Source organism: Narcine bancroftii, chromosome 11, assembly GCF_036971445.1.
Source record: "Narcine bancroftii isolate sNarBan1 chromosome 11, sNarBan1.hap1, whole genome shotgun sequence".
Classification (NCBI taxonomy): Eukaryota; Metazoa; Chordata; class Chondrichthyes; order Torpediniformes; family Narcinidae; genus Narcine; species Narcine bancroftii.
In genome coordinates, this window is record NC_091479.1 from 65,678,235 (window position 1) to 66,254,950 (window position 576,716).

General features: G+C 43.8%; 2 protein-coding genes and 1 long non-coding RNA gene across 6 annotated transcripts; all 3 read right to left on the reverse strand.

The window, feature by feature from the left end:
- Positions 1 to 2,800: 2,800 nt before the first annotated feature.
- Positions 2,801 to 28,119, reverse strand: LOC138745220 (intestine-specific homeobox-like). Its single transcript, XM_069902281.1, has 6 exons — positions 28,077 to 28,119; positions 27,710 to 27,861; positions 21,131 to 21,247; positions 16,109 to 16,165; positions 14,784 to 14,999; positions 2,801 to 3,001 (listed from the first exon to the last, which is right to left on the reverse strand). Exons 1-5 carry the CDS (start codon positions 28,117 to 28,119, stop codon positions 14,910 to 14,912), a joined length of 459 nt encoding a protein of 152 aa, XP_069758382.1. The 3' UTR covers positions 2,801 to 3,001; positions 14,784 to 14,909.
- Positions 28,120 to 68,635: 40,516 nt separating this feature from the next.
- On the reverse strand, positions 68,636 to 452,156 carry large1 (LARGE xylosyl- and glucuronyltransferase 1). 4 transcript variants are annotated; one of them, XM_069903181.1, is made up of 15 exons: positions 451,745 to 452,156; positions 328,573 to 328,783; positions 247,149 to 247,435; positions 244,183 to 244,265; positions 228,115 to 228,238; positions 226,298 to 226,469; positions 207,441 to 207,545; positions 183,370 to 183,482; positions 171,638 to 171,763; positions 100,980 to 101,135; positions 90,823 to 90,986; positions 88,148 to 88,426; positions 77,237 to 77,383; positions 74,159 to 74,354; positions 68,636 to 71,953 (listed from the first exon to the last, which is right to left on the reverse strand). In XM_069903181.1, exons 2-15 carry the CDS (start codon positions 328,676 to 328,678, stop codon positions 71,756 to 71,758), a joined length of 2,256 nt encoding a protein of 751 aa, XP_069759282.1. In that variant the 5' UTR covers positions 328,679 to 328,783; positions 451,745 to 452,156; the 3' UTR covers positions 68,636 to 71,755. The 4 variants fall into 4 exon arrangements, with proteins under 4 accessions (XP_069759282.1, XP_069759283.1, XP_069759284.1 ...); XM_069903182.1 differs by lacking the exon at positions 451,745 to 452,156 and adding an exon at positions 451,357 to 451,482; XM_069903183.1 differs by lacking the exon at positions 451,745 to 452,156 and adding an exon at positions 451,395 to 451,480.
- LOC138745521 (uncharacterized) lies at positions 139,210 to 152,432 on the reverse strand. The gene is made up of 2 exons (XR_011346319.1): positions 152,123 to 152,432; positions 139,210 to 139,394 (listed from the first exon to the last, which is right to left on the reverse strand). It is a non-coding gene; the product is annotated as an uncharacterized lncRNA (long non-coding RNA).
- Positions 452,157 to 576,716: the final 124,560 nt, after the last annotated feature.

A 576,716-nucleotide genomic window follows, 5' to 3' on the forward strand; every position in this document is an offset into this window, starting at 1 on the left:
TCCATGTACCAAGGTGCAGGGATGGAAGACTCTGATCACCTGAGGAGATGGTGTCTATAAGAGTGGGGCGTCTTGTGATGAGTAACACACTGCCTGCCGCCCCATAGTCTTTCCAGTAGTGATGACACACAAGCCCAGGATGTAATTAAATATTCTCCACATTCCTTGATGTCTACTTATCCAGTGACATTCAATGAATCACAATATCCAGCTCAAAGCAGCCTCCATCAAGTACCCCGAACATTCATTCCACTCACCTCTTGCCACATAGTAGTTGCAGTGAGAGCCATTTACAAAACGCTCTGCAGTTAGTTGCCCAAAGCAGGGACCTCCGCCATCCAAAAAGTGCCTTCCATCCTCGCATGTTGGATCTGCATCAGTTATCCCTTGGCACCCAGGGAGTACCCTGAAATTCCTTCCCCATGGCAGTGTTTCAGGAAGGTGGCTCATCGCTGCCTTCTCAAGGGGAACAGGGGATTCAGGCCATTGCCCTCAAACCCAGATGCCATAAAGGATTTCAAAAGACAAGAACCCACACACAGTTCACCTGTGCTGTTTTGTAAAAGTCTTGCTCCCCATCGCAATAGACACTGGTAGAAGCTGCCAGTCTTGTTAACCAAAACAATAGTGTTGTTTCTTTCATACTCTTGCTCTGCAAGAAAGGTTGAGAGTTCAGAAGCATACTGCACAATTTTTTTTGTTGGATAAATTCTTTGTACATCAATTAACTTTAATTTTGTTGGAATTTTTACATGCGTGGATACACAAGGTCCTGGGATCTGGAGCAAACGAGCTGCACGAGGAAGTCAGCGAGTCACTCACCATCTGTGGAAAGAAATGGGCAATCGATGTTTCTGATCAAGACCTATCATCCAGTCCAGATAACAAGCACCAGAGGATACCTGTTACAAGCCCAGAGGACCCCAAAACCCTGCAGCAATAGATATTCACCAAGACAAATGGTTACTTAAACAAAAGTTGCTTTTAATTATCTTTAAACTTGAAAACAGGATAAAACTCTAATTTATTACTATTAACTTACTTAACCCCTTTCTAATTCTAAGTGCACATGTATGTAATGTGTGTGTAAGTTTTTAAAAGTTCTTTGATTCACAGACCAATCTCGCTTCTCACTCTTCCAAGTTCCCTGGTTGCAGGCAATTCTTATACTGTGCACAGAATTTAACACTTATGAAGTTCACCAGGCTTTGGTGCTTGAAAGGTAAATGGTTACCGCTCAGTAAGATTCTTGTCTGTTTTCAGAGAGAGATTTGTTGTTCCTTGACACAAACTAATTTCTTCTAATCAGTCACATCAGAGTCTTGCCAAAGAAACTTGCCCCGTCAGGGTTCTCCAGATAATAACCACTTTTTTAAAGGTCACTACAGAGTTCCTTTTTGTTTCCCTTATTTCAAGTGAAACATTAGGTAACCAGTCCTCTCCTCTTGTATGGACCACAAGGGCTTTGACCAGGCTGAAGGTTTTTCCACAAGCTTGCCAGCTTGTCCTGTTCCAGTCCCAGCTGCTGCTGCTAACTATAGAAATGTAGAACTGAATTCTCTCTCTCTCTCCCAGAGAAAAGCCTGTTTTTCTCTCTCTGCTTGCAAAACCACATGACCCTCTTAGAACAGCAAACCGCACTCAGACGGAATGCGACTCCGAACTTTACTGAGTTATTTTCAAAACAACAATCCATTAGTGAAGTCTCTTGGGCACTCCCCAAAGCTTTTGGAATGGCACTCAGAGCCGGACTGTCTGGCTTGAGCAGAGCTCCAGTATTTTAAATGAGATCTGTTTTGAAGTGTGTCCTACACTTAAAAAAACCTGCCACAATTGATCTCCTTTAAAACATATCTATATACAATACAAAACATAACAATCTGTCACACACCTGTTCAAGGGGATTGGAGGAGAGTTTGGGAGAGATGGCAGAGGTACATTTTTTACTCAGAGAGAGGTGGGTTCCTGGAATGGATTGTTGAGGGTGGAGACTGGTACAATAGGAACATTCTAAAAAGACTCCTTAATAGGTATATGGGTGCGAGGTAGAGAAAAATGAGATTGTTGTGGAATAGGTCGGCACAGCATCATGGGCTGGAGGGCCTATACTCTGTTTTCTAAAACGTTGACCATCCATCTCCCTCCCACAGATGCTGTTTGACCCGTTAAGCTCCAGTCCTGCAGCATCAGCAGTATCACTGAATGAAGCCAGGAACGAGGTACATGAATGGTCATAAAATCTCAGCTGGTTCACTGACGTTCCTCAGAGAAAGAAATGCCATTTTCTTCCTGAAGTAAAACACGAGAATCTTGTAGACACCGTGGTTGAAGTAAAATACACAATGCTGAAGAAACTCAGCAGGTCCTTTATATGGCCAAGGTAAAAATACATAACCAACGTTTTGTAGTGGCAGCTCCAATGCTACTGAAAGAACACACAATTAGATGGGTTGAGCTCAGTGAGCAGAACTGATTTATTGCAGGCTGCTGGGCTGGACTTGTACTCCCAGCCCGGACCTGGCTGAGAACCGTGCTGGGGGTGGGCGCCAATGTCACCCGGGCGTCACATGGACCCCAGTGTGGCCTTCTGAGCCCTGTGCTGAGAAGAAGGGGAAACCCCCGACGGCGCCATTTTGGCCGGCTGCCCCACCACGTGGATTACAAGAGGGGCCAGTTCGCCTGCCTAGTGGTGTGCCACCACAGTTTCAACAAAAACCTTCATAAAATATTATTAATGGAGGAAGAAACAACATCTGATTGGATTTTAAGACAGGAAACCCAAAGGCATTTTATTTCTGTATCAAGGTGAGGTGAAAGGAGACAACTGACATTACAGGCTTGAGCCCTTCATCACCACATTGACAAGGGGCTCAAGCCTGAAACGTCAGTTGTATAAAGGACGCAGTTTAACTGCTGAGTTTCTCCAGCTTTGTGCGTTTCTGCTGATTCTCTCCTGCGTGAGTCTTTGGAGCCACCATTTTTGTGGACTCTTAAGCGTGCTCTAAAAATAAAAGATAAATAAACAAATCATTCTGAAAGAAATAAAATAAAATTACAACCGATCACAGTAAAATCCCAGTTATCCAGAATTCAAGCAATCGGCAAAATAATAGCAGAAAATAAATAGGGAAAAAATACAAACGTTTAATAATGGCACCCACCCACCCCCACCCCCCAATCATCAACCCTGCCCCCACAGCAGTTTGTTCACCAATTATTCAACTCTCAACGTCAAGCAAGCCATTTATCTGGCTTCTACCAATCCCCATAGGTGCCGGATACCGGAGGGGTGGGGGAGGGGGGGTGGCAATTTACTGTATTTTGCTTTTCATAAAGCTGCCTTTGAGATCTACAGTTCTGAACACAAAGCTGGAGTGTGACCTGTGGCCATGTGACATTTTAAACTGATCGAAGTTATGCAGTAGTTTGGAGATAAGTCTCCCCCCCCCACCCCACCCGAGGTCACCCAGAAAGCCTTGCCCCTCACCATTCTCCACACTGAAAAGGGGAGAGACCCCCACCCCCAATGCCCTGCCGCCCTTGAAATGTTCTCCTTATTGTCAGGAAGGAGCTGAAAAAAATGGGATAAGATCGTTTTCTGGGGTGATGGAATACAGAGAGGAAAACACAAACATCAGAAGGTACCAATCTGTAAACAGCCATTAGATTTTCAGTGGGAATGACTTTGTTTTACAATTACATGAGTCTGCAGATGTTTCAAACTGTGCTGTCTTGCTGGTTTATGTGAGTCTTGTGTACAGGAAAAATTTTCAAGAGCAGTAATTTACTTTTTAAGTGTTTGCTTTCTACCATTGTTCATGAAATATGCTGTAACTTTGCATTTGAAATCAGTGGGATTAAGCACATTGGCGTTATAGTTTTTGGGGAAACATTTAGCTGTAGTTTGCAGAATCTTTTCAAAATCACTTAGCCTCCCGTTCTGAACGACGTCATCAAAATTGTGAATTATATCAAAGCATTGGCAGATCTTCATGTTAATACACAAGAGTGCTGGAGAAACTCAGCAGGTCTCCCAGCGTCCAAAGGGGGCAAAGTTCTATAACCTATGTTTTGGCCTTGACCCCCATCCAGGTGGAGAGGCTCTGTGAATGCAGAGCTGGTGGAAAGTGTGATGTTTCTTTTTATTGTAATAAAGAAACTTGGATTCTTATAAAACAGCTGTACTTTATTAGCTATAGATTCAAGACTGCGTGGAGGCATCCATCTTGAATCCAACCGAAGTTGCAACAAACTAGTTTCCGACTCCCTCTAGTGGTCAGGGGGGGATCACTAACACTCTATCATTACATCCCCTTTCCTTGAGATGTTTAATCTAACAGCATGACACAATTTAAAGTTCAACAGAAATGTAAACACAACATCAGCACCACGAACTTCTTAAATGTGCAGTTCTTTTTTTTTAGAGATTCAGTCTGTCAGGTGCTTTGATAACATGTGTAGATCTTCTCAACACAGGTGCTTGTGTCGGCTCTGCTGGTCCACTACTGTCTAACACTGGTGGTTTTTCCTCTGTTGCTGTGCAGGCTGGATCTTCTTCAATTGTCTGTTCCTGCAGAGTCACTTGTGTTTTCAGCAGGATCTTTCAATTCCTCCTCAGTATTTGACTGCCCTCTGGTCTCTGACAGTGTAGGATCTTGGATTTACTTCCTCCAGAGCAGTGGCCTTTTAGTCCCAGCTATTGGAATCTCCGAGTCTCACTATGTCATGTTGTGCCAGTGGCCCTAAGCTTCTTGCTGACTTGCCATAGTTTGCCTTTTGTCTCCATTGCAGATACTTTTGTTTCCATTCGACATCTTTGACATCTCTGCTTTTGTTTGGGTCTGCAGAGTAGGGAAGTGTGGTGCATAGTCTACGTCCCATCAGAAGCTCAGTGGATGACATGCCATGTTCAAGTAGTGAAGCTCTGTAAATTAATAGAGCTAGATACGGATCTGAGCCACTGTCTAGTGCTTTCTTCAGCAACTGTTTAATTATGTGAACTTTCTTTGAATATGGATGCCGAGGACTTGATGTCACATGTCAGAAATCATGCTCTTCTGCAAAGTTCTGGAATTCTCTGTAGCGTGATCCATTGTCACTGTGGACAATTTGAGGAATTCCATGTCCTGCAAAGATATATTTGATCACACAAGCAGCAGACATATTAGGAAGCAGGGCAATATCCAGATAGTTCGATAGATAGTCAATAACCAGCAAGTAATTCTTTCCATTCATGTGGAACAGATCAGTCCCAACATTGTGCCTGTTTCTGCTGGTAAGTCAGTTATGATCATGGGTTTCTTTGTCTGCTTTGTGTGATGTTTCAAACAGGTCTCACAGCTGGAAACCATCCTGTCAAGGTCAGCATTTATCCCTGGCCAATAAACAGTAGTTCTGGCCCTCCTCTGCTCTGTCTGAGTAGAAGCCCATTGACAACAATCAGCTCAGCTCTGATGCTGTAGTGTGGCTGATATTCACCTCTAGGCCATGCTTCAATCAGATTCTTGATGACCTTCTGCAGAACTGTGTCCTTTTCAGTTTCAGCAGCGATCTGCTTGGATTTCCTGTCAGATACGGGAATAGATCCAGTGTTCAGGTTCATGTGGAGATTTGTCTCAGTGCAACTCTCATTGTGTGTTTCACTCTGCGTCATTGCCCTGGAAAACGTATCTGCTAACACAATAGGTTTCCCTGGTGTGTACACCCTCTTGACTAGGCTTAAGTTTTCCAATGCTTTGTCACCCAGCAGGTATTCAGGTCAATCTGGGGCAATCGTGAACCTGAGGTGCTGCTCTTTATCTTTAACTTTCACCTTGAGTTTACATGTATCTTTTGAGTCGATGCTCTGTCCATTGTAGGCTTTGAGCTGTACAGGATTTGCATGGATGTATGGCTTTATCTTCATTACCCTGATGTTGCATTCACAGATCAAATTGACCTTTGCTCCTGTGTCCAGCTTAAAAGGAATATCTGCTCCATGTGTATGTATGTAATGACACAGTCCACTTGTCCTGTTCAATTCTATTCACATTTGGCTGTACAGTATCTGTTGGTTTGAAACCTTCCTCTGTAACCATGCCCATAAAGGATGTATAACTGAGGGCTGGTTCTTCTAAAGTGCGCACACTTTCACTTCTGCTTTATTTCCATTTGGAAAAACATTGTGTTGCATTGTGATTCTGTCCTTTGCACTATTACAGACTTTTTCATAGACTAAGGGCCACATTGTTTGCAATTGAATGTCTCTCCAACTTTTTGTTGTTTCGTATGTCTTATTTTATGTTTATATGTGTGTCCAGACACTATGGCTACGGTTATGCCTTAATTTTCTCTGGCTTTTGCACTCTCACCAAACTATTTTGCATGCTGCAGAGCTAATTCACTGGCGTGAAGTACCTTCTCAGCTCCAGCTAAGGTAAGCTCTGTCTCTCATAGCAACGTCTCTCTCACTTTCTTATCAATAATCCCGAACCCCATTTGATTACAGTTCATTGAATCTTGGAGTGAAGAAAGCAAATGCTTTGTTGGCATTCATTTCAAGAGGAATAGTGTATAAGAGTAAAGAGGTGTTGATGAGGCTCGTTGGGGCACTGGTGAGACCTCATTTGGAGTACTGTGTGTAGTTTTGGACCCCCCTATCTTAGAAAGGATGTGATGTTGTTGGAGATGGTGCAGAAGAGATTTACTAGGATGATTCCTGGAATGCAAGGACTAACGTATGAGGAGCGTTTGGCAGCTCTTGGGTTGTATTCATTGGCGTATAGGAGAATGAGAGGAGATCTCATAGAGACATTTCATATTTTGAAAGGTTAAGATAGGATGGATACGGGTAAGATGTTTCCCTTAGTGGGTGAATTGAGGTCAAAGGTTCATAGTCTGAAAATGAGAGGTTATCCATATAAAACAGAGATTAGGAAGAACTTCTTTAGCCAGAGGGTTGTGGAACTGTGGAACTCGCTGCCACATACAGCAGTGGAAGCCAGATCACTGGGAGTATTTAAACAAGAAATAGACAAGTATCTAATTAGTGAGCGTATATGGGGATATGGGGGAAAGGCTGGAAATTGGAACTAGTGTAGCTTAGTGTAGATTTACAGAACAGACTTGATGGGCCTAGTGGCCTGCTTCTGTTCCTTTGTCTTGTGAATCTGGTGTAAATTGCATGTTCTTGCTTTTAATTTCAAATTGGTTAAAAATGTATCAAAGCCTCTCCCTACGTCTGCATGCATGGGCAAAATGTGTACCTCTCAAGTGTTTCATTTTTCTTTGGTGAACAGTGTTCATCAAACATCCAGATAACCTCGTCAAACTTGCCCTGGTCTTCTGCCTCGACAAAACCAAATGTGCTGAAAACCTCTAGTGCTTGAGGTCCTGCCACTGTAAGCATCAGTGCAATCTTCTGTGCATCAGGTTTCTATCAATAAGACCCTCTGGCTAAAGAAGTTCTTCCTAATCTCTGTTTTATATGGATAACCTCTCATTTTCAGACTATGAACCCTTGTCCTCAATTCACCCACTAAGGGAAACATCTTGCCTGCATCCATCCTATCTAAACCTTTCAATTCCAATGGGTTGCAGGTACAGCCGGAATCTTTGTTTGAACAACCTCTGCTTGTGATCAACATTTCCAGTCCAATTTTCAGCCTCAGGACGCTTTATCTTCTGCATATCTCTGCTGATAATGACTGATGCACACTTTGCACATTTCTGGTGTTTTTTCCACTCCTGGTACCATGCGATGTTTCTTTTTATTGTAATAAAGAAACTTGGGTTCTTTTAATACAACTGCACTCCATTAGCTATAGAATTCAAGACTGTGTGGAGGCATCCATCTTGAATCCAACCAAAGGTGCAACAAACTAGTCTTTGACGCCCTCTAGTAGTCAGAAGAATCACTAGTACTCTATCAATACAGAAAGGAGACAAAGGGAGAGACGGGTCCATTGGTGGGGGGAGGGACCACATGAAAACTAGAGAAGTCAATGTTAATGCTATCTGCTTGAGGGTGCATGGACAGAATAGGAGGTGTTGATCCTCCAATTTGCACCAAACTGAAACCTTCCGCCAATTGGACGTCTCAAATTGTCTCTGGATGGACTCTCCGGCAGATTGACTGGATCAATCACTCAGACACTATTACTGCATTCAGGGTCTCCTGTCATTGTGGAAAAATACCTTAAAGAGCTTTCACCAGATTGAACAAAACTCCTTCAATTGCATTCTCTGCTGTGACATCTGACGCTGAGGATACATTCGCAACACCAAACATAAAAAATCCCTTCAACGAGAGCCAAGCACAGATTTCACATTCAACACAGCTTTGAATTGTGCAATAAACCAAATGTAAAATGTTGGCTTAATTTCTACATTATGCAGTGGCATTAAGCCTGTGGGGATGGCAAGTTTGCACTAATTTCTCAGACAGTGCAATAACTTGGCAGTAATGGGAGGATTTGTGTTGATCACGTTTTAATCTCTTCCAGCTGATGACGATTTCTACCTCTGAGATAAGTTTGGCTTTAACTTGCAGCAGGTAGAAGTATCTTGGTACTCAAAATATGCATACATTTTCTTCAAAGATGGTCCTTTTCTCTACAAATGGTTTCTGGTCCAAAAAACCTGGAGCACTGCTGGCAAGTCGGCAGTGGAAAGGAGGGTGGGATGTCGCTGATGGTCTAATTGCATTGGGAATTAGCAGACGGAAGTCAGTGCAGAGCCGTGTCATTAGAGAGGGAGGGGTGTGACGAGTACTAGCCAGGTGCTGGTCGATGGGAGTACAGCAAGTGATGACCTTGAAGAAAGCGTACCAATGCCTTTACCTCCTGAGAGGTCCGAGGAGTATACTCTATCCAACCTCCACAGGTGTACCGTGGAAAGTATACTGACTGGCTGCACCCCAGCCTGGTTCAGAAACTCAAGTACCCAGGAACACAGAAGACTGCAGTTAGCAGCAAACCTAATCAAGTCCATCACAGGCACTGACCTCTCAATTCAAGAGCTGACATTTCAACTCCTCTGCTATCGGTCCATGGAAGATAATAGAGTCACCCAAAGAACAGGCCCTTCAGCTGAACTAGACCACGTCAAACCGAAACATCTATGTGAGATGCTGCCTCAAGAAGGCAGCCAAATTAGAAAGGGCCCCATCACCTTGACCACACTTTTTTTGTTGTTGGCTGCTACCTTTGGACAGAAGATACAGAAGCCTGATGACCACCACCTCTAGGTTGAAGAACAATTTTGTTTTTTCCAAGAGTGATCAGGCTCTTGAACCTCCCTGAACTTTCCGAACCATAAGCTGCTCTGTTTGGGACCACCAAAAGATCTGTCAACATGATTGAAACATTACTTTTTTTTGTATTAACTATTATTATTTATCATTCCTTTTATGTCTCTTTATCTCTTTTCTGTGGTAATGTAACATAACCTATGGTGGTTGGTGTATCTTACATTCCTGTATGGTTGCAGCAAGTAAGAATTTAGGTGCATCGTGTGTATGACAATAAAGTGACAAACTTATACAAATATTGGTCAGGGGTGTAGGTGAGCAGGGTGATGGAGCAAAGACAAGGTTTATAGGTTGGTGTTAGCATTAAGGAGGGTGGGCTGACTGGCTAGCTTGACTGAGTCCCCTATCCCACACGAAGTGCCATAAAGACTCATTGGTCTGATGCTGAATGCCACAGTTCACCTGTCCTGTTTAAATTGAAGGCTGTGACAGAGTATATAGATATGTTTTTGGGAGAAAAATTGGAAAAGGTTTGTTAAAGTCGGTTACATACAAACACTTTAAAACAGACCTTATTTGAAATACTGGAGCTTTGCCCCATGCTAGACATTTCGGGGCCTCAGAGGTTTTGCAAGAGCTTTGAAGAGTGGTCAAGAGACTTCAGTGATGGATTGTTGTTTACAAAAGGCAACAGATGAAAGATTGTCTGGAAGATAATTTGTTGTTCTAAGAAGGTCATGTGGTTTTGCAAGCAGAGAGAGTCAAACAGATTTTTCTGTGTGTGTGTGTGTGTGTGTGTGTGTGTGTGTGTGTGTGTGTGTGTGTGTGTGTGTGTGTGTGTGTGTGTGTGTGTGAGAGAGAGAGAGAGAGAGAGAGAGAGAGAGAGAGAGAGGGGGGGGGAGGGGGAGAGAGAGAGAGACATAGAGATCAGTTCAGGAGTGTTACAGCCAGCAGAGGCAGCTAGGACTGGAACAGGACAAGCTGGCAAGTTTGTGGAATTGTCCATTTTGGAAGACAGTCTGGTCAAAGTCCTTGTGGTTCATGCAAGAGGAGAGGGCTGGCTGTCTAATATTTCACTTGCAATAAGTAAAACAAAAAAGGAACACTGTGGTGACCTGAAAGAAAGAGGTTATCATCTGGAGAACCCTGACGGGGCAAGTTTCGTCAGCAAGATACTGAGGTGACTGATGGAAGTACATCAGTTATGGATGTCCTGGAACAACAAATCTCTCTCTGAAAACTGACAAGAACTTTCCTGAGTGGTAAACACTATTCTAAATTAGTAATTTACCTTTCAAGCACCAAAGCCTGGTGAACTTTATTAATGCTCAATTCTGTGCACATTAATAAGAATTGCCTGCAACCAATGAACTTGGAGGAATGAGAAGTGAGATTGGATTGTGAACCAAAGAATTTTTCTGAACATACATACACACATTACATACATGTGTGCTTAGAATTAGAAGGGGGTTAAGTTAGGTTAAGTAAATAAATGGTGATAAGTTAAAGTTTGATTCTATTTTTATCTTTAAAGATGATTAAAAGCAACTTTTGTTTAAGTAACCATTTGTCTTGGTGAATATCTATTGCTGCTGGATTTTGGGGTCCTCTGGGCTCGTCACAAGGCATAGCCTCATTAGAACATTTAACAAGCTCTGGGCTGATTTTACGTGGCATTTTACATTCACATGACGTTGGATGGAAGTGCGAATTAAGGTCTCATTGAAAGCAAATCTCCTCCAAGCCTTCCTGCTCTGCCTGCCCAGCCGAGGAGAGGGAATATTATGGGGTGCTCCATCACACCAGCACTGGAGCTGCTTACAGATTTGAATCTCAGGAAAGAAGGAAAATTGGTCTCTCAATACTGACCAAGAGCTGACATTTTGACTCCTCTGGATTGGATATTGTTTGCTTCTTTCATGCCTTTGAATTTTCACTTTGCTTTCTGTGAGATTACTTTTACTGCTTTATTGGATACACTGTCAATAAACTTATTAGAGTCAAAATTGGAATAGAAAAGTCCCTGTCATTGTGTAACAGAGTTTTATAGCTTGTTAATTTAATCAGTAAACTGACAAATGATAAGAACTAGGCTGAGAGTAATTAGATTATAAAGTCTTATTGCATGGAGGAATAGATGGTTGAAAAGGTAAGGGGGTGAAAGGTTCTTTTTTAGCAAGACACAATGAGTATTCAGTCCAAATTCACTTTGATATCCTCCCAAATTACTTGAACTCAGAATGGGCCCAAAGCTGCATTAATTTCTTAGGTCACATTTTGTTGCCTGTTCTAATCATACTGATTGTGAGTTTCCAGATTATTTCAGACCTCGATCATTGCTCTGATTACAATGCAAGATGGCAACTTGGAGGTTCAGTGCAAGAAGCAACTGCTGAAAACAATGCCGACCATGAAAGGTCAAACGGTATGAAGCGGTTATGTATAGTGCGCAAATTCAGCCTGACATTTATCAACAGCATTTCTGAAGGAAAACTTTTGGGAGGTTTCTGGATTTAGGGAGCTGATGGAAATGTACTTTTCACACTGTTAAACCTTGAGGTCATGCGCAAGGTTCCCACAGGGGCCCTGCACTGGCACTGGAAGGAGTGGATCAGCTCACAAAGTATCTGCCTCCCCATACCCAACCGGTTCCAGGATTTGAACTTCCCATATTGGTCTCATCAGACATCTCAGAAGCACAATACCACCACAAGATTTGGGGAGTAAATTTAAAACTGTGATGAGGAGGAACTGCTTCTTCCAGAGAAGAGTGAACCTCTGGAATTCTCTGCCCAAGGAAGAGTGGAGGCCACCTTGCTGAAAGCACAGAAAGATTTTCAAATTGTCGGGGAGGGGGAAAAGGCGGGTATGTGGAGTTGAGTTAACAGCCAGATCAACCATGATCAGGCTCGATGGGGCAATTGGTCTATTTCTGCTCTTATTTCTTACGTTGTTATGAAGTAAGTCATCTTTTATTCTGAGGGGCTGCCTCAGAAGAGGGAGACTTCTTCCTCAAACACAAACCCTCCTCAGATACTCCCACACCAAGTGTAAATCCTTCTAATAGGCCCACATTCAGAACCTTTAACACCCAACCTCCCTCAGATCTTCAAGTGTCCCACAACACAGTCTCCTGTAAGGTCCAACTGGCATGGACCTTCTGAGTAATCCTCTATGATAGATCCTTTAGTGTGGTTCCTCTGAGTTTGACTTCTGCATTGGCACATCTCTCTGCCAATAGAGTCGAAACACAACATCTGTGGAGAAAGCACTAGAATTGAACCTCTGTTGCAGCAAAGGTAGTCAGTATTTTGACATTGCACTTTGAGAGAAAGAATTTTTTCAATATCTTGAAACTAGGCAGGAAGTATTGCTCCTGGCAACATCAGAAACAGCACGTTGACCAGTTCAGGTCCAAACTGCTTGGAGATTGTAGTCACTGATTGTAAAATCTCAGTTCTGACTTTAACAACAGCTCATAATGAAAGGTGTGGTGGAGGATTCAGTCACAAACGAAGAGTCCGTAGAAGGCCCAGTTCAAGTTAAATTGTATGCTTATAGGGGTGGGATGGTTAGTGTAGCAGTTAGCACAACACTGCTGCAGCGCTAGAGATCAGGACCAGGGTTCAAATCCCGAGCTGTCTGTAAGGAGTTTGTACATTCTTCCCGTGTCTGTGTGGGTTTTCCCCGGGCACTCCAGTTTCCTCCCATCGTTCAAAAACATACCGAGGGTTGTAGGTTGAGTGGATGTAATTGGGCAGCATGGCCTCATGGGCCAAAAGAGCCTGTTATCATGCTGTATGTATATCTAAATACCAGGTGGACCAAGGTACAGTGAGAAGGTTTCTTCAGCGTGCTCTCCAGCAAGTCTATCGAACATGAGTACAGCCGAATTAAACACAGAGAGTAGGGTTACAGTGAGAGATCAGTTCAAACAGAATAAGAGCGACATTATTTTGTGAGCATGAGGTTGATTCAGTGGTCTGATAGTAACTGGAAACAGCCTTCGAATCTGCTGGTGTGTGACTTCACACATTTGAATCTCCACTTGATATGATACTCTGAGTGTCTGTCGGTAGTGCACTGAACCATAGAACCACAGGACACTACAGCACGGAAACAGGCCTTGGGCCCACCCCGTCCTCCCAAAGCTATCATTCTGCCTGGTCCCACTGTCCTGTCTCCAGATCATACCCCTCCTGTCCAAACTTTTCTTAAATGTTAATGTTGAGCATGCATTCACCACTTCAGCTGGCAGCTCATTCCGCACTCCCACCACTCTCTCCATAAAGAAGCTAACCCTTGTGTTTCCCTTAAATAACTTGCCTTACCCCTTAACTTGCTCTTGCCTCACCGTACCTCAGTGGAAAAAGCCTCCTTGCATTTACTCCGTCTATATCCCTCATAATTTTGTACTCCTCTATCAAATCTCTCCTCATTTTTCTGCTCTCGAGGGAATAAATTTTAACCTTTCCCTGAAACTCAGTTCCTCAAATTCCAGCAGCATCCTTGTAAATCTGAAGCTCCGGATTCGAGATTTAATTCTCAGTTCGGAGTTGAAACCAGAAGCACAAAGTCTAAGTGACCATAAGACTGAGTCAAGGAGAATGAAATGAAATAGGTCAATTGACCTGATGTGGATCAGTCATGTATTATGCTGTCAATTTGGTGTGTACACACAGGTGGGTTCATTGATATTGCTAAGAAAAGTTTTTATCTTCTCTGATTTCATAATAGTTTTCTGAATGTTGATTTATCAACAGATAAGGATGCACAAGGAACTTGTGTTGTAAAAGCAGCATTCTATAAAATAATCAGGTTATTGATTCTTTTCAGATGGTTCTTTAGGTAGTGGTTCACTCAAGGCCACAGTGAAATATTTTGTTTCCTGATTTAATGGTGACTGAGTGGGATTCCCAGGACAGGGAAAAACTGCTCCAATAATGCAACTCATATAATCTGCAGTTCAAGCCAAATTCAGGGAGTGAGGAGATAAATTAAAAAGTTGGATCTCAAAGGTTGTAATCTCCGAGTTTGATCTGCAAAATAGTTTGAATGAAAGTGTAGCTTAAGCAGTGGTGCAGGGATGAATGGTTTCAGATTCCTGGGGCATAGGAACCAGTTGTGTGGGAGGTGAGACCAGTACAAAACATGGGTGGGATCAGGATCAATGTCATGTGGGATCATTTCCTAGTGCAGTTAACGTAGGACAGCATAGAACAGGCCCTTTGGCCCACGATATTGTGCTGACCTCTATAAAACCTACTCAACAATCTAAACTTCCCTACCTCACACCCATTTCCCTCTTTCATCCATGTGCCTGTCTGTGTTTTTTGAAATGACCCAATTGTACCACCCCCCACCACAACATTCTTAATGGGTGCATTCCAGGCACCCACTACTCTGTGTGAAAAAAACATCCCTGACATCTCCCCTAAACTTTCCACCCCTCATCTTAAACAGATGTCCTCTAGTATTCTTATTGACACCCTGGGAAAAGGTGTTGGTTGTCCATCTGATCTAAGCCCCTCATAACCTTATTTCTATTAATCACCTCTTATCCTTCGGTGCTCCTGAGAGGGAGGTTTTGAGAGAATGTAGGGAATTTCAGAGTCTTGTGCCTCTTATAATCTTGTAGATCCTCTCATCCTTCGCTCCAAAAAGAACAGCCCTTGTTCTGTTAACCTTGCTTCATAAGACCATGTTCTCCAATCCAGGCAACATCTTGGTAAATCTCCTCTGCAACCTCTCCAAAGCTTCCACATTCTTCCTGTAATGAAGCGATAAGAACTGAAGACAATATTCCAAATGTGGTTGAACCAGAGTTTTGTAGAGCTGCAACATTACCTCTGACTCTTGAACTTAATCCCCAACTAACCATAAAGCCAGCATACCATAAGCCTTCCCAACTACCGAATTAACCCACATGGCATCCTTGATAGATTGATGGATTTGGACCTCCATACTGTTCAGAATAACTCCATTGCTGGGGAGGGTTTAGAGTCTAAACTTTAGACTAATATGGATGAAGGATGGGTATCTAGACAAAGAGGGGGTCAATGCTGAGACCAAAGCAAAAGTTGGAAAAGAGAAAAAAATGGGTTATAAAATAGTAAAATTCAGAAGACACAAAGATTAATATATTCTTAAGGGATAATGAGTGTAAGTGTGTGCAAGGTGAAGATGATTGGGAATTAAATATCCAAGAGTATCCGCTAACTCAGAAGGCTAAGAGAGGTGGGTAGTGCTCTTAATTAAAGATGATATCAGGATGGTAGTGAGAGACATTTTAAGATGCAAGCAGCAGAATGTGGAATCTGTCTAGGTAGAGATTAGGAATAGTAAAGGGAAAAATGTATTGGTTGCCTACAGACCAACAAATAAGATTACAGTGGTTCAGACAGTAAGACAATGGGGCAGTACAGTTGCATAGTAGTTAGCGCAATACTTTTACATCACCAGTGATCGGGACCGGGCCGGGGTTCAAATCCCACGCTATCTGTATGGCGTTTGTACATTCTCCCCGGGTCTGTGTGGGTTTTCTCCAGGGACGCCGGTTTCCTTCCGTCATTCAAAACATAGCGGGGGTGTAGGTTAATGGATTGTAAACTGGGCGGCATGGACTTGAATGGCCTATTACCCTGCTATTTGTCTACATTTAAAAAAAAAATTAAATTAAATTAAATATCTGACACATGTAAGATCAGAATTACAGTGGTCATGGGGATTTTAACTTGCAATTAGATTGGGTGAATCAAATTGACTGAGGCAGGCTTGCATCTGTGGTAGCTTTCTTGAAGAGCAGGTTACCCCAAACCTACGAAAGAGCATGCTGTCTCCAATCTGGTCCTGTCCAATGAAGCAGGTAAATTTAATGACCTGGTAGTTAGGGATCCTCTTGGGAACAGTAGTCACAGTACGATTGAATTTCTGGTCCTGTGCAATGAGACAGGTAAAATTAAGGAGGAGCAAGATTTAAGACATCCAGTCCTTCGAGCCCCCTCCTCCCAACATTGACATCAAGGTTTGTACCAATTTCCCCCACTATCACTACATTCCCTTGAGTCCTTCAATATTCAAGCTTGACGGCTGAGTTTCGGCGTCCCTCTGAGAGGGAAAATTCCCAGAGTTCCTCATCTTCTTTCCATCATCCTGAATAGAGCACCCTGTAATTTGGAGCTTTTGTTCCTGGCAGGGCCTTTTAAAAGAATTTTGCATATTACAATAAGGTCTCATCTCATTATTCCAAACTCTGGAGAACATTTTTAACATCCAGAAGGTACAGGAACAGCACAATGAAAACAATGAAGAGAATGACAATGAAAGACAGATAGACAAAGAGAGAGAGAGAGAGAGAGAGAGAGAGAGAGAGAGAGAGAGAGAGAGAGAGAGAGAGAGAGAGGCGGAGAGAATAAGAGAGGGGGCAGAGAGGGAGAGAGAGAAAGTAGAGAGGGGTGGGAGAATAAATAAGAGGGGGGCAGAGAAAGAGGGAGAGAGAATGAGGGGCAGAGAGAAAGGGGGCACAAAGAGAGGGAACTAGAGAGAGAGAGAGAGAGAGAGAATCAAACTTGTCCGATGAAATCTTGAATCCCAAGTTCCTTATCACTATAATTGATCACAATATATCAGAAATAAATAACAATCAATCCCCTTGAAAAATATGGATCTTGTACAACTTTATTTCAGTTCTAGTCAGATAGAATCAATCATCTTGAGTAGATTAACACCATAAACACAGATAGGATCAATAATAACAGCTCAACCAGTGACTATGAACACTCTCTGTTTAACCCTCCACACCTACTCATTGGTGACAACTGGATCTTTCATTTGGTCCACCGTTACTTCCATAGTCTGTGTATAAACAATCATTTCATTTCCTCTGTCCAAACCATTTCAATGATGAACCACACCAGCCTAAGTTGGACATATCACGAGCCACTTACACTTGATGTTTCTCATGTCCTCTGGTGAATATAAATAACATTCCGGTCACAAGACTGATGTGTTAGCAATGCTCAAACATTTTTTTTTCAATATTAATCATCCTCCAGATGATCAGAGGGCAACTCAGACACAGGCAATGTGATGCAGTTCTCCTTTCGGATCAGAGACTGGAGTTCACAGGCTGAGGGAAAAGGTCTGAAGCCACGACTGCTCTGCTGAGCAAAAGGTGAGAAGAATAATATCCACACAGCATGATGGGGGACAAAGGGCAGGAACATCAGGCATCAATGAAGGGAGTGTCCACGGTAAAGTGGACTTGGGTGGAACTTCAGTCCAAAATCGCAGAGGTCTCATCCTGAACCAGATGCTGCACCTGAGGTTAGAGTCCATCAACCAACAAACCCCCACCCTGCCTGCACATGGTTGTACAATGCAGGACATCGTGACATTTCAAGGTAAAACTCCAGAACAATCCCTATAGGTTGCAGGACTCCAGGAATGTCACCTGCTGGTTGGAGTCTGTGGTGGTTATATTTAGTTTGGGTTGTTCCTGATCTCCATGCAGATGTCCCATGGTGACAATGTGGAGAGAGGCACGTGATGCGGTGCAACCCATAAGATGTGAGGCTGGAGCTTCGACATGGTGTCCACCGCAGTCAGTGGTGCCAGGGCTGTAGAGAAAGGTGGCAACATAGTTGTCAAAGACTGTGGTACAAGGGGGTAGTATCTGGATGGTAATGAGACCATTGAGGCTTTCTTCTTTACCATGCAAGAACTCTGCAAAGAAAGACATCACAAGCAAACAATGAGAACTCCCGGGCCATTTATCACTTGCACTTCATATCAAGGGGAGAAATAGATTAAAAGCAACAAATAGACTTTATACTGAGGAAAAGAATGGGACAGTGTAAATTGAGGGACCTTCCAAAACATTTACACTTGAGAACTGCTTCCATCTAGTTTCACCTAATTTATCAAAAAACTCCTAGAGCCATATTGATTCCTCCAAAGTTTGGGAATAGTGTTGATGGGCAGTAAAGGTTGTCATAGACAGTGGGTCCATCACTGTGCTGTACTATTCCATTACTCCATGGAAAAGCAACTGCAGGAGTAGGTCCTTTGATCAGCTCCACAATTAACAATTCAAAGATGAACAACTCAAAGTAACCTTACTCTTGCCCTGTCCTTGCTCTGCCTTTCAGCCAGAAAACTCTCTCCCTATGAAATATGTTCGGCCTTGGCGACTTTGCCTCCACAACCTCCTGTGATCAGGGGCTGAGCAGAAAGGACATGCTGTCTAAATCCACTTCTAGATTCAGTCAAAAGGCCACCCCTAACTTCTCAATATGCCGCTCCACTCTTGTTGCATCTCACCCAACAATAACCAACCCAATTTAATTCATCTTCCCGCAACCCAAAGAATTACATTGACTTCTGCTCATCGCTTTCAAACTTGCTCCCCCTCCCTCTCTGGCCCTTCCTGCCCTCCGCACTCTCCTTCAGACCAGGAGATACCTGTTTGCCAGCGACACCAGCACGTCGATCAGCCTTGAGCTGAATTGTTCTACTATCTACAGCTCTACTTTTGGCTGCCCAATTCCAGAGTTCAGCGATTAGGGGCGCAGTGGTTAGCGCAACACCGTTACAGCACCAGCAATTGGAACTGGGGTTTGAATCCCACACTGTCTATAAGGAGTTGGCAGGCTCTCCCCATGTTTCCCACCATTCAAAACGTACTGGCGTTGTAGGTTAATCAGGTGTAATTGGGCGGCACGGGTTCATGTGCCAAAACGGCTTGTACTGTTCTGCAATTTTAATTTTAAAAATTCACTCCTTCGGCTTCTTCACTGATCTCTGCAAGTCTCTTCATTCTGCAATCAGCCTTAATATTCTCTCTGATTACCTCCCCCCACCCCAACCACCCAAACACTATATTTCCCCCCTCCCTTTCCCTTATCTCTCTGGCCCCTTTTCTTCTCTTTCTTCCCCCCCCCCCCACCACTTCCTTTCCCCCACAGCTCTCCATCCCCTTCCATTCCTTCCTCCAAAGAGTGCCTCTTTCTCAGCCTTCCATCTATCATTGGTTTCCATCATTCTTTTCTTTCTCCAGCCACCCCTGCATTCACCTATCACCTACCAGCCCTTACCTCCACCCTCTTATTCGGGCCACTGCCTGGTTCTTGCTATTCCCGACGGAGAAAACATTGACTGTCCACTGCTTTTCACGGACACTGTCTGATCTGCTGAGTTCCTCCAGAATTTTGGTGTGTTGACTACAATTACAATGTCTGCAGCCTATCGTGTTTCACCCCTCCAGCATTTTGTGTGCTGCTCCAGTTTTCCAGCATCTCATTTGTCTTGATATCTTCTCCTATCTCTAATCCTGCCTCAAAATGCCCAAGATAAAATATATCGTCAGGCAGCAATACTCAAAGATCGCTCCTGAGTCTGCCCCACAAAGGCAAACAAAGAGTCACCAACTAGAGAAGCAAAAGAGGGTTCTTTCAGAGCCATGGATCTCACTGCCTCCTCCGATCTTGAGTCCAGATTTTTGTTCCCGTAATCCAATATCACCCTCCCAAAGATGAAGCTTCTCAGGACAGAAGTACGATGGGGACACCAAATTAAAAAAAAAATCGCAGGTGTTGAAAATCGAAAGTGAAAAAGCGTAAATGCTGGAAATACTCAGCATGTCTGGCCTCACCTATCATCAGTTCTGAGGGAGAGTCTTCAACCTGAAAGGTTGACTCCATTTTTCTCCCTGACCTGTTGAGAATTTCCAGCATTGCCAGCTTAGATTGGACATCAGTGAAATCAGCCAGCTGAGTGCTCAAGGATCAAACCTCCAACCATGACAGATTGAACAAGAGCGTTTGCAGAGGTTGGGCTCGAGTGTAACACACGAACGTGCTGGAGGAACTCAGCAGGACATTCAGGAAGTAAAGGGATCCCTCGTTAAAATAGGCCAGAAATGTCAGACACCCTTTTACTTCTTACGGACACTGTGTGGCCTGCTGAGTATTTCCAACACGTTTGTGTATTGCACCATGATCGCTTGTAAACTTTAGCTACACATTAACTTTGCAGACGTTCAACTGCAAAGCATCTTTCATTACATAGAAATGACATTCTACTGAGCACCGACAGTAAACCCAAGGGGAATGCAAAGTTCAGACAGGGTAGCGAATCATTCATATTCAAAACTAAAAAAGATTTCTTTCAACATTTGGGTCGGAATTTGGATAGGAAAGGAATTAAGGGTTATGGGTCAAGTGCAGACAAATAGGATTAGTGCAGACATCAGTGCAAAACTGCTTTACCTCCTGCCAATAAAGACAAGAAAATGTACCAACCTGGGTATCCCTTACAATTCAGCATGATATTAAAGTTAATCTTACTTACATTTTGTGTATTTATATTTACAGCTCACGTCTGTTAAATGTCACAATGATACAAGCCAAGGAGGATTGATTTTCCTCTTAAGCTCACACTTAGAGTCACTGTGTTAACAATCACATCTATTTCTTCACAATTCAGTGAACATTGAAATGGTTCAGCATCAGCTTTGCACCATGGAATCTGTTGATAGGGCCAGCAGGGCCAAATTTCCTGTATCTGTGCTGCACAGCTCCATGGCTCTATGACCCCATGCATCAGATCCTTCCACTGAATTCCCACATTTTAAGTGTAACTACAGAGGACAAACTCTTGGAATCCAGGATGTAACTTGAGACACAAAAAAAAAATTGGAGGGTAATCTGTAAATGTTGATGATTCCCTAAACGTCTCCAACTCCCTCTGAGTCTGGAGTGGGTGCACAGGAACTCGATAGCTCAGGTGCTGGTGTTACGTCCTGTGGGTACCCAGATGGTGGAAGGGTAACCAAGGGAAATAGACCCGAAACCCTTGGGTCTCCCTTCCACTTCCGCATCCCCGACTGGTCCACGCACTCACCACAGATTGAGATTTGGGAGCAGGAACCACGTCTACCTCAGTGAGATCTTGCAGTCCGCCAAAATTCCCCAGCTTTTCGAACTTCCTCCATTTTGCTCGGCGGTTTTGGAACCAAATCTGCTGGACAAAAATGGGCAGGGGCTGAGATATATTTCCAGGCCACCCAAGAGGAATGAAAAGGCAGATTGGGGTCTAAATGGGGAATGATTGCCAATGAGTGAATTTCAGAGGGCATCAGCTGCTTTAACGCACGAATCTCACAAAATTAGCTGGCGGGCCAACATGTATTTCAGAAGGTAAGCTACCTTGTTAGTTGTGAAAGGGATTAAAGATAATGAGGTTTAATTTCAGTTTGTAAAACCACACCTGAAATATTCCATACAGCCTTGTTCCCCTTACCTAAAAATGGACATTGTAGCATTGGAGATTCCAATGGTCATTTACCAGGGGAATTCTTGTGAGAACAGAGATGTCCTATTAAGAGAAGCTCAACAGTTTGCATCTGTATTCCTTGCCATTTATTAGAATGAAGGGTGACCTCATTCAAACATACAAGATCCTGTAGGGGATCTGCAAAGTTGCTGGAGAAACTCAGCAGGCCCTGGAGTGTCCATAGGGGGAAAAGTATGAGCAAAAAGCAGGAAGGCACCTAACTAAAAAGGTTGGGACTTGCTGAGTATCTCTACATTTTATGTATTTACTACAATCACAACGTCTGCAGACTTCCTTGTTTCACAGTGGTCCTCAACCATTTCTCTTTCCACTCACATCCCACTTTAACTAATTCTTATGCCATAAGGGCTCAGTGATTAGTAAGGGATTGCTTAAGGTGGTCTGTGAGTGGGAAGGGAAGGTTGAGAATCACTGCTGTAGACCCAATTGTTACTGAAATATCTTGCTTGAGAAAAATGGTGATGGGCCCATTTCCTTTGGAGTTCTGAAACCGTGCATATAACGAGCCAATTAGGGACGATTGAAACAGTGGTTTTCAAACTCTTTCTTTCCACCCACATACCAACTTTAGCAATCACAGGGAATACTTAAAGTGGTATGTGAGTGGAAAGAAAAAGGTTGAGAACCACTACTAGATCCTAGGGGAGCTTGTCAGGATAGATGTTGAGATGCATTTTTTACTGGGAAGGACCTGAACAAGGGGACAGACCTACGAGATAGGGAACCAGTCATTTAAAACAGAGCTGGGTGGAGATATCTTCTCTCAAATGCTAGTGCTTCAGAATTCTCTGAGCCTGAGCGTGGTGGAGGCCAGATCATTTGATATATTTCAGGTGGAGATGGATATATATTTGATAGTTCAAGGAATTGAGAAATGGCACTGAAGAGGGCAGAATAGTTCACCCATAGTCACGGTGAATGGTGGGACAAGCTCAAGGGGCCATGTGGTCTATTTCTGCAAACCATTTTCTCGAGACCCAACTGGTTCAGCCACTCAAGTCTATGCCAGCTCTCGGGATGTTCCCATCCATCCTTAAACCCCATTTATATCCCATTTTCCCCAGATTCTCCTGCCAACTTGGAGTACCCAATTTACCTCTTGGGTCATCATTTCCTTCTAAAGAAACTTGGTTATATTTGGCTCTCAGGTCCTGTGTTGCTCAAAGGAAAAGGAGTCAGATTACCTCGTTAATTTGCTCCTACTCACCCCACTCCCTACTATATCTGAGTCCGGAGGGACCCCTGTGTGATACCTGTACCTGCAGGAAGAATACTGAAGGACCTGAATAGCCGAGGGTCAATCCGCCGACCTGAATAGACCAAACTCCACCTGGCCGGCTGTCAATCAACCGCCTGGGATATAATCCTGAGCCGGCCCCTCTTGAGCAAGTCACTCAGGTGTCACGAGTACAGCTACCACTGTAGCAGAGACCTTTAACTGAATAAAACCTGTTGTACAGTCTTTCTCAAGTTTTGTGTCTGCTTACTGCTGCAGCCGTGCATCACAATCCCATCCCCCCGCCCTGCATCAGTTTCAGTCAGACACCTTAACACAGTACGGCGGAGAACTACTGACTGATGTGAATCAATGAACGGTATATCGATTTCCACGAACATTAGGAGAATCGGAATGACCCAGAGCCCCAAGAAACTGTCTGTGGCTTCATAATTTGAGAGTCAAAAAAAAACTTGACTCTCTGCCGACGTGAACATCAGCACACTGAGGTCTGCTCAGAGTGGTCCAAGAACACCCTCTCTCCCCCATACTATATCAAAAAGCTTATTAAGGACCATGTGTGGTTGGCATCCCCTCCAAGAGGGATCAATGTTAGATTCCTGCACACAGTCCCTTAGCAGCAAGATCCTCTGCTTCCAGAAATTGCAAGCGATCAGTGCTGGTACAGACAAGACAGCAGCGAGAAAGAGTAGCCCTGACGGTGTTATCTTTAAAATAATATTTTTAAATTATATAACACTTCATCTAATTTACGTACTTATCTCAACTTAACTAAATGTATATACAATTATCTAGCTTAAACTTTAACTCTGCACAAATATATTGGTGTGTTTGGAATACCACAAGACTCTACAGCACAAGGTTTAATTCTGGGAAGGCCGTTCCAAATTCAAAGTTCAGGAATTCGGTGATGATACGTGAGCTTGAGATTGATGCAACACACAGGTTTTAGATCAATGGTGAGACATGCAGGCTTTAAATGAAGGAGACACATAGGCCTTAAATGCTGAGACCCACATTTAGATGAAAGGAGCAGTTTATGAAGTAGGTGAAAGTGCGGGGGTGACAGAAGGTTGATTAACTCACAAAAATCCTTGCTTTGGTACTTTAGAGAAATGTCCATTTTAGACGAGGGCCTTCTTCAGCAATTAGAACCCCTTTTACGGGTCAGTCCAAGTAGAGTGCAGTATTTCTTCTGCAACTTTAAAACCCTTTTCGTGGGTCAGTCGAAGTGGTTTATCATCCCTTGGTAAGCAAAAGGAGGAAATCTGTCAATTCTCTCCATAACCACAAAATGAGGCCAAGTGGGTTTCTCAATCCCACAAAGAAGGTCAAAGAGATGTTTCTCTTTAATGGTCTCTTTAAGAAGCTGGTCACATGGTCTCTGCCTCAGGGTTTCTCCCCTTCACTGTGCATAATGTGTAGCGGCCCCCGCACGGAGATGCAGACTGGTTCACAAAATGGTTGATGAATATGGCGACTGTGCGGACCCGGGGGTGGTACTGGGTATCATCCAGGTGACCTCCTGGATGGCAAGAAGGTGGAGAACTGTGGCCAATCACAAGCTGGTGGTTCAATGACGCGGGCCCCCGACATCAGTGCCTGGGGCCTGTAGAAATGCAACAGCCAGAGCAATGAACCAGTCTCGTTTTCAAAGGCTTTGGTGTGCGTTTTGTTCTTCTCCATGGATGCTAAACTTCTACTTTATACAGCTGCTTGAGACAACCTGTTATACTGCACGCAGAAGAACCCTGCCCACTGTCTCAGGTGTACTGGGACAAATGAACGTAAAACGGATCATGATTCAGCATTCATTTAGTTCATGGCTTATCTTTTAGTTCAGCATTATTTTCCAGCGCTCTCCCCATGCCCATTTAGGGCCAGTGCCAGACTATTTTATGCCTTAAGCAAGGCCAACTACTTGCACCCCCCACCCCAAAAAATTGCCAACTTCAATTTTCAAAAACAGATGATTTTTGTAGAAAAAATTGGAAGCACAAAGCTTGAAACTGGTAAATTTACTTCAAATTGCAAGAAAGGATAAGACAAAATTACTGACCTAGAAGATTTACACAAACTTTACAGCTCTATTATATTTAATATAATATAAAATATATTAGTGTAAGAAGTATTTTGCATTAACAATTATCAAAGGATAAAAACAAGAGGGTATAAATTGCAAGGCAGCACAAAACAACAAAGCTAATAATAAAACAATTATTTTAAAACATAGTAATGTGTCTTTTATCAACGAGCCTTGAAACTACTCACAGGCCTGTCTACTCAAAGTGATAGCATTTATCTGCTGTCAAAGCCAAGTTTCCTGAAATGTAATAAAGAGAGATGTTGTGTCATGAGTGTGTGTGGGTGCTGCACAGGCTCAATGCAGATATCTAGTTATAAACCAATTACACAACACAAAAAAATATGAGCACAAAGAAACTGATGGGGAAGACAGACTCTATTGAGCTACTGCTCGATACCAAGGCAGACACAATTATTCATTCCCATGCGATGCGCGTGCACGGCGAGCATTGTGGCGGTCATGAGAAGAGTGGGAAAAGGTGCTGAATATTTTTAATTTGTGTGTGTGGCAACCTCAACAAGATATAAGTTACCTGCATTTATTTATATATATTTTATCTGTATTAATCTTATATAAAACTTCTTTAAAATTTTCTACTAAAGGATCCCCTTGACTCTCTTTACAATATCAATATTGTTTACCAAGACAAAGGGTTCCCCCTTTGCCTCTACCAGGGGGACTAGGCCCCTCAAAATTGTAGACCCATGCCAACTGGCCCACCTGGTCCCCCCTCTCTTCTGGCCTACCTACCTTCAAAGCCTGCCACACAATGCTCCACTTGACACCAACTGAAGCACTGCGGCTACTGCTGATTTTGCCAGAACGACACACTTGCGCATAGCTGTGCTGAATATTCCCCTGTCTGCAGGCCCACCATTGGCCTCAGTACTCAAATCCACCGCGCATACATGAGCCGGCAATCGCATGTGTGCTAAAAGATAAAGATGCCCATGCCCAGCCAGCAGACCGCGGGATGCCGACTAATAAAGTAAGTACACTTTTTCACATTCCACACAGGACATCTGGCCATCCTGACTGCGCTCTTCTGAGGTCTGTGCCCTAGGCAGCTGCCTAGTGCCCATCCCACGCCCTTCTAAGATAAAGAATTCTAAAGATTCATCATCCTATCCTGACAAAAATGAAGAAACAAAAATCCCTTCTCACTGCAATAGGTACAACTTGATGATAAATTTGAACTTGAAATTTCCCGTAGTTGGGAACTAAGTTTTTGACTCTTCAGCCAGGGGAAACCTCTGCCTCGTATCTCGCCTGCAATCCCTCTCAAAATATTAATTTTTATTTATTAATTTTTTTTTTAAAGTTTTTTATTTTTCACACCATAAATCACATTAACCATGGTACACACTTTTTCCTTTTCACATGATGAGATCTCCTCTCCTTCTAAATGCAGGAGAATCTCTTGACCAGTAACCTTGGGCAGATTTATAAATGATCCATGTGGACCCATTCCTCTATTTGGAAACAATATTTGAAAAGTTACCCTTCATTCTCTTGAAGGTACACATTGTAAAATTATATCTTTTCATTGGACTGAACCAAATAGTTGTGAAGTTTTGGATGGGATGAATGAAGTTCATTTCTTCAATTGAGTTCATGTTGAGTGTTATTAATATTTCATCAGTGAAATGAAAAATTTTGATGTCTGCGTTGCAATCTATTCACATACATCATTAATTTGTTGGAAGCTGCCTTAATTTTCTAAGGACTGGTAATAAATAGATGCTGTGCCCAGCACAGGCTGTGCCTGCTTCAGATGTAAAAGAAGCAGTGCTTTCAGCAAAGGTCTGGATTGGGTTGAATGGTTGGGTAAGCTGAGATATGAACCATTCACTGAGGTTCGTGAGGATCATATCTCCATGCTCAAGGTGATAGCAAGCCAACCTGAGCACCGTGACATAGATTAGAGCTTTACACTGGTCTGGCAGTTGCTCGTATTTTACGGAGTTAAACACCACATTGACAAATCTGTTCATGGCCTTATGCACTGCCAAAACAAGGCCGCAAAGATATGTGAAGAACAATACCTGTACTTTATATTCATCTGGGCACTTTCCAACCAAATGGCATTAACATTAACTTCTTCATTTTCCTCTAACCCCCCACCCCCCTTCCCTGAGTTTCTCTTTGTCTCCTTTCCTCCTATTCCCCAACCCTTTTCCTTCTTTCTCCTATCAGAGAGCTACCCCCACCCCATCACTTTTCTACCCTCCCACCTATGTCCCCAGAGAAATCCCACTTAGATATGGGGAGAATTTACACACTCCTGACAGACACCATGGGATTCAAACCCCAGTCCTGATCACTGGCCTCCTCCCGACAGCCTCCTACCTTAAGTCATCCCTCAAGAGGGAGCTTGGAATAAGTTCTTGGCAACTTTTATCTCATTGGATGGCACAATGCTGCATGCCATCTGACCTGGTTTTGATGATGAGACAGTTTAACCTCAAGGCTCCAAATAATCTGTTAATCTGCCCTGAACAGACCTCTCTGGTAGTAGACAACCCAGGCAACCTCCATATTAACATACCCTGGCAGAGATTTGTACTATTCAATCATCTCCCATTCTTTAAACACACAAAGCAAAACTTCAGGATCATTGATGTTTATTTCCCGCTATTGGCTAAACTGGTTCAAACTCTCTCCCTGCATTTCCCTTCCCCAAAGAAGATATGGATTGAGCAAGCAGTCCCAGCACACTTTGCCTGGCGGGTGGTTTAGCCACAGTTGGTCATGCCTGCAGGAATCTCTGTTAGCACATGGGAGAGGGAGGAAGATTGCTCACCTGAACCCTAGCCTCAGGCAAATTGATCTTCGCTGCGAGTTGATCCCTTGTGTAAACATCTGGATAGTGGGTGATCTGAAAGATCTTCTCCAGCTCCTGGAGCTGCTCAAGGGTGAATGTGGTCCTCATTCTCCGCTTCGATTTCCTTTCATCTGGAGGTTAACCACACAAACAATCTGAACTCAGGCGTGGAAAATCCAGAATTAAACCCCTTTTGTCATCTGATACCTCTGGAGGTTCTGGATTTTTTTTCACATCACACACGTTTAGCATTAGACAAAGGGTCGCTGGAGTGCTAGATTTGATACAGGTAAACAGGTCATATGTCTGTTGTCCATGCCCCATTGCAATTAATGTCACCTTGCACCTCCACGTGTTCCTTGGTCCACCTCCAAACACACAGCCATCATGGCCGCTGACCACAGCTTCACAGTTAGCTACTCTGTTGTTCTGTCCTTCCCTGCTCTTGGTTCACCCGTTATGCTCTGTCAGCCCTTCACCCTTTCACGCTCACTTGATCTTCAACCATTCGCAGAAGCTCACTATTGCCACTTTCAGGTCCGCTCAAGCTCCACCCCTCTTTACGTCTCCACCCCACCGTCTCCCTTTCATGTCTGCTCGAGCTCCACCCTCCCTTTCAGGGTTCACCTCTGCTCTCTCCTGCTGGCTACACTCCTATTTTGCTGCATCCACTCGGCACCATCCTGCCGTTCTCTTCATTTTCTTGCCGCCCATTAACACTGGGCCCCATGTGGTTTGCCCTTGCTTTGCTCTGACCTCTTGGTCCATTTCAGCTTCACCGGCCCGGCCGGGGGTCAGAAGGTGAGGGGGGGGGGATGTGGGTGGTGCCTGCTGTCACTTTGCATCTCTACATGTTCCAATTCCAACCTTCCAAACATCCAGCGGTCCCAGCAGCCGACCACTCCGTTGCTCTTTCCATCCCTGCTCTTGGTTCACCCGACACGGTCCATCGGGCCTTCACTTTCTCACGTCTGCTTGAGCTTCACCCTAGAGCCTCGCTTTCACGTCTGCTTGCATCCCATCCACCGTGTTCCACCCAGGTCCGCAGAAGATCACCGTCACCACCTTCACGTCCACACCCCTCCACTCTTTCACATTCACACAAGTTCCATCTTGCCACCTCCACTTGGCTTGGCCTCCTCCTTGCACATTTAATGGGATCGCAAAGTGGACCACTATTTCCAGGACTTCATCGCAAGCACAGCCTCATGGAACAGCTATTAGCAGATATCAAACCTCACAAGGACAGCGAACAACAGAAAACCTGTGTTAATCTTCCTCATGATCTGAGTGTTACTGACAAGTCTGGCATTTATTGTCCACTACATGTTGCCCTTGGCCTGTGTGGCTTTTTCCCATGGGCAGTGAGAATGCTAAGACAACTCTTGGTGACTCTTAACTTGAACTTCAACTGAACGTTATCAGGCTATGAAGAAGAGCACAGTACCTAGCATACAAGTGCTTCCTGTGGGAAATCGCCCTGCCCTGTGGACATTGATTGTGGTTGTGCAGAATGCCCCAGTATTCAGCTTGGCAATTTGGTTGCTATTCCCAATCTCCTCTGTGGATGCAAAGCTGGGGTAACCTACTGATAAGACGTCAAGAATCTGGATGGATCCCACCGACGCTGCCTTCAGAAGTTGGTTTACCTCAAGATGCAGTTGATAGGTCCTAACTCGCCTGCATGCACAACTCTAGTCTTCAGCATGGATAATAATGACAGTTAACCTTGCCTAATTCAGATCTCCCTGTAAAAGGCAGATTCCAATTACCACTGGACTAATGTTAACTACCCAGAGATCTCAAAGCCCTAATGGCCCGGTTTTGATCCTGACCTCTGGCGCTCAGAACTGGCCACTTCTGCTTATTGCCCTCCCTCGAATTGTTGCTTCGATGAGCCCCCTGCTAGCATTCCATGTTTAGATCAGGCCATGAGGCAGAGCTTCTCCTGACTTCTTGTCTCACTCCAGGCTTAGGATGGTGTTTGTCGGGGCCGCCACTTACCAGCGAACAAGACATCTGCTGTGGTGTGACACTTGTCCACCTCCTCCTCACAGAGGCCGGCACTAAGCTCTCTTCGTGCAGCCAGTGGCACAAAGGCCGTCTTCAATGCCTCCTTGAGCAGCTCCCGGGCAGATTTCTGGGCCTCCTTCCAATCTGAAATGAACAAAGGTAACACCGAGGAGAGCTCGTAAATTTCCATGGACACAGTCCTTCTATAAGCATGAACTCCTGGTTTTTCACTACATTGTAGACTTGAATGTCACTAAGTGTAATAACACTCTAAAAGCCCAGGTCTCGAGGACCCTGGTGAAGTCAAACAATTGGATGTTACTCTAGTTACATCCCCAACAAGGTTTCATTTCACAATTTTTTAATGTCATCCTGTGATACAAAAATTTCTCCAGTACACAGTGTTGTTGAAGGGAAACATGCAAGCAGTCAGGACCCCAGGTCCCACGACAAACATGCTCATATTCCTGGTCTCTGGAGTTCCAAACACCCGGCTCTAGCCACACTCTGAAGCCCCCACTCTGTACTCCCAATCTGGACCTCCCCCCATTCTGGAACACTCTACTCCAGACCCCAACCTTCCCCCCCGCTCCAGATCCCCCACTCTGTAACACCCCCCCCCCACACCAAAACCCCAAAACTGGAAGCCCGGCTTGTTTCAACAGCGATGGTAGAAATCTTAAATATTGTATCTCCGAACATGTACATGTATGAGTGAGTAGAGAGATGGAAGGAAGGAGCGTTAACGTTATAAACCGGCCAAGTGGCTTGGCAAATATATGGCAATAACATAGACAGACACAAAGCTCTGTACAAAATGGAAACACAGAGTGCCATTTCACTGATGAGAGATTGGAGGGTCTTGGTGTTCCAAGCAGACGAGGTAGATGTGACACAAAGGTGACACTGATTATAGCGATTAGGAAGGCAAATGGAAGGTTGGCCTTCATTACCAGAGGGCTTGAGTGCAGGATTTGAGACATCTCACTGAAATTCTTCAGCCCTGGTAAGACTGCAACTGGAGAATTGATCTCCTTAGATGCAAATCAAGGTTCTGTCCCTTCTACCCACCCTCCTGTATCCACCATTACTCCTTTCTTCCCTCCCACCCGTATCCACCATTACTCCCTTCAGCCCTCCCACCCTTATCCACCATTACTCCCTTCCAGTCTCCCACCTGTATCCACCATTACTCCCTTCTGCCCTCCCACCCGTATCCATCATTATTCCCTTCCAATCTCCCACCCATATTCACCATTACTCCCTTCCGCCCTCCCACCCGTATCCATCATTACTCCCTTCAGCCCTCCCACCCGTTTCCATCATTACTCCCTTCAGCCCTCCCACCCGTATCCACCATTACTCCCTTCTACCCTCCCACCTGTATCTACCATTACTCACCTGCCCTCCCACCCGTATCCACCATTACTCCCTTCCAGTCTCCCACCCATATCCACCATTACTTCCTTCAGCCCTCCCACCCATATCCACCATTACTCCCTTCCAGTCTCCCACCCATATCCACCATTACTCCCTTCTACCCTTCCACCCATATCCACCATTACTCCCTTCTACCCTCCCACCCATATCCACCATTACTTGCATGAATGCTGCATGACCTGTTGTGTTTCTCCAGCTCCTTACTGCACTCATATTTTCTTGTTTACCTCAAGTTCAATTTTATTGTTGCACATACTTAAAATGCAGGGATTGAGGTTGTTTTGCGGGTAGACAAGGAAGCAAAAAAATTTATATTGGGCCTGTTGGAACTGCTGTAATGGCAACTCTGCTGCTGGAGCAGACCCGAGGGACCAGGGGACTGCTTCAAAGGGTTCAACCACCTGGTCACCCTGATGGCAGCTCCGTACAGGCTTTAAATGGCCTGTTAAAGGAGCCAAAGGTGTTTGTAATTAAAATCTTGCAATCTCAGAGGTCTGTGCCCAAGATGGCGGTACCTGTGCTTGGCAGTGGCCGTTAGAGGTTGCAGACTGCAGACTCCAGGGAACAGTGGATAAAGTAAATGGGAGAATACCCCCTCCCACACCCCATTGGAAAGAGGAAGCAGAGGAGATGACCACTGCAGCGAACCAGTGAGGATGGGCTGCAGGCTGCTGGAAACTGGCTTATGGAAACCAGGATTTGAGAGGGTGCTGAGGGGAAAAAGGGCTACCAAAGGGCCTCGGGCACTGAAGGCTTTCTCATCGTGCCAGAGATTTGGATCTGGAGCTCGGGTTACCGATTAATTGGACAGGTGGCTGTGCAGTTGCTGAGGTTGGAGATGAATCTACAGATACTCGGTGATTCAGAAGGCACTCTTTTCGCTTCCCTTTCTCTCTTACTATAAGGGGCACCAGGCACCACTAATGCCGACTTTGTCTGCCTTAGGCAGGCAGAAGGCAAATTCATGCAATATTACATGTTCTGCACTTACATGACAATGAAGGAATTTGGAATCTCATACACAGTTCATCAAGTGGGTGGTCTGCACAATGCCTTTACAGCGCCAGCAATTAGGTCCGGACCAGGGTTTGAATCCCGAGCTGCCTGTAAGGAGTTTGTACATTCTCCCTGTGTCTGCGTGGGGCTTCCCTGGGGGCTCTGGTTTCTGCCCACCGCCTAGGTTAATGGGGTGTAAATTGGTAAGGCACGAACTCGTGCCAAAATGGCCTGTTACCGTGCTGAATGTCTAAATTTAAATTTAAGTTAGACACAGTACAGAAGTGCTGAGTTACAAAGATAGATCAATTGGTACAGAGCAAAGGGAGTGTAATTTTAGGATTGGGGGTTTATTTTGGAGTCTGATAACTGCAAGAAAAATATTGTCCTTGAATCTAGTGGTGTTTGTTCGCGAACGTACTCGTGAACCTTCTTCCTGATAGAAGGGGATGGGAAATGGTTGAAGAGAGTGTGGCTGGGATGCAATGTCTTTTAATATGTTGGGTGCTTTTCCGAGGCAGTGGGATTTATTGATGAAGTCAATGGAGGGGAGGGGGTGTGTGATAATCGGACCCACATTCATAACCCTCCGCAGGTCTTGGGCAGAGTAGTTCCTGTCCCACACATTGACGCACCCTGACAGGACATTTTCAATGGTGTACCTGTAGAAGTTATTAAAGAAATGCTCACTACCTGACGAATGAGAGAATTCAGCAAAGATTCATGAGATTAATTCCGAGAATGGCGCATTGGTGCATGAGGAGAGATGAATTCTCTCGCATTTGCAAGAATGAGATAAGATGTCATTGAAATGTACAATGTTTTACAGGTTTGACAGACTGGATGCAAAGGAAAGTTTCCCCTGACTGAAGTTTGGAACCAGGAATTAAGCTCGGACTAAGAAGCAGACTGTTTAGGACTGAGATGAAGAGTAATTTCCAAAGACAGATGACTGAACCTTCTGGACTTCTTCAGTGCCCAAGGTCAGGATTGAACCGGGGTCTCAGGAGCTGTGAAGCCGCACACTCACTGTGCCATCTTTGTGCATGACCAATCAGGATGCATCTCAGCCTAGAGTGTCATTGTGTTCAGTGGTCTATCTTTGTCCAGACCTGAGCAGACGGCAGCAAGTGTGCAGTAAGTGGGAGGTGGGATTCACGCTGAACTTTTAACCCCTGCCTAAGTCTAAAGGTCCAGTAAAATTCCAATAACACACAAGCTCTTTACAAATCTCACCATCTGGTTCACTGCATGCTGCTTCCCACACTCATCACAGGCCCATGTCCCACACACCCTTTAACTTCACCAGAGCCCTTTACCCACACTCCCTTTGACCTCAACAGACCCCCTTATCCATACTGCTTTAACCTCACCAGAGCCCCTTACTCACACTGGATTAACCTGACCAGAGCTCCATACCCGCACTGTCTTAACCTCACCAGAGCCCCTTACCCACTCTGCATTAACCTCACCAGAGCCCCTTACCCACACAGCTTAACCTCACCGGAGCTCCATACCCGCACTGTCTTAACCTCACCAGAGCTCCATACCCGCACTGTCTTAACCTCACCAGAGCCCCTTACCCACACAGCTTAACCTCACCAGAGCCCCTTACCCACACTGTTTTAACTTCACGAGAGCCCCTTACCCACACTGCTTTAACCTCACCAGAGCTCCTTACCCACACCCCCTTTAAATGAACAGATGCCCCATTACCACATACCCTTCGACCTTACATTCAGCCCAATTCCTGCATTTCCTGTAAACCCGTTCAGTTTGCTGGAAAATAATTTATGCAGTCATGTAACATCTTAAGATAAAAGTGAATTGAATGTGTGTCGGGTATTATTCCAAGTAACATCCAGCAGATGAGCAAACCTGTCAGTCCACCACTGCCAAGAACCAAGGGTAATAGATTCTCAGAGATTTACTGTGCAGACGAACATTTCTCATGCCTTATGTTAATTCTGGTGCAGGTGTTAGTGTGAGGCAGAGACTGTGGGTTGTGGATGGGAAAGGGAATGTCACAGAGGCAAATAGCCATTGCCATGACTGGGGGCCTGAACTATAGGGAGAGGGTGAACAGGTTGGGATTTTATTCCTTGGAGCACAGGAGGATGAAGGATGATCTCAGGTAGGTGGACAGATTCATGAGAGGAATAGACCTGGTGAACACATCAAGTCTTTTGCCCAGAGTAGGGGAATCGGTAACTGGAGGAGATAAGTTTAAGGTGAGATTTAAAAGAAACTTGAGGGGTAACTTTTTTTTAAAACACAGAGAGTGGTGGGTGTGTGGAACGGGCTGCCAGAGAAGGGAGTTGAGCCTAGTACTATTGCAATGGTTAAGAAAAAATTGAATGGACTGGTGAATAGGATGGGTTTAAAGGGAATGGGCCAAACGCAGCCAGGTTGGACTAATGTGGGTGAGACATTTGGGTCAGCATGCAGAGGTTGGGCTGAAGGGCCTCTTTCCACACTGTGTGATGCCATGACTCTACAACAGCACTGGAGGTCAGGATTGAACCTAGATCTCTGGGTTAGCACCAGATGTATCTGGAATGTGTTCCTGTTCTTTAGTGAGTCTGAATTCCCTGAAAAACACTACATAAGGCATTGTTTTTCCCAGATTTAGAACCAACTCCTCCCCTCGGGCAAAACCACTCCACCTGCTACTCTCTCCCCCCATCAACAGCCACCCTTCCCACCCCCTCTCTTCCCACCCTCGATACTCTCGTTCAGCTTTCTGCCTTACCGTGACTGCAGGGGGCCTCCGGTTGCCTGCAGCTTGCACCCAGCTGCACACCTCCGACACCCAGCAGACGCTGCCCCCAAGGTCTCTGACGAGGTTGGCTTAGGATTTCATCCACCGAGTGAGCCAGAGCTGACTTCCTTTCCTCTCTGCTCCCGCTCATCCTTCCCAGCTCTGAGGAAACGGAGGAAAGGTTCCCTGCTCTGCCCGATCCTTCCCACACCTGATGATTGATTATCCAAGCCCCTTTTCCTTTACCTCCCTCCACTGCTTCCAACTCCTCCCATACAGCTGTCCCACTATTGTTTCACCTGTTTTATTTAAATTATATTTACCGTTCTTACACAATCCCTTTGGCCACTCATCCAATGGATGAACAGTTTAGTGGACTATTAATCCTTATGATTGTCAAAGAGCCCTGGGTTGGATTACACTGTAACCAGCCTTCAATAAAACTACCTGATAACACTGTGGGCCAAAAACATAGCGAGCCTGTTCCACTTGGGATATGATTTACTGGTTGTATCCGTGCTCCACCTGAAGCCCAGTGACATTTACAGTCAAAGCCCACTCCTTCACTGCTCATTTCAACTTCATTCCTCAGTCTTGTTTCAGGTCCGATAACATTCCCAGGCTGCGTTGTGTCACAGTCTCGGGCCTCCATTTCCTGGTGACTGGCTGCCTTGAAGTTCAGCTCAGAGCCATAATCATTGCAGCACAGTTGCCAGAGAGGTACAGAACAACAAGGCGTCCAATAATGCCCACATGCTTATATCTCCGAGGCAGGGATCGGCTGTCTGAAGGGGAACGTGTGAATGCACTAGTGCAGAGGGATCTTTGATTTGCATCTAACCTGGCCTATTCTTGCTCTGAGAGCATGTAATAGAAACATAGAAAAATAGGTGCAGGAGTAGGCCATTTGGCCCTTCAAGCCTACATTTCCATTCAATATGATCATGGCTGATCAGTACCCAGTTCCTGCCTTCTCCCCATACCCCTTGATCCCCTTAGCCACAAGGGCCAAATCTAACCTACTCTTAAATATTGAAAAAGAACCTGCCTCAACTACTTCCTGTGACAAAGAATTCCACAGATCCACCACTCTCTGAGAGAAGAAATTTTTCCTCATCTCAGTCCTAAAAAACTTCCGCCTTATCTTTAAACTGTGACCCCCCTTGTTCTGGTTTTTCCCAACATTGGAAACAACATACCTGCATCTAGTCTGTCTAAACCCTTAAGAATTTTATATGTTTCTATAAGATCCCCTCTCAATCTTCTAAATTCCAGAGAATACAAGCCTACTCTTTCCAAGTCCTTCATATCCAAGTCCTTCCATCCCTGGTATCAGTCTAGTGAACCTTCTCTGCACCTCCTCCATGGCGAGGATGTCTTAAGGAGACCAAAACTGCATGCAGTACTCCAGGTGTGGTCTCACCAAGGCCCTGAACAGCTGTAGCAGGATCTCCCTACTCCTGGACTCAAATCTTCACTAATGCAGGGAGCTTTACTTTATGTCTAACCTGTGATGTCCTTTCCCTCAATGCAAGTGATGGCATTAGTGCCGTGAGCTTTACTTAGTGTCCAACCTGGGCTATTCCTGACCTGGATCCATGTGATGACACTTATGCGGAGGGAGCATTTAACTAGTGCTATCCCTACAGGACAATGTAGAGGGAGCTTTCCTTTGTGTTCAACCCCAGGTGTATGTAAGTGGGGGAAATTATCCAAGAGCTTTACTCTGCTTTTACTGTGTGCTGCCCCTGCCCAGAGAGTGTGTTGGGAAGTGCACAGAAAGCTTTATATCGCATTTTATCGGTGCCCTGGCAGCGTGTGACTGAACAACGTACAAGGACCTAACCTTCACTGCTCCTGCCCTGGGAGCTAGTGAGAGAACAGTGCAACTTCTTGCACAGATGCAACACTGCTCCCTCCTGAAACCTACTGCTAACTTTCTTTCACTCTTCACAGATGCTGCTTCACGTGTTGATTATCTTCACCATTAACATTTCTAATTCCCAATATTCACTGTCCCTTGCCATTTCAATTCTTCCATATTTGATGAACTTTTATGATTCCAGAGGTCACTTCTAAATACTAGTTGGCAGTGATTCAGATTCAGAACGTGGATGTCACCTCCTCTGACCAAAAAGCCCTTGATGTGAGGAAAGAAATGATGGGCTGCTCTATCCCTAATTGACCAAGTGGGACCTATCCTCCTTGCCCAATGCTGAGTCAGCTGATATGCAACCAGGCCATTTGGCTGACTTACTGTCCATCTGATTCCCTATTATCTGTTCCATTTCATTCTCCCCACATTCCAACAACTGCCCCTGATTCGAGATCTGCACCCTGGGAGCAATTTACAGCAGCCAACACAGATGGGGCAGGGAGGAAAGTGTGGTACCTGGGGTGAGGCACAAATTTCACACAGGCGGCAGTGGTGGTCGGGATCGAAGCCAGGTCACTGGGGCCGTGAAGCAGCAGCATTTTGCGCTGAAGCTGTAAGTGGGCTTAGGAAGGCTACATCTATGGCTGTTCTGAACCAAACTATTTGGTGCCTGTATAAAGTGGACAATGTAAACAAGGGCATAAGATTTAGGAGCAGGATTACATCACCAGCCTTTTGAAGTTGGTCTGTCATCATCCAAATCATGGATCTTCAACTTCAGTGCCATTTTTTCCACCTTGATATCCCAGAAAACGTTAACTCACTGACTGAGCCTTCACGACCCAGCAGAGAAATAAACAATTCCACTGTCCACTGGTGAAAGGACATCTCCTCATCTAATGAGTTATTTGAGAATGGGGGGGAGGGGTCTCAGCTAGGGAGAATGTACAAACCTCTTACAGACAGCGCAGGATTTGAACCCCCATCCTAACCACTGGCGCTGTAAAGGCGTTGCACTAACTGTGTAATAATAACCCTTTATTTTTCTTACATCCACATGCCTAAAAGTATTTTAAATGTCCCTATTATACTAGCCTCCACCCCCACCCCCAGCAAAGGATTCTAGGTACCCACTACACTATGTAAGAAAAAAACACCGCCAACATCTCCCCTAAACTTCCTCCACTCACCTTAAACAGATGTCCCCGGAGTCTCCTGCTAGCGCAGTATAGAGTAGGTTGCTGAAGGCTCTGCTCCAATCTTTTTTTAAAAAAAAATTCTTCCCACTTTTAAATAACTGTTATACTTCTAACTCGAGCAAAAGTGAATCTCTCTCTTTTATGGGTTTATGGGGTTGATGAGTAGAAGTGGAACACCTTTTGTGGAAAGTCAAAACAGGAAGAATGGAAAGAAAGATGAAGATCCTGAGAAATCTTCATCAGCATTTGAAGTGATTATCCAGGCTGCGTCAAGGCTGGAAACCGAGATGGAACATGTCACAAAATATCATCAGATTTCAGAAGGAATTACATCAAGTATGAGAGATTCACTTCAAGAAATTGATAGGGTTAGGGTTTAGGGGAACTTTGAATGCTTTGATGGAAGATTAGCAATTGCTTTATCTTTAATAGGCCGTATTAATGCTATTAAGATGAGAATCTCACCTAAATTTTTGGTATTTATTTCAAGCAGTCCCAGTTTTTATTTCAAAGTATCTTCTTATATTTGGAATTCCATCTGCAGAAATTAAAGGAAGATGGTGGTCTGGTTTTACCTAATCTTAGACTCTATTATTGGGCAGCTCACATCTGTTATATTATTTTCTGGATCTACTATTCTGATCAATTTGAACACCCTTATTGGGTAGATTTGGAATTGAATTCTGTACAGAGGTATTCAGTAGCCTCTTTATTGGGAGAATCTCGTCCTTTTTTTCCCCAAACTTTATTTAAAAGATAATAAAAGCATAACATACAGACTAATAACAATCAAAAATTAATTTTACAGAAATATATATAAAAAAAACAACAACCCAACAAAAAAAAAACCATCCCACCCACCCACACCTTCAGCCAGCTCCCTTAAGGGGAGCCAAAAATATGAATTATAAAAAAATATTATGTATTAATAGCAATTCAGAATATTTCTAAATGCATATAGTCCAAATATGGAAACCACTTATCTACAAAGAAAGAAGTTTTCATGTAAATTAGAAGTAATATTTTCCATAACAATACAAGCTTTCAATTCATTTTGCCAACGTAGTATATTAATCTCTGTACTATCTTTCCAGGTATTAGTGACACATTTATGTGCTATTGATAGCACTAAACGTACAAAAGCAATTTGAATTTTATCCAGCCCCATTCCTCTCAGAGAAACCATGTCACCCAGCAAAAAAATCATTGGTAGTTTAAAGTGATATAATTTTTCCAAAACTACTTTAATTCCTTGCCAAAATGGTTGAACTTTAACACAAGCTCAAACAGCATGTAAAAAAAGTTCCAGTACATAAACCACATCTAAAACAAGAATCCAAATTACTAAACCCATATTTTTTTCAATTTCTCCAGGGTCAAATATAATTGATGTAGAAAATTATAATTAACCATTCCATATCTTACATTACTCAATTTAATTACATTATCTTGAAACATATCTTCCCAATCATCTTCAGGGAAAATGAACACTAAGTCACTTTCCCATTTAAGTTTAGATTTTTCCCAATCCAGTTTATCCATATTTCTTTTCTTTTCTTTGGCTTGGCTTCGCGGACGAAGATTTATGGAGGGGGTAAAAAGTCCACGTCAGCTGCAGGCTCGTTTGTGGCTGACAAGTCCGATGCGGGACAGGCAGACACGGTTGCAGCGGTTGCAGGGGAAAATTGGTTGGTTGGGGTTGGGTGTTGGGTTTTTCCTCCTTTGCCTTTTGTCAGTGAGGTGGGCTCTGCGGTCTTCTTCAAAGGAGGTTGCTGCCCGCCAAACTGTGAGGCGCCAAGATGCACGGTTTGAGGCGTTATCAGCCCACTGGCGGTAGTCAATGTGGCAGGCACCAAGAGATTTCTTTAGGCAGTCCTTGTACCTTTTCTTTGGTGCACCTCTGTCACGGTGGCCAGTGGAGAGCTCGCCATATAACACGATCTTGGGAAGGCGATAGTTAGCATCTACAAACACACCCAAATATTTAATTTTAATTGTCCAATTTAATTTTGTAATAATTTTAAATTCAGAATAGTCTCCTATTCTGACTGATAAAATTTCACTCTTATCCCAAATAACTTTATTTCCGGATAATTCTCCAAATTTCAACAAACACTCTTGTAACTGCTTCAATGACCGTTTCGGTTCCGTCAAATATATCAAAACATCATCTGCAAATAAATTGATCTTATATTCTTCATTCATAACCTTCATCCCTCTAATTTCATAATTTTGCCTAATAGTCTGAGCCAATGGTTCAATAGCCAACCCAAATAAGGCTGGTGACACTGGGCAGCCCTGCCGAGTTGAACGAGTCAACTTAAATGGTAAAGAAACCTGATCATTTGTCACCACCCTGGCAATCGGGTTTGTATATAAAGCTTTAACCCAACCAATAAAAAATGGCTGAATTTAAACTTTTCTAACACCTTAAATAAAAAATCCCATTCAACCCTATCAAAAGCCTTTTCTGCATCTAGTGCAACCATAGGATGGTTAGGCTGCTTTCGGTATGCATTGACCAAATAATTAATCGAAGAATATTATCTGATGCATTTCTATTTTTAATAAAACCTGTTTGATCAGTATGTATCAACTTAGGTAAATACTTAGCAAGTCTGTCAGCTAATACTTTCGCTATAATTTTATAATCTACATTTAATAGGGAAATAGGCCTATGTGAAGACACTTTTAATGGATCTCTATCTTTTTTCAGGATAACAGTTATTAAAGCACTTGAACAAGATTCTGGTAATGTCTGATCCTCAATAACTTGTTTTAACATATCTCCAAATACATGAGATAAATCATCATAAAATTTTTTATAAAATTCCACAGAAGATCCATTATCCCCTGAGGACTTTCCATTTAGCATTTCCAGTCTAGCTTCCTTAATTTCAAAATCTGTAAATGGAGATTCCAATTCCTGAACATCTTTCTCTTCTAATACCGGTCATGTTAAATTTAGACAAATAAGATTCAATAGAACTATTGTCCTGCTTCCCTTCAGAACTATATAATTTTTGATAAAATGAATAAAACTGGTCATTAATTTCCTGAGGCTTATTGGTAATTGTTGAATTCTGTTTACAGCATTAGTTGTCTGAGATGTCTGTTCAGTTTTCAGTTGCCAAGCAAGTACCTTATGAGCTCTCTCTCCCAACTCATAATAATGTTATTTAGATTGATTAATTAAATGCCAAACTGATAAGTTTGTAATGTATTATAACATAATTTCAACTTCACTAAGGCAGCTTTTATGTCTTCTGTCACATCTTTCTGAAAATCTTTCTCCAACTCAGCAATCTGTTTTTCCAACCTTAACTTTTCTGCCATATATTGTTTCTTAACTAATAATCTGCCCTCTTAAATAAGCTTTCAAAGTGTCCCATAATACAAAATGACTATCCACAGAATTAACATTCTCAGTCAGAATAAAAGTTTAATAAAAGTAACAAACTCTGTTTTTTTTTCAGTAACATTGCATTAAACCTCCATCTATACGACGAATGTACTACTTCTGAACTTTCACAAGAAAAAAATAATAACAAATGGTCTGATATAACTGTACTTTTATATTCAGCTTGCAATACTCAACCCTGTAGGTGTGCTGATACAAAAAAAATCTATTCTAGAAAACGAATCATGTTGTGAAGAATAAAAAGAAAAATCTTTCTCTGTAGGATTAACCTTTCTCCAAATATCTACCAGATTTAAATCTTTCATCAATGCGCCAATTTGTGTTGTCATATTTGATTTCCTTATACTTTTTGGGTTTCTATCCAATAATGGGTCCAAAACACAATTAAAATCTCCCCAACTAAAATACCTTCATTAGCTTGAGTTAACAATAAAAAAGCTTCTGAAATAAACCACTCATCATCTATATTAAGTGCATAAGGATTAAACAAAGTCCAAGATTCAGCAAAAAATTTACAATTCACTTGTAAAACTCTCTCAACATTTCCCTCTGACGATTCCAGTTCAAATGGTAAATTTTGATGAATCAAAATTACTACCCCTCTTGCTTAGAATTAAAAGAAGAAAAGAACACACGTCCAAACCAATCTCTTTTCAATTTCAAATGTTCTCTTTCGGTCAAATGTGTCTCTGGTAAAAAGGCAATATCAATTTTCATTTTTTTAATATAAGCAATAGCCGTTTTTGCTTAATTATTTAATCCCTGAACTTGAAAAGTTGCAAATTTCAAAGTAGACATTTTTACTAACTACTAATATATTTACAATCTATAAAATAATGCTCCCCCTTATAAATGTTCAAAATCAAAAAAAATACCCTTAATAAACAGAAAGAAAAAAAGGGAGAGAAAGAAAAAAAATTATTTTTCCCCCTTTCTCCCCCTCAAAAAATAAAAGTAACCCAAAACTTTAAAAAAAACCACCCAAAGGTAGTAACAGCCTAAAAATCTGGGTGTGGTAAACCCACTAGTGGCAGGTGACTATCAAAGCTGTCGGTGTCACCCACCCCCTCCACCCCCAGCCAGACACATACTCATTATTTAAATAAGAACAATGAAATAGAATAGATACATTCAGCCCAATGATTCCAAACCCAGTGATTCTTCTGGATCTTCACTGTCAAGAAGACTTTGTGTCAGCTCTTCTTTCTTTTCATTCTTTCCATTCTTCCCATACCCATTCCCATTCCCATTTCCCCTCCTCTTAGGAGATGAAGGTGAAAACCGACCATTCCTTCGCAATTCTGGCAATGAATTAGCAAAAACCAAAGCATCATGATCATTCTCAAAAAATTGGGATTGAAATTTCCTTAAAAAACTTTCAAAATCGCAGGATAACGAAAGGGAAACTTATAACCCTTTCGCTATAGTATGTATTTAGGCAAATTAAATTCCCATCATCTTCTAATAACCTCCTGACTCAAATCGGCATAAAAAACACTCTGTTATTTTGAACCATCAACAGAGATTGACTTTGCCGTGCTTTCTGCACCGCCGTTCGTAAGATCATCTCTCTATCTTGATATTTCAAACAACAAATCAAAACCGCTCTCAGTATTTCTGAAGTGATTTCTTCCTCAGTGCTCTATGAGCTTGATCCAATTCCAAACCTTCGGGAAAAAACTCCTTGCCCAATACTTCAGGAATCCAGTGCTTAAATTTTTTTATTGGATCAGAACCTTCAATATCCTCTGGAAGACCAACTATTTTCACATTATTCTTCCGGCTTTGATTTTCCAACAAATCAATCTTCTTCAATAAATTCCTTTTTTGAATCCCCCAGTCTACAAAAGAATCCTCCACTTTTTCCATTTTTTTCCCCTATTATGCTCCACCTGATTTCGACATTCAGAAAAAGCTGTTTCAATTTAAAAAAAAATGATCTTGTACAGTATCAACAGATTTTATACATCTGTTAATATCACTTTTAACTACAGTAATTTTTAACTTCATAGTTGTCATTTCATCACACAACGTGGCAAGATGGCGTAGAAGAAAGACGTGTAATTCCCCAGCTAGATTCTTAAGTACCCGATTTAAAAAATCACAAAAGTGGTTAAAAATAGTATTTAAAGCCTTCTGAATAAAAGTGATTTAATATGGCTACTAATGTGAAAAAATCTAAAGCTCAACTTCAGAAAAAACTACCTTATCAAAGTGTCGGAGAATTGAGGCCTACCTGCACAGTTGAATCCATGGAGTCGTCGTTGGGAGTCTCCAAACCTCAGAGAACTCCTGCCCTTTTGAGTTTGACGTCAGTGCCGATCCTGCAGTCGCAAGATGGCGCTGGCACATTGGAAAGTTCAGCCGTTGCCAACCCGCATGCACATGAAGCTGGGCGCGCAGGCGGCCCGACCGACAGAGGATCCCGTGAGACCGCAACACTGTCTGGTGGCCTGGGAACGCGCAGTGCAGCGTCGGAAGATACACTTGCACATTCAGCGGTTCTGCCGGGCATGTGCGGTGCCTCCCAGGTGCATGAACTTTTGGAAAAGGTGTGGGCTGTGGGGGAACCTGAACAGTGGCGGCCCGACAAGGTCGGTGTGCCGCCGTCGGGTATCCAAATGCACAGCCACACAGGTAAAAGACCTATTGCGTCTGAGGAGGAAGAGGAACTTACCTTGCTGGAATTTACTCAGGAGGAGGAGTCTGAAGTTAGAGAAGGTAGGCCTCAAAAGATGGTTATGGATCCTGGACTGGACTCAGTGTTCACTGTTTTGGAAGGGATTGCTTGTCAAATGGAGAGAATGTCAAAACAAATGTCAACTCAAATGACTCAAGGATTTATGGAGGTGAAATAAAAAATGGAGAAGCTCTTCCTTTTACACTTTCCAAGGTTAGTAGACATACCTTCAACCCAATACTTAAACATAAATAATGGATTTCAGTTTCAATTTCAGAAGTTCTTTGACTTGGAAAATTTTTATTTTATCCAGCACCATTATTTTTTCAACCGTTATTATTTGATCAGGAATTCTCTTTTTGGAAAGTGAAAGGAATCTTTTCTTTTTCAGATTTGTTTATAGATGATAGTTTAATAACTTTTGAACAATTATCTATTATTGAACAATAATATACCTAAATCGCATTTTGTAGATACTTCCAAATTAGAAATTTTCTGAATACTTCACTGCCTAACTTTCAAACATTGTACCAAACCAGATTTAGTTGATACTCTTGTTCATTTGAACCCTTCTCATAAGGATTTAATAGGAAACATCGATATTAAGTTATTAATGACAAAATTAAAAGGGCCTGGTAAGAGGAACTTCAGTCACATCTTCCAGAAGAATCATGGGAGAAGATTTTGTAATACCTCTTCAATATGTGCTCGTCATTCTTTGATTCCATTTAAAGTGGTACATCATGCTCATATGTCCAAAGATAAATTGGCCCATATTTTTTCTAATGTTAGCCCTATTTGTGATAGATGTAAATCAGAAGTGGCTTCTCTTACTCATATGTTTTGGTCATGACCTATGCTGGAGAGGTTTTGCATAGATATTTTTAAGACTTTGTCAGCTATACTGGATATTAGTTTTCAACCTAAAATATTAACTGCTCTTTTTGGAATTACAGTTCCAGAAGTGGGACGAGATCCCACTTCCACACATCGGGTTGGAGCCTTTTCTATATTGTTGGATAGAAGAGCGATCTTACTTAAATGATAAGATTCTAATCCACCTACTTTGACTCAGTGACTCTCTCAAATTATGTCATGTTTACGTTTAGAGAAAGTTAGGAGTTGTATATTTGATACATCTGTTAAATTTCAAGAGATTTGGTGACCTTTTATAAATTATTTTCACATGACTTAGTAAAATTATTTTCCCTTCCAGACTATATTTTACTTCTTTTCTCTTTGTTGGCCAAAACCAGGCGATTAATTTTTATCAATCTTTCTTTGGCTTGGCTTCGCGGACGAAGATTTATGGAGGGGGTAAAAGTCCACGTCAGCTGCAGGCTCGTTTGTGGCTGACAAGTCCGATGCGGGACAGGCAGACACGGTTGCAGCGGCTGCAGGGGAAAATTGGTTGGTTGGGGTTGGGTGTTGGGTTTTTCCTCCTTTGCCTTTTGTCAGTGAGGTGGGCTCTGCGGTCTTCTTCAAAGGAGGTTGCTGCCCGCCAAACTGTGAGGCGCCAAGATGCACGGTTTGAGGCGATATCAGCCCACTGGCGGTGGTCAATGTGGCAGGCACCATGAGATTTCTTTAGGCAGTCCTTGTACCTTTTCTTTGGTGAACCTCTGTCACGGTGGCCAGTGGAGAGCTCGCCATATAACACGATCTTGGGAAAGCGAAGGTCCTCCATTCTGGAGACGTGACCCACCCAGCGCAGCTGGATCTTCAGTAGCGTGGACTCGATGCTGTCGACCTCTGCCATCTCGAGTACTTCGATGTTAGGGATGCAAGCGCTCCAATGGATGTTGAGGATGGAGCGGAGACAATGCTGGTGGAATCATTCTAGGAGCCGTAGGTGATGCCGGTAGAGGACCCATGATTCGGAGCCGAACAGGAGTGTGGGTATGACAACGGCTCTGTATACACTTATCTTTGTGAGGTTTTTCAGTTGGTTGTTTTTCCAGACTCTTTTGTGTAGTCTTCCAAAGGCGCTATTTGCCTTGGCGAGTCTGTTGTCTATCTCATTGTCGATCCTTGCATCTGATGAAATGGTGCAGCCGAGATAGGTAAACTGGTTGACCGTTTTGAGTTTTGTGTGCCCGATGGAGATGTGGGGGGGCTGGTAGTCATGGTGGGGAGCTGGCTGATGGAGGACCTCAGTTTTCTTCAGGCTGACTTCCAGGCCAAACACTTTGGCAGTTTCCGCAAAGCAGGATAAATAAATTCTCAGGAAAGGCTGCCTAGTCTTTTTCTTTTTTAAAGAGTACGTGGGGTTTTATATAATGAAAAAAAATTTTTATTTGAAGATTTCAGTTTGAGGAGACAAGAACATATTTGTTAATTGTGCTGTAATGAAATGTGTTTATATCATATGATATTTTATAGTGATATTTTTCCACCTTTTTGATTATGTTCTCCTATTCGCCTCACAAATTGTTTACCTATGACCTGATAAATAGAAAGATTGAAAAAGAAAGAAGACAAGATGTCATCTGGTATTTGTCATTGTCACCCCAGATAACAGGTGCTGGCTGTCCACCCTATCCAAGCACTTCACAATCTTATATAGCTCTATTAGTCAGCTTTTATCACTCCAAAGAGAGAACTGTTGAGAGAATGGAGGGCATGTCAGAGTCTTGAGCATTGGTAGCTGAAGCTACCAATGAGCTTCCGGAAGAGGAATTTGAATCCACCTATTTCCAATGGAGCAGAATCCAATTGTCTCTTCTGTCAGGGAGATATTGTGGTATATGCAAACATAAGGTGATGAGATATTGGAGCAGGAGTTGGCCATCTGAACCACTGAGCCTGTTCTCAATAGATTATGGCTAATCTGGCTGTGGATTTAACTCCACTTACCTGCCTTTTCCCTCATAACCTTGAATTCCCCAACGATGCAAAAATCTGTCTGACTGTGCCATTGATATATTTAATGAGCCAGGCGTCACTGCTTCCTTGGGCGGAGAAATCCAGATTCACTACTCCCTGAGAGAAGCAGTTCCTTCTCATCTCCATCTTCAATCAACACCCTTGAATCTTAAGGCTATGCTCTTGTTCTAATCTAATGGAAGGAACTTAACTACATCTGTAATCCATAATTTTTATGTTTCCATAAAATCCTCTTTTATTCTTCTGAATCTGGCTTAGTAATATTAGGTGTGCACCTCTCTAAGCATTATACCATGTAACTCACAGTTGTCCAGATATTGATTGTGTGGCGTGGTCACTTACCACTGCCTGTGGAGAGAAACACACTGAAAGAAAATGCTCCATCCTTCTTTGCAATGTCCTGAATGTAACAATACACTTTCTTTGTTTAATTTTTTTGACTTCACTCCAGCAGTGTAATGAGAAACACTGACACAAATTATTCCAACGACTTCATTGACTTGCCAGTGAACCCAGTCAATGAACTGGTTTGAGGACAGTCATTCAGGAAATGTAACATGGCAGCTAATTTGTAAAGGGTGAGGTGTGTACAATTAATTAATTTTCAGTGAATGATTAATTTTTCTTTCCTCAGTCCAGCAACATTAGCAATTGTTTGTCTCAGGAGGACGATTTCACGATAAACAGTAAATTAACAGCCCCCCGATTAGCTGAGCTCTTAACTCAGTAATAGCAATGATCCTGTCGTGATTATCTAAACAGATTTAATGACTTGAAACTGCCGGTTCAAGCTGTATTAATTATTATAACTGAGGGAATCTGATTTTTCGGACCTGAATTCTCATTTCTTTGTTCCCTTTGAAATTTGATGGCAATTAAAATAACTGATATTTTCTACAACAGGCCTTTGTGTTCCCCTAGATCAGTGGTGCTCAACCTTTTTCTTTCCACTCACATACCACTTGAAGTAATCTCTATGCCATTGGTGCTCTGTAATTAATAAGGGATTGCTTAAGGTGGGACGTGAGTGGGAATGGAAGGTTGAGAATCACTGCTCTAGACCCAATCATTACTGAAATATTTTACTTGAGAAAAATTGCTATTGGCCCATTTCCTTTGGCATTCTGAAACTGCACATAACAAGTCAATTTGGTACAATTAAAATGGAGGTTTTCAAACTTTTTCTTTCTACCCACATCCCACCTTAAGCAATCCCTTACTAATCACAGAGCACCTATGGCATAGGGAATACTTCAAGTGGGATGTGAGTGGAAAGAAGAAGGTTGAGAACCACTGCCTTAGATCTTTTGCAGATGATGTATGTCGAAGAATGCTCTGGCATGAGAGGATCAAACAGGAAATTGCATTGATATAGCACCTTTAACATAGCAGAAGGTTAGGAGTCAAGTGATGGAGTAGTGGCCGGTCAGGGAATTCCAGCCCTCTCCCGAAAAGTTAAAAAAAAACACACACAAAGCACAAAGGTACAAGATTAAAATTTATAATAAAGTAAAAGTAAAGGTGAGAAGAAAATGGCAGCGAAGAGAGAAAAGTCGAAAAAAACGGGAAGAAAATAGGAAGAAAGAATGTCGGAAGAAGAAGGTGAAGGCCTTACCTGTCCGAAGAGGCCCGCCGCGGAGAGAGAAGCCCGCTCCCGCAGGTCAGTGGAAGTCCTGGGCTCAGGACTACAAAAATGGCTCGCAGAGCCGAGTAAAAGTGCGCAACTGCGCATGTGCGATGCGCATGAAAAAAAAACACACTGACGGGAGGGGGGAACAGCTGCGGAGTCGATCTCCACAGCTGAGAGAGACACCTGCAGCACAGCAGCAGGTGCAGAACACAGACAATAACAACAAGAAAGAAGAGGGTAAAAAGAAAACAAGGAAACAACAGATGGTCAACGCAGAGGAAGAAGAAGAAGAAGAACAGAAAGAAGTGGAAGAAGAAGAGAAAAGCAAGACAATGGATGTAGCTTTTTTTAAAGAATATATGGAATCAGTGAAAGAATGGCAATTACAAGAATTTGATGAGATAAAAAGAAGAATTAAGAATGCAGAAGAAAAAATGAATAAAATGGAAATGACCATATCAGAGATAGGAAAAAGAGTGGAAAATATGGAAGAACGAGAAATAATTGTAGAAATGGAAGTAGAGGACTTAAAAGAGAAATTAGAAGAATCTAATAAAAAAGTTAAAGAGGCACAGGAGCTGTTAGCTCAGAAGATAGATATAATAGAAAACGATAATAGAAGAAATAATATAAAGATAGTGGGCCTTAAGGAAGATGAAGAAGGCAAGAATATGAGAGAATTTATAAAAGATTGGATCCCCAGGGTCCTAGGAAGACCAGAACTACAGTAAGAAATGGAAATAGAGAGGGCACATAGAACATTAGCCCCGAAACCACAACCACAGCAAAAACCAAGATCCATTTTAGTAAAATTCTTAAGATATACAACAAGAGAAAATATATTGGAGAAAGCAATGAAGAAAGTAAGAGAAGACAAAAAGCCACTGGAATACAAAGGTCAAAATTTTTTTTTCTATCCAGACATAAGTTTTGAACTCCTGAAGAAGAGGAAGGAGTTCAATACAGCAAAAACGATCTTATGGAAAAAAGGATATAAATTTATGTTAAAGTACCCAGCGGTACTTAAAATAGTTATTCCAGGGCAACAAAACAGACTATTCTCAGATCCAGAGGAAGCAAGGAAATTTGCAGAACAACTACAAAACAAGCAAAGAGATGAAGACATGTAATGAGAGTAAAAATGACCACGAATTGTATGTATGTGTGTAAAGAGGTATATGTGTGTATATATATAGTGTGTATACATGAATGTATCCGTATTTAGAGGAAAATATATAGAGTATAGACAAGAATTAATAAGGGAGGGAAAGGGAATAGAGGGAATAAGGAGGGAATTAAACATAGCAGAAGGTTCCAAAGTGCCACACAGTGGAATTAACAGGAGGCGTGTCAGGAGTTAGGCAAATTACATGGGCATAGGTTTCAAGGAAGGCCTTAATGAAGGAAAGAGGAGTTGAGGGAATAGAGGGAATTTCAGAGTCGAGATCCTGGATTACATTTGGGAAATGGTTAAGAGGCCAGGATTATGTAATGGGGGAGTCACAACATTGGAAGGATGTGAGGACAAGGATAAGGAATTTAAGTGCAATGTTTTGTTTAAAGGAAACCCATCAGTGAAAGGAGGGTAATGGGTAAACAGGTGAGTGCAAAGTGGAGAAGCAGGATGTCCTGAAATTGACATGGGGAGATAGAATCTGAGCGGCTAGCCATCAGAGATGATGACCCTTTTCTGTCTGTGAGAGGAAATGTCAGTTCACGTTTATTGCAGACATATGGGAAAGGTGTGACCACGCTGATAGGGTTGTACTATAGACCACCCAATGGTCAGAGAGAATTTGAGGAGCAAATTTGTAGAGAGATGGCAGACAGCTTCAAGAAACACAAGGTTGTGATAGGAGGAGATTTTAACTTTCCACATATTGACTGGGACTCCCATACTGTAAAAGGACTGAATGGCTGGGAGTTTGGCAAATGTGTTCAGGAAAGTTTTCTAAATCAATATATGGAGGTACCAATGAGAAAGAATGCAGTATTTGATCTCCTATTAGGGAACCAGACAGGTCAGGAGACAGAAGTATGTGTCGGCGAACATTTTGGTTCCACTGACCATAATCTCATTCATTTCAAGTTAATTATAGATCAGGATAGGTCTGGTCCTCGAGCTGAGGTTCTAATTTGGAGAAAGGCCAATTTAGTGGAAATGAGAAAGGATCTAGGAAGAGTGGATTGGGATATGTTGCTTTCAGGCAGGGATGTGTTCAGTAAGTGGAAAGTCTTCAAAGGGGAAATTTTGAAAGTGCAGAGTTTGCATGTTCCTGTCAGGATTAAAGGCAAAGTTAACAGGCACAGGGAACCTTGGTTTTCACGGGATATTAACAATCTGGATAAGAAAAAGAGAGAAATGTATAGCAGGTATCGGCAACAAGGAGCAATTGAGGTACTAGAAGAGTATAAAAAAATGTAAGGATGTACTTAAGAAGGAAATCAGGAAGGTTTCTTTGGCAGATAATGTGAAGGTTATCTACAAATATGTTAAGAGTAAAAGGATAGTAAGGGACAAAATTGATCCCTTAGAAGATCAGAGTGGTCATCTATGAGTGAAGCCTCATGAGATGGGGGAGATCTTAAACAGTTTTTTGCATCAGTATTTAATTTTTACAAATAAGAAAGGAAGAGAAACAGATAGAGATTAAAGAAGAGGAGGTGCTTGCTGCCTTACAGGTAGATAAATCCCCAGGCCTGACATGATATCCCCTTGGACCTTGAAGGAGACAAGTGTAGAATTTGTAGGTGTCCTGGAAGAAATATTTAAAGCATCCTTATCTATGGGAGAGGTGCTGGAGGATTGGAGGCTAGCTCACATTATTCCGTTGTTTAAAAAAAGTCTCCAAAAGTAAACTAGGAAATTACAGGTTGGGTGAGCCTGGCTTTGTGCATGGTAGGTTGAGTTTAACATATCTTGTAGAGGTTTTTGAGCAGGTTACCAAGAAAATGAATGAAGGAAAGGCTATGGATGTTGTCTACATGGACTTTAGTAAGACCTTTGACAAGATCCCACATGGGAGTTAGTTCAGAAGGTTCAGAAGTATCCATAGAGAGGTTGTAAAATTGATTCAAAATTGGATGAATGAGAGAAGACAGAGAATAATAGTGGATGATGCTTTTGCTTCTCTCTGACTGTAAGTCTGTCTGTAAGAGGTGCTTAGGTAATTCCTGCCAGTGGTGAATCTCTGCCTTGCAGCAGGTAAAAAGAAATTTCATGTAATATGACACTGTTTTATTACTATGACAATAAATTGAATCTTGAATCTTGATCGCTTCTCAGACTGGAGGCCTGTGATTAGTGGTGTGCCTCAGGGATCGGTGCTGGGACCATTGTTGTTTGTTGTTTATATCAATGATCTAGATGATAATGTGGGAAATTGGATCAGCAAGTTTGCTGATGACACTAAGATTGGAGGTGCTGTGGACAGCGAGGAAGGCTTTCAAAGCTTGCAGAGGGATTTGGACCAACTGGAAAAATGGGCCAAAAAGTGGCAGATGGAATTTAATGCAGCGAAGTATGAGGTGTTGCATTGCATTTTGGAAGGACAAACCAAGATGAGACATACAGAATAAATGGTAGGGCACTGAGGAGTGTGGACAACAAAGGGATCTGGGAATTCAGATACATAATTCCCTGAAAGTGGCGTCACAGGGAGACAGGGTTGTGAAGAAAGATTTTGGCATCTTGGCCTTCGTAAATCAAAATATTGAGTATTGGAGTTGGGATGTTATGGTGAGGTTGTATAAGACATTGGTGAGGCCAAATTTGGAGTATTGTGTGGAGTTGCTGGGTCATCAGGAGTTGAGTTACAGGGAAAGATTAAACAGGTTAGGACTTTATTCCTTGGAGCGTAGAAGAATGAGAGGAGATTTGATAGAGATTTATAAAATTATGAGAGGAATAGACAGAGTAAATGCGAGTAGGCTCTTTCCACAGATTAGGAGAGATAAATACAAGAGGACATGGTTTAAAGTGAAAGGGGAAAGGTTTAGGGGGGACATTAGGTAGAACGTTTTCACTCAGAGAGTGGTGGGAGTGTGAAATGAGCTGCCATCTGATGTGGTAAATGTGGGCTCACTCTTAAGTCTGAAGAATAAATTGGAAAGATATATGGATGGGAGAGGTTTGGATGGTTATGAAATGGGTGCAGATTAGTAGGACTAGTGGTATGATGTCTTTGGCCAGACTAGAAGGGCTAAATGGCCTACTTTTCTGTGCTGTAGTATTCTATGTTTCTAAACAACTCCACAAAATAGTGTAGTGCACAACACAAAAACACACAATACCCACTACACAACAATCAAAATAAACATATTGCTAGCTGGATGGCCAAATCCACACTGGAGTCCTGGAGCCTCGTTTCTGTAATGACCAGTTATTACCAGAGTGCAGTGAAACACGAAAGTCTTCAGATGCTATGATTGTCGTAAAAATACACAGAAAATCTGGAGGAACTCAGCCGGTCTCTGAGGCATCTGTGGGAAGTTAAGATATATTACCAATATTTCAGGCTTGGGCCCTTCTTCAAGGTATAAAGGTAAAGGTTCCATTACTGACATGTAATCTGACATGAAATTCTTTAACTTTGTCTACCGTAAGGAAGACAGCGAGTCACCAACTTGTCCAGCGCCCCTCACAGAAATGAAGCCCCAGCGAGGAACGAACTCGTGACCCCTGGTTTACAAAACTAGTGCTCTAACCACTGAGCCATTGAAGGAAAGAACAGGAAGGATATAGACTGGTTGGGGGAAGAGTCCAGACCAACAAAAGATGTTCATTGGCTATGAAGAGGAGGTGAGTATTGATTTTGGCTCTGTGAATGGAGACAGGAAAAAGGGGAAGAGAGAGGGAGAGAGAGAGAGAGAGAGAGAGAGAGAGAGAGAGAGAGAGAGAGAGAGAGAGAGTTGGAGGAAAGGCAACAGGGGGAAGAAATTGTTGGGGGAGGGGGATTTAACAGAAGCTAGAGAAGAAGATGTTAATGCTGATGTTAAGTCATTGAAAATGGGATGGGGAATTAAATGGGTAGCTACTGGGAGATCCACGCTAATGTGGTGGACAGGGCCAAGGTGCTCAACAAGGCGATCTCCCAGTCTGTGTCCATTCTCTCCGATGTAGAGGAGACCACAGCAGGAGCACCATAAGCAGTAGGCGATCCCTGCAGATTCACAAGTGAAATGTGGCTTCACTTGGAAGGACTCTTTGGGGCCCAGAATGGTGGTGAGTGGTGAGGGACGACATGTGGGTACAAGTGGAGCATCTTCTGCGGTCATAGGGGTAGATGCCAAGCTGACACCCAGCTGGTGAGAGTAGGAAAGAGCAGATGAGAGTGGGAGGGGGAAGACCTCAACAGGAGCACTTGATGCAATAGATAACACCTGCAGATTCAGGTGAAATGTTCTTTCTGCTTTTTACAGGGTCCCTTCCTCCGCAACACCCTTGCTCACTCCTTCCTCTCACACTCACCAGCCGCCTTCCCACTCCTGCCAGCCCCCTCCCACAGAAACCAGAGGATATTGGTGTTTGGTTTAGGAGGAGACATTTTACAGGACCCTGAGGATGAGCATTTACGCGCAGGGTGGTGGTTGTTTGCAGAAGTTCGCTGTGACATCGGGAACCTTGGAAAACTTCTACAGATATATAGCAGAAAGTGTGCATCACGGCACAAATACCTCTGAGCAGAATGCCCTACAAGGTGTAGTGGACTCAGCCCAGTACAACACAGGCAAAATCACCCCACCATTGCAAATATCTATATGGAACACTGTCATTCGACAACTATTGAATTCATCAAGGGTCCTCAGCTCCCAGGGCATTTTCTGTTCTCCCCGTTGCTGTCAGGAAAGAAGTATGGATGTCACAAGACTCAGGTTCAGGAAGAGTTGCTACCCTTTCACCACCAAACTCCTAAACAAGAATCAATCAGAGACTCACTTAAGGACCCTTACTTTGCACATTATTTATTACTGATTTTTTTTTTCTGTTTTGCACATTCAATTTGTTTACATTTCTCTCTTTTGTATACACATTTTTTTTCTTGTTTAAGTAGAAATTCTGCTTGGCCCACTGGAAAAAGAACCTTTGGGTTGTATATGATGTCATGCATGTACTCTGACAATAAATCTGAATTTTAAACTTTTGAACTTTGGCTGTAGTGGGCTGCTGGAGAAGATTGTTGAGGCAGATACTATTGCAATGTTTATTAAGCATTTGGATGGATGCATAGATTGGATGGGTTTTGAGGGATATGGGCTAAACATTTGCAAATTGGACTAGAGTGGGGGGGGGGGTGTCATTTTGGTTGGCTGAGAAAGTTGTGCTGAAAGGCCTGTTTCAATGCTGTTTGACTCTACATGACCACAATTATTTCCCATGTACAGCAGTCAGAAAACATTCCCCGTGCATCTTATTAAATGAAATGAATCTAATGACTTAAAGCTGCTGGATACCTCTGAGAGGTTTATAAAATCATGAGGGGAGTAGATAGGGTTAGTGGTCCTTGTGCTTTTCCCCTCGATAAGGGGATAAATTCAAGGTGGGGAGGAGGGGTGGGGGGATTTAAAAGGAGCCGGGGGTGGGGGGGAAACATCTTCTCCTCACAGAGGGTGATGAGCTGTGGAGGCGAGGACAATTATCACGTTCAAAAGTCACTAGGGCAGGTAGATGGGTATAGGAAAATTGAATTTATTTGGGAAAGGGATAATTACGAGGGGATTAGGCAGGAACGAGGGAGAGTAAATTGGGAAAAGTTGTTCTGGGGAAAGCATAGAAGTAATGTGGAGGATGTTTAGGGACGACTTGTGCAGGGGTCTCATAGGCTTATTCCACGGAGACAGGGAAAAGATGGTAAGATGTGATTTGAAACGGCTGACAAAGGAGGTGAAAGGAAGAAGGAAAAATACACACGGTTAGGAAGCAAACATCAGGAAGGGCTCCTAAAAATTATATGGTCCCAGGAAAGAACTTAAGGAAGGACTTGGGAGAGCTTGAGAGGGCATGAGAAGTAGGATTAAGGACAACTTAATCCTGCGCGTAAGTGAAGAACAAAAGGACGATTAGAGGGTAGGTAGGATCACTGAAGGAAAAAAGCAGGAAATGTGTCTAGAGGCCGAGGAGGTAGGGAGGTCCTCAATTAATATTTTGCTTCAGTGCTCACCAGAGAGAAGCCTCTTGGTCAATGTGAGGTCAGTATAGAACAAGCTTATGTGCTGGAGCAGGTTGAAGTTAAGAAAGAGGAAGTGTTGGATCTTCTTGAAAACGTTCGGATTAATAAATCCCCCAGACCAGATGAGATATACCCCTGGTTACTACAGGAAGCTAGGAAATAGATTGTTGGGGTCTAAGGATTCTGGCCACAGGGTTGTTAATGGGAGGATTGAAGAATGGGTAATATAGCCAACTTGTTTAAAAAATATAATAGAGAGAATCCTGGGAATTATAGACAGTAAATCTTATGTCAGTGATGTGCAAACTATTGGAGAGGTTTCTTAAGAGCATTTAGAGAGACCAAAGTCTTCTCAAGGATAGTCAGCATAGCTTAGTGAGGGCCGGGTCGTGCCTCATGAGTCTAATTGAGTTTTTTGAGTAAGTGTCAAAAAGAATTGATAACAGGAGGCCAGTAGATGTGGTGTACACGGATTTTAGAAAAGCGTTTGAAAAGGTTACCCCCCCTCCCCACCCCCGGTAGACTCATTCAGAAAGTTGTGAGGCATGGGATCCAAGGAACCTTAATTCAGTGTATTCAGAATTGGCTTGCCTGCAGAAAGCAGAGGGCAGATGGAACATATTCTCCCTGGAGGACAGTGACTGGTGGAGTTCTGCAGGGATCTGTTCTGGCAGCTCTGCTCTTTGCGATTTTTATCAATGGCCTGACAAAGAAGTGGAGTGACAGGTGACTTGACTTGAAGGTTCGAGGTGTTTTGGATAGTGTTGAACAGTTGTCGTGGGTTGCAGCATGATATAGACAGAATCAGAATTTATTGTCCAAATGTGTGGTTTTGCAGCATCATTTAATATAAATATTGCTGTTAATTCCATCACTAAAATAATTAGTGGAAGAAAACAGGGGAAGGAGAGGTAGTGACTGGGATTCACTATCCATTAACAAACCTGATGGCAGAGGGAAAAAATGTGTCCTTCTGTTGCTTGTTGTTCAGCGTCAGGCTCCCGTCCTTCCTTCCTGATGGCATTAGTGGGGTTCCTTGGGGATAGAGGCTGCTTTCTTAAAACACAGCTTCTTGTAGACGTCCTCGATGCAGTGACGATGGGTGCTCGTGATGTGGCTGGCCGAGTGAACAACTCTCTGGAGTTTATTCCCTGTGCCTTGATGCCCCCATACAAGACAGTGATGCAGAATTGGATGGAGGTGTGGTAGATGGATAAGTGTGAGGTGATGCATTTTGGAAGGTCGAACTTTAATGCATGGTTAATTGCAGGATTCTTAACAGTGTGGGACAGTGGGGTCCAAATCCATAGATCTCTCAAGATTGCCACACAGGTTGATAGGGTAGGTTTATGGTATCACAAGATATAGGAGCAGAAGCTGGCCCATGGGCCCATCAAGTCTCTTCCACCATGCTTATGAGCTGATCCATCCCCCCACTCAGCCCCACTCCCTGGCTTTCTCCCTGTAACCCTGACAAATCAAATACCTGTCAATCTCCGCCATAAATACACCCAACAACCTCACTTCCACAGCCACCTGTGGCAACATGTTTCACCAAAAGATTGGGGATTGAGTTCAAGAGCCATGACGTTAGAGCTTTTCCCTTTGGAGTGAAGAAGGATGAGAAGTGACTTAGTAGATGTGTACAAGATCAAAAAATCAGTGAGGAGCCTTACAACCCCATACAGAGCATCTTCTAGCTACTCTCGCTGGGAGAGAGATATAGGACCAGGACCACTGGGCTGAGAAACAGCTTCTTCCAATAGGCAGTGAGTCTGGTGAATAACTGGAGAACTGCTCATACAAACCCTTCATGAATCTGCTTTTAATAATATTTATTTAATATTTGCGTAAATGTACTGTGTGTATGTATCGTTTGTATGTGCATTTTGTCTGCATGTATGTTTACAGTGTTTCACACCGAGGACTGGAGAACGTTGTTTCATCAGGTTGTACTTCTACCGCACGGATGGCAGTCTCTTCAATCTGAGGCGCCTGCAAGCTCACACCAAGACACAAGAGAAACTTGTCCGTGAACTACTCTTTGCAGACGATGCCGCTTTAGTTGCCCATTCAGAGCCAGCTCTTCAGCGCTTGACGTCCTGCTTTGCGGAAACTGCCAAAATGTTTGGCCTGGAAGTCAGCCTGAAGAAAACTGAGGTCCTCATCAGCCAGCTCCCCACCATGACTACCAGCCCCCCCACATCTCCATCGGGCACACAAAACTCAAAACGGTCAACCAGTTTACCTATCTCGGCTGCACCATTTCATCAGATGCAAGGATCGACAATGAGATAGACAACAGACTTGCCAAGGCAAATAGCGCCTTTGGAAGACTACACAAAAGAGTCTGGAAAAACAACCAACTGAAAAACCTCACAAAGATAAGCGTATACAGAGCCGTTGTCATACCCACACTCCTGTTCGGCTCCGAATCATGGGTCCTCTACCGGCACCACCTACGGCTCCTAGAACGCTTCCACCAGCGTTGTCTCCGCTCCATCCTCAACATCCATTGGAGCGCTTACACCCCTAACGTCAAAGTACTCGAGATGGCAGAGGTCGACAGCATCGAGTCCACGCTGCTGAAGATCCAGCTGCGCTGGATGGGTCACGTCTCCAGAATGGAGGACCATCGCCTTCCCAAGATCGTGTTATATGGCGAGCTCTCCACTGGCCACCGTGACAGAGGTGCACCAAAGAAAAGGTACAAGGACTGCCTAAAGAAATCTCTTGGTGCCTGCCACATTGACCACCGCCAGTGGGCTGATAACGCCTCAAACCGTGCATCTTGGCGCCTCACAGTTTGGCGGGCAGCAACCTCCTTTGAAGAAGACCGCAGAGCCCACCTCACTGACAAAAGGCAAAGGAGGAAAAACCCAACACCCAACCCCAACCAACCAATTTTCCCTTGCAACCGCTGCAATCGTGTCTGCCTGTCCCGCATCGGACTTGTCAGCCACAAACGAGCCTGCAGCTGACGTGGACTTTTTACCCCCTCCATAAATCTTCGTCCGCGAAGCCAAGCCAAAGACTTCTACAATCGGATGATAACAAACTTGAACTTGATTATGAGAGGCATTAGTAGGGTGGACAGTCAGCACTTAATTCCCAGCGAGATGGAAGCAAATACCAGAGGATATTTATTTAAGGTGAGGGGAGGAACATTTACAGTAGGCATCAGGAGAATGCTTTTTAAACAAAGTAGTGGGTGGCTGGAATGCATTGCCAGGGATGGTGGTGGAGACTGGTAAAAATGGGACTCTTAGCTAGGCAACAACATAACATCGAGGGTCAAAGGGCCTGTACTGTGCTGTAATGTTCTATGATAGGTTTAAAGGGATGTTGATTGAACGTAGAAAAACAGATGTGGCTTGGCCAGCATGAACAAGTTGGACCGAAGGGCCTGTTTCCAGGCTGTAGAACTCATCACTATGACTTTGACAATGGAATTCCCCCATCCACAATTCTTTGCCCACTTCCATAGATCTTGCATTCAGTGGGTTTGCAAGCAGTGGTGAATGTACTGAATGTTAGATACTGGATGAGCTGCTGACTAGGTTAATTGTGGTACTGGGTCTGAGTCGGAGGGCATTGGATAGCAGCTGTCTCCTTTACTTCATTCTGATTGTGTCAAGATAAAATTTTTCGGCGCTGATTTCTATGTTCAATTCAGCTTTCAAGATGTAAAAGTAATTTAAATGAAGAATGGAGACACGAGCCCATCGGAGAACGCTTGTCCGTCCAGTGGCACAAGGGAATGCACTCACAGCCTTGAGAAAATGACACCTGTCAAAAACAGGGCATCTGACAAGGCAAACACTTGGAATATAATTCAGAATGGACGACTGGTCCAGAAAACTCATTCTTCTCACCTGACGTAAGGTTCCAAGGGGTTTAAAGCAGAACCACAGAGAACTTGTGACCAATGCACAGATAAGTTGCAAATTCAAACCCAAGTTTTCCCCGCCTGTCTGCCTTGATTTGATCCCTCCCCTCTGTTGCACGGTTTCAAGAATCTCTCTAGAAATGCCTTGTGTGGCTATTTTGTCATGTCCACTGCAATTCCAGTGGCCACAGCAGGATGGAACTCAACCATTGCACTTGACCAGCTACCCATCTTCTTTCTTCCTTCACTGTTGCCCATATTTTAACCTCCACCAATTTCATGTGCTTTCTACGACCTCCATTATCCCCCCAGTCGACTGTAAATCCAAGCTAAAGTTCTCACTCTCCTGTTGGAAACACCAGATTTCTCCCATCCAGCCCCCGTCCCTGTGTCTCTACGGTACCCAATTCTTTTACATGCTCTCTCCTAGAAATCTCTTCCTATATGTTTTTTCCTCTTGATCTTTACTCTTTTAGGGCACTATTGAAATTTGTTTTAAAAAAAATCCAAGTGGCACGTTTTCCGTAGCAGTTAACACAATGGCCAGTGACCCGCATTGAAATCTGGCGCTCTCTGCCAGGAGTTTGTACACTCTTCCCAAGACCTGTGTGGGTTTTCACTGCATGCATGCTCCAGTTTCCTCCCATCAAAACAGACAAGTTTGGATGTCATTAGGCTGCACAGGTTTCATGGGCCAGGACAGCTTTTAATAGTACTGATTTGTTGAAAATTACAAATGCTTGGAAATATTTAACTTCTGTGAATCAGAGAAATAGAGGTTTGAGGTCTGAGATCCTTTGCCAGAATATCCAAGAGGATGCTTCTCAACCTTTTCCTTTCCACCCACATTAATCTCCTACTAACCACAGAGCACCTATGGCACTAAGAACCACTGGCATTGTTTCAGCTACACTGAAATGGTGCAGTGTCCGAAATCGCAATCAGTTAGCACCTCCTTCTTGCCACCATGAAGGCACATTTCACCCTGCTGCACATGAGATCCATTGTAGAGGTCACTGAGGTTGGAACAGAGTGAAAAAAGGGTTCATTAAGAGCCTGATCATTTTTAATTAACTGCACAAATAAAGCCTTTCATGGCACTGATAAGCTTTCTAAATTGCAGCAGTTTCCTTTGTTTGCACACTGATTACCTCAATTGTTTTTATTGAATCAAATCCTTTTAATCAGCCCGACTTTCATTGGGAATCGGGAGATGTATCAACCCACCCATAAAACAAGGAGATAGCAGCAGTTATTTCTACAGATAGTCCAGGGCAGTTGTAAGGGTGGGTGTGCCAGCTGGATATTTGATAATGTGCTGCTCAAGGACTTGTACCTAATGAGTAGACAGACTGAACCTCTTTACTCCACTTAAGTGGATTCAATTGTCTGTTCTTGTTTGTATTTGCTTTGCCGAAATGTGAAGCATCCACTGATTGCAATTTCACAGCTTTTTGCTGGAATTTCAAGGAAACAAACTCCTTCATCTTCCACCAAAGTTAAAAAAAAACCCTGCTGTGTTAATGACATGGGCTTGCTTACACCTGTGTCACAATGGTGATATTGAACAGGGAAAGATGGAAAAAGGGACCCAAGAACATGCAGGTTGGCAGGTTAATTGTCGACTATAAAAAGCCCCTAGCATGCAGGTGAGTGGTGGAATCTCGATGGGAGGGGAGGCTAATGGAAATGTAGGGAAAATAAAACGGGTTGGTGCAGCATTAGTGCTTGATAGTCAGTGTTGGGCTGGAGGGGATATTTCCATGCTCTATTTCTCAATGGTTCTAAGATTCTATGACCTGCATCAAAAAGTGTCCTTTGTGATATATGAACATAAGAACCAGGATAACGAGTTGGCCATCAGGCACGTTGAGCCTGATCTGCCATTCAACAGGATCTGGCCATCTACTTGGTTCCGCTCACCTGCCTGTTGTGACAGAATATGTTGTGTTTTATATTGTATATAGATATGACTTTGGGAGATTAAGTGTGGCAGGGTTTTTTTTTAAATTAAGGTCACATACAAACATTTCAAAGCAGATCTCATTTAAAATACTGGAGCTCTGCTCAAGCCAGACAGGCCCAGCTCCGAATGCCTTTGCAAAAACTTTGGGGAGTGCCCAAGGGACTTCACTAATGGACTGTTGTTTTGAAAATCAACAGATGAAAGAACTCGGAGGAGTAGGTTTGGAGTTGCAGTCTGGGTACAGTTAGCTATTCTAAGAGGGTCATGTGGTTTTGCAAGCAAAGAGAGAGAAAAACGGCTTTTCTCTGTGAGAGAGAGAGAGAGAGAAAATTCACCACCAGCAGCAGCTGGGACTGGAACAGGACAAGCTGGCAAGCTTGTGGAAAAACCCCATTTTGAAGAAGGGATTTGAGTGCTTAGTTCTGCCTGGTCAAAGCCCTTGTGGTCCATACAAGAGAAGACGAGCTGCCTAATGTTTCGCTTAAAATAAGGTAAACAAAAAGGAACTCTGTGGTGACCTGAAAGAAAGAGGTTATCATCTGAAAAACCCTGATGGGGCAAGTTTCTTCAGCAAGACACTGAAGTGGCTGATTAAAATTGATAAGTTTGTGTCAAGGAACAACAAATCTCTCTCTAAAAACCAACAAGAACCTTCCTGAGTGGTAACCATTTACCTTTCAAGCATAAATGTTAAATTCTGTGCACAGTATAAGAATTGCCTGCAACCAATGAATTTGGAGGAGTGAAGTGAGACTGCACTGTGAATTAAAGGACGTTTCTAAAAAGTTTGATTCTGTTTTTATATATAAAGATAATTAAAAGCAACTTTTGTTTAAGTAACCATTTGTCTTGGTGAATATCTATTGCTGCTGGGTTTTGGGGTCCTCTGGGCTCGTAACACTGTTCCCTATTACATTACTTTACATAATTCTATCTATGTCCTAAATATATTTAATGAGGAATCCTCTAATACTTCCTTTGGCAGAAAATTCACATTCACTACTCTCTGGGAGAAGCAGTTTCTCCTCATCCCTGTCTTAAATCTACTCCTCTGAATCCTGAGGCTATGTCCCTCGTTCTAGTCCAGAAGTTCTCAACTTTTTTCTTTCCACTCACATCCCACTTTAAGTATTCCCTATACCATAAGGGCTCTGTGATAAGTAAGGGATTGCTTAAGTTGGGATGTGAGTGGGAAGGGAAGGTTGAGAACCGCTGTTCTAGAACCAATTGTTATTGAAATATTTTTCTTGAGAAAAATTGTCCTTTTCCTTTGAAGTTATGAAATGATTAAAAAAGTGGTTTTCAAACTTTTTCTTTCCACCCACATCCCACCTTAAGCAATCCAATGGCATAGGGATTACTTAAAGTGGTATGTGAGTGGAAAGGAAAAAGGTTGAGAACCACTGGTCTAGTCTCACCTACCAGGGAAAACAATCTCCTGCTTCTATCTTACCTCTTCCTTTTATTATTTTATGTTTCTATGATTTTTTTCTTTCATCTTTCTGAACTGCAGTGACTTATTTTATCCTGACCTGCTGAACTCTGCAATCAATGTGGTGAACCTCCTCCAAGGCCAGTGTATCCTTTCTCAAGTAAGGAGACCAGAACAGCACACAGTTCTCCAACACAGAACATCTTGATGAGCTTTAAAACCATCAGAGTATGTTGAATGCATGACAATGTTTTGAAAGCCTGCATATTCACAGGATATGGATATTGGCATTTACTGTCCATTTCTAACTTGCCCTTTTTATTAGTTAGGGGCACGTGGAGTCAAATGTCGGCCAGATCAGGTAAGGCCAGCAGATACTGGCTGAAGGGGTACCAGGTTTTGGAACCGGGATGCGAGAGGGTGCCAAGGGCGCTGAAGAGTCCTTAATCGTATCAGAGGTTCGGATCTGGAGTTTGGGCTGCTGATGGTTTGGACGGGACTCTGTGTGGTTGTGGGGGTGCTGGAGGTGAATCCACGGCCACTCAGTGACTCTGGGGGGAAAGTGGGCAGGTGGGCCTAGCTTGTGTAGACAACTTAGTTGGCACAGACATTGGGCTGAAGGGCCTCTTTCTGAGCTGCAAAAATCAGTGACCTTCCCTCTAATTCTGTCCCCCTCTCTCTCCCTTCCTCATCATGTTCACTTCTGGACATTGATCTGCACTGCTACCCCTTCCATTCTTCCCCTCTAAACTCTAGCCTTTAATTAAAGACGCCTGTCTGCTTTTTGTTTATACTCTGAAGGGTTCAGGCCCGAAACGTTAGTGATATATATTTACCTTCTATGGATGTGGCGAGACCAGCTGAGTTCCTCCAGCAGTTCTGTGTGTTTTTACTACAATTTCAGCATCTGCAGACTTTTGTGTTTCACTCTACTTGAATGTATCATGGGATCTGTATCTCTTTGGGAAATAGAGAGTTAACGATTATACAATTCTGCAGTACACTTTCAAGTTGCATTACCTCCTCACGTCTGACTTCATCCCATTGTTCTCTGTAACAGAGGTGTGGAGGTCACATTAGTGGCTGAGCCCAGAGCAAATACATAGTTTCAGGATGGTTGAGGCAGCAGTCGTGCCAGTGTCTGATAAGTATTATCAGCAGGCAAAATGATGCCCTCTCTCAGCAACAAATAAGAAACTAGGATTCTCTGCTGGGCAATCAGACTTCCTCATCGAAACAGTGAACAACACAATCACGGAGATAAACGACCCAAAGCCTGATTTTTGCAAAAGAGAAATGAGTGCAAACACAGGTACAGTGCCCTTCATAATGTTTGGGTCAAAGACACCCTTTTTCCTTTATTTTCCCTCTGCTCCACAGATTTAAATTTGTGATCAAACAATTCACATCTAATTAAAGTGCACATCCCAGATTTTATTCAATGTTATTTGTTTACATTTGGTTTGGCTGTTTAGAAATTACAGCACTTTGTATACACCATCCCACCATTTCTGGGCACCATAATGTTTGGGACATTTGGCTTCACAGGTGTTTGTGAGTACTCAGGTATGTTTAATTGCAGGTATAAGAGAGTTAGGCTTGCTTCAAAGATTTTGATCACCTTTGGAGTCTTTCGTTGCCATTTTCAACATGAGAACCAGAATTGTGTCACTGAAAGTCAAAGAAGCCATTGTGAGGCTGTAAAACAAGAACAGTAAGGGGTATCACCCACACGTTACAATTACCAAAATTAACAGTTCGGAACATCATTAAGAAGAACGAGCGTACTGATGAGCTCAGTAATTGCAAAGGAACTGGTATTCCAAGGAAGACCCTCCACTGCTGATAACAGAATTCTCATCACAATGAAGAAAAATCCCCCACAGATGTTTGACAGATTAGAAACACTCTTTGGAAGGTAAGTGTGAATATATCACTGACTACTGTCCACAGACTACATGGTCAGAAATACAGAGACTAAACTGCAAGATGTAAATCATGGCAAGGATGGTGTGCTTTGGATCTTGGGCAGTTCCTTTACACCTCCACACTTTGCTCTTTCCATCATTCTGATACAGGTTCGTCTTGGTCTCATCTGTCCACAAGACCTTTTCTAGAATTCCTTTTAAATAATTCTTGGCAAACTGATATCTGGCCATCCTTTCTGTGGCAAACTAATGGTTCGCATCTTGCACTGAAGTCTCTGTATTTCCATTCCTGAAGTTTTCTGTGGACAGTGGTCATTGACACATCCATGCCTGTTCCTCCTGAAGAGTGTTTCTGATCTGTCATGGGAACTTTTCTTCATTATGATGTGAATGGGGCAGCATGGTTGGCGTAGTGCTTAGCCCAACACCTTTTCACTGCCAGCAATCGGGACTGGGGCTCGAATCCCACGCTGTCTGTAAGGAGTTTGTATGTTCTCCCTGTGTCTGCATGGGTTTTCTCCCTCTGAGGTCTCTGGTTTCCTCCCACCATTCAAAACATACTGGGATGGAAGGTAATTGGGTATAAATTTGGTGCCATGGACTCCTGGGCCGAAATGGCCTGTATGTCTAATTTTTAAATTAAAAAAATATTCTTGTTACCAGCAATGGAGGTCTTCCTTGGAATACCAGTACTGTTGTTATTACTGACCTCACTAGTATGTTCTTTCTTCTAAATAGACAATAGGAGCTGGAGTAGGCCCTTCGGCCCGTCGAGCCAGCACCGCCATTTTACAGATCATGGCTGATCACTACCATCAGTACCCCTTTCCAGCCTTATCCCCATAACCCTTAACTCCTTTGCCCAAACTGTTGATTTTGGTAATCCTAAGGTCTAGGTGACGTCTCTTACCGTTTTATTCCTGTTTTTCAGCCTCATATTGGCTTCTTTGACTTTCATTAACACAACTCTGATCCTCATGTTGAAAAATAGTGACTACAGGCTCCAAAGGTGATCAAAAACTTAGAAGTTAACCTGCACCAATGAAACAATTAAACATACCTGAGTACTCACAAACACCTGTGAAGCCAAATGTCCCAAACATTATGGTGCCCAGAAATGGGGGGACTAAGTATAAAAAGTGTTGTAATTTCTACACGGTTAAACAATAAGTTTGAATAAAATCTGGAGTACTTTAATCACATATGAATTGTTTGATTACAAATTTAAAACTGTGGAGCACAGGGGCAAATAAAGGAAAAGTGTCTTTGTCCCAAACATTATGGAGGGTAATCCTATGGTTAAAGTCTTGCAGATGACTGCAACTCATCCTTTTGTGGTGTGTTCTGACAGCTGGGGCAACGCTGCAGTCTGCAGTATTGTGGCTCAGTTAGACGCATCTCCGTCAGAAAGGTGTGAGTCAGAGGCTAACCTGGACTGACAACGGAGTGCTCTACTGATGCTGCACTGGTGCACCCCAACTTTGATGTGGAGTAAAACAAAGGGAGAGAATCAGATCACAAGGGATTTGATGCTTGCCAATATCCATCTCATACAAAGTAGACTGTGCCATCCTATACAAAGTAGACTGTGCCATCCTATCAGTCCCATTTTCCCATTTATTTCCCTGTAATCCATTCTCTCTCTCACTTACGCCATCAACCACCCCCAATTTTTGCCACCCACCTATGCCTATAAACCATGGGCAAGGTATAGTAGACAATTAACCAATTATTGTGTGTGTGTTAGCAAAAACCAGAGGATCCTGAAGAACCCACCTGGTGTCAGGAAGAAAGTGCAACACCAAACAGATAGCACTAATGTTGGGATTGAACCCAATCTCTGGAGTTGGTGAGTCCTACAGGACTGGCCCCGCAGACCACATTGTTGTGCCAACTGAATAAGGTCCTTTCCTGACTGCCTAGAATTCCCCTCCACTTTTTTCTCAGTTCCATTTGGGCCCATATCTTGAAGATCCTATTACCTGTGTCCACCACCGTGACTGGCAGCACATTCCAAGCACCCTCCACTCTCTGTGTGAAATTATTACCTCTTGCATTCTCCCCCCACCCTTCCCATATTTAATCCCAAGCACCTTAAATCTATGCCCCCACAGATATTGCTATCGTGGGGGCAGTAATATCTGTGCTGCATCAGACGTACAATCACCGCATTGAAGTTTTATTGCCAGTTTGGCACCATTCAAATGAACAATGAAAGGAGCAGATCAAATAAAAGTACAGCATTTACATCATGAATCATCGCCTACAGGCTGGTTATTTACTGTGCGATATTTAGGGCAAAAAAATTGGCTGCTCATCAAAGAGCTTTCAGAACATCAAATTAAGTAGCACATCATATAAAGTATAAACTGAACCTCTTTAGGCGAATGTAACGAAAAGGAATGAGGTGACGACATGACAGATACCAACTACGATAGGGTTGCAAATTGATCTCATGGTTCAAGTCCCACTTATTATTGTACAATTAAGTCAGTGAAATTGTCCAATCTGGCAGTGATTTGGAGAGCCACTCTCTACTTGTATTAAAAATACATTTTAGGCGAGGTAGGCTGATGTTATTTTACTGATGTGGATGGGAAACTTCCTTTCAAACGCCAACATCGCCTGTGATTTAAAAGAAAATGGAAAACGACCTCAAGAAGTCACACTGAAGCATTTGACGGTTTCTTCGAGGCACTGTTGTTGTCATATTTATGAGTAGTCTTGATGTCCCTGTTCCCATGAGGTAACTTTTTTTGTGCAAGTATAACTGTGGATATTTATGATCTATTTTCTTGTGCATTTATTTCTTTTTAATTCAATAAAGTATTTAGTTTTTAGTTTTGCTGCTGTTTTTCCGATGCACCTGTTCAATTGCAGCAAGTAAGAATCTTGGTATATTGGTACATTGTGCAATGTACCTGATGATACATGTTGTCATTAATGCCTACATTTGGTCATTAGGACTCAAGGATGAGGAATTCCTCAATGCAAACAGCCTTGAACCTGTAAGGTGGGAGAGGCTACTCCCTTTATGAATAATCGGAGATACCAGGTGGTCTGCTGGTGGCAGAATAGCTCCACACCTCAAGGTACAGCAGGCAATTTGGCGAGCAAGAGGTGAATGTGCTATGGAGACACTCAGGTACGAGAATCCGCTATTTGCTGGAGGAGCTCAGCTGGTTGAGCAGAATCTCTGGGAGAGGAAGAACGGTCAACGTTTTGAGCTGAAGCCCTCCATCAGGGCCGAGAAGAGTTAGAAGAGATGCATTGTAAAGGGTGAGGCAAGGGCCCCGCACTGGATCGCCCAATGCGGCGGAGGTAAAATATGGTGGACAGGGGCAGAGGAGTGGCAGATGCCTTGTACTTATGTCAGGAGGTCCAGGTATAACGCGCACCCAAAGGATTGAAAGATCTCCCACCCATGGGCTTTGCACCCCTTCACCTGTGTTTAGTTTAGTAGCAGTGGGGACTATAGCTTGATGCAGAAGGCTACTGCCAGACCAGCACTGGAAACAGGCTCATCTGGTCCTGAGAAAAATGACTTTTCATTTCTTTATTAGCCTATTAGTGGAAACATCTACCATAAACATTTATATAAAAATGACAGAACTACACGTTTCAAAGACTTTAACATTTTATTTATTATTCTGTCAAAGACAGAAGACAGCTTTGCTTGGTGCTGAATGACCATTTCTCTTGAAAGTCATTCAGCTCATTGTGGTCAAGAGTGAAATCTGTTGTACAACGATGGGAAACAATCCACCAGTCCTTTAGGTCTTCCAACTATCCAATTTTACTCCAAGCTATTTGTTTATCCACCAGTGGTGTTCCTAGCTGACCAACCAATCTCCTGTGATGTTCCTTGCTGTGCAACTAATTTCCCGTGATGTTCCTAGCTGTCCAACTAACCCACCCCAGTGGTGTTCCTCGCTGTCCAACCAACCTCCAGTAGTGTTCCTAGCAATGTAACCATCCTTCAGTAGTGGCTCTAGCTATATAAAACTATTGTCCAATGGTGTTCCAAGCTGTCCAAGCATTCTCCAATGGTGTTCCAAGTTAGGGCACTGTGCTCCAAGATGTCAATGGTTTCCCACCAGTATGGGAGCATGACAACAGTCCTTTAAATATCCCACAGACCTAATCTATCTCCAAAAATAACATCAATTTAACAATATTCCCAGTTTCTCAATGTGCCTCCAAACCTTCATTGTGTAGTCCACCAATCCTTCAATATTTCAACCATTCATGAGACTTATTCCAAACATTAAATAATAATAGAAAATCCAGTCAGAAAATTATTGACCAGTAATACTGCAATTAATGCCACAATTGAAACAGTTCAACAAATTTTTAAAAAAGTCATCTTCCCACACAATCTTTAAGCCAGCCCATGATAATTTTAAACAGTCCAACTGTGTCAGAGATGGATGATTTATGTTAACAGGTTAACCAATGAAGCATTTCAAAAGCAGTTCTTACAGTTCAAAGAAGCCTTTCATTGCATAATTGTCCAACAATCCTCAATGTACAATAGCTTGCTAATAACCATATAACCATATAATGATTCTCAGTAACCAATTGGTGCTTTAAACAGTCTTCCAGTGATTGTCCATTTAAATATAATACTGTGCTCTAATCCTGAAGTTTATATAACCTAATAATTAAACTACAGTTCATCCATCCTGCTTTCCCTGAGGTCAAAGAACGACGAAGAGTATGGTAAAAATGAATCCCAGAAATATGGATAATGCTGTGGGATGCCAAGAATGTGGGTTTATCAATCTTTATCCATTATAGATTAGGGGAAACCTGTATTCTAGCAGAAAGATCTGATTTACATTGATCGTTTCCACCATCCAGGAAATGTGCAATTTCAAAGGGCAGGCAAAAGCTAAAAATTAGCCCAACTTTGAAAGGATCCAGGGTCTTCCTTAATAATTGCTTCACACACCAATGGATGAGCAGATCGAGCAGAGTTGCTGGTCCAGATCGACCAGCCCAAGCACTGGCTAAGAAATAATCACGGGCAAATTATCAAGGTCCACCACACCAGATAATAAATAGCACGCGCTATCATAATTCTCCCTCAATTTATTTGACCCAAGAGAAAAATGAATGAAGAAACCCTTCACAAATATCAATCTTTGCAATACCTATTAATTTATTTCATAAACCCACCTCAATGAACTTTCTTACTAACCTGCCCCTGCCTTTGTTCAACCAAGGCAATATTGTCGTAAATTTGCATTGGGGTAAACAAAATTAATCACCAAGTATTTTTGGCGAAACAACAGAAATGTTATACATGGTGAAATTCAGTCCAGTTAGTATCACCATCTGGAGAGCCTGACCTCAACAAGGTATAATTCTCAGCTCTGATCTCTCGGATTCAGATGCACATAACTCCTTGATTTATGTATTGAGGACAGCTCCACATTCATCACTAGACTTCAACGTGAAAGATTCCACCTTGCCTCATCCTGGAAAGTTGAGAAATATTTTATTATGATTTAAATAATTCAGCTGCTCTCATTAGTTTTGAGCAGAGATCTCTTCAGAAGGACCAATGTTCAGCGATTTCTCTCACTGGTGAAAAATCCCAATCTAACTCTTTAGCGATTGGATATGTGCTTCAACATCCTCAGCTACAACAAACTTCCCATTAATTTCTTTGATTCTAATTCACTCCGAGCGAGGTCAATAATACAAATGAGCCAAATGATTTAAGATTTCAAAAACCAGAGCATGATCCTTATGTCAGATGTATTATTTCCTCTCAAACAATCAAGATCCTTTTTTTAAAAAATATATTTAAACCTACTCTGATCATTGTGGGGAGCAGATGTTCTCCAGGCTCAATCGGCCGTTTCTCTCATTCAAAATTCTCCCATCAACACAGCAGGAACCAAATGTTGGTGTAAACTTTTATTCTGCCATTGGAAGCAACCACCCTTAGTCGCACTGGCAGTTACTCCTGAACCATTCCAGATATGAACTGGCATTTAACAACTGAAGGTCATTGGCATTGCTTTCAACAAGAAGAAGGCAGCAGGGTCTTCAACACATTGGCATGGCTTAGATCCTGAGGCCACTGGGAAAATGGTGCAGGAGTCCTCAGGATTAATAATGGCAACATACAGTCAAGGGGAACCCAATGCTACAGTTGCTTGTCAATGCTCATTACTAAATTACATCAGCCTAGGAACAGCACAGCTGTTACCGGTGCACTGCACTGCACCTACTGATCAAGTTTTGTGTGTGTGTGTGTGTGTGTGTGTGTGTGTGTGTGTACGCACGCGTTTGCGTGCACTAGAGGCCACAGGAATAAAGTGGTAAGCTCTTGAAGGGTGCACTCAAGAATGGAGCTCCTCTGATCAGTGGGCAACGTTGCAGGGATGGCTCTGGTCCAAAAACCCAGGCTATCCCGCCCTCGTGTCTGAAAGGGGCTGCTTGGACATCGGTGACCCACCGAAAAAACAAGGCAATAAATGGGGCGAGACGGTGGAGAGGTGTTAAATAGTGAACAACAGGAATATCTTAACAGCACCTTTGGAGGACTCAAAATAAGCTCTTGAAAGTACAACCCTTCCACCCAACCCAAAGCCTGACAGTTGGTGGGCACACACATACGTTTTGGTTTCGATTTTTGCATGTCTTGCTGTACATAGCAGCCCCATTTCACTCCTCGTAGTGATACAAGTGAAGATTGCTCGAGGGCAGTCCTGGGGGAGGGATCTCAGCTGTTGTTTTCGGCAGTCAAGTATTTGAGAGCTGCAAACCCATAGCGGCGGGACATGTCCTGTTGGAACTCCTCCTTCAAGGTCTTCAGGCAGATCCGATATTGCTTGTTGGAGCGAAACTTGGTGATGTCAAAGCTGGGGGCGTGTGGCATGTGGATCATGTACGCATTGGGGAGGACAACAAACTCGTATTCCTGCAATGACAGGGAGAGGAGGGGGTAAAAAGAGAGAGAGAGAGAAAGGAGAGGGACAGAGAGTGAGAGAGGGAAAGAGAGAGGGAGGAGAGAGCAGGGGAGAGAGAGATTGTGGAACAACCTGTCAGATTATGTACATAGGCATTGCACAATAGGCTGAAATATTATTGCACAGGCGACCTGAGTTCAAACCTGGTGCTGACTGTACAGAGTTTGTGACCTGCGTGGGATTTCTCCGGGTGCTCCAGTTTCTACCCACCCTCCAAAAAAATACAGGGATTGTAGGTTGAGGTAAAACATGGAAGTCTGCAGACACTGTGATTGACGTCAAAACATACAATACTGGAGAACCTCAGCAGGTCAAACAGTGTCCTTTATGTAGCAAAGATAAAGATATATAACCAATGTTCCAGGTTTGAGCCCTAGGTGGCAAGGGTTTCATGAAGTGAAATTGGTTTCTACCATGGTGAATCATTAAATTAAAAAAAAGGTTAAACCAAAGGCATATTGATAGCTCCAAGGTTCAACCCATGCACCAGAAATCATGATGGTATCTGGGGGAATGGGGGATGTGGGTGCAGGAAGGAATGCATGCATTCAGTTAAAGAGGCCACTCATTCAGCAATCCAATCTATGAATCAGACAAACTTTGCGCTCAACGTCAGCAAAACCGAGGAGATGATTGTGGACTTCAGGAGGGAGTCAGTGGAACATGACCCAGTCCTCATCGAGGGCTCAGAAGTGGAGAGGGTCAAGAACTTCAAATGGCTGGGTGACAACATCTCCGAGGATCTGTCTTGGAGACTCCATGTTGATGCAATCACAAAGAAGGCTCGCCAGCGGCTATACTTTGTGAAATGTCTGAGTAGATTTGGTACGTCACCAATAACTCTTGTAAATGACTACAGGTGGACTGTGGAGAGCATTCTGGCTGGTTGCATCACTGCCTGGTGTGGAGGCACCAACTCTTAGGACAAGAATAAACCCCAGAGGGTTGATACCTCGGCCTGCGAAATCAAAGGGACCAGGGTTCACTCCATCGAGGACATCTACATGAGACAGTGTCTTAAAAAAGCAGCCTCTATCCTCAAAGACCCCCACCCCCCCAGGCCATGCCCTCTTCACTCTGCTACCATCGGGGAAAAGGTACAGGAGCCTAAAGATAAGCACTCAGTGGCACAAGGACGGCTTCTTCCCCTCCGCCATCAGATTCCTGAATAATCAAAGAACCAAAGACACTGCCTTTCTTTTCGTGCCCTATCATTTAATAGTAATGTTGTAAGATGGTTATAATATGAACGTTTGCACTGTGACGCTGCCACAAAACATCGAATTTCATGACTTGTTCATGACAATAAATTCTGATGATTCCGAACTAGTGCTGTTGGAAGTTGGGGCAAGAAACAATCTGCTGAAGGAACTCACTGGGATGAACAGCAGCGGGGTAGAAGAAAGGACAGGTTGGAACTCTTCATCAAGACCATGGGAGATACAGCAAACATTTATACTAACACCTGACGCAAGGCCCAGGTCCGAAATGATGGTCGCCATTGGTTTTTAAGGGGGCTGCGTGACCTGCTGAGATTCTCCAGTACGTTGGTGCATTGCACATCTTGGAAATAATCTGTTTCGCTTGCTACAGATGTTGTCTACATGCTGTATGGAAAGTGGCCTATGTTACAATAATTAACTGTGCTCCAGCAGTGTTGAATTGGCTGGAAAATGCTTTGAAATGTCCCAAGACCATGAAAGAAGCTTAACACCCCTTCAAATTTTGGACCATGTTTAGTGAGAGACACAGGATTAAAAAGACAAAGGCAGGAGAGTGTTTAGGACACCCTAACTAATCTACATCTGCAAACATCACATGCTTCCACATTGTTCTGTATAACAAGGAATCTTAATATTGTTTTCAGTTGAAATATCGAGCTACCAGGTGACGCAGCATTATATTGGGACACAAACACTCTGCTCGAGGAGTATCAGTGGGAGAGAAAGAACGGTCAACGTTTTGGGCTGGAACCCTCTGCCAAGCTGATCGACCCTCCAGCAGATGGTTTGTCCCTCCAGGTTTCAGCATCTGCAGCATCCTTGTGTTTCTCTTGTATTGGAGCACATCAGTGAAAAGGCAACATACTTTACGCAGCTTGTGATGCGACAACAAGGACAGTTGATGGCCCGGCTCAGAAGCATGACGTAAAGTACCTGTGCATCCAGCTCCATGACATGTGCCACTTTATTCCAGCCAAAGCCAACGAACCTCCTGTCGTACTCTGGGCAGTCGCGCCTTACTACAACATAAGGCTCAAAGTCTGCCTCCCAATCCACGTGATAGGGAGTGGTGGCCGTCCGCCATTTGGCAAAGTTCGTGGGAGCATGACCCTTCGTCCAAACGTGATACCTGCAGAATGGACGGGAAGTGAGTGGTCGGTACTGCCTGGGGCAACGTAACCAACTTTCCAGCTAGTGCGTTGCAGCCCCAAAACCTGATTACATCATCGTGATGCTTTATTATGCTCAGTGGCTTGTGGCCTTTGAACTAAACTGGACCTTCAGCTTTAACTAAAATGCCGACAATACCAAGGAGGACACTGGATTAATCAGAGAATACACCAGGATAGTTCAACATAACAAAATGCTATTCATCTCTGAAGGCCAGAAATTACTGAGGTGAAACAAATTCTTTTCCCACAGGCCCGTTACTGAATATTTATTTCAATTAATACAACACAAGTCCGATTATCCAAAATTGGATTTTATGAAATTCTCATTTATCTGATATTTTCTTTTACATTTGGATAAATGAGGATATCCAAAAGAAATCCACAAACCTCACAGACTTGAAAAAAAATTCAGCTGACATGAAATTAGAACGATTGTCCTTGTTTCAGGTAACTCCCTCCTCTCTCTCTTTCCATTTCTCTACCTGCCCCTATCAACTTTTCTCTCCAACTCTCCATCCCGAACTGTGCTGCTGTCTCCCAGCAGCAAGCAGACAGAAGAATCCCTTGACCCGGAGACATCAAGGAGAGTGGCCTCTTGGGCAGGCCATCAACCTCAGTGGCGTTCCCTCCCTCCCTCTTCTCCCCATCCTCACCCCTTCCCTCATTCTCCCCTTCCTTTTCTCTCTCCCCTCCCCTCCCTCCCTCCTCGGCACACCAGAGCTCCCGATGCCTACTCCAAACCCTCCCCTTGGCCTACTACCACATACCGGTGCTCTTTGGTGTGCATGGGTGGTAGGCTCGGGAAGGATTTGGAGTTAGGACTTGGGCATCAGAAGCTCCAGTGACTGAGGAGACAGGAGCCTGCTGACTCCCCAGTGAGTGTTCCATGGCCTGGAAAGCCTCCCTGGGGATCAGCGGCAGTGGTGGTAACGTGTCAGGGATCGGCGGCAGCGATTGGGAGGTCTCGATGATCGGCGGTGGCGGTTGGGATGTGTCGGAGATTGGCAGCAACCAGCAATTTTTTTTGGTGACAATTAAACAATTTTAATGCTTAAAAAACCTTCCCTTATTGTTTGTTGTTGTTTAAAAAATAACCAGTTCTCCGACAAAACCGTTTATCCGACAAAGACCTGGTCTCGACCATTTTGGATAATCGGAGTTGTACTGTAAATTATACAGGATGATTTCTCATTTTGTTTGCTTTTGTGACACGTGCCCCTTGAGACTGGTGGAGATATGTTTCTTTAGAATAAATTAGATGCATATAAATTTTAAGAAGCATTGATGATTTGACACTACATCATAGCAACCACAGTGTCTTCCTGGTTGATCTGTTTGGCCTATTCTACTGGGATCATTCATCAAGAGTAAATAATTTCCTATTAGCTCAATTCTGAAGTACTTCACCACAGCACAGGTTCATTGTTGAAAATGCGGTCTTATCAAACCATTATTTATGGTTTTTAGACTGCAGGCACAATCAAGGAATTTTTCCACTACCCGGGCAGTCTAGAAAGGAACGTGCAGGAATTTGGAGTCAATTCCTGCACTGTGATTTTTCCTGCAGGGCCCCTACGACTTTTTGGAGGAAGTCTGCAGTGTAAATCATACCGGAAAAATTCGTTGACGGTCATCCACTCGATTGCACGTCAAACAACTGGAACTGTTCCACTCAGGTACTTGCAGTCTAAAACAGCGCCCAGTGTGAACGACCACACAGGCAGTAATTATGTTAATTTTTTTCAGCAATTTACCCGTCACTGCAGTTGAAAAACCATAAACGTCAGAAGATTATTCTAAACGTCGTCCAGACAGGCACAGAGTGAAGCTTTGTTTACACTCGATCATCAAATATTGCAAGGTCTAGGGACAACATGGTTAGATTCAGCATGACCTTCATTCTGTTGTCCCATGAAACACTCCTGGGATAGGTATGGAATTGGTTAGATAGAGAGTGAACTATCCTATAAACTCTCTTCTTACATATTCCCAGACAAGATACTGTTGGACAAAATATAGAGTTAAACTCACTCTGTGATGTTCAATCCAATTTCATGCAAAGCTCTCTCTACACTCTTCCATCAAGCACTGCCAGCCAGGTAACATCTGGTAAGAGTTGGACAGATCCCTCTATTAAGTGCTATTAAACACACCCAACACAGGTTCAATGCATGCGCTGAGCCCACTCCTACCTCCTTTCGACACACCTTGTTCCCTCCCAAAGGCACTCCATCTGGCTGGGGTAATAGCTCCTCAGTTGAAAGTTACTGCTGATATAACCATACAACCTTATGAATGTCCAAGCAGGTGGCCACTTTAGCTCTGATCTCTATGCTAACTCACAGCGTGATCCCATTTCCATTCTTCACTATTTTTTCTCCTGTGACCCATTCTCCCGACATTCCCATAAAATTCTCCTCCCCCTCAGCTTCTCCCACTCACTGACACACTTGGGGTAATGACCAATTAATCGACCGACCAGCACATCTTGGGGGGGGGGGGGGCAGAAATCAGAGGAAGCCCATGTGGGTATAGGGAGATCGTGCAAATTCCATGCAGGCAGTATGCAGGAGCTCTGCCGGTGGTGCCCCACTGGCCCCTAAATAGATATCTGACCACAGTCAAACATGACGGGGTTGAACTCAGTAACATTACTCCTTCATATCTTCACAGGGCGTGAGAAACCTTGGAGATATTCCTCCGCCAGAGCTCAACAGGTGCTGAGGCCAATTAGCGACAGCCTGGCTGATGCCACGCAGAATGCATTTTAAACATACGCCAAAAAAGATTAGTTCCATCTCTCTGTTGTCACATCAGTGGAAACGTCTCATTTACTTACCTAAAAGTGAAGAGCGTCCCCATGTCTAACATGGACAATAACTCCGCCTTGGATTTTGGGAAGGAAAGACGATAGCGGAGAGTCTCAAATGCTGGGACAATTAGAGCTTTTTTTGTGTGACCCATATCAAGCTGGAGAACGGACTTCCTGCAAAAGAAGGAAACACCGTATTCAGACCCACAGACAGTTATTCTGGCGGGGGCAGGCCTATTTCTCATCCATCGTTGTTCTTGGCCACATCATCCCCAGACATGCCATCAATGCTGGTCTCAACACTGATGCCTTCAGCTCCCAGGTCTCCTTTAAGCAAGGACTTCATTTTGAAACTCCCCCGTTATCAAGTTCTTATGGAACCTTGTCACTCTGCAACTGGTGATATCCTCCTGCTCAACAGCCTGTTCAACTCCTTTACCTTTAATTGGAATGCTACTGAAGAGGAGACTGCAGATGCTGGAAGCCGGATCATAAACCATCTGACGGAGGAACCTCAGCAGATGAAGTAGCAACAGTAGGTCGCTGTTTCATGTGAAGGAATCTGGAACAAAATGGCGACCATTCGCTTTCTCCCGCTGATACTTCTCGACCCGCTGAGTTCCTCCAGTAGAGAGATTTGCTCCATTTTGAGGGTGTCGTGGCTTCTGCCTTTCTCTAAGTCTCTTATTAAACTCAAACTCCTCTCTCCCCTTCCTTAGAACTTACCTACTTGACAAGACTTCATGAGATCTGCCCATCATATGGATCAGTGTGAAGTTTCACCTGATGAAAAGTCTGCCAACTGACTTGGGGTGTTCTTTCCTACCTTGACAGTGCCAAGAACATCCTCAGTGCAAGTGAGGAAGCAGGGAGATCAGCGTAGGAGAAGACACAAAGGAAATGAGCCGAAGGAAGGTTTTAATTTATCATTTACATTCCATGATTCAAGATGTTCGAAAACCCTTGCCTTCAAATTGAGAATGTTTTCTAAGCGTTGCCCCGGTTGTAATCTGCTGAACCTAGAGGCGTAGAACTACAGATCATTACAGCACAGAAATCAAGCCCTTCAGCCCTTCTAGTCTGTACCAAACTATTATTTTGCCTTGTTTCACTGACCGGTACCAAGTTCACATCCCTCCATACCACTCCCATCCATGCACCTGTCCAAACTTTTCTTAAATGTTAAAATTGAGTCCACATTCGCCACTTTAGCTGGTAGCTCGTCCCATGTTCCCACCACTCTAGGCGTGAAGAAATTCCCCTGTACGTTCCCCCTAAGTTTCTCTTCTTTGTAGAGGTTAAAATCTTGTGCTTGTGATTTATGGTTGTTTTATGACTTTTCCTTTAAGGATTAATTCTTTTTGTGGAGTTACCATAGTTACTATGATGTCATATGTTGTAAGATCTAGCGGACTGGGAGTTCTCTTCTCATTCTTGGAATGACCATGGAAGGGACGTGAACTCTTGAGAAACTTTTCTTTGAATTTATCATTATTATTATTATTCATTATTAATCTTTTTAATTTGTTTGAAGTTGAGTATCATTATCAGTTACAATATCCTTTATTTTACTCATCGTTATGAAGTATGAAGCTATGAAAATGTTAATTTGCTTTTATCGACGACAAATTAAAGCTATTTACAGCTGCAATTACTCACTTTGATTAATTTGGGTGAATAAGATACAATTCTGGAAGGTGAAATGTTTTGAGATTGGGAAATATTAGAAGCTGGGAAGTGTCACCTACAATTTATTCAAAGAAAAAAGTTTTTATAAAATTGTGAATTTGGTTGGAAGAAAGAAGTTAAGATTTAAAGAACATTCTGGAAGCTTCTATGAGAACATCTCTGGAATTGTACAGTTAGAGCATGTCTGCCAAACTTCAGGCACATGTAACCTTGAAAGGAACCTAGAGCCAGAAATATTATTATAACATAAGATACCACTCCACCACCAGGCAAATTGGCAGGAAGCCCAGATTCTGTGATCTATCAGCAGGTGATATTGCAGCCACTTTGTGAATACTATAGAACTAAGGAATACTCTTAAAGGGACCACACAAGATAAGAGTTTCTTTACAGTTCCAAGAAGAGGCCAAGAAGACAAGCTGCAGTGTGAAGAATTCAAGATGGAGAAGAAGTCGTCTTGTCGGGCTAAAGACTTCGAGCAAACAGCTCCTCTCACAGAGCTGTCAGATCGTAAGTTGAGCCAGCGAGGCAGACCGACAATGCTTGGCAGAGGGTTGGAGACAGTGACCAGAGAAGAAAGGACTTAAACTACTTCATTTAGGCACTGCAGACCTCAAAGGCTGGTTTAGAGGTTAGTGGAACTGGAATGGTGCTCCATTGGTGCTGTACCGAGGGAAATGCTAAAGAGAGAAACTCAATCAGCGGTATCTGGATGCTCAGATGTGAATCCTGATGATAGTGTTCCCAGGGTTATGGGTGTAGGAAGATCTTCAAAGTCTTCAAAGACACCTAGGACAAGCACAGCTTCACATGCTTCAAACATATCAGCTATGCATGCTAAGGCGCAGGCAGACTTGACTGCTGTCTGTGTGCAATGAGAGTGGTTTGTGAAAAAAAACATGCTTTAGAAGATATGGAAACTGAAATGAAGAATCAGCAACTTATGCAAGAAGCTGAAATGAAGAAACAACAATTAAAGCAAGAAGAATGAAAAAGATTATTGAAGAGAGAAAAAAGACCAGAGCTTGAGGAACAACATGCGATGAAGATGGCCAAACTAAAAGCATGAGCTCAGGCTTCTGCAAGATCTATCACTCAGCCAGAAGTATCAGCAGGTCAATGGGTACCACAGCCACAAGAAACAAGTATACTTGACCAAGGAGCCACGGGTGGCACTGCTAGTCCTCGAATGCCAATGAACATCCCTGAGGAAAGGGCTAGCAACATTCTATCTTTACCCAGCACACAATTTATGAATCTTCCCAAAAGAAGAGCATTTCAACCAGGTTCAACCATGTGTAATGGATAAATATTTTGGGAGAATTTGGCAATATTTGGGGAGATTTTATAAGATTTAGAGTAGGTTACATACATACACATATTTTAAAACAGATCTTATTTGAAAGACTGAAGAAATATTGAAGATCTCTGGAGAATGTTATGCACCTTTCACAAGCAGGTGATAATTGAACTGATGTCATAAAATGAATGAACTGGAGCCAGGATAGGCACAAGTACCTTTCTGCAGGGTGCTTACAGGAAGGTCACTCCTGGGTTTTATTTATCTAAGACAACAGCTTGAGCAGAAGAAAGAACTCCTGTTGTTTGCTGAAGAAGGTGGGGGTTTTGCAAGTGAGTCACATGGGGCCTTCTGGAAGCCAGTTGGTGAGAGGGAGGGAGAAAAGAGAAGCCCTCTCAGCTTTTGTGTGTGTGACACCGTGCAAGCCAGGAAGAGCTGTTTGAAACTGATGAAAAGTTCCAAAAGCAGTGGATGGTTGGAAGTGCTATGTTTCTCTTGGAATAAGAGGAAAAGAAGGAGCTCTTTCATAACCTGAAAGAAAGAGGTTACCATCTGGAAAACCCTGATGGGGCAAGTTTCATCAGCGAGACATTGAGGTGACTAATGGTGGTACCTCAGTTGTGGAAATCCTGGAACAACAAATCTCTCTCTGCAAACCCTATAAGAACCTTCCTGAGCAGTAAACATTTACCTTTCAAGCACCAAAGCCTGGAGAACTTTTATACATTTAAATTCTGTGCACAGTATATGAATTGCCTGCATCCACAGAACTTGGAAGAAAAAGTGAGATTGAACTTTGAGATTGAATTTAAGAACTTTTCTTAAATTTACACACACAATACATACACGTGCGCTTAGAATTAAAAGGGGGTTAATTTGGGTTAAGTATAGAGTTAAGTTAAAGTTTGATTCTATTTTCATGTTTAAAGTTGATTAAAGATAACTTTTGTTTTAAAAACCACTTGTCTTGGTGAATGTCTATTGCTGCTGGGTTTTGGGCTCCTTTGGGCTCGTAACACATGCGAGTTGATCATATTCATCAACTGACATCTCAACCACGTGTTGCTGAAGAACCAGCGACAAGTCAAAAATCTCCACTAATGCCATACCAAGGAACCCCATCAATGTCATCATTTGCATATCAAGATCCAACACCAAGAGCACCAGTTCTAGATCAGACAGCTCCATTGACAACAAGACAACCAGGCGCAAGCCATGGTGGACAAGACAACATATTATAATTCTTAGTGAAACAAAATGAAATTTCTGCTATGTTAGCGCAGCAACAAGGTTGGTATACTTTACCCAAGAAGGAAATTCCAGTTTTTAGAGGATATCCATTACAATATCTGATGTTCATGAAATCCTTTGAACATCACATTGAAAGTAAGACTAAAAACGCCAAAGATCGTCTGTATTACCTGGAGCAGTAAACTGGAGGACAGGTGAAGGAGTAAGTCAAAAGTTGCCAATGTATTGATCCAGACCAAGGTTTCAAAAGGACAAAAGGATTATTACATCATCATTATTACATCATCTTCAGTAAGGCCTTCGATAAGGTACCACATGGAAGGTTAGTTAGAAAGGTGCAGTCTTTAGGTATAAATTTTAAGATAGTCAAATGGATTGAACATTGGCTGAAAGGGAGAGGCCAGAGAGTGGTAGTGGATAATTGTCTGTTAGGTTGGAGGCCGGTGACCAGTGGTGTGCCTCAAGGATCTGTATTGGGCCCATTGTTGTTCGTTATATACATTAATGATCTAGATGATGGGGTGGTGAATTGGATTAGTAAATATGCAGACGATACTAAGATAGGTGGAATAGTGGATAATGAAGAAGGTTTTCAAGGATTGCAGAGGGATTTGGGCTGCTTAGAAAAGTGGGCTGAAAAATGGCAGATGGAATTTAATGCTGATAAGTGTGAGGTGCTTCATTTTGGTAAGAAGAATCAGAATAGGACATACGTGGTAAATGGGAGAGCATTGAGGAATACAGAAGAGCAGAAGGATTTAGGAGTAACGGTACATCGTTCCCTGAAGGTAGAAACTCACGTGAATAGGGTGGTGAAGAAGGCTTTTAGTATGCTGGCCTTTATCAATCATTGCATGGAATATAGGAGTTGGGAGGTGATGTTGAGATTGCATAAGACATTGGTGCGGCCTAATTTGGAGTTCTGTGTGCAGTTCTGGTCGCCTAATTATAGGAAGGATATAAACAGAGTGGAGAGAGTGCAGAGAAGGTTTACCAGAATGTTACCTGGGTTTAAGCATCTAGAGTATAGGGAGAGATTGGACAGATTAGGTCTTTATTCTTTGGAGCGTAGAAGGTTGAGAGGGGATTTGATAGAAGTATTTAAGATTATGAAAGGGATAGACAGAGTGGATGTGGATAGACTATTTCCGTTAAGAGGAGGAAAGATTAAAACAAGAGCACATGAGTTAAGAATTAAGGGGCAGAGGTTTAGAGGTAACATGAGGGGGAACTTCTTTACTCAGAGAGTGGTAGCCGTGTGGAATGATCTTCCGGGAGAAATAGTGGCGGCGGAGTCAATTGTATTATTTAAGAAAAGGTTGGACAGGTATATGGATGAGAAGAAGATGGAGGGTTATGGGCATTGTGCAGGGAGGTGGGACTAGAAAGGGGTGTTTGGTTCGGTGCGGACTAGAAGGGCCTAATGGCCTGTTTCCGTGCTGTAATTGTTATGTTTTTTATGTTTTTTTATTATGGCAATGAGCATAAAATCGCAAGGGCCCACGTGGACAAGACTCTTTCCTGGCCAGCAATAAAATCACAGGACGCAAAGGCTCTGCAAGCATATGCACTCTTTCTGAGAGGATGTAGTAACGCAATGGGAAGTGGTGTATATTTGCAAGAACTGAATTTACTTGCTAATTTGCTTGCTAATTTGATGATTATTGTCAATAAATTATCTTATAAGTTGAAGGACTCAAGGAGAACCAAGCTTAAGATGCATCCGGAAGGAACGCTACCTTTGAGGATGTTGTACAATTTTTGGAATGGCATGTACATGTTTACACCATACCAGCATTTGGAAATATTAAAGATACTTCAATAATTCCTAAGGATTTAAAGAAGTCTAAATCACCGTCTCAACAGAACAAAAAGGGAAGGATCTTTCTTACTGCTGTGTCAGATACAAGCACAGGAAAGGACAAAGAAGATCAGACTGTTCAGGAAAGTTGTTTGTAAAGCAAAGAACAAGATGCTTTAGAAAAATGTTCACGATTGGAGAAAAAAATCGTATGACAAGCTGCATAAAGAAGAATGGAATATATTTTGGTTGCTTGTGCAAAGGAAACATCAGCAAAACTTGTAACAAGTGGCTCAGTTGTGATCTATGCAGTTTAAAGTTACTGCATACTCAACAAAGTAAAGTTAAGAAGGAAGTCAAACAATCTGAATCCAAGACTAAAGACACAGCCAAAGAGAATGCTTCAGCTTTGGTTCAGACAAACAGTCTTACTGGGGCCGGTGACAAAGTCCTCTCAATAGTTTCTGTACAGGTTAAAATTAAAAAAGGAAGCTTCATACTGAAGACCTACGCATTTCTTGATGCAAGAAGTACCGCATCATTTTGAACTGCTGAATTGATGAATAAACTTAATCTTCATGGTAAAAAATTAAGACAATGAATGATGAAATGAACATTGAAACTTATATAGTTTCAGGTTTACAGATAGCTGAATTGGATAGCAATGAATTTTGCGATCTTCCAAGTGTATATACTCAGAAGACAAAGCCTGTGAATAAGGAGAATATTCCATCTCAGGATGATATCAAACAGTGGGATCATCTAAAAGACATTTGCTTACCCAAGATTGATGCTAAAATCGAAATGTTAATCGGATTGTTGTTCCAAAGGCTCTCAAGCCTCTAGAAGTAATAAGGAGTTAAAATGATGGACCTTAAGCCGTGAGAACGTTGCTCAGATGGACAATTAACGGACCATTAGGAGGAAAAATGAATAATGATCAGGAGTCGTCGAATGTTAATGTCAACAGAATTTCAGTTGTCAAACTTAAGGGAACAACATTTAAAATTAATTTCCTTGAATTCTCCTTCGAAGGAGGATAAACAGTTTCTGAATTTAGTTTCAAATTCTGTGAAACATGTTGATGGTCATTACTGTGTAGCATTACCTTTGAAGGAAAGAGAAATTTGCATGCCAGTTAATAAAATAATTGCAGAACAGCATATGCTGAATTTGAAGAGAAAAATTCCAAAGAAATCCTTCCTTCCATTTGGAATTTACCAATGTCACATCAGATATGATAACCAAGGGTCATGTGGAAAAGGTATCAGAAGATATCTTGGAATGTAAAGATGGGAGAAAATGGTATTTACCTCATCATGGAGTTAAACATCCACAAAAGGAGAAACTACGTGTAGCATTTGATTGTGGAGCATCATTTCAAGGAGTTTCATTGAATTCTCAACTTTTACAAGGTCCAGATTTAACCAATACATTTAATAGGCGTTCTGATAATATTTCATCAAGAGCCTATTGTGAATGCAGCAGATATTGAAGCGATGTTTCATCAAGTGAAAGTACCATCAGTAGATTGTGATTTTCACCGATTATTATGGTGATCTAATGGTAATTACAGTAAAGATATGATTGAATACAGAATTACAGTTCATTTATTTGGAGCAACTTCTTCACCGAATTGGGCAAATTTTGCTCTCGGGAAATGTCCTGAAGACAATGAAGAGCAACTTAGTTCTCAAGCTATAAACATCATCAGAAATAATTTCTATGATGATGATTGTCTTACTTCAGGTGTTTCAGAAAAAGAAGTGATAAATCTTTACCACAAGTTAAAGATCTGTAATAAAGGAGGTTTCTTCCTTACGAAATGGATTAGCAAGTTGAGATGTGTTGGGTGTTATTCCTGAGAGGAAGAGTGAAGGAGGTAAAACATTTTGACTTGGATTGTGACATTACCTGTCGAAAGAATTCTAGGGATGTAATGGTGGGTTCAATCTGATGTTTTCAAATTCAAAATTATTTTGAAGGAATGGCCTTTAACAAGAAGAGGTATTCTTTCGATCGTAAGCTCATATATGATCCTTTGGGGAAATTAGCACCAGTAGTATTAATAGCCAAGAAAAAAGAAAATTTGGATATATTGGATTGAGAGTCTTAAAATGCTAGAAAGTTTTGAAATTGACAGATGTTTTAATCGAACAGACGTTGGAATTGTCACATTTGCTTAGTTACACCATTTTGCTGACGTAAGCGAAGGTGGTTTTGGTCCTGTCAGTTATTTAGTTCTGCGAAATAACCAAGAGCAAGTACATTGTGGATTTGTAATGGGAAAGGCCAGAGTGGCTCCATTAAAGCCAGTCACCATCCCTCGAATGGAATTGATTGCCGCTACTATGGCGAGCAAAACGGACACTGTGTTAAGGAGAGAATTACAGATGGAGTCAGCAGATTCTGTGTTTTGGTCTGATCGTACATCAGTGCTTAAATACATTAATAACAAAACTTTGAGGTTTCGTACTTTGATGACTAACAGAATTAATGAGATCGAGAAGGTTTTGCATGCTAATCAATGGAGGTATGTTAAAACAATGGATAATCCAGCTGACATGGCTTCACAAGGATCAAAAGTTCAATCGTTTCTAAAAAGAGCCAATGCCTGAGTGCTCGGTCCTCAATTTATTTCGCAATCTCAGGAAGGTTGGCCTCAAAATCCAGAAGAGTTAAATTTCTATGAAGGATCCAGAAATCTAAAATACTAATGTGAATACAATTCAAATATTTAACGAGGAAGATCCGATTATTCAATTAATTTGCTATTATTCCTCGTGGTTTCGTTTGAAAAAGGCAGTAGCATGGATTCTCAGATTAAAGACTATGTTTTTACATCGAATCAAGAAAGAAAATTCAAAATCCCAAAGGAGCTGTTATCTGACAGTTGATGAATTGGAGAATGCTGAATTAGAGATTATTTGTTTTTGTCAGAGCAAAGCGTTTGATAATGAGATTATCAAAATGTGTTGTCGACGTGCAAATGTAAAACCTGGACAACAACAAATGGCAGATTTACCACAAGAGAGAATTTCGTCTGCTGAAACCCCATTTACATGAGTGGGAGTTGATTGTTTTGGTCCTTTGCAAGTAAAATGAGGAAGAAGTGTTGAAAAACGATACGGAGCTATTTTTACTTGTATGACTATGAGAGCAATTCATATTGAAGTAGCGACATCACTTTATACAGACTCTTTTATCAATGTTCTTTGACGTTTTATCACCATACATTTTATCAAGTGAAGGATTTACATTCTGATAATGGATCTAGTTTTACAGGAGCTCAACTAGAGTTATGTAAAGCAATTCAAAATTGGAATCAACTTCGAATTCACGATTCATTTCTTCAAAAGGAAGTTAATTGGATATTTAACCCGCCTACAGGATCACATCATGGTGGTGTGTGGGAAAGAATGATTAGATCAATCAAGAATATTCTTAATTCTATTTTGAATAATCAAATGCTGAATGATGACAATCTTCAGACAGTTTTGTGTGAGATTGAAGCTGTTTTAAATGGTTGTCCAATAACTAAAGTTTCTCTCGACTCACATGACGTTGAGGCACTTACACCGAATCATCTCCTACTTCTTAAATCTAAACCTTTAATGCCTCCGGGTCAATTTTAGAAAGAAGATATTTACGCAAGATTCAGATGGAGACAAGTGCAGTTTATTGCGGATTTATTCTGGAAAAGATGGGTTAAAAAATATCATTCTGACAAGAAAGACAAGAATGGTCTAAAGCTAAATGCAATTTTGTATGTGGAGAAAATTCAATTATTATGGACGATTCTGCACCAAGAAATTCTTGGTTGTTGGGGAAAATTGTGGATACAGTTCTGGTCAAAAAAGGTTTCGTTCGGCAAGTGCGGATTAAAATCAAGACTGGTTACTTAAATCAACCAATTACTACAATCTGGCTTTTACAAGAAGCAGAAAGTTTTGATTTTTAATTTTATACTTACCATATTTACTTTTGTATCTGTAATAGTAATTATTATGTGTTAGTCATTAATGTCTATTATTTATGGTTGTTTTATGACTTTTCCTTTATTTGTTTTTGTAGGGTTACAATAGATATACGATGTCGTATGTCGTAATATCTGAGCGGACCAGGAGTTCTCTTCTCATTCTTGAAATGACCATGGAAGAGACGTGAACTCTCGAGAAACATTTCTTTGAATTTATCATTTTTATTCATTTATATTAGTTTGAAGTTGAGTATCGTTATCAGTTATAATATGCTTTATTTCACTCATCGTTATGAAGTGTAAAGCTATGAAAATATTTATTTGCTTTTATCAATGACAAATTAAAGCTGTTTACAGCTGCAATTACTAAGTTTGATTTATTTGGATGAATAAGATAGAATTCGGAATATCGAGGCTTACTTCTCTTGGAAGGTGACGTGCTTTGAGATTGGGAAATATTAGAAGCTGGGAAGTGTCACCATATCTTCTGGTTTGTATCTCACTTTACCGCAGTGGAAAAAGCCTACTTGCATTTACTCTACCTGTACCCATCATAATTTTGTACACCTCTATTAAATCTCCCCTCATTCTTCCATGCTCCAGGAATAAAGACCTAACCTGTTTAACCTTTCCCTGTCACAGAGTTCCTCAAGTTCCAGCAATATCCTAGTCAATCTTCTCTGCACTCTTTCAATTTTATTGACATCTTTCCTGCCGTTAGGCGACCAAAACTACACAATACTCCAAATTTGTCCTCACCAATGTCTTATACATTCCAACTCTTAACACTCTGAAAGCCATCCTTGCTGTTCACTCCACCTCCCACCTTTACGGTTATAATTTACCACAGATCATTGACGTAGAGGACAAACTGATTCTCGAGGCACTCTACTCGCTACGGGCCTCCTCACACCATACCTGAGGTACTCATAGAGACCATACATGGGCAGGAAGTCGATGTCGGATAGAAACATGTAGGGCGTGTTGACGTGCTTCATTGCTATGTTGCGCAGCAGGTTAACGGGATAAAACTGCCCCTCCTTGTAGACAATATGGTAGCCCACGTTGCTCCTGCTCATTAAGACCTCTGAGCCCTGAGCGTAGCGAAGGAATTGTTGAGCTTCCGCATCAGACAGGTAGAGTGCCAGGCTGATTGGCCCCTCCCAGTGCTTGCAGATCGCCTCCAACATCTGTAGTCTGGGGAGAGAGGCAGACAGAGGCACAGCTAATCAACTGGGAACAGCCGGCAAAGGGGAAGGATACATGACCAATGTAATATGGGCGACAAGGTTAGTGCTAGCGGCTAAAGGACTAGCAATCCGGGTGTTGTGTGTTCTCCCTGTGACCTGCATGGGTTTCCTCCAGGTTCTCCTCTTTCCTCCCACATTCCAAGGATGTATGGGATGAGTAGATTTATTGGCCACATGGGTGTATTTGGGTGGCATGGGCACATGGACTGGAAGAGCCTGTTACCATTCTGCGTCTCTAAATTAAACTATAAAAACAATGTTTACAGTGACAGAATTAGACATCAAATTTTAGATTAAAAAGCTAATGTGAGATTTACAAAATAAACATAAAAGATACTGCAATTAAGGAAATGAAATGTGTGTTAGCCTTTGAATTTGAAGAAGCAGAAAGGACGTCTGGCGCGCGCAACGTTGTTACAGCACCAGCGATCGGGACCAGGGTCCGAATCACGCGCTGTCTGTAAGGAGTGTGTACGTTTTTCCCGGGGACTCCGGTTTCCTCCCATTGTTGGAAACGTACCGGGGGTGTAGGTTAATTGGGCGGCACGGACTCATAGGCCGAAATGGCCTGTTACCGTGTTGATATGTCTAAATTAAATATTTTCAAATCTAATAATGAATTGTGGACACTGAGTTATCGTAAGAAAAGATCCGTGTTCAAAATATGACAGCACTAAAAGCTAATATATCTGCAGGCCTTGGACCTCTACCTTAATGACACGGAAAATAATAGAGGAACAAAATACCCAGATGTTTTAGCATATTTCTTCCAAAGCGCTATTAATTTAGAAACGGTCCCTTCGGACAGGAAGATGAGAATTATTGTTCTATTTAAGAAAGATGAGAGAGAGAACCAGAGAAATTGAAGTTATTTATTATTGGAATCTATAAAATTTTAAATTTAGGTGTTTTACACGGCCCATAAGCCCATGTGCCCAAATACGCCAATTAACCTACATCCCCGGTATGTTTTGTAGGGCAGGAGGAAACCAGAGCACCCAGAGGAAACCTATGCCCACGCAGTGAGAAGGTACAAACTCCTTATAGACAGCGTTGGATTCGAACCTGGGTCGCTGGCCCTGTAAAGGCATTGTGCTAACCGGGTTGCCCCTCTTCTGAAGTGGGTATGTTCATAATAAGGATACGGCGAATGAGCACTTAAGAGATACCTGAGATAATTAAAACTAATTAACATGAATCTAAAAAGGACAACTTCATAGCAAACAAATCTAATCGAATTTGAAGAAATAACCGAGGCTGTGATGTAGCCAATATTTCTGACTCAGTTTACATGGACTTCGACCAGACCTTTGGTGAGGATTCCAGTGTTAAACTGGAATTGAAGGTAGATTGTTGACCTGTTTGGGAGATTGGTGGCCTGAAGGAGACAGGAGGAGTAAATGAATCCTTAACATCGACCCTTGGGAGTGGCAATAGGGCACATTTTAGAAATGTAAGGATGCCCTGTCATCTCTCTCAAGGGTCGATGTTTGGGATTTAATTTATTAAATCCAGATTAAAAACTTCAAAAGTCCATGAATCCTGGTTTGCAGCTGATGTAAAGTTGGATGGTGGGAGAAAGCACAGGCAGGGCAGCTAAGCTGCATGTTCAGGACACAAGGTTATATAAAAAAAGACACTGATAGAAGTAAATCAATAATTCAAACAACCCATCTGGGAGCAAGCCAGCCAGGGGAAGATTGGTAGAAGGTTGGATCCAAGAATTACCTACATGTGAGAAATTAGGAATAGTGAAAGAACAGAGCCAGAATATAAAAGGAAGTAGTTTGGCAATAATAATTATTTGTGTTGGTGGACAACAGCTGAAGAGTGGGAGCAGTTCTGCACAACACAGAGGCACTTCTATTCCAACACAATGATCACATGCTCACGGCTGATCATTCATCTGTGAACCGTGAATTGTTAGCAGCCTAGCTAACTTCCAATTCCCTTCACTAAAAGGTCCCAGGTAGCATCAGGGCCATTATCCCAAGGCTAGTGGTTGATCTGAACAGCCCGCAAAAGGTCGTAGACGTGAAGACTAGATCCACCTTCAGACTCTTGGTTCAAAGTCAACCAGGACAGACGAGATGCCCATTGAATGTTGTTGACATCTGGGAAACAAGACTGGGAGACATTGACCCTGTTTTTTACTGGCATGGGATCACTGAAAAGAAAAAGAAAATGTTATGTTGAAGTGTTGGGTTTGGAAGATCCATGAAGACCTTTGGTGTTGAGTTAACCTTCTTCACACCATTCCTGAAAACAACTGCTCTGTTTCTCACTGCAAACATCCTTTGGCTCGGCGAACACAAGATAACAGAAGGGAGTGAGCTTTCTGACCTGTCCATGGAGAGTTGGGCCACTAACGTGACCTCGGTGTGTTCAGAGGAGGGTTCAAAGGCGTAGTGCAAGAAGTAGAGATGATTGCGATGAACGGTGAATCGTTCTCTCCGGAATTCATAGCAAGGATCGTCCTCATCCAGCTCTAACAACTGCTTCTGAAGCTGAGGAACAGAAAGGTATGCACCGATGACCAAGCGTGTGAAGGAGGGGAAGCACCTCACTTATTGTATCACATTCAACAGGGGTCTAGCGCACATGGTGAGTATAATGAGCACAAATCTTGCTATGTTATTGGTTATATGTAGTGCACACGCGCCAAATTTTACAATCTTGTTGAAAAGCAAGTGTTGTGAAGTTGAACTTCTGCACTTGGATCTCATTGGTAAACATAGAAGATAGGAGCAGGAGTAGGTCATTCGACCCTTGAAGCCTGCTCCGCCATTCAACGAGATCATGGCTGATCTTAAAGTTCAGTACCCCGTCCCCGCCTTCTCTCTGTAACCTTTAATTCCCTTATACTGAAGAAATATATCTAATTCCATCTTAAATATATTTAATGAACCTGCCTCTACTGCCCTCTGTGGCAATGAATTCCACAGATTCACCACCCTCTGGGTCAAGAAATTCCTCCTCATCTCAGTCCTAAATGGTTTGCCTATTATCCTCAAACCAAGGCCCCGGGTTCTGGATTTTCCCATCCTTGGAAACATCCCATCTGCATCCATTCTGTCCAGTCCTGCCAGAATTTTATATGTCTCTATGAGATCCGCTCTCAATCTTCTAAACTCCAGGAAGTACAATCCCAATTTGCGCAATCTTTCCTCATAAGTCATTCCTGCCATTCCAGGTATCAGCCTGGTGAATCGCCTCTGCACTCCCTCCATTGCAAGAACATCCTTCCTTAGATAAGGTGACCAAAACTGCACACAATACTCCAGGTGGGGTGTCACCAAGGCCCTGTACAGCTGCAGTAAGGTATCCTTGTTCCTATACTCAAACCCAAGGTATCCTTGTTCCTATACTCAGGCCAACATACCATTTGCCTTTTTAACTGCCTGCTGTACCTGCATGCTCGCCTTCAGAGACTGGTGTACAAGTACCCCTAGGTCTCTCTGCACTTCCCCATCTTTTAATCTATTGCCATTCAAATAGTAATCTGCCTTCCGGATTGTATTACCAAAGTGGATAACCTCACATTTATCCACATTGTCGTGCATTTGCCATGTATCTGCCCAGTCCCTCAATTTATCCAAATCATACTGAGCTTCCTGACCCCCTCTTCCGTGCACACAACCCCTCCTAGCTTAATGTCATCTGCAAATTTGGAGATATTACATCCAATCCCCTCATCTAGATCATTAATGTAAATTGTGAACAGCTGGGGTCCCAGTACAGATCCCTGTGGCACCCCACTGGTCACCGCCTGCCACTCAGAAAACGTGCCATTTATCCCAACTCTCTGTCTTCTACCTGCCAGCCAGTTCTCAATCCATATCAATACTTTGCCCCCAATCCCATGAGCCTTGATTTTGTAAGCCAGTCGTTTATGTGGGACCGTATCGAAGGCCTTTTGGAAGTCCAGGTACACCACATCCACTGGCTCTCCCCCATCTATTTTACCTGTCACCATCTCAAAGAATTCCAATAGATTTGTCAAGCACGATTTACCTTTTGTAAATCCATGTTGACTCCGTCCGATCCCTTCTCTGCTAGTCATATGCTCCGCTATTACATCCTTAATAATGGATTCCATCATTTTGCCCACTACTGATGTAAGGCTCACCGGCCTATAATTCCCCGCTTTTTCTCTACCCCCCTTTTTAAATAGTGGGGTAACATTAGCTACCCGCCAATCCATGGGTATTGATCCTGAGTCTATCGAGTTCTGGAAAATAATTCTTAAAGCATCTGCTATCTGAATGGCCACTTCCTTAAGTACCCTAGGATATAGATTATCAGGCCCTTGGGATTTATCTGCCTTCAATCCCATCAATTTCCCCAAGACCATGTCCTTAGAGATACTGATTTCTTTCAGTTCCTCTCTTGCATTTTAGTCTCTTTGTTTCCCAACATCCATGGGAGGTTATTTGTATCCTCTCTTGTAAAAACAGAACTAAAGTAAGAATTTAATTGGTCTGCCATTTCCTTATTCCCCATTATATATTCCCCTGATTCCGACTGCAAAGGACCTACTCTGGATTCCACCAATCTTTTCCTCTTGACATATTTATAAAAGCTTTTGCAGTCGGTTTTTATATTTACCGCAAGCTTACTTTCGTAATTTATTTTTGCTCTTTTGATTAATCCCTTTGTCCTCCTTTGGTGCATCTTGAACTGCTCCCAGTCTTCAGTTGCGGTACTTTTTTTGGCCAATTGATATGCTCTCTCTTTGGACCTAATGCTGTCTCTAATTTCCCTTGTTATCCACGGTTGAGTCACCTTTTTTGGTTTATTTTTATGCCAAACCGGAATAAACGATTTTTGCAATTTCTCCATTAGATCTGTGAATGCTTTCCATTGTCTATCCACAGTCAACTCCCCCATAAACACCACCCAATCAATCTTACTCAACTCCCGTCTCATACCATCATAATTCCCTTTATTTAAATTCAGGACCTTAGTCTCGGTTTTAATTTCATCACTCTCCATGTCGAGTGAGAATTCGATCATATTGTGATCGCTCCTACCCAAGGGGCCTCGTACAACAAGATTGTAGATTAGCCCCTTATCATTGCATAATACCCAATCTAAAATGGCCTGCTCCCGAGTTGGTTCCTCAACATATTGGTCTCGACAACCGTCCCGTAAACATTCAAGGAATTCCTCCTCCTCAGTATTTTTACTAATTTGGCTAGTCCAATCTTTGCAAATTAAAGTCTCCCATGATGACAGCTGTTCCCTTATTGCACGCTTTTCTAATTTCTCTTTTAATGCCTTCCCTCACCTCTACACTTCTATTTGGAGGCCTATATGCCACCCCCACAAACGTTTTCCGCCCCTTGCTATTCCTCAGTTCTACCCATATAGATTCCGCATCTTCCGAGTTGATATCCTTTCTGTCAATCGTGTCGGTCCCTTTTCTCACCATCAATACTACCCCACCCCCTTTTCTTTCTTGCCGATCCCTCCTAAATATCGTATACCCCGGGATGTTAAGTTCCCAGGCTTGCCCACCCTGCAGCCATGTTTCTGTAATCCCAATCAAATCATATTTGTTTATCTCAATTTCCACAGCTAATTCATCTACCTTGTTCCGAATGCTTCTTTCTTTGGCTTGGCTTCGCGGACGAAGATTTATGGAGGGGGTAAATGTCCACGTCAGCTGCAGGCTCGTTTGTGGCTGACAAGTCCGATGCGGGACAGGCAGACATGGTTGCAGGGGAAAATTGGTTGGTTGGGGTTGGGTGTTGGGTTTTTCCTCCTTTGCCTTTTGTCAGTGAGGTGGGCTCAGCCAATTCATCTACCTTGTTCCGAATGCTTCTTGCATTAAGATAGAAAGCCTTCAGATTTGCTTTTTTCACCCTCCTTGCTCTTTCTGATTTTTTATTTTCGCTGCCTAACCTAACTTTTCCTGTTTTATCTTTTCTGTCCTTTGCCCTATCATACAGGTTCCCAACCCCCTGCCAAATTAGTTTAAACCACACCCGATGGCTCTACCAAACCTAGCTGCCAATATATTGACCCCTTTTGGGTTTAGGTGTAACATTCTGAAATACCTGTAGTAGCACCTATGTTTTCTTTCCCCTTCCAAGCCGGGGATTTGGCTGAGGCAACTTTATATTTTTAAATAATAGCTCTGTTCGTCATTAGCAGAAGTAAAATGGGGCAAATAACTAACTTAGGCATGGACACATCTGTTTTTCTCCAATTTTTTTTTAGATTTGCATCACTAAAATTCCAGCCTCCACAACCATTTTCCCTCCCATAAAGTCTTCCAGCCACTTTTCCTGCTCCAGTCATAATTATCTTCTCCTTCCAATAAAATGTATTTTTCTTTCAAGCTATGGTATAGTAGGGAGGAGTCACGCGATGGAGTAGTGGCCGGACGGTGAACTCCAGCCCTCTCCAGAAAAGTCGGGAAAAACAAGAGAAAACACAAAGGCACAGAAATAAAAGTTACAGAAAAGTGAGTATAAAGGTGGAAAGAAGATGGCGACAAAAAAAGAAAAATCGAAAGCAACGGCAAGAAGAGAGGAAGAGAAGACAAAGGAGGAAAAAGGTGAAGGCCTTACCTGTCCGAAGAGGCCCGCTGCGGAGAGAGAAACCCGCTCCCTCAGGTCGGTAAATAATGGACTACAAAAATGGCTCGCAGAGCCGAGCAAAAGTGCGCAACCGCGCATGCGCGAAGTTTCGCGCATGCGCGATGTGAATGAAAAAAAACACACCGACGGGAGGGGGGACCAGCTGGGGAGTCGATCTCCACAGCCGGCAACGACAGCTGCAGAACACCTGCAGCAAGAAGAGACCACAGAAGACAATAGAAACAAGATAGAAGAGGAGGAAAGGACACCAAAGAAACAACAGATGGTCAACCCAGAGGAAGAAGAAGAGGAAGAGTATGGTGAAATAGAAGAAGAAAAGATAGGCAAGGTAAAGGATATACTTGCTCTTATTAAAGGATACATGGAGTCATTTAAAGAATGGCAAACACAGGAATTTAAGGATTTAAGAAAAAGAATAAACAACACAGAGGAGAAAATAATTAAAATGGAGATGACCTTAACAGAAATGGGAAAAAAAATGGACAAGATGGAAGAGCGGGCAGTAGCAGCAGAAATGGAGGTAGAAGACTTAAAAAAGAAATTGGAGAAATCTAATAAAAAAAACTAAAGAGACACAAGAACTACTAGCTCAAAAAATAGATACAATGGAAAACCATAACAGAAGAAATAACATAAAGATAGTGGGCCTTAAGGAAGATGAAGAAGGCAAGAATATGAGGGAGTTTATAAAAGAGTGGATCCCTAAGACCCTAGGATGTCCAGAACTACAGCAAGAAATGGAAATAGAAAGGGCACATAGAGTATTGGCCTCTAAACCACAACCACAACAAAAACCAAGATCTATTGTAGTAAAATTCCTAAGATATACTACAAGAGAAAAGGTACTGGAGAAGACAATGGAAAAAGTAAGAGAGGGCAACAAACCACTGGAGTATAAAGGGCAAAAAATCTTCATTTATCCAGATATAAGTTTTGAACTCCTAAAGAAGAGAAAAGAGTTCAATACAGCAAAGGCGATTTTATGGAAGAAAGGGTATAAATTTATACTAAAGCATCCAGCGGTATTGAAAATATTTATTCCAGGACAACAAAACAGACTATTCTCGGATCCAGAAGAAGCACGAAAATTTGCAGAACAATTACAAAAATAGACTGAGGGAGGAAGACGGGTAATGAGAGTTAAAATGATCACGACTGATATGTATGTGGGTAAAGACAAAAATAGACTGAGGGATGAAGACGGGTAATGAGAGTAAAAATGATCACGATTGATATGTATGCAGGTAAAGAGGTATAAGAGTGAATAGAGACAATGAGCATACATGAATGTATCTGTACTTAGAGGAAAATATAGATAGTATAGACAAGAATTAATAAGGGAAGGTAATGGAATAGAGAGAATAAGGAGGGAATTAAAAGAGGGACCTTTGTGACATATGAAAAGTGAAATCTTTTCTGGGGGAGGCGGGGTGGGGGGAAATAGCGGTCACTGCAAAATCAGTTGACGCTTGCGAGTGGATTCGCAAATCCAAATGGAGAGGGGAGATGTGGTTGTCCGACAAGGGATAAAGGACAACTCAGGAGGTGAAGGGGAGATTGGGGATAAATAAGATAGAAATAGGAGAATAAGGAAAATGTTAGATGTTGTAGGAATGTTGTCTTATAAAGAGTTGAAAATAAGAAAACAGAAATGGAAAAGGAGGAAAGGTAATGATGGAAAAACGGAAAGAGAAGATAAACAAAATATAAAAGGGCTACGCTGAACTATATGTCTTTAAATATTAATGGAATACATAACCAAATTAAAAGGAAGAAACTACCAAATTTAAATGAATAAATGTATTCCATTAGAAAAAATAACATATTGGTTAAGAAATAATATTGAAATATTCGAACAAGTATAGGAGCCTTACATTAAATACAATAGCGAAAACCTACCGGGGACAAACATTACCTAAGTTGATGGAAGGAGAAGGAAAGAAAAGAATGGACTCAGTAGAATTTCTGGTGTAATTTTGTTGAATGACAACATTGTCTGACTGGCTTAATGCAACCTAGATTGTATACCTAAAATGGATGAGAGGGGGGGGGTGGGGGGGGTGGTTTGGGAGGAAAGGGGGGGGGGGAGAAAAAGTCACTGTATATGTGTGAAAAGAAATAGTGTATATCATGGCTAATGTGATTTATGGTGTGAAAAATAAAAAAATTTAAAAAAAAAAGCTATGGTATAGTTGAAAAAATTTTGAATATCCAATTATTCTTTGTTTTCTGTTCCCCTCTCTCTCTAACCTCTCATTCAAAGTTTCTTCTTTGGCTTGGCTTCGCGGACGAAGATTTATGGAGGGGGTAAAAGTCCACGTCTGCTGCAGGCTCGTTTGTGGCTGACAAGTCCGATGCGGGACAGGCAGACACGGTTGCAGCGGCTGCAGGGGAAAATTGGTTGGTTGGGGTTGGGTGTTGGGTTTTTCCTCCTTTGCCCCAAGACTTCCCCACTCCGTCCCTTCCCAATCGTCTGACCATTGCAAACTCACCACGCTCTTCACTAGCCCTCAAAAACAGGTCATAGAGGAGCAGAATTCCCAATATTGGTCATTCAAATTTACAGCATTAGAACAAGCTTTTGGGAACCACATTCAGACTCCCCCTCCACTTCATCCGACTCGCTGTGGAAATTCCAAATCTGAGCTGGAATCTCACAATTTGAGAAATTTGCAGGGGCTCCGTCCGGCCCTGACTCTTGCTATCTGCTTCCCAAAATACTGGCACTCCTGCTTTTTGGGAACACTCTATCATTTCCAGTTTCTGTAATCTCTTCTGCTGCTAATTCTTGCTTCCTCTAATCTATTTTACTGATATTTCCTCTAATCTATTTTACTGATATTTCCTCTAATCTATTTTACTGATAGTCCCTGATGATCATTCCTTGATTTCCATCATCTCTTGTACTCCCTGCTACTTCCATCCTTAAATTTCCTATCCCGTTGCTCACTGATGTTTTTATATGGACACCTCATGCCACCTGTAATCTCCATATGTTTCTACTCGCCCCAGGATTTCCTATTCTCGGCCTTTGCCATAAAGTCGGGCCGGGCTGTATTTCTGATCTCCCAGCAGTACGTCTACAATAAAATCAAATGGTAGTTCGGCTTTGACAGCCGTGTGTCACTGGCTTGAGTGAACACTTATACACATGCAGAGCCCCACATAGAAGCTGCAATGAACGTGATTATCACAGTCAAAACGCAATGTTGGTGAAACTCAGCAGGTCAAACAATGTACAGTGGAACTCTGATTTTACGCAAATTCAGATATAACGTGATGAATCATTGGGTTCGGGCTGCAGCCAGGAGCGACTACTGGAGCTTGGGGCTCGCGGGGACCTGGGGCTACCACGGGCAGCGGAGACCTGGGGCTGCTGCGGGGACCTGGGGCTGCTATGAGCAGCAAGGACGTTGGACTGCTGTGAGCAGCGGGGACCTGGTACTGCTGCTGGGACCTGAGGCTGCTGTGAGCAGCAATGACGTTGGGCTGCTGTGAGCAGCGGGGACCTGGTACTGCTGCTGGGACCTGAGGCTGCCGTGAGCAGCAATGACGTTGGGCTGCTGCGAGGAGTGGGGATGGTCAGTTTGCTAAAAAATTCATTTATGTTTTAATTTCAACTGTAACTATAATGATTTATCGAAACAACGATTTAACACGACCCAGTTTTTTTTTTGCGACGGTATTTTTTTGGGACCCCAACCATCGCGTTATAATGGGATTCCACTGTACTTCTTTTAGTAAAGATAAAGATACATAACCAACATTTCAGGCTTGAGACCTTCATCAAGATCTGAGCACAATGTAGACAGGTGTCTGAACAAAATGGTGGGGGTGGAGGAGGAGCAGGGGGAGCAGCACAGTCCCACAGGCAAGTGGTAGGTGGATAAGGGAGGGAGGGCACACCAGCAATCATCCCCCTGATGGCTCTGTGAATGGAGAGGAAATTGGGAAGGGGGGAGGGGGTGGAGAACTGGAGGAAAGAAGACAGAGGGGTGGGGAAGACAGGGAGAATGAGCTGGAGGCTAGCAGAAACCAGGGAAGTTGATGTCAATGGAGAGTGACCAGAAGGAAAATTAAGTATTGCTTCTTTGATTTACAGGTTGACTTGGTTTGACAGTACATGAGCCCATGGACAGACATGTTAGCACGGGAGTGGGGCTCAGAATTGATATACAGGTACTCCCAAACTTACGACCATAATTGGAACCGAAGGATCAGTTGTATCTCGGAATGGATGCAAGTCGGAATTTTGCCCGCATGCGTGGAGTACCAAAGTCTTAAAGCATACTTTTTAATCAATTGTTGTATCTGACACACTACAACAGGGATGTTGGGCACATAACAGCCCAAATAATTTTATTTACCTTGCTAGTCAGTGACCCGGGGTCCATAGGCTGGGCTTGGCCATCTTGATTCCTGCGCGAGTCTTCAGTTGGCACACGCGGAGTTGTTTTTGCATATTGGAGTTCGGTTGGCGCGTGCGCGAGAGGTAAGTGCCCTGACGATATTGAATTCGCTCCCTTACCTCTCGCGCACGCGCCAACCGAACTCCAATACGCGAAAATAACTGCACACGCACACAGGAATCAAGATGGCCGTGCTCAGCCTACGGACCCCAACTAACAAGGTAAGTACGCACATTTTGGCTCTGACATGCCCTGTATCCCTGTTAAAGTTTGTCAAATACAACATCAACCGCGTAAATTTTGTATTTTAAAAATTCGGTCGTATATGCAGATGGACGGAAGTCGCATAGGTCCCAAGTCGGGGAGCACCTGTAGTTGGCCACTGGGAGGTTCCTGTCATTGATGCAGACAGAGCAAAGGTGCTCAGTGAAGCGATTGCCAAGTCTGCGTCTCTCCGATGTAAAGTAAGCCACAACGGGTGCATTGGATGTAGTAGATGACTTGTGGATTCACAAGAGAAGCAACACTTCACGGAAGGACTTGTTCTAGCCCCGAATAGTGGTGGGGAGGAGATGTGGGCACAAGTGTGGCACCTCCTGCGGCCACAGGGGAAGTCGTTGGGGTGAGTTGGGGGGGTAATTAATGGGAAGGGATGAGTGGACGAAGGAGTCAAGGAAGGTGTGGTCCCTACGGAAGGCGAAGAGAGTAAGATGAATCAGGCAGTGGGATCATGTTGTAGGTGACGGAAATTCTGCGGGATAAGGTGTTGGATGCAGAGGCTGGTGAGGACAAGAGGAATCCTGTTTTTCTTGGATCTGGGGGCAGAGGGGGCCGGGACAGATGAGCAGGAAATGGAGGAGATGTGGGTCAGGGCCGAGTTGATGGTGGCAGAGGGAAGCCACTTTTTGGGAAGAGCGAGGACATTTTGGATGATCTGCAATGAGTTTCTCCAGCATAATTTTAACTTAAATCAAGGCGTCTGTTTTACTGCTCACAACTATCACAGTTATACATTTGCTCATGAGAATGTAAACAGGAGCAGGAGTCATCTGGCCCATTAAAGAAGATCATGACTGATCCCGTTCCCCATAATCCTCTATTCCCCTACAATGTCGAAATTATCTGCGCCTTTTTAAAGGGGTAGCCTCTACTGCTTCATTGGATTGAGAATTTCACAAATTGACCACTCTCTGGGAGCAGATCCTCCTCATCTCTGTCTTAAATCTTCCCCAAATTTTGAAGGTCTAGTCTCACCTGCCCACGTAAACAACCTTTCTGCTTCGATCTTCTCCATCCCTTTTATAAGTTTACATCTTGATATAATATCCCCCACCAAAACTTCAGTGAGTAAAGTCTCAGGCCAACAACAGAGACAAAAGGCCAAGATTAGTAGCAGCGACAGTGCATCAAAATGCCCACAGGACACCATGTCCATTGGTGTGAGGCAGCCTTGCGCAGCCTCTCCCACTTTTCCAACACTTACATTCTGACTGTTCTTGTCGATCTCACTGGGGCAGCCAAAGAGCTCCCGGCGCAAGAGATTCCCGTCATACTCCAGAAACGTCAGGTACAAGTTCCGGAAAAATTCCACGTGCTTGTTCTTCACTCGCAGTTTCTTGGGGGAGTTCCAATGGATCACCTGCAGGACAACAACACCCAGTCAACGTTCCATGCACAAAGCTGGCACAAGAGGGATGGAGATATATAGCGAGCAGTGGGCCCACGGCCATCTGCATGGCAGGTCTGTGCCACGACTGAGCCCTGGTAACTGCAGGCTTCCACGTGCCTCCTCAGCCTAGGGCGGCAGTTGGCGTAGCGGTTAGCACGGTGCCTTTACAGCGCCAGCCATCGGGACCGGGGCTCGAATCCCACACTGTCTGTAAGGAGTTTGTACATTCTCCCCATGTCCGCATGGGTTTACCATGGGGGCTCCGGTTTCATCCCACCATTCAAAACATATGAGGGTGTAGGTTAATTGGGTGTAAATTGGGTGGCATGGACTAATGGGCCGAAATGGTCTGTTACCGTGCTGTATATTTAAATTTAAAATAAAATTAAAATTTACTAATGGTTTATCAGTGGTACTTTAACAAGAAAAATACAATGATTACCAATTCAAATTCAATGCATTCACTGCCGTTGGACTCTGCCAGGACGAGGCTCGACTGGATATTGATGACTTCCTCAAGAAGGCAGCCAACATCACTAAGGGGCTCCCCAACACCCTGGTCACAACCTGAAGACTTTGGGAAGGAGATGCTAAAGCCTGAATGCCAGCACTTTTAGCTTTAAGAACCTTTTATTTCAACAGTTATCAGGCTCTTTGCATAAACGACTCCAGCACAGCACAAAGGACAGCCTGAACCATTGAAACACCACTTTTTTTTCCCATTGTACTAACCGTAACTGTGAATGCAGTAAAGTCCCTAGTACCGGCACCTGCAGAGATTGCCTATGCCGGATATGAGAATTTTCTGGTTGCCAGAGACACACTAATACACTTGCATTAAGAATAAACAGTTTTAAAAGACAAAAGACAAAGCAAAATGTAAAGTAGCTTGAAAGAAAAAAAAAACAGTATTGTAGTCCTTAATTATGTACAGTTCACTTTAATCAGGTAATTCCTGGAATTTACAAAATTTAAATTCGAATCCCGGTCGCTGGCGCTGTAACAGCGTTGAACTAACCATTACACTAACTGTGCCACCTGTCATCCCTCCCTCAAGTTTACAGATAAAGCCTAAGTAATATACCTGCTAATATACTAATAAAGATAAAGACTCTTACTAGGCAGGGACAGGGAGACACTTCGGGAGAGTCTCCCCAGCAGTAAGCAGCATCAACCAGCTCTTCATCCTGGGTGCCGCCAATTTATTCAAACAGCTGCTGTGGGCGGGGCATGATGGAGGCGTTCCACTGGCTGAATGTTTACTCCCATCTTCACCAAGGGGGTGTGAGTTGCTTCGGAGAACATTGACTTCCACAATTCTAAGCTTTCATTTAATTTTTTTATTTATTCTTATTTAATTGTATTTATGTATTTCCTCAATTTTTTTTTGCCGGTTGCTTGAATTCCAGATACTGGGGATTTTACTGTATTTAATGTCTATCTATTTATATATATATATGATCTCTTTTTGTACTGGAGTAACTTAAGATATAATATTGGAGGGTTTTTAACAAAAGTATCTGTCTGCAGCAAACAAGAATGTCCGTCCATATGCAGATTGTGCAATGTTTATGACAATAAAATGGTTTATCATAAAACGATCACTGGCCAGATAGTTAGGGTGAGCGGGATCCAGAGGGGGTAGGCTAGGGATTTGGTCACTTTACTTCATATAGGGGCCAGAGTCAGGGCAGTGTGTCGAGCTGCTGTCTCACTGTTCCAGCAACCCGGTTTGATTCTCCCCTCTGCAGCTGTGAGGAGTTTGCACGTGCTGCTCCCTGTGACTGAGTGGAGTTCCTCCAGGCGAGTCCTCTGTTTCTTCCCTCATCTGGAAGCCATCGGAGGAAGCTTGAGCAACCAACAATTTTCTGGAGAACCCAGCAGGTCAAGAGGCATCAGTGGGGGTGAAAAGGAATTGTCAGTGTTTTGGGTCAGAGCACTTTATCAAGGATGAAGGGTTCCAGCCTGAAATATCCTTTTCTTCCATTAATGCTGCTCGACCCACTGATTTCCTCCAGATTATTTGTTGTTCCGGACTCCAGAATCTGCATATTCCACTGTGTCTTTGGCATGGTTTGGTGTAGCAGTTAGTGCAACACCTTCTCAGCGCTAGTGATCAGGTCTGGGGTTCGAATCCCGCATCGACTGTATGGAGTTTGTACGTTCTCCCTGTGTCCCTGTGTCTGTGTGGGTTTTCCCCGGGGGGGGGGTTCCGGTTTCCTCCCACCATTTGAAATGTACCAGGAGTGTAGGTTTATTGGATGGCACAGACATGGGTCAAAATGGCCTGTTACCGTGCTATATGTCTAAATTTAAGAAACTTGATTTGGTTAGTTCTTTAATGCTGTTGGTAACTTACTTGGCCACTCTAATTTGCCTTTACCTTGTAGATGAGTGGTAGAATATGGGTGGAGTTGATGGGAATGTAGTAGAATAAAACAGTGTGACAGAATATAGGTATGTTTTTGGGAAGTAAATTGGGCAGTTTTTTTTAGTGTAGGTCACGTACAAACACTTTAAAACAGATCTTATTTAAAATACAAGAACTCTGCTCATGCTAGACATGTCGGGGCCAACAGCCATTGCAAAACGTTTGGAGAGTGCCCAAGAGACTTCACTAATGGATTGTTGTTTACAAAAAGGCAACAGATGAAAGAACTTGTCGGAGCTGCAGATTGTCTGGAGGGCAACTTGCTCTTCTAAGAGGGTCATGTGCTTTTGCAAGCAGAGAGAGAGAGAGAGTGAGAGAGGTCAGTCCTACGGTTTTACAATCAGCAGCAGCAGCTGGGACTGGAACAGGACAAGCTGGCAAGCTTGTGGGAAAACCCCATTTGGAAGATGGGTTGTGAGTTCTTAGTTCTGTCTTGTTAAAGTCTTTGCGGTTCACGCAAAAAGAGAGGACTGGTTGTCTAATATTTCACTAAAAATAAGAGACACAAAAATGAACTCTGTGGTGACCTGAAAGAAAAAGGTTATCATCTGGAGAACCCTGAGGGACAAGTTTCTTTGGCAAGACACTGAAATAGCTGATAAAAAAAGGAATCAGTTGTGGGGTCCAGCGTACAACAAATCTCTCTGAAAACCAACAAGAATCGTCCTGAGCAGTAACTATTTACCTTTCAAGCACCAAAGCCCGGTTAAGTTCTGTGCATAGTATAAGAATTGCCTGCAACTAGTGAACTTGGAACAATGAGAAGTGAGATTGGACTGTGAACAAAAGAACTTTTCTAAACTTACACACACATGCGCTTAGAATTAGAAGGGGGTTAAGTTGGGTGTGATAGGATGAAGTCTGATTCTGTTTTCATGTTTAAAGATAATTAAAAGCAACCTTTGTTTAGGTGACCACTTGTCTTGGTGAATATCTATTACTGCTGGGTTTATGGGGCCCTCTGGGCTGTTTCTGTGCTATATGGTTCTAAGCAAAGACAGAAGGAATCTAGATGTTTTCTTTCAGGGCTTGGGGGAACTATCTGCAAAATTCCAACCCTGTCAATTGCTTTGATGTCAATGAAATTAAAGGATATAGAGATAAAGAGATTGTCATAAGGCACAGATGTGTCTGATGGCTTTAAATAATAACTGAATCCATCCCCTGATGAGGGGCCTGTCTGAAGAGCCTCTGGTACCTGCTTTGATTCTCAGTTAAATTAGTGGACGAGCAGCCAGAGGAGGGAAGTATTTCTCCTGAGACATGAGATTGAATCCCATCTCGCTGGTGAAAATGTAAACTTAATTAAACTACCAGCATTTCAAAAAGCCTCCTGTATGACAACAGAAGCTCTGGCAAATATCTACAGTGGTGTGGTGGAAAGTGTGCTGTCCGGCTGCATCACGGTCTGGTATGAAAACACCAATACCCCTGAGCGTAAAGCTCTGCAAAAGGTAGTGGATGCAGCCCAGGGCCTCACAGGCAAAACCCTCCCCACTACTGAGTACATCGACAGCGAATGCTGCCGTCGGAGGGCAGCAGCATTCATCAAAGACCCACACCACCCAGCACGCACTCTGTTCTCGCTGCTGCCATCAGGAAAGAGGTTTAAGTGCCACAAGACTCGCATCACCAGGTTCAGGAACAGCTGCTACCCCTCCACCATCAGACTCCTCAACAACAAACTCAATTTAAGGACCCTTACTTGTGCACTGTATTGATTTTCTTTGATCTCCCTGTATTGCAGTTTACATTCATCATCCGTTTACCGTTCTTTTGATTGTTTACATGTTCACGCTGTGTCCAGTTTATTTCTTGCACTACTAATTAGTAGAAGTTCTGCCGCACCCGCAGGAAAAAAAGGAATCTCGAGGTTGCATGTGATGTCATGTATGTACTCTGGCAATATATCTGAATCTGAAGTCCGCTGTCCTGGCCTGGCCTGGTTTACGTGTGACCCAACGATGCAGTTTTCAAAAGAAAACTGCATGCTAAATTCAGAGGAAAATACCGATGGAAATGAATGCCTGTGCAGTGTAATCCCTGCAAATGGAAAGCGTAACTGAAAAGAAAACTACACAGCTCCAGCATCTCAATACGGAGGCTGCAGAGAAATCCATTGCAGGTAGGAAAACAGCACATGTGTCCACATGTGGCCACTGTTGAAAATAGAGAGCAAAATTTCAGTGAGAGGAGAAAGAAAAGAAATGCAGAATAGCATAAGAGGCTTCATGGACCAATAATTTCAAGGAGCTTTTCTATTTCCACCTTTTGTGACTTCAGAATATACCAAAACAATGTGTACGGTTGGTTCTGAGACACAGCAAGGCTATCTGCAGGTGGCAATATTTCACAAATAGGGAATGAAATAACCAGTTTTAGTGTTGATTGAAGAACAAGTATTGGCTTGCTCACCAGAACTTACTCTCATTTTAATTAGCCAGAAGACTTTTCCACTCCAACTTCTGACAATGCACCTCAATCACGCCCAGGTTTGATGAATGAAAGGTGATCTCCTTGAAACATACAACATTCATAATGGGCTTGACAGCATAAATGTGGAGTTGACATTTCTCCTGGCTAGGGTGAGGTCTAGAATCAGGGGTAATGGTCTCAAAAGGAGGGGTCAAGACAGCGACAAAGCACTTTTATTCTCCCAGGAGTGGGACATTTTAGGATTCTCGAACCACGAAGGCTGCAGGTTCTCAGTCGCAGAGCGTTTTCAAGGCAAAGATGGTTGTGGGAATTGAGGGATAGAGGGTTAATGCAGGTCAGGGTAAAATAATGGCAATGATCTTACTGAATTATAGAACAGGCATGAGGGGCCCCGAAGGCCTGCTTCCACAACTTTACAGTGTGCTCAAGGTCTTCTTGCAAAAGACTTGAACCTCAGAACTTAAGACACAAGAGGTAACCAGCTGAGTAACATTTCATTCCCAATCAAACTAAAAAGCTGAAGACTTTTCCCCACATAAACACAACGCTGCGAGCCGTTCCTGAGACAGACCAAAACACCACATGTCTGAAAATTGTGAAGCAATTAAAAAAAAGGGCAGGGATGAGGGAACTTTGGGTCAAGGACCAACACTGATGCGCTAAAAGAGTTCTGAACTGTGTATCACTTTCCTTGCTCTGCAACGTATCCATGGAAAGTGCTTGCTATCAATGCATATTGGGGGCAGTGCAAATTTTGCCCAGCAAAAATATTAAGATTCACTGCAAGATCCAAATGATGATGCGCGCAAACTAGTAATGCACAAACTAGTAGAGATAACATCATGCTCAGTCCACTCAGACTGGCGAAAATTCATAGCAATTAAATGGACCATTAGATAACATCATCCTCAGTCCACTCAGACTGGCGAAAATTCATAGAAATTAAATGGACCATTAGATAACATCATCCTCAGTCCACTCAGACTGGCGAAAATTCATAGAAATTAAATGGACCATAAGATAACATCATCCTCAGTCCATTCAGACTGGCAAAAATTCATAGAAATTAAATGGCTGCACAAGAGATTGGAATCATGGGAGTGACACACAAGATGCAGATGGAAACACAGCAGGTCAGGCAGCATCCATGGAAGGCAATGTTTTGGGCACAGGGACACAGAGAATATGGGTTAACGTGATGCCTGCAATCAAGGAATATAGAATCATTTACGATGCATTTGCCACCCCTTTGTTGTGACCCTGCGCCCTCCTTCTCCGTGAACAGCTGAAGTCCATGAGATGAGGTAGGGACTTCTTGGATTTTGATAAAGTCACAAGACTTGTAGGGGAACCTGCGGGTCGTGGTGCTCCCTTCTTAGTGGCATTTCAGAGACCTTCTGAGGGGGTACCCATGATGTGTCAGTGATGGGGGCAGAGAGGGGATGAGCCGATCTTCAGGGGTTGCATTGATCTCTCAATGAAGCATTGCAGGGTTAATTCTGGTTCTCCTGGTATCTGAGGGCCACAGATAAGATGTGCTGATGGGAGCAGATAGGTATAACGTAGCAGGGACTGTTAAAATAAATGCATAGAAATTAAGGCAATGATGTGTATTATGGGGAGGGCAAGGTCATTTAAGTTTCTCTCAGTATGGAGAGACAGTCTACAAAGGCATGGCAGAGGGAGACGAGCAGGAATAAGTGACAGAAGAGTAACAAGAGAGGAAGGAGTGATAAAGAGGGGGATAATAGGGGAAGGAGTAAGGAGGGAGAGGTGGGGGGAGTGTTGGAGGAGGGAAGGGTCAGAGGAGGGAGAGGTGTGAGAGGAGGGAGGGGAATAATGGAGTAGGGAGGAGAGTGGGAGAGGTAGGAGAGGAGGGTGTGAAAGAGCAGGGAGAGGTGTGAGAAAGGCGGGAAGGGAGTGATAGATGAGGGAGGAGAGGGAGAGATAAGAGAAGGGAGTGACAGAGAAGTAAGATGTGCGACAGAAGAGGAATGTCAGGGAGAGGGAGATGTGGCAGAACAGGGAGAACCAGAATTTATTGTCATAAACATTTCGTGAGGGAGAGGAATGACAGGTTTAAGTGCCTGGTAATAAAATGGAATTGGCATTCACTCTTTCCAGCACGGTGTGGCCGACTGCCTTGTGAGATGCCAGCACCATATGTGAAGGGACCTAACATAAAGTGTCCAAACTCCAGCCTCTCTTGGGGATAGGCCTCCTTTAATCTGGAAACTAAAATGTTGTCATGTGATCTGTCAGACTCAGTTGAAGTTTGAACACCTGGGTGATGGCGCTGGAGCACCTCATTGAAGCCTGAAGGTCCTAAAGGGAATAGGCACCTGCTCCAGAATGGTGCATCCCAAGAAAGAGGTGTCATAATTCACTGTTTCAAGGAATAGCATAAGTGTAGGTCCCCTTTACCACTGTGTCCGTCCTTGTCGTGTATATTTAAGCATGAGGGCATCCATGTGTTTACGTTGTAACCTTATTGGTCAGAGAGTTACGTCGTGTCCCTCCTTTGTGGTAATGTTCAGTCTGTATCTCCAAGATTCCTTTGTTGCCATGTATATTGTGTAATGTGATGGAATAATTGGAAATGTTTTTGGGAGATAAATTGGTAAAATTAGAGAAGGTTACATATATACACACATTTTAAAACAGATCTTATTTGAAATACTGAAGATTTCATATTCAGTGACTTTACAGAAACTATGGAGAATGCTATGCACATTTTCACAAGTAGGTGCTAATTGAAATGGTGTCATTAAATAAATGGACTGGAGATAAGGTTGTCTGTGTTGAACATTTTTACAAGACTTCTGACCTTTCTGCAAAGTGCTCACTCAAAGGACACTCCTGGGTTCTTGTTTACCTAAAAACAACAGGTGGGAGCAGAAGACTAACTCCTATTATTTGCTGGAGAAGGAGGGGGGTTTTGCAAGTGAGAGAGAGGAGAGAGAGAGAGAGAGAGAGAGAGAGAGAGAGAGAGACTGAACAGTCACAGCTGAAACAAGCCAAGAGAAGCTTGTTGGAACTGATGGCGGATGGCAGAAAGTGCTATCTGTCAGATGTGGAACAGAAAGGAACTCTGTGATGCCTGAAAGAAAGAGGTTATCATCTGGAGAACCCTGATGGGGCAAGTTTCATCAGCAAGACATTGAGGTGACTAATGGTGGTACCTCAGTTGTGGAAATCCTGGAACAACACATCTCTCTCTGTAAACCTACAAAGAACCTTCCTGAGTGGTAAACATTTATCTTTCGAGGACCAAAGCCTGGTGAACTTTATACATGTGAAATTCTGTGCACAGTATAAGAATTATCTGCAACCAGAGAACTTGGAAGGATAAGTGAGATTGAACTGTGAACCAAAGAACTTTTCTTAAATTTACCCACACAATCACATACATGTGTTCTTAGAATTAGAAGGGGGTTAAGTTGGGTAGTTAAGTTAATAGAGATAAGTTAAAGCTTGATTCTGTTTTCATGTTTAAAGATAATTACAAACAACTTTTGTTTAAGTAACCATTTATCATGATGAATATCTATTGCTGCTGGGTTTTAGGTTCCGTTGGGCTCATAACAGTAATATTACACAAAATTGTCTTCTGCTCATTGTGAGGCACACAAAGAGTTGGCATTAGTGTCGTGCATTCAGAGAGCAAAGGAGAACCTTGATTAAGGGCTCAAGCCCCAAACGTCGGTTATGTATTTTTACTTTTGATCTATAAAGTACCCTGCTTGACCTGCTTCTTCAGCTTTGAGTTTTTACGCCATTAGTGTCACCCAGCGCCCCTTACAGTAGGAGAGAGAGAGACCAAACAAGAGCCCCCTTCAGAGTCACTGAGTTTCCGTGGATTCCCCTCCAGCCCCTCTGCAGCTGCACATTCGCCTACTGGATGGTTTGGCAACCCAAGCCCCAGATCCAAACCTCTGATGTGATCAGGAGGCCTTTAGTGCCTGAGGTCCTTCGGGACGCTTTCCTGCCCTCAGCAACCTCACGAGTCCTGCCTTTGATTATGTGGCTCCCGTGAACCAGTCTCCAGCAGCCCGCAGACTGTGTGGGTCCCCTGACTGCAAAGTCGCCCACAGACTGTGTGATTCACTCAGCCCCTGAGTCCCTTGCTGGTCTAGTCACTGTCCTGGAGGGTCGTCCCCTTATTTCTTTCTTAGCGTGGGGGGGGGCTGCTTCCTGGAGTTTGCAACCGCTCGTGGTCACTGCTAAGTATTAGGCACCTTGGGTGCAGGCCCGTGGTTGCAGGATTTTAATTTAAAAACACTGTCGGCGGCAGGGGGCAGTAGTGCTGACTTATCATTAGATTACTACACACTTCAGTTGCCAAGAAAGGTCACATTTCAATAGCGAAGGCGCTGTTGAATTGGAAAAGGACAACACAATTACCTCAATAACACAGAAATAAGGTTCACCTTTCAGGTCAAAGATTCTTCATCAGAATCAGAAAAATGAGATGACAAGTGTGATTTAAGGGAGAGGTTGGAGACAGTAGAGGGAATAACATAGACTTCTGGTCATGCAGCATAGAAACAGGCAATTTTGCCCACCAAATCCATGCTAACCACTCTTCCATATTTATCCCAACTTTCAGCACCACCTCTGCCTTCTCTTCTGAGGCAATTTAGAGTTGTGGACTCATCTTAACTGATGTCTATGATTCTGTTTCCAACATCTCAGGCAGGGTATTCCAGGCAAACAAATAAGTTGGTGTGATTCAGCAGGGTGAGACACCATCCAAGGGTAAGAAATAGTCAATGTTTCACGTCGGGACCCTTATTTCAGGTTATTAAATTCGCCTGAGCAAGCTCAGGCCTGGTCAGTAATTGGAGGGGAGACCACCCAGGAACATCAGGTGCTGTAGGTTTCTGTGAGGGGCACTGGACTAAAGTGGCGACTCTGTCTGCCTTACGGAGGACAAAATTTTAAGAATTTCATGTTTGCATCGTCTGCTTGAGGTTCTCCAGCTCGTCACGCGTATTGCCCCCGACTCCAGCATCTGCAAATTTTCTCGTTTAACTCACCCTGTGTCCCAAGTGAACAGACAAGTTCTTTCGCATGAACAGCATCCTGGTAGATGAAGATGATGGTGTGTTGTGAGCCCAAAGTGACATGGAACATTATAGAAAGAAAGCAGGCTTTCCAATGGAAAGTAGGCCTAGTTGATAAATCACAGGACAGAAACATACTAACAAAAGGCATGACACAGAAATGGAAAATTACTTTAACTGAAAGTTGTTAGGATAGTAGAATGCGGGGAGGGGGGGGGGGGGGCATGGAAAGATGGCGTAGAGTCTAGACGTGTAATCTCGACCTCCCTGGCCAGACTTTTAAGTACCCGTTTTTTAACCCTTTGTTTTCAAATTTAAACTTTAAAAATTTTAGTTTAAAATATTAAGGAACTATTATGGCCATTGATGGTGAAAAGATTAAACCTCAAGTGCAGAAGAAGTTACATTTTCGAAGTGCTAAAGATTTGGGGCCTAAATGACTTGATACAGCCTCAGGCTTAATCTCTTCAGTGTCTAACTCTCAAAGACTGCCTGTGGGAGCTGAAAAAAAAATCTATTACTCACCAAGTGAAGGATGGCGCTGGAATTACCCGTTCCAAGAAGTGGATCCCGATTTGGAAAGCCTTTCGATTTCAATGGAGGGAGAACGCAGGAAGACGACTCCATTGTTGGAAATGCATCAGGAAGCATTTCATCAACCTGAAGGTATCGCTTTCCTTCGTGATTTTGTGAAAAAACAACGAGATGCTGGGTAGACCAGCGGCGACCCCCTGAGGAAGTCAGGGTACCGTCACTGGGAGTCCATACCCGCAGTAAAACTTTTAAAATGCCTTCTGTTGAGTTGCAGCAGGAGCTGCAGTTACCTGGTTCTGCCACTACGTCAGAGAGAGCAGGGCTGAGATATTCTGATCTACAGTATATGCAACTAAATGCAGTTATTCAGCCTCTAATGACTGAGATGGTTCAAATGATAAGTTCAGAATTGAATATAGTTAAAGCACGTGTGGATGCATCTTATGAAGAATTAAAAAAATTTCAGACTGCTTTTTCGGACTGTAAACAAGTGGCTTCTAATGCAGAAAAAGTGTTGAAAGTTGAAAAATCAGTCATAGAATTGGGAGAACGTGAGAAGGAGTTAGAGAGGAAAGTAGACTACTTGGAGAATCAAAGCAGAAGGAATAATGTGAAAATCATTTGTTTGCCAGAAGGTATAGAAGGACAAGATCCTCTTCGTTTCTTTAAAGACTGGAACCCACAAGTATTAGGGCAAAAATTTTTTTCTGGAGGATTGGTATTGGAAAGAGCCCATAGAGCTCTAAGAAGAACACCCTCAGATGGTCAACCACCAAGACCGGTAATAATTCGATGTTTGAATTATTTGGATAGAGAAGCAATACTTTGACTTGCAGTGCAAAATGCGAGACAATGACAAACTCTGTTATTGATTCAGAATAGCAGAGTTTTTTAAAATCCTGATTTGAGACAAGAGGTCATTCAACGTCGACGTTGATTTAATCCAGTTAAAGAAGTTTTGTGGCGTAAAAGTTATAAGTCTACTTTTCGATACCCGGCAGTGTTGAAGGTGCTTTATGGAGACTATCAATGTCGGTTTTTTGAGAATGATCATGAAGCAATGATTTTTCCTGATTCATTGCCAGATATAAGAGGACAAAGACGTAGTCCACCATTGTCTGCTAAAGAAAAATCTGCTTGTTTTGGAAACGGAAGAAATGGCAGAAATGGAAAAAACGGGAATGGAAAGAGTACACCTCCTTCTTAATTGGGATCATCGAGATTGGAATCTCTTGGATGAAAAGAAGAATTTTCTTTTTTGTTATCATGATATTTTGATGTTATTCTTTGTTCGGCTAGGGAGGGAGAGATTTGCTCTAAGTTCTTTACTAGTCATCAGCCACTGGTGGGTGACCCACACCCAATTTTTTGTTTAGGGATTACTACCTTTTGGTAGTTTTTTTTGGGGGGGGGGGAATTTTCTTTTTTTTTTATTTTCATTTTAGTTAGATTTTAATTTGTGATTTTTTTTTCCTATTGGAGGGCCTATATACGTTGATTTGAGTTTTCATATAAAGATATCATTGGTATTTAGTAATAATAGTAGATATGTCAAAGTTGAGGTTTGCTACTTTTAATGTTCGAGGATTAAACAGTTTGATTAAGCATAAGCGAGTCTTGGTGTATATTAAGAAAATGAAAGTTGATGTTGCTTTTTTACAAGAAACACATTTGAATGTGAAGTAAAGTATGAAATTAAAGAGGGACTGGGTTGGGCATGTATATTCTTCATTTAATTCCAGGGCTAAAGGTGCAGCAATTTTGATACATAAAAATGTATCTTTTGAATTACAATCAATGGAGGAAAAGACAGGATGTATTCTTAAATTGAATTGTAAGATTTTTAGTGAATTTTGGACTTTACTTAATATTTATGCCCCAAATGCAGATGATGAAATATTTATTTCAGATGCATTTTTATGTTTGGGTCAGGCTAATGATAATATTTTAGTTGGTGGTGATTTTAATTGTGTTTTGGAACCTTTATTAGATAAATCTCCGAAGAAAGTTAAGAAATCTAAGATGGCAGTTCAGGTTCAAGCGTTGATGAAAGATCTTAATTTAATAGATATTTGGAGACGTCTTAATCTGACAGAGAAAGATTTCTCCTTTTATTCATCTAGTCATGAATTGTTTTCAAGGATTGACTTCTTTTTAGTATTGGGACATTTACAAGGGAAAATACAACAAGCGGAATATAAAAGTAGGGTGATTTCAGATCATTCTTTGTTATATTTTACATATGCAACCTCTGAGAAAATTCAAGTGGCCTATTGTTGGAGGTTTAATACAATGTTGTTAAAAATATGGAATTTATTGATTTTTTGAAAAAAACAAATTAATTTTTTTTTGAAAGAAAATTCTAATTCTGTTCAAAGTAAGTTTGTATTATGGGATGCTATGAAAGCTTATTTGAGAGGACAAATAATTAGTTATACTTCTAAAATAAAAAAGAATCGATTAAATCAGAGTCTTGAATTAGAGAAACAGATTGATGAGTTAGAAAAGGAATTTCAGAAAGATGCTACTGAAGATCAGAAAATAGAATTATCTAGGCTGAAATTGGAATATAATACTTTGCAATCTTATCAATTTGAATGAATAGGACTAAACAACAGTATTATGAAGGGGGAGAGAAAGCACATAAGGTATTGGCATGGCAATTAAAGAAAGAACTGATTTCAAGGACTATTAATGACAGAATTCTCTTATTACTTATAAACCTCGTGTGATTAATGATGAATTTTGTTCATTTTATAAAAAGTTATATACATCTGAAGGAAAACAAGAAACTGGATTGATTGATCTTTTTTTATCACAGTTGAATTTACCGATATTAGAGGATGCAGATATACAGGAGTTAGAAGAACCATTTACTGATTCAGAAATTTAAATGGCTATGATGGAAATGCCGAACGGTAAATAGACTGGTGATGATGGATTTTCGGTTAAATTTTATAAAATTTTTTATGATGATTTATCACAGTGTTTGGGGATGTATTACATCAAGTTGGAGAACATTATGAATTACCTAAGTCTTGTTCTAGTGCTTTAATTACAGTAATCCCAAAAAAAGATAGAGATCCTTTGAAAGTATCTTCATATAGACCAATTTCGTTGTTAAAATGTAGATTATAAAATAATAGCTAAAATATTAGTGAATAGATTGGCTAAATTTTTACCTAAGTTGATTCATATGGATCAAACAGGTTTTATAAAGAATAGATATGCTTCAGATAATATTTTGCGCATGATTAGTTTGATTAATAGATTTCGACAATCTTCAGATCACCCGATGGTGATATCCTTAGATGCAAAAAAAGCATTTGATAGAGTTGAGTGGAATTTTTTGTTTAAAGTTTTGGAGAAATTTAAGTTTGGTCCTTTCTTTATTGGTTGGATTAGGGCTCTATATAGTAAACCGGTAGCTAGAGTATTGACGAATGGTTTGATTTCGGAACCTTTTAAATTGACTCGATCAACTCGTCAAGGTTGTCCTTTATCACCAGCTTTGTTTGCGTTAGTGATTGAACCTTTAGCACAGTTGATAAGACAAAATACACAGATACAAGGTATGAAAGTTTTAGATGAGGAGTATAAAATTAATTTATTTGCTGATGATGTATTGGTGTATTTAACAAATCCAGCTCAGTCACTTTTGCACTTGAAGGAGTGTTTAATACAATATGGATGTCTTTCTGGATATAAAGTCAATTGGGAAAAAAGTGAAATATTACCGGTAAGTGAAGGAGATTATTCAGTTTATAAGAATATTATTAATTTTAAATTGACTGATCGAATTAAATATTTGGGTATAATTTTGAATGTTAATTATCAATCTTTATATAAATTAAATTATGTTCCGTTAATTAAAAAAATTAAAACTGTTTTGATTAAATGGAAAGATTTACCTATTAATTTATTGGGTAGGACAAATACAATTAAGATGAATATTTTTCCGCATATACAATATTTGTTTCAATCTATTCCGTATTTACTTGATAATATTTTTTTTCGAGACTTGAATAAAATGGTTTGGGAGTTTTTTATGAAGAAGTAAATTTTCGAGAGTAGCTTTGAATAAATTAACTTGGAAATATGAGTTAGGGGGATTACGTTTACCACATTTTCAAAATTATTATGAAGCAGCCCAACTTAAATTTATTAGTTCATTGATGGATTTAGTACGGCCTCCTAGTTGGGCCAAAACTGAGATGGCAAATATTTCTGAATTTGAAATACATCAATTTTTGTTTAGATGGAATATAAATTTGTTACAGCAATATAATGTGCCTATACTAAAACATTTAATGAAGTTATGGATAAAGAAAAAATAAAATGATAGGCTCCAGGGGTGAATTATTGGCTTTGACTCCGTTGTATAATAATCAACTTATTTCTTTTTCAATACATAATCGAAGTTTATTGCATTGGAGATTTAAAGGTGTGAAAAATTTGGGAGATTGTTTTAAAGTGGGTAAATTTTTATCTTTTATTCAGATGAGGGACAGTTTTGGTATTGATAAGAACTCTTTGTTTCTCTATTATCAAATTCGATCTTTGGTAAAATGTATGTTTGGTAGAAATATGATTTTACCTGAAATGACTAAATTTGAGACTTTTCTTATGAAGGTACCAGAGAAGGGTTTCATCTATGTATTACAGGATGGTATGGATAAAAAGGGTTGGGATAGATCTAAAAGTAAATGGGAAGCGGATATTGGTTTTATTTTTTCCGAGGATGATTGGTTAGATATCTGTTATGATAGTGTAACTAGATTGAGAAATCCACATTATGTAATGATTATCTATAATTTTTTACATCAATTACATCAACACCTGAAAAATTTAAAAAGTATGGTTTTCATGAATCAGATTTGTGTTTTAGATGTGGTAATACAGTTGGAACTTTTTTTCATGCTGTTTGGTCATGTATACATATACAATCTTTTTGGAAGAAAATTCAATTGTTTTTACAATTCCTGTATAAGATTAAAATACTTTTAGATCTGACAGTATTTTTATTGGGTAGTTTGCAACCGCTGAAAGGCTTGGGATTAGATAAGTTTCAGCTTGCTTTTGTATATTTAGCTTTATCTGTAGTGAAAAAATGTATTGTAAGTACGTGGAAAGATACAAATATGATTGATACTAATAGATGGCATAATGAGATGAAATATTGTTTAATAATGGAAAAAATTACATGTTTCATGTGATAATTATAATTTTTTTCTTAATAAGTGGTTGTTATATTCAGAATATTTACATTTCAATTTACATTGATTAGATCTTAATATGAATATTTAATTTTTCTTCAATATTTTTTTCTTTCTTTATGGCTCTCCTTAGGAGAGTTGGCTGAAGGGGGGGGGTGGTTCTTTTCTTTTCTTTTTTTTTCTATATATAAAATATAACATTCATGTTTATGGTTAATTGTTGTATTTGTCATATACTATTTGTTTTTTGAACAAATAAATAAAGTTAAAAAAAAAGGATAGTAGAATGCTTTGTGTTCAGGATAAAGGGTGAGGCAGAGATCCATGGAGTTACACAGCCCAGAAACAGGCTCTTTTGCTCAGTTTTGTCCATGCATCATGCATGCCCATCATACTCATTCAATTTGCCTCTTTGGAATATGCCCTCACCGTGGTTTTGCACACAAGTTTTTGCTAGGGTGCCAAGGTTCAGAGCCTGGGCTCTCTCCTGTCGGACAACCTGTCCCCTTCAGGGGAGGTCCATGATCCCAAGGAAGCCCCATAGTGTGCTGTGTAGTGAGAACCCACTCTTTGCTCAGTTTGAACTGAATGTGTCATCAGCCTCCTCCTCCTTCCTATCAATGTGCAAACACTGGTCCTTCAGCACCTCCTGTCTTCTTCAATACAGCAGTGATTCTTCATTTACCTCAGAGACAACTTTCTTGCACTAACTTTTAAACAGTCACCATTTTACAGCACATAAAACAGCCACTTTCGGATGAATGTTCATGCACACCAAGTTTTAAGACGGTCCCATTATCTGCATGTGGCCCACATCCCTCCAATTCCTTCCTATCCACACTCCTCGCCAATGATTATTTTAAAAATACTTTTATTGTACCTCTGACAGCTCATTACATGCACTGACTACCTTCTGTGCAGAAAAACATGGCCATCAGATCTTCTGTGCAACTTTCCCCTCTCCCCTTAAACCTACCTAGGTTTAGATTCCCCTATCCTGGGAAAAAGATTGTGATCACTGATTCTATACCCCTGTTACAGAATTGTGCTATTATTAATCTTTAAGTTATTGTATACTATATTTTAGAGATACCTTGTGCATTGAAAATAGGGAAACACACAAGGACACTTATTCACAGTGAATACCATTCTTAAGAGATGCTGTGTCAGCTATGTTCAGCTGTGAACAGAGCAATAAAATTAGAGTTGATTGTTCTATAGAAATACTGAAGACAATGAATGCTTGCTCAGAAAGGGGCCTGTGTACACATATGGCCATTTGTTTGTTGGCCTGTGTAGATAAGCTGGAGACCATTTGCCATGAGTCGTGCTATTAGAAAATGAAGTGGTTTCTGAAGAAATGAAATTTCAGAAAGAGCCAGTAGTGATGTCATGTGATTACGGCACTTCAGAAGACATCTTTAATATGTTGAACCAGTTTCATCTGAAGTCAGAAATGCAGTAACATTCTGTGAGAAAGGACTGCTATCATGTTCTCCTTGTCAAGGTAGGCACAAAGAATCAAAGTGGCTTCAGAAAAGATGGCCACTTCGACAGTCTCTCTTCGTTAATGCTACTGTGGCCATTGTAATGGTCATTTTGCCTAAAACCCTTGCCTGGGTTTATGAAATCATTGGGGAAATCACAAGTCATGTAAATTCCATGCAAGAGAGGGGAATGTGGAAAAATCATTCTTATGAAGAAACATTTCTCTGAAATCAACTCGACAAGAATTTGTGAGTTTTGAGTCTCAACAACATAATCACTTTTGAACCATAGTTAAAAGACCCTGAGTTTTGACACTAAAGATTTGTAAGACAGAATTTTGAAATTAACTTTTCACAACTGTGTCTGAACTGTAATAGTTTGGGATCTGCTGCGCACACTCACACATATATACATTGGTGCAAAGTGGGGTTATGTTTACAGTTAAGTAAGATTTATATTATGAATAGTTATTAATAAAAAAATTATTGTTTTGAAGATATCATTGTCTTGTGAATTTCACTTGCTGCTGGCCTAGGTCATAACAGCCCCTCACAGTTTTATACACCTCTGTAACACCACCCCTCAACCACTTTAGCTTCAGGGAAAAATAAAATGCCATTTTATGCAATCTTTCCAAATATCTCAATTCCTCCTGTGTGAATCTTTTCTGTCCCTTCTCCAGCTTGCTCACATCTTTCTTGTAGTGTGGCAACCGCAACTGCCCACAATGCTCCAGTTCTATCCAACCAATAAGTGACAAACTTGCTTCACTGAAGTTATCTTTACACTGCAATTTTAGTGTCTTCTTAGATTATACCCATTGCAACAGGTTTGTGATTGGATGCACAAGTGGTTTGCAAACTTTTCCAGTCACATACCACCTTAAGCAATCCCTATGCCAGTGATTAGTAAAAGATTACTTATGGTGGTATGTGAGTGGAAAGAAGAGGGTTGAAAACCACTGGGGTAGAAAAAAAACATGTTGACCACTCAGAACCTGATGTTAGAATGTTAGGAAAAGTAGCCGTTGCTATGGCAACAGCATCCAATAAAGCCAGGCGGCTTTATGCTCAAAATTGCAACTGGTCTAACTGCAGGTAGAGAGTGAGAGCAAAATCCAAAACGCAACTGTTCACTGAGTTGCTAGCGTTTGCAATAGCCATCACTTAGCGAAGTCTTGTTAGTTTAGGACAGCCAAATGCTTCAGTTGCTCAAAGAAAGGTCACATTGACATAGCCTGAAGCCTCGAGGCTATCAGCAACAAAAGCATTTTCAGTGGGAATTTGAAAATAACAAGTGAAAGAAATACTCGATAGATTGCAATTCATCCAGCAACGAGGAATGGGGATTGAACAATTTCTATACCACAAGTAGTAACAACAGCGTGTCGACAGGCATACGAGTAAACTGATTAGCAGCCAGTGCACCGATGTGCAGTTACTGCCTCAGACCGTGTGATAATGAGTCCAGACACTTTCTCCAGCAAGTTCAGCCAATTAGTCATACAGAACCCCTACTTTGGTGATATTTAATAAGCACTGGATTAAATGGGGACGAGGTGCAACACAACGGACAATAAGCAGAACTACCCATCATTGTAAACCAATGTGGAAATGACAACTTTAATGGGAGAAGATGGATTTATATATATTTTTTAAACTTAGAGATACAGCACGATAACAGGTCCTCTATGCCCACAAGTTCATGCTGCCCAAACACACCAATGGGACCAATTAGCCTGCTGACTCAGTACATCTGGAATGTGGGAGGAAACTGGAACACCTGGTAGAAACCCACGCAGACATGTGAAGAACATACAAATCCTCCCCCCCCCCCCCCCCCCCCCACCCCACCCCAGACAGGGCCAGATTCGAACCCGGGTCACTGGCGCTGTAATAGCATCGAGCTAACCGCTACGCTGACCATGACTGAGGCAGGCTGTGCAGGATTGTCATATCTTGAATATTGGGAAGGCACGATGGAGTCTTCAGAGAGAGTTGCACTGGTTTGACAGGGCATCCAGAGGAAACGGATGAGGTCACAGGGAGAGTGAGCCAACCTTGCACAGACAGCACTGGAGATCAGGATCGAATTGGGGTCTGGGAGTTGGAAGAAAGGTCTCCCAGGTGCATCACCACCCCGCTGTCTATTTCAGCTCACAGGCCTTTGAGTAAACCACCTCAAGTCCTCAGCATCATTTGTGAATTGGCCTCCTTTCGGAAATATGTCTGTGGGCGAGCATTTCTCTTCATAGATCAGGGAAAAATAATCAATTGCAAAGCTCGGCATCTCTACCAAGAAAATACTAAACTCCTAGTGAGAGGAAACTTTGGGAACTATGAGACAGTGGACTCGTTACTGGAACAGGCTTAATGCACTAGCTGATCTAGACATGCTTGCTTGTTGCTGACATTATGAACTGGAGTACGAATGCCACATGTAATCTTCTTTCCTCTAACCTTTCCAGCCTTTCTTGCCCTTTTCACTTAGATCTGTATACCCTCTACAGCAAATGATTCATTTGCTTTGAGCTGTGAACAAATACGATCAGTGATGGGGGGGGGGAGAGTAGCAATGCTGATCAGGGATAGTATCATGGCTATAGAAAGGGAGGACGCTGTAGAGGGAGTGTCTGCTGAGTCAGTGTGGGTGAAAGTGAGAATAGGAAGGGAGGTCTCACTGTGCTGGGAGTAGTCTATAGATCCCCAAATAGCCCTCAGTACACAGAGCAGCAGATAAGTAGGCAGATTTTGGAATGGTGCAGGAAAGACAAAGTTGTAGTTATGGGTGATTTCAACTTGACTGGTATTTCCTGACTGTAAGAGGGATAGATGGGATTGAATTTGTCAGGTGTGTCCAAGAAGGATTCCTGATGCAGTATGTGGACCGGCTGACGAAAGGAGAGGCCATACTGGATCTAATTCTGAGTAATGAACCTGGTCAGGTGGTGGACCTCTCGGTGGGAGAGCCTTTTGGTGAGATTGACCACAACTCCTAGAGCATAGCTATGGATAAAGATACAAGCAGTCAAAATAGGAAAGTGGTTAATTGGGGCTAATTACGACGGGATGAGGCAGGAACCAACAAGAGTAAATCAGAAACGTTATGTTCAAGGGTGAAAACACCGAACTAATGTGTTGGAAGTTTAGGGATGACTTGTGCTGGGTTCAGGATAGGTTTGTCCCACTGGGACAAGGAAAAGATGGCAGGAAAAGGGAACCGTGCCTGATGAAACAGGCGAAGCAGCTGGTCAAGAGGAAGAAGAAATCATTTGTTAGATAAAGGAAGCAGGAAACAGGAAGGGCTCATGAGAAGTATATGGTAGGCCGGAAAGGAGCTTAAGAAAAGACTTGGGAGAACTTGAAGTAGGCATGAGAAGGCCTTGGCACGTAGGACTAAGCAGAACCCCAAGGCATTCTAAGTGTATGTGAACAGAAGGATGATGAGAATGAAGGTGGGGTCACTAAAGGATAAAGGAGGCAACATGTGCCTGGAGGTAGAGGTGGGTGGGGAAGTCCTCAATGAATATTTTGCTTCAGTATTAACAAGGGAAAAGGACCTTGATCAGGATGAGGTTGGAATAGAACAGGCCTGTGTGCAGAGTTGGGTGGAGAAGTGGCAGGCAGATGTAGTTCAATCCGGATAGGGGTGAGGTGATGCTTTCTGAAAGGACAAACCAGAAGGCTGAGTACAGGGTTAATGGTCACTTACTTAAGAATGTGGATGAACAGAGGGACCTTGGGGTTCAAATCCATACATCCCTCGCGGTCGCTCCACAGGTTGATAGGATAGTTAAGAAGGCCTATAGGATGCTGGGATTCATTAATAGGGGAATTGTGTTCAGGAATAGAGAGGTCATGTTAATACTCTACAAATCTCTGGTGAAACCACATTTACAGAGTATTGTGTTCAGTTCTGGTCACCTCATTACAGGAAGGATGTGGAAGAAATGGAGAGGGTGCAGAGGAGATTTACCAAGATGTTGCTTGGATTGGAAAATAAGACTTATGAGGCAAGGTTAGCAGAGCTGGGACTTTTCACTTTGGAGTGTAGAAGGATGAGAGGAGACATACTAGAGGTCTACAAGATTATGAGAGGCATAGATAGGGTGGGCAGCCAGTATCTATTTCCTAAGGCAGGATCAGTAAACATCAGAGGACATATGTACAAAGTGAAGGGAGGGAAGTTTATGGGAGACATCAGGGGTAAATGTTGTTTTTTTATGCAGAGAGTGTGGATGCCTTGCCAGGAATGGTGGTGGAGGTTGAAACCTTAGGGGCATTTAAGAGACTCTTAGACAGGCACATAATTGAAATAAAAATAGAGGGTTACGGGGTAAGATGGGTTTAATATTTTTTTAAAGGTCAGCACATCGAGGGCCGAAGGGCCTGTACTGTGCTGTGCTGTTCTATGTGGATGTAATTGAGAGAAGGTAACCGTTTGAATGTTGCAGGAACTGCCGATAGTTAAAAGAAATGCGGGCAATCTGGAGCCGATGACACCTCAGGCACTAACTGATGATATGGAGCTGCAACAGTTAATGCTGCTGCCCTAATCACTCCAGAGACCCGGGCTCAAACCTGACCTCGGGTGTTGTCCGTGTGGAGTCCGCAGGTCCTCATGTGGATTTCCTCCAGTTGCTCTGGATTCCTTCAAAGTCCAAAAGACGTGCCAATGGGTTCGTTGGCCACTGTAAATTTGTGTAAGTCAGTGGTAAATGAATTAAAGGAGAACCAATGAGAATAGTTAAGAGAATAATTTGTCGGGGCACAGGGAAATGAGAAGAGGGGCAATATGGAATTCAAAATTATTAACTGGAATAGACCCACCAATTCCAAAACATCTAATTGAATTATGGAATAAGTTGATTATCAGACAGGTAGAAAGGCTAAGATTTCAATGAAAACACCTTTGTATCAGAATAAACCTTTTTCTTTCACTGTAGATAATCAACTCCTGAAAGTTTGGAATCAAAAGGGAATTAAAAAAGTTGAAAACTGTTTTGAATCTGGGAAATTTTTATCCTTTAAGATGTGGTTAAGAGGTAGGTACATTTTTTCATTCGACATGGTCTTGTCCTAAGGCTTAAAGTTTTTTGGTTGTAAATTAACTTATTTTTAGAACAGATATTAAAAATAAATTTACCTTTTCATCCAATCTTGTTTTTATTAGGAGATATTAAATCAACAGCTTTAAGATTGAAATTATATATGTTTAAAATTGAATTTTTACGCTTATCATTAGCGATTTCTAGAAAGGGCTTAGCTATTGCATGGAAATCTGATTTAAATTTAGGGATGAGAAGATGGCATAATGAAATGAAGGTTTGTATCCCTTTAGAAAAGATTACATATAATTTAAGAGATAAATATTCTTTTTTTATTAAAGTTTGGAGCCCTTACTTGAAAACTGATGATGTTAAAATGTGAGGTCTCTGTCCGCTCCAGTGGATGTCTCCGCTCCTGCAGCCAAGAGCTTTTAAGTTATAAAATTTTAATATTAAATAATGATATTTTTTCTTTGTAGTTGACGTAGTGTGAAAAATGGTTGAAATTCTGTGAAAAGTGATGGAATGTAAAGTATGTAGATTAGACCTTGAGAGTAGACAGTACTAGCTAGTGGGCCCCTTCTTATCTCGAGCCCCAAGGATGCAAGGATCTGGTTCAGGCTGGTACAGCGACCTAAGGTAGTCTATAGCTAGTACTGTGCTTGCTTAATAGAGACATGAATATTAACTTAGACACCCCTTAAGGAGGGAATGAACTAATTAACATAACATGCGATGTATGAAGAGGGAGGAACTGAGTGACACCTGGATTGATGGGAGGAGAATGTTGTAATGTATTGGGATTCTGATTGGAAGAAGGTAAATGAAGGTGGGGTGATGTTGAGCATGGGACTGTACAAAGAAGTGATGATTCTGAACCTCTGGTGTGTCTCCAGACCAGGGACACCCAACTCTGCAGACTCGAAATAAAGCTGAACCTGTTCTCCAAGACTTTGTCTCCAGAGTAGTAATTGTGAACACTTTATATTTCACAAGCTTGGGGGCTCATCCAGAATCCGCAACTCCCACCACTTGGCGACTGGCTATCGAAGAAAGAGAAGGTGCACCCCATTGATTTCAGTGGTCTCCGATTTCCTTGCTTGCTATCAGCGGTTTGAGTGAGTGATATCCGGACAGGAGACTCTGGAGAACAGGAACTAGGAAAGCTCCGGTAGAGGGAGTGGAACAGAACGTAGGAGGAGTGGTTTGGTCGGGGCAACTCTCGTGCACGAGACCCGGTAAGAAAAATTGACTATTAAGTACTACTCGGCCGACTGGGATTCAGTCAGGAGTGAGTGATCTGACAGGGATATGGGTAATAATAAGTGTACCCGAGAGAAGAAGGGACTCCAGAGTGGGGGTCCCGGGGTTGACATTCCGCCCGATACTCTGTTCGGGCGGATGTTAGGAAACTTGGGTCAGGGAAGGACCCAGGGAAAGACTACGGAAACTATGGTAAAGTTTTGTTATTACAAATGGGCTCAGACTCCGATTCTGGGGTCTTCGGTTTGGTGGCCCCGACTGGGGTCAGATGAAGATTGGATATGTCAGAAATTAAATTTATTCGTAAATGAAAGAAGCCCTCCAGACCCAGAGGAGTCAGATTATGCAGCGTCTTGGATCCGAGTGACCGAATTGTTTAAGGTCACTGTGAGAAATGAGGAGGAAGACGTACCTCCCTGGGATCCTTTGAAGCACCTGCCCCCACCGTATGATAGTCAGAGGGGAGGGGAGGATCACCAGGATGCTGGTGATATCCCTCCCGAGGAACAGCAGCAGGTGAGAGAGTCCAATGGAGGGGTAGAGGCCTGTGCCCTGGAGCTAGAGGAGGCAGGACAGAAGAGCTCGGTCAGGCAGGAAAAACCTGAGAAAAAGAGAAACAGACCTGTAAAAGGGTCGGGTCAGAGACCAAGGAATGTCTCCGGAGAGATTTCAGGGAACTCAGCAGTTCAGGTCCGTGGTTGAATAAGAGCTCAAGGAACTCAGTTAAGAGTCCAGGGAACAAGTCCGGTCAGGGATCGTTAGAGTGTTTCTGTGTATGTGTGCGCTTGGAGAGCTCAGGTTTTAGGAACCTGAGGTACAATGGGGAATTGTGTAGATACAACTAACTGGAGGTTGAAAATATAATTCGAAAAGTTTCTGAGACTTTAAATAAAAGACTAGGGAGAGAAGGCTGGCCGTTGGGGGGGGGGGGGGGGTACTTGGGATGATGAATTCATTAAAGAGCTCATTGGAAAGTGGCACCTGTTAGCACAAGAAAGAAAAGAGAAAGGCCTGCAGGTTGCCAAACTAATGCTGTAAAACTGGCAGAAGTGGGGACAGTAAACCTATGGATGTCCTCCAGAAAGAATATGCACATAGAAAGGAGCAGGACAGAAAAAATCAGGAAAGGAAAAAAGCAAAGGGTAGTCAGGAGAAGCCTCCTGCACAGGAGGATAAACAAAGACTACGTAGCCAAATGGAAGGCTGATAGAGGAGGGAGAGACGAGTGACCCCGAGTACTCCTCGGGGACCCCCTAAGGACCACCACTAGCGTATCATCTGCCTGTATCTAGACCCCTAGCCAGCCATACCCAAAGTATTTTCGGATACTGTTTAGTGCTCGAACCCAGAGCCATGATAAATCATACAACCACTGTAACAAAGAAGTTAAGATTTAAAGTCTGTGGAAAATTCTAGAAGTTTTTGTTAAAACATGTTTGTCTGCATTTACACAGTTTAAAAATTAAGCTGTTCTCAGTGAGGACAGAGAGAACTCAGCATAAAAACATAAGATACCAGCCAGGCAAATTGGAAGAAGGTAAATGAAGGTGGGGTGATGTTGAGCGCGAGACTGTAGAAAGGAGTGATGATTCTGAATCTCCGGTGTGTCTCCAGACTAGGGACACCCGACTCTTCAGACTCAAAATAAAGCTGAACCTGTTCTCCAAGACTTTGTCTCCAGAGTAGTAATTGTGAACACTTTATATTTCACAGGTAGGGAGGAGGAAGGTAATATAGTCGGGAGGTTGGGGGTGTTTTTTTACATATATATATATATATATATATATATATATCTAAATGATTAATCACACTATATATGTACGAAGTAAATTCATGCAAACATTAATCCACAATGATTATCACTTAATTAATATTGGCATAGAAGCATCCTTACTATTCAGTCTTGTGTTCCAAAAGGGGGGGGGGGAGGGGAGGAGAAAGTGTGTGTGTGTGTGTGTGGTGCTATTTCTGATTTACGATGGCTATTTATGTCTCACGTGAGGGACGACTCTCAAAGGAATTCGCACATAATGAATTACAATACTACTGGTCAGCAGTGCAGAGACAAGCAGCTGGGCGAGGTGATGTGGGATGCTTCTCACTACAAAACCCCTCCCCCCACAAAATCACGCTAACTTGGCCGTTTCTCACCGACATTATTTTTGCAAACTGCAAATCGTTTGCCTTCATCAAGTATTGAACGTCATGTTCCTCCTTTATTCTAGCAACAGGGCTGTTCATTGATAGAATAATATCTCCCCCTGTACACCTGAGGCTCATGGATATAAAGCATTGAGAATGTAACCTGTCAGAGACCGCTTGTTGAGAATTTTGCTGGTGGGAGCAACTGATGATTTTAAATCTATTTGCTCAGCTCCTGTTTGAGGCCAGTTCTGCTACACATCTTCTGTTTGGTTTATTTGCCCTCACCATTTTAATTTGTCACAGAGAGTCAGGATAATTTGTAAGAAAGCAGACAGCACCCCCTGCGCCCAAACAATCAAAAGATCATCATTTAAAATAAAACTCTGGGACTGTTGTAGCTCAGTAAGGATCAACTTCAAACAGTGGGGTGAATTTTATTAGTTCCATTGGGCTAAATTGTTCTGTTTATCGGACATATTGTCAAAACCCAGAGTCTCCCCTCATTTGCCAAGGTGTAACATGTGAGAAGATTTAAGCGTTTTTCAATGGCTGGAAGGAGTCAATAATTGTAGAAAATGTTGACGTGAGATGATTGGGCCTTAATGGTCCAGTTCCCAGATAATTTAGGGTTCACCTGAATCCCTGCTCCCTGGACGGAGAAAAGCTGTGATACATTTTTGACCTTCTTCCTTTTCCTTCGGCTGGTTAACTCTGTGCCTGGCTTGGAGGTGGCCAGACTTCACTGCTGCAGAATACCATGCTGGGTCTCCTCGAGATGGGCTAACAAGCACCAGCTCCGTGAAAATTGAAAATAATTCTGGTGAAGGCTCGCCCAGCCTTGTTGAATGCTTCTGGGAAAAAAAATCTTCACGTCGAAGGATTGCTCTAACATTTTGCTCTCTTTTAAAAATCCTTTTCTATCAGACGGTTCGCAGGTGGCAATTGGGGCTTTTTACCCAAACCAAGAGGGAAAGTCAACGGAACATCGAGGGCCGAAAGGCCTGTGCTGTTCTTTATGTAATTGAGAGAAGGTAACTGTTGAATGTTGCAGGAACTGTGAGAGTCAACAGAAATGAGGGTAATCTGTAGCCCATGACACCACAGATGACTGATGACAGTTAATGCTGCTGCCTCATTTCTCCAGCGACCTAGGGTCAATCCTGACCTGTACTGTAGTGCAACCTGGGGCTTTTCTCTTCCTAGCAAAGGAGGACGAGAGGTGACTTAATACACCTTAATATACCTTTTTTTCCAGGATGGCAATGACCAATATCAGAGGACGTCTGTTTAAGGCGAGTGGAGGACAGTTTAGGGGAGACATTGAGGGTCATTTTTTTTTACACAGAGTGTGGTGGATGCCTGGAATACATTGCTGGGAGTGGTGGGGGAGGCTGGTACAATAAGGGTATTTTAAAAACTCTGAGTTGGAAGCATTAATCTAAGAAAAATAGAGTGAAACACGAAACTCTGCAGACACCGTGACACATTGAAATGGTGGAGGAGCTCAGCCAATCTTTCAGCGTCCATAGGAGACAAAGAAATATCGCCGGCATCTTGGACCTGAGCCCTTCTTCAAGGAGTAAGCAGAATGAGCCAAAAATGGAAAGTCTCAGATTCAGACAGTGCCGGCCGGGGGAGGAATCCAGACCAGCATAGAGGTGTTATTTGGATATGACGAGGGGAGAAGTGAGAATCTGTCGTGGATCTGCGCAAAAGGAGACAGGGAAGGGAGACACAGAGCTGGGGGAAGGTGATGGGAAAGAAGTGGGGGAGTTGGGGGGGTGGTGATGGGGCTTTTTAACAAAAGTCAGAGATGTCGATATGAATGCCGTCCGGTTGGAAGGTGCCCAGTCATAAGACGAGGGCTGTCCCTTCAGTTTGCGGGTGGTCTATCTGCGTGAGACCACGGACAGTCATGTCAGCAAGGGAATGGGATGGGGAATTGAAATGGGTGGCCACTGGGAGATCCACACTGTTGGGGCAGATGGAACAGAGGTGTTCAACAAAGCGACCTCCCAGTCTGCGCTCTGTATCTCAACAGTATTAGTAAGAAAAATAGAGGTTGTTTCAGAAGGATTAGATTGATGATAGAAAAAGTTTATATAGATCGGCAGGCAGATCACTATGGGCCAAAGGGCCCATGCTCTGCTCACTGTTCTATATGGGGGTGGGGAGAAGGGGATATTGGTCAATGTTGATGCTGCTCTTATAGGAGCCTGCCAAGACCGGGTGTTGTTCCTCAATTTACGTTGCCACAACCTGGCAGTACATGAGGCTGTGGACAAACGTGTCAGTGCAGGAATGGGAAGTGGATTTGAAGTGGCTGACCACACGGAAGTCCTTGCTGTGGCAGTGGACAGAGCAGACGTGCTTAATGAAGCAATTCCCTCAATGTATTGCTTTGAAAAAAGAACTGGATAGAGGTACTTGTGGAAATTGCCAAGGACTAAAAGAGATTGGACGTCACATCCAGATTGACCAATGTGCACTCTGAGCTTCATCACAAAGCAATAGGATGAAACAAACAAAATGTAGAGATATGGAGACACAAACGAGATGCTGGAATCTGGAGCAAACCGCAATCTGCTGGAGGAACTCAGTTATGCCTGATATGGTCAGGTACCAGCTGCTTGGAAGGGGATCAGGGCTTTCAAGGGGATCAGGACTTGGAAGCACAATCGGCAATGAGGAAGGGTACAGGAGGGAGATTGATCAGCTCGTAGAGTTGAGTCAACATTAGCAAAACTAAGGAAATGATTGCGGACTTCGGGAGGGAGTCAGGAGAACATGACCCAGTCCTCATCGAGGGCTCAGTAGTGGAGAGGGTCAAGAACTTCAAATTCCTGGGTGTCAATATCTCCGAGGATCTATCCCAGAACCTCCATGTTGAAGCAAACACAAAGGCGGCTCGCCTGTGAGGCGCCTGAGGAGACGCGGTATGTCTCCGAAGACTCTCGAAAACTTCTACGGATGTGCCGTGGAGAGCATTCTGGCTGGGTGCATTGCAGTGGAGGCACCAACTCGCAAGACAAGAATAAACTCCAGAGGGTGGTTAACTCGGCTTGAGACATCACAAGCACCCGACTTCACTCCATTGAGGACATCTACACGAGGCGGTGTCTTAAAAAGGCAGCCTCTATCCTCAAAGACCCCCACCTCCCAGGCCATGCCCTCTTCACTCTGCCGCCATCGGGGAAAAGGTACAGGAGTCTAAAGACGAGCACTCAGCGGTACAAGGACGGCTTCTTCCCCGCTGCCTTCAGATTCCTGAATAATCAATGAAGCAAAGACGCTGCCTTACCTTCAGTGCACTATTTTTTCAATTTATTGTTGTAAGGTGGTTTATATTAATGTTTGCACTGTGATCCTGCCACAAAACAACGAAATTCGTGACTTGATTGTGACCACAAATTCTGATTCTGAAGGGTCCCCCAAATGGGCTCTCAGGTTAAACAGAAAAAGGTTATCTAAGCCTCATCAGGGGCAGGGTTTCAGAAAGGCAGTTGGCAATCGGTCAGGTTGTATCTGTGAATAACCTAGATAGAAATAGCACCATGTTTGAATTGAACTAACTGGAGAGGAGCTGAGAAGGTTTAAGGGTGACACGTGTTGGTCGCCCTGATACAATGCAACCACATCTTACCCACAGAGAATTGGCAAACCAATTTAATAGAACACTATGATCAGAAATTGATTCGAACTAGCCCACCCTCAGTTTTTTAAATTTTGCCAGAGGATCATCCCTGCTGTCACAACTGGTCATGATTAGGTGGCCAACTACTTGTTGGAGACAATACTTCGCTCTTGAGCAAGTCCAAAGAAAACGCCACAGTCCGAGAAGTCACTGGTTAATTTTATTGCTGAAATAAAGGGTTGAAACTTAGGCGCAGATGTGGCCCTGGGATGTAATTGTCAGATCTGGGAGGAAGGTGAATTGCATTGTCTGCGAAGTCTCCTCCAGAAGCCGGCAGCAGAGAGAGGGTCATCTTTCTCTTGGGACGGTAGTAAATCCTAGTGGATGCTTGGCACCAGGCTACAACTTTATGCGCACAGCTGTTCGCCAGAAATGCAACAAAGTTCACACACGGCAGGGATTGTTTGTGTTTGGACGGAGTTTTGTGCGAGGCAAAAATGTAAAATCTTCTGAATTCACCAGGAATTTAAAGTTCAAAGTTCAAATGTGTGTGCATACATAATATCCTATGCAAATCTTTATCAACCTTAACAATGTCTGTACCATAGGTTGCAAACTGTCAATTAACTGTGCAAATGTGGATTTAAATATAAATACACGAGCCTAAGTCCTTGAATTAGACTCTAAGATAATTTCTTATTGCTCAAGAGTCTGCTGGTTGAGGGGTAGTTACTATTCCTGAGCCTGGTGGCACCTGTACCTCCTTCCCGAGGGCAGCAGCGAGAACAGAGCATGGCCTGGCTGTGGCGGATCCTTGATGATTGACGCTAATGTTCCATTCAGGTAAGCTTAATGGTGGGGAAAGTCTTACTTTGCGAAGAAGTAGGCTAAGTCCACGATCTTTTGCAAGATTCTTTTGCTCACAGGTATTGGCGCCACCGTACTGAAGGGTCATGAGGCCGGTGAGCACTCATTCCACCACACATCTGTAGAAGTGTGCCAAGGTTTCCGACGCCATACTGAACCTCCGCAGACTCCTGAGGAAGTGAGGCACTGCTTTGCTTTCTTGATGAGTCTGGGACAGGTCCTCTGAGTTAGTGACACCCAGGACGACGCCAGCATCCTGGATGATTCTCTTCCCCTCTAGTTCCGTGGGAGTCCGAGGTAAGTGAGGAGTGCTTGTGAGAACTGCAGACTTCCGCAGTGACCTGACAGTGTGGCCACTGGGTATTCTGAGAGGTGACAGTTCCCCCTACTGTAGAATGAACGAATGAAGATTATTGTAAACACCAGAGGTACAATGCATCTCGAATGCTCCTTCTCCACATTGAGCAGTCAGCAGACAACGATTTCCCGGAATCAATGGGAAGCTTCCATTTCTTCAAGGAACGTTGAGCACACCTTGGGACCTTCATCACTGACCTCCTTTGTTTGACGCTTACAGCTTGGAACAAGGTGTTTGTTTTGGTGATGGGCATACAACCATCATGACTTGCCCAATGTAACCGAGTGTAATTAACGCCTCAGGTGCCGGGGACATCGGCATGGGAGAGGGCACTATGGTCCACTTCCAGTGAATTTCAGAGGATAATAAGGTGTGCAAGTAAGTATGGGGGAGGGGAGGGGGGTTTGGATGTTTGGGAGGGACCGATGGCTCTTTCCAAACAGCAAGGGTTAAAAACCATCACTGAAAATTTGTCATGTGGCTGCTTTTATCAAGGAAATCCCCAAGTGATTCATTTTATCGCAGTCTCCATAAATCTTCGTCCGCGAAGCCAAGCCAAAGAAGATACAGCTACAGGCAGTGTTGAAATAACTAAAGGACATCTGCGGCTGATGAGTAGTTTCCATTGGGACTGCAGTTTATGATACAGGTTCACCGTCGGCCCTCTCATTACATTTCTGCTGAATGAAGGGGATTTCGCATTTCCGCCTCGCACATAAATCCGTCCAAACACAAACAATTCCCTGCCACGTGTGAAGTTCATTACAATCGCGATGAACAGCCGTGGAATATTTGGCTGGATTTATTGTCATCCCCTGAATCTTTACAGGTAGCATCAGCTGCTGGTTTTCCATCCAGCATTTTATTTCTGTCCTGCACAGAACTAGCTAGACGTTGCTGGGCCAGCGATGCAATTGCGTTCAGAACCAAAAGTCGTTTACAACACGATACACGTCCATGCTGACCAGTAACCTTTGGGGCCAGCTGATAATCAGACATCTTTTGACTTGAAAAGAGCTGCTGAAATGATAGGAGATGGAACAATTTCAACATTTATAAGAAATTTTGACAGGTACATGGATGTGAAAGGTTAAGAGCAGTGGTTCTCAACCTTCTTTTTCCACTCCCAGACCACTGTAAGTAATCCCTATGCCATAGGTGCTCGATGATTATTAAGGGATTACTTACGGTGGTCTGTGAGTGGGAAGGTTGAGAATCATCGCTCTAGACCCAAAGCCGGTTGAATTTGTTTTCCAATAGACCCGTGGATTAGTTCCATTTGAGTGGGAAACTTGTCAGAAGCGATGAGGTGAGAAAGATTGAGAAGAGCCAGGTTGATGAAGCATCCTTCCCTGAAAGCCGTCTGGACTAAGGCAGGGTCCATTGAGGAATGACTGGTTATGGCCACAGTTTCCGTGTCACCCTGATGTAAAAGGAAGATGGAGATGAATAGAATAGAACAAGAGAGTCAGCAGATGTTGAGGCCAAGTGCAACACACAACTGTTCTGGAGAAACACAGCAGGTCATGCAGTGCCGATGGGAAGTAAAAGGGTTACCAACATTTTGGGTCTGGGTCCTTGGTCGGGAATATGAAATAAACAGGCAGATGCCCAAAAAGTGGGGATGGGAGAGGGGAGGATGAGTGGAGGAAGGGGAAGGCAGAGGAGCACAGGATAACAAATAAGATGCAGAACTTGGGAGTAGCAGGGATAACAGAGGGGAAGCAATGAGAGACACTACTTTAGCCTCTGTTCCCCCCACCACCCCCTTTCTCCCTCCTCTCCTTTCTTTCTCCGCCTACTTTTTTTAAAATTCTGATGCCTGCATGAGTTTTTTGCTTCTTACTGACAAACTCGGGACCGAAATGTTGGTTGGCCTTCACTTCCTATAGACGTTGCTGAGTTTCTTCAGCAAGTTTGTCTTACATAGAGATGAATGGGTAGCCAAATGTGCAACCGATTCTCCAGTCATTCTTGGATGAACAGAAATGGCCATGTTTAATGGCAAATGTCCCCCCCCCCCTTAAAAAGAGGATCATCTCAGCAAAGCATCTCTCACAAAACGACTCCATCGAGAATTGGCAGTCCCTCAGGAATTTTTTTCCAACAGCTTGTCTCGTACGCACCCGAGCTTAAGAGTCCGGCCTCAAATTCCCAGTGGGGGGCTGTAACCAATTTCCACCTTGAAGGTTAAGCATGAGTGAGAAAATTGCCGACTCGATCAGGTTTGAGAATAAGTGGAAGACTTTGAACCTCAATTCACGTTTACTTTCTAGTCACATCAAGCAGCCTTTGGCACTTCGGTTTAGTTTTGCCTGAAGGTCGCAGCATCGTATAAGGCTGAAGTAGCAAACGGAAAGTGGTGGTGGGGACTGCAATGACTATATTAACCATAAAACATTGCATACTCCTCCACACCCCTCCATACCCCTCCACACCCCTCCATACCCCTCCATACTCCTCCACACCCCTCCACACCCCTCCACACCCCTCCACACCACTCCACACTCCACATCCCTCCACACACCTCCACACCCCTCCATACTCCTCCACACGCCTCCATACTCCTCCACACCCCTCCATACCCCTCCACATCCCTCCACACCCCTCCACATCCCTCCACACCCCTCCATACTCCTCCACACCCCTCCACACCCCTCCACATCCCTCCACACCCCACATCCCTCCACACGCCTCCACACCCCTCCATACTCCTCCACACCCCTCCATACTCCTCCACACCCCTCCATACCCCTCCACACCCCTCCATACTCCTCCACACCCCTCCATACCCCTCCACACCCCTCCATACCCCTCCACACCCCTCCACACCCCTCCATACCCCTCCACACCCCTCCACACCCCTCCATACCCCTCCACACCCCTCCACACCCCTCCACACCCCTCCATACCCCTCCACACCACTCCACACCCCTCCATACCTCTCCACACTCCATACCCCTCCACACCCCTCCATACCCCTCCACACCCCTCCATACCCCTCCACACCACTCCACACCCCTCCATACCTCTCCACACTCCATACCCCTCCACACCCCTCCATACCCCTCCACACCCCTCCATACTCCTCCACACCCCTCCACACCCCTCCACACCACTCCACACTCCACATCCCTCCACACGCCTCCACACCCCTCCATACTCCTCCACACCCCTCCATACTCCTCCACACCCCTCCATACCCCTCCACACCCCTCCACACCCCTCCATACCCCTCCACACCACTCCATACCCCTCCACACCCCTCCACACCACTCCACACCCCTCCATACCTCTCCACACTCCATACCCCTCCACACCCCTCCATACCCCTCCACACCCCTCCATACCCCTCCATACCCCTCCACACCCCTCCACACCACTCCACACCCCTCCATACCTCTCCACACTCCATACCCCTCCACACCCCTCCATACTCCTCCACACCCCTCCATACCCCTCCACATCCCTCCATACCCCTCAATACCCCTCCACATCCCTCCACATCCTTCCATACCCCTCAATACCCCTCCACATCCCTCCATACCCCTCCATATCCCTCCATACCCCTCCACACCCCTCCATACCCTTCCACACCCCTCCAATCCATGTACCTACCCAAATTTTTATCAAATCTCAAAGCGGAGCCCTCATTGTCCGCTTCAGCTGGCTGCCCGTTCCACACTCTTCATGGAGAAGTTCCCTCTAAACACTTCACCTTCCACTGTTAATCCATGTCGTCTTGTTCTTGGTTCACCCAGCCTCAGTGGAAAGAGCCTGCATAGAGTGACTCTATCTGTACCCACTTTCAGCGTTCATAACTACCTAACTTCGCAGTTTAACAAATGTCTGCCTGCCTTTTGTTCCCACGAGTCTCAAAAAAAAACAAACTGGAGAAGAATTTTGTTTTCATTTTTTTTTCCCACAGCTATGCCGACATTGATGGGATTACGAAGCACTTAAACCGATTATGAAATGATTAATTTTACTTCAAAGACACAGCCTGTCTCAAGATGCCAGATCAAATGTAGAGTGACTAACAGTAAGGATGGATCCATGAATCCAGAACAAAGAATAAAATGCTCTTTGAGTCTTGCAGCACAGAGATAGGCCCTTGGGGAAGGCTTGTCCATGTCGAACAATGTCCCCTCCTGCTTTAGACCCATTTGCCCACATTAGGCCCAGGCTCCTCCCATCCATTCCCATCTATGTCATTATCCAAGCTGTTTTTTTTTATAAAGGAAGCAAATGTACCTGCCTCAACCACTTTGTCTGGCAGCTCACCCCATATACCCACTACCCTCTGTGTGAAAAACTCTCCCCTCTCATCCCTTCTAAATCCCACCCCCAGCACCTTACAATTGCCCTCTCATCATAGGCTCCTCACTCGAGGAAATAGACTGACATGGTTCACCATATCAAAGCCAACATGATTTTATAGACCGATAAGATCATCTCTCAATCTCCTACTCTTGATGGAAATCAGGCCTAATTTTTTTTGAAAGTCTTTCACAGTAACTCAGTTGAGTGACCCTTAGACTGGCAACAAATGGTAATTTTCAAACCTTGTAATATCCTTCCTGTACAGCCAGGCCACAAATAAATGCAAACCGAACCAGGGCAGGACTTAACTTTACTCACAGCAGAAGCCAAATGCGCGGCATGAAGCAGAGGGACTGATGGGGTGCAGCTACATAGCTCTTGAAAGATGGCTACGCAGGTGGATAGAGTAGTGAGGAGAGCATTTGGGACATTTGCCTTCATCAGTCAGGGCACTAAATCGGACATTATGTTTAAGTTCTACAAGACATGGATGAAGCCTTGGAATTCGACGCAGGGTTCCTTTACCATTCCTGATGGGGACCTTCCTTATCGCCCTCTTAAAGCGCCTCCCATTTGCCAGCCATGCTTTTACTCTCTAACACTTGTGTTGCTAACTCCTGCTTCATCTTGCCAAAATTGGCCTTTCCCCAAATTATGTCTTTCACTTGAGGACCAGTGTTATGCTTTTCCATGAGTATCTTCAAGCTAATAGAATTATGTTTACTGGTCCCAAAATGGTACCTTAAAGATTCCTCAATTACCTGACACACTTCATCCCCACTACAATACCCATTCACTCATAGGCTTATCCATTTTGCTGAAGAAAGTTCTCTTGGCCAAACATAACCAAGTCTCTCCCCCCCCACCCCCCCCCATCTAATCCCATAATTCTTTGGCATTCCCTGACAATGATGGGGAAGTTGAAATTGCCTTCCATAACAGCTTTGCTATTATTAGCTGTACTATTTATACAGACCTCAGCAATCTCTACCAATTTAATCCCCCAGCTGTTTGGTGGCCTTCAAAGGGACTACTCCTATTCTACTGCTAGAGGAAATCGACGAGTCAAACAATCCTGGGACTCAACCCAAAACGACGACCATCTCTTTCCCTCCATTGACGCTGCTTGTCCTGTCGAGTTCCTCCAGCGGTTCGCTTTTTGCTCCAAATTCCACCACGGCTGTCTCTCTCTCCTGCCTCCACCAATCCATGGGATATTTTTATTCAAACAAATTATTTAGTGCCTGCAGTATTTCTTTCTATGCAGTCAAAACCTCAAATTTTTTTTTCCGATTGGCTGGTGTCCATGCCAAATGCAATAAGCCCCTGACCCATATTTGTTGGCTTGGAACCTTCTTTCACATCTCAGTCCAGGGAACAAGTCGGTGGCTCTCATTAGGAACCCGAAAATGCGCCAGCTCAAATCTAACCAACACAGCCAACCTAACATGTTTTCAGCTATGGTGCAAGGAACAGGCTAGACACCCTGTTTTCTTCTGTTTCAGTATCCACTCTGAAACTAAATTGAGTACAGATGTAAATGTCTGAATAATTCTTTAAAAAAAACAAGTCAGTAAATTTAAATGATTCTTGGACCGAGCAGCAGAATGCACTTAAAATTTCCAAATAATTAAAATTATATTTGCTTATTTAGCCACTGTACAAGAGTGACTTTGAGAAACAACATGAAGCAATAAAAGTAGCCGTAACAGAACTGCTAGAAAATAACACATGCTCTCACTTAACATGAGGATGTTATAATATCCAGCAAATACCATGATTCACATACAGAGTATACATTACGTCTAATTTACTCATTCATGAAATTATAAGACATTTTTGGACAGCTTGTGGAAACATTAACTGAAAGACAATGTTTCCGGTGACAAATGACAAGGGGAACATGAAAATAATCAAATAACTACAGCACTGGGGTTGCTGTGCACTGAGGGAAATAACAGACGGACCCCTCCCACTACATCACCCTCTTCCCCCACCACCCCAACCCCAACCCCATTCACATAATTGGGTGCAACATCGGTCAATTTGTATAGAACACAAAGAAGAGTGAAACAAAGCTGAACAAACAGTGTAAACTCCAAACAGTGATGTTGTGACTAAAAGGAGAAGGGTCAGAAGGAATGGATAGGAATGGCAGGGCTACAGCTGGTGCAGACCCGGGAGAATGGAGACGTAGCACTGCACCGAAGGGTTCAACTGCCTGCTCTTAATGCTGGCAACTCCATATGTGTAAGTAAATTCCTGCAGCTATGGGGGTTTATGCCCAAGAGAGTGGTGCCTGTGCTTGGCAACGACCACAGACCAGCACAGGGCATCAGTGAAGGGGAGAAACACCCCTCAACGAGAAGGAGCAGCAGAAAAGATGACCCAAGACGGTGAACCAGGAGGGGGCTCAGCGGCTGAGAGACCTGCACAGGCCGCGGGTGACTGGCAGTCGGGCTCATGGGAACCAGGGATTGGAACCAGGATTCGAAAGGGTGCTGAGGGCAGGAAGGGCTCCTGAAGGGCATCGGATGCCGACGGCTTCCTGGTCGTGTCAGAGGTTGCCGATGGATCGAACGCACTGGAGGCAAATCCACGGGCACTCGATGCCTCTGAAGGGACTCTCTTTTTCCTCTCTTCTGAACTATAAGGGGCACCGGCAAGACTACTGGCTACCCTTTGTCTGTGTTATGGCAGGCAGAAGTTAAAGTATAGGGGGTGGTTGACGCAACGCCTTCACAGCGCCAGCGATCGGGACCGGGGTTCAAATCCCACATTATCCGCAATGAGTGAGTACATTCTCCCCGTGTCTGCATGGGTTTTCTCTGTGGGGCTCCGGTTTCCCACCATTTGAAATGCACAGGGAGGTAATTGGGTGTAAACTGGGCGTGGGCCGAAATGGCCTGTCACCCTCCTGTATACCTAAATCATAAATAAAGGAACTTTGAAAAGTGCTAAGTTTTAAATGTCCACTTAAGAGACACAAGGTTACTGGATGTTAATTTTTGTCTTAATGCCCCTGGGCTTTGAAATGAGAGAGGTAGGGGCCAGACAGGGCAAGGAGGTGGCAAAAATTAGGTATAACTCAGAATGATTATCTTCGAGTGTGGATGTGAGGAGATGAAGCAACAGCTGGGTTGACTGCAACATTACTAAGATTGAATATGGCCACATCAATTGTTCCCTTAAACAAAGACTCCTGCTGATACCATGTACTCTGCAAGGTGTCAGTATTGTGCCAATATATTTTATTCTGAGGCTCGATACTGTCAACCAGTCTGCAGCTCTTCTGAACTGAAGTCTACTGCTACCAACTCAATATTTTAGTAAAAAGTGGCATAAGGTTGAGATACCTTTTACTCAGGGGCTTAAAATAATTTCTCAGTCTTCTGTGGATGGAAGAAACACAAGACCTGGACTGGAAAACAGAGAAACTTGCCAGTTAAAAGCAACCCACCCATTCAGTGAAATAAACAGATTCATCTCAATATAAAACCGCTTTTGCTTTCTCACACAAAAGGTACAAGATGTGGGTCAGGGAGAAACATCTTTTTAAATTTAGACACGAGCCCTTACCGCCCAATTGACGTCCATCTTGAAAGTATTTGTTTTTCCACATGACTTTCCATAACCTCACAAATACACCCAGATTGGTGATAAACACTACTAAATCATTACTGGAAGTAACAGAGAAGCTGGCATGCATCATTCATCCCATCTTCCCCTAGAGGGTGAAGGTCTATGACCTGAGGAGCTGTCCAACCTGGTATGTTTTCTCACTGCTGTTCCATCCTTAGATCATTATCTCTGGCCCCCTTAGGCCCAAGGAATAGACCAAGAAAACCATGAGTGCTGTTAATCCCATGTGTCATTCATGTTTTCTCCATTGAGAAGTCTGGAGGTCATGCTGCGGTGGTTAGGGAATGGCTGAAACATATACGGCAGGAATGTCAGGTAGGTCAAATTGAGAGATGGAGAGTTGCAGTGGGAGATGGGACGATGGATAGATCTGTAGACAAGTTGAATTACCCAACAAGAAAGGTGACCATGGCGGCGAGACTGGCGTGGACCTCCAAGGCTGAAGGACTCCCACCAGGGGCCTGGACTGGGATTGGTGAGGGTGCCGACAGCGAGCAAGTCTGTCAAAGGGGTCCATGCATAGGTGGTTTCCAGATGGCATTGGAGGCTCAGAATGCTGAGCTTGGGTTCACTTCTGAAAGGGACAGGAAGATGCGAGGCTGCGACCGTCACGGGAGCACAGAGAGGGGAAGCCAAGGACTCTCGGGGTCTCTAACGGGACTCCCTTTTGCTTCTCTTTCTGTGATTGGTGGGGGCGCCGGGCGAGTGATACGTCTGGATGCCTTTATGACAAACAAAAGTTGGCAAGTTTTGTGCATACTGCAAACAACAGTAAACAAATCTTAATTCATTGAGAGGGGGAATAGGGAAGCAAGACACGGAACCAATGACTGAACTCCGGATCAAGCGGAAGTTATTTATTTGGGACCATGTGACATCTTTGAAGGAGTGGAGCTGGAAATAGCACGTTTCACCTGGAATAACACCAAGGGAAGGCAGAGTCATTGAGTCGTAGAGCATGAAAATAGGCTCTTCGATCCATCAAGTTTGTGCTAACTATCAAGCGCCCATTTTATTCTCCCCACATTCTTCCCCCTCAATTCAACCACTTATCTACAAGCCAGGGGCAATTTATAGTGGCCAGGTAATTCACCAACCCCCATCTCTATGGGGTGTGGGAAGAAGCTGTTTTGTTGAGAAAGAGTCAGGTTTGGTGGGATTCAAAGAGAGACAAATCTTGGCACGTGTTTGCAATCAAACATAACTTCATTAACACAACAATTTATAAGGGAACGTGGGAAAATTTGTGACGGGAAATAAACGGGGGAGAAGATTAAACAGTACACAATTATTAATTCACGCAGGCGATGCAGACAATCGCACCCTATAAGCAGGGGTTATACACACCCTCCCGGACCCCTGAATAAGAGGTGGATCTGGTACCACTGTACCTGCAGGGGTATATGCACGCTCTTGGACCCCTGGCTCTACTGCCAGTATTGATCTATAGCAATTTGAGCTATCACAATATCATGGTTCAGCTTCAGTGCAATGTGCACTTTACCTGCAACCCTTCCAAGCGATGTCTACTGTAGCGACCTAGCATGGAGTGGTGCCCGGGGCTATCACAACAAGGTAAGAGAGAGTGAATGTTCTGTGTTGGTGCTAAATACAGGGCTCTAACCGATAAGGATGCCAGGTGATTTGAACCAGCAGTGGCAAGGTGTGCACTGACTAGTGGTCGGAGCCTAATCCTAACTGACACTCCACCTGAGGAAGGAAAATGGCGGCGGGGGTACAGCCTGCAGCGGCTGCTCTGGGCTACGGTTGCTGCAGGACCTCACAAGCTGGAGCCGTGTTCAACTTTTAATTTGATTAAGTTGGACTTTGTATCACAGTGAGTCGTGCATTGCAAGTGGGAGGTGCTGAACAGGAGCCGTTCCATGCCAATCCCGTGAAGTTGTGGAGAATCCGTCCGCTGAAGAGCAGAGCTTCAGGCGTAGTCTAGAGGAGGAGGTCGAGCCGCTTTGTGCTGATGTGGCCCAGTGGGTTTTTGTACTCTCCAGGTCAACATCGAGGGTGTCCGCTGCTAACGTTCAAGAGGAGTGGATAGAGTGGCGGAGTCAGAATTGGCGTCCGGTTGTGACTGGAGCTGCAGAGCTGTGCCATGTTCATAGGTCTAGAGATGGGTGGCCCTGGGCCTCATCGCAGCGAATTCGGAGATCTAGAAGATGCATTGTCCTGGGCCTTGTGGCGATCGGCACGGGAGCTATTGGGAGCTCCGTAAACTATGTCTGTGAGGTTGTCTGTTTCCCCTAATGCTGGTGGACTTTTAACAACTTGTCCTGGAGGGGTCGGTGACCTGAACTGTATAGGCTGGGCGACTGCCAGCCCGCAGCGGCCCCTCAGGATCAGGGGAACGTCCTTCTCCACTTACATTGAGTTTGCCAACAGGCTTTACTTGTGCCATTGTCTAATCTCTGAAAAATTAATTGTATGTAGAACTGCTTTTGTGAAGCAGTTTTTATAAAATCACTTGTGATCTCAGGAACTTAATTCATGATTTAATTCTGTGGCACTTGGTGTTAAAGTGACTTTGTCCACAACTTTGAATGAAACCAAAAGCACACCACGTACTGAGAGGTGATGGGACTTCTGAATGAGTTTCAGACGGGGTGGGGGGGGCACATGATGGCCAGCAGTAGGCAGGGAGGCTATGCCCCCTTCGCACACAACAGAAGTCCAGATAGTCACAGGAAGAATGTGCAAACTCCACACAGACAGCAGGTTAAGTCCGGATGAACATGGGTCTCTAACCTTTCAAAGGTGGAAGTTGTCTCTCTGGGGCAGCATGGCTAGCGTGCCAATTATGCCACACCGTTACAGTGCCAGCAATTGGGAGTGGGATCAAATCCCATGCTGTACGTCCTCCTGTTCAAAATGTACCGGGGATTGTAGGTTAACTGGATGTAATTGGGCAGCATGGGCTCATGGGCCAGAATGGCCTGTTACCGCACTGTAGGTCTAAAAAAGATGATTGGTAAGCAAGGAATCAGCTTCAGGTTGACCGGGACTGTTCTAGAGAAAAACCGAGGAGATCAAAGTAAAACAAATTATAAACTGATGTTGAAGCTACCCTGGGAGAGTCACAGCAGCTCTCAGCTACCCCGATGCATGATATGACCCACATCCATCCTTGCCCAGGGACTGATGCCTCACATGAATTGACCTAGATTTAATCCAATCCTCAGCAAAAGCAACAGGTTACAGATTAATCTCTTTGCAATGATTACACAATTATCTAGGAGATCACACCAAGACACAAGAGCATCTTGTCCGTGAACTACTCTTCGCAGACGATGCCGCATTAGTTGCCCATTCAGAACCAGCTCTCCAGCGCATGACGTCCTGTTTTGCGGAAACTGCCAAAATGTTTGGCCTGGAAGTCAGCCTGAAGAAAACTGAGGTCCTCCACCAGCAAGCTCCCCACCATGACCACCAGCGCCCCCCACATCTCCATCGGGCACACAGAACTCAAAACGGTCAACCAGTTTACCTATCTCGGCTGCACCATTTCATCTGATGCAAAGATCGATAAAGAGATAGACAACAGACTCGCCACGGCAAATAGCGCCTTTGGAAGACTACACAAAAGAGTCTGAAAAAACAACCACCTGAAGAAACACACAAAGATCAGCGTGTACACAGCCGTTGTCATACCCACGCTCCTGTTTGGCTCCGAATCATGGGTCCTCTACCGGCATCACCTATGGCTCCTAGAACGCTTCCATCAGCGCTGTCTCCGCTCCATCCTCAACATTCATTGGAATGACTTCATCACCAACATCGAAGTACTCGAGCTGGCAGTGTCTGCAGCATGGAATCCATGCTGCTGAAGACCCAACTGCGCTGGGTGGGTCACGTCTCCAGAATGGAGGACCATCGCCTTCCCAAGATTGTGTTCTGTGGCGAGCTCTCCACTGGCCACCGAGACAGAGGTGCACCAAAGAAGAGGTATAAGGACTGTTTAAAGAAATCTCTTGCTGCCTGCCACATTGACCACCGCCAGTGGGCTGATATCGCCTCCAACCGTGCATCTTGGCGCCTCACAGTTCGGCGGGCAGCAACCTCCTTTGAAGAAGATCGCAGAGCCCACCTCACTGACAAAAGATAAAAGAGGAAAAACCCAACACCCAACCCCAACCAATCAATTTTCCCTTGCAGCCACTGGATCCGTGCCTGCCTGTCCCACATCGGACTTGTCAGTCACCAACGAGCCTGCAGCAGACATGGACATACCCCTCCATAAATCTTTGTCCGCGAAACCAAGCCAAAGAAAGGAGCTGATTGTTATCGTAATCCTGTGGTGGTGGAAGGGATAGAGGTAAAGTGGGAAAAAAAAATCCCTTCAAACATAGCAGAACTGATTTGCATGTGTCATGGGGATGTTACGTCATTAAATTGGGAAGGGCAGTGAAACGTTAACACCTCAAAGACATAGGGAAAGGGGTTTGTACTGCAAAGATAGAAAGAAATTCTCTGTAAATCCAGGAGCCATGTGAATTAGGTGGTCCTGGACTGGACTGACAACTAGCTGGAGTGTTCACAGACATTTTCAACCTCTCATTGCTGCAGTCAGAAGTTCCCACCTGCTTCAAAAGGGCATCAATCATCCTGGTGCCCAAGAAGAGTAGGGTGAGCTGCCTCAATGATTATCGCTCAATGGCACTAATATCAACTGTGATGAAATGCTTTCAGAGACTGGTCATGGCCAGAATTAACACATAACAAAGCAAAGATCTGGAACCACTGCAATTCACCCATCGTCACAATCGCTCCACAGCAGATACAATATCGCCTGCTCTCCACTCAACTTGGGATCACCTCAAAAACAGTGATTCATACATATGGCTGCTCCTCATCGACTACCACTACTCGGCCTTCAACACCATTATTCCCTCAGTACTGGTCAAGAAGCTACAAACTCTAGGCTTCTGTATCCCACTCTGAAACTGGATCCTTGACTTTCTCATCAGAAGACCACAGTATGAATTGGAAACAACGTCTCCTCCTCACTGATTATCAACACAGGTGCACCCCAAGGATGCGTGCTTCGCCACTGCTCTACTCATTGTACACCCATGACTGTGTGGCCAGGCACAATTCCAATGGCATCTACAAGTTTGCCGATGATACCACAGTTGTTGGAAGAATCACAAACGACAATGAGGAAGTGTAGAAGAGGGAGATCGATCAGCTCATTAAATGGTGTAATGACAACTTTGCATTCAATGCTCAAACCAAGGAGATGACTGTGGACTTCAGGAGAAAGTCAGGATAAGACGATTCAGTTCTCATTGAGGACTCAGTAGTGGAGAGGGTCAAGAACTTCAAATTCCTGGATGTCAACATCTTGAAGGATCTGTCCTGGAGCCTCCACATTGATGCAATCACAAAGAAGGCTCGCCAGAGGCTATACTTTTTTTAAAATTTTTTTATTTTTCACACCATAAACCACATTGACCATAATACATACATTTTCCTTTTCAAATATATACAGTGTCATTTTCTCCCCCCACCCCTCCTCCCATCCCACCCTCCCTACCTCCCCCCCATCCATTTAAAGTACAAAATCTAAGATACATTAAACCAGTCAAACAATGTTGTCATTCAATAAAAATAAACAAGAAATTCCACTGAGTCAATTCTTTTCATTTCCTTCTCCTTTCGTTAATTTAGGTAGTGAATGTCCCCGGTAGGTTTTCTCTATTGTGTTTCATGTAAGGCTCCTATATTTGTTCAAATATTTCAATATTATTTCTTAAACTATATGTTATTTTTTCTAATGGAATACATTTATTCATTTCTATATACCATTGTTGTATTTTCAAATTATCTTCCAATTTCCAGGTTGACATAATACATTTTTTTGCTACGGCTAGAGCTACCTTAACAAATCTTTTTTGTGCACCATCCAAATCAATTCCAAATTCTTTGTTTTTTATGTTACTTAGGAGGAAGATCTCTGGATTTTTTGGTATATTGTTTTCTGTAATTTTATTTAATATTTGGTTTAGATCTTCCCAAAATTTTTCTACTTTCTCACATGTCCAGATTGCATGAATTATTGTTCCCATTTCTTTTTTACATCGAAAACATCTATCAGATACTGTTGGGACCCATTTATTTAACTTTTGAGGTGTAATGTATAGCCTGTGTATCCAGTTATATTGTATCATACGTAACCTCGTATTTATTGTATTTCTCATCGTTCCAGAACATAATTTCTCCCATGTTTCCTTTTTTATCTTTATATTTAAATCTTGTTCCCATTTTTGTTTAGTTTTACCATTTGTTTCCTCATTCTCCTTTTCTTGCAGTTTAATATACATATTTGTTATAAATCTTTTCATTATCATTGTATCTGTAATCACATATTCAAAGTTACTTCCCCCTGGTAACCTCAGACTGCTTCCTAATTTGTCCAAGTAGGATCTCAGTTGGTAATATGCCAGCACTGTATCTTGAGTTATATTGTATTTATCTTTCATTTGTTCAAAGGATAATAATCTATTTCCTGAAAAACAATTTTCTATTCTTTTGATCCCTTTTTTCTCTCATTCTCTAAAGGAAAGGTATTGTAAAAGGGAGTAACTTATTTTGCGTCAATATTAGTTTTGGTAATTGGTAATTTGTTTTATTCCTTTCTACATGAATCTTTTTCCAAATATTAAGTAGATGATGTAATACTGGAGAACTCCTACATTGTACCAATTTTTCATCCCATTTATATAATATGTGTTCAGGTATCTTTTCCCCTATTTTATCTAATTCTAATATAGTCCAATCTGGCTTTTCTCTTGTTTGATAAAAATCTGATAGGTATCTTAATTGTGCGGCTCTATAATAATTTTTTAAGTTTGGCAGTTGTAAGCCTCCTTGTTTATACCATTCTGTTAATTTATCTAGTGCTATCCTCGGTTTCCCCCCTTTCCATAAAAATTTCCTTATTATTTTCTTTAACTCCTTGAAGAATTTCTCTGTCAAGTGTATTGGCAATGCCTGAAATAGGAATAATATCCTTGGGAAAATGTTCATTTTAATACAGTTTATCCTTCCTATTAGTGTTAATGGTAAATCTTTCCAATGCTCTAAATCGTCCTGCAATTTTTTCATTAGTGGATAATAATTGAGTTTATATAGATGGCCGAGATTTTTATTTATTTGTATACCTAGGTATCTTATTGCTTCCATTTGCCATCTGAATGGTGATTCCTTCTTAAATTTTGAGAAATCCGCATTATTCATTGGCATTGCTTCACTTTTATTTACGTTAATCTTGTAACCCGACACTTCTCCATATTCCTTCAATTTCTTATATAATTCTTTTATTGATAGTTCTGGTTCTGTTAAGTATACTATAACATCATCCGCAAATAAACTGATTTTATATTCCTTGTCTTTTATTTTTATCCCTTTTATATTATTTTCTGTTCTTATCAATTCTGCTAGTGGTTCTATAGCTAATGCGAACAATAAGGGTGATAGTGGGGATCCCTGCTGTGTTGACCTGCTTAAGTTAAATTGCTTTGATATATATCCATTTACTGTCACTTTCGCCAATGGCCCCTTATATAATACTTTAATCCAATTAATATACTTCTCTGGTAAACTGAATTTTTGCAATACTTTGAATAAATAATTCCATTCTACTCTGTCAAAGGCCTTCTCTGCGTCTAAAGCAACTGCTACTGTTGGTGCTTTACTCCCTTCTACTGCATGAATTAAGTTAATAAATTTACAAATATTGTCTGTTGTGCGTCTTTTTTTAATAAATCCAGTTTGGTCTAGATTTACCATTTTCAGTACCTGTTCTGCTAATCTGTTTGCTAATAGTTTAGCTATTATCTTATAATCTGTGTTAAGTAATGATATTGGTCTATATGACACTGGTGCGAGTGGAACTTTCACTTGCTTTAGTATTACTGTAATTATTGCTGTTTTACATGAATCTGGTAAGCTTTGTGTTTTATCAATCTGGTTGATTACTTCCAGGAGGGGAGGAATTAATAAATCTTTAAATGTTTTATAGAATTCTATTGGGAATCCATCCTCTCCTGGTGTTTTATTATTTGGTAATTTTTTTATTATCTCTTGTATTTCTACTATTTCAAATGGTTCTGTTAATTTATTTTGTTCCTCTATTTGTAATTTTGGTAGTTCAATTTTAGTTAAAAAATTCATCTATTTTCCCTTCTTTTTCAGTTTGGTATAATTGTTCATAGAATTCTCTAAAGTTTTCATTAATCTCCGTTGGATTATATGTGATTTGTTTGTCTTTTTTCCTTGATGCCAATACCATTTTCTTAGCTTGTTCTGCCTTAAGCTGCCATGCTAGAATTTTGTGCGTTTTTTCCCCTAATTCATAATATTTCTGTTTTGTCTTCATTATGTTCTTCTCCACCTTATATGTTTGTAGTGTTTCATATTTTATTTTTTTATCTGCCAATTCTCTTCTTTTAGTTGTATCTTCCTTCATTGCTAATTCTTTTTCTATATTTACTATTTCCCTTTCCAACTGCTCTGTTTCCTGATTATAGTCCTTCTTCATCTTGGTTACATAACATTATTTGCCCTCTAATGAACGCTTTCATTGCATCCCATAGTATAAACTTATCTTTCACTGATTCCGTATTTATTTCAAAGAACATTTTAATTTGTCTTTCAACGAATTCTCTAAAATCCTGCCTTTTAAGTAGCATGGAGTTTAATCTCCATCTTGGAGGGATGTCCTCTAACTCTACTGTCAATATCAAGGGTGAATGGTCCGATAATATTTTAGCTTTATATTCTGTTTTTCTTACTCTATCTTGCATACGAGCTGATAACAAAAATAGGTCTATTCTTGAGTATGTTTTATGTCTACCCGAGTAATATGAATATTCCTTTTCATTTGGGTGTTGTTTCCTCCATATATCCAAAGGTTGCATTTCTTCCATCGATTTAATTATAAATGTGGTTACTTTGTTCTTTCTGTTAATTTTTTTCCCAGTTTTGTCTATATTTGAATCCAAATTCAGGTTGAAATCCCCTCCTATTAATATGTTCCCTTGCATATCTGCTATCTTCAAAAAAATATCTTGCATAAACTTTTGATCTTCTTCGTTAGGTGAATATACATTGAGTAGATTCCAAACCTCCGAATATATCTGACATTTTATCATTACATATCTCCCTGCTGGATCTATTATTTCCTCTTCTACTTTAATTGGCACATTTTTACTAATTAATATAGCTACTCCTCTTGCTTTTGAATCATACGACACTGCTGTTACGTGTCCTACCCAATCTCTCTTTAATTACTTGTGCTCCAATTCAGTTAAATGTGTTTCTTGCACAAATGCTATATCAATTTTTTCTTTTTTCAGTAAATTTAGCAGTTTCTTCTTTTTAATTTGGTTATGTATTCTGTTAATATTTAAAGTCATATAGTTCAGCGTAGCCATTTCATACTTTGTTTATCTTCCCTTTCCGTTTCTCCATCATCACCTTTCCTTCTTATCCATTTCTGCTTCCTTGTTTTGAACACTTTATAAGACAACATTTCTAAAACATCAAACATTTTCCTTATTCTCCTATTTAAAACTTCTTTAACCCCATTCTCCCCTCCCCCTCCTGAGTTGCCCTTTATCCCTTGTCGGGCAACCACATCTCCCCTCTCCATTTGGATTTGCGAATTCACTCGCAAACGTCAACTGATTTTGTAGTGACTGTAACTCCTCCCCACCCAGCCCCCCCAGAAAAGATTTCAATTTTCATATGTAACAAAGGTCACTCTTTTAATTCCCTCCTTATTCCCTCTATTCCCTTTCCCTCCCTTATTAATTCTTGTCTATACTCTATATATTTTCCTCTAAATACGGTTACATTCATGTATACACACTATATATACACACACATATACCCATTTATACACATACATATAGTTCGTGGTCATTTTTACTCTCATTACATGTCTTCATCTCTCTGCTTGTTTTGTAGTTGTTCTGCAAATTTCCTTGCTTCCTTTGGATCCGAGAATAGTCTGTTTTGTTGCCCTGGAATAACTATTTTAAGTACCGCTGGGTACTTTAACATAAATTTATATCCTTTTTTCCATAAGATCGTTTTTGCTGTATTGAACTCCTTCCTCTTCTTCAGGAGTTCAAAACTTATGTCTGGATAGAAAAAAAATTTTTGACCTTTATATTCCAGTGGCTTTTTGTCTTCTCTTACTTTCTTCATTGCTTTCTCCAATATATTTTCTCTTGTTGTATATCTTAAGAATTTTACTAAAATGGATCTTGGTTTTTGCTGCGGTTGTGGTTTCGGGGCTAAAGTTCTACGTGCCCTCTCTATTTCCATTTCTTCCTGTGATTCTGGTCTTCTGTCATATTCTTGCCTTCTTCATCTTCCTTAAGGCCCACTATCTTTATATTATTTCTTCCATTATAGTTTTCTATTATATCTATCTTCTGAGCTAACAGCTCATGTGCCTCTTTAACTTTTTTATTAGATTCTTCTAATTTCTCTACTTCCATTTCTACAATTGTTTCTCGTTCTTCCATATTTTCCACTCTTTTTCCTATCTCTGCATGGCCATTACCATTTTATTCATTTTTTCTTCTGCATTCATGATTCTTTTTATCTCATTAAATTCTTGTAATTGCCATTCTTTCACTGATTCCATATATTCTTTAAAAAAAGATACATCCATTGTCTTGCCTTTCTCTTCTTCTTCCACTTCTTTCTGTTCTTCTTCTTCTTCCTCTGGGTTGACCATCTGTTGTTTCCTTGTTTTCTTTTTACCCTCTTCTTTCTTGTTGTCGTTATTGTCTGTGTTTTGCACCTGCTGCTGTGTTGCAGGTGTCTCTCTCAGCTGTGGAGATCGACTCCGCAGCTGTTCCCCCCTCCCGTCAGTGTGTTTTTTTTCATGCGCATCGCGCATGTGCGACTCTTCGTGCATGCGCGGTTGCGCACTTTTACTCGGCTCTGCGAGCCATTTTTGTAGTCCCGAGCCCGGGACTTCCACTGACCTGAGGGAGCGGGCTTCTCTCTCCGCGGCGGGCCTCTTTGGACAGGTAAGGCCTTCACCTTCTTCTTCCGACATTCTTTCTTCCTCTTTTCTTCCCGTTGTTTTCGACTTTTCTCTCTTCACTGCCATTTTCTTCTCACCTTTATTTTTACTTTATTATAAATTTTAATCTTGTACCTTTGTGCTTTGTGTGTTTTTTTTTTAACTTTTCGGGAGAGGGCTGGAATTCCCTGACCGGCCACTACTCCATCACGTGACTCCCCCCAGAGGCTATACTTTATGAGGTGCCTGAGGAGATTCAGTATGTCACTGACGACTCTCGTAAACATCTGTAGCAAGGAGAGCGTTCTGGCTGGTTGCATCACTGCCTGGTATGAAGGCGCCAAATCTCAAGACAAGAATAAACTCCAGAGGGTTGTTAACTCGGCCTGTTATATCACAGACACCAGACCTCACTCCATTGAAGGCATCTACATGAGGTGGTGTCCTAAAAAAGCAGTCTCTATCCTCAAAGACCCCCACCACGCAGGCCAGGCCCTCTTCACTCTGCTACCATTAGGGAAAAGGTACAGGAGCCTAAAGACGAGCACTCAGTGGCACAAGGACAGCTTCTTCCCCGCTGCCATCAGATTCCTGAATAATAAATGAACCAAAGACACTGCCTTACCTTCCGTGCACTATTATTTTCATTTTTATATTATTGTTGTAAGATGGTTCACAATATGTACGTTTGCCCTGTGATGCTACCGCAAAACCCTGGTATTGCCATAGCTCAAATTGCTATAGATTAATACTGGCAGTAGAGCCGCCACTCTCAACCGATTAGGGGACCGAGGGCGTGTGTATACACCTGGGGGTACAGTGGTACCACATCTACCTCCTCTTTTCAGGGGTTTGGGAGGGTGTGTATAACCCCTGCTTGTAGTGTGCGAATGTCTGCATCACCTGCGTGAATTGTGCACTGTTTAATGTTCTCCCCTGTTGGTTCCCCGTCACAAATTTTCCCACGCTCCCTTGGAAATTGTGTGCGTATGTTGCCACGCTCCCTTATAAATTGTTGTTAATAAAATTACGTTTGATTGCAAGCCCTTGTGTCTAGACTCTCAATCTTACTTCAAATTATATCTTAACAAAAGGAAGTGGAAAGTGTGAGAGAGTGTTGTGAACCTCAGGGGGAGTAAAGAAAGAGGAAAAGGGGCTGATGAGCTGGCATTGAGCCTGCCAGAATGGCCTCCTGTGTCATCAGAGAAGCAGTGAGAGAGAGGGGGGGGGGAGGGGTGGAGAAAAGAGAGAGAGAGAAATTTAGGGATTTGTGGTTGCTGAACCAAAGTGCACAGATCACTAAGCCCAGAGCCAATTAGTGAATACAAGTTTGGATACAAGCAGCAGTTTTATGTCGGCTCAGTTAGTCAGGGTGAAAGGTGTAGAAGCCTCCCAGGGAGGATTCGTGCCCAGTTACGCGCAAATTCCCAGGGGAAGAAGACAAAACTCACCATTTCAGCACGGCTAACAGGCCCTTTCGTCCTACGAGTCGGTGCCGCCCAATCACACCCAATTAATCAACAACCACCACGCCCCCCACCCCGGGAAGTTATGAACGGTGGGAGGAAACGCACATAGCCCCAGGGAGAATGCACAAGGTCCTTACAGACAGCGCTTGTCACGAGTAAATAAAATTGCTGAACAGCTGCAATGGAAAGAGTCATTTCTTGTCTTGTGCAATTTAAGCCCAGGATCTTCAATTTCAGAGACTATTCAAGCCAATCTCTCATACCAAAATTTAAAGACAATTCCTAAAGCAAGCTGCTGCCTCTTTAGCAACCAGTTGTTTCTGTTGCCATGGCAAACTTCACAGGCATTGTCACATCCATTTATTACTGCATGGAAATTGTCAAGTCAAACTGCTTTAAAGTTCTCTTCAATTTGTCATGGTTTAGAGGAAAAAAATAAGTTCCAGGAATGGGTTTGAATGATTATCCCAAGCACTAGATTAGACCCGTGCCTCTCTGAGAAGATAGGTGAATCTGATTTTGTTATGTACTTCTAAGCTCCAGGGTCTTCCTTTGAGGGCCAATGATTAACCATCAGGCTGTAAATCAGTGGTTCTCAAACTTTTCTTTCCACTCACATCCCATTTTAAGTATTCCCTATCCCATTGGTGCTCTGTGATTAGTAAGGGATTGCTTAAGGTGGTCGGTGAGTGGGAAGGGAAGGTTGAGAATCACTGCTCTAGACCCAATTGGCACTGAAATATTTTGCATGAGAGAAATTGTCATGGGCCTATTTCCTTTGGAGTTCTGAAACCGTGCACATAACGAGTCAATTAGATACAATTAAAACAATGATTTTCAAACTTTTTTATTTCCATTCACTAATCACAGAGCACCTATGGCATAGGGATTACTTAAGGTGGAAGGTGAGTGGGAAGGGAAGGTTGAGAATCACTGCTCTAGACCCAATTGTTACTGAAATATTTTGCTTGAGAGAAATTGTCATGGGCCCATTTCCTTTGGAGTTCTGAAACCGTGCACATAACGAGTCAATTAGATATAATTAAAACAATGATTTTCAAACTTTTTTAATTTCCATTCACTAATCACAGAGCACCTATGGCATAGGGATTACTTAAGGTGGTATGTGAATGGAAAGAAAAAGTTTGAAAACCACTGCTGTAAATTTTAAATTTAGACATGCAGCATGGCAACAGGCCATCTTGGCCCACGTGTCCATGCCGTCCAATTTACGCCCAATTAACCTACACCTCTAGTATGTATGAAGTGGTGGGAGGAAACTGGATCCCCCGGGGAGAACCTATGCAGACAAGGGGAGAATGCACAAACTCCTTATAGACAACGTGGGATTCGAACCCCAGTCCCGATCGTTGGCACTGTAAAGCTGTTACGCCAACCGTGCTGCTGAATTAACTGAAGGCACAGGCTGCCTCGAATAGCAAACAGAAGAAACCATTTTTTTAGTGCTAAACCTTGCCTCTTTGATGGTACCTTTGAAGACTTCAACGGATAATGGTGCAAAAGACACATTATTTTGGGTTTAGGTAGGAAATCGTTTTTTTTTGTTGCTCCATTTCAACCAAGGCCAACACAACAGAACACCCATGGTGGCGTTGGTAATGAACTGATCTGAAAACCCACCACCTTCTGCCACATGGGGGGACCCACACAAGCTGGTGCTTCCCTGCTCATCCTACATCTTATTTCCCCTCTGCTTTTGGACATAAATCACCTCAGCCGTTGGATTGTAGATGCTTCCACTGTTGGCTGAGAGAAGTCAGCAAGTGGCTGCCATGGCATTTACTCGGAAGGTCGGCTGGTGAGCTCAGTTATTTGACCCTTGCAGACCTTTTTTACCACTTGAATGGTAGGAGGGAAGAGATGGAAAGAGGGAAGGGGGTGCTTCAGGTGGTTCCAGCCACAGCTTCCATAAACAGCAGCGTCAGCTCTGGGGCAGAAAGTTATGAATTCACGTCACACTTGAGCTGCCCAATCAGATAGGACAGCTGCACAAATGAGACTTTAGAGCCTTTTGCAATCTGATGTGGGGTGTAGAAGTTCCATAACCCATCCCAAACAGCAGATGAGTTTCTTTCTGGAGATGCAGGCCCTTCTTTCCCACGAGCCTGCACTTCTATGTGACCGATTAACCCCACGCGTCTTTGGTATTTGGTAGGGAGCCGGAGCACTCAGAAAAAAGCCATGCAGACATGGGAAGAATGTACAAACCCTGTTCAGTGCCGGATTTGCACCTTGGTCGCTGGCACTTCAATAGCGCTCTACTAACTTCTATCCTAACTGCGCCACTCTCAGTGCGTTTCATCTATTCTGATGGACTGCCTTTGACCTAAAATATTATCACTATTTCTGGCATATTCAGTGGCTATTATAACAGATCACTTTTATCCAGCGAGAGCTAAGGTTTTTGTTTCCCTCTCCCAACGATAAAGGCAGATTATCTAATGGTGAGCACCAGTGTTTGCGGGAACGTGAGGTCACCAGATTGGGGCGGCAGCCTTTTTCCATATTGCAGGAACAGCTGGCAACCAAAGAACCTCTCGTCAGTTGGGTAAATATTCACTCAAACATCACATGGACTAGGCTTTGCAAAGGTTAAATCTATTCCCACCTGTGACTGAGAAAATGTGGTGAAGGTGAAATGTTCACTGCAGATTCTACCTTGTTCTGAAATAAATTCAATGGTCTCCAGTAAATCGAAGTTAACCGCAACTGGGGAAAATAATGAATGCCCCAAGTATCGACTCTCTTGGACAGCTTCGCTCGAGTCATCTTGCAGCTCCCAAGAACTGGAAGAAGAGACCTCCATAAAATTCGAACTTCATTCCCTTTAAAAGGACTTGCATTCTTCTGCGGGGAAACATGACAGACTGCAATGCTGGAAAACTGGAGCCACACAAAATCACAAAATTCTGCAGGAATGTGGTGAGCCCATGAACGTCAGCCTGTTGGGCCTAAACTCTTCATTGGGGTAGCCTTTAGCACTGATGAATGGTTTAAACCCGAAGCGTTGACCACCTATTGGGCTTTGTTGCCTCCCACGGATGCTGCCTGACCCAATGAGTACCTCCAGCATTTTGTGCATTGCATCTCCACGTCCTTTCCGAGACATCCCAAGGTGTCTCACAAATCTTGTAATCACTGCTGCAATTTGGGAAAGGAGGCAGCTAAGTTGCCTACATCATGCCACCTCAAAAAGTGACGTCTAATGACCAATCACTTTTTGTGACCTATAGCCCAGGTTATTAGCTCATACAACACAGAAACAGCCCTTTTGGCCCATTGAGTTCGCACTGATTATCAAGCACCCATTTACACCAATACAATTTTTCCTCCTGACATTCCTATCTCTCCCACTCCCCCCACCCCCCCACTGTTCCAATCCAACCATTCACCTACACACAGACACACAGCTACCAATTACACGATCAACACACGTTTGGGATGTGGAAGGAAACTGCAGTATCTAGAGAGGAAATCCAGGCCGCCACAGGGAATGTAGGCAAACTCCACACAGACAGCACTGGAAGTCGGGATTGAACCTGAGTCTCTGGAGCCGTGAGGCAGCAGTTCCATCCACTGCAGCACTGCCCCAGCCGCTGTGTTTGTGTCTGTCAGATCCGATCAGATTTGCTACACAGGGATGAAAGCAAAAAAATGCAGCTTAAAGAGCGTATCGACTAATGCAGGCTGGCAAACTCGATGACGTGATCATACGTAAGAAATGATAAGGAGAATTCTCTTGCTTTCTTTTGAGGAGTGAAATTGAATCTTTTACATCCAACCCAGAGCAAGTGGAGCCTCCTTTTCATGCCTCATCCACAAGCCAGTCTGGTCAGCACAATGCTATTGCCCCGCAGTGAATTGGATTCAAATCTGCTGCCGTCTCTTTGTACGTTCTCCCCATGACTGCATGTGTTTCCTCCAGGTTCTCCAATTTCCACCCATGTTCCAAAGACATGGGGTGGGGGTTTAGTTGACTAATTGGTCACATGGGTGCATTTGGGCAGCGTGTGTTTGTGGGCCTGAAGGGTTTTGTTACTGTGCTGTGTCTCTGAATTAAATTTAAATTAAAGCCCAGATTGTTGTTCTCATGTCATGATGAACAAGACCTTAATCTTGAACCTTCCGGTGCACCACAGGAGAGCCAAAGGTGTTACCAACTGAGCCACGAGTGAAACTAGTTTGCCTTCCTGAGGTTTTCTATTTAAGAATAAAAGCATAGAGAATGAATGGAGAGACCATTTGCATCCACACCCCACAAAAGTCTCTTGCTATGCATCGCAACATATAATTAACTCCTGACTGTATTTTACCATCGTGACCATTGGATTGAATTACTATGTTTAACTGGCCTTTTGGTTGAGGTGAGCATTGCTGTGGCTTGCTTTTTGCTGGTCTGTATCCTGGTCATGTTTATTTGTAAGTGACTCATAGCCTTGGTTTCCTTTCTTCTTGCCCCCGTCCCTTCAACTTCAAGTTCCAGTAATTCTCTCTCTCTCTCTCTCTCTCTCTCCACCCAGGCACAATTCAAATGTCGTCTACAAATTTGCCGACAACACCACGGTCGAATCACAGACACCAATGAGAAAGCGTGCAGCCATGAGAAAGATCAGCCCATTGAGTGGTTTCACCACGGCAACCTTGCACTCAATGTGACCAAAGCTAAGGAACTGATTGTGGACTTCAGAAAGGGGAAGCCAGAAGAACATGAACCAGTCCTCATCGAAAAGGTTAAGAATTTCAAATTCCTGGGTGTCAACATCTCCGAAGATCTATCCGGGAGCCTTCACATCGATGCGATCAAGAAGAAAGCTCATCAGTGGCTGTGCTTCATGAGGAGTTCGAGGAGATATGGTACGTCACCAAAGGCTCTGGCAGGTGTACCATGGAGAGCATTCTGACTGGTTGCATCACTGTCTGGTACGGAGGTGCCAATGCAAAGGACAAGAAACAGCTACGGAGTGTTGTGAATTTGGCCAGCGCCATCATGGGCATTAATCTTCACTCCATTAATATGACATCTATAAGAGGCGGCAACTCAAAAAAGCCTCTACGCTTCAAGACCCTCACCACCTGAAGACGAAGACCCAATGGTACAAAAACATTCTGCCAGTGGATTTCTGAGTGGACAATAAACCACAGACACTAGCTCATTTTTTAAAATATATCTTGTTTTGCACTAATTGTTTTTTAAATAATGTATTTACAGAAATTTTGCAATGGTAATGCACAATAATACTGCCTCAAAACAACAAATTTCGTGACACATGTTCATAACAATAAATTCTGATTCTCTCTCTCTCTCTCTCTCACTTGCTTCAGACAAGTCAGGACCATCTATCAATTTGTCAATTGCGCTGAAACAACAATGACATTTCATTCTCCAGGGACAGAATGGAGGAACAAACGTAATTAGATCACTGGTTCAAAGCATGATTTCCCCATGTGTCCAGATACCTCGACATGAACAGGGTTACTGTTGTAATTGGTAACGTAGTGGCATCCTTGGGTCCCATTAACATATTTATTGCCCCACACAACTGATTGCTTTGTTGGTGAGAATGCCTGTAGAGTAACACCTCTTGGGTTATAACACCCCGTCTTCTTCAGACCAAAGCTGCTAGTAACATTGAAACGGGGTTGGGCTATTTTGCTGCAGGTGTAGCCACACAGGCTTAATTCTTTTCTCGCATGTTCCATGGAAAGAAATGCTTTTTTTGCTCTGATCTCTGCAGTCACGGAGAATCCTCTGCTGCTTTAAAAAAATGCCTATTAATTGGGCTCAAAACATACCAACGGTAACCTTTTAGAACATCTAGACCAGTGGTTCGCAACCTTTTTTTTTCCACTGACATACCACTCTAGGTAATCCCTAAGCCATCGGTGCTCTGAGATTAGTCAGGGATTGCTTAAGGTTGCGTGTGAGTGGGAAGGGAAGGTTGAGAACCACAGCTCTGGACCCGATTGTTCCTGAAATATTTTGCTTGAGGAAAATGGTTATTTGGCCCATTTCCTTTGGAGTTCTGAAACCGTGCACATAATGAGCCAATTAGGGACGATTAAAACAGTGGTTTTCAAACTTTTTCTTTCCACCCACAAACCACCTTAAGCAACCCCTTACTAATCAGACCACCGATGCCATAAGGAATACTTAAAAGTGGTATGTGAGTGGAAAGAAAAAGGTTGAGAACCACTGCCTTAAAAAGATGTCTAACAGTGAGAACATAGGCAGGCTGATTGATTCCAAGACTATAGAACAGAAGAGCCCAGGAACAGCCACACAATGACTGTGCCAAACATGATATTCAACTAAATCTAAGCTCATGATCCATATCCCTCTATTTCACTACATATTCACGTTTCTATCTAGAAGCATTGTAAATGCCACTGTTGTACCTGCTTCCACCATTACCCCAGGCAGCCCATTCCCAGGCATTCACCACTTATTCTGTAAATAAAACTTCCCCTGCACATCTACTGTACACCTTTCTCTCCTCGCGTTAAATCCATGTCCTTGAGCATGTGATACTTTCACCCATGGAAAAAGATTTTGACTGCCTACCCCATCAATTCCTCTCATCACCTTATAGGGTTCCATCTAATGCTCCAGAGTTTGGCTAAGCTCTCTCCGAATCTCATCTCCTCTAAACCAGGCAACATCCTCGCCAGCCTTTTGTTCTGAAGTTCTCACCTCAGGTTTGCATGCAAGTCCCCTTCAGCAAAAGATCTGCAAGGGTCAAAGCACTGGAATGCTGGAGGAACTTAGCCGGTCTCGCTGTGCTCATAAGAGGGAAACATACATTACTGACATTTCAGGCCTTCTTCAAGGTATGAGTGGAAAAAAAGAGGAAGGCCTTACACCCGAAACGTCGGTAATATATCATTACCTCCTGTGGACGTGCAAGACAGCCGAGTTCCTCCAGCATTTCTGTTTTGACTACAATCACAGCGTCTGCAGACTTTCATGACTCCCTAGATCCACAAGGGTGCCGATGGCAAGTAGGGGTCCTGAAGTTGCCTTAGGCATTAACAGCTTCCCGATGGTATTGGAGGCTCGGAACTGGGAGCTCAATTACCCCCCAATTAACCTACATTTTTAGATGGTGGGAGGAAACTGGAGCAGCTGGGGAAAACTCATGCCGGTAACAACGAGAACGTACCAACTGTTTCCAGACAGAGCTGGGTTCAGACCCAGATCACTGGCGCTGGAATTGCATTGTGCTAATCATTACAATAACTGTCCCGATCCATCTTACGGCTGAAGTAAGTTCTTGATGATTATGCTTCGAGGAAAGCACAAATTTGTACTTTAAGATAATTTACTTTTTTTTTAAATTTAGAGATTCAGGCCATTCTGACAGATGAGCCCTGTGCTGTCCAAAGTCACCAATTAATCTGCAAACTACAATTTTGGAGGCTGGGAAGAAACAGGAGCATGCGGAGAAAACCCTGCACACACTCCTTACAAACCGTGCCAGATTTGAACCCACGTCACAGATGTTGTAACAGCGCTCCACTAACCACTACGTTGGCCATGCCTCCCCATGATGGAGTCATCACATGATTTGAACTGCACAGGCTTGAGCAGATCAGAGATTCCTTCCTTATTTACAGGAAAGCAGAGTTAAGTTCCACTCTCTTCTACATTCTCTGGAAGAAGAGATGTCAGATTTTATGGCACGAATGGACTCGATGACTTTTGGGCTTGTTTCTGCATGGCCAGTGCAGCGGGGTAATGAGAGTAGCTGCTGCCCCACAACTCCAGTGATAAATGTTGCACCTCCACTGTGGTTGCATTCTCTCTGTTAGTTCATGGCTTCCCCAGGTATCCTAGGTACCCCAAAGACATGCAAGTAGGTGGGTACATTGTGGTGTAGGCGAGGAGTAGAATCCGGGTGGGCGTTGATGGGAATGTGGGGGGAAATTAAATGGGATAAGTGGAAGTTTGACGGTCGACAAGAACTTAGCGGCCAAAGGACCTGCTTCCGCGCTGCATCACTTGAGATTACCATGCACAAAGGGCAGGGGAACGAGAGAAGGCATCGGGACCAGGATGATTTCAATGGCAAATCATCCATTGGATGGGAGAGGGAGATTATTTTCAGCTCTGCCATAGCTAGGGTAGCACATGCAGCTCTTGAACTTTTCTCCACAAGGGATCACAGTTTTTTTTTCAATATAGTTACGCGCCGCATAACATCCGTTCGGGCAACATCCGACCGCATATACGTCCATGGTCCCATAAAATTATAATAGATTATCCATGGTCCATTTGGTGTGCATATTTTTACGTTGCAAATTGAAACCAGTATGAGTCGATGGTTTAATTGAAGCAAGGCAATTATCCGATTACGTCTGCTACCTAATTATCCGATTACGTCTGCTACATTCCATTCTCCGTCTGCATTAACTTGCGGCCACGGGGATTGCTGCTGAGGCCAGAATTCCCCTCGAGAAGATGCCTTCTTGAACTTCAGCATTCCAGGTGTGAAAGTGCCCCACACTGCCCTTGGGTAGGGAGTTCTGTGATTATGACCGTGAAGGAACAGTGACATATTTCCATTTTGAGGGCATCTGGTGGAGTTTCTGGAGGGGCAGGATTGAAGTAGCCTGATCAGGTTGTGTGGAGAGGTCAAAGGCATGAGGGCAGAGGAAGGAGTAAACATAAAAGTGTTGGTGCAGGCCATTTGCTTTATCCTACAGAACACTGCTGGAACTGCCTGCATCTGGTTAAATGGAGAGCATTCCAATATCCTCATCAAAAGCTCCGTTCACACCCCAAATAAAGTGGGTTGAACCAGCCAATTTAGCAGGTCCGTAGTGGGTAATCTGATAGGGCAGGGCGAGTAAAAATCAACCAGGCTCTGATTCTTGTTGGGGGGAGGGGGGAGGGCAGAATCAGAGCCTGGCCGAGTGAACTCGTTAATCACTCTGTGGTGGTGTGAATGGTCTACTCGAATTACCGGGTACGATTAATGACATTAGAGCCTACGTGCTTGCGTCAGTCTGGTCTCGTTATAAGTAATCTTCAGATGATTTAAAGCACAGGTAAATGCTGACAGCTCCACCAGTGGCGCTCTGTCAGCCCTTCCAGCCGCGCTCTTTCAGCCTCACCAACTACACAGTTATATTTTACAGCATGGCTGTCAGTACATACCTGTGTTTTAAATCTTTAAAGATTACTTATAATACCTAATACAATGTAAATGCTATGTAAATAGTTGTTTAAACGCTATCGTTTAGGGAATAGTGACAAGCTGCTTTGTGGGTTTGTTCCAAGTTTGAACAGTCTGAAGCCCACTGCGGTAGATTTTCCCATGGTCCCATGGTCTTTTATACATTCACAAGATCCATTCGGCCCATCGAGTCTGCTCTGCAAATCCACCCTGAGTTGAACTGTTCTGACATCTAGTTCCAAATTCTGGCCTTTTCCCCATATCCCTTGCTACCCTGATTAATTAGATGCCCATCAATCTCCCCCTTAAACTCCCCCATTGATCGAGCCTCCATAGCGGTGTGTGGCAACGAATTTCACCAATCCACGAGCGTGTATGCCTTATGAAATTGCGCACATTTTTTCCCCACTGTCTTTTATACATTGAGCACATATGTACTTTATTCCCACTGCGATTTCATTGCCCTGCGAGTACGTAATTCGTTGCTCGAGATGCCCCCCCCACCCTTAAATTCAAGAGATCCAGATGAACCAGGTAAATCATGTTCTAGTGCGAATGGCTTACTGGGTACTGCATGGCCGGTAGGTTTACCCACTTCCTAGCGGGGCTGGCGGAGTGAAAGGGAACACGAAGCAGATCACTCACTGCAGAATACCCAGCCATGCATCAGTACTGCAGGTTGGTCCAGAAGAGCCTTGTGTGTGGTCGCCCGCCAGTAAGATCAGCAAATACATCTACATGGAATTTGGATGTTTCATTCACATACGGTGATTCTTTTTTTAAATTGAATGTAATGAATGCAGGAGGTCCTGAGGTTTGCTTCGTTATGTTATGCTGCTACTGACATTTAGCTGCAGAATGCATGAGAGTTCTGGTTCTTTTAAGGCTGCTTGAGGAAAAATTAGCTCGGTCGCTTTGTCATAACGGATGGGAAAGTGGAGGAGCAAAATGCTAACAGTCAGCATTTGTTGTTTTGAAGGAAATACATCCCTTCAAATGGCTTTCTTCACAACTCCTGACGTGATATTATTAACTATCAAGGGGAGCTGATGAAAAATAGACCATAAAATTCTCGTCTTTCTTAACAACCTGTACACAGATTGGAAAGGAGAAGCCACAGAGCTTGAGCCAGAGGACACATGGGCTGGTTTTATTTATTGCCATTGTTAGTTCAGTGCGCATCAGGGCATGGTTATACCGGGAATCACAGCACGAAGGCTATTCACCACCCCACCCCGAGTCAGTGTCAGCTCAATGGCATGTGGTCCCACTCCCATAAGCAAATTCTTTCCTCTTAGATTCTTAGGCAAAGCAGTCCCTGGGGACTCAGGCAATACATAATCAGAACTCCCTACCCAATGGCACTCACTCATTCCCTTTCTGTCTGTGTGGTCTTCAGCAGGACTGTTTGCTTCTATAGAAATTATATAAAATTGCAAAACCAAGGCACTGATGACTACTTGCTCATGAAACACGGAAACGCACAGGTGCAGCACGTGAGCAGGATGGCGAAGGAAATGCTACTTTTTATTCCACGGGGTTTGAAGAACAAAAAGAGGAAATTCTTACTGCAACTGTGTCAACAGGAGCAGGAGTTGGCCATAAGGCTGGTGAACCTTCTTTACCAATCAACACTGATTTGGCCATGGACTCAGCTCCATTTGGCCACCTGTTCACCATGACCATTAATCCTCCAACCATTCACAAGTCTGATGTCCTCAGATGGCAATGGAGGAGTCTGTAATATTGGCTGGAGCTTTTAACAGATGTGGGATGTTGTATGACCTCTGGTAGGGGCCGGACTGAAGGTGAGGATAGCTGGGCAGGGTTAACAGGACTGGGTTGGACTAATATCGTGCTAAGGCAATTGCCACGTTGGCCAGGATCCTGTGCTCTTGTACATTTTTTAAAAAATATTTTATTTAACCATTTTTAAACTACAATAGTAAATACATTTCATTTAATAAAAAAAAACAAAAATTACACATGTGGTGTACAAAATCCACCCCTCTCTCCCTCCCCAAACCCCCAAAAAGGAAAAAGAGAAAAAGAAGAGGAAAAGCCAGACTGGAGAATGTCAAGGGGATAAACTAAACATCGTGAAGTTTTTAACAATAGTTAATGGCGGTTGGTTACCAAGAGGTGGAGTCTGTTAAATGTTCATACCCACAATTTCCAAAATATCTGATCTTTATTTCATAAACTGTAAGTAGGTTATAGCTCTGTAGTTCAGCACATCATCTCTCAATCTCTAAACCTGTATCTGATTTCCAAATAATAGCTGCACACTTCCCAGAAACAGCTAAGGTAATAGGTACAAATTCAATTTGATACATAGTTAATTTCAATTTAGGTCTTATAGTCATAATATTACCCAACAAAAATAACATCGGATCCTGCGGGAACTTAACCCCCCTGTTATTTGTTCTAAAAAAATTTCCAACTTCCAACCAAAAATGTTTAACTTTAGGACACTTCCAAGTAGAACGCAAAAATGATCCAAATCTCCTGACCACATTGAAAACATAAATCTGATAATGTCGGGTTCAATTTAAAAAAATTTTTTTGACAAGTCAAATATAACTGATGTAAAAAATGATACTGAACCAACGTTTGTCATATTATCTCTGTAATTCCATTCAATCTTTCTCATCTATTTGTCTATTTAAATCCACTTTCATCTTAATTGCTCTTGTACATTTTTATAGTGAATTTGAAATAACCCAGCAGCTTGCTGGGCCACTTAAGAGGCAATCAAGATAGGAGCACATTGCTTTGGGTCTGACCAAGTAACAACGGGTGTCCTTCTGCCAAAGGAATCTTTGAACCATAATGATGTTTATAACAACCCTTCAGGTTCAAGTTCACAAGAAAAGTCTGCAGCTCAGGATGGAATGGCCACCAGTTCCCTGTTGCTTAATTTTTGGTGTATGTTCACATGCAAAACTAGCGCATGACCTTGTTAAAAAGGCTTGGTGCCAAATAGAACTGAGCCCCACAATGTACGTGTGAAAGTTAAATGGCCTCAGGTCAAGATAGAAACTTGATTCTGCAAGTGGCATTTGGGGTAAACAGCTCGAGTTCCAGCCACTACCTCCCAACTCTCACGTGAGAATGCACCCACTCTTCATTATGGTTCAGAACTGAACGTTGATTTCCCAAACTTACTCTCCAAGAGCCCAGTGAATGATCAATGCATAACTACAGTGTCCTGGGCAGATTTCTCATAATTTCATGAATACACCTGGACTCCATTCTAAACAACAGGCATTGTCTAGTCTAATTTCACACCAGTTAACTTGAGCAATCAGTTCATCTTTCCCAGCAGCTATCACCCCTGGTGAACAAAAGAGCTGTAAAAGCCATACGAGTTTATAAACCAGATATTATGAATGATGTTGTTCAAAATGACAGTCCATTCTTTTTCTCTGCACCGCAGCTAAACTCACACATGCAAGTCATACATAATCAAATTTATGATTATCTATCAAGAGCGGTGTGACAAACGTTAGTTGAGTCCTTGGATTTGATCAGAGCACTTGCTGAAATGATAGATGAAATACCTGCTGCTCTTGAGAATAAACTTGTGTAGTTAAATCACCAGATCTGAACAGTCTCTCATAAAATTGGCTAAAAAGTATTAAAAATAAAATTAGAATGGCTTAGGATTATGAAAGCTCTTGCTCCCGAGTGCATTCCAGATTAAAGTCACAAACAAGCTCAACACTGGTCAATGCTGAGCTCAAATCCTTTCCATTCAGGCCAACATTGTCTTGAAAGGATGATTAGTTCTGTTCACCAGTTTCTACCCACAGATGTACATTTTTACAAGCGCAATCCCCTGTCCCCTTTGCGAGGCTGCGCACATCTGGACCGTAAAATCATTGGAACAAAAAGACACAATAATTTGGCTTCATCTCGATGATGCTAAGTGTGGCCATTCTTACAGCTGGGCTTGCCAACCTGATATCCCATGATTTGAGACTCCACGGTCTGGGGTTTGAACCCAGGCATTCTGAGTTGTGCGAATGAGCATACTCTGCTTATGCAAAATACGAGTGTCGTCCATGGGGCCATAAATCACTTTTTTCCCCCAAACTCAAAGTAAACTTGGAAAATTCTGCACTCTCGGGGAATAGAGGTGGGGCCGGATCAGTCGATTTGCTGGTCTATCGGATGTTATTTCCACTACTATTTCAACACTCTTTTAATTTGCTTTCTTCAAGATATTGTACAATAAATTACAGTCCAGCAAACCAAGTAAGCTGAAAAGGAATGTGTGAATCAGGACATCAGGGCAGGAAAGATAAGTGTCAGATGTCCAACCACTGGATTTATGAATTATCAGACAGTGGATTATCAGAGTTTTCCTACAAGTCGACAAGGGGAATACATCAGGAGGAAATGATGATGTTTGATACTGCTCCTTCTATTCCTTTCAGAGATGATAAGCAGAAGTGATTACTTTCAACAAGCCAAAAGGAAGAGCTTACATTTAACTATCTTCCCACCACCCTCTCAGGAGATCCCAAAGCACTTTGTATGCAATGGGTTATTGCTGATCCATGATCACAGTTGTTCCATCACTCAACAGAGCAGGGTCCCGGATGAGATACCCATGATCTGTTCTTGGCAATTGTGTCAGAGAAGATAGATATGTTTTTGGGAGAAACATTGGGGCAGGATTTTTAGTGTAGGTCACATACAAACACTTTGAAAACAGATCTTATTTAAAATACTGGAGTTCTGGCCCATGCTAGACATGTCGGGGCCAACCATCTTGGCAGAAGTTTTGAGGAGCACCCAAGAGACTTTATGAATGGATTGTTGTTTACAAAAAGGCAACAGATGAAAGAACTTGTCGGAGCTGCATTCTGTCTGGAGTGGAACTTGCTGTTCTAAGGGAGTCATGTGGTTTTGCAAGCAGAGAGAGGCAAACAGACTTTTCTCTGGGGGAGAAAGAGAGAGAGAGAGAGAGAGAGAGAGAGAGAGAGAGAGAGAGAGAGACAGATCAGTTCTACAGTCAGCAACAGCAGCTGGGACTGGAACAGGACAAGCTGGCAAGCTTGTGGAAAACCCCATTTGGAAGACGGGTTGTGAGTTCTTAGCTCAGCCTGGTCAAAGTCCTTGTGGTTCATGCAAGAGGAGAGGACAGGCTGTCTAATGTTTCACTTGGAACAAGTGAAACAAAAAGGAACTCTGTGGTGACCTGAAAGAAAGAGGTTATCATCTGGAGAACCCTGAGGGTGCAAGTTTCTTCAGCAAGATGATGGAAGTAAATCAGTTGTGGGTGTCCAGCGTACAACAAATCCCTCTCTGAAAACCAACAAGAACTGTCCTGAGCAGTAACCATTTACCTTTCAAGCAGCAAAGCCTGGTGAACTTTATAAATGTTAAATTCTGTGCACAGTATAAGAATTGCCTGCAACCAGTGAACTTGGAGGAATGAGAAGTGAGATTGGACTGTGGACCAAAGAACTTTTCTGAACTTACACACACATTACATACACATGCGCAATTAGAAGGGGGTTAAGTTAGGTTGGGTAAGTCAATAGGGATAAGTTAAAGTGTGATTCTGTTAAAGATAATTAAAATCAACTTTTGTTTAAGTAACCATTTGTCTTGATGAATATCTATTGCTGCTGGGTTTTGGGGTCCTCTGGGCTTGTAACACAATCAAAAAAGGAGTGCACATCAGGGCATCCAGTTTCATGATATTTTATAGCCTATCGAATTCAACAGATGGGACACCAATTTTGCATTTGACTAACATACTGATTACGTAGCACCTACCTGAACATCTCATCTCAAGTGATGATTAAGCCTACAAAACGTTTGAATTCTCACTCCTTTGATGCACAGGTGAATGACTGGTTCCAGTTGTATGCTTTCATTAAGAAAAACAGTATAGTACAATTTGGTTCCATGTTTACCTGTATACAACATTTATTAAACCAACTATTCTGTCACGGCTTTTACACACTTCAATAATTTTAAAGGTCCTTTTTAAATTATTCTTCCCTAAATTTACACCATGACTCTCCCTCAAATGGTTGAGTGGATTGTAATTATGGGAACAACTAGTGTGTTCAATATCGAGTTAATGTTGTTGCTTATCCAAGAGGTTAAATTACAGGTCCTGCAGTAACATGGCTTTCATAACAAATGCTCAGTGGTGCAAGGTAACACATGAATTATGAAACTGCTCTAAATCAAAGGGAACAAGTAAGTGAAAAGCTAGTCAAACCAAATTCCCTTTCCTTGACTCGACTCGCATTCTTCTGCAACCTCTGTTTTGACGGGGGAGGTGGGAGGGCCAGAGGAATGCGAGTGTCTTCTGATAGCTAATTCACCGCCATACTCTGTGCCCTGGTGTGGGGACGAGGAGTAAAATCTGGAGTGAGTGGATGGGAATGGGGGGGGGGGAAAAGAGTTGAAAACAAAGGGATTTGCGGGGATCCAAGTCCATGGATCTCTGAAAGTGGCCATGCAAGTAGATTGGGTGGTTGACGTGTGTTCCTTTGGTGAGGTATTGAGTGGGAAGGGAGGGTGGGGGTCAATGAACTACTGACACTACCTCACTTTCTCTTATTCAATTAAAAAAAACCTAATTTATAGCAATACTTGCATCTGCAATGCTACCGCAAAACAACAGATTTTGTGGCATGCTCTATGAAAATAAATTCTGATTCTGTTCGAGGGTAAGAAAGGACATGTTGCAATTATATAAAACTCAGGTTAGGCTGAACTTGGAATACTTCATTTCTGGTCTCCCCATGTGCGGAGGTTTTGGAAAAGGTATAGAAAAGTGCTGGTGCCTGGATTACGAGCTCTAAGGGAAGGTTGGACAAATTTAGAGCACAAGAGGCTGTGGGGAGACCTGATAGCCGCTTAAGAAATTACAAAAGACATCGATAAAGTAGACAGAATCTTTTTCCCAAACCAAATAGTCAAATTCTAGAGGGGAGATTCAAAATTCCTTTGTTGTGTTGTAGAGTTTATGCTAACAGAGCAAATAACGAGGTCAGCAGTCGACAGGATCGTTCCAAAGCTCGACGATTTATTACTTGGTTCGCCAAAGCTTTTTAAAGACGCAACCTGCTCCCACTACTCGGAACCAGAAGTTATGTTGCTGACTGGCAGCAATTCAGATTTCACGCATGTGGGCTCTTTCCTTTGGGGAAAAGGGAAGATTCCCGGTGCCATCTTTGGTGCAGGCTGCTCTAACTGCACATGCGTTACAATTGGAGCTGGTTCACCCATCCACCAACCGTGTTGGTCACCACAATGTAATAAAAAGTGTTATAATACAGAAATGCCGGGTGCCTCTTGTCGTCAGAAATGTGCGAGGCTAGTTTTTCCACAGGGAGCTTTGGGTGTGTGGAATGGGGTGCCGGGGTAAACATGGAAGCAGATACGATAGTAGTGGTGAAGAGACCTCCAGCCAGGCACATGAATATGCAGAGAACAGAGGAATATGGATCATGTGGAAGCTGCAGAAATTTAGTTTCATTTGGCATCATGTTTGATGCAGATTTTGTGGGGAAAGGGGCCAGTTCCTGTGCTGTGGTGTTGTAATATGGTCTCAGTAATCTGAAGGGTCTCTTTCCCCGCTCTCTGATCCTAATGATGACCACAGATGCACCTGTGGGGCTAGATAGCCAATTTCACGTTCTACCTAACTCTAGCCAGTGACAAATTTGCAGGTCCGAACCCGTGGAGAGGGATGAATAAAAAAACCAGCTAGCCTGCCTTTGGATTACTCCACCAACAACAGCACCAGCTGAGGTTTGCACTGAACAGCCAGCTCTGGCAGCAGTTTCCCATTCCCCTTTGCTCAGCCTGGGTTTGGGGACTAACCACATGGTTAATGCGCCTCAGGCAAGATTCCCCCACCTCGCATGATGCAAAGGAGGGTGGCAATGGGGACTAACACACCCTCCACCCAGCTTGCCTCCCCTGCAATGGATGTGCTCCACCCTACGTTCACCCCCTCGCACCTTATGCCAGTCTACCAGAGGAGATGAAGAGGGAGGGTCTTTACCTTGTGAACCCTGCAGTTCCTGCCTCTCATTCACTGCCTAAGACTCCAGGAAAACCACATGCAGCCTCCACCTTGCAAGATAAAAACCTAAACGACCAGCTTGTGCTTTAAAGCTGATCAGGGCTCCCAGATTTCAAGCTGTCAAGTTTGCATTTATGTGCTGGGGTACAATGAAAAGGTTTGTTTTGTGTGCTATCCAAAAGTACAGCAGAAATTTCGGGTGCAGAATAAAAATTTGTTCTTCCAGAATTCATGCAAGATAAAAAAAAAAGAGACTAAAGAAACATAAAATGCAAAAGGGGGAAAAAAACCCACATTTTTTCAACATTTGTCAAGGGTTCGCGCCACTGAAAATTGCATCGTGGATGGATTTTGAGGAACGAAATTCCCATGTCCACTAAAATCCCCAGTATCTGGCACCTATGGGGATTGGTAGATGCCAGATAAATGTATTTTCTGGTTGCTTGAGACTTATTCTTACAATGCCTAACTAACCTATAAATAAAAGTTTAAAAGACAAAAATAGACACACTGAACAAAATTCGTATATAGACCTTCAAGTATTTTACTTTATTTTCAGTCACATTCTTTGAAAACATGTAACTGTCACTGCATCTGCAGGTTCCTTCCACTCCACAGAGCCGCCTGAAAGGCGAACTATAACATTATAAGTAATTAGCCTCCCCTCCCTTAAGTTTACAGATAAAGCCCCTGACCAGGGCAGTTCTTACTAAAGGGATAAAGTGACGCTTTAAGAAAGTCACCTCAAAGGCAAGCGATATCATTCCTGGGCGACGCCATCACTGTTTCACACAACTTTATTTAAATAGCCGCTACAAGCAAAGCCCAACCGAGGCCCTCCGCTGGCTGAATGCTTGCTCCATTCTTCACCCAAAGTTTATGTGCTCCTTCAGAGCAGCGCAGTTAGAGCAACACTGTTACAGCGCCAGAAATTGAGACTGGGTTTCGAATCCCAAGCTGTCTGTAAGGAGCTTGTGTGTCCTCCCTGTGTCTGCGTGGGTTTTCCCCGGGGGCTCTGGTTTCCTCCCACTATTCAAAACGTACGAGGGTGTAGGGTAATTGGGCGGGACAGACTTATGGGCCGAAATGGCCCATTACCATGCTGTACGTCTAGATTTTTTAAAATTGAAAACGATTTTAAACTTGCTTATTTTTTTATCTATTATTTTATTCTGTTAAAAAAATCTTAATATTAAATTTTCTTCCATTTTTTTTGCCGGTGGCTTGAATTCGAGATACTAGGGGTTTTACTACATAGACATGGAGATAGGAGGAAAACATTTCCTAATAACCTTTGCTAATTTTGCTAATGCCCCCAAACACCAGAAGACTGAAGTAAAGAAAGGCCACGTGTCACTCATGATGTGGATGGGCGCATTTCTCATCATTCCCATGTACCTTAAAATCCCCGGTATCCGGCACCTGTGGGAATTGGTGGATGCCGGATAAAGTAAAATTCCACAACATGATTTTTTAATTGGAAGCCCATTCTTCCCCTCTGTTCTAGCGACGTTCCCATGGTTCATCAATTGTACTGCCTGTTTTGAAGCTCAGTGGTATAGGTGCAATACACGTCCAATGTTCACCTAACGGCCAGAGAACAAGTTAATCAGGCCCAGAATTGACACTTTTGCTATTTCAGGTTTTATGTGAAGCTTTTACAAGATACAAATCTGATAAAGTAAGGGTTGAAACACTAAGTCATGGCAAACCTGATAGAAACTTCAGACGGCTCTGGGCAAAGGCACCAACTCCATAAACTTCTGGTGATAGTCATGGATTAGTGGACCCGGAACTCACTTTGCAGACCATTCAGTGACCTCCGTCTTCTAATGCAGTAAAGGCCATCGTCCTTTAAGCGCAGATGATTACCAAGTAATGACCCTTCAGCAACCCCTTCATCAGCAGGGAAGTGATGATTTTTCACCTGGAGCATCACGGGCCATAAAGTTTCAAGTTATATGATGGGACTCATGGGACTATCTTCTCAAAATCTTAAAACACCCCTGGAGATTTTGTAGTCACGTCAGGCTTCAGTGAGGTGGATGATAAAGAAAGAGATGGTCTCACCGCAGAAAGAGTTGCATTGCACAGTTTAAATTTTGCCCTAACACTGTAATGGATTAAGACCGTAAGCCATCATGGTCTCGATTGTCTGAAGTTCAGATCTGTCTTTGCGAGCCGGTAAGAGGCACTGCCCCACCAGCCACCAGCCACGCAAACAACACACCTTACCTTGAGATCTGACACATCCTTGTAGCACTGCTCAGAGCGCGTGTGATCCGACAGCTGAACGTTCCAGAAGCAGGGAAGCTGGTACACCAGGAAAGGATTTTGCTTGATGACGGCATTAAAAATATCCTGTGCATTGGGGAGGGAAAGAAAGGGAGTGAATAAGAGACAGGGAAAAGAAGCGAGAGAATGCTTTTAAGCAGACACCAACTTACATAAGGTACAAGGACTCAATTGTTTCCCTTCATCTTGTTAGGGAAAAAAAACAAATGACAATAATCAAACATTAGTATGTAGGTATTCCAAGTAATTAGGAAGCTAATAGAAGGCTGGTCTTTATGCAAAGGGCTAAAAATGTAAATCTGGAGTGCTGCATTAAGTTTGGGTTTCGATATTTAAGACAAGATATTCTTGCATTGGATACATTGCCAAAAGAGGTAACTTATAGTTTGTTGTTGTTCCAGATTCTACTGTGTAAATCCATTTGAACTACAAGGTAGTCAAGGAAGTTTGGGTGGGGTGGGACAGTGATGTTGAGGCTAATTCTGGATCAGCCAATGCATTGATTGAAATGGCATAAGAGGCCTGTGGAGCTTTTTGTTCCTTAAACTGAACAAAGTTGTTCACTTCTCACGAACAGTCTTCAACCTAAAACTTCCTTTCCACACGCTCAGCGTTTCTAATGTTGACTGTATTTATTAGAAAGCTATACAATCTCACTTCGCTCGATCAAATTTACTCTTACTGAAAATAGTTATTAATTCACCTGAATGATTTCTGATTTTAGTAAAAGAGGCAAAATTTTAAAAAAAGATCTACGTAGTTTGCTGGTGTGAACTTGGAGCCTGTTTCCATCAAATGACTCCCATTGCCACAGCCAGGCCTGGGAGGGTGGGGAGAAGAAAGAAGGGATGATGGGAGTTGTGCAAGAGGCTGGGTGGGGAGGGTGACAGGTAGCAGAGTGAGAGGCCAAAAGGTGGTTGGGCAGAGGAAATAGTCAGACAAAAAGAGTGTGTGAAAGGGAATGAGTGTGAGAGAGAGTGAGAGTTGTATGGGATAGAAGGTGGGGAGGGAGCATCTGGGGGAACGTGTGTGAGGGGGTGAAGGGGCGTGTGCATGGGGATCGTGCAAGGAGGGGGTGTGCGTGGTGGGGATGGGTGCTTATTGGGGAGGTTGCATCTGGGGGAACGTGTGTGGGGGGGGTTGAAGAGACATGGCATGGGGATCATGTGAAGAGAGGGTGTGCGGGGTGGGAATGGGTGCCTGTTTGGGAGAGAGCATTTGGGGGGGGATGTGCGTGAGGAGGAGCGTGCATGGGGATCATGGGATGGGTGAGCCTGTGTGGGGGGAGGGGTGCTTGTGAGAGGAGAGCGCACGAGGGGGAGCGCACATGAGAGTGAGTACACAAGAGAAGGGAGTGAGCAAGGTTGATTGAGAGCAAGGTTGATTGGGAGCAGGGATGCACGAGATGGGCGTGAAAGGGAGTAAATGTGTGGGACAGTGGAACAGAATATGTGTGAGAGTGAGGGCGAGTGGAACAGCAAGTGTGAGTCTGACAGTGTGTGAGTGTGACAGGAGGTTTACAGAGTGTGGGAGTTAAGGTGGCACATACTGAGTGTGATAGAGTATGCATGTCAGGGAGAATATGTGAAGAAGTGAGTGCGAGCAGAAGAGACAGAAATTGCGTCGGCTTGACAAAACAGACAGAAAGAGTTTACTTTGGTGGTTTTCCAGACATGTAGAATGAGCTCAGAGCCAATAAGTCACCTCAATGCTCAACTACTGCTGAGATGCAGGTAAATATTACAAGCCCAATTTCCTGAACCTTTCCGTAACTGCTGATGCAGGGTACCTTGAAAAATCTTTGATCCTCAATCTTCATGATCAATGATACCCTTCCTGTGGCAATTCAACCAGCACACTTGAGATGGGCACTGAGCCTTGACAGGCAGCATCTGTACAAGCTGTGATTATATTCTGTTTCAGTGAGACTGCTCCTTCAGTGTGTCACTCTCCTCCGCTTCTCATTACTTCAGCCCCCTCCCAGACAGCTAAGTTCACATCATCCCTCCTGTTACACCCCCTTCTCCTGCATGGCACCAAAGGGAAAACATTCCGACACAGGAGTCTGTTCCACCTCTCTCTCTCTTTCTCTCTCTCTGAGACCACCCTCTGTGAGTATTGATACCCCGGCCACCGTGCGACAGCACTCGGCTCTCAAGAAACACACGCTCCCCTGCTGTCTTGCCTTCAAGGAGGCCTCTGCACTCTGAGGGGTGAGTCAGTTTTTTTCTGCCTCAGAGAGACTTCTGGTGTCACAAGAATAAAATATTTGAATTTTAGATGAACTCAACTCAGAACACAGAGAGCTCTTTTTCTTCATCTCCCCCAATCGATGGACCACTGAATGGTGGATGATTCATGCCTCCTGTGTCAGAAGTGCCTGAAGCCTGTTCTCTTCCTCAGTCCAGAACATTAAGAGCATACATATGCAAATTTAATGAACCGCTGCAAGCCTTGCAGCCTAATTTCTCTGCTCCCTGTGGCGATGGAAAAACCACCCTTGGTGGGGAAGAGGGTTGGTAACGAGTAGTGATAACTGCACAATTTGATTTGATAGCCTCCAAAATAACTCAGCGCATGGGAGGGTCATATAATGCATTCAGTGATGCAGGGCTTCACTCCATCGGGTATCAGGCACTTAGTGACAGACCTCTGAAAATTAAAGGGTAAATCAGATTTCTCTTTCCCTCGTCGACACGGGCTACGACAGGCAGGTGGTCAGGATCGGCAGGGGCAGAAGGTGGGGTAGAGGGTTGGAAACACTCCCATAGCTCAGCTGGAGGACACAGATTTAGGGAAAGGCTACGAAGTTTGGAATGGATGTTAGCCAGAGGATGGTGTCTCGAACACACTGCCTGTGTGGGTGGTGAAGGCTGGGTCTCTCAGAGCAGTTACAAAATGGCTAGACAAGCACTTGAATCTCCAAGGCAATAAAAGGTGATAGACCAAGTGCTTGGGTACTCGAGGACCATCATCATCAATGTGGGCTGAAAGGCCCGAGTATTGTGGAAGGTAATGTGACCTTTCCGTCTGGAACCTGGTGGGATTGTGGAGGGTCATGTGGCCTCTGTCTGGAACCTGGTGGATGTGGATTGTGGAGGGTCACGTGGCCTCTCCGTCTGGAACCCGGTGGGGAGTGGGGATTGTGGAGAGTCACGTGGCCTCTCCGTCTGGAACCTGGTGGGGAGTGGGGATTGTGGAGAGTCACGTGGCCTCTCCGTCTGGAACCTGGTGGGAGTGGGGATTGTGGAGGATCACGTGACCTCTCCGTCTGGAACCTGGTGGGAATGTGGATTGTGCAGGGTCACGTGGCCTCTCTGTCTGGAACCTGGTAGGAGTGTGGATTGTGGAAGGTCATGCGGCCTCTCCGTCTGGAACCCAGTTTGAAGTCGTATCACCTGTCAATCATGGTTGGACTCTGCTCACTCATTAGTGCACACATGACCACTGGCCCCTTTAACCACCTCGTGATTACCTGGGCTGGACTCTCCAGCTTACTGTACTATAAAGTCCACTATATGCAGTAGCTCGGCCTCTTTTACTCTTTGGCCCTGGGACAAACCCTGCTGTGGACAACACTGCAGGAGTTGTTGGTAAGGTGTGCACTACATAGGGATCGGGGCTGTTGTATACTGTTGTAGTTGTAGATAGTATCTGAGCCGTGCCCATGTTAGACAAGGAATGGCAGGTAACGTATTGTGGTCATTGGTTGTAATAAGCCTGTATCAGTTGCTGATATTGGTTGTATTAAGTCTGATGTGACTGGGTTTTACTGTGCTTGTAAGCTCACACCAAGACACAAGAGAAACTTGTCCGTGAACTACTCTTTGCAGACGATGCCGCTTTAGTTGCCCATTCAGAGCCAGCTCTTCAGCGCTTGATGTCCTGCTTTGCGGAAACTGCCAAAATGTTTGGCCTGGAAGTCAGCCTGAAGAAAACTGAGGTCCTCCATCAGCCAGCTCCCCACCATGACTACCAGCCCCCCCACATCTCCATCGGGCACACAAAACTCAAAACGGTCAACCAGTTTACCTATTTCGGCTGCACCATTTCATCGGATGCAAGGATCGACAATGAAATAGACAACAGACTCGCCAAGGCAAATAACGCCTTTGGAAGACTACACAAAAGAGTCTGGAAAAACAACCACCTGAAAAACCTCACAAAGATAAGCGTACACAGAACCGTTGTCATACCCACACTCCTGTTCGGCTCCGAATCATGGGTCCTCTACCGGCATCACCTATGGCTCCTAGAACGTTTCCACCAGCGTTGTCTCCGCTCCATCCTCAACATCCATTGGAGCACTTTCATCCCTAACGTCGAAGTACTCGAGATGGCAGAGTCCACGCGGCTGAAGATCCAGCTGCGCTGGGTGGGTCACGTCTCCAGAATGGAGGACCATCGCCTTCCCAAGATCGTGTTATATGGCGAGCTCTCCACTGGCCACCGTGACAGAGATGCACCAAAGAAAAGGTACAAGGACTGCCTAAAGAAATCTCTTGGTGCCTGCCACATTGACCACCGCCAGTGGGCTGATAACGCCTCAAACCGTGCATCTTGGCGCCTCACAGTTTGGCGGGCAGCAACCTCCTTTGAAGAAGACAGCAGAGCCCACCTCACTGACAAAAGGCAAAGGAGGAAAAACCCAACACCCAACCAATTTTCCCCTGCAGCCGCTGCAACCGTGTCTGCCTGTCCCGCATCGGACTTGTCAGCCACAAACGAGCCTGCAGCTGACGTGGACTTTTACCCCCTCCATAAATCTTCGTCCGCGAAGCCAAGCCAAAGAAAGAAAAAGAGTGTAAGCAGTTACTGGTATTGGTAGTGTTGAAACCGATGTGACTGGCTGCACTGAGTCGTATGATTGTGTGTGTGTTATCCCTTACATGTGTTTCAAAGACTAGTGCTGCATTCAGCTGTTCTTTAAACCCCTTGAAGTTTTCCCTTCCGGCACAGCATCCTGCTTGTGTGAGATATAGACTGATGCAGCAAAGCTGAGCTCACATTCCAACTGGTCACCTCATAGCGTGGGCTATTGGTCAAAGTGCTGGGTTTCCAGCAAGATTTCTAAACAAGGCCTCAAGTGGCCTCTTGGATGGGGATCATCCCTGAACCATATGCAAAGAACATTGGTGAATATATTAACAGGAGCAGGAATGAACCACTGAGCCCCATCACCAGTTAATATGATCACAACCGAATTGATGATAACCTCATCTGTACATTCCTTCCATCTCCTGCTAAACTTTTATCTCCAGGCTTAGCAAGAATCGGTCTAATTCTGCCTTAAAAATAATCAAAAACTGCTTACACTTCCCTTTGGGGAAAAATTTTCAATGATTTAAGATACTTCAGAGAAAAGTTTAATCGCATTTCTTTCTTAAATTTCACCTCATTCACATGTTAACTGGACAATTCTATATGATACCTTAGAAGGGAAGGTTGAGAACCACTGCTCTAGACCCAATTGTTTCTGAAATATTTTGCTTGAGAAAAATTGTCATTGGCCCATTTCCTTTGGAGTTCTGAAACCGTGCACATAACGAGTCAATGAGGCATGATTAAAACAGTGGGTTTCAAACTTTTTCTTTCCACCCACATACCACCTTAAGCAATCCCTTACTAATAATCACAGAGCACCTATGGCATAGGGAATACTTAGAGAGATGTGAGTGGAAAGAAAAAGGTTGAGAACCACTGAATTAGAGGGTCCAAGATGGTGATGTGGCAGCAGCCTCTCTGGACCTGCTGCTACAGTAAAGCACCGTGCACAATTTTTAATTGGATCATGGAGAGACTATTGCTGCAATATGGAAATCGCCAAGCAACAACAAACCTTCGAGCAGAAGCTGCGAAGTTGTGTGGCCTTGACTGCTACGAAGACTGAGCCTTTGTTGTGGGGACAAGGCCTTCAGTCTTAGAAAAAAGTTTGAATGCAGTCATCGAGACATAGAAAGTGGAAACAATCGCCACAGCCCAACTTGCCCATGTCGATCAAAATGTCCCACCCACTAGGCCTACCCACTTGCATTTGGCCCACATATCTCTAAACCTAGACAATCACTGTATCCGTCCAAACGATTCTTAAACTTTGTAATAGAACCTGCCTCAACCACCTCCTCCAGCATCCCAACGAATGCCTCTGTTCCCTTTAATAATGCAGCTGCCTTTCACATCCTGCATCAAGTTCTCCACAGCTTCAGCCAGAACGTTTGACTGCAATGCTTGAAGATACTTCTGGAAGTTAATTCTCTGTCATTACCCCTGGTGCAGAGAGTCCAAACTGTACCTCCGAGGTCAGGTCATGCCAGAATGCAGGACATAAGCCCAAAGAGGAGGAAAAAGACTGGCAATAATTTTTCATATGGACAACGGCAGACAGATATCGAAGGTCTTCCAATCTTTGGAGGTTTTGTCATCATGTTTCTACAGTATGGAAACAGGCCCCTTGGTCCAACGACAATGCTGACCCATCTGCCTGTGTTCGGCCCATATCCCCAAATTATCCCAGTCCATGAACCTGTCTAAACGTAACAATTGCTGCCACCTCCACACCCACATTGCCCTCCATGTCAAGAAGGTGCCCCTCAGGCTCCTTTTATATCTTTTCCCTCTCACCTTTATGTCTATTCCCTCTAATTTTTAGATGCCCCCTCTCCTGGGAAAAAGACTTACTGTTTACCTTATCTATGACCCTGCTAATATTATAAACTTCAATAAGGTTCCCTCCACACCCCCACCGAATCTTACAGAGAGAAAAGACCCAACCTACCCTGATAATTCAAGGCTACCAGTCTCAGTAACATTCTTGTGAATCTTTTCTGCACATTTTTCCAGATTAATTCCTGTTTTATTCATGCATCTATGAAATATCTTTCAGTTGGGATTGCTGAACCTTCTGGGAGGCTTATCTCTGATTACAGAAAATCAAAGATGCTTTCTGGCTTGATGGGAGATGGGTAACTTGATATTGCAGGTTTCATAAATCACTGCTACTTTTGGGGCAGTTAACAATCTCGAGGAGTAAAACACAAAAATCTGCAGGGAGCGCGGTTGAAGTAAAACCAACGACACTGGAGAAACTCAGCAGGTCAAACCATGTCTTTTATGTAGCAAAGCTAAAGATACAGAACCGACGTTTCGGGTTTGAGCCCTTCATCAATTATGAACCCAGAGCATGTAATTATACAGGCTATCAACACTACCAAGTTCATGAATTTCTTTTGCTTAAAACCAACATGCATGTGACCTTATTATTTTTTTGCCGTACACTTTGGCCACCAGGGACAAACGTGCAGGAACATTGGAAAAAGATGCACATGGCAATAATGCTCGGAAGTTGGAGCTGAAAGAAAATAGAAGGTGAGTTACCTTTCAAATGACTGATGCAACAAATGTACCGAGTACAACTTTACAAACTAAGAGTGTTTTATTACAACTGATCGCAAAGCCTTTCAGTGACACCTAACCCGGGGCTGGTTATTATTTCAAACACACATGGACTTCAAAGGGCGAATGCTTATGGGAATGCCCTCGTTGGTTATCTCAGGGAATTCAGATCTGTAAAGGCAGGAAAATCCACAGCCATCACAAGCTATTTAAACACTCTTCATAATCCAGCGGCACCCGTTATGGGGAAGAGGAAAAGGGGGTTATCAAGAGGGTGGGTGCGATAACATGAAAATACCCAAAACGGAAGGTCTGAAAAATGTGTTTTGCTCAGGCTCCCTTTCACTGTTATCAAGTGATTCATCCTGCAAATTTGAATTTCATTTTTGAATTCAGTCATTTTTTATGGTTGCGCTGAGACCGTCTCAGAATCAGGCCCAATGTTGTGGCCTGAGCAGCCTCATTTTGGAGCATTCTTGTCCCTTGGCTATGGACGAAGGACGGGAGAGAAGGAGCAAGCAAAAAAATATGCGATGATCAGTTGTTCAGCACCGAAGGTAGTACAAACGGTCAATCAGAAAAAAAAAAGAGTATGATTTGCAATTGCAGCACCAAAAATGTTGGAGAAGCTTCCATAGGAAGTAAGAGGCCGTGAAGAGCTCGGGCTTGAAACAACGACTGCCTTTTCCTTCCTATGGATGCTGAGTGTGCTGCTGTGTTTCTCCCGGATGTTTGTGTGTTGCATTAATCCTTGTTTACCATGACTTTTTGTTTTAACCTCCTTGCCACTTCACCTCGATGAAGAGACCACAGGTGCTCCTGCAATGTCAGTGGGAGAAAAGAAACAGCTAACGTTTCAGGCTGGAACCCTTCAGCAAGACCGGCGGTGTCTCAGTACCTTCACCCCATACCTCTTCTCAAAGGGCCCGCCAAATAGAAGGAAGTATCAATCGACCCACTACCTTGCACCCAATCAGGAAAGGGATTTCTGACCTCCATCGCCTTTTGTGTGAAAATGGGCTGCCTGATGTCAACAGGAGGCAGTGGCATTGGAAAAAGTGGCAGGATCCATTGACACTCCCTGTCTCTGAAGGGACTCCCTTTCGCTTCTCTTCCTTGTCTGGATAGGGGCACCTCTGTGTGTGCCTTGACAGGCTGAACAAAGGGCAACACACTTTGTGTGTGAGCAGGAGGTAAAGGGGATCTTCAATCTTGATCATTCTGTCCGTACAGCTCACGTATCTAATACAACACCATCTCCCAGACTCAAAAGAAATAGCAGATTCCTGCCTAGTTTTACCTTTTTATTACTCTGTATCATAACCTGCAACCGCTGCAACCGTGTCTGCCTGTCCCGCATCGGACTTGTCAGCCACAAACGAGCCTGCAGCTGACGTGGACATTACCCCTCCATAAATCTTCGTCCGCGAAGCCAAGCCAAAGAAGAAAAGATACATAGGTACAATCCCTTGCAACCGCTGCAACCGTGTCTGCCTGTCCCGCATCGGACTTGTCAGCCACAAACAAGCCTGCAGCTGACGTGGACATTTACCCCCTCCATAAATCTTCGTCCGCGAAGCCAAGCCAAAGAAGATCATAACTGAGGAACAAGGCGAATTTTGTGAATGGTGCCTAAAAATTAACAGGGTGATCCAGACATTCCCTGACCAGAAATTCACAACTGAAGCACGGACTCCTCCACTCTGTACCGCAGCCCTCTTGAGTAAGGCCAATGGTCTGCGATCTTTATTGATTACCCTTTGGATCTGTGTGTGCTGACTTGCAGTGATTTGTGCACCTGGACATCATGATTATTTTCAGAATGCATGAACAGCTTTCCAATAACGCCACCACTAAAAATTCTCCTCCTCTGCTCCAACACAGTCGAAGCAGCAGCATGCTCTGAGCTCCTTTGCTTTACTGTGCTAATAAATCTGAGCCTCCACAAAGCCACTCTCCACTTCAGTGTCTTCCTGTCAAACTGCCCATGTGTGAATAAGCTACGATTTCTCATAATCCTTTTACACTGGTACCACGGAGCAGCTCAACTTTGGTGTAGTCGCAGTGATTTCTCTCTGACCTTCAGTAAATCATCTCATTGTGGTGGTTGCCAACCAGCTCCCACTATGGCAGACGAAGAATGTGCACTGCATTTCAGATACTGGTACACCTGCTTTTGGTTCCTCAGACCGAACAGAACGACTGCAGCTGTCTCCTTCCTACTGAATAAGACTGCTCGAGTCCTCGTCAAGGGCTTCAAAAGGGCATCGACCATCCCAGTACCCAAGAAGAGTAGCGTGAGCTGCCTCAAGGACTACTGTCGTAGCTCTGCTTCGAGAGGCTGGTCACGTACCTAAGCAAAGATCTGGACCCGCTGCAATTCACCTATCGTCACAATCGCTTCACGGCAGATGCAATATGGCTGGCTATCCACTCAGCTCTGGGTCACCTCGAAAACAGCAACTCATACATACGCTGCTTCTCCCCACTGATCGTCAACACAGGCCCACCCCAGTCATGCTTAGCCCACTGCTCTACTCGTTATACACCCATGTCTGTGTGGCCAGGCACAATTCCAAATGCCATCTACAAGTTTGCTGATGACATCACGGTTGTCGGCAGAATCACAAACGGCAATGAGGAAGCGTACAGGAGGGAGGTCGATCAGCTCATTGAGTGGTGTCACATCAACAACTTTGCGGTTAATGTTAGGAAAATCAAGGAGATGACTATGGACTTCAGGAAGGAGTCAGGGGAACACGACCCAGTCCTCATTGAGGGCTCAGTAGTGGAGAGGGTCAAGAACTTCAAATTCCTGGGTTTCAACATCTCCAAGGATCTATCCCGGAGCCTCCATGTTGATGCAATCTCAAAGAAGGCTCGCCAGCGGCTATACCTTGTGAGTTGTTTGAGGAGGGTCTGTATGTCACTGAAAACTCTCGTCAACTTCTGTACTGTGGAGAGCATTCTGGCCGGTTTGCGTCACTGCCTGGTTTGGAGATGCCAAATCTCAGGACAAGAATAAACTCCAGAGGGTTGCTAATTTGGCCTGCAACATCACAGGCTCCAGACTTCACTCCATTGAGGACAACTACAAGAGGCGGTGTCTTAAAAAAGCAGCCTCTATCCTCAAAGACCCCCACCACCCAGGCCATGCCCTCTTCACTCTGCTATCACCAGGGAAATGGTACAGGAGTCTAATGACGTGCACTCAGCGGCACAAGGACGGCTTCTTCCCCGCTGCCATCAGATCCTGAATAATCAATGAATCAAAGACACTGATCCACTTTTTGTGCCCTGTTACTCCTTTTTTATATAGTATTGTTGTAAGATGGTTAGAATATGAATATTTGCTCACTGACGCTGCTGCAAACACTGAATTTCAAGACTTGTTCACAACAATAGATTCTGATTCTGCTGCTCAGTCCAATATGTTGGGGTTGGTGCTTCCTCTAAACCTTGTGCTGCTTCTTGTTATACATCCCCCCTCTGTTTTTATTGATAGGAGGAGACAGTCCAGTCAGGTCTGCAATGCTATTTTGTAATCAGTTAAATCTTGAACTGTTCCCATTTTACTCAGTGAAACACGAAAGGGAGCAGAGACTGCAATTGTAGTAAAAGCACAGGATTGCTGGAGGAACTCATTAGGCCTTGCAGCATCCAGAGCAGGTAAAGTAATTTCAGGCCTGAGTCCTTCTCCAACGTTCCCAACAACGACCCTCCTTTCCCCTCAGATTCCACTATTCACCCTGCACACTCGGGGCAACTTACAGCGGGCATGTCACCTTTTAACCTTTGCATCTTTAGTCTGTGGGAAGAAACCAGGGGAAGACCCACACGGTCACAGAATGTGCATGAAAACTCCACCGGAGATCAGGATTAAACCTGGACTGCTGAGCTACGAGGCAGCTTAACTGGCTGTATCACTGTGCCGCCCAATGTTCCCAGAAGGAAGTATCAATCGACCCACTACCTTGCACAATGGTAATGAGGAATATTCCAACCTGTGGCCCTTTGCTACACTAGCGTTACTTGGAACACACAGTCACCAATTGGCACAGCCATGCGACTTTGAGAGATGTGAAAAAAAGAGGGGCAAATGTCCATTTAGAAATGTGGAAGCAATTGACCAGAGCACTTGAATTAAGATGAAGTAGCAAGGAACTAAAAAATCAACACGTTGAAAAGTCGGAGTAATCAAGTTTCCATAGTTACATATAAAAATAATGTACTGGAGGTTTTCTGCCATGGATTGAGCTAATGCCAGCAAGTGCATGTACCTGATCAGCCAATGAAGTGGACAACATGTTCATCAGTTCCCGTTCTGCTGTCAGGCGCCACATCTGCTCCCACTTCATCTTCCTCAGCTTGTCCAACAGTAGCAGGATAACACCTGGCAAAAAGAAAATATATAATTTTTTTTAAGAGCCTGAACACAGTGAACGCAAATTTCCATAGATTTCCGCGTGCGTTAAAAGGTTGAGGCATTAGTTTTTGGGAACTGAAATCACAGGAATGGCACCGGCTGGACCTCACTTGGAGTATTGTGAGCAGTTTTGGGCTTCCCATTTAGAGAGGGTTCAGAGGTGGATTCTGGGAATGAAAGGGTTAATTTATGAGGACTATTTGACACTCCTGGGCTGTTAGGAGGGGGAATCTCATTGAAATACTTGGAATGTTGAAAGGCATCAACAGAGTAGATGTGGAAAGTATATGTTTCCCATGGTGGGAGAGTCTAGGAGAAGAGGGCGCAACTTCAAGACTGAAGGGCGTCCACTGAGAATAGAAATGTGGAGGCATTTATTTAACCAGAGGGTGGTGAATCTGTGGAATTTGTTGCCACCGGCAGTTGTGGAGGCCAGGTCGATGGGTATATTAATAAAGCAGAGATTGATGGATCCTTGGCATCAAGGTTATGGGGAGAAGGCCAGGCAGTGAGGATGAGTGGGAAAATGGATCAGCTCTCGATTAAATGGCAGGGCAGCGTCGACAGGCTGAATGGCCTATTTCTGCTCCTACGTCTTATGGTTTTATTGGATGTGGTGCCAACCTTCCACAGTCTGTGAATCAAAGGTGTTGACAGTGATTCCAGTTTCCAGCATCAACTGACAGAGAGTCCTGTGCCTCGACCATTAACCGCTCCTCACTTCGTACATGCTGATTGATTCCAGTGTTTTCCGTTTTTATTCAGATGTCCAGCAGCTATGGTTCCTTGATAGTGTTATCTCCCTTTGAACCTCAGATGGCACTGATAAGACCCTTCATGCAAATTAATGTTCTCTGGTGTCCTTCACAGAAGTGCCTCATTGAACTGGATAGCCACAACTAAGTTGTCCTAACAGTCAAAACTGTTATTTGTCATTGAGCAAAGACTAATCAAAAAAAAATCAATTAATTTTGACTTTGGTCTTAAATTTTTCCTCCTGATTCAAGGCAACCAAATCATGTTTCAGTATATTGAATTTCAATATAGTGCGTCAGTTTCCATTAGCTCCCTTTCGATAGAATTCCTTCAAATTAAATTAGTTTCCATTGTGCTGTTCAAATTTCCAATGCTACAAACCATTTTCTACTTAGTCCCATTATACAGGCTGCAGTACATCAAATCAGATCCAATCCCATTACAAAATAGGTAGGTTTTCTGCGTCCCATTCGGCAAGTTTTAAGTGGGGGGTGGGGGGGGGGGGGGGCCTTGACGGCGTCTCAGTGAGAGCTTGTACCTGAGCTGAATGGAGAACTGACAATGCCAACACCACTGTGCCAAATTTAATTTCAGCATTTGAAATGACATAAAGTATCTGAATTACCAAAGCCCCTTTCACAAGCTCATGGCATCTCAGCAGATGAATTACTTCTGAAGTTCAGTCATTGCTCACAGAAAGATCCCCTTAACAGTGACCAAAAAATGCCCATCTCTCCCCCCCCCCCCCCGATTTAGACTATCCTTAAATTTGACCCCTCACAATTTCATATTCATCTATAAGGTGACCTCTGACTCTTCAAGGAAATAAAATTCTCAGCTTATCCCGCCTCTTCTTATAATTCAAGCCCTCTGGTCCCAGTAACATTCCTGTGAATCTTTTCTAGTTTAATGATACTGGACATGGGTTAGTGCAATTTGGACAAATTTAATCGTGGCAGTGCAGCATATATGGTGAAATTCTACGGTCGCAATGTAGAATTAGTAGTTCCGAGGGATCTTCAGGGGTTTAGGACGTGCAACAGCAGTGAAGAGATGAAGTGAGATTTGCGATCAAAGCAAATACCCAAAAAGTCAGTCAGTATCTGTGGGGACCAGCAGTTCAGATCAATGACCTGTTGAATAGGATTGTGTCCTGTAGAAGGAGTGGATCAATTTCTGGAAATAGTTGTGAGACAGTACATGTTCCAAAACTAATGAGTACACAACACTATCACTTTTCAGCGTCCTTCTCTTCTACCTTCCCACCAACATGCATTGTTAGTCTGTGCTCCTCCCCCTTCCCACCTTTTGGTTTGGCGCCTACTCAATTTTCCACGTTCCCGACCTATGTGACCTGCGGAGTTTCTCCAGCACCTTTGTGTACTGTGCATCTGCAGATTTGCGTGTTTAAGCACAGTATTTTTCTGCACAATGGAACAACCATTTCTGAAAATCAATGCTGGAGTAAAAGTAAGAGATCAGATGAAACTCTTGAGCAAGAAGACCATAATAGTCTTCTCCAGGGCTGAAAATGGCTACAATTCGGTCTCATCGCAGCACAGGACAACAATTAAGCTGTCCTGACGCATTCATTTTCCCACAGATGACACATGAGTAGAGGAAGTAAACCTCAGATAAAAGCATGAAATTTGATTAATACATTTAAAAAACCCATTGGGCTTTAGAAAACGACATATTCCTCACATTTTCATCTGCTGTAATCCAATTGACAATCTTCATGTGCAAGGTCTCCATTGAAAAGCAATTTTATGTTATATCAAGCAGACAATGGCAATGACTCTTCCATTAAGCACTGCCGGGCTGTAATTTTAAGGATACTGTTGTTTCACATTTTCTGCTATACAAAACTCTTGTTCAATACACCAATGTGTAAGTGTGGAGGGATCGTAGCAGAATTTGGTCATCGCACCCTTCCATAGAATCGGTAAAGGCAGCTGGGGAGTGCTGCTGCCCCACATCTCAGGTTACCCATGTTTGATCCTGACATAAACATAAGCGCAGCGTTAACCGATGCTGTCTGTAAGGAGTTTGTACGCTCTCCCCGAGTCCACGTGGGCTTCCTCCGGGCTCTCTGGTTTCCTCCCACCCTCTGAAAATGTACAGGGTTGGTAGGTTAATTGGTGTATTTGTGTGGCACAGGCTCGTGGGCCGGAAGGGCCTATTGCTGAGTTGTATTTCTAAATTAAATTAAAAACAAGAAATAGGAGCAGGAGTCGGCCATCTGGCCTGCCAAGTCTGCTCCAACATTCAATTAAATCATGTCAGATCTTGCCGTGACTCAGCTTCACTTACCTGCCTGTTTCCCATAACCCTTAATTCCCCTATTCTTCAAAAATCTATCCATTTGTGACTTAACTATATTTAATAAGGCAGCATCTTCTGCTTCCTTGAGCAGATAAATCCACAGATTCGATTCTTGATGGGGAAGCATTTTCTTGTCATCTTTGTCTTAAATGTATTCCTTCGAAACTTGGGTGTGATACCCCTTAGTTCTAGTCTCATCTAACAGTGGCAACAATCTTCCTGCTTCTATCTTATCGATTCGTTTCACAATTTCACAGTTTTATACGTTGCTATAAAGTTACCCCCCACTCCCCCTGGTCATTCTAAGCTCCAATGAGTCTAGCATCAGGCTCTACTTGTAAGATAACCCCTTCATTTCCAGAATCAACCTGGCAAACCTCCTCTGCCATCCACTTGGAGTTTGCATGTTCCACATTGAGGTCATGTGGGATTCCTCCAGATTCTCTGGTTCCCTCCCACATCCTAAGGACGGGCAAGTTGATTCCTTACATCGGTGGTGGTAAATTGCACCTGCTGTCGGTGGAATTCGGGAAAATTGGGGGGTGGGGTGGGGTGGGTGGGGAGGTTGCTGGCCACGTAAGAGAGAATATGTTACAAGGAGATAGGAGAGTCTCTGTAGCTTTGCCAGGAACGTAAATCAAGGTTTTTGTTCCAGGATGCTACCTTGGTATCTCCAATAGAAAAAAGCGGCTACTGCCTTCACAGTGACTGCCAACATCAAAACCAGTAGGGTGCAGGAACCATGTAACCAGCAAGAAGTTAGATCCATTTAGAGTTACCTTTGAGAACTATGGTTGACCTTAGGGTTCCACACAATCGCAAATGCAATCCCTTAGAATGATGAAATGCTTTATTGGTTTGCGGGTGGGGGGTGGGGTGGGGGGGGCTGGAGTTGTTAGTGCCTGTCCAGAGTTAAGAGAGGGAGTAATGTTGATGGGGTTGCACTGAGAGATGCCAAAGACTGAATGAGCCAAATCACCTTCTCCAAGGTCACAACAGCAATCAAAAGACACTTGGAATTCTCTGAAGATGAAGGCACTTGATATACCTTGACTTATGCCCGATCGAGTTACGTCCGATCGCTGATAGACAATAGACAATAGACAATAGGAGCTGGAGTAGGCCCTTCGACCCGTCGAGCCAGCACCGCCATTTTACAGATCATGGCTGATCACTACTATCAGTACCCCTTTCCAGCCTTATCCCCATAACCCTTAACTCCTTTGCCCACTAGAGTCTTATCTAACTCTCTTTTGAACATAATCAGCGAATCTGCCTCTACCACCCTCTGTGGCAGAGCATTCCACAGATTCACACTTCTCTGGGTAAAAAAATGTTTTCTCATCTCCGTCTTAAAGGGCCTACCCTGTATTCTTAAACTATGCCCTCTAGTCCTCGTCTCCCCCATCATTGGGAACAAGTAATCCGACTTCACCCTGTCTATCCCCCTGATAATTTTGTATACCTCAATCATGTCCCCCCTCATCCTTCTAAACTCCATTGGATACAAGTCCAGTTTTTCTAGCCTTTCAGCATATGTCAACCCCGTCATCCCTGGAACTAACCTTGTAAATCTGCGCTGCACACCCTCTATAGCTAGTATGTCCTTCCTCAAAATTGGAGACCAGACCTAGATGCAATACTCCAGGTGGGGTCTCACCAGGGCCCTGTACAACTGCAGAAGGGTGTCTCTCTTCCTATTCTCCAATCCCCTCTTTATGAAAGCCAACATGCCATTTGCCTTCTTCACAGCTTTCTGAACCGGCATGTTAGCCTTCAGTGACCGATGAACAAGTACACCCAGATCCATTTGCATCTCCCCACTCCCTAGCTTGTCTCCATTTAAATAATACTCAGCTTTCCTATTATTGTCCCCAAAATGGATAACCTCACATTTGTTCACATTGAACGTCATCTTCCATTCAGCAGCCCACTCCCCCAACCTGTCCAAGTCCCTCTGCATTTTCCTGACATCCTCCTCACACCCCACACCGCCACCCAGTTTAGTGTCATCTGCAAATTTGCTCATGTTATTAATAATCCCCTCATCCAAATCATTTACATAAATTACAAACAACTGAGGACCCAATACCGATCCCTGCGGCACTCCACACGTTACATCCTGCCATCCTGAAAAAGACCCGCTTACTCCAACCCTTTGTTTCCTATTTCTTAACCAATTTCCTATCCATGTCAGCACCTTACCTCCAATACCATGCTCCCTGATCTTGCCCACTAGTCTCCCGTGCGGTACCTGATCAAAGGCTTTCTGGAAGTCCAAATACACCACATCCACTGGCTCTCCCAAGTCCACCCTCTTTGTCACATCCTCGAAAAATTCCAGAAGGTTAATCAAGCATGACTTACCCTTAAGGAATCCATGCTGACTAGCCCTTATATTATTATTTCTGCCTAAGTGTTCTGCTATTACTCCTTTTATGATAGATTCCAATATCTTCCCCACCACTGACGTCAGGCTGTCCGGTCTATAATTTCCCGTTTTCTCTCTCCCTCCCTTCTTAAAAATCGGCACCACATCAGCCACTCTCCAATCCTCAGGGACCTCCCCCGAATCTATGGAACTTTGGAAAATGTCGACCAGTGCCTCCACAATTTCCATAGCAACTTCTTTAAGCACCCTGCGATGCAGCCCATCAGGCCCTGTGGATTTGAAATGTCCTTGAATCTGGTGGTGTGCAATTTCACACATGAATCTTCTTCCTGAGTTGGGGGGGTGGGTAGGGGGATGAACACTGTGGTTGGGATGGGATGAGTCTTTTAATATGTTGGCTGTTTATCCAAGGCAGTGGGAATTATAGATGATGTCAATGGATGGGAGAGGGTTACGTGTGATGGTACGAGTCATGTTCACAACCTTCTGCAGTTCCTTGTGGTCTTGGGCACAGCAGTAGCCATCCCACACAGTGGTGTACCCTGACAGGATGATTTCAATTTAGAAGTAGTTAAGGGATGCAGGACACGCCAACATTCCTCAGGTTTCTTAAGAAGTAGACGTGCTGGTGTGCTTTCTTGGCCATTGCACCGATATGGGTGGAGCAGGACAAGTCACTGGAGAAGTATAACCTGAGGAACCTGAAGCTGTCAACTATTTCCACCTCAACACCGTAGATGTGGACTGGAGATCAATAACCAACTCCTTGATTTTGCTGGCACAGGAAGATCTGTTACTCCCTGACGTTGGGGTGGCAGGCCGTGCCTTAAGGAGCGAGCAGACAGAAGGCAGGGAGGTTGCTGACAGATAGAAGGAAAGTGGGCGGAAAAGAGATCTCAGTTGGAGGGTCATTGGGACTGCTGCAGCAAAGCACATTTATGGATCAGCTTCCCTCCAGCCTGAAGCTGATACCTGTCACCAATGTAAAGGAGGTCAACGAGGGTCTCTGTTCAAAAGGAACAAGCCATATTGCTGGGTCACTTGCCAAAGATATGCAGGCATCCACACATGCAGGGTACCCTCACGTTGTTTCCTGGTGATGTGTCAAGACTTTCTCTGGACATCAGGATCAATGATCTGGATCCTTCCCAACAAGGCAGTTGGACAGTATAAGTATAATTGAATCCTGAATTAACAAAGTGAGTGAGTTTCGGTCATGGTGACGTTAATGCTGGGGTGTGTTCCACTTTGTTCACTAATATTCCTCAGGTGGAAGAAACCCATCTCCCTTAGCTGCCCTGTGAATCCAGACCTTGCAATGTGGTTGAATAGAGCGCAGAATTGTCCAGGAACAGTATCATTGGACCACGATGTCTGCGCTGAGCATAATGCCAAATTCAACTAAATATCTTCTGCCTGCATGGGATCTGTACCCCTGAGAATTCATGTGGCCATGTAAAAACCGCTGGCTACTCTTGGTTAAAATAATAAGGAATATTGACTAATTCTTCAGCAAAAAGGCAATTAGGAAGGAATAATCAATCTGTTGAATAAATTGAAAAGCACCACAAGTAAGTGGGTCAATTCTGCTGTTTTGTGGGGGCGAAGGGAGGGAGGAGGGGAGAGGAGGGAATGCTCCACTTGCTGCTACAACACTGGCCCACATACATTGAGCAATCCCAGCATGAGACTTCCTGCAGCACCGCTGCTTAAAGCAGCTTTGCTCTCACAATTGGACATCATAGATTTCAGATTTACTGCCAGAAAACATAAATGACATCACATACAACCCTGAGAATCTCTTTCCTGCGAGTTGGTAGGGCAAAAAAAACTGTACACAGCAAAAAACATATGAACAAACTACAAAATATAAACAGATAACAAATGTAAACAAACTGACTGTGCAATCCAGAGAGAATAAAAAAAAGAATCAATAAAGTGCACAAGTAAAACTCCTTAAATGAGTCTCTGAGTTTGTCATTGAGGAGTATGATGGTGGAGGGGGAGCAGCTGTTCTGAACCTGGTGGTGCGAGTCTTTTGGCACTGATACCTCTTTCCTGATGGCAGCAATGAGTACTGGGTGGTACTGGTGTGGATCCTTGATGACTGCTGCTACTCTCTGATGGCAGCGTTCCCTGTAGATGTTCTCCATCGTGGGCAGGGTTTTGCCTGTGATGTCATAGGCTACGTCCACTACTTTTTGGAGGACTTAAGCCCTGGGGCATTGGTGTCCCCATACCAGACCGTGATGCAGCTGGTCAGCACACTTTCCACCACACCTCTCTGGAAATTTGCCAGGGTTTCTAGTATCATACCAAACTCCCGAAGAAGTAGAGGTGCTGACGTGATTCCTTCACGTGTGTTGGATCCAGGAAAGATCCTCTGAGAAAGTGACTCCCAAGAACTTAAAATTTGCTCACCCTCTCCACCTCTGACCCCCCCTAATGACCACTGGATTGTGTGCACCTCTGGCTTTCCTGTCCTGAAGCCAAAAGTCAACTCCTTAATTTTGGTGACATTGAGTCAAGGGTGTTGTTGGTGCACCATTCAGCCAAGTTTGTATTTCTGTTCATGAAGTCTTCTGCAGACGGTAATCATTTACACATCCACACCTGCCTCCTGAAGAGTACTTCTGATCTGTCAGACAGGTATCTTCATTATGATGAGAATCCTTCCGTCATCAGCAGTGGAGATCTTCCTTGGAATACCAGTCCCTTGCAATTACTGAGCTCACCAGAACGCCTTGTTCTTAATGATGTTCCAAACTGTTAATTTTGGTCATCTAAGGTTTGGGCAATGTCTCTTACTGTTTTATTCTCGTTTTGCAACTTCATAATAGCTTCTTTGACCTTCATTAGCACAACTCCGGTCCTCATGTTGAAAAGTAGGTGACTACAAACTCCAAAGGTGATCCAAAGCTTCAAAACAAGCACCAATGACGCAATTAAACATTATTGAGTATTCACAAACACATGGAAGCCAAACATCCCTAACATTATGGTGCCCTGAAATGAGGAGATGATGTATTAAAAAAAAGTACTGTAATTTCTACATGGTTAAACCAAAAATGATAGAAATAACACTGAATAAAATCTGGAATGTGCACTTTAATCATGTGTGAATTGTTTGATTACAAATTTAAAACTGTGGAGCATAGGGGAAAATAAGGGAAAAAATGTCTTTGTCCCAAACATTATGGAGGGAACTGTATTTGGCCGAATGGGTGCCAAGGTGGTGTCCTGTCTGCTAGCAATTCAAAGGGTTTCCCCCTTCTCCTCCAAGATTGGTTGACACCTATATATGAGGATGACGTGTGTTTGTGTGGGGGGGGGGGGAGGGGGGGTTGGGGAGAGGCAGAGCAGGAGTGAGGGAGCAGAGAGAGAGACAGTGGAGAGGGAAAGAACAGGGGAGAGAACACTGGGGGAGAAACCAGGGGAGAAAGTGTGGTGAGAATAGGAGGAGGGAGAGTGTGGAAGAGAGCAAGGAAGAGAGAGTGGAGGGGAGAGAGCAAGGGGGAGAGAGTGGAGGGGAAAGAGCAAGGGGGAGAGTGTGGAGGGGAGAGAGCAAGGGGAGAGTGGAGGGAAGAGAGGAGTGGGAAGAGTGGAGGGGAGAGTGCGAGTGCAGGGGGAGAGCAGGGGGCGAGAGGACAGAGAGAGGAGGGGAGAGTGGAGGGCAGGCATGAGAGTGGAGGAAGAGAGAGTGGTGAGAAGGAGTGAAAGGGAGAGAGTGGAGGCTAAGAAAGTGGAGTGGGAGAGAAGGAGTCAGAGGAGTGTAGAGAGGAGAGAGAGAGGGAAAGAGTGGAGGGAGAGAGCAGGGGAAGGGGAAGAATGGATGGGAGAAAGCAGATGGGAGAGCATGGAGGAGAGAGTGTAGGGGACAAGATTAGGGTGGAGAGACAGTGGAGAGAGCGGGGGAGAGAGAGTGGAAGGACAGCAGGGGAAGAGGGGAGGGGAGAAAGCAGGGCGAAAGAGAGTCAAGGAGAGAGAAAGGGGAGCGAGTGGATGAGAGAGAGAGTGGAGGAGGGAAAGTACAAGGGGAGTGAGAGTGGAAGGGAGAGAATAGGGTGGAAAGGAGCACGGTGTGAGGTGAGAAAGGATGGTGAGGTAAGGAGAATGAGAGAGGGAGGAAGGCGAGGGGATATGACTGCCTATGAAACTCATCCCATTTACCTCCAGCCCACCTCACCTTCCCTCAGTCTCTGAACACGAAAGGCACAAAATAGCAAAACGGAACACTACACCAATGCAATGGTCCCAATCCAGATGTTAAAAGGAAAGCAGGCCACCTTGGGAAAATGACCAGCAACTTGCCCATCCTCTTCATAGCCATCGTTCATGGATACTGTGCTCCTGTGCAGCTTGGAGGGGGGTGGGGGGGGGGGGGTTGGGGGTGGAGAAGGCCAATAACTATCAATGATTGCAGGGGCTCGAACACCAGGTAGCCTCTTTTTGCCACAGTCCGAACCTTTGCAACAAGGCTGGCAAGCAAGCCTGGGAGGGTAGGGCAGCAGTGATGAGGCGGCACTGGTCGCCAACCTGGGCAACACCCAAACGATCCTATTAGGTGGTTGGACAAGAGAGTTCTGCGCTCTCTAAATGCACGTCCCCATGCAGGAAGCAGACTTGAACTGACTCAGCAGTCGCCTGGGCTCCTCTTGCGACATCTATGCACTGTGCCATTGAGGACTTCTTGTCTATCACTACCTGCTCAAGGCTCAGTGTGCTTGATTATCCAGAAACACTTTAAGTCACGCCAGTTGCATATATCCAGATCGCCACTCGCAGAATTGGTTCCCTGTTAATTTATCCAGTCAAGCAAGCACCAAGGTTGGGGTGCATAAAGCAATCACTGGGCGTGGAATGAGATTCTTACGTGGGGCAATAATTTCCCTCCAACTCATAATGGAGAGGAAGAACGCTGCAAGTGTTTGACGTGTGTTCAGCAAATCTCATTACTTGACATCTGAAATTATAATCAGTGTAGACAGAATGTACTTAATGAGGGGTCAGGGTTTTATGCATTTAACAAGGGGCCAGGTAGACCAGTATGAGGGAACTTGCAACGGAGGTCTCATAGATTCATCAGGCAACCATCGCAGGATGCTGGCTGGTTTTCACAACATTCTTGGACTCCCTTCTCTGAGTTACAAAGAATCTGACCTCTAACCATGATCACACTGCTGTTCTTTGTTAGGAAGTATCTCTCACGAAATATTACCTCGCAGACACTGTCCTGTCAGGCACGAGTTACAATTTCACATCAAGGAACCTTGCCAAGCGGTGAGGCACTCGATGGTTTGACATCACATCGGCAGCCCCACCAGGCATCAGCTGCAAAAGGGAACACATTTGGAATAATCAGGGGTTGATTACATGCTTTGGAGAGGACTGGACAGCTCAGCTGCTGGATGCAAGCTGATTCACCCGAGACATAGCATCAGCAATTTTAATCTGAGGGAACTTTTGGGAGAGGCTTTTTATTTCTGTGCTACTCTGAATTAAGACAAAAATGAAGCCCGAAATCTACTTTTGTCAGAACCAACTGCAGGCATCCAATAAATAAACAGAAATCCTGGAGAAACTCAACAGGTCCTGCAGTGCCCATTGGAGGCTTGAGCCCTTTGTCAAGGTGTGGAAGCCCATGCGGCTGTGGAAACAAGTATGGGTGAGTACACGATCGTAGAGTTTCAGAGCAGCAGGGAGTGCAGACTCTCACAGAAACACCCTTCAAAGAGGATATCTTCATCAGCGTAGGCATCCCTTGAAGAGATTTCACAGTGGAGCAGTCGAATGGAGTGAAACAAGAACGTCTGAAGATGCTGTGATTGCAGTAAACACACAAAATTGCAGCATCCATAGGAGGCAAAGATATATGACCAACGTTTTGGGCCTGAGCCTTTCGTCAAGCAATCTAATGTTCACTTGCCACAAGCAATATGACAGCTCCTTTACTGTTGGAGAAAAAAAACAGCTAACGTGACAAATGTCCCTTCCAATTATCTCAAAATAAAAAAGAAATATCAGATTAAGAGGCAAATGATGATCACCAGGTGGCCATACTCTGGTCAAATTAGTTTTGCAAAGCAAACACAGCCTTGGATATAGAAAGGGAGAAAGGTGTCAAGAACACAAGAAAATAGGACCAGGAAGAGGTCATTCAGGCCCTCGTCTGCCCCTGCATTCCACATGATCTGCATTCCACATGATCTGCCTCAGCTGCACATAGTTTCAACTCCGCTTTTTTTTTTGGTTTCAAAACTTACCTATCTCCGTGACCCAGCCAAATTCCAACACAGTTTTAAAATGAATGGCCCCTCCCCTCCATGTTTATAACTATGTGTTCTTGTTTGAGATGAACCCACCAGAAACCTATCCCATTATGTGTGAATAAGATCACTCCCTCCTTCTTCTAAACTCCAAAAAGCAGAGATCCAAATTCTTTAGCCCATCTTTACAGGCAAGATTGGTTTGTTCAGGTGAAAGTTACAACCTTGTGTTTTTAACTTTTAGTTAATTTTGTGCCTGCCTCTTTAAGAGAGCTATTGTTTGCAGTTACCAAATGTCATAATATCCACGCAGACCAACTCATTATTCAACCAGATATGAAGGAAGTGGGATCACGAGAAATTTTTCTTTAAATGTTTTGTCTCTTTAAATATCGTTTTGCATCTCTTTAAAGTTTGTTTATCTCTTTAAAAGCTTCCTTATATACATTTTATATTCCTATTATACAGTAAATGCTTTGTATTTCATCGTTATGAAAGTCTTAATGCGAAGTTTGTTTTATCAACAAATTAAAGCTACATAAAGCAGAAGTCACAGAGTTGGATTTGTTGGATGAAAGAGATCAAAATTTGGAATATCGTAGCTCATGCCTTGGAGGATGATACCTTGAAACTAGGATAGATTAGAATAAGGAAAGTGTTGTCTATAGTTCACGCTTCATGTCCCACTAAAAAATCGCGAGTTTATTGTCGTTCACAATGTGCACATCTACTAAGATTCTTACTTGCTGTAGCCAAACGTACTTGGTTAATTTGGTATAAACAATTTAAGGGGTCAGCTGAATGCACGGGGGTGGGGGGTGAACAGGAGGTGGGGAGGGGTTATGCTGCTGAAGTTGACACATCTGAACAGAAACATTTATCACAAAAGATGGGCTAGGCCCAATCGCTTCCTCCAGTGAAGAACAGCCTGAGGTGTGATCTGACACAGAAAACGCAGAGAAACTGTGTCTATATAGAAATGGAGACGACCACTAATAAAGCCCAATATGGAATTCAGGAGAAACCTCTTCAGACAGAGCAGTGCGGACAGCGTCGCAGTTAGCACCATGCTCTTACAGATACAGCAACCCAGGTTCGAATCCGCCGCAGCCCGTTAGGGGTTTGTGCATTCTCCCTGTGACCTCGGTGGGTTTTCTTGACCTTGTGGTTTTTGGAGGCGGCATGGTTAGCGCAACGCTTTTACAGCGCCAGCAGTCAGGATCGGGGTTCGAATCCCGCGCTGTCTGTAAAGAGTTTGTACATTCTCCCCGTGTCCGCATGGGCTCTCCCCCTGGGGCTCCGGTTTCCTCACACTGTTCAAAACGTACTGGTGGTGTAGGTTAATTGGGTGTTAATCTGAATTTAAGAAAAAAATTTAGGAGATTCCGCCTGCTGCTCCAGTTTCCTTGCACCATCCAAAACATATTGGGTGAAATTGGGCTAGAATGGACTTATACCGCGCTGTTTTTTTTTTAAATTAAGCACTCAGATATTAAACGGCTCACATGGTCAAAATGGTCCACTGAAAGGGACGATTCATCATCAGAACGGACTGAGTCAGAGTGGAAAGGCTTTGGTTCAAGAGGTTTCGGCAAACAGGAGGTGAGGTGATGGATGGTGCAGGAGTTAATTTTAAGTAACAGCCACCTTATTCGAGGAACAAAAAGGATTCAGCAGGTAGGCGCAGGTAAGGGTGGGTTTTGTATAACATACATTTTCCTATATGCAATGGGAATGGAAGCCAGGGCAGGGGAATGCTCCTCTTGCAGAATATGGGTCATCAGGGAAGCCATCAGGATTCCGGACTACTTCATCTTTGAGAAGTGCATCCAGCTGCAGCTCCTGACAAACAGAGTTAAGGAAATAGAGCTGGAGATGGATGAACTCTGGATAATTTGGGAGGCAGAGGGGACGATAGACAGGAGTCACATGGGCACTATCACACATTGGGTAGACGTGTGACAGTCAGGAGAAAGAAAGGAAACACGTAGGCAATGCAGAGTAACCCTGTGGCCATTCCCCTCAAAGACATGCATACCATTTTGGACACTGTTGGGTGGGGGAAGACCTACCAGGGACAAATCAAAGTGATCCAGTTTCTGGCACGCTGCTTGATCCTGTGGCTAAGAAGGCAGGGAGGAGGAGGCGAGCTGTAGTGATAGGGGATTCCATAGTTAGGGGGGTAAGTAAGAGGTTCCATGGAAGGGATTGAGAATCCCGACTGGGATGTTGCCTCCCTGGTGCCAGGACAGGTGAGGTGACAGAAGTATGTGTCGGGGAACATTTTGAGTTCAGTGGCCATAATGCCATTAGTTTCAAGTTAATTATGGAGAAGGATGGGTCTGGGTCTTGGCTTGAAATTCTAAATTGGAGAAAGGCTAATTTTGAGGAAAGGGTGGATTGGACAGGCTGTTTTCGGGCAAGGATGTGCGAGGCAAATGGAGGACCTTCAAAGGTGAAATTTTGAGAATACAGCGTTTGCATGTTTCTGTCAGGATTAAAGGCAAAGTTTACAGGCCAAGTGAACCTTGGTTTTCAAGGGATATTGGGGATCTGGTTCAAAACAAGAGAGGTGTACAGCAGGTATAGGCAACACAAAGAAAAAGGGGTACTTGAGGAGTATTAAAAAAATTTAAGGGATATCTCAAGAAAGAAATCCGAAGGCTAAAAGACTTTGGCAATGTGAAGGAACATCCTAAGAGGTTCGATAGGTATATTAAGAGCAAAAAGTATAGTAAGGGACAAAAATTAGTCCCTTTGAAGATCAGAGTGGTCGGCTTTGTATGGAGCCAAAAGAGATGGAGGAGATCTTATCTTTCTTTTTGCATCGGTATTCACTCAGGAAACAGGCACAGAGTTGAGGAAAGTAAGGAAAACAAGCAGTGAGGTCATGAAACCTACATAAAGAGGAGGAAATGCTTACTGTTTAAAGCAAATAAGGGTGGATAAATCCCTAGGGCCTGTAAGATATTCCCTGAGACCTTGAGGAAGGCTGGTGTAGAAATCTCAGGGGGTCTTGAAAAATATTTAAAATGTCCTTAGCCACAGGTGTTGAAGGTAAGTTATTGGAAAGTGTTCTGAGAAAGTGGATATATAAGTATTTAGATGGCCAGGGACTGATTAGGGGATAGTCAAAATAGCTTCTGCGTTGTAGGTCGTGTTTGACCAATCTTACAGTGTTTTCTGAGTTTAGTCGGCAATTGAAAGAAAGGGTATGCATGTTGTCCCTGTGGACTTTAATAAGGACTTTGACAAGGTCCCACATGGGAGGTTAGTCAGGAAGGTTCAGACGCTAGGTATTTATGGTGAAGTAGTGAACTGGATTCGACAATGGCTGGATGGGAGAAGACAGAGAATAATGGTGGATGATGGCTTCTCAGACTGAAAACCTGTGACTGGTGGTGTGTCTCAGGGATTGGTGCTGGGACCATTGTTGTTTGTCATCTATATCAATGGGCTGGATGATAATGTGGTAAACTGGATTAGCAAATTTGTAGATGACACTTAAAATTGAAGGTGTTGCGGACAGCGAAGGTTTCCAAAGCTTGTGGAGGGGTCTGGACCAGTTGGAAAAATGTCAGATGGAATTTAATGCAGACAGGTGTGAGGTCTTGCAATTTAGAAGGACAAAGGACATGCACACTAAATGGTAGGGCACTGAGGAGTGTGGTAGAACAGATGGACCTGGGAATACAGATACATATTTCCCTGAAAGTGGTTGTAAAGAGAGCTTTTAGTACAGGAGGTAAAGTTGTACAAGACATTGGTGAAGCCAAATTTGGAGTATTGTATGAAGTTTTGGTCACCTAACTACAGGAAAGATATTAATAAGATAGTAAGAGGGCAGAGAAGATTTACTAGGATGTTGCCTGGAATTCAGGAACTGAGTTACAGGAAAAGATTAAACAGGTTAGGACTTATTCCCTGGATAGGCAGAAAAATGGTTCGGCACAGTTTAGAAGGCTCAAAGGGGTCTATTTCTGTGCGGTTATGTTCTATGGTTCTATAGGGAAACTAGACGAATGAATGAAGATATGACTAAACTAAACTGCAGAAGTCTGATTTTCCCAGAAGACACCACGACTGAGTCTGAGTGGTGAAAAGCAAGGTGCACACTCTGGGTGCTGGATGTCACTGTGACAACCTGCGTCTTGTCACCCAAGTCTATTCAAAGTGACAGACAACAGAAATGGGAAGAAGCGAGAATGCTAACCTCTGTATCTCCTGAGAGAAGAGCAGAAACATAAAAGCAACCCTTTCAACTCATCTGCCTTCTGTCATTGCTGACAGTAGATTAAAGAAGCCTCCTGTGTTGTCATGGCCTCCAAATCACTGAGATCTCCCTTTCCTCTGTTGAAGATATTCACCCGGAGCATTGCTCAAATGGGCCTCAAAGAATTATTGAGGACCCTTTCCATCCAGCGCATGGTACCTGTGACCCTTACCATCAAGAAGGAGGTCCAGAAGTATCAAAATCAGGACTGCCAGGTTGGAAAGTCGCTTCTTCCCACAGGCTCTGAGATGGATGAACCGAATAAATCATGCCAAAATACTTATATATATTTATTTTCTATTGTATTTTATGTATATATGTGATTATCATGTGCTGTGTATTGTGTACACAAAAGAGTCTGGAAAAACAACCAACTGAAAAACCTCACAAAGATAAGCGTACACAGAGCCGTTGTCATACCCACGACAGTGGCTGTTCGGCTCCGAATCATGGGTCCTCTACCGGCATCACCTACGGCTCCTAGAACGCTTCCACCAGCGTTGTCTCCGCTCCATCCTCAACATTCATTGGAGCGCTTTCATCCCTAACGTCGAAGTACTCGAGATGGCAGAGGTCGACAGCATAGAGTCCACGCTGCTGAAGATCCAGCTGCGCTGGGTGGGTCACGTCTCCAGAATGGAGGACCATCGCCTTCCCAAGATCGTGTTATATGGCGAGCTCTCCACTGGCCACCGTGACATAGGTGCACCAAAGAAAAGGTACAAGGACTGCCTAAAGAAATCTCTTGGTGCCTGCCACATTGACCACCGCCAGTGGGCTGATATCGCCTCAAACCGTGCATCTTGGTGCCTCACAGTTTGGCGGGCAGCAACCTCCTTTGAAGAAGACCGCAGAGCCCACCTCACTGACAAAAGGCAAAGGAGGAAAAACCCAACACCCAACCCCAACCAACCAATTTTCCCCTGCAACCGCTGCAACCGTGTCTGCCTGTCCCGCATCGGACTTGTCAGCCACAAACGAGCCTGCAGCTAACGTGGACATTTACCCCCTCCATAAATCTTCGTCCGCGAAGCCAAGCCAAAGAAAAAAGTATTGTGTATGGACGTGCAGCATGGTCCAGAGGGATACTGTTTCATCTAATGGTATATGTACCGTCAGATGTTAATAAACTAGAACACGAAAGAGTGAGAAGTCCCAATCTCTCTCTCTCCCCCCCCCCCCCCTCTTTCATTCAGAGTCGTTGCAAATAACATTGAGTTTTCCAGGACTCGTTTTTTTTTAAAAACCAAAGCACCCTTGGCCAGTTCCAGTCAGGTGCACGTGATCCCTTTGGCATGACCATACATTCCATCTGTTGCTAAGATGGTGAAGCTCGAGGAGTTAATTCCTTGCTGCCTAGCTCTCCGAGTGCTGGAGAGGCTGGCACACTTTCCATCCTAGCTAACCCAAGCAAGTATTGTTTGCATTGCAAAATCTCCTGCACTTCAGAGCAAGATTGAGGGTATTCAGATAAAACTGTGCAAACTTCCGGCTGAGAGGTTAGATTTGATTGATTTTTTTTAGACACCTGAAGTTCTCAAAGCAACTCCCTGTGAACACTGATTGCAAAAAAAAATATTGATCCGCAACTCAACAATTTATAATTGTTGGTGTGTTTTATGTTCCCATGGTGCTACAGTAAGTAAAAATTTCTTTGCAGCTGTACAATGTGCCTACATACAATTCAATAAACTCATCATCACCGTCATTTAGCCTTACGAACAGCTGATCCTCTCAGAAAAGCAGAAGCAATAAATAACAAGGAAAATAGCACTTATAATTTTCCATTTTTTTTTCAGTGCAAGCGTGACCTAACTTTAAACAGACAAATACAAAATCGTGACATGAACAGATCAGCTTAAAATGGGGAGCCTTTTGCCTAGAGCCAGGGAAATTGGAAACAAGAGAATTTAGGTTTAAATTGGGGGGAGGGGGGGAAGATTTAACAGGAACCTAAGGGGTAATTTTTTTTTTGCACAGAGGATGGTAGGTGTATGGAGAGGACTGCCAGAGGAGGAGTTTGAGGCAGGGGTTATTGCAATGTTTCAGAAAAAAAAAGATAGATGGGTTAGGACGGCTATGGGCAGTTGGGATTAGTGTTGGACAGATATTTTGGTCAGTGTGGGCAAGTTGGGCTGAAAGGCCTGTTTCCATGCTGTATAGGTCTGTGCGTATTACAATTGATTCTCTGATTTTGAGACCCTGCTACAGGCATCTGCGAAGCACTATTCCAATGAGACTCGCTGGAAATAGCAGCAGGTTGTCCAGGGCTCAAAGTGAGAGCCGGGCAAATGGGCACCTCCTTTGTCCTGCTGGTCTCATAGATTCCTGAATACATCTCCAAACAGTAACATTTTGTTCCATACCAACTCGTCTCCCTCTGTAACTTTGCTCATTTGCACAGTGCCTTCCTTGTACGATGTAGGAGATGTCTAACCGGTATCCTTACCAAACAAACTCACCACTGTAGCCTGGTACACAAGGCAATAAACCTGCACTTGACTTTGTGGCGACGGAATTAGCCTTGGGCAGCAAAATTTGACTCAAAGAAAAATAATCCCGCATTGACATGAGAGGTGAACAGAGGTGAGGCAAAGATTTAGGTTTAAGAATACACTCAAAGGGGTGATGATCACTCAGCATTGGAACTGAGGGATGGTCACTACCAGTGGGGTAAGGAACAAGAAAGAAGCTGCCGAAGAGCAGAAACCAAATTAGATGAATTAATACTTTATTTATCTGTACACAAAGCAAATAAGCAAAAGGTGTGAATATATAGCAAAGATAAAGGTGCCTCGAAGAAGGGCTCAAGCCCGAAAGGTGTATAAAGTACACTGTTCAACCAGCTGAGTTTCTCCGGCATTGTGTTTTAACTTCAACCACGGTGACTGCAGACTCCCAAACGAAAGGAGTGAACAATGTCAATGACGTCCACAATTCATCCTTACAGCTCCTGTACATTCTGGAGTGAAGGCTCTGTCAGACTCTAGAAAATGCAATCGCCAATTTGCACAGAACAAGATTCCACAAGCAGGATCCTGTCAGTGATTAGATAATCCAATCCTTGTCATTGCTGTTGGGCAGGCATTGGAGAGGACACTGGAATGAACTCCTTTGACTCTGTACTGAAGAGTCAGTGTTGAATCGAATTGCTTAAGGTGGGATATGAGTGGGAAGGGAAGGTTGAAAACCACTGTTTTAATCATCCCTAACTGACTCGTTATGTTCACAGTTCAGAACTCCAAAGGAAATGGGCCACTGACAATTTTTCTCAAGCAAAATATTTCATTAACAATTGGGTCTAGAGCAGTTGTTCTCAACCTTCCCTTCTCATTCATACAAGCAATTCCTTACTAATCACAGAGCACCGATGGCATAGGGAATACTTAAAGTGGGATGTGAGTGGAAAGTAAAAGGTTGAGAACCACTGCTCTAAACAGCATCGCTCTCGGGATCTTAGGGCCACACAAGCTTCTCCACCATGACAAGGTGACAATTCATGGAGGAGCTCTCTTGAGTGCATTTACACCATCACTTTCCTTCCCCACCCCCAACCATTCAATTTTCCTATCATTAGTGGTAACTCACAATGGCCAACTTGGCATGTGAAGAGAATAGGGAGCACACAGAGGAAACCAACCCAGTCACATAGAGAAGACAATTTCTTTTTAAAATTTAGACATACAGTGTGGTAGAAAGCCCTTTTGGCCCATCAGTCTGTGCTGCCCAATTACCCCAATTGACCTACAACCCATGGTACGTTTTAAAGGGTGGGAGGAAATCGAAGAAACCGGGGAAAACCCACACAGACATAGGGAGAACCTTACAGACAGCACAGGATTTGAACCCTGGTCCTGGTCGCTAAATTTACGGCTAAATTCTATGCTAAACGTGCCGCCCCAAAGAATTGCTGGGGCGAAACTCAGCAGGTCAGGTAGCATCCGTGGGTAGAAGTGGTCGGTCACTATTTCAGGTCTATCAACTAAGGTACAAAGGTAAAATCACATGGACATTATTAAAGGGGAAGGAAACTGGAGGGGGGAGGGTGGAGAGGTGATAAGACAAAAAGATGTGAGATGTGGATAGACACGGTGTGAGAGGTGGAGAGAGACAGGTAGAAGGAGAAACTATTAGGCTATGGGGAGGTGACAAAAATATAGATAATAGAAAAAATTGAGTACAGGAGTAGATATAAAAATGGGATGGTGCAATCAGAGGTTACTGAAAATTAGAACATTCAAATGTGCAGGCCATTAGGAATGTGATGCATTGCTCCTCAAGTTTAAATTTGGTTCCACCCTTGACAACGGATGAGGCCGATAATAGACATGTCACTGCAGAAATAGTTGGGAGAGATAAAATGGTTGGCTGCAGGAAGCTCAGGCTTGGAGCCACAGAGTGCAGGTGCTGGGCGGAGCGGCCATGGGGAGAAAGGGCGAGCCCCGTCCCAAAAGTCCCTGGAGGTACGCGAATGCTCCATCTCGCTCAGGGCCACTGCGCCATCTCCAGTATCGTCTAGTAAAAATCCCAGAAAAGCCCTCCTCAACAGAATCGGAATAGCAGTTTAAAGCAAGTTCTTTACTGAAAAATAAATCTTCAAACAACAAAATGCTTCTGACTGTTTATTGTTGATACGTCAGCTTTAAATGAGTTTTGAGGTATCGGCTGATAAAATGTCTTTTCTTAAAATATTATTATATACTGACTGCTGTTTCTCAGCTTTATTCTTTATCCTTTTATCTCCTAATTAACAAAGCTACAGAGAGGATTCACAGCCGACTCAGATGCTACCTAATTATACAGTAAACCCTTTCTTTTCTCATGCATTAATCTCAACATTTCTTTCACTCGCTTCTATTGAATTAATTTATTGATCCTTTTATTTTATTTTCCCCTAAATTCCCAGGAATTCTACGGCAGGATAACCTGCCTCCTTTCAATCTAACAAACAGAAACAAAACAGTTGGAAGAGAGAGAGAAAAATCCTCTTCCTTCCAAATCCATCTACACGGCTACTTAGACTTTCATGATTGTTCTGGGTCCATATCCATCCATCAGGAATGATTTATTGGTTCAGTGCTTGATGTGCACCTCATTGTTTACTGCCTGTTCTTCCTTCTGGTGAATAGAAATTGCAGATATTTTCTTCTGTGGCTTCCTTTCCTTTCTCGTGAACGATAAGAAGCAGCTTGATGACAATTACAGCAGCCACCACTTCTGAGAATTGCAGCAGCTCTTAAATACTAATTAACTTCCTTTTCTACTTTCCATCTCACCTATTATGACACCAGAGAAGGCCATTCAGCCCACTGAGAGCATGCCAGCTCCAACCAGAGCAGCCCTATCAGTTTTATTTCCCCCATTTATTTCCCTGTAATTTGTTCTCGCTCACATGTCCTGATTCCCCTGCCACCCAGCAGCACTTGGGGTGATAGACAGCAGCCAAACTTAACTGTCCTCTGGTGCTACAAGCTATTCTCTCTTAATTTGCTGTTGCATTTTGGAAGGACAAGCCAAGAAAGGACATGCATGGTAAATGGTAGGGCACTGGGAAGTGTGGAATAACAGAAGGATCTGGGAATACAGGTACATAATTCACTGAAAGTGGCATCACAGGTGAGTAGCGTTGTAAAGAAAGCTTTTGGCATAGTGACCTTCATAAATTGAAGTACTGAGTACAGGAGTTGGGATGTTATGGTGAAGTTGTACAAGACATTGGTGAGGCCAAATTTGGAGCATTGTGTGCAGTTTTGGTCACCTAACTACAGGAAAGATATTAATAAGATAGGCAGGGTGCAGAGAAGATTTACTAGGATGTAGCCCGGACTTCAGGAACTGAATTACAGGGAAAGGTTAAACAGGTTAGGACTTTATTCCCTGGAGCATAAAAGAATGAGAGGTATTTAAAATTATGAGGGGGATAGACAGAGTAAATATAGATAGGCCTTTTTCCATTGAGTGTAGGTAAGATACAAACCAGAGGACATGAGTTAAGGATGAAAGAGGAAAAGTTTAGGGGGAACTTCTTCACACAGAGAGTAGTGGGAGCACGGAACAAGCTTGCCAGCTGAGGTGGCGGATGTGGGCTCAATTTTAAGATTTAAGAAGAATTTGGACAGGCACTTGGATGGGAGGGATATGGAGGGCTTTGGAGTGGGTGCAGGTCAGTGGGACTAGGCAGAAAAAAAGTTTCTAAAGGGGACTGTTTATGCCCTCTAATGTTCGATGGTTCTATATGTTCATTGAGTCCCCTCTGACTCTTTTTCCATTTACACTGCAGTGATTTGCAGTGGACAGACAACCTACATTTGACATTTGGAGGAAGCCAAAGCACTCTGATGAAGCCCAAACAAAACACAGGGATAACCTGCAGACTCTGCACAAATGTTATCCAAAGTCAGATCTCCTGAGCTATGAGGCAGCTGCATTAATTGTTAGACCACTGTGCTGTCCTAGCATCTTGCTATTTAATAATCAAACCAATGAAAGTATCAGCAGTTGAAGAAATTGCAACTGGACCTCTTGGAGGCATTAACTCACTGGAGAACCACAATATACAGATAGTAGCTTTGTGTCACTGTGGTTTTGCCTGTGAGGGCCAAGGTCACAATTCTTCAATAATCCTGATTTGTACTGAGGACAGAGCAGAATATTCTGAATGCTGTGCCTATGATATTACAACTATTCAAATAAAAACTAGAATCTGATGAGCTAGATTTTAAGAATGCACGGTGTTGTCTATTTGGGAGGCAGGTAAAATAGCATCTGGCTTCCCATTAGTTTTAAATGATGATCATTATAGTGGAACTTGTATCAAATCATGGTGAAAGCAAGTAGCTTGTTCTATCATATTAAGGCTTCTGAATAATAAACAGTCACACTGAGTTCAACATTAAGTAAAATCAACAGCATCGGACTGAAGGTTTGAAGTGGACTCGAGTCTTGCTGGGTGCAATGACGTGTGGGCACGGGTGATGAAGAAAGCAATTGGAACCCTGTTTGGTCAAGGTGAGCGTAGTTTGCTGAAGTCAACTATTGATGCTGTGGGGGTGTGGGTGGGTCTTGTTTGACGCTGGCAGCGTTGGCTTATTCTTCTTGTGCGTGATCCATCAATGCACTTCATTCCATGGACCACCTCTACCACTTTCTCCGAGTCCTGCACCCACAAATGTTCTGCTCCCACTATTCCTTCCTTTTTGTTCACCGTCTCCATTTTGAAATAGATTTCTCAAACGCTCTTCCACAACCTTTCAACCACCTTTTCCAAATTTATGTTCACAAAAGCTTTCCATGTAATATTACGTCCAATCAATTATGACCATATTTAAGTTGGAAAGGCCATACTGAAGTGCCAGGGGAGACAGGAGGGGGGGGGGGGGGGAATACTATTTTTAGTGCTTTATACACACTGTCTGATTAGTCTTAAAATGGGGCTCCTCCTCCCTTGCTGGTAAGATGTAAAAAAATCCCAAAGTAACATTGCAAACGACAGCAGAGGGAGCTCGTCAGAGTGTCCTGGTAAAATATCTCCCTGAGCAACATTACCACAGCAGATTAACCAGCTATTTATCACATTGCATCCTGCGGGGATTCATTGGTTCTGTTGCTTTTTATTTATTATTTTAAATTGCCAAAGAGGACAGTGGAATAATAATTATTAAGTCTAATATTGACTTGCTAAAATTAGTACCGTCTGAAGTATGAACTAGATTTTGAGTTAATGTTAAATAAACAGTTTCCTTGCATTCACAAACTGATTTCAAGTTTCTTTTATTTGATGGGTAGTCAGTCATAGGTATTTCAGCATCATTTTTGAGGGTAATGGCTACAAATTCAAGTGCCAGGCGAGAGAGGTCCTGAGCGCTTCGCAACAAAGAGAGTAAGTGTAATTTACAAGTGGGCGAGATGCATACCTGTGTTGTACCCTCGACTCAAGGCTGGCCACGGTCTGTGATTCTTCCACAAGTTGCCAAGGTACCAATCACTCTGATTCTCCACCAAGCCAAGAACTTGCTGTCCTGTGAACAAATGGTCAAGCAAACTTTTATCCTGCCGCCAGATGTCTGTGACCAACCACCCTTTACCTCATACAAAGCCGCCTTCTTGTTATCCCACAGCACGGTAAACAGTGAAGGTTGCAGCAGATTAACTCGTGTAAGGCAGATCCATTTGTGCAAACTCCGGCTGACGTGAGGCACTGTGGACCTGTGCCTATTAAGAACTCCCTAATTGCGACTATCCTCACTGCTTCCACCACGAACACTGGCAGTCTGCTCCAGACTGCAGCCGCTCAGTCTGATTCGGGCGAGGCGGCAGCATTGTGGCTCATGCAGTGGGTCTTGAAGGCTGGCCTTACCACGCTAGTTCCTGTGATCCGTATCACATCAAGCCCCTCCATATGCACAGCACCCTCTTGATGTCATTGACCTCGCCCAAGCCCAAATTAACGAAGACCTCCACAGCTTTGACCTTCTACTCAATCCCAAAGTGAGTGTACCCAGTTTCACAGACTTTCCCATTCCTGCATCAGATGACACAGTCTTGGCGCTTTAGCAATGACTCAAATAGACTGAAAACAGCTATTTGAGCAAAAACAGATTCAATTATTTAGGAGTTTCTTTTAGGACCAAGATAACAAAAATTATGGAATTATATGCAAGGAGCACCGCGATCCTCACTGGAGGATTTTTACCCACTGTGAATGACATCAATTCTCAGGAGCTTTATTAATATGTGCTCATTATCTGTCAAAGACAGCTCTGTCAAAGACAGCCACATCAGGTTGTAGCAGTGCTGGGCTGAGGTGCAAGGACCCTCCTCCTGTCAGTCAGCACACTAGATCATTCTTGGTCAGGCTCTAAACCGAAACCCTACAAAGTACATCTAACCCAAAACACAGAGAGTGCCCTGTCAATGGTTATATTCTACTTGTTCAGCTGGGATTGCTAGTTTTACTGTTACAACATCACTGTTGAGAAAGTTTAAGCGCCTTCTTGAATCCCAGATTGTAGACCGACCTATGACTGAGCAAATGAGATTTAAAGGCAGAGTAGGATGGGTTTGTTTTTCCTGGAGTAGAAGGGGCCAAGGGGGACTCAGGTTGAGGTGCAAAAAACTTTCGCCCTGACCAAGGTACCCAAAAAAAAGGCCCAAGTTTAAGGTAGGAGGTTCAGAAAAGATCTGAAGGGATCCATCTAGTGAAGTTGGAATCTGGAACACAGTGTTTGAGGGAGGTGGGGGCTGTTGGAGGCGGGTACTCCCATTGATCTCGTATTGTGAGGAGCAGAAATCCCCAAAGCATAGAGACTATTGATCAAGTGTTAATAATAGTGATTTGTGTAGATGGTCGGCATTGGCCTGGCTAGCCAATATATGATGTTATGGTTTAATCAGTTCCGATGGCAGGTTATTTATGGGAAATTGTAACTTTGTCTGTCTGACCCTGAGAGTAATCAGCATGTGTTATTTTATCTCAGAATTTCTCAGCACTGCTCAGTTTTAATGAAATTGTAATTTTAAGGAATATATTACACCTCTTCGGCTTCTCTGGTCTACTTTAAGCCTCTTAACCCCCTACCTCTGAACATCCTTCAATAATTTAACACCCATATTGAAGCACAGGGATCAAAGGCATTGTTCTAGCTAAAGGCTAGCTAATGGTTTAAAATAACTTTCTTGCTTTTGAAGTCTATGCTTTTAGATATAAAACCCACAGATTGCTGGTTGGAAGAAAAACCGTTTCAACTTGTCAGAGATTTCTGAAGTATAGGGATGGGTTCAATTCTGGCCTGCAATGCTGCTTTATTGCGGAGTTTGTATGTTCTCCTGAGTTTCCCTTGGGTGCACCAGTTTCCGATGTGTGGTGCTAGGTTAAATGGCCACTGTAATTTGTTCCTCTGGTGTTAGTGAGTGGAAGAATCCAAGAGAGAAACTGTTGGGAAAAAAATTTGGATTAATGGAAGTGGATGGGATAGATTTATTCTGCCTGCTTCCATGCAACAAGACTCACTATAACGCCTTCGGGGAGGGGGAGGGGGGGATTTTAAAGATTCGTTCAGTTAAAAATGTCCATGTCGGTTCTAAATGGTTGATCCCTTACACTGAGACTGCGATCTTTGACTGTGGATTTCCCAGCCAGGTGAACCGTCATCCACCACACCTACTGCTAAGAGAATGTTGGACATGGCTCAGTAGGTTGTGTCAAAGGGCTGACCCTACCACCTTGCCAGGGGTCCGAACCAGATCAAACACCTAATACAGTAGCACATTGGTGAGCAAGCAGGTCTTTGGAAGTGTTGCAGTCAACCATGCTACCCTGGGCCTTTCATTCAAAATAATTAATTATATCTACTGAAACTCCCCACTCAAGGACGGAGCTTCAAACTAGACTCACTCCTCAGTGCCATTTAATCTCCCTACCTTTTCTGCCCATACTGTCCTACAAGGTGAAATTTAACAGAGATTACCGGGTGTATCCACCAACAAACAGGTGCTGCAATTAGCTCAGGTCATGGAGTGTTAATCAAGAACAAACAAAAAAGCACCATGTTGAGAATTCGATCAATGGGTTTGAGATCAACTCAAACATGCTCAGGGCGGTGAGGCAACTGGAGAATTTTTTTCCACATTGGAAAGTGCACAAATCGACCATCATTAAAGTGGTGAGTTTGAGTAACTCTGTTTTAAATAGGAAGAGGTAAATGGTAGATGATACACCTGCTGGAAACAAGTGGGGAGTAATCTGGAACAGGCAAAAGCCAGCTTCAAGTCAAACAACAGAACAAATGATGCTGCTGTCTATCGTCAACAAAAACAGGTCTGTAAATAATTAAAAAGGGTGAAAGAAATGTCTCTAGGCTACAGGGTACATGCAGCAGAGTCCAATCTTCTTTTCAGACTAATTCCCAGGAAGCCAGTGACACAAACTGTAGAGTGCAGTCAGTCAATAAGGGTTTTGCCCTGTACTACAGCGTTCAGAGCAGGTGGTTAATCTCGCAGCAAACACAGCACTTAAAATTATACCAACCCTACTCCAGCAATCACTGGATTGATGTGGCATAATTAAACAACACATCATTGCTAATGTTTGCTCTATAATAGAAATTCAAGCCACCAAATTAACCTGTCAAGTCATCAAATTTACAGCCAGTTAACCTGTTACAGGGTCATACGCATACACTTATTAAATATAACATAGAGTCCAACCGGAGATTTATAATTCCATCCTTTCACAACTCCATTTTCCTGTTACGCTGAAAACAATTTAGCCAGAGATTCCCAAGCTTTCTTTCACAAGCGTCACAGGACACAGCTGCAAAAGGGCTGCAGTGTTACTGCCTCACACAAACTGCCACACTCCTCCTCCGTAAAACCACGAGAACGGGGCTGGAAGATGCCAATCCTGGGTTGCGATTATAATGTGCGGCATTTATCAATGAGGGTGTTACAAAGATATCCACAATGGAAGCATTAAACAGGCAGAGTGACAAATACCCCTAAACAGTATCAAAGTGACACATAATGGATGCATTAATTGAGACGATACTGTGGGATTGGTAACGGAGGTTTAACAGGAGATTAGAGAGGGGAAGAGCGTTGACACGAAAACCTCAAAATTAAATTGGTAAAGAAACCTTTAAGTGGAGAGAAATAATAACAATGCAAGATTAGGGACAGAAAAAGGGGGGAAAAATTGATGAAAATCCAAATGAAAAATGAAAAATGCTGGATGCACAAGGAGAGGCAAAGTACAAACTTGGTCAAGTACAAAGTCGTGTGGAGAAGGTTAGACAAACATTCCCTTTATTCCTTCCGTCCCTTTCCTATTTGCAACTTAAAATATGTTGACTACGTACAATATAATTCTCTCTGATTACCCAAAATTGGATTCTCCCAAATCCTTATTTATCCAAAAGTTTTTTTTACATTTCGGATAAATGAGGATATCTGAAATAAATCAGAAATCCTCATTTATCCAAATTTTTTCAGAGCCTAACTGATCTCACAGTTTGAAAATAAATTAACTCGATGTGAAATTAGAACAACGATTGTCCTCGTTTCAGGCAACTTTCTCCCCGCTCCCGTTCCATTTCTTCTTTACCTTCCCTGATTGACTTTTCTCTCTCAAACTGCGCGCTGCTGTCTCCCAGCTGTAAGCGATCGGAAGAATCCCATGTCCCGGCATTTTCAAGGAGAGTGGCCTCCCAGGCAGGAGCGGGACCTCGGGCTCATTGGTGTTCCTTCCCCTCTCCAGCACACCAGAGGCCAACTCCGAACCCTCCCCTCGGCCTACTACTCTGGACTCCTCAGTGTGCGCGTGTGGTAGGCCGAGGGGAGGATTCGGAGCCGGGAGCTCCAGTGACCAGGGAGACAGGAGCCTGCCGACTTGCCAGTGAGTTCCATCAGCCTGGGAAGCCTCCCTGGGGATCAGCAGCTGTGGTGAATTCATATCGTGAATCAGCAGTTGGCCAGTCTCGGTGATCGGCGGTGGCCAGCATTTATTTGGTGAGAATTAAACATTATTTTAATGCTTAAACAGCCTTCCTTTGTTGTTTGTTGTTGTTTAAAAATTGATACAAGTGATTTTCTGCTGCTACTGAGCTGTTCTTAAAAAATGACCAGTTCTCTGAAAAAAAGTTTATCCGACGTAGGCCCGGTCCCAACCATTTTGGTTAATCGGTGTTGTACCGTAAATCAAAAACTTGTTTCCAATCAGATTAAAGGTTATTTGATCAACCGGATGCACTAGCTTCAGCACATTTCATTTTTCTGAGGTTCGTTATGTGCTCATCATCCTCTAATTTCTGATCTCAAAGCACATTCTGAAAATACAGCACGAGCTTCGATCATCATCCAACTGTTTTGGCGTTGCACTGCTGTCCTAACTCTGTCTCGATCGCACATCAGGATACTTGTCCAACATCTAGCTCGAGATGAACAGAAATTGCCCTATCTATCATCACTTTCCAATCTCTGCCTCCTTTTCCCTCGGCAATGGTCTGAACAGGAACCAGACCACTCACAGAAAGGAGTTGCGGTTGACCACGGATCTATGCTATCCCTGGAAACTTTTCCACCTCCTCTGATTCTCCGCTTTGCATCAATTCATTTCATGCAGGTACCCTCATCTATCCTTTATCACCTCTAATGCAACCCGACACCTGTGTCCCCATTCGACCCACTGTGAATGCAGCAGTCCAGCACTCACCCGATTCACTTCACATGCAACCCTGCATTAGAGAGCACCATAGATCCCAATTAAGCTCGTCTGCTTACGATGGTCCGATTTTCCCAAGTTACGATGTCAACATCTGAGTTTCTCGAGAGAAACACAGAAAGCATTTTACACCTTCTGAGCTGAACTCCAGGTTCAGCTATTGTGACAGCCAATTCAAAGACTCCGCTGCAATGTGTTTTGTATGGATTGAATTGTAAATATAAGTGACGCTGGTGACAAGTGGGTTAATGTCTCTCAAATTATCATCAACTGTTTCACTTCAAGTTCGAACTTTATCAAAAGGAAGCTAACGATGAGTGAACTGTCTTCCCGTGCGTGAAAAAGCCCATTTGAACTTGTTTTCACTACATTAGACAACTGAGTCAGATCAATGCGCGTGTGTGTGTGCGTCTAGACATGAAGCTGCAGATGAGTGGTTTACCACAACTTGAGGACCCCCAAGCAGATAAATGTAAAACCATAAGGCACTCAGCAATGACACTGGAATTGTATCACTGTTCACAAACGGGGGCCGTTGGTGGTATTAGCTTTATTGCCTGTTCCATTTAAAGCCGATGATTTAAATCCTACGAACTTGCTGTATCTGGAAGAGCTCTGTCTTACAATTCACCTCCTCGATCTGGGTAGTTGCCTGCAAGCAACGAGGTTGCAAGATCCAAGTGGGAATGAAAGCTGTTTTAGCCATGCATGTTAATGGTGAGCACCTGTACAACTTCACACTTGTTATCAATCGAAACCCTAATGTATTCTTCATCAGCTTACTATTTTTTCCCCACTTAAGCTGAGTTTGTTGGAATGTTACCCCATCGTAAGTAGGAGAAGCACCTGTACAGCTAAAGTCTTTTGTGTGGCCCCTCAGTCACTGCATTGCCGCTTGTCGATCTACAGCACCCATTCTCCATTCAAATACTATCTACTAATTTGCCAATGACACCACAATTGTCGGAAGAATCGCAGAAGGCACTGAGGAAGCGAGCAGGAGAAAGAGAGAGAGAGATCAGCTTGTTGAGTGATGTTACAGCAACCACCTTGCACTTAACGTTAGCGAAAATAAGGAGCTGATTGTCAACGTCAGGAGAGGGAAATTGGGAGAACACGATCCAGTCCTCATCAAGTGTTCTCCAGTTTAAATTCCATATTTTAGAATATTTTGGTCTATCAAGAACCAAGAATGGTCAGCAGCAGAATGGATTAAGGACCTTAAATTCCTGCGTTTCAACATCTCTGAAGATCTCTCCTGGAGTCTCCATGATGATGCATTCACAGAAAAGGCTTACCAGTGGCTATACCTTGTGAGGAGTTTGAGGAGATTTGATATGTCACCAAAGACGCTTGCAAATTTCTGCAGGTGCAGCGTGAAGACCATTTTGACTGGTGGCATCACTGTCTGGTGTGGAGGTGGAATAAAACTACAGAGAGTTGTGAACTTGGCCAGCATCATCACGGGCACCTTCTCCACTCCATCGAGGACATCTACAAGAGGAGGCGTCTTTAGAAAGCAGCCTCTATCTTCAAGGACCCCCCCACCACCCTCTTCACTCTGCCACCAATGGGAAGGAGATAAAGGAGTCTGAAGACGAACACCCAGCGGCACAAGGAGAGCTTCTTCCCCTCTGCCATCAGATTTCAGAATGGACAACGAACCACAGACATCACTTTCTCTTCTTTTGCACCAATCTGTTTATTTTTAAAATGATATTTATAGCAATATTTTCATTGCTGTAAAACAATGAATTTGTGACATGTTCCTGACAAAAAATTCTGGTTCATGTGACATCGGATAATCTGCATTCAATTCTGGCCTTCACCACTTTTAATCATGGCAATTTGGCAGTTGCACTTCAAGTATTTATAACCCAAAGATGGAATTTGTATTCAAAACCTGTTTTGTTTCCTTTTCTAAAATGATCCTTAAAATTCACCCGTTTTGCGCCAATATTTCCACACGCGGCAAGGCCTCAAATGTTATTTTAAAAGGTTTCTCTGGGGTTCTCGGGCTGTTTTGTCGCATTGGAGGTGCCATAACAGTTGCTCTTGTCCCAATATGCTCGTCCACACCTGGTTAGCAATGGCAGGTTGGTAACGAAGCCATTGACACAAGATTAATGTCAAAAGCAGACATTTAAAATCAGCAAAGCACGTGTGTGAGAGTAAATGTGAGTGGGAATGAAAGTATGCAGGAGGAGAAAAGCATGAGAGGCAATGAAAGTTTTGGTCATTCAAGTATCAACATTCTCAAAGCTAACTATCATGAATAGAAATTCAGAAAACTGTTTATAATGGGTGTTAAATTGAGATTGGTAATTAGAGCATTAATTCCATCTTAAAAAACTCCCCTGATAATTAAAATGTTTCAAATAAATGGTGACGTGAGCATTCCAAGCAGCAGCAGTCAACTCTCATTCGCACCATGTATTATAATCTGGAACCCTCTCAAGCCTTCTAAGATGTTGCGTTCTGAAAACTTGGACCAGGTTGGAACCACCATCTCGAACAGATGACGTGTAAAACAACCTGTGTGCAATGCAGTGTTTTTTTTACATTTGACTGTATGTCTCCCATCTGAATGTTTTTTTCGATTTCATCCACAGCTGACAAGTTGCAGTCAGAAATTCCTTTCTCCTTGGATTGTGACCTTCTGCAAGATATCTAAGCAGACCTCCTTGCCCCCTCCAGTTATCTCAGCTCTCCCTTCGCCTGTAGGAGGCGGAAGAGGAGGATCCTTGTCGGGAGATAGATAAGGTGAACAGCAGTCTTTTCCCCGGGGTGTGGGAATCTAAAAATGGAGGGCATAGAGATAAGGCGAGATAGGTGTGATTTAAAAGGGACCTGATTGGGTCCTTGTTGACACAGAGGGTGGTGGGATGAGCTGTCAGAGGAAGTGGTTGAGACAGAGACAATTACCACACTTAAAAGACATTTAGACCAGGCACATGGATAGGGACAGTTTAGAATGCAGACATATGGGCCTGGCCTGGGTGGTCAGCATTGGCAAGTTGGGCCAAAGGGCTGTAAAACATTATGACTCTAAAAAAGTGTGCCACAAAATCTCTTCCGTACTACGTTGCATAAGCTATCAAGCAAAGTTGTTTGCCAATCTGAATACTTCGACACTTTCTTCACCATGTTTTTGGAAAGGTTAAGACGATTATCTTTGAAGAGTAGCAGAATTTCATCAGAAAGAATAAACGCTTTAATTATTAGAAATTGAAATAATTTACAATGATTCATCAGAAAGATGAAAAGGCGACAGTCTTGCTCTCGAAGTCAAGGTAAGAATGATAATCACAAAGCTTGCCCAAGGCCCACTGAGGTGAGTGATGGCATTAAACTCTGACCTGCCCAGCCTACACGCCTCAGTAATTCATTGGAGAAGCCCGCTGTGTCAACTGGAGAACTGAGTCAATGTTCTGTGGGTGAGCTAAATGCCACTGACCTTGTCATTCTTCCTCACTTGGCATCGATTTTTTTTTTTGCTCAATGTGCCTGGAATAACAAAGTGTTGGCATTGACCTATAAAATGCCAACCTTGTCCTAATTATATTGCTGTTCATAAGATGTGTCCTGACAGATGAAAATGATAAACGTAACTCTTGCTATTTTTAGCAACTGTGAGGGGATCTAATTACTTGCTTCTGAGAATAGACGCTTTGTTTCCCATGTTCCTCGGTCTATTTTTTTTTCTTCCAGATGGTCTGAGCCAAGTTATGGTGTAATTCCCTAACTCTTCCTGGATTTCCCCTCCTCTGAGCACTAGACACTGAATTTTGGAAGCCCTTTGATTGACAAAACACCACCACTGAATCAATTCCTCAGCTCCCTTGGCAGCTGCATTACATATCTGAAACCTCCTAGATCATACAAGCCACACAAAAGGCCTTAAGGTGTTTAGCCATGAAGTGCTACAAACAAGGGACAAAATTAATTTCCAACCTCTTGCCTTGGTTGGATGGCCATCACACACTGACCTAACCTTGATTAACCATTCTTCACGGTAAAATAACACTGCACTCCCAGTCTGCATTTGCAAGAGCAATGTTCACAAACATAAATTTCCAGATTTCTTGTCAGAGTACATAAAGTACATTCACATACAACCCTGAGATTCCTTTCTCCTGCGGGCACGGCAGAATTACCACCAATCGGTAGTTCAAAAAATAAACTTCACAGCGTGAACTGTAAATCAAAAGAACTGTAAACAGACTAACTGTGCAATACAGGGAAAGCAAAGAAAATTAATAACATGCACAACTAAGAGGCCTTAAATGAGTCCCTGATTGAGTTTGTCATTGAGGAGTCTGATGGTGAAGGGGTAGCAGCTGTTCCTGAACCTGGTGAGTGTGAGTCTTGTGGCACCTACACCTCTTTCCTGATGGCAGCAGTGAGAACGGAGCAGGTGCTGTGTGGTGTGGGTCTTTGATGACTGCCGGTGCTCTCTGACGGTAGCGTTCCCTCTAGATGTACTCAATAGTGGGGAGGGTTTTGCCTGTGATGTCCTGGGCTATGTCCACTACCTTTTGGAGGGCTTTACACTTAGGAATATTGGTGTCCCCATACCGGATGGTGATGCAGCCGGCAGCATACTTTCCACCACACATCTGTAGAAGTTTGCCAGGGTTTCTGATGTCAAACCAAACCTCCGCAAGAAGTAGAGGCACTGACATGATTTCTTCTTGATGCCATTGGTGAGTTGGGTTCATGAAAGATTCTCCGAGATAGTGACTTCCAAGAACTTAAATTTTTTCACCCTCTCCCCATCTGATCCCCCAATGATCACTGGATTGTGCACCTCTGCCTTTCCTTTCCTGAAGTCAACAATCAGCTCCTTAGTTTTGGTGACATTGAGTACAAGGTTGCTATTGTGCCATTCAGCCAAGTTTTCAATCTCCAACCTGTATACTGACTCATCCCCTTCCTTTATACCACTGTTGTTTACACAAACATTGATTGGTCAGCTCACTGATCTCCTGCAGAAACGTAATGAGGGAAGTGCAATGTTGGTATCTGGAAGGATGAGGTTAAATAGCCCTTCTCCACCTACATTTGTTCTGGCCCAGATTAAAAACAAGGTAAAATTGTTCAAACCTCAAAGAGAACATGGCCCTGCAAACCTTGAGTCAATCTGTACAAACAATGGATTAGTGACAAACCGAGCATCGTTAATTTACATTATTAATTCAAGCATTCAGAAGATGAAAGCTCTCCAGCACATTTTGTGTCAAAAACAGAATGAAAGCAACTGGCACTGGGTAGTCAGGGTGGAATTTGTTCTACGAGAAGAGCCTAAACACATTCTCTTGACTTTAGAAGAATTAAAGGTGATAGAGAAATGCACGTTAAGGTGCACAACAGGCAAGATGTAGAGTTGTTATGTCTCTTGACTCAAGTGTTAAGATCCAAGAATCAGGATCTTAAAATGAGGAGGCATTTGGAACAGAGATGAGGCAAAATTTCTTCACATGTGGTGAACTTTGGAATTCCCCATTGTAAGGTAAAACATCATGAGATGGGAATGTGTAAGGAGTTACCCTGTACAGGGCTGTAACAAGATGTGAATGCATCCTTGTACTTACAAGATAAGAGAGACATTGATGGATTGAGAGGCAGGAAGCTAGCAGGGAAAGGATAGCAACAGTTTTAGTCATTGGACAAGTAATGATATGATGATGTTCTAAGCATGTATCCAAGGGTATAAAAAATCACCATTTTGCTGATAACGGCAGAATGCATTCTCCGACTAACATGGTTAGTCGCAAGTGTTACAATCCGGTAATAAAGAACAAAGAACCCTGATTTCGACTCAGTCTGGTGTTTGTCTCACTCATTCATGAACAAAGCAGACCTAACACCACCTAACAGCATGAATAAGATTAAATAGTTGAGTACATTTAAGACAGAAATCAATTGATTTTTAGACCTCTTGAGAATGCACACTAGATTTCTGCTATATTATGTGTAGCTCTACTTAAAAAAATACTTCTAGGACTATGAAAAGGGAAGAGGAGCTTTCACCTTAATGTTACAGTTTGGATTTGAACTCTGGTCCAAAAAGTAACTGCCCTGTGGCGAGCCCATCATATTTCCAGTCTGTGTAGAACTAGGAGACGATGCAGTAAAAAAAACCACGATAAATAGACCAAATCCTATTTTTGTGCTGTGGTCAAATTAATTGTGGCTGCTGTATATTTAACTGGTCTACACAATTGTGTAATTGCAATATCTTGAAGGCCAACATTTCGAATATATTTGCTTATCTGTCTATCCTATCAATCTTTTGTTATCGATGATCTCTTTTTCTGTCTTGGCATGATTTGTACGATTGAACTTGGCGTTTACGGCAAGTAAGAATTTCACTGTGGCTGTGCATTACGTTTATCCACGTGGCAATAAACTCACATCAACTTTGAACATGACAGCTCTTTCAGATTCATGATGAGGTCCAACAATTAGGTAACAAAGGCACGTGGGAAGATCGGGAAATTGTTCAGTATGAGATTTATAAACAAAAATGCAAGGCAGATCACCGCTAAGGCAGACTTGGATCACCTACAAGGGACAAAAGCCAGAATCATCATATGTGAAGGAGCAACTATATAATTTAAGCTGACATTTCAGTTGAATTGAGGGAGTACGGTATTGTGAAAGCTGCCATCTTTTTGTCAGAATGATGAAGATTCTGTCTGCCTGCCTGGCTGGAGCTTTCTTTGAAATAATTTAAGGGAATGAACCCCATGTTCTTGACCAAAGTACGCCTCGCGTCATCATCAAGGACAGACACAACATTCACTTGTCAGAATACTGTCTTGGCGAACTTCCTCCAAACTTACCTGGCTGTTCTATCTGTTTTTATAATGGCTTCATTTGAAAGAGGTTTCCTTAAATGTTAAGCATTTTGAGAAACACCGTTGAAAAAATATAGACTACAAACTTTAAAAGATGTGTGGGGGTGGGTGAAATTAATATAGAAGCACAAACACTACAGCACAGAAACAGGCCCAGCAAAAAAAAAGTTTGCGCTGAACTATTATTCTCCCTACTCCCATTGACCTGTCGCTGGTCCATTGCCCTTCCACACCGCTCTCATCCATGTACCTATCCACGTTTCCCTTCAATGCTGAAACCAAACTCACCTGCACCACTTCTGCTGGCAGCTCTAACCCTTAAACATTTCACCTCTCACACTTAATCTATGTCCCCTAGTTCTTGACTCACCAAACCTCAGTGAAAACAGCCTGCTCGCAATTACCCTCTCTGACCCCCTCCTAATTTTGTATACCACTATGAAATCTCCCCTCATTCTCTGACACTCCAGGGAATAAAGTCCTAGCCTGTATAACCTTTTCCCTGTAACCCAGCTCCTCAAGCGTGGGTAAAACCCTTGTAAATTTTTGCTGCATTCTTTCAATTTTATTGATAGGTCGGTGACCAAAGTCCATATAATACCCTGGCATCGGCAGATTTCCTGGTTGACCTCTTTATCAACAGAATACTCCACATTTGGGCTCATCGATGTTTTATACAACTTCAACATAACACCCCAGTGCCTGTACTCAATACCTTTGATTTACGAAGGCCACTGTGCCAAAACCTCTCTTTATAATCCTACCAAACTGTGACACCACTTTCAGGAAATTAGCTGAATTCCCAGATCCCTCTGTTCTACTGCATTTCTCACAGCCCTACCATATACCATTTAGGTCCTACCCTAGTTTGTTCTCCCAAAGAGCAACACCTCACATTTTAATTTTTTTTTTTAAATTTAGACATACAGCACGTTAACAGGCCATTATGGTCCACAAGTCTGTGCCGCTCAATTTACACCCCATTAACCTACACCCCCAGAATGTTTTCAACAGTGGGAGGAAACTGGAGACCCCAAGGAAAACATAAGCAGACACAGTGAGAACGTACAAACTCCTGCCAGTCAGCACGGGACTCGAACCGCAGTCCAGTCCCAATCACTGGCACTGTAAAGGCGTTACACTAACTGCAATGCCGCCCTAAATCCCATCTGCATTAAATCCCACCTACCAATTTGCAGGCCATTTTTCCAGCTGGCCCAGATCCTGCTGCAAGCTTTCAAAACCTTCCTAGTAACACCCGCAGTTTGCTGATGCAATTTATCACATTATTATCCAGATCCTTGATGGAGATGATAGACAATAATGGACTCAGCGCCAATCCCTGAGGCTCGCTACTATTCATAGGCCTCCAGTCAGAGAAGCCATCGTCTACTACCATTCTCATAAAGCCAATGTTTAATAGAATTTACTATCAAAATATCAGTGAATTAACTTTCTTGACCAACCCCCTGCCTCCACGTAAGATCTTGTCAAAGGCCTCACTAAAGCCCATGCAGACAGCATCTACTGTCTTTCCTTCATCAATTTTCTTGGTATAAACTCCTCGAAAAACTCAGTAAGATTGGTTAGACATGACCTACCACCTATCCCTAATCAGTCTTGTCTAATCAAGTATTTATATATTCAATCACTTAGAATACCTTCCATCAACTTACCCACTACTGATGTCAGTGTCACCAGCCTATAATTTTCCAGATTTTTCTTAGAGCCCTTCTCAAACAATGGAATAACATTACCAAGCCAGTTGACTTTAAAAAAAAGTACCAAAAAAATAGATGTGTGGGAATCAAAGAAAAGTTAATTTAGAGAAAGAATCTACAAATATTTAAGCATCTGGGATAGTCTGCAGAGGTGGTAACAGAGACACAAATATTTAGGGAGTTTTCCAAAGCATGTGATGACTTTATAAGGGTTAAGGTACCAGAGGGCATTGATTTATATTAATGACATTTACATTAGAAATAATTGAATCTTCTCTGAAACTGTGCCAAGTTAATTTACTGTTTGGGCCATGTTATGTCGGACTTGATATAGGAATACAGAAGGCAGTAGACATAGCCAGGTCAATCACTGGTTCTGGCCTCCCTTTCTCTGCACACATCTATGTGAGGGACTGCCTCAAGAAGGCAGCTAACATCATAAAGGACCCCCACTGAACTGGTCACACCCAGATCTCGCTGCTACCTCCGGGCAGAAAGTACAGAAGCCTGAAGGACAGCACCTCCAGGTTCAAGAACAGGTGCTTTCCAACAGTGATCAGATTCCTGAACCTCCCCTTGGTGCACTAATCATGGACTGCTCTGATACCAAAAAAAGATTGTCATCAACTAGAGTCACTGTGAATATTTTATGTGTTTATTGTCTTTTAATTTAATTCAATTAGTTTACCACAGTAAAACCCTTGGTTTCCAGAAGTCAAGCAATCGGCAGCCTCAACCAACCAGCAAAAAAAAATTGAGGAAAATAAATTTTAAAATGAAAATAATTAAGAATAGGTAAAAATATGTAAGTTTGAAATTGTAAGACTAAATGCTCTCTGAAGTAACTCTAACCTTTGGTGAAGATGGGAGCAAATATTCTGCCAGTGGAGGGCCTTGGTCGGGCTTTGATCGTAGCAGCTGTTTGAATAAAGTTGAGTTTGAAAAATATGGTGTCGTGGAGGATGAAGAACTGGTTAATGCTGCTCGTCACTGGGGTGACTCGTTCTTAGAAAGGACAGGTGACAGAAGTATGTGTAGGGGAATATTTTGGGTCCCGTGATCATTTTGCCATTAGTTTCAAGTTAATTATGGAGAAGGATAGGTCTGGCCCTTGGGTTGAGATTCTAAATTGGAGAAAGGCCAATTTTGAGGTAACAAGAAAGGATCTGGAATGCATGGATTGGGATAAGTTGTTTTTGGGCAAAGATGTGCAAGTTAAGTGGAGGAACTTCAAAGGTGAAATTTTGAGAGTGCAGAGTTTGTTTGTTCCTGTCAGGATTAAAGATAATTTAACAAACATGGGGACTTTAGGGATCTGGTTCAGAAGAAGAGAGAGGTGTAGAGCAGGTATAAGCTACAGGGAGGAAATGAGGCAATTGAGGAGTATAAAAAATGAAAGGTAAAAACACAAGAAAGAAATCAGGAAGGCTAAGACAAGAGGTTGCTTTGGCAGACAATGTGAAGGAAAATCCTGAGTGTTTCTACAGGTATATTAAGAGCAAAAAGTACAAGGGACATCATTGGTCTCCTTGAAGATCAGAGTGGTCGGCTTTGTATGGAGCAAACAGAGATGGGAGAGATCTTTTGCATCAGTATTTACTCAGGAAACAGGGACAGAGTTGAGGAAAGTTGGGAAAAGCAGTGAGCTCATGGAATCCGTACAGATTAAGGAGGAGGAAGCACTTGCTGTCTGAAAGCAAATAAGGGTAGATAAACCCCCAGGGCCTGACAAGATATTCCCTCAGACCTTGAGGGAAGCTACTAGTGTAGAAAATGCAGGGGCTCTGGCGGAAATATTTAAAGTGTCCTTAACCATGGGTGTGGTGCCGGAGGATTGGCGGGTAGCTCACATTGTTCAAAAAAAGCTCCAAACACAACCCTGGAAATTATTGGGTGGTGAGCCTGATGTCAGGAGTAGGTGAATTAGTGTAAGGAGTTATAAGAGATCGGGTATTCAAGTATTTGGGTAGCCAAGGACTGATTAGAGACAGTCAACGTGGCTTTGTACGTGGTAGGTCATGTTTGACTGAATTGATAGCTTTTTTGAGGAGTCTACCAGAAATGTTGTTGAAGGAAAGACCATGGATGGTATAGGCACTTGAACAAGGTTTCACATGGCAGGTTAGACAATAAGGTTCAGATGTTTGGCATTCATGATGAGGTAATAAGCTTGATTCGACTTGCGCTATACATTTTTCAAATTTAAATTTAGATATTCAACACAGTAATAGGCCATTTCGGCCCTTGAGTCCTGGCCACCCAATTCAGCTATACCCCCAGTATGTTTCGAATGGTGGGAGGAATCCGAAGCCCCTGGGCAAACCCTGCGCAGACATGGGGAGAACATACAAACTCCTTACAGACAATGCAGGATTCAAACCCTGGTCCCGATCGCTGACGCTGTAAAGGTGTTCCGCTAACCGCTATGTTAACTGTGCCGCCCTATGCAGGAGAAGCCAGAGAGTGGTGGTGGATGATTGCTTCTCAGACTGGAAGCCTGTGACTAGTGGTGTGCCTCAGGGATTTGTGCTGGGACCATTGTTGTTTGTTATCCAATTCAATGATCTTGGGTGATAATATGGTAAATTGGATCAGCAAGTTTGCAGATGACACTAAAATTGGAGGCGTTGTGAATGGTGAAGAAGGTTTTCAAAGCTTGCAGAGGGATCTGGACCAGCTGAAAAAATGGGCTGAAAAATGGCAGATGGAATTTAATGCAAACAAGAGAGATTTACTTGCATGTTGCCTGGAACTCAGGAACTGAGTTACAGGGAAAGGTTAAACAGGTAAGGACTTTTATCCCTGGAGCCTAGAAGAATGAGGGGTGATTTGATAAAGGTATTTAAAATTATGAGGGATATGAACAGAGTAAACGTAGGGTAGGTGAGATACAAACCAGAGGATATAGGTTAAAGGTGAAAGGGGAAAAGTTTAGGGTTTTACGAACTAAATGACCTCTGTTAGTACCTACACAGGAAGAGCAATGGACGATTTGCCAGGTAAATTCAAAATAATAGTTTTTATGAAACAATTAATCACATAACACTTCTCACTTAACTCTAAGCTTAACCCCATTATGTGTGAATGTAATTGTATAAATGTGTGTGTGTGTATGTATTATCATCGAAACTATTTCAGTTTAAACTTGAGTCTGAAAAGTTAGTTTTAAGGCCCAGTATTGTAAAGTCTTGTTGAACTTGAAAGTCTATTAAAATGTAGATCAGAAAGGATTACGAAACATCAAGTTCTTTTAAGTTGTGGCTTAAAACAGTAATGAAGTATTTGTAAACACTAATTGAATCCTTCCACTTAAACTCACAAATCTTGTTGAACTATTTTCCCAGTAAGAGAATTAAACTCTCACACTGGTGAACTTCACGTCCCTCTTAGCTTCTTAAGAGTTCTGGATTTCTTTCCACGATGAGGCTGCACCCTTCTTCTTCAAAAGAGCAGTAGAGATGTGGTCTCCCTTTTGAAATCCACTTCCTCTGTAGTCCCTCCCCTTTTGTTGAGTCACATGACAGCACCTATTCAGGTTACTGTAATTCAATCCTTTGTTTCACAAGGGTCTAACACTGGTGTTCCAGCTACCGTGATTGAGTACAGACCAGTATCACCCTCTCTCTCTCGAAATTACTGTTATACCCCCATGAATGCCGCAGGGTCTTGACATCACCACTCCTGAAGTCTTCTGATTCAAGATGTCTCTCTTCCCACATGACCTGACGTCGCGCAGCTTCAGTCTGTTTTGCAAAACCTCTCCTGTTCCCACATTTAATTCTGTAAAGTCACTCAAATGGATCTAGGGTTTGCCTGCCAGCACAAGGCTGAATGTATCCAATACTGTTCCCTTAAAGCGCACGTTGCCCTGATGTCTATGGTGATCCACTTTACTTCCATTATTGGCTCGGCGTTTCCAAACTAACATCTTCACAAGATAAAGGAACAGAAGCAGGCCATTCAGCCCATCAAATCTGCTCTTGTTCTCTTTTAATCTTATAGGGTTTGTCAAATGTGCTGTTGTGTGTGTACTCACTACATAACCAAAGATATATCATTCTATGTTAACTTTGAATAATATCAACATATCTGTTGTAAGGGGGAACTACTTTGCACAGAGAATGGCGGGAGTGAGGAACGCCTGCTGAGACGGTGAATGTGGGCTCAGTATTAACATTTAAGAAAAGATTGGACAGGTACATGGATGGGAGAGGTATGGAGGGCTACAGACAAGGGGCAGAGCAGTGGGACTGAGCAGAAAAATAGTTCAGGACTGACTGGAAGGGTGGGAGGGGCCTGTTTCTGTGCTTTAGTGTTCTATGGTTTGAAGCGAGTTGAAGGCTTGCAAATTAACAGGAACCCCCAATGTTGCCACACTGGAGTAGCTCCAATTTACTTTCAATCTTCTTTTCTCCAGCAAAAGTAGCTCATGACTTGTAATCTTTGTATCCTCAATACAAGGTCAGAGTTACTTATTGTCATATACAATCAAAATAGCTGTTTTGCACGCAGCTTAGCATTGATTTGAAAGACAGCGAAAAAGCAAAAAAAATCATCATTTTCCCTGCTCTGTTGCACCCTGAATGATAGTAACATAAAACTATTATTGCTGTGTTGGTTAAAAAAAAAACTGTTAGAAAAAAATTCTAGAAACTGCCTCTTAAAATACTGAAAACTTGTACTATCTCTGTTGAAGGTTAAAGAATGGCTCTCTCCAAATCTGAGTGTGGAAATCTGAGCTCTGTCCAGTTGAGGGACACCAAGGATTGTACAGACTTTGATCTGCCAAGTAGGTCACAGAGTTACTCAGTCTGCTAATGAATTAATGAGGGCGTTACTCTCCTCACTGAACTCGCTTGCGGCCAGTCTGTGTGCCGAACCCATCTTTTCTTTCCGTGGTACAAAGCAACGGGGTCCGTTCCTGAGTTATTGCGCAGCGCTGCAGGTCATCACGTCGCCTGCACACGTACCTTTGAACTTGTGTAGGACGGCCCAAAGTTCGGCAATGTCGGTGGCAAAGGTGATGTCAGTGTCCAGCACGATAACCCGTTCCAGAGAGGCAGGCAGAGTCTTGGTGAGGACCAGTTTCATCAGCCCATATATCCCTGAGTAATGCTTGTTTGGAATCCACGAAACCTCTGACTGAAAGACAAGTTCGGGTTTTAATCAGTCTCTGGACTCAGAAGCTTGCATGAACAGTGGAATCAGTACCTCCCATCTCATCAAATGGTGCAGTTTGGGATTTAGGAGTCCCAGTGCCCCAATCTTTGGACATCTCAGCAGGGGGATCTTGTCTTCTACACATAATGATGCAGAAGGCCATTCAGCTGATTTCATCCATACTGACATGTTGGAGATCAGTCCTGTGAATCCCTCACTTCCCAATAGCCCTACCTTCAGCCACACCGCTGTGATTCCTTTTGCCCCTTACTTAAAAGGAGGAGTGACTTGCAAGAGCCAATGAACCTACTGGCACATCCCAGAGATGTGGGAAGAGACTGGGGCACCCGGGGGGGGGGAAGCCACAGGAGAGGGCGCAGGCTCCGCACGGACAGCGCTGGAGGTGAGGGTCGAACCCCATTCCCTGGACCACTGGGAAAACTTTAGTGAGTGTGGCCTTGCTTGTGCACTGGCAGCTGGTTCACATGCTGTGAAACCAAATTAAAAATGCAGAGCAGTGGGAGAACGTCACACATGTTGAGGTTGGATTCACGAACCAGAAGGTTTGGCTACAATTGCACAGGAGGTGGATGAGGCCATGTCTGGAGCACTGTGCTGCCTTTTAACGATATTCAGCAGGCAATTTTCGACGATGAAAGGGTTCTCTTATTAAGAGAGACTAGATAGTTGGCTTCTGTATTCCTTGGGAGTTTAGTGAAATAAAGGATGACTTATTCAAACATGCAAGATCCTAGGGAAAAACATCAGGATATTTCCACTGGTGGGAGAGGCACGTAGAAGAGTATGTGGCCACAAAATAAGGTGCCAGTCATAGTATATGGAAATTTCTTCTCTCAGAGGGGAGTGAATCTCTAGAATTCTCAGCCACTGGGAGGGGTGAAGGCCAGAATATCTGATATACACACAGTGGAGATGGATAAGTATTTTCAAGTTCAAGAAGTTGAGAGCTATGGGGAACGGAGAGGAGTCAAGGCCAGTTCTGATCAGCCACGATCATGGGGCAAGCTCGAGCGGCCTACTCCAGGTCCTATGTGTGTTTCCTACTCCAACATCATTTAGAATGATTGGCCTGAACTGCAACAGAAAGGCGACCATCGTATAGGATACATCTTACAATCGTTTGCCGATGAAATCAACTTGGTGAGGGGAAATTTGGAAAACTTTTATGAGATAACATGGAGACTGCACATCTGTGCACTAATTCCACTAATATTCTCCACCCCACCCTCCACCCAATGTCCATCAACTCTTCCCCAGATCCCACTGCTCACTTCCAGGGCAACTTACGGCAGCCAACTGACCCACCGACCCATAGGTTTTTCGGACATCGGGGGGGGGGGGAACCCGCGCTGTCACGGGAAAACATGCAAATTCTACATGGACTGAAGAGATCAGGATCGAATCCACGTATCTGGAGCTGTGAGGCTTCACCAGCTGCCTCACCATGCCTAATGAAGATGCTGAATTCAGACATCTACATCAATAACAGATAGGACTGGAGCAGTTGGAGGAGTCAGAAAGATAAACCGCAGAAGGCTGGGAAGTCCAGCCATCAATGGGCATTGGGAGTGAAGGAGTGCACAAGGGAAAAACAATAAATTCTCACCTTCAACTCATCAGCATCGTAAAAGTTGACTGTCACAGCTGGCACCATCCACGTCTCAAAGAGATAGCCCAGGATTTGCTTGGCAATGGCATCAGTAATGAAATGGAAATGCAAAGGATTTCGCCTGCGGACACACAACACGGGGCCATAAATATACTGAGCAGGCGGACTTTCGGTCTCCGCACCAATGGTGTTGGCCTGAACTTCTCACGGAAAAGTCCAATCTGAGGGATGATGCCCATCAGTCAGCTGCTCTGACAGAAGGAAGGTGGAAAGTTCCAGAGTTTACAAAACTTTATAGCTAACAAAATACTGTAAATTGTTGCAAGGCCCCCCCACACATTAAATAATAAGCCAAGTCAGGGTGATAACATTTTAGTGATGTTGGTTGAGGGATGAATTTGACCAGCATTCTATAGCCACAACTTCAAAATTTATTCTGGTGTGTTTCATCTGTTTGAAACTTCCTTTTCAATGGTGTCATGCAATCAAAATTCAGCCGCAGACTCTGGACCAGAGCTTTAATCGACAATCTTCTGACTCAGAAGGCCCTTTTCCACAAGCATCTTGTCCCAGGAATGAATGGGGAATTAACCGGTTAAGGGTCCAGTGGAAAAGGAAAGCTGGGAATTGACCACCTCTACCACTGATTAAACCAGTGGGAAAATGGACAACTTCCATCCATTCCATTCAAAGGCAAACTCTCTGACCCCCAAGGATGAGTTGTGTTGAGTGGAAAAGCAGTCAAGTGACCTGGTTCAAGGTGGCCCAAGGAAAAGAGCACAAACGGCTTCCTAACCCGGGACTGTGCATGACTAATTAACTGGGGTGCCAGTGGAGAAGGGGCTCGGCATTGGACTTTGGGATAGTTACCAGGCACCATTGGAAGTGTTTGGTCTCTGCCTTTGACCTGAGCCCTGACTGCCAACAGCTCTTTGAGCAGACATTCAGTGGGGATAAGGGTTACAGTTCCACGTGAAGATCAGTGGAGATTTGATGAAAGTATTTTAAAAATTACAAATAAAGAGAAAATATTTCCAGCAGTCGATAGGTTGATAAGTGGTCACCACAGTTAAACTAAATTGACTGAGAAAGAATGGGTAATATGGGTAAAATAAGGGCACTGAGTTTGAAGATCTGGAATGCACATCATGATGGGGGAGATGGGTTCAACAGGAGCCTTCATAAATTAAACATAAGTGACAGAGGAAATGTTGCAGCAAGTGCACGGGGTATAGAAAGCAAGGCAGGACAAATGATGACTTTGCCATTCCATGCTGTACTTTAATATCACCAGAAGAGACAGGTCCCGGGGTTTTTCAGTCCTGCTATCTCTGGCATTCTGCTGGTGACAAGTGTGCCCACAATGGCCTTGCAATAACATCATTAGCACGAGGTGGCAAACAGGAGTGGTAGCATTCAGCTACCTTGTGGAGGCCGGTGGAAGACAGGGATGCACCATTCTGAACAAAGGCGTGGGGAAATTTCACCAAAGGGAGGACAAACCAACTTATTACAGGTCCTCAGAGAAATTTGGGGAGCGACACTACAAACATTCGTCTTACTGGGAGCTGAGGGAATGCAGCCACAGCTATCTGGAAGCTGAATATTAAGCTGGGCAAACCCAGACGTTTTCCTCATTTGATCTCTTGGAGTGTGATTGGGCCTGAACATCTTTTCATTTCTCAGAACAGTTCGGTCAATGGGAACTAATACGCAGAAGCAAGCAATTTTATGGTTAAAGTCTGGGTTAGTCTACAGAATTGTGTAGCGAGACATGGGAGGCAACTTCCCAGGTATTGTACACTCAATTTGAGCCATTGGTTTTGTGCCAAGTTATGACGAGCATGTCCATGCTGACCGAATTATGTTCCTAAGTTAGCCCCATTTGCCTGCATTAGGCCCATGAACCATTCCTATCCACATATGTGTCTAAATGTATTTTAAATATTCTAATTGTTCCCACCTCAACCACTTCTTCTGGGAGCTTGTTCCCCGACCCTCTACGAAAATGTTTCCCTTCAGGTCCTATTTATATCTTGCCCCTACTCAACTTAGGCCTTCTAGTGTCAGACTTCCCTTCCCTGGGGCAAAAAAGACTAACATTTCACTTTATCGATGCCTCTCATGATAATTTTATAAACTCCACAACGTCACCCCTGGGCTACCCACACTTCAGGGGGAAAAAACATTCCCACCCTATCAGTCTGAGGCTGATTAGTGGAGGATTTATTTTGTTGCTGCTGACCTGGAGGGACTCACGGGTCAGGCAGCGTCCAGGGAAAGAAAGGGTCATTGGAAATGGTCAATGCTTCAGTTTGGTAAAGGGTCCTGACCCAAAGCATTGACTGTCCAGTCCTCTCCCTGGATGTTGCCTGACCCTCTGAGTTCCTCCTGTAACTCAATGTTTGGTTGAGGCTCCAGCATCTGTAGATTTTGTGCTTCTCGGTAGGCCTTTAATGTCGTAAGGAAATATCGCTAAATAAGAAAGAAATGAGCAACCACGTTGATGTAAGAGCTCACGAGGTAGGAGTAGGCCATTCAGTGCCTCGTCTGCTCTGCCATCTGAAAAGGTCAAGGTTGATCATGTGTTGCAATATTGCTTTGCTACACCACCCACGGAGTCAATTTCCTTAAAATTCCCCCTTGTCTGGACTTTCCCACTTGTGAAAACATCTCAACATCCATCCCACCAAGCCCCCTTTAGGATCATTCATGTTTGAAAAAGTCACCCCTAATTCTTGTAAACTGCAAGGACTATAGACCCACACTCTTTGAAAGCCCCTCTTGGTAGGGCAACCCAAGTCATCCCAGGAATGATCCTTTAAGGCAGAGATCATTATTACTTTTTCTTCCAGGAGTTGCAAGTGACAGTGAATCCTTTTAAAGCACAGGTTCTTGACCAGCAAGGGGCCGAAGAGCCACCAAGGGTGGGCTGGATTGCACGGTTGCAATGCGATCAACGCCAATCTTATTGATCGTGGCTGATCCTGTGTTATAGGGAAGGATGTTAAAGACTTTCCTGCGTGAGAGGAAAACGATGATGCCACGTGACATCAACTCTTCTGAAGAGGTAATGCAGCAAGGAGCCAGGATTTTCTGATAAAGGCAATTCCACACTGCCACTTCCAGCAATCCCTGTGGCGTCACTAGGTTGGTTTCACCTAGTGCAGTAACTCATGGTGTCACCACCCCCCCCCGCCCCCCCACCCCCATGGACCTACTCCAGGACCAGACCATACAGAGGCTTTAGTAAATGCTTTTGTACTAAAAGTTACTCGTAAATCGTAATTCCCGTAATATCATTGAATGTCATGGCAGTAGGTAGTGAGATAAACAACGTGCAAAATTAAAATTACTCCTTTCAATTGTTTTGTAAAATCTTTCTACATCTTTGGCTTGGCTTCGCGGACGAAGATTTATGGAGGGGGTAAATGTCCACGTCAGCTGCAGGCTCGTTTGTGGCTGACAAGTCCAATGCGGGACAGGCAGACACGGTTGCAGCGGTTGCAGGGGAAAATTGGTTGGTTGGGGTTGGGTGTTGGGTTTTTCCTCCTTTGCCTTTTGTCAGTGAGGTGGGCTCTGCGGTCTTCTTCAAAGGCGCCAAACTGTGAGGCGCCAAGATGCACGGTTTGAGGCGATATCAGCCCACTGGCGGTGGTCAATGTGGCAGGCACCAAGAGATTTCTTTAGGCAGTCCTTGTACCTCTTCTTTGGTGCACCTCTGTCACGGTGGCCAGTGGAGAGCTCGCCATATAACACGATCTTGGGAAGGCGATGGTCCTCCATTCTGGAGACGTGACCCACCCAGCGCAGTTGGGTCTTCAGCAGCGTGGACTCGATGCTGTCGACCTCTGCCATCTCGAGTACTTCGACGTTAGGGATGAAAGCGCTCCAATGGATGTTGAGGATGGAGTGGAGACAACGCTGGTGGAAGCGTTCTAGGAGCCGTAGGTGATGCCGGTAGAGGACCCATGATTCGGAGCCGAACAGGAGTGTGGGTATGACAACGGCTCTGTACACGCTGATCTTTGTGTGTTTCTTCAGTTGGTTGTTTTTCCAGACTTTTGTGTAGTCTTCCAAAGGCGCTATTTGCCTTGGCGAGTCTGTTGTCTATCTCGTTGTCGATCCTTGCATCTGATGAAATGGTGCAGCCGAGATAGGTAAACTGGTTGACCGTTTTGAGTTTTGTGTGCCCGATGGAGATGTGGGGGGGCTGGTAGTCATGGTGGGGGGGGGGGGTGGGGGGGAGCTGGCTGATGGAGGACCTCCGTTTTCTTCAGGCTGACTTCCAGGCCAAACATTTTGGCAGTTTCCGCAAAACAGGACGTCAAGCGCTGAAGAGCTGGCTCTGAATGGGCAACTAAAGCGGCATCATCTGCAAAGAGTAGTTCACGGACAAGTTGCTCTTGTGTCTTGGTGTGAGCTTGCAGGCGCCTCAGATTGAAGAGACTGCCATCCGTGCGGTACCGGATGTAAACAGCGTCTTCATTGTTGGGGTCTTTCATGGCTTGGTTCAGCATCATGCTGAAGAAGATTGAAAAGAGGGTTGGTGCGAGAACACAGCCTTGCTTCACGCCATTGTTAATGGAGAAGGGTTCAGAGAGCTCATTGCTGTATCTGACCCGACCTTGTTGGTTTTCGAGCAGTTGGATAATCATGTTGAGGAACTTTGGGGGGCATCCGATGCGCTCTAGTATTTGCCAAAGCCCTTTCCTGCTCACGGTGTCGAAGGCTTTGGTGAGGTCAACAAAGGTGATGTAGAGTCCTTTGTTTTGTTCTCTGCACTTTTCTTGGAGCTGTCTGAGGGCAAAGACCATGTCAGTAGTTCCTCTGTTTGCGCGAAAGCCGCACTGTGAATTCTGGGAGAATATTCTCGGCGACACTAGGTATTATTCTATTTAGGAGAATCCTAGCAAAGATTTTGCCTGCAATGGAGAGCAGCGTGATTCCCCTGTAGTTTGAGCAGTCTGATTTCTCGCCTTTGTTTTTGTACAGGGTGATGATGGTAGCATCATGAAGGTCCTGAGGCAGTTTTCCTTGGTCCCAACAAAGCTTGAAAAACTCATGCAGTTTGACATGCAGAGTTTTGCCGCCAGCCTTCCAGACCTCTGGGGGGATTCCATCCATACCTGCTGTTTTGCCACTTTTCAGTTGTTCGATTGCCTTATATGTCTCATCCTGGGTGAGGACCTCATCCAGCTCTAGCCTTAGGGGCTGTTGAGGGAGCTGGAGCAGGGCGGAATCTTGGACTGAGCGGTTGGCACTGAAAAGAGATTAGAAGTGTTCTGACCATCAGTTGAGGATGGAGATCTTGTCGCTGAGGAGGACTTTGTCGTCTGAGCTGCGCAGCGGGCTTTGGACTTGGGGTGAGGGGCCGTACACAGCCTTTAGAGCCTCGTAGAAACCCCTGAAGTCGCCAATGTCCACGCTGAGCTGGGTTCGCTTGGTGAGCTAGTCCACCACTCATTTTGGATCTCCCGGAGTTTGCGCTGAAGATGGCTGCATGCGCGACGGAAGGCTTGTTTCTTCTCTGGACAGGACGGCTTTGTAAGGTGAGCCTGGTGGGCAGCTCCTGGATTTCCTGGCTGTTTTCGTCGAACCAGTCCTTGTTTTTCCTGGAGGAGAAGCCTCCAGGAAAATTACAACATTATTACTAACTGAGTGGAAACCTTTTTTAAAATTTTTCTCCTCCTTTAATTACTACTTCATTCTCAAAAATGTTATTGCTATCGGTTCGCAAATACTAAGGACCACAATATTGTCGCTAAAGCACCAGAATATTTGACAAAAGCAGCGACAACAAAAACACCAGCAGCAACAAAAACAACAGCGCTTGCTTGTAGCGTGATTCGAAGCGTCATTAGAACTGGGTAAGAATGACAGCGCAGTAGAAGATTCAAAACGTAAATTAGCAGAGTTTTAGCCTTGTTGGTATTTTGATACATGTAAGCTGGGCTTACGAAAATCGTGTTTGCTGTTAGAACTAACTAGAGGGATATTTTTATTTAAAAAATAATACATTTCTGATGAAACACTGCTCAAATATTTTATAGACAGTCACTTTGGTGTCAGCCCCTCTGATGGTGTCACCTGGTATGGTCCACACCCCCAGCGAAGCCAGTGAGCAATCCCTCTGCATAATATAGCCTTGGCCATAGTAAGTGGTCTCCCAGTGCAAAAGGCACTGGCACTTACACAATTCCACTGTCTGAAGATTTTTAGAACCCAGTGTGAATGACACCTAAAACATTGCACCATCTCAACAGAATATCACTGAAGCTCTTCATGCTTGGGTCACACACAGCCTGCGATGCACATCTTTCTCAATGAAAGCAATTCAGTGGAATCCATGAATTTTCAACAGAATTATTGCAAAGAGAAAACAAGGTCTGCACTGAATCCCTGATCTCATTGAGGCTGACTGAATGCCTTCAGCATAGGTATGTTGACCTTTTGGCTACCTTAACTTGCTGAATGTTTAAATGTGTTCAACCTACCAAGCCCTGGGGCAGAGAGAAATAAAAACCTGAGACATGTGTTTAAACATGCTTACTGAGTGTTTTTTTTATATAATGAAATGGAATCACAGAATTTGAGCTGCCAGTCATGGCAGAGTGGGTAAAACCCAAGCAGTCAGGTGGTCCCGAGTTCCTTTCCCGTTAAAGGGGTTAAACACCCTACAGTGCCTCAACAGAATATATCGATACATCCCACTGCCCTGGAAAAGTGGCTAACGTATTAAAAGACTCATCCCATTCCACCTACACTCGCTTCACCTGGCTCGTGTCAGGAAGAAGATCCACGTGTGTGTGAGGTCCTGCACCTTCACATTCAAGTACAGTCTCTTTCCTGCTGCTATCAGACTCCTGAGTGAACCTCACCATAATACAATAATGGTGCCTTTGCTCTCCATCATCAGATCTTGATAACACAGCACCTCTATACTGTGTCCTACTGCTGTACTGTGTATGAGGTGCACTGCTGGACTGCTCACAAAACAAACTTTATCTCATTGTATGTCACAAGCTTGAATTTCAAGGGTTGTCCTTTGGAGCCAAGCAAACACAAAGTCTTAAAGAACACAAAGCTATACCTGCTGATTATTTATCCCCTCAACAGCATGGTCATTATCCCATTTTTGTTGAGGGAAGTTTTTGCTATTCATTTTGCCTTTGCACGTGACCTGACTTTGCAAACCCTCAGAGACAGTGAAGTGCTTTGGGATGCCCTCAAATATGCCACAAGGGTTTCCTTTGCTGTACAAAGTCAACCACTTTGAAGCCATCCAGACATGACAATGCATGTTGCCCCAGAGATGACTGCGACAGGGCGGAGACAGTCTCCCACCTCCTTGTAGACTATAGGTTTGATGAGGGTCTGGAGAAGGACACGAGGGTCCTAGTCGCGGTTTATCCCAAGCGGAAGACGTGCGGGCTGTTCCCACATAGAGATGGAATATCAAATGATGCTCAGTTATCAACTTGGTGAAAGATGCTCTTTGGTCAGCCCAAATATTTCAAACATATGAAATTGGAGCAGGAGTTGGCCATCTGGCCCCTCGACCCTGCTCCACCATTCAATAAGATCATGATAGCTCCACTTACCCCGCCCCCCCCCGCCCCGTTCACTATAACCTTTAATTCCACTATTCTTCCAGCACATCGTGATGTCTGTAAGGGAATGCTGCTGACTGGAACATGTCATGAAATCACGAGAAGCGTTGATAAGGTGAAGAGTGAAGATCTGTTTCCCAGAGTGGAAGAATCTAAGACAAGAGGCCATAACTATAAAGGTGAAAGGGTGGAATTTAGAAGGGGCGTGGCTGGACTGTTCTTCACTCGGAGGGTAGTGGGCACATGGAATGAGCTGCCAGTCAAAGTGGTGGAAGCAGGCACATTAGAAAAAACACATGGATGGGAGGGGTCTGGGTGGGACTAAAGCAGGAGGGCACGTCATCCAGCGTTGTCAAGCTACCGTGTTGTGGGACCTGATAACTTTCTGCGGAGAGGGATGCACAGAGGCTCAGTGCAGCCAACACAAGGGGTTGGTGGGGAAGGACCACAGTCTAGGATCCTTACATGACTGGATATTGAGGAGGTGCCAGTGTGCGAGCTCATCAAACGATGGAATGGTGTATCTCACCACGGCCCATACCAGGTGCAATGATGCTGTGCACAAATTTAAAGGGCTAGCCACTTCTTTGTACAGAACTTGAATCCATAGGCAAAATGACACTAAGAAACACAGAACACAAGACTGTATAGATAGAGCAAGGGACACCAAGAACCTAAAGGGCGTTTGCACTATATTTTCCTCTGTACATTTATTTTATGAGTAGTTTACTTTGACATATAAAAAATGACATTGACAAAATTCAATAGAGAATCCGCCTGAATCCGCCTGTGCAGCATCACATGGCCTTTACGGGCACCGTATAAATGCAGGCAGAACTGACATCGCAAGAGAAGTCTTATTTATCTCTGGTGACCTTGCCCTCCTTGGGTAAAGTGCATAACATGCAGCAGGGAAGGATTAATGCCTTCAGACGAAACTGCTATCTCAGAGAGGGTGCTACAATAAACTGCAGCCTTCCTTTTTTTGGTCTGGAGCTGATATCGTTCAGCAGCATTTTAGCCCATCCATCTGTTGAGAACAATAAATGTGCTATTAATAAGCTATTGGATTTTACGGCACAAAAGGAGTGCCCGAAATTATTTGCTAATTAAATGCACTCGATCGCCTTTGCCCCCAAAGCCCTCTGTGTGTCTTTCCTTTCCAAATCTATCTTCAATCCTTTTTTGAATGCTGTTAACAAATATCTGGTTCTGCCAGGCCAGACTTTGAACCTGTCATACATCAACCAGCAATTTACAAGATAAATTATTTCAAATAAAGCAAACATTAGAGTATAGAACAGTGAGGTATACCAATGAGCAATTTGGCCCATGATGCCACATTAATCTAACTGCCTGGATATGGTCTGTGCCCCCCATTCCCTGCCTATTTATGTGCCATCTACATGCTTATTGGCATCGAGTCCACGCTGCTGAAGACCCAACTGCGCTGGGTGGGTCACGTCTCCAGAATGGAGGACCATCGCCTTCCCAAGATCGTGTTATATGGCGAGCTCTCCACTGGCCACCGTGACAGAGGTGCACCAAAGAAGAGGTACAAGGACTGCCTAAAGAAATCTCTTGGTGCCTGCCACATTGACCACCACCAGTGGGCTGATATCGCCTCAAACCGTGCATCTTGGCGCCTCACAGTTCGGCGGGCAGCAACCTCCTTGGAAGAAGACTACAGAGCCCACCGCACTGACAAAAGACAAAGGAGGAAAAACCCAACACCCAACCCCAACCAACCAATTTTCCCCTGCAGCCGCTGCAACCGTGTCTGCCTGTCCCGCATCGGACTTGCCAGCCACAAACAAGCCTGCAGCTGACGTGGACATTTACCCCCTCCATAAATCTTTGTCCGATATGCCAAGCCAAAGAAAACATGCTTATTCAACATTACTCTCGAATCTGCTTCCACCAGCTCCCCTGGAACCTCCATGTGAAAAAAATTGCCTCAGAAATCTCTTTCAAACCTTCCCCTTCTCACCTTAAACCCTATGTTTTCTCATAATTGACATTTCCATCCTGGGACAAAGACTTTGAACATCTACTCAATCAATAATTTGAAATACCTCCATCTGGACCCCCCACACCACTTTCCCCCCCCCCCCCCACCCCCCACCTCAGCCTCCGATGCTCCAGGGAAAAGAATCTAAGTTTGTCCAACCTTTCCTTAAAGTGAATACAGGTTGTACCTTTTTAATATGGCGACGTTAGGACCTGGCCATTGCTGGACCACAGAAAATGCCGAAAAACAGAAATTGACCCATAAGTAAACATATCAAAGGTAGAACGAAGCTTAAAACAGGAAATTATATTGTGAGGCAGCAAGGTTGGTGCAGCAGTTAGCGCAACACCCTTATAGCGCCAGCAATCAGGACCAGGGATCAAACCTGGCCCTGTTTGTAAGGGCTTTGCACTAACGGCAACAGATTCAAACATGCAGAACCATGGGAGTTACTGGACAACAGAGCACCAGATAAGAGAGGTACAACGTGTACACTCTAATCCAGGCAACATCTCAATTAATCTCTTCTGCACCCTCTCCAAATTCTCCATATGCTTCCTGCATTGACCGAAATGCATACGATGCTCTGAAAGTGGCCAAAAAAAGGTTTTACACAGCACCAACATGACATCCTAACTTTTATTCTCAATGTCCTGACTGATGAAGCCAAACATGCCATCATTTTCTTTTTTTAATTTTTTTTTAAATTTTTCACACTATGAACAATATTAACCAAAATACACACAAAGAATTCCCTCTTGAATATACTGTGTAATTTTCTCCCCTTTTTCCCCCTCTAAACCGATTAAACGTTCAACATATACAATACAGTAAACCCATTAAAAAATGTCATCACACAATGAAAATAAACAAGAAAAATGTGTCATCTATTTTTACACACTGGATCAAGTCATTTTGTCTTCTTCTCATTCTATCATTTTAGGTGGTGGAGGTCCGCAGTAGGCCCTCTCTGTTGTGTTCCATGTACGGTTCCCAAATTTGTTCAAATAATGTGACTTTATTTTTTAAATTATATGTTTTTTTTCCCATTGGAATACATTTATTCATTTCCATGTACCATTGCTGTATTCTCAGGCTCTCTTCTGATTTCTAAGTTGACATTATACATTTGCTACAGCTAAGGCTATCATAATAAATCTTTTTTGTGCTTCATCCAGTTTGTCTGCATGAATGCTATATCTATTTTTTCAGTAAATTTAATAGCCTCTTCCTTTTGATTTTCTTATGTATTCCATTAATATTTATATTCATATAGTTCAACATGGCCATTTCATATTTGTTTACATCTCATTTCTGCTTCCTCATCACCACCTTTCCCCCATTTCCATTTCTCAGTTTTCTTTTTTTTTGAATGCACTGTATGACAACACTTCTAAAGCATAAAAGATTTAAACCATTCCCACATCTAAAACTCCCTTAACCCCAAGTGTTCCCCCCCCCACCTCTCTGAGTTGTCTCTTGTCGGGGAACCTCAAATCCCCTCTCCATTCGGACTGCAAACCCATTCGCAAGTGTCAACTGATTTCACAGTGACTGTTATTCTCTCCCACCCAACATCCTCCAAAGACTTTTATCTTCACATTATAACAAAGCTCCCCCCCTTTTCTTCTTTTTCTTTTATTTATTTATTATTATTTTTAACCCCTCCTCTTTTTTTCCCCCATTCTCCCTTACTTCCATTTTCTTCCCTCCTTTAGTTCTTACTTATACATTATTTTTACTTCTTTACTTGTAGTTTGTCGTCATTCTTTGTTCTTGTTACATCTCTTCATCTCTCTTTCTGTCTTGCAGGCGTTCTGCAAATTCTCATGCTTTCTCCGGATCCGAGAACAGTCTGTTTTGCTGCCCCGGGATAACTATTTTAAGCACCGCTGGATATCTTAACATAAATTTATAGCCTTTCTTCCATAGGATCGATTTTGTTGCGTTAAACTCCTTCCTCTTTAGGAGCTCAAAACTTATATATGTGTAGAAAAAAAAATTTTGACCTTTGTATTCCAGTGGTTTTTTGTCTTCTCTAATTTTATTCATTGCCTTCTCCAATATATTTTCTCTTGTCATGTATCTCAGAAATTTTACTAAATTTTTTTGTTGTGACTGTGGTTTTGGGGCTAATGTTCCATGTGCCCTTTCTATTTCCATTCCTTCCTGCATTTCTGGCATTCTCGGGACTTTTGGGATCCACTCTTTTATAAATTCTTTCATATCTTTGCCTTCTTCATCTTCCTTAAGGCCCACTATTCTTTATATTGTTTTGCCTACTATAGTTTGCATTATATCCATCTTCTGAGCTAACAACTCTTGTGTTTCTTTAACTTTCTTGTCACTTCCAATTTTCTTTTTAAGTCGTTCACTTCCATTTCTACCACCATTACAAGTTCTTCTGCCATTACACATTCTTCTGCATTTTCTAATCTTTTCCCTACATCTGTGATGACCAGCTCTATTCTGCTCATTTTTTCTTCTGTACTTTTCATTTCACTAAATTCTAGTGTCAGCCATTCTTTTAATGCTTTCATTTGTTCTTGAAATTTTTTTAAATCTATGTACTGTCCATTCATTTTACCTCCTATACCTCTGTGCAGAGCTTGGTGTTCTTCTTCTTCTCCTCCTGTGTCTCCTCTTGGGTTTGCGTCTTCTATTTCTCTTCCTTGTATCTGTGTCTCTTCTGACTTTCTTGTTGAGCTGGTTGTCTCAGTTTGTTGGGTATTTTTTTTTCCATGGTTTCTTGATGTTGGTCCTCTTCTTCTGGGTTGGTTATCTGTTGTGTCTCTAGTTTCCTTTTTTCTTTCTCACCCCTTTCGGTCCCGTTGTTTTCTTTATCTTCCAACTGGGAGCCCTGCTGTCGGGCCTCTCTCAGCTGTGGAGTGAAACTCCACAGCTGGTCCCCCCTCCCGTCGGTGTTCTCGTCATGCGCATTGTGCATGCGCAGTTGCGCACCCGTTTGGCTCCGTGAACCAATTTTGCAGTCCTGCGGTCAGTGGGTCACGACCCTGCGGGGTCTCCAATAACCTCAGGAGTGGGCTCCTCTTTCCACGGTGGGTCCCTGCTTTTTCGTGCAGGTAAGGCCTTCACCTTTCTCTTCCAGTGTCTTTCTTCTTTTCTTCCCGTTGTTTTTGCCTTTTCTTTCTAAGGTGCCATTTCTTCTACACCTTTATTTTTTTATTTGTTGTGATTTGTGTGTCTGGGGCTTTGCTTTTTCTTCACTTTTTTCCTTTTCTGGAGAGGGCTGGTACTCTCCTACTGGACACTACTCCATCATGTGACTCCTCCCTATGCCATCATTTTCTTTACCACCCTATGAACTTGTGTTGTCATTTCCAGCATATCAATAGTGAGGCCTCTGTCATTTACTGTAAACCAGGCCAAACTACAGCCACCTGGTCAAACTGTAGCTATAATAGTCTACAGGCATCGCGAATGTAGTAAAAACATGCCAAAATGCTGGAGGAACTCAGGTGGTCTTTTCAGTGTCCATAGGAGACAAAGATATATTCCCAATATTTTGGGTCTGAGCCCTTCCTCAAGGAATAAGCAGAATGAGCCAGAAGCAGGAAATCTCAGGACGTCTCAGGATTCATCAGTGCCGGCCGGGGGAGGAAGCCAGACCCACAAACGGTGTTAATTGGATATAAGGGGAGAGTTGAGAAATTATCATGTCAGTGTAAAAGTTGGAGGCAGAGTTGAGGGGGAAGGCGAAGGGGGAAGAAGTGGGGGGGGGGGGGGTTTAACAAAAGCCAGAGGTCAATATTAATGCCATCTGGTTGGAGGGTGCCCAGACGGAAGATGAGGTGTTGCTCCTCCAGTTTGCAGGAGGTCTCTGTCTGGCCGTGCTTGAGGCCATGGTCAGACATGTCAGCAAGGGAATGGAATGGGGGAATTTAAATAGGTGGCCACTGGGAGATCCAAGCTATTGCAGCAGACAGAGCCAAGGTGCTCAACAAAGCAATCCATGAGTCTGCACCCAGTCTCACCGATGCAGTGGAGATCACATCGGGAGCATCGGATGCAGTAGACAACCCCTCCAGATTCACATGTGGAATGCAGCCTCACTTGGAAGGACAGTTTGGGGCCTCAAATGACGGTGAGGGAGGAGGTGTGGGTGCGTGGAGGGTCTCCAGTGGTCTTTATCATCGAAGTCAAGGGGAGTGTGTTTCTTCGATTTGCAAGGAATCTACTATCTTTAATAGCCTATCTACAGATGTGCATTTGCACCATTATCATGAAGGTCGACATTGGAGCCATAAAATGGATTCACCGAGAGTTGAAAAGGTATGTTAGATACGGTCTTGTCCCTTTCTTGATATTTTCTCCTGCTTTTATTTTGTACTGAATTTTGAATGAGTTTTATTGCCTTCATTTAAATTAAAGAGCAGCAGATGCAGAAATCAGTAAACTACTGTAATATCAACAGTTAAAATGTTCAGTAATGTCGTATTGATAGAAAATTGATTTTTCAATGGCACAGGGTCTAACAACACCGTTGATCTTGCAGTGTAACTGGTTGAAAACTGCCGGGCTTAATACTGATTGGTCCGTGACTCCTTATATGTTTCTCCACGTGACCCACAACCAAAAGATGGCTGATAATGACACAGGACAAGGGCTCAGCTTTAATATTTCCAGCGCACTCCACACCACTGCGGGCAAAGTTCCGCCAGCAATGATTACCCAGGGAAAAGATAATCTGCTTTAGTTATGTCCTGAGACAGGGATAAGCTGCTTGAAGTTTTTCAAATTATTGCTGTGGGATATTTTGCATCAAAAAGCAGGCAGGTAGGTTCTTAGATGCCTACAGTGCCCTCAGATTGACAACTCTTTTGAAGTCGCCAATAAAGTGGAATTGCAACTTACATTTTATTTGGTGAACAAGAAGAAAGGGCTTGTGACGGTGGGACAAAGGAGCAGAACGGGCAGCGAATACCTGGGAATATGCAAAGCAAAACTGGAAATCCAGAAAAGAGGCTGGTCATCATTTATTTCAACAGCATACCCAAATTAAATAGAGAATCCGCTTTAAATAATTAGCACTCCAGGATCTTGGGAGAGAGCTTGTTGACAAATTCATACCCCGAGTGGTTGACAAAGGCAAATGGTTTGGCTGGACTAGTCCCAAGCAGTCCATACAAGCAGAAGGAGAAATTATAGCCTGAAACGTGGTGGCGGCAAATTGGAGCCAGTGAAGCTGTGTTCAAGAGTGACAGGTCAGCACTTGCTCAGATGCTGCCTGACCCGCTGAGTGTTTTCAGCATTCTCTGCTTTCACTTCATGTTTCCATCACCTGCAGGTCTCTGCTTTATAATTGTGGTTCTGTGGCTGAGGGAGTACCTCCTAAAGGAGAAAAAGAGGCACATGTCCTGAAGCTTACGAACCAGAGGGATGACTTTAAGCCTGCATTGTTTGCAATGCGAAGGAATGCGGGCCTGATGGTGATGCACCTGGGTTAGAGTTTAGGAAAGAAATCCTCATTTCTTGTGGTCGTATGGCTCTGGTAAACTGAGGAACTGGATTTGAGTGAATGATCTCTGGACTTTTATCACACTTTGCTGAACTGTTACTTCAGTGAATTAACAAATGAGAGTCTATTGTCTACAGTACAGAAGCACAGATGCACCAAGAGACTTATTTGCTGCCGCTTCCCTGTTAAACACACCAACTACAAATGTATGGAATAGAAAGCAACTGTACATTTATCATAAAACATACACATTTATTTCTCATCATTATATATTTGCATCAGTATATTTGACAGCAAAGGTGTAGACCAGGGGTTCTCCACCTTTTTCTTTCCACTCACATCCCACTTTAAGTCATCCCTATGCCATCGGGGCTCTGTGTGAGGTAAAATCATTGTTCTATTCCTTTATTACTAGATTCAATGCATCCATCTCCCCCTGCATCCATCTGCATATCATAAGGCTCTAGTAAAGGATTGTTTAAGGTGGGAGGAGAGTGGGAAGGGACGGTTGAGAGTCACTGCTCCAGACCAAATTGTTACTGAAATATTTTGCTTGAGAAAAATGTTCATTTGCCCATTTCCTTTGGAGCTCTGAAACCGTGCACATAACGAGTCAATTAGGTATGATTAAAACAAAACTTTTTCTTTCCACTCACATACCACCTTTAAGCCATCCCTTACTAATCACAGAGCACCTATGGCATAGGGAATGCTTAAAGTGGGATGTGAGGAAAGAAAAGGGTTGAGAACCACTGGTGAAGAGTGGGTAAATACTTGCCAACCTATTCCGATGAAAGAGTCTTGGGCCTGAGATGTTGACTCCATTTCTCTTTCCACAGACGCTGTCTGACCCATTGTGTGTGTCTAGCAGTTTGTTCAGGTCACTAAAGTATTGATGTTGGTTCTCCTTCTGCTCAATGCAAACTGAAATAAGGCTATTGAATGCAGCCATGAATACATACCGGTGAAATAGAACAGACTTCACGAGTGTCACAACATCACGGCTTGCATTATATCCTGCGCACACAATTGCGATGTGGATTGTCTGGAAAAGACAAATATGTAATTATAGTTTGCCTGCTTAGATCAATCCTCTTTTTTTTTAAACCCCAGTTAAGGAGCAAGCAATTGCTGAGTTTTAACTCCCTGGTATTAGTCACTCTCCGACGTGTGGACTCAGCAGGTAGAGTCAGGTGGTTTAATGTCGGCAGCAAACCCCCATGTTATTCCCAATCACAGTGTGGCACCTCTGATCGTTATTCTATGACTGGGCAGCAATGACGACAGATCCCAGAGGGGAAAGTTCTTTCCTATCCATTCAGCAGGTGCTGAAACTCGCCATCTCTCTTAACTGCCACACTGGCTGAGGTCAATCTGCTTAGCACAGAGTCTGCTGACAGGACAGTTTACTTCATGGTTCAGCACAGCAGCAGATGGTGCCTGGCATTATATCATCTTGGGAATCGACATTCCGATCTGCATGACTATTTGGCTTTCAGGAAGACTTAAGAAATAGAGAGACAATAAGCAATTAATCAAGCCTTTGTAATAATATAAAATTACACTGGGGTCATGGAAAAAGCATTACAGCCGGATGTGTTTTGCACACAAGTGTTGATCACATCAAATTCACCCTTGCCATCCATGAATATAATCTGCATCAAGAATTGGTCGCATCATCAGGGAAGGGAAGGATTTATACCAAAGATTTTAACATTTGACTGTGTACACCTCTCTAACCTTTACAATAATCCGACCTGGCTTTATTTACCAAACCAAATAACAAGATTATTTGGCTCACATAACACATCTGTTCACACCCTGACTTTTGGATTTGGCTTCATTTTGATAAATGGGATATCATTGCAAATTGTTGTCACCATTTAAATGCCTCTATCTCCACCACTTGACCTCCAACCTCACCTCCGGCCTAGCCTGTACCAGAGGCTGCAGATCCTCCAATAACCCCATGGGTAATTCTTGGAACCAGTGCAAGTCAGTCACCCTTGATCCCCGGAGAAAAGCAGGAGGCCCGAGAGTGAAGGATGGTTTAATTAGGAAGATAACCACAAATGATACCCTGAAGTTCCCAAGGCACCATTCCAACTGTTAAGAACTCTTTACCAAACTACAGTGGTACTCAACCTTTTTCTTTCCACTCACATACCTCTTTAAGTAATACCTATGCCATCAGTGCTCTGTGATTAGTAAGGGGATTGCTTAAGTGGGAAGGGAAGGTTGAGAACCACTGCTCTAGACCCAATTGTTATTGAAATATTTTGCTTGAGAAAAATTGTCAATGGCCCATTTCCTTTGGGGTTCTGAACCCGTGCACATAACAAGTCAATTAGGGACAATTAAAACAGTGGTTTTCAAACTTTTTCTTTCCGCCCACAAACCACCTTAAGCAACCCCTTATTAATCTCCTATAGCATAGGGATTACTTAAAGTGGTATGTGAGTGGAAAGAAAAAGGTTGAGAATCACTGCCTTAAAAGGATAACTAACAGTGAGAACATAGGTAGGCTGCTTGATTCCAAAGTGGAGCCTTTTCCAAGGTGTTAATCCATCTGCTGACAGTTTGAAGGGCAGTTGGAAATTTTAATTGTGATCATGTCAATCTAACACAGGATTGATTTCAATTGCAGGCAGATATTAAAAGCTTATGGATCAATGCTCTGCACACTGAATGTCGGAAGATCTGGCAAGCTTTGTTCCAAGTGTGGTTGCAGATTCTTTAAATGCATCAATGCGATTCAGATGTCGGGACTGGGGTTCGCAGCTCCCAAAGGGCCTTGGGCGTTGATGGTTTCTTATTGGGCATCGGAACCAGGGGCCATGGAGCGTGGTGGATGCCCAGAGCTCGAGTTTCCCATTGGGGCAGACAGGAGGCCGTGCGGTGCGGAGGTTACGGATGCACATGAGACAATGGCACTGGAGGAGCTGGCAGGATCCACTGGCACCCAGTCAGCGAAGTCACTCTCTATTGGTTCTCTCTTTCTCTTCTTACATCATGGTGCTGGACCAGTGGCATTTCATTGTGAACACAAACTGAACACATCTCGTGTATTTATGTACATGCCAATCCAGTAACTTCGAACAGTGCAACACAAGGAAATAGTCTACCAGAAGGTTTGATAGAGGCTTACAAGATTATGAGAGGTACAGACAGAGGGGATGTGACCAGGCTTTTCCCACTTAGATTGGGGGACATAAATAAGAGAACTCAGTTTTAAGCAGAAAGGGGAAAGGTTTAGGGGGAACATTAGGGGGGGGGGGGAAAGCTCTTCACTCCAAGGGTGGTGGGAGTGTGGAACGAGCTGCCATCAGATGTGGTGAATGCGGGCTCGAGCATGCGTTTTAAGAATAAATTGGATAAATACGTGGATGGGAGAGGTCTGGAGGGTGATGGAATGGAAGCAGGTCAATGGAACTTGCGGAATGATAGCCGGTACAGAATAGACGGGCTGAATGGCCTGTTTTCTGTGCTGTGGCATCCTGAGGTTTCACGTAAATTTTGTCACATGCTCTCGTTCTGGCCTGAGCTGTCTAGATCAGGTGTCTCGCACCATTTCTGCATGGGAGGGAGAGAAAAAATAATTCATGTAAAGGGTAAAGAAATGGAAAATTGAAAGAAAAAGGGGCAAGGAATGTGGTGTCAATGTTTTCTCCTTATTGGAACTTTCTCTTACCAAAAGTGCTTCATAGAGAGAAATTTTGCATAAAAAGTCCCTAAGTGTTTGAAGGTATGAATGGATGGGATTGTATCAGCTACGATCTGTCATAAGTACCCATATGTCAAATGCTTATGTCCCATGGTAAACAGTAATAATGCGATTTAAGATATAAGACCCTTACGATAAGCAGATGGTAGCAGGGGTGATGGATGCATTGAGTCTAGTAATAAAGGAATAGAACAATGATTTTACCTCACACTTTTCCACAGTGGGATGTCTGCCACACTCTGAGCCATTCCAGGTTACGGCGTGGACCCCCTCATTGTCTCCGGTGCCTTCCTCGGTGGAATAGCTTTTGGAGTGGTTTCTATGTCGAAGGACCCTGCTCTGGGCAAGGCTGAGCTGTTTACGAAGGACCTGGTTCTCCTCCTCGACCTCTCGCACGCGCACTTCCAGTGTCTCCCGCTCTCTCTGGTTGAACACATACCGAGGGCTATTTGCAGGCGCTTCGTAAGGAGTCAGCGAGACTGGCTTTTCATCTGTAACCAAGTCAGAACGTAAAATAATGATCACAGCAAAAAAATTGAAATCAGCACAGGTTTCTCTTGGACTGGAGCCAAAACAGGATTTAAAAAGTCTGAGATAAATGAAAAGATTGTGAAAACATCACCAAGGTCCGAATGCAGGCAAAATAAATTGCGCAGATCTTTACCCAGTGTGGCTGCAACAGAAGACTCTTCACGTCAAACATTAGAAACTTACAAAGCTTTTGAATTCTAATACCCCTCCTATAACATATAACAATTATAGTACGGAAACAGGCCATATCGGCCCCTCTAGTCCGCATTGATTTAAGTGAAACTCCACGACCTGCTCCCTACCCATAACCCTCCAAACCCCCCACATCCATGTACTCATCCAACCTCCTCTGAACTGACAAAATTGACCCTGTGGCAACCACCTCTTCCAGAAGGTCATTCCACTCAGCCACCACTCTCTGAGTGAAGAAGCTTCCTCTCATGTTGCTTCTAAAGTTTTTCCCCTTAAACCTTAACTTATGATCCCTTGTTCCAATCTCATCTACCTATTCACAACTACTCTATCTATCCCTCTCATAATTTTAAATACCTCTATCAGATCCCCCCCTCAACCTTCTACGCTCCTATGAATAAAGACCCTCTACTCAATCTTTCTCCGTATTCTAGATACTGCAATCCAGGCAACATTTTAGTAAATCTTCTCTGCACCTTCCCTACCTTACTGATATCCTTCCTATAATTTGGAGACCAGAACTGCACACAGTATTCTAAACTTGGTCTTACCAATGCCTCCTGACCCTTCTCCCCTTCAATTTCCTCTCTCTCTGCCCCCGCTTGTTTTTGCTACCCCTTCTGATCTTCTCCCTTTGGCTCCCAAATGATCAGACCCCAGCAGAGGACTCAGTCCCCATCTGAAAGAACTCCGATCTCGGCATGATGTCAAGCTCTTCTTTCACTGTGCCCATTTCTTTGGCTCCAGTGCCCACCACAGAACTGTGGAGCCTTGTCTCCAGAGTCCAGATCACTAACATTTGGATACAGCAAATGGCCATCTCTAGTTTAGACTGACTCACTCTGAACTTGCATGGATGAACAAGGCTGGCATCAAAGCTATTAGTCCTGGTGATGCTGCTGTGGTCTGGCAAACTGACCTCCATTTCACAGAAGCCAAATGCCAACACACCCCACACCTCCCTTTTAACCTCCACCTCTGCAACAAACGCATGGTTTGCCACTCAGAAGCTAAACCTTATTTTCTTGGGAGATCTTCCGTCCAGGGCCTACAGTGTTATTCGTGGTCCCCAAACGCCCTGCAGCCCACCTTCACGCAGCCCACCTTCACCTCTGTCCAAGTTTCACAAGCAGCTACTGCCAGCTCACACCCCTCATTTCAGACTCCTCTCACTCCCACCTGCATTTCACAGTTCTACCAATATCTCTGTCTTCCATGTGTCGAGTTAATTTTTTTAATTCAATATTTCTTCTTTCCATGCTTTTCTCATTGTTCTTTCAATGACAGCTCTGACATCGATTACACGGTCCCTTTGTTTTCCATCTCGCTTATTAACCTGTCAGCCCTGTAAAAAACAATCTCATTCGAGATACCACGATCTTTGACATTCCTTTGGATTTAATGGGCAGTGGGGCTTGGTGACGGGGTGACCTCATGCTTAAATGGCAGCGCAGACCCCACGAGCCAACTGGCTTACTTCTCCCCTTATATTGAGTGGTCTCACCCACCTCTCCTCATCTTCGCTGCACCAAATTGCTTTCCCTCTTCCCCAGGGCTTGTGACCCAAAATGTAAATTGGTTCTCTCTCTCCATCGAGGCTGCCTAACCTGATGAGTGTTTCTGGCATCTGCAGTTTTTTTTTTAGCTTTCAATTTTACTTCCAAGGTCATTTGCCTTTCAGTGAATTACAACCAAAATTGCTTTAATTGGATTATTTGGCCTGAGCAACAGCTGCGGGGAGGGGGGAACGATGGAGTCATTTTAGTTTACAGACCTGTATTCCAACCCAGATTAAAGGGAAAATAAAAAACTTCACTGCATCTAAAGGTTCCACGTGAAATGAGCTTGGAGCAGTTCTCAGTTGAATTTATGTAACCTGACAAGACAAAGGGAAGGTTATTAGTTGACAGTACTGATACTGGCTCTTTGATGTGCCGCCCAATTAATCCCACTCTCTTGTATTTTATTCCCTCTCTACGCTGCTCTGCAGGTTTAATTCGATTAATGCATTTATCCTCAAGTACCCTTCCAAGATTTGCTCCCGCCATCCTTTCCATCAGCGCACTCTGGATTGACTCGCTGCATAACATTTCATTCTACAAGCGATGTCCTCCAGCGACTGAAGCTTCTGCCACCAACCAGTCTCCTGTCAATGATCAAAACCCCTCAATCTTTTATTTAACCTTGCCTGCTTCAAAGGTGAATCAACCCAGTCTGGCAAAGCGCATCCTGACAGCCTGCTGAATATGACCTCAAACTCCTCTTTGACCCCAATCAATGCATTCTAACAGTTATGCATGTTCTTGCATTTTCACACCATTTGTAGAACCAATATTGTTTGATCACTTTGCATACCAATTTATCCCTTGTATTTTTTTTAAACACCCTTTTCATGCCTGCTCCTGGTTCCACCCTAAAAATCCTCTCTCCTTCAGAATGAATTTGCCCCCTCTTCTGCGTCAAAGCTCACCTCTGCCTTTCCTCCCAGTCTGTTGATTTGCTTCGTTTGCCGCGCTCCTGAGTTTCCTCCCACCTGCAAACTTGACCTCTGTTTGCCCAAGCGCAACTTATTGACCGTGCCTTGAAGGCTGGAGCCTCCTTCCTGCAAGCACTGTTTCTCTCTGCTTCCGTCCCTTTGTCAGGTTTCAGTCCACACTGTCAACATCCTTTACCCCCCCCACCACCAGGGGTTGTAATTTTGTTGATTGTTTTCACTCAGTGCTTTATGCAGCCTTTTTGAACACTCGCATGCAGATTAACAACACCGTCCTCATCAACTATCTTGTACGTTCTTCAAAGCACTAAATTGCTAGCCAGAAACATATTGTCTTTAACAAATTAATGTTGCCTTATTTTTATTAGCCCATACTTGTACAAGTGCCAATTAATTTTGTCACAGATTACTGCTCTAAGACTCCTCATCACCAACGATAGCGTGCCTGTAATTGTCAGTTTTATATCTCTTCACTTCTCATACAAGGGTGTAACATTTGCAATGGTCCAAGATCTCTGGCACGATTCCAGCACCTAAGGAGCTTTGGAAGTCTGTGCACGGTCTCTTCCCTCAGTATCTGGCTTCCTGTACATCCAGTTCAGCTGAGTGCATTTCACCAGCCCGTGGTCAATGCTCTCTTCATCTTGTTTTATCCAACATCATTTCTGCCTCCCCCTTCACCGATTCGTTGGCAGGATCCAAGCCTTCCATGAGTTGTCGTTCTCCACTAATGATCTTTTATTTGGTCACTAATAATTGTCCTCATCTATCCTTGCACTAGTTGTGATAAGACTGCCAAAGGGTCACGTTGTGTTTAATAAACACTTCTCAGGACATCCTCGAGCATTTTATAATTCACAAGGTTTTTGATGTAGCTGCTCGCTTTATTACACAGTAATCAAAGACCCCTGTACTGAAAGCACCATCAGCAGGAATATTCATTCAAAAGAGGAAGAATGCTTAGAATATCTGTTAAGAACATGGTGCAGTACAGCCTGGTATGGACCCACTGGCCCACGATCTTTTGCCGAACGATGTAAGCTACACATCAATCTAACTTACCCCAACCTCACAACCTACAACCTGCTATTTTTCTTACATCCATGTGCCTATCCAGGAGTATTTTAAATGTCCTAATATACCAGCTTCCACTACCTCTCCTGACAATGGATTCCACGCTCCAGGTACCCACTTCTCTCTATGTAAAAAACCCTAGCTCTAAAATCTCCCCTAAACTTCCCTCCACTTTAATTTTTAAAAAATTTTAGACATCCACCCATTTAAGCCCACGAGTCCGTGCTTCCCATTTTACACACAATTAACCTACATTCTCGATACGTTTTGAACAGTGGACGGAAACCAGAGCCCCGGGGAAAACCCATGCAATCATGGGGAGAATGTACAAGCTCCTTACAGACAGCGCGGGATCCTTACCCCGGCCCCGATCGCTGGCACTGTAAAGGTGTTGCGCTAACTGCTGCGCCCTCTATTGCAACATGGAAAAGATGCTGGGTGTCCATCCTATCTGTGCCTTTCATAAATCTTAAACACCTCTATTGAGTACATCCTTCTGAAGAGAATACATCTAGTTTTGTCATCCTTGCTTCGTTAGACGTGTTTAACAATCTAGGCAAAATCCCAGAAAATGTCCAATGCACCCTCTCTTCCACAGTATTCCTCTAATGAGGTGACCTATTCAGGTCGATACATTGTGGGAGCAGAAGCCATCTCTTCTCTGGGAAAGTCTCTGGGATCTGAGCATTCAACATTTGCTATTTATTTGAGTTCCACTTCGATCTATTCACTGGATGGGTATGGCCAGCACGTATCCCGAATTACCTCTGGAATCTGGTGCCAGGTCGTTCCAGAGGACCTGGAGTCAACGACGAGCCGTTGAAAGTAGGTTTCTTCCCCTGAATGACATCAGCCAATCAGATTTATTTTTAGGGGCAATCTGTGAACTTCACAGATCCCACTGGTGTTGCAAGCTCTTTAATTCCATATTTCTTTAATTGGAGTCATTGAATTGTGCAGTACAGAAACTTCCCTTCCCACAGTGTGCAAAACCACCTTTGTACACTGACACTAATCTCATTTGCCCGCATTAGCACTATTTCATTCAGTGCCTTGCCTATGTAAAGTAGCTCTCTAGGTGTCTTCTAACTCAGAGACTGCATCTAATTCCACCACCTCCCTCCCCTGGCAGGGCGTTCCCGATATCAACTACTCTATATATATATATATATATATATATATATATATATATATAAAAAAAACCTCACCTGTCAGATTCCCATGCCAAAGTCCTTCCTCTCAAACCTATGTGTTCTTGTTTTTGATAGTCCACCATGGGAAAAAGGGTTTGACTATCTGGCATATGTTTATCAGAATTCTATATACCTCCATCAAGTTGCCTCTCAACCTCCATCACTCCAAGAGAAGCAAACCCCACACCCTTAACCATCTAATCTCTCCACAAATCTAAATTCAATGCAGGGCCACATCCTACTCAACCTCCTCTGTGCTCTCTCCAGTGTAATCATCTCCTTCCTTTAATGCTGCACCCAAAATTGGACACAGTACCTCAAGGGCGATATAACCAGCGACTTGTAAAGTTGAACCATTCTGCTGAACCACTGTTGAACAGGGAAATCACTTGCTCCTGATGCTTTGCCAACAGGTTTACATGGGCACTGAAGGGCAACCGATGGCTTTATGTTAGAATAGCCTCTAAGTGCTCGCCTGGTACGCAAAATCAGAAACTCAGCGGGTCTTACAGAATCCATAGTACTCTTTACTTCCGACAGATGCTGCGTGACCTGCTGAGTTTCTCCAGTATAAAGTTAGTGAGGTTACACGTGTAATCTCACTAAAACACCTGATTGCAGATGGGAGAGTCAGGTCTGCCAAGTGAATATGATCAAGCCATATTTCGTGCAGATGCCTCTTAAATGAGATGAAACCCTCGTCAGAGGTGACAGTAATTCAACAGGAAGGAACAGGTAGACCTAGTTTCAAAGAAGATCATGGGACACAGAAAATGACAAGATCAAGATTGGAGAATTCTATAATTTTATGGAACCTGGAAACAAAATGGGCTCATGTCTAAATTTTAGAAAGGGAAGAAATGAAACAATTACTTCTACAATTCAAGAACTTGTTTCCAATGAATTTCCATAGTGTGCATGTGGACAAAGGTGATGCTAGGCCTATTAAGCAGCATCCCTATTGGATTAACCTGGAAAAGAGTTTGTTAATGAATAAGGAACTTGACTATAGGTTAAAGAATGGAATAATCCAAAAACCTCAGATTGGCATTCACTGTGTGAGTTGGTACCTCAGGTAGATTTTGTATAGACTATAGAAAGGTTAACACTGTTGAAAACAGTTGCCTACCCGATTCCTAGAATAGGTGACTGTATTGACAATGTGGGAGGAGCTAATTTCATTACTAAGATAAATTTGTTAAATGGATTGGAAAACCTAGACATCAGGGGTTCAATTTGGGTAGGAAAGAGTAATAACAAAGTGTAACCAGGTATTAAACTTCTCACTATTGGCTTGACCCCAGCATCTACAGACTTTTTTGACTGAACCTCACAGTACGTCCTGGCCCACCAGTTTGCGAATCTGACAGAGTCTACACTCTGGGGATCATGCTTCAGATAGCTCAACAGCATCTTACTCTCGTATGACGACTGCAGACACTTTGCCCATGGCAACAGTTCAATCAGTTTAATACCCTCACAGACCAAGTTCCCCCCTTCCAACAATAATCTCCCCTTATCTGGCATTGAGGAAGGGAACATTTGCTTCTATTGGGTAACTCTTTTTGAAGAGTTATTGGACACCTCAACATATCTTGGCCATCATCGGCATTCACCGCTTGGCCCACATTGGCTTGGACATAGCAGTGCCCACCCAGTTTGCAATGAAATGCACAGTAAACATTGTTGACAACTCTCAAGCTCTGGCCAGCTGATGCTTTTTAACATGTTTCTTCTTTTTAACATGTTTCTTCTTTTTCAATTATCCAAATTTTAATAAGATATTGTTTATGTCTTTGTTTTCTGGTTAGTAGAACGATACCGTGAATCTTCTTCAGAGCAGTTTTTATGGAATCCAAATGTAAAACCGAAATAATTCTGATCACCAAGCTGTGTTAACCGTAAAATCAACTAGAATCTGCAAATAAATTAATTGGATTTATCATAAAGGTTGCAATTACCAGAATGTAATATAATCCATTTAGATTTCTTAAATTTTCATGCCAATCTATATGTAGTCATGCTTAGTTTAATTTTCTATGAAAATGACCTATTGCACCATTCTTTTTGAATTCAAACCAACTGATACAGTTTACTAGATGATACTGGCAACAATTAGGTGGTCTACTGAGAACAGGTTGATATGGCGAGGCTTGTACTTGTTTGGAGAGAATGAGGGGACTTTCTTAAAAAAATAAGAGCCTCAGGGGTCTGAACAGAGTGGATGTGGAAAGAATATTGGGAAAAATATAGAAATAAGGGTCACAGTTAAAAGCAAGTGGTTTCAGTAACAATTGGGTCTAGAGCAGTGATTCTCAACCTTCCCTTCCCACTCACATCCCACCTAAAGCAATCTTTGACTAATCAGAGCACGGATGACAGAGGGATTACTTAAAGTGGTATGTGAATGGAAAGAAAAAGGTTGAGAACCACAGATTTAAAATAAAGAGATATTTCTTTTTGAAGGTTCACGAGTCTTTGGAACTTTGTCAAAAAACAAACAATGTAAGATTTTAAGAGTGTGGTTAAACGATTCTGGGATAGAAAGAAATATAAAGTTGAAGTTACTATCAGACCACCCGCGAATTCATTGAATGACAAACAGGTTTATGAAGCTGAGTGCTTCCTAATTTGTAAATTCATATGCTTTTGATGTGTTGACATTATTGCAGTGAAAAAGGTGCCATGTCTCGACAGGGTGGATTTATTTTCCAACTGATCAGATTCTCATTCACACAACAAAGAATTGCCATACTGAACTCCCCATTTATCAACAATACACAGAATAGAATGGAAATCAGCTACAATTAGACTGGTGAGAAATGATGGATGCAGTTTGACAGCATAGATCGAAAGAAGTTGGGCTTTTGCAACGTGGAATCAAATAGAACTCCTCATGATTTCAAAGTTATCTGAGATTCAAGTCTCCTAAGAAGAAACCAAGAACACCTCTTCAGTACCTTTAAAGATCTCAGAATGCTCAACCTGGGACATCATGACTAGTGTAGCGGTTAGTGCAATGTGACCTGGGTTCGAATCTGCTGCTGCCCGTTAGAACTTTGTACCCTCTCCCCATAGTGGGTGGGTTTCTTCCGGGTGCTCCGATTTCCTCCCACACTTCAAAGACATCCAGGTTTAGTTGGTCAATCATTCATACAGGCATATTTGGGCTGTCCAGGCCGGATACCCTGCTTATCTCTAAATTAAAACTAAATGAAAGACGCCCAGTCATTCTTATAAGGATGCAAATGCACAACAAACTCTCACAAAGACCAGGTTGCACCCCTCAGTCTACAAAGGAAATAAATATCGGCCAAGACCCAGAGGACCCTCTGCACTTTTCTGAACAGTGCAGTAAGATTTTTTAAAGCCAGACAGGAGGCAGATCTGACCATGGTGTATGTCCTGTTGAAAGGTGAGACGAGTACTTTCCTTGGTACAGTACTGCAATGGCCCATCAACACGGAACATGCATGAAAGAAAGAAAGAAACATCATTTAGAAAAAAAAAAATCACATAATTTGCATAACATTTATTCTTTTTTTATTAAAATGTGGGAATCATGATTTAAAAGTTTCCAAGTGCCGAGACCCAACGATGGGTTGAAAATTAAAAAAAAATAAAAAAACAAAAAATTTAAAAATGGAAAAAATGTGGGAATCATATTTGAAATGTATGAATATTTCTATATTTTAAATATTATATATTTTTTTTAATTTTTGAGGGGGGTAATATTAAGGTACTTTTTTTGTAAAAGGCTCCATTATAATAACTTTATAAACATTATAATAATATTACATTATGTAGTGTAGGGTAGTTAGGGTTATTTTGGGGGAGGGAGGGGATAAATATACTACTAATTTACTAATGTATGGTTAAGTATTTTATAAATAGATTTTTGTAATAGGGGACATTTTTTAATTGTTTGTATATTTTTAATAATATAAATAAAGTTGTTACAGAAAGAATGAAACAGACATTTCACAAACAATTCCCTTAACCTCAAAAAGCTGCAATGCACTTGATAATTGTGTGCTTCTGAAGAATGGTGCTTGGAAATCTTTACATTGTTGAATTATAATTATGCAGTTTCCTTCCAATACTGACCTCCAATTTTATTGTCAAACTCCTATCCGGGGCTCTCTCAATTTTCCTGCTGAATTTTTTTTGAAAGAACATTATTATGATTGGGCATCAATACTTCTATCCAGCTGAGAAAAGATTCTTTCTTTAAATTAAAAGCAATCTGTACCTTTTGCTGTGGTCCTAGCCACTCAGTGTAAAAAACATGCTCATCAAATTGTCAACATGATTAGTGGCTCCATTCTTAGTGTGGTGGAATGTGGTACTGTAGGCATGACCTCACTGGGCTGGCCAGGCTGACCCTCCTTCTGTACCTGAAGCTCCTCCCCGTAAAATCCCTAATAAAGGCTGAGAGCCCTAGTCTCCTTCCTCATACCTGCCTCAGATGTGAGCCAGCTGTAGAGGCATGCCAAGGTTTTCTGGTTAATAAAGCCTTTGACCACTTGCTTCATGTCTGCGGGCGGCCATTGATCATGTCACACTTGGTTCTTTAATTATTCCTCTGCCCCAAATTCAGCAGTAAGCCTTCAAAGAGTTCACGGTCCCACTGTGGGTGTATGGCTTCAGTGATCTCAATTGGAAGGTTCCCCAGAACTTTGCTAAACTTCCAATGAAAGTTTCACCAAGTTAACTAAAGTAAATGAGACCGGGTATTACATATTACAGTAAAAGTCCAAAAATCCACCCAAGAATCCGAACTTCTCGAAAACTCTCAAACTTTTCAAATTTAGCATCCACGTGAGCATGTAGACCCTGGCGCAGGCACAGAAGTTACGGAAAAGAACAAATAATTTTTTTTGTGCTTTGTATTTTATTTGAAAATAAAAAGCTCAGTTAATAAACTATCAAAGGCTACCTATTCATCTCTTCTGTATTCTCCTTAAATATGAATTTTAAAAGTACTGCCTGAGAATCCGGAAAATCCAAAAATCTGGACCGACCCTATCCGAGAGTAGTCCGGACATTTTGGACTTTTACTGTTCCTAAATATCTTTTATATAAAAGGAGGCTTTGAGCCAAAGGTAAAGACAAAACTCCAAGGCTTTGAGAAACTCTGGTATGGTGCACTGAGTCCTAGGCAAGAGGCAATTGAAGATAAACAAAAGTCAATTTTACTTTGAGTGGAAATCCCCCTTTAAGTACAGGTTAGAACCAGTTTACCTATCTCGGCTGCACCATTTCATCAGATGCAAGGATCGACAATGAGATAGACAACAGACTCGCCAAGGCAAATAGCGCCTTTGGAAGACTACACAAAAGAGTCTGGAAAAACAACCAACTGAAAAACCTCACAAAGATAAGCGTATACAGAGCCGTTGTCATACCCACACTCCTGTTCGGCTCCGAATCATGGGTCCTCTACCGGCACCACCTACGGCTCCTAGAACGCTTCCACCAGCGTTGTCTCCGCTCCATCCTCAACATCCATTGGAGCGCTCACACCCCTAACGTCGAGGTACTCGAGATGGCAGAGGTCGACAGCATCGAGTCCACGCTGCTGAAGATCCAGCTGCGCTGGATGGGTCACGTCTCCAGAATGGAGGACCATCGCCTTCCCAAGATCGTATTATATGGCGAGCTCTCCACTGGCCACCGTGACAGAGGTGCACCAAAGAAAAGGTACAAGGACTGCCTAAAGAAATCTCTTGGTGCCTGCCACATTGACCACCGCCAGTGGGCTGATAACGCCTCAAACCGTGCATCTTGGCGCCTCACAGTTTGGCGGGCAGCAGCCTCCTTTGAAGAAGACCGCAGAGCCCACCTCACTGACAAAAGGCAAAGGAGGAAAAACCCAACACCCAACCCCAACCAACCAATTTTCCCTTGCAACCGCTGCAATCGTGTCTGCCTGTCCTGCATCGGACTGGTCAGCCACAAACGAGCCTGCAGCTGACGTGGACTTTTTACCCCCTCCATAAATCTTCGTCCGCGAAGCCAAGCCAAAGAAGAAAAGAAGTCCAATTGGAAGCATGATGAGAAAACAATAGAAGACCAATTAGAAGCACGAGGAGAAAACAATAGAAGTCCAAGCTCCACCTCAAAGCTCACCACTAATTAAGTTCAGTTAATAATACAGCAGACCTAATTCATCCTCAGGTCACAGAGAGATACAAGGGTCGCTTGGCAGTACATATTAGCAGGAGGGATACAGAAAGGAAGGCAATTGCTGTTTCCAAAAGATTATTTAAAAAATACTTAAGATTAAAGACTAGAATGTGTTTTTTCAGGGTTAAGATGGACATTAGCAAAAAATCTGACAGAAATTCTGAAAATGTGGCCACAAACACACTTAAAGCCATCCAAGAAAGGGAGAAGGTAGAAAAACTGGGGAAGTCAATTGAAATCAGAGAATATGTGGGTGCCTTGGAGGTCCCTCAATTTCAAGGGCAAAGGCCTTCCTGTTTTGTGACCAGAGATGGGTAAACTGGTGGCCAGATGCAGGATCACAATCCTGAGGGTGCCTTGGCCCACTTTAACTTTGGGATACCTTCTGTGGCCTCCTAGATTGTCCAAAACATTGGATGCATTTAAAACCTACTTTCAAAATGGGGGCAGCCTCTGCAGCGACACTCATTAACTCGGAAGTTCATTGTGCAAACTGACTACTAACGAGACCTGGAGCAGTGATATATCATCCATGTAGCACCTAATGGCAGATATGGATGGGAGCACACTGGCTTATCTCTGCTCAGAGAATCATATCTCCCACCTCACAAAGTCACTGGAGAGTGGTGGACAGAGGGCAAATAACCAAGTGCTACAGGGTGGTGTTGAGGGGAAGTGGGGAAGAGGGAAGCAAATAGGTGAGACCGAGGAAGAATGAGAGAGGAGAGAGGTAGAGATTTAGCACTGTTTGAATCATACCTATGGTAACAGGTCCATCCTTGCCAGTCAAGATGAGCCACTTCGATTTACCTCTCTCAATCTTTCTTCTCTATGTACCTGTCCAAATATCTTTTAAATATTACAGTGGTGTCCATCTCTACCAGTTCCTTTGGAAGCTCGTTCCTAATTCCCACCATCCTCCGTGTTCTCATTCTAACATAAACAGATTCATCTGTACTAAAATCTAAATATGGAGGACTTGTACAAATCAGAGTGGTAGAAATAGTCAAGCCACCAGAGGGAAATTAAAGCACACTTGAAACTAATTTTGGTTCAGAAGAATGAGGTGCATTGGAATTAATTTCACTGTTAAAAATAAGCCCATGTGTTTAAACAAACTTCCAATCAATCTGAAAATTATCAACCTCTTCCAATCAAAGCTTTGCATCAATAGCTTAGTTTAAAACATGTTCAGACAGAAGGACTGCAAAACCACTTTACAAATAAATTTTCATCACTTAAACATAGAGCCTGTTAAAAGTATCAATCACAAAGCTGGTAAACTGATCTCCTGCAGGACTTGCATTCTATACAAGACCTGTTTTTTCATGCAAATTAGCTGCAGGAAGGTGTTGGTAAATCACATTAGAATTGCCACTGAGTTTCTTCTACAGGTAAAGGATCCTTTATCTGGAACCCCTGGGGACAGTTTGTTCCAAGTTTCGGATTTTTCTAGATTTCGGAAAGCCAGATTTAAGATCACCCAAATTGTGCTGCCGGTCTCCCCCTCTCGCCCACCCGACTAGCGCTGCAGGTCCCCCCCCCCCCCCCAGCCGCCTGACTCGCGCTGCTGGTCTTCCCTCCCCCCGTCTGTCCGACTCGTGCCGCCAGTCTCTCCCCGCCCACCTGAGTCGCACTGCTGGTCTCTACCCCTCGCCCCCCACCGACTCGCGCTGCCAGTCTCTCCCCCTCGCCCCCCGACTCGTGCTGCCATCTGTCTCCCCACTTGCCGGATTTTGGAGCTTTCCAGATGTTAGGTGTCCAGATAAAGGATAGTGTACCTGTAGTGTGTTGGGAAAAAGTTCACTGGAGAAATTCCCGGAGTTAGGAATGTTTGTATTAATATAATCTTTTGTAGTACCAACTCCTACTTGTGACTACATGTCTAAGTGAAATCATATGCTGTAAAGTACTTTGGAACATTCCAAGGTCATTAAAAGGCACTTCCCTTTTTATCTCACTTACATTTTAAATTTAGACATACAGCATAGTCATGGGCCATTTCGGCCCACGAGTCTGTGCCGCCCAATTACAATTTATTCTACACTCCCGGTACGTTTTTAAGGAAACCAAAGCCCCCAGAGAAAACCCACACAGACACGGGGGAAATGTACAAACTCCTTACACACAGCGTGGGATTTGAACCCTGGTCCTGATCTCTGGCGCTGTAAAGGCGTTGTGCTAACCATTACACCAACAGTACTGCCGTTCCATAGCACAATGAGACCAGAACTTCACACAATCCTTGCTGCCAAAGTGCCCATCAATGGTTTTGTCTTTAAAATGAACGTCTAAGCCTGGTCAATGCGATGAAACATCAACTTATTTACAAAAATAACAAACGAGATGGTTGTCAACTTCAGATGGACTCGGGGAGACCACGCTCCCCTGACCATTGACAGCTCCACCATTGGGGTCGTCAAGAGTATCAAGTTCCTTGGAGTGCAGAATCTCACCTGGTCCCTTAACACCAGCTCCATGGCCAAGAAAGCCCAGCAGTTCCTCTACTTCCTGCGAAAGCTGAGCAAAGTCTATCTCCCACCCTCCATCCTCACCACATCCTACAGAGGATGTATCGAGAGCATCCTGTGCAACTGCCTCACTGCCGGGTTTAGAAGCTGTACCACCTCGGACCGCAAGACCCTGGAGTGGATGGTGAAGTCAGCAGAAGGACATTTACAATACTCGATGCAGGTGAAAGGTAATAAACATTGTGAAGGACTCCACACACCCCTCAAGTAACCTGTTCTCTCTTCTGCCATCTGTTAACAGGTAGTGCAACACTCGGGCATCCAGATTGGGCAATAGTTTCTCCCCCCCAGGCCATCAGACTCCTGAATTCCCAGAACATACGTGCATAGAGTACCTTGGTACCAGGGACACTTACAGTATACGTCTTAATATTTACTACTTTATGTGTTTTAACTTATATTTATATAAATCTGCTCCATGGTTCTGGAGAAACTCTATCTCACCTCTACCGTGCGAGCAGGGTATGAACAATAAATAAAGGTGACTTGACTTGACAAAGCTAAATCGAGTCTTCTCAAAGCTGGAAGATGTGAATTTCTTCCTTCAAGAGACATTGCAATGTGAAAGGTTCAAACTCATTGTTTAGGAAAGAGTGAAATGCCAAAATTAATTCCAGTCCCAGCTGCCATGGTGCATTTATCATTCCACCAAGAGAAATCAATAAGCAATTTAGAGACTATTATGAAGGATCGTATTTAATACAAACATTCCTAAGTCGAGGAATTTCTCAATCTTAAAACTTGTAATACTTTCCCCATGCACTTCATCAAAACTTAATGGCAATTTTAATCTGGCTTCATCCAAATGATCCCAGTAACTTTGCAATATCTTGCTTTTAACCCATCTCACCCAAGTACATAATACAGACTGGCATTTCACGGCAGCAGTGCATCTTCTACTAACCAACCCAGTCGCCCTTGGGACATGGCAGGAACCCAAGCAAGTGGATGGCAACATTTGCCCATTCATATCTACCCCTCTACTCCCATATCCCGGGACCCGATCGTTCCGGGTGAAGAAACGATTACAGCTCTTCCAATCCGCTGCGTTATATGCGGTGCCCACACTGTAGAAACCAAACACAGATCAGGTGTCCATTTGCAGAGCAGATGTGCTCAATCCTTTATTTTACATCAAATATAAAACTCTATTTGTAATTGTACATGAACTACAAAGCAAAATACGGCTGCCGCTACATTCAGACTGTTGTCTAGTCTATACATTTCATGCCATCAAATAAAATCATTCCAGGTTCTGGCAATACTCATGTGGGTTCAGTCCCAAAATTGCCTAATAGTTCAATTCACCCTTCCAACTTGGCCTCTCTGTCTGTGTCCTCCTACACTGCTGTGAGGTCCAACGAGGTTGGTGTAGTGGTTAGCGCAACAGATTTTCAGTGTCGGTGATTGGGTTTTGAATCCTATGCTGTCTGTAAGGAGTTTGTACGTTCTCCCTGTGTCTGCGTTTATTTTTCCCTGGGAGCTCCAGTTTCCTCCCACCATTTGAAATGTACTGGGGGGGTGTAGGTTAATTGGATGTAAATTGAGCGGCATGGACTTGTGGGCCGAAATGGCCTGTTAACACATTGTATGTCTAAATTAAATTAAATAAGATTGAGGAATAATATCTCCACGTGTGAACATCTGTTCATAGATTGTAGCTTGGCTTTCAATCTCTTAGGTCCCCAGCAACTCTTTCCCAGACCAGTATCCAGGCCGGAGTGCTCCCTCTGCAAGTAGATTCTTGACTTTCTAACACAGTGGTTCTCAACCCTTTTCTTTCCATTCACGTCCCACTTTAAGTATTCCCTCTGCCATCAGTGCTCCATGATTAGTATGGGATTGCTTAAGGTGGGATGTGGGTGGAAATAAAATGGTTGAAACCCACTGTTTTAATCGTACCTCATGGACTCATAATGTGCGCGGTTTCGGAACTCCAAAGGAAATGGGCTAATGACCATTTTTCTCCAGCAAAATATTTCAGTAACAATTGGGTCCAGAGCAGTGGTTCTCAACCTTCCCTTCCCACCCACATCCCACCTTATGCCATCCCTGACTCATCACAGAGCACCGATGGCATTGGGATTACTTAAAGTGAGATGTGGGTGGGAAAAAAAAGGTTGAGATCCACTGTTGTAACACAACACAGTCAGTAAAGATGGGTTGCAACATCTCCTCCCCAATCACACTTAAGAAAACCAATGATTATCTGGAATGTGCACTCAGTTCATTATTATGAGATACATTCTTAGGAATAAATATCTCCAGTGACCTGAGACAAGCACATACATACGAAGGTCAAGAAGCCACACTAATCCCTCAACTTTCTCAGAAGACTAAGGAGGTTTGGTACATTTGTCCTGTCCCTCAACAGCTTCTCCAGGTGCACCATCAAAAGCACACTTGCAGGATACACCGCAGGACAAGAACCTATAGAATGTAGTGAATGGAGCTTAGACAGTAACACCTTCCCTCCTCTCCACAGACTCTATTGACATCTCCAGCTGCCTAGGAAAGGCAGTCAACAGGCAGAAGGACCCAGAAACACTCTCTTCGTTGTCCTCCTGTATGAAGAAGGCTTGAGTGTGAAAGGAGGCACCCACAGGCTTAAGTTACACAAGAAAGGTCTAACCCGCTGGAGAAGCTCAGATCATGCAGCATCCACGGGAAGTGAAGGGCCCGGTCCTTTGTCAGCAAGTACACGGCTGACATAGGAATAAAATGATGGGAGGAGGAGGAGGAGAAGAGGAAATAAAGGGGCAGGAGTGGAGCACAGGCTAACAGGTAAGAGGTCATAGGTGGATGCAAGAAGGAGAGAAGAGAACCAACAGGCCTAAAAACAGTTTCTACCCTGTAGCCACCAGTTCCTGAATTAACCCCATAAACAGTGGTCTAATTTCCCCTTGCTTGGTGCAAGCTGATCTTGCTTTTCATTGTAAACTACACTACAAATTGTGAACTTTGCACAGCTAGAGACAACCTGCTGGCGTGCCCACAGAAGAACCCTTCTCGCGCTACTCAGTATCTTGTGACAAATGAAGAAACTCCATTTGTGTCTGGACACACTGCAGCCTGTAGAACTCAATACTGGATTCTCAATCAGATAACTCGATCTTTCTGTTTGTATCAGGACTGGCCATTTAAGCTTGTCGTTTCTCGGACCTTTCCCTTCTTTACTCTTTTCCTTTACTTATTTCCGCCTGCTCTACATGCGGCTGTAGGCCAGTCCCCCAGACATAAGCATTTCTCTGTCCGTCCAATGACTGTTTCACCCTAATGCAGCCATTTCCTTTGTTGCCCCCAAACCCTCCCTGTCTCATGGACTAACTTACTTTTTTTCTTTTTTCCTGATTCCTGTCGAAGGCCTCTCTGTCTTGCATCTGCTAATCTAATGCCTTACCTCTCCCTGGTTCACCAGTTCCACATGGGGCCCCCTATCCCACCATCAACCCCGTCCTCTTTACACTGGCTTCTTTCCCTTCTACACTTTGCCAGTCTCAATGAAGGGCCTTGGCTCGAATCACCAACCGCTCTTTTTCTACCCCTGATGCTGCTCAACCTACTCAGCTCCTCCAGAAATTTGTGTTTAGCCTCAGATTCCAGCATCTGTGCTCTCCTATGTATCTCCAACTTAAAAAGCTGCATTGTGTCCACCTTGAAGATAATATGGTCAGTTAAGTTGAAAAAGCATGAAACGTCAGATGCAATGATGACTCTAAATCCTTTTCCACGGACAGTGTTTTATCTTCCAATTATAGTTTCAGCATTCTCAACTTTGACTCCAATGCACGAAGTGTTATATGCCACCAGCAGAGGGAGTGTCTGGAAACCCCTTGGAAAAGGCAACCTTTCAGCCCATCAAACCTGATCTATTTTCTACACGATTATGTCCAAGCTGCAACCTTTTTTGCATTAACATGCTTTTATCCCATAAAGCTTAATTCCTTTGGATACTTAAATGCAATCATGCTCAGATTTAAACTAAACAATTCACTTGCCATCAATAGCTGTCAGTAGAAAAATTCCTAATATCCACCACTCTTCGTTGGAAGCGTTCCCTAAATTCCCTTTTAGGTAATGGTCTCTGATCCTGGAATCCCCAACCAATGGAGTTAATTTCCTATCTCCCCATCAGATCACCTTAATATCTCTATAACAAAATCATCTCTTGCTGTCTAAAATCCCTGGGAACACAACTGTACTTAGGGCTGCACGGTTAATGCGGCAGTTAGCGCAAAGTTGATACAGCACCAGCGATCTGGGTTTGAATCCCGCACTGTCTGTCAGGAGTTTGTACGTTCTCCCTGTGTCTGTGTGGGTTTTACCCAGGGGCTCCAGTTTCCTCCCACCATTCAAAAAAAAGTACCAGGGTCAATTGGGCGGCACAGGCTCATGAGTTGGAAGTGCCTGTTACCGTGCTGTATGTCTAAATTTAAAAATTAAATCTCTCTTTGCAATTTTAAAGCTGGCTGTTCAGAAATTTTTCCAAGAAGTACATCAGTCTCTGCCGAAGGCCGCATACATCCCGAAACCTTTGAAGTGGATTTTCAGTTCCTGTAAATTGTCCCGATGAGTGGGAGAATCCTCAGGGTGTTGACGCGAATGTGGGGAGAATAAGCATGCTTGCGGGTTGGTGCGGACTGGACCCACTTCCATGAAGAATGACGATGGCTGAGGCAAATGTGTCCCCAGTGAGGGCTGAGTCGCGCCAGAAAATGAGGCTTGTGACCAACGCGTGTCTCTTAATTTAAAAAAAAAACACATCATGGCAACTTTGAGCTGTCTGTTTTCCTGAACATTTGCAGGGGCCATCCAGAGCCATGCTTTTCAAAGCCCAAACTGTTGAACTCAGCGTGCGGTGGGACGCATCACCAGCTGCAGCAAAAGGTAAACCAAACAGAGTCTGCTTAAAAACCCCCTCCACCTCATGCATTTTTTTTAAAGGGGACCTACATTGTGCATCAATTGCCAAACCCCTCTCCTCCATTGCCAACACTGTCCTCATGAAGGGTTCAATTCCAAAGCATCGACCATTTATGTTGCTGGTCCCGCTGAGATTCTCCAACAGAGAACTCCACGTAGCAGTTATTTTGCGCGTCTCCAACCAGAATAGGAAGCTGAGGAAAGGGACATTTTTGTACATTGCAAAGAGAGAAGTGAATTTCCAAGAAGATCTCAAAACAGACACTGTAAAGTCAGTTACCAAGTACAGCTAAATGTCAAAGGTTTGGTGATGGCGCCACAAAGAGTTCATTAACATCAGAAATTATCACCATCAAGTAAAGGTGAGTGAATCTAATAGGAGATTTGGCATAATGTCAGATAGTCTCTCAAACATCTACAGGTGCAGTGTGAAAAATATACCGACCGGCTGGTTGCATCACAGCCTGGTTTGGGAATTGCACTGCCCAGGAATGCAGAAGACATGGTTTAAGATTGAAAGGGGAAAATTATAAGGGGAACATGAGGGGAAATTTCTTTACGCAGAGGGTGGTGGGGATGTGGAATGAGCTTCCGACAGACGTGGTCGAGGCGGGATCATTGGTTACATTTAAGGGAAGACTGGATCGTTACATGGATAGGAGGGGACTAGAGGGGTATGGACTGGGTGCTGGTCAGTGGGATTAGGAGGGTGGGGATTTGCTACGGCATGGACTAGTAGGGCCAAACTGGCCTGTTCTGTGCTGTAAGTGGTTATATAGTTATATGGTAGAAGCTAAGCAGTCCATCCCTGGCTCTGACCTTCCACCCATTGCAGACATCCGTGTGAGGTGGTGCCTCAAAGAAGGCAGCCAATTATGTAAAGGGCCCCCGTCACCCTGGTCAATGTTTACTATTGTTAGTTTTTTAAATACCTGTTCAGCTGCAGCAAGTAAGATTTTGGTGCAGAGGTACCTTGACGATAAACTCATTGTCAATTCTTCAAATCTCTGGTCCTACCAACTGATGCAGAGGCATCCAGCGCCACCCATCTCACTGCACTTCCCTCACTCAGAGTGTGTTAGGAATCAGACCCGAGATAGTCACAAGCACCACAGTGAGACCCACATTTCACTGCTCACAGAGACGGTCAACCTCCCACAGGGAGCTGTGTGATACCTTCCACCTCAACTCCTCCCTCCCTCATGCAGTAACACGAATCATGGGAAGAGCGCAGTCCTGGGTCGTACTGGGATGGCCCTTGTTGTGGAGGGTCCAAACACCTGACCTCCTTTCCTCACACAGCCTACATCCTGAGTCAAAGAGCAGGGGGGGGGGGGGGGGGGGTCAGGCCCAACAATGGCTGTAGCAGCACAAAGGGGCATGGTGTGAGCATACCAGTCTTACCACCCCCATTACATTACTCTGCTGCCGTGCTGCGCAAAAGGCATGAGAGGGCATTCTTGACAATGTTTCAGGGGAATGGTCTGTAGAGACCAGCATGGAACACACGATGGACTGAATGGACTCACAATTCATTTCTCAGAATCACTAGCAGGCTTGGCCAACAGGAGTAGCCAGAGGTCAGTGATGATGTGGACATTCCAACATTCTTCTTCACTCACAACTGACACCACTTGTGCTTCGAGGATCTGTGCACAGTGAGACTGTAGATTGCCTTGTAAAACGGGGTTAACGGGCAATTTACTGGATTGAAGACCCAGGTACAGGGCTTCTAGAAAGGGCCAAACCAGGCAAGCCTGCTCAAAATTTACCTGGGTCCCAGACCTACCTCAGAGGCTCAGGGAACCTAGTAAAACTTACGCGGGCGTCATCCTCCATCAATTTGAAAAGGGAAATGGTTCACCTGGTTACTCTGGAACTTCAAATAGAAATGGGACAGGAAGAACACAGGGAACAGGGGATTCCTTGTGGCTCCGTGATGCGTCTCTCACCAAGTCATCGCAGGGGCGGGATCCCCCACTTGGCGATTTAACAGGTAGGTTGGGCAGCTATTTGAAAGGTGCAGGTGGCACACACAACCCAGCCATCTCACCCGGGTTCCAGGAAGGATAGCCGGATTCTGCAATTTGAGAGCATCTGATGAAGGTGGAGGTTTATGCATAAATTCCATTAAAACAACTCAAATGATCTCAACTAAGCAACCATAGTTTACAGGCACAGGCACTAAAATATGCTGGGAGATTAACAGCAAGTGGGATCTCAGGCAGAGGTGGCACCTGGCTTCCTCAATGCACTTGCAGATGCGCCCTAGATGTGATCTCGGAAGGTCACTGCCACCATATAACCATATAACAATTACAGTACGGAAACAGGCCATCTCGGCCCTTCTCGTCCGCACCGATTTAAGTGAAACTCCAGTAGTTCCACCTACCTGCTCCCTGCCCACAACCCTCCAATCCCCTCACATCCATGCACTCATCCAATCTCCTCTTAAATGACAAAATTGACCCTGCTGCAACGACCTCTTCCAGAAAGTTATTCCACTCAGCCACCACTCTCTGAGTGAAGAAGTTTCCTCTTATGTTACTTCTAAAGTTTTGCCCCCTAACCTATGACCCCTCATTCCAAACTCTCTTATCCTCAAGGGGAAGAGCCTATTCACATCTACTCTATCTATCCCCCTCATAATTTTATATACTTCTATCAGATTCCCCCCCCCCCCCCAACCTTCTATGCTCCAGTCTATTCAATCTTTCTCTGTATTCTAGATACTGCAATCCAGGCTGTATTTTAGTAAATCTTCTCTGCACCCTCTCTACCTTATTGATATCCCTCTTATAATTTGTGGACCAGGACTGCACACAATATTGCAAACTTGGCCTCACCAATGCTGTAAAGTCTCTACATCACCTCCCAGCTCCTATATTCTATGCTTTGATTTATAAAGGCCAGCATACCCAAAGCCTTCTTCACCACCCTATCTATAGAAGAATCCACCTTCAAAGAACGATGAACCGTTATTCCAAGATCTCTCTGTTCCTCTGCATTCCTCAGCGCCCTCCCCTTCACTGCATATGCCCTGTTTTGATCATTCTTCCTTGTCGGCAAGCAGCAACTTACCAGCATTGAAGAGATGCATCAGAACCACCTGTCTACTCCAGCCAAGATTCACAAGTCCCAACATGGACATCATTTTGGAACCTTCTTCCTGTGAACTAGCACTTGTGAACTGATGGGATCGTGGGAGATTATAACGGGATTTCAGTTGGACAAATGGAGGGTCAGCACTGACTCTATTCTGTGTCTACACGAGACTTCCATGTGAGTACTCCTGGGTGTCTTTATTCTCACTTATCAGAAGGAAATCAGAAATACCCCTTGATCCCCATATCACCCATCTATAATTGTACAAGATGAATAGAGATAGATTTGAGTCGAGACAAAATTAAATGATAGGTCATTCTCAGTTAAGCCTCTCGTGGTGAACCAGCATGCTATTGATACCAATATTAGAGGTCAAAATTCCATTACTGCCAAGAATATATCCAAGCAAGCTAATGCTTTTAAAGTTCATTCCATTTTCAAAGTCAGCCATCAATATATAGAATGCGCCAGAAAGCAGCTAATAATGTAGCGCAATAAATAGGGAACAAATGAGATTCAACGCAATTACAAAATAATTTTTGAAGTTTCAGAGAGGGGGTTGTGGGGGCAATAAGGGTTTTAATGGGAGCAGTGCCACTGGTGCAGACCCAAAGAGAGTGGGGAGTGGAGATGCAGTGCTCCTCCACAGGGTCCAACCGCCCGGTTTTGATGGTGACAGCTCCAAACAGGCTTTAAACAGCCTGTTATGGGAGCTAACGGTGCTTTAATCGCAGGGGGTCTGTGCCCAAATAGCAGTGCCTGAGCTGGCAGTGGCCTTGACGGGTTGTAGATCCCGGGGGGGGGAGTGGGTGGGGGGTGGGAGTGGCAGACCAGCACAGGGCAACTGAAACGTGGAGAAGACTCTACAGGAAGGTGACCATAGCAGCAGGCTAGCAAGGAGCTCCACTGCTGAAGGACCCACACAGGCTGCAAGCTGTTTGTGACCTGCGGTCAAAGGACCCACTCAGGCTGTGGGCTGCTGGAAGCTGGCTCACAGAAACCAGATATCAGAATTGGGATTTGAGAGGGTGCTGAGGGCAAGAAGGGCCTTGGGTGCTGAAGGCTTCCAATCTTAATTGGAGGGTTGGATCTGGAGCTCAGTTTGTCAACAGATAGAACAGGAGTCTGTGCGGCTGCAGAGGCGGCGGGAGTACTGGAGGTGAACCCACAGACACTCAGTGACTGAAAGGATTATTTTTTTGTAAGGGGTGCCAGGCAATAGATCTTTGCTGTTCAAGGACACTCAAAAGAGCGGCTGAGTTCCTCCAGCATTTTTAATACAAATTATACCTCTGCATAATTTCATATATTTTCTGCTTTATTATGTGATGATCTTGAATTTGCTGGACATTTTAAACCATAATCACAGTTGATAAACTAGAGGTATTCACTTTTCAACCGGTAGCTTTCAATTTTCAAGTTGTCACCTTTATTTATCATTCATACCCTGCTTGCATGATAGGACGAGATAGCATTTCTCCAGGACCAGGAAGCATATTTACATAGATATAAGTTAGGAAAGCAGTTAATACATTAAAATATTAAGGTATTAAGACATATACACAAAGTCCATGGCTTACTATTCACATCTATACTGAGTGTGCAGGAGCCTGATGGCTTGGGGGGAAAGTTGTTTCCCTCTCTGGACATTAGGGCCCAAGTGCTACGGTATCTCCTGCCAGAGGGCAGAAGGGAGAACAGTTCACATGCGGGATGTGTGGATTTCACAATATTTATTGCTTTCCGCCTGCATTGAATGTAGTCGATGTCCTTCATGCTAGGAAGAGGTTCCCCAATGGTCTTTTCCGCTGATTTCACAGCTTCCAATCCAGGCAGTGATGCAGTTGCACAGGATGCTCTCGATACATCCTCTGTAGAATGTAGTGAGCATGGAGGGTGGGGGATGGACTTTCCTCAGCTTTTGCAGGAAGTAGAGGCGCTGCTGGGCTTTCTTGGCTAGGGAGCTGGAGTTAAGGAATCAGGTGAGATTCTCCACTCCAAGAAACTTGATACTCTTGGCAACCTCAATGGTTGAGCTGTCAATGGTCAGGGAAGTGTGATCTCCTCAGGCCCTCCTGAAGTCGACAACCATCTCTTTTGTTTTTTTAACATTCAGACACCAGTTCATTATTGTCTGCACTTTGTCTCTGTACACTGCCTCCTCATTTTTACTGATAAAGTCCACCACTGTCATATAGTTAGCAAACTTAACGTCTTTATTTAGTCTGTTTCAAGTGTGAAGGACATTTACCAGTCAAAAGAAACCATTAAGCAATTTAAGGAATTTCATAATGGCTGGAAACTTCAACTGATAATGATAAAATGTCAGCTAGAGACACACACCTATCACCACCTAACAACCTGTACACACTGGCCAGAGACACGGGTACAAACCTGAACACATTGGGCAGAGACACATACTGGGCAGAGACACAGGTACTAACCTGTACACACTGGGTAGTGACACCACAGGTACCAACCTGTTCTTCTTCTTTGGCTTGGCATCGTGGACGAAGATTTATGGAGGGGTATGTCCATGTCTGCTGCAGGCTCGTTGGTGACTGACAAGTCCGATGCGGGACAGGCAGGCGCGGTTGCAAGGGAAAATTGGTTGGTTGGGGTTGGGTGTTGGGTTTTTCCTCCTTTGTCTTTTGTCAGTGAGGTGGGCTCTGCGGTCTTCTTCAAAGGAGGTTGCTGCCCGCCGAACTGTGAGGCGCCAAGATGCACGGTTGGAGGTGATATCAGCCCACTGGCGATGGTCAATGTGGCAGGCAGGAAGAGATTTCTTTAAGCAGTCCTTGTACCTCTTCTTTGGTGCACCCCTGTCTCGGTGGCCAGTGGAGAGCTCGCCATAGAACACGATCTTGGGAAGGCGACGGTCCTCCATTCTGGAGACGTGACCCACTGTACACACTGGGTAGTGACACCACAGGTACCAAACTGTACACATTGAGGAAGAGACACAGGTACCAACCTGTACACACTGGGCAGTGACACAGGTACCAACCTGTATACACTGGGCAGTGACACAGGTACCAACCTGTATACACTAGGCAGTGACACAGATACTAACCTGTACACACTGGGTAGTGACACCACAGGTACCAACCTGTACACATTGAGGAAGAGACACAGGTCCCAACCTGTACACACTGGGCAGTAACACAGGTACTAACCTGTACACACTGGGTAATGACACCACAGGTACCAACCTGTACACATTGAGGAAGAGACACAGGTCCCAACCTGTACACACTGGGCAGAGACACAGGTACCAACCTGTACACACTGGGCAGAGACACGGGTACCAACCTGTACACACTGGGCAGTGACACCACAGGTAATGGAATAGGACACATGAAATGGGAAGGAATGACTGACCCAGATAATCAAAGCAATGTGATCTTAGAGATCTTAGACATGGAAACAGACCCTTCTGCCCTCTGAGTATCTGCTGACTAAGTACCCATTTACATTAATCCCACTTTATTCTCTATGCATCCCAGTCATCAACTTTCACCAGATTCTACCATCCATTCATCTCAGGAATTAGCCTTTGGGGCCGATTGCAATACCACCCCATCCATTTCCAGCCCCCCTCCAACTCCTGCTCTTGCAGGTTGCCACTAGATTTGGTGAAGAACGTGCCGCCCAGAATCAAAACAGCATCTTAGAGCTGGCACGGCTTTCCAAACCACCAACGATATATCCAGAGTAAGGGTTTTTTTGGTGTTTCCTAATCAAGTTTGATTTCTGGAACTCGCTGCCAGAGGAAGTGGTGAAGTCACGACATTTAGCAATCTTAAAGCAGGCAAACGAGATTAGTGCAGATGGCCAAAAAAGATCAGCATAGACGTGGTTGGACCTGATTCTGTGCTGTATGGTTCTACAGTCTGATTGGAATCATTGTTTCATTCTATCCTACTCCAACAGCCAAAAGGCACTGCAGTGTCCTGTGGAAAGCAAGATAATGCAATAGTTCATGAAAAATTCATGGCATTAATCATTGTTGTTTGCCGAGCTCTCATCACCTTTGCCCAGCAGTATCATTACGCTCTATGGCCATTTAATTAGATCTCCCAGGATATACCAAAGGACAAGTGACAATTTCAGCAAAATCCCCTCAAGTCCCTTGCTGCCGTCAGAGAGCAGCAGCAATCATCAAGGATCCGCGCCACCCAGCGCACGCTCTGTTCTCGCTGCCGCCATCGGAAAATAAGTAGAGGTGCCACAAGGCTCGCACCCCCTTGGTTCAGGAACAGCTGCTACCTCTCCTCCCTGTATTGCAGTCAGTTGTTTACATGCATACAGTGAGCACAGTGTTTTTTGCACTGCCACTCCTGGCTCACAGGAGAAAGGATCTCAGAGTTGGACGTGATGTCACGAATGGACTCTGACAATAAATCTGAATCTGAGTCCTGGTATGTGTTCGGCAAAAGACATTTCTACACATCCCAAATTAACTCCGTCTGGAAACAATGCCAAAGCCAACCAAAGAGAGATCAGGATTGATGCTGGTTTGCTCCTCTCCCTCTGCATCAGGGCAGGCAAAATCAACCAGGAATCCTACTCTTGGAGAAGGCAACTCCAGGGTCAAAAATCTGAGCAGCCTTAGGCAACGTAATTGTTAACAATCTGCAAGTAAATACGATCAGCAAGCAACATCAGCCGAAGCATCTCCCTGTGCACAATTTATGCAAACATCTGGGCAGGCTCGCTGGAAATACCAAAGAGCATTGTCCTGTATTACCAGCATACAACAAGAAGACACTTGTTGAAGATCCAACTGCGCTGGGTGGGTCACATCTCCAGAATGGAGGTCCATCGCCTTCCCAAGATCATGTTATATGGCGAGCTCTCCACTGGCCACCGTGACAGAGGTGCACCAAAGAAAAGGTACAAGGACTGCCTAAAGAAATCTCTTGGTGCCTGCCACATTGACCACCGCCAGTGGGCTGAAATCGCCTCAAACCGTGCATCTTGGCGCCTCACAGTTCGGCGGGCAGCAACCTCCTTTGAAGAAGACCGCAGAGCCCACCTCACTGACAAAAGGCAAAGGAGGAAAAACCCAACACCCAACCAATTTTCCCCTGCAACCGCTGCAACCGTGTCTGCCTGTCCCGCATCGGACTTGTCAGCCACAAACGAGCCTGCAGCTGACGTGGACATTTACCCCCTCCATAAATCTTCATCCGCGAAGCCAAGCCAAAGGTTGTCCAGACCGCAGTTGTCAATTCAAAATCATAACTTCTCCTTGTTTAATTAGAGGCCGTATGGAATTTGATGATAGACACACGAACAAACATCTTTGGCTCCCTCCACATCCACATGACTTCAGGGCTGTTAAATCATTGGAGAAGCAACTTTATCATCACACCTTGTTCGTGGCCAATCACAGGGGAGAAAACAGTAACTGAGCAATAAGATCGGTCCAACCTCTCCCACAGCCAGTGCCAGTCAACAAAGTCCAGGAGGGCTCAAAAATCATTCTTTTTACATCTTGCAGCTTTCTCAAAAGCTACTCGCAACAAACGAACGGAAAAAAATTAGCTTGAGAAGGGTCGAACAGCATCAGTGGGGAGGGGGGTTAGGGTTAAGGGAGAAAGAGTGCAGAGGGGAGACAGCTTGTACAATGAGGACCGGGGTGGGAGGGATTGGACATGGACCAGTAGGAGATTGGCCAACCAGAGAGTGGTGAAGGGCGGTGGGCAGATGGGAATGTGGAGGCAGTTGATGGCTCGGTGCCAGGCAAAGGGAGAGCAAGGCAAGGAATAAAGGGTGGGGCAGGTGAAGAACATTAAGCCACGCAGGGTGGTGCAGGAGATGGCTTGAGAGGAGTGACGTGGAGACAATGGTGGCAATGCTGGAACCTGATATGGTAACAAAGGTGAGATAAAGGAAGGGGAGAGGTGGAGGAGGGATAGAACTGAGGGGGTGAGGGGGTTGCTTAGTAGTTAAAGTCGCTTCCTCTTTGGTGGCTGGCTCCAACCCGCTGCCAAATGTCAGTATGTCTTGCCAGCTCAACCCACAACCAAACAGTTCTTTTGAGAGGAGCTGTTTGCTCGAGGTCTTTAGCCCGATGAGACTTCTTGTTATATATTTTGGGTTCTTCACACTGCAACCTGGTTTCCCCTGGTTCCTGGGAACTGTACACAAATGTGTATCTTTCACGGTCCCTTTAAGAGAATTGGTCTGAATTGTCTTTGTGTGGTTCTGCAAATGTTTTTTTTTTAACCTCTGATTGTTTATAACTTTTAAAAACACATTCTTCTGGGCTTTGCAAATTCTGCTCCAAGGTCATGGGTGTCTGGGCAGACCTTGGATCAATTTTAAACTGCGCAAGAATATGGAACAAGAGAGGGAAGGGGATGGGTGGGGGGGGGTGGGGAGGGTTTCTCAAGATTCCAACATCTTCAGTCTCCAATGCCCCATCACAAAGTCTACCAGAGCTGGAATCTGATACATGATGAAGGGGATAATAGGAACCGTTAAGGGAGAGATGATGGACAGAAAGGACCAGATAGAATGAGCAAGGGTGAAACATGTGGTAAGGGTGAGTGGAATCAGAAGGGCTAGGGGTGAAATTGGGTAAATGGGAGGGGGGGGGGAACAGAAGTTGGAACTGCAGGAAAGGGGACAACATAAGGGGAAGGAATCTGAGGTGGATCAGAAGAGAGAGGGGGGGAGAACACTGAAAATGAGGGTTACCTTATATTAGGGAATTTAATGTTCAGATTTCCTAGATTCATGCCCAACATTTCTCCATAAATCAAGACCACAAATTGGCTAATTAGGTGATTATTACCATACAGCTTGAGGAAAGATTATTTGCCATTTATTGAAGAAGTGTCAAAAGTAAGATTGCTTGACAATTCTCTCTGAGAAATAAACTGACCAGAAGGGATGCCCTGTTCTATTCGAGATGTACACGGTTAATGGGATTAATGGATCACTTGGATGGGATGAATTTGTGAAGTCCGATTCCCTCGAACAATAGTGAGATCACCTGTCGCAGTTGGATCAAACATGGACTGTGACAGCTGATCCCTCATCCCCAAGTTACTGTTCTTGACCCCACTAAAGAAGGGACATGCTGGGAAGCCTAAACATTTTCTCATCTGATTTAACAGATGAGAAAATTAACAGGACAATTCGTGCTGCCCAATTCCTACCCCATTATCCTACACCCCCGTACGTTTTTGAAGGGCGGGAGGAAACCAAAGCATACAGTGAAAACCCACACAGACATGGGGAGAACGTACAAACTCCTTATAGACAACGCGGAATTTGAACCCAGGTCTGGTCCCAATCGCTGTCACTGTAACACCAACCGCTACATCAACCGTGCCTTTGCTGGGGTAAGGTTAAAAAAAAACAGCTGCATTCAGAAGAGTTCAGGCTTGTAGATTGGGATCTCAAATAGGACGTGGAGACTTTGCGTGTTCAAATAGGGAGCATAATTCTGACCCTGAACTCTGCATCTTAAATGTACCACGACATGCCTGTAGTGGAGCTGACATGCCTGATTAGTGTGTGGATCCAGGAATATAACAATTAGAAGCAGGAGTGGGCCATTTCAAGTCTTTCATCAAATTTGTGGCTAATCTTCCACCTCAGTGCCAATTTCCTGCACATTCCTCATTTCCCTGGATTGCACTAATGACCAGAAATCTATCGACCCAATGACTGAGCCTCCACAGACCTCATGGGAAATGAATTCCAAAGACTCGTCACCCTCTGTCCTAAATGCCCTTCCCCAATTCTGAGATTGTGTGGTTCTAACTCCTCAGCAGCTCACTGGTTATCCAGTCTGCTAAACCCTCCAAGAATTTCACAAGGTCACCTTTCATTCTTCCAAACTTTAAAGAATCCAGACCTAATCTACTCAATCTGTCCTTAAACATCAAGCAGTTTTATCACACATACCAGAGAAATGGGAGAACTACAGATGCTGGAATCTGTGAACAAACAATGAGAAGCAGACGGGATCAGCAACTCGTGCCTGACCCAGCTTAGTCCCACACACCAGTGCTTAGCACAGGATGCTTTTTAAGGAGACTAAAACAATACACAACACTAAAGATGGGATGTCACCAAAGCCTTGTACAATTACAGCACACAGGTTGCCATAGAAGGGTCGAGGCCCGAAACATTGGTTACCTTTTGGATGCTGCGTGACGTGGTGAATTTCTTCAGCACGGCTACACACTTGACACAGTGTCTCCAGGCTTTCTTGTTTAACTTCTCCACTTCAGCTTCTCCACTGTGGTCTCTTTACACAGAATGCCTATACCGCAGGCGGTCTCCTCCTGTCTTCGAAGGGAGTTCCGAGAGCTTCTCCCACTGTACCCCCCTCTGTTATCCCAGTTGCTGCTCTCAAACTCTATGATCATGTGAACGCCCAACTCATTTCCACAGCTGTACGTCCTTCCTTCCTGGTTGCTTGCCTCGACCACCACATGGGTTCCAGCAACAGCTCCTGGCCTCCGCTCCCAACGAAGGCACAAAACGCTGAATACCAAAGTGTGTGGCCTGCTGAGCTTCTCCAAGCACATTTGTGGTACCACACTCTACCCCGGCATCTGCAAACATTTCTGTTTAACTCGTACCACTGGTTAGTAAGGAATGGCAGAGGGCTGGTGCAGCATTCTGATCTCCAGCCACCCTAGAACGATCCTGGCCTGCAGCTGTTTCTCCGTGGAAGCCAGCACATTATGTAATCAGATGCTCTGAGCTTCCTTCAACATCTTAAAGACCTGCTGGGAAGAAAAGTGGCCAATATAAAGTAGCCTTAATGTCAGTAAATGCCTTTAAGAATCAAAGAGGAGCCAAAGTGAGGGATTACAGGAGAGCAGAGTCCTTCTATGGAAACAGGCTCTTCAATCCTACTCTAATGGTGACCAGTCATCTATCAGAGCTGGTCCCATTGGCCCGTATCCCTCAAAATGCTACCTATCCAAGAACCCCCGTCTCAATTATTTTGGATAGCCCCACGTATACCAGCTTCCCCTGGCAGCTCATCCATCGTGCAAAGAGGGTGAAGAATAGGACTGGTGGAAAAGCATCGGCCAACGGTATGAAGGATGGTGGACAGCCTGCCATTGGTCTGATGAATCTAGCAAGCTGCGCGAGAGGATGTGCATGGGAAGAATGGTAAGGTTGAGGGTGGTGCAAACAGGGCAAGAGTGAATGAGCACCTTCGGGGAAGTGAAGATTTTAAATGTAAATGTTTTAAATTTAATTAAAGTTTAGATGTGCAGCATGGGAACAGGCCCTTTCGGCCCACAAGCTCGTGCCGCCAATTGACCTACACCCACGCAGACATGGGGAGAACGTACAGATTCCTTATGGCCGGCGCGGGATTGGAACCCCGGTCCCGATCGCTGGCGCTGCAAAGGGGTGGTGCTAAACGCTACGCCAACTGTGCTGCCCCCAAATTTTATATTTAAAGCTGGTTCTTCAAATGCACCCATTTTTGCCAGTTCAAGTCCAAGGAGAAAAGAGTGGAGGAAGGCAAAGCAGTGGCCGCATTCGCTCCCTCGGAGAGAACGTTACGCTGTCAGAGGTCATTGGGGAGCACAGTTAGTGGCGACTGCCAGTGACCCAGGTTGGAATCCACATTGCCTGTAAAATGTCTGCATGTTCTTCTCATCAGCGTAAGTTTCTGCCAGGTGCTCTGGGCTCAATTCCTCCCAGCCTCCAAAAACATACAGGGTTTGTAGGTGCACTTGGGCAGGACGGGCTCATGAGCCAGAAGGGCTGTATATATCAATTAAATTAAAATCGAGTACCCAGGGATCAGGCAGAGGGAGAGAAGCTGGTCCCACTTACAGCCTCATCCAAAACTGGAGGTCAATGAAACAAAATCAAAATAGAGAATGGAAATGCTCAACAGGCCCTGGTTGATATAAAAATAAGATTGTTACTCACTACTCCCACCAGAAAATAACACTCCCAGGATGAGAAATTCAAAGCTGCATGGAGTGGCTGGATTAGAAATACAGATGCTGTTCAATGGAAACCGGGGTGGGGGGTAAAGGGAAGAAAGGATAAGTCAATGGGTAGATTAATTGAGGTCAAGGAGGCTTGTGTCCAGATTTCATTAAAAAAGACTGCCAGGGATTGCACTGTGAAGACTTCCCTGATTTTGTTCATAACAATGGCCAAAGCATACTTACAAATACATTTCTGAGCTCCAACGAAGCAACAATTTTTACCAGCTTTGGGTGTAAATTTAACCAGAAATATTTCTGCAATGGCAGGGAAGGTCAATGTTTTAAGTGTCAACCACGTATTCATCAGAATGATTTTCCGGTGACTGAACGAGTCCAGGAGTCCTTTATGGTTTTTAGACTGCAGGCATAATCAAGGGATTTTGCCACTATGCGGGCAGTCGAGAAAGGAACGTGCAGGAATTTTAAGTCAATTCCTGCACTGTGATTTATCCTGCAAGACCCCTATATATTTTTGGAGGAAGCCTGCAGTGTAAATCGTACCGGAAAAATTAATTGATGGCCATCCATTTGACTGCACGTCCAACCACCGGGACTGTTGCACTCAGGTATTTGCAGTCTAAAAAGGCGCCCAGTGTGAATGACCACGCGGGCAGTAATTATGTTAATTTTTTTCCAGCAATTTTCCCGACGTTGGACTCTAAAGAACATTCCTGGCATTCAAATGAAGCAGATTCGGTGACACAAGACCAGGGAGAGGGTAGAAGAGAATGGAAGGAGAAAAGGATTGTGAGATAAAAGTTACCAGCCCTGAGACTTGGTCAATCTGATAACAGCATCTTAAAACTAACTCTGTAATCGGTCAAAACTGAGACTTGAGGAACAATGCCTCGCGTTCCTCCCGGTCATCCTTAAACTTAATGAATATTGAGTTTTCTAACTCACTATCTCTATCTGGTTCCTCTGTTCACATCTCTCTTTTACAAACTCTTTTGTTACTCCCCCCCCCAACTTTTCTTTCTCCCCCCTTCTTCCCTGTGACCCCTCCATTCTCACACCTGTCCTGTCACCACTCCCCAAGCTTCGTTCCCCCTTCTATAAACATCACATCATCCCCCCCACCTTCCCTTTAGCTTTGATGGAGGGTCCCGACCCAAAACATTTACTGACCATTCCTACCCAGGGACACGGCCTGACCCACGGAGTTCTTCTGCCAGCTCAATGTTTGCTCAAGACTCGGCATCCGCAGCTTTGGTGTTTGCTCGAGATAACGGGGTCTGTTTGCATTCTATTTGCATTCTACCTGCCTCTGAGTCAGTGATGGAATGCAAGCATTGGCTATGGGAGGCCAGGGTAACTCAAGGCCTGGGCACCACATGACAAAACCCCTGTGGAGTGCCTACGCAGTCTGTGGCCTTACTGCTCCATCCTTTCAATCATAAAAGAGTGGCTTCAAAAGTGCATTTTGTGTTGCAGGCAAACAGTCACAGTAGCACAGGTTTCAGTGGTAAGCACGAGTTGCACTCTAAATGAAATAAGGAGCAAGTTCTCCAAACGATGGCTGCAAAAGGTGGCACGCTGGGCGTATAGGCTGTCTGCTTGATGAATGAGTGGCCCGCTTGGCGTAGGGTGGCCCGGTTGGTGTATGGGTGGCCCGGTTGGTGTATGGGTGGCCCAGTTGGTGTATGGGTGGACCGGTTGGTGTACGGGCTGCCTGCCTAGCTGTCAACGCAATTCCATCAGCCTGGCATTGTTCCCTGTGACCTATTCACTCCCACAATCTCCTGATTGTCTCGTCACCCATCCCCTCAAAAAGGGGCAATGCAGGGTGGTCAATTAACAACCCAGCCACAACCATATAACCATATACAGCACAGAACAGGCCAGTTTGGCCCTACTAGTCCATGCCGGAACAAATCCCCACCCTACTAGTCCCACTGACCAGCACCTGGTTCATACCCCTCCAATCCTCTCCCCTCCATGTAATTATCCAGTCTTTCCTTAAATGTAAATAACATCCTTGCTTCAACCACCTCTGCCGGAAGCTTATTCCAGATCCCAACCACCCTTTGCGTGAAGAAATTTCCCCTCATGTTCCCCTTATAATTTTCCCCCTGCAATCTCAAACCATGGTCTCTGGTTTGAATATCCCCCACTCTTAATTGAAAAAGCCTATCCACGTTGACTCTCTCTGTCCCTTTTAAAATCTTGAACACCTCCATCAAATCCCCCCTCAATCTTCTACGCTCCAGAGAAAAAAGCCCCAGGCTGCTCAACCTTTCTCTGTAACTCAAACCCGACATCCTGTCAACATTCTTGTGAACCTTCTCTTCACTCTCTCTATTTTGTTTATATCCTTCCTATAATTCGGTGACCAAAACTGCACACAGTATTCCAAACTTGGCCTCACCAATGCTTTGTACAATTTCATAACATCCCAACTCTTGAATTCAATACTCCGATTTATGAAGGCCAACATTCCAAATGCCTTCTTCACCACTCTATCTACCTGAGCATCAACTTTGAGGATACTATTTACCATAACTCCTAAATCCCTTTGTTGCTCTGCACTCCTCAATTGTCTACCATTCAATGTATATGACCTATTTAGATTTGCCTTTCCAAAATGCAACACTTCACACTTATCCGTATTAAATTCCATCAGCCATTTCTCAGCCCACTCCTCTAGCTTTCCTATATCTCTTTTTAAGCTACAGTAATCTTCCTCACTGTCCACAATACCACCAATCTTTGTATCATCTGCAAACTTACTTATCCAATTTACCACCCTTTCTTCCAGATCATTAATATATATAACAAACAATAGTGGACCCAGGACCGATCCCTGAGGAACTCCACTAGTCACCGGCCTCCAATTGGACAAACAATTTTCTACCTGTACTCTCTGAACCTCCCATCCAACCATTGCTGAATCCATTTCACTACCTCCTTATTTATATCTAATGCCTCCACCTTTTTTCCAAACCTCCTGTGGGGAACTTTGTCAAAAGCTTTACTAAAGTCTAAATAGACAACATCCACAACCTTCCCTTCATCAATCTTTTTTGTAACCCCCTCGAAAAACTCTATAAGGTTTGATAACCATGATCTACCCCTGACAAAACCGTGCTGACTACTACCTATCAATCCCTGTTCTTCCAAATATTTGTAAATGCCATTCCTCAGAACACTTTCCATCAACTTACCCACCACAGACATCAGACTCACAGGTCTATAATTTCCAAGCTTACATTTGGACCCTTTCTTAAACAGTGGAACAACATGAGCCACCCTCCAATCCTCTGGCACTACCCCCGTGACCAGTGACATCCTAAATATCTCTGTTAATGGCCCCACTATCTGTACACTAGTCTCCCTGAGTGTCCTTGGGAATACATTGTCCGGACCCGGAGATTTGTCCACCTTTATCTTTTTTAACACTGCCATCACTACCTCCTTGGTTATCCTTATATCATTCATGACCTCCCCACTATTTTTCTTTACTTCAACTGGTACAATATTTTTTTCCCTAGTGAATACCGAGGAAAAGAAATCATTTAAAATTTCCCCCATCTCCTCTGACATTTCACATAACCTACCCTCCCTATCGACAAGGGGTCCAATTCTATCCCTCACTAATCTTTTACTTTTAATGTACCTATAGAAACCCTTTGGATTTATTCTTACTCTGTCTGCCAAAGCTTCTTCGTGCCTCTTTTTGGCCTTTCTAATTTCTTTCTTAAGATTTTTTCTACACTCCTTGTAGTCCTCTTTCAATTTCTCATCACCCTGCTGTCTATACTTCTTGTACACCTCCCTCTTTCTCCTAACCAAATTTCTAATATTCCTCGAAAACCAAGGCTCCCTATGACTTCCAGCCTTTCCTTTGATCCTCACTGGGACATAGCTACACTGTACTCTCAAAATTTCTTCTTTGAATATTCTCCATTTTTCATTTACATCCTTTCCTGAAAAAATCATGTCCCACTCAATACTCCCCAAAGCCATTCTCATTCCTTCGAAATTTGCTTTTGTCCGATCAAGAACCTCAACTTTAGGCCCTTCTTTGCTCTTCCCTAAAACTACCCTAAAACTAATAGAGTTGTGATCACTAGACCCAATTTGTTCTCCAACATTAACCTCAGACACCTGACCTATCTCGTTCCCTAACAGGAGATCCAGTATTACACCATCCCGAGTCAGTTCCTCTATGTATTGATTAAGAAAACTATCTTGCACACATTTGACAAACTCTAACCCATCCAGTCCTCTTACTGTATGGGTATCCCAATCAATGTGAGGGAAGTTAAAATCTCCCATGATCACTACCTTATGTTTATTACACATATATGCTATCTCCTTACAAATTTGTTCTTCCAATTTTCTTGGCCCATTTGGTGGTCTATAATACACTCCTATTAGTACCCTCATGCCTCCTCCACCCCTCAATTCCACTCAAACAGCCTCACTGGATGATCCCTCCAAACCATCCTGCCACCTCACGGTAGTAATATCCTCCTTAACAAGCAGAGCAACTCCTCCCCCTTTTTTACCCCCTGTTCTATTACATCTAAAACATTTGTATTCTGGAATATTTAGTTGCCAGGCCTGACCCTCCTGTAACCAGGTCTCACTAATTGCCACAACATCATGATTCCAAGGGCCAATCCATGCTCTAAACTCATCTACCTTGTTCACTATGCTTCTTGCATTAAAGTACACGCATTTCAGAGAATGACCCTCACATATATTCCCTATTCTACCTTTTACCTTAACCTCCATCCTTCCTTTGTTATCTTTATTATTCTTAACTAGGTGGCCATGCACCCTAGACACTGCTCACAAACTCTGCTCCCCACCCCCGTGCCAAACTAATTTAAACCCTCCCCCACAGCTCTAGCAAATCTGCTTGCCAGGTTATTGGTCCCCCTCCAGTTCAAGTGGAGTCCATTCCTTTTGTACAGGTCCGACTTTCCCCAGAAGAGATCCCAATGATCCAAAAATCTTATCCCCTGCCCCATGCACCAGCTCTTTAGCCATGCATTCATCCTCCATATCCTCCTATTACTACCCTCTCTAGCGCGTGGCACCGGCAGCAATCCAGAGATTACTACCTGTTTTTTAACTTCCTGCCTAATTCTATGATTTCCTGTTACAGGACCTCATCCCCACTTCTAACTAAGTCATTGGTCCCCACATGGACCACGACTTCTGGCTGCTCACCTTCCCCTTGCAGAATTCTGTGAACTCGATCAGAGATATCCCTGACCCTAGCACCAGGGAGGCAACAGACCAACCTGGATCCCCGATCTCGTCCAACAAATCTCCTATCTGTCCCTCTGACAAGTGACCCCCAACCACAATTACTCTGTTCTTCTCCCTCCTTCCCTTCTGAGCCTCAGGGGCAGTCCCTGATAGGCTGTTTCCCCCTGCAGTATCCAATGCCGAACACATCCTTTAGGATGCGGTAGGAAACTGAGGCATTGGGAGGAAACCCACGGGGTCACAGGGAGAACATGCAAACTCCTCACGGACAGCACTGGAAGTCAGGACTGAATCCGGGTTGGTGACCTCGACCAGCTGTGCCTTGGTGCTGCCCAGGGCAAGGAGTGGATACAGTTCCGATGTGGACCCTCAGCTTTGAATCAGTCACACCTGGTACCACCTAACCACTGCTTTGAACACTATAGTTAAATGTTATTTACTACCCCAACTTATTTTAAATAAATAATACTTAAAAAAAAAATTAAATAATAGCCTTAATAGCTTTGATGCAATATTTTTCAGTGATTTTTGTGAGTCTTTGATGAAAGAGTGGGAGAAGGGAGGATGAGTTGCAAGGTCACCAGGGCAGTCAATGGGTGGGACTGCCTGTCACTGAGAACCATCCTGCCTCATCCAGCATGCCATAGCAAGGAAGGCACAACTAGTGGGAACCAAGCAGCCTTAAAAGACAAGTGTAACTACAGTCATCCTGCCAGAGGTGAACACAGGGTGCAGACTGGGTAGAGCTTTCATTCTCTGGTAAAGCCAGCAGATACTGCCCATCCGACACTGCACTTGAGAAGGGGGTGGTGAGCCGTTCACTCGATGCACTGCCGTCCTTTGGGTGAAGGTGCACCCACAGTGGCGAGGGAGACCCTATGTTTAGCCTCAGCAACAATGAGTCTCCGAATCTGGATTGGGAATTGGAGGGGGTCTTGGGTGGTGTTCCCATTCACCTGCTGCCCCAGTGGAACACTGGAAGAGGCTGTGGGTCTGGGAGATGCTGCTGGAGTCGCCTGAGTGAGTGTATTTTGCAGACAACACATGCCACTGCATGTTGGAGGTGGAGGGAATGAATGCACAAGGTGATGGGTGAAATCCAAATCAAACGCCTGCTTTATCCTGGTCGGCACTGAGCTTCTTCAGAGTGGCTGGGACTGTACCCAAGTGGAAAATATTCCGTCACTCTGCTGACCCGTGTCATCTAATCAATGTGACATTTCCTCATTACAGCCAAGGTTATCAGGTCAGATTCCTAGCACCAGGCTCAAAACTTGCCGCACCTCATTCTTACAGCCGAACCAGCTGTGAAGGCACTTTCAGTTGAGGGAGTGCCACATTGAAACCCGCTACACTGGCTTTCTGCTGTTTCTTCTGACGACGCCATCATAAATCATCCAGAAAGAAAAAGTATCTTCTATCTGAGGCAGAAACTTGTACAAATAGTTTCTCGGGCAGTAAATTGTTGAACATGCTCCAATTGCAGTAAATTAAGTAGGGACTGAGAAACGCTGGGGGCCTATTGGACTAAGCCCATGCTTTCTTGGCTGGGCAGGACTTAAGATTAATTCCTTTTTTCTCTCTTTGATGTGCAGCATAAATCAATCACAAATTCAATTACCAGAAGGAGGATTTACCTTTCAAAGGGAAGAAGCAGGTGAGAAGAAGATAGAACAGTGCGGCGCAGGAACAGACCTCGTCAGCCTTGCATGTCAACACTGAACAGGATGTCAAGTTATACTATATCTCTGCCACTTGTCATCCCTATCCCTCTATTCCCTGTGCCTTACAGGAAGTCTCTTCTGCACTAACATCATATCGGCTCCACCACTACCCCAAGCAGCTCATTCCATGAACCTACCACTTTCACCCACCACAATACGTCACCAAAGACTCTTGAAAACTTCTACAGATGTACCGCGGATAGCATTCTGGATGGTCGCATCACTGTCTGGCACAGAGGTGGCAACGCTCAGGATCAGAAAAAAAACTCGAAGGTTGATAACTCGGCCCACGACATCACAGACACCAGACTTCACTTCCTTGAGGACATCGACATGAGGCGGTGTCTTAAAAATGCAGCCTCTATCCTCAAAGGACCCCCCCCACCCCCGCCACCCAGGCCATACCCTCTTCATTCTGCCACCATCAGAGAAAAAGGTACAGGTACCTAAAGACGAGCACTCAACGGCACAAGGACAGCTTCTTCCCCGCTGCCATCAGATTCCTGAATGACCAATGTACCAAAGGCACCGCCCTACTTTTCACGCACTGTTAATTTTTTGTAAGGTGGTTTAAATAAGTGTTTGCACCCTGATGCTGCCGCAAAACAACGACAATAAATTCTGATTGTCTGTCCACTTACCCCACACATCACCTTTAAAACTTTCCCCCTTGGCTTCAACCCTGTCCTTGAGTGTTTAACTATTTTTTTTACCCTGAAAACAAATTCCAGATTCCTAGTTCTTTGCTTGCGGCTGCCTTTGAGGAGAGCTCTTAAAAGCAACAGCAAGCACCGTCCATCTATAGGCAGTAAAATCACTGCATTAATATCTAGTTAATGAAGACATCAACCATGCTTGGCCTTCCTGAGAGTCATCCTTGCCTCACAAGCACCTGCACCGTGGTAGGACATGGTCCACTGCTGTAATACCATGATTTGATCTGGTACTGAAGTACTGCTGGTGAGAACAGAGTTTATTTGCAAGCCAGCTGACACGTCAGCCAAAACATGGGTGACTCTAAGGCATGCAGCACTTAAACAGGCCTTTTGGCCCACCACATCCATGCCAGCCATCAAGTATCCGCCTCGGCCAATCTCATTCATTAGCACTTGCTCATCTGTACACTTTAGCTCTTCACGGACAGAACTGGAGGTCACTCCCATCACTGGAGCTGAGTAGCTTTTTATCATCTGTGCCACCCAAGGAAGAATCACTATTACGTGGTGTTCAGAGGGACATGGGCGTTCGTGTGAACAAATCACAGCACGCAAAGAGAAAGGCAAAATGGGCACAGGTCTTTATTGCCAGTCGACAAGGACAACAGAAAGTTGTCAAACTGCAATGACTCAGGTCTGGATGGGTCTGCACCTGGAATATTGTGTGCAGGCCATCTACTCAAGCAAGGGCCTTCTGGCATGAGAGCCAGGGTGACCAAAGTCCACCAGATTGACTCCAGCAATGGCAGGCTGGTGATGTGAGGTTTAAAAGGTGGCACCTGCAAGTTCTGAAATTCAGAAGAGGGATGATCTCTTGAAAAATGGAGAATTCTTAAAAGATTTGACTACCTAAATACAAACATAATGTTTTGGGCTGTTTAGAATGAGAGTTCACTGCATCAAAATACAGGATTGACTGAGTGAGGCAAAAAGAGATTTCTTCACTGAGTTTGGCAAATCTTTTTAGTACTGGAGAGGGCTGAGGGTAGAGTCCCAAAGGACATTGAGATGTTTTGACCAGCAGAGGAACTTTGACGCAGTTATAAGGCTGAAGTGTGGTCACTTAAAATTGAGGTACAGTACGTTTCCAATTATCCAAAATGCTTGGGACCCGACCCATCTCGTTTATCTGGATTTTTCAGATAATCGAGAAATTTCTTCAAGCAGGCCAGTGGCATCAGCAGGACACTTGTATCCGTGGTTAAGCAACAACAAATAAAAACAGGTTTTCCAATCATGAAATAATTAAATATTTAATTCTTACCCAAACAAACGTGACCCCTGCTTACAAAAAGCAGGAACAGAGCTGTATCTTTAAACGGTACACAAGGAGCTCCGTTGAATCCAGTGGAGTTTAACCACGTGACAGGGCCCCCACCACCAGAGCTGTATCTTTGAACGGTACTGTACATGAGAGCTCCATTGATTCCAATGGCTTCAGAGCCCCATTTGAGCAGTTGGAAGAAATCTTGCCCTTGCAGTTGTATCTTTGACTAGTACACGAGAGTGCCATTGATTCAAAATGGCGCTAACCGTGTGTCAGATCCACCCATCCCCCGCTTGAGCATGGTAGGTTTAAAAAAATCAACTTTTTAAAAATTGCGACATCATGTCTCAGCCAGAAAAAAAAAATTGGATATTGGTGAATTTCTGTAGATCGGTTTCCGCATAATCGAAAACATACTGTACAAGAGTTTATTGTCAGAAAAGCAAGTCCAGTGCACAGAAATTCTTACTTGCTGCTGTCACACGGATACGTAACGTACACGGATATGATGATTGTAATAAGAGGTTTGGGAACTTACTGCATGCCCTATCTCATTATTGTGGAGATTCAATCAAGGGGTGTACTTAAAGAGGAAGTTGGTAAATGTTTGAGGGCTCGAAGAAACTGGCACAGGAGATGGGGCCTGTGGAAGGTCATCATGATCATGTTGAATGGCGGGACAGATCTGAGCAGCTGAGTGTCCTCTAGTTCCTCAGAGACCCTGAGTACAATCAAGATAGATGGGTATGATAGCTGCAAAGCATCGGACCAAAAGTCAATACAACAGCCAAGAAGATCACTAGGATCTCCCTTTCTTCTATTGATGGCATTCACCATGATAAAATGGATCTCTACCATCCACCACACAGTATCTTTGACCTACTGCAATAAGGAGCATCAAAATCAGGGATTGCCAGGCTGAGAGATAGACTGAGAGGTTGGTGAACAGTATTCTGTAACTTTGGGCCTCTTATAAATGAAATTGAGTAAATTATCCGAGAGCATTTATTTATTCTGAGGTGAAAGATCAGCCATGATCTTACTGAATGACAGAGCAGGCACAAGGGGCTGAATGGCCTTCTCCTGCTGTTTCTTACCATTATTACCAAGAAACCAGTGGATGTTGCACATGCAGTTGGCTCCCCTTGCCTGTGATGAATTAGACAGTCTTTGGCACCCAGGTTGACGGGCAGATGTTCACATCGAAGGTTCTGATGAATATGCAGACAATTATGCATTTTAATGTCTGCGAACTCTCAACACCACATTTCTTATGCGGTTCAGTTCCTCCAACGTCTGGGGACCATAATCTGCAGCACATTATCACAACGTACAAATAAAACTCTATGCCAAAGCAAACCTTTTGAGAAATGGCACTTTCAGAATGGACCTATGATTGCTTCCTGAGACCTTTTGCGACTGATGTTGCACAAGGTGCATTAGTAGTTCAAAGTTCACTCCGGACCAAAATCTCCACTCCTTATCATCTGCAGCAGTGCCCTCCCCACAAGCCTTGCAGGGATGAGAAAGCTGTTGCATACGGCCCAAATCCATTAACAATTACAGCATTGGTAAAAAAGACGAGAGATTCTAGCTGTTCAAGCCAATGAACAAATGTAATGAATTGGATGCAAGTCAGAAGGGTAATTTCCCCATGATTATAACATAATGATGAGAGATTAAGCAAGAAAAATAATTTACTTTGGCGGCTGTGCAAATGTGTAACAGGTCAGTGGAAGGATCGGGACGATGTCTTCAGCTGACCGAACAGAGAGGTCAGCAGTAATTGGGTACCAGAAATGGAGCACAAAATCAAGGCAGAAACTGAAGTAAGACACGGTGGACATGGAGGGATATTTCCTCGTGGGAGAATTGAGAACTTGGGGTTGTGGTTAATAAATAAGTGATTGCATATTCAAAGTATAGATGAGGCCAATTTTTTTTTCTCTTCCAAGAAGATCCCAAGTCTTCAGAGCAGAATAAAAGAGATGGAAGTAGAGGTCTTGGATCTTTTTGATGTGGTGGTGGATAGATTCTTCATATTTGAGGGGGTAATTAGAAGAGAAGGCAGGAGGTTGTAATCGAATCGTCAATGATCGGAAGAAATGGCAGGGCAGACTCGAGAGGCTGGGTCCTATAGGAAAACAAGTGAGCAGGCACTAGCCAAAGGCTGGGCAGTTGGCTGAAGCTTCAGTGCCAGATTCTGGAGGAACGTCATCAGGGAGTTTAAAAAAAAGTTTTGCCAGAAAAATATCGGGGTCCTTTTTCGAAGACCAGAAACCATTCTGATTATACTTTCAGCTGGGCCAAAGCTGGTTAGACGTTCCATTATCTTCCAGCCACGGATGTTCAGCCCTCCTGTGTTCAAAACGGAGACAAACGCATTTTGGATGGAAGGGGAAATAGGGGAAAAAAATGGGAATTAAACTGGACGAAGCACAATCTCAGTGAACAGAAGAGCTGCTCAGGCCAGTACTGCTGACTGCTGCTCCTCTGTGTTGAAATCTCATGCGCACAAATTAGCTGCTACATTCTCCTTCCAGGGGACTTCACTGACGATCATGGATTTGTTGCTAATCACACAGGCAAATTGTCACGGGATATTCATGCAAGTTGCGAGATTATTCTTTTACTACAGTTAAGATGCTACCCCGATCCACAATGTCAAACTGCTTATTTCTTGCACTTTTAATTCTTTTTTTTAAAATTTTTTTATTTTTCACACCATAAATCACATTAACCATGGTACACACTTTTTCCTTTTCACACATATACAGTGCCATTTTCTCCCCCCCCCCCTCCTCCCATCCCACCCTCCCTACCTCCCCCCTCCCGTCCATTTAAGGTATACAATCTAGGATACATTAAACCAGTCAGACAATGTTGTCATTCAATAAAAATACACCAGAAATTCGACTGAGTCCATTCTTTTCATTTCCTTTTCCTTCCGTTAACTTAGGTATTGATTGTCCCTGGTAGGTTTTCGCTATTGTATTTAATGTAAGGCTCCCATATTTGTTCGAATATTTCAATATTATTTCTTAAACTATATGTTATTTTTTCTAATGGAATACATTTATTCATTTCTATATACCATTGTTGTATTTTCAAATTATCTTCCAATTTCCAGGTTGACATAATACATTTTTTTGCTACGGCTAGAGCTATCTTAACAAATCTTTTTTGTGCATCCTCCAAATCAATTCCAAATTCTTTGTTTTTTATGTTACTTAGGAGGAAGATCTCTGGATTCTTTGGTATATTGTTTTCTGTTATTTTATTTAATATCTGATTTAGATCTTCCCAAAATTTTTTTTACTTTCTCACATGTCCAGATTGCATGAATTGTTGTTCCCATTTCTTTTTTACATCAAAAACATCTATCAGATACTGTTGGGTCCCATTTATTTAACTTTTGAGGTGTAATGTATAGCCTGTGTATCCAGTTATATTGTATCGCACTTTTAATTCTTTAAGGGAATTTGCTTGTTTAAAATACATAGAGAGTTAAATTTACAAATCGAGGATTTTTATCTGTATGTAATGTGGTGAAGAGCAGGAAACTATAAAAAGCAGTTAGAAATGTTATCAGATCATTTGTGCACGGGCTAATCACAAAGGCTCAATATAGTGCCAGACTCGTGGGATACAAGGTTTCACCAGAGTACAATACAGTACAGGAACAGGCCCCACCTGGCTGTGCCAAACACGATGTCCAATCTAAACTAAAAATCTGCTGTTTGCACCTGATAAATATCCTTCCTCTGCCTTCATATTCATGTGTCTATCCAGAAGCCTCTTAAATGCTACCACTCTATCTACTTCCACTGCTACCGCTCTTTCAGGCACCCGCTCCTCTGTGTAAACTATTTGCCCCGCACACCCACCAATCTATGTAGCATTTGCAAATTTATTAACCCACCCATTTACTTTCTCATTCAAGTATTCATCACTAACGAGATCATCAAGACCTCCCGCAATCTCTTCACTTGCCTCATTCAACACCTGGGGATATATCCCATCATGCCCAGGGGACTTGTCCACTTTAATGTCCCTCGAGAGATCCAACACCACCCCCTTTCTTGATCTCAAAATGCCCTAATACATGAGCATTCTCCACATTATGCTCCCTACCACCTTCCATGTCCTTTTCTTTGGTAAACAACGACACAAATACTCATTTAGCACCTCAGCCATTCCCTTTGACTCTAAACCTGTGTTCTTGAGCAACCTTTGGCAAAGCTTTAGAAAAAAAATCACAATTCCTATTTCGGAATTAAAGCAAAATCTGTCGCCATGGAGATTTTTTAAAAAAAGCCCAGCATGAGCACACAGCAAGATCCCGCAGACAAGGACTGGAATAAGGAGCGGTTAACCGTCCTGGGCAACCTTGGTTTGGGGAAAGGATGTTAGCCAGGACATTGTCTCCATCAACCTCCAATATTTTCTTGGACGGAGCTCCCTTGTCAGTGCAAAACAAGAATGTCATTCAGCTGCTGCCATGGCAACGTTGCAAATAAAAGGCTGTCTCTTCTGGAGAAGAAGAAGTGGCTCTGGGATGGGGAGGGAATGTTAGCAAATGTGCTAACTCTCTGAAACAGGAATTCAGGACAGGCTGACAGCAGGAGAAAGGAAGGATGATTGAAATGTTGCTTCGGACTGAATATTTCCCCTTGTTAAACATCATCTTATTTGCTTCTCACATGGAAGCCTCACTTGCAGACATTTGTTTTGCTGCTGTTAAAATCAATGAAGATTCATTGTGTAGGAGCCAAGTGTTAGTGCAGTATTCCCATTTTCCTTATTTACTTGTCCCATTGAGATGTTTTTCCACACACAGGGGTCAAAGGCATTTGTCATGAAAATGTGTTTCATTTGACAGAGATTGACAGCTCATCAAATGCAATTTATCTGAACGCTGGTAAACACTGCTCTTCCAGATACAGACCATATCTTTTCTTGATTAGGTATATAAAAAAAAACTATTCTTCAACCTCCGCAATCATAAATCAGTTTTGACTTTGGTGATTTTTTTTGGTCTACATTTAAAAATTTTTAAATTTAGATTCAGCACGTTGAGAAGCCCTTCCGGCCCACTCGCCCATGTGACTGAGCCCTGTCCACCTTTGGAACGTGGGAGCAAGCCTGAGCACCCGGAGGAAGACCACACAGACAGGGAGGGAACTGCTCACTGACAGCGGCAGTTTGAGCCCGTGTCGCTGGCGGTGTAATAACTTTGCGCTAAACGTGCTGAGGACAAAGGAAGACTGCTGTCAAACCAGCAAAAAATAAACAACTCTCATCTTGCTGGTGAGGATAATGGCCGTCAAGTTGACCAGTGGAAAATCTCCTCACTTACGGCTGGGGAAGAGCAGTGCCAGTGGTGAATTAACCATTAGGCTGAAGCTTAGGGGCCCAGAAGGTAAGGAGGCATGAGATGCATTAGGGTCTGATAAAAAACAATGAGGTTCATTATTCTCCTTCATCTCCTCCCATCAGATGAAAAGTTCTGGGTGAGTGAGTCAGCCAGGCAATTCCTTTCTGTTGTGCTAATTAAATCATCGAGGCATTGTAACTATAAAGTAGCAGAAATAGACTGCATTGGTGCAGGTTAGAGAAGAGCGTACCTATATACAGGAGCGCTGGAGGAATGGTTTGCCATAGCCACAGTGTTGCAGGAAGCTGGTACGACATTTGTGGCCTTTCCTCCCTGTGCCTGCACGCAGGGCCATGCCAGATTTCTTCGGTTGACAACCCGGCCCGAGCAGCATGGTGACCTCTCCCTGCCCAGAGGGACAGGCTGGGGGACGGCGACCTCTCCCTGCCCAGCGGGATGGAGCCTGGGGGATGCGACCTCCCCTTGCCCAGCAGGACGAGGCTGGGGGATGGCGACCTCTCACCACCCAGCAGGATGGATGACAGGCTAGCAGATGGCGACCTCTCCCTGCCCAGTGGGATGGAGGACAGGACCCACTCCCTGCACAGTGAGACGGGGGGGTGGGGGGGGGGGGGGAGACAGTGACCTCTCCCTGCCCAGTGGGATGGAGCCTGGGGGAATGTGACCTCTCCGTGCCCAGAGGGATGAGGCCAGGGAACAGTGACCTCTCCCTGCGCAGCGGGTCAAGGACGGGCCCACCACTTTAACATTTTGTTGAAATTGGCAGGGTCAGCTAAAAAAATGTTGAGCATTAAATTCATTGTTGGAATTATATAATATTAAACTAAATCAGTGATTTCTGTTCAAATAATACACCCAAAGACGATAGCAATTGTTTGAACTTTCATACGTCTACATTTTTTATCATTGTTGTTCTGTGATTTTGCATGATCAAGTTTTATTAATAAATAAAAACCTAATTAATTTCTTCACTGCAGGGATATTTGGTCTTATTATTCGTGCAACAGATGTGGAAAATGAGTAATGTATAAATTGTTTTGAATGAAATCTCAGCAAAGCAAAAGGGAGAAGCTGAACTCCCGTTTATAAATTGAGTTGTAAAATCACGAAACTGGAAGTGAATATGTATGACGTTACAGGACAGAGCCCTTCTTCAAGATACCTTCACCTCCTGTGGCCACTATGAGGCCAGCTGAGTTCCTCCAGCATTTCTGTGTTTTACCATAGTCACGGCGTCGGATGAAGGGTGGGGGACATGGGGCAAGGTCAGTCGGTGGAGTCCTTACTAAAGCTCGGGTGGTATTTAATCTGGCACCGAACAGTGCATGGCATCTACTGTTACATGGGTTCTGCATTGAATTGAATTCTTGGCCATTACAAGACTTTTCCGTTGGAAAGATACTTTGATTAATGGTCCCGTCCCAAAATGCTGACTGACCATTTTAACCAGGTATGCTGCCTGACCCACTCTGTCCCTCCAGCTTCTCGTTGTTTGCTCACTGAATGATACTCCTGCTGGGCTAAGCGATAGGTGCCTCCTTCTTTGCTGTAGGAATATTAACTATTGCCTTTGAGGATTCTTGTTCTTTCTGTCTGGATTACATACTTTGTTAAACAAGGAAGTCTGCAGATGCTGGGTGGAGTTACACTACACAAGCATGCTGGAGAAACTCAGCGCCCATAGGAAATAAAGGATAACCAACATCTCAGGCCGAGGGTCTCTACCAGGTTTGGTCCCGATATGTTGGTCACCCTTTACTTCCCAAGGACCTGCTGAGTTTCTCCTCCACACGTTCTCCTTCAGACGTTCTGTGAGTTGATTTGTGAAAAGGGTGATACAAAGGTTTCGTTATTTTCCTCTACAGATGCAAAGCAGAATGGAGAGAGTAAAACACTCAATCTGGGCAAAGGGCACAAGATCCAAGGGCACCAGACGACAGTCCTTGGCTGTTAATCTTGTTTTTATCGCTCCACAAATACTACTGAAGTTGCCAATACCGCCAGCATTTCCTATTTTTAATTGAAGTGCAGACTGTGCTCCAGAATCCAATTGCGAGCTATGCGACTGTGCTCTTTTATTCACATTCACTGAGGAAATTATAGACACCTCCCAGAAACTTTGTTTAACTGTGATATTCAAGGTGAGTGCAAAGCCCATTTACTTAGGCAGGGCCTCCAGTTCTTTGGACATATGCAAGATTCTTCAGGAGTCTTATAATCACCAGGATAACACAGGATAAATGGGTTTCAATATTTAGGGTGGCTGTGTTAATGTAACAGTTAGTGCCATGCCAGCAATCCGGGTTCAAATCTGCCACCTTCTTTAAGGACTAGGCAAGTTCTATGGGTGCTCCAGGTTCACCCACATTCCAAAGACGTGCCAGGATAGTAGGGTAATTGGTCACATGGGTATATTTAGGCAGTGCAGTTCGTGGGCTGGAAGGGCCTGTGACCATGCTGCGTCTCCCAATTATATTTTAAAAATTAAAACAATGGACTGATTGGCACAGACGGGGTTCGTCTGAACTCAAAGCCAGGATTAGTTAAATTGACACGCTTGTGGCGATCAGGAAGGGGTGACAGAGTGGCAAATAAAGACCCATGTGTTGAAATTAGTCTCTGGACATTTTCATGAAACATACAAATTGGCAGCAAAAGGATGGAATTTTGAGAGTGGCGTGCATCCAGCAGCCGCCACAAAATTGTGTGTTAAAGGCAGAGCTGACCAATCAGGGCTGAAATCACCCCCACCCCCCCAACACCACCCACGCCAAAACAAAAAGTGGGAAACTTGAGGCCAATTAGTAAGACATTGAGGTCAGAGTACAATTATACGCGTTTTGTTGTCCAGGCATTTTATGGCATCCAGGCTTGAAGAACTGAGCGGTCACTTCATGTGCCCATTTTGCCAAAGGATTCACTGCTCTAACTGGTCTCTCAAAAGAGCGAGCCAAAATCTGTCTCGCTTTGCCGGAATCATCGTGAACCTTGCTCATGCAGACCTGCCCTCTGCTTTTGAATGTTAACATTATCCTCAATTGCGAACAACGAAAGAAAACCCAAACAACTTGTATCTCGGAAAGAAAATAACATGATGTAACAGAGGCCATTTAAATATCACAGTGCAACTTTCTTCCCCTTGTATCAGGTGTGATGGTCAAGCCCCTTACACACACAGAAGCCCATCATGGTACATTCCAACGTGTCAGAATAATTGAGGCCCGTTGTCAGTGGGGGGAGAGTGTAAAATGGGGTCTGCACCAGCAAATAAATCTTCATCTTGCCAAAGGTGACAAACGTCACTAGAGCGTCTTGTCTTTTCCTGCTGCAGAGTTCTCCCCTGAACTATTGCCAACTGGGTTCGGGACTTTCCTGGAGATTTCCTTCTCCTCGTCTCACCCGTTGACCTTGCTGAGGAAGGCAAAGCACTGGCTTCCTTCTCACATCAGCTGTAACCATTGTCCACAAGGATCACAGTGCCCATTTCAGACAAACAGCGTAATATTACTGATAAAATTAATATCTGATATCATTTAAAGAGCAATTCAGTTCTGACAAAGGGTCTCTGAACCAAAATGTTAATTTTCTTGCCATTTCCACAGATGCTCCTTGATCTGCCATTTTCTGTTTTCCTATTAGAAATGTAGGGTAATTAATATCCCTTATGTCCTATCTGTCACTCCCCCATCTACTCTGTAACTTTAAACCAACTTTCTCATTTTCCCAGCTCTTCTGAAGGCTCCTTATGAATTAAAATATTCACTGTTACTCTCTCCATAGATGTTGTCTGACCTGCTGAGTGTTTACGCTGTTTTGTTTCTTTCACACATTTTTATACTGGTGTCACTAATGCACAGCAATGCTTTTATGCTTCAAACGTTATCTCTGAGCTAAACACAGTGCATTAATTTTTTACTGGAGTTAATTATTTTATCAATCGGACAACATTGGCACCATTGTCATGTCCAGCATTTATTTTCCATCCTCAATTGCTTTTACTGTGCTAAATCATAGGGCATTTAATAGTCAACCATCATCGGTGTGTCGTGAGTCACATACAGATCCATTCAAGTATTTAAATTTAGACAGACAGCATGGTAACAGACCGTTTCGGCCCACAAGTCTGTGCCTCCCAATTTAAACCCAATTAACCTATACCCCCAGTACGTTTCGATTGGTGGGAGGAAACTGGAGCCCCCAGGGAAAACCCAAGCAGACACAAGGAGGACGTACACGCTAACCATTGCACCAACTGTGCCATCCCCTATGTGAACTGTGCCACCCGACGAGTATGGATGGAAGACTTCAATATCTTTCATTCAATTAGTGAACCAACTGTGTTTTTACAACCACCCAACATGATCAAGACAAATACAACTGTATACGCCGGAATCTTGAGCGCAAAAGAAAATCTGGACAGACTCAGCAGGTCAGGCAGCATCTGTGGGGAGAAATGGTCAGTCGACGCTTCGAGTCAGCACCATTACTCAAATCTGAAGTAAGTACATGAAGGTGGGTGGGGGGGGGGGGGAGGTAAGGTGGGTCGGTCCTACAAGGTGATCAGGTACTGGGCAGAAGATGGGAGAGGTGGAGATAGAGGGCGAGACCTCTGGGAAGAGAGTGTGGAGGTTGCATAGAAAAGTAAGAACAGGACCAGTTAATTTAATTTGGTATCATGTATAGCACAGACATGGTGGGCTGAAGGGCCTGTTCCTGTGCTGCACTGTCTACAACTCATGACTCAAAGTATTTTAAACTCATCTCATGGGAGACTCTAGATTTTCCCCACAAGAGGAATCGTCCACCTTGTCTAGAAAGTTCAAGATCGTAAAGCCATGGCAACATACTGCGTTCTTGCTTTGGAAGACATCACCACAGCAAGTAGATTCTTTGCATCTAATCCATCAAAATCATTCTGTACTCTAAATCAGACCCCCAAAAAAATCAAATTCAATGCTAGAGGGAAAGGCAAACTGCTGAAGGAGCTCAACAGGTCAGGCAGCATCTGTGGAGGGAAATGTTTCGGGTTGAAATCCTGCTTCAGGACTGAAAGCACCCACAACTTTGAATGTCACTCTCTCTCTCTCTCTCTCTCCATGGATGTTGCCTGACCTGCTGAGTTCCTCCAGGAGTTTCCTTTTTGCTCCAGATTCCGGAATCTGCAATCTCTTGTGTTGCTGCTCAATCTCCATGCCCAAAAGAACACATGCTATGATAATGCCATTTGTTCCGACAATTCAACACATTGTCCTGATATAACTCTTCTGAATCAGCATCATTCTACTCCAAGAGCCAACACTAAATTGTATGGTGACCAAGACTGTATATAGCTGAATTAGAAGCCCCTATAGCTCAGAACTGGACTAAGTGGTTCAGATCCGCCCACAAGGTCAGTGAGTTCTACAAAGATATTACTTTACACTAGGTCATCCAGGAGTGACTGACCTTTGATCAACACTCTGAGTCAGCTTCTACCCGTTGAGGTGTTCAGTCTTTCTGTCTCTTACCAAGCCTAACTTGTGAACGTGCTTTCTTGCTTCACCTTTGCGAAAGAAAGGTGAACCTTCTGTTCGAAAAACCCAAAACCTCCAATTGCTGGAATCTTCAGTGCACAATGAAAAGCTGGAAGAACTCAGTGAGTTCCAACAGCACCAATGGGTAGAAACGGTTAGCCAGTGTTTCGGGCTGGGACCCTTCTTCGATAAGGGGTCCCAGTCCAAATGTTGACTGACCGTTTCTACTCACAGGAGTGGCTTGGCCTGCAGAGTCTTTCCAGCTTTTCATTGGTTGCTAACATCCTGCTATCCTTATAAATTATCGCTTTTGACAACTGCTAGTTTATTGTTTAGCATGTTATTTAAATACATTTACATCTTCACTGCTTCATTTTTAAAATGTCTTTCTTACATCTTGTGAATGGCCCTACACTGGCCTCTCGTCCATTCACCTCATTTACATAGCTTATGACTTCCCACTCTCGTTTATTCAACTTCCTGTGATTCTCAATCTGCAAACGTGGAAAATATCACCTTCTGTTCTTTTACCCACACCATTCAAACGCATGGTGAGCAAGCTGGCACTCCCAGACAAGTTGCCTGGGCAACAGTTATCAGGACATCTTGTCATGAGCATGGCTCAACCCTCAAAGCCCATGCGTTACCTCTAATATTACATATTACATTTCTGCTTTTAATCTTTCGTACAGAAGTCCATATGTCTAATATCTGCTCAGTGAAAAACGACAGCTGGACTAGCCAGGTGTGACCTTTTTCTCATTAATCCATGATGATTCTCGCTTAGGTGATGAATTGTAAGGCATCAGAGTCTGCTGGGTTGTTCTTCTGTAGAACATTTTGAAAGTCTTTGGCTCTGAGAAATAATTGGTTGGATTTGTGCTTTGAGAGGCCCATTACCACAGACAGAGAACAAATTTAGGGGTGTTCTTAGATAAAGAAGAGCTGTGTGTACAGGAGTCTCATTTTCTATGTGCACTGGGTGGAACATAGCACTAAATTTATACAGCGTTGATGCAGGCCCTTTGGCCTGTCCTGCCCATGCTGACCTTCAGTACCCATTTATAATAATGCCATTATTCATCTACTTTTTCGATGTATTATCTCTTTTTAATTGAACGTGTGTTATTGACATTGTTTTAATTAAGTATCTATTTGGCTGCTGTAAGAATTTTATCCCAAATCTATATGACAATAAACTCATTTTCATCTTTCACCTTTTTGTCCATTGCCTTCTGTGCTTTGGCGACTCAAATGATCATCCATCTGGTTGAATGTTGTCAGAGTACCTCCCCCCACCTCCCCAACACCTTCTCAGGCTGAGTGTTCTAAATTGTGACCGATTGTTTTTGCGCCTTCAACATCACAGAGCATGGAAACGAACCCTCCAGCCCAGATGTCTATGTGGTGCATTACTGCAAAAGTTTACACGACCCGTTCATTCATAGAGAATGATCATCCAGAGAGCAGCTCCAAAAGCTGGGCTTCCCTGCTCTGGAATATCCAGCCAATACCTCCCCAAACAGGCCAGGACTGGAAATGCCAAATCAGTCCATCCTCCCCGAAGAGTGTCAGGGTACTTAAGATGGGCTTCAGAAGAATCAGGTAGTGCCATGCTATGAAAATTTAAATTCCATAGGTATAGCGTTCGGATTTCAACATGCATATCTGGGAGGTTGGTCAATGCTTCCAAATAGTGGGTCTGTCCATTTAAGCAGTGTTCTAGTGTTCCCCAGGGAATACCTAGAGCAATTAAAGGCACAAAGAACTTGTAAAAAGTGGTTGCTGCATTAAATGCAGGAAATACAACATCTAATTTGTGTATAGTAATGCCCCACCAAAGGAAGTTCTTCAATGACGTCGGTTTTAGACAAGGTCTTAAGATCAGCAGTTGTAACAGACAATATATTGATGGAAACTCTAGATGTTCATCAACCTCCTCTTCTTGGCATTTTCATATCAATGTTCTGCTGTCTTCAAGGACCTAAGGGCATTGATGTATTCCAGTTTAAGATCTTGGAAGTCATCATCTCTACATAATGTGGCTTTAAAGATATGGAGTTGTGGGGGGGAGGAAAATGGCGGGTATCTCGTCCTTGGAATTTAAAAGGTGGTCACATGCGCTTCCAGGCTCAGGGTCTTGTGTTGCATGACTTGCGTTGCTTGGAGATGTTTAAAGCAAAGTTATAAAGGCCTGAGGAAAATCCAGCACCAAATCTGGAGCTTATCTCACTGGTTTAAGAAGATTCTGTTGAAGCCGATAATAATAACACAAACTGTAGATGTAGAAATCAATAAAGGGATTTGACCGAGGTGGCGACTAACACACGTGTCCCTCGGCCTCCCTTTGTTCTCTCACTCCTTCCTGGATGGCTTGGCTTTATTTTCTGGATGAATTGAATCCTGGGTGCCACACAGGGGCATGAGCCCTCCCTGAAACCTTAGACACTGATTTGTGTCACAACTCCCACCTTCTTCCCTTCTGATGATGAAGCAGCTTTGTGTTTGAAGTTGCGACATGGTGTTCTGCAATTTTAAAAAGGTCAGGCAGCCTCTGTGGAGGGATGTTGGCAGTGGACGCTGTGGGTGCGTTCAGTCCTGAAGCAGGATTTTAACCTGAGACAGCGACAGTCCATTTCCCTCCATGGAGGCTGCCTGACCTGCTGAGTTCCCTCCACATAAGGAGCATTTCAGGTCAAGGATTTGCATCAGGATTGATGCATTAAGTATTAAATATCTGGAGGAGAATGTAGTTAGTAAGTGACGAGGATTATCCAAGATTACAGCAGAATCTGGATCATCAGGGAAGAAGAGCAGATGGAATATAATTGCCAGGAGCCAAGTGTTGGATCTTAAGTTAAAACACAGCGGGACTTGCAATAAATGCCAGTGCCTTGGAAGAGTACTGTCGTAAAGGAAGAAATACAGCACTCCTTGAATGTGGCGACACAGGTCGACAGGATGATGAAGGCGTCTGGCATGCTTGCCTTCAGTCAGGCTGTTGAGTAAAAGAAATTGGGACTTTGTGCTCCAGCAAGGCAAGGATGATGTTTAGGAGAACCAGGGGAATAACTTAATGGAGCAGAGATGTGTAACAGGACAAAACAATGCAGCAGTTTCCATCCCCGCCACACCACCCCCCTCCGCCCCTGTCACCAGACAGATGTTAAGCCTATGTGCTAGATGATGACAAATGTCTGTAATTCTGTTCCCTTCAGAAAGAGGCATATTTGTTCTCTTTTTACAAATTCTCATCCCTCTGTCGGGCCCAGAGATTTATGGTTTCCCATCAGCTAAAAGACTCAGCAAAGCAGATTGGGAAAGTTCATCAATTGAAAGACAAACGACTCGGGCCTGTGATGGAAACATTTCCTTTTATCACTCTACACTGTGATCTTTCCGTTGGGTGTCTCTGGCCTGAGCAAGAGGAAGCACGGCAGGTACAGACAAGGGGCTACATCTGCCCAGTGTGCAGAGGGTCATGCACGCAGCTCAGGCTGTCACACGTTGCCCCAACCCCACCCTCCCCCTCCTTCATCAACTCAACCCACAACCCCTACTGCTTTGGAAAGGCAGCCAACCATATTTAAAGAAAAACTCAATCCCACCCCTGCCTCACACCCCCCCCCCATCAGGAACAAGAGTCACAAGTGTGAGATCTTGCACCCCCAGATTCAAGGAGATTTTTTTGCCCGCTGCTATCAGTCTCCTGAATGAATCTCGGTCCTAGTAAAGCAACAGGCCTTTGCTCTCTACCAATTGATCTCTTTTTCACTCTGCACTGTATCTTACTTGCTGTACTATGGATGCTGATGGCCATCTGGATTGCTCACCAACAAACTCTATCACTTCATCTTGGCCCATGTGACAATAAACGTAAAGCTTGAACTTTTGTACCTTAGATGACCAGGTTTCAAATTGAATCCCTCAACTATTACTGCAGCTTCTAAAGTATATTTTGGGTTGTAATAAATGGAGAGATCTCCTGCGATTTGGCTCGACAACAATCAGGGCCGTGCACTCCGACTGCTGAATGATAGAGGATAGCAGCAATTCTTCCGCCCACCCCCCCAATCCTAAATGCATAATGACACTCATTCCCCCAATGCTGGAAATCAAACTCCTCTGCATTGCGGAGCTGATGCCCGCTGGATGTTCTGCAATGATTGACAACCTACACCCTAAGCTCAGACATGGCATGGATAAAGCCCACTGACTGACACGATCACCATGGAAACAGTCCTCTCGGCCCAGGTAGTCAGCTTAAACCGTTAGGTATCCATGACCATAATCCCATTTTATTCTACTTACATTCCCTCCAGCTTCTAGCCCTGCTCACGTACACACTCAAAGTAATTTACAAAGGCCAATTAATACACCAACTGAAAGTTATTGAAAGAATCCGGAGGTCCTGGGAAACCCAAGCAGTCACAGGATAGAATGTGCAAACTCCACGAAGACAGCAGCAGAGGTCTGGGCTAAAGCTGCATCACTGGAGCTGTAAGACCACAGCTCTGTGAACTGTATGACCGGTAACAAGGGACAACCCACCACAGCATCTCTCACAAGTCACCCACATCTCGTTTGAATTTTAAAGCAAAGCCTTTGCATGCATTGCGGGAGCAACGGTCAGAAACCAAGCACCAGACAACCCACAGGAAGGAACCACCTTGCTCAGCACAGACATCTTGGTCAGGATCAACAGAGCTCACGGAACGTTCCCAGAATGCACACCTTGCCCGTTGCCCTATGTGATACATGACTCCCGTGGTGCACAAGGCCAGAGATGTGAAACAGGGCCATTGGCGGCTATGGGCTTTGCATTGTCAAAAGGTCTCCCACCTCTGCATAGAAGGAGCAGAAGGTCAAAGACTAACACCTGCCAGCTCAAGAACAGCTCCTTTCCAACAGGTATCAGAATCTTGCACCACCCCTTGGGCAGTTTAATTTGTCTGCTCCAACAACACAAGAGCTCTGGCTGCACTGCTTCAACACCACTTTTTCTCCTACAGTGTAGCAACTGAGATTATTTATTATTTGTCTTTTCTATTTATTACCTTTTTCAATTTAATTTCATTTCTACTATTGTAGGTGATTTTACTTATGAAGTACCTGTTTGGCTCCAGCAAGAAATAATTTTGGTACATACGTAGATTGTACAATATTCATAATATCAAATACATATATAAATTCCAAAATATTTATACATAAGTATTTTATATTTTTATGTATTTATGTGATTATTAAGTGCCATGTGAAAAATGCATTATGTGTGCGCACCATGGTCTGGAGAAATGCTGTTTCGTCTGGGTTGTAGATGTGCAGTAAGATGATAATTTAACTTGTTTATAGCAACAACCTTATTCTCTCTTGTCTGCACCCCTGGATTTTGAGATATCCTGTGGATGTTCATGGGGGATTAGTGGGAGGACTGGACAGGGGAGGAATCTCACTTTGATGGTTTGATGCTGTGGCCCGCGATCCAAATTTATCCGGCCTGCAACACACAGCAATTTTTTTTAAAAAACCCCACCAACATTGGCAGCTTGCGCGAAAGCGATTGGTTCGGTTACCATAGTGCAGTGCATTGTGGGACAATCGAGCGCCGCTGTGCCAGGCAGGCAGTGGGATCTGATTTCAAGTAGGCAACCATTAAGTTTGGAACGTGCAGGTTCGGCTTCCAGCTAACAGGCGCTGATGTCATCGGGATGGCAGGGCGAGACTGAGCTGGCAGCGCCAGCAGGCGAACAAGTGCAGCCCGGATCCCACAGGCTGATGGCCACTGTTTACTGGCGGGCGCAGTCAGGGTTTCCCCGGGTCAGTGGGCCACAACTGGTCGGTGCCACAGGAAACCATTCGGGATGAGGAGGTTAATTCGACCACAGGACAGGGAGGAGCTTCTAGGAAAGGAGGGAGGCAGGCGGAGAGAGTGGACATGGGCTGGGGTGGCCTAATATTAACACCGTTTGCATTATCGTAGATTTTTGGAAGGAATACGGTTGATCTTGTTGCTTGACCTTATTCTGTTTTTTTTTGATAAATTATCGTCAGTTACATTCATACATGGTACATTATATACTTCAAGCAGAGACAATCGAAAACATAATGTCCGTGTTTCAGTATTGACTTCATTTATGGTAGCATCAGTGTGGTCCACCGTTCAACCACTGACACTTTATCCGGCCCTCGCATGGTAAATGGTTGCCCGCTGCTGCTATAAAGGAATGGTGAAGAAGGAAAGGGATGCTTTATCAAACAATGAGTTGTTTCACGGGATGAAGATAGTTAAATGTGCAACGTCAATTTCGCTGCAATCCCCTCCTTCAGCTCTTCCAGGAACTGAAACATGCACACCTAAGTCCTTCCACAAGCCGCCCTGATGAGGACCCAGTCACTCAGTCCAACAGCAGGAAACTCTCTCTCTCTCATTTGTTATTAACTTCTACGCCAGCTGGAGAGGCCATGGTGAAGACCCTCGGGGATCAGGAGGACTTCCTGTGTTGCAGTGGGAGGCACATGTGTGGCCAGCAATAAGAGGCAAACCAGACAGAATCTGAGTGGACCCGAGACTTTCAGTCTGCATTACGAGCCAGTGCCTCAACCAGATTGGACGAGCGCTTCAAGCTCAGGTCTTCTTCCCTTCACACATCATTTACTCTCAAAACCAGTGAAGGTTGAAAGGTCATTCATTTATACAGATCCCATTGCAAATCATTTGGGCTTCCTCTGTGCCAACAGTCGCTCTGTATGATTTTGACTTCTGGATCACTTTACCCTTGCTGTAACCCTTTGCAGATAAGCTTTTGATTTATTGCTATAGTAAAGTGCTATCAGAACTCAATCAATACCTGCTAAGAGATTCCAACTGACTTAATAAAACCTGGAATTGATTAAGAGATTATTAGTCAACACCATTAGTGGAGATGAGCCTCCACACACAGACTGCAATCTGCCTTATTTTCTAGAAAGTAATTTCAGAGCAAAGCCATAAATAAATACGGCTTGCCAACACTCCAAACTAAATTTTAATGACTTGTACAAATATCATGGATTTCTAATTCCTTGAGGTGAGCCTGTCACTTTGTTTTATGGGATTCAGAGTGTGTTTTGGACCACAATTGCCTCCTTCCTCGAAGATGGTCATGAACATAATGTTTGAGTGACTGAAAGATCCTCCTCCTCCCAGAAGTGAGACGGGAGGCTGGGAATTTTTGACTGGAGCACTGCTCTGCTGAGCGCTGGAACTTCACCAGGGAATGCTCCCATGCCCTTGACTGGCAAGCAGCCTTTCCAACTTCTTGTTGGTCAGGTTGGCAGCTGAGCCAGAGAGCTGACTATAGAATAGTGCGGGCCACTCACTTTTTTAAGGTTGAGGAGTCCACTGAATAATGGCCGACTCTGTAATGGCCGACTCTGTCCTGGGATCTCAGTCAGGTGGAACTTTCATTCAAGAGGTCAGCATTCAGCCACGGAGTCCCTGCCAACTCTCAGAGCCATTTCTCTGCATAGTTGCCCGTGACCTATTGTGACCTATAGTCTTCCACACACCCCTTTTCCACTGGAACCTTGTCCCAATTTACCAGTTAACGGTTCAGTGGAAAAGGGAAACAGCCAGCATCAAATCACGCCAGGTATCGACGGCCTCAACCCCTACTCGTATCCTCTGCGTCAGCTGACGACGGCGTGCCGATTAAGCCAGAGGTAAAAGGATAAGTTGCATCCCTGGACTATTGTTGAGGGTAGACTCTCCTATCCCCGGGGATGACTTGTGGTCATTGAGAAAGTGGTTTGTGTCCCAGTTAAAAGTGGCCCAGTGGGAACTGCACAAACGACTTCTTTAACCGGGACACTGTGTGGCCAAATAACTGGGATGCCAGTGGAAAAAGGGACTGCCGACTCACCCTGGGGATAACTTGCAATAATTGAGCACCCCCACACAGCGTTGGGATTGGGGAGGAATCCCAGACTCTCAGACAAACTCCACACAGTGCTGGAGGTCAGGATTGTGCTGTCATGTGATGTGACAGCAGGCCATCAGGGCCAACAGCACTGCTGGATTATAATTAAGGTGGGCTAGATAGTGACTGTAACTTAATGTGCAGACTGCACCCGTCACTGCATGTAACATATCAGCACAATTTACATGGAATAAAAATTATATAACATAAAAATATAGAACAAATAGGTGTCGGGGGTATTGTATCGCGACTCAGGGTCAAGACGTGACAGGTTCGAACATTGGTCCATTCAGTTCAAGGAACTGGAGTGGAAATGTGATGTCCTCAATCCCAAGGAACCACTGGGGAGACCAGATCATGTCATCTGACGAGACAAATGACTCTCCCACAGCGCGGTGTGGGGTGGGAAATGCACTTGCTTAGTCTGGAGACTGCAGGGGCAAGATATCTCTTGAGAAAGGTCAAAAGACATTGCATTTTTCAAATGGTCAATAGTTTATCCGCAGATACAGATTTCAACATGCGGTGGTGGGGGTAGAAATTTCCACAGGAGCAAAGATTGAAGGGAAAGGAACGTTCAAAAGGGATGTGTCAGAGCCAAAAAAACAAACTGAAAATCTACATTGCGGTTGTATAGCATCCGTTTCCAGTAATGAGCCTTCACCTTTGGTAAGGGACAAGCACAACCCCTAAATGAAAACCCAAGGACGTTTCTTGTCTCCACGTTGGTGTTAACACAAGTTGTCTGTGATATTTTGCTGAACAAGTACATCACATTTGGTGGGTCAATGCTTACTCCACGCACCACATTCATCCCACCTGATTTACCCCAGTCCATCAACATATCTATGAATTTCTCATGTGCACTTCTCTTAACCAAATTTAAAATCTTTGCTTCAACCAACTACACTGCAAATTTTTTAAATTCTCTGGATTTATTGCAGTCTTCTATGACATATTGGCTGCCAGGTTTCTTTGGCACATACCCCAAGGATGCAGGATTCTAATTAAAAACACACTGTTTAAAGGCTGGCATTAGGACCAGGTGGTAGAACCCTTTGGAGCGGTGCTGTGCCTCCACTCTCCACTCTCCTGGACCTTCACCAGCGGCAGTGTTGCTGCAGGCTCGATGGGCCAGATTGGCTGACTCCTACTCCTGTTTCTTTGGTTCTCAGCGATGGGACGTGCAACCTTCAGCCTCCTGCTGCAGGGTCTTGACCAGAAACTCAAATTGCTTCCTAATTTATCTTTCAAGTAGGATCTCAGTAGCCGCACAATTAAGGTACCTATCAGATTTTTATCAAACATGGGAAAAACCAGACTGGACGAGACTAGAATTAGATAAAATAGGGGAAAAGATACCTGAACACATATTATATAGATGGGACGAAAAATTGGTACAACATAGAATTTCTCCAGTATTACACCATCTCCTCAATATATGGAAGAAGATTCATGTAGAAAGAAATAAAATAAATTATCAAATACCAAAACTAATATTGACGCAAAATAAGCTACTCCCTTTTACAATAGACAACCTTTCCTTTAGAAAATGGGAAAAAAAAGGGATTAAAAGAATAGAAAATTGTTTTTCAGGAAATAGATTCTTATCCTTTGAACAAATGAGAGATAAGTACAATATAACTGGAGATACAGTGCTGGCATATTACATAGGAGTACAGGTTGATTCAATTTATTATCTCAGTATTAAAACAATGTCATACAGGTACATAATCCTTTATCCGGAACTCTTGGGGGACAGTGTGTCCCGAATTTCGGATTTTTCTGGATTTCTGAAAGTCAGATTTAAACTCACCCAAATTGTGCTGCTGTATCCACCCTCACCTCCTTCCACTCGCCACTTGCCTGCCCAACTCGCACTGTCAGTCTTCCCCACACTCGCCCGCCCGACTTGTGCTGCCGTCTCTCTCCCCACTTGCCAGATTTTGGAGCTTTTCGGATTTTAAATGTCCAGATAAAGGATTGTGTATCTCTATTGAAAAAAATTCCTTTGTGCCTGCTGCAAGCCAGACAGATTCATCACTGGCAGGAATTGCGTAACCTCCTCTTACAGTCAGAGAGAGAGAGAAACAAAAGAGAGGACTCTCCCCCCATCCCCCCCCACCGCCACCAAGTCACCAGGTGTCCGTCGATTCGCCTCCAGCCCTTCTGCAGCCACACAGAGTCCAATCCAAACCATCAGTGACCCAAGCTCCAGATCCGAACCTCTGACACGGTCAGGGACCCTTCAGCACCATCGGCACCTCCTCGCATACCGGTTCCAATACCTGGTTATCCCCGCTGGACTGTTTGAGCCGGTCTCCACCAGTCCACAGCTTCCGCGGGCCCCCCACCTCGAGTTGCCAGCAGCCCTGCCGCACGCACTGCTAGATACCATCCCCGCGGGTCGTCTCCTCCACTTTTCCTTCTTGGATGGGGGTGGGGTGGGTGACCTTCCAAAGTACCCCTTAACCAAAATCTGAAACTTTAATCATCCATGCTCCCATGAGGTAATCCATAAATAGAGTTCAGAAATCCCGATCAGAAAGCGGGATGTAGCGGATGCAAGTAGCACATTATTGAATGAAGATTTTTCAATACATGTCTATTTCAGTTCATTTCTGCATATGTAAATAATTGTGTTGTAATGTAAATCATGTAACTTTAAGTCTGAGTGAAAGAGTGCATTTTTTAAATGGCGTTCCAAAATCCGAAATCTGAAATGCTTCTGGATCCATGCATTTCGGATAAAGGGTACTCGACCTATATTTGGACAGAGCGAGTTCATGGCCAAAAGAACCCTTTATCAATGCTGTATCCGAAAGTGCTTTATCTTTTAAAAATTAAGTCATCTACCAGACAGATTAACTTCTGGAAGGCACTCATCAACCTCACAGCCCGGGGGGGAGAAGAAACTCCTCATGGACAGTGCAGAATTTGTCGCTGCCACTGCAACAGTATCACACTAACCACACCACCCAAGTTGGATGGATTTTATCCGGGTGCTCCAAAGATGCATAGGGTTAGAGGCGAACTGGTCACGCGACTTGTGCGCCGGAAGGGGCCCGTTTCTGAGCTGGATCTCCAAGTTAAGTATTCATTCGAAAAATAAACAAACAAATGTACAGTCAAGGTGAAACCGGGTTACCCATTCCCAAAGCCTATGCTTTCAGCTACCTAGATTCTGAGCTCAATTACCTCGCTTTTGGGCACAAAGTGGAAAATCCTGCACATAACAGCTCCTGCAAAGAGCCACGTGATGTTTGATTAACTAAAGCACATCACATAATTGCAAATTGTGTCGGTGAACCTGTACAAAAGAAGGAAAATCTGACTGCTGCAATGCCATTGTTGTTCTGTCTGAAAGCCAATGCTTTGTTTTTAATTTTAGAAAGAAAAGGCTTTTTTTAACCCCCCCCCCCCCCCAAATAAATCTTGGAGGTTGACTATTTTAAGAGTCAAAAGAAGCTGAAAGCAAGAGATAAGTGGAGCATTCTGTATGTGACATGAAGCATTTGTACAGGTTGGATGAAGGATACAATGGCAACATCTCTGACTGAGAACCGGTGATGGCGAGTGACAGGAACACTACAAGTGGATTTTTGTTTTGAGAAGCACTGCCTGGTTGACGTCTTGCCATCAAACATTAAATCAGAAGGCAGTGAAACAGGAGAAGTGCGCAGCATGTGTGGTGATTCCATTTTTTGGAAGTTCAGTTTGACAAGGTGGCAGCCAAATCGCCGCTGTTGAAATGAAGCCAAGGGTTTTAGGTAAAAATTGCAAGTCAAGCTTTGCTCTGGAGACATTTAGTGCTGCTATGTCGGGACGCAGAGACATGGAGGTGTAGAGCGCAGAAACAGGCTCATCATTTCCCCACCCACCCCCACCCCAAATGCTAAATAACCTTTTGGCCCATATTCACTCATCGGGGAAGAGTTACAGGAGTAGCAGAGCCAGCTGAAGAACAGCTTCTTTCCACGGGCAGTGAGAATGCTGAACAACCAAAGGAACTGCTCACACAAACCACCCGAGACTCTCATTTGTACAAAGTAGTATTTATTTATTTATTTGTAGAGCTATTATACTTGTCCTGCACGCGTCTTGTTTGTATGCATGTGTGTTATATCTGGGTTGGGTGCCTGCACGTTCTTGCACCAAGGAGTGTACGTCCAGATGGCAATAAACTTAGCAGTCCCAATGCAGCCAAATTGCTATGCTTTGGAGATGCCTTATACGATTATATCTTGGAGACACAGGAGGCCTGTCAATGCTGTCTCCTTCTATGCCTTGCCTTTTTAAGTGTCTATCTAAAAGCTTTTTTTATCATTGTCCTTCGGTGAAGTGATCCAAACCCCATGGTACGGATATGAGAAGAAGGTGTAGGTTTAAGATGAGAGAAAGGAATCTTAAAGGCGATCTCAGGATGTGCGTTTTCTTTGGTTCAGAGAGTGGTTGATATCTGGAACGTGCTACCAGGTAAGGTGGTGGAACAAGATACAATTTACAACTCCTTTCTCTCATCTTAAACCTACACCTCCTTCTCACATCCGTACCATGGAGTTCGGGTCACTTCCCCCACGAACAAATTCAAATGCCTTGAATAGAGTCCACAGTGGCTTCCAGCGCTGATTTGAAAAGTGAAAGGCTGTACTCTTTGGAGTTTCGAGAAATGAACGGATATTAAAACATAATTAGGGAGCTTGGCAAGGACGGATGGCAAGAGATTGTTCCTCTTGCCTGGACAAGCTCGAATTCAAGGTAATTGGGGAGGAGGGGGTGGTCCAGTTAGTGTAGCGTTTAGCGCAACACTATCACAGTGCTAGCAACCTGGGTTCAAATCTGGCGCTGTCTATAAGGAGTCTGTACGTTCTCCCTGTGATTGGCATGGGTTTCCTCCCGCATAAGATCATTAGACATAGGAGGAGCCCATTGAGGCTGCCCCACCATTCAATCGTGAGCTGATCCATTTTCCCACACAGCCCCACTGCCCGGCCATCTCCCATAACCTTTGATGCCAGGCTAAGCAAGAACCTATCAATTTCTGCCTTAAATACACCCAACGACCCGGCCTCCACAACCGCCTGTGGCAACAAACTCTGCAGATTCACCACCCTCTGGCTGAAGAAATTCCTACGCATGCATCTCGGTTCAAATCGGATGTCCTTTAACCCTAAAGTTGTGGCCCCTTGTCCCAGACTCTCTGACCATGGGAAACAACCTTTCTAGACCTACTCAGTCCATGGCTTTCAACATTCAAAATGTTTCATTGAGTTCCACCACCACCCCCCCCCCCAAAATTCTCCTAAATTCCAATGAATACAGGCAAGGCCAAGAGCTGTCAACCACCCCCCCCAGCCCCCCCACCCTGTACGACAATAATCTTTTCTTGCTTGCCTGGAATCATCCTTGTGAACCTCCTCTGAATCCTCTCCAATGTCAGAACATCCTTTCTTAAATGAGGAGCCCAAAATTGCTCACAGTACTCCATGTGAGGTCTCACCAGTGCCTTATAAAACCTCAACATCATATCCCTGCTCTTATATTCTACTCCTTTTGAAACGAACGCCAGCATTGCATTTGCCTTCTTCACCACCATCTCAACAAGCACGTTTACCTTCAGGCTCTCCTGCACGAGGACTCCCAGGTCCCTTTGCATTTGGGTATTTTCACTTTTCTCCCTTTTACAAAATAGTCTGCTCGCTTATTTTTTCTACCAAAGTGCATGACCGTACACTTTTATTTGCCACTTCTCTGCCCACTCTCCTAATCTGTTTAAGTCCTTCTGTAGCCTCCTGATTCCTCTGCACTACCTGCTCTTCCACCTACCTCCATGTTGTCTGCAAACTTGGGCACAAAACCATTCATTCCATAATCCAAATCATTAATATACAGCATAAAACAGAACAGCCCCAACACCACCCCTTGTGGAACACCACTAGTAACTGGCAACCAACCAGAATATGATGCTTGTGTTCCAACTCTCTGCTTCTTGACAATCACACACTAGTATGTTTCCTGTTAAGTGGCCTCATGAGTGGCACCTTGTCAAATTGGTTCTGAAAATCCAAATACACGACATCCACTGCATCTCCTTTATCCAGCCGGCTTGTCACCTCCTCAATGAATTCCAATAGGTTTGTCAGGCAAGATTTTCCCTTAAGGAAACCATGCTGGCTTTGGTCTATCCTGCAATGTGTCTCCAAGTACTATGTAACCTCATCCTTGACAGACAACTCCAACATCTTCCCAACCACTGACGTCAGGCTAACTGGTCTATAATTTCTTCTCTGCTGCCTCCCTCCCTTCTTGAATAGTGGGGTGATAGTTGTGATTTTCCAGTCCTCCGGGACCATCCCAGAATCTATGGATTCCCTGAAAGATCATGACCAATGCCTCCACAATCTCTCCCACTGCCCCTTTTAGGACCAGAGGGTACAATCCATCTGGTCTGGGAGACTTGTCCGCCTTCAGACCATTCAGTGTTCCAATCACCTTCTCCCTTGAAATAGTAACTAAACTCACTTCCATTACCTGGTATCTTTTGACATATGGTACTCTGTTAGCATCTTCCACAGTGAAGACTGATGCAAACGACTCATTTAGTTCCTCTGCCATCTCCTGTCACCCATTAATCCAGCAGCATTTTCTAGTGGTACTATATCTAGTCTCTTTTTATGTACTTGAATAAGATTCCAAAGATGTAGGGTTAGGTGGTTAATTGGTCACATATTTGGGCAGTGTGGGGTCGTAGGTCGGAAAGGCCTGTTACCACGCTCTATCTCTAATTTTTTTTTTAATAATTAAAATTTTTCAAAAATTGACCCAGTGAGGATATATTTTCTTCAGGAATGGTTCATTCATTTTCCAAAATGTCTGCAACAGAGGTCTATAGATGATGAGTTACTGAGGAGATTCATTTGTCACCAGGATTCCCAGGGCCTGTGGATTAGTACCAGGTGGAGGGTTGCATGAGACAGGGAGTTGCCCATTCAACCTGTCAAACCTTTTCTGCCAGCTAATATAATGGCTGCTGATCATCCAAATTCAGTGCTCTGTTCTCCCCTCCCCACTTCCATTATCCCTTGATCCCTCAAGCCTGAGGTAAAATATTTAGGTCCTCAAATACATTTTGCAACTTGACTTCAACTGTTTTGGATGGTGGAGAATACCACAAGCTCACTGCTCTCTGGGTGAAGAAATTTCTCCTCACCTCAGTCTCAAAAGGCTTACTTCTTATTCTTAGGCCTCAACACCTTGGTCATCAGGAAAGACCTTCCTTCATCTAATCTGCCCGGTCCTGTTAGACAGAGAAATACCCTCTCATTCTTCTGCACATGAACGAATAGGCGCAACTACCCCGATTTTTCATTGTATGCAAGTGTTGCCATCCCAGGAATCAATCTGGTAGGAGTTCACTAAATTTCATCCACAGACAAGATATGCTTCCTCAGGTAAGGAGACCAAAAGCATGTAGTCTCACCCACATCTGTACAATTTTATCTGGTCTTCTCCGCTTGTTTAAGTCAAATTCTCTCACAATGAAGAGGAGTGTACAATTTCCCACCTTAACTACCTGCTACACTAGGACATTCTGATCTCTTCACACCTTTCCTAATCTATCTACCATATCTGTTATCCCAAGAGCACCAAGTTCCGAGTTCACTTAACTCGTGACATTCAGCATCTCCTCGCTTGTCAGGAAAATGCAACAGCGACTGCACTTCCTAAGAACACGGAAGCGGGCAAGTCTGCTGGCCACCATTATGGGAGCTCTTGCAAGAGTGCCCTGGCCAGTTGCATTACCGTGTGGTACGGTTGCTGCAAAGAAGTGGATTGGAGGTCAATCCAAGGGACCATAAGGGTGGCAGAGAAGATCACTGGAGTTTCCCTTCCTCCCCCCCCCCACCCAATCGATGTGATCTACTGGAATCGTTGTCTGAAGAGGGTGCGCAAAATCATTGAGGACCCCTTCTACTGTGCACGCAGCTTCTTTCTGCTGCTCCTGTCGGGGAAGAGGTACGGGAGTATCTGAGCCAGCACCACCAGGCGGAGGAACAGCTTGTTCCCATGAGCAGTGAGAGTGCTGAATGACCAAAGGAATTGCTCACACTAACCATCTGAGACTCTCATTTGCACAAAACAGTATTTATTTATTTATTTATTTGCAGGGATACTTGTCCTGCGCATGTATTATTTGTCTGTATGTGTGTTATATCTAGTCGTGTATCTCCATGTTTTGCCACAAGGACCAGAAAACACTTTCATCGGGTTGTTCTTGTGCAATCAGACAACAATAAACTTGACTTTTGCCATTTGAATACCTCGCATTCATCCAGATTACATTGCACGAATCGTGGATGTTACCACTCCTTCAACCCATCTCAATCAGCCTGGAGCTTCTCGTTTCCTCCTCAAGGCTCATTCTTCCACCCAGCTGTGCCATCAACAAGCTTTGAGATATTACATCTAATTCCTTCACCCAAAATCATCGTAAACATGAGTGAAAAACAGCAGAGTTAAGTACTTCACATTTGGTTATCACTTATCAGAAGGGTGTGGTCGTCTGACTAGAGAGGGTGCAAAAAAGATTCCGGGGACCATTGCCTGAATTCTAGGCCTTGAGGGGACTGGACAGACCGGGAGGGACCCTTTCCCTGAAATGGAGGAGACGTTTATATAGCACGATGAATAACAGAAAAAGTCCTCACACCGTTGCAAAATGTTCATTTCTTCGCCTTCATTCAACCACCTTTTTCTGGTGGGAGTGGAGTGGGAAGAGTGAGGAGGGAATTTCAACTTTCCATAGTACACCATCGATTTGTGGCCCTTTTCCAACCTGATAATTCCTCCATTACGTCCCTGACACCCAAAGCAGCCTCTCTAATCTTCAGTGTCCAGCGTGTGTAAGCCTGATTAAAACAGCGCTGGGCTTTGTATTGAAATTTTCTCGACAAAAACATATTTCTTCCAAATACAGACTGATTGCTCAGCCTTCAGTTTAATTTAACCAACTTGCACCTTTCGCTAAGATCTCACAATGCAAATTGGCTGCCATTGGAAGTTGAACATGGGTAGGACCTAACAGTGAATGGCAGGGATAAGGGGAGTGTTCTCGGGCAGAGGGATCCAGGAGTACAGTACGACTGGCGTCACAGGGAGTTCGAGTGGTCACAAAGGCTTACAGTACATTGGACTTCATCAGTCAGGGTATGGATTACAGAAGCTGGGAGGTCATGTAGTTCTATTAGGCGCTGGTGATGCCCCATTTGGAGTATTGTAGTCCGTTTTGGTCACTGTCCTGTAGGAAACATGTTAAGCTGGAGAGGGTGGATAAAAGATTTACGAGGATGTTGCCAGGATGGGGGCCTGAGCTATTGGGAGAGGTTTTGTGGACTAAGGATTCATTCCTTGGAGCACATGGGGATGAGGGGTGGTCTCGGAGGGGTGTACAAAATCATGAGAACAGAGCAGATAAACACAGAGGTCTTTTTCCCAGGAAAATCTGTTACCAGAGGATATAGGTTTAGGTTTAAGGGGGCAGAGATTTAACAGGAACCTGAGGGGTACAGATTACAGAGTGGGCAGCAGGCGTGTGGAACTGGCTGCTAGAGGGGGTGGTTGAGGCAAGCATTACTGCAATGTTGAAGAAAAAGTCTGAACAGATGGGTTTAGAGGATATGGGCCAAAGACAGGCAGGTGGGGCTGGTGTGGGTGGAACATTTTGGTCGGCGTGGGCAGGTTGAGCTGTTTTCATGCAGTGGGACGTCATGATTCAACCTCTTGACTGCCCAACAATGCATCCTTCAGGCGACTTCAAACCTCGTGCTGCCTCCACTTCCAAAGCTTCTGTTCCGGTCTGGTTTCATTTTGGCAAATGATTGCGCTTCAATCGTTTTTGTGTCTCAAGGACTTGACAGGATGGATATCTTCGGTTCACAGGGTAAGCTGCTTTGCCATCAAGGATGTAGTGATCAGGAGGAAATAAAGAGAACCATGTGGTGAAGAGAGTAGTGCCAACCACCCAGGTCAGAGTGAATGGTGAATTAAAAGGAAGCGGGCATTTCTATTTCAGTGCGAGCACAGACTTCAGCTCAAAGGTTGACCACAAAGCAAAACAGGCCCAGAAGCAACTATTCCGTGGAAGATCCTTTCCTGTGCCACACTGGTCTTATCTCGAGCATCAGCTGATATCAACAAATGGGATATGGCCATAGGAAAGAGACTTACTCTCTCTTCACCTTCTCAGATGCAGGACACGTTTACTGGGCCATCAGGAGGCACCAGCCAGCTTTACATCACATCTTTTTAAACCGCCTGCTTTCATTAGCAAAGCTGTCTGGTCCATCAAGGACCTCTGATGCCTGTTCTTCATTCATCCTGCGATTTAAATTTACCAACGGAGGTTGTTGGTCTGGTGGTTAAGGGAGAGCCAACTTGGGCTCATCAAACATAGCGCAGGCTCAAGCTTTTGGGGGGGTGTGGGGTAGCACACAAAGGAAATCAAAAGGTCAGCTCCACAGCATGCGCCCTTGGGTCGTTCTCACGGGCAGTGAGAATGCTGAACAACCACAGGAACTGCTTACACTAGCCACCCGAGACTCTCGTTTGTACAAAACAAAATTTATTTATTTTTATAAACAAAATATTGTTCTGCATATGTATTGTTTGTCTGTATGTGTGCTAGGTCTGCCTGTATCTTAGGCCTTCACACTTAGGACTGAGGGCCAGAGAACGCAGTTTCATCGAATTGTACTTGTTCCAAACTGGATTATAATGAACTTGACTGGACCTGGGCTGCAGATTCCTGGGTTTCGGATGATTTATCATCCGTCAAGAAGTAGGCCACCATTAACTGGACACCCACACATGCCAAAGAGAAGGCAACCAGTCGCTTTTTAACCATGAAGAGCTTATGACTGACTCATGGATATTAAAGGAATGGCATTTGCATTCTATGCTTTTAACCTTCGGACTTTAAAATGGCTTAAAAGGCAGCTTAGAGCAACCCCTTCTGTGAACAGAGGTTTCCACTTCAAATGCAGTATCAATTTCTTTTGAGATTCTGACTCACTACTTCTCCTTCTCGGATTCCAGCCCAGCTTCTCTAAGCCAGAGATGAGCCGAAAGAGTAAAGGTTAATCTGCTCACCATTATCTACCATTTAACGTGCAGAAGTAGCCCGTAAATTATGGATTGCCTCAATTTCCTTGGCAATTTGCTTCGCTCTGTAGTGTGTGAATGACAGTGCACCATCCACCTTCCTGAGATCGCCAGAAAAGCTGCAGCATCTGTGCATTAAACTGCCTGCCAGGAAAGGTGCAGGAGAAGTTGGGTCCATGCATGGAAGGTCCACCTCTCTGCCCCAGGAACTGAAATCGAGAACTGTACAGTCTCGCACCTTCAAGTGATCCTATGAGAGGGATTTTCAGAGCTCTTCCATATTCTTTTGCAGTAAAACTGACCCAATAGGGTTAAAAACCACAGTGGGAGAACCAGGCAAAAGCTTTGCCAAAGGGAGTTAAGTATTGAATTGGCAAAAGGAAGAGGATTGGGTGGGGTGGGGGTTGGGGGGTGGGGGTGGTGAGAGTTGAGGCTATGTTTGTACAAGGAATGACTTGCAAAATATGAAAGAGAGGCAGTGGGGGGTAGGGGAGATGTGATGAATAAAAGGCTTGCTTTGAAGGGGTTCATTGGATTGCGGGGCTAAAAAATGTCAAGATAAAATGTCAGATCCTTTCAGAAGGAGGCAGTGGTCAGTAATAAAGATAGGAACCAAGTCACCTTGTCCAGACAAAGAGCAGGGAGGCTCAACTGCAACCGTGCAGGGTAGTAAAGAGGCAGCCCCAAGTGCTGTTCTGGCCTCCTCACTAGTGGAAGGGCACAATGGGTGTTGAGGTGGCGCAGAGGTTGGGGTTCTGGAGTTGATGGAGTTAGCCTATGGGAAGAGACCGAGTCACCCAGGATTGTACTCACTGGAATTCTAATGAGATGGGAATCTTTATAGTTCGCCTAAAATCATATGATAGAGGCCAGAAAGTTTACTTCCACTGGTAGGTGAACTAGAGCTGGGGAACATTACCTCACAATTCAGGACAGAGATGAGGAGGAATGGCCCTTTTGCCCCCAGAGAGGTGTGAATCTGCAGAATTCTCCCCCCCAAAAGACGCAGTGGAGGTGACCTCGGTAAATGTATTTAAGACGCAGCTGAACAAGTTTTTGAATGGTAGGGGAGTTATGGGGAAGAGGCAGGTGGATGAAGCAAAGCCCACCCACCGCCATATCAGCCATGATCTTACTGAATGGCAGAACAGGCGAGGTGGGCCGGATGGACTGCTCCCACTCCCACTGTCCTTTTGAGATCATTTCACTGCAGAATGCCAGTAATAAAGCTGCTTAAGGATTGTGTCCGGGGTGGGGGTGGGGGGAATAGACAAACGCATAAGAAATATGCGTTTTAGGCATTCCACAGCAACTGGTGCAGAGTAACTTCCCGGGAATTAGATTTAATAAAGAGAAAACAGGCACAAACAAAGACAGTAAAGTTTGTAAGCAAAAAAAATAATCAGTTGAAGGGAGGGGAAGAAGAAAATAATTTGCACGACAGGCTTTGTAATACAAGATAGCATCATAAACTATAATTTTGCACTCTAGTGTGACACAAGTATTATGGCAACACTTGGCCAACAAAGCCCTCCTCCTGCCTGATTATTGCTATACATCTGTTTATTGCAATGACTTAACAACACTTCAAGCACGCTCTAACAAGGATGAAGCAGCAGGCCTGGTGGTTCTGCACAGCATGCAATGCAGCTTCTGGCCTTGATGTGGACTAGCCTAGCCCAGAGTACTAACCCAGGAGACACCCTTCACTTCCTCAGGCACCAATCACAGTGAACGGGCCAGAAGTGTCTTGGGAACATATTCATCTCCAGACAGGGAGCTGGGTAACCAGGCCTGGAGCAAGGCAACCAGTCCTGGAGCAAAGCAAGTTCCGAGAGTAACAGCACTACTTTGCCGTGTGTTTTGTTTTCCCTGATAAAAGTATCCTGTACTGAAGAAAAAGAGAAGTAGGAGTCGGCCATCTGAACCATCGAGCCTGCTCCACCGTTCCATCAGATCATAGCTGATCTGGTTGTGGACAGCTCGTCTGACGGCCCGTTCCCCATAACCATTAATTCTCCCGTTCTTCAAAAAAAAAAATCGGTGTCCGAAATACATTCAATGAAGCAGCCTCTACTGCTTCGTTGGCAGGTTCATACTCTCAGGAAGAAGGAGTTGCTGCTTCAATCTACTCTCCCGAATCTTGAGGCTATGTCCCGTAGTTCTCATCTCATCAGCACAGCGACACTCCTCATGGTCCCCTGCAGCCCCTATTAATGAAGTTGTGTACCTTTAATTGCCTCCTATTTTTTCTGTAACCCATTTCCAACAAACCTTGCTTGACACTGCCCAGACTGGAGGCAGCCTGTCAGCTGGAGTGGTCGAGATGTTGGATGACTGCTGCCAACTGCAGACCTGTTCCTCTCAGGGTCCAGATGGGAGGAGAAAGCAAGGTGAGGGGTGGCTGCAACCAGAGCAAGCCAGGAGCCTTCTGTCAGGGGAGGGGCGGGAGGGGAGTTTGGGAGAGAGCTGCTTCCCGATACAGCTTCAAGCAGACCTGCTCCTCAGTGCATCTTTTGAGTCACTGGCACCACCTCTGATCAGAAATGAAAACTGATCTATCAACATTTAATAGACATGGATACTGTGACTCCATCCATTCAGAGAGCCATCCTGCTAACACCGACATGAGGTGTGCCTCAAGAAGGGAGCCAACATCACCAAAGCCCCCCCCCATTATCCTGGTCACGCTCCCTTCAGTAAGTCTGGCAACTCTTGGCTCAAGAACTGTGATAAAGGAAAAAAATGTCCCCCCCATCAAGCTCTTGAACCTCCCGTAATGTTAGTACAAGACCAGCAAAGACCCATTGACACCACTGACTCGGCACGCTTTGCTCTATGAACAATGTGAATATTTATCTTTATTTCATAATATATTTTACTCATCTGTTCGACGCTTTTTATGTACCTAGGAAGCTGCTGCAAGAAGACGTCCATTGCATCTGTACATTGCATTTGTGTATATAAATCAGAACCAAGTTGTGTATTCACGGAACGGCATGTGTACATCGAGCAGCACCCACACCCACACTCACAGCCTCGGAATGATGACTGTGGTGACTACCATTGAACACAGCAGGGCGCAGGAGACAGCAGGAGAGATTGAGATTTTACTGCTGTCTCCTCTGCCCTACTGAGTTGAATGGTGGCTAACCGGTGTAGTCACCACACTATCATCATTCTTTTTTTTTCACACCATAAATCACGTTAGCCATGTTATACACTTTTTCTTTTTCACACATATACAGTGACTTTTTCTCCCCCCCCCCCCCTCCCTCCTCCCATGCCACCCCCCCACCCCCCCCTCTCATCCATTTTAGGTATACAATCTAGATTGCATTAAGCCAGTCAGACAATGTTGTCATACAACAAATATACACCAGAAATTCTACGGAGTCCATTCTTTTCTTTTCTTCTCCTTCCATCAACTTAGGTAATGTTTGTTCCCGGTAGGTTTTAGCTATTGTATTTAATGTAAGGCTCCCATACTTGTTCGAATATTTCAATATTATTTCTTAAACTATATGTTATTTTTTCTAATGGAATACTCCTTTTCATTTCTATATACCATTGTTGTATTTTCAAATTATCTTCCAATTTCCAGGTTGACATAATACATTTTTTTGCTACGGCTAGGGCTATCTTAACAAATCTTTTTTGTGCATCTTCCAAGTCAATTCCAAATTCTTTATTTTTTATGTTACTTAGGAGAAAGATCTCTGGATTCTTTGGTATATTGTTTTCTGTTATTTTATTTAATATCTGATTGAGATCATCCCAAAATTTTTCTACTCTCTCACATGTCCAGATTGCATGAATTGTTGTTCCCCTTTCTTTTTTACATCGAAAACATCTATCAGATACTGTTGGGTCCCATTTATTTAACTTTTGCGGTGTAATGTATAGTCTGTGTAACCAATTATATTGTATCATACGTAGCCTCGTATTTATTGTATTTCTCATCGTTCCAGAACATAATTTCTCCCATGTTTCCTTTTTTATCTTTATATTTAAATCTTGTTCCCATTTTTGTTTAGTTTTACCATTTGTTTCCTCATTCTCCTTTTCTTGCAGTTTAATATACATATTTGTTATAAATCTTTTGATTAACATTGTATCTGTAATCACATATTCAAAGTTACTTCCCTCTGGTAAACTCAAATTGCTTCCTAATTTATCTTTCAAGTAGGATTTCAGTTGGTAATATGCCAGCGCTGTATCTCCAGTTATATTGTACTTATCTCTCATTTGTTCAAAGGATAAGAATCTACTTCCTGAAAAACAATTTTCTATTCTTTTAATCCCTTTTTTTTCCCATTTTCTAAAGGGAAGGTTGTCTATTGTAAAAGGGAGTAGCTTATTTTGTGTCATTATTAGTTTTGGTAATTGATAATTTGTTTTATTTCTTTCTACATGAATCTTCTTCCATATATTGAGGAGATGGTGTAATACTGGAGAAGTTCTATGTTGTACCAATTTTTCGTCCCATTTATATAATATGTGTTCAGGTATCTTTTCCCCTATTTTATCTAATTCTAATCTCGTCCAGTCTGGTTTTTCCCTTGTTTGATAAAAATCTGATAGGTACCTTAATTGTGCGGCTCTATAATAATTTTTGAAGTTTGGCAATTGTAAGCCTCCTTGTTTAAACCATTCTGTTAATTTATCTAGTGCTATCCTCGGTTTCCCCCCTCTCCATAAAAATTTCCTTATTATTTTCTTTAACTCTTTGAAGAATTTTTCTGTCAGTTGTATTGGCAATGCCTGAAATAAGTATAGTATCCTTGGAAAAATGTTCATTTTAATACAGTTTATCCTTCCTATCAGTGTTAGTGGTAGCTCTTTCCAATGCTCTAAATCGTCCTGTAATTTTTTCATTAGTGGATTGTAATTGAGTTTATATAATTGGCCTAGATTTTTGTTTATTTGTACACCTAGGTATCTTATTGCTTGCATTTGCCATCTGAATGGGGATTCCTTCTTAAATTTTGAGAAATCCGCGTTATTCATAGGCATTGCTTCACTTTTATTTACGTTTATCTTGTATCCCGACACTTCTCCATATTCCTTCAATTTCTTATATAGTTCTTTTATTGATAGTTCTGGTTCTGTTAAGTACACTATCACATCATCCGCAAATAGACTGATTTTATATTCCCTGTCTTTTATTTTTATTCCTTTTATATTATTATCTATTCTTATCGATTCTGCTAGTGGTTCTATAGCTAGCGCAAACAATAATGGTGATAGTGGGCATCCCTGCCGCGTTGACCTGCTTAACTTAAATTGCTTTGATACATGTCCATTTACTGTCACTTTCGCTAACGGTCCCTTATATAATGCTTTAATCCAATTAATATACTTCTCCGGTAAACTGAATTTTTGCAATACTTTGAACAAATAATTCCATTCTACTCTGTCGAAGGCCTTCTCTGCGTCTAAAGCAACTGCTACTGCAGGTGCTTTATTTCCTTCTACTGCATGAATTAAGTTAATAAATTTACAAATATTGTCTGTTGTGCGTCTTTTTTTGATAAATCCAGTTTGGTCTAAATTTACCATTTTCGGTACCTGTTCTGCTAATCTGTTTGCTAATAGTTTAGCTATTATCTTATAATCTGTGTTTAGCAAAGATATTGGTCTATATGACGCTGGTGAGAGTGGATCTTTCCCTTGTTTTAGTATCACTGTAATTATTGCTGTTTTACATGAATCTGGTAAGTTTTGTGTCTCATCAATCTGGTTGATTACATCATTTCGTAGAATTCTATTGGGAGTCCATCCTCTCCTGGTGTCTTATTATTTGGTAATTTTTTTATTATCTCTTGTATTTCTACTGTTCCAAATGGTTCTGTTAATTTATTTTGTTCCTCTATTTGTAGTTTTGGTAGTTCAATTTTAGTCAAAAATTCATCTATTTTCCCTTCTTTCCCTTCATTTTCAGTTCAGTATAATTGTTCATAGAATTCTCTAAAGTTTTCCTTAATTTCTTTTGGATTATATGTAATTTGTTTGTCTTTTTTCCTTGTTGCCAATACCATTTTCTTAGTTTGCTCTGTCTTAAGCTGCCATGCTAAGATTTTGTGTGTTTTTTCACCTTGTTCATAATATTTCTGTTTTGTCTTCATTATATTCTTCTCCACCTTATATGTTTGTAATGTTTCATATTTTATTTTTTTATCCGCCAATTCTCTTCTTTTGGTTGTATCTTCCTTTATTGCTAATTTTTTTTCTATGTTTACTATTTCCCTTTCCAACTGCTCTGTTTCCTGATTATAGTCCTTCTTCATCTTGGTTGCATAACTTATTATTTGCCCTCTAATGAATGCTTTCATTGCGTCCCATAGTATAAACTTATCTTCCACTGATTCCGTATTTACTTCAAAATACATTTTTAATTGTTTTTCAATAAATTCTCTAAAATCCTGTCTTTTAAGTAGCATGGGGTTTAATCTCCATCTATACATTCTTGGAGGGATGTCCTCTAGCTTTACTGTCAGTATTAAGGGTGAATGGTCCGATAGCATTCTCGCTTTATATTCTGTTTTTCTTACTCTATCCTGCATACTAGCTGATAACAAAAATAGATCTATTCTTGAGTATGTTTTATGTCTAGTCGAGTAGTATGAGTATTCCTTTTCTTTTGGGTTTTGTTTCCTCCATATGTCCACAAGTTTCATTTCTTGCATTGATTTAATTATAAATTTGGTTACTTTGTTCTTCCTGTTAATTTTTTTCCCCGTTTTATCCATATTTGGATCCAAATTCAGATTGAAATCCCCTCCTATTAGTATGTTCCCTTGCGTATTAGCTACCTTCAAAAAGATATCTTGCATAAACTTTTGATCTTCTTCGTTAGGTGAATATATATTAAGTAGATTCCAAAGCTCCGAATATATCTGACATTTTATCATAACATATCTCCCTGCTGGATCTATTATTTCCTCTTCTATTTTAAATGGCACATTTTTGCTAATTAATATAGCCACTCCTCTTGCTTTTAAATTATACGATGCTGCTGTTACATGTCCTACCCAATCTCTCTTTAATTTCTTGTGCTCCAATTCAGTTAAGTGTGTTTCTTGGACAAATGCTATATCTATTTTTTCCTTTTTCAGTAAATTTAGTAGTTTCTTCCTTTTAATTTGGTTATGTATTCCATTAATATTTAAAGTCATATAGTTCAGCGTAGCCATTTTATATTTTGTTTATCTTCTCTTTCCGTTTTTCCATCATTACCTTTCCTCCTTTTCCATTTCTGTTTTCTTACTTTCAACTCTTTACAAGACAACATTCCTACAACATCAAACATTTTCCTTATTCTCCTATTTCTATCTTCTTTATCCCCAATCTCCCCTTCCCCTCCTGAGTTGTCCTTTATCCCTTGTCGGACAACCACATCTCCCCTCTCCATTTGGATTTGCGAATCCACTCGCAAGCGTCAACTGATTTTGCAGTGACCGCTCTTTTCCCCCCACCCAGCCCCCCCCAGAAAAGATTTCACTTTTTATATGTCACAAAGGTCACTCTTTTAATTCCCTCCTTATTCTCTCTATTCCATTACCTTCCCTTATTAATTCTTGTCTATACTATCTATATTTTCCTCTAATTACAGATACTTTCACGTATGCACATTGTCTCTATTCACTCTTATACTCTCTTTACCCGCATACATATCAATCGTGGTCATTTTTACCCTCATTACCCGTCTTCATCCCTCAGTCTATTTTTGTCTTTACCCACATACATATCAATCGTGATAATTTTTACTCTCATTACCCGTCTTCATCCCTCAGTCTATTTTTGTAATTGTTCTGCAAATTTTCGTGCTTCTTCTGGATCCGAGAATAGTCTGTTTTGTTGTCCTGGAATAAATATTTTCAATACCGCAGGATGCTTCAGTATAAATTTATACCCTTTCTTCCATAAAATCACCTTTGCTGTATTGAACTCTTTTCTCTTCTTTAGGAGTTCAAAACTTATATCTGGATAAATGAAGATTTTTTGCCCTTTATACTCCAGTGGTTTGTTGCCCTCTCTTACTTTTTCCATTGTCTTCTCCAGTACCTTTTCCCTTGTAGTATATCTTAGGATTTTTACTACAATAGATCTTGGTTTTTGTTGTGGTTGTGGTTTAGAGGCCAATGCTCTATGTGCCCTTTCTATTTCCATTTCTTGCTGTAGTTCTGGACATCCTAGGGTCTTAGGGATCCACTCTTTTATAAACTCCCTCATATTCTTGCCTTCTTCATCTTCCTTAAGGCCCACTATATTTATGTTATTTCTTCTGTTATAATTTTCCATTATATCTATTTTTTGAGCTAGTAGTTCTTGTGTCTCTTTAGTTTTTTTTATTAGATTCCTCCAATTTCTTTTTTAAGTCTTCTACCTCCATTTCTGCTGCTACTGCCCGTTCTTCCATCTTGTCCATTTTTTTCCCCATTTCTGTTAAGGTCATATCTATTTTATTCACTTTCTCTTCTGTGTTGTTTATTCTTCTTCTTAAATCATTGAATTCCTGTGTTTGCCATTCTTTAAATGACTCCATGTATCCTCTAACAAGAGAAAGTATATCCTTTACCTTGCCTTTCACTTCATCTATTTCACTGTATTCTTCCTCTTCTTCTTCCTCTGGGTTGGACATCTGTTGTTTCTTTGTTGCCCTTTCCTTCTCTTCTTTCTTGTTTCCATTGTCTTCTGTGGTCTCTTCTTGCTGCAGGTGTTCTGCAGCTGTCGTTGCCGGCTGTGGAGATCGACTCCCCAGCTGGTCCCCCCTCCCGTCGGTGTGTTTTTTTTCATGCGCATCGCGCATGCGCGACTCCTCGCGCATGCGCGGTTGCGCACTTTTACTCGGCTCTGCGAGCCATTGTTGTAGTTCTTTTTCTACCGACCTGAGGGAGCGGGTTTCTCTCTCCGCAGCGGGCCTCTTCGGACAGGTAAGGCCTTCACCTTTTTCCTCCTTTGTCTTCTCTTCCTCTCTTCTTACCGTTGATTTTGATTTTTCTTCTTTTGTCTCCATCTTCTTTCCACCTTTATACTCACATTTCTTTAACTTTTATTTCTGTGCCTTTGTATTTTCTCTTGTTTTTCCCGACTTTTCTGGAGAGGGCTGGAGTTCTCCGTCCGGCCACTACTCCATCACGTGACTCCTCCACTATCATCATTCTGATGTGCAAAGCTCACTATCAATGGGAAGAACAGTAGGTATTGCAAAAGTCTAACAACTTCACCATTTCCTTCAGGAAAGAGGATACTTTCGCCGAATGAGACAACATGTTGCTCCAGTCCTCCCACAATCTGTCCAATCTGTCCTCATTGCCAGCAGGCTGCGCATGGGGCCAACCTGCTACCAGTGCTTCGTAAAGGTCCGCGGCCAGAGTTTCAGTGAGTAAATGCACTGCGTCTAAAGGGATGAAATTTAAGGAAGATGTGTGGGGCATTTTTTTCCCCCCACGGACAGCAGTGGGTGTCTGCAACAGGCTGTCAGGGGTAGTGGTGGAAACATACAGAATGGCAGTGTTTAAGAGGTTTCAGGACAGACACGTGAATATAAAGGGGATGGAGGGATTGTTAGCAAGTGCAAGCAGCAAAGGTTTCATTTGATTTGGATGTCGGGTTCAGCAGACTGATGGGCTGAAGGGCCTGTTCCTGTGCTGTAATGTTATATGTTCTAACTGCACTGCCATGCAAATCTGATCACTTCCCCCACTGTCTCACACACAGGACTGTGTAAACACCCGCAAAGCCTCAAAGTCATACAAATGGTGATCCTTCCAATGTACGATCATGGCTACTGCTTCCTTCATCCATTCCATCAATGATGTTGCAGCCAGCCTCATGCAAGCTTGGGACAGACCTCCACGTACTCCCCCTTCCTCTCCACAACCACTGAGTCCATCCCTATTGTGTCACTTTTTCTTGAACTTGGATTACCGTGAGTCTATCTTATGTATTTATCGCCTCTTTTAATTTAAATCAATTACTTCACCATCATAGCCTTACTTTACAAGTATCTGTTCGGCTGCAGCAGGCAAGAATTTCAGTGCACAGGTGCCTTGTGATGTTAAACTCATTATCACCAAGGCCAGCTCCACGCCAGCCACGTTTGTAAAGTACACAGGGCCAATGAGTAATGATGGCCTGTGCCACTTCAGTGCTCTCAGTCACACCCAGTTTTGCTTTCCTTACCAGGAGGGACCAGTGTGGTCAATATCCTGAGGAAGAAACATCACTCGCTGGGCGGAGCAGGACTGTGAATGCCATCAAGTATTAACCAGCTGACCCAGTGGCAGGTTCCTTTTGGACAAGCACCATCTCTGGTCCCCAATCATACCCTCTTCCATCCCAACGCGGACTTTGTCAAACCTTCCCCAGGCCATGGCGGCAAAGAACAAGGACCAAGGAGGTTGAGCTGCGGAATCCCGAATGCATGCACCACTTGCCTTTCAACGATCCGGAGAGCAGGTAGATCCAGGTGAATGCAGGCACAAAGAGGACAGTCAGCGTGGCCGCGAGGAACTTCCTGCGCCCTCGACAGATTCCCAGCATCCTGGGGAAGCGTTGGGTGGGGGGGGGCGGGGCAGGGGGTGTGGGGCTGCAGCGCTGCTCCCTAGGTGGGCAACTTCACATCCTCGGCCACGTGCATGTTAGAACCTGCAAGTGAACAGAAAGGATCATTCAGCGACTTCACTATACCCTTTCTCACCTGCCAGCATGGATGGTGCCATTTTTCCACAATGCCTCCACACACAGCGGATGCTTCCTCCAGAAACATAGGGCTTCCACCCCACCTCGGGCGAGAAAGCATGGCGTCCAATGTCAAAGACACTTGGAAGATGAAATGGACAGAAAAAGAATCTGGCTGTGAACCTCCATTATGGCAAGGAAACAGGGCTTATGCCTCATGAGTTCGCACCAGACATTGAGCTGACATTTATCCCATTTCAATCTCCATCCACAATCCCCTCAGCTCCCTCAGATTCTCCCGCTTGCCTGCACTCCAGTTGGGGGGTGGGGGGGGGTTGCAATTTACTGTGGACCTGCTTTCTTGTGGATGATCCAACCTTCTCTGGGTTGGATGTAAATGATTCAATTGCACTCTTCAAAAGAAACCAAGAGAATTCTCCCCAACATTTCTTTGTTTGCCATTGCTTATGTATGATCATGTCACCGAGTTTGCCAGCCTGTATTAGTCAATATGCTCTTTAAGCTGCATTTTTTGCTTTGAACCCTGAGCCCTCGCTGGAGAAAAGTGATCTGCTATAATAGACCAAGTATAGTGCTAAACTCCAATAGCTCAGTGGTTAGAGCATTAGTTGTGTAAACCAGGGGTTCATTCCTTGCTGGGGCCTCATTTCTGTGAGGGGTGCTGGACAAAGTAGTGACTCTGTCTTCCTTACGGTGGACAAAATTACATTCTAAATGTAGTTTTATGTGACAATAATAGAACCTTCACATCCTTGAGGCAGGGAGAATGCATGACCTCAGATGGCAGCAGCGGAGATCAGGGCGAGCCTGGGTTGCTGGAGCTTTGAGGCGGTGGTTCTTGAGGCGGTGGCTCTACCCATGCTGCTTCCTTTGCACATGCCCATTGGTGCACACATGCTTGTGGATGTGGGGGAAAATTTGCAAAGTTTCAGAGAAATCACCCATTTTCAAAATGTGAATCTTTGGTTGCGCCAAGGCCCTGGTATACGAAGCAGCAGCACGGCATTCTGGGAGAAACTACGAATTGTTCACTTTTTTTTGTCCAAAACAACAATACGTTTATTTTAAAAAAAACCATTGCAATTGAGGGACGTTCCAGGGTACAGGATAGGTCCCCAATGCAGCCGCCAAAAGGCTCCGTGAGGAAGGGCTACGGTCGAGGGTTCATCCCGCCAGACTGAGGGCCGAGGTCCCAGCTATGCCTTGCGCATTTCACAGCTGCATCCTTCAGGAAGAAACATGAGTAGCAGTGACCTACAAGAAGAGAGTTCCACTGTCGGGAACCCACCGGCTAGGCCATGTTTTTAAACCTTTGACCAATAAAAATCTCATCAGTTTCAGTTTAAAAATCATTTGTCAAGGTTATTCTATTTGTCTACCACCATACACAGGAATACAATTTGCAACACATCCAAAGGAGTCTGCCTCGTTTTAATTTAAATTTTTAATTTTTGTTTTAAATTTAGATATACAGCATGGTAACAGGCCATTCTGGCCCATGAGCCAGTGCTGTCCAATTACACCAAATTGACCTACACTCCTGATGCATTTTGAAGCCCCCAGGGGAAACCCACACAGGAGAATGTACAAATTCCTTACAGGTGGCACGGGATTCGAATCCTGGTCCCGATCGCTGACGCTGTAACAGCATTGAGCTGACTGTGCCACTCCTGAAACACTGGATGAGAAAACTAAAATTGTACGTGGTGGCGAATTACTTGCTATTTAGTGCTAGAGTGCAGTGAAAATTCACCAGACAGGTTCTCTGGATCACAAGGAGAGATTGGGTAAACTGCCTCTGTCCTACAGATTTGAGCAGAATATTCTCCAACATCGCAAATACAGAAGGGATTGAGAACCATAGATTGGTACTCAGAATAATGGGGCTGCTCAGGCCAGTTGCACCAAAACCATGATCGACAGAATTCTGGTTAATAAGAAACCAAAGGGACAGGACGAGGAAATGGTGCATAACCTTGATGATGGGCAGGAAAACCTTCAGGGAATGAATGGTCCACTCCACCTTTTTCTTGTGTTATGGCCTTTCATCTTTGCCAACCTCTAGTAGAAGAAGTGCACCTCATTACAAGCTACGGAAAATTAAACCAGCCCACAAAGGGAACATAAAGCTGATTCGCACAAGTACTGGTCAAAAAAACTGGTCTTGCCCTGTTATGCCGAATCTCCACGTCCCTAAATAGGTGGTGCTGGGCCTGCTAAGTCCCTCCAGAAACTAGTTTTTCCCCTCCGGGTGGAAAACAAAATTACTCTGCGATCCTCTGGTCTGAACTGTTCCTGTTCAAAACCCCATAATCTTTTCCAAAGTGTGGGAAGAGTGAACGGTACTCCAGGTGTGCACAGAGCAAACCCTTTCAGTTCTTCAGACAAAAAGGCTCAAGTTATTTTTCTGCCTCTGACCACAGCTTTTCCATAACTTATGTGTTGTGGACTAAGATCAATACCACCTTACACAGGAATCCGCCTGAATCATTTGCTGGCCCAGAATTCAGGATCCCTTGAGCTGAAATCCATCTACCAGAGTTTCATATCCAGCACTTCAACAATTGCTTCTGCAATTTCATACTCCCACCTACACCACTTACAACAACAGCCAGCCTTGTGCCCTTGGAAATCCTGGCTAAATGGCCTTGAATTTGCCAATACAATAAGCAATTTAATCTAGCATTTCTTTACATGAAACATGCCATCTGGATGTAAAAAAAAGTACGTGCACATAAATCCCTCTGCAATTTTAGCTCAATGAAACAAATTCATTTTGTCACGCATACCCAATCTTACAGTCCTCCTCATCTCAGGCTATCCCTCAGGATAGGAGATGACATGCTTCCGCTCGGATTCTGTGGATTTATGAGGTGGACGATGTGGGAGCCTGAAACTCTGCCACAGGTGAGTGACGGAGCTGTTGAATCCAGCCCATTCCCTCCAGGGTAAACACCCGGCTTCTATGATTTTAATGCCATCAACTCAACATTGAATGCTCACACGGTCAGAGGCCTTTTCTGTGGTAACAATTATGCATTGATTTATTCTTATCCCATCATATCATTTCTTCCCTCCCCCACCACAGCCCTCCTACATCCTCCCACTCACCTACTGACTGTGGGCCATCCTCAGTGGCTAATTAACCTACTGACCCGCACGCCCTTTGAGGAGACCCATGCGGTCATGGGGAGATCAAGATTCAACCAGGGTTGCGTGGCAAGATGGCGTAGAGAAAAGACGTGTCATTTCTGATTTTAACTGATTTTAAAACTTGTAGAAGTGGTTACAAATAGTATTTACAAACTTTGGAATAGTGGAGGATTGAAATGGCTACAAACGTGAAGAAATCAAAAGCTCAATTGCAAAAGAAATTACCTTATAAAAGTGTTGAAGAATTGAGGCCTACCTACCAAGTTGAAGCCACAGAGTTGTCGATTGGAGCTCCCAAACCTCAGAGGACTCCTGCTCAACAAAGTATTACACCGGCACCGATCATGCATTCGCAAGATGGCACCGGTTTAGTGACGAGCTCGGCTGACCCTGACTCACGCGCCCTGGTTCACGGGTGCGCGGGCAGATCGGCCGAGCAAGGACAGACTCATGAGCCTGCAGTATTGCCTGGTGGTCCGGGGGCGCCCAGTATAGCGTCAGAAGAGGCACCTGCAAGGTCGGTGACTTTGCCTGGCATGCACGGTGCGTCATGGGTCCGTGAGTTATTGGAAAAGGTGTGGGCTGTGGGGGAGCCCAAAAGGCGGCGGCCTGACGAAGTCGGCGCGCTGTCGACGGGTGTCCAGACCCGCAGCCGCACTGGAAGAGGAGCCTCTGCATTAGGGGAGGAATAGAGCTCAACATTACAGGAACTTACACGTGAAGAAATGGGGAATGAGACCAGAGAAGGTAGGCCTCAAGGCAAGTGATGGAACCTGGACTAGATTCTGTGTTTACAATATTGGAAGGGATTGCTCATCAAATGGAAAACCTGTCAATGCAGATGTCTACTCAGACAAACCAAGGTATAATGGAAGTGAAAACTAAAATGAATAATATGTGTGAAGAGATGAAGAAAGATATGATTGTAGTTAAAAGTGATGTTAGAAGATGTATTTCTTTCTTTGGCTTGGCTTCGCGGATGAAGATTTATGGAGGGGTGTGTCCACATCTGCTACAGGCTCGTTGGTGACTGACAAGTCCGATGCGGGACAGGCAGGCACGGTTGCACCGGTTGCAAGGGAAAATTGGTTGGTTGGGGTTGGGTGTTGGGTTTTTCCTCCTTTGTCTTTTGTCAGTGAGGTGGGCTCTGCGGTCTTCTTCAAAGGAGGTTGCTGCCCGCCGAACTGTGAGGCGCCAAGATGCACGGTTGGAGGCGATATCAGCCCACTGGCGGTGGTCAATGTGGCAGGCACCAAGAGATTTCTTTAAGTAGTCCTTGTACCTCTCCTTTGGTGCACCTCTGTCTCGGTGGCCAGTGGAGAGCTTGCCATATAACACAAACTTGGGAAGGAGATGGTCCTCCATTCTGGAGACGTGACCCACCCAGCGCAGTTGGATTCCATGCTTGTGGACTCTGCCAGCTCGAGTACTTCAATATTGGTGATGAAGTCACTCCAATGAATGTTGAGGATGGAACGGAGACAGCGCTAATGGAAGCGTTCTAGGAGCCGTAGGTGATGCCGGTAGAGGACTCATGATTCGGAGCCGAACAGGAGCGTGGGTATGACAACGGCTCTGTACACGCTGATCTTTGTGTGTTTCTTCAGATGGTTGTTTTTTCAGACTCTTTTGTGTAGTCTTCCAAAGGCGCTATTTGTCTTGGCGAGTCTGTTGTCCATCTCGTTGTTGATCCTTGCATCAGATGAAATGGTGCAGCTGAGGTAGGTAAACTGGTTGACCGTTTTGAGTTGTGTGTGCCCGATGGAGATGTGGGGGGGGCTGGTAGTCATGGTGGGGAGCTGGCTGATGGAGGACCTCAGTTTTCTTCAGGCTGACTTCCAGGCCAAACATTTTGGCAGTTTCCGCAAAACAGGACATCATGCGCTGGAGAGCTGGCTCTGAATGGGCAACTAAAGCGGCATCATCTGCAAAGAGTAGTTCACGGACAAGTTGCTCTTGTGTCTTGGTGTGAGCTTTCAGGCGCCTCAGATTGAAGAGACTGCCATCCGTGCGGTACCGGATGTAAACAGAGTCTTCATTGTTGAGGTCTTTCATGGCTTGTTTTAGCATCATGCTGAAGAAGATTGCCATACTGCAATCCACTGAAGATGTACTGGGCTTCTCCTGCAGGAAAAATAAGGAATGGTTTGACGAAAACAACCAGGAAATCCAGGAGCTGCTGGCAAAGAAGCGAGCTGCCCACCAGGCTCACCTTGTAAAGCCTTCCTGGCCAGAGAAAAAACGAGCCCTCCGTCTCGCACGCAGCCATCTTCAGCGCAAACTCCGGGAGATCCAAAATGAGTGGTGGACTAGCCTCGCCAAACGAACCCAGCTTAGCGCCGACATTGGCGACTTCAGGGGTTTCTACGAGGCTCTAAAGGCTGTGTACGGCCCCTCACCCCAAGTCCAAAGGCCGCTGCGCAGCTCAGACGGCGAAGTCCTCCTCAGCGACAAGATCTCCATCCTCAATCACTTCCAATCCCTTTTCAGTGCCAACCGCTCAGTCCAAGAATCCATCCTGCTCCAGCTCCCTCAACAACCCTTGAGTCTAGAGCTGGATGAGGTCCAGTGGCAAAGCAGCAGGTATGGATGGAATCCCCCCCCAGAGGTCTGGAAGGCTGGCGGCAAAACACTGCATACCAAACTGCATGAGTTTTTCATGCTCTGCTGGGACCAAGGAAAGCTGCCTCAGGACCTTCGTGATGCCATCATCATCACCCTGTACAAAAACAAAGGTGAGAAATCAGACTGCTCAAACTACAGGGGAATCACGCTGCTCTCCATTGCAGGCAAAATCTTCGCTAGGATTCTCCTTAATAGACTAATACCTAGTGTCGCCGAAAATGTCCTCCCAGAATCACAGTGTGGCTTTCGTGCAAACAAAGGAACTACTGACATGGTCTTTGCCCTCAGACAGCTCCAAGAAAAGTGCAGAGAACAAAACAAAGGACTCTATATCACCTTTGTTGACCTCACCAAAGCCTTCGACACTGTGAGCAGGAAAGGGCTTTGGCAAATACTAGAGCGCCTCGGATGCCCCCCCAAGTTCCTCAACATGGTTATCCAAATGCACGAAAACCAACAAGGTCGGGTCAGATACAGCAATGAGCTCTCCGAACCCTTCTCCCTTGACAACGGCGTGAAGCAAGGCTGCGTCCTCGCACTAACCCTCTCAGTAGATGTATAAAAACAGGTGATACTGTAGAGGATAATTTTTTAAAAATTGAAGAAGCTTTTTTTTTAATGTAAGAATCAAGTGGAGCGTAATAGAGAAAAAATGGAAAAAGTGGAGGTTTATTTCGTGGACTGGGGGATACAGAAGAAGGAATTATTGAAGTTTGACTGATTAGAGAATCAAGGTTGAAGAAATAATGTAAAAATAGTCAGTATTCCAAAAGATATGGAAGGTTCAGATCCGGTAAAAAATTTAAAGAAATGGATTCCTGAGGTACTGGGCAAGGAATTTTTTCCAGATGGTCTAGAGTTGGATTGAGCGCATAGAGCATTGAGGAAAAAAAAATGTTTCCAAGTCAACCACCGACGGCAGTTCTGATTTGTTGTTTGAAATATCAAGTTAGAGAAATTATACTTCGAGTTGCAGTAGATTATTAGAAGGCGCCGAGAATTTAATTCAGCTAAAGAAGTATTGTGGCAAAAGGGTTACAAGTTTACCTTTCGTTACCCGGCTGTATTTATAAACTTTTTTATGGAAACTTTCAGATTCAATTTTTTTGAAAATGATCATGATGCATTAATTTTTGCTAATTCGTTGCCAGATTCGCGAGGAAATGGTTGGTCGCCACTATCATCGCCTAAAAGGAGGGTAAATGGAAATGGAAAACATGGAAAGAATGGAAAGAAGATTGAATTGACGCAAAGTCTTCTTGATATTGAAGACCCGGAACAATCATTGGGATTGGAATCACTGTGTTGAATATGTCTGAATAATTACTTTGTGAAAGTCTGATTGGGGGGGCTGGATGACAATGAGACCTAATAGTCATCTGCCACTAGTGGGTTTTACCACACCCAGATTTTTAGGGAGTTACTACTTCTTAGTAGTTTACTGAGGGGAAGTTTTTTTTGCTTTTGTGGTATTTTTATATAGGAGGCTTAGAATATTTAGAGAATTAGAAAGGGGAGTAATATTTTACAGTAGAGTTTTTACTGAAATGTCTAATTTGAATTTTGCAACTTTTAATGTCCAGAGATTGAATAATCCTATTAAGCGTAAACAGATATTGACTTATATTAAAAAAATTAAAGTCAATATTGCTCTTTTGCAAGAGACACATTTGACTGAAAAAGAATATATGAAATTGAAGAGAGATTGGGTTGGTTATGTATTTTCTTCTTCTTTTAATTCCAAGGTGAGAGGTGTAGTGATTTTAATTCATAAGAAATTACCGTTTCAATTAGAATCCTTTGAAGGTAATGCAGGGAGGGTTTTGAGGTTGAATTGTAAAATTTTTGCTGAATCATGGACTTTGTTAAATATTTACACTCCTAATGTTGTTGATGAAAGGTTTATGTCGGAGGCTTTTTTCTTATTAAACCAGACCAAGGAAAATATTTTGGTTGGGGGAGATTTTAACTGTGTTTTAGATCCTTTGTTGGATAGGTCTCCGAAAAGTATAAGGAAATCAAAGACGGCAATACAAATAGGGGCCTTAATGAAAGATTTGAATTTAATTGATATTTAATTTAATTGATGAAATCCTACAGAGAAAAATTTCTCCTTTCATTCATTTAAGCATGATTCATTTTCTAGAATAGATTTTTTTTTGGGTATCGGCACATTTACAAGGTAGAGTACTCCAAGCAGAATATAAAAGCCAGGTCATATCGGATCATTCAATGTTGTTTTTCTCTTGTGCAAGTCCAGAAGTGGTGCAATTGTCTTATAGATGGCAGCTTAATACAATGCTATTAAAGAAACCAGAATTTGTTACTTTTGTTAAGGAACAGATCGCTTTATTTCTGGTTAAGAATATTAATACAGTAAGTAGTACTTTTGTATTATGAGATCCTTTGAAAGCATATTTGTGTGGGAAAATTAATAGTTATACTACGAAAGTTAAAAAACAATATGCAGCGGAAAACTTAACATTGGAGAAACAAATTACTGAGTTGGAAAAGGAATTTCAGAAAGATGTTACAGAAGATAAAAAGGCAGCTTTAGCGAAGCTGAAACTACATTATAATACACTACAAACCTATCAGTATAAGCATTTAATCAATCGATCTAAGCCACATTATTATGAATTAGGTTAGAGGGCTCATAAGGTGTTAGCATGGCAATTAAAAACAGAACAGACATCGCGAATTATTAATGCTGTTAAAAATAATTCAATAGTCACCTATAAACCTCAGGAAATTAATTACCTGTTTTATTCATTTTATCAACAATTATATACTTCTGAGGGAAAGCAGGAAGCTGGTTCTATTGATTCTTACTTACCTAAATTAAATTTACCTGTTTTAGGGGAGGAGGAGATTAGGGAATTAGAAGCTCCATTTACAGATTTCGAGATTAAAGAAGCTATACAAGAGATGCCGAATGGGAAGTCACGGGGAGATGATGGATTTTCAGCTGAATTATAAAGTATTTTATGAAGATTTATCCTCCGTATTTGGAGATGTTTTACAGCAAATAACTGAGGATTAGGTGTTTCCGGAATTTTGTTCGAGTGCTATAATTACTGTGGTTTTAAAGTAAGCTAGAGATCCATTGAAAGTATCTTCGTATAGGCCTATTTCTTTATTAAATGTAGATTATAAAATTAAGGCGAAAGTATTAGCGAATAGACTTGCTAAATATTTACCTCAGTTGATACATGTAGATCAAGCAGGTTTTATTAAGAATAGAAATGCATCTGATAACATTCTTAAATTGATCACATTGGTCAATGCGTCTTGACAGCAACCCAACCACCCATGGTGGTTGCACTGGATGTGGAAAAAGCTTTTGATAAGGTTGAATGGAATTTTTTATTTAAGGTGTTAGAGAAGTTTAATTTTGGCCCTTATTTTATTGGTTGGGTTAATGCTTTCTATAAAAACCCAATTGCTAGAGTGGTGACAAATGGTCAATCTTCTTTTCCATTTAAATTAATGCGGTCGACTCGGCAAGGTTGTCCATTATCACCAGCCTTGTTTGCATTGGCTATTGAACCGTTATGACAGAATGATAAGATTAAAGGGATGAGAATTGTAAATGATGAATATAAGATTAATTTATTTGCGAATGATGTGTTGGCCTATTTGACAGAACTGGAGCAGTCTTTGAAATATTTGCAAGATTGCTTGCTGAAATTTGGGGAGTTATCTGGATACAAGGTAAATTGAGATAAGAGTGAAATATTACCAGTTGGGGAAGGAGACTATTCGGAATATAAAAATATTATAAAATTGAAATGGTCAGATAGAATTAAATATTTGGGAGTAATAGTAAATCTTTATACAAATTAAATTATGCTCCTTTATTAAAAAGGATTAAAATGGATTTGATTAAATGGAAAGAACTTCCGTTAACGTTAATTGGTCGAGTTAATTGTATTAAAATGAATATATTTCCTTGAATCCAATATTTGTTTCAGTCGATACCTTGTTTACTTTCAAAGAGTTTCTTTCAGGATTTGAATAGAGTGGTACGGGAATTTTTATGGAAGGGGAAATTAGCATGAGTAGCTTCGAATAAACTTACATGGAAACATGCATTAGGTGGTCTTCAATTATCTCATTTTCAAAATTATTATGAAGGAGCTCAGTTGAAATTTGTTAGTAGATTGATGGATATGGACCAACCTCTGAGTTGGGCGAAGGTGGAAATGGCTTGTATTTCTGAAGTTGAGGTACATCAGTTTATACTTAAATGGAATATGAATTTATTGTGGGAATGTAATATGCTGGTATTAAAACATTTGTTAAAGATATGGGGTAAAAGAAATATGGTCAAAGGGTAAACTATTGATTCAAACTCCGTTATACCATAATCAACTTATTCCCTTTTCAATGTTTAACAATCATTTAAAGAGATCGAATTTTAAGGGTAAAAAGATAGTTCAGGACTGTTTCTTTCCTTTAATCAATTGAGGGAGAAATATGATATATCTGTAAATTCTTTATTTGTGTACTATCATCTCAGAGCTTTGATAAAAGATCATTATGGTAAAGAGATGAAAGAGAACATACTGAATGGTTCAGCAAAGGGTATAATCGATGCTTCCCAAACCATTCACACAGAGGGAATAGCTGCAAACACTAGTTACCATCATTACTTCCAGTTACCATGGACAAATCAAGCAGAGTCAATTGCAGGCACTCTAATAGACAATCCACCAATAGCTGTGTTCCAATAAAACAAGCAAAAGCTTTACACAGATTGTTCAAGCTTATTGTCATTGGATTGTAAGTATACATACACAACCTCGTGACACAGCACATCTCTGGGGCATAGTGCCCACCCAGATCCACAGTACGCCCTACAAACCAATAACTTGATATTAAATAGATATAAAAATAATTTACGGGTTTCGAGAATTGTTCAAGTCTCACCACCTGCGGGAAGAAGCTGTTTCCCAGCCAGACAGTCCAGGTTTTGATGATCCTGTACCTCTTCATTGAAGGTCATACTCAAAGATGCTGCGGGCTGGATGGTAAGGGCCCTCAATGAATCTCTGAGCCCTCTTTAAGCACTGTTCCGTGTAGAAACTGGCAATAGAGGGGAGACCCCAGTGATCTTCTCAGCAGTTTTAAGCCACTTTCAGGTGGCCAGAATACCCGACTGTAAAGCCATCTATTCTACCCCCAAGCTGCTGTCAGGAGGCCACCAGAAAGTGGAGAACCCGGCCAGGAGGAGCACTTACCTAACCCTCCTCCTGCAGGTATAATCTCTGGCTCGGAGAATCCCCCGTTGCACCTGAAAGCAACAGTGGGACGACAGCCACAGTCGGCAGGAGCGGCATCCGCTCGGATGCGGCTCTCCATCAGCTGGCACGTTCAGGTGACAGAAAGGTGTCTTCTCCGCGGCCACCTGAACGTCCCAGCTGCACTCCCCCAGCCGCATCGGCTGGCGCATTATCTGTGTCCGAGCATCTGAAAGCGGCTTTAATCACAGCCCGCTACTGACCTTCGAACTTATGCTTTGTAGCTGCCATTGCACACACTATGATGCAACCAGCCAGAAGCTTGCTATTGTACTCCTCATTGTAGGGATGGGGGCCGGTAGCCTTGCCCTCCTCAACCTCCTTAGGAAGTGTAGGTGCTGCTGTGCCTTCCTGACTAATGAGGAGTTGCTGTGGGTCCAGGATCGCTAGTCCTTTCAATGGATGCCCAAGGAACTTTGTGCTCCCCATTCTTTCTGCAAGGCAGACATTGGTGTGCTGTGGGAGTGGTCATTCGTCCGACTGAAGTCCACAATCGTCTCCTTTGCCATGACCATGTTGAAACTCACGCTGTTGCTCTTGCACCATAATATATGCCTTTCAACCACCTCTTATCATTGTTACTGATGGAGCCAACAACAGGCGTGTCCTTTGAAAACTTGATCCTGTTGGAGCTGAACCTGGCAGTGCTGTCGTGACTTGGCAGGGTGAACAGTTGAGTCAAATAGAATAGGTGAAATTGCATATATAAATGGGGAAAGAAGCTGGGGAGGGGCCTCTTAGCCTCTTCCCAATTTCTCCCCAGCCCCCTTGAGAGACCCAATATCTCCCCTTTCTACTTTACTCTCTATATTTCTCTCCACGGATGCTGCCTGACCAGCCGACTTCCTCCAGCTTCTTATTTTGTTTACCCATAATTCCAGCATCTGCATCTTGGGCTTCTTCCAAAGACACTGAAAAGAGTCCAACCAGATGGGCCTGGAGTCATTTATCGCCCAGACCAGAGAAATATCTCTTTGCCTGCAGGACATTCGCAGATTAGACGTATCCTGACAATAACCTGACCGTCTGGGTGCTCTTCATCACCAATTCCAGATTATTAATTGCATCTAAATTCCACAGTTGCCCTTGATTTGATCATAAACTTCTGATCTCTCTGGGTACCTGATCCACCAAGGTGCTGAAACTGGTCAAACTGAGAGCAGCAATGCTTCTTCAATTTCCCATTAAGAGGAGAACAGGGGAGTCTGGTTAATTTATAGGACAAGGAGTCACAATCCCTGATGTCTCAGTATTGGTTAGATTGATCCTTTCTCATAGAGGTAGAACCTCAAATACCTCAATGACAATATTGGAGGCTGACCACTAGGGAATATTATTCAGTATCGGACACATCTTCAGTTGTATTCCCTGCTATTATTGTGGGCTGCCACCAAAGTCTCTTAGAAAAATCAATCACCTGCAGTGGCTGGAGCTCTTAGAACAGAGGTTCCCCTCCGACACTCACGTACTTTCTAAGTATATCTCTTACTAACCACAGAGCATCTATGGCATCCTGCATCATAGGTCAGGGTGGCCAAACGCTTAACGCAAGGGCCACATACGATAAATTTCAGATGCTTGAGAGCCGCATCAATCACAAGCCATGGCCACAAACACTATCAACACAGCCAACGTACTTCCACGAGCCGCACATTATACGTCAAATGAGCTGCATGTGGCTCACGAGCCGCGGTTTGGCCACTCCTGCCATTGGTCCTCTGTGGTTCGTAATCCTGAAGGTGGCATGTGAGTGGGGGGAGAAAAACGTTGAGAACCACTGGCTTAGTACAAAGGGGAAAATGCTGGAAACACTCAGTGGCTCAGGCAGCCCCTGAGGTGGGAGGAACAGAGAGTTTTTGGACTTCAATCCCTCTGTCACTTTCTTCAAAGTTGTCAATCCCTCAAATATGGACTTGGACAAAGAGATGTGCAAAGACTGAGCAAGAACGAAGGAGTCCACAGCCAGTGGAAATCTCATCTAATAAGCACAGCAAATGTCACTGGACCAGGGAGGAAAAATACGTCCGTGATCTGATATTGATGCAAATACCTACCCTATTTACCACTGCATTCAAAACTCCCATTGCCCCCAGAATCCAAATATACTCTTACCTAATTGTTTTAACCCAGTGTTTCTCAACTTTTCCTTTCCACTCACATATCATTTTAAGTATTCCCTATGCCATCGGTGCTCTGTGATTAGTAAGAGAAGGGAGGGTTGAGAACCACTGCTCTAGCTAGACCAAATTATTACAGAAATATTTTGCTTGAGAAAAATTGTCATTGGGCCCCTTTCCTTTGGAGTTATGAAACCGTGCACATAACAAGTCAATGAGGTACGCTTAAAACAGTGGTTTTCAAACTTTTTCTTTCCACCCACATCCCACCTTAAGCAATCCCTTACTAATCACAGAGCCCCCATGGCATAGGGAATACTTAAATTGGTATGTGAGTGGAAAGAAAAAGGTTGAGAATTGCTGCTTTAACCTTTATTATTATAATATTTATGACCTTTTGCAAGAAGGTCATAAATAGGACCAGACATACTAAAGAATGGAACACACCTACTCTCCAGCCCTCCCACAGAACTATCACTGACTCAGGCAATAAACTCATGCGGAAGTGATTCTCAGTAACAGGCTGCCTTTGGAAGAGGAAAGAGACTATTGAAAACAAGCTTCTCCATGACATATTTTCTAGTGGCAGAAATGATAGTCTACACAAAGGGAAAATACAGCTCGGGGCGCCATGTCTCTTGGCCCTTCATGTACAACTTTAAAGTATTAAATTAGTTCCCGTCATTTATGCTACCTAGTTTTTGTGGGGACACTTGCAGGATTGCATTACCTGGGCAGGATTTCAACTGCAATCCAAACACTGATCTCCTTTCACATACCCTTTGGCACAAGGGCAAGATTAAAATTTATGGAAGAGAGCAGATAATCTCCAGTAACTATTTTATTTTAAAAAAAAAGATAGTCTATTCAGTTGCAAGTTTAATTGAGAGATTTGAACAGATGTTCCAGCAGAGCGCTTAGCCTTGGGATATTGGAGGCAGGTCCAAGGCCCCAATAGGGGCGGCTCAGGTATCAAAAAGAGCCCGGCACCAGGGTTTCCACACAGTTGAGAGGACCTTGGGCACTGTTGCAATTATTTATTGAGAAGATGGTCTTGCTCATTGTAAGTTTGCACCACTCACTCGGAGATCTCACCTATTTGAAGAGCTGGGGTACAGTGCAGATTAATTAGAACACTGAAGCTCAAAGAGTTAAGAGTCTTACAGCATGGAAAAAGCCCTTTGGCCCAATTTTTCCAGACTGGCTGTTGCCAACTTGAACTAGTCACTATTATGCTTGTTCTTTCAAGAAGAATAACTTTACGAGGGCTTGACGCTTAACTGACTTTATTTTCCCTGAGCTGCTGCAAACGACTTCCAGTGACAACGCCCGTGACCCCCGTCATAAACCGCGTCCGGTTTCTGCCCAACTGCACACATTGCATGCTGGGGAATGTAGCTCTTATTTACACACATAACACATCTTTCCTCTTTAAAAAAAACAAAAGCACAAACACAAGGGTATGTATCTACATTCCGTGGCCAGTCTCTTCCACTCAGAAGCTTTCAATCAGCCTCTGAAGTGGTTTAACAGTCCTTGTTGGCCCTGCTATAGGTTTCCACCAGCTTTCATTGGCAACGTTAGACTTAGTGTCTTTTTGTGGACTCTGAATCATGTTCCTTTTCTTCCTGTTCTGGATTCCTTTTTGCGTACCGACAGGTGACGGGTCACGACTACGGATTGGAGCTTGTGGTCATAGATCCACATGGTTCCATCTCAGAGGTGTCCCTCCCTCTGTCTGGATCGAGTGGGAATGTGGATCTATTTCCTCTTGCCCATTCCCTTGCATGGATCATATGCCAGAATTACAATCTCGGATTCACACGGGAACTCCGGGCTTCAGGACTGGTCAGCATTTCACAGTCTTGTCATGATTCTGTTTCTGTTTTACTTTCTCTTCCATGCTCGCCTATTTGACCTTGTGCGCTCCTTTGAGTGCCAACAGATTTTTACACATTGGAAGGGTGGTCCGTATGTGTGGACCTATCAGCATTTGGGCTGTAGAAAGTCCATCCTGTGGTGGCGCACTGCTGTACAGATCACAAACTTTAAGTAGAGTCTCTTCTGCTAGGACTTTTTTGAGAGCCTGGAAGCTCTCTTCTTGCTTGCGCGATTATATCCACTAATTTTTCTGCTCAAGGAGTGCTGGCACAGTCGACAGACAAAGGATGAACTTAATCAGGCAAGTCACCATCCCCAAGAAACGTCTCACCTCCTCTTTGTTTGGGGCCTTGCAACATTCTCAATGGCCGATCTCTTTCTTGGATCAGGCTTCACCCCCCGTTCAAATATGACATCTCCTACGAAGGTCAGCGTCTTTACGCCAAACTCACGTTTCTCTTTATTTAATTTCAGATTTACCATTCCATGTCACATCAAGCACTTGCCTTAGTCGCGTCTCATGTTCGTCCTTGGTGGACCCCCATACAGTGATGTCATCCATTATGGTCTTAACTTCAGGTATACTTTCAAAGAACATGTGGATGGTTTTACGGCAAAGTCTGTCACCTGCCAAACCCCGATCGCGCATCGATGGTGCTCAACCTCTTTCCACTTGCAAACCAGGTCATGATTTCCTCACGTCAGCAATTTAAAATGTTTCTTTTGATGGCTTTATTGAGATCTCTTTGGTCTAGCCATGTACACAATGATCCATTTTTCTTTAGCACGATGACCAGTGAGCTGACCCAATCTGTACGTTCTTCAAATTTTCTGGATGAGTTTTGTCTGTTCCATGCATGCTAGTTCTCGTTTAAGTTTGTCTCTGAGTGGAAACAAAATTTTCCTGTATGCATGGATAACAGGACCCACTGTCTCATCTTCATGGATCTTGTGTATGCCAGGTAAACATCCAAACCCGTCAAAGATGTCTGCGTGCTCTTCCATGAGTGTTGTGTGCTCGTCTTCGGTCTGTGAAGCCACTCTTCACCAGGTTGAGCTCTTCACATGCACTCAGACCTAATATTGGTTGTCCTCTCCTTTCTACCATCAATAGCTGTGATTAGAGATGCCGCCCTTTGTGTTTGAATATCACCATACTGCCCCATATTACTGGAATGTTCTCCCCAATGTAACCTATCACTTTTAATTTCATTGGATAAAATCTTGTTCTTTATAGTGAGGGTCTTGTAATCATCCATAGATAACAGATTCACCTGGGCTCCGGTGTCGAGCTTAAATGGAGTTACTGTCTCATTCACTGTCACATTCCGTTTTGCCAACAGCAGTCCGTAATGAATCCACAAAGAATTCCTCCATTGGTTCATCGATTGTGTATGCCTTTCTCTTGCTATCCTGCTTTTAGCATTTAGCAAAATGATTCTTCTTCCCACATTTATAGCAGGACCTTTCACAGGCAGGACACCATCTTTGGAATACGTCTACCTTCCACATGTGCTGCATTTGCTGTTTGAGTTTACCACTTTGCTTTGTTGCGTTGGGAAACTCCTGGTGCTCTACTTCTCTGTTTTCATTGCCTGCACTGTTGTGTCTATCCTGTGCAGCTCCTTAACCATTGTGTCTATTTTGTGCAGTCCATTACCTTGTGCTCATGTGGTCTCTGCTGCCCTACACATATTCACAGCGTTTTCCAGAGTCAAATCTTTTTCACGCAACAGTCTTTCTCTAAGACCATTATCCGTGAATCTGCAAACTATTCTGTCTTTAAAAAGTGAATTTTTCAAATCACCAAATTCAAAGGACTTGCTCAGTGTGTGAAGCTCAGCTAAGTATTGGTCAAAGCTTATACCTTGTTTCTGGTCACAGTGGACGTTTTTACTTGGAACAAAATACTCCTCAAATTTTGTCATCAGAGCGTCCAATGTGAAAGCTGTCTCATCAATTTGAAAACTGTCATAGTTGTCCAAGGCATCTTCACTCATCCATGTAGAAACAGACGCTTTCTGTTTTCCACTGGTCTCTTCCATTCCACCAGCTTCTAAATAAATGTTGACTTGCTGTTTGAAGTGTTTCCAATTATTGGCCATATTGTTGGTAAACTGCAAAAGTGTGGGAGGACTTATCCATGCTTACAAACTATTGTCTTCTCTTACTAATTCAGACACTTCTGACACCATGTTATGCTTGTTCTTTCATGAAGAATGACCTTGCGTGAGTTTAAACATTTAACCGACTTTATTTTGCTTGAGCTGTTTCAACCGACTTCCAGCGACAACGCCCGTGACTCCCGTCATAAACCACTTCTAGTTTCTGCCCAGCCGTGCTCACTACATGCTGGGAAAGGTAGCTCCTATTTACACTCATAATAAACACAGTCGCCTGGGCCTGCAATTGCCCCATCTTCTTCTGAACATTTTCTTTCACCTAAATGTCTTCTAGGACATAGAACATTCCAATACAGTACAGGGCCTTCAGCTCACTATGTGGTGCTGACCTATGCAAACCTACTCCACCACTTTCCTAATACCCATAAACCTCTATGTTTCATGGACTCACATGCCTATCTAAGAGTGCTTTAAATGTCTCTATTGTGCCACCCTCCACAGCCAAACCCATAAGGCATTCCAGACACCCACTGTTAAGAAGCAAGGTTAAAAAACAACTTTACCTTGTTAGCTTTTAGAACTGTGGACTGTATCATACTTATTTCCTAAATTATACGCGATTTTCTCCATGGGCACGCAGTTGTGAATCTCCATGGTGAGCAGGGGGAAATCGGACTTCCAGGTGATCGCAATGCATCTTTTTTTTTTGCTACTGACAGGGCAATGTCTAACAAAATTCCAAATTAAATTTGTAATGTTCTGTCCACGACCTCTAGGTTTCCCAATAGATACAGCTCTCCAGATCCAGTGGGATCTCTGTTCCCATAATCCTAACAAAATACATAAAGACAGCAGCAGTGAAGCACCTCAAGGAGTGGAAGTCGATTAGAGAGTGTGGCGGGACGCTGAAACTTTCTCTTTTATCTTTTTTTTTCCTATTTGTCATTTTAATTGCTTTAGTTGTTTAATTTTCAAAGTTCTGGGGTGGGTTGGGGGGGGGGGGGGGGGAAGGAAATTGCAAGTAAGCGGATATCATGTAAATACGTTAAAAAGAATTGGGTTTTTTTCCCAGATGTGATAATATGTTTGTTTTTGGATAAATAAAACTTTTTTAAAAAAAAACAACTTTTCCTATGACATCTCCTTTAAACTTTCCTCCTCTCAACTTAATTTCAGTTTAAATTTATTGCCATGTATGTACGTGACATCACATTTAACCCTGAGATTCTTTTTCCTTTAGGCCAGGCAGAATTTCTACTTATCGGTAGTGCAAAGAGCTTACTGGTGAGCTCAGTAATCGCAAAGGGACTGGTGTTCCAAGGAAGACCTCCACTGCTGATGACAGAAGAATTCTCACCAAATGAAGAAAAAAAATCCCCAAACACCTGTCCGACAGATCGGAAACACTCTTCAGGAGGCAGATGTGGATGCGTCAGTGACTACTGTCCACAGAAGGCTTCTTGAACAGAAACCGAGACTATACTGCAAGATCAGTTGGTGTACTTTGGATCTTGGGCAGTTCCTTTGCACCTCCACACTTTGCCCTTGCCATCACTCTGCGACTGGTTCATCCTGGTCTCTTTTGTCCATAAGACCTTTTTCCAGAATTCTCCAGGGTCCTTTAAATACTTGGCCAACTGTATTCTGGCCACTCTGTTTCTGTAGCTAAGTAGTGGTTCGCATCTTGCAGTAATAGCCTCTGTATTTCTGTTCATGAAGTCTTCTGCAGATGGTAGTCATTTACACATCCACACCTGCCTCCTGAAGAGTACTTCTGATCTGTCGGATAGGTATCTTCATTATGATGAGAATCCTTCCGTCATCAGTAGTGGAGATCTTCCTTGGAATACCAGTCCCTTGCAATTACTGAGCTCACCAGAACGCCTTGTTCTTAATGATGTTCCAGACTGTTGCTTTTGGTCATCCTAACAAGTGGGCAATGTTTCTGTTTTCTGTTCTCATTTTTACAACCTTATAATGACTTGTTTGACTTTCATTGTCATAACTCTGGCCCTCATGTTGAAAAATGACAACTGCAAGTTCCAAAAGTGGATGGAGGGTTACTGGGTAGGGAGGGTTTCGTATTTTATTTAAGGAATATATGGACGTTATCAAATACAGAAGTACAAGGCACAGAAGCAGTAAAATTCTTGCTGCAAAACAGATTCGCGGGTTACGCGGACGATAATAGTATAAACTGAATCGTCACAATTTGTCAAGACAGAAAACGAGATAATAAATATGAAATGATATTCACAGTCACATTTAGTGCGAGGGAGAAAAAATGTGACATTTCAGATGTGCAGCCAGAGGTTTTAGTGGAGAAATACAGAAGCTGCAGTTACTGCAGTCGAACAACTGCCAGAGGAAATCAGTAGTACTGACATCATCCATGGGTAGAAACGATCAGTCAACGTTCCAGGTCAGGGCCCTTTATAAGGAATCTTTGGTGGTTCTGGGTAGTTTGCAATTAGGGTTAGGGTCACTTAGGGAGTTAGAGCTGTTGGAAATAAAATTGGTTTTGGACCTCCGGCTTCCATACCTCCTGCCTGAAGGGAGCAGAGAGAAGATGGGGTGCCTTTACGGTGTTGGCTGCCATCTTGAGATAGCGTCCGACACGGATATCTTCAATGCCTATGATGGACTTGACGAGGGTGGCCACTTTCTGCAGCTTTCTACATTGTCTGGGCACCTGCATTCCTGAATGTGATGAATACTTCTCCATGGAGGCAATTTCCAAGAATCACCATGACAGGACTTGAAATCCAAATCGAGTTTAGTCTAATTTCATTCTTTCAGCATTGAGTTTTACCTTAAAAATTGAGTTACAGGGTTGTTAATTAACATAGCCAGATAGCTTTATTCCTTAATCCTAAATCCAAAACTGAAGAAAAGCGTAAATATTGCTCTTAAAGAATAGCATGGTGGCAGCTCAGCAAGAGATTAAGTTGCAAAATTCAGCTCCAATCTTCCAGGTTGGCTCAGCTGTGTGTACTTCTTGGCCATCAACCAAACTGACAGACAATCATATCTCCCCTTCAAAATAATACCTGCATGAAATTGTATTCCGAACTCTGGTGATGGTGGAAATCTCTCTTACTTTTCGATAGCTGACAACCACCTATTTCACAGCTCAGAAGACGTGGCAGATGAATATACAAGGGAAGGGAGGGCGGGGGGGTGGGAAGAATATGCCTGAGAGAGGATTGAAGAGAGTGCGAGGGGTGTGATTGAGGCAGGAGTGTCACAACTTCCCTTCTGAGAATTTTAAATCAGCCGAGTTTAGAGAAGCAGCGTTATTTGTTCTTTTAAGTATTTGTCTTAAAAAGACAGCAATTGTAATCATTTGGAGGGGATGGATTCACTGCTTACTGTCTGAAAGGTAGGCAAGCTCTCTCTCTCCAATAACCAGAAAGCCTTAGCTTTGAGGCCCATGGCCTTCATCTTGCTGCTCCAACTCCCCATTGTCAAGGATGCTCGAATCCAATCAAAATCTGGACAGGCATTGAGCAGCTTTAGCCTTAATATCTTGGTGGAAAGCGGCGGACTGGAACTCTGTCGAGCCACCGCCAAGGTTCTGTGAAGAAGGACCACAGCCTTAGGTGCCCCAGGGGAGTGAAGGGCTGGGTCCCTGTATCAAGCCCTTCACATTGTTTAAAGTGGAAATACGAGTGGAACTGCCACATTGCAAGAGCAATAGAGTCATTAGCACAGAACAGGGCCTTCCGCCCAACATCCATCCTCCAAAGGGTGGTGTTTAATTTAACTGTTGGTATTCTGAATTGCCTGAATTTAGGCTCGATCCTTCTAAGCTCTTCTCATAGAATGTGGTAGTGACATTGAGTTTAACTAACTGCACCAACAGCTCATCTCTTTACGGGGTGGCATAATGATGAGAGATGCTGCCTTAAAGCTCTAGCCACCGTAGTTTAACACTGTGGCCTGTCTGTGACCACGTGGGTTTCCTCTGGTGCCCCTCCCTACTCCCACCTCACTTCCCAAAGACATGCCAGTGGGTAGGCTGAGCGAACACTGTGGCAGCACCCTTCATCAGAAGAACCCAGGCAGATGAAGATGGCTCACAATGTACATGTGCATTCTTGCTTGCTACAGCAAAGCAGGCGCTTGGTTTAAAAATAAAAGAACTACAGTCGTATGCCGTTATATGGGACAATCCCCAAAACTTAAAAAATTCACGTTTAAAATCAGTAGCTGTCCTTTACCGAGGTCTAAAATTCTTACCTTGGTGACAGTCCCAACACCGCCACCATCTTCCCGCCGGCTCGGACGCAATATCGTGCGCGCCCCGTTATTCGCAAAGCCTCAGCTCTCCTCCACCCAGTTCGATGACTGTCAGCTCTGTACAGGCTTTAAAAGGCCTGTTACAGGGGCTGACGGTGGTTTATTTTAAAATATCCATGTGCAATTTAGACTTTTAAATGACAATTCGTTATTAAAATGTTGTGATTTGTTTTTAACAGCATCCACTTGGTCTGTGGGCAGTGGCAGATTTTGAGATTGGGTGGGGGGGCCATCTTATACAAAGGGTATAACTCAAAACCAACATTTTAGGTGGAAATACAAAGGCAAATACAGTTCATTAAAATAAATAATAATACACAAATGATGGATGATAAATACTGAATAGGAATTGAACTGGAATAGGATGGAACAGTGAACGAGAGACATGCCCAATTTATTACACATATTTCTGGGAAAATTGTCCCATTGCAGAACCACAGCATGTCTTCTGTACGTCACCTAGTAACATAGTCACCTCAAATACATGCCAGGTTCAAATGTCCAGATAGATGTAAAATGATTCAAGAACAGTGGAAGTCCGATTATCCGAAATCCTCATTTATCCAAAATTTTTTTTGGAGTCGAGCTGACCTCTCAGGTTGAAAAAACATTCACCCAATGTGAAATTAGAACCACAATTGTCCTCATTTCAGGCAACTCCCTCCCCACTCCCATTCCATTTCTTCTTTACCTTCCCCTATTGACTTTTCTCTCCAACTCTCCTTCTCAAACTGTGAGCCGTTGTCTTCCAGCCACAAGCGATTGGAAGAATCCCTTGCCTCCCGGCAGGAATGGGACTTTGGGCTCAGTGGTGTCCCCTCCCGCCCTTTCCCTCTCTCCCTTCTCAGCACTCTGGAGCTCCTGACGCTGACTCCAAACCCTCCCCTCAGCCCACTACAGCGGGGTGGTCCAGTGTACATGTGCTGTAGGCCTCCGGGAGGATTCAAAGTCGGGACTCGGGACCTCCGGGAGAACAGGAGCCCACCGACTCTCCAGTGAGTGTTCCACCAGCCCAGGAAGCCTCCCCGGGGATCATTGCCAAATTTGGAGATGTTGCGGATATTGACGGTAGCACTTGGGAGGTCTCTGTGATAGCGATAGCATTGTGGCCAGCATTTTTTGGTGAGAACTAAACATTATTTTAATGCTTAAAAAGCCTTCCCTTGTTGTTTGTTGTTGTTTAAACTTTAATAAAATGGATTTTCTGTTGCTACTGGGCTGTTATTTTTTTAAAATAACCATTTCTCTGAAACAAAACGTTTATCTAACACGGATAATAGTTGTACTGTAATTATGCTTTTTCTTTACAAGTACTTGTCTGGCTGCAGCAAGAATTTCCGTGCTTATGCACATTATACAATGTGTCTGACAATAAACATTGATCATTATCAAAACTTGCTAGTTCCTTGAGCATTTCGCATGCCAAGGGTAGCTGTTTCCAAAAATACCAGCAGGGTTAAAGCCGGAGGAACTCAGTGGAAGTATTAGAACGGTCGAAGTTTCGGGTTGGAACCCGTAATCAAGCCCAATTCCAACATCTGCAATCCTGTGTCTCCAGCTGGAACAAATCTTTGGAGAAATAAGAGGCGAAGCAAGAAAGTCTGCAGATGCGGCAATTGTAGTAAATACACAAAAGTGCTGGAGAAACCAATAGGCTCCTTGGCGTCCATAGGAGGCAAAGATATATAGCCGACATTTATAACGAAATAAGAGGCTCCCAGATGTGACATGGAAACAGGAACAAGGCATTCACCCACGGGTTGGTTCCACTTTGTACACGTGAAATGCCAGCAACTCTAAATGAAATTCTCTGCCTTCACTCAAAAAAATCCCTCAATGTCCCTTGTCAACAAAAAAAATCCTCAATATCCAGAATTATTTTAATAATGCTTCAGAAGATGACGGCGATACCCAAGAAAAGCTTGTGCCAGTCAAGAGAATGGATAGCAGCTGACGACATTCAACAGCGACATGAGAAAGGAAAAGATGTCTTCAGCTGGGAGAGAATCTGCAAACAGGAGCTCAGGGGAATAGTCAGGAATTAAATTAACAGCTCGCGGATATCTTCATTATGTCCAGTATTCCTTCGTCAAATCAGCCCTGGATGTTATCAATATTGAGCATGCATTGGGGAGATATTTTTTGTTGCCTAATGTGAACCATATCTCAGCACAATGTAAAAGTTTCTGACTATCTTGGCTTGTAATTAGTGATAATCTTCTCCATCCTCCCCCCTCCCCCCCACCAGTATAAGTTAGCTAAAAGACAAAACTGGAAAGTTCCCCCAATGTTTATAATGCTGCTGTCAGACAATAATCAGAGAAAACATTTGTTTAAATTTTAATTTTAAATTTAGACATACAGCATGGTAACAGGCCCTTTCGGCCCCCAAGTCCATGCCACCCTATCACACCCAACTGACCTGCAGTGGCCCCCCCACAAAGCATTTTAAAGTGTAGGATGCCGCTGCAGACATAGGGAGAATATGCCAACTCCTTAAAGACAGCGTGGAATTCAAACCCTTGTCCTGATTGCTGGCGCTGTAAAGGCGTTGCGCTAACCTTGCCGTCTATTTTTTCCCCATACTTCCTTACAACGTGGAAGGAGGCCACCCAGTCTTCATTCAACAGGATAGGTGGCAGGGGCATGAGGTCAGCTAAGGTTTTGAATAGAAGGATTCATGTGGCAGAACCCTTCATCAGAAGAGCCAAGGTGCATGAAGACGGCTCACCCTCATATCCTCAAGGGAAATTCGGGATGGGCAAGGAATGTTGGCCTTGTGGGTGGCATCCAGACCTCCAAATATGAGCAAAACTGCTCTGGGGGTCTCCTGGTGGTAGGCCGCAAACTCACAGACGGCTCCAGGCCTGGGTATCCTTGCAATGGATGATGGCTGCTCCTCGTCCTGGAGAACAGCAGGGCACCAGCAAAGGCATCGGGGGATGTGGGAAGGCAAGTAACTACCTCCTGGAGGACGGTCGGCTTGTGCACCTTGGAGGTCTCGTCAGGCTCCTGGACAATCAGATGAAGGCAGATGAAGGGAGTGTAGTCAGCCACGTCACACAGTAATCACACCGCAGTCTCCTGGCAGATCCATCAGGAGGCTACAGGTGTTCAACATGTTGCTGGGGCACCAAGCCTTGCGCCTGCATATGCCTGGATTTGGTCACGACGACAACAGCTCATCTGCACGGGGGGGGGGAGTGGCACAACAATGTGGCTACCAGAGTGCAGCCTTAAAACTCCCGCCAGCTTGGTTCGATACTGTGTATTGGCCGTGACCAAGTGGGTTTCCTCTGGTCTCACCACCCGCTTCCCAAAGGCATATCAGTGAGTCGGTTGAGCGAACAATGACTGCTGGAAGAACAGAGGTGGAAAGGGTCAACAGTTTGTATTGGGACCCCGAAACAAAATCCTGAACATTGCCCTGTAGAGTTGCCCCAACAGCTCATTGTTTGCTGAAGGACCTGTTTCTACGCCGTGTGCAACACAAAAGTCTACAAACGGCACAATTGCAGTAAAGAAGGGCTCAGGCCTGTTTTCTATGGATGCTGCAAGGCCTGCTGAGCTCCTCCAGCATCTCGGTCTCTTTTTACTTTGTTTCTATGCAGTGCCTCCTTCACTTTACCCAGTCAACTGAACAAACCCAAGTTCTTGCCCGTGCCCATTGCAGCTGAACTCTCCAAATGTCACTCGAGCTGCCTCTTTCACATCCCATCCACTCCATGCAGATCCAGCTGCCCCCTCAATTTCCCTTTGGGGCCAATTGGCTTGGGAGCTTTCATCCTGGGCATCAGGTCCGTTGGCATCAGCAGCACGAAGGGGGGGGTGTGCAGGTCGACAGCCCACGATCTGCGCCAACCACCTTTCAACTGAGAGATCCAGCCCAGTAACGGGCCCTTCTGGCCCACGAGCCTAGCCCTGCCCAAATACACCCATGTGACCAATTAACCTTCCAGCCCCAAATATCTTTGGAGAGTGGGGGGGGGGGGAGAGAACCCACACAGGACACAGGGAGAACGTGCAAACACCTTACGGACAGCGCCTGATTCAAACTCAGGATGCTGCTACTGTAATATGTTGTGCTAGCCATGCCACACACATACTCAGGAATAGATTGGTTGGGGGGAGGGGGGGGGTCAAATGCAAGGCTTCATAATTCATTGGCTCTTCTTTATTTCCTGATTGGACCATAATGCCTTTCAAATTAATAACCTGCCGCCTGGCTCTCACTCCACAGCAATAAAGACATGAGCTTTACGAATCTGGACCAAGTAGAGACAAACACAAGAGTAGGCCCCTTGCAGTGATCTGCACAAACCAAAGGCAGCTTTTTCCAAGCCCAGGATGGGGGTGTCCAATTATCTGACTGAATGGTACATGCAATTTTGCCTTTACTGAAGGGGACAATTCCACTCTGTGTACTGAATGCCAGAATAATCAAGTCTCTCGTTACTCCCACTGGTTCAATGGCAATGGAGACAAGGGGAACTGATTGAACAGCACCTGGAGGCCTTCTGAGCATGTTGCTGCGTTGAGAGTTACCGCTTAATAGGAGAGTACATTCCTACTGCCAGCACCAATCTACCAACCATGAAAAGATTTCTATACCAAGGAACAGGTCGAAGCTGATCAACCAAAGGTGATAATCCATGCAGTCGTTTTCATTCAGTTCGCCACTGCAGTGCACCAAAACTGATGGCTCAGTGAGAGTAAAAGTCAAATGCACCTTGCATTCCACATTCCAACTTGGAGCAGGGGGGTGCTTTAAAAAATTGCTTTACCAGGCTGCATGGGTTTTCGATTCATTTACCCCTTTCACAATGACTGAAAACATTACTTACGGTGAGGGGTGGTGGAATTAGCACCAAAAGTAATCGCACAGCTCATGGTGCGGACAGATTCCACGGATATTTAACTAACACGTCACCCTGAAGTTAGAACAGCTGAGATTTTGCAAAGGGTAAACCTAAAGGGTAAACACCACACGTGGCGACAACAATTTCCTTGCAACACCAGTGAAATATGGACAATGCAGCTGACCAAGCAAGAGATGCTTGGAGACGTTAACGCCCACTTGCTGATCAAATTGATTCTTCATGCTTCCTCTAAGGTTTAAAATGAAGAAGCAGACCCCATCATCTGAACCATGACTGCTTTACTGGAAGGGGAGAGAGAGGAAGGAGATGTGGGAGGAGTTTCTCCTCCTTCCCCACCTGCCCAACTCTTACCAGTGCTCACCTCGCTAAAGACAGAGAAGTCAAGGAAAATCCTCATCGACAGTTTGAAGTTACTATCTATAGGCAAACACAAGAGAGTGAATACTGTGGCTGAGAGGTCAGCATGGGACTGATTAGGGAAGGACAGGTGGCAAACCAGGATGGACTCTTCACTATGGCTACTAAAATCAGATTTAGGTTTTAGTTCGACCTACCCCACATCCCCCCCCCCACCAGAATCCTGAACCAGAGGATGGGATGAGCAGCGCTGCCAACAAACGAGGCACAGCCCACAAATCGCACCACCTCACGGATACGAGAACTGTGCCACGACACAGGAACATCTCGCGACTTCCCAGCTCTTGTCCCTAAGTACGAGATCCAGCTGCTCAAAGCAGTTCAAAGGCACAGAGGGCACTGGACAAAATGGCAACCTTCAGTAAATTAATAGGCAATTCGGTCATCAAAAATTCATTACGAATTTGGGTTCAATTTGGGCGGAGTTTTGAACAGAAAATTTTTTATTTATCGCTCTATTAGTAATCATTTATTTTTTTCCTCTGTCTTACCGTGATCATATTTTTCATAAATAGAGAGAAAAGGACACTTAATTTTTTTAAACTTATTTGTAGACGGCTGTTTTATGACTTTCGAGCATTTGTCACATAAACTTAATCTCCCTAATTTCCATTCTTTTAGAGATTTTCTGAGAAACAAAGTTACTACTTTTCCATTCTCCCGTGATAGTAATTGTATTGACTTTTTTTTTCAGTTAAATCCTTGTCAAAAGAGTTTAATAGGATTCATATATGGATCAATTTCTAAAATACTTTGCGCTTCTATGAATAAAATTAAGAGTGCTTGGGAGAGTGACTTAAAACTATTCTTTCCAAGGATCTATGGAGCAAGTGTTTAAAATTGGTCTGTCCCTCTTCCATTTGTGCACGTCATTCACTTATTCAATTCAAGAAAGTGAATAAAAGCACATTTATCCAAAGATAAATTCACTAAGATTTTTCCTATCAGCCCTGTCTTTATGTGACAGATGTTGTAATGGAGTTCCTTCCTTATTTCATATGTCTTGGTTGAGGGTGGTTATCCAACTGCACGAAAACCAACAAGGTCGGGTCAGATACAGCAATGAGCTCTCTGAACCCTTCTCCTTTAACAATGGTGTGAAGCAAGGCTGCATTCTCGCACCAACCCTCTTTTCAATCTTCTTCAGCATGATGCTGAAACAAGCCATGAAAGACCTCAACAATGAAGACGCTGTTAACATCCGGTACCGCACGGATGGCAGTCTCTTCAATCTGAGGTGCCTGCAAGCTCACACCAAGACACAAGAGCAACTTGTCCGTGAACTACTCTTTGCAGACGATGCCGCTTTAGTTGCCCATTCAGAGCCAGCTCTTCAGCGCTTGACGTCCTGTTTTGCAGAAACTGCCAAAATGTTTGGCCTGGAAGTCAGCCTGAAGAAAACTGAGGTCCTCCATCAGCCAGCCCCCCCACATCTCCATCGGGCACACAAAACTCAAAACGGTCAACCAGTTTACCTATCTCGGCTGCACCATTTCATCGGATGCAAGGATCGACAACGAGATAGACAACAGACTCGCCAAGGCAAATAGCACCTTTGGAAAACTACACAAAAGAGTCTGGAAAAACAACCAACTGAAAAACCTCACAAAGATTAGCGTATACAGAGCCGTTGTCACACCCACACTCCTGTTCGGCTCCAAATCATGGGTCCTCTACCGGCATTAACTACGGCTCCTAGAACGCTTCCACCAGCGTTGTCTCCGCTCCATCCTCAACATTCATTGGAGCGACTTCATCCCTAACATCGAAGTACTCGAGATGGCAAAGGCCAACAGCATCGAATCCACGCTGCTGAAGATCAAACTGCGCTGGGTAGGTCACGTCTTCAGAATGGAGGACCATCGCCTCCCCAAGATCGTGTTATATGGCGAGCTCTCCACTGGCCACCGTGACAGAGGTGCACCAAAGAAGAGGTACAAGGACTGCCTAAAGAAATCTCTTGGTGCCTGCCACATTGACCACCGCCAGTGGGCTGATATCGCCTCAAACCGTGCATCCTGGCATCTCACAGTTAGGCGGGCAGCAACCTCACTGACAAAAGACAAAGGAGGAAAAACCCAACACCCAACCCCAACCAACCAATTTTCCCTTGCAACCGCTGCAACCGTGTCTGCCTGTCTCGCATCGGACTTGTCAGCCACAAACGAGCCTGCAGCTGACGTGGACATTACCCCTCCATAAATCTTCGTCCGCGAAGCCAAGCCAAAGAAATATGTCTTGGTCCTGTTCAGCATTAGATCACTATTGGAAGGAAAATTTTAATGCATTTTCCCGTTATTTTCTCAGTTACTATTCAACTTCATCCCATTACAGCTTTATTTGTTGTGGTGACAGGGAACAGTCAATTATCAGTCAGATTGCCACTTTAATGGCTAAAAGATACATTTTGCTAAGATGGAAGGACTCTATCCCTCCCAGTTATGCTCAATGGACAACCCAAAACTTATTCTGCTTAAACCGAGAAGATTAGATGTAATGTTCTGAAAACTGAAGTCTGATACAACGTGGCACACTTTTATGAAATATTTTAATGTTTAATGAACAATACAATGGTTTACTATTTTGTATAAAACATGCAAAACGTTTACAATCTCTTCCTGAACTTAGTTATTTATATATCAGCCAATTCACCAACGCACGGTAAATGTTATCCTTTCGATGGGTAAAAGTGTCCCGGTGGCTTTTTCTTTTTAGTTTAGGCGTTAATAGATTTAGGATAAGTTAGCTACCGTCTTTTTTCTTTCGGATTTTTTTGGCAGGAACAAGAGATTTAATGTTGAATTCTGTCTGTTTATCATTAGTTGCAATGTTCATTTTTATTCGAGGATACATTGTAATTACTTTGGACCTGTACAGTCTATATAGATATAAAATGCAATTTTAAAAATGGCAACTCTGTCTTCTTTACGGTAGACAAAAGTTAAACAAAAATGTATGTTATATTCTAAATATAGTATAACATAACAATAATGTAACCTTTACAATGGTTCCCCTTTGATGCTTTTTGATCAGTATGCGAGGCCTCTTCTCCAGAGTTTGGAGAAATGAGAGGTGCTGGCCTTGAAACTTACGATCTTCATGAAGGCCTCAGAGCGTCGATATCATTTCCTGTGGTTAAAGAGTCATGGACTCTGAATGTGATGAGGATGAGCGTCTTCTCTCAGAGAGTGATGAACATTCTCTGCACCAGAGGCTCGGTTAATTTTTAATTTGGAGACACAGCATGGTAACTAAGCCTTCCAGCCTGGACGGCCCAAATTCACCCACATGATCAATTAAGCTACAAACCCCATATATCTTTAGAACATGGGAGGAAGCCCACACAGTCACAGGAAGAACATACAAACTTCTTACAGAGAGTGGATGATACGTACCTCTGTCGCTGGCACTGTAATAGCGATGAGTTAACTGCCTAAAGTTAAACATCGTACAAATAAACCCAAAGGAATTAATCAAGGCCGTCACCACCAGGATTACTAACTTTATCAATTCATGTTATTAGTCCATGGATAACTTCTCCTTTGACTCATCCCACTTTCTCCAAATCAAAGGGGTAGTCATGGGTACCTACATGGCCCCCAGCTATGTCTGCCTGTTTGTTGGCTAGCCAACATGGGTAAGGCTCCTCAACTCTTCCTCTGCTACATCAATTACTATTTTGGTGCTGCCAAATGCCCCAATGATGAGCTCATCCACTTCTTTCACTTTGCTGCCACCCCAATCTCAAATTCACAGTGCATCTCTAGCAACACTCTCTCTTTTCTCAATCTCTGTCTCCAGCTCGACAGACATCTCCTACAAGAACGCACACCCTGCCCCCTGTAAGGATTCCCTTCCTTTCTCTCAATTCCTCCGATCTGCCACATCCATTCCCAGGACGAGGCCTTCCATCCCAGATCAGAGATGCCCTCCTTCAAACGATGTGGCTTTCTCTCTACAACCATCAACTCACCACTCACCCGCATATCCTCCTTTACCTGCACATCTGCCCTGACCTCTCTGCCCCCACATACAGGATCCCTCCCCTTGTCCTCTCTGACCTCCCTCTGCACCCAACACATCCTCCTCCACCATTTCTGCCACCTTCTACGTGATCTCACCACCAGATTCACCTCCCTGAAGGGACTGCTCCATCTATGACTCCCTTGACCACTTTTCCCTCCCCACCAATCGTCCCCTTGGTGTCTACACAGAGACTGCAGGAGATACCTCACCTGTGCTCACACCTCCTCCCTCAGCACCATTTGGGGCTCCAAATAGTCCTTCCAAGTGAAGCAACACTTCACTTGTAAATTTGCAGGGGTCATCTACTACATCTGGTGCTCCCGTTGCAGTCTCCTCTACATCGGAGAGGCCGGACACAGAAGGGAAATTGCATTTTGTCGAGCACCTTGGCTCTGTCCGCCGCAATAGCGGGGATCTCCCAGTTGCCACTCTTTTCCATTCCCCATCCCATTCCATTCACTTGCTGACGTGTCTGTCCACGGTCTCACGTACAGCCAGACTAAAACCATTCGCAAACTGGAGCAACAACACTTTATCTTCCGTCTGGGCACACTCCAACCGGATGGCAGTAACATCGACTTCTCTGGCTTTGGATTAAACCACCCCCCCCCCCCCCACTCCCGGTCTCCTTTCCTTTGGCTCTCTCTCTCTCTTCCCCTTTTTTCCTTGGTCTCCTTTCACGGGTCCATAATCAATTCTCACCTGCCCTCTTATCATATCCAATTAACACCTCCCATTCTTCTCCCTTCTCTCCAAGTTTTAGGTAAGACGACTGCCTGCTTTTTTGTTTATACGAAGAAGAGTTCAGGGTCGAAAGGTCTGTAACATATCTTTACTTTCGATGGATGCGGTGAGACCGGATTAGTTCCTCCAGCATTTACTGTCTGGGCGCTGGATTTGAATTGGTTTTCTGGACATGCAAGGATGAGGTTTCAACGCAGTGGCTAGGCTTCAACCCCAACTTCAGATGCCATCAGGGTGGAGTTTGCAGGCTTTCCTATGATCCAGGTGGGTTTCCACTGGATGCTTAGGTGCCTTCCGACATGTCGGTCAGTGGGTAATTTGCCCCGAGTGCATGTAGGCAAAGAGCAGAATCAGGGAGATGATGGGCATTTGACAGAAATAAGTGGCTGTGAAATTAGCAGCCAAATGGAACACAGTCATGGCCAAATGACAGTCCCCTATAAGGAAACATGTACAATAAATAAACAGGCTCAGTGACGACGAAAGAAGTTTTACTAGTTGGTTAATTGGCTTACGTTATCCTTTAGGAGAGATAAGTGGCAAAAGACTCAAAAGAAAGTTACAGGATATCAAAGGGAGAATGAGACTGATCAGATTGCTCCATGACACTGGACTGAAAAAGCTCTTCCTACATCACAATTAAGAAAAAAAATCTCTCCCGGACAAACAGGGAGTTTGGTCTCCTTCAAATTTAATTTGCAAAATGGATATCAGTGTCTGTGAAAGCATGTTTCACATAATCCAATAATCAAAGACATTACTCAGCAAATGAGCTCATTTTTTACATGCAGCAGTAGATGCAGTGGTGAGGCTACTGGACTAATAGCTGAAATATCTGGGGTGAATGAGCCAAAGATTAACATCTCCATGGCTGAGAAGCAATTTGAATTTGTCATTAAATATGGGTGGGTAGCAGAGTGGCACGGCAGTGGAGCCACTTTTTCCCAGCACCAGAGTCCAATCAGGTTCTGCTGACAAGGAGTCTGCATGTTGTCCCTGTGAATGGGCTGCCTCCAGCCGTTTCCTTCCACCCCCTCACCCCCCCCACAGATGTTCGGGTTGGTGGGTTAATTGGCCACTGTAAATCCCCGCCCCAGCGTGCAGGAGTTGGAGGGGCTCTCAAAGCGAAGTGATGTGGGATTAGTGCGAGTGGGTTGCAATGATGGGAAGTAAAAAGATCAAGGCAAAAACAGGCAGCACCTAAATAAAAAAGGTTGGGTTAGGTGGAGAGAATTGGGAGGTTTTAGGTGGAAGGCTCAAAGGGGGGGAAAAAGGCTAAGAAGTGATAGAGAGGGTAGCTCGAGTCATACTCAATGGGATGAAAGGCCCTTATCCATGTTGGATGTCTTCATAAATCCTGGTCAACGTGAAAGTACCAGATTGTTGTAAAAATCATCTGTTTTCACAAGGGATGTTTAAAAAAAAGTTGCTGGCTGCTCTGCTTTGTCTAAATGAGACTCTGGACTTTCCAGTGCTCCTGATGTGGCCTCCTCTACAGACACAGATCATTTCATTGAGCACCTTTGTTCTGTCATCTGTGGCAGCAAGGGCTTCCCAATGGCCAACCATTTCAATTCCACACCGACCTGTATGTCCATGGCCTCGTGCACCGCCAACCTGAGGCCACCCGCAAATTGGAGGAGCACCTTGTATTCTGTCTGGGCTCTCTCCAACTAGACCAAATCAATAACTTCTTTGGTTTCCCTCTTTCCCTATCCTTCTGTTTCCTTTCTGTCAGCTTCCTTTCCTCCATCTCCTTCTCCCCTCCCCCCATCACTTCTCAGCCTTCCCCTCCCCCCTTCATCTGTATCCACCCACCTCTCCTCCTCCTCCCCCCACCTTTTTACTAAGGCACCTGCCTGCTTTTGTTTAGACCTTTTACTTTCTATGGATGATGCGTGAATTGTCGAGTTTCTCCAGCACATCTGTTTGCTGCATTAAACTCCAACCTCACCCTTTTAGTTGCGATTGCAGTAGCAGTGAAGAATGGGCCACAAGTACTGCTCAATCAGTGACACCTCCATCCCGTGAATGAATTAAAAATTAACTAGGGCTAATAAAGGAGACATCCATGTGGGAGCCTCCATGTTGATGGAATCTCAAAGAAGGCTCGCCAGCGGCTATACTTTGTGAGGTGACTGAGGAGATTCGGTGTGTCACTGAAAACTTCTACAGGTGTACCGTGGAGAGCATTCTGGCTGGTTGCATCACTGCCTGGTACGGAGGCACAAACTCTCAGGACAAGAATAAACTCCAGAGGGTTGTTAACTCGGCCTGTGACATCACAGACACCAGACCTCACTCCATCGAGGACATCTTAAAAAAGCACCCTCTATCCTCAAAGACCCCCCTCCAAGCATGCAGGGCATTTCCTCTTCACTCTGCTACCATCGGAATAAAGGCACAGGAGCCTAAAGATGAGCGCTCAGCGGCAGAAGGTCAGCTTCTTCCTCATTGCCATCAGATTCCTGAATAATCAATGAACCAAAGACACTGCCTTACTTTTCGTGCACTAGTATTGTTTTATTTTTATAGTAATGTTGAAAGATGGTTATAATATGAACGTTGGCACTGTGATGCCAAATTACATGACAATAAATTTTGATTCTGATCACAGGCGCTATCTGGCCCAAGGTTATGCACAAAGAACTGCAGGCTTTGCACACAAATCATCACTCATCCAATCAACTTAACTACAGGGGAGGGGGAAAAGAGCAATTTGTCTCCCCTTTGAAGACCAGTCATCTCACCTTGAAAAGTTTGGCCAATTTTGATGGAAGAAAGATAACCATCTTGAAAACATTAGCTGGACATTTCCATGGAGACAGCCCCCAATCCCGTGCCACCAACTTGTAGAAAAATTAGTTTTCTTATCTCGGAGTTTGTTATCCCTGGTGTGAAGGAGCCAGACTGTTGATTTGATGGAAGTAATTAAGATTACCAGAGGCGTAAATAGGGTATATAGTCAAAACCTTTTCCATGGTTAGGGTAACTTAAATAAGAGGACATTGGTTTAAGATGAGGAGTTTTTTTTGTACTATTGCTCCCAATGTAGATTTATCCTTATCTGCTTCTGTGACACATTTTCAGCCTCAATCTATAAATTCCCCTCTTCCATCAACACCCACTAGCTACCAGCTCACCTCTCCCTCTCACCTCCTTGCACTGCCTATCTTCCCTTTGTACTTTCAAGTCCTGATTTGGCACCTCGATCTGAAACACTGACTGCCCCTTTGCCTCCACGGACGCCGCCTGGCCTGCTGAGAGCCTCCTGGACTCCTATGGTGGTGGAATCAGATACAATCACGAGGTCTGAGGGGTCGAGGCAGGCCTGGCATATGAGGATATGTGCCAACGTAAACAGGATTACTGTCGAGGGGAAAAAGGTTCAGCATGGACTCAGAGGGCCAAATGGCCTGTTTTGAATGCTTGAGCAAGTTGATCCTGTATTTTCAGTCTGTTTCTTCTTTCCAGGCATCCACCCTGCCACTAAGAGTGAAACAAGAAATTCTGCAGACACTATGATTCCGTTAATGCACAAAACTCAACAGGTCCCTCCCAGCATCCACAGGATGCAAAGATATTTAACCAACATTCCTGGCCTGAGCCCTTTGCAAAACGCAGGTAGGCACCTGAATAAAAAGATTGAGGGGAGGATGAGAGAGGAGGGAAGGGGGAAGCTCAGCCAAGAGGACATAGGTCGACACAGACAGTAGGACAGGAGAGAAAAGCTGAGAATTGATCAGGAGAGGTGTAGCTCTGTGAATTCAGAGCTGGAGAAAAGGAGGCATAAGGGGAAAAAATGAGAGACAGGGTGGGGTATGTTGCTAAAGGAAACCAGAGAGGTCAATGTTAATGGCATCTGGTTGGAGGGTGTTCAGACAGAATATGATGTGTTCTTCCTCCACTTAGTTTTGCAGTCCACGAGACCATGGACAGACCTGCCGGCATGGAAATGGGGTGGAAGTTGGAATGGGTTGCCAATGGGAAATCCCCGCTATGGCAGTGGAGTCTATGTCCAGTCCTTCCGACATAGAGGAGACCACAATGGGAGTACCAGACGCATTAAGTGCCTCATGCAGGTTCACACAAAAATGTTGCTTCATTGCCAGGACTGTTTGAGGCCCTAAAAGGTGGCGAGGGAGGACATGCGGCGCAAGTGAAGCATTTCTTGGGGTCATAGGGGTAGGTACTGAGGGGGTAATTGGTGGGAAGGAAAGGATGTCAATTGATGCCTCAACCAAAAAGCCCACAGACATCCGACGATTGTCAATAGAAGCAGGGTCATCAAAGAAAGACCAGGATCAACAGAGATGTGGGGGATTTAAAGAAAGGGTTGCTAAATCCAATGAAGGTGCTGCCATCAGATCGATCTTTGCCATTGTGGTACAACCACTTTTAATAACTGGCTTGGTTTCCACAAGGAAACCGCCCAGTAGCCCCATGTCACAATCGCGTATTGCATTCCAGTACACTGTCACCTCGACGAGGAATACCACAGTTTCTTTACTACAGACAGAAGGCTAAATCCTCTACCCAGCAGAAATACTCCAAGGGCTCAAGCTGAAATCAGTCCCAACTTGCAATTCTCGCAAGGAAGCGTCGTCAATGTTTAATTTGGAAATAGAATTTAATTCCTGCGCTAGTCTGGGTTTGCTCTTTGCAATCCTGCTTGTTAGAAATTCAAAGCCCACTCCCCCGATCCTGGGCACAGCCTCTTGACTGACACTTCAGAGCATTTCCGTGGGAGCACAGTGCTACTGGAGGGGTGTGTGCAGCAGTCAGGCAGACTCAAGGGCACGAGATTCATTGAAATCCCCCTCTCTACCCCCCCACACCCCCCCACCCTATTTTAATCACAACAAGCCCGCGCTGACCCGATCTTCATGGAAAAGACTCGTCTCATCCTGGAGTAAAGACTCCCTCTCCTGAAGTGCCTCTGGAAGTTTTGACACCAAGCAAAGCTTTATCCCAGCTTCACCAGCTTTCAAACTTGTGTTTCTAAATAACTATTCTGAAATAAATAAAAATTGTTAAAAACATTCAAAAATTAGTTTTCCCTCATTAATACAATCCCTGTCGAATTCAGTTCTCAACCCTGCAGCAGGTAAGACAGCACAGGATCTAGTCGTGGATTCCCCACTATTAAAATCTGGAGAAACTTCCGGTCGATCTCAGCTTCTGGACTCTTAGAGGATCCAGTATCAAGAGTCATTTAACAGGGACAACACTCAGCAAATCCCAGATGTCTGTTTCATTCTGCAAGCGTGGGCGTCCCAGATTTATTGCCTTCATTTGCCTGTTTAAATGGCAAATGATATTCCCAACTGACATTTATCAGCACAATCCAGGCCTCATAGATCTTAAAAACAGCTCTAGGTTTTCAATGAAGTCACTTGCTTGAAGCCAAATGATTGTTCTCAACAGAATTTTGCAGTGTTCACCTTTCACAGGTCACGATATTGCCAAGATTTCACCGTGACATGGCGTGTCAAGAAGTTACACAACAGGAAAGGCAAAGGATATCCTGGTCTCATGCTAGGAGATGAATGAAGAGTTACTGATGCAATCTGTCGTTGAACCGAAGAGCAAGTCCAGCCTCCTTGGCAATAATGGAAGACCAGCAGCAAGCCCTTTGCCTTGATCCTTGCTGGCCTGCATTTCAACATCACAGCCACCGGGTTCGCAGCCACGATGTGTTGCTCCTTTCCCTTTTAAGGGGTAAAAAAGCGAATTGTGCTTCAAGCTCCTGCGGCTCTAAAGAGCTGACTACCGCTGTCGTTACGAGGGCTTTGCAGAAATTCTTTCAACTTCCTAAAGCAACCCAAATGCCAATAGCTTCTGCCATGACTCGCCAACATTGGCTAAATAACTCCGACTGTACTGATTCTCATTGTAGCAGAGCCTGCTCTTTCATCTCCAAAACCACGGCTGCAACCTGATCTCACCGTCATCTCTTCTCAACGGAGCGAGCTTGCTAAGAGCACACTGGCTCCCACTTGCTCCTGGGCAACTTCCTCCAGGGTCCACACAAGGAATAATTTGCACCTTTCACCACGTTATAAAAATCATTACATCACTGAAATCAATACCCATCAGCACGATTTTAAGATAAACACCAGGAAACACGACCATTCTTCTTCGAAGTACAGCCATAGAATCTCTTCCATTCAACTGAGGGCACGTTCAGTTTTGATTGAACGTCTCAAAAACATCTGGAACACTAGAACTGCAGATGTTGACTCAGCAAGTCAGCCAGCATCTGTGGAGAGAAATCTCCACATTTCTTGACAGTCAAGGGGGAAGCGGCAACGAGCCTCAGTATTAGAGACCTGTTGAAAGTGCAGGGGGGAAGGAGCAGTGTGAGAGAGCTTCACAGAACTCCTGGGGGGTGGAGAAGAAAAGCCTCTTCAGAGTCGGCATGCCTTGACAAGAATTCTCAGTGAAGCTGCCATCTGGAGAAAGACTAGGCCAGCAGCAGGCTGAACGCGGAGCAAGCACCAAGAAGCTGGGGAGACGCCGCAGCACGGGCAGCATCCATGAAGAGGGAGGGAAGAGTCAACGCTGAGTGTTGAAACAAGGTGCCTGACCTGCTGTGCCCCTCCAGCTTCTCAGCTGAGAAGGTTTGGCCAAGGGCCCCACCCCTCCGAAGGTCCAGCGCCCCATCACTGCTGTTCAGGCTCTTGCTCCAGACCCCCTGAGTGGGGCTCGAATCCACAATCTGTCAAAAATAGGTGTGCTCGCCACCAAGTCACAGCTGACACTGAGCTATCAAAAGGATCAGAATTAATTTTTACAAAAACTGTTACTATATCAGAGTGTAGACTAGAAAGACCTAACACCCTCCCCTTAACAGTTTATTAGAATGAACACCTCGCATGTGCACACATCAAAGGAAAAGACAGTAGCCCTCTTGGCATCATCATTAAGATGAGGTGTGGCCAGATGTTGAGTGACGCCCAAACCCAGTCGTGTTGCCCTGCGTAATAAGAGTAATATGGTCCTATACCCCACACCGGTCACCCTCTAACCCCTGCGTAGGTGTGGAATGAATCCGACCTACTTTCGATCAAATGACCAACTCCTGATCAATGCAGTGTGACCGAGCTTCTCATGGCACGTGGGCCCTTCAGAACTCTTGTGGTGGTTCTGGAGGCAACTTTATGTGCGACACCAGCAGTGAGAATTTGGGGACCGTTTCCAGCTACAACAGGAAAACGTTACACACTCTGGCCTGCACTTAATTTTTTATTTGTGCACTCCTTGTAATACATTTAGATCAACTTGCCTGGATAGCACACAAAACCAAGCTTTTCACTGCTATCACCATACACTTGACAATAAACAATATAAATGCTTCCTGAATCAATGCGTCCTTTTAGCTGAAGGAGGGATTCCAAATTCATCTCGTTCCTAAAACTTTGCATTACTTTGTATTAATACATCCTTTCTCTGCACCTTTCTCTCATTTCCTTTAATGACACCCCCTCGCCAACGTGTTCCAACTCAACCTCTTGCCATGCATAGAGTTTTCAAGTTCAACGCTCCTCCAACCAACCTTTCATCAGATCGCGCCTCCCTTGACCTGCTTTCTCACCAAAGCATAAACCATGATCCCATTCCATGAGCTATCACGCATTTTCCCCCCGAGAAGAAAGCAAAATGCAATAAAACAAGGCAGAAAGTCCCAAGCATGTCCTTTCCAGCAATGCCCAGCTGTGAAGAGAGGGCATCTTGGTGCGAGTAGCTCACTCCCCTCCTCACCACACGAATCGCTCACCTCCGCGCTGGATAGTTGGGAGACAGAAGGAGCAACAAAATAAGCTGGAAATGACACATTCCAACCAATTACCTAAGATTGCCAGACTGAGCAGCCTAAATGGGGCAAAATGCTCAATATTCTCGCACCAACAGAATAAATTAAGATGCTTTTAATTTAGGATGATTCACATCTGCTGAGGCTAACATCCTCAATTAAACTATTTTTACTGGCCATAAGTGAAGGCCCAAAACAAGCTAATCCCAGGTGACTGCAGATCATGCAATTTCAAATCTGCCTCAGTAATTTCAAGCTTGTGCTTCTCCATTGTACCTAAAAAAAGGCTTTATAAAATCTCATCGGTAAGTGCAATTAAAAACCCATAACAGTGCTCTGTTAACTCCTTTGTTGCCCAGAGCAAAGTTACTTACGATAGAAAAATCAGAGTTGCACAGCACAGAAAGGAGCAGTGCGGCTCGCGCACCGCTGTTACAGTGCCAGCATCTATAAGGAGCTTATACGTTCTCTTCGCGATCTGCGTGGATTTTCTCCAGGTGCCGTGGTAAAAATGTACTGGGTTGGTATGTTAATTGGTTGGCATAGATTTCAAGGGCCAGAAGGATTTTCTACCGTGCTGCATTGTTAAAATTAAAATTCCACGGGCCCTTCGGAGTGCATGCTGGCCAAACACATTCTCCCCACATCGCCATTAGTTGTCCTCCAATTCTGTCACTTACCTATATACTACGGGCACGTTACAACAGCCAATTCATCAACTAATGTGCTCGTGCTTGGGGATGCAAGAGGACACTGGAACACCTGAGGAAACCCCCGTCACTGGGATAAGCTGCAAAATGCACCCGGGCCTCATCAGGGGTTGGGAATTGGACTTGGGCCATTGGAGCCATGGGGCAGTGGCTCTTCGAGCTGTGCTGCAGCAGATATTTAGGCACCAACACAGAGAAGTGTCCAGTCTACCATGTTGCACAGCTGCTCGCTTTGCGACAGGATCTGAGTGGTCAGGGTTTATGGACAAGAGGGAGCACGAGAAGGTGAGCAGCAGGTGTGTGGGAGTGGGGTGGAAAGAGGAGGGCATGGTAAGGGAGGAAAGAATTGGTTAAAAAATAAGTCCAGAGTTCAGATTTGGAGGCATAACTTTTACACGAGTGCTTACGAGTTAACTCAGCAAGCAGAGACCAAATACCAATGCAGACATTTTTAAATTGTAAAGGACAATGTGTTCATCAGAAATGAAAGACAACTGATCAATCTTCACAGACAATCCAGAAAGATGAAATTAGGTAAAGGACACGGAAGGCAGCAGCAAAAAGTGGCAAAGTGTCTCCTATTTTTGGAATCCATGAGGTAACTTGAGGGCGCAGAAGGAGGAAGGCAGGAATGGTCATCCGTCAATGGCATGACAAGAATGCAGAGAGGACAAATTAATGTCAGAGCAAGCAGGGGAACAGGCAGAGACAAAGGGTGGATAGCCAGGTAACCTGGAGTGAGGGGAGGTCAATATGAGGTGACAGGAGTGAAGGGGAGTCAATAAGAGGTGATGGGAGTGAGGGGAGAGACGCCTACCTCCAATCGCCCCATGAACCTGTACTGTTGCCCTCAGCAACAGAAGGACTTACTGCTTCAGTGGACATCCATGAGCAGATCATTTTGCAACAGATTTACAGAGGCTTCGGCAAAGTAGCATTTATATCTTCTGCAAGGCAAGGAGAAAATAAGCAGGGCAGATGCTGGCAGATTAAGAAATGCCTCAGCAATGATTCTCAGGGGGAGGAAGGGAAACTTTAGCACCAATCCAGTTGAAACTTTACAGTGAGCAAGATGGTTCAAGCCTGAGAGCCTGTCCGGGAGCTTGATGAATGCAGAAGGAGCAGAAGATGAAGAATAAACCGCCCACGTTCCCTTTAAACTGCCTAACGGAGGGGGGAAATCAGACCTCTACTTAATGGCTCCGCTGAAGGATAAGAGCACTCCCTCATTATCGGGTGAAGTTCAAAACTGGGCTGACATCTCCAGAGCAGAAATGATGCAGGACACAGCTACGGAGGAACAGCTTCAAACCTCAGAGCTGCGTGGGTTACTGCTGGTTCCCGAGCTTCAGAAGAGGCGGAATCTTCTGGGCTCTGCACAACAAGAAGCAGGGAATTGGCTGAGACAGTGGTGGCACCAACAATAGAAATCCAAGGTAGAACAATACAGTCCAGTACAGGCCCTTTGGCCCTCGACGTTGTGCCGACCACTGTCATAGAAACGGGCAAAATGTCTTCATTAAAAAAGTACTAAACCCTGCTAATCCCACAACCCTCTATTTTTCTTTCATCCATGTGTCTGTCTAAGAGTCTCTTAATGCTCCCAATGTTTCAGCTTCCACTATCATCCCTGCCAAGGATTTGCAGGATCCCACAACTGTGTAAAAAACCCTTAATTCTGTACACACGTCCTCTGGTGTTTATTGATCCTGTCTTGGGAAACAGATGCAGGTTGTCCACCCTGTCTATGCCTCTCATAATCTTGTAGACCTCTATCAAGCCTCCTCTCATCCTTCTATGCTCCAAACAGAAAAGTCCCAGCTCTGCTAACCTTGCCTCATAAGACTTGCTTTCAAATCCAGGCAATATCCTAGTAAATCTTCTTTGCACCCTCTCCAGAACTTCCACATCCTTTCTGGAGAGTGGCCAGATTCAGCCAGGGAGAACATAAAAAGGAAAATCATGGTATATTAAACCACAGCTGCTGTTTAACTAGCTCGCCGTGCTTTACACAACAATTGGCATTCGACCCTGTCAAAACTGTAGCTCCTCCCAAAAACACAGTGAGCTGCCCCATGGACCAGGTCTTCTATAGTCATGCACACAGATGAGCACCTAACTTCTCAGATCCTCCAGTGGCCTGCCCAATTGGTATCATACCACTAACTATTGCCAGCACAAGTTGAGGACTTGCTGCCCAGGTTGTCATAGCAGGCTCTAAGATTCATGATCAAATGCAGGCAAGAGCCCTCCCTGGTTTTCTACATCTCTTGTCTGGTGACTCGCTGCTCCCTGCAATCCAGCAGCACCACCGACTGGGTTGCCAATTTATTTTTATTTAACAGCCAAAGCTAAATTCAGTGCCTTGCACATGAATATAGATGATGCTGCTGGAGAAGGAATCTAAATTTTTTTTTTTAAACAAAAAAAGATTCTTGTCTTAAACATTCTGCATACATTTGAAGAGAGAAAAAATGACTTGTCAGTTTGGTGGGAGTACATCACGTATCTATTAATTCACTCTGGGACAGGCAAAACTATTTCTGAAATATACTGTGCTTAAATTTACTCCCTGGACTTGCGTGGGAAGAATATGTGAATAGGTAATGTGGATCTGTTGATGGCTTGTCCCAGGCAAACTACAGCATTCCTTCTTGGAGGCTTCAGGGCATGAGACAATGAATGGTGCACAGGAGAAAGGTGCAACCGGGCGAGCAAACCATTCGTCAAACTATTATTTCAGAGAGGCACAAAACATCGAAACAGGAGCAGTTCGTTTCAGGCTTCAAGCCCGTTTAACATTAGCATTCATGGTTGATCCCACCACCTCAACACCATTTCCCTGCACTGTCCCCTCTCCCTTGATTCCCTTTAATGCTCAGAAGCCTTCTCGATCCCCACTTTAAAATTACCCTGGAATCTCCACATCCCCAAAAGTGGGGTGAATTCCAAATGGTTTCTCTTCATCTCGGTTGCAAATAGCCTACCCTCAAACTGACATTGCAAGCCCTGTGATCTGAGACTCCTCAACCAGGGGGAATCCTCCTCCATCTGCTCAAGCAAGTTTATTCTTCCAAACTCCGGCGAACTCAATCTACTGTAGCAGAGAGTCATATTTACATGGGATGGAAATTGGCTGTTCAGCCTAATTCATCCATTCTAAACAAGTTGTCTGTCCAAGTTGGCCCCAATGCCTGCATTTCCCTCTAAACCAGTGGATCTCCACCTTTTTCTTTCCACTCACATCCCACTTTAAGTAATCCCTATACCATCGGTGCTCTGTGACTAGTAAGGGATTGCTTAAGGTGGTAGGTGAGTGTGAAGGAAAGGTTGAGAACCACTGCTCCAGACTAAATTGTTACTGAAATATTTTGCTTGAGAAAAAATGGTCATTGGCCCATTTCCTTTGGAGCTATGAAACCGTGCACATAATGAGTCAATTAGGTGCAATTAAAATAGTGATTTTTCCAACTTTTCTTTCCACCCACATCCCACCTTAAGCAATCCCTTACTAATCACAAAGCACCTATAGGATAGGGATTAGTTTAAGTGTTATGTGAGTGGAAAGAAAATGGTTGAGGACCACTGCTCTAAACCCTTCCTAATCATTTATCTGTCCGCCTTTTAAATGGTACAATTGTACCTGCCCCTACAGGTTTCTCTGGCAGCTCCTTCCACATACCCAGCAATCTGTGGGGGAAAAAACTTTCCCTCGAATCCCTTTAAAATGTACCCCCCCCAACCTTAAATCTATGCCCTCTAGTTTTAGGAAATGACCATTATCCTCAACTCTGCCCCATGATTTTACTGCGACAAAAGTCACTCCTCAGCCTGCTACCCTCTCAGGATAAATGTCCAAGTCTATCCAGAATCTCCTTTCAACTCGAGCCTTCCAGTCCTGAAAGCACCTTCATGAATCTCTCTCTTTTTTAAATTCTATCCACACCAATGACAATAGAAAGAGAACCAAAAGTGCACATAGTATTCCAAATGTGGTCGCACCGATACTTTGACCAGCATGACGCCCCAGCTGCTGTACTCAACACCCTGACAGATGAAGGCCAAAATGCCGCCTTCGCCACCTGTATTGCCACTTCCTTGGAAGTATTGTCCCTTCCCCTTTATGTTCCATCGTCTCTGGAAGCAGTCTGATGAATTTGCACAACCTCTGCTGCAGTTGCAAGCTCACCCTTTCTTAGGCAGGGAGATCAAAACTGCACACCGATGCAGGCTCACTGTTTTCCACCTGTCATTGCTCTTGTAAATGGATATACTGGCCTATTCAGCAGCTGGGCAATGTCACTGCAGCTGCCGTGTGGGAAGGTGTACACTAGCCACGAGGCTACTAGATTCAGCTGGGCTTTGTTTGTCCAAAGTTACTGCACCCGTCTTCATGTATAGAGCCAGAGCAGAGCACTCCTTTTGGACTGGCATCCCTACAAGGCACCACAGATTCTACGTTCAATCTTCAGCAGCAAATTCTACCAATGTCTTGGCTGACATTCATGGGAAGAGATGTGAACCAGGTCTTCAGAACAAAAACAAAACCAGAATCAGTTGCCAGCCACGGTAATAGATTAGAGATACAAAATGATTTTATCACAGACTGCAATGATAACAAGCAATTAGATAACGTTTTTGAGAGAGGAAAAACTTGAAGGAACATGGGACCAGGTTGTGTGGAAGGAATACAAAGAATACCTAAGATTGCTTCTGTACAGGAACATTCCGTAATCCTCCAAATGTTGAATGGCGCCGTACCTATTCCCTTACTCTGCTCTGGAATACAGAGTTACAGAACGCTCACCCTCCACTGAAACCAGTTGAAGAACGGCAGTCTTCATCAGAGCCTTACCCATCACCTGTGGACATGCTCAACAAGGCATGGAATCAAATGGAGGCACACCTGGCGAGTCCAACTTCAATCTCAACTCAAATTACATTGGCCACATGTGGATGATATGGGGTCCATCCCCAACGGTAGAATCCATGACAAACTCCAGTTGAAACAAAGAAACATTTTAAACTTTCATTTTTTGATGCTGATCACAGCACATGGGGAAGGGCAGTTGGGAGCCTATCAATTTTGCCTGATATGTACCCAAAATCCAAAAGAATCCCTCATTTCAACAAAAAGAGAACCAAAGGAGGCATTTGACTAATTGCACAAAAGGTAAAGGAAATTGTGAAAAGCTCCTGTTCGTCTTGGTAGCCATACCAAGATTCGGCCCTCAACCGGAGTTGTTATATATAAAAAGAGTCTGATATCATGTGACTGTTTGCGGGAACATATTGCACTCTAATTGGACGCTTCCCTTCCCTGCATTTCAACAGCAGCACTGCTTCTGAATATATTTTTTTTGTGAAGCCAGAGGGGACATCACATGATACAGAAACATTAGTTTTCTTCAACAGTAAACATGCCTTCAATACAGGCCACATGCTTTCAACAAATGTTAAACTATTGTTCTCTCCATTTTGCATTTACTCCCAAGTTCCCTCTGCTTCAAGAAATCATTTTTGTTTAATATCTTGTCAGATTAGTTCTCACCCTGTGAAGGACAGTTGCTGCTATTGGGCCAACAAGTGGATCAGCCAATATGATGATAGCAAACCCAGTTGCCTCATTTGATGCGTATTGATACGGGTCTTGGCATATTTTCTCAGGCAACGTTGGTCAGCTGAGGGACATTGACCATTGGTCGGCTGCAATCATCCAGAGGGTTGTTACAAATGAGATACCGGACTTTGCTCCCGAGAACATCTACAAGAGGTGTCTTAAGAAAGTAGCCTCAATCGTCAAGGATCCCCCCCCACCACCAAGGCCATTCCCTCTTCACTCTGGTACCATCGGGGTAAAGGTCCAGGAGCCTAAAGATGAGCACTCAGCGGCAGAAGGACAGCCCGCTGCCATCAGATTCCTGAATGATCAATGAACCAAAGGCACCGCCTTACTTTTTTTCTTTCATGCACTATTTTTATTTATTGTTGCAAGGTGGTTATAATGTTTGCACTGTGATGCTGCCACAAAACTTGTTCATGACAATAAATTTTGATTTTGCATCAGTCTTCGTCATGGAAGACATTAGCAGTATACCGGACTTTCAAGGCCGCCCGGAGGGAGAGAGGTGAGTGCAGTCACAATCACCATAGCTTGGAAAGCTGAAAGGTCTAATGGGAGATAAGCCTACCAGACCAGATGGAATGCAGCCTCAAGTTCTGAAAGAAGTAGCAATAGAGATTGTGGAGGCACTAGTACGGTCAAAATTTTCCAAGAACTAATAGAATTTGGCATGGTTTCAGAGGACATGAAAATTGAAAAGATCACTTGTTAGTCCAACATCGATGGTTGGGAAGTTGTTGGAGTTGATTGCCAAGGATGAGGTTGCAGCGTACCTGGAGGTGCATGGCAAGAAAGGCCAAAGTCAGCATGGTTTCCTAAAGGAAAAATCTTGCCTGGCAAACCTTTTGGAGGAAACCACAAGCAGGCTAAACAAAGGACATGCAGTGAGTGTTGTATATTTGTATTTTCAAAAGGCCTTTGACAAGGTGCCGCACATGAGGCTGCTTCACAAAATGAGAGACCATGGAATGACAGGAGAGATACTAGCCGGGGTAGAGCACTGTCCTATCGGCAGGAAACAGAGAGTGGGAATAAAGAGATTCTATCCTTGATGGCTTTCTCCCAGAATCACAGTGCGGCTTTCGCGCTAACAGAGGAACCACTGACATGGTCTTTGCCCTCAGACAGCTCCAAGAAAAGTGTAGAGAACAAAACAAAGGACTCTACATCACCTTTGTTGACCTCACCAAAGCCTTCGACACCGTGAGCAGGAAAGGGCTTTGGCAAATACTAGAGCGCATCGGATGTCCCCCAAAGTTCCTCAACATGATTATCCAACTGCACGAAAACCAACAAGGTCGGGTCAGATACAGCAATGAGCTCTCTGAACCCTTCTCCATTAACAATGGCGTGAAGCAAGGCTGTGTTCTCGCACCAACCCTCTTTTCAATCTTCTTCAGCATGATGCTGAACCAAGCCATGAAAGACCCCAACAATGAAGACGCTGTTTACATCCGGTACCGCACAGATGGCAGTCTCTTCAATCTGAGGCGCCTGCAAGCTCACACCAAGACACAAGAGAAACTTGTCCGTGAACTACTCTTTGCAGATGATGCCGCTTTAGTTGCCCATTCAGAGCCAGCTCTTCAGCGCTTGACGTCCTGCTTTGCGGAAACTGCCAAAATGTTTGGCCTGGAAGTCAGCCTGAAGAAAACTGAGGTCCTCCATCAGCCAGCTCCCCACCATGACTACCAGCCCCCCCACATCTCCATCGGGCACACAAAACTCAAAACGGTCAACCAGTTTACCTATCTCGGCTGCACCATTTCATCAGATGCAAGGATCGACAATGAGATAGACAACAGACTCGCCAAGGCAAATAGCGCCTTTGGAAGACTACACAAAAGAGTCTGGAAAAACAACCAACTGAAAAACCTCACAAAGATAAGCGTATACAGAGCCGTTGTCATACCCACACTCCTGTTCGGCTCCGAATCATGGGTCCTCTACCGGCACCACCTACGGCTCCTAGAACGCTTCCACCAGCGTTGTCTCCGCTCCATCCTCAACATCCATTGGAGCGCTCACACCCCTAACGTCGAGGTACTCGAGATGGCAGAGGTCGACAGCATCGAGTCCACGCTGCTGAAGATCCAGCTGCGCTGGATGGGTCACGTCTCCAGAATGGAGGACCATCGCCTTCCCAAGATCGTATTATATGGCGAGCTCTCCACTGGCCACCGTGTCAGAGGTGCACCAAAGAAAAGGTACAAGGACTGCCTAAAGAAATCTCTTGGTGCCTGCCACATTGACCACCGCCAGTGGGCTGATAACGCCTCAAACCGTGCATCTTGGCGCCTCACAGTTTGGCGGGCAGCAGCCTCCTTTGAAGAAGACCGCAGAGCCCACCTCACTGACAAAAGGCAAAGGAGGAAAAACCCAACACCCAACCCCAACCAACCAATTTTCCCTTGCAACCGCTGCAATCGTGTCTGCCTGTCCCGCATCGGACTGGTCAGCCACAAACGAGCCTGCAGCTGACGTGGACTTTTTACCCCCTCCATAAATCTTCGTCCGCGAAGCCAAGCCAAAGAAACTGCAGAGATCAGTGTTGGCTACCAGTTACCAGTGGTGTTCTCGAGGGGTCAATGTCACCACCACCCACCCACCTCAGCCATTTCTTTTTACATTGTATGTTAATGATTTGAATTGCAGAATAAATGCTTTGTGGCGAAGTTTGCAGATGATACAAAGATAGATGGTGAGATAGTGAGGAGGAAATGGAGAGACTGCAGAGACTTGGATGGATGAGGAGAATAGACCGAGAAGTGGCAACTGAGATATAACGTTGGAAAGTGTACGGTCATGCACTTTGGTAAAAAGGAGTTCAAGGGCTGACTATTATTTGGATGGGAGAAAATTCAAAATTCAGAGGGAGTCCTCATGCAGGATACCCTGAAGGTTAACCTCCAGGTTGAGCTGGTGGTGAGTAAGGTGAATGCAATGTTGGCATTTACATCTGGAAGAATAGAAAACAATAGCAGGGATGTGAATATTGAGGCCTCACTTGGAGCAGTTTTGGGCATCTTATTTAAGAAAGGATGCAGTGGCATTGGAGAGGGTTCAGAGAAGATTCACAAGAATGATTCCTGGAATGAAAGGATTAGCCTATGAGGAATGTTTGACAGCTCTTGGACTGTACTCCTTGGAGTTCAGGAGAATGAGGTGGGACCTCAGAGAAGCATTTTAAATGAGGAAAGGCCTGGACTGAGTAGATGTGGCAAAGTTGCTTCCAATGGTATGGGACAAGACAGCACAAGACCAGCATTGAAGGGTGCCCATTTAAAAGAGGGATGAAAGTATTTCTTTAGCCAGAGAGTGGTGAACCTCTGGAATGTGCCGCCATGGACAGCTCTGGAGGACAGGTCATTGAGTATGTTTAAGGCAGAGATTGATAGGTATCTGAATATTCAGGGTATCAAAGGTTATGGGGAGGAGTGGGAGAATGGATAAACTCATGATTGAATAGCGGAGCGGACTCGACAGGCCAAATGGATTACCTCTACTCCAAAAGTTTCTGCTCTTGTGGTTATGGTTTAACCAGGTCAGGCACCTCATTTTCACACATGCCTGGTGTAGTTCCTACCATTAAGCAGGCCTTTCAGCTCACCTCTTTGAAGTAGGGCTGATCCCCAGACTTGCTTAATTGTGACGGTAAGCAAGGACTCTGCCAAGTCACAGAGGCCAGCTTATAGTCACCGACATTTCCTTTCCTGCACCGCTTCATAGTACTAGAGAGAGAAATAAAAATCAGCTGCGCAAACTCAGCGGCTCAAGCAGCCACAGAAGAAAAATGGTCACTCGGAACCTTTCCTCGAGACTCACTTGAATTTGGGGTTTGTCCCAAACCGTCAACATTCTTTATTTCCCGCTGCTGGCAGATCCTCGACCTGCAGGCGTTCCTCCAACGGGTTACTTCCTTTTGCTCCAAATTCCAGCCTCTGGGGTCTCTCGCTCATCTCCTCGCTGCAGAGTCCACTCCTTTCCACTCAGCTCTAACTCTGCACAACTTGATGGAGGGGCTGAAGTAAAGCCAGTCTCTGATTCCACTGTCACCATCACCCACCCCAGCCCCGGTGTCAAGATGGCCAAACTCTCACCACCCTGTGGGAAAAGAAGATCCGTTTCGATTGGCTATGCCCTCATTTTGAAACAGAATTAGTGCTTTAGGACTTGTGACTGTTTCAATGAGATCACCTCATTTTAAGTCATTTCCATTAAGGATGATTAACCTCTCCTCAGCGGATGAGCTTCCCATTCCAGGAATTGATCTATAGGACATTCCCCTTCCTCTTCCTCGACTGGGAAAACCAGACCTGGAGAAAGGCTCTCAGGTGATGAACTCCTCAGAGCTCTATAAAAACCACAGTAGCTGAGAGGGAGGGAATGCCACCACAAATCATATATTGCCCCACACCCCATGCAGGGCCAGCTTCTCTGGCGAAGAGAGGCAGCACAGGGAAATTTTTAAATAAACAGAGTTGGTCTGAAGGCCAAGTCAACGGTGGCAGAGATTTTGCTTCGGCGAGACAAGTGGAGGGAGCAACAGTCAATGCTGTACAGGTGCAACAGTTGCAAAGTCAAGCTATTGTGATTGATCAATTTTATAAAATACAAATAGAAGATCAGTGCAAGCAGTCCACGTTTTACAGATGGATTTCGTTCCAACACCCAACCCCAACCAACCAATTTTCCCCTGCAACCGTGTCTGCCTGTCCCGCATCGGACTTGTCAGCCACAATCGAGCCTGCAGCTGACGTGGATTTTTACCCCCTCCATAAATCTTCGTCCGCGAAGCCAAGCCAAAGAACCACCTGCAAGCAGATTTCTCTGCAAGTCAAACAACGTCTCTATGGTTATCCAGGTCGTATCACTCCACGTATCCTTCGATTTCATTGAATGTTCTCTGTAACACAGCCCATCGTTAAACTAATGCAGGCTCAGGCCTGGTCAGTTCTTGGAAGGGAGACAGTCTTTGTATGCCAGGTGCTGTGGGTTTCTGTGAGGGGAGCTGGACAAAGTAGTGACTCACCGTCTCCCTTATGGTAGACAAAAGTTAAAGAATTTTATGCATGTTACATTCTAAACGTCGGATTGCATGACAATAATGGAATGTTTGCCTTTATATCCTGTATCCACTCAGTAACAACTACCACAAGACATTACCATGTTGAAAAATATATGGGGAAATTTGGGTACAGTGGAATTTCTGTACGTCAGGCCATGAGTAACCCAGGAAGCCCCTGTATATTAACTGGCCCTCATTTGGAGATCTTAATTAATTCTTAAGCATCTCCAATGCTTCATAAATGCCTATGTGAAAGCCCAATAGCTTCTGTGAACTGTGCGCAGCTACGAAAGGTTTTACCGTATCAGAATCACACAGAAATGACATTATCATGGGCCCCTAATGCAAGTGGATCATGTTACAATTACTTGTAGATTCTTGCATTCAAACAAGTTCTGAGAAAATAACTATTTGCAGTAACCCATAAGAGTGACTCAAATTGGAGAGAATACATAACCTTCCATAATGATCCAGAAATGGATACTTCTTCCCCCAGGCCATCAGGTTCCTGAATGAACCCCACATGAATGATACTTTTGCTCAGTGCTAATTGATTCCCCCCCCCCCCCCCACCCCCACTTTTTGTAACTCTGTACGAACTGTGCTTTTTGACTTTGCATGGCTCAATGAATGCTAAATCTGGCCTTTGACTGCTTGAAAAAGAGCCCTTCTGATTATGCTAGGTATACAAGACAAATAAACTTACTGGAACCTAAAGGAAATATGCACAAATGCTTTCAAAGATCCATTACATCAACCTTGCTTTTAAAAAAATATCCTTGCGCTTTCCCATAATGACCTCAGGGGCTTTGATTCATTTCATTCTGCTGCCTTCGATATCTTTTGCTGGCCACTTGGTCTGAAATTCAATTGCACAATAAAGGCATCCAGGAGAAATCAGCCAGATATGAAGGCAAAAGAACTCTTCTGTACAGCCAGAACGTGGAGCTTGTTACAGAGCAAACTGGAGAAGATAGCATGATTTTTATCAAGGGGAGATGATTCAACACCAGAGAAGAGAACAAAATTTGGAATAGAGTCGGAGAAAATGTGCGCAATATAACCATATATGCAGAAACAGATTGCTCTTTTATATTTTGCAATATATTTTGTGGAATTTTTAAAAGCTTCATAATCTGGTCTGCACTTTCAACTAAATAGTTCATCTTAGTTTGCATCTAATCACCTTTCCAGAATCAGCAATTTACCCAAATTGAGCTTAACCTTAAAAACTTCAACTGTCTCTTCTCCAAATAAAAGAAACCCAAAAGCAAGTTACTCAGCATATCTTGCTCATTAGTTTGATGGTCCTGAAGTCACTCTAGTTTTATAGATGATTGCATTCTTAGGATACCCCAAAGCACTTAAAAAAAAGAAATATTGCCATTGCAGAGGCAAACACTGGCCCGTCCAAGCAATCACATTGGCTGGCAAAAGGCAGTGGACAGCCCGGGACGTGACAGGTTATATATATATATATATATATATATATATATATATAAAAAATCACTCCCCACCATCAAGAACATCTACAGGGAACACTGCCGTCGGCGAGCAACAGCAATCATCAAGGACCCACACCACTGAGCACACACTCGGTTCTCACTGCTGCCATCAGGAAAGAGGTCGAGGTGCCACCAGACTCGCACCCCCAGGTTCAGAAACAGCTGCTCCCCCTCCACCACCAGACTCCTCAGCAACAAACTCCATCAGGGACTCTTTGAAGGACTCTTACTTGTGCACTTTATTTTCTTTTTATTCTTTCTGTATTGCACAATTTGTTTTTTTAATTTGTTTACATGTGCACATTGAGTCGGGGTTTTTTTTGCAATACCAGCAAGTGGTAATTCTGCCTGGCCCTGCTGGAAAAAGAATCTCGAGGTTGTATGCGATGCCTTGCATGCACTATCAACAAATCGGACATCAAAATCTAATCATCCGTATCTATGCGAATGCAACGGCCAATTTTCTTTTTCTTTGCATAAAGCTTCAAAACAAAAATGCAACGACTGACCAGTGAATTATTTCTGATGAGGTGATGTTGACAGGATGTTGGGGGAAGTTGGTGCCCTGCAAGAACCACTGCAGGAACCTATACCACACTGATAAATGAAAAGAAGAAGCAGAGAGCCATGCACATCACTTGAAGGCTCACCCCGCACTAGGTAGGGAAAAAAAAAATCACAGAACAGGATTAGATAGTGTCCAAAACCCACAACTGGGTGATAAATGATTGACTACTTGATGAGACTTTGGGTGGTGAGAATACATGGTTAATGTTAACTTTATCAACATCATTCTCAAGCCGGAAATTTAGGTTGGAGGAACATAAATCAAGCTCATTAAGTCTCAGCATTACAAATGGCAGCAGTCTGAAGGGAAACATACCTTTTATAAACATACCATAGTCTTGTATCAGCACTTTCAAAGATAATGGCTCGTTAGCAACATACACCAGGACTAAACGGAAAGTTAAGGGGCATGTTTCAGGGTGAGCAAACGATGCCCTGAGAATTGTGATGCCACGTCCTCAGAGTTCTATAAAGTGGCATTCAAGTTATACCACCAGGGGACGCAGATGGTGGAGCTGCTGCCTCACAGCACCTGAGACCCAGGTTCAATCCTGACCTCAGGTGCTGTCTTGTGTGGAGGTTGCACGCTCCCCTTGTGGCTGCATGGGTTTCGTCCCACGTCTCAAAGTTGCACTCGGTGGGTAGGTCAATTGCCTGCTGTAACTCGCCCCTCGGACGGATCTGGGGAGATAAATGTAATTGGGCGACTGATGGGTCAGTTTCGGAGCTGTATCTCCACGACACCTGACAGTTTGCATCACTTAAGACAAGGCCTCAACCCCAACAGTATTTTTAAGAATTTTCAGTGCATACATGACTTCCCATTAAACTTGCCACAGAGAATCAAAATTTGCTCATGCAAAGTCAGTTTTCCCCTTGGCTCAAAAAGGAACATTTCATTCCTGAAGGAATTAATGTCAAGAAGAGGCCAAAAAGAATCCTACCAGCTTCCTGCATTAAATTTGCTTCAACTGCCCCAACTTCCCAATGGGGAATGCTTTGTAACTCAATTGTCCATTCTGTGCTTTATTCTGCTGTACTTATGGCTAGACTTGTTGAATAGCATGCAGATGAACTTTTCCCTGTCCCTCTGTGTACGTGACAATGTTAACTTGGCACAGCAGCCTACAGGATGAGCTAACAGGAGACAAGCATCAGGGGCACAATCCCATAAAATGGGTTTTGGTTCTGCAGCTCTCAGGAAGTGTACAAATCAGTTTTGTGTGAATACTTCACACTTAACTGCAGCAGCTTCAATGGCCATAGTCACATCCAATGTCAGGTGCAGTAACTCGATCTGCCCTCCTGGCACAAGGAAAGATAACCACATCTGAAAGTTCTGCACTGAAACAAGAACCCCAACTGAGAGAGGAGCCCAGCTTTCTGCATTCACTGACACGTTCAACTTGCCGGAGAATCATTTACAGCAGTGTCAAACCCATAAAACATGTTTATTTCCTCTTTATTCAAACTTTCCCAAGGACTGATCTGCCATCAGGATTGACATCACCACCACTTTAAGTCCTACAATAAAAGTCATTAACACTGATAGATTACCTCGAGATGCTTCTACTGACCTCATCTTGTTCTAGAAGAGAAATTGGACATTAACAAGAATAAGAATCCTTTTTATCGAAGAGGGGTTTAAGGGCTTGTGTGGGATTCCTGTTTGGGTTATTTGGGGGGGGGGGTTAGGGTAAGGTTGGGCCTGTGTTTGGGTCTCCCTGTGGTACCTCATGGCTGTTCTGGCCCAGGAAGTCTGTTGTGGGGATTGGGATTTGTGTGGGGCTTCTATTTGGGTTGTTTGTGGGGGGAGGGGGGGGTTTGGATAGGGTTGAGTCCGGGTTAGGGTACCTCTATGGTCCCTGATTGTGCCCTGGCCTGGGGGGGCCTGCCTTACCCAGTGCCTGGTGGACTTTGCCAAAAGCCCTTAGGCCCTCTGTGAGATTAATTTTGGGTTATTATAAGGTTAAGTCTGGGTAAGGGTGCCTCTGTGATCTCTGATTGTGTTCTGGCCTGGAGAGTCTGCCTTAAGCAGTGCCTGATTGAGTTGGCTGCAAGATCTTAGGGCCCATGTGAGATTAATTTTGGGTTATTTGGGGGGGATTAGGATAGGATGAAATCTGGGTAAGGATGCCTCTGTGATCCCTGATTGTGTCTTGACCTGGGGAGTCTGCCTTAAGCAGTGCCTGGCCTCTCATGGAACCAGAGCGCTTGTGACACATGAAGTACAATCCCCACCATGCAACTTGTGAACCAAAGACACTGTGTGCCACATGATTGACACTTCCAAAAGCGGCACAGGAGGCCATCTGATGGAACCAGAGGAAATGAGCCAAGTCCAGTCCTTGCAGCTCATGAACCAAGTAGCCTCCATCCCACCCTTCCCCCAATTCCTGCCTCGGCCTGGAGTTGGCGCATGGGTTGCACGATCTGCTTTACACAGATCTGTAGTAAATTACATCCAACTTTCTTTTTTACATTACACCTTTAAATAATTTAAAAGGCATAAAATTTTATTAGGCAATTGATTCACAGTAGACAGTTGTAATCTTCCAATCTACTGAAGCAAAATGGCACAACTGCTCACTCCCTCATTCCCCATTGCCTTGATGATGCAGGCAAATGGAATGGGCGGCATGGTTAGCGTGACACTATTACAGCGCCAGCGATTGGGACCGGGGTTCGAATCTCGCGCTGTCAAGGAGATTTCCTCCCTGTGTCTGCATGGGTTTCCCACAGGGGGCTCCAGGTTCCTCCCACCCGTCAAAATATACTGGGTGTGTAGATCAATTGGGGAGCATAGGCCTGTGGGCCAAAATGGCCTGTTCCCGTGATGTATGTCAAAATATTAATTTATAAATGTATTTATTGGATAGCCAAAAATTGCAGAGCAGAGTGGAATAGTTGTGGGAGATAGGAGCAGCTCGAGATCAGGATTCAGAAAGGAAGAAAGTTTGCAATGTAAATTTGTACAAAGGCTGGATGAAGGAACTCCATTAAATGCTTGCCCAGTGTGTGTGAAGTGACTACAATCACCTTGTCTTCCAAAATCGCGTTAGTGGGCTTGTACACTAGATGGACTGAATGTCCTAATTCTCTTTCCAGGTCCTCTAGTGTCTGTATTCAGTTAAAAGGCCAATCAGCTTCACTCATGGTTTTATCATCAACTCAATATGTCAATGTTCAGCGTGGCTCCACTGCACAATTCCAGGACAGATGACCTGCTGTACAGTGATGGACAGATTCTAGGAGCTCTTGATGATTTGGACATTCTCCAGGGATATTATCCATTAGCTCAGGGGTTCCCAACCTGGGGTACATGTACCCCCAGTGGTACATTTGCACTTTTTAAGGGGTACCTTGGGTCTGAGAGAATAACCACTACTATACAATGCAGGGTGGTGTAATCTGCAGTCAGATTGCACAATGTCATGTTTTTTTTTAAATCCTTAATTTTTAGGGTACACGGGAACCTATAAAAATGCCCAAGGGGTACAGAGGAACAAAAAGGTTGGGAGCCCCTGCATTAGCTAATCCACAGGTTTAATTCTATGATCCATTTAAATAAAAGCATGTAAGTGATAGTTTCTCAGTTTTGAACATAAATTGAGTCACGTACTTGAGGAGGAAAATCTTGAAAAAGTCTAAATATCACAATGAATATTACAGAGGGTGATAAAGAGGAGTTAGAAGCAAGCAATCACACTGAGGAGGCAGGTAGCTGGGTGATAGCTATTGAGGGGGATGACCTACCAGGGACAAGCCATGCCAAACAGATCTCAGCCATGGAGTCTGGCCTTGTGGATAAAAGGGAAATGAGCTGTGCTGATAGGGAATTTGATTTTCACAGGAAGAGGCAAGCGGTTCTGTGGAAGAGACAGAGAATCCCGTTTGGTACGTAGACACCCAAGTGATCAGATCTGGGATGTCTAAGATCAAGTTCAAGCATTCCAAAGAGGGAGGGCAAGCAGCCAGATGTTGTGGTCTGTGGAGGGACCAATGGCATGGCTAGGAAGGGTGAGGCAGTCCTGCAGAGTGTGTTCAGGAAGTTAAGTGCTAAGTTGAAGATTTCAGATTCAGAAGGACAGGGCCTTCAGGGTTGTGATCTCAGGAACGCTACCTGTACAATGTGAAATTAGAAATGGGAGGATCAAGCAGCTTAACATGTGCATAAAGAGTTGGTACAGGAGGAGGGGTTTCAGATTTCTCAATTAATGGCCATTGAATGTGGAACTTGTACCAGCAGGATGGTTCGCATCTGAACTGCAGAGTGACCAACATCCATGCAGAAAAGTTTCGCTGATGTTCCTCCGGGGTGAAGGTTTGATAGGAGTTGCAGGGGGATGGGAACCAGAGTGCTAGAGGAGGAAAGGACTATGTTAAGACTGTATACAAAGACAGGAATTCAAAGGAATTCTGAGGTGTGTCTATTTTAATGCAAGGAGTATTGTAGAAAAGAGAGACAAGTTTAAAGTGTGCGTTGGCATGTGAAATTATGACACTGTGGCCATTGGTGTAACTCGGCTGCATGAGGGGCAGGACTGACAGCTCAATGTTCTGGGTTCCGTTGTTTCAGACATGAAAGAGCAGGAGGATTAAAAAAAAAAGGGAGGACTATCAATGCTCTTCAGAAAAATTATCGCAGCTGTCCTCAGAAAGGAGAAACTAGAGGATACTGAGGCTCTAAGGGTGGAGCTGAGGAACGGGAAAGGTATGACTACATTCATGGGGCTGTATTGTAAACTACTCAATAGTCAGCGAGAATTGAAGGAGCAAATCTGCAGGGAGATAGACAGCCGCAGGAAACATTGACTGGGGCTCCCATACTGTAATGGCTGGATGGCTTAGAATTTATCAAATGTTGTCCAGGAGAGTTTTCTGAATCAATATGCAGAGATACCAACTAGAGAGAATGCCATACTCAAAGTCAGGACATGTGACAGAGGTGTGTGAAGGGGAACACTTTAGGTCCAGTGATCTGAATATTATTTAAAGGGTGAAAAACTACAGCATGCTGTTGTGCAGAGGGACTTGGGAGTGCTTGTGCATGAATCGCAAAAAGTTAGGTTGCAGGTGCAGCAGGTTATTAAGAAGGCAAATGGAATGTTGGCCTTCATCGCTAGAGGAATTGAATTCAGGAGTAGGGAGGTAATGTTGCAACTGTATAAGGTACTGGTGAGACCGCACCTGGAGTACTGTGTCCAGTTCTGGTCTCCATATTTGAGGAAGGATATACTGGCTTTGGAGACGGCTGGTCTCCATATTTTACTGGCTTTGGAGACGGTCCAGAGGAGGTTTACTAGGTTGATCCCTGGGATGAAGGGGTTGACTTGTGATGAAAGATTAAATCGTCTAGGATTGTATTCGCTCGAGTTCAGAAGAATGAGAGGAGATCCTATAGAAACATATAGGATTATGAAGGGTATGGATAGGATAGATGTAGGAAGGTTTTTTGAGCTGGCCGGGGAAACTAAAACGAGAGGATGCAGTCTCAAGATTCGGGGGAGTAGATTTAGGACAGAGATGAGGAAAAATAGTTTTTCCCAGAGAGTAGTGAATGTTTGGAATTCTCTAACCAGGGAAGTGGTTGAGGCTGCTTCATTAAACATATTTAAAATTCAGTTAGATAAATTTTTACATGATAGAGGAATTAGGGGATATGGGGAGAAGGCAAGTAGGTGGAGTTAGGTCATAAATTAGATCAGCCATGATCGTATTGAATGGCAGAGCAGGCTCGATGGGCCATTTTTGGCCTACTCCTGTTCCTACTTCCTATGATGCCGCTGTTCAAGATAATTATGGAGAAGGACAGGCCTGGTCCTCAGGTTGAGATTCTAAATTGGAGAAAGGCCAATTCTGAGGAAATGAGAAATAATCTATAAAGCTTGGATTGGGGCAGGTTGTTTCTGGCAAGGATGTGCTTAGTATGTGGGTGGCCTTCAAAGATGAAAGTTTGAGAGTACAGAGTTTGTATGGTCTGGTTAAGAAGAGTTGTACCCAGGGGTGGCTGTATCTCTGGATGCAGAAAAGGCCTGCAGTAGATTAGAGTGGGACGTTCTGTTTAAGGTACAGGGGAAAACATTTATAAATTGGATGAAAACATTGTATCGTATACCCCAGGCCAAGATTCCCTGCATCCCTCACCCACAAAAATTACATAAATCAAAGTCAGAAATTTTGGAAATGTGCTTTAGATGCGGTATAGAGCTAGGAACTTTTGTCTACACCATCTGGCTATGTATGACCCTTCTGGGTTAGACCTAGGGGACATTCTGGGGAAAAAAAATTACAAAAGTGGACTTTCCACAGGATCTGGAACTATTACTTCTGAGAGATATCAGCGAAGTGCAGTTTAGACTGTCCAAGCACCAAATTCAATTTGTGAAGATCACTGTGCCTGTAGCCAGGAAGTGTAGAGCGGTTACATGAAAGTCGGACTCTCAACTGCGTATTACACGATGGGAGTACGGAAATGCGGAGCTGCATTCCCCTGGAGAAGATTATTTACAACTTGAAGTACGACACATTCGTGGAAGTGTGGCAGCCGTATCTGAGGCGCAGAGGTGCTCGGATATGATTTCTATCCACCACCCCCCACCCCTTGTGTAATGAGATAAGAAACAAGTCATTCCGCCAGTTAAATAAAGGAGAGAGTAAATTGGGGTTGTGGCACAGACGTCGGGTTTTAATTTTTAGTTTATCCTTTACCCTTTATGGCTTATTTAGCACGCAGGATTCTTAAACTTTGAGGAAGGTTGTGGATCCCGTTGGTGCTGGGATCTTTTTCTTATAAAATTGTGTGTTTGTAAAAGTTGAGGGAAGAGGGGGTGAAGAGAACAAGGGGGAAGGGGGAAAAGTACTGGACTCTGTAAATTATATCGCATGGCAAATGTTTATTTGCATTTGTAGGAGTCTTTCAAAATAAAATATTCAAAAAAACATGAGGGCTGTACAGCAGGTTACAGGCAACAAGCAGCACTCGAGTATAAAAAATGAAAAAGCAAAACAAAGAAATCAGGAAGGCTAAAAGAAGACGTGATTGCTTTGGCAGACAAGGTGAGAGAAAATCATTATGGGTGTCAACAGGTATTTTAGGAGCAAAAGGATAGCCAGGGACAAAATTGGTCCCCTTGAAGATCAGAGTGGTCTGCCAAATGAGGCAGGGTGGGGGGGGGGGGGAGGAAAGACCTGAAATGGATTGTTTTTGCAACAGCATTGACTCAGAAAATTGGCACAGAATCTACGGATGTGAGGCAAACAAGTAGTGGGGTCATGGAAACTATACAGATTAAAGAGAAGGTACTTGCTGTGTTCAGACAAATAAAGGTGAATAAATCCCCAGGGCCTAGCAAGCTATCCCCTCAGTCCTTGAGGGAGGCATTTAGAAATTGCAGGGGTTCCATTTGAAAAGTAACAGGGCCCATTTCTGTAGTATTCAATGGTTTGTGGACTTGCATTAAAATAGCATGTGCCAAATGACATTCCAAATTATCTTCTGATTTAATACCAGAGGGAGTGGATTAAAACGGTTGAGATGAAGATTCGGAGGGCATAGCAACGCTATTACAGTGCCAGCAGCCTGGGTTCAAATCCAAAGCTGTACTGAGTTGGTACTTTCTCAGTGTCTTTTCACCAGACACTCCAGTTTCCTCTCTCCTTCAAAACCTACGGGGAGGGGGGGGGGGGGGGGGGGGGTGGGGTGTTGGTTAATTGGGCAGTAATGCCTAGTGGGCTGGAAGTGCCTGTTACTGAGCTGCATCTCTAAAGTATCAAAGAGGAGAAAATGAGGGAGAGACCAGAGAAGGAAGGGCAGGCGCATGAGCCCTGAGGTGTTGAAAAGTGCCCACCAGTCTCCAGTGAACAGACCCTTCTCCCAAAACATACATTAAATGGGCTGTTATTTTGGTGGTACTGCAGTATATTGGGAGATTCAGGAACAGTTGCAACTATAATTTCCAGTGCCACAGTGTTTTGCTTTAAGATTACAAAGCACTGGGAGAGGGAGCCAAATCTAATAACGGGTCACGGAGTCAATGATCTCCAGAAATCTGACTGAAATAAGCAGCCATGTGGAGACTGCTTTCACTGGGGTGATTAAAGCCCAGCAGGAAAACAAACCAACAAGAGTTGAAATTAATTGACATAAACATAAATTATAGCGTGATTACATTACCCTTTCATTCTTAAAAAAAATTAGCCTTGGTAAAATTTAGAAATTATGATCACACATTGAAGGGAGAGAAAACCATGAATTGTAAAACAATGGAAATAGATCATTTCATATACAAACTGGATACTTCCCAATGTTAAGACACCCTTTGCAGAAATCAACATTATCAAACTGATTTGTTGATTTCAACCAGCGGGGAGACACTCAAATACCTTTGGAAGCAGCTTATGTTCCAAAGGCCCTGTCGGCCAACGATCTCCCGCCGCTTCCTGACAGAGATGTGGATAGGTGCAAACCCCTCTCGGACCTGATGCTCATGGACTACCAGTGATATCGCCCCTGTGCAATGCGAGCCTTGTAAATAAATGGAATGATATCCTGCATTATAAATAGCAATTCGTGCTGTATAAATTTGCAGATTTTATTCATAAGTACATTCTAAAAATTGCAACATGACTAAGTCATTTAATGCTCGGATACAATTCAATCCTGGAAGGTAGTGGTCCATCTTTTGGATTAACAATACCTCACTGGACAATCATCTGCATCAGAATAAATCAGGCCAACTGCAGAAGTAATATTCGACCTGGTGGAATCAAATCCAGTCCAGACTGGAGTTTGCTTTTCACCTTTCAAATGAAAGTGTAGTAGTGGCTGTTAATCCAACTTTAAAGAGTCGGCTACATAGTAGATTTTAAATTACCAGAGTCCCAGAAAGTCTCGATTTCCTGTTAGAGAATCTGAAATTATCTGTCAAGAATAACTATGGAAGTGCTATAGTTCAATAAAAAAAAACTGGTTTATCCACCCTGGAGAGAAGGAAACATGATGTACCGACCCAGAGATAACGGGCAATCCCACCCCACCACAAATGATGCTGAGGCTCTGATTGCAAGATGGTGACCAACCACAGATGGATAGGAAGAACCTTCCTTCCAAATCAATCAGGTATATTCCTTTCTGGAATAACCAGCTACATGGAGTCAGGGGTCACTGGGGTGGTTAAAGATAGTCAGCCAGGAGGCCTTGGAGGGACATAGATCAGATGTAGGCAAATGAGGTCACCCAGAACACGGAGAGGTTGAACCAGAGGGACTGTTCCCTGTTGTACAGCCCTCTGGGTCAAATCTCCCCAGGTGAGCAATGCCACAAAATGATGGTGTGTTGAAGAGGAAGAAATGGCTGCTGAGTTGCTAACCGTTCACAAACAGCAATATTTTTGAACTATGCCGTGCCTAGACATAGCAGCCATTGGAGACCACATGACAGTGAGGCACTGCTGTCCCTCATCTAGAAGGGGCACAGGCCTGAAGTGGGAACAAAGTAACCTCAGCACCTCGTCAACCGGCAAGGATGGTTTTTGCCAGAACCTGGGTGGGCCCAGGAAGGAAGCTCCCTGGGAGCCATCGCCACAGGGTGATGCAGGGGCACTTCATTCGTTCGAAAGCCAGAAAATACACGGCCCGATGCAGCTGGAGGTGCCAGATACCAAAGCACCCAGCTGGGAGACTTGAGAACCATACTGGGGGAGCTGCCAGAGAGGCCACGTCTTCCCTCACACATACCATGACCAAAATAAATAAAAACATTTATTTTATTGCTGATGTGGCACCCTGCCTAAATTAAAATTGGCTACTATGTTTGATTTATTAAATCAATGATAACACTTGTGTTGCCTTTGGCTGAGAAACACTTTGGGACAATCCATGGATGAATAATGCTACAAATATGTGTTTTTTTTTCCCATCTGGTGAAATTGGCCAGGCATCCACTCTCCATCTTGCCACGTGCAGCCTTCAGCCACCACCAACTATGCATCTCACATTATGCAGTTTAGGGGACTTTACTACAAACCTCATTTGTTTACCAGTGCCTGCATTTTTCAACACTTCAAAACACCGGAAAACCCCAGTCATTGCATTTCATTAAGAAAAAGTCAGACAGCCCCTGTGGAGCAGGGCACATGAATCGATATTCCTGATTAATGGCTCTTCCTCAGAGTCGATGACAAGGCCATCCACCCAAATCATCAACCCTTCCTCCCACCATGTATGCTGCCTGGCCTGCTGGGCATCGGTTTATTTTAAATCTCCAATTCTCTGCCTTTTGCAGCTCTTTCATTTGCTTTTCAAAAATCAAGGAGGTACTGCTGAGGAGTTTGGCAAGAAAGTCTTCGGATGCTGGGGTTGCATGGAGAAACCCAGCAGCTCACGCAGCATCCACATGAAGTCCAGGGTATCCAGGCCTGGCACGTTTGTGCATTGGTATTGCAGAGGCACAAGTTTTTTTTCCCCCTTCTGATTGAGAAAGTGACATCTGTCTGGGGTACAACAACTACAGGACTACACTTCTGGCCAGGAACTGGTGCAGCACACAGGCACACCGTCTCGCTGGAAGATCGGCAGGCTTTCAACGCTGATCAGCCACGGCTCTCCTGCCACTCCAATCCAGTTTGTTCCAAGAATGGCAAAATTCTTCTCCGAGTTAATTGTTCTATGCACATATGGTCTGTTGGTGCACAGGGCCGTCTGCTGACCTGTGCATGCCCATTCCCCTGGAATTGTCAAGGGCCATGAATTGACAGACCCGTGCAGCACAAGAAAGGCTTCAGCCCAAGGAGCCCATCCTGACCGAGATGCCCATATCCCGCCAACCCTTTCTTCCTCATGGTCCTGCCCAAAAGTCTTTTGAATATCATAATTCTATCTGCCTCCACCACATACTTCCCTGGCAGCATGTCCCATGTGCACACCAGCCTCTGTGGGAGTAATGGGGAGGATGCACCTCAGGTCAGTTTTTAAATCTTCCCTCCCTCCTTTACCAAAATTACCTTTAGACACTTTTTTGAGGGGGGAAAACAATCCATTTATCTTCACCCCTCATGGTTTTGCACACCTCTATATGGTTTGTCCCTCAGCCTCCTACACTCCAGAAGGGCAGAGGGGGGGGGGGGGGGGGGGAGGAAGAGAGAGAAAAAAAAAAATCACAGCTTAATCTCTTCCTTGCATCTCAAGCTCTTCAGTCCCTGTAATACATGTGCAAAGATCAAAACTTCATCTCCACCCTAACAAACCTTCAGGCTTTACCACCTCTTGAACCTGCTTACGTGTCCTCCTTTTCTCCCACATTAAATCTGGGGTATAACCGCTCTGTAATGCGGCCATCCTGTCCTTGTTGCATACTCAGCAAGAGTGCCCACTCAGAATATCTATGCACTCGGTGACTGCAGTCCTTCAAGGAGTCAGCATGTTGGTTCAACATGACAGGCCAACGCCTTTCTCTTCACCAACACGCGGGAGGGTTGCACACTGATTAAACCTCACACCTGCTGTTTTACACACATTAGACCTGCACAGCGCATTAACAGAGAGATGGCAAAAATGCTTGGTGCAGCTCTGAGTGTGCCAAAGTTGAGGGAGGTGAAGAAAATGTGAGGAGGAATCACGGCAACAAAGGAGGTGTGCAAAATATAAGGCAGATCCACTGTCTGTCCAGAGCCCACGTGGGCCAGATGAATAGACCACAAAAGATACAGGAGAGAGAAGTAAAAGAGTTGCATATGGTCAGAAATAATAGGTCCATTGCTCTGATCTGTCTAAAGTTGAAGCCCAAATACAGGGATACACGGTTAATACATTCCAAGCAAGTTCAGTGTTATGGAAAACTACCCTGTTCAAAGCATTATTACAATGCATTTTAATGCAATATGTTCCAATTCTATAATTCTTTATTCTTTTTCATGGAACTCTTATGCAAATATGTAGATAAAATATTTAAAAGGGATATCTAAAACTGAAAAATGACAAAGAAATGATTGGCAATAAGTAAACATTGTGTTTTTTTTTTAAAAAAAGGAAATATTTGTCTAATGTAGTCTGCACTTTAGTTCCAGCTCCCCGTGCCTGTCTCTGGCAAATTCAGCCCGCAACACTCATCATGCGCGATCCGTCAGGTAAGCAGGGGGTGGGGGCAGTCTCGGGTTTGCGGAGACGCAGAGACAGGTGACTTGTCGGGAACCTCCCTTCCCTTCGGCTGGGGACGGTGACCGCCCACTCAGAAATAAGTTAATCATTGACCATGTTGTCATTTTTAACCGACAGTAAGTTGTACGCTGAAAAAATGGCTAACCAACCTGAAATCATACGAAACTAGACGCAAGGTCAATTATGTTACCGATTTTACACAAGATGGAAAGATTAAAAATTAGGCTATTCACTAATTGCATCTTCAGCCTGGTGAAGAAGTGCAGAAATTATATTTTTATCTGATCAAAGATAGAATGAAAGTGTATGGACCGATCGTTCGGGATTGGGACCAACCGCGTTATATCAAAACCTGCGCCATTCAAAACCATATTATACAGGGTGTGCCTGTATTTGCAGGCAAGGCTGTTCCATCACATACTCCAAACCATCCAATTGGCTTCAACTCCATCGACATGATCTACCGGGATCGTTATCTGAAGAGGGCTCACAAAATCGTTGAGGACCCCTGCCACCCCGCACACGGCATCTTCCAGCTACTCCCGCTGTGAAAGAGAGACAGGAATATCAAAGCCAGAACTACCAGCTGAGCAACAGCTTTTTCCACAGACAGTGAGACTGGTGAACGACTCTAACAATCCCTCCGAGAATCTCCTACTATTTGACTCTCTCTCTCTCTCTCTCTCTCTCTCTCTCTCTCTCTCTATCTATAATATATCTATAGATATATAGATATATCTATAGATATAGATATATCTATAGATATATCTATATCTATATATATGCACAGCACAGACTATTACCATGCTGTATGTCTGTCTAAAAAAATAAATCGCTTGTAAATATGTGCTGTGTCGAGAAATGTGTTTGCATATGTTTACACAGAGGACCGAAGAACACTTTCATCCAGTCGTACTTTCCAATTCAATGATAATAAACTTGAACTTGGTGAGTCCGCTATTCTCTATCGTAGTAGGCATCCTCCACCTACTCAACAGCTGCTAGTTAACCAATTGGGTTTATGCCAAGGAACCAGAACAATGCACAAATCCAACATTAAGATTCTCTCTGCACATTATAAGCTCTCTCTCTCTTTTTAATATACACTGCATCAGCCTTCTTGTTTTCCAAGATTCTCTGCAGTTCTTAAAACCCTGTTCACCCCCGCCCCCCCCGCCCCCCCCAGCTCCAGGACAAGAATTCAAGGTGGTATTCCCCCCCCCCCCCCCCACCCCAAGATGTTTTCTTTGAAATCAATTTGGTAGAAGCCACAGCAGTGCATCAAGCATTCAATAAAACTTCTGTGTCGTTTTAAAAATAACTCCCAATTGGATCCACATTATTCAAGATTCTTCAGTAACAGGCCTTGTAAAAGGACAAGGGTCTTTCTGCAAGACTACCAGCTATATTACGTAAACCATTGCAGTTCTCTGATCAGTAAATAAAATCCAAATCTAACACAACCTCTCAAATAACACATTGACTGCAGAATGCTGATTGATTGTTACCTGCAAGAGAATTAGTTCTTTTGTTTTGCCATTCAAACATTTGTATAGTCTCTGGTCACAGTGGCCGAGCCCCCAGTAACCCCAACCCTCTCCATTCCAGATAGTTGCAACCACAGTGTATCTCTGCTTGTTTGAGGTCCAGCTTCAAAGACAACCCCCGACTTTTCTTGCTCTCACTCTCCAAGCTGTGCGATGAGGAAAGCTCGCATGAAGAAAGCGCGTCAGGGCCTCTCCTTCCTCAGGAGTTTCTGCAGGACATCGGAAACCTTGGCCATCTTCTACAGATGTGCAGTGTGCTGACCAACTGCATCACGGCCTGGTAATGGGGGCACCAATACCTCCGAATGGAAAGCCCTGCAAAAGGTAGGAGAAGCAGCCCAGTACTCCCTGCCATCAAGAAAATCTACATGGAATGCTGCTGTCAGAGAGCAGCAGTGATCATCAAGGAACCGCACCAACTAGGGCATGCTCTGTTCTCACTATTTCCGTCAGGGAAGTATTGATGCTGAGAGACTCATTCCACCAGGTTTTAATTTTGATGCACCCAAACCTCAAGTATCTACATTGTACAACACGTGAACACTTTGCTTCATGTCAGAGAATCAGTTTTTATGCCACTGTCAGGTAGCACAAGTTGAGCAACAACTGGACTCAAAAGGGACAAGCCCAGTGAATTGGTTTAATTTTGCTTTACTTACCTTTATATTGAACCAATTCTCCTAATTTAACACATCAAGTTTTTAACCCCACTCCAATTTCTATCCACAGTGCAATTCTTAAATGATTCTCAAATGTCCCCAAATCATCATCAAATGTGGATGAGCAGCATTCATAGGTGATGAGTTGCTAAAGTCCCATCAGGGAGGAGTGGAGGCAGGGCATCAGGAACCACAGCCTGAGGCTCAATCATCGCAGAGAATGATCACAGAATCCAGGTCAGAGATCCCTTGGGGTGGTGGATGAAAAAATTTGGGGAAAAATTTGGGGGAAATTGCTGGGGTGAGGCATAATTGCCATTCCAGTGCGGTTCTTCCCTCCGAAGAAGGAGAGGATGCAAGTTTGGGCCAACAGAGCAGAGTCTGATCAGAAATTGGAATGATCAAACTTGGGAGGTGACCATGGTAGCAAATGAACCAAGATTCAGCATAGAGTACAGGAGAGCAGCGACAAGGCCAGAGGGGGAAGTGTGCCAAGGGTCTTCACGCCAAATGTGCAGGCTGTCAACAAACACCCTGGATCAGTCTTGGGCAGTTATCGAGGGACTATAAATTGTGGGCAGGGCTCAATTTTGATGCTCATCTTCCCAATTTTCAGCTAGCCAAAACTTATATTGAATAAATGTGGCAATTTAAAAGAGAACGACAAAGTGGAGCCAGGAGTCATCAATGGAAGGCCAAAACAAGCCGCCCTATCAGCTGCGGACAAATTCTGTAGACTCCCAATCCTGCACACACGCAGCCATTTCCTCTTGCCATTGCCTTCTAAAGTCACGGATTAAGGAATGCTCAAAATATCACTGCTGCTTCAGATGAAGTCATTGTGAAAGGATGCAGTTTTCAGCATCTTGGTAGATGTTTCTCCCAGCTACAAAATATCCCAAAACAATGGCATGTACGAAGAATGGACTGTATTCTCTCTCAGCAGCCGCTACCCACTTCATTGCACATTTGGGAAATGTGCCGTTGTTAGTTTCCCCCACTCACCGGGAGAAGGATTGCTCAAAACCAGAGCGAGCCATCAACTAAATTGTTTCATCGTTCTTGCTACTCTATAATGACTCATGGTCTTCATCTTCCTTGACAAAAAGTAACATCTGGACAACAACTGCAGCCCAATTTTGGAGAATAAACGTGGGTGGGCACAAGCCTTTTACAGGGAGCTATACATCAAGAGTGAATGTTCATTAGAATACAGGAGTGGCCTTGATCTTAAAGCTGTAACACTTGCCTTTTAGGTGGTTGCCTAATACCACCAGATGGCAAGAGCAACTATTTAAAATTTGTACAATTCTTTGCACCCTCTGCCAGCATGAACATTTAATTTCATCAGTAGTTCTATTGCTGTCAGTATTGCCTTTCTTCTCTGACCAGTGATGGACAGTGCAATGCAATTTTCTCATGAAACTCTTGGATTTAGAGTCATGGGAGGGATAGAGGAATAGGATGAGGCTCTTTTGCCCAACAAGTCTATATCTGGTTACAATAATCCAACTTCAATCCCATTTTTGTAAATTCTCCCTGCATTAGTAACTTCTCCCCACCACCCCACCCCCCACACCCACATCCTGTTCCACTCACATGAGGAGCAATTTACAATGGCTATTAACCAACCAACCGTCACAGGTCCTGGGATGCGGAGGAAACCAGAACACTCGAGGAGGACACCAAAATGGTCACCAAGAACCTGCAAACTCCAGATTCAGTACTGAGGGGTCGGGATAAAACCATCTCCAGCGCTGTGGCAGCACCTCTACTCGCAGCTCCACGGTCATGTCCCTACATTACTTGTGCACCAACTTCTGTTGAAGGTTTTGTCCAAGCATAAATCATGTACAATTCAGACCATGTTCTGTGAACACACTTTAAAATTAATCACTCCCCATCCCCCCCATTGGAATGAGGGAGGCTGCTTGGTAGATTTTACAGCTTGGAAAGTTATGATGGGATTGCGTTGGAGAGAGTGCAATGAGATTCCCCGGGATGTTTGCATCTGAGTTCTTTAGTTAAGGGGAGACATTGGATAGGCTGGGATTTTCCTCGGAGTGAGGCCTGAAGGGTGAATGATAGAGATGGACAAGATGAGGCACTGACATTGTAAGTAGATGGTTAAAATCTTCGTCCCATAAAGAGGGCATTGTTTAAAGTCAGAGATAGGATTTTAAAGGAGATCCAAGGGATGAGTTTTATTATTACACTTGGCTGGTATGTGCAGCTGGCTGCCGCAGAAGGTGATGGGAATTGGATCGAAGGTCCACATTTAAGAGATATTTGGACGGGCAAGTAGGCAAGGCAAAGGAGAGAATTTTGTTGCAGGCAAATGGGATTAGAGCAGACTGGCAAAAGGGTCAGCATGAACACGGTGGGCCAAATGGCCTGTTCCTGCCCTGTAGGTCAGAAGGGTTACCGAGAGAAAGCAGGAATAGGAACACTGGAGTGACACGATTGGCCATGATCGTATTAAATGGTGGTACAAGCAGTACAAAGTGCTGCAAGTCATGCAGCAGCCATTGGAAGTAAAGGCAGTCGACGTTTCAGGTCCGAGCCCTTCATCAGGGATCTTCCTGCACATATTTCCTTGGACTAATAAATAGAACCTTAACCTTGATTGGCACCAGAAAGTCTGATGACCGTTCAAACCAAAACTTAGCTTCGCATTTTAGTGGTCAACATCACAAGGATTGGCACATTATTCAGACACCAACTTTACTGCACAGACTGATTTTGTCTCCCAATTAAGATGAAATGACATGCAAATAACTTGACTCCCAGGCTCAGATCTCCTCTCCCATCATACCAGCTACAATCCTCTCTTGCCCACCTGTATTACTCCTGACCATCAAGGCAATTACAAAGCTGAAGGGTCCTTGTCTCATTCTTGCATACATACAACTTTGACTTGTCATGCAATGCATGGGGGACGCAGTTACGTGAAACACTAATCTCATCTACACTGCCACAAATTGTATCCAATGTTTATCCCATTCTGTAGACGGAAATCACCATACCTTGATCAACATAACATTCAGACACACAAAGTGTACAATAAGACTCTGCTCTTTTGCCGAGTGAATGCAACTAATTTTCTGCAGGCAGTTTCCTACAGGCTTTGATTGCAGAGCTATCTTGACGGGCCAGTGCATTCCTCTGAGAGTGGGAGAGAACTAACACTCGGCATTTAGTTCATTACCGAATGCGAAAAATGCTCACAGGTTTGTAAATGAATTTGCAGCTCAGAAGTGGAACTAATCAACGGAACAAAAAAAGGGTGCCTGTCAGCTCAGCCCTTTGTGGTCAGAGTTAAATTTACACACAGCAAGCTGCAAAACAGTATCTCTGTTTAGAAGCACTATGCAATCAATTATTTTGCTGTCTGGGGCACAAGCAATGAGAATCCATAGGGATTCAGGCCAATGTGGAGGGACAGGTGGGGGGGAGGGGTGGGGCAATGGAAGGGCAAATCTCTCACATTATACAGCACAGAAACAGGTAGTTTCAGTTCCCCCGCACCCAACTGCCCACCCCCCACCCCCCAGCCAGCTCTTGTTGACGATGGTGCTTATGCACACAAATCCCTTTACCTCCATCCCTCACCCTTCCTATCCAAGACATCGTCCAAATACCTTTTAAACATTGTAATTGTCTCCGCCTCTTCTGGCAGGTCAACCCAAATAATCCAGTCCTGCATAAAAAGATCACCCCTTAGATCTCACACCAACCTTAAAACTGTTCCTTCCATTTTCAGAACAAGATTCTGACCATCTCTCTCAATTTTATAAACTTTTGTTGTAATAGTGACTCTGGTCAGCATGAGAGAAACTGCAGGTTTGGGACGTCCAGTGTATGCACTTGGGCCGAGAAGCCCATCTGCTGGATGAATTACAAAAAAAACCATCAGAACCTTCAATGTCCTCCTAAAAGTTCTGTCTTCACAGGTTCCCTCTCCACTTCCCAAATTCCTATGACTGAAACCAGCCGATCCAGTCTCTTTGTAACCACAGTTCTCCATTCCAGACAACATTCTGGTGAATCTCTTCTACACTCACTTGCTATATCCTTCCAAAACTGAACACAATGCTCCAAGATTATAAAAATCACATGAAAATGTACAAAGCATCTTTACGTAGTGCCCATGGATCACCCTGCCACATGTATGGAATTTCTATTGGCTGAATGATGATTGGCGTGGATTTATGTCCGAAGTTAACCATTGTGTATCCATCAAGTGCTAAAAGGACTGAGGTGCAGCAGAAATTCAGACAAGAGAAAGCATTTGGCCATCTGGTTAGGTTGTGATTGAACTCAATCAAGCCTTCAACCCCGGCTCCTGCAGCAAAAAAAAGGCCATTCAATGCAATCTTAAGTTGCTACCTACTCTTTCCCTTTGTCCCTGGTTGATTGGACAACTTGCCTTTATGTGACTGCAAACATCTGATGAAGTGCCTTTAAGCCAAGGAAGCAGTTTTGAAGTGTTGGAACTTCCGTCATGTGGGAAAGCACGCAAAACTATGATTTTCACCTGACAAACAGAATTCTAAAGTTCTTTATCACGGGTGCTGTGGTGCAATGAGAAAGCATGGCAAACAAAGAAGTCTTAGGTTATGAACGGCAATGTTGGTTGGGGATATTTTATCCAGGAAGAAAGCCCTTCTCACCAACAAAAAATGGGCCGCCTATTTAATGTTCCGCTGAAGGGAGGAATGGTTAGTGTAGTAATTTCCACAACTGTAAAAGGGTTAGATAGGTTAGAGTTTATCAAAAGTGTTCAGGAAAGATTTCTAAATCTATATCAAGAGATACCAACTGGAAAGTGTAACATTAGGGAATGAGACAGGACAAAGTTCTGGTTAAAGAGAGTGGTGAATAGCAGGTTAAACACACACACACACACACACAACACACACACACACTACACACACACACACACACACTACACACACACACACACACACACTACACACACACACACACACACACACACACACACACACAATATAGGCAACAAGCAAAAAAATTAGGTACTTCAGTATAAAAAAAATCCAAAGAAATTGGGAGGGCTACAAGAAGACATGTTTGCAATGGCAGACAAGACGAGGGAAAAATGCAAAGATAATAAGGAATGTGCTTATCAGAGCAATTAGCTAAGCATGGAGCCGAAAGAGATTGGAGAAACCTTAAATGGTTTTTTTTGCTTCTATGTAATCTCAGCAAACTGGCACAGAGTCTATGGAAGAAATGGAAGAAAAGCCTGACAAGGTATTCCCTTGGATCTCAAGGAAGCCTAGCGTAGAAACTGCAAGGGCTCTAGCAGTTACATTTAACATCTCCTTAGCCACATGAGCCTGATATCAATTATGGGTTAGTTTTTGGAATGTGTTCCAAGAAAACACATTTACAGGTACTTGGATAGTCGGGGACTGATTTGGGATAGTCAACATGGCTTTGTATTTGGTTGGTCATGATTAACCTTGATTTTTTTTTGAAAAGGCTCTTTGGAAAGATGAACATAAAAAATAACAGCACAGAATAGGCCCTTCGGTCCTTGGATGTTGCCTACATATTCCTACCAATACTAAACCTCATCATCCTCTATTTTTCTTTCATCCATGTGGCTGTTTAACTGTCTCTTAAATGCCCCCAATGTTTCACCCTCCACCACCATTCCCTTTTCCTACCATCTTTCCCCTGTCTCCATGGGACCAACCTATCCTAAACCTGGTGCAAGTGAACATCTGTTTCCAATTTACTCTTCCTAGTTCCTGCCTAATCCCATCATAATTATCCCTTCCCCAATTAAACGCTTACCATTTTATCTGCTTTTACCTTTATCCATAGCTATGCTAAAGCGTGGGGAGTTGCAGTCACAATCACCGAAATGCTCCCCCACAGAGAGGTCTGCCACCTGACCAGGTTCATTACCCAGGACTAGATCCAGTAATGGCCCCTCCACCAGTTGTCCCGTCCGCGTACTGTATCAGGAACCCTTTCCAGACACCCAGCAAATTCTGCCCTATGTATCTCTCACAGTCAGGAGGTACCAATCAACATTATGGAAGGTGTCAACAACCCTGTAATTTCTGCACCATTCCAAAAATCTGCGGCTCGGTGTTCTGCGGGCTCTATGGGGGCCTATAGACAGTGATAACTCCCTTGATGAAGGAAATGCAGTTGATGTTGACTACATGGAGTTTAGCAAGTTCATTATCATCCGACTGCACAAGTACAACCCGACGAAACAGCATTGTCCAATCAAACAACCAGACATAACATAGATACAAACAATACATACGCTGGACAAATATACATGTACAGGTACACAATCCTTGGGGCACAGTGCTCCGAATTTCAGACTTTTCCAGATTTTGGAAAGCCAGATTTAAGACCACCTGAATTGTGCTGCTGTATCAACCCCTACCCCCTTTCAGTCGTGCTACCATCTCTCTCCCCCCACCCCACCCCACCTCACACTACCGGTCTCCCCCTCTCGCCCGCCCGACTCGCGCTGCCGGTCTCTCTCCACTTGCCGGATGTTGGAGCTTTCTGGATTTTAGATGTCCGGATAAAGGATTGTGTACCTGTACAAATATCGTTCGCCAAATATTAGTCTCAGATGGTTAGTATGAGCAGTTTCTTTGATCTATTTCTGTGCTGTATTTTTCTATGGTTTTATTACAGCACCAACAACCTTAATTTAAATCCATCACTGTAGGGAACTTGTACGTCCTTCCTATGGGTTTCTTCTGGGTGCTCCGGTTTCCTCCCAAGTTCCAATGATGTGTGGAGTTAGTTGGCTAATTGGTCACATGGGCTTACAAGCTGCAATGACCTGGTACTGTGCTGTATTCCTTTATTTAAAAGGGTAGGGCCAGTGGCAACAAGTCTTGGGTAAGTCTCAAGTTTCACCACAACAGCTGCGTCATTGGAACTAACTGGAGAAAGAGTAACAGTTCCTACCACGTCAGGGTTGCCCAGGCTTTCTAGGTCAGGCATGTTTTAGCCTGTCCAAATCTATTTTGGCCATTTCATGCACAGCCGGCTTTCCTTTGCAGTTCTGAAAGAGTCACGCTCACATTTAAAACATCCTTACTGCACCAACTCTAATGTATTCTATCACCCTCCCTTGTTCCTTCCCCAAATTTGGGAGCAAAGGTGCAACTGGATCACTTCAGTACACTCTCAAATTTCATCTTTGATTTGCTCAACTTTAATCGAGTGTAAATTGTTCGCAGAGTTGAGCGCATCATCACAAGAGACCCAGGTTCGATTCCGCCGCTGACTACAAGGAGTTGGTGTGTCCTCCCCGTCTCTCTGTGGGCTTCCTCCGGGTGCTCCAGCTCCCTCCAATATTCCAACGATGGACATGGTTAGCAAGTTAATTGGTCACAGGGGTGTATTTGGGCAGCACGGCCTGTGGCTGCATTAAATTACACAAAATCAAATTCACCTCTTAACTGGGCCAGTTCTACAGCTTTTCAGTGCTTTCAACCACAGCTCTCTTCTTTGAAGAGCGAGGCAGGATGGATAGCTCCCAAAATAGGATTACTGCTTGATGAGCGGGCGGCTCTCAGTTCCCAAGGCCTGCGTGCTACACGTGATGCAAACTAAGCAGCAGGTAGACCGTGACGAAGATCGGCTTTATGTACACCATCCTGTGAAAGGTTGTGTTACCAATCCTATTACCAAAAGATGATTTTCCAGCTCAGATTCTCATGCATGCTAAGACGACAAAGAAATTGAAATAGATTTACAAAATAACACATGGACAAGTGAAAAGAACAAGCTATTCAACTGAATTTTGTGGCTAGGATTGATAAAAAAGGTTACAGCTTCATTTATCCCAAGCTTGATTGTCTCTATTGGGTTTTTGGTGGCATTATTCAGAACTTACATGTCCATTTTCCTACTGTGCGCGAGAGCTTACTGTGTACAAAATGGTCTCCACAGTTCCCACAATCATTAGTGAATGTACCGCAAATCAAAAGCCACAAAATGCTTTAGAATGTCCCAAGGTAAAATAGTGCAGGAACACTTCATACTCCATCTGGGCTCCTCCAGCCAGATGGCATTAACATCAACTGCTCTCTTGTCACCTCTCTCCTTTCCCTGTCTCTCTGCCTCTCTCCTTTTACTACAATCACTGCAAGTGAAACTAGCATTTCAGTCTTTTCTATTCTTCAATCACACTCGTTTTTGTCCTGAAATACTGTGGGAATTTAAAAACCTCCCACCCAATACAGAACTTAACAATTTCAGATAACTTGCCTTCAATACAGCCACTCAGCTGTACCATTTGTACCACTGGATTCCCTTCTTCGTTCTAATCAGGTGAGAATTCCCAGCAATTCTGATCTGCATTTTACAACTCAACGTTTTACATAATTCTTGAAAGCTGCGTTTTATCTGCCTATCTAGAAGAATCGCAAGGTGGATGGGGGGGTGGGGGGAGGATCTAGACTTAACTGTATTCAATCCACCAAGGTAGGTAGTCTCAATAGTGGAGTATATTTGACTCACAGAGCCAGTTTCCATCGGTTTTGTCATGGGTCACGTATACGGCAATACCGTGGCTTTTCAGTATAAAAGGGGCTTTTGTTTTCTAACAGCCCACATTAAATTCTGAACCTGTCAGGTTTAATTGGCATGGCAACCCTGACTCAACATCAGATATTCCATTTGTCCTACATCTTCTCTGCAACTTGAAAATTTCTCTCTCTCGCTCTCTCTCAAGTAAGCTGCCCAGGAGCCGAATCGCCAACTTGTTCAACAGATGCTGCCTGACCTGCCCAGCTCCCAGTATGACTGTCTTTCTCTGAAAGGGCCCTCATCTATTTCCCTGACAAAGTGCCACAAGGCCTGATGTGGACCAGAGCCGATCCAGGAAAAGAAGCATGAATTCTCTGCCGTTTCCCACACAAGTTGTCACAACTCAACAGTTTAGATTGGGGGGGGAGGGGGGGGGGAAATGCATGCAACAACGCAGCAGCTCACCTTAGCCCAGTTTCTGTAAACTTCTTCAAATGCACCCCTCCTCAATTCAAGCCCATCATTGTTTAACTTGAGAGTCAAACCAACTCAAATCTATTTCTCCTTCAGATCACATCTGTGTCAGAGCTCTTCCACTCCAGGTGATGACTGAAATCACGGTGAAGTGTTTGCACCTCTGGGAAAGCCACACCCAAGCTTCCTGGCTGAATTTACCACCGAGCCCCTCATTATCCTGCATAATCCCATAGTGCCATGATTTTGGCATCAGGAGAATCATCTTTTGCTAAATACTTGCCTGTTCACATCTCATTCCCTTTCTAAGATTCAATGTATTGTCAATGTAATAAAACTGTGTTACACTGCCTTACAGCAGGCAAATGCAATGCCATGCAGACAGATTCACCATTGGCAGAAATTGCCTCAAGTGCCTCTTACTAAGCAAAAGAGAGTCGTTTCCACCCCCCCCCCCATCCCCCCCAGAGTCACCGAGTCTCCTTAGCTTCCAGTCCAAACCATTGGCAACCCAAGCTCCAGATTTGAACCGCCGACACGTTCAGGAACCCTTTGTCACCTCCTCGAATCCCGTTCCAATACCTGGTACCCCTTCAGCCAATTTCGAGCCGGTCTCCAGTAGTCCACAGCCAGGTCCGAGTCTCCTGGAGCCTCCGTGGATTCATCGCCTCAAGTCGCCAAGAGCCCCCTGCACACATCGGTCTTTCAGCCACAGAGCCCCCTCACTGGTCCACCGCCATTGTCACCATCCCCGTGGTTGTCTCCTCTGCTTCTCCTCCTCAAACGGGGGTGGCCTCCACATTTTCTGGTGCCCTGCACCAGTGCTCCGCTCCCCTGGAGTTTGCAAACCCCTCGTGGCTGCCGCCAATCAGAGGCGCTGCCGCCATCTTGGGCGCAGACCACACGGTCGCGGGAGTTTACATCGAATTACTGTCAGCTCCTTTAACGGGCCGTTCAAAGTCTGTGCGGAGCTGACAGCAGTTGACTGGGTGGTTGGACCCCGTGGGAGGGCTGTATCTCTGATCCCCACGGGTCCACACCAGTGGCAGCGCTGTCGTTACAGTGGCTCCGGGAGTGCTGCTGTTTTTCTGGATTTTCCTTAAGGCTTAAAACACAACCATTAGTCATTCCGCAAGGGAACAGAAAAAACAACCTATGTTATAACCTGAAGCTCATTAATTGTGCACTCCAGTTTTACGGCCACAGTTTCCTTTAAATTATTTATCGGCCTTTACATGCACAACTCCTAACGACAATGGTTTCCCATGAACCAGCTACTTTCAAGAATGTGAACAATAATGCCCCATAAAAAGCATGAAATACTCTGGTCAGGCTACATTTGTGAAGAGCAGAACAGCCAGGGTTTCAGTTTCTGAAAGATCAATGGCCCAGAAGCTAGCATTTCTCCCACCTGCTGCCTGTCTGACCCGCTGAGCATTTCCAACACTCTACAGGGTTTTATTTCACCATCTACAGGGTTTTATTTTTTGGCTCATTTCACACACAGCCATTTAAAGTATAAAATGTAAATTCTTTGCCATTTGCCTGGTTTATTGACAGCCCTCAATACAATCCATCATTCCTCCACTAACTGGAAGCCAATTGGTTAGTGCCATGAAAGAATTCTGGCCCAACCTGTACCAGCTTTGCATATTGTCCCAACACTCTTACATGTAAATAGCTATTGAACAAGTCAGCTGAAGGTTATCTTAGCACCATTAAGCTTCATTACTTGCGATTCCTTTGCAGATGCTCTTCCACAGCCCAAAACTGCAAAAGTATGCATTCTTAATCACACAGCCTTATAAGCCCTGTAACCAAGCACAACTTCTTGAGGAAACTCCACGGCTAATTTTCCGAGCCCAGCGCTCAACTTTACATCCAGTGTCACTAAACCCTGCAAAATCTCCCGCTGGAAGACGAGAGCATCGAGCAAGCACATACTGATGACGAGTTTGTCGTGTGAACAAGTGCTGCGTACAGATGCAAAGAAATGCTGATTTTCTGCAGTTTACTGGTCCGCAAAACATACCGAGTATAAAATTAACAATGTACCACAAGAGAAAAGTTAATTATAACAAGGATAAATAAATCTGTAGTTGCAGTAACAAAATGTTCTGCCTCAGTGGTGTGAACAGATCTCTGGTGGTCCTGGAGTACTAATGTAGGTCCAAAGGTCCTTTTTATTGTATGTAATAATACATTTAAAATGTTCTAAATATGACATACTTCAACATTTCTCTGCCATAAGCCAAAGAGAGCATTAGCACCCCTAGCAAATGCAGAAAGAGAAGCAAGAGAGTTTCCCTCAGAGAGACAGTGTCTGTGGATTCATCCCCAGCATTACCACAGCTGCACAGACTTCTGTTGCATCCACAGACAACTCAAACTCCAGATCTAAACCTCCGATACGATCAGGGTGCCTTCAGTGGCTGATGCCCTTCAGGAACCCTTCCAGTCCACAGCATCTTTAAATGTAGGCATACAGCACAGTAACAGGCCCAAATGTCCATGCCGCCCAATTTACACCCAATCAACCTCCGTTTTGAACAGTGGGAGGTAACTGGAGCCCCCAGAGGAAAACTAACACAAACCTGGGGAGAACATAGAGACAGCGTGGGATTCGAACCCAGGTCCCGATCGGTGGTACTGTAAAGACGGCGTGCTAACCGCTACACCAACCACGCCGAATCTTTTTGAATACAGACTCTGATACGTGGTTCCCACGAGTCAGACACCACCAGCTCACATTGCCAACAGCCTGCAGCCCATGAGGGTCCTTCAGCTGATGAGCCTCTTGCTGGTCTGCTTCTGCTGCGTGGCCATCATCCAATAGCTACTAAAATAAAAATTATCCTTGATCTCAATGGCGCCAGAATTCAACCTACTATATCTTCAAGGTAACAGTGAGAAGAGAGCATGACCAGGGTGATGGGATGCTTTACGATGTTGCCCGTCTTCTTGAGGCAACACCTTGCGTAGATTTCTTCAAGGTTCTGTGATGTCATGAACAGGCAAAACATCGTGCAAAATCCTGGGTGCTACCCTTGATGAAACCGAACAGACCCAAATACCTTGGCACCAGAATCCAAGGTTGCAATGGTGAAGGCAACAGGAGCCTTAAATTTCTTGAGACGCAACTTCCATCTTTGTACAACTTCAGTCGAGGAGAAGTTGTACCTTCTCTCATTAGACCACTTTTGGAATGCACAGTAGCTGCAAGGAAAAGAAAAAGCACTACCATCGTCGAACAAGTCCAGAGGCAGGCAGCCCGATTTGTCACAAATACACATGGAAGAGAGAACGTTACAAAGCTCTTGGATTCATTAAAACGGAGCCCATCCACAGCAGACGTGAAGCACACTGCCTGACCTGTATTTACAAAATGCTGAACTGCCAGCTTGCTATAGACAACCAGTCCTACACCGACTGAACCCAGGCCTGCCAGGAGCAGACAAGGGCAGGCAACCCAATGTGTAGGGCCATCTTCCGAGACAGATGTGTAGTGCAATTCATTCTTCCCCCGCACAATTAAAGCATGGAATAATCTTCACCTGACCTTACTCACACAGCCAGACCCAAATTACATTTAAGACAGCTCGTCTTCAAAAACCTCCTAAAGCACAGCCTCCCCCACCTCCAGTTCAAATTCCACACGGAATATTTTTGAGGATCAAGAACACGATACACAAAAGCCGTTGACTTTGGTTGGTTGTACAGGCACACACGGGAGACTAGCCCAGCACCCCCAGCAATAAGAGAACCATAAGGAGCCCCTTTAGGGACATTGAATGTCTGTGGATTCACCTCCTGCACTCCCACAGCCTCTGCAGCCACACAGCCTGCTGTCCACCCCAGCGATGAACCCAAACTCCGAGATCAGAGCCTCCAACTCCATTGGGAAGCTGTCAGCACACCATATCCTGTAGGCGGGGAGGGTGGGAGAGGGAATGGGGCCGACCCGCCATCATCAGTACTCTCACAAATCCCACACCAGATGCCTGGTTCTCAATGGATGAGAGGTTGGAGACGGTGATGAACTTGGCGAGGAGGTTTGCCACTTTCTGCATTCCTGGGCACTTCCAAAACAGACCGTGTACGCGAAACCAGTCAAGCCTGCAAGGGATATAGAACTAACTGCCTGAGAGCAATGCATCTCAATCCACCCACACATGCTAGAATTCCCAAGTTTGAAGTTCAGATTTATTGTCAGAGTAAAAGCATGACAACACAGACAAGCCTGAGATTCTTTTTCATGTGCAGTATTTCTAATCACCGGTAACTGTATAAGAAATAAGTGTCTACAAATTGATTGTGCAAACACAGAAAATAAATATTCAGTAATAAGCAAAGAATCCTTAAACGAGTCTCTGAAGTCTGTACTGAAGGAACCTGGCAGGTCCCACAGCCTCCATAGGAGGCAAAGATATATAACCGACATTTCGGGCCTGAGCCCTTCTTCAAGGTATGGAAAAAAAAAGCAGGCAGGCACCCGAATTAAAAGGAAGGAAAGAGCGTGGTGGTGGGGAGGAAGAAGCACAGTCAAAAGGTGATAATTGGACGTGGATATGACAGGAGAGGGAAAGTGCAAGACCAGCTGAGCTCCTCCAGCATTTGAGTTTTCACTATAATCATGTCTGCAGACTTTGTGTTTCCCTCTGAATGAGTCTGTTGTTCAGGAGTCTGGTGATTGAATAGCAGATATTCCTGAATCCGGTGGTGCGAGTCTCATGGCATCGAGACCTCTTTCCTGACTATAGCAGCAAGAGCAAAGCATCTCCCCTGGGTGGTGTGGGTCCTTGAAGGTTGTTGCTGCTCTCTGACACCAGTGTTTCCTGCGTGTCCACTACCTGGTGCAAGACTTTCCACTCAGAGGTCCTGCATGGACTCGGACAATTTTTCAGGTCAAATTTTGGAAGGGTGGGTCAATTTTTACATGGGTCATACTTTTGACCGCAGTAAGTACCTGCAGTGTACAAGGCATTGGGAGCTCAGGACTAGGTGTAGATGACACTTCCCAATCCCTCATATTTCCCATTTTCAAAACATGTCATCTTCACAGAAACATAAGTGACGATATTCCAAATTACTATCTTATTAATCCAATATTGTAGATGCAGCTATAAATAGCTTTAATTCATTGATATAAATACAAATATTTTGCATAACTTTGCATGGATAAACAAAGTATTTGGCTATACTTAAAGACATAATGATACAAGACAATAAGAGATGATTAATAGATGATTAAAATGAAATGAGATGAATTGAAAGAAATGCATCTCGATGCCTGCTCCATGGTTCTTCAAAGAATGAGAGACAAACTCAGAGTCTGCATGGATATTATGACATATAACATCATAGTAACACTACAAACAATAATTTTTTCTTAAAAGGAGAAAAATTAACTAATAAGTAAAAGCACAGTTTTTAATCTTTATACTAGGTGGCAAGTCCACGTTCGACAAGGATCCTCAGTAGGGGCTGTTGGGAGCTCCGGTGGATGGGCACCCAGGGTGAGGATCCATCGTTGTGGTGGCCAGGAGCTCAGGCAGGTAGGCAGGCGGCCAGGTTAAAGATCCACGATCAGGGGGGCCAGGCTAAGCATCCGTGATCGGGGCGGCCAAAAGCTCAGGCAGGCAAGTCGACTTTTACATGAGTAATACAGAAAACATGCAATTTGTGGACCCAAGGTGGGATGGGAGGGTTTGACAATTACGAGTAAAACTGTTTTTGTGCCCCAATACCAGGCAGTGATGCAGTCAGTCAGCACACTTTCCTGAAACATGTTGGAAGTTTGTTTTCCAATGACATACCAAGCCTCTGCCAACTCCTGTGGAAGTGGAGGCACCAACGTTGTAGATTGGTGTAGAGAAGGTTGTAGAGAATGTTGACAGGATTTCAAGGTTTGAGTTACAGGGAAAGGTTGTGCAGACTAGGGCATTTTTTCTCTGGAGCGTAGAAGATTGAGGGGGGACTTGATAGAGGCGTTTAAGATTTTAAAAGGGACAGTAAATCTGGATAGGCTTTTTCAATTAAGAGTGGGGGAGATTCAAACTAGAGGGCATGGTTTAAGATTGAAGGGGGAAAATTAAAAGGGGAACATGAGAGGAAATTTCTTTACGCAAAGGGTTGTGGGGATGTGGAATGAGTTTCCGGCAGACGTGGTCGAGGCGGGATCATTGGTTACATTAAAGGAAAGACTGGATCGTTACATGGAGAGGAGAGGACTGGAGGGGTATGGACCGGGTGCTGGTCAGTGGGACTAGGAGGGTGGGGATTTGTTACGGCATGGACTAGTAGGGCCGAACTGGCCTGTTCTGTGCTGTAAGTGGTTATATGGTTATATGGTTCACAATGGCATTAGTACAATGTGACTAAGGAAGGGTCCTCCAAGATGACGTCTCCCAGGAATTTTAATTTGCTCACCCTCTCCACCTCTGATTCCCCAATGATCACTGGATCAGACACCTCTGGCTTTCCTCTTTTTAAAGTCTACAGTCAGCTGCTTGATTTTGGTGACATTGAGTGCGAAGTTGTTGTTGGTGCACCATTTAGCCAAGTTTTCAATCTTCCTCCTGTATGTGAGTCATCGCCCCTTTTTACACAGTCTGGCACAGTGATATCATCATCAGATTTGTGCATGGCGTTGTTGTCATACTGAGCCACACAGTCACAGGTATAGTGCAGCATTTCTCAAACTGTCCCACGGAAGAAATGGGTACTAATAATTAAAACTTGGAATAACAGTTTTTATTAAATTTAAATTACTTTTTACCCGTGTTTCTAAACAGTTGCCTCGAGACTTGGATTTCTTTTGGCGTGAGGCTGGCCACATTTTTTTTTAATTTAAACTACCTTACCCTACACCCCACCACAGTCCCACTCACTCAATTCCTCCCTCTTCCTTGTTGAGGTTGGTGATGGAGTCAGCATGGGCACCGAAATGGTGTTGATTGGGACCTGAGTCGATAGAGATATCGGGAGCTAAGCCATGTTTGCATTCGGGGTCACCAGCAGAGGCAACGATGACACCTGCAACTGGCTGGAGGGGACGGGGTTTAGTGATAGACGTGTTGGAAGCTCAAGCCTGTGGGCAGCAGGGACCAAGATGCAAACCCACATCAGGACCATCAGGAGCTCCACCTGCAGGGAGCCGAGAAGAATACTCACATCCAGCCTGAGGGCAGCTGGGGGTAGGTTGGAAACCCTCTTCTAAAGGTCAGTGATGGTGGACATTTGGGGTCTGGGAGGTCGGTAATATTTGTATTTGCAATTTGGTTAATATTCAGTTGAAAGAAAATCAAATTCTGAAGAAATGGGATTTTGCAAGCACTGCCTCAGATTTCTTACTGTTTAAGAAAAATAATTTAATTTAAATTAGACTCAACCACGTTTGAACCAGAAGTTGGCGCCATTCTACATCCAGTTCACAACCACGGGGTTCCCTGATATCCAAGAGTTCCCCAAAAGGGTTCCGCGAGCTAAAAGGTTTGAGAAGCTCTGAAATAGAGTGAGTAGAGGAAGGGACTAAGCACGCAGCCCTGTGGTTCTCCTGTGCTGATGAAGATTGTGGAAAGGAAATTCTTGCCAGTCCACACTGATTGGGATATGGTAGGGACGAATTACACAGGGGTATTGAGGCCCAGGTCTTGGAGTTTGCTGATCAGTTTTGAGGGGATGATGGTGTGGAAAGCTGAACTGTAGTCTTAAAAACACTTCTTACTGTGGATGAGAATACCACTGGTCAATAGTCGTTTAAGCCGGTTGCCTTGCTCTTCTTGGGCACAGGTACAACTGAGGTCTGTTTGAAACAATCAGCACAGGTTTTCGAGTTATCGCCCTGTACTCCATCCAAACCAGATGCTTTCCTCGAATTTACTCTCCCAAAGGCAGGACGAACATCATCTTCAGATACTGACAGCAGAGGATCACCAGGGAACGTGCTTAAACCATCGAGTCAATCTGATCTACCATTGAGTGTGCAGTGGGGGAGTGAAGTCCACCCAAGCTCAGTTATGGCCATTCCAGAGGATTTTTATTCTGTTTAAAATGAACTCCGTTTTGGAAGTGTGCCCATTAGCAAAGCCAACCCTGGTTGAATTTTAGGACTTACCAGGTTATTTCAAAGGATAGGTTAGGGTGGGGTGGGTTGGAATGGAGCCCAGACCAGCTAGAAGAGCCCACCCCCATGAGTTTCCAAAACAATTCATACAGTTTTGCACTTACTTTTACCGATACCAACTTTCAATTTTCTGATTTCTCTTTTAAATTGCATTCAATTTCCCAAAAAGCCACAATGGGATTTAAACTCTTGAGAACTACAAAAGAACTACAATTCAAAATAAAAAATGCATGCACTCAGAACCCTTTGTACAGAGGAAAAAATTGCTCACCATTTCCACAAATGGTGTAATGGCTGGTTTTCCTCCCTCCCTGCTGCCTTAAATCAGGTTGTTTTTTTAGATTTTAAATTTTGAACATACAGCACAGAAACAGGCCATTTTGGCCCACAAGCCCGTACCACCAAATTTACACCCAATTAACCTACATCTCTGGGATATTTTGAACGGTGGGAGGAAACTGGGCAAACGACTCAGACACAGGGAGAACGTACAAACTCCCGACAGGCAGCGCAAGATTCAAACCCCAGTCCCAATCGCTGGCACCATAACATTGCACCAATCGCTACGCCAACCGTGTTGGGTGCCAGTTTTTAATTTTTGTAAAGCCTCACAAAGGAATCAGGGTAAGAGAGGTGGTGAGAAAGGGCCAGATGTCTCGTAATTGAGCCAACACCGCAGATGAGTGTGCAAGACAAACATAGAAATCACCTCCACTCTCCCAGCGAGCACAAACTCAGCCCCACGGAAGGAAGCCAAGCATTCCTCACCGCCCAATCTACTTGCCCAGCCACTTTCAAGGATCTATGGGCCTGGATAGTCAGATCCTTCCCACATTTTTAAGAGCCCTGCCATTAACTATACACTGTACCTCCCCAAGTGTGATAAAATAGTGGAAGCACTCAGGCCTGGCCTTCACAAAAAAAATTAAGTGAAAGTCTCTCAGTGTCAAGGGCAAAACAACAACCAATGCCACAAAGAGGTCATCATCCCACCTGACATGTCACCAATCCATCAACCAGAACACCAATGTGATATCAGCCCACCTCGATGAAGCAAGATGGAGAAACTGGCGCTTCGAGCAAGGGTCCCAATGGAATGCCACACGGGCTCTACAAAAATGCAGCAGGGATCCTCTGGAAGATCATGCAGGTGGTGTGACATAACCAGGAGATAACAACATACTGGCCGTCAGCTGGAGGAATCCTGATCCCAAAGGAAAAGGGTTCATCAGAAATCAGCCAATTCCACAAATCAGCCTTTTGAACATTGAGGCCAAAATCTTTTTTAGTGCGGTGGCTGCAAAGGAACCATCAGATTGATACATCAATCCAGAAAGCTGGGATCTCAGGCTTCTCTGGAACATATCACCAAGAAGGAGGGGACAGATCTTCATAGGGTATTCTTGGACTTCAACATCCTCAGCTCCTCATAACCTCCTATGGACTGTTTTTGACTCCTTCAGTGTCTCAGAGGCTCTCACAAGTCTCGTTACGGCCTACTTCCAAGTCATGCAGCTATGTTGGACAATAGCAGACCACATATCATCTGGAGGTGGGAATCATGGCCAGTCATACCATCTCCCTGCTAGCCTTCACCATGGCCATGGAGGTGATCATTAGAGCATCCTGATGGGTGGTTGGAGGGCAGCACACAAGATCCAGCTTGAGACTGCCGCCTATCAAAGCAGATATGGATGACCTCAACAATGACCACAACCAAAGTTTGCACTGTACGCTTGTGGAGGAACCTTCAAGAGAACATCAAGCCGAGCAAGTCCTGAAGTATCCCCATCATCAAGGGGAAGGTGGTAGGTCAACACTTCTACATGGACGATGAGACAATTCCAACAGTCTTTGAGAAACCAGTGAAAAGCTTTGGTCGGTGGTATAATGCATCCCTCAAAGATACAGAGGAGGCACATCAGCTCAAGAAGAAGGCCATCAGTGGCCTTGAGAATATTGAAAGAACCACACTACCTGGAAAGTTTAAGCTCTGATGTGTGCAGTTTGGGCTCTTTCCACATCTCATGTGGCCAGTAACCCTGTATGAAGTTCGAGTCTCAAGTGTGGAAAAGCTGGAGAGACTGATCAACGTGTATGCAAAGAAGTGGCCTGGACCTCCCAGATGCCTCATCAGCAAAGGGGTCTATGGCAAAGGAGTACTAGAGCTACCCATTTCCAGTCTTTCAGAGTAGCTTAAGTGCACCAAAATATGACTGGAGAGGCAAGTGATCCATTTGTTGCTCAAGGTGCCGTCATCCTGGATACTGGAAGGAAATGGATTCCATCAGAAACAACCAAGCAAGCAAAGGTGGCACTCATGCATAGGGACATCATGGGCCGAGTGCAGCAAGGGAGGAATGGTCTTGGGGCCAGTATACCAGTCTGGAACAAGGCTGCTGTCTCAGAGATGCAGGCTTGTGATGGAGGAGATAGGTTGGCAAGAGGCAGCAGCAAGGCCATCTCTCAAGCAAGGCAAGGGCAATGGACAGAATGGGAGGGAGGGAAGAGCCATGGGAGGTGGAGCCATTCAGAGTGAGCTTCACTGTCAGGACTGCATTTGACCTCTTGCCGTCTGCCTGACTTCAGCAACACAAACATCTTCTGTTGGGCTGCAAGGCCAGCCTCATTCAAGGCCAATACACCTGGCTTCACAACCAGGTGTCCTGCAACATTGCTGGGGGGGGGGGGGAGAATGAGAGAGAAAAAGAAATTGGCGGATGCATGTTATGCTCCACCACCCTCTTCATTCCACTGGCTGCTAACAGCATTGTCCAGGAAGGTGAGGGCTAAGCTGGAATCACATTAAGATCTGGGCAGCTAGGCAGGGCATGTGATTGGAAGATGGCAGCAGACTTGAACCACAGGCTCTGCTTCCCAAATGAAATCACGGAAACCAATCTCAGACCTTGTGCTGTGGCCGGCCTCACTCCATCTCGTTTATATAATCGGGCTTACAGTGCCCTGGGAGGATGCAGTGGAGGAGGTCTATGAATGCAACAAATGCAGGTATGCCGAGCTTGCAGCTGGTGTGCAGCAACGCGGCCGGAAGGCAAGGGTCCGACCGGTTGAAGTAGGCAGCAGAGGATTTGTGGCCACATCGGCCTCAAGGCTACACCGGGAGTTGGGAGCATGGGAAAGTTGGGAGCATGGGAAAGCGCTCGACAATCTCTCCAGGGCTGCTGGAAAGGGTAGTCATGAGAAAGGATTCATCTGGGCACTCAAGGGAGTGAATGGCATCTAGAGGGTGAGCTCCGGACGCCGGGATTCAATAAGCGCTCGACAATCTCTCCAGAGCTGCTGGAAAGGGTAGTCACGAGAAAGGATTCATCTGGGCACACAAGGGAGTGAATGGCATCTAGAGGGTGAGGCCAGGACTGCTGAACCCTCTGGAAGGGAGGAAGGAGGGTGCCTGCTTGATAACCCAGAAGATGCCATCACTCACTTGGCTATCCCGCAGAATCTTGGCAGCAAGTCTCAGGAGTGCGATAAGGGATATTAATATCTAGTCTTACCTAACATACCAGCCTTTACACGTTTTCTATATGCTTTTCATTAACCCCGCTGACTTACAAATACATCTGCAGTTAGCGAGACTTTCAGGAGAGCCTAACAAAATTTGCACTAATTCAGTGCAACGAAAGAGGGAGTGAATTGAGGGAGCGAGAGAATGAATGAGATAGAGAGCATTGAAAGTCAGACATCTTGGACTTGGTTCTTGCCTCAAATACCTTTTTTCTGATTTAGCATCAAGGCCTTTCTGAATGAATCTTAAGAGTACCACAAGCTGAAGCTTCTTAGCATGAGAGATGTGGAGAGGACATTTCATCTTGTGGAAGGGTTCACTGTTTAAAAAACAAGCGGTCCCCGTCCCCCTTTTTAAGACAGAAGAGGCAAAAAATTTCCCTCAAGTGTTGAAAACCATCGACTTTGCTGCCACCGTCCTTCTGAAAAATATTTTTAAGGCAGAAATAGTTAATTACTAACATACAATGAGTCAAATTTTCCACCATTTGATGCTTGGTAACAATCAGATGACAGCATCCAACAGTAGGGCAGACCCATGGAGAGAATGATCTACCTACAATTCAATAACAGTGTAGTTGGTGTTAGGGTGCACGGATGAAATCCCAGGCAATACCAGTTTTGTGTTGTCTAGCTGAATGAATATGGTCTTGTGTCAAACGTTGTCCGATCACATTAGTGGGAGGAAACTTGGAGCAATTTCCATTAAAATGGAATGAATTGGTCATCAGTTTGTTCAAAGAGGAAACAGGAAGGGCTCCGGAGTCCCATGAACTCAACAAAAACAAAAACCTGATCAAAATTAGTCTTTGACACGATATTGGGCCAGTGGCTTTCAACCTTTTTCTTTCCATTCACATGTCATTTTAAGTAATCCCTATGCCATTGGTGCTCTGTGAATAGTCAGGGATTGCTTAAGGTGGGATGTGAGTGGAAAGAGAAAGGTTGAGAACCACTGCTCTAGACCCAATTGCTTGAGAAAAATTCCCAATGGCCCATTTCCTTTGGAGTTCTGAACCCATGCACATAACGAGTCAATTAGGCACGATTAAAACAGTGGTTTTCAAACTTTCTCTTTCCACCCACATCCCACCTTAAGCAATCCCTTACTAATCACAGAACACCGATGGCATAGGGATAGCTTAAAGAGGGATGTGAGTGGAAAGAGAAAGATTGAGAACCACTGTATTAGAGTCATGTTAACTGATAAGACAAATGACAACAGTGATAAAAACAGTGAACAGTTCAGGGCAGAAACTCTCGACTCACATCGAAAAGATGACCCAACAAATGACAGGCTGCAGTTGCTGCCATACTATGTCTTGGGTGTTTTCAGTATGGCCAATGCACGGGGCACGGCCAGTTTTGAACCCCAAATGCTCCTAGAGACCATACTGCGCACGTCTCAGCTGTGTCAGGATGCCACTGGCAAAGCCACTTTTTACTGTCTGATCACTAAATGCTATCGGGGGCACACTGGCAAATGGTCAGGACTGCAATGAGTCTTCCTCAAGTTAAACCTGGCAAATATATTTCCTCATCAGGGATGCCAACGTTAGGATAGGCAGCCACAGGAGAAGGAGCATCCCCGTGCCCAGTGGCCTTGCCTTTTTGGGTACTGGAGGTCTGAGGTGCTGGAGTCAAGGCCTGTACATGACAAGCCATGCTAATGGTGGAGAGAATGAACAGCTAATAGGGCGTCAGGATCCTGGATGGGGTTGAGCAAGTGTTGAAGCTATGTCCATTCCAGCAGGAAGAGAAATCCATTGCATTTCACCCTCAATATTCACATGATCAATACTGGTACAAGGTACCCTTACTGATCACCCCTAAAAGTCTTTATAACATCTCTGAAGACATTTAAATACCATCAGCATAATCATGAATGCCAGAGCTGGTAAAGAGAAACATTTCCTTCAAGGGGCATTAAGTGCAATCAAAAAAAATGGAAACTACCCAGGTGATTCACCAACTTTGGCCTGTCTAGTGCTGCTTAAGGAGCATCAGGAGGGGAGACATTCGCAGAAGGCCTCTCACCTGCCCCCGCGACCAAGGTCGTTAGGTTGCAGGTGTGGTCGAGTTTCTAGTCATATGCTGACCTCCAGAAGTGTTGATGATGGGGCTCTGATGACAACAGTGTGATTAACATCTCCCGCATCCGAGATAATCATCGATTCCTTGACTTGACCGTGAAATGGTACATCAGAACAAGTGAAACATACACAAAGGAAGTCAGAGGAGTTTCTCGTTGCAATGTTATAAATTAGAATTAATAATTACGGCATTACGTTTACCACTGCTCGTTTTTGGATTCTTTTCCTTCATTGTTCAATATTTTCCTCAAGACTGATGCAGCCCAGAATTTGCCAGCTTCTGTTTGATTGCAAGTCGTAGATCATGACATGAAGATCAGTTTCATCTAAATTGATGGGACACAAAAGCTTTCCAATGACAACTTTCATTTCTTTGAAGCTGTCAGTCGAGAAGAGAATCTAATAGCGAGACTAACAGATGATTAACTGCACCCCACAACAACAATTAACATTTGGATAAATCACTGCGCCAACCACCGAGCAAAGATGACGTCCGGGTAACAGAAGTGTTCGCAGCCAAGCAGGGACAGAGATTAGATCAGAGCAAGCGAGAGAAGCCCAAAGTGGAGGCTTAAAGAAGTACGCAATTATACGAAAGCCAGCTTTATTTTAAAAAAATGTTGAATTGAAAGGAAAATCAAAAATCTAATGTTTTCAAGATGGCACCAGAACAAGGTCACATTTTGTAGAGCAGCTCCCAGCTGATCTTCTCTCACACTCTACAAATACTCCGCTCTCAGCCTTCCACTCCAACACTTCCAAGATGACCAACTGTCCTTCTAATGTTGTCTTTGCTCCGTTCTAACTGATTCTCTGTAACACGGCACTCTACGCTGGAGTTAACTGGCTCGACTGCTTGCAAAACAAACATTTGCGCTGTACCTTAGCGGACGTGACAATAAGCTTGAACTCAAGTTGAACAGGTATCAGGTAGTGAAGAAAGAACGGGAATCGTGCAGTCTGCCAAGTCATGCCAGCCCCAAGTACCATTTCCCAAGAGGCTGGCAATTGAACACAGGAGGATCCAGTCAAGAATAAATCCACCACCAATCAACTTCCACGACGTTGGTGATTATGAAGTTGAAGAACCTTCCTGATTGAAGAATATTCCTGATCTGCTACCGATTAGGTCTGCTGTCTGAGAAACGGACCTGAAGGTGGACAGTTCGAACACCTCCACGTGACCATTGGCCAAACTCAAGCTTCAGAACAACAGTGCCACTGATCTGTGCACACCCCCATCAGCGTCTTGAGTGCTGAGGTTCTGCCAGCTTTGGCCTTTCTTTTGCAGGGTCATTAGAGATTGTGTCGAGTAGCACGCCGCTGAGCCCTGTAAGGCTCATGGGGGCACATAACCCCCAACTGCAGATCCTGGCCTGCCTGCAGTAATGGACAGTGCTGCAATCCATCACCTCTAGCTCGATTGGCAACATGCACCCGAGTCCCACTCCATCAGCAGGTGAGAATCAGTACCAGCATCCCCTGCACCTTCCAAACCACCCAGACAGGTCCAATGCAAAGTTTGTTTCTCTCCCATTTACAAGCAGCATCTTTCAGACTTCATGAAAACACAAGGTCAAAAATTCAGTCATTCTCAACCTCGATCGGTCACTCCTTTTTGAGTCAGTCGTCGAAATCTCAGCTACAAAACCCAGCCACATCACCCCAAGTATTTGTTCACCCTCTCTACCCCCGTCGCCATTCATTTCGCCATGTTAGTGCAGGAGGTGGCAAAAATAACAAAGATTTCAGACTTTCAGTCAACCAGAGCTCGGCTGTCAACTCATTGCAACGGGTGCTCGCTCATCTCTAGGGCTTGCTGGAAAATGCATTAGGCGCTGCAATTCCGGTCAACCCACTGCCCTGCAGCAACATTCAACAACTTTAAAAAGGATTTGGTGACCGTGGCAAGATAACCCACAGTAGTAGCTTCAAATTGGCCAAAAATAATGAAATAGAGAAACAGATGGAAAGAGTCTGTGTGCAGAGTTACACAGCAATAAAGGATGGGCCGATGGAATTTACTCCACTTGAAGGTGACAGACGAAAGCACGTTTCTTCATCTACCTTTGAACTTTTAAGAATGTGCTCTGCAAGGAAACCCCAATTGTCCTGCCCAGGGAAGTAATACCAGTTTCTCAACCTGCAAGGCTCCGATGGGACCGATCATTTCCCCATCAGCACGGCTGAGTAGTAAAGGGCTGGATTTCCTTCCCTGTGGAGAGGGCTGCATTTACCGGTAGACGAGGCGTGGACCGGGAAGCCACCAGCTCGATCCACTCGCAAGCCCAGAGTTACTCTGCTGGGCTTTCTGCTTGTAGCTGGAAACATCAGAAGGGAATCTTAGGGTTGTACGTGTACACATTCGGACGGTGAATCTGATATCAGCTGGGCTGCAGCACGAAGCCTTGATTAATATTTCTGCTTGTTACGCATGGGCATCAAATGATCCCCACTCGACACCACGACCAAGGACATCAACTACTTCCTCAGAAGCTGAAAAAGATTCAGCAAGCCCCTCCAAACATTTTAACAATTTATTTTTTAATAAAAAAAAGACGTAATGCGCATACACACGATACTTTTGATGCTACGTCTTGGTGCAGGAACACCGCAACAAACTGCTAAAAGTTGTGAACTCAGCTCGGAACATCATTCAAATCACCCTCCCCTCCACAGATTCCTTCTATACCACCTACTGACTCAGCATACTAAAGGACGCATCCCACTCTCCTCCACCCTTTTTGGGCAGAAGATCCAAGAACGTGAAAACACAAACCTTCAGATCCAAGGGCAGTTATTTTTTTTACCCCCCCTGCTCTTACTGGTTTAAAAGAATGATGCCCTTGTACTATTATAACTGTACTTTTATCTATACCTCACCTTTTCCACCAATAAGCCTTGCACTTTTATTTTCTTATCACTATTGCTGCATTTGCATATGGGTTGACTTGTCTGGATAGCAAACAAAGCTTTTCACTTGTATCACAGTGCACATGACAATCAACAATTAAATTCCATGGACCAGCTGCTATACAACCAAATTATTTTAATTGCCAGATAAAACACCGGAGGCAGATTTCTCCCTCAGATGGGCATTAATGGCAATCTAGTAGCTTCAATCAGGAAATTGTCAGAGAACATCACATACAACCCTGAGATTCTTTTTCCTGCTTGTCAGGCAGAATTATCACTTAATGGTGGTGCAAAGGAACTCTACACAATGTACACATGTAAACAAATGTAAACAGCTGACTGTGCAATACAGAGAGAGAAAAAAAATCAATAAAGTGCAAAATTAAGAGTCCTTAAATGAGTCCCTGATTGAGTTTGTCGTTGGAGAGTGATAGTAGAGGGGTAGCAGCTGTTCCTGAATCTGGAACTGCGAGTCTTGTCGCACCGATACCTCTTTCTTGACGGTAGCAGCAACAACAGAGCGTGTGCTGAAGGGCGTGGATCCTTGACGATTGCTGCTGCTCTCCCACGGCACCGTTCCCTGTAGATATGTTCAACAGGGAGGGATTTGCCTGTGATGTCCTGGGCAGCATCCACTACCTTTTGCAGGGATTAACACTCAGGGGATATTGGGTGTTCCCTTCCCATAACGTGATGCAGCCAGTCAGCGCACTTTCTGCCACACCTCTGTAGAAATGTGCCAGGGTTTCCAATGTCACAGAAAACCTCAGAAAACTCCCAAGGAAGTAGAGGCGTTGAAGTGCTTTCTTCATGATGCCATTGGTGGGTTTGGTCCAGGAAAGAACCTCCAAGACAGTGACTCCACAAGAACTCTTCACCTCTGATACCCCAATGATCACTGGATTGAATACCTCTAGCATGCCTTTCCTGAATCATCACTCAGCCCCTTGGCACTGGTAACATTGAGTGTGAGGTTGTTATTGGTGCACCATTTGGTCAAGTTTTCAATCTCTATCCTGTGTGCTGACTCATCACCTCTTTTTATACAATGCACTACTGTGGTATCATCAGCGAATTTGTAGATGATGGTTGTTGTCGTATTGCGCCACAGTCATAGGTGTAGAGCAGGGGCTATGAACTCTGCCCTGTGGTGCTCCGGTACTGATGGAGATTGTGGAGGAGATGTTCTTGCTAATCCTCACTGATTGTGGTCTGGAGGGGAGGAAATCCACGATCCAATTACACAGTGAGATCCTGGGTCCCAGGCCTTGGGAGTTTTCTGATCAGTTTTGAAGGGATGGTGGTGTTGAATACTGAACTGCAGTCGATAAAGAGCACCTTTGCTGTCCAGGTGTTCCAGGGCCTTGTGTAAAGCCAGTGAGATGGCACCCACTGTAGACCTGTTGCTACAGATCCATGTCTCCGCTCAGACAGGAGCTGATCTGCTTCATCACCAGCCTCTCAAAACACTTCATCACTGTTGAGGTGAGTGCCACTGGTCGCTTGTCAATCAGGCAGGTTACCACACTCTTCTTGGGCACCAGTACAATCGATGCCTGTTCGAAACAGGTGGGCACTGTTTCTGGTCCCTGCCGGAGAGAGATGTTGAAGATATCCATGAATAAGTTGGTAAGTTGGTCAGCACAGATTTTTAAAACTCAGCTGTGTTCTCAGTTCGGACTGGATGCTTTGCTCAGTAGGCAGCCCACACATCATCCTCGGGTATGAAAGGGAGAGGATCATCAGGGGACATTGGAGGGGGGGGGTTCTTTCCAGTTCTTGTCAAATCGGGCATTGAGTTCATCCGGGAGCGAGGCTTTACCGTCTCCTACAGCACTGGTTTTTGTTTTTAACAGGTTATGTCATTTAGGCCCTCTCATAGCTGCTGTGGTTTCCATTTTGTCCATTTTGCCAGGGAGATGGCTTCCCACAAGCCATCCCTGATCCTTCTGTAGTGATCTGGATCTCCAGACTCAAATGCCTGTGATCTCTGGCTTTCAGTAGGTTCCTGATTACAGATATTTCATGTTCAAATTCCCCACGTCACAATATTGTTGAACTCATCTTATGACGACAAGTCCAGTAAAATCAACTCAGCGTAAATTCTTATTTCAAGCAAAGGGACCATGTTAAGAGGAGGTTAGGAGGGGTATAAAGGATAAAGGAAATAGCTGTGATTTGATTAGACCAAGTCAGATGGGTTAATGGAGCAGTTAGAAGTCCAATTTGACAAGAAAATTTTTTCTTAATTTAGACATACAGCACAGTAACACATTTTCAGTTCACAAGCCCATGCGGCACCGCTTGTCTGCGCTTTCTTCACGCTTACTAACAGAGCTATACGAGAGGTTAGGCTTCACTGTGCCAATGGAGAGAGGAAAAATTAGGTGAAAATCCTGACTGGCAGAAATGAACTGTTCTCAAGCTGATCTTTGTCCTCCTTCTGATGCTAAGCTCCTCCAGCAGATTGTTTATTGCTCCAGATTCCTTACTCATTCATTCACTTACAGCTCCTCACTTTGGATCATTTCAACAAATTAGCATTTCCCTTATTGACCACTGAGCCTTCAGTAGTCCATCTCAAATTCCACACAATCAACCTTCCAGCCAGGAACCAGAGCTGAGCAAAACTGCGCTGCAAGTCTCGTAGCCCTTCCATCTCATGCTTAAATGCCATCTAGAAGGCGGAGATCAAGGGCTACAGGGGCACTGATGGAGCTTGAAATGTGGGGAAATGAGTCATGATCACATTGGATAACAGGGCAGGACCAAGGGGCTGTTCCTGCTCCTATTTTCTCACTGTCCTGTTTCAAAAGCAAATCACGGCAAGAAATAAGGCAAGCAAATCATCTTTCCCCTGTAACAGTATAACCTGCCACTGGCTATGATCTGACAATATTAAGTGCCACATTGCAGCAGATAACTCCAAAACAATGAAAATATATAATAAAATCCATCTCTTCTAAATGGTTCCTGGGAAATCGGAGACCAGGGCAGAAGATTGACAATTTCTGCAGAAGTCAGAATTTCTTTTCATCCAAGACATGCACTGGTTTTACCTGTTGACAAGAAAATGCCCTGGAGTCTCTGCTAGCTTCCAGGAGAGAGAATGCAACAATGAGAGAGAAAATATCTTTGCTGGGGTTGTGTTTAAACATGAATAAACACAGCCAAAGGCACCACTATATGTTTGCGCGAGATTCAAATCATTATAGCTTTTTGCATTTATACAACATCTTTTCAGAGCTTTAACAAATATTCCCAAAGCACCTTGCAACCTGCTGAACTAAACGGCAGACAACACCAGAAGAAACACATCAGGAATAACAACCTGATCTACTGCATTCATTCTGGCCTTGTGTACATCAGTGAGGCCACAACGAATGCAGATCGGGTGGACCACATCACCCAAAACCTCTGCTCCGTTTGTGGGTCTAAACTTAAGCACTCAGTGAACACCATTTCAACTTTCTTCAATGACACGTCCATCTTCTGCCTCTTCAATGGCAAGGGTGAGGAGAAGCGTACACTTGAGGAACAACACATCAGTTTCGTCCAGGAAAACCTTAAAACTTAAGACAGTGGTTCTCAATCTTTTTTCTTTCCACACACATACCACTTTAAGTAATCCTTACGCCATAGGTTCCCTGTGATTAGTAAAGTCACAAACGAGCCTGCAGCTGACGTGGACTTTTACCCCCTCCATAAATCTTCGTCCGCGAAGCCAAGCCAAAGATATGGGTGGAAAGAGAAAGTTTGAAAACTACTGTTTTAATTGTCCAAAATTGACTCGATATGTGCACGGTTTCAGAACTCCAAAGGAAATGGGCCAATGACAATTTTACTCAAGCAAAATATTTCAGTAATAATTGGATCAAGAGCAGTGGTTCTCAACCTTCCCTTCCCACTCACATACCACCTTTTAAGCAATTGCTACTCAAATAGTCTGCTTCAGAAAAATAGTCATTGCGCCATTTCCTTTGGAGTTCTGAAACCATGCACATAACGAGTCAATGAGGGACAATTAAAAGTGGTTTTCAAACTTCTTTCCACTCACATTCCACTTTAAGCAATCCCTTACTAATCACAGAGCAGTGATGGCATAGGGAATACTTAAAGTGGTATGTGGATGGAAAGAGAAAGGTTGAGAACCACTGATTTAAACTCTGTAGCGTTGGAGGGAGTATCCAGAAGTGAAGCAGTAGAAAGGTTAGCCAAGGTAAATCAGAAAATACTCAAAGCACATCAGCAGCTGTGGAAAGAGAGTCAACATTTCAGATTCAGGTCTGCAACACAGTTGGTGTAGCAGTTAGCGCAACGCCTTTACAGCGCCAGCAATTCGGGTCTGGGGTTCAAATCCCACGCTGTCTGCAAAACGTTTGTACATTCTCGAGTCTATGTGGATTTTCCCCCATCGTTAGAAACATACCGGGGGTGTTCATTGGGCAGCATGGGTTTGAGGACCAAAATAGCCTGTTACCGTGCTGTACATCTTTTTTTTTTAAATGTAAACACAGTTAGCTCAACCAAACTTCCAACCCACACTGTCACTAGGGAGTTTGTACGTTCTCCCATGACTGTGAGGATTTCCTCCGGGTGCTCTGGCTTCCTCCCACCCTCCAAAAACATACATGGTCTGCCAATTAATTTGTGTATTTGGGCAGCATGGACTTGTGGGCCAGAAGGGCCTGTCATCATGCTGCATCACCAAGGTTTATTCAAATGTTGCCAGAACTGAGTCACTCCAGCATTGTATTTCACATTTTTAAGTACCTATAGCATTTTGCTTTTGGAATCCGGAATGGAGAAATACAAGACCAGAATCCATTTGGGTCTGATGTCTCCATTTTCCTGCACGATTCCCATTTCCCTCAACACCCTAATGCCCAGAAATTAATTGATCTTGAATGAACTGGCAATGTCCGCGCCTCTATCGCCCTCTGGAGCAGAGGATACTAAGGTTCAACCAAAGGTCAAAAACTTTCTCAACTCAATCCTAAATGGTGTGAGTGTAACTATCCACATCACAGTATGGATAAGCCAAGGAGAGGACTGTGGATTTCAAGAGAGAGGTTCTCCATGCTCCTTGGAAGCCACTTAAGTAGTAACCCATCCTGGACACACATCTCCTCAGTTGTCAGGAAGGTGCAACAGCGACTCCACTTCCTGACAAGGCAGAGGCAGGCAAGGCTACTGGCCTCCATCCTGTCAATCTTCTCCAGGAGCTCTACTGAGAACGTCCTGGCCAGCTGCATTACAGCATGGTACAATTGCTGCAGAGCAGTGGAACAGAGGTCAATCCACAGGACCATAAGAGTGGCAGAGAGGATCACTGATCACTGGGGTCTCTTCCCCTTCTCCTCTCTCCACCCCCCCCCCACCCAATCAAAGTGATCTACCAGGATTGTTGTCTGGAAAGGGCTCGCAAAATCGTCATCAACCCCTACCACCCCGCACACGTCTTCCAGCTACTCCTGTCGGGAAAGAGATACAGGAGATTAAAGCCAGAACCACCAGCTGAGAAACAGTTTCTTCCCGTGGGCAATGAGACTGCTGAATGACTGATGAACTGCTCGAACAATCCCTCCGAGAATCTATAAATCACATAAATATGTGCACCATGTATATAGGTGTTTGCATATTTTTACACTGAGGACAGAAGAACACAGTTTGGTCCAGTTGTACTTAAATTATATAATGAACTTGGAACTGGCTTACTATTTATTCCAAGTCGCTGCTCCTTTAGGCTACTCTGACAGGCGGAAACATCCTCCCTGCCTTGAGTCATGTGAGAATCTTATTCTAAACTCTACAGAATACAATCCCATTCTACTTAATCCCTCTCCATTCCCACAAACCCACCATCCCTGGAACCAGACTGGTACATCTTCACTTCACTCTCCAGGTTGCATTTTCCTTTTAGGCAAGAGCCAAACCTCCACCCAATACTCCACGCACCTCCACCAATTCACCAGGTAACCTCAGCAAAATCCACGCACAACCCCCCTCCAATTCACCACTTATCCTCAGCAAAATCCACGCACAAACCCCCTCCAATTCACCAGGTAACCTCAGCAAAATCCACACTCAACCCCCACCAATTCACTGCGTCACCTTTTGCCCTGTAAAGTCAGCACACCCTCTGGCTTTGCAATCATTTGGCCACATTGCCTTTCAGCAATGTAACAAGGGTGGAAGTGAAACACGAAAATAAGCAGACACTGTAGTTGAAGTAAAAACACAAAGCTGGAGAAACTCACTAGGTACAACCGTGTCCTTTATAACAACAAAGGTTAAAAAAAAAAAACAACCAACGTTTCAATCTTGAATCCTTCATCAAGGTATGAGAAAATGTTACCAGGCGTCCGAACAAAGGGTTGGGATGGGGTGACAGGTGGAGAAGGAACAAGGGCACCTCGGATCATCCACCCTCTCATGCTTTCATTTCGCTTTACTTTGTGCGCCAGATTGGATAACATGTGCGCCTGCTGTGCTCCTGCCCTGTTTTGTCCTACACTCTTAAAACTTCAAAATCAGCCTCCCTCATCTCCATAAGCACTTGATTACCAGCACACTTAGCAGTGAGAGGTTTGGTCCCCTCATAATGAATAGTCAACCCAGCCAAAGGACCCACCCCTTTTGCACCCCAGAAGTTGCAATCTGGAAGACATTCCTGTTTTTTTGAACAGCCAATCCTCAATCCATGCCAGGATCGTACATGAATTTCATGTGCTCTGACCTCATTGATCAACCTCTCGAGTGGGACCCGATTGAGAGCCCTGTGAAAATCCGCATACCCTCATTTTTGCAGTTGAAGCCTCCCAACTATCTTCATCAGATCCTCATTTTCCTCTCCTACAGAAGCACTTTAGTGCATTTATTCCCCTGCCAAGCCTTCCGCCTGCCCTGCTCTGCTGAGAGCACTGGAGATCAGAGAAGTATATTTTCCTCAGGTAAGCAAAACACAAGTGAACAAGACGCGATGCACAGAGCACTCTTGATCTATTTCAATCACCATGAAGCTGAACGGAGTCTTGGTTGGTCCAGAAAGGTCTAATTGTCTGGACACCGCTGCAGAATATTCAACTCCAATGCAGAATGAAGCATAAAAATTCCGGACCACACTCCCAAACCAAGTTCCCCCTGGAAAACACATGGAGGGAGGAAAAAAAACTCCCCACCAAGCCTTCTTTTTCAATTGTAATGATATATTGTCAGCTCCAAGTGTAGAGATGCTTATCCGAGCACTTTACCAATCAAGAAAGCTCAGATGCAATCATTAGACTCGGCTACAAAAAAACCCAAGATTTAAAAGAACTCGGTCACATTTCAACAGGGTGCCATTAATATAACAGTAACAATAATTGTGAATGCACATTAATGGACCAATGTCAATAAACAAGTTTCAATTACAGTTTATTTGGGCTGAAATTTTCTACAGGTGGCTATTAAAAGCAAAACAGTCCAGGTACAAGCAGATTAACGAAGGTAATTACAACTGTTTCCCTCTGTTCACTAGTTGGCCAGCTAAAGATGGAACAGGCAAGTGCAACATCAGAGCAGCAGTTCAAATCCATCGCTGCCTGCAGGGAGCTTGTCCGTTCCCCATGTGACAGCCGAGGGTTTCCTGCAACCTTCCATAATGTATGGGGTTGGCAGCTTAATCGGGTGGGCGAGGGAGGGATTTGGTTCTCAAAGTTCAGATTCATTTCCAGAATATGTCTGAGATTTTTTTTTCTTCCTGTGCGCCAGGCAGCATTTCTTTATTCCAAAAAAAACTGTTCTCAATACAATATATGCACCTACAGAGAGAAATGTAACAAGGAAGTGCAGACGAACTGAAATACAGAGAAACAAATATTGAATAATAAATAATGGGCAAAGTAAGAGTCCTTAAAGGAGGTGCTGCTTTGTTATTTAGGAGTCAGATAAATAGTGGCAACTCTTCCTAAACTTGGTCCTACAAGTCTTGTGGCAACTGCACCTCTCCTGATGACAGCAGCAAGAACAGAGCATGTCTTGGGTGGTGGGGATCCTTGGCGATTGCTGCTGGTGCCCTCCAACAGCAGCTTCCCATGTCGATCTTCTTGATGGTGGAGGGGGTTTTTACCCGAAATATCCTGAGCTGTGTCCACTACCTAGTGCAGACCTCAACACACTTTCCACGACATCTGTTGACGTTTACACAGTTTCCAATGTCATACCAAACCTCTGCAAACTCCTGAGAAAGTAGACACTCGCTTCACGATGACTCCCCTGGGTTAGGACCAGGGAAAGTTCTCCGAAAAAGTGACACCCAGGAATTTAAATTTGCTCCGATTTCCCCAATGATCACTGGATCGTACACCTTTGGTTTGCTTCCCCCCCCCACAAAAGTCCACAATCAGGTCCTTGGTTTTGGTGACATTGCATGCAAGGTTGTTAGTACACCATTCAGCCACGTTTTCAATCTCCCTCCTGCATGCTGAGTCATACAACTCAACACTGTGATACATAGACGACATTATTGTCATACCATAACAGACAGTCTATTAAGTAAATAGAGCAGGGAGTGAAATCTGCAAAACAGTAGTGCTCCAGTACTGATGTAGGTTAAAATGCTATCTACAAATTTGCTGATTACACCATGGTCGTCAGCAGAATCACAGACGGCAATGAGGAAGTGTACACAAGGGAGATAGGTCAGCTCGTTGAGTAGGGTCACACCGACAACCTTGCACTCAACGTTAACAAAACCAAGGACTTGCCTGTGGACTTCAGGAAGAAACCACGAGCCAGTCCTCATCAAGGGGTCAGTAGTGGAGAGGGTCAAGAACTTCAAATTCATGGGTTTCAACATCTGAGGATCTGTCTCGGAGCCTCCGTGTTGATGCAATCACGAAGGCTCTCCAGCACTATACTCTGTGAAGAGCTTAGGAGAGAAAAAAAACAATAAGGCTGCAGACCCTGCGATTGTGATAAACACATCGAAATGTTGGAGCAACAGTCAGTCTTTTCCGCATCTATAAGAGACAAAGATATATTGCCGACATTTTGGGCCTGAGCCCTTCTTCAAGGAAAAAAAATCAGAAAGTCTCAGAATTCAAACAATGGGGGAGTAATCCAGACCAACTCAAGGTATTCATTGAATATGATAAGAATTTATCATATCTGTGCCAAAGGAATAAAGAGATGACAATAGAAGGGGGTGGGGGGGGGGTTTAAATAAAAGCCAGACATCAATATTAATGCCATCTGGTTGGAGGGTGCCTAGTCGTAAGATGAGGTGTTGATCCTCCAAATTTCAGGTGGTCTCAGTCTGGCAGTATGCAAAATCAATGCAAGGGAAGGGAATGGGATGGAGAATTGATATGGGTGGCCACTGGGAGATCCACGCTATTGCAGCGGACAAGAGACGAGGTGCTCCACAAAGCAATCTCCCAGTCTGCGTCCTGTCTCTCAGACATAGCGGAGACCACAGTGGAAGCACCGGGATGCAGTAGATGTCCCCTGCAGATTCACGTAAAACATTGCTTCACTTGGAGGAGGGACGGTATTCCACTGCAGACACTCAAAAACTTCTAAAGGTAGAGAGTTTTCAGACTGGAGACATCACTGTCTGGTAAGGAAGTGACTTACACTCAGGACAAGAAAAATACCCAAGGGTTATTAACTCAGCCTGCAACATCACAGGTGCCAGACTTCACTCCATTGAGGACATCTACAAGGGACTGTGATTTAAGAAAGCAGCCTCTATCCTCAAGGTCCCCCACCACCTAGGCCACATCCTCTTCACTCTGCTACCATCAGGAAACAGGTATAAGACAAACACTCTGGCACAAGAACAGCTTTCTCTCCCTCTGCCATCACATTCCTGAATGAGCAATGTCTTTTTCTTGCACTATATTTATTTATTTTGCAAGGTGGTTAATATAAATGTTTGCACTGCAATGCTTCATGGTGGAGGACACGTTTATCATGCCAAAGACAAAGGTTATGTGTGCAATGGGAAGTAAAGACCTGGATACAATAGTGACCTGGATACAATAGTGACCTGGATACAATAGTGAGCAAACTTGTGGGTCTGAAGATAGGCAGTGACAGGATGCATCCAGGTTACTGAAAGAAATGGTAGAAGTTATAGTTAATGCTTTCATTTTTTTTATTAAATTGAGACATACAGCATGGTAACAGGCCATTTCAGCCCATGAGTCTGTGCTTCCCAATTTACACCCATTTAACCCACAACCCCCAGTACATTTCAAATAGTTGCGGGGAAACTTGTGCCGCCAAGGAAAACTCACAGGCTTGGAGAGAATGCACAAACTCCTTACAGAGAGCACAGGATTTGAACCCCAGTCCCGATCGCTGATGCTGTGAAGGCGTTGCGCTGACTGCAACGCCAACCATGCTACCCGGTTTGATAATTTACCAAAATTCACTGGATTCTGGGTGGGTCTCAATGGATTAGAAGATGGTATCATGCCGCTGTACCAAAACAGGATATAGGAAAAGGAGGTAACCATAGGTCAGTTAGTTTAACATCTTTAGTTGGAAAAATGCTTGAAGTCATCGTTAAAGAAGAAATGGGGGGGGGGGGGGGGTGTAATGTAATGGGTAATGGAAGATTTAAACCGTGTTTCTTACTTTTCCAGCCTTTGCTTCTGCAGGGCTGAGAACCTGCTTGTGTTTTAGAATCAGCAGACATAAGCTAAATTCCACCGATGGGCCAGAGATGCTGTTATCTGACGAAAGGACATCTGTGTACCAAGAACATTTAATCTTCTTGCTTGTTTTGGTCACAGACTGTCAGAGGCCTAGCCTTGATGAAAAATAAACCATTGTATTCAAAGTGATAAGCTGAAAATTATGCTATTCGATAGAAGCCTAGCATGCTAGCTTGCTCGCTTGTCTTTCTTGCTGTGCTGGGAATAGGTGCTTGGGTAAGCAGTTTTTGGGTAATATAAGTCATGGTCCCGCTGCTGAAGTTTGAGACTCTCCAAGAGGTAGCAACATCTCTCATCAAGAAGAACTTCTAGAGTCCAGCTAACGTCCCGGTCGAGGGAGGTGGAGAAGCTGCTACCAGTGCCCTGACAACCTACTACAAGTGTGCAGTCGTTGCCTCGCTTCGGCAGTTGGGACCAGTCCAGGCATTGATAAGTATAGTTGGGAAGGGCTTGCATATTGTAGTTTGAAATCAGCTTTGAATTTGTAATAAACATTTGTATAAATTGAACTGCTCTTATTTTCTTTCAGTAGCTCAAACACTGTGACCAATCTAAAACGAACAAAATGAGAGGTACAAGTTTACCCAAGACAGGGGGAAATCAGGAATGAAATGGATCCATCAGACAACATGGATTCAGCAGAGGCGGGTGCTGTTTGACAAACTTGCTGAAATTCTTTGAGGATAATATCAAGCGTAGTGGATAGAGGGAACAGGTGGACACTATTTCCTTGGATTTTTCAGAAGGCATTCGATAAGGTGCTACATAAAAGATAAGGCTGCATGGAGTTGGGGGTGATGTATTAGCATGGATAGAGGATTGGTTAACCAATAGAAATAAACGTGTCATGAACAAATCCAAATCCTTGTTGCCTCTATCAGATATTCTTCAGCAACAGTCCACAATGCCTCCCAGACTAGCAAGTCCTCTTATGTGTGGTCAGAATTCCCTTCCTGTGGAAGAATCTCTCCAATTTACTCCCACCCTGCAACTCACCAGACCCAAAGTTTCAATGGGTGCAAACTCCAAATTTCTCACTCACCCCCTTCCAAGAGTAAAACCTCCCACTGAGACTAAGCTTTTGACCTGCTGCCACAATCTTTTATAGCACAAGGATACCTTTCAGCCCATCTTCTCTATGACCACCTACCAAGCCCTTGGCCCAAACACGTGCAGATTACTCAACTTCCAAGGGCACTCCCAGAAACATCCAAATGTAATGAAGATTCCTTCTCCACAACAATCAGGGAAAGATTCCACCAACTAGATTAAAAAGTTTTACCCCCCCCCCACCCCCCCTACTGTTGATGTTAAAACTACACCCACTGGTTATTCATTTCCTTGTTCGGGGAAGCATGTCCTGGTGGTTACAAAGCCTCATCTTTTGTACACTAAATGCAGACACGTGTCAAACCTTGTTCAGTTTCCTTGCAAATGAACCACTTTGCAATGGGTTTAGCAATGAATGAAGCCCAGCGAGTTGTTAAGGTGCAAAGTGCTGTGTGCATCACGTGCATGTGACAGTGTTATGACCCACCATTTCAGCAAGCTGCTGTCAAGGTCAAATACAGACACTGCAGTAGGACTGGGAGGTTAAGAGAATTATAAACTGATCCAGAAAAGTTAATAGGTAACCATAGGGAACGTGCATCTGAGGGAAAATATATCAGAAACCTTGCATTACCATGGAGATGATTCAGAGCAAGATAGGACTGACTGCACATTTCATGCATGGGTGCCAGAACAACAATGCTCACTTTAACACAGTAAAGTTACTTGCACACAGTCCAGAAAACAGCTAATTCCTCAAACCTGGTGGTGCCTGCCTTGCTCCATTTAATAAATGGGCAGATTAAACCTCTGGTAAACAAGAAAGTTTGCAGAGGCAATACCCAAAAATGTTGGAAAACCACTTAGTAGGTCACACAACGTCCATGGGAACAAAAAGGCAGTTGACATTTTGGGTCCGAGCCCTTTGTCAGAAGTTTGGGGGGGGGTATAAAATCAGACAGATGCCCAGTTCCTGGTGGTGGCGCAGCACAGCTACGGCGGCCTCTCCAGATCGTGATGCTTCCGAAACAGTTTAAGTGGAATGCTATGCTCAATTTTTAAAAGGATAAAGATCGGACCACAGCACTGTGGAGACAGGAAGGTGAGAAGAACCGCGAAGCAAGGCAAAGGTGTGGAAGAAGCGGCGCGGCCTGGTCTGCTGTGGGGACGAGGCTTCTGGACATCAGGTGCTGCCGGTGGCCGAGGAGGAGACACCGTGGTGGTCTGCGGAGCCACGCTGGGTGACCAGACCAGTATGCGCATGCCTAGCTGGCCGCTCTGCGCTGGTGGTGCCTGGGAGCCTGGAGTGGCCATGTCATGTGCCTGGCCTGGAGGTTTGGGAGGCGATCCCATCTTGGAGCGCAGGGCTTGGCTGCAGATGGTGGGGTTGGAGAGGAGGCTGTGGGTGGGCGGGGGGGCATCTCTATACCATTACAGTGCCGAAGCTGATGGACTGTGTGGCAGTTCGTCTTTTCAAGTCACAAAGTCTCTCAAATGTGAGTCTCGACTGCACCTATTGTCTAGTTTTTCATCTTTTACTGTACTGTTAGCATTGGTTTTTTTAAAATATCATTATGTAGTTTTGCGTAGGTGTGTTTTATTCTTGTGTAGTTTTTAAATCTTGTTTTGTCTGGAGCAGAAATGGCGTCGTGTTGTCTGATGTCTCACTGAGGTTATGTGGGTAGGATGGTGGTTTCTGGAGGATGCAATTTCGTTTTTAATTGTGGACTGGTTTTAAATGGACAAAGACCACTACTACAACTATTAAAAAAGTTAGGTGGAGGGGAGAGGAAGGGAAAAGAGCACAGGTGAGAGATATTGGATGGGTACGTGGGAGGGGAGAAGAAAAAGGTGAGTTGTGACAGTGGGAATGGGCTCACTGATCAGAGAAGGGAGGGGTAGGGAAAGGGAGGAGGGTAATGGAAATTGGAGAAGCCATCTAGTTGGAGATTGCAGAGATGGAACGGAGGGAGGGACAGCAGATTAGATCCCTCCTGCTATAGGAGGAACAGCTCAAAAGCAGATAGGGTTCTGACAACAACATGCCGAGTCTTCCAAATGCCAACAGTGGAGAACAAGCAGATGGGCACCTTGCCACCAAATTTAAAAAATTTGTTGACAGGTACAAAGGAAAAAGGAGCCGACAATGTGAGGTACATGACTGCAACAGAAGGGATTTGGTATTCGGACTCTGGACTAATGATCTGGAAACAATATCAGTGAGGCAATTAAATTGCTTATTATCAATAGCAAGAGACTTTTTTAAATTTTAGATAAATATCAGTAACAGGCCCTTCTGGCCCATAAACCCAATGACTCCCATGTAACCAATTAACCTACTAACCCTTTGGAACGTGGGAGAAAACCCCTGTAGAGAATATACAAACTCCTGACACACAGCACCTAATCGACCCCAGGTCACTGGTGCTGCAAAGGCATTGCGTTAACTGCTACGCTAACCTTGCCACCCTTAAATCTGTCACACTGTAAATAACTAGAGTCAAATGTCATCCTCGAGAGACAATTCTGCCACCTTCACCTAAAGCAAGAACACACAACATTGAACCCCCTCAAAGTCTGGCAAGCCACTCAGCCCTTGTGGCCCCTTCAACCTACATTTCCCGTACACTTTTGAAGGGTGGGAGGAAACCAGAGCACCCAAAAGAAACTCATACAGATAGAGAATATGTACAAACCCTTTAGACAGCGGTGGAGTCAAATCTGGGTTCCTGGTGCTGCAATGGTGTTGGACTCACCACTCCGCTAACTGTGTCGCTTTGTTCACTGATACTGTTCACCCCTGACCTAGTTTCCTCATATCTCAATTTTAAGTCTTCCAACCCTATTTTCATCTGATACCTCATCACTCCTTTTTCTGGACCCTAACCCAAGCCAAAAATAACCTGTAGAACGCCCAGAACAACTGATTAAGCAGCTGTGGACAGATTTAACAAGCTTAGGAACCATCAAAAAAGGCCAAAACTACACAATAGTCACTTAATGCTCTCAGCTGTGTTCATTATTAATTACCACCAGAGCATCTGATGAATTCAGTTTGTATTAGAATATAAGAGTACAGGGATCAGTTTACCATCATTCATGGCTATTATATTTACCACAGATAAACACTGTTTCAGTCTGATAGAAACCAAGTTTCAGGTTGGGGACTATCACCACAAATGTTGCACCATGTCTTTTGTTTTAAACATCAGCCCCTTTTCCACTGGCACCTCATCCCAGGAATTAACCGGTTAAGGGTCGAGTGGAAAAGGAAAACAATCAGCATGCTGGCATCAAATCACGCCAGGGATTGACGGCCTTGACCCCTACTGATGACCTCAGCTGATGCAGTCATCCAAACTGAATCATCCAAAAGCAGATTCTCTGAACCCCGGGGATGAGTTGTGTTCAGTGGAAAAGCAGCCAGTGTCCCTGTTAAAGGTGGCCCAGTGAAAACAGCACCAACAGCTTCCTATCCTGGGACAATGCGCGGCCAATTAACTGGATGCCAGTGGGAAAAGGACTAGAGATTTCCCCCCCCCCCCCCCCCGCAGAAGTGGCCAAAAATTCCAGTTAATCCATTATTTTACCACCTCATTCAACCTCTCGAAAATCTTATCAAGCCTTAGATCCAGAATTTACATATTGAGGGAAAAAAGGTTATATATCAGCTTTGTTAAAGAGCTGCATTCTCCAATTTAATTATATAGGGAAAATTTAATGTTTCAAATTAAATTCCATGCAGTGCTACATTGCAACTCTTCATGGAAATAAATAGGTCAACACACAGAACTAACACGAGTGGAAGATTCTAGCTTATTAATTTCTACGTGCACCACTTTCCTCTTGCCATTAACCCTGTGATGCATTAAGCAGCCAGGCTCAAATCCCTGATCAGTTCTGCACTGGCCAAGGACAATTACCAAGAGGTTTGCAACTCTGGTCAGACTTACTCTTGACATAAATAAAGTTCCACCTAGAATCTTCCCACCTCTTCCATTGCTAGCCAGGCATGTCCAGATGACCCACCATCTTCACACACTAATCAGAAAGGAAGTTTGCTTCTCAAATGGGGAATTAGTGTTCTGAAAAAAAAGGACTCTGAAGTAGAATAGTACAGGATATTCTGCCCACAACGCTGTGCCAACTCACGTAAACCTCCTCCATGATCAATCTATCCCTCGCACTGTTTTATTCTTACATCCATGTGCCTATCTGAAAGCATTTTGCACATCTCCAAAGGATCAGCCCCAATCACTACTCCAGTTCTGCATTCTAGACACCCAGCCCTGCATTAAAAAAAAATACTTCTGTCGTCTGCCCTAAATTTTCCTCCACTCACCTCAAAGGTGTCAAAAGAAGCAAATCCTTAAACCAAAACAGCACACAAAACACTGGAACTCAGGTCAGTCAGTCCCTCCAGCGTTTTGCGATACTCCAGTTTTCCAGCATCTTCATTGATGGCATCCTTAAACTGAAAATATCCATGATTTTTTTATTTTTATTTTAAAACTATCAGCGTGTTTCCTTCCTGGGTTTGAGAGCTGGCACTGTTGGGGTTAATCATCACCAGACTAAACAAGAGTGCAGGGACACGGGGAGGGGGGGGCCGACTGCCTGGTTACTGCAGAGTGACACCTGCTGGAAGCTGCACGATCCCAGAGTGGAAGGATGACACTTCCACTTCCAGCCACAACCCTCCATGCCTCTTGCTACTTTGCCCGCCTCCCCCTTTAGCAGCAGCAAGCGCACAGTGCCAGGTCAAGCCAGCCACAGTTCGCACAGATCTGCGGGGGCCAATCCCACTCTGCTGCGAGCGGGCTCTGCAAAGATTTCCTCTTTTCCTGCACGGATCCCGCTTCCCTCCCTGCACGGATCCCGCTTCCCTCCCTGCACGGATCCCGCTTCCCTCCCTGCACGGATCCCGCTTCCCTCCCTGCACGGATCCCGCTTCCCTCCCTGCACGGATCCCGCTTCCCTCCCTGCACGGATCCCGCTTCCCTCCCTGCACGGATCCCGCTTCCCTCCCTGCACGGATCCCGCTTCCCTCCCTGCACGGATCCCGCTTCCCTCCCTGCACGGATCCCGCTTCCCTCCCTGCACGGATCCCGCTTCCCTCCCTGCACGGATCCCGCTTCCCTCCCTGCACGGATCCCGCTTCCCTCCCTGCACGGATCCCGCTTCCCTCCCTGCACGGATCCCGCTTCCCTCCCTGCACGGATCCCGCTTCCCTCCCTGCACGGATCCCGCTTCCCTCCCTGCACGGATCCCGCTTCCCTCCCTGCACGGATCCCGCTTCCCTCCCTGCACGGATCCCGCTTCCCTCCCTGCACGGATCCCGCTTCCCTCCCTGCACGGATCCCGCTTCCCTCCCTGCACGGATCCCGCTTCCCTCCCTGCACGGATCCCGCTTCCCTCCCTGCACGGATCCCGCTTCCCTCCCTGCACGGATCCCGCTTCCCTCCCTGCACGGATCCCGCTTCCCTCCCTGCACGGATCCCGCTTCCCTCCCTGCACGGATCCCGCTTCCCTCCCTGCACGGATCCCGCTTCCCTCCCTGCACGGATCCCGCTTCCCTCCCTGCACGGATCCCGCTTCCCTCCCTGCACGGATCCCGCTTCCCTCCCTGCACGGATCCCGCTTCCCTCCCTGCACGGATCCCGCTTCCCTCCCTGCACGGATCCCGCTTCCCTCCCTGCACGGATCCCGCTTCCCTCCCTGCACGGATCCCGCTTCCCTCCCTGCACGGATCCCGCTTCCCTCCCTGCACGGATCCCGCTTCCCTCCCTGCACGGATCCCGCTTCCCTCCCTGCACGGATCCCGCTTCCCTCCCTGCACGGATCCCGCTTCCCTCCCTGCACGGATCCCGCTTCCCTCCCTGCACGGATCCCGCTTCCCTCCCTGCACGGATCCCGCTTCCCTCCCTGCACGGATCCCGCTTCCCTCCCTGCACGGATCCCGCTTCCCTCCCTGCACGGATCCCGCTTCCCTCCCTGCACGGATCCCGCTTCCCTCCCTGCACGGATCCCGCTTCCCTCCCTGCACGGATCCCGCTTCCCTCCCTGCACGGATCCCGCTTCCCTCCCTGCACGGATCCCGCTTCCCTCCCTGCACGGATCCCGCTTCCCTCCCTGCACGGATCCCGCTTCCCTCCCTGCACGGATCCCGCTTCCCTCCCTGCACGGATCCCGCTTCCCTCCCTGCACGGATCCCGCTTCCCTCCCTGCACGGATCCCGCTTCCCTCCCTGCACGGATCCCGCTTCCCTCCCTGCACGGATCCCGCTTCCCTCCCTGCACGGATCCCGCTTCCCTCCCTGCACGGATCCCGCTTCCCTCCCTGCACGGATCCCGCTTCCCTCCCTGCACGGATCCCGCTTCCCTCCCTGCACGGATCCCGCTTCCCTCCCTGCACGGATCCCGCTTCCCTCCCTGCACGGATCCCGCTTCCCTCCCTGCACGGATCCCGCTTCCCTCCCTGCACGGATCCCGCTTCCCTCCCTGCACGGATCCCGCTTCCCTCCCTGCACGGATCCCGCTTCCCTCCCTGCACGGATCCCGCTTCCCTCCCTGCACGGATCCCGCTTCCCTCCCTGCACGGATCCCGCTTCCCTCCCTGCACGGATCCCGCTTCCCTCCCTGCACGGATCCCGCTTCCCTCCCTGCACGGATCCCGCTTCCCTCCCTGCACGGATCCCGCTTCCCTCCCTGCACGGATCCCGCTTCCCTCCCTGCACGGATCCCGCTTCCCTCCCTGCACGGATCCCGCTTCCCTCCCTGCACGGATCCCGCTTCCCTCCCTGCACGGATCCCGCTTCCCTCCCTGCACGGATCCCGCTTCCCTCCCTGCACGGATCCCGCTTCCCTCCCTGCACGGATCCCGCTTCCCTCCCTGCACGGATCCCGCTTCCCTCCCTGCACGGATCCCGCTTCCCTCCCTGCACGGATCCCGCTTCCCTCCCTGCACGGATCCCGCTTCCCTCCCTGCACGGATCCCGCTTCCCTCCCTGCACGGATCCCGCTTCCCTCCCTGCACGGATCCCGCTTCCCTCCCTGCACGGATCCCGCTTCCCTCCCTGCACGGGAACAGGCTCAGTTGCAGGCACGAAACAAATTCTGTCCCTATTATCTTTCTGTGAAAGAGCTCGGCACCGCACCGATTTTTTTCTGGCTTCTTAACCCTTTGGGCCTACAATCCACAGCATGGAAAATGAAGACAATCACATGGCTGACGACAAACGAAAATCTCTCCGAAACACTTCCCGCTCTGATCCCAATTTCCCCTTCCACTAGCCAGCCGATCTCAGCAAGTAAATTATTTTATTCGATCCGTGTGGCTGGTTTACATTCTAGCCCAATTGCCTCTGAATGAAAGGAGTCTCTCCACTTTCGCCCCTACTGAACCTTCAGAGCACCTCTGACCAAAAACAGAACAAGGAGCTAGAAAGGTAAGGGGTGGGTTTGGCTGCCTGCCAGCATCATACTTTGCCCTTGCAGTTCTCAGTGGGTCACAGTCCCAGCTTTCAGCCAGGCGCCTGCACTTCAGAATACATGTTCGGATGATTCAGCAGGAATCTCAGGGTAGCACCCCTTCTAGAGGGGGCAGAGTACAACCAATCCTGACCAACACTCTTCACTCAACCAATCACAAAGCGCTGTAGTTATCCATGCAAAATGAATGGAGTTTGTCGTAATGTACTTAAACTTGCTGCAAGTTGCACAGGAATGCAAGGAACACCAACTACAATAGTATTTGTTCAATTACCACAATGATAGAAAAAAAAGTGCCAGAAAGAAGCAACATTTAAATAGTACAGACAGACCTTTCTGTGTGCGTGAGTCGTTTAAGATTAAGATCAGGAGTAGTATGGGGAGATTCAAAAGCCTTCCTAGCTGTTGGATTAAAAACAGCTCTCAAACCTGGAAGCGCTGGACTTCTGCCGGAAGGTCAGAGCAAGAAGAGGTTACGACCAGGATAACGGACGCCCTTTACGATTTCATACAATCACAGCATCTGCAGACTTTCACATTTCACTGCCCTTTATGATGCTGCCCTGCTTTCTTGAAGCAGCACCACACAGAGACGTCTTCAACAGACAGGAGATTGAAACCTGTGATGCCCTTGGCTTGCTAACATTACCGGGCACGCGAGCTTCCAAAACAAGTCGGAATGCAACCAATCAGTGTACTTTTCACCTGCAGGTCAACAAGAGTATTCAATGACATCAAATCTCCTTGGACTTCTTCGTGTGGAGGCATTGATGTCCATTCTCCAAAATTGCCTCGATGTGCTGGCTCCAGAAGAGGTCCTCGGATATATCGACTCCCAGGAACCTGAAGGGGCAAAGCCCTCCCCTCTGCCACCCTGTCAACAAATGCATTACCTTGAACTTCTCAGCAACCAGCAACCCCCCCCATCTGTAGAGAGTGTGTGGTGACCACACCAACTTCAGATCGGAGTAGAATCAATGCAATCCCTCAGGATTGAGGAAGAGCGTGGATGTGGGTTTAGATGACAAGCGGCTCCATTTTGTTTAAAAAAAATTGCCACTTGTTGCACCTCCCTCCCCACAAACCATGGAATAAAACGTTCCCAATTCACCTGCACAGTCTCAATCACACACATTTGACTGCCCTTTGCCATATCGTTTCGACATCTGCACAGAGGCAACTTCGATCTGATTTTTAAAAATCCACATCCCCTCCCTCAAATCTAAGAGGCAAAGGGATACGGATCAGAAGGGCCACAAGCAAGACATTCCCTTTTGTTACAAGCACACTACCCAATCTAATCTGCAGCCTCCCCTACACAGGTGAGACCACATGCAGACTGGGCGACTGCTTCTCTGAAGACCTGTCTGTGGGGCCCAGCTGGAGTTCCAGGAAGCCAATTATTTTAATTCCCCTCATCATTCCCACACAGACATGTCTGTCCCTTCGATTCCTTCATTGCTCGAGCAAGGGCAAATTTTTGGACACCATCTAGACAGTTTTAAATCCAACACCTGGAGCTATTTCTTTTTCTCATTTTAGGTAAACCACCAGCACCATCTAGTTCCAGGTTCCATCTCTTCTTTACCTACTTCTGACTTTTCTAACCTCTTTCCCCATCCCAATTGGTCTCTCCATCTCTCTCACTCTATCCAAAACTTTATCACCCTCCCCAGAATCTTTACTCACTTCATCACCCCTTCCTACTTTAGTCTCGAGGCAAGGCCCCAACCCAAAAATGTAGACAGACCGTTTCTACCCATGATGCTGCCTGATCTGCTGAGTTCTTCCAGCTCCTCCGCCATTTTGTTCTTGCTGCTCGACAATGGACACAAAATTCACCAGAGCAGGTTTGATAACTGCAAGTGGCGTCAGAGACCAATCAGCCCATCTGCTGCTACATGTCCTGACACTCATGATTTTTGGAATGGCACAGCTACTAGCAGCAGAGAGATCAGTTCAATCCTGACCCCAAGTGCTGTTTGCATGCTCTCCCTGCAACTTGTGTGGGTTTCCCCTGGGGAGGGGGGGGCCTCTATTTTCATCCCATGTCCCAAGGATACCCCTGCTGGTAGGTAAATTGACCACTGCAAATTGCCCCTAACAGGTAGTCGAATGGTAGAATCTGGGAGTGGGGTAAATAAAACAGGATAAGTGAAATGGGTTTGCCTGCTTCCATATTGTACAACTTTTAAAAAAAATCAGCTGACCCTTGAAGCATGAAGAACCCCTCAGGAAGGACATTTTTAGGCAGGCCAGACGTGTACCGAAACTTGTTTTCCTCCTCCGAAATCCAAATAAATTTTAAACAACCTTAGGCAACTCACAGGACCAGGAGCTGCCTCAGTGACAAGGTCTCAGATCCTCGATGGACCGAGCTGAAGAGTTGTCAGGGGGAGAGGGGTATTTCTAGAAAGATTTCAGATTTCTTGTCAGCACATTAACCCAGATATTCTTTTTCCTGAAGGCGAGGCTAAATTGCCTTAAATTGCCTTGGTAATGCAAAAAAAAACTGAACGCAGCAGACACATGTAAACAGGTAACAAATGCAAAGAAACTGACTGTGCAATACAGAGAGAATTTTTTTTAAAGAAAATCAATAAAGTGCACAGGCCATGAGTTAAGGGTAAGGGGGCAACACTTTAGGAGAAATATTAGAGGTGGCTTTTGCCACTCAGCGAGTGGTGGCAGAATGGAATGAACTTCCGAATGAGATAGTTACGTCAGGGTCCCTTCTGTCATTAAAGTGAAGGTTGGATGTGTACATGGAGGTGAGGGGGTTGGAGGGTTATTGGCGGTGAGCGGGAGGTTTGAGCTAGTGGAGTTGTTCTAGTGAACCGGTGCGGACTCGAAAGGCCGACATGGCCTGTTTCCGCTCCGTAAATGGTTATATGGTAAGAGTCCTTAAATGAGCCCCTGATGGAGTATGTCGTTGAGGAGTCTGATGGTGGAGGGGTAGCAGCTGTTCCTGAACCTGGAGGTGTAAGTCTTGTGGAACCTACACCTCTTTCCTGATGACAGCAGCGAGAAGCAAAGGGAGCTTGTAGAGCAGGGAATGGACAACATCGAGCTCCTTCTAAAGCAACTGGGTGCACAGGACGCACGAGGCAAAGCTATCACCATGTGAAACATCTCAACATTATTGTTTTGAACAGTCAAAACAAACCCACTGCACTTAGGCAGGGAAGGTCACGTTTTACGGGTACTTTCACGACATAACAAACGTGTCCCTTTTAAGAATATATCAAGGCTAGGCCACTGGCGAATCTCTTACTGCAACATCACTTTCCTCCATATCCCCAAATTCACTGGATAGCCAAATATTCTATCAATCTCTATTCCCAATTTACAGAGAACACAAAGGATTTCCACTCTTGAATGATTCAGGGGGTGGGGGAAAGGACCACAGTCCTGAAAGGCCAATCCCTCATTTTGAGCCTGTGACCCATGTTTGTACACTCCTCAACCATGGGCTCCCTCCATTTACACAGTCAATCCCCATCAGAATGTTGTAAATTTCTACGCGACTGCCTCTCATTCTGCCAAGCCCTGGAGAGTTCGGGCCCAGTTAGTTTCATCTCTCATTAGATTCTGAGAAAGGATGGTGGTGGGGAGCACTTATCCTACCTTGAAGCTTGTTGTATTTCTTCTATTAGAATGTACCCTTCCTACATTTCCACTGGCATTCCAGTTAATCGGCCATGCAGTGGCCCGAAATTGGAAGCCGTTTGTGCTGTCCCCACTGGGCCAGGACACTAACTACTTTAACCAGGAACACTGATTTCTCCCCCCCCCCCACCCCACTGAACACAACTCATCCTCAGGGATAGGAGTCTACCTTCAAATGGAATGGATGGAAGTGGTCCTTCCACCCCCCCCCCCCCCCGGGTTTAATTAGCACGCCGGCATTAGCTGATGCCACGAATATGAGCAAGGCCGTCAATGCCTGACGTGGTTTGATGCCGGCATGCTGATTGTTTTCCTTTTCCACTGGACCCTTAACTGGTTAATTCCCCATTAATTCCTGGGACAAGATGCCAGTGGAAAAGGGGCTTCATCACACCCCACAGAAAGACTAGATTTTTAGATTATTGCCACAAGAACCAGGATGCAGTGATAAAGCTCTCTTTTGTGCACCAATCATTGGAAAAAGTCAATGCACTTCGATACTTTTTCGCAAATAGGATACGATTAGAGCCACACTATTTCAACAGCAACAAATGGGGTTCCGATCCAGCACTGTCTGCAAGGAGTTTGTATGTTCTCTCCATGAACACACAAGTTTCCTCTGGGTCCTCCAGTTTCATCCCACACTCCATACACTTACAGGGCTCGTCGGTTCATCGGTCACATGGGTGTATTTGGACAGTGCGGGTTTGTCACCATGCTGTATCGCTAAAAAACCCATCCTCAGAGCCAAGTGGTCAAGGATCACACGACCTCCACTGCCCCGGATACAAGCTCAGACCTGTATCCATCTCCCCACACTCCATCACATCTCCTCGATTCTTGAAGCAGCCAGCACCAACAGCCCAGTGGACAGCCACAGATGTATTTCTCCTTCTCCAACAGCACCACCTCCCATCTTAACCACTGCTGGAGCTCCAACCACCTCATTATTCTTCCAATCCTCTCAATAAACGACAACAAAATTTACCTTCCAAATCCTTTGCTGCCCCGGCAATGTTAACATGATTCAAGTGCAAGGAAGCCCAGGTACCTCAGAACACTAACAACTAATAATCTGTCAGTTAAACAGCATAGAACAGGCCCTTCTGCCCAACAAGCCCATTCCAACCAAAAGAGTATTCGGGACTAATCCCAGTTGCCTGTACTTGGTCATTATCCATCCAAGCCCCTCTTATCCATTAATGTGTCTAAATGCCTTTTGACTTATTGTACTGTTTCTACAGTTTCCTCTGGCAGCTTGTTCCAGGTGAAGACCATCCTCCGAGTGAAAAGGTTGCCCCTCAGATCCCCCTAAATCTTTCCCTTCTCACATGCCCTCCAGTTGTAGAATCACCTGAGCGAAGGGAAAAAAAATTTTTCAAATAAAAGCTGCTTTTCTATTTTTCCTAGAAAATTGACTTCACATTTTGTTTTTACGACATTTTATGCCCTCGTCCATTCACTAAACCAGTCCAGACCACCTCCCCCCAACTCTTCCAAACCCTCCTCCAAACACATTTCTCTCCAGCTTAATACCATCAGTAAATTTTGAAGAATCTTAATCAAATTCAACAAGATGCTGCCAACTTTGGAACAATTAGTTTGCAGCCTGCAGTTGCCCAATAGGGACAAATATTTTTCTCACCTGCTCCAGTTTCGTCAGGTTTTTTTTTCCCTAAATCCATGATCCTTCAATTTCTGGTCGCAAGTCATCCTTCAGTATCAGGCATAAATGAGTCTCAATAATGAATGACGGTCAGCCACCATGAGCAAACCCTTACCTTGGGCAGGCAATGGAAGTGGGGCTAATGTGCGAGGCGCCCACATGATCTAGAATTGACTAACCCAGGACAGACAAGGTATCAAACCTGGGTCCTTTCCATCTTATCAGGGGAAATCCCCAAGCAATTATTGCTGAAATAAAAATAGAGCAAGCTACATTGTCGGTACTGAAAAACAAACCTGCCTGCTATATATTCAAGACCTCGGCACTGACCAGTTACTCTCACATCAATGGTAGATATCAAATGGCGAATATTCCTACTCACGAACACAACTCCCGACCAAATCACAGGGCGAGGTAGGTTTTCAGCTCAAACAGCCAGAATAAATCTCCTCAAAGCTCTTTCCAAGGTTACTCCCCTCCCCTCCACCCCACACTGAATACCAAATGTGGTGCAGGAATCTGGAACTTGGCTGGATGGGAATTATTTTCACAGATTCTAATTTGAGATGTGATGCAAAGGCTGAAGCAGTGGGAGCCTACAGCATAGGTCAGTGAATAAAACTTGCCTGTCGTCAAAGTCGGAAGATAGAGTTTGGAAGGTAAAGGGAGGGGGACAAAACATTAAATTTCCCTCCCTTCTCAGGCACCAGCTTCGAGTGCAAACGGGAAACCCAGATTACTATTCCCTTTCCTTCTATTTCTTAAATGCCTTTCCTGACTACAGGATATCCCAAAAGCTTTGGGTGGAGGCAGGTTTAGAACCATTGCCAAAAACTGAAGCCCCAGTGATACTGTCCTCCACCAGAATTTTGACTTAATGTCCCCTCTCTAGGAGAAACAGGGCTTGTACCAACAGCAAGCAGCAGATGCCCACATGGCAGCCAATACCTGGAGAGAGAGTGAGAGAGAGAAACAAAGTCAATGTTTCGCATTAACCCAGTTTCTCTCTCCATCGTCGCTGCCAGACTCGCTGAGCAATTTCAACGTTCTCTGCCCGATTCAGATTTCCTGTGTCAGTAACTGCGAGGTTTCAGAGAGGCAGCATCAGTGTTAATTTCAGGCCTACAAGAAAAAGGGCTTAGAAATTTCTAACCAAGGGAAACTGAACAGCAGGACAAAGAAAATAAATCCGTCACGGACACCCATTGCTCTCAGCAGTTCACCTTGGGGTGGTCTGTTCTATTCATTTCATCCAAATTGTATCACCAAGGATCTGGTGATTTATTCACAAAACTCCTCTTTCCCCCCTCATTCTCAGACATCGGCAGCAGTTTTGTTACATCCAAATGTTGTTTCAGCAAAGAGGCACCCCACTTCTTCCAAGACATTGAAAACTTGCTCACTGCCACAAATAATCGGTGTGGTCTTGGAAGGTTGTGGACGTGGCAGTTACAGATGTCAAATAGTGACAGAACTAGCTTAAGTTTGGGTGGTGGGAATCAAATAGTCAATGACCACCCCCAAAAGTGGTGGAGACCTGAAGGCAACAACCATCAGGGTTCAGACATTAAACTGCCTCAAAAGCACTAATGACCCATGACAACAGAAGGCTACAGTTTTGTCCACCCTCCCCCAAAATCACAGGTGGATTTTCATTAAAATGATGCTTAAGCCTTGAATGCTCATCTTATAAACCACACTTTCCAAATCTTCCTTCCTCTCTCCTGAACACCTTTATTGCCTTTGAAGGACAACCCCACACATTTTAAGCCTCACACAAGATTGACAATGATCAAAGTGGGGGGGGGGGGGGGGGGAAGAAAGAAATTTGACAAGGAAACCCTCCTGGAGGCATTTCACAGCCATCAAGCCCAAAAGGCAGCACCAAAAGCAAATCACTGACAATAAATCAAAACAGTATTCCATCATTTAAAGAAGCCAGGTGTCTTTGGTTGCACAACGGTTGAACGCCCAATAATAACAAATAAGTTCTATTTCTGACATGCGCGATGCCCAACATTTTTTTTAGGAAACTTGGAGCAACTTAATTGCCAGCACTGAGCATTATTTTTTTTAAAAATTCAAATGTGATGAATCTGGCAGAAATTTTCCTCTATTTATAGCAGGCTATGAATAAAACGCTTAATTCCAATAATGCAGGTGAGTGCTTAAGGATATGATGTGAAAAGCAGCTTTTCTTGTACCTTTCTTAAAATAAGCGTTTTAAGTACTTAGGAGCTAAACCATTACTTTGTCTGCAGGAGTATGGGAATTCAGGGAGGAAAAAGTGGCGGTCACACCTAATTAAAAAGAAAATCAGAAGACAACGTTTACATCCCTAATTAGAGGAGGTTTCCGATCTCAATACAGAGAACTATCTTTAAATACACAATAGAGTCTATAAGGAGCGACAGAGGAGAGAGAACCTTGTATGGAAGTCGCGATTAGACAAGCTTTCATACACCACCTGCACCTCTTTCACTACCGACTTTTGTTCCCAAACCCCCCGACCAGGATAACAACACAATATAAACTGGACATCGAACTGCTTCCTCGCTCCAATTACCTGGAAGCACGATTGACACGCAGCGTTTTTTTGGCAGCGTGGACCCTTCCCGTCAACCCGGGGAGGTGGCAAACAGCACCCAGCCGTCCTGGGGAAAGGGTGGGACAAGTGGCCGGACCCCTTCCATTCTTCAAACGGCAGGCCCGTGCGTATCCCAGATGGGACCTCCCCCCCCCCCCCCCCCGGCGTTCCTTGCTCACGACATTACAAGTACTGTTTCATTCAGATAAAGAGGACGCCACGAGCTTCGGGGCGATTTATGCACAACAGGGAAGGGGGGGGGCGATTCATGCACAACAGGGAAGGGGGGGGCGATTCATGCACAACAGGGAAGGGGGGGGCGATTCATGCACAACAGGGAAGGGGGGGGCGATTCATGCACAACAGGGAAGGGGGGGGCGATTCATGCACAACAGGGAAGGGGGGGGCGATTCATGCACAACAGGGAAGGGGGGGGCGATTCATGCACAACAGGGAAGGGGGGGCGATTCATGCACAACAGGGAAGGGGGGGGCGATTCATGCACAACAGGGAAGGGGGGGCGATCATGCACAACAGGGAAGGGGGGGCGATTCATGCACAACAGGGAAGGGGGGGCGATTCATGCACAACAGGGAAGGGGGGGCGATTCATGCACAACAGGGAAGGGGGGGCGATTCATGCACAACAGGGAAGGGGGGGGCGATTCATGCACAACAGGGAAGGGGGGGCGATTCATGCACAACAGGGAAGGGGGGGCGATTCATGCACAACAGGGAAGGGGGGGCGATTCATGCACAACAGGGAAGGGGGGGCGATTCATGCACAACAGGGAAGGGGGGGCGATTCATGCACAACAGGGAAGGGGGGGCGATTCATACACAACAGGGAAGGGGGGGCGATTCATACACAACAGGGAAGGGGGGGCGATTCATACACAACAGGGAAGGGGGGGCGATTCATACACAACAGGGAAGGGGGGGCGATTCATACACAACAGGGAAGGGGGGGCGATTCATACACAACAGGGAAGGGGGGGCGATTCATACACAACAGGGAAGGGGGGGCGATTCATACACAACAGGGAAGGGGGGGCGATTCATACACAACAGGGAAGGGGGGGGCGATTCATACACAACAGGGAAGGGGGGGCGATTCATACACAACAGGGAAGGGGGGGCGATTCATACACAACAGGGAAGGGGGGGCGATTCATACACAACAGGGAAGGGGGGGGCGATTCATACACAACAGGGAAGGGGGGGCGATTCATACACAACAGGGAAGGGGGGGCGATTCATACACAACAGGGAAGGGGGGCGATTCATACACAACAGGGAAGGGGGGGCGATTCATACACAACAGGGAAGGGGGGGCGATTCATACACAACAGGGAAGGGGGGCGATTCATACACAACAGGGAAGGGGGGCGATTCATACACAACTGGGAAGGGGGGCGATTCATACACAACTGGGAAGGGGGGGCGATTCATACACAACAGGGAAGGGGGGGCGATTCATACACAACAGGGAAGGGGGGCGATTCATACACAACAGGGAAGGGGGGGCGATTCATACACAACAGGGAAGGGGGGGCGATTCATACACAACAGGGAAGGGGGGCGATTCATACACAACAGGGAAGGGGGGCGATTCATACACAACAGGGAAGGGGGGCGATTCATACACAACAGGGAAGGGGGGCGATTCATACACAACAGGGAAGGGGGGCGATTCAGGGAAGGGGGGCGATTCATACACAACAGGGAAGGGGGGCGATTCATACACAACAGGGAAGGGGGGGCGATTCATACACAACAGGGAAGGGGGGGCGATTCATACACAACAGGGAAGGGGGGGCGATTCATACAACAGGGAAGGGGGCGATTCATACAACAGGGAAGGGGGCGATTCATACAACAGGGAAGGGGGGCGATTCATACAACAGGGAAGGGGGGCGATTCATACAACAGGGAAGGGGGCGATTCATACAACAGGGAAGGGGGGCGATTCATACAACAGGGAAGGGGGGCGATTCATACAACAGGGAAGGGGGGCGATTCATACAACAGGGAAGGGGGGCGATTCATACAACAGGGAAGGGGGGCGATTCATACAACAGGGAAGGGGGGCGATTCATACAACAGGGAAGGGGGGCGATTCATACAACAGGGAAGGGGGGCGATTCATACAACAGGGAAGGGGGGCGATTCATACAACAGGGAAGGGGGGCGATTCATACAACAGGGAAAGGGGGCGATTCATACAACAGGGAAGGGGGGCGATTCATACAACAGGGAAGGGGGGCGATTCATACAACAGGGAAGGGGGGCGATTCATACAACAGGGAAGGGGGGCGATTCATACAACAGGGAAGGGGGGCGATTCATACACAACAGTGAAGGGGGGGGGGTCACTCTGCTACTGGGAGCCGCTCCAGCTCTTTGAACGGGCAGTCTCCTATACAACTCCAAAAAAAAGCTTCTCGGATATTTACCCCAATTCGTGTTCTCAAGTTACAGCCGAATCTTTCACCTTTTCGAGCGGCGCGTTCCGACTCGCAACTTGCTGTATTGCAATATCAGTTCGCCTTTGAGTCTTTGCCTGTGCGCAGCCCTTCACGTCCATCCCACTCGTGGAGGGAACCTCCCCTTATTTGCATTTATTGCCCCGCCACCAGGGTCCTGAGCCTTATCTCCTCCCGAAGAGAACGACCAACAGTTCGAGAGTTCCCCCCCCCCCCCCCCCCCAATCTTCATCCCTTCCTTCCCGGTATTCCCTCGCCTCCCCTCATGGAACAGCTTTCGATCAAAACGCGGCTGCAATAGCCAACAACCGCCGAACAGCCGGCCACGTCCATCAGCCAGAGAGAGTGCGGAGCTTACCTCGGAACAGCCTCAAGGTCCAGACGCGTGGAGGCAGCTGTGGCTGCGATCTTTCTTGCTGCACCCACACTCATCTGCCACCGCGTTCTCTCCTTCCTTTTGCTCTGGGAGGAAGGTGGGGATGGGAGGAGAAAGAGCAAAAGGTGAAGGCTTTCAACCAGGGGAGCCGTGAACTGCGGAGCGACCAGCCGGGGCCTGTCGCCCGAGCTTTGTTCCCAGGAGCCAAAAGGCGAAGTGGAGAGAGGGAAGAGAGGGTGGGGAGGGGAATGGCAGCGGACGAACGCTAAGGAAACCTCTGTTCAGAGAGTGTTGATTCGGGCTAGCCAACGCCGCCGGGCCGGCCGCAGAGCGCAGCTCACATCAGCTGAAACCGATACAATGCGAACAGCCAATCATGGCCGTGTCCAGCTCAACCCGATACATTGCGAAGCAGCCAATCGCGGTCGCGCCAGCTGAAGCCGATGCATTCCGAGCAGCGAATCGCGGTCGCGCCAGCTGAGAGCCTCCTTGGTTGCCCACTCGGAAAACCCGGGCTGGCTGCAACACGAGCACAAACCGCTCACTGAGCCCGTACACAGGGACTCCACAAAGCTTCACCGACGAGGGAAACTCGCGTCTCAGCACGATGGGCCGAATGGATTGTTTCGAGTCGTGGGAACATAGAATAACTTACTGCATCATGCAGCAATAAACAAGTAGGTTCCTGAGCCTGTCATCCAAATTGTATTATTCAGTAAAAAAACATAGCGACCTTATTGTGCCCCCAATTCCGCATTCCCTTCACCCCGTCAATAACCTTTCTACCTGTCTTTTGCATTCAACCTTCCATTTGAGGAAGAAGACTTCAGAGAGCCAACCTTCTGAGAGCAAAACCATAAGCTCATTTGTGTCTCAATACGTACAAATAAACACTGAACATTTAGCCGGTTTCTCCCGCAGGAGGAAACATTCTTTACAGATCCATCCTGTTGAGATCCTACGAGGTTAGTAGGTTAATTGGTCACATGGGTGTAATTAGGGCGGCGTGGGCTGGAAAGGCCTGTTACTGTGGTGTGTCTCTAAAAAATTAAAGATCCCTGGTTCAAATGTTCAGTCAAGTCTTCACACTGCTCCAAACGCTAGTGGACACAAGCCAAGCCTAGCTAACATTTCCTGCAACTTAACAAGGTATCACCGTAATAAACGCTGAACATTTTTTTTTACTGTGCTTAAAGAAAACAGAACAAGATTGCACTTTTCCACAAAGTGAAGCCTCGTCATCTATGTGTACATCAAGAGATGCAAATTAAAAATAATGTTGCTTTGATTTATTTAGTTGTTTTCACATATTCAATGAGAACAACTTTTATTTCATTATCTCAAAATTTTGCCTGGTGATTTGTGGATCCTGTAAGGGGGAATTTCCTTGAGCATTGGTGAGAAGATTGAAGTTCTATCTAACTGAATCCATAAAGTCCCTACTCAATGCTCAGGGCAATAGCAATAATGTTCTGTTTATTTTCTGAATTATTTTGTTGTACCTACCTTGCAAATCATTCATTGTGTCACCCAGATCTTTCTGTATTACAAAACTCTGCACTCTCTCACCATTTAGAACAGTGGTTCTTTCCACTCACATACCACTTTAAGTAATCCCTAAGCCACAGGGGCTCTGTAAGGGATTGCTTAAGGTGGTATGTGGGTGGAAAAAAGGTTGAAAACCACTGTTTTAATTGTCCCTAATTGACTCGTTATATGCACGGTTTCAGAACTCCAAAGGAAATGGGCCAATGACAATTTTTCTCAAGCAAAATATTTCAGTAACAATTGGGTCTAGAACAGTGAGTGATTCCCACTCACGTACCACCTTAAGCAATCCCTTACAAATCACAGCACCGATGGCATAGGGATTACTTAAAGTGGTGTGTGAGTGGAAAGGAAGAAGGTTGAGAACCACTGGTCTACCCAGTAGAGTTGTATTCATTTCACTTTCCTGAAATCCAGGCCTAGCCTTCTCAATCTCTCCTTCAATAATAAGCTTGACATCCCAGTAGAGGGGAATGTACTTTCACTTCTCGTTGTCTTACTCTCTTTCTCTTGCGGAAGTATGTGCATTATATCCTTAGGAAAGCAGTATTGTACACAAGACTCCAGTTCTAGTCTTGCTCGCTCGCATATAAGTTTTCAGTGCTTCAGTCACAGCTGACAGGGATGAATTTAAAGTCCAGATGCTGGGATTTTGGACAAGTAATGAGAAGCTAGGGAGGCCCAGAAAGTCAGGGAGAGAAATGGACATTTGATGTTTAAGGGATCAGGACCCATTTTCAACAAAGACCCTCCAGCTATTCTTTGTTTGCTCTTGTTCCAGGCTTAGTTGGGATCACTTCCCCAACTCTTCCTCCAGTACATGGATATAAAGAGTCGATTGCTCTCCATAGAGGCTGCCTGACCTGCTGAGGCCTTCCAGATTCTCATTGAATGGTTGGAATAATTGAAGACCAAGGTAATATGGCTGGATGTTTAGTTCAAACTCGACCCAAAGTAACACTCAAGTCAAGATTCCTGCACACTCCCTGAAACTTGGAGCACCAACAGCAGTTAATCCAAAGCACTGAAGAGATCCCACCAATGGTGCACCTGAAAAATCCCCTAAAATTCATTAGCCGACTAAATAAACCAATATCAGATTCCTGTTCCAAGCTGATGTTCCATGCTAGGCATGAGAAATAGCAGGAGTGGGACATTTATCCTTTGATAACCTTATCACTAACCAGAATTTCATCAATTTGCATGTTGTCTGCAAACTTACTAATCAGACTAGCTACATTTTCACCCCAGTCATTTGAAAGCTATGGCTGATCTCCTACCTTCATACCATTTTCCTATTCTGTCCCCATATTCCTACCCTTCTCTCATATCCATCAATACTCTCAGAGCTCTTTTATATGCGAAATGCAACTGAGCTGTCGCAAACCTCTGGAGGAAGAGAATTCCAAAGATTTCCCACTCTCTGAGTGAAGAAATCACTTCTGTGTTCAGACCTATTTATTCTGAGGCCACTGTTGTTGGTAACTCAAATAAGACAACATCTAGTGATCAGTGATATGATGTGCATAAGTGGTTGATTTGACCAATCTGGGCTCAGAGGTTCCTTTTACACAGAGATGTGGGGATCCTAATTTGTCAGAATAGTATTCGGAAATTAATTAACGCTAGACTAGCGATGATTAATTATAATTTTATTCATCAGCTATATTTAACGCCGGAGAAATTAAAAAAATTTGGTCTTAGTAAGTTGGATTCTTGTTTTCGATGTGATCAGACAGCCAATACTTTTTTGCGTACTGTTTGGCTTTGTGATCGATTGCAACAGTTTTGGAAAGGTATTCAATCTATTTTTAACAGTTTATATAATATCCATCTTGTATTAGATCCCGATATATTTTTATTAGGGAACATGCAATCATTAATTTATTTAGGTTTAGAGGATTATCAGATTTCCTTTATCTATTTAGCTTTAGTCGTGGCTAAGAAATGTATAGCACTTACTTGGAAAGATAGAAATATATTATCTTTAGATAAGTGGTATTTGGAGATGAAATTTTGTTTGACTATGGAAAGAATATCTTTTTCAATTCAGGATAAGATGTCTTTTTATAAGTTAAAGTGGACTCCGTTTGCTAATTATATGCATTTAAGTTCGATTTAAATATATGTTTAAGTGATATTTTAGTATTGATAAAAAAAAATTTTTGTTGTTAGAATTTTTTTTTAGGTTAAGTTTTATCTCTTTTTTTGTAAGTGGGTATTTTTTTTCCCTATATAATATTGTTAATTTTATTAACTCTTCACTCTTTATTTTGGGGGGGGAGGGCTGGACTAATTTTAAGTTAGATTACTAATATAGTGACGGGGGGGGGTTATTTTGTGTAGTTTTCTGATGTAATATTGTAATCATACCATTTTAATTTTTTTTAAATTTTTCTTTAAATGTAATTCTCTATTGTATTCATGTTATAAAATTTTAAATAAAGTCTTAAAAAAAAAGAGATGTGGGGATCCTGTCACATCAGTGGTTCTGGATTTTCAAGATTCTCCTTGCTTCCACCACTTTGGCACCTTCATATGATTGAGTACTGCTTTTCACACAGGTACGCTGTGTGAAAAGCATAAATTTGCAAAATATAATTAAAAGTATGAATTATTTTACATATACTAGTAAAGGCTCCTCCCCATAGCACTCCCTCGCGACCACCATCGGTTTGCAGCCATTGACTCTGACCATTTTTGCACTGGGACCTACTGCAAAATATTTTTTTTAACTCTCCCTTTTTATAAATAAGCGACAAATTGGCCAAATATCAAATCGCATTTATAAAAAATAGCACGGGCGGTAGCGAGAAAATGCATTGCGATCACTTGGATGTCCGACTCCCCTCTACTTATAGCACGATGGGCTGCGGAAAGAACTGCTGTGTACCTATGGGGGAAAAAAAATCACATATAACTTAAAGAATAAATATGACACTTTCGTCAAGGGCTCGCAGCCACACCTGGACCACATAAGGGACCAGATACAGTAATAAAAAGGGTATAAAAATGACTTATATTTTAAAAAAACCATAGTTTCCCCAACTGTGCTCTATATACTTAAAATATATGTAAGCTCTGACAGTGAACGGATCTATATGTGTGGAAGGAGGTGGGGGGGGGGGGAGGGAGGGAGGGAGGGGCTGTTTTGTTTTCGTTGTGATTGTGAGAAACAAGTTTAATATATTGTATATTTAAAATGTCACTCTGCATAATTTTTGAAAAAAATAAAATGCTCAAAAAAAAACCTTTTCCTTTTTATATTATTCCCTTTCTCTTCTTCAGAGCTTCATGTTTTATGTCCCCAGGAAGCTGCAGCACACAAGCAATTGTGGATATTTATCTACTCATTACATAGTACAGATTTTTCTGTCTTTCAGTGAACTATGGTAATTTATACTGTTGCTCTTGGTGTATCTTGTGTACCTGTGAAACTCATCTGTTCCTTACATTTGTGCATATGACAATAAATTTAAACTTAACTCTCTCAGACTGGGCGAGAGTCTCGAAGGATTTTGTCCTATGTCTTGGTAGTTGGATGCAGAAAAAGTTAAGAAAGAATTTTTTGAAAGTCCTGTCCTAGTGATGATGAAGCAATCGGTCTTCGTTTAGTTCAAGCACTCCAAGATGCTGAGTTTCTCCAGCATCTATAAATATATTGCTGGCATTTCGGGCCTGAGCACTTCTTCAAGGAATAAGCAGAATGAGGAAAAAAATAGGAAATCTCAGAAAACAGAAGAGTGGGGGCGGGAGGAGTGTCCAGGCCAACAAAAGATCTTGATTGGATATGATAAGGTGAGAGGTGAGAATTAATTGTCTGTGAAAGGTGACAGGGAAAATGGGGAAAGACAGGGCTGAGAGAAAGTGATGGGATGCAGCAGGGTTTAACAAAAGCCAGAGAAGTCGATATTAATGCCAGCCGGTTGGAGGGCGCCCAGTCGGAAGATGAGGTGTGGTTCTTCCAATTTACGGGTGGTCTCAGTCTAGCAGTGCATGAGACCATGGACAGACATGTCAGCAAGGGAATGGGATGGAGAATCGAAATGGGTGGCCACTGGGAGATCCACACTATTGCAGCGGAGAAAGCCAAGGTGCTCAACAAGGCGATCTCCCAGTCTGCGTCCAATCTCTCCAATGTAGAGGAGTCCACTACAGGAGCACCAGATGCAGTAGATGACCCCTGCAGATTCACAAGTGAAATGTTGCTTTACTTGGAAGGACTGTTTGGGGCCCCGAATGGTGGTGAGAGAGGAGGTGTAGGTGGAAGTGGAGGGTTTCCTGCGTGTGGCCACAGGAGATGCTCCACTTACGCCCACACCTTCCCCAGTGGCTGCAGGAAGTGCCTCACTTGTGCCTGCACCTCCACCCTAACCACAGACCGGGACCACAAACAGGCCTCTCAAGTGAAGCAAACCTTGTGTATCTGCAGGACTGATTTACTGCATCCGGTGCTCCCTTTATGGGCTTCTCTACATCAGAGAGACTGGAACAGATTGGGATATCGCTTCGCTGAGCACCTTTGCTCTGTCTGAACCAGTGACACAAAGCTCGCAAAGGCCCACCATTTTGGTTCCCCTACTCACATGTCTGTCCATGGCCTCATACTATCCCACCAAGACCACCTGCAAATTGGAGGAACACCACCTGATTTTCCATCTGGGCGCTCTCCAGCCAGAAGGCATTACCATCGACTTAAACGGTTTCTGCTAACCTCCTCTCTCTTCTCTCCCCTCCCCACCACCTTCCCTTCTCCCTGTTTTCTTTCCCTCAGCTCTCCACCCCCTTCCCTTTCTTATCACAGAGCCACCCCTCCTCCCCCTGCTTGCCGCTGTGCCCTTCCCCCCACCCCCGCCTTTGCTACCATGCTCCTCCCCCTTTTTATTTGGACACCTCCCGACATTTTTCCATACCTTGATGAAGGGCTCAAGCCTGAAATGTCAGTCGTGTATTTTTACTGTTGCTGTATAAAGTACACTGACCTGCTGAGTTCCTCCAGCATTGTGTTTGTACTTCAACCACGGTGTCTGCAGACATTTGTGTTTTACGCCTTGTTGGGGTCGTGGTGGCTGATGCAATAGGAACATTCAAAAGACTTAGGCACATGGATGTAAGAAAGGGTTATGGGTGTAAGGTAAGGACTGTCTGGTGGGATAGGTTTCTACAGATTGACACAGCCTGAAAGGGCTGTAAAAACAGACTGCAAAAACTGTAGAGTTGGGAATTAGGTTTTTCCGAAAAAGAAATTGAATGACAAAAGAGATGATCTTGCAGATAACAAGGACAGATTAATAGTACTGAAGTTAATATTTGACAATACATATTTGAAATTAAAAGCAGAAAATGTTGGAAATTCTCCTTATCTGAAACTCTTGAACTCAATGTCAAGTCCTGAGGGCTGTGACGTGCCTTGGTTGATGACCCGCTGTTCCTGGAGTGGACACTGGATTTCACTGGCTCAGTGCAGGAGATTGAGGACAAAGAGGTCAGGAGTTGGAGAGGGGTGGCAAATTGCACTGACAGGAGAGCAGGGTTATGGGCTGAATGCAGATGTTCTACCAAGCAGTCACCACATCCAAATGAGGTCTCCGGAATACAGAGGGCACTATGTGCGTGAAAAGAGTATTCTAAACTGAAAGAACAAGTGAATCACACAGAACTCTTGGATTTCAGCATGAACGTTGGTTCTTCTAATTTTCAGTAACCCCTAAATGTGATTCCACTGTTCCCATCTCTACTTTACCTACTCTTATTCTCTCTCCTTTCCCGACTCTCCCCTTCTGAAAGGTTTCTCCCTTTACCTGTCACTCCTTCTGTCCTATAAACACCTTGGGCCACGACCCTATTGTCTTCCATGAATACTGCCTGATCCTGCTGGGTTCTTCCAGCACGTTGTGTGTTGCTCCAGTGTCAACAACCTTCCTGTTTATCTCCCCACACCAACTCCAGCTTCTTTCTGCACCTATTCTTGAGAACGTGTCCAGGCCCAAAACATTAATTTCTCCCTGCGGAAGCTGTCAAACCTGCTGAGTTCCTCCAAAATTTCTTTGATAACCAAGGTAAATCACAGCTGGGTGAATGATTCCAGATTGTGGGAAGGGAAGCACTGAAAGAGGAGATCTTGTATAACTGCAATGGCAGTATCTGGAGACTGTCTTGCTTCACTCTTGATCATGTATCTCCTGCATCTTTGGTTGGAGATAAACCATTAAAATTTCCCTTCCTGAATGTGGCTGGCTGAGTATATGTGCACAAACAGTTTACTGGATTCTGGCCTTTTAGTCTTGGAGACAATAGTCTCAGCTCCCTTTTACAAAACAGGGAGGGAAGCTGTTATAGTGCCCCAGGATAAACATGACACAAATTAAATAATTTAGCAGGAATTTTAAGTCTTCAGGGCGCAGAGAGAGAGAGAGAGAGAGAGAGAGAGAGAGAGAGAGAGAGAGAGAGGGGCAAACGTTGGCGCCTCTTGTGGAGAAACATGAGAACTGCAGATGCTGGAATCGAGCAAACTGAGAAGCTGGAGGGTTCAGCTGGTCAAGCAGCATCCATGGGAGAAGTGAACAGTTAATATTGCAAGTCAGGACACTTTTTGAGACCAGAATTGGAAGGGGGCAATATCAAGCATAAGAGTGAGTTTGGAGAGGCTGGGAGGTAATGGGATACTGGTTAAATTGAAGGTAGGAAAAATGGAGGGACTGGAAGGGAAAGAGACTACTAGGGAGCGAAGCCTAGGGAGAAAACTGGGGCTGGGAGCAGATAAAGGATAGATGGAAATGTGAAATCAGATGAGGGTGTGGGGTTACCCAAAATTAATATCAGTGTTCATGGGTTTCAGGCAGAATATGGTCTCTTGTTCCTCAAGTTTCTGTTGAATGAGATTTTCTGGAGAAGGGGTCTCAACCCAAAACATTGACTGTCCATTTTTACACACGTATGTTGCCTGGCCTGCTGAGTTCCATCGGCTTCTGTTTGCTCATGTCCTGGGCTCCTTTGGGTTCAATTCCCGAACCCAAATACATTTCTCCAATACATTGGTCCTGCACCAATGCAGAACCCAACAAGTTCATTGCTTTTATTCCCAACTTACATTTCTGCCCTCACATTTGAGTAGTCCATCTTTGACAGTTCAGTTCCCTTTCTGAGGGTCTCTTATCTCATGAGATGGACCAACTGCTAACATCTTTTGGAAGCCCACTGACACTCCCAGATACCTTGACAATATATCCTCTCACCCTGCCTCCCTTCAGAATGACATTTGTTACATGGCTCCTGAAATGTCCCCCCCCCCCCCCCTTTGCCTCAGTGGAAGGGGTTCACCACATTTCTTTCATCACCCCCTTCCCCACACAAGAGAACAAAAGGAACAGCTCTCCTGGCACTCACCTTCCACCCCATCAGCTTTCGCATTCAATGTGCTTCCCTTTGCAACTTCCGTCAGCTCCAACATGATCCCACCACCCCTCACGTCTTCCCCCTCCTCTCCTGGCTGCAGTTTGCAGAGGCTCCCTGGTCTGCTCTTCGGTCGCAGCCCACCACTCCCCACTCCACAATAATCTTCCCATGCAGTGCGAGGAGATGGAAAACGTGTCCATTTACCTCTTCCATTTCCACCATCCAGGTTCATAATGAAGGCTTTCAGCCTAAAACGTTGACTATTTATTGCCTTCCACTACATATGTTCCTCCAGGAATCTAAGGAATTATTCCAGATGAAGCAACAATTCACTAGCTCTCCTCCCGATCTAGTCTACAGCACTCGTTCTTCACAATCATGGCTCCTCTACATTGGAAGATCCAAACACAGACTGGGCCATGACTGAAGATCACCAGGATTCAGGTGATCCTGATCTATTTTATTTCACAAACCCACTCCCATTCCAATTTGTCCATCTACAGACCCCTCTTTAGCAGTAGTGAGGCCTAGCATACAGTCAAGGAAGAGCATCTTATCTTCAGTCTGGACATATTGCAATAAAGATTGAATCTTCTAACTTCACTAAACCTCTCTTCGTGTTTTCCATTATTATTGTTCATAGTCATGGTCCTGATCTGTCTCAACCTATCTCTGCCCCGTCTTTTATCTTGCTTCTTCATTCCTTCCACAACACTGTTTTGAACCCCATAAACCCTCCCACTCTCCCATCTACAAATAGAAACTGAGGGGTCTCAGTGGGGTAAGGCAGCATCTGCGGAGAGAAATGGATCACTTCCAACCACGGCCACTGTCTGGCCCGTTGAGTCCCTCCAGCTTCCCTTTCTTCACTCAGGGTTCCAGACCTGCAGTTCTTGTGTTCCTCCCAACTCTCCCCCCCCCCCCTGCCCCCCCACCCACCTAGTACTGAGCGCCAAGATGCAGACCTGAAACGTTGACTGGTTTTTCTTTCTTCACAGATGCTACCTGACTGACCGGCCGAGTTCTTCCTGTTTTTGATCATTTGTCTCGGACCTCCACACACAACAGACCATAGAACACACCCATCAACAGGAACAGGCCTTTCATCCCACATGTCTGTGCTGAACGATGTCCAAATCCAACTAAAACTCTGCTTGTACCTGATAGATATCCCTTCAGCATAGTCATCTGTCTATCTATGCTTCAGCTGTATGTGCTTCCATCGCGACTCCTTGCAACCCGTCCTTCCCATCTCTCTTAAACTTTCTCCCCTTTACCTTGTCCTCTCGAGTGTGACACTTGCCCTGGGAATTGGTTGGGGTGGGGAGGAGGACTGTCCTCACGATCAGTGCTTCTCATGATTTTTATGAACCTCTTTCAGGTCTCCCTTGAGCCTCCTGCACTCAAAAGAAAACTGTCCAAGTCGGTCCAATCTCTCCCCATAACTCACACCCTCTAAACCAGGTGACATGATGTACCACCAATCAACCACAATCAGACAAACACGTGGTTAATAGGCTTTAATCATGTCGCTGGCCCAGTTCCAAGGCAGGTACTGAGGGAGGGGTTTGGGCCTTTCTGGGGATATCTGGGAGGGAGGAGTTGCAGGTTCTGGGATGCGGGCCAGCCATACATACATCTATGTACATAGTGGTAATACCACATCTGATAAACCTCTAATATATCCTTCCAAAGCCTCAACATTCTCCCTGTCATGAGCCATGGGAGGTTAGGAATTTTCTCCGAAACTGTCAGCTCTCTCCACCACTGGATTTCACATTATTCTGGTTGAAAGCAAACACCCAAACATTATCCTCTCTTTCGAAACTACATCTCTTTTCCTCATTTGGTTTTTCCACGTTCCTGATGAAGGGCTCATGGCCCAAAACATCAACTACCTTTTACTTCCTACGGATGCTGCATGACCTGCTAAGTTTCTCCAGCGCCTTTGCGTAGTGCACTCTTAACCCATATAACCATATAACCACTTACAGCACGGAACAGGCCAGTTCAGCCCTACTAGTCCATGCCATAGCAAATCCCCACCCTCCTAGTCCCACTGACCAGCACCCGGTCCATACCCCTCTAGTCCCCTCCTATCCATGTAACGATCCAGTCTTTCCTTAAATGTAACCAATGATCCCGCCTCGACCACATCTGCCGGAAGCTCATTCCGCATCCCCACCACCCTTTGCGTAAAGAAATTTCCCCTCATGTTCCCCTTATAATTTTCCCCCTTCAATCTTAAACCATGTCCTCTAGTTTGAATCTCCCCCTTTCTTAATTGAAAAAGCCTATCCACATTTACTCTGTCTGTCCCTTTTAAAATCTTAAAACCCAACAGGTCATTGATGTACGATCAACTACACAAAGACTGATGTTGCCGAGACTGAAGGCTTTTATTTGCAAGAGATGGACAGCATCCCTGTGTTGGTCGCTCGCACTGATCCAGGCTCGAACTGGGGCAGGCTGGTGGTGTGACAGGCTTCATGCGGCAGAATGGGAGAGGAGTCATGAGTCGGCCAGTGAGAGCAAGGTCAACCAGGAAAGGTCATGACATTTACAAATGGCAAATATATACGATAGTGGTTTCACCACAGTTGTGTATCTCCGTATTCATTAAATGTGATGAGAGTTTTTGTACCTAACCTCTTTTACAAACTGAGGTCCACTATCCAATCACCCTTTCCGTAAAAAAAATATTTTTCCCCTAATCCTTCTGCGCATTACCTTAAATCTGTGCCTTTAGTTTTTGACGTCCTCTGCTACAGAATGTTCCCTTCCTATTTACCTTCTCTTAGTAACTCAGAACCTTCCGGATGCAATAAAGTCTCCCCTTAGCCTCTTCTCTTCAACCATGCCTGGATCCTATTCCAGCTTAGATCTGGCAACATGATTGGTTTCAATTAATATCGTTGCACTTTGGGGAGGGAAATCTTAATTTAATAGTTTGCCAGCTCCTGCCATCTTGTCATCTCTGAATACAAAGAGCTGCATTGGATTCCAGTTCAAAGGTCCCAGCAAAAAAAAACCTCGTCATTCTTTGGAAATTCATCCCTGGCCTGGGTCCTCCCTGGACCAGCTTAGATCTGGCAACATGATTGGTTTCAATTAATGTCATTGCACTTTGGGGAGGGAAATCTTAATTTAATAGTCTTTTAGTTATTTCTAGGTTTAAACAATACATCAATTAATTCTAAAAATACACTGCACATATTTAAAAAGAAAGAATCGTCTTTTACATTTTTTACTATCCAAGGCATTTAAAAGCCACGAGTCACCATTTTGCTGGTCATCAGGAGGGGACAAACTCAAAGTAGTTCGGAGAAGGATTAGAATAAAAGTATTTCCATGGCGAGGGTAATAGGAGCGTAATTATCTCGGTTTGGAAAAACTTTAGGAGGAAACTCTTGAAGGCTGAGGTCTCCTCATTCTGTCCCTTGTGGCCACCTGTTGCTTGAGGCCAGATTGTGGAAAGCCTTTGCTAAAGGCTTCTCTTGCCCAGCCCGGGATAAGTGGTGGCAGTGCCTGATGGTATTTCTTTTTTTTATTTTTTTTTTATATTTATTTTTATTTTTTATTTTTTATTTTTCACACCATAAATCACATTAATCATGATACACACTTTTTCCTTTTAACACATATACAGTGCCATTTTGCCTGATGGTATTTCTCAGGAGAGGACTGGACTGGTATAATCTGATCTGCCCACTGCTTCACAGTTACCATGAGAATCGAATGCAGCCCCAGTAATAACTCGATTCAAGGATGATCTCTACTAAAGTGTCTGAAATGACTTAAGGATCCAATCCTGGATGTACAAACCCACCCACAGAAGCCACGGGCATTTCCTCAGTTTCCTGGATTCCTTCCCTTTTTTCCCTGACCAGCTAGGCACCCAAAGAAGTAGATAGCACCACTTGTTACTCATGACAACATTGGGCATTAAAGCAAGAGAAGGCCTTAGCTGACCTTTTACCTGCACTGACCCAATATCCCTTCATTCTCAAACTCCACTGACTCCAGCATCTGCAATCTCCCATACGTATCTTCTTCGCTCTTCGCCTGCCCCACCTGTGGCTGAATCCCTCAAACTTGTCATTGCAACTTCCACAGTTCTAATGTTGGCATCCTCCTGAATCCTCGCTCACACCAGCTCCTGCCATCTTGTCATCTCTGAATACAAAGAGCTGCATTGGATTCCAGTTCAAAGGTCCCAGCAAAAAAAAAACCTCATCATTCTTTGGAAATTCATCCCTGTCCTGGGTCCTCCCTAGACCTGTAATCTCCTTAACATCCTCCATAGTTGGCCTCCCATAACTTTAAGCTTTATCCTTTATCTTAGTGACAATTCAGTCCAAATGCAATCATGTGAAGCAGTTGTGACATGCTCCAACCATGAAAATGTGGCATAAATCCAAGTGTTGTTGTTAAATATTTACGACTTTAACCATCCCTCTTACTGACTGTCTCTCAGATTCAATGAGCTTTGGACAGTCTCAGTAAGAAGGCCGTGCAAGGGAGATTCACCAGGCTTGAGATGGTTCTCCTTTCAGGAGAAACTACAGTAAAATCTCGTTAGAATGCGGTAGTTGGGATCCAAGATTTCATAACGTGTTACAGCTGAGTTGCGGAACCGATCAGGGGTGTCAAACTCAAATTCACAGAGGGCCAAAATTAAAAACTTGGACTAAGTCGTGGGCCAAACTAAATATTTATTGAAAATTTTCAACAACATCTGCATGTTTTCTCTTCTTTCAACATATGTAATGTTAAACTTTTTCTTATTAAAATAAATGTTTAATAATAGTTTTGGTTAAACTCTTTCCAGAAGAAGCATTAACAAATGGGAAATAAAATATTGAATAAATAATATTTCTCTATAGCCTTTAAGCTTCTTTTAAATGTATTTTTTTTCACAAGCCAACAAGTCAAAAAATAACAACTTGCTTCAATGACAAACAGGTTTGTCTTTTAAAATGATGAGGAGGAATAAAAGGAATATAAGAGGAGGAAAGATTAAAACAAGAGGACATGAGTTAAGAATTAAGGGGCAGAGGTTTAGAGGTAACATGAGGGGGAACTTCTTTACTCAGAGAGTGGTAGCTGTGTGGAATGATCTTCCGGGAGAAATAGTGGCGGCGGAGTCAATTGTATTATTTAAGAAAAGGTTGGACAGGTATATGGATGAGAAGAAGATGGAGGGTTATGGGCATTGTGCAGGGAGGTGGGACTAGAAAGGGGTGTTTGGTTCGGTGCGGACTAGAAGGGCCTAATGGCCTGTTTCCGTGCTGTAATTGTTATATGTTATATATGTTATGTTCATATAGTCTGCCTCCCACCTGTCTTGAAAGGTCCTGTTTTCTGTCTTTCGTTTGGCCATTTTTCGTAAGGGGTTTATTACATGTGAGTTCGGCGACAGGTCGCAGGTGCTAATGAAAGTAAAGAGAGGAGGTGGGGGCGATTAACAGGCTGACAGGCCGGCGCCAATGCATTTGCAAAGCATTCTGGGATTTGTAGTATTAGCTGTGCATGTGCTATACTGGCGCGGCGGCCAGCGGGCCAGCTCTAATACATATTTGATATGATCTTGCGGGGCAAGTATAATTATATCATGGGCCAAATTTGGCCCACGGGCCTGAGTTTGACATGTGTGCCACAGATAATCAAACTCAAATATTACCAGTTTTCGAAGGATCCACGATCCGTAATGATTCTTGATCATACTTGCAGTTAAATTGCAGTTAAATTTTTACAAGTTGAGCCAAACAAAAGATCATAATTAATGCTGCACTATTTGATCAAGCGCAGTGTTAAAAAGGTGAGAAGTAAATCGACTCACGATAATGGAGGTAATTTATGCAGATTAACACTTTCAAAGAAATTAAATTCAAGCTGTAAATATACAAAATGTCAGTCAAACACATCTATTAAAAATAAGTTAAGTATTTAATTTATAATTTCCATTGGTTCCCTTTGTCATTTTGATCAAAGAAACGGATTTTGAGGGCAAAACGCATATCAATAATCTGTCAAACCCATCCTTTTTTCCATCCATCTATCTTTCAAAATTTGAAAAGTTTAGGGTCCACAGACACCTACACTATAAGCGATTCCGTGGATTAACGAATCACGTTCTAACGAGATTTCGGTGTCGGTAGCAAGGGTCTCTGTTAAGAAAGCCATGCAAGGGAGATTCACCAGGCAAAATCCAGACTTGAATTGCTTCTCCTTTCTCCTTTTGGAGTTTTGAAGATTTGAGTGGGGGGGGGGGGGGGGAGGGCATCTTATTCAAACATATAAGGGGCTTCACAGGGTAGATGTTGAGAGGTTTTCACTAGTGAGTAGTCACCAACAGGGGGCATAGCTACAAAGTAAGGAGCCAATCATTTATAACTGAAGAACATGGATAATTTCTTCTCGCAATGTGAGGTGAATCTCTAGATATCTCTGCCCCTGGGGATGGTGGAAGCCAGATGATAAAATCTATTAATGAGGAAATAAATGACTGGCAAGGGCAACTGGCACAGAAGAGGAGTTGAGGCCAGAATCCATCTGATGGAATGGGGGGGGGGGGGGGGGGGCAGGTCAGATGGGCCAAGCAGCCTCCTGGTTTCCTTGGAAGATAAATGTCTGAAAAAAAAAGCAAGCCAATTTAAGACTATACAAATGTAAGAGAAAACTGATTCAAAGTTAAAAAAAAAACAAGCGCCAAGCATTCCCTCTGAATAAAACTGCCTGTGTTTTGGCTGTTGTAAGTGACGAGCTGGTTTGGATTGCTGCTGCTTTATTTTATGATCGTACACTTTGATCAAAATGGCTTGGCTGTTCCTTCAAACACCCAGTCAGACACAATATCCACGTTAATACAAGCCCAGGCATTTTTCCAGGTCTCTGATTCTAAATACCCTGTGTGCTCCACTGGCGAGAGAGAAACCAGTAGCATTGGTAAGATTCCTGTGTTCTGTTGCTCATGTGGTACAACGTCAGGTTTGCATCTTCTGTCTGATCAGGGACTAGCCTGAGCCAAGGAGAAAGAAAGCAAAAGCTGCAGATATAGGAAATCTGACACAAAAACCGAAAAAGATGGTCAGGTAACGTCGATTCAAAAAGCAAAAAAAAGAACCTCCCCCAATCTGTTGGAGGAACTCAGTGGGGCACGGAAGGTGAGTAGGAGAAAAGGAACAGTCAAGGTTTTGAGCCTGAATAGGAATCGTGAACCATTCTTCTTCTCCCTCTGATTCTGGTCGACCTGTTGTTCCTCCAGTAGGCAGACATTTGCTCCAGATTCCAGCGTCTGCAGTCTCCCTTGTCTGGTTAATGTTTAAAGGCATTCTATTTCCCCAGCTCTGTCATACCAACTCCATAGATGCTGACTGTGATGCCCACTCTGTGTGGGATGTCTACTCTATCCTCTGTCCAGTTCTGATGAAAAGACTCTGCACTATTGCTAATTCATTTTTTTTAACATTAGGATCATTGTAAATATCTATCATTTTTAAATTTATTGTCTCTTTTTTGATTCATTTGTGTACTATTGTAGTAAAACATGAAAGTCTGCAGACACCATGGTTGAAGCAAAAATCACAATGCTGGACTCAGCAGGTCAGACAATGTACTTTATAGAGCAAAAATAAAGATACTTGGGACATGGTCCCAAAGGCAAGATACTCCTGCCCTTGAGACTATACTTCACCCCACCTGACCTTTTTGTTCAGACACCTGCCGACATTTTGTTCATACCTTGATGACGGGCTCAGATTTCAGATTTATTGTCAGTGGACATGCACAACATCACATACAACCCTGAGACTCACGCCTGAAACGTTGGTTATGTATCTTTATCTTTTGACGTATGATGTACCTGCTGAGTTCCTCCAGTGTTGTGTTTTTACCGTACACTATTGTAGTTTTCCAGTTAATTTTTTTTCGTTTATTTTTATTTCTGTTCAGCTGCCGCAAGCAAGAATTTCAGGGGTGTGTACACTGTGGAAAGTACATGACGATAAATTCATCATTATCACGGTTATCCACCGTAAATATTCACTCTAATTCTCTCTGCGTAGATGCTGCCTCGTAGCACTTTCCAGTTTTATTTGATATGATTGAATTGTAGCTCTAGTAAACAGTGGCAGCTTTTAAAAAAAGTGGCAAAGTATTTTAAATGCAGTGAATGGATCACATTTGCAGCTCGTTGATTGAAGTGTGTGCGGACAGCAGTGGTGTTGACTTGTTCTGGAAGGTTCGGCTCTCCACTTAACTCCCAAGTGAGCTCTTCAATTGTGATTTGCCACTGAACAATGAAAGTATGAAACAAGTGTGGTCAATCAGTGCTTTACCTACTGCACATTTGTTACACATACTGCAGGGAATGAAAGAAGAGTGAAACAAATCCTGAAGATTCTGTGATTGTAGTAAAAACACAAAACTGCTGGAGAAACTCAGCAAGTCCTGCAATGTCAATAGCTTGATGAAGGCTCCGGCCCAAAATCTTGGTCTTATGGACGTTGCGGGACCTGCTGAATTTCCTCTGGTAATTTTGTGTATTTGAATGTATTTGTAATTCACACTGGATTTATGATAAAGAAAATCTGTCATGAAATGGATTTTTATAGCAGCCATCAGGAGTCCCTAATATTTACATTGAAGTATTTCTGAAACATAGTCACTGTTGGGCTTATGGTGGACAACCTAAATCCTTTCTGGATCTACGTGTTCTTATGTGGATGCTTGAGCCAATGTCCACAGACTCTACCACGATTGGGGCAGGAGGGGGGGCTGGGGAATGAATGGACATTTGTGGTACCATTTAGACTGGAGCTCTGCATGCTCCCAATTCATGGCCTCGAGGTTCTCCATACCATTCTGAATCTCCTTGACTCTACGTGGTCAAGGACCAGGACTTCCCCAGTGTTATTAGGAATCGTGGATCTTGTCTCAGTGATGACCTGTTACTCCTGGAGATGGCCCTGTGACAGGTATTAACAATGTTATAGGTACCGCACAATCCAACCTTGGAAATGTCTCGCACACAGCGAGTTCACTTCTGGTGAAAGGGCAATGAACTCCAATATTTATTTTTAATAGCTTGTGGTTTTCTCTTGTTTCTAATGTGAGAATTTAAAAGACGTAAGCGCAACAGCATAATCAGATTGTCATTGATTAGGGTAGTGGATGGAGTGTCATCCACTGGGTTACTTTGTCCTGGATGGTGTCGAGCTTAGTTACTGGAGCCAACATGGTCACGGTGACTTGGAAGTGGAGAAGAGGCCATAGGGCCCAATCCTACCTTCCAACATTGGGTCCATTCCTCTGCACACTCAATATCCTCCCACTTATTGTGTTCCTTGTCCTCATGAAACCAGCTCTCTCCCCTCTGCACTCTCCATCTTGATGGAAGGTTCCGTCAACCATTCTTTTACTCCCTTGGAAGCTCCTCGACCTGCTGAGCAGATGTTTGTGGGTTTTTTTTTGCTCCAGGTTCTAGCACCTGCCATCTCTTGTGTTTATTATTCTTTGACTGCTGTAGTATTTTCAGTAAATTTTTGTTTCATATTTAATTGAGTTTCCCTGATTACCATGTGAATAAAGTCAGTGCCCACTGTATTCCTGCAGCAGAGTGTACTTAAAGTCAGATTCCAGGATCTGCAGTCACTGTGTGACTCAGCAGTGTCCATTGTATTGCTGGCTAGATCATTGGAAGTATCGAGGATGGAGATAGATGCAGTTTTGAAAGATTTGGATATTGAGGTTTAATGGGAATTGGCACAGGAGAGGTGTTGAGGTCATCATAGATCAGTCGGGATTATAGTGAATGAGGGGACTGGCGTGAGGCGTCTGCGGCCCATTGTCGAATTGGACTGTTCATCGTCCCATGAACTGAGATACAGTGACAATCTTCGTATTGCATTGCTCTCCAGCCAAGTCAACCCATTCTTAAGCACAGTAGATAGAGCCCCATCAGAAACTGGGTGAGTCTCCACGCTAGGTTTAGCTCTTTGGCCTTTGCAGTCCAAGAGCTGAGGAGAAGCGCTGGAATTTATGGGTGGAATGGACAGGCCAAGGTGAGCACCCTTGAGGAAAACAGGGCAGAGGGGAAATGAAAGAAGAAAAGGCAGCTGTAAAAGAAATGCTCTCGGTCCGAGAAGGTATACTGCTCTTTAAAGAAATGCGACAAATTTTGATGGTGCTGCTTATTGAATAGGATGCCCCAAGTATTTTATAACCAGTTTATGAGGTTGAAACAATGCAGATCTCTGTTATTGTCTTCAATATATTGGACAGGAACTGAATCCTCATGTTAAGTAAACCATCTGCGTTCATGTTACTATATACACATAACCGAAAATCTTGGCGTATATTTGGAAGAATAAATAATTGGTGCATAAATAGAAGATTATGGTTGTCCTTTCACAGGCATTGATTTTTTTTTAACAAATAAAATCAAAGCTGTGTCTAATTTTTCACGCGCATGGCTTTTAAAGTTGCAACCCAGACTTGATTATGTGGCAGTCATTGACTTGGAGGAAAAATATTCAGTCTTTTTCTAGTAATTTTAAAATGCAGTCAAGTGGCAAATTGTTCATAACTATACTGCTTTCCAAGCTAGTTATTCTTTCTCGGCAGCCTTGCGGAGTAAGGACGTTTTGCGTGGAATATCAAATAATATGCTTTGCAAAAGATGGAGTGAAAATCCAAATTTTTAGGAATTTGGAGCAAGTGGATCGGAATCTGAAATCAAATGATGGCTCATGTGGACAGGTCTCGTCCTGGAAAAGGAAGGAGGTCGAGGTAATGAGGGCCCATGCCCACTGCCAGCAACCTCGCGTCTTCAGCCCCCTGGCTTCCCCAGCTCTGATTTTTCTCCTTTGACTCCATTCTTCTTCAATGTCATCCCTTTGACGACCAGTTTATCAACCTGTCCTGTTTAACTTACTTGCCTCACTTCCAATCTTCTGTCTGTCCATACTCGGGCGAAGTGGCTGAAGACATTTTAGAATTCGTCCCATCAATCCATTTCCAGTGGAAATCAACTTCAGTCATGAAATTACACCCAGGTCAAGTTGGAATTGTGAGTGTCCATTGTAATTTCTGTCAAATATATCTTTTCTTTTGAGTTAAGGGATCACAGAGAGATCACGCAAACTCCATCCAGTTATGCAGGTTGGGATCAAACCTGCATCTCTGGCACAGTGCGGCAGTCACTCAACTTGCTGTGCTACTCTTCCACCCCTGAATAATCCAAGACTGGATCCGGGATTTGAACTCAGAGTACAATATTATAATGAAAAACTGGGAGAGCACAAGGCTGCTGGACATGCCCGTTACTGATTGAGACACCAGTCCAAGGTTGTGCCATCATGTTTAATGAGAACATAAATCCCTGTTCTCTCATATTTTCCATTCTGGTCAGTTTGCTTGTAACTTTGTTAGTGTTGGGTTGTGTTTGTTTATAAAAGAGTGAGTAAACCTCAATTTGTTCTTTGCCCCCTGCTCTACTCACTAAACACCTTCAACTGTGTGGCTTAGTATGACATCAACACAATCTACAAATTCATAGTGGGTTGAATAAAAAGAGGTGATGAGTCGGCATGCAGGAGGGAGAGTGAAAATGTGACCAAATGGTGCACCAACCAAAACTTTGCACTCAATGTCACCAAAACTAAGGAGCTGATTGTTGACTTCAGGAAGGAAAAGCTAGAGGTACACAATCCAGTGATCATTGGGCGATCAGAGGTGGAGAGGGTGAGCACATTTAAGTCCTTGGGAGTCACTATCTCGGAGAATATTTCCTGGACCCAACACACCAATGTCATCGTGAATAAATCACATCAGTGCCTCTACTTTCTCAGAGCTTTGTGAAAGTTTGGTAGGGCAACAGAAACCCTGGCAAATTTCTACAGATATGTGGTGGAAAGTGTGCTGACCGGCTGCATCATGGTCTGGTAAAAGACTTGCAAAAGGTAGTGGACACAGCCCAGAACCTCACAGGGAAAAACCCTCCCCACCCTTGAGAACATCGACAGGGAACACTGCTGTCAGAGGGCAGCAACAATCATCAAGGATCCACGCCACTCAGCATACGCTCTGTTCTCGCTGCTGCCATCAGGAAAGAGGTATAGGTGCCACAAGACTCGCCCCACCAGGTTCAGGAACAGCTGTACCATTAGACTCCTCAATGGCAAACTCAATCAGGGACTCTTAATTTTGCACTTTATTGATTTTTTTATCTCTTGGTATTGCACAGTCAGCTTGAACATAGAACATTACAGCACAGTACAGGCCCTTTGGCCCTCCAATGTTATGCTGACACATATATTCCTACCAAAAAATAAATACTAAACCCTTCCTACCTCATAACCCTCTATTTTTCTTTCATCAACATGCTTGTCGAGTCTCTTAAATGCCCCTAATTTTCCAGTCTCCACCATCATCCCTGGCAAGGCATTCCAGGTACCCATAACAGTCTGTGTAAAAAAAACCTACTCCTGATGTCTCCCTTAACCATTCCTCCCTTCACTTTGCAGGGATGTTCCCTCTTTGTTGACATTTCTTTATTTGTTTACATTGTGTACATGTGTACAGTTTTATTTGTTTACATTGTGTACATGTGTACATTGTTCAGTTTTATTTTTGCGCTATCAATAAGTGGTAATTCTGCCTTGCCTGCAGGAACAAGACCCTTAGGGTTCATGTAATGTCATTTATGTGCTCTGACAATAAAGCTGAAATCTGATCTCTCCCAGTCCCACTGTTTTAGGAACATTTCTGAATCCTAGTCCTAATTCCCAAAGTGCCTTTTAAATAGAGGAATACAAGATGCATAATATTTTCCAAAGGCAGGGGCATCGGAAAGAAAGGGGAAGGTGTATTTAAGGGTTTTTTTTAAAAACGAAGAGAGTGGTTAGCCCCTTTTCCTCTGGCAACCCAGTTAATTGGCCGTGCAGTGTCCCAGGATAGGAGGCCCTTTGTGCCGTTTCCACTGGGCCACCCATTAATTGCTTTTCCACTGAACCCACTCATCCCCGGGGATCGGAGTGTTCTGCCTTCAAATGGAAAGGGGGGACTTTCTGCTGACCCTTTCCACTGATTCTATCAGCATGTTGGGGTCAGCAAAAGCTGGGGAGAGGAGTAGAGGTCGAGGCAGTTAACCTCCGGTGTGAAATTACCCCATTTGACACCGGCATTCGGACAGTGTTCCTTTTCCACTGAACCCTGTCCAAGTAAATTCCCAGTTAATTCCTGAGACAAGGTGCTAGCGAAAAAGGAGCTATCGATATCTGAGGTGCTCTGCCAGAGGAGGCGGAGGAATCTGATACAATGACTACATTTAAGAGGTATTGAAATGGACACTTAAATTGGCACGGCAATAAGGGCAGATGGAATTAGTGTCGAAGGTCAGGATAGTTTTGAAGGGCAGAAGGGCCTGTTTCTTTGGTGTCCTACTTGACCACACTAATCATGAAATATACAATTATCTGTGGACAGGGAGGGAGATAGTTTGAGAATCGATGCTGAAGTCAGTAAGAGATGGAAGATATTCATCATTGTAAATGCCAAGGCCAAAACACCCTTGACGTATCCAGGAGCTGCTCCTTCCATTTAAGATGTATCAGTTTCAACACTCAATCACTTTATTGCATGCAGCAGAGGTAGCAATCGATGTTGGAGAGGTGAGCCGGAGATAGGAAGTAAAATAAGAAGCTAACGAGAAGCACAAACAAATAATTTCTTGGTGTCAGTTATTTCCCGACACTTGTGAACACATTTGGGAAAATGAGTGGGGAAATCTATGAACTAATTACTAATGTTGATGCGGCTCTGTCACAGATCATTTCCCTTGCTAACTTAATGTGCTTTATTGCCTTGTACGATGCTGAGACGCTCGTCCATTCTGAGCTCAGTGTTTCACCCTTTAATACGGCTCCTGAACATTGTCATGGACTCAACCCCAACAATATCCTCATACTCCTTCTTGTAGAATCGATTCTGACTCAGGAGTAGCAGACCCACTCAAAAGCGTTGAGTTTTGACATCCACTCGAGCACATAATAGCAGCACAGAATGGGGGGGTGGGGGGGGCGGGGTGGAATTGCTACCTTTTGATAAGATATTAGACATTATTGCCCTATCCACAAGACAAAAGATGATGGCACACTCTTCAAAGATGTGGCCCTTGTGGCTAAGGGGATCAAGGGGTCTGGGGAGAAGGCAGGAACCGGGTACTGATCAGCCATGATCATATTGAATGGTGGTGTAGGATTGAAGGGCAAAATGGCCGCATCCTGGACCTATGTTTCTATGATGGCACACTCTCCGAAGATGAGAAGCTGTCCAATTGTGTAGTCCGTCCACATCCTCTCCAACTCTGCAACATGCTTGTTTGATTCTGCTGATCTCAGTGACCTGAAACAAATATGTGAACTCTTGTTTCTTGCTCTGTACATGCTGCCTGACCTGCTGAACATGTCCAGCATTTTCTAAAGTTTTGTACGTACCTGTACATGGTCGTGCGTTTATTTGTGTGTATGCATAGATTATCGTGAGTTGTACAGCTCAGACACCAGCCCTATAGCCCAACCTCATCCAAGCTGCTTGACACAAACCCCATTTAAGCCATATTAGATTCTATTTATTTATCTAATTTAAAAAAATTGACATGCAGCTCAGTAACAGGCTCTTTCAGCTCACGAGCCTGTGCCACCCAATTACACCCAATTGATCGACAACCCCGGTACATTTTGAATGGTGGGAGGAAACTAGAGCACCCAGAAGAAACCCACATAGACACAGGGAGAGCGTACAAACTCCTTACAGACAGTGTAGGATTCGAACCCCAGTCCTGATCGGTGGCGCTGTGACAGCATTGCACTAACCACGCCGCCCAGATCTGTAGCCTTCAAAGTCTTGATGATTCAAGCACTTGCCCAGATGTTGTGAAAGTATCTACCTCCATCTCCTCTTCTGGCAGCATGTTCCAGACTACTATCACCCTCTGCACAGAAAAAAAATCCCCTCAAATCCCACCCCTCTCCCCTTAAAACACATACCCTCTTGTTCAAGTCACCCAACATGGGAAAAAATACTTTCATGATCTTTCGCACTCAATTTATACATCACACTCAAGTCTCAGGGAGGACAAACCCAGCCTATCCATTCTCCTCTTCCAACCGTTATGCCCCAGTCTTGGTAGACTTAATGACTTTAACATTTAGGAGCAGAATTAGGCCATTCAGCCCATTGGTTTTGGTTCTGCCATTCAAATTATTGCTCGTATTTTTTCTTTCAACTCCATTCTCCAGCCTTCTCTCTATAACCTTTGACGCCCTTACTAATCAAGAATCTATCAATCTATGTTTCTAATATACCCAATGGCTTGACCTCCACAGCCACTTCTGGCAACAATTTCCATCACCATCTGGCTGAAAGAAGCTTCTCCTCATCTCTGAGGCTGTGGCCTCTGGGCCTAGACTCTCTCCACATTCACTCTTTCCAGCCCTTTCAATATTTGGTATGATCCAATGAGATCTCCTACGCCCCCCACCATCCTTCTAAACTGCAGCGAGAACAGCCCCAGAGCCATCAAACATCAACATATCATAACTATTTCTATATTTAGCATTATGAAGGGAATTGGCCCCAGACTTGGCTCATTAAGGAAAAATAAAGATCAACACTTTTGTCTCAGCTCCTATCAAATCAAAAAGTATGAAGATGCTTTGTCCGTCCAAAGCCCCAGTGCCTTTGCAGCTTTTTACAGAACAGTACAGTGCAGGAAGTCTGGAAGGCTGGCGGCAAAACTCTGCATGCCAAACTGCATGAGTTTTTCAAGCTTTGTTGGGACCAAGGTAAACTGCCTCAGGATCTTCGTGATGCCACCATCATCACCCTGTACAAAAACAAAGGCGAGAAATCAGACTGCTCAAACTACAGGGGAATCACGTTGCTCTCCATTGCAGGCAAAATCTTCGCTAGGATTCTACTAAATAGAATAATACCTAGTGTCGCCGAGAATATTCTCCCAGAATCACAGTGCGGCTTTCGCGCAAACAGAGGAACCACTGACATGGTCTTTGCCCTTAGACAGCTCCAAGAAAAGTGCAGAGAACAAAACAAAGGACTCTACATCACCTTTGTTGACCTCACCAAAGCCTTCGACACCGTGAGCAGGAAAGGGCTTTGGCAAATACTAGAGCGCATCGGATGTCCCCCAAAGTTCCTCAACATGATTATCCAACTGCACGAAAACCAACAAGGTCGGGTCAGATACAGCAATGAGCTCTCTGAACCCTTCTCCATTAACAATGGCGTGAAGCAAGGCTGTGTTCTCGCACCAACCCTCTTTTCAATCTTCTTCAGCATGATGCTGAACCAAGCCATGAAAGACCCCAACAATGAAGACGCTGTTTACATCCGGTACCGCACGGATGGCAGTCTCTTCAATCTGAGGCGCCTGCAAGCTCACACCAAGACACAAGAGAAACTTGTCCGTGAACTACTCTTTGCAGATGATGCCGCTTTAGTTGCCCATTCAGAGCCAGCTCTTCAGCGCTTGACGTCCTGCTTTGCGGAAACTGCCAAAATGTTTGGCCTGGAAGTCAGCCTGAAGAAAACTGAGGTCCTCCATCAGCCAGCTCCCCACCATGACTACCAGCCCCCCCACATCTCCATCGGGCACACAAAACTCAAAACGGTCAACCAGTTTACCTATCTCGGCTGCACCATTTCATCAGATGCAAGGATCGACAATGAGATAGACAACAGACTCGCCAAGGCAAATAGCGCCTTTGGAAGACTACACAAAAGAGTCTGGAAAAACATCCAACTGAAAAACCTCACAATGATAAGCGTATACAGATCCGTTGTCATACCCACACTCCTGTTCGGCTCCGAATCATGGGTCCTCTACCGGCACCACCTACGGCTCCTAGAACGCTTCCACCAGCGTTGTCTCCGCTCCATCCTCAACATCCATTGGAGCGCTTACACCCCTAACGTCGAAGTACTCGAGATGGCAGAGGTCGACAGCATCGAGTCCACGCTGCTGAAGATCCAGCTGCGCTGGATGGGTCACGTCTCCAGAATGGAGGACCATCGCCTTCCCAAGATCGTATTATATGGCGAGCTCTCCACTGGCCACCGTGACAGAGGTGCACCAAAGAAAAGGTACAAGGACTGCCTAAAGAAATCTCTTGGTGCCTGCCACATTGACCACCGCCAGTGGGCTGATAACGCCTCAAACCGTGCATCTTGGCGCCTCACAGTTTGGTGGGCAGCAACCTCCTTTGAAGAAGACCGCAGAGCCCACCTCACTGACAAAAGGCAAAGGAGGAAAAACCCAACACCCAACCCCAACCAACCAATTTTCCCTTGCAACCGCTGCAATCGTGTCTGCCTGTCCCGCATCGGACTTGTCAGCCACAAACGAGCCTGCAGCTGACGTGGACTTTTTACCCCCTCCATAAATCTTCGTCCGCGAAGCCAAGCCAAAGACAGTGCAGGAACAGGCCATTCAGCCTACATTGTCTGTGCTAGCTATGATGCCAATCCAACTAACCACATTTTCCTGAATGTGGTCTATATCCCTTTATTCCTTGCCTCTTTGTGTCTGTCAGTCTAAATGCCTCTCAAACATTGGTATTGGATTTGTTTCTAATGCTTCCCCAGCCACTAACCACTCTCTGTGAAAATGCCTCCTTTAAACTTTTCCCCTTTCACTTTAAACTTCTGTTGTGCATTAAAGATATTCCAATAAATCCCTGAGGGAGCTTAACCTACAAAACTGGGAAGGCCAGCCAGACTGCATCAGGAAGTGGGATCCAGCCAAGCTCATTGAACATACTCCAGGTGGACTGGGTGACTGGTAGTTTGTGATATCTCGAGTGAACTGGGCATCGAAGGCACTTTCTCCACAAATATGTCAGCCTTGGTGACGCTCTGCAAAGGTGAATAATCGCAATGGAACCGATACACTGCCCCTCGCAATGCAGAGCTGCAACATGCTGGTGGTCAGTTCGGTTAGCACAACACTGTTACAGTGCCAGCGACTCATGTTCGAGCCCACCTCGGTCTGTAAGGAGTTTATACATTCTCCCCGTGCCTGCATGGATTTCCTCCAGGTGCTCCGGGTTCCTCCCACCATTCAAAAAAAAAGCAGGGTTGTAGCTCAATCGGGTGTAATTGGGTGGCACGGGCTCGTTTGCCAGAATGACCTGTTACCGTGCTGTATGCCAAAAAAAATTCACAGGTGAACACGTTTTGAATGTTCAATCGACACTTGTGATTAGGGGCTGGTGCAGTATTGCAGTGGGTACAGCTGATACTTCATACCTCCAGTGACCCGAGTTCAATCCTGCCCTCCAGTGCTATCAGTGTGGAGTTTGCATGCTTACCCTGTGTCGGAGTGCATTTTCTCCCACATTCTAGAAATGTGTAAGTTGGTAGTTTCATTAGCCACTGTAAGCTGGTGAGTGGTAGACTCTGGGTGGGGGTTGGTGCGGAGGGGAGTGTAAAATGAATTAGAGTAGAATTGATGTGATAATGCGCACAGACCAAAGGGCTTGTCTTCATGCTGTATTTTTCTATGACTCCAAAACCCAGAAATGTAAATAAGCATAACCACAAAGCCCTTTGTAAAATTAAATAGGCAAGATTTAATGAAAGTGTCACATATTTAAAGATGAAGGGCCAAAAAGGCCCTCAAACAAGATGGGAGTTAACTTGCGGATCATTACTATTCCCAGGGCAGGAGTAGCAAACACTAGAGGGCGCCGGCACAAATCGAAGAAAGGAAGGTTCAGGGGAGACATCAGGGTTTGCCTTTTTTACATAGTAGTGGGTGCGTGGAATTTATTCCTAGGCATGGTGGTGGAGGCTGGAATAATGGGGGCATTTAAGACAAGCACATGAATGAAAGAACAATAGAGGGTTATGAGGTAGGGAGGGTTTAGTTTTTATTTAAGGTCTTCTTCTAGCCATTCATCCTATAGGATGATGATGGTTCCTTTCAGTCAGCTTGTGGAGTTTATACCCCCCCCCCCCCTTCCCTCAGAAAGGAACAGTGTGTGCGTGGATGGATTTAGGTGAGTAGGGGTTGCACAGGTCCAGACTCAGCCTCTCGATATCCCCTCCCGGATCCATGCTGAGGTCTGAGATGGCCGGTGGGGGTTAAGTTCTGGTGCAGTGAATGGCCAGACCAAGCTTTGATGCCAGGGATGCCCTTTCCGCGCTTCACGGCACGCGTTTGCTAGACGGCCATTGACCCTACGAGAGGGTTCGTCCGCCCTTTAACAAACCTTGTTTTTCATCCTGCAGTGTGTCTAGCCACCCTCCGCACCAGGTTCACCTCCTGACCATGTGACAGGTGGTACTAGGTTACACAGTACCGGTAGCACTCAGACGAGTGACCTGACATATTTATAGGTGTATATGGGTTGGCACAACATCATGGGCCAAAGGGTCTGTACTGTGCTGTAATACTTTATGTACCATGTACTCAGTCAGAACAAGGAAAGTAATTGGATAAATGAACCGAAGACATTGCCTTACTTTGACTTTCCATACACTATTCTTATTTATTGTTACAAGCTGGTTTGTACAAATGTTTGCACTGTGATACTGACACAAAACAACAAATTTCGTGACTTGTTCATGACAATAAATTCTTATCCAGAAAATGAACCACAGACTAAACATTTTTCTGATAATTCCCAATGATCAAATTTAAAGCAAGCAATGATTTTTCTCAGAGAAACGCAAAAAGCTGCAAATGCTGGAAACTTGGGCAAACCAAGTATTGCTGGAGGAACTCAGCAGGTCAGAGAGTGGGTAGAAATGGTCAGACAACGTTTTCAGTCAGGACCCTTTATCAAGACTAATATAGAATTGGTGATATTCGTATGTAAGGGGGGAGGGAGGCCTGAGGTGATGGAGGTGTGGGAGGTGAGGAGCCAGTTAGAGGGGAGGGGGGTGGGGAATAAAACCTTATCGAAAGAGAGAGAAATTTCAGGACTAGGTGGAATTAGATGGGGGTAGGGGGATGCAAAAAATCATAGGTAAGGTTTAAAGCTGTCATTAAATCAGTAGTTAATTCAACACCGACTCCAGAAAAATTAGAGGATGTATAAAATAAGAAGTAACAAGGAAGGGAGAGGGAAAGGATCGCTGTAAAGGCGGGGTGCCAGGGGGTGGTGGGGGGGGGGGGGTGGGAGCCTGAACCGGAGGTCAAAGAAAGGGGTATTTACTCAAGGTGGGACATGAAAATGTCTTCATCTGGAGGCAGTGGATCTTTGGATTTCTCAATCCAGGAAGCACACAGAAGCTTGCCAACTGAGCATATTCAGGGTGAAGAGTGGTGGGCTTTTAATATTCCATTGAAGACGCTGTTTACATCCGGTACCGGACGGATTGCAGTCTCTTCAATCTGAGGCGCCTGCAAGCTCACACCAAGACACAAGAGCAACTTGTCCGTGAACTACTCTTTGCAGACGATGCCGCTTTAGTTGCCCATTCAGAGCCAGCTCTTCAGCGCTTGACGTCCTGTTTTGCGGAAACTGCCAAAATGTTTGGTCTGGAAGTCAGCCTGAAAAAAAATGAGGTCCTCCATCAGCCAGCTCCCCACCATGACCACCAGCCCCCCCACATCTCCATCGGGCACACAAAACTCAAAACGGTCAACCAGTTTACCTATCTCAGCTGCACCATTTCATCGGATGCAAGGATCGACAACAAGATAGACAACAGACTCGCCAAGGTAAATAGCGCCTTTGGAAGACTACACAAAAGAGTCTGGAAAAACATCCAACTGAAAAACCTCACAAAGATTAGCGTATACAGAGCCGTTGTCATACCCACACTCCTGTTCAGCTCCGAATCATGGGTCCTCTACCGGCATCAGCTACAGCTCCTAGAACGCTTCCACCAGCGTTGTTTCCGCTCCATCCTCAACATTCATTGGAGCGACTTCATCTCCAACATCGAAGTACTCGAGATGGCAGCGGCTGACAGCATCGAATCCACGCTGCTGAAGATCAAACTGCGCTGGGTACGTCACGTCTCCAGAATGGAGGACCATCGCCTTCCCAAGATCGTGTTATATGGCGAGCTTTCCACTGGCCACCGAGACAGAGGTGCACCAAAGAAGAGGTACAAGGACTGCCTAAAGAAATCTCTTGGTGCCTGCCACATTGACCACCGCCAGTGGGCTGATATCGCCTCAAACCGTGCATCTTGGCGCCTCACAGTTCGGTGGGCAGCAACCTCCTTTGAAGAAGACCGCAGAGCCCACCTCACTGACAAAAGACAAAGGAGGAAAAACCCAACACCCAACCCCAACCAACCAATTTTCCCTTGCAACCGCTGCAACCGTGTCTGCCTGTCCCGCAGACTTGTCAGCCACAAATGAGCCTGCTGCTGACGTGGATATTACCCCTCCACAAATCTTCGTCCGCGAAGCCAAGCCAAAGAAGGAAGAATGAGAAGAAATATTAAGGAGTCAGGGAATAGGGGGTGTTGTGAGTAAGGAAATAGGTTTGGTAGGTCTTAAAGACAATGACTCTGAACTATGATGGGGAAGGATTTTACTTACAGAAGGCAAGTGCAGGAAATGGTAACTGATACAGCACACACACACACACACACACACACACACACACACACACACACACAAAATGAACTGGTACATACAATGATCAGGGAACGATGCCCCACCCCCCCTTGACTCCGTGCAGGCCTGGCTCTATGCTACAAGAGGCACTAATTAAATGCTCCCAACCCTTTTAACAGGGCACATCTTACCAAGTTTCTCCAGCAGCCTTCCACATTTCTAGGCCTAGAATGAAGTAGGGTGGTCCAAAGATGGCAAGAGGGTGAACAAAGAACACATGCCACCTTTAGAGTGCTGGAGTTTCCAGCGGTGGTCATTAGCAAGGACCAATGGCTCAGTGCCAGGAGGGTTAATCCAATTATAAGAGCCAATGGCCCAGGGGAAAGTACAGGCAGGCTGGAGAGTCAAGTCCAGGTATTTACATGGGTCCAACAGCAAGGTGTGCACTAATGGGTGGGGTAGAACCAAACCTTGATTGGCAGCTGGTGTATCCTCTGACTCAGTAGGGGGGGGTGGGGGCAGTGCTGTCACATGACAGCCCTTCCCAATACAGGGGGTTAGTGCAGGTAAGAGATCAGCTATGGCTTTATCAAAGGGCAGAATAGAAATGATGGACTGAATGGGCTGCTCATATCTAATTTTTATATTGATTTTAGCGTCAACACGTACTGTATTTCATTCGGCCTTTGTCACATTTAGTTTCTGGCCTCCTTAAAGTACATCTCCAGATTCAGGTGGAAGGAGGCCATTAATTTTAAAAGTAAATTAAATCCAAGGTTCAGCGTGGTAACAAGCCATCCCTGTCCATGAGGCCATGCTGCCTAATGTGATAAATGAACCCCGTATGTCTTTGGAATGTGAGAGGAAACCAGAGCACCCAGGGGAAACCCACACAGACATGGGGAAAACATGAAAACTCCTTACAGTCAGCGCTGGATTCAAACCCAGGTCACTGGCACTGTAATAGCGTTGTGCTAACCACTACGCTAACCTTGCCACCCTACTCCTCGAGCTACTGCATTTAAATAAAAGCTCGGCTTTCTCCCGTCTTATCAGGGCTTTCTCTTGGTACATATAAGCGAAGTTGTTGCAGCTCCAATAATCCAATAATTTCTATCCTTCAGAAATCGGCATCTGGTTTTGGAACCCCGTTCCCAAGTCCTGATGAACTCTCCAGGGTCTTTCTCCCGTGCTCACTTCTAATCAGTTTCTACTATTCTATTTTAATTCATAGGGCATGTTCCCTTTAAATACACCCAGACCCTGTGTCCTAATTAATTGATTTGTGGGTTGTTCCCCATGCTCCCATCTGGGTCATTGGAAGATTTGTGTCACACCTTGGTGATTTAAATTTTTGGTGTATTGAAAGGAGAAATGTCTAATAATCCAGAAAACCTCCCAGTCCTGCCCCATAAGTGCCAGATTATTGGGGTTATTATCACAATACACTTGCAGTCAGGTGGAGTATTTCAAGGTTCAAGATTCAATTTACTGTCATTGTAATAAAACAGGGTCACATTACACAGAATTGCTTTTGCCTGCTGTAAGGCAGACAGATTTGCCATCGGCAGAAATTGCCTGAAGGGCCTCTTGCCGTCAGAGAAAGGGAAGCAAAAGAGAGATCCCCCCCCCCCCCCGGAGTCACCGAGTGTCTGTGGATTCGCCTCCAGCAGCCTCCACAGCTACACAGAGTCCAATCCAAACCATCGGCCACCCAAGCTCCTGATCCAAACCTCCAGCATGATTAGGAACCCTTCAATACCCCTTGACACCCTCTCATATCCAGGATCCAATATCTGGTATCCATTCAGCCAGTCTCCACCAGTCCACAGCCTGGTGTGAGTCCATTGACCACAGTCTCCAGCAGCCTCTGTAGGTTTGATTCACCTGCCTATGTGTGGGTCCTTCAGCCTCAGAACCCCTCACTTGTCTGCCACCATGGACATCTTCCTGTGGGCCGTCTCCTCCGCTTCTTTTTCTCAGATGGGGGGATTCGTTTCCCCATATTCTGCTGCCCTGCGCCAGTCCCTCATTTCCCTGGAGTCTGCAACCCCTCGTGGCTGCTACTGATCATAGGTGGCACCATCTTGGGCGCAGACCCCGCGATCGAGGGATTTTAAATAAAACTACTGTTGGCTCCTTTAATGGGACCCCTTACAGAGCTTAACATGGTTATACATCCTGAAGTGCTTATGGCAACATTACGAAACAAACACTATATCAACTGATATAGGGTGGCACGATTAGTGTAGCGGTTAGTGCAACGCAATTATAGCACCAGCTAATGGGTTCAAATCTGGCATTGTTATTTACAATTGGAACCTTGCCCTTTAATTGCTCTTTTTGGAATATCTCAAGAGGATGAATCTTTACTGACATCAATTCAGAGCTGAATTTTATCTTTTACTCTTGATAGCCAGACGTGCAATTTTGATCAAATGGAAAGATAATACCCCACCTACTCGTGCACAGTGGCTAAACAATATTATGTCTTGCTTAAATCTAAAAAAAATTAGTTATGCTATCAAGGATTCATATATTAAATTCCAAAAGACATGGCAATCATAAGATTTAGCGGTGTTCGGGAATTTTGGTGCTGTGCTGTCCCTCTGCAGGAAGGTGTCACTTGATTCATACATGTCAACTTTCAACGTTGCTTGGAGGAAGGGGTTTTGAATTTTTTTTTAAATCTTTTTTTTTTCTTGTGCTTTTTTTGTTGTGTTATTGCTTTATTTCATTATTAAGAATGTGCTCTGGATTCCTTAATTATGATCATAACTTTTTTTCTAATTTTGTGGCATATTGTTTATACCTTAAATACCAATAAAAATATTTTTAAAAGAATGAATCGCGCGCTGCCTGTCAGAGTTTGTATGTTCTCCTCATGTCTGCGTGGATTTCCTCAAGGTGCTTTGATTTTCTCCCACCCTTCAAAAAATCCATGGGATTTGTAGGTTAATTGGGGCACTGGCTCCTGCTCCAGAAGGCCCTGGGCCTGTTGCCGTGCCGTACATCTAACTTAAAGCCCCAGAAACAGAAGGGGAATAACAGCATGGCCAGAGGGGGTAACAGAGCCTTGGAGAGAGGGTGGTGGAGTGAATTAAAGCAATTGTTTTGAAGGATAAGAACATGAACGTGAAGGATAAATGATAATTGTTTGAGGTAACGAGGGCTGTCAATATCAATAATGCATATTTTAAATTTCTGTGAGAGCATATCCTCTGTGACATGGAGCAGATAAACATCCACGGAGCATGATGGACTATTTCTATAACAGGAAAGTGCATTAAAGAGGAAATAATTCTCAGATTTAGAACCGGAATTTATTGTTATACACAAGTCATGAAATTCGGTGTTTGCTGCAGCATCAAGGTCCAAACATTCATACTTTGACCATCTTATGACATTACCATATATAAAAATAGTGTATGAAAAGTAAGGAAGTTCATTGGCTATTCAGGAATCTGATGGCAGCAGGGAAGAAGCTGTCCTTGTGCCATTGATTCTGAGTTCCTCTCAGTGGAAAACCCCTTCCACTGCTCTGTATTTTGTACCCCCAGTGGCAGCAGGCTTAAAGATTGGATGCACTTCAGGGAGCAATCAGGATCTATTCTGAGGGAACGTTAACTCTTCCTGGGGGAAATCAGAAGCTGTCAGCTCGTGGTGTTCACGTTGAGGAGAGGTTCTGCAATCTGCCAATTGTTTGTGTGAAGTTTGGGGACAGCTGCACATAATAAATGAAATTTTACTGCATGTGGTGAAGTTATTAAAAGCACAAATAGATCATTAGGATATATTGCCAAAATGGAATGCTCGTCATAATATTGCTCAAACGACATGAGGGCTGTTTTATTTATCCCAATAGCACTCCATGCTATTGCAAAATATAACATTATCAAGTCTTCTGAGGTTGGCCTCACTATCCTGCAGTAGGGCATCATTTGGGACAGTTGAGCCTCAGGTTGATGTCTCCCTCGAGAGATGGCACCTTGTGGTCTTGTCAATCTGTCAGAGTGCCAGAACATAGAACAGCACAGTACAGCAGAGGAACAGAATGTTCGGCCCACAAAGTCTCCACCGAAAAGAATGCCCAAATAAAACTAAGAGTTTTCTGCCTGCATCTGATCTGAACACCCCCCCCCCCATTCCCTGTGTTGTCATGTGTCTATCCAGAAGCCTCGTAAACATTACAGTTGTGACTGCTTTCACCACCAGTCGTGGGAGCCTGTGCCAGGCACTAACCAAACTGTGTAACAATAAACCTGCCCTGTACACCTCCTTCAAACTTTTCTCTTCTCACCCTGAATGCACACCCTCCAGTATTTGACATTTTTACCCATTCTGACTGCCTACCTCGTCTAAGCCTGTTATCATTTTATAAACTTCAAACAGTTCATCCCTCACCATCGGACACTCCGGAGAAAACAGCCAAGTTTCTCCAGCCTTTTCACAAGATCACAAGACAAAGCATCAGAAATGGCTACTAGGCCCATCGAGTCTGTTCCGTAAATCTACACTAGTTCCAATTTCCAGTCTTTTCCCCATATCCCTTGATGCCCTTGCTAATGAGATATTGTTTATTTCTTGTTTAAATACTCCCAGGGATCTTCTAATAGCTCAAAGCCTTTAGTATGAACCGCATACTGTTAAGTCTATTCTATAAGTGTGTGGAGGCTCTTCCCAAAGCCTCCACACACTTCCTATAATGAGGCGACCAGAATCTCACATTCCAAATGCAGCCTTAATAGAATGTTATATGGAGATGCAATGATGTAATCACTCTTGTACTCGCCCTGCCCAATGAAGTCTACTTGCACGGTCGCTTTCAGGGAACTGTAGTCCTGGAATGCCAGATCCCTCAGCATCAATCTTGTGCTGTAATGTAGTTAGTTTTACAAGCTGTTGTTCTCTTTTATAGCCATAGAAACATAGAAATTATGTTGAAATGTGTAGGCCAGTGGTTCTCAACCTTTTTTTTTCCACTCACATACCACTTTAAGTATTCTCTATGCCATCGGTGCTCTGTGATTAGTAAGGGATTGCTTAAGTGGGAAGGAAAGGTTGAGAATCACAGCTGTAGACCCAATTGTTACTGAAATATTTTGCTTGGGAAAAATTGTCAGTGACCCAGTTCCTTTGGAGCTATGAAACTGAGCACATAACAAGTCAATTAGGTACGATTGAAATTGTGGTTTTCAAACTTTTTCTTTCCACCCACATACCACTTTAAGCAATCCCTTACTAATCACTGAGCACCGATGGCATTACTTAAAGTGATATGTGAGTGGAAAGAAAAAGGTTGAGAACCACTGATGTAGGCCATATATAACTAAAAGAGCCTACTATGTTAATATTCTCCAGTGGAGAGGCAGGATGGCTGACAATGTCCTTATTAAGCTGCCAAATGTTGACATCACCTTCCACCTATGCACAAGGTCTGATGGATTTCCCTGGTCTCGTTCAACACAGACACAAGCCAAACCAAAACTATGCAAAGCATCATGCACTATCCTACACTATTAATATTTTATTTTCTTCTCATTCACCTCAACCAGATTTCACCAACCACAGGTAAACCTGACTGCGGACAATCAAAAGACCTGCCCCCCCCCACTTCTCTTTTGAGTATGGGAGGAAATCCATGTGGTTGCAGGGAGAGCGTGCAAACGGCACGTGGAGAGTGCTGGAGGCCAGGATTGTATGTAACACTTGAAATGAACACACTTTGGTGTGTTCGTTACCTTGACTGATGAGCGTCCATTGGAAAGAGCTGTGTCTTCCTTTTAAATGGCAAGCACCAACTTTTAACATGAGGAGTAATACCTTTATGCACCGATACCACGTAAATCTCAAGATGCAATTCACCCCAGCATTGTCATTTGATGAGTATGACAGGGTGGTAACAGAAGCACTCCCAATCAGATCCTTCCTGGACGGTCGAAATGCATGTAGCCCTCGAGATGGCTGCGATGGGGAGAGAACAGCAGACTGCCTCTTTAAAGACTCTGGATTTCCAAAGAGAGCCTGGAGAAGGTACAAGGCTTCTTGTCTATCTTTATCCTAAGCATCTGCATAACAGAGGACTCTGATTTATGGGTTGTTCCCACGCAGAGAAAGACATCCAAAGTTGTTGGAAAATCAGCAACTTGGTGAAAGACACTCATGGATCTGCCTGGACCTTGTTGGTCTTCCATCACAGTGAGATGTTGGCCAAGGAATGCTGCCAACAGGCTGCAGAGGGACGTCCTGGGGGAGGCACTGAGGCTTGGGGCAGGCAATGCCAAGGCTTAGTGGAGCCTGCGTTGAGGGGCTAAGATTGGTGGGGAAGCCCTTCAGACAACAGAACGGTGTATCACTTCAGGAGACCACTTGAGTGGCAGTGGTGCTATGTGCAAAAGAGAAATGCAGACACGGTGAAGTTCAGAACCTGAGGAGAAAGACTTAATGGGGGGGCGTGGCAAGATGGAGTAGAAGAAAGACAAGTGTTCCACCTTTCCCCAGCTGGATTATTAAATACCCAAAGTGGTTAAAAATAATATTTACGGTTTTTTGAATAACTGATTAATCATGGCTACCAATATGAAGAAATCTAAAACTCAACTACGGAAGAAATTACCATATAAAAGTATAGACGATCTGAGGCCTACTTGCACAGCTGAATCCACAGAGTTATTGTTGGGAGTCTCCAAACCTCAGAGGACTCCTGCCCATTCAAGCTTGACCTCAGCACCGATCTTGCAGTCGCAGGATGGTGCCGGCACTTTGGTAAGTTCAGTCATAGCCGACCCGCATGCACGTGAAGCTGTACGTGCAGGCGGCCTGACTGACAAAGGGGCCCGTGAGCCTGTGACATTGCTGGGTGGCCCGGGGAAGCGCAGTGTAGCGTTGGAGGATGCCCTTGCGCGTCTGGCGGTTCTGCCGGGCATGCACAGAGCATCCCGGGTCCATGACCTTTTGGAGTAAGTGTGGGCTGTGGGGGAGCCCGAGTGCCGGCAACCCGGCCTCAGGTGTCCAAACCCCCACCCACACAGTCAAAGGAGCTATGGACCTATGGTGATTTATGGTGACTGAAGGCCTTATTCAAATTTGTCCAGGGGGAGGAGCCTGCAGTTAAAGAAGGTAGACCTCAAAACGTGGCTATGGAAGAAATGTGAAGAAATGTCAACTATGAAACAAGAAATGACAAATTTTATTTGTCATTTATTTGTCAAAAAACAAGTTTTTTCCTGAAGGTTTGGAACTGGATCGGGCCCATAGAGCATTCAGGAAAAAAACCACTTCCTGGACAAACACCGAGGACAGTCTTGATTTGTTGTTTGAAGTATCAAGATAGAGAAATTATTTTACGAATGGCGGTACAGAAAGCGCGGCAGAGTCAATCCCCATTGATGATTCAAAACTATAGAGTGTTTTTTTATGCCAATTTGAGTCAAGAGGTTATTAGAAGACGATGGGAATTTAATTCAGCCAAAGATGTCTTATGGCGAAAGGGCTATAAGTTTGCTTTTCGTTATCCTGCAATTTTGAAGGTTTTTTTTTGGAAACTTTCAATCTCAATTTTTTGAGAACGATCACAATACCTTGGTTTCTGCTAATTCATTGACAGAATTGCAAAGAAATGGGTGGCCTTCACCATTGTCTCCAAAGAGGAGGGTAAATGGAAATGGAAATGGGAACGGGAATGGGTATGGAAAGAATGGTAAGAATGGAAAGAATGGAAAGAAAGAAGAGCTGACACAAAGTCTTATTGACATTGAAGATCCAGAACAATCATTGGGCTTGGAATCATTGGGTTGAATATATTTAATATATTTGATTGTTCTTAATTACATTCTTCTTTGGCTTGGCTTCGCGGACGAAGATTTATGGAGGGGTATGTTCACGTCTGCTGCAGGCTCATTGGTGACTGACAAGTCCGAGGCGGGACATAATGAATATGTATCTGGCTGGGGTGGGGGGGAGTTGATGACACTGTAAGCTTTGACTGTCATCTACCACTAGTGGGTTTACCACACCCAGATTTTTAGGGTGTTACTACTTTTGGGTGGGTTTTTATATTTTTGGGGTTTTTTTAATTAAAAAAAAAATGTTTTTTGAGGGGTGGTTTTTTTAAATGTTTTTGAAGAATTATAAAGGGGAGCATTATTTTATAGACTGTAAATATATTAGTAGTTAGTAAAAATGTCTACTTTGAATTTTGCAACTTTAATGTTTAGGGATTAAATAATCCAATTAAGCGAAAGAGGGTATTGGCTTATATAAAAAAAATGAAAATTGATATTGCCTTTTTACAAGAAACATATTTGACTGAAAAGGAACATTTGAAATTGAAAAGAGATTGGGTTGGACATGTGTTTTCTTCTTTTAATTCTAAGGCAAGAGGGTTGTCGATTTTGATTCATAAAAATTTATCATTTGAATTGGAATTTTCAGAGGGAAATGTAGGTGAATTGTAAAATCTGTGCTGAATCTTGGAATTTGCTTAATTTTTATGCACCTAATGTAGATGATGAGTGGTTTATTTCAGAAGCTTTTTTATTGGTAACTCAAGCTAATGAAAATATTTTAGTTAGGGGAGATTTTAATTGTGTTTTGGAACCTTTATTGAACAGGAACCTGAAGAGTATAAGGAAATCAAAGACAGCAATACAGATCAAAGCACTGATGAAAGATTTAAATCTGGTAGATATTTGGAGAAATATTAATCCTACAGAGAAAGATTTTTCTTTTTATTCATCATGACATGATTCATTTTCTAGGATTGATTTTTTTTGGGTATCAGCACACCTACAGGGTAGAGTACTGCAAGCTGAATATAAAAGTAGAGTTTTATCGGACCATTCATTATTTTTTTTTCTGTGGAAGTTCAGAAGTGGTACGTTCATCATATAGATGGAGGTTTGATGCAATGTTATTGAAAAAAACCAGAGTTTGTTACTTTTGTTAAAGAGCATACCTCTTTATTTTTGACTGAGAATGTTAATTCTGTGGATAATCATCTTGTAATATGGGATGCATTAAAAGCTTATTTGAGGGGACAGGTTATTAGTTATTCTACGAAAGTTAAGAAACAATTTATGGCAGAAAGTTTAATGTTGGAAAATCAGATTGCCGAGTAAGAGAAAGATTTTCAGAAAGATGTGACTGAAGACAAAAAAGCTGCATTAGTGAAATTGAAATTACGCTATAATACTTTACAAACTTATCAGTTTGAGTGTTTAATTAATTGAACTAAACAACGTTATTATGAGATGGGAGAAAGAGCTCATAAGATACTTGCTTGGCAATTGAAAGCTGAACAGGCATCTCAGACTATTAATGCCGTTAAAAAGAATTCAATAATCACCTATAAGCCTCAGGAAATTAATGATCAGTTTTATTCATTCTATCAAAAATTATATACTTCTGAGGGGAAGCAGGATAATGGTTCTATTGGATCTTATTTATCTAAATTGAGGTAACCGGTATTAGATGAGAAAGATATTCTGGAATTAAAATCTCCATTTACAGATTTTGAAATCAAGGAAGCTATACAGGAAATGCCAAATGGAAAGTCCCCAGAGGATGATGGATTTCCTGTAGAATTTTATAAATTTTTTAATGATGATTTATCTAATGTATTTGGAGATGTGTTAAAATAAGTTACTGAAGAACAGAAGCTGCTGGAATCTTGTTCAAGTGCTTTAATAACTGTTATTCCAAAAAAAGATAGAGATAAATAAAAAGTGTCTTCATATAGACCTATTTCTTTATTAAATGTAGATTATAAAATTATAGCCAAGGTACTAGCTAATAGACTTGCTACATACTTACCTAAGCTGATACATACTGATCAAACAGGTTTTATTAAGAATAGAAATGCATCAGATAATATTCTTTGATTGATTACTTTGGTCAATGCATACCGAAAGCAGCCTAACCATCCTATCTATGGTGGTTGCACTAGATGCAGAAAAGGCTTTTGATAGGGTTGAGTGGGATTTTTTATTTAAGGTGTTAGAAAAGTTTAAATTCAGCCCTTCTTTTAATATATGAAACTGATTACTAGGGTGGAGACAAATGGTCAGATTTCTTTACCATTTAGGTTGACTCGTTCAACTCGGCCCATTGACACCAGCCTTATTTGTGTTGGTTATTGAACCATTAGCTCAGACTATTAGGCAAAATGATGAAATTAGAGAGATGAAGGCTATGAATGAAGAATATACGATTAATTTATTTGCAGATGATGTATTGATATATTTGACGGAACCGGAATGGTCATTGAAGCAATTACAAGAGTGTTTGTCAAAATTTGGAGAATTGTCAGGATATAAAGTTAATTGAGATAAAAGTACAATTTTACCAGTTGGAATAGGAGATTATTCAGAATTTAAAATTATTACAAAATTAAGGTGGACAAATAAAATTAAATATTTAGGTGTGTTTGTAGAAAATAATTATCAGTCATTTTATCAGTTAAATTATGTGCCTATATTAAAATGGATTAAAGCAGATTTGATTAAATGGAAAGATCTTCCATTAATTTTGATTAGTAGGGTCAATTGTATTAAAATGAATATTTTTTCCCCGAATTCAATATTTATTTCAGTCAATACCTTGTTTACTTTCAAAAGTTTTTTTTCAGGAGTTAAATAAGGTAGTGCGGGAGTTTTTCTGGAAAGGTAAATTAGCTCGAGTGGCATTGTATAAACTTACATGGAAATATGTGTTAGGTGGACTTCAGTTACCACGTTTTAAAAATTATTATGAAGCGGCCCAGTTGAAGTTTATTAGCAGGTTGATGGATCTAGATAATCCTCCCAGCTGTGCTAAGGTGGAAATGGCGTGTATTTCTGAGGTTGAGGTACATGAATTTATATTTTGTTGGAACTTGAATTTGCTACAGGAATATAATATACTGGTATTGAAACATTTGTTAAAGATCCAGATTTTTAAAAATAGGGCTTTGGGATCAAAAGATAAATTATCAATTTTAACTCCATTGTATAATAATCAGCTTATTCCTTTTTCAATGTTTAATAATTATTTAAAAAGTTGGGATTTTAAGGGTATAAAGACAATACAGGATTGTTTTGAAGAGGGACAATTTCTTTCTTTTAATCAATTGAGAGAGAGAGAGAGAGAGAGAGAGAGAGAGAGAGAGAAAGAGAGAGAGAGAGAGAGATTTGATATATCTGTAAATTCTTTGTTTTTGTATTAGAGCCTTGGTAAAGGATAATTATGGTAGAGAGATTAATTTACCTACTTTGTCGAGATTTGAGTCTTTGATTTCCTCTGTACCAAAGACGGGTTATATACAATTTGTTACAAGATAATATGGATAAACCGGATTGAGAAAAATCTAAACTTAAATGAGAGAGTGATTTAGTGTTTATTTTTCCTGAAGATGATTGGGTGGATATGTGTCAGGACAATGTAATCAAATTGACAAATGTAAGATATGGAATGGTTAATTATAATTTTTTACACCATATTTGACTCCAGGGAAACTGAAAAAATATGGGTTTAGTAATTCAGATTTATGTTTTAGATGTGATTCATATATTGGAACTTTTTTACATGGTGTTTGGACTTGTGTTAAAGTTCAACCATTTTGGCAAGGATTTAAAGTAGTTTTGGAAAAATTGTATAACTTTAAATTACCATTAGATCCAACGATATTTTTTGTTGGGTAATTTGATTTCGTTGAGGGGATTAGGTTGGGATAAAATTCAAATTGCTTTTGTATGTTTGGTGTTATCAGTAGCACGTAAATGTGTTGTGAGTATTTGGAAAGATAATTCAGAGATTAATATACTACATTGCCATAATGAATTTAAAAGCTTGTATTGTTATGGAAAAAATTTCTTATAATTTGCTTGATAATTATTCCCTTTTTGTTAGCAAATGGTCTCCGTATTTGAAATATATGCATTTAGATATATTTTGAATTGTTCTCAACATTTATAATTTTTTAATATATAATTTATATTTTTGGCTCCCCTTAAAGGAGCTGGCTGAAGGGGTGGGAGGCTGGGTTTGGGATTTATCTTTGTAAAATCAATTTTTGATGATTATTGGACTGTATGTTACTTTTTTAAATCTTTAAATAAAGTTTGAAAAAAAAAGACCTAATGACATTAAGAATGTAAGGAGCTTTTGCACAGTTTTCCTTTGTCTATATTTTTTTCTGAATAGGTTTTTAAATAATTATATAAAACATCAGGACACCCTGATGGAATGAATGTGCAAACATCCCCGAGCAGTTTGGAAAGATTGAGAGGCAGCTCCACTGTGGTTTCTGTACGTCCGGCTTGAGTAGAGAATGTGAAACTAAGCAAGTAAGGCCAAGAATTCCCCCCTCTCAGCAGCTGTTCCTGGATCTGTATACCCAGCTAGCAAAATCAGAACCCCGCCATTAAAGGCAAGACTGACCTCCCGCCCTCGTCAGCCACTTAACCTGGCCTTTGAGATGACTTGGGGTGAAAGGGACCTCCATAGCATATTTGTTCGGTGACCATGTTTAAATCAGTACTGCCAATGTAAATGTAGGGATGCACGCAACTTCAAATACAGGATGCAAGGTGGTGACAGATCACGTTACAACATGGAGAACTAACAGGGTTGTGGGACTTGTCTACATTCCTTAGGGGACCTATCCAGCCCTGCTCACCCTCTTTTCACCTCCCTTCCATCGGGCAGAAGATACATTAGCCTAAAAACTCCAACCTCCAATTTCAAGGGACTTTCCTGCTGTTATCAGACTTTTGAATGAACTCTCATTGGTAAAAGAGTATGCCCCCTGTGCTATTTTCTGTGCACCCTGCACCTTTGTCCCAGTAACACCCCACCTGCTGTCTTTGGCAGTGTTGCATGACATCCTCCACTTTTGTTTCCTTACTCCCCTACCTGCTGCACTTAAGTGTGGGTTGACTAGCCTGGGTATCACCCAGAGCAAAGCTTTTCACTGCATCTTGATGCAGATGAAAATAAACAATACATTCAGTCCTGAAAAACTTGCCCCTCAGGTCCCTTTCCCCTCTCAACAAACCTAGTTAAACTTCCCTACCCTGAGACCATCCATTTTATCCATGCCCCTCATGATTTAAATACCTCACTGAAGTCACCCCTCAGCCTGCTCCCAAGCGGGGGGGATAAAGGCTTGGCCTATCCAGCCTAGCCTTATAATTTATAAAATAATCCTCTGGCAGTTGGAATGGACTTGTTTGAGTCTTCAAGTCTTCATTTACTCATCTCCACTCTCAATATCCCGGCCTGCATGACTCATCTCCCTCCACCTGGCCCACTTGGGAAAAACACAGGAGACTGCGGATGCTGGAATCTGGAGCAATAAAATAATCAGCTGGAGGTACTCAGTGCATCAGTGGGATATGTTTCAGAGCTTTATTCTGGAAGCTGGAACGCGGAGGAGTACCCCACTGGTATACTTCTCGTGTCTTCTTGTAACTCTCACAATTTGAATAAACTTTGCCACGTTATGTGCTTGAGGTCTATTTAAAAAGTGAACAGAAGGAAGATCTCACTCCTTGTGATTCAAATAGGGATCATTTTATATTTGGAGATACAGGCCCTTCCGGCCCATGAGCCCGCGCTGTCCAAATACACCCACATGACCAATTAACCTGGTAACCCTGTATGTCTTTGGAATGTGAGAGGAAACCAGAGCACCCGGAGGAAACCCACGTGGTCACAGGGAGAACCTACAAATTATTTACTGACCATGGCAGATTCGAACCTGGGTCAATACCACTGTAATAGTGTTACACGAATCCAGGGCTTCCCAAATGCTTTAGCTTCATGGAACTCTTTTGGGGAACCTCCAGAGTTGGCATCAGAAGAGATCTAATTAGGAGCATTAGGGTAATTGCAATGGGGGGGGGGGTGGGGGAGTGGGTGCCATACCTGCCATGGACCTCCTCCTACCACTGCGTCATCAGACTTTCCCCTCCCTTCAGCGTTTATAGCAGGTGGAGACAAAACCACCTGATGCATTTTGATGACATCACCTGGTGCGGCCCACAACCCTCTAGTGCTGCGGCTGGGTAGGTGGGGGGGGGCCTCAATAACTCATTTGGGTGGAGTGCACTATTTGCTGGCGTCCTGGAAACGAATTAAAGACGGGGAAATTAGTTATTTTGTCATTTCTTCCGCGAAAAACCCTGCACTAATCACTCCATTAACCATGAAAGTGCCTCCCAGATCCACACTCAATTGTCGGACAACCATGGAATCTGACAGGTGATCCGGGTGGGGGGGGGGTGGGGAAATATCCCAAAAGCCAACTAAGTCTTGGACAACATAGCAATGAAACATCAGCAAGGTAGTAAATAAAATAGAGGCAAAAGGCAAATGAAACACAAAGTATGCTCTGCATCATTTCTATATTTCTACAGTACCTTCACAATAACACATCTACTCAAGGTACTTTGCAGTTATTAATTTCTCTGTGCTCACTGGTGTAATATAGAAGGCAGAAATCATTTGGCCACAAGATAAACAAGCAGATTTATAAATATTTGGTAACTGGTGCACGTGTTTGCTTGGGTATTAGCCTCTGCAGTGAAACCCAAATGGCCACAGGTGGGATGCAAAACCTCCACACTGATTGCACAAGAGATGAGGATTGAACCTGGGTTATGGGCATTGTGAGACGTGGCTCTTCCAGCTACACCACTCCTGTTTCTCTTCCACTTAATCTCTTTATTACCTTGCACTAATTGCAACTGTGAATATTTATTTAACTTTCCTTTCGTATTTCTTATCTCTGTTTCTGGCTTGGCATGTTATGGTAATTTCATATACAAGGGTGGCACAGTTAGCTATTACACAGCCAGCGTCCTGGGCCCAATCCGCTGTTGACCATAAGGAGTTTGTACGCTCTCCTCATGCCCATGGGGTTTCTTCCAGGTGCTTTGCACAATCTAAGGGCATAGGGGGTTTAGAGGGTTAATTGGTCACATGGGTGGATATGGGTAACAGCCAATGTCTCTAAAAAAAATAATTAAAATAATTCTCGCTGGTGTATCTTGTGTAATGCTTGGCTGCATTGAATAAGAACATCGGTACATCTGTACATTGCACCTACGTATATGATGATAGACTCTCGCTACAAGGTCCATTGGGGGTGAGGTAGCAACTGAGAGGGTGGGCTTTGACAACCCAAATTGGCTTTCATCATCTTCGAATTGGCATCTGCGTCTTGACATGCAGCTGCTGTGAACCAGCAGAAAACAGTCCTGCTTTTGCCGCTTAAATATCCATTTAACTCCTTGCAAGCGCCTAACCTTGATCCATGCTGGGAAAATGAAAGCTGAGCCTCCCAGGCACAGTATTCAGAGCGTGTTAATTTGAAGTGAAGAAGAGAAAAAAGGAGTGTATGAAGCTTGTTGCATTTCTGAGATTGCTGCCATAAATAATTAATTCTCAATGATCTCAGTAATAGATGTGCTGAGTTCTGAAGAGCTCCACAGATTTTAAGACTGTTCTTACAGCCCATCTTAAAAAAATGGGCCTCGTTTTATCACATAGAATAAAGCTGTGTGTTTAGAAAGCACGTCATTAGTCAAATGTTATCCCAGTGTTTGGAACATAATTGACAATAGGCCCTTTTAAACTGCAGCACCTGGGTGGCCCTCCAGGTATGACTACTGTGGGCAAAGGTACTGGAAGCACCTTTCAAATCATAGGAGGAATCGACCCATTAAATTGCCCACCTGTGATTTAAGGGGGAATCCCAGCCCCGCAATGACGCATCACACACTCACCTGAAGTACTGCCAGATGTTCAGACGCTGGCTGCCCAGTGACGTACGCACGCAAGTTGGTGGGGTGTGGAGGGGAGGGGAGTGGGGGGGGAAGGTTAGTGAGGTGCCGAAGATCAGAGCCAGCACCGATCATTAATCACCCTGTGGAGCCATAAGTTTGGAGGATCCTTTCTAATGAAGGATCATTCAGTGCGTTCGTTCTACATCACTCACATGCTACAATTTTACATGTCAGGATTAGAATCAGAATTTATTGTCATGAACGACTCATTGTTTTGTAGCGGCAACACAGTGCAAACATTCAACTAAACTACCTTAAAACAATAAAAAATAGTGTACAAAAAGTCAAAGTGAGGCAGTATCTGTGATTCATTGTTCATTCAGGATCTGATGGCAGCAGGGAAGAAGCTGTCCTTGTGCCGCTGAGTGCTCGTCTTTAGGCTCCTGTACCTTTTCCCCTGATGGTAGCAGAGTGAAGAGGGCATGGCCTGGGTGGTGGTGCTCTTTGAGGATAGAGGCTGTTTTCTTAAGACACCTCCTCTTGTACAGTAGATGTCCTTGATGGAGTGAGGTCTGGTGCCTGTGATGTTGCAGGCTGAGTTAAAAACCCTCTGGAGTTTATTCTTGTCCTGAGTGTTGGCGCCTCCAGACCAGACAGTGATGCTCTCCATGTTTTTGAAAGTCTTCACTGACATATCGTTTCTCCTCACAAAGTATAGCCGCTGGGGAGCCTTCTTCGTGATTGCATCAAAGTGGAGGCTCCAGGACAGATCCTCAGAGATGTTGACACCCGGGGATTTGAAATCCCTGACCCTCTCACTACTGAGCCTTCGTGTTCCCCTGACTTCCTCCTGAAGTCCACAATCATTTCCTTGATTTTGCTAATGTTGAGCTCAAGGTTGCTGGTGTAATGCCACTCTACGAGCTGATCTATCTCCCTCCTTCTGTTGACAACCGTGGTATCATTGACAATTTTATAGAAAACATTGGAATTGTGTCTGGCCACATGGGTGTATCATGAGAAGAGCAGTGGGCTAAACACGCATCCTTGAGGTGCGCCTCAAGGATAGTCAGTGAGGAGGAGACATTGTTCTGAATTCTTGCTGACTGTGGTCTTCCAATGAGGAAGTCGAGGATCCAGATTTAGAGGAAGGTGCGGAGACGTAGGGTTTAGAGCTTCTTGACCAGCCCTGAGGGAATAATGGCATTGAAGGTTGAGCTGTAGTCTATGAGTCCATCTCAAAATGGAGATGATTAATAATGCCTGGGTTCACAGTGGGGAAATGGTCTACTATATCGACAGCCACACATTTCACAGCATGGAACAGCCTCCTTGGCCTCACTTGTGTGGCTGACCAAGTTTGCATTCTGGGTAGACTCATTTGCCCAAAACTTTCTCAACCTTTCCTATCCATACATTGGTCCCAATTTCTTTTGAACATTGAAATGGGGCCCACTTCGAGAGCTTCCTCTGGCAGCTCCACCATTTAATAAGAGCACCCTGATCTGTCCATAGACTCAGCTCTTCTTAGCTGCCTTTTCCCCATTACCCTCAATTCCCCATTATGCAGAAATCTATCTATCTGTGTTTTAAATACATTCAATGATGCAGGCCTCTACTGATTCCTTGGGCAGAGAATTCCACTCCCTGGGAATGCAGTTCCTCCACATCTTGGAAATAAACATACTCCCTCAAATCTTAGGGATATGTCCCCTAGTTCTTGTGACATATTGCTTAAGTGTCAAACATTACATGGAAAATTGTTGAGAGGAAAAATACATCAGCAGGAATGCAAGGGTTGGCACATGAGGAACGTTTGTTGACTTTTGGACAGTACTCATTGGGTACAGAAGGATGAGGGGAGATCTCAGACGCACTTTGTATCCTGACGTGGCAAGGATGTTTCCCATGTGATAGGCTCTATCAATAACCACAGAGTCATAGGCTGCAGTAATAATAGGCTTTAATGCACACAAGACCTTGGTCTGGCCCAGATCCAGGTACAGGACTGCCAGAAAGGGGAAGGTAATACAACCTTTACGGACAGGGCAAAAGGGGAGGAGACTTAAGGGATGAGTCATTAGTAGATGGACCAGCCTCGCACAGTAACTGGTAAGGGCTATACAATGGAGGAAAACATATCAGTATACCATGGGGAGTCTAGGACAAGAGATCAGGATAAAAGGGCTTCAATTTAAAATAGAGTAAAATTCCTTTTGTCAAAGGGATGTGTGTCTGTGGAAGAGAGGTCGTTGGGTGTATTTAAGGCAGAGATTGCCAGGTATTTGATTAATTGGGGCATCAAGGGCTTCGGGGAGTAAGTTGGGGAGTGGGACTGAGTGGGACAATGGATCAGCTCATGATTAAAATTCAGGGCAGACTCGATGGACCAATGGGCCTATTTCTCCTATATCTTGTGATGCTGAAGCAGCTCTTAACCATCACTGCATCTGTGTTGAACACGCAAATCTGTGCCTACCATACTGTGCCCTAATATAATTCATGCACCCACCAGCACTATTCCAGTTCGAACTGTATGCATTAGGCCTGTAGTCAGCAACACTCCATCCTAGTTAACTGCAATCACAATTTTATACTTACCAGTACAATAAAGTGGCTGATGTGTACCACTCCCTCCCAATGCATTCTGTATCATAGTGTCAAACCCAAACCCACAGGCATTGCGAAAACTCCAATAATCCAGGAATCAGTTGTTCAGAAATCCTGATGATCGGGCACCCAGTTCACTTATAATTCTGGGACACAAGCCAAACTTTAGGAATGAGGCAGAGTCAGGGCCCAGACGGCAGGGCACGGGGAGTCGGGGTTTGGAGACGGCCACAGCTGGGATCAGGGGCTGCTTATCTTTTTCCTGCTCCCTTCAGTCTTGACATGCCTGACGACGGCCCAGGTTTTTGCTCCCTATGAAAATGTTGCATGACCTGCTGAGTTTCTCCACTACCTTTGTGTATTGCCCTTGGGTCTCAATACGTTCACTGGAAGATGTATTAGACAGGATGGTGAAGACAGTGTTTGTCACTCTTGCCTTCAGTCAGGAGTACAAGGGGTGTTGTGTTACAGCTGTTCAAGACATTGGTGAGATCACACATGGAGTATCGTGTACAGTCCAGTCACCCAGCTATGAGAAAGACATCATTCAGCTGTAAACAGTGGAGAAAATATTTATGATAACATTACTGGGAATGGCAGGCATGAGTTATGGGAAGAGTTTGGATAGTCTGTGGCATTTCTCCCTGGAGCATCGTGGCTGAAAGGAGAGCCTGTAGAAGTTTATAAAATCATTAGGGGTATAGATAGAGTCAGAGAATTATAAGGATGTACTGCTCAGAAACAGGCCATTCGGCCCAGCGTGCCTATGCCGGCCAAGGCATGGAAATCTAAAACTTGGGGCCATAGATTTAAGGTGAGTGGGGAAAGATTGAAAAGTGATCTGAGGGGCACCTTTTTCCACACAGAGAGTAGTGGGTACATGGAATGATAGGCCAGAGGAAGTTGTGGGGGCAGATGCAAATATAATGTTTAAAAGACAGGTGATTGGGAAGGAAATGCTTGGAAGGATAATGACTCATAGGTGACCAAATGAGACAAGTTGGGGTTGATCATTGGTAGGCATAGATTAGAGGGTTTGAAGGCCCTGTTTCTGTGCTGTACAGTTCTGTGACTAAGATTCACCTATTTGTGTGACATGTAAAATAACACTGTGTTTGAATATTACTAGAAGAAACATCTAATAATCTAGAAAATCTGTAAGTCCAGCAGCACAAAAGTCCCTAGGGTGCCAGATTATCAGAGTTTTAAGCACAGTTGTAGTGTGCTGTACTTGAACTAAACAGTATAGTATCCTTATGATAGAGAATTAACCTTATGGCTGATTCTTGATGAAGGGTTCTGGCCTGAAAGGTTGAATTCTTTTTCTCCCACTGATGCTGCTCGATCTGCTGAGTTTGTTCAGCTGACTGGTTTCTTTTTTTGCCCTTGATTCCAGCATCTGCTGTTACTCATGTGCTCCCATTGTACTTGCACCCTATGAAAATATGTACTATTTGAAGGTCATGGAATTCTCCCAGGTGCCCTTGTGATTCTCATTGTGCAGTCAACATGACAGAGAAGCAGACTGTCTTATTATTTTGTCTTGCTGTCGATGCGGGATCTGTTAATTAGTGCCACATTATCTAGTTAGCATTCTGCGAGCAGTTTTACCTAGAACATAGAAATCTACAGCACAGTGCAGGCCCTTTGGCCTACAGCATTGTGCCAACATAATAACCTACTCTCACACTGACTAGAATTGCCCTACCACATTCCATGCCATTGTTCTCAGTTCCATGCGGCTATCTTATAGTCTCTTAAAAGATCCTATTGTACCTGCCTCCACCACTGTTGTCAGCAGAACATTGCATGCACCCACCACTCTCTGTAATTACCCTTAGGGTCTTAAAACTATGCCCCCTTACATTAGCCATTTCAGCCCTTCGAAAAGGCCTCTGGCCATCCACACAATCAATGCCTCTCATCATTCTGTACACTTCTATCAGGTCAGCCCTCTTCCTTCGAGGCTCCAATACCAAGTTCACTCAGCCTATCCTCATAAGGGCAGATCTACAATGCAGGTGACATCTTGTCAGTTTCCTCTACACCCTCTCAATAGCATCCACATTTTTTTTTCCCTGTAGTGGGGTAACCAGAATTTAACACAATATTCCAAGTGGGATCTAATCAAGGTCTTATACAGCTACAATTTCATCTCACAGCTCTTGAACTCAATCCCCACAGTCCAGCACACAACATTGGATTTTGGGTAATTACTTTTTAGAGCCATGCATTCAGTTCAGATTTTATTGACAAATTGCATACATGACATCACATACAACCCTGAGATTCTTTTTCCTGCAGGCCAGGCAGAATTACCACTTATTGGCAGAGCAAAAAAAAAAGTACTTAAACAAAGATACAAAACCAAGACAGAGAGACATGGAAACAAGAAGGCAGTGCAATATAGAAAAAATTAAATATTCAATTGTAGCAGCCCGCGGCTCGGGCTGACACAGGAAATGGCGACTGGCAAAGCATCATGTTGTCTGAAATGCCCATTTCTATAGGCCGCCAGCAGACGGTGAAACCAGCCAATCACTGCCAGTGGATCACAGGGGGCCCGGGCATCCGAGGCAACCAATCGGCAGTCGGCCCGCTCAAGCCAGGCCCCGGTGATGACACGGCCGAGCTGACTATAAAAGGCAGAGCTGCCACTGGTGTGCGTGGCTTCCTTCTGTGGATTCGAGCTGCAGCCTTAGGGCTGTAATCGAGAGCTATAACCTAGCTGTAGCCGCAGGGACCTGGCTACACAATAATAAATAATGTGAAAAGTAAGAGTCCTTAAATCTTGCTCTTGGTCCAAGCCTAATAGTAGGTTGCCAGGCTACCTCTGATTGTGGTTTTGTGTCTGGTAATACTTCTATGAACTGCCTTTATTATACAGTATTTAGGCTCTGTATAAGTGCACCTCATTAGTGTTGGTATTGGGGGGGAAGATTTCATATTTCCTTATAGAATAGAATTAAACTAATTCAGACCATCTCACAGGGAAACCTCACTCCCCACTAACTTTTCCCAATAACCTAATATCTCCACAATCCCATCAGCCTCTTTGGACTCATTCACTGACACACCAGGGAACACTTACAGTTAAAGAAGAAAGCCTGCAGATGTTGGGATCCAGGGCAGTGCACAAAAGTGCTGGAGAGCCTCAGCAGGACAGGCAGCGTCATTATACTTCCCACGGATACTAAGTGACCTTCTCACCTTCTCCAGCACTTTCGTCTCCAACTTAAATACCTTTGTCTCTTTGGAATATGGGAGGAAACTGGAGCACTCAAAGGAGGGGGGGGGGGAATGGAACCCACACATTCATAGAGAGAACGTGAAAACTCTGCATGGACAGCACTCGATGTCTGGGTTGACCTAGGACACTGGAGCTGGGATAATAGAAATGTCAAAGCTACATTACTGTGCTGTCCACAAGAATTACAATCGATAACACAAAATCCCGAAGCTCTCTATAGTCAAAACAGCTTCTGGGGAGACCGAGTTAACAGTTCAGGTTGAAGAATATTAAATTCACCATCTAGCTCTGATGAAAAGTCATGTTAACTCCGTTTCTTTCATTTTTAAAAAAAATTTAGACATACATCACGGAAACAGGCCATTTTGGTCCACGAGCCTATGAGCCCAATTACACCCCATTAACCTACAACCCCTGGTGCATTTCAAAGGGTTGGGAGGAAACCGGAGCCCCCTGGAAAAAGCCCACACAGACACAGGGAAAATGTACAAACCTCTTACAGACAGCGCAGGATTTGAACCCGAGTCCCAATCACTGGCGCTGTAACAGTGTTGCGCTAATCACTACATCAAACGTGCCACCTTCTCTCTCCACTGATACTGCCTGACCTGCAGAGTATTTTCTGTTTTTATTCCAGATCCCCTGTGGCTGCCTTGTAGATCCTAATGACTAAGGAAAACGGAGCATTTTTATTGACTACTCTGGGTTTTCATTCACTCCTCTGTGTCCCTGACAAAGGACATGGAAGTTGTAGGAGCACATGGACATTTTTCTATTGCTGCAGTACCCAAATGCACTGGATAAACTCAGCAGGTCAGGCAGCCTCCACAGGGAGTAGAGGGTAACCAACGTTTTGGGCTGCCTATCCTTGCCAAGTTTCTCCAGCATGTCAGTGCATTGCACTTGACCCCAGTGACTGCAGATTTTCTTGTCTAACTTTATTTCCATAGCTGCTTGCTGGCGCTAGAAAAGGCAGGAAACTTGCAGTAAACATGTTGCTCATGAGTGGAGTTTGGAGGAGGCCTCCCACAATGTATTCCATTGTCTGTCTTCATCAATCGCATCGTGTTGTGGGGTTTGATCAGCGAAGATTGCTTGAGGCATTCCTTGAACTGGGATATCCCTGACATTCTCAGTAAACTGCGAGGGTTTTGCCTGCAACTGTGCTGGAACTTTGCCAGACATAAAGTTGAAAGTATGGTTGAAAAATAAAGGTCCCAACATTGACAATCATCATCTCATCTCTCAGCAGGCTGGCGTCGGGAGGGGGCAGATCTCGTCGCCAAAAACCCTATATTAAAGGCATGCCTTGCAACCTTCAACAGGAGTTGGAAAGCAGACGCTTAAAATAGCGCTGCTTATAATTTCATGCTTGAAAGAGAATTCTCAGGACAGAGGAAGGAGGTCAGAGACTGGCAGCACAACTGGTGGAGCTGCTACTCCACAGCTCCAGTCAGGGTCGACTTCCCTGCTGGCTGACTGCATGAGTGAGGGGGAACTCCATCAATCAAACCAGATGTAACGCTGAATGGTTATTGCTATATTACTTGTAAGCTTCAGTGATCAGGGGACCACATCTTCAAAGTGGATCTGAGGAATGCTTGATGGAACCCGCCTTTTCACCGCAACACGGCAAAAGAATATGCCCCCCCCCCCATCTGTGGCAAAGTAACTTTGCATCCTCCTCTCTTGAAAGCAAAGTTTATCTGTGGCTTATTTATTTGTATCTTGCTTTTATACTTTTATCATGCATTTAATGAATTAAAACTATTTCCATACACCATCATGTCTATCATCTGAAACTAACATGACCTCAATAACACCACAACAAACATCACTTTCTTCTTGCAATAATTACAACTGTGAATATTTATTTATCGATCCTTTCATATTCATTATCCTTTTTTCGGTCCTGGCATATTGAGTTAATTTGATTTACCCTATTGTAGTTGGTGCACATGGGTGGCTGCAGCAGGTCAGAATGATAGTGCATTCTGTCCATGACAATGACTCATCTCATCCTTTCATTCTTGTAGATCTATTGTCGGTAGCAGGAGTCCATGAACACCCTTCATCGTAATTAAAGAGCACCCCTCATCACCATTACAGAGCGCCCCTCAGCATCATTACAGAGCACCCCTCATCACCATTACAGAACACCCTCATCATCATTACAGAGTGGCACTCATCACATTACAGAGCACGCCTCATCATCATTACAGAGTGTCCCTCATCATCATTTCAGAGTTCCCCTCATCATCATTACAGAGCACCCCTCATCACATTACAGAGCACCCCTCATCATCATTACAGAGTGCCCCTCATCCCCATTACAGAGTGCCCCTCATCACATTACAGAGAACCCCTCATCATCATTACAGAGTTCCCCTCATCATCATTACAGGGTTCCCCTCATCATCATTACAGAGCGCCCCTCATCATCATTAGAGTGTCCCTCATCATCATACAGAGTTCCCCTCATCATCATTACAGAGTGTCCCTCATCACATTACAGAGTTCCCCTCCTCATCATTACAGAGTTCCCCACATCATCATTACAGAGCACACCTCATCACATTACAGAGCACCCCTCATCATCATTACAGAGCACCCCTCATCCCCATTACAGAGCGCCCCTCATCACATTACAGAGAACCCCTCATCATCATAACAGAGAACCCTTCATCATCATTACAGAGTTCCCCTCCTCATCATTACAGAGTTCCCCTCATCATCATTACAGAGTTCCCCTCATCATCATTACAGAGCGCCCCTCATCATCATTAGAGTGTCCCTCATCATCATACAGAATTCCCCTCATCATCATTACAGAGGTCCCCTCATCATCATTACAGAGTTTCCCTCCTCATCATTACAGAGTTCCCCTCATCATCATTACAGAGTTCCCCTCATCATCATTACAGAGTTCCCCTCATCATCATTACAGAGTGTCCCTCATCATCATTACATAGTTCCCCTCATCATCATTACAGAGTTCCCCTCATCATCATTACAGAGTTCCCCTCATCATCAATACAGAGTTCCCCTCATCATCATTACAGAGTTCCCCTCATCATCATTACAGAGTTCCCCTCATCATCATTACAGAGTTCCCCTCATCATCATTACAGAGTTCCCCTCATCATCATTAAAGAGTTCCCCTCATCATCATTACAGAGTTCCCCTCATCATCATTACAGAGTTCCCCTCATCATCATTACAGAGATCCCCTCATCATCATTACAGAGTTCCCCTCATCATCATTACAGAGTTTCCCTCATCATCATTACAGAGTTCCCCTCATCATTATTACAGAGGTCCCCTCATCATCATTACAGAGTTTCCCTCCTCATCATTACAGAGTTCCCCTCATCATCATTACAGAGTTCCCCTCATCATCATTACAGAATTCCCCTCCTCATCATTACAGAGTTCCCCTCATCATCATTACAGAGTGTCCCTCATCATCATTACAGAGTTCCCCTCATCATCATTACAGAGTTCCCCTCATCATCATTACAGAGTTCCCCTCATCATCAATACAGAGTTCCCCTCATCATCATTACAGAGTTCCCCTCATCATCATTACAGAGTTCCCCTCATCATCATTACAGAGTTCCCCTCATCATCATTACAGAGTTCCCCTCATCATCATTAAAGAGTTCCCCTCATCATCATTACAGAGTTCCCCTCATCATCATTACAGAGTTCCCCTCATCATCATTACAGAGTTCCCCTCATCATCATTACAGAGTTCCCCTCATCATCATTACAGAGTGCCCCTCATCATCATTACAGCGTTCCCCTCATCATCATTACAGAGGTCCCCTCATCATCATTACAGAGTTTCCCTCCTCATCATTACAGAGTTCCCCTCATCATCATTACAGAGTTCCCCTCATCATCATTACAGAGTTTCCCTCCTCATCATTACAGAGTTCCCCTCCTCATCATTACAGAGTTCCCCTCATCATCATTACAGAATTCCCCTCCACATCATTACAGAGTTTCCCTCCTCATCATTACAGAGTTTCCCTCCTCATCATTACAGAGTGTCCCTCATCATCATTACAGAGTTCCCCTCATCATCATTACAGAATTCCCCTCATCATCATTACAGAGTTCCCCTCATCATCATTACAGAGTTTCCCTCATCACCATTACAGAATTCCCCTCATCATCATTACAGAGTTCCCCTCCTCATCATTACAGAGTTCCCCTCATCATCATTACAGAGTTCCCCTCATCATCATTACAGAGTTCCCCTCATCATCATTACAGAGTTCCCCTCATCACATTACGGAGTTCCCCTCCTCATCACTACAGAATTCCCCTCATCACATTACAGAGTTCCCCTCATCATCATTACAGAGTTCCCCTCATCATCATTACAGATTTCCCCTCCTCATCATTACAGAGTTACCCTCATCACATTACAGAGTTCCCCTCATCATCATTACAGAGTTCCCCTCATCATCATTACAGAGTTCCCCTCAATCATCATTACAGATTTCCCCTCCTCATCATTACAGAGTTCCCCTCATCATCATTACAGAGTTCCCCTCATCATCATTACAGAATTCCCCTCATCATCATGACAGAGTTCCCCTCCTCATCATTACAAAATGTCCCTCCTCATCATTACAGAGTACCCCACATCATCATTACAGAGTTCCCCTCATCATCATTACAGAGTTCCCCTCATCATCATAACAGAGTTCCCCTCATCATCATTACAGAGTTCCCCTCATCATCATTACAGAGTTCCCCTCATCATCATTACAGAGTTCCCCTCATCATCATTACAGAGTTCCCCTCATCATCATTACAGAATTCCCCTAATCATCATTACAGAGTTCCCCTCATCATCATTACAGAATTCCCCTCATCATCATTACAGATTTCCCCTCATCATCATTACAGAGTTCCCCTCATCATCATTACAGAGTGTCCCTCATCATCATTACAGAGTTCCCCTCATCATCATTACAGAGTTCCCCTCATCATCATTACAGAGTTCCCCTCATCATCATTACAGAGTTCCCCTCATCATCATTACAGAATTCCCCTCATCATCATAACAGAGTTCCCCTCATCAGCATTACAGAGTTCCCCTCCTCATCATTACAGAGTTCCCCTCATCATCATTACAGAGTTCCCCTCATCATCATTGCAGAGTTCCCCTCATCATCATTGCAGAGTTCCCCTCATCATCATTACAGAATTCCCCTCATCATCATTACAGAGTTCCCCTCATCATCATTACAGAGTGTCCCTCATCATCATTACAGAGTTCCCCTCATCATCATTACAGAGTTCCCCTCATCATCATTACAGAGTTCCCCTCATCATCATTACAGAGTTCCCCTCATCATCATTACAGAATTCCCCTCATCATCATAACAGAGTTCCCCTCATCATCATTACAGAATTTCCCTCATCATCATTACAGAGTTCCCCTCATCATCATTACAGAGTTCCCCTCATCATCATTACAGAATTCCCCTCTTCATCATTACAGAGTTCCCCTCATCATCATTACAGAGTTCCCCTCTTCATCATTACAGAGTTCCGCTCATCATCATTACAGTGTTCCCCTCATCATCATTACAGAGTTCCCCTCATCATCATTACAGAGTTCCCCTCATCACATTACAGAATTCCCCTCCTCATCATTACAGAGTTCCCCTCATCATCATTACAGTGTTCCCCTCCTCATCATTACAGAGTTCCCCTCCTCATCATTACAGAGTTCCCCTCATCATCATTACAGAGTTCCCCTCATCATCATTACAGAGTTCCCCTCCTCATCATTACAGAGTTCACCACATCATCATTACAGAGTTCCCCTCATCATCATTACAGAGTTTCCCTCATCATCATTACAGAGTTCCCCTCATCATCATTACAGAATTCCCCTCATCATCATTACAGAGTTCCCCTCATCATCATTACAGAATTCCCCTCATCATCATTACAGAGTTCCCCTCATCATCATTACAGAGTTCCCCTCATCATCATTACAGAGTTCCCCTCATCATCATTACAGAGTTCCCCTCATCATCATTACAGAGTTCTCCTCATCATCATTACAGAGTTCCCCTCATCATCATTACAGAGTGTCCCTCATCATCATTACAGAGTTCCCCTCATCATCATTACAGAGTTCCCCTCCTCATCATTACAGAGTTCCCCTCATCATCATTACAGAGCGCCCCTCATCATCATTACAGAGTTCCCCTCATCATCATTACCGAGTTCCCCTCATCATCATTACAGAGTGTCCCTCATCATCATTACAGAGTTCCCCTCATCATCATTGCAGAGTTCCCCTCATCATCATTGCAGAGTTCCCCTCATCATCATTACAGAGTTCCCCTCATCATCATTACAGAATTCCCCTCATCATCATTACAGATTTCCCCTCATCATCATTACAGAGTGTCCCTCATCATCATTACAGAGTTCCCCTCATCATCATTACAGAGTTCCCCTCATCATCATTACAGAATTCCCCTCATCATCATTAGAGTTCCCCTCATCATCATTACAGAATTTCCCTCATCATCATTACAGAGTTCCCCATATCATCATTACAGAGTTCCCCTCCTCATCATTACAGAGTTCCCCTCCTCATCATTACAGAGTGTCCCTCATCATCATTACAGAGTTCCCCTCATCATCATTACAGAGTTCCCCTCATCATCATTACAGAGTTCCCCTCATCACATTACAGAGTTCCCCTCATCAGCATTACAGAGTTCCCCTCATCATCATTACAGAGTTCCCCTCATCATCATTACAGAGTTCCCCTTATCACATTACAGAGCCTCCCTCATAATCATTACAGAATGCTCTTCATCCACATTACAGAACACCCCGCATTGCCATTAGAGGATGTCCATCATCCCAATTTCTGGATTCCACTCATTCCCATTATGAAAAACCCTCATTCCCAATTACTGGATGTCCCACATTCCCAATTATAAGATTCTCCTCATCTCCATTACAGGATGTTCCTCATCCCTCATATCCTTTACAGCTTTAGCGGACCAATCTAATAACTAGGCGAGAGAGTTACACACAGGTCGGGGAGAAGAGATTAAAAAGGTGCACTTGCAGAGCTCAGCACTTTAGCGGACCAATCAAATCACAATTCATTAGCAAGAACGAATAAAGTAAAGCAGAGCTGCCATTGTTGGAGCTGCCATTGTGTGAGTGGCCAGTGTAGGAGTGGTGAATTGAAGGCTTTGACTCGAGATGCTTCGGTGAGCAGAGACTGAAGAAACGTACGGGTACAAGTAAGGTCAGAGTCAGAATTATTGCTGTGAACATGTGCCACAAAATGGAGCAGTACTTTACTCCTGATTTCCCCTTCCTGAAGTCTACAATTAATTCCTTCATTTTGCTAATGTTGAGTGCAGGGTTGTCGTTGGGACTCCACTCAGCGAGCTGATTCATATCACTGCTGCCCGCTTCGTCACTGCTGCCTGTAATTCTACCAATGACCGTGGTGTCATCGGCAAATTTGTAGATTGCTTTTGAATTGTGCCTGGCCATGTAGTCAGGGATGTTGAGAGAGTAGAGTAGTGGTCTAAGCAAGCGTCTTTGATGAGCGCCTCTGCTGATTGTTAGTGAGGAGGAGACGTTGTTTCTGATTCACACTGACTGCGGTCTTCCAATGAGAAGGTCAAGGATCCAGTTGCAGAGGCCGAGGTTTAGAAGCTTGCTGACCAGCACTGAAGGGACGATGGTGTTGAAAGCTGAGCTGTAATTGATGAATAACAGTACGTGTGGCTGTTGTCCAGGTGATCCAGGGCTGAGTGGAGAGCCAATGGGATTGCATCTGCTGTAGAACGATTGTGGCAGTTGGCAGGCACCAAGAGATTTCTTTAGGCAGTCCTTATACCACTTCTTTGGTGCACCTCTGTCACAGTGGCCAGTGGAGAGCTCGCCATATAACACGATCTTGGGAAGGCGATGGTCCTCCATTCTGGAGACGTGACCTACCCAGCGCAGTTGGATCTTCAGCAGCGTGGATTCAATGCTGTCGGCCTCTGCCATCTCGAGTACTTCGATGTTAGGGATGAAGTCACTCCAATGAATGTTGAGGATGGAGCGGAGACAACGCTGGAGGAAGCGTTCTAGGAGCCGTAGATGATGCCGGTAGAGGACCCATAATTCGGAGCCGAACAGGAGTGTGGGTATGACAACGGCTCTGTATACGCTAATCTTTGTGAGGTTTTTCAGTTGGTTGTTTTTCCAGACTCTTCCAAAGGCGCTATTTGCCTTGGCGAGTCTGTTGTCTATTTCGTTGTCGATCCTTGCATCTGATGAAATGGTGCAGCCGAGATAGGTAAACAGGTTGACTGTTTTGAGTTTTGTGTGCCCGATGGAGATGTGGGGGTCTGGTAGTCATGGTGGGGAGCTGGCTGATGGAGGACCTCAGTTTTCTTCAGGCTGACTTCCAGGCCAAACATTTTGGCAGTTTTTGCAAAACAGGACGTCAAGTGCTGAAGAGCTGGCTCTGAATGGGCAACTAAAGTGGCATCGTCTGCAAAGAGTAGTTCGCGGACAAGTTTCTCTTGTGTCTTGGTGTGAGCTTGCAGGCGCCTCAGATTGAAGAGACTGCCATCCGTGTGGTACCGGATGTAAACAGCGTCTTCATTGTTGAGGTCTTTCATGGCTTGGTTCATCATGCTGAAGAAAATTGAAAAGTATAACCTGAACAAAAAGGCCAGGTTGCTTCTGAACAGGAGCGGGGTGTGGTGGTACACCACCAGCCTACTGCAGGAGGCAACCTCTGTACCTGCAGGAGTGTAAGAGGACAGGACAACACCTGGCTGGCTGCTAATCAGTCGGCCTGAATGGATCAAGCCCCACCCAGTCGGGTGTCAATCACCCTCCGGGATATAAGCCTGCGCCATCCTCCCAAGGCCTCATACTGAGTTGCTGCAGCCACAGGCAGCCTGGCTCTGTGGAGGTCTGTTGTTCAGTCTTTACCGTGTGTGTCTGATTCTGTCTAACAGCACACCACAGGTGGGCTAATATCCTGGAGTGATAGTACAGATTCTATCACCAATGTGTATATGTACGTATGTAAAGATGGTAATGTAGGATGACTGTGATTGGCTGAGAGTGTAACCACACCTACTGGCAGGTCATAAAGGATTGCTCCTAGCCAGACCAGGTCATTCTGGATTGGTCAACCTACTTGTGATATGCTTCAGTCTTTTAGTCAATAAAAGCCTTGGTCCAAGTCGGGTATGACCATACCGGCATGGCTCATGGTTCCCAGTCCAGTCCTTTTACGACGCCACATCCGATACTCTAAGAATGACCCCTTGGTTGACTGAGTGACTCTGCTCTATGCGAACCCGGATTATGCCTACATTGAGTACTCGGACGGGCAGGAGGACACAGTCTCGGTAAGGGACCTAGCCCAAGCTGGATCAGGCGCAGCAGTACCTTTAACCCAACCAAACCCAACCTCCCCCTATTCCTTCTCCCCCATATCATGTGCTTGAACAGAGAAACCAGCACCACCCCACCAACTCAGTCCAATGCCATCAGGGAATTGAGCAAAGCAGTAGCTGCACCCGGCGACATGACTCCGGCCACCCCAATCCCGGCGCCACGGCAGTCATGCCGGATGGTCAGGCCCCCTGACCTGTACAGCCCCTAACCTCCATCCACCCTGAGGTGAGTTCTCAAAGAAGGAGTGAATGTGATAGTACAGATTCTATCACCAATGTGTATATGTACATATGTACAGATGGTAGTGTAGGATGACTGTGATTGGCTGAGAGTGTAGCCATACCTACTGGCAGGTCATAAAGGATTGCTCCTAGCCAGACCAGGTCATTCTGGATTGGTCGACCTACTTGTGATATGCTCCAGTCTTTTAGTTAATAAAAGTCTTGGTTTGGATCAACAAGTGTTTGGTTCTTTTTTTTTTGAAACTTTATTTATTAATTTTAACATATAAAGAAAGTCAGTAATTTACATACAAAAAAAATACAAAACGAAGTAATACAAATACAAAGTAACATAATTAATACAATACCAATCTCAAAATCTCCCCCTGACAACTAAAAACTAAGACTAAAAAAAAGAAACTATTTTTAACCCCTAAACCCCCCCCCCACCCCCACAATAAAGAGTGAAGAATTAATAGTTAGTATAATAAGAGAAAAAAAATTAAAAAAATATCTTAAAAAGAAAATCAATATATATTTAAAAAATATTAATTAAGTATTAATTATTAGTCCACAAAATTTTTATTATATAAAACTATATATGAAAAAAACAAAAACAAACAAAAAAAACTTAAAACGAAAAAAAAGGCAACTAATAAAAAAAACTAAAAAAATGAAAGAAAAAAAACATATATATAGAAAAAATATATATATAAATGAAAGGTTTTTAAAAAAAAAGAAAAAAAAAATTAATTCAAACTTATTTAAATTGTATATAATCAATAAATGGGGTCCACTTTAACTCATACAAAGACATCTTATCTTGTATAGAAAATGATATTTTTTCCATGACCAAACAAAACTTCATCTCTGAATACCACCTATCTAAAGACAATACATTTCTATTCTTCCAAGTAATCGCTATACATTTCTTGGCCACTGCCAACGCTAAATAAATAAAAGAAATCTGGTAATTATCTAATTCTAAATCAATCAACGGTTGCATATTCCCTAATAAAAATATATGAGGGTCTAATACAATATGAAGATTATATAGATTATTAAATACAGATTGAATACCTTTCCAAAATTGTTGTAACCGATCACACAACCAAACAGCATGTAAAAAAAGTACCAGAAACCTGATCACAACGAAAACAAAGATCTGACTTACTCAAACCAAATTTTTTAAATTTTTCGGGTGTTAAATATAATTGATGTATAAAACTATAATTGATCATCACCAATCTAGCATTGATCAATTTTCGAACACTGTTACGACAAATTTCAGACCAATCTTCTTCAGTTATTGTTAAGCTTAAATCTTTTTCCCATTTCATTTTATCTTTATCCCAATCTATTTTACCTTCACATTCCAACAAAATACGATACAAGCCCGATATATAACCCTTTTTTGGAAATGAGAGCACGTATTTCTAAGTGTTTGGTTCTTTTGACGCGCATTACACCTGGTGGGCAGCTTGCTAAAGTTGTTGGGGAGGGTTTAAACGAGTTTATCAGGAGGAATGGGAACCAGAATGAGAGGACAGCGAATAGGGCAGAAGATACATGAATAGATACACAGTGAGATTGTGAGGAACAACAGGGGCAGTCAAATGGCAACATTGCAAGCGTAAGATTAAGGATTTAACTTGGAAACAAAATCGAAAAGGCTGATGTACACAGCACTGAATGTCTTGTATTTAAATGCCTGCAGTATAAGGTTGATGATCTTGAAACACTGCTGGAAGTTGGCAGGTGTGACATTGTGGCCATCACTGAAAAAAGACCACAGCTGAGAAGTAAATATCCATGGATACACAGTGTATTGGAAGGCCAGGAAGGCAGGCAGAGGGGGCGGGGTGGTTCTGCTGGTTAAACATGGAATTAAATCTTTGGAGAGAGGAGACATTGAATTAGAAGATACAGAATCCCTGTGGGTAGAATTAAGAAACTAAGGGTAAAAAGACCCTGATGGGAGTTGTTTACAGCCTGCATAGAGGACAGGATGTGGAGGGAGGGAGAGTGAAGGCATGTCGAAAGGGCCATGTTGCAATAGTCAGGGGGGAATTTCAATAGACAGGTTGATTGGGAAAACCAATTTGGTTCTGGATCCCAAGAGGAGGAATTTATTGAATGCTTTCAGGATGGCTTATTAGAAGGGGCGTGGCAAGATGGCGTAGTGGGAAGATGTGTGATTCCACCTTCCCCCAGTTAGACTTATAAATACCCAAATTTAAAATTTGTAAAAGTGTTTAAAAATGATATTTACAGACTTTGGAATATTGGAGGATTGTAATGGCTGCAAACGTGAAAAAAATCAAGAGCTTAATTGCAAAAGAAATTACCTTACAAAAGTGTTGAAGAACTGAGGCCTACTTACCAAGTTGAAGCCACGGAGTCGTCGACTGGAGTCCCCAAGCCTCAGAGGACTCCCGAGGACTCCAATCGCGCAATCACAAGATGGCGCCGTCTCAATGATGGGCTCAGCCAGCCTTGACTCGCGCCCCCGTGAGTCCGGGGGCACGGCGGATCAGCTGAGCAAAGACAGACCCGCGAGCCTGCTATACTGCCTGGCGGTCCAGGAGTGCGCAGTGTGACTTTGCCAGGGATGCACGGAGCGTCGCAGGTCCAGGAATTACTGGACAAGGTGTGAGCTCTGGGGGAGCATGAACGGCGACGGGCTGACGAGGTCGACACGCTGTTGACGGGCGTCCAGACCCACAGTCACACTGGAAGAGGACCTATGATGTTAGAGGAGGAAGAAAGATCAACATTACAGGAACTTACACAGGAAGAAATGCGGACTGAGACCATAGAAGGTCGGCCTCAAAGGGAGGTGATGGAACCTGGACTGGATTCTATTTTAGAAGGGATTGCTTATCAAATGGAAAATATGTCAATATAGATGTGTACTCAGATGACTCAAGGATTTATGGAAGTGAAATGACCTGTATGAAGCAAGATATTAATGTAGTTAAAAGTGATGTTAGTTGATGTATAAAATCAGTGGACACTGTACAAGATAATTTTAAAAAGATTGAAGAAGCTTTTTTTGAATATAAGAACCAAGTGGAGCGTAATATAGAAAAATGGAAAAAGTGGAGGATTCATTCATGGATTGGGGGATCCAGAAGAAGGAATTATTGAAGAAGATTGATTCATTGGAAAATCAGGGTCGAAGAAATTACGTAAAAATAGTAGGTCTTCCAGAAGATATAGAAGGTTCTGATCCGGTAAAGATTTTTAAGAATTGGATTCCTGAGGTGTTGGGCAAGGAATTTTTTCTGGATGGTCTGGAGTTAGATCGAGCACATAGAGCATTAAGGAAGAAACCATTTCCAGGCCAACCACCATGAGCTGTTTTGATTCGCTGTTTAAAATACCAGGACAGAGAAATGATACTACAAATGGCGGTGCAGAAAGCACGACAGAATCAGGCTCCAACAATGGTCCAGAATAATAGGTTTTTTTAATGGGGATCTGAGTCAAGAAATTATTAGAAGGCACCGAGAATTTAATTCAGCTATAGAAGTATTTTGGCGAGTGGAATATAAATTTGCCTTTCGTTATCCAGCCGTTTTGAAAGTTTTTTATGGGAATTTTCAATCTCAATTCTTTGAAAATAATCATGATAGATTAATTTTTGCTAACTCGTTGCCAGATTTACGAGGAAATGGACGATGGTCACCATTGTCACCTAAGAGGAGGGTAAATGGCAATGGAAATGGGAAGAATGGAAAACATGGAAAGAATGGGAAGAAAGCTGAATTGACACAGTCCTCTTGATATTGAAGATCCGGAACAATCATTGGGACTGGAATCATTGGGTTGATTATTTTTGTTTCAGTACTTTGTGAAAGTCTGACTTTGGGCATGGATGACACTGAGACCTTCAGTCATCTGCAACTAGTGGGTTTTACCACACCCAGAATTTTAGGGAGCTACTACTTTTTAGTAGTTTGTTTTGGGGATTGTTAGTTTTTCCCCCTTTTTTTTGGAATATTTATATAAAGGGGGGGGGGGGTTAGAATATTAAGGGAATTAGAGAGGAGCATTATTTTATAGTAGTGGAATATATTATTAGATTAAGATATGTTTAATTTGAATTTTGCAACTTTTAATGTTCAGGGTTTGAATAACCCAATTAAGCATAAATGAGTTTTGACTTATATAAGTAAAATGAAAGTTGATTTTGCTTTTTTGCAAGAAACACAGTTGACTGAAAAAGAACATTTAAAATTGAAGAGAGAGTCAGTTGGCCATGTATTTTCTTCTTTTAATTCTAAAGGGTGTAGCAATTTTAATTCACAAGAAATTACCTTTTGAATTGGAATCGTTTGAAGGAAATGCTGGGAGAGTTTTGATGGTTAATTGTAAAATTTTTGCTGAATCATGGACTTTGTTAAATATTTATGCACCAAATGTAGATAATGAACAGTTTATGTCAGAGGCTTTTTTATTGCTTAATCAGGCCAATAATAATATTTTGGTCGGGGGAGATTTTAATTGTGTTTTGGATCCTTTATTGGATAGATCTCCAAAAAGTATAAAAGGAAATCGAAGGCAGCAACACAAATAGGAGCTTTGATGAAGGATTTTAATCTGGTTGATGTTTGGAGGAGAGTAAATCCTACAGAGAAAGACTTTTCCTTTTATTCCTCTAGACATGATTCCTTTCCTAGAATAGATTTTTTTTTGGTTTCGGCACATCTGCAAGGTAGGGTATTACAGGTTGAGTATAAAAGTCAGGTTATATCGGATCATTCGATGTTATTTTTTTCCTGTGTAGGTTCAGAAGTAGTACAATCGTCTTACAGATGGAGGTCTAATACAATGCTATTGAAGAAACCAGAGTTTATTACTTTTGTTAAGGAGCAGATTACTTTGTTTTTGGCTGAGAATGTCAATTCAGTAGTTAGTAATTTTGTATTTTGGGATGCTTTGAAAGCAACTGGAGATGTGTTGCAGCAAGTAATAGAGGAGCAGTTTTTACCGGAATCTTGTTCAAATGTTATAATTACTGTGATTCCTAAGAAAGTTAGGGATCCATTGAAAGTATCTCCATATAGGCCTATTTCTTTATTAAACGAAGATTATAAAATTATAGCGAAGGTGTTAGCGAATAGACTTGCCAAATATTTACCTCAGTTGATACATATAGATGAAACAGGTTTTATTAAAAATGGAAACGGGTTGGATAATATTCTTTGATTGATAACATTAGTCAATGCATTTAAACAGCAACCCAACCAGTGGTTGCACTGGATGCGGAAAAAGCTTTTGATAGGGTTGAGTGGAACTTTTTGTTTAAAGTGTTAAAGAAGTTTAATTTTGGCCCTTATTTTATAGGCTGGGTTAAGGCCTTATATACAAATCCAACTGCTAGAGTGGTGACAAATGGTCAAATTTCCTTATCATTTAACTTAATGCATTCGACTCGACAAGGTTGTTCATTGTCACCAGCCTTATTTGCATTGGCTATTGAACCATTAGCTCAGACAATAAGACAGAATGATAAGATTAAAGGAATGAAAATTGGGGAGGATGAATATAAGATTAATTTTTTGGGGAAATGTGCTGGTATATTTGACAGAACCGGAACAATCTTTGAAATATTTACAAGATTGTTTGTTAAAATTTGGAGAGCTATCTGGATATAAAGTAAATTGCCAGTTGGGGATGGAGATTATTCAGAATATAAAGGTATTATAAAATTGAAGTGGTCAGATAGAATTAAATATTTGGAAGTGGTGGACTACCAATCTTTATATAAATTTAATTATGTCTCTTTATTAAAAAGGATTAAAATGGATTTGATTAAATGGAAAGATTTGCCATTAACATTAATTAGTCGAGTAAATTGTGTTAAAATGAATATTTTTCCTCGAATTCAATATTTGTTTCAGTCTATACCATATTTACTTTCAATGGTTTTTTTTCAAGATCTGAATAGGGCAGTGCGGGAATTTTTATGGAAAGGAAAATTGGCCCAAGTAGGTTTAAATAAACTTACATGGAAATATGCTTTAGGGGGATTGCAGTTACCTCACTTTCAAAATTATTATGATGCAGCTCAATTGAAATTTGTTAGTAGATTGATGGATGTGGATCAACCTCCAAGTTAGGCAAAGGTGGAAATGGCTTGTATATCTGAAGTTGAGATACATCAGTTTATATTTAAAAGGAATGTGGATTTATTGCAGGAATGTAATATACTGGTATTAAAACATTTGTTAAGGATATGGGTTAAAAGAAACAGGATTTTAGGATCAAAGGGTAAATTACCAATTCAAACCCAATTTAAATCATAACCAGCTTATTCCTTTTTCAATGTTCAATAATCATTTAAAGAGACAGAATTCTCAGGGCATAAAGATAATTCAGGACTATTTTGAAGAAGGCCAATTTATTTCTTTTATTCAATTGAGGGAGAAACTTGATATATCTGTAAATTCTCCATTTGTGTATTATCAACTCAGAACTTTGATAAGAGATAATTATGGTAAAGAGATGAATTTACCCATGTTGATGAAATTTGAATCTTTGATTTCTTTTGTACCTCAGAAAGGTATATTTCAGATATGTACCAATTGTTACAGGATAGTATGGATAAATTGGAATGGGAAAAATCTAGGCTTAAATGGGAAAATGATTTAACCAATATTTTTCTAGAAGATAATTGGGAGGTTATGTGTTCTGATAGTGTAACTAAAGTGACAAATGTATGTTATGGAATGGTTAATTATATTTTTTTACATCAGTTATATTTGACTCCTGAGAAATTGAAAAAATATGGATTTAGTAATTTGGATTTTTGTTTTAGATGTGGACTATGTACTGGAACATTTTTAAATGCTGTTTGGTCTTGTTTTAAAGTACAACCATTTTGGGAAGGAATTAGGTTGGTTTTGGAAAAATTATTTAAAATTAAATAACCGTTAGACCCATCAATCTATTTGTTGGGCTATATGGTTTCTTTTTTTCAAATTTTTTTTATAACTTTATTTATTCGTTCATCAAAGTTATTACACACAATAAGAAAGATACATATTATGAACGATAAATTTTTTTTCCTTTATATAAATAAAAAAATAGAAAAGAAAAGAAACCCCCCCTCCCCCCTCTCAGCCAGCTCTCTTTAGGAGAGCCAAAGAAAGAAAAAAAAATGAAAATATATTGACTAAAATCTAATCAAGATAAATCTAAATGTAAATATTCTAAATATAAAGACCACTTATTAAGAAAAAAAGAATAATGATCCTGTAAAACATATGTAATTTTTTCCATTACCAAACAAGTTTTCATATCATTATACCATCTATTAATATCAATCATATTAGCATTTTTACACGTACTTGCTATGCATTTTTTCACTACAGATAAAGCTAGGGTTGGCTAAATCTCAAATTGCATTTGTACATCTAGTGTTATCTGTAGCACAAAAATGTGTAGCTAGTACTTGGAGGTTAATATAATACGCTGGCATAATGAGTTGAGACATTGTATTATTATGGAAAAAATTACATGTAACCTGCACAATAATTATTCATTTTTTGTTAAAATGTGGTCTTCCTATTTGGAATATATGAACTTAAAAATACTTTGAGATATTCTTTATAATCACTGTATTACCTTTATATTTGGCTCCCCTTAAGGGGGCTGGCTGAAGGGGTGGGAGAGTGGGCGGGGTTTTTGTTTTTTTTTATATATACAAAAAATTGTTTTTTTGTCTAAATTCTTTTAAATAAAGTTTTTTTAAAAAAGGACGGCTTCTTAAAACAGCTTGTGACTGAGCCGACCAGGGAAATGGCAATTCTGGATTGGGTATTTTGTAATGAACCAGAGTTGGTAAGGGAGCTGAAGGAAAGGGAATATGATAGATTTGGCCTGCAATTTGAGAGGGAGAAACTAAAATCAGAGGTGTCAGTACACCAGTGGAATAAAGTGGACTACGGAGGTAAGAGACAGGAACTGACAGAAGCTAATTGGAAAGCCACACTACTAGGGAGGATGGCTGAGTTTCTGTGAGAAACAAGGATTCTGCAAGACAGGTACATTCCAAAAAAAGAAGAAATACTTGAATGGAAAAATGACACAAAATGACACAACTGCAGCTGACAAGAGAAGTCAAAGCCAAGGTAAAACCAAAAGAAAGGGCATACAAAGAAGCACACATTAGTGGGAAGGTAGAGGACTGGAAGCTTTTAAAAGCATACAGATGGTCATTAGGATGGAAAATATGAATGTTGAAAGGAGACCAGCAAATAATATAAAAAAAGGATACTAAAAGCTTTTAAAGTATATTAAGATTGAAAAAAAAGAGCAAGAGTAGATGATATAGCACTGATAGAAAATGGCGCTGGAGAAATTGTAATGGGAGACAAAGAGATGACAGAGGAACTGAATGAATATTTTGGATTAGTCTTCACTGTGGAGTACTCTGGGCTTTCAAGCGAAGGGCGATGAGTGCAGTCATGATCACGGTGAAAGCTCTAAAGGTAGATAGGTCACCCGGACCAGATGGAATGCATGGTCAGGTTCTGAAAGAAGTAGCTGTAGAGATTGTGGAGGCATTAATAATGACCTTTCAAGAATCAATAGATTCTGCATGGTTCCAGAGGACTGGAGCATCGCAAAGGAAGGGAGGCAGCAGAAAGGAAATCATAGACTTGTCAGTCTATGAGTGGTTGGGAAGCTGTTGGAGTCAATTGTCAAGGATGAGATTACAGAGTACCTGGAGGTGCATGTCAAGATAGCCTAAAGTCAGCATGGTTTCATTAAGGGAAAATCTTGCCCGACAAACCTACTGCAATTGTTTGAGGAAACCACAAGCAATTGAGACAAAGGATGTTATATCTTTGAATTTTCAAAGGGCCTTTGACAAGGTGCTGCACATGAGGCTTCTGTCCAAGATGAGCAACCATGGAATGACAGGAAAGATACTAACATGGGTAGAACATTGACTGAACGGCAGGAAAAAGAGTGGGAATAAAGAGATCCTATCAATTGGCTACCAGTTGCCAGCAGTGTTCTGCAGGGGTTGATATTGGGGCCACTTCTTTTACAAAGATGGGTAGAGGGACAGGTAGTGAGAAGAGGCTGCAGAGAGACTGAGATAGATTAGGAGAATGGGCAAAGTGGCAACTGAAATGCAATGTGGGGAAGTGTACAGTCATGGACTTTGATAGGAGTAAAATAAATATTTGGATGGGGAGAAAATTCAAAATTCAGAGGGAGTCCTTGTGCAGGATACCCTCATGGTTAACCTCCAGGGTGAGTCAGTGGTGAAGAAGGCATTCATTTCTAGCAGAGTAGGATACCACAGCAGGGATGTGATGTTAAGACTTCGTAAGGCATTGGTGAGAACTCACTTGGAGTATAGGGTGCAGTTTTGGGCACCCTATTTAAAAAAGCATGTGGTTCAGAGAAGACAAGAATGATTCCTAGAATGAAGGGATTAGCATATGAGGAATGTTTGACAGCTCTAGGACTGTACTCCTTGGAGCTCAGAAGAATGAGGTGGGACCTTAGAGAAGCATTTCAAATGTTGAAAGGCCTGGACTGAGTAGATGTGGTGAAGTGGTTTGTCTTGGAGTTCAGGACAAGAGGGCACAACTTCAGGATCGAAGGGGACCCATTTAAGACAGAGATGCAGAGGAATTTCTTTAGCCAGAGAATGGTGAACCTCTGGAATTTGCTACCACAGGCAGCTGTGGAAACCAGGCAGAGATTGGTCAGTATGGGGAAAAGGCAGGGGAGTGGGGCTGATTGGGAGAATGGATAAGCTCATGACAGAATTGTGGAGTGGACTCGATGGGGTGAATGGCCTACTACTGCTCCAATATTTTGTGGTTTTATTGATCCCTCAGCCCTATTAATGGATGTCCATCATCCTTGTGAGACTCTACTCATCTCCAGAGATTTCATCTCCTCACCCTCTTGACCTGATTTCTCTCCGCAAGTGTGGAGGAAGAATCCCCTTCACGCCATTATCAGACATCCCTGTTGCCAATGTCTCACCATGCCTTTAATGGACTCTACCTCACCTCACCTCCATCACTGGATGTTTATTCCCCCGTCCCATTACTGAGCCCTCCTCCTCGAATATCTTTCCTCGCCTCCACATGTAGATTCCCACTCACCTTGAACCAATTCCGTGAATCCCCTGATCTCTTGCCACCTCAATAACCTGGTTGCCATCACCCCATTACTGTACATCCTGCAGCACTTTGCCCCGAGCCCCACCTCTCACTGCTGGATTTCCCCCCCATCTCTCACTCCACTGGGGAATCATCTAATTACTCATTCCTTCAACCGGAAAATATTTCTTTTTCTCTTCATAGGGCTTCAAATAAGCAGTTATGTAAGAAATGAATGTTTCATTAACAGCATTGTCGATCAAGCTTGCATGAGTTGGTAATATATTTTTACGCAGAGATTGGCACTCACTCACTGACCAAGAACAGGGTGGAACTGAGCCAGGGAGTGGTTTAGCATGGAAGCAGGCCCTTCAGCCCACCGTATCAGTGCTGACCATCAACAACCTTCCATTTATACTGCATCCATCTAATTTTATTTTAGTCTCTTTCTCATTTTATTTTATTCTCCCATATTCTCGTCAGTCCTCTCCATGTTCTAGTCACCTGCACGTGGTGAATAATCAGCATTGCTTAATTACCCTGGTCACCTGCCCATCTTTGGGACATGCGAGGAGACTGAATTACCCAGGGGAAACCTTTAAGTTCAGAGGAAGAATGTGCAGGGCCCCACAGCCAACACCAGGAATTCCTTCAACAGAAGAACTCATCTCCGCCTTCTCACGGGCAATTAGAGATAAGCACTGGCCTTGTTGATGATCCAGAGATAAATGTGAATGAAGATCTTGCCTTGTTCTGTACGCTGGTAGACTCCTCCCTATTGCATCCCATCGTTGGTGATACTGTCAAGTATCCAAGGTCTCAGACTATTGTATCAGCCCATGTTCAGTTGGGATTGCCCATGAGAGTTCAGAAACCACAAACTAGAACAAGTCCACTCTTGCCAGACCCTCTACTTTGGTTTCGTCCTTCTTCCCCTCCTCTTCCTCATCCCCCACCCTCAAACTCTGTCCCTCAGTTCCCTTACCCTTTGGCCACTCTACTCCCTCTTTGTCCCCTCTTGTTTTGCCCCCCCCCCCCCATTCCCCAAGAATAGTGCGAACAAACAAGCTGAAACTTGAAGGCTGTCCTACAGGCTTTAATTAGTTTAAAACTGGCACACAAGGATCAGGCTCCGTGTGCTCTACCGTCTACACAAGGGCCGGCATGAGCCTTTATATGGGGCCGGTGATGACAGGGAGTAGGTGGAGCCAGCCTCCCAGGTTACCTCCCTGCAGGTACAGTGGGTTGCCCCCTCTAGGAGGCAGGTAGGAACGTGGACAGGTGGAGGCAGTTACAGACGGTCCGATGGTTGTATCACCACACATACCTCCCCAAATGACTCTGTCCTTGTATCCTTTTAGGATCATGCCCTCTGGTGTATATTGGATCAGTTCAATCTTCCAATCAAATGGTAACAATTTGACATATTTATTTTCTAACCATCCATCAGGCTGTATTGATCTCTTTAAAGTCTACGACTATCCTCCTTATGCTTCACTAGGTCTCCAGGTTTTATAGATTTGTGGTCAGTGCCCCCCAGTCCACCAACTCATTAATTGTGAAAAACAGAAATCATACAGAAGTTATAGTACCAATCCTTGGGAGAAGTCATGAGGCTTTTCTCGCAACGACTTTTTAAATCAATGTTCCACCTCGGAAACGTTTGACAAGTTAGCAGCCTGTGTTTGACCAGCTTGCTTTTAACAGCGACAGCCGGATCATTTTTAGTAACTTGTCCTGAGCTTCCTGCCTCCCAGTTCATTGTTCGTGCCCTGATAAATCTGTGCTGTCCTTTAGTAGTCAATACTAAATATAGATCTTCTTTTAATTTGTAAAAGGAAAACAAAGTTGTTTTCAATGATTTGGATGTCGGAATAGAGATTTTATTTTTTGCTTATTCCTTTCCTCCGGTATTGCACACCTACTAATCTGTAGTTGAAGCAAACGACTTTACCTCTCTAATTTCCATGCAACATTACAGATGTCCAGTAAACAGCCTAAGGTTTAAATCGCAGAAGGAAGACTATTTCCAAGACCTTGGTACCATGAATCATTTTCAGAAATTCAAGAGCAAATTCTGTTCATATTTATGAAGTAACAGAATTTTATGCAGTTATTACGTGTTCCCTTTTATTGGACCCAAGAAGGTGCAGGGTACTGGTGCTGAAGTATTATTAATTCATAGTCTGCATTGGCACCTGATAGTGCAATTGGTCTACCCTTATTCCTTCCTCATACCCCCCTGACATGGCAGTTTATTTCCTCTAAATATACTTGCTGTTAAAAGAAAATCACAAGATCACAAGATATAGGCTCAGAAGTAGACCCATCGTGCCTACTCCACCATTATAATCGTGAGCTGATCCATCCACCCACTCAGCCCCACTCCCCTGCCTTTTCCCCATATCCCTTGATGCCCTAACTAATCAAATACTTGTCAATCTTTGCCTTAAATACACCCAAAATGTTCCTATCTCCCTGTATCTTTTGCCTGGCGAGGGGGGTGGGGGTGATATAGGTTTCCTGTTGTTACCTTCTATTTACCTCATCCAGAGTTGCTGTGATCTTGCAAACACCTGTCAAATCTCCTCTCCGACATCTGCTCCAAGAATTACAACTCCAAATTCACAGTTCGAACCTTACAGCACCCCCAAAAGTATTCTAATAATTTTTTTTTTTCTGTCTTCTCTTCAGGATCTTATAATCCTTCCTAAAGAATGGTGTATTACTTGAATTGTGGCCTAACCAGCATTTGCTGCAGGTTCGCTATAATCTCCATGGTTACATCGAGGGATCTTTCCAAGGTGGATGCAGAGAGGCTGTCAACTCCTGTGCAGAATCTAGATCTAGGAGTCACTGTGTTGAGGTAAGACGTCAGCCAGTTAAGATATAGATGGGGCAAATCCCTTTTCTCAGAGAGTTCTGAGACTTTAGAACTTTCTTCCTCAAATGATGGTGACATCCAGAGTTTGAATTTTTTTTAAGGCAGAGCCTGTATGTTCTTGGCAAGCAGGTGGTGAAACGTTCCGAGGAGGAAGGTGGATATCACTGTGAGGCCAACCATGATCAACCATAATGGGACAAGTGGCCCAATTCTGTTCCTAATTCATATTTTGGTATGACCCTGCTTTAATAATCACTGCGTCAATCGATGAAACCTGCTTCTTGAACCACTCTTGCAACATGTTCTTCCAGTTAAAAGTTTTTATGCCTGCCTCTTTATTCCTGCACACCATTCAGGATTATGCCATCTTATCCATATCGTGTCCTTATTCTTCTACCAAAGGGCTTCCTTCACACTACTCCATGTTAAAATCTCATTTAGCATTTTCTTGCTCATTTTGCCAGCCTATCTACATCCCCTTACACTGCACTATGGTTCTTCTCATTGTTTACCACACTTCCAAGGTTAGTGCTGTCAAAAAGTTTGAAAACTTACCATGCACATTCATACCTAGGTCATTAATATATAAACCAGAGAAAGCAATGACCCATCCTGTGCCTCAGACTAGTCATCCTACTGGAGTCAAGCAAGAGATCTGCAGATGTTGGGGTCGAGCACAATAGACAGAAGTGCTGGTGAGATGCAGCAGTTTACACAACATCGATAGGAAGTAAAAGGCCTGGGCCCTTCCTGCTGACTTTCTGTGTACTGCATTACATGCTGCCCATTTCTTAACTTAGCCCACAGTCTGGTTTCTCCTTCTTGATATCTGCTTCTTCCGAGCCTTTGGATCTTCTGACAGCCAACTTTTCGACCTCTGATGGATCTACACATCTGCTGGACCTTCACTCCCTCAAACTGCCTGAATCAATCTTTCATTTAGCTTCTGATTCACTCTTCCTCTCTAAAGGTTAATGTAAAGGTTCCATTATTGTCACATAATACTACATTTAGAATGTAACATACACAAAATTATTTAACTTTTGTCTACCAGCAGGCAGATTTACCACTTTGTCCAGTGCTCTTCACAGAAACCTACAGCACCTGGTGTTCCGAGGCGATCTCCCCTTCAAGTCCTGACCTGTCCTGAACCTACTTAGTTTCCGAGATCAGACCATCTCAGGTGTATTCGGGCTACCTGTCACTGAACCCGGAAATGTTGTAATTGCTTTACTTGCGTCAACTTTAACTTGTTAGGGGGCCTCTGCTTTTAATTCTATCCCATCACCTCCTCCCCATTCCCTACCCTTCACCAGAGTAAGGTCAGCAGAGTTCGGGCTTTTCTCTTTGGAGTAAAGGAGGATGGGAGGTGACTGAAATAGATTATGAAGAGCCGAAATTGGGTGAACAGCCAGTAATATTTTTTCTTGGGGCAACAGTAGCAAATATCAGAGGACATCTGTTTAAGGTGAATGGAGGAAAGCTTAGAGGAGATAAGTTTTGTACAGAGATAATGATGGGTACATGGAATTCATTGCTGGGGTTGGTGGTATAAGAGAGACATTTAAAAGACTAGGCATATGGATACAAGAAAAATATAAGTTCTGGGTGAGAGGTAGGGAAGAATTAAATTGTTGTGGAGTAGCTTTACATAGGTCAGCATGACATTGTGGCCTGAAGGGCCTGTACTGTACTGTGCTGTAATGTTCTAAGTCCTAACATGTCTGACCCTATCTTGCTATTAAGTCAATGTAATTTGAACAGTAAATTAAGACAGATGCTTGGATTAGAAAGGAGTGGAGAGGTACCAGCCTATGCAGACAAATGTAATTAACATCGATAAGCATTACAGTCGGCTAATCCTGGAGGTTGCGCTCTGCAGTTGTACTGACTCTTGAGATGCCAGCGCAGCATTTCCACTTACCCTCCTGCTGCTCTTGAAATCTCTCTGTTATCAAGCCTCTACGCTATTTCCCCTCTCAAGTCCTTCCAGACTTTTAGAACTCTTGCAGCGCCAGCGGGTCGCAATTGGGATGGACCTGGAGTATTGGTCACCTTACCTGATGTACCACATTCTTGCTATAAAGAAAGTGCACCCAATATTCATCAAACATGTTCCAAGGTTGGCGGGTTTAATGTATGAAGATATATTAATCAAACTGACCTGTTATGCTCCATAGCGGAAAAGAATGAGAGGCAACTTCATTGAAATTTATAACATTAAAACCATAGAACATTGCAGCGGAGAAACAGGCCCTTTGGCCCATCGAGTCTATGCCGAACTATTTATTCCACCAAGACCCATCAACATACATCCGGACCATACACTTCATTGGCCTCCCGTCCATTTACCTATCCAAATATCTCTTAAATGTTGAAATCGAACTTGCATCCACCACCCCCCTGGCAACTCGTTCGACACTCTCACTGCTCTGGGTGAAGAAGTTCTTCCTAATTTCCCCTTAAACACACCTTGTATCACCTTTCACCCTTAACCCATGTCTTCTAGTTCTAGTTTCACTGAACCTCAGTGGAAAAAGACTGCTTGCATTACCCCAATGGATACGGAGAGGGTATTTCTGCTGGTTGAGGAGTCGAGAACCAAGAGTCTCAGTCTCAGAATAAGAACAGGCCACTGAAAGACTATCCCAGAAAGCTGCAGAGGCTCAGTTGTTGAGTTCACTTGAAATGGAGACTGATTTTGGTTTAGTTCGGGATTCAGGATAAGTTGGTGCAGCTGAAAAATTGAGTTGAGGTGGAATGTCGATTGGCCAGATGGCCTACTCTTGATCCACGAATTCCCTGAATTCGTGTTGGGAAACTGTTTATGATGCCTGTACTCATTTGAGGCAGTGGTAATGCAAATTTAGTGGCATGCCTGAAGCCTCAGATCATTGGTCTCTCCAAATTCTCCCCAACCTCTTCTTTGTTTCTTCTTCACTTAACCCAAAAGGACCAAGTGTAGCATTGTGAGCCCTCAGTCTGTGTACCAATACGGATGCACACTTCTGGTTACATTGTGTGACCACCCTGTCTCTGCTGTACCTGTACCACAGACCCTATTTCACCCAATGGCATATGGATTGAAAATCTAATTATTCCTGGTTAGAGGGTCTACAGAGGATGGATATGGGTCGATGCAAAATTGTGAGGATCTTAATCATTCTGAATGGTAATTAAGCAGATCTGAAGGTGTTTTATTTAACGTTATTTCTTCTGTTCTCTTGGACCCTTTAGCACTCTGAAATCTTCTCATATTTGATCTTAATATATACTCCGTCTGCTCCCTTCCTCAACCTACCCATTGAGACAAACCCAATTCCCCACTGTGTCTCTCTTGAAGGACCCTTTGAGACCCCCATTGACAGAATCCTTTTGAAGACCACATTCAAATTCCCAGCTTCACTGACTTTGCTGCCCAAGGAGGACTAGTTTTTTTTTCTAACCTCCTTCCCATTCCTCTCTCCCCTGCCATTGCTGCTTGCATCCGGCCAATAGATCAGTGGTGTTCTTCCTTTCCGGTTCACCGTCCATGCCCACGTTGCTGGAGATCTCCCCTGCCATTGCTGCTTGCATCCGGCCAATAGATCAATGGTGTTCTTCCTTTCCGGTTCACCGTCCATGCCCACGTTGCTGGAGATCTCCCCTGCCATTGCTGCTTGCATCCGGCCAATAGATCAGTGGTGTTCTTCCTTTCCGGTTCACCGTCCATGCCCACGTTGCTGGAGATCTCCCCTGCCATTGCTGCTTGCATCCGGCCAATATCAGTGGTGTTCTTCCTTTCTGGTTCACCGTCCATGCCCACGTTGCTGGAGATCTCCCCTGCCATTGCTGCTTGCATCCGGCCAATATCAGTGGTGTTCTTCCTTTCTGGTTCACCGTCCATGCCCACGTTGCTGGAGATCTCCCCTGCCATTGCTGCTTGCATCCGGCCAATATCAGTGGTGTTCTTCCTTTCTGGTTCACCGTCCATGCCCACGTTGCTGGAGATCTCCCCTGCCATTGCTGCTTGCATCCGGCCAGTAGATCAGTGGTGTTCTTCCTTTCCGGTTCACCGTCCATGCCCACGTTGCTGGAGATCTCCCCTGCCATTGCTGCTTGCATCCGGCCAATAGATCAATGGTGTTCTTCCTTTCCGGTTCACCGTCCATGCCCACGTTGCTGGAGATCTTGGCCTTCCCGCATTGGGCGACACCTAAATGATGCTTGATGGGGCGATCTGTGCGCTAAGACATCCTGATCGACTTTCTCCCTTCAGTAATTCCAGACCAAAAAAAAGCTTAATTCCTCTATCCTTTTATCCTGGAATCTGGGCTGCTGAATCAAAAATAGTTGCCAAAGCTCACTAAATAGGATGCAATGGAGTTGCAGAAATCACATTGAGGAGATCGAATATTGCTGCCATTCCCTCTGGAATGACTGTGAAAGGTCTTGACACAAGGAGAGATCAACCTTTCCAGGGTGTAGCGATTAAATGAAAATGAGGTCATTGGCACTGTACCCCAGCATCTCCCTTTAATTGTTCTGGTAATACCCACCATCAAAGAAACACATTCATTACTATCCCACAGCACTTGTTCACTTCAAATTTAAACATTTCCTCTATAAGTAACACAGTATTTGCCAGTCACTATTTTATGAACTTTCATGACAGTGAGTAGTTTGAAGTGATGTTTTTTACAGCTTCTCAGAGTACAATGGTGGCAGACTCCCAATCGGGCTCTTATAGTGGCTACATCAAGCTTCAGTGCAACCTTAGTACGTAGTCCAGACCACGTGGTCTTGCCTGCAACACGCATTTGCAGACAGCTCCTGACACTGAAAGGATCCAGCCAGGTTACTTTCATTCCACTTAATAATATTGCAATATTATTTGACCCTTGTATCAGAATGAGCCCCTTGGCGCAATTGGTCTCAAACAGTTAGGGGCAAAGGCTGAATTATGCTCTATTTCTCAAGAAAGGAGCATTCAACCTCCAATATTTGGCATGGACGTAGTCATGATACAGTAAAGATTATTCAGTAGATACAACAATCCTCTCAAAAGCTACGGCTTTTAAGCTGCCAATAGGATTCATAAACCAAAGATTATTGGCCGAGACAGGCACTTTAATGGACTACGCTAATAGAGTATTGGTTTAGATAATAAATCAAGTCATCGACCGTTCCCTTAAAACAAAGAAAATCTGAAGGTGCTCTTAAAAGAAAGGGAGGGATTAATCAAAGATGGTCAGCAGTTTTGTTAGGGTATAGATCCTGCTTGACCAATTTGACTGAACTTTTTTGAGGAGGTTACAAAAGGTATTGATGAGGACCATGTGGTTATTTTAATCCACGTGGACTTCATAAGTACTTTGACAGGTCCCTCTTGGAATACTGATCTGAAAAGTTAGAGTTCATGCAAGTTGATAAATTGAATTAAAAAAAATTAATTTGGTAGCAGGAAGCAGAGGGTAATACTGAAGAGTTGTTTTTGTGATTGGAAACCCTATAGTGGTCCACAAGAATTGGTGCGGGGCCCTGACTGTTCATTATGTACATTATTAATTTGGATGGTGAGGCCAAATTTGGAATACTGTGTGCAGTTCTGGGTGCCTAACTACAGGAAGGATATCAATAAGTTTTAAAGCGTACTTGGATATTGCTAGGTCTTCAGGAATTGAGTTGGAGGAAAAGATTAAACAGATTAGGACTTTATTTCTTTGAGTGAAGAATGATGGGAGATTTGATAGGGGTTCACAAGATTATGAGAGGTGTAGACAGAATGGGTGCAAGTAGGCTTTTACAGTTAGATTGGGGGAGATAAATACGAGAGGTCATAGTTTTAAAGTGAAAGGGGAAAGTTTTTCACGCTCTCTCACTTTTTTTCAATAATTCCGAACACAATTTCATCACGATCATTGAATCTTGCAGTGATCCAAAATTGCATGTTCTTGCTTTCAATTGCAAGTCTGTTAAAAAAAAGTATCAAAGCTCTCTGCCTGCAGCTGCATGTGCAAGCAAAACACTTACCTCTTGAACGTTTCATTTTTCTTTGGTGAGCAGCATCCATCGAACATTTCGATAACCTTCTCAAACTTGTCCTGATCATCTGCCTCGGCAAAAGAAACAGTGTTGAAAGCAATGATGGTAAATAGCAACTGTCACTCGTGGTCGACATTCCCAGTCCAATTCACAGTGTCAGGCAGCTTCACACTTTCCATATCTCCTGCTGATTCCCACTGATGCCCACTCCTGGTACCATGTAATTTTCTTTGAATATTTTATTTTAATTTTTCCAAGACTCATATAGAACATGATCACATACATCATATAAATAGTATTTTAAAATTACAGAGTCTGATATGATTGCCCAAATCTCAAACCCCCCCTCCCAACTGCTAACTTTATTAAAAAAATAATTGTCCGAAAAAGAAGGGGTGTTTAGGCATGCCATCATTAATTAGTCCATAACTTTATCTTCAGAAATTCAATGCTATTAACCTAACGATATTATTTAAACCTTTGCGGGGAAGTTAATTATATCCTTAAGCCAGTTTGATTCAACTAAGGTTGCCATATTTTTACAAACACGTCATATTACTTGCTAAGATTATGAGTTATTTTTTCCAGGGGGCACAACTTTGCATTTCCATATTCCAGCGAGTAATAAGTAGGAGGGAGTTGGACTTCCATTTAACAGTGACACATCTCCTGGCTTCCGCTAGTGCAATTCTCACAAACTGTGTTTGACATTTTGATAACTTTATGCCAATAAACATAAGACTGCTCAATAAATACAGTTCTGGTTCCAATGGAAAATAACCTCTATAATTTTTTCAAAATTTCTGCCAAGTCATACTAAAAGGATCTTACTTTCACACTTAGCCAAGTTGAATGTTTAAATGTTCCACTGTCTATTCCACACCTAAAGCACGTCCAGAATTTCAGATTTTAAACCATGTAATTTTTGGGATGTAAGGTGCATGAAATAATATTGTACCAATCTATGTCTGACATTGATAAATGATGTCATAGTATGGCAAACTGCATGAGTTTTTCAAGCTCTGCTGGGACCAAGGAAGGCTGCCTCAGGACTTTCGTGATGCCATCATCATCACCCTGTACAAAAACAAAGGTGAGAAATCAGACTGCTCAAACTACAGGGGAATCACGCTGCTCTCCATTCCAGGCAAAATCTTCGCTAGGATTCTCCTAAATAGAACAATACCTAGTGTCGCCGACAATGTTCTCCCAGAATCACAGTGCGGCTTTCGCGCAAAAAGAGGAACTACTGACATGGTCTTTGCCCTCAGACAGCTCCAAGAAAAATGCAGAGAACAAAACAAAGGACTCTACATCACCTTTGTTGACCTCACCAAAGCCTTCGACACCGTGAGCAGGAAAGGGCTTTGGCAAATACTAGAGCACCTCGGATGCCCTCCAAAGTTCCTCAACATGGTTATCCAAATGCACGAAAACCAACAAGGTCGGGTCAGATACAGCAATGAGCTCTCTGAACCCTTCTCCATTAACAATGGCATGAAGCAAGGCTGCATTCTCGCACCAACCCTCTTTTCAATCTTCTTCAGCGTGATGCTAAAACAATCCATGAAAGACCTCAACAATGAAGACGCTGTTTACATCCGGTACCGCACGGATGGCAGTCTCTTCAATCTGAGGCGCCTGCAAGCTCACACCAAGACACAAGAGCAACTTGTCCGTAAACTACTCTTTGCAGACGATGCCGCTTTAGTTGCCCATTCAGAGCCAGTTCTTCAGTGCTTGACGTCCTGTTTTGCGGAAACTGCCAAAATGTTTGGCCTGGAAGTCAGCCTGAAGAAAACTGAGGTCCTCCATCAGCCAGCACCCCACCAAGACTACAGCCTCCCCCCACATCTCCATCGGGCACACAAAACTCAAAACGGTCAACCAGTTTACCTATCTTGGCTGCACCATTTCATTGGATGCAAGGATTGACAACGAGATAGACAACAGACTCGCCAAGGCAAATAGCGCCTTTGGAAGACTACACAAAAGAGTCTGGAAAAACAACCAACTGAAAAACCTCACAAAGATTAGTGTATTCAGAGCCATTGTCATACCCACACTCCTGTTCGGCTCCGAATCATGGGTCCTCTACCAGCATCACCTATGGCTCCTAGAACGCTTCCACCAGCGTGGTCTCCGCTCCATCCTCAACATTCATTGGAGCGACTTCATCCCTAACATCGAAGTACTCGAGATGGCAGAGGCCGACAGCATCGAATCCACTCTGCTGAAGATCCAACTGCGCTGGGTAGGTCACGCCTCCAGAATGGAGGATTATCACCTTCCCAAGATCGTGTTATATGGCGAGCTCTCCACTGGCCACCGTGACAGAGGTGCACCAAAGAAGAGGTACAAAGACTGCCTAAAGAAATCTCTTGGTGCGTGCCACATTGACCACCGCCAGTGGGCTGATATCGCCTCAAACCGTGCATCTTGGTGCCTCACAGTTCGGTGGGCAGCAACCTCCTTTGAAGAAGACCGCAGAGCCCACCTCACTGACAAAAGACAAAGGAGGAAAAACCCAACACCCAACCCCAACCAACCAATTTTCCCCTGCAACCGCTGCAACCATGTCTGCCTGTCCCGCATCGGACGTCAGCCACAAACGAGCCTGCAGCTGACGTGGACATTACCCCTCCATAAATCTTCGTCCGCGAAGCCAAGCCAAAGAAAGAAAGAAGAAGTATCAGAGTACAATTTTGACCAATATTGTACTTGAATCCTTTTCTCTAAGTCCTTCTCCAACCTTTCCCTCGATCTGTGCAAGCCTGGTTTTGGCCTATTGCTCTGCAATAGGAAATGCATCTTCGATATAAATGTACTTGTGATCCCCTTTGGAAGAGGAGCCTCCATGTCTCTACCTATTGGCAGGGTCATGGCCTGCTCCTAAACTATTCCTCAAAAAAGATCTTAATTGAAGATAGCAGCAGAAAGTTCTATTTGACAAATCGTATCTATTTTTTTAGCCGTTCAAATGTCATTAATTGTCCTTGTCATCAATACACTTGAATCCTTTGTGGTGGCGTATCCAGGATTTTATTTCCTAATGTTATTGGTATTCACTCATTTTGATACAAGGATGTTTTTGAAGATAACCCCACTTTTAGACCTATATATTTATTAATTTGTCACCATTTCCTAATTGTGTGTTTTAGAATGGGGTTACCTGTCCTTCTAGATAATAATTTAATATTCCATTTGTAAATGAAATTTTCTCCTATCTTCTCACCCATCATGTGTTGACCAATTTCAGCCCAATCTGGAGTATCCCCTCCCTTAAAAACAATGCTATAAATTTTGATTGGGCAGCCAATTAATATATTTTTTAAATCGGTTAATCGTAGTCCACCCAATGAATAATCCCAAGTACCATGGAGACTCTTGGAATCTTAGAATTTCATTTCAATTGTCTAACATGTTTATCAAGTGCTTTAGAAAAAACTTGTTGGTCTCAGAATGGGCAAGGATTGAAAGAAATATTGCAATCTTGGCATCACTTTCATCTTGATACAACTGATTCTGCCCATCAAAGTAAATCCTATCTACGTAAATCCTCCTCAGTCTTTCCAAGCAAGGGGAGGTCATTCAATTCATATAAATTCTACCCTTATCCCTAAATATTTAACATCCCCTTGTGTCTAATCAAACTTACTTCTTTGTTGCAAATGTCTTTAATCTCCTTTCGTTGGGGGAATAATTTGGGTTTATCAACATTTTTTTTACAGCCAGAAACCTTTCCATAATCTTCCAGGACACTTCCAATTTAGCCAGAGACTAATTAGGATTTGTCAAATATATTAATACATCTTCAGCAAATAAATGTACCTTATGTTCTTTCCTGTTCACTCTGAACCCCCTTATGTTTGGATCCCATTGAACAAATTCTGCTAGTGGTTCTATCGCTAAAGTAAATAGAGCTGGAGATAATGCACAACCTTGTCTATTTGAGCTACTGAGTGGGAAAACTTGAGACATATGACCATTGGTTTTTTTTTAAACTTTATTTATGTCATTCAAAAAACAATTAGTACATAACATATACAACAATTAACCCTAAACATGAAGATTATTTTTTATATAGAGAGAAAAAAAAGAAAAGAAAAGAACCCCCCCCCCACTTCAGCCAACTCTCCGAAGGAGAGCCATAAAGAAAAAAAAGAAAAAATATTTTTAAAAAATTAAGCATACATATTAAGTTCTAATCAATTTAAATTGAAATGTAAATATTCTGAATATAACAACTGAATATAAAAAAACTATAATTATCACGCGAAACATATGTAATTTTTCCATTATTAAACAATATTTCATCTCATTATGCCATCTATTAATATCAATCATATTTGTATCTTTCCACGTACTAGCAATACATTTTTTCGCTACAGATAAAGTTAAATATACAAAAGCAAGTTGAAACTTATCTAATCCCAAACTTTTCAAAGGTTGCAAACTACCCAATGAAAACACTGTCGGATCTAAAAGTATTTTAATCTTATACAGGTATTCTAAAAACAATTGAATTTTCTTCCAAAATGATTGTATATGTATACATGACCAAACACCATGAAAAAAGGTTCCAACAAAATTACCGCATCTAAAACACAAATCTGATTCATGAAAACCATACTTTTTAAATTTTTCAGGTGTTAAGTATAATTGATGTAAAAAACTATAGTTAATCATTGCATAATGTGCATTTCTCAATCTAGTTACACTATCATAACAAATATCTAACCAATCATCCTCGGAAAAAATAAAACCAATATCCGCTTCCCATTTACTTTTAGATCTATCCCAACCCTTTTTATCCATACCATCCTGTAATATTTGATACATAGATGAAATATAACCCTTCTCTGGCACCTTCATAAGAAAAATCTCAAATTTAGTCATTTCAGGTAAAATCATATCTCTAACAAATGTATGTTTTACCAAAGATCGAATTTGGTAATAGAGAAACAAAGAATTCTTATCAACACCAAAACTGTCCCTCATCTGATTAAAAGATAAAAATTTACCCTCTTTAAAACAATCTCCCAAATTCTTCACACCTTTAAATCTCCAATGCAATAAACTTAGATTATGTATTGAAAAAGAAATAAGTTGATTATTATACAACGGAGTCAAAGCCGATAATTCACCCCTAGAGCCTATCATTTTATTTTTCTTAATCCATAGCTTCATTAAATGTTTTAGTATAGGCACATTATATTGCTGTAACAAATTTATATTCCATCTAAACAAAAATTGATGTATTTCAAATTCAGAAATATTTGCCATCTCAATTTTGGCCATTCCAAATCCAGCAAGGAACTAATAAATTTAAGTTGGGCTGCTTCATAATAATTTTGAAAATGTGGTAAGCATAATCCCCATATCTCATATTTCCAAGTTAATTTATTCAAAGCTACTCTCAAAAATTTACCTCTCCATAAAAATTCCCTAACCATTTTATTCAAATCTCAAAAAAAATATTATCAAGTAAATACAGAATAGATTGAAACAAATATTGCATACGTAGAAAAATATTCATCTTAATTGTATTTATCCTACCCAATAAATTAATAGGTAAATCTTTCCATTTAATCAAATCAGGTTTAATTTTTTAATTAATGGAACATAATTTATATAAAGATTGATAATCAACATTCAGAATTATATCCAAATATTTAATTCGATCAGTCAATTTCAAATTAATAATATTCTTATAAACTGAATAATCTCCTTCACTTACCTGTAATATTTCACTTTTTTCCCAATTGACTTTATATCCAGAAAGACATCCATATTGTATTAAACACTCCTTCAAGTGCAAAAGTGACTGAACTGGGTTTATTAAATACACCAATACATCATCGGCAAATAAATTAATTTTATACTCCTCACCTAAAACTTTCATACCTTGTATCTGTATTTTGTCTTATCAGCTGTGCTAAAGGTTCAATCACTAACTCAAACAAAGCTGGTGATAAAGGACAACCTTGACGAGCTGATCGAGTCAATTTAAAAGGTTCCGAAATCAAACCATTCGTCAATACTCTAGCTATCGGTTTACTGTATAAAGCCTTAATCCAACCAAAAAAAAAGGACCAAACTTAAATTTCTCCAGAACTTTAAACAAAAATTTCAACTCAACTCTATCAAATGCTTTTTCTGCATCTAAGGATATCACCATCGGATGATCTAAAGATTGTCGAAATCTATTAATCAAACTAATAACGTGCAGAACATTATCTGAAGCATATCTATTCTTTATAAAACCTATTTGATCCATATGAATCAACTTAGGTAAAAATTTAGCCAATCTATTCGCTAATATTTTAGCTATTATTTTATAATCTACATTTAACAATGAAATTGGTCTATATAAAGATACTTTCAAAGGATCTCTATCTTTCTTAGGAATTACTGTAATTAGGAACAAGACTCAGGTAATTCATAATGTTCTCCAACTTGACCTAATACATCCCCAAACACTGTAGAGAAATCATCATAAAAGCTTTTATAAAATTCAACCGAAAATCCATCATCACCAGGCGATTTACCATTTGGCATTTCCATTATAGCCATTTTAATTTCCAAATCAGTAAATGGTTCCTCTAACTCCTGTATATCTGCATCCTCTAATATCGGTAAATTCAACTGTGATAGAAAAAGATCAATAGATCGAATTTCTTGTTTTTCTTCAGATGTATATAACTTTTTATAAAATGAACAAAATTCATCATTAATCTCACGAGGTTTATAAGTAATAAGAGAATTCTGTCTAACAGCATTAATAGTCCTTGAAACCTGTTCTTTCTTTAATTGTCATGCCAATACCTTATGTGCTTTCTCTCCCCATTCATAATACCGTTGTTTAGTCCTATTAATCACACATTCAAATTGATAAGATTGCAAAGTATTATATTCCAATTTCAGCCTAGATAATTCTATTTTCTGATCTTCAGTAGCATCTTTCTGAAATTCCTTTTCTAACTCAGCAATCTGTTTCTCAAAGTCAAGACTCTGATTTAATCGATTATTTTTCATTTTAGAAGTATAACTAATTATTTGTCCTCTCAAATAAGCTTTCATAGCATCCCATAATACAAACTTACTTTGAACAGAATTAGAATTTTCTTTCAGAAAAAATTAATTTGTTTTTTTCAAAAAATCAATAAATTCCATATTTTTTAACAATATTGTATTAAACCTCCAACAAAAGGCCACTTGAATTTTCTCAGAAGTTGCATATGTAAAATATAACAGAGAATGATCTGAAATCACCCTACTTTTATATTCCGCTTGTTGATCCTCCCTTGTAAATGTGCTGATACTAAAAAGAAGTCAATCTTTGATAACGATTCATGTCTAAATAAATAAAAGGAGAAATCTTTCTCTGTCAGATTAAGACATCTCCAAATATCTACTAAATTAAGATCTTTCATCAACGCTTGAACCTGAACTGCCATCTTAGATTTCTTAAATTTCTTCAGAGATTTATCCAATAAGGGTTCCAAAACACAATTAAAATCACCACCAACTAAAATATTATCATTAGCCTGACCCAAATATAAAAAGCATCTGAAATTTCATCATCTACATTTGGGGCATAAATATTAAGTAAAGTCCAAATTTCACTAAAAATCTTATAATTCAATTTAAGAATACATCCTGTCTTTTCCTCCATTGATTGTAATTCAAAAGATAAATTTTTATGTATCAAAATTGCTACGCCTTTAGCCCTAGAATTAAATGGAGAAGAATATACATGCCCAACCCAGTCCCTCTATAATTTCATACTTTCCTTCACATTCAAATATGTTTCTTGTTAAAAAAGCAACATCAATTTTCATTTTCTTAACATGCGCAAGACTCACTTACGCTTGATCGGACTGTTTAAATCTCGAACATTAAAAGTAGCAAACCTCAACTTTGAGATATCTCTTCTTTGGCTTGGCTTCGTGGATGAAGATTTATGGAGGGGTAGGTCCACGTCTGCTGCAGGCTCGTTGGTGACTGACAAGTCCGATGTGGGACAGGCAGACACGGTTGCAAGGGAAAATTGGTTGGTTGGGTGTTGGGTTTTCTACTATTGTTACTAAATACCAATAATATCTTTATATGAAAACTCAAATCAATGTATATAGGCCCTCCAGTAGGAGAAAGAAAATCACAAATTAAAAGCTAACTAAAATGAAAATAATAAAAAATAAATAAATAAACTCTCCCCCCAAAAAAACTACCAAAAGGTAGTAATCCCTAAACAAAAATTGGGTGTGGGTCACCTACCAGTGGCTGATGACTAGTAAAGAACTTAGAGCAAATCTCTCCCTCCACAGCCAAACAACGAATAACATCAAAATATCATAATAACAAAAAAAAGTAGAATAAGAATAAAAAAATTCTTCTATTCATCCAAGAGATTCCAATCTTGAAGATCCCATTTCAGAAAAAGTTGGACTCTTTCCATTCCCATTTTTCCCATTTCTGCCATTTCTTCCGTTTCCAAAACAAGTTGGACTCTTTCCATTCCCATTTTTCCCATTTCTGCCATTTCTTCCGTTTCCAAAACAAGCAGATTTTTCTTTAGCAGACAATGGTGGACTACGTCTTTGTCCTCTTATGTCTGGCAATGAATCAGCAAAAATCATTGCTTCACGATCATTCTCAAAAAACCGAAATTGATGATCTCCATAAAACACCTTCAACACTGCCGGGTAGTGAAAAGTAAACCATATAACCATATAACCACTTACAGCACAGAACAGGCCAGTTTGGCCCTACTAGTCCATGCCGTAGCAAATCCCCACCCTCCTAGTCCCACTGACCAGCACCCGGTCCATACCCCTCTAGTCCCCTCCTATCCATGTAACGATCCAGTCTTTCCTTAAATGTAACCAATGATCCCGCCTCGACCATGTCTGCCGGAAGCTCATTCCACATCCCCACCACCCTCTGTGTAAAGAAATTTCCCCTCATGTTCCCCTTATAATTTTCCCCCTTCAATCTTAAACCATGTCCTCTAGTTTGAATCTCCCCCTTTCTTAATTGAAAAAGCCTATCCACATTTACTCTGTCTGTCCCTTTTAAAATCTTAAACACCTCTATCAAGTCCCCTCTCAATCTTCTACACTCCAGAGAAAAAAGCCCCAGTCTGCACAACCTTTCCCTGTAACTCAGACAATGAAATCTTGTCAACATTCTCGTGAACCTTCTCTGCACTCTCTCTATTTTGTTTATATCTTTCCTATAATTTGGTGACCAAAACTGTACACAGTACTCCAAATTTGGCCTCACCAATGCCTTGTGCAATTTCATCATAACCTCCCTACTCTTGAATTTAATTCTCCGATTTATGAAGGCCAACATTCCAAATGCCTTCTTCACCACACCATCTACCTGAGTATCAGCCTTGAGGGTACTATTTACCATAACTCCTAAATCCCTTTGTTGCTCTGCACTCCTCAATTGTCTACCATTCAATGTATATGACCTATTTAAATTTGCCTTTCCAAAATGTAGTACCTCACATTTATCTGTATTAAATTCCATCAGCCATTTCTCAGCCCACACCTCCAGCCTTCCTAACTCACCTTTTAATCTACGGTAATCTACCTCACTGTCCACAACACCACCAATCTTTGTGTCATCCGCAAACTTGCTTATCCAATTCTCCACCCCTACATCCAGATCGTTAATATATATAACAAATAATAGTGGACCCAGGACCGAACCCTGAGGAACTCCACTAGTCACCGGCCTCCGACTTACAACCTTTATGCCACAAAGCTTCTTTAACTGGGTTAAATCGACGTCGGCGTTGAATGACCTCTTGACTCGTCAGGATAAAAAAAAAGTCTGCTATTCTGAATCAATAACGGAGTTTGTCGTTGTCTCGCATTTTGCACTGCTAGTCGAAGTATTGCTTCTTTGTCCAGATAAATCAAACATTGAATTATTATCGGTCTCAGTGGTTGACCAGGTAAAGGTGTTCTTCTTAAAGCTCTATGAGCTCTTTCCAATACCAAGCATCCAGAAAAAAAATTCTTGCCCTAATACTTGTGGGATCCAGTCTCTAAAAAAACGAAGAGGATCTTGTCCTTCTATACCTTCTGGCAAACCAACGATTTTCACATTATTCCTTCTACACTGATTCTCCAAGTAGTCTATTTTCCTCTCTAACTCCTTCTCACATTCTCCCAATTCTATAACTGATTTTTCAACCTTCAACACTTTTTCTGTGTTAGAAACCACTTGCTGTTCACATTCCAAAAAAACAGACTGAAATTTTTAAAAATCTTCATGAGATGCTTCCACACGTGCTTTAACTGTATTCAATTCTGAACTTATACTAGCATTCATTTGAACCATCTCATTCATTAAAGGTTGATTGACAGCATTTAACTGCATACATTGTAACTCAGAAAAGCTCAGCCCTGCTTTCTCTGGCGTAGTGGCAGAACCAGGTAACTGCAGCTCCTGCTGTAACTCAACGAAAGGCATTTTAAAAGTTTTACTGCGGGTCTGGACTCCCAGCAACGGCACCCCGACTTCCTCAGGGGGTCGCCGCTGGTCTCCCCCCGCAGCTTGTTGTTTTTTCGCAAAATCACGGAGAAAATCGATATCTTCAGGTTGAGATGCTTCCTGATGCATTTCAAACAATGGAGTCGTCTTCCTGCGTGCTCCCTCCATTAAAATCGAGAGGCTTCCAGAATCGGGATCCACTTCTTGGGAACACGGACCTTCCTCCAGAGAACGGGTAATTCCAGCGCCATCCTTCACTTGGTGAGTAGTAGACATTTTTTTCCAGCTCCCACAGGCAGTCTTTGTGGTTTAGACACTGAAGAAATTAAACCTGAAGCTGTAACAAGTTGTTTAGGCCCCAAATCTTCAACACTTCAAAAATGTAACTTCTTCTGCACTTGAGGTTTATAATCTTTTTACCATTAATGGCCATAATAGTTCCTCAATACTTTAAACTAAAATTTAAAAAGTTTTAACTTGAAAACAAAGGGTTAAAAACGGGTACTTAAAAGTCTGGCCAGAGAGGTCGAGATTACACGTCTAGACTCTACGCCATCTTGCCATGCCCCCCACCTATGACCAGTGGTGACAATTTTGGCTTGAGGTTTACAATAAAGTGCTTTTATCCAATTAATAAATTATTGTCCTGATCCAAATTTCTCAAGTACTCTGTATTTAAAAATCCCACTCTTGTCTGTCAAATACCTTCTCAACCCATGTGATGTTTCTTCTATTGTGATAAAGAAACTAGGGTTCTTTTGTATAACCTCGTGGGACACATCCATTTTGTGCATCTAACCTGAGGTGGCACATTTCGTCTCCAAGGCCCTCTAGTAGTCAGAAGGATCACCAACTCCCAATCACTACACCCAGCATCTGCAGAATTTCTTGACTAACTCAGACAGACTCAATAGTCTGGGTTTGTTTCCCTTGGTGTGTTAGAGGCTAAGAGGAAATTGATTTGAGGAATACAAAATTATGAGGAACACAGATAGGAAATATGGCAGGAAACTGTCACACAGAAGAAGAGTATAAAATTAGAAAGGAGACATTTAAGATAAGGAATAGGAGTTTGCAGGAGATCTGAGGAAGAATTGTTGCACACAGAAGACATTTGGAACATGCAACATGGTACATGGGGGGGTGGGACTTGGAGGCAGATACCTCCTTCATGTTTGGTAATAATAATGGGTCTATTACACTGCAATAATTGCTTGCTGCAGCCAAACAGCTACTTAATGGGGAATTGTACTAGAGTACACATTAAATTAAATACAAATGGTAGATAGATAATAAATATTAATTGAAGAATTGTGTCAGACGAACACTTTAATCACCATGGCATTGTAGGATAGCGACCAGTGCTGGTAAATGGCTGGAAAACATGGACATAATGAACTTTGAGGATTGCTTCTGAGCTGGGTGACTATGACCTCAAGAACAATCGATCCCTGCTCTGTCTTCAGGGTGCGATGTAGTCCCCTTCACCAATGTAGTGAGCTTGTTTGATCATTGTCATGTTACCTTTTGTGGCAGCATTCTGCAAGCCAATTTCCTGTCACTAGTTACTACAACTGGACATTAATTGGCTATAAAATACGTCGGAGCATCTTAAGGTCCTGAAAAGTTTGATAGAAAATGAACTCTGATGTTGTGTGTCTTTAATAACCAAGTCAATGTTAACTCTCTCACATGAACTGGCAATTGAGATGGCCCAACCTACACAATGTTTTCAGCTCGAAATGATGAGATAGGAACATTTATAATGTATGGTTACCCAGTGACGTGGTAATGGGCTTTCTATGTACTGCCATGTCAGATTATGAATAGGTGCACAAACGGACAGACTTGTCAATTTTCATTTTTCCATCATTCAGTCTCTCCTCAATTTACAGGAACTGAGCACATGGATTTTCATCACTGATAAATGTTTGCATATTTTACACTTTACATATTGCATGTTCATTTAGATGTGATCCTTAAGTATTTACCTCAAACTTTCACTGGCTCAAAGGTCAGTCTGAATACATTCAAGACAGAGTTTGATAAACAAAAGGATAAAAGTCTGCTGGAAGAGGGCAGGAGATAGGAATGTGGGGTTGACATTACAATCAGATCAGTTGTGCATGGTTTGGGGGACCACTCCTCTTCCTAATATATCTGCTCGTATAAACATGCAGCACACAAAGCCTTGCATTCTTCTGGAGAAGTGATTAAGTCCAAGTTTTTACTGGAAAAGCTGTCATTGTCCATTTGACATTAATAAATATTTGCATATATACACATACATATACATACGTAGCTCCTGATCAATGTGACTGACAGCTGTGTTGAATATTTATTCATGTTGAGGACCATTAGATGGATGATCCAAGAATTTTGATTTAAGAAGCAATTCCAGAGTCTTGGGCATATTTTGATCAAAACTACTAAATATCATAGATTGCGGGATTTAATTTGGGGATGATCGTAGAGATGGGACATTTATGATACTGATTAAGATGAGCACTTGAATCACCAAGGCATAAAAGGCTTGGCCCATCACATAGCTGTTTGGTCGTAAAACAAATGCTCTGCAGCCTCACCCCATTTTCCATCACTTGTTCCAAGGCTCACAATTGTTCAAGTACACAGCCAAGTACTTGGTCACGGGTGAGAACAAGCTTGGGTATTCAGGAAGTGCCCAAATCTCAAGGACACAGATTGGGATTTTCAGCTGGTGAATGGTGGAGGGAAAAGTAGGCAACCTTAGAGATGGTATGGACATGTACTTCTGAAATCCATCCCAGTATTAGACCAGCAACGTGCTTGCAAATAGCTCCCAAGGGTTTTAGATTGCGCAAAGATTCAAGATTCCATTATTGTCATGTAAGAGTACAGATCAGATGGCAGTTTACAGCGGTGACTCTTTGCGTGCAGCTCTGACGGGAATAATCAAATACTCCCGTTCAGAACTACTAAAACTCAAGCACAAACCCAGAAACGTAAAATCAAACTCAGCTGATAATATGGATGTTCTAAGGTCGCTGGCAGACCTCGGAATGAGCAGTCTCCGTTAGGCCGTGGGACCGTTAAACAGCCGGCGCTGAAGCAAGTACAACAACAACACCGCGGGAGTTTTAAACAGCCAGCGATTGGGCCATTTAAATTTTGCGGGAGTCGCCAACAGCAGACGCTCAATACATTTAAACATTACGGGAGATTCAAAGGGATAATTTAAACACCGCGGGAACTACCAGTAGTGGACGCACAGGCCAGGTAAAGAAGACCCAGCCACGTGGACGCAGAGAGGGGAGGCTACAGGTCAAGCTGAGTCACCGAAGCCTGAGGCTTCTGCTCGGCCTTCAATACCATTATTCCCTCAATGCTGGTCAAGAAGCTACAAACTCTAGGCCTCTGTATACCGCCCCCCCACCCCTCTGAAACTGGACCCTTGACTTTCTCATCAGAAGACCACAGTCAGTTTGAATCAGAAACAATGTCTTCTCCTCACTGATTATCAACACAGGTGCACCAAAGCATGCGTGCTTAGCCCACTGATCTACTCATTATACACCCATGACTATTTGGGCAGGCACAATTCCTATGCCATCTACAAGTTTGCCGATGATACCACAGTTGACGGCAGAATCACAAATGGCAATGAGGAAGCGTATAGGAGGGAGATCAGCTCATTGAATGGTGTAACGATAATAACCGCGCTCAGTGTTAGAAAAACCAAGGAGATGATTGTGGACTTCAGAAGGAAGTCAGGGGAACACAACCCAGTCCTCATCGAGGGCTCAGTAGTGGAGAGGGTCAAGAACTTCGAATTTCTGGGTTTCAACTTCTCTGAGGATCTGTCCTGGAGCCTCCACATTGATGAAATCACAAAGAAGACTCGCCAATTATTATACTTCACGAAGTGCCTGAGGAGATTTGGTATGTCAGGTGTAGAGCATTCTGGCAGGTTGCATCACTGCCTGGTATGGAGGCACCAACTCTCAGGACAAGAATAAACTCCAGAGGGTTGTTAACTGGGCCTGCGACATCACAGGCACCAGACCTCACTCCATTGAGGACATCTACATGAGGTGGTGTCTTAAAAAAGCAGCCTCTATCCTCAAAGACCCCCACCACCCAGGCCATGCCCTCTTCACTCTGTTACCATCAGGGAAAAAGGTACAGGAGTATAAAGACGAGCACTCAGCGGCACAAGGACAACTTCTTCCCTGCTGCCGTCAGATTCCTGAATAATCAATGAACCAAAGACATTGCCTCACTTTTCATGCCCAGTTATTTATTTTGTTTATAGTAATGTTGTAAGATGGTTATAATATGAACGTTTGCACCACGACGCTGCTGCAAAACACTGAATTTCATGACTTGTTCATGACAATAAATCCTGATTATGATTCAACGTAATATTACATTAAGTTGCCTTCAGTCTGCCGTAAGGCAGACAAAGAGCCACCATTAGTGTTGCTGAGTGCCCCTTACAGGAACAGAGAAATAGAAGCAGAAGAGAGTCCTCCAGAGTCACTAGCACCTTTTATATTCCAAAACCGGGGTATTCCCGGATACATGAGCCGTCTTAGGAAGCCAGCTTGCATGTCCACACAGAACCGACGAAAGCCGACTCTGTGAATGCTCCATTGCTGAGACAACCTACCTTCGTGGATCGCAGATGGGTAAGTCTCGACTCCCCCAATCCACCTTTCGATTCTTCCACAAGGCTCTTGAAAGGTGGATAAAACCCAGCTTTCATACTTTGTGTAAAAGGGATACTGATTTCTCTCCAGTGCCCCCGCAGCCTTTGCAGCCACACAGATTCCTGTCCAAACCATTGGCAACCCCGAGCTCCAAATCCAGTCCTCTGACACGATCAGGAAGCCTTCAGCATCTGAGGCCCTTCAGGAACTCTTCTTGGCCTTAGCACCCTCTAATGGTATTGGAGCAGTCCCTGATTAATCTAACAGGAGGAGATTCAAGAGCCTGCTAGTTTTTGCAATGAAGCTGTTCTTGAACCTAGAGATGCAGGTCTTTAGGCTTCTGAACCTTCTACCTGAAGGTTGCAGTGAGAAGTGGCTGTGACTAGGGTGATGGGGGTCCTTTCTGATGTTGGTTGCCTTTTTAAAAAAATATTTTACTGAAAGCTTTATCCATAACAAAATATGATAATCAGATATTAACATCAGAACCATTGTACATGATGGTATAAACCCCCAAGCCCCCCAAACCCCTTCACCCAAACAATGAATCCCCATGAAAGAATAGAAATAGAAGAAAGAAGCAAGAAAGGGAGAAAACAGACCTGATTGTCAAGAAGACGCCACTCACCACATGGTTCTAACCATTAACATTTTGAATTCTTCCAAAGAGGTTATCGAGGTTCTCGAAGTTTAGTGAAAATATCTATAAATTTATATCTGCACTTTGTTAATATGTTTGCCAAATTTTCAAATATGTGTCATATTTATTTATTAAATTATAAGTAATCTAAAGAGGAATGCAAGTTTGCATTTCTGCATTCAATCGCTCTGTACCCAGATGAGACTCTGATTTCCAAGTTACTGCTATACATTTTCTTGCTATTGCTAATGGAATCTTTACAAATTCTTTTTGATATATAGTTAATTCAATTTTGGTCATCCCTACAATATTATCTAGTAAAATTATCATTGGATTTTATGGAAATTTAATTCCTGTGACCTGTTCTAAAAAGGTTCCCAAATGTATCCAACCAGGTCTCACTTTAGAGCAGGACCAAGTAGAATGTAAAAAGGTACCTATCTCCTGGCCACATCTAAAATATTTATCTGATAAATCTGACTTCAATCTATTTAACTTCTGTGGCATTAGATATAATTGATGTAGAAAATTGTATTGAACTAATCTATACCTTATCTATCATACTATCTCGACATAGCTCCGACCAGTTTTGTTCATCAATATTAATATTTAAATCCACCTCCCATCTCTGTCTAGACCTAAGTAAATCACAAAATTTCATAGTTGAAGTAAAAACACCAAAAGCTGGAGAGACTCAGCGGGTCAAACAGTGTCCTTTATATAGCAAAGGCAAAAGTACATAACTGACGTTTCGGGTTTGAGCCCTTCATCAATGTATGAGAAAATGCCAGCAGGTGTCCGAAGAGAGTGGGGGGTGGGGGGGTGGTGGTGGGTGGCAAGATGGAGGGTGGAGAAAGGAGGGGGGACAGCAGCAATGAGGGGGAGGGGAATGGTGGGGTAAAAGAACTGGAAGGACAGGAAAGGGGGAGGGGAAGAAAAAGGAAAGCAGGTTTAGTGGAAAGCAGTAAAGTCAATGTTCCTGCCATATGGCTGGAGGGTGCCCAGCCTGAAAATAAGGTGTTGTTCCTCCAGTTTGCGGGTGGTCAGGGTGGGACAGTACAAAAGGACATTGACAGACATGTGAGCGCAGGAGTGTGACCCAGAATTGAAATGGATGGCAATTGAGAGGTCACTGTGATTGCGAATGGAGCAAAGGTGCTGAGCAAAGTGATCTCCCAGTCTTCAACCTGTCTCTCCAATCTAGAGAAGACCACCCTGTCTGGATCTGCGGATCCCCTGCTTAGGAGTTCCCTTTTACAGTAAAGTGTTGGTTGCCTTCTTGAGACAGCACCTCACATGGATCTCTGTAATGGATGGAAGATCAGAGCCCGTGATATATTTGGCTACATTTGATGCCCTCTAGAGCCTTCTGCATTCCTGGGATGTCGAATTACCAAATCAGGCTGTGTGCAACCAGCCGGACACTATCCGCAATGTACCTGTGGAAGATAAATAGAGTATTTGATGACATGCCAAATCTCCTCGGACTCCTAAGAAAATATAGACGGTGGTGTAATTTCTTCACAATTGCCTCGATGTGCTAACTCCAGGAGAGGTCTTTTGAAATATGGACTGGCAGGAACTGAAACTATTAACCCTCTCTACCAATGGACGGGGCATGAAGGTTGAGGAAGGAGGTCAAGTTGAGGGATTAGGGAAGGTGGAGGGTACTTGTATTTGTCTGGCAAAAGTTCACAAACTGTGATTTGCAGAATATGGGGGTGGAAGAGGAGATGAAGAAGATGGCTTGGAGTAAGAAGTAAGCTTTAGATTGAAGGATAGACCTGGCTTTGTTGCCCTCGCCTATGAATCTGAATCAGGCCACAACTTAATGAGGAACAGGTTTAGCAGCTAACACCAGTGTTTTATACCAAAACCAATGGGTATAATAAACAGCTACAATTGTATGGGTTGGGGCACTTCTCGTGACTGCGTGGGATGAGTGGGGCAGAATTTGTCAGATGTGTCCATTAAGGATTACTGACATAATATGTGGAACAGCCTATTAAAGGAGAGCCCATATTGGATCTCGTACTGGGTAATGAACCTGGTCAGGTGGCAGACTTCTTGGTGGGGGAACATTTCAGTGATCGTGACTGCAACTCCCTGAGCTTTAACATAGCTATGGGCAAGGATAAAAGCAGACAAAATGGGAAAGTTTTCAATTGGAGAAGGGCTAATTATGATGGGATAAGGCAGGAACCAGTGAGAATTGGGAACAGAGGTTCACGGGAGAAAGCACAGAAGTCATGTGGAGGATGGCTAGGGACCACCTGTGTTGGGTTCAGGTTAAGTTTGTCCCACTGGGACAGGGAAAAGATGGTACAAAAAGGGGACTGTGGTTGACATAACAGGTAAGGTAGCTAGTTAAGAGGAAGAAGGAAGCATACACTTGATTTGGAAGCAGAAAGAGGAAGGGCAGTCAGGAAGGAACTTAAGGCGGGACCTAGGAGAGCTCAAGGGAGCATGAAAAGGCCTTGGCAAGTAGGATTAAGGAGATTCCCAAGGCGTTCTATGCATGTGTGAGCAGAAGGATGGCAGAATGAAGGTGAGGCTATTTAAGGATAAAGGAGACAACATGTGTGGTGAATGTCTGCCAAGCGAGCCTTGCTGTACTAACATTGGGTGTGCATTATCTCTACTGTTAAGGACACTCCCCTTGGATATAACTGTATATGCGCCTATTGTCTTTCATTATTGTACCATGAGTTTCTGCTAATAAAAGCCATGATTATTGTTTGACCACATTGTCTTTGTCTACCTCATCAACTGGCACTTCAAGTTGCTGCTTAAGTTGATAAGATGGAAAATAAAAGGCCTGTGGGATGCTGGGCTTCAGTAATAGGGCGATTGAGTTCAAGAGGTTATGTTGCAACTCTACATATGTCTGGTGAGACCACACAGAGTTCTGGTCACCTGATTATAAGAAGGATGTGAAAATTATGGACAGGGTGCAGAGGAGATTAACCAAGAAGTTGCGTGGATTTGGAAAATAATAAGTCTTTGGAACGAAGGATGAGGTGTACAAGATTCTGAGAGACATAAATAAGGTGGACAGCCAGTGCCTGTTTCCCAGGGCAGAAAGTGAAAACACTAAAGGACATCAGTACAAAGTGAGGGGGAGACATCAGGGGTAGGGTTTTTATTTACACACAGAGAGTTGTGGGAGCCTGGAATGCCTTGTCAGGGATGGTGGTGGCGTCATTTAAGAAACTCTTAGACAGACATATGAATGAAAGAAAAATAGTGGGTTACAGGGTAGGGAAGGTTTAGTACTTTTTTTTAGGAAGGAATATATAGGTTGGCACAACATCGAGGGCCGAAGGGCCTGTACTGCGCTGTATTGTTCTATGTTCAAAGGTTTGGTTCTTAGGATATTCAAAGGGAGCATGAAGAAATACATTTAAAAGTGGTTTCATTTGTGGAGATCAGAAATAGAAAATTATCACCAATAAATCCAAATTCAGGAAAATTCACCTTCAGGCAAAGCCAGCTGTTGTGTTTCCACAATCAAGTCAGAAAATTTTAAAAAATGCTTAGATTTAAATTTCTTAACTAGTATTTAGGAATGTAAGGGGTTCTTCTTGTAAATGAGATAAGCACCAGATCCACATAATCTGAAGACATTGGGCCATGTGTTAAGCATTGCTAACAGCTTCATTTGCAGTGATAATTGGATCACGAGTATGTGTCGCATTACTTATCAAAACCATCTGCTGTGCAAAGCATTCAATTTCTTTGACAGATTTCTGGTTGTGGAAGAGAAATTAATAGCACAGTGAAAATGACTTATCAGGTATGGTTAAAAACCCCAATATTTGAGTCATTGTTACAGCGAAATCCTGGTTTCCTTCATTTTTCTTGACTGTTCTCCACTCGCACTTTTCTCCCCTCTTTGGTTAAAGACGCCACCACCTCTTCTGCTCGGTGGTCTTATTGCCTCGTGTCTGGACAGGGACAGGTTTGCGAGGTTGGGAAATGTAAATAGCCTGCAGGTGAAGAGGGTGGGGGTAGAGGTCCCACTCCAAGTGGATTACCTGTTCCACATTTGGGCTCCTGGCGTGGGAGAGAACCTGATGGGTACCCTGGTGCAAATCTCTGAATGTGGCCTTGCCTCCTCTCCACCCATCCTTGACCTGATGGGTGCCATAAAGCCAGGGTGTCATTCTCTACAGGCCCAACCAAGCTTTCACAGTTCTCTTGGCACAGAACCTTCTCAGTGTATTTTTTGTGCTCAGGTGAACGCTAACCTAAAATATAATTCTTTTTCTATTGCTATTCTTCCTAATGTTACGACTGAATTCAAACAAAATCAATCTACTCCCAGCAATTAAATTGTATTAGTAGGATGGCTTCCCTTCCATTTCTCCCCTTTCTCTGTATACACCATCCCGTCAAGCCTGCCATCACCTGATGTGACTTGGCGGATTGTGATTGCCAGACTTCAAGAAATATTATCAGGCAGCCCAGACAAGATACATCATCTCACTCTTTGAGGGAGCGGATGTACCATCCTGGCACAAATTGATCTTCACGTGGAGGGGAGAAGATAGCAGAGGACTTTATTTACAAGTGGAATGCTGAATTGCTATCCGGAAAGAAAGGCAGCTCTATATAGGACTCAAACTGGGGCTGTCTCCAAAAATACCTCTGGCTCTGAATAAACTGTTCCTATGGACTGTTTCTTTTGGCTTCGTGGATGAAGATTTATGGAGGGGTAAATGTTCACGTCAGCTGCAGGCTCGTTTGTGGCTGACAAGTCCGATGCGGGACAGGCAGACACGGTTGCAGCGGTTGCAAGGAAAAATTGGTGGGTTGGGTGTTGGGTTTTTCCTCCTTTGTCTTTTGTCAGTGAGGTGGGCTCTGTGGTCTTCTTCAAAGGAGGTTGCTGCCCGCCAAACTGTGAGGCGCCAAGATGCACGGTTTGAGGCGATATCAGCCCACTGGCGGTGGTCAATGTGGCAGGCACCAAGAGCTTTCTTTAGGCAGTCCTTGTACCTCTTCTTTGGTGCACCTTTGTCATTGTGGCCAGTGGAGAGCTCGCCATAGAACACGATCTTGGGAAGGCGACGGTCCTCCATTCTGGAGACGTGACCTACCCAGCGCAGTTGGTTCTTCCGCAGCGTGGATTCGATGCTGTCGGCTTCTGCCATCTCGAGTACTTCGATGTTGGAGATGAAGTCACTCCAATGAATGTTGAGGTTGGAGCGGAGACAACGCTGGTGGAAGCATTCTAGGAGCCGTAGGTGATGCCGGTAGAGGACCCATGATTCGGAGCCGAACAGGAGTGTGGGTATGACAACGGCTCTGTATACGCTAATCTTTGTGAGGTTTTTCAGTTGGTTGTTTTTCCAGACTCTTTTGTGTAGTCTTCCAAAGGCGCTATTTGCCTCGGTGAGTCTGTTGTCTATCTCGTTGTCGATCCTTGCTTCCGATTAAATGGTGCAGCCGAGAAAGGCATAGAGGACTGTGGCAGCTAATGTTATTTGAGCAGCTTAGAAATAAATATGGTTTATCAAATAGGTTGTTCCACTGCTCTCTGCAAATAAGATCTTTTCTAAGGGATAAATAAGGTCCAACTATGGCCCTATCAGCATGCAGTGACATAGAGACCCCCAATTCAAAAAGTGAAGTTTAATTCAGCAATATGTTTCTTAATTCTGAGGACTTCACAAGTCAAGGCAGAGGTAGGATTTGGACCTAGGAATAATGATTGACAAGCAGTGTTGGTCAGATCAGCATGACAGCAATTATTAACGCGTGGTAAAGGCAGGTGCAGTACAACTTTCTCCTGATGCTGCAAAAATTGAACAGATCAAAACTGGAAATCTCAGACCAATGCTTCAGATGTGGCATTGCGACAGGAACTTCTGTGCATGCAACCCGGACACGTTCCAAGATGAGGCCCTTTTGGGTGAAACTGGGTGAAGCCCTGGAGAAAATCATAGGCAAAGAATTCCCATAGGATCCAGAGTTGTTCCTGTTGGGAAACACGATGGACATGAGTCTTACAATGAAGCTGGACAAATTCCAAATCCAATTTGTAATGGTCGCATTGGCAGTGGTCAGGAAGGGCAGAGCAGATGCCTGGAAGTCCGACTCCTGCCCAGCCCCATTCCATCCCCATCTAAAAAATGAAGCCATGGATAAGATATTGGCTGCGTTTCAGGCCGCTGGGGTGTAACAAATCCGCATATCCCTGTTTTTAATCTTTATTGGGATATATGTATTTAACCTTTCTTGAATGTCATAAGTTATGTGGTCTGTCATGTGTGATAAGGTTGGGGGGGGGGGGAGTGCGAGGCAGGAGTAGAAAAAGGGCTCGGATTCAACAGAAATGATGACTGTAAGTTTTGTTGAACATTGATCGCTGTATGAGTTAGAGTTTGAAAACTGATAAATAAAATATTCAAAAAATATCATGGCTGATCTGATCTGGGCTGGAACCCTCTGTGGTTCATCTCCAGAACCCTCAATTCTACCATCATTCAGATATTTATCTATCTCCTCCTTAATATCAATACAATTGAAAGAGTGCAGAAGAGATTTACAAGGATGTTGCCAGGTTCTTCCTACAGGGAAAGGTTAGGATTTCATTCCCTGGAGCACAGAAAAATTTGGAGAGATTTGATAGAAGTATTCAAAATTACGATGGGTGTGGACAGAATAAATGCAGGCAGGCTTTTCCCACTTTAGGCTATGAAAGATAAAAACTAGAGGACATGGGTTAAGGGTGATAGGGGAAAAGTTTAAAGCGAACATTATTAGGGGGAACTTCACACATTCAGTGGTGGGATTGTGGAACAAGCTGCCAGCTGAAGTGTTGAATGTGAGCTCAGCTTTTGCATTTAATAAAAATTTGGACAGATACATGGATGGGAGGGATATGGAGGGCTATGGACTGGGTGCAGGTCATTGGGACCAGACAGAACAATAGTTCAGCCCAGACTAGAAGGGCCAAAGGGACTGTTTCTCTGCTGCAGTGTTCTATGGATCTGTGGGGTGGAGAGAGGGATTGTTCAGAGATTTCTTTGTACCTCAGCTTTATCTCCCTTGTTCTTTTATAGCTCTTTCCGCTTATTCATGACTCTCCCAAGAGTGAATACATCACTACATCCACCATGTCCTCTCCCAAGAGTGAATACATCGCTATGTCCACCATGTCCTCTCCCAAGAGTGAATACATCGCTATGTCCACCATGTCCTCTACCAAGACTAATTACATCGCTACGCCCACCATGTCCTCTCCCAAGAGTGAATACATCACTACGTCCACCATGTCCTCTCATAAGAGTGAATACATCACTACGTCCACCATGTCCTCTCCCAAGAGTGAATACATCGCTACGTCTACCATGTCAAGCTCTCTTAGGAGTAAAGTTCCAGCAAAAAGAATCAGTGAATGCTTCCAAGGCAGACTGTAGGCATCTTGGAAAGGAGCCCAAAGATGGTGTCGATGGTACCCAGCCTCGAGTAATTTCTATCTTTTCCTAATTTTAGATGAATTGATTCCAAACGTTACTTCTCTTCCTCTCCCTCACAGATGTTGCCTGACCGGCTGAACATTTTCTCTGGTTTATCCTTTCATAAGGGGTTTTCATAATACTCGCAAATTTTTTCACTTTTTTTTTAAAAACTTCTCTTAATTTTTTGTTTCTGCAGCCCATCACACCTAACTATAATTTTTTTTAAAACTCTCATTTCCTTTCCACGCATTTTCGTGAAAACTTCTATATTTTCCTTTGATGGGCTGCACATTTTAATTTCATTCTTACAATGTTTTCTCTGGACACATATACCCCATGGATTCAGAGGGGAGTACAAGGTTTATAATCAAGTTGACTGTCTGATGTATAAAAGTATATTTCCCCTTGACTATTCTGTGGATATTTTGTTAAAAAGCTGTCATTGTCATAGAACCACTGCTGGAATTTTACAGTTCTATTGCAGATTGCCATTTTAATAGTACTATTGTGATGTTCAATAATGTAAATGACTCATTCAATAGGTTACTAGATGTTACCTATAATTCTCAGTGTAAGAGAAGCCTCACTGTGCTCCAAATAAACTTAAGCCAATAACTCTGCAAGCCTTCATAACAGTGAAGGATCAATCTTGGTGAAGTTTCAGAAATTATCCAAAGAAATTGGCTCAGCTCGCAGATCCGCTGCCTCACAGCTCGTTTCCAGAGGTTAATCCTGACCTTGGATGCTGTCTGGGTGGAGTTTGCTTGTTCGCTCTGTAACCATGTCAGTTTCTTCCAGATGCTTCAGTTCCTCCCCCCTCCTTACCTCCCACAAAAACATATGGGTTGGTAAGTTCATCAGCCCCTATAAATTGCCCCTTTCATGAGTAAGTGAGTGGTATAAACTGGCAGAGTTGATTATCAGAATAACATTGGGTTGGCACTGGATTAATATAACTGGGTGTTTGATGCTCAGAGTGGATTGAAGAGCTTATTTCTATACTGTGATGTATCCATGACTCTGAACCTACAAGGGATTTTGGATTTGAACAGTGCACTGAAGTACTGGAGAAACTCAGTTGGAAACACAGCATCAATGGAAAGCAATAGCCAGTCAACATTTTGGGCCTGGGTCCTTCTTCAGGTACTAAGTCTGGAACTTTTTCACATCACTTTTAGAAACATGAAACATGTCTTTTGACTGCACATTCCGTTAATCTCTGCATTTTCTGCTGGTCCAGTCTGGAACATGAATATCGCATGTAATATTGTGACATGTTTGAAATGGCTTTTAATGCTGTCACTCACCCCCTTCAGAATTGTTTCATGAGATTGACTGCTTCTCATCTTGCGATAGGGTTTGGAAACAAAGTTCCAACTGATGGAGAGAAAGCAATTGTGTGGGTGCTAACTGGCTCTGTAAGCTGCTGTATGGATAGGGTTTAAATTATTGAAAATTTCCATTTATATTGAAGAGCGAAGTTTGAGACCATTATTCAAAAGTAACAAAGAAGGTGTGTGGGGAGAAGGTTACTTCATAATATCATAGAACTGTTGATAAGGCTTGAATCAACAAAGGTGAGTGGGAGTAAAGCATTAAAGTCTGCGGACACCGCGATTGAAGTAAAAAGACAATGCTGGAGAAACCTGAGAGAGTGCAGGTTGTAAAGTTGTGGGGGAGTTCAATTTTTTATTTCACTGGTATTCGCATGGCATACAATCACAGAGTTCCACAGCATGGAAACAAGTCTTTTGGAACAACTTGTCCATGCCAACCAAGCTAGTTCCACTTGACTGTGTATGTCCCATATCCCTCTAAACCAGGGGTGTCAAACTCAAATTCACAGAGGGCCAAAATTGAAAACTTGGACTAAGTCGTGGGCCAAACTAAATATTTATTGAAAATTTTCAACAACATCTGCATGTTTTCTCTTCTTTCAACATATGTAATGTTAAATATTTTCTTATTAAAATAAATGTTTAATAATGGTTTTGGTTAAACTCTTTCCAGAAGAAGCATTAACAAATGAGAAATAAAATATTCAATAAATAATATTTCTCTATAGCCTTTAAGCTCCTTTTAAATGTTTTTTTTTCACAAGCCAACAAGTCAAAAAAATAACAACTTCCTTCAATAAAAATCCAATCTTTCAACGATGAACAGTCCAAAGTTAACCAAAGAAAATATTAATCCAAGCTTAGCTTGCTACACTGTGATTTACTCTGATGCACCTGGGTCTAAACCAGATACTTGGCATCTCTTCTTAGATGCAAGTTCATCAAACTCTGGGGTCAGAGTTTTCCTCCCACCTGTCTTGAAAGGTCCTGTTTTCTGTCTTTCGTTTGGCCATTTTTCGTAAGGGGTTTATTATATGTGAGTTGGGCGACAGGTCACAGGTGCTAATGAAAGTAAAGAGAGGAGGTGGGGGCGATTAGCGGGCTGATGCCAACGCATTTGCAAAGCATTCTGGGATTTGTAGTATTAGCTGTGCATGCACTATACTGGCACGGCAGCCAGCGGGCCAGCTCTAATACATATTTGATATGATCTTGCGGGGCAAATATAATTATATCACGGGCCAAATTTGGCCCGCAGGCCTGAGTTTGACATGTGTGCTCTAAACTGTTCCCATCCACATACCTGTCTAAATGCCTTTAGAATGTTACAATTGCCCTCACTTCTACCACTTCCTCTGGCGGCTTGTTCCACATCCCCACCGCCCTCTGTGTGAGGGTGCCCCAAAATCTTTCCCCCTCACTTTAACTCTATGTCCTTTAGTTATAGACTCTTCTCACTTGGGACTGATATTTTACCTTTCCTCAGCCTTTCATAAATTTATCCACCTCTACAAGGTTCACCCTTAGCTTCCTAAGCTTCAGAGAGAGAAATCCCAGCCTACCCAATCTCTCCTTTTAACCCAAAGCCTTCCATTTCTGCCAACACTCTCATTACTTTTTTTCTGCCCATTCAGCTGAATGATATCTTTCCCATAATCGGATGACAAAAGCTGCACACAATAATTCAAGTATGATCTCAGCAAGGTCCTATATAGTTGTTACATGGCCCTACACACCCCAGCCTGGGGAAATGCATCTATCCTGTCAAGTCCTGGAAGAATTTGTTTATACTTCCTTGAGATCATTTCCCATTCTACTGAATAGAATGAGGAGTGTGTGGAACTGGTCTGCTTAATCTTTCTTCATTGGAAACCACACCGCTCCAACCAATTCCCAACTATCTCCAGAATTAACCTGGTCAACCTTTCCAACACTTAACGGCATCACAAATCCATTCTGCCTTGAGTAGAGAGATCAAATCTTCACACAATATCTTGGTCTCACTGCCATTCTCCACTCAGTCTCCACCCAGCTTGTGATCTCTCCAAACCTGCACCCAATGTTATTATCCAACAGCTGGGTGACTCTTGAATTTCCCCATAATACCCTGACTCTAACCAGAAACTAGTTTGGGACCACCAAACGATCTCTCGCACTATCAAATCGTCACTTTATTTTATACTAACTGGAATTGTGAATATTTGTCAATGGAACTTTTTACATTTATTATTTTTTCCCTTTTGTGCCATATTGTGGTAATTCAATATTCACAATGGTAGTTAGCCCCTCTAATGTACCTGTTTGGTTGCAAGAAGTACAAATGTAGGTGTGCATAGACATTGTACTTGTATATATAGTATGACAACGAACTCAACACTCATTACCAAAACTGTGAAAAGTGAACCACAATGTATGTTTCAGGCTGAAGACGTTTCATCAGAATTGGGAAGGAGAGAAAATAAGCTTGTGGCAAGCTATTGGGAGGACGTTGCTGTGGTTACAACAGATCAAGGGCCGCAAATGCTACAGTGGGATCAGGAGCCCTGTGGTGGGGCCGGGAACTCCGAGGTGGGGCCGGGAACTCCGAGGTGGGGCCGGGAACTCCGAGGTGGGGCCGGGAACTCCGTGGTGGGCCGGGAACTCTGCAGTGAGGCCGGGAGCCTCATGATGGGGCCGGGAACCTCGCAATGGGGCCTGGAACCCTGTGGCGGGGCTGGGAATACCATGTTGGGAATGGGAATCCAGTGGGTGCACAATTTTCAATGCTGTTTTCTGTCTTCTTTAATGGATAGAGATGAAAAATCTGATTTACTTTAATTCTAATTAAAATATTGAACGCCAAGGTCAGTGGATTTGCAGCAAGGTTCTAAAAGCTTTTACTTGGCAGGGTGGGTTAATGTGAGCATTATGAACTACAGCTGCCCATAAATGGCCTTGAGAAAGTGGTGGTGAGCCGTCAGCTGGCACTGCTGTAGTCCATACAGTGACGGTGCTTCCACCTGAGGTGTGGGGGAGGAAGTTGCAGGACTCAGACCCAGCGATGGTAGGAAAGTGATACATTTCCACCATCGGTTATTGAGTTGCTTGGAGGGGAACCTGCATGTGGTGGTATTTCGGTGCACTTGCTACTTCTAAATCATTGGTTTTCGAACTCTTTCTTTCCATTCACATAGGGAAGGTTGAGAATCTCTGCTCTAGACCCCATTGTTACTTGAGAAAAACTGTTATTGGGCCATTTCATTGTGCACATAGCAAGTCAATTAGGTACAATTAATAGAGTGGTTTTCAAACCTTTTTCTTTCCACTCGCATCCCACCTTAAGCAATCCCTTACTAATTACAGATCACCTATGACATAGGGAATACTTTAGGTGAGATGTGAGTGGAAAGAAAAAGTTTGAAAAACCTCTGATGGTCAAAGATTTGTCGAGCCTCCTGTCTACAGACCAGAACAAATGGCCACAGCCTCAAGATTCAGGGGAGTAGATTTAAGACGGAGATGAGGAAAAACTGTTTTTCCCAGAGAGTAGTGAATCTGTGGAATTCTCTGCCCAGGGACATGGTTGAGGCGACTTCATTAAACATATTTAAGGTTCAGTTAGATAGATCTTTAAAATAAAAAAAAGGAATTAAGGGATATGGGGAAAAGGCATGTAGATGGAGGTGAGTTAATGATCAGCTCAGCCATGATCTTATTGAATGGTGGAACAGGCTCGATGGGCCTGATGGCCGACTCCTGCTCCTATTCCTTACATACAGGTTTGAGTTTGAAAGCACTATTCCTACCCTTTCTTCTCCGATCAGAGAACTACCCCATTTGCCCTCTGCACTCTCCACCTATTGCTTCGCTTCTACGCTCCCACCTCATCCACCTATGGACTCGCCTTTTAGAATCCTCTCCCTCCTCCTTCCTCCTCTCCTCATCCCATCCCTCCCTCCTACCATTTATTCAGGAATCTTCCTGTTTTTTTCCCTTGTTCCTGATGAATGGCTCAGGCCTGAAACGGTGGCCACCTTTGACTCCTTATGGAGCTGCTAGAGCTGTCGAGTTCCTCCATCACTTGACCCCAGCACCCGCAGATATTCTTGTTTGACAATATGCACTGAGGTTTACCCATTCATTTACAGGAATTCAACATTCCAAATAAAGGTCAACGTTACAATAATGATCTTAACCTTGAGTGGACTTTGTTGGTTATTAATTAAATGCCATTTTGTAGCATTTTAAGAATGAATGCACGAATGTTAGTATGACTGGCAGCCTTGAATATTCTCAAGAACTTTACCGGAATTGGTGGGCTTGATTTAGCAGAGTTTTGGAAGCTGAGGGGGAGCCTTATCTTTCTTTCTTTCTTTGGCTTGGCTTTGCGGATGAAGATTTATGGAGGGGTATGTCCACGTCTGCTGCAGGCTCGTTGGTGACTGACAAGTCCGATGCGGGACAGGCAGGCATGGTTGCAGCGGTTGCAAGGGAAAATTGGTTGGTTGGGGTTGGGTGTTGGGTTTTTTCTCCTTTGTCTTTTGTCTGTGAGGTGGGCTCTGCGGTCTTCTTCAAAGGAGGTTGCTGCCCGCCGAACTGTGAGGCGCCAAAATGCACGATTGGAGGCGATATCAGCCCATTGGCGGTGGTCAATGTGGCAGGCACCAAGAGATTTCTTTAAGCAGTCCTTGTACCTCTTCTTTGGTGCACCTCTGTCTCGGTGGCCAGTGGAGAGCTCGCCATATAACACGATCTTGAGAAGGCGATGGTCCTCCATTCTGGAGACGTGACCCACCCAGCGCAGTTGGGTCTTCAGCAGCATGGATTCCATGCTTGCGGACTCTGCCATCTCGAGTACTTCGATGTTGGTGATGAAGTCATTCCAATGAATGTTGAGGATGGAGCAGAGACAGCGCTGATGGAAGCGTTCTAGGAGCCGTAGGTGATGCTGGTAGAGGACCCATGATTCGGAGCCGAACAGGAGCGTGGGTATGTCAACGGCTCTGTAAACGCTGATCTTTGTGTGTTTCTTCAGGTGGTTGTTTTTCCAAACTCTTTTGTGTAGTCTTCCAAAGGCGCTATTTGCCTTGGCGAGTCTGTTGTCTATCTCTTTGTCGATCCTTGCATCAGATGAAATGGTGCAGCCGAGGTAGGTAAACTGGTTGACCGTTTTGAGTTCTGTGTGCGCAATGGAGATGTGGGGGGAGGTTGGTGGTCATGGTGGGGAGCTGGCTGACGGAGGACCTCAGTTTTCTTCAGGCTGACTTCCAGGCCAAACATTTTGGCAGTTTCCGCAAAACAGGACGCCATGCGCAGGAGAGCTGGCTCTGAATGGGCAACTAAAGCGGCATCGTCTGCAAAGAGTAGTTCACGGACAAGTTGCTCTTGTGTCTTGGTGTGAGCTTGCAGGCGCCTCAGATTGAAGAGACTACCATCTGTGCGGTACCGGATGTAAACAGCGTCTTCATTGTTGAGGTCTTTCATGGCTTGGTTCAGCACCTTATAGAGATTTATAAAATCACAATGGACACAGAGAAGGTGAATAGTCCTAGGGTAGGGGTGTCTAAACTAGAAGGAATTGATTTAAAGTGAGGGGAAAGATTTAAAAGGGACCCAAGGATCATCTTTTCCCCACACAGAGGGTAGATGTGTGTACAGAAGGAGGTACCAATAGAAGTGGTAGAGGCAGGGGGCTTTGCACGACACTAGGATGGGTAAATGAACAGAAAACATTCAGAGGAATATGGTTGAATGCAGGGAAATGGGACAACATGGCTGAATTGAGTTGGATGAGATGGGCTGAAGGGCCTGTTTGCGTGCTTTAAAACTCATCTTCCCAAGACCAGATATTAAAGTGCCATTCACAGCTTAAGGGAATACAAACGCATCCTCTCTTACATTGACAAGATCCTGGAACTAAGCTGGGGACTGAATCCCACTGAAGAGTTTCACCCCCATACAACAACCCGCCTTTTTCTCCCACTGAAGCTGCTCGAACCGGTGAGTTCCTCCCGGCAGATTGTGTGTTTGGCTCCAGAACCAAGCTGCATCAGCTGGATGTAGAGGTGAAACTTTAATAAAACGCTTGAAGCCAACAGCTCTGCTCAGAAGCTTTTCATTCCTCTGGAGTGTTTCCCAAGTCGTCCCACCCCCCCACCCCCCCCCCGCCCCCTCCAGTGCTGAACAGCACCCATTCCTGACTCCCAATTTTCGTGCCTATTGTTCTTATCTGCCACCATCAATCCTTTTCCATCAGAGACCCTGCAGCCTGAGGCCTCTCAACAATCTTGTACAGTGGTGGGTTTTCAGTCTTCCACGAACTGGCTGTTAAGTGCATTGGGCCCCTGATATATTATGAAAGGAGAATGCAGAGTTGTGTGTCTCACTTATATTCCCAGTGGGAGCCCGTTCATTAGCTCCTGGACAACTTGACTCTTGTTGAAGATTGCCACTTGTATTTTATGTCTTTTACTGCATTCATTCTGAATAACTGCTTTATTCACATAATTAATGCAATTAGCATTCAGCTACATTTAAATACCAAACTACATTGCAGGCAGCACCATCTTTAAGCACCCTGTTGAGCCCACAGGCCATTAGTTGGTATTGCTAGTTGAATATTTCAATTACCATTCCCATCCCTTTGATCGATCCTGTTCCCAATATTGCTATTGCACCTTAAAAATCTGCATCAGTCATTCACGACCCTTTTTAAAAGAAAATGAAGCTCATATTGTGCTCTGCCTGGCGGTAACCAATGAGCATCCAGTTTGTCATTTTATTTTCAAATAACGTTGAGGATGCTGTCGCTTCAATCTTCGAGAGGCTTCATGTGCAAGAGAAACAGAAAATGCCGGAAAGACTCAGCATGTCAGGCAGCATCTGCAGAAGGCAAAGCAGAATGAAAGTTTCTTGTCCAGATCTCAGACAGATAGTGCCCAAGATCAGGATTGAACCTCAATTTCTGGCACCGGGTGGCTGTGTCAACGTGCCCCCAAATATGACTCCATACCTCAATTCCAAAAAAATTTCCCCATGGAGCTAATCTACAGGACCTACTGAAAACTCCTCTCTTTCAGACTTCACTAGTATGGATTTGAAGTGCTTCATTGGCAAGTGATGACAAAGTTGTAGATCGCAGTCACAAGGCCCTTTCCAACTGCCGTGTTAACCGGGCAATTTGCCTGGTTAATGTCCCAGTTATGCAGCAGTTTGAAAGGGTCCAACCGGGTCGACCTCATCGGGTCGCAACCTGGTCCCCGACCTTCCTCACAGGTGTTCAGGGAACCCAGTCAAACTTACCTAGCTCTCAACCACGGCCGACTTGGAAACGTAAATGGCCAACCCGCTTATCCCGGTGACACCAGCACTTGCGCGTGCGCGTCGCCAGGCAGTCAGCGTCGGAACACCCGGCGGTACTCCCAGTGAGCGTGTGAAGCATCATTCATCGCGTGGGCGGGATCCCCCTTTAAATCGTCGAGGAACAGCCAGGTGCTGCATTTTAAAAGGGGATACTAATAGACTGGATGGACATCTTGCTGCATATCACACTGCAGAACCAATGTGCCTCAATCCCACCCATTGACTTTCAGGATGCAAATGACACATTTTGGAGGAAGAGCACCAAATCATCACTGACTCATTCGTTGAAGCACCTGAGAGACCAGGTATTACACTTTGCATCAGCAAAATGAAGGTCGTAAGGAGTTTGTACATTCTCCCCGTGCCTGCATGGGTTTTCCCCGGGGTCTCCAGCTTCCTCCCACTGTTCAAAATGTACCGGAGTTTGGGTGTAATTGGGCAGGACTGGCTCATGGGCCAAGAGGCCCTGTTACCATGCTATATGTCTAAATTAAAGAAAAGAAATAACTTCTTGCCTCTCCTTGACTGAATCCAACACAAACTTATCAGAATCCTTCACATCATTTTTTGACATAATTGTTGCAACAAAATGGTCTTTCTAGAATAGAACCATACAAAATAGGAGCAGGACTAGGCCATTCAACCCCAGTCCTGCTTCACCATTCGATTCCATCATGGCCGAATGCCCAGCTCGATACCATATTCTTGCTCTCTCCCCTCAATCACAAGATGGCAGTGCATGTGTATCGTGAAGCTCAGCGTCTTATGGGATTTTGGTAGACGTGACAGGAGCCTTTGCTCTTGAACCAGCAGGCTCAAGGAGAGCTTTATCCCCCCGAGGCTGTGACCCTGCTGAACCTTAAATCCCAGCGCTGAGTGATGCTGCACTTACATTGTACTGTCAGTAATTCTATAATCGTTTGCTTGCTGAATGCACTTGTTTTTATTTGTAGTTATTTGTATAAAGCACTATTTTTTAACTTCTGGTTGGTTACTAATTGCATTTCATCGGCTTTGTATGGTACTTGGCACAATGACAATAAAGTTGAAGCTAATCTAATCATGCCCCTCGATGCATTCAGAAACCTATTTTGTAAATACTCATGACAGCCTTCTCCATTAATCCTTTCAGAACTGCATTAATGCTGGTGAGCTTCCACTGCCCCAAAACTGGCTGAGGTGCTCCTCATGGGATCCAGTACTTTAACAATTCAGCCCCCCCCCGCCTTCCCGCAGCTCCTGGTCCCATTGTGAACGGGGCTTTTGCCGTGGGACCTAGACCTGAACCAGCACTGCCTGACACCTCTGGAACTGTGCACATTACAAGCACATTGTGATTAATGCTATCAGAAAGTATTTCTAAAGCCCAAAGAAGATTAATGATTCATCCTTAATCCATACAGTTTGGTCTGTCATGCATAACAAGTTAAAGCACTTAAGATGAAAACAATTCCAATGCAAAGTTTGTCGTGGGATAAAAATTGGTTGAATTTTATGTCTTCACTATTAACATTACTGGGGACAGGGCAAACCTTTTCTAGTGAAAAATGCTTAAAAGGAAAGGTTCAGTGATCCTATCCACAGATGCTGTTGGACCTGCTGGGTGATTCTGGTACAGGCAGTTTCCATCTTGTGTATGGTTCCGTCCTGAGAACTATTCAATGCTCATTTTCTACTGCTATCTATGGTACCACCATACATACATTTACTATAATTCTTTCTCTTCATTGCAGATTCACCCTGACATCACCTGCAATTAAACTGTACCCAATCATTACCACATAATGTTTTAATATTCTTCTCACAAGCTTGAAAAATGGATGGGACAATTTGCGTAAAGTCAGATTTTTGTAAGTCAGGTCATTTATTATCCAGGGAGACCTTGTGTCTCTTGTTTTAATTTCACATTTCCAGTGTCTGCTGCTTTTAAAAAATTTACAATAACCTGTTCTAAAGTCCTAGCTTTGGTTACATAGGAAAGAGAAAGACCTACTACCTTGTCTGTCCTTTCCCACTCATGTGGTGCTCTGATAACCTGAAATCTGATAATCTGACACTCTGAAGGGTTATGTGATCGGGATTTACTTCCCCTAAACCCTAAATTTACCAGAGCCCTGATTCCTGGACTCCTTTCAAACTCACTGGGGTCCTGTTTTTCTAAACTCCCTTTGCATACACTCGCTTCACTGGAAAATGGATGTAATATTTCATTGTGTTGGGGAATTCATGGGAATAACATCCCATAGCACATACACCAGAGTTTCGGATGGTCAAAGTTTTTGCTACACTGCATTCCCATTGACACAGGCAGTGGATCCAATTTGTATTTTCACTCTTTAACTGTACAACTTATTCTAATGGCATATGGGGAGCAAAGCTCTTTGATTTCAGAGGAAATGAATCCCAGTTGAGCCTGGCCTATCCTTACTTGGAAACCACACAGATGCAAGCCACTGGAAACTAAGCAACCAGAGATTGCAGATGCCCGAATCTAGAGCAACGGGTCCGTCTGCTGGTGGAATCCAACGGTCGACCAGCATCAAGGGGAACTCCTGCGATCTGCAGCTCTGGAATTTCCCCATTGAACCTTCTTTTAAAAAACACACCAAGCTCTTTCACTGACCATCTGCCTCAATGTAGTCTGATAAATACACACTTGTTCATTATTTATGGAGCACCTTTAACATGGTAATTTTAGTTTAACCACTCAAAAGCCACAAAACGATCTGCCTGCGCTATTGAAGTGCCATTTTAAAACTTGCATTAATTGTAATTATGTAATATTTATTATTTCTTTTAGTACAGTAATTTGAAATTGTTTTATTTTACGAAGTACCTTTTTGGATACAGAAAGTAAGAATTCTGGTACACCTGTACATCGTTTTTATGTGTATGATAATAAACTCCTGATCATTACTGTAAAATGTTATAGGGCATTTCACAGCTGTTTTATTGAGTTGTAAAGAGAGGCTGATTGGACTTTTTTCCCCAGAGTATAAAAGGCTGAGCGGAGACCATATAAAAGTATATAAACTCATGATCAGGTGACGGTCCCTGTCTTTCCCCCAGTAGTGGGGGTGGGGGAGTCCAAAAGAAAAGCACTTAGATTTAAGAGGAGAAGCAAAAAATTCAAATGAGACCTGAGGGGCACTTTTTTTCACGCCCAGGGTGGGTACATGGAGCAAGCTGCCAGTGGAGGTGAAGCCGGGGACAAGATCAACATTTAAAAGCTATTTGGACAGGTCGATAGAGAGGAAAAGGGACGCAGGCCAAACGCAGGCAAGTGGGGCCATCTCGGGTGGGAGACTTGGCCAGAATGGACAAGTTGGGCTGAAGGGTCTGTTTCCGTGCTGTTTGATTCTATTTTTGTACGAGTTTGATCAGATATTGAAATGCTGTGCCGTATAAAGGGATCAGACAGAGGTAAATGGTATAAGGCTGGTTGAAGGCACACAGTATAAGAGTCGTGGCATTTTTGGACAGGAAATTCCAAAGCTTTGATCTTCGGACAATGACGGAGTGATGGCAAATCATGGCTTTAGAGAAACTCTCAATTAGGAAGGACCAGAGCCTTGAAAAGTTACACAGAACGGGAAGTATCAAGCTGACAATGTAAAAGCTGAAGCAGTGACAGTGTTGGCTAGTGTACATGCAGGTGCTGATAAGCAATACACTTGTAATTTGGAAAGCATAACCTCAGCATGAGCCAGGCTTGTTCCAGTTAGATCATTAGCAGGTTTCCTTCCAGTTCACTTCTCGAATAAACATTAGACTACCTTCTTCCTTTAACTGTGAAAATTATTCAAAGCCATCAAAAATCAATCACAGAAGTCGAAACATTGTTTCCCATTACCAATACAGCAGTTTCCACAGTTCTCTCTTTCTGAGAAGTAACTAGGAATCAAAAACAAAGGTTACTGCACAACAAGCTTTCCTCTCTAGTCACCTTAACGAGGCACACGGATATCAAATCAACAAACTATCAGCAGGAGATAGTGAAGTCAAAATTAATGAATGTTCATGAGTGTGTTGGATCCAGGGGTGTGTAGACCAGGAGTGGAGCTGCAGGTAAAACTGAGAATTCCCCATTGTTTCTATACCTTTCCACCATGCTCTTTTGTTTGTAAGTACTCAGTGTGGCCTCCTCTACATCAGGGAGACCAAACGCAGATTGGGCGACTGCTTCATCAAGCACCGGATCTCTGCCTTTGGGTCCAAGCTGCAACCATTTTGATTTCATTCCCCATTCCCACCCAGACATGTCTGTTCCTCATCTCATCCATTGATAGGAAACTTGAGGAACAATATTCAAAACCCCAGCTATTGCCGTGTGCGCAAAATACACAGAAATCTTTCCTGCGCCCTTAACAAGATGAGAGAAGTGAAGTGGAAGGAAGTCCCTGCAGAGAGGTTGAGTGTCCGTGGATCCTAGTGCAGAGGAGAGGGTGGGATAAAGTGAGCAAATGGGATGTTACTAATGGGGTGGCATCCATGAGAGACTGAAAGGCACAAAGAGATGGCGGTGGAGGCTGATAGAGGGCAGTGGAGGGGAGGAACGAGGATGGAGTGCAGGGGGAAACTATGATGGAAATCCGAGGTACAAAACACTGGAGTGGCTAGAAACCTAGGGAAAGCGGGAAGTAGCAACGTGGTTATCCAAAGGCATGGTTAGTTTCCACGTGGAGTACAGCGAAGAGCTCTCGGTTCCACACTGTCGGGAAGATTATGCCTTCGAGGAACTAGAGATTGGATTCATTAGAATGACACCTGATCTCCAGTGTGAACCGGAAAGAGAAATGATATAAATAAGACCATTCCGAGGAAATTATTTATTTTTCAATATTTTTATGTTTTCAATAGTGATAAACAAGTAAATGTCATTAAAGAGAGTAGGACATAAAAAGGTGTAATAATTATAGGTAGGAAAAAAACCTATTATATACAAGCAAAGTATTTTAAGAAACAGACTAAAAGAAAGACAAAAAAGTATAAGACACACTTAAACAAATATAAAATGGCTAATTGAAAAAGACTAGAAAAAAGTTATCACTAATCTACAAAATCCATTCCCTTCCCTTCCAAAATTATTGGCTATTGCATATAATTTACTACCATATAGAGAAATCTAAAATCACCCCAAACAATATCTGAATATAAATTATGAAAGTAGTTAGTAAAAGGGCCCCATAAATTAAAAAAAGTTTCAAATCCCTTACGTTGGTAGAGCACCTGATTTTTTTCCCCCAAAGTTAAACGTGCCACGTATCGGATAGTCATTGAGTTTGAGGAGGAGGGACAACATCTTTCCATCCCATATTTTAATACTTGTATGCCATTTTTTAGCTGTTACATTGGTGAGGCTGGTTCTGTTCCTCTTGTGTGTTGGAATTTAGATACAGATGATCTCAAGAACGCCTAGGATGGGATCAGAGTAGTTCCAGGAGACAAATTCGGAGGGTAAGTCTGTACACATCACCTTGGCCGGGGGGTAAAGTGGGAAAATCTACTATTATCAGGGATCTCCAACCTATCAAGGAGAGCTGATAAGATGGAAGAGGGAAACAGGCGAACTCTCAGTGGATGCAAAGAATCTCATGGTGTGAAATACAAACTTAGTCCAAGCAAATCTGATCTCACAGTTAATGACACCAAGAGGCAGATGCGGTGTTCATCATCACGTGCTTGGTGGTTACTTTGCCATGCTATTGTGTCACTTCTCCATTATAACTTTCATTCAACCCAGGAAGAGGGAGAGTGATTATTAAATGAAAATATAAAAACACAATGCTGGAGAAACTCAGCAGGTCAGACAGTGTACATTCTAGGTATCTTGATGAAAGACTTAGGCACGAAGCTTTGGTTATACATCTCTATCTTTGCTAATATAAAGGACACTGCTGAGTTTCTCCACCATTGTGTTTTTACCTCGATCACAGTGTCTGCAGACTTTTGTGTTTTACTATTAATTGAAAACGTATTAGTTAAAACCTAGGAAACACTGGCTAGAACTACATAAAATCCTCGCAGGTGCTGCGATACTTATAGAAACACAGGGCACTCCTTTGCTCAGGTAATGTCTCTTTAACATGTGATTTGAGAAGGGCACGGGCAGAAAGCTAATAAAGCTATTTCTAGATTCAGAGAAGGAAGAAACGAATCCTCATTTATCAAGTCAGCTCATTATTCTTCCTGGTCAGTGCCCTATCTACTTACATTTGCTGATCTTCCCTTTCTCCCCCTGTTAGGATATGTGCCAGTTCAGTGCCAATTTAGGAGGTTGGTTCCTTTACTCTGCTATTAATACATATATGGCTTTTTTCCCTAATTGATTGATCCATAAAATGAGACACGTAGAAGGTCAGATAAGTTTTATATATATATATAAACGTTCAATGGAGTTGTACAGCATCCTGTAAGTCTACACTGAGTATCAAGCATTCATGCACACTAACCGCACACTGTTTCTGTTTGATTCCCTGCCCCTACCCCTGTTCCCCATCCCCCCCAACTTCCTTCAGGCGCTACCATTCACCTATAAATCAGGGGCAATTTACAGTGGTAAATCAATCTGCCAACACACAAGAAACCGGAGCAGGAACGGCCATCCGGCCCGTCGAGCTTGTTCCACCATTCAACAAAGATCACGCCTCAGCTCCACCTACCTACCTTTTTCTCCATTATCCTTAATTGACCTACCATACAAAATTCTATTCAACTCATTCTTAAATATATTTAATAAGGCAGTCTTTACAGCTTCCTTGGTCAAAGATTTCTACACAGACCCTGCTCTCCGGGTAAAGCAGCTCCCCCTCATCTCTGTCCCAAACCTTGATTTCTCATCTCACCTGCCAGTGGACACAACTCTCCTGCCTCTAATCTATTTACCTCATAGTTTTATATGCTTCTGTAAGAGTCCCTCTCATTCTTCTGATTATGGTCTCAGGCGATTCAATCTCTCCTCATGGGCTAACCCTTCCCACCTCTGGAATCAGTCTGGTTAACTGCCTCTGCAATGCTTCAAAAGCCAGTCTATTCTTCCTGCAGTAGGGAGACCAGAACAGTGCGCAGTACTCCAGGTACCACGTGGGAGGAAAGCAGCACACCCAGAGGGCACCTACACGGTCACAGGGACATGCATGAGCAATCCTCATTTTGTGAAACCATAATGTGCCATCACAACTCTGCGGCTTGTCTCAAACTGCTCTCATGTTTAATGACAGTACTCATTCCTTGCCCCACTAATCTAAGCATAAGTAACAGGAGCAGGAGTGGGCCACTGGGTCCTCAATCCTTCTCTGTGACTTAATAAAATCATGGCTATTCTGGTCACAGCGTGGAAACAGGCCCTTGAGCCCAACGAGTCCATGCCAACCAAAATGCCTACCTGAGCAGTCCCGTTTACCTACTCTTGGCCATAGCCCACCAAACTACTCCTATCCATGCATCTGACCAAATATATTTTAAACTTTGCAATCTCTACCACTTCCTATAACCATATAACAATTTACAGTACAGAAACAGGCCATATCGGCCCTTCTAGTCTGCACCGATTTACGTGAAACTCCACTAGTTCCACCTACCCACTCCCATGCCCATAACCCTCCAACCCCTTCACCTCCATGTACTCATCTATCCTCCTCTTAAATGACAGAATTGACGCTGCTGCAACTACTTCTTCTGGTAGATCATTCCACTCAGCCATCACTCTCTGAGTGAAGAAGCATCCTCTTATACTACTCCTAATGTTTTGCCCCCTAATCCTTAACTTATGACCCCTTGTTCCAATCTCCCCTACCCTCAGTGGAAAAAGCCTATTCACATCTACTCTGGTAAATCCTTCCACATACCCACTGACCTCAGTGTAAAAAGGTCTGTCCCTCTCACCATAAATCTACACCCTTTCGTTTTAGACTGCCCTGCTGTCTGTGACCACTCACCTTATCCATGCCCTTCTGATTCTTTACGCAGATAAAAGGTACCCTGTCCAAACATCCAGAAGAAATTCTGCTCCTGCACTGTTTTTAATTATAGGCGGCATAATTATGGATTCATAAAGTGAATCGCACAGAAACAGACCCTTTGCCTCACTGAAAGTGAAACAAGAAAGTCTGCAGGTGCTGTGATGGTAGTAAATTGACAAAAATGCTGCAAGTTCTCAGCAGGTCTTGTAGTGTCCAAGGGATAGATAGAACTAATGCTTTGGGCCTGAGCCCTTCTTCATGGTACAACCATAACGCAGGCAGGCACCTGAATAAAAGGCTTGGAGAGAAGGGAAGAAAAGGCAGGGGGAGGGGAGGGGCACAGGCCAAGACAAAAAAATGATAATTGGACGTGGAAAGGATGACAGGAAGGGTGAGAATAAATCAGTGAGGGAGTGGCTCTGTGAATGCAGGGTTGGAGTAATGGAGACAGAGGGAAAGAGATAGAGATTGAGAAAAGGAGAAAGAGGATAGGGGAAGGGGAGAGACAGGGGAAACGTGCTCATGGGAACCGGAGAAGTCGATATTAATGCCATCTGGTTGGAGGGTGCCCAGATGGAATACAAGGTTTTATTTCCCCTGATTTACAGGTGGTCTCAGTCTGACAGTGCATGAGACCATGAACAGACATGTCAGTGTGGGAATGGGGTGGGGAATTGAAGTAGGTTGCTACCTGAAGATCCCCGCACTTGTGGCGCCAGAACTAAGGTGCTAAATGAAGCAACCTCCCAGTCTGCATCCAGTTGTCACCTTTTGTCTGTGGCCCTGTGCTCAGTTAGCTCAGATAACCTGAAGAAATGTAATTCTTGTTACCCCGAGCTCAAGAACGTAATCCTGGGATCACTTAACTCCCATACGGATTTGGACATAACATCTCCTTCAAGACAACTTCAAATACTTCAAGAACACTGAGTAACAAAACTCAATGGCTAAAAGTCCCCAAATCCCTTTCCCTGAACAACCCATTTCATTTTTTGTTGAGAGGAATATTGATTGTGAACTTAACTGGTTCAGAAACATTTCTTTCCCGCTGCCTAATCCACATCAGATTCCATTATTGTCTTCTTTTGTGGCTTCATTGTCTCATTTCAAACTCATTCAACTGGATTAGAATCATTTGAATTCAAAATTACTAGAACTGAAGCAATAAGGATTGCTGCTTCACTATATTTCCAATTATCCCTTTATTTATTTATTGCATAAAAAGCACGTTCCTGTCCTTGAGCAATATCCTTGATTGTATTTACCCTTCTCCTTCAGCTCAGCTGTTCCCCTGTATCCCCCTCACATGTCAATCACTCAAGGGGCTTTTCTCCCCAACACCCAGGGCTGGTTGACTCGTTGGCTGTGAGGGAGGAATCTAAAATTGGGGGTTACCTTTGCTGCAATGAATGCAGTCCAACTGAAGGATTAAAACCTTGCAGATTTCTGGTAATGCTGATTGCAACAGTTCACGTTCACAGTCTGGTATGGGGACACCAATACCCCTGAGCGTAAATCCCTGCGAAAAAAAAATAGTGGACGCAGCCCAGGACATCATAGGCAAACCCCTCCGCACCGTCAAGAACATCTGCAGGGAACAGTGCCATTGGAAAGCAGCAGCAGTCATTGAGGATCAACACTACCCAGCGCACACTCTGTTCTCATTGCTGCCATCAGGAAAGAGGTAGAGGTGCCACAAGACTCACACCACCAGATTCAGGAACAGCTGCTACCTCTCCACCATCAGGCTCCTCAACAACAAACTCAATCAGGGACTCATTTAAGGACTCTTATTTTTGCACTTAATGGTTATTTTTCCTTTGTACTGTACAGTCAGTTGTTTATATTTGTTTACGTGTGTACATTATGAACAGTTTTTTTTAAGCACCGCCAATAAGTGGTAATTCTGCCTCGCCTGCAGGAAATAGAATCTCAGGGTTGTCTGTGATGTACTCTGACAATAAATCTGAAATTTGAAATCTAAACTCTGAATCTAGTTTTAGACATACAGCATGGTAATAGGCCCTTTCGGTCCACGAGCCGGTACTGCCCAATTGTCCTACAATTCCTGGTACGTTTCTGAATGGTGGGAGGAAACTGGAGGCCCCCCCCCCACCCAGGGAAAACCCACCCAGACACAGGGAGATCGAACAAACTCCTTACAGACAGTGCGGGATTTCAACTCAAGTTCTGATTGCTGGTGCTAATCGCTACACCAACCAAGTTTCCCCAAACTGGCAGTGTCAGTATTAGTGGCAGTGCTTTCATGGAGATTCTGTTTTGAAGGTGAAATGTTAAGTCGGGGCTTTGCAAGATCCTTCAATTATCCCCACTGTTTGGACAACCATTTACCACTTCATCAACATATCACTAAAAACAATTTATTTTCTGAATCTTGTTCCACATAAATTCTGGTAAATCTCCCGGTGGAGAGACTGTGTAAAGTGAATCCCACATCACAGAACATAGAGCAGTGTAGCGGAGGAACAGGCCGTTCAGCCCAGGTCTGGCCAAACCTGATGCACAAATTCAACAAAAACTCAGATGATCCATATTCCTCTATTCCCTGCATATTCTTACATCTATCCAGAAGCCTTTTAAACAGTACTGTTGCACCTGCTTTCACCACTAGCCCTGGCAGCCCATTCTGGGCACCTACCATTCCACGTAAAAAATTTGCCCACCACACCTCCTTTCAACTCTTCCCCTCCCCCCCCCCCACCTTAAATGCATGTCCTCTACTTGCTATTTTAACGGGAAATTATTGTGACCGCGCACCCTCTCATAATCATGTCAGCTTCTGACACTCCAGAGAAAACTATTCGGGTTTCTCCAGCCTTTCCGTATAGCTCTTACCCACTTACGCAGGCAACATCTCTTCTGTACCCTTTCCAAAGCCTCCACGTCCTTCTTGTAATGGGGCAACCAAGTGCTTCCTCACCCAAGTTTTACATGGCTGCACAATGAATTCACTGTTTGACCAGCTGAGTTTCCCCAGCATTTGTGTTTTTACTTCACTCACCGTGTCTCAGGTGCTCCAGTTTCCTCCCAATCTTTCAAAATCTACCAGGGTCATTGGTCAACTGGGTGTATTTTGGCGGCACGGGTTCATGGGCCGGAAGGGCCTGTCACCATGCTGTATGTCTAAATTTAAATACCACTTCCAAGTCTTGATCACAACAGTCTGGTCTGTCACTCAGTGCATTCCTGAGAGAGTGCATCTTATTGGGAGATGCTGTGAAATGTTAACCAAAGGCCTTGCCCTATTCTTTCAATTATCCTTGGTGTTTGGACCATCATTTATCACTTCATCAACAGATCACCAAAACAGATTACATTTTTGGGGATCTGTTACATTTTCTGCGTTCTGACGTGAAGACCCCAGGTTGAAAACGTAACTGTTTCTCTGACCACTGTTGTTGGCCGACCTCACAATTTCTCCAATATTTTTTGTTCCTCCTTCAGATTTCCTGAACCTGCAGTATTTTTACTTTTGATTTTGCCACTTTTGTGGGTGACCCTGAATTAATTTCAAACTCACTGAACTGGATTGGAAATAATTTGAATGGAAAAATGACCACGCTTGAAGTAACAAGGGCTCTCGACCACAAAATGTTTGTCATTTTTCTTCAGTTACGCTCCAAAAGTACTTCATGATCTGTCCAGCAGTTTGGGGCTTTTGGACAGGAATGTGAAAGATGAAATCTGAATGTAAATCTTCCCTCACTGTAAGCCATAGTGTTGTTGGTTTAAGTCTTTGATTTCCAGGCTGGCACTAGTGCATTGAAAGGGTCGGAGATGCTCCTTTTTGAAAGATCGATCAAGCTGCTTAGGAGGCTGTAGAAGATCTTGAGATCTGATTGAAGGTTTGGGAGCTCTCCCAAACATTTTTTCAACAGTCTGCATCCATGAACAAATTGACTGATTATTATTGTCCCATCTGGTGTCTGCGAAATATTGGTATATGTAATGAAGCCCTGGAGCATTGGTATCCATACTCCAAACCTGATAACCAGAGAAGACCCAGAACAAGCATCTGATAAGCAACAACTGAGTGACATATACAGTATATCAATAAAAC

Coding starts and splice junctions, on each gene's coding strand:
- LOC138745220 (XM_069902281.1), bottom strand. CDS start 28,119: ATGATGGCTGTGTGTTTGGAGGTGGACCAAGGAACACGTGGAG. Junction 27,862..28,076: donor GGACCAAGGAACACGTGGAG/GTGCAAGGTGAC, acceptor GTTAACCTCCAG/ATGAAAGGAAATCGAAGCGG. Junction 15,000..16,108: donor AGAGGATCCCTAACTACCAG/GTCATTAAATTT, acceptor GCTTCATTACAG/GAAGAATGTGGAAGCTTTGG.
- large1 (XM_069903181.1), bottom strand. CDS start 328,678: ATGCTGGGAATCTGTCGAGGGCGCAGGAAGTTCCTCGCGGCCACGCTG. Junction 90,987..100,979: donor TCGACAAGAACAGTCAGAAT/GTAAGTGTTGGA, acceptor TCTGTTCCTCAG/CTTCAGAAGCAGTTGTTAGA. Junction 88,427..90,822: donor GCCCAACTCTCCATGGACAG/GTCAGAAAGCTC, acceptor CTCTCTCCCCAG/ACTACAGATGTTGGAGGCGA.